This window comes from Leguminivora glycinivorella, chromosome 15 (genome assembly GCF_023078275.1).
Source record: "Leguminivora glycinivorella isolate SPB_JAAS2020 chromosome 15, LegGlyc_1.1, whole genome shotgun sequence".
Classification (NCBI taxonomy): domain Eukaryota; kingdom Metazoa; phylum Arthropoda; class Insecta; order Lepidoptera; family Tortricidae; genus Leguminivora; species Leguminivora glycinivorella.
In genome coordinates, this window is record NC_062985.1 from 6,625,140 (window position 1) to 7,120,185 (window position 495,046).

At 37.7% G+C, this 495,046-nt stretch overlaps 17 protein-coding genes across 34 annotated transcripts; 5 read left to right on the top strand and 12 right to left on the bottom strand.

The window, feature by feature from the left end:
• Nucleotides 1-977: 977 nt before the first annotated feature.
• On the bottom strand, nucleotides 978-14,134 carry LOC125234058 (E3 ubiquitin-protein ligase ariadne-1-like). 4 transcript variants are annotated; one of them, XM_048140235.1, is made up of 12 exons: nucleotides 13,767-14,134; nucleotides 10,786-10,938; nucleotides 10,288-10,356; nucleotides 9,400-9,486; nucleotides 8,783-8,911; nucleotides 7,913-8,083; nucleotides 7,083-7,279; nucleotides 6,528-6,717; nucleotides 5,721-5,947; nucleotides 5,037-5,114; nucleotides 1,253-1,306; nucleotides 978-1,136 (listed from the first exon to the last, which is right to left on the bottom strand). In XM_048140235.1, exons 1-11 carry the CDS (start codon nucleotides 13,968-13,970, stop codon nucleotides 1,264-1,266), a joined length of 1,548 nt encoding a protein of 515 aa, XP_047996192.1. In that variant the 5' UTR covers nucleotides 13,971-14,134; the 3' UTR covers nucleotides 978-1,136; nucleotides 1,253-1,263. The 4 variants fall into 4 exon arrangements, with proteins under 4 accessions (XP_047996192.1, XP_047996191.1, XP_047996194.1 ...); XM_048140234.1 differs by having other exon boundaries at nucleotides 10,288-10,368; XM_048140237.1 differs by lacking the exons at nucleotides 978-1,136; nucleotides 1,253-1,306 and having other exon boundaries at nucleotides 2,499-5,114; nucleotides 13,767-14,132.
• An 828-nt stretch (nucleotides 14,135-14,962) lies between these two features.
• LOC125234059 (COMM domain-containing protein 10-like) lies at nucleotides 14,963-16,190 on the bottom strand. Its single transcript, XM_048140238.1, has 2 exons — nucleotides 16,035-16,190; nucleotides 14,963-15,764 (listed from the first exon to the last, which is right to left on the bottom strand). The coding sequence occupies exons 1-2, from the start codon at nucleotides 16,064-16,066 to the stop codon at nucleotides 15,215-15,217; spliced, it is 582 nt and encodes a 193-aa protein (XP_047996195.1). The 5' UTR covers nucleotides 16,067-16,190; the 3' UTR covers nucleotides 14,963-15,214.
• A 140-nt stretch (nucleotides 16,191-16,330) lies between these two features.
• On the top strand, nucleotides 16,331-22,145 carry LOC125234056 (isoleucine--tRNA ligase, cytoplasmic). Its single transcript, XM_048140233.1, has 4 exons — nucleotides 16,331-16,572; nucleotides 16,689-16,794; nucleotides 18,449-18,650; nucleotides 18,831-22,145. Exons 1-4 carry the CDS (start codon nucleotides 16,445-16,447, stop codon nucleotides 22,031-22,033), a joined length of 3,639 nt encoding a protein of 1,212 aa, XP_047996190.1. The 5' UTR covers nucleotides 16,331-16,444; the 3' UTR covers nucleotides 22,034-22,145.
• A 6,104-nt stretch (nucleotides 22,146-28,249) lies between these two features.
• On the bottom strand, nucleotides 28,250-121,639 carry LOC125233741 (dmX-like protein 2). 6 transcript variants are annotated; one of them, XM_048139814.1, is made up of 62 exons: nucleotides 121,374-121,639; nucleotides 117,949-118,149; nucleotides 103,512-103,665; nucleotides 100,489-100,565; nucleotides 98,914-99,043; nucleotides 97,674-97,794; nucleotides 96,150-96,335; nucleotides 94,182-94,309; nucleotides 93,533-93,693; nucleotides 93,103-93,175; nucleotides 91,333-91,519; nucleotides 90,623-90,807; nucleotides 89,088-89,204; nucleotides 87,108-87,292; nucleotides 86,497-86,611; nucleotides 86,204-86,396; nucleotides 83,120-83,270; nucleotides 81,828-82,029; nucleotides 80,971-81,183; nucleotides 78,740-78,894; nucleotides 78,016-78,161; nucleotides 77,625-77,731; nucleotides 77,024-77,334; nucleotides 76,325-76,606; nucleotides 75,659-75,922; nucleotides 75,389-75,538; nucleotides 74,796-74,947; nucleotides 74,438-74,501; nucleotides 73,069-73,146; nucleotides 72,020-72,142; nucleotides 64,136-64,280; nucleotides 62,936-63,112; nucleotides 62,441-62,662; nucleotides 61,758-61,933; nucleotides 61,283-61,420; nucleotides 60,577-60,692; nucleotides 60,130-60,370; nucleotides 59,425-59,665; nucleotides 58,831-59,017; nucleotides 58,132-58,340; nucleotides 57,646-57,882; nucleotides 56,995-57,227; nucleotides 56,206-56,375; nucleotides 55,839-55,945; nucleotides 55,341-55,585; nucleotides 54,522-54,713; nucleotides 53,337-53,458; nucleotides 51,393-51,535; nucleotides 50,862-51,024; nucleotides 50,071-50,173; nucleotides 49,763-49,942; nucleotides 40,841-41,022; nucleotides 36,128-36,236; nucleotides 34,625-34,708; nucleotides 34,083-34,143; nucleotides 33,496-33,731; nucleotides 33,324-33,393; nucleotides 33,167-33,241; nucleotides 31,631-31,848; nucleotides 30,828-30,933; nucleotides 30,071-30,177; nucleotides 28,250-29,008 (listed from the first exon to the last, which is right to left on the bottom strand). In XM_048139814.1, exons 1-61 carry the CDS (start codon nucleotides 121,458-121,460, stop codon nucleotides 30,074-30,076), a joined length of 9,690 nt encoding a protein of 3,229 aa, XP_047995771.1. In that variant the 5' UTR covers nucleotides 121,461-121,639; the 3' UTR covers nucleotides 28,250-29,008; nucleotides 30,071-30,073. The 6 variants fall into 6 exon arrangements, with proteins under 6 accessions (XP_047995771.1, XP_047995767.1, XP_047995766.1 ...); XM_048139810.1 differs by lacking the exons at nucleotides 28,250-29,008; nucleotides 30,071-30,177; nucleotides 30,828-30,933; ... (5 more) ...; nucleotides 34,625-34,708; nucleotides 36,128-36,236 and adding an exon at nucleotides 39,565-40,262 and having other exon boundaries at nucleotides 40,975-41,022; XM_048139809.1 differs by lacking the exons at nucleotides 28,250-29,008; nucleotides 30,071-30,177; nucleotides 30,828-30,933; ... (5 more) ...; nucleotides 34,625-34,708; nucleotides 36,128-36,236 and adding an exon at nucleotides 40,270-40,751 and having other exon boundaries at nucleotides 40,930-41,022.
• Nucleotides 121,640-123,365: 1,726 nt separating this feature from the next.
• On the top strand, nucleotides 123,366-224,429 carry LOC125233805 (endophilin-A). Of its 8 annotated transcripts, none has more exons than XM_048139926.1 (13): nucleotides 123,366-123,714; nucleotides 185,366-185,442; nucleotides 197,168-197,236; nucleotides 198,460-198,676; nucleotides 199,244-199,377; nucleotides 200,552-200,618; nucleotides 200,973-201,029; nucleotides 201,777-201,877; nucleotides 202,381-202,484; nucleotides 204,101-204,192; nucleotides 216,473-216,565; nucleotides 219,584-219,705; nucleotides 220,442-224,429. In XM_048139926.1, exons 2-13 carry the CDS (start codon nucleotides 185,398-185,400, stop codon nucleotides 220,565-220,567), a joined length of 1,227 nt encoding a protein of 408 aa, XP_047995883.1. In that variant the 5' UTR covers nucleotides 123,366-123,714; nucleotides 185,366-185,397; the 3' UTR covers nucleotides 220,568-224,429. The 8 variants fall into 8 exon arrangements, with proteins under 8 accessions (XP_047995883.1, XP_047995884.1, XP_047995878.1 ...); XM_048139927.1 differs by having other exon boundaries at nucleotides 216,476-216,565; XM_048139921.1 differs by lacking the exon at nucleotides 216,473-216,565 and having other exon boundaries at nucleotides 204,101-204,405.
• Nucleotides 167,319-170,040, bottom strand: LOC125233807 (alpha-(1,3)-fucosyltransferase C-like). The gene is made up of 4 exons (XM_048139929.1): nucleotides 168,823-170,040; nucleotides 168,270-168,362; nucleotides 167,789-167,970; nucleotides 167,319-167,401 (listed from the first exon to the last, which is right to left on the bottom strand). The coding sequence occupies exons 1-4, from the start codon at nucleotides 169,740-169,742 to the stop codon at nucleotides 167,343-167,345; spliced, it is 1,254 nt and encodes a 417-aa protein (XP_047995886.1). The 5' UTR covers nucleotides 169,743-170,040; the 3' UTR covers nucleotides 167,319-167,342.
• Nucleotides 170,028-178,094, bottom strand: LOC125233808 (glycoprotein 3-alpha-L-fucosyltransferase A-like). Of its 2 annotated transcripts, XM_048139931.1 has the most exons (4): nucleotides 178,013-178,094; nucleotides 177,307-177,547; nucleotides 172,309-172,316; nucleotides 170,028-170,066 (listed from the first exon to the last, which is right to left on the bottom strand). In XM_048139931.1, the coding sequence occupies exons 1-3, from the start codon at nucleotides 178,039-178,041 to the stop codon at nucleotides 172,311-172,313; spliced, it is 276 nt and encodes a 91-aa protein (XP_047995888.1). In that variant the 5' UTR covers nucleotides 178,042-178,094; the 3' UTR covers nucleotides 170,028-170,066; nucleotides 172,309-172,310. The 2 variants fall into 2 exon arrangements, with proteins under 2 accessions (XP_047995888.1, XP_047995887.1); XM_048139930.1 differs by lacking the exon at nucleotides 170,028-170,066 and having other exon boundaries at nucleotides 172,206-172,316.
• On the bottom strand, nucleotides 211,036-213,338 carry LOC125233804. Its single transcript, XM_048139920.1, has 2 exons — nucleotides 211,278-213,338; nucleotides 211,036-211,096 (listed from the first exon to the last, which is right to left on the bottom strand). The coding sequence occupies exon 1, from the start codon at nucleotides 212,905-212,907 to the stop codon at nucleotides 211,558-211,560; it is 1,350 nt and encodes a 449-aa protein (XP_047995877.1). The 5' UTR covers nucleotides 212,908-213,338; the 3' UTR covers nucleotides 211,036-211,096; nucleotides 211,278-211,557.
• A 2,127-nt stretch (nucleotides 224,430-226,556) lies between the features above and the next one.
• On the bottom strand, nucleotides 226,557-228,860 carry LOC125233803 (polyubiquitin-C). Of its 2 annotated transcripts, XM_048139918.1 has the most exons (3): nucleotides 228,731-228,860; nucleotides 227,585-228,502; nucleotides 226,557-227,356 (listed from the first exon to the last, which is right to left on the bottom strand). In XM_048139918.1, the coding sequence occupies exons 2-3, from the start codon at nucleotides 228,492-228,494 to the stop codon at nucleotides 226,665-226,667; spliced, it is 1,602 nt and encodes a 533-aa protein (XP_047995875.1). In that variant the 5' UTR covers nucleotides 228,495-228,502; nucleotides 228,731-228,860; the 3' UTR covers nucleotides 226,557-226,664. The 2 variants fall into 2 exon arrangements, with proteins under 2 accessions (XP_047995875.1, XP_047995874.1); XM_048139917.1 differs by having other exon boundaries at nucleotides 226,557-228,502.
• A 1,301-nt stretch (nucleotides 228,861-230,161) lies between these two features.
• Nucleotides 230,162-258,382, top strand: LOC125233802 (ras GTPase-activating protein 1). The gene is made up of 20 exons (XM_048139916.1): nucleotides 230,162-230,620; nucleotides 231,140-231,253; nucleotides 239,749-239,821; nucleotides 240,847-241,000; nucleotides 241,479-241,603; nucleotides 242,530-242,872; nucleotides 243,534-243,692; nucleotides 244,160-244,294; nucleotides 244,918-245,085; nucleotides 245,761-245,936; nucleotides 248,883-248,955; nucleotides 249,330-249,448; nucleotides 249,699-249,829; nucleotides 250,289-250,458; nucleotides 250,816-250,947; nucleotides 251,356-251,485; nucleotides 253,582-253,736; nucleotides 254,503-254,635; nucleotides 255,081-255,251; nucleotides 256,110-258,382. The coding sequence occupies exons 1-19, from the start codon at nucleotides 230,470-230,472 to the stop codon at nucleotides 255,230-255,232; spliced, it is 2,793 nt and encodes a 930-aa protein (XP_047995873.1). The 5' UTR covers nucleotides 230,162-230,469; the 3' UTR covers nucleotides 255,233-255,251; nucleotides 256,110-258,382.
• Nucleotides 258,383-263,721: 5,339 nt separating this feature from the next.
• On the bottom strand, nucleotides 263,722-264,323 carry LOC125233877 (protein kish-A). Its single transcript, XM_048140028.1, has 3 exons — nucleotides 264,165-264,323; nucleotides 263,956-264,065; nucleotides 263,722-263,878 (listed from the first exon to the last, which is right to left on the bottom strand). The coding sequence occupies exons 1-3, from the start codon at nucleotides 264,165-264,167 to the stop codon at nucleotides 263,773-263,775; spliced, it is 219 nt and encodes a 72-aa protein (XP_047995985.1). The 5' UTR covers nucleotides 264,168-264,323; the 3' UTR covers nucleotides 263,722-263,772.
• A 302-nt stretch (nucleotides 264,324-264,625) lies between these two features.
• Nucleotides 264,626-275,677, top strand: LOC125233875 (ubiquitin-conjugating enzyme E2 Q2). Its single transcript, XM_048140026.1, has 8 exons — nucleotides 264,626-264,900; nucleotides 267,665-267,781; nucleotides 269,105-269,205; nucleotides 269,712-269,847; nucleotides 270,375-270,546; nucleotides 272,135-272,326; nucleotides 272,996-273,223; nucleotides 275,195-275,677. The coding sequence occupies exons 1-8, from the start codon at nucleotides 264,739-264,741 to the stop codon at nucleotides 275,224-275,226; spliced, it is 1,140 nt and encodes a 379-aa protein (XP_047995983.1). The 5' UTR covers nucleotides 264,626-264,738; the 3' UTR covers nucleotides 275,227-275,677.
• LOC125233876 (glutathione S-transferase 1-like) lies at nucleotides 275,672-294,819 on the bottom strand. The gene is made up of 6 exons (XM_048140027.1): nucleotides 294,720-294,819; nucleotides 281,102-281,253; nucleotides 280,309-280,367; nucleotides 279,826-279,973; nucleotides 278,428-278,621; nucleotides 275,672-276,476 (listed from the first exon to the last, which is right to left on the bottom strand). Exons 2-6 carry the CDS (start codon nucleotides 281,240-281,242, stop codon nucleotides 276,332-276,334), a joined length of 687 nt encoding a protein of 228 aa, XP_047995984.1. The 5' UTR covers nucleotides 281,243-281,253; nucleotides 294,720-294,819; the 3' UTR covers nucleotides 275,672-276,331.
• Nucleotides 294,820-297,555: 2,736 nt separating this feature from the next.
• On the bottom strand, nucleotides 297,556-298,843 carry LOC125233885 (ribose-phosphate pyrophosphokinase 2-like). The gene is made up of 2 exons (XM_048140038.1): nucleotides 297,741-298,843; nucleotides 297,556-297,691 (listed from the first exon to the last, which is right to left on the bottom strand). The coding sequence occupies exon 1, from the start codon at nucleotides 298,794-298,796 to the stop codon at nucleotides 297,765-297,767; it is 1,032 nt and encodes a 343-aa protein (XP_047995995.1). The 5' UTR covers nucleotides 298,797-298,843; the 3' UTR covers nucleotides 297,556-297,691; nucleotides 297,741-297,764.
• Nucleotides 298,844-314,117: 15,274 nt separating this feature from the next.
• LOC125234181 (adipokinetic hormone/corazonin-related peptide receptor variant I-like) lies at nucleotides 314,118-445,563 on the bottom strand. Its single transcript, XM_048140388.1, has 8 exons — nucleotides 445,297-445,563; nucleotides 407,660-407,781; nucleotides 390,132-390,237; nucleotides 381,502-381,706; nucleotides 354,955-355,105; nucleotides 340,525-340,715; nucleotides 337,505-337,566; nucleotides 314,118-315,395 (listed from the first exon to the last, which is right to left on the bottom strand). Exons 1-8 carry the CDS (start codon nucleotides 445,561-445,563, stop codon nucleotides 315,216-315,218), a joined length of 1,284 nt encoding a protein of 427 aa, XP_047996345.1. The 3' UTR covers nucleotides 314,118-315,215.
• LOC125233918 lies at nucleotides 397,662-400,405 on the bottom strand. The gene is made up of 5 exons (XM_048140090.1): nucleotides 400,240-400,405; nucleotides 399,926-400,098; nucleotides 399,378-399,573; nucleotides 399,167-399,288; nucleotides 397,662-398,059 (listed from the first exon to the last, which is right to left on the bottom strand). Exons 3-5 carry the CDS (start codon nucleotides 399,472-399,474, stop codon nucleotides 397,772-397,774), a joined length of 507 nt encoding a protein of 168 aa, XP_047996047.1. The 5' UTR covers nucleotides 399,475-399,573; nucleotides 399,926-400,098; nucleotides 400,240-400,405; the 3' UTR covers nucleotides 397,662-397,771.
• Nucleotides 445,564-459,182: 13,619 nt separating the features above from the next.
• LOC125234019 (alpha-glucosidase 2-like) lies at nucleotides 459,183-479,370 on the top strand. Its single transcript, XM_048140199.1, has 7 exons — nucleotides 459,183-459,319; nucleotides 460,680-460,820; nucleotides 461,113-462,058; nucleotides 467,745-467,952; nucleotides 468,582-468,926; nucleotides 469,626-470,399; nucleotides 478,948-479,370. The coding sequence occupies exons 2-7, from the start codon at nucleotides 460,721-460,723 to the stop codon at nucleotides 479,344-479,346; spliced, it is 2,772 nt and encodes a 923-aa protein (XP_047996156.1). The 5' UTR covers nucleotides 459,183-459,319; nucleotides 460,680-460,720; the 3' UTR covers nucleotides 479,347-479,370.
• The last annotated feature ends 15,676 nt before the right edge of the window (nucleotides 479,371-495,046 follow it).

Genomic DNA, 495,046 nt, shown 5'->3' on the forward strand with positions numbered 1-495,046 from the left:
GAGGGTCCCCCGTTGACTCCCTCAACCGCCTGCCCAGTTCTCTGCAGAGCCCGCGCCCACCGCCACCCCACGGACCGTTTATTCACTGTTTAGATATAAATTTGATCCAAAAATTATTACATCCGATTTTAGTAGCGTATCATTACAAGTAGAAGCTACGCCTCTTAGCGTCAGGGTACCTAGCCAAATGCACAAACACTCGCGACATAACTTATTATTAATCTCTGCTAGCGATAATATCTGTTTCGTAGAATATAATACCTAGTTATGTGTATCTATCTCAATCGCTTTTGCGTATTGGAGCGACAGAGCGAGACTGCATTTCTGTCGGCGTCTGGCGTCGACGATTGCCATACGGCTAGGCCAGCAGAAGTTAATTACGACGTAGCGCTTCAGGGTACCTAGCCAACCTCACATCGCGTATGCTTCGTAGCTTATCTTCCGTATTGGCGCGACTAATCTACTCGTAGTTACCTTTCACCACGCAGCGTCAACGATTGACACTTCGGCTGCTGATGCACCTCATGCACCCATCCACGTGATAAATAAATTCCCACTACACCTATACTCACTACCACCACCACAATTAATGAATCTGAATTGGGCTCCAGGTACAAGATATAGCCCTATATACATAATGTCCCTTTTTATGCCGTGATTTGCAAGAGTATCCTCAAGGGCGTGTCAAAACCAATTCAACTCAAATCAAATGTTAAAATTTGAATTGGGTTTTGATACTCGTTTTGTTAGTAAGAAAAAGGCGCGAAGTTAGACTTTCTTATAGGACAAAAAATCTTTATCTTGACAATATCCATGTCCAACGTCCAAGTCAGCTAGTAACTACCTATTGACCCTAGTAATATCTATAATCTGCCAACGTTATTGTCTATTTGTATGAAATTCTTGATTTTATTCATAACATAATCAAACGTCATTGTCTATTTTTATGCAGGTTTTTTATTTATTATTTATAAACCATATGTCCTACACATATAAAAAAATACAGAATTTCATGAAACGTGAGGAACTCTTAACTAATACCTCGTTAGCTATTATATGTCCTAATATTTAATTATACATTAGTCTTTATTCACTTGTACGATTTAAAAATACTCCAAACACCTTGCTCCTTTCGCCTGAAATATTAAATTATATTTATTGACGACAATCTTACTCGTAAAGGCACTTGTTTCGAATAACTAGTTGAAGGGATTCTACTACTAGTCTAACATAGTATTTTCTGATAACTCACCAGTGTCTCCACTAAGCTTTACTTGGTCTCGTGGGTGACGGGGCCAGAGCGTCCCTGCGACAACAAAAAAACCATGCACTCGAGATTATACGTCATTTGTACTCAAACTGTACTGTGGGACTCAGTCAATCTACAGTGTAAGAATGTCCTGTAATATTTATTTATGTACTAGAGAAATACTTTATTTTTCTAATAAAATTAGGCTTTCGTCGTTTTGACCGTTACGCATGTGGCAGGCAATGGCATCTGTATGGTGTGTTCGCAAACATTTCCGTCATTTTCAAACATAGCATTAGACGCCGCGGGTGACCCGTAGGTATGCCTGATGATGCCCTTCTAAAATATCGAAATTGGCATGGAGGCAAAAGAATGACTAAGAAGACATTCTCGTATGGAAAACTATTTAACCCATTCATGGCCAAGGAATATTTCACTAAAAAAAACATGTTTACAATTTTTTTTTCAATATACCTTATGAAAATGGTTGTTAGCTCAAATTATACTTACATTATTACGTCATATTACGTTTTGTTTATGAATAAATCAGAATTTATTCAGGACTCACATGCGAGTCATCGGCCCTGCGGAACTGTTTCATTATTTTATTTTTTTTATTTTTTTATTTATTTAATCAAAAAAGTAACACAGCATTACAGTTTACACTAAGGCACTGTGAAACTACAAAATACAAAACAAGACATAAACGATAAATATTACAAAAAAGAATACAAATTAAACATTAGGTTTGGGCGACGACGTAACAGCGTGGCTCCGTTGCGTCGTCTGACTCGGTGTAGGATTCGGCAGGTTGCCCCGGAACCGCCGAAATACCACACCATTATGACTCATAAGCTGAGTTGCTGGCCCTGAATGGGTTAATTGTAGAGTATTTCAGTGTTCAAGGTCAATAAGAAGTCGTGGCGTATACGAATTAAGCCATTTAACATCGTCGAGTTCAGTATTCAAGTAGAAAATGGGTGCCTAGAGAAAATGACAATCCTTGATAGAAAACACCAAAAGAACGAACGATACGCAGCCGGCCCTGTCGCCCAATACAGAAGAGCTATAGAGAGAGATAATTAGAAAACGATATGGAGTGTCAAGGATTGCACTCTTGGGTAGGGCCAGTACGTTTTTTCTTTCGTTTGGAGTTTGTCAATGTGCGATTGTCTTCTCGGCTAGCCCCCGTGATCGGGCAGTAAGGATGAGACGTGGAATCGTGGATAGAGAGAAATGACAAACATAGTTAGTCGATGTTACTATTTTATTCATTCTTACTTAACCAACTGTGTCCTTAAACATAGTCACACACACGATGCTCATCAATACCATTGTCATAATGTGAGTTACAAGTAACCATATAAATATTTATATAGCGTCTATATGTACAAGTGTGTTCCGAAACTAGGTCCTTAGCTGCCGACACCGTGCGCACTCTGGCATGTCGGCTGTCGGAGCAAGGACCTTCTACTCTACGCGCTCACTATGTGAACACTCATACGCAAGCTTTACATTAATTTACTTTAGACGTTTACTGGCAGTGCAACCGACTTATGCACGAATCGTTTAATATATTTATGAGAGATATCAGATATGTAGCGCGAGTTCTATTGTACAAAAGCTTGAATTCACTAGACTTTCAAAAATAGATTTTATCTCTTAACTTGTATGAAATAGCGAATCCCGAGATGCAAACGTTTAGTGTGAACGTTAGTCGCGACTTACTTTTACTTTAACGACCCTCAGTCAGCGGGCTCCAGTACCGGTCGTGTCTGTATTCCGCTAGTAACCGCTACGTACGTTATATGTAAGATTATTCAAGGGCGACCAAAACTAAAATTCGATCGAACAGCTTACATTCGTATTCATAAACATTACTCTAATAACAAAAATAGGATTTTTGGTAAAATATATTTTTTGTTTCTTCTTCGCAACTCTATAATGTGCCATTTCATGCTAGTTTTCTACTTTTTTAGTTCAAATTAACAAGCCAAAGCTAAAATAAAGTAACAAAACGCTATTATTCTAAATCCCGAGGGAAATGAGGTCATTATACAATTATCAAATAAGTATCATCGAAGTTTTAAATGTTACACTACACTAATACGATTTACACGATAATTATTATTACACAGTCAAACGAAACATCGAAAATAAAAGTTAGATTTTGAAGTAGCATCAATTCAAAGGGGAATTTCCTGGTCAACGGTATCTGGTACTAGCTACAAGCTATTCTAGTCGAACAATACGACATCAACAAAGCGATATGACTCTGGTTCGTTAGAACATCGAGTGCACATTTTTACGGGTGGCAGGAAATTCTCGCAGAGAGAATGGCGGGTCCACACAGAGCAAACAATGCCCTCGCGCAGCAAATGGCCAACATATGTCAACCTGCCTTGGCCGATTCACGTCTAAATTTGCCATTTGCCGCGCGAAGTGCTTCGGGACGCTGCTCGCTCTGTGTGGACACGCCTAGTTACAGACAGCTTTCGACGTTACACAACTTGCATTCCAGTCCTTTCAATTATTTTAAATCGTTACTAAATGAAAATATGACTAAAACAAATGTCTAAATTCTGCACTAAAAGATAATGGTTTAAAATTTTACAACGAAACAATATGAATTACCGTTAATACAACTTTTGAATGAAATGGCCTTACTGACAGTACGAGTGTTGGTTTACCATTACAATACTTTAGAAACTAGTTTTAATGATAAAAGTACCAAATGAGAGTATTAGTAAATATATCTTTCACCACGTGAAAATATACATTTAAAATGTAAATTACATGAGATCTTACATCAGCAAAACATGTCCCTCAACAGCGATGTATGTATATGAACCATCGTATAATACAAAAAAATGATTTTATACATATTTCAATATAATTTATACATAGGTGAACTATTATTAGAAAAATAAAATTCTTACATACAATAGGTTTAAAACGAACACAAGGTGTTGGATCTTGTTTCTCTTTATTTTAAAGTGTTATTAGGTTTAGACGTGATTATAAATATTAAAAACAATTTCGATCGCAAACTTGCAAAATAAACTTATTAAAAATTGTTTGAACATCTAACGACAAAAACAATAGTTAAAGAAAAAAATTCAAGCAAGATAATCAACAGATAGTAATTTTCAATTCCAATGTAATCTTCCGTATGTTATGAGATGTATGGAAAATGAAACATGATTGGCGAATATGGGTAAATGAATTGTCAATTTTGTCCTCCGATTCCTTGTTAAAAAAATACAATCAAAATCATAATGGTGGATAAACGTTAATGACGAGTAATTGTCAAATAGGGATCAGGGGTTGAATCTTTGCAGGCACAAAGGCCTCTATTTGACCAAGAATCAGCTTTACACTTCTGTGCTGAGAAAATTACAACTCACGCGCCTGTCTCACAAGAGGACGTGGGAAGTAGCCGATAACTAGAAATAATATAAGAAAGAAGGTAAGACCTGTACTTTCTTTAAAGTCCATCTCAGAAGGCAAGAACTCATTTGTATAAGTTGTTGTCCTAAGGCATCCCAGAGGTACAAAAGACCTTGAAGAGCTTGCGCCACGCCTTCCTATCTTCACCGACCCTCGTGGCCTCTCTCTTGCACAAGTACGTAAACAGATACAGTTAAAAAGGAAGAACTTTGCTTTTCCTGTTCAACGTTCTCTGTGTACTGTAAGAGTTAGAAGCACTTATTTTTCACATCGCCTTAGTGAGTTCAGCACAGTTGTGTGTGTGAGTTGTATGTGAGGTTAGTAGTGAGATGATTACTCTGTGTAGTCCCAGCAGTCTTGCTCGTAACCCTCGTGCACATGCAGCAGCAGCACGCGGCGCCGGCTCTCGCAGTATCTGCATACAAATTACATTCTTACTATAGCGTGAGACAATCCTATAAGAAGCACATGTGCAGATAGATGCTGCAATGACAAACGCATTTGTATTAAACCATTGACTAGCTAAATAGTACACATTCTACTCGTCCGAAAGATGCCGAGTATAGCTATCACACACAATTTAAATCTTAACTTTTATTCGACGACCGGTCTGGCTCAGTCGGTAGTGACCCTGCCTGCTAAGCCGCGGTCCTGGGTTCGAATCCCGGTAAGGGCATTTATTTGTGTGATATGAGCACAGATATTTTGTTCCTGTCATGGATGTTTTCTATGTATATAAGTATGTATTTATCTATTTAAGTATGTATATCGTCGCTTAGCACCCATAGTACAAGCTTTGCTTAGTTTGGGGCTAAGTCGATCTGTGTAAGGTGTCCCCAATATTTATTTATTTATTTATTTATATTATATCATTTTTGGGCTCCGTTGCGGTCTTTTGCTCACCACAGTGATCTCTCTTTCCATATTCTGAGGGCGTCTCGGTGGCACCAAGATGCCTAACTAACTGGTTGTTCTAACACTAACTATAGTTTAATAGTTAGGTAACGTAAGGGAATCATACCTATATTTATCCTGCACCTTCTGCTTGATGTCGGCCAGGTTTTCGCTAGTGATCTCCCTCTCCAGATACTCGGAGAGCGTCTCGGTGGCGGACTCGAGGTCGCGCTGGTTGTCCTCGAAGATGACGGACTGGTTGTTCTTGCGCAGGTAGTACGCGAACACGTACGTGTACATGAGCGTCTGCCGGCACTGGCAGAGGATGTCTACGGCCTTCTTTAGGAATTGAACCTGGAATACAAGGCTTGGAGTCAGAATTCATGTGCTTCCAGTGACTGAAATAGTCGTTTCTGTCCCGTAAGTCCGATGGAGACATGTGACGAAGCATTTTGATATGGTAATTATCTTTGTTTTCCTGGTTGAAATGTAAGATTAAAATGTAGACACTTGAAATTTTAAATTTCATTGTTGAAAATAGCGATAAACCGAGTTGAGAATAATGTAATATGAATCTATATCCACACAGGTGTTTGTGGTTGATATCAGAAATTGAGGCTCCATTTGTAACCTCTCAGTTTTCACACATTGACCTGGCAGACAAGCATGGTCGCGCGATAAATGATAAAACATCAGGCTGTCCCTATCGAACTTAGAAATAGTGCGATAGGGACGGCCTGATGTTTTATCATTTATCGCATTTATTTACTTGCATGCCTGGATGTAATGGACCTTGTGCGCTTTCACATCATCCGATCCGATATCGGATTTTGGAAGGATTTAAAAGGCTAAAATCAAAGATCGATATCGGATCGGATAATGTGAAAACGCACTTACGGGGCTGCTAATTCTGTGACAGTAGGTATGAAGGTACCTCGATCCAGCTCATGTTGTGCTGCTGCATCTCCTCCATCTTCTCCTTGACGGAGGCGTACAGCTTGGACTCGAAGCGCAGCGACTGCATGTGGTTCATGTAGCGGTTGCAGTAGAACAGGTACCGCTGTAGTGCGGCGCGCGACCGCTCTTGGGCGTCGCGGGCCGCCTTTGCTTCGTCTTCGTCGTATCTGTATAAAAATAGTTGTTAAGACAGGTTTTTGACACGAATATTGAAATGAGCGGATGTTAAGAGCATAGGTACAGGGTAGGGTAGGGTAGGGGTTCTGGTTCTTAGATATGCCGCCTTCTGCTATTGATATTGTAGCTACACACAAGGGGAAGAAATACCCACGACAAGTGTTGTGATTGTTACCAAGGTTGGTCACCAATACGTGAAGCGATCGAACTGGACAAGTTTGGCAACATACCACGTGTCTCGAAATGTCGAACGAAGGCATGTCTTCACCAGATAGTGCTGATTACACGTGCGACGACATATGTCGCCTTTACCCTTGGTTTATAATGTACATACAAGTGAGATCAGAATGCACACCTGTTACAGTTGTACCAGCTGCTGCCGTGCGGCTCCCAGGGCCCGAGGCAGACCCAGCAGAAGTCCGCCTTGCAGTTCTGGTTCTTGCACACCATGTGGTTGCAGCCGCCGTCCTTTTCGATGGTCACGTTGCACTTCGGACATTCCTTCGTGTTGGCCGCTATCCAGTTCGATGTTTCAGAATCGTCGTCGCATTTCTGAAAATAAAAATATTGTTAATATTATGATAAACAACTAAATTCCGGGCAAAATAGGGCTACGAGAATTGATGCCCCATGTAGGCAAATATGAATTGAGTGTCTACACTGGCTGGATAGAGACGGTCCTGCTAGGCAATGTTAAATATTGTTTGTAAATGGAGGTAGATTCCGTGAACTTGGCGCCGGCGAAATCTGGGGTGATACTGCTCTAGACCGAGCAAAGTGGAATGCTCGTGAGTCCTGTGACTCATTTTGTCGTGCCAACCTTAACCAAATGAGTAAGAGATGGAATAGGCAAACTGATTCCCGTCGTAACCTTGATCGTCAGCTACAGGATTGTAAAACTAATCAACCAAAAAGAGAGCCCTTGACATAAACAGGAATGACGCTCGTTGAAATAATCGTGAAATTGAGAACTTCGAACCATCCGTCCATACTAGGATCCTATAAGACTGAGTACCTTGCCTCCACGTGACGTCACTACACTAGTGTCGGTACCTTGATCCACTTGCGCAGCAGCGAGCAGCGCACGGGGTCGTGCCAGTTCTCTCCGCAGCTGAAGCAGAAGGTGTGTCCGCAGCGGCAGGTGACGGGCGCCTCCACGTGACGTCACTACACTAGTGTCGGTACCTTGATCCACTTGCGCAGCAGCGAGCAGCGCACGGGGTCGTGCCAGTTCTCTCCGCAGCTGAAGCAGAAGGTGTGTCCGCAGCGGCAGGTGACGGGCGCCGCCTCCACGTACGCTACTTTGATCGCGTTGCTGCAGTCTGGCGATGGGCACCAGCGGAGAAGCCGGTTGCACTGCAAATAATATTATCTTTAAAACATGTTTAAAGTACATGTTACAATTGTTACAATTTGTCTGGAAACACGTAACCGATTAGCTGGAATTAGTTAAATAAACATGTCCACTCAGACAAAACCGCTTCGTGAAGATAATAATTGCTGCGCGAAACAGCTCGGTCTCTGGAAGCCGTTTCTCGCCCGACACGCACAAATCGTACGTCCTCGGCATTTTCGCGAAATCGGGTTTCAAAAACTTTTTTTTTTCTAAAATAGGTAAACTTAATGTTTTTCCTACTCAGAATCACGATCACTTTCCATCCTACTAGGCGGAAAAAAGCGGCCCAAATTTAATTTTTCCACTTCGTTACTATTTTTCAAACACTTTGAACAGCGGTTACAAAGCGGTAAGTATTCAAAATAATATAAAATTGTGGGACCATTTTTTGTCTCTTGTTTTTTGTCATAGATCGAAAGGGCTCGTGATTCTGAGTAGGAAAGACATAAAATTAAGCTACCTTAGAAAAAATATTTTTGGTGATTCTTTTCGCGAAACTGCCCAGATATTAGACTCATCTTGCTATTACTTTATACGAAGCCGCTTCACAGGACGACCTATGGAACCCCATATGATCAGGAGCATTTTGTTCTTAAATGGTGGTACAACGTACATGGGGTATGGCATTAGAGGGAAATAAATTTGAAGTTAAAACGTACCTCCACAAAGCTGTTTGTGATGATGTGCTGGTACTTGAGCTTGACGCGCGCGTCGCGCACGAGCCGCATCACGGTCGCGTCGTCGACCAAAATGTCGCACGCGTGCGCCGCGCACGCTATAGTTTGACCCTGTAACAAACACACATTATGCAAACTGATCTACAATCAGCGCCTCATAGAATATAATTTATTCATGAACACAGACAAGACTAATTACACATTACAACACAATCAGAAAAGAATGAAGTGCCATGAAATTACCTTATTTCAGCACCAGAAGTACAAACTAATATTGATTTAACATCCAAATTCACTATATTATTTGCTTGTATTTTATTTGGCGATCCTGCTCAAGTTGACTAAATTAAGATCAATTCCCTTTCGCTTTTCTTAAACTTGAAAATATTAGGAATGAGAATTAGTGTCAACTGTACCTACACAAAGTAACAGGAGCTTATGACGTCATCGTTTTTATATCTCAAATTAAATGACTAATATTTGGTTTACATTTGAATAGTTAAATAATATTTTGTAATGTGCATTGAACATTTAAAATATCATTTTTCCGTAGCATTACGGCATTACATTTATAAAATATAAGTTACAAAATGACTTACTAAGCCTTCTTCCATTATTTTGGTAGTCAAGTATTCGCACCAGCATTGTGTACAAAATCTATGGCCGCACTCCAGACCCGTCATCATCTGGAAATAAACAAAGTGTTGAAATGCTAATTATTATTATCAAAACATGGAAGACAAAGGAGTACGATCTTATCTTAAGATTATGATTGTCGTCCAATGACCCTTAATAAGTTATTAAATATATAAAATATATTACGAGTAGAATCAACTTAGGCCAGCCCACCTAGAGGACAAATCGGAGAATGTTATAAAGACTCATACCAAAGAAGATCGAGTATTATAGAGAGTTACTGTCCAAGTAAAATGTGTTTTGAGGTACATTTTTTTCTTAAACTTCACCTGTTTATTGGGAGTTACATGTATTTGCTCATATTGACACGACACTTTAAGAAAAGATCAGTTAAATGTTATTATAGGTATGTATAACAAATTTGGCTATTAACATCTATTCAAACAAAGTTAATATTTTTATTCGTAACGGAATCCTTTTAGGTGATCTCTACACCCACCCATTGGCCTCATATGACACTGACCTTAATGTTCTTACTATTTTTTATTTTATTAATTTTACTATTTATTTATTTTTTATTGGGGAAAACGACAGACAAGTTAGTTTGGGGCTAAGTTGATCTGTGTAAGGTGTCCCCAATATTTATTTATTTATTTATAAAAAGGAACGCAATACTGATAGAAGATATTGGATTAAAGAATAATAACGACCTACATTCTTCTGAGACAATTTCCACTAAGATTTATAGATTTAACAGTATCTGAGTGACTATGTCAATGAGTATAGTTGTGTTAATACTAACAGTGAAAAGACGACTACAATGAGTAGGAAGAAATATGTGGTATACTCACCGCAGTTGGCAGTACTGTGAAACATATTTCACACTCCTCAGTTCCTGATGTTGACGTCCGTCTGGGCAGCTGCAACACGGTCTAAATCAAATTTGCATAGTCACAATATGTTAAATGATTACAAAAAGTTATAAAACTAGTTCATGTAAAATATATTGCACAGACAGCAATTATTTCTTTTATTATGCTTGGTTGTGAGATAAATAAAAATGCAAAATATAGCACTATTTAACTAGGCTAAATAAACATGAATCGATGGATTTTTACGATTTCGACACACTATACACAGGACAGTTGTATGTAAGGAAGACTGGCATGATATAAACTTTTTGGTTGAGATGACAGTCAAAGCAAGTCACCTCACCTCGAGCTACCTTTAGCCATTCTTACCCAATAGAAGTCTATTCCCCACAAAAAATAATTTTACAAGAAATATCTCAAAAAGCTATACAAATACAATACAAATTCTTAATGTAAAGTATAATTATAAATGAATACCTTTGGCCTCTGTATAACAGGTTTTCTAAATGGATTTATGACTCTAGCCTCGGAAAACAATTGATCCTGGTCGCCGTCGTAGAAACGTTCCATGAGCTTTTCTTTGTCCCATTTGAAGTGATTTAGCAGTATGCGGGTGGTTGTAGCTGGGATCTGCAAAATTAATGCACCATGTGACAGTTTCATTTCAAATACATCTCAAGTCAGCTGATATAAAATTGTTTATTACGATATAAGTGTGAAAAAAAAGGAAGTTCGAAACGAGTGGTGACAAATTAAAACATGACCGAAGGGAGTGTTTTAATCGACACGAGTTACGAATTTCCTTTTCGCACGTGTATCGTACGACGTTATTAGTACAGATGGCCATCCGAAGTCAGCATTTTACAATATTTTAATAACATTTTACTATGTAAGTAAGTAAGCTTAATATTAATTGTAATAAATAATAGATTATTATTAATTACAAATATTGTCAATTACATTATTTTTCAATGATACATGAATATAAATAATTAATCGAATAGAAGTGCGCTTTGCTTCTTCTTTTCTTATGCGCACTGCCAAGGAGTGGAATTCCTTGCCGGCGGCTATATTTCTGAGCTGATATAACCCGGCAACCTTCAAATCAAGAGTGAACAGGCATCCTCTGGGCGAGCTCACTCCATCGTAGGCCACGTCTTTGCCTTTGGCTAGTCTGTGGCCAAGAGTAAGCCCATTTATAATAATAAAAAAGTCATGGTTTTGGAAAATGTCTTTACTGTGCTTTTAAAGTTAAAAGACAAATCTGTCGCATTTGTGGGCAATCTATTAGGCAGCGTTCCCACTTAAGCGTCGCGTGTCTCGGGGCGCGCAACGGACGTCTCCGCCACGCCGCCTGAATGTAATTCAAAAAACGTCTCCTCAGTACATTTTGTATAGGAAGGACGTAAGACGCGCCCCCAGGCGGCGCGGCGCGCGCCACGCCGCCTGGGGGCATGCGTCTCTTAAGTGTGGCCGGTCCCTTAAAGGGCTTTTATTTTTATAAAAATTCCCTGTTTTTGGCATTTTTTCAATTTGAGAAATGAAAGTATTAGCTTGTTTTTGTTCCTGGTATTATAATTGTGACAATCCAAACACTTAAGTAGAGTATTTGATTTGTTATGAATTTCTAACACAGAGTTGTATATGAACAGTGATACAACCATCATTATTTTAAGCTTCACAAAGTAAGACCTCGCAGATGTGTGCCAATTTACCCCACACATTATTCTAATTGAGCGTTTTTATAGAATCAATACCCAATTTATATCAACAGCATTTCCCCAGATTGTAATTGCATAAGCAAGTAAACTTTGGACATGAGCATAGTAAACAGTTTTTAAGTTAACTAGGGGCTTTAGTTTCAACAATGCGTAATTGGCTGATAAACAGTTTTTAAAGTTTTTAAGTTAACTAGGGGCTTTAGTCTCAACAATGCGTATTTGGCTGATGCTAGTTTATTACACACTTTATCAATTGGGTGTCAATTTCATATCCTAAGAAAATGTATTGTGAGTATACTCAATAAATGAATAGAAAATATTTACTTATTTTCCAACTTTTTTCAACAGTCGTAAAAATGGCTACAACATGTTTCATAATCAGTGATCGGTTTTTTGGATTCGACATGGGGTGAACGACCTCAATCATAATGTTAGTATGGATATGCCCCGGGAATCCAGGCTTAATCTTGTTAGAAAAGGCAAAAAAATATGTACAATGTCCACAATGCCAAATGGTTCTATTGCTCAACCAAAAATATAAAGCAACAACATTAACATTATAAACTTAAACTAAAAATAATACATAAGTATCATGATAGATGTAAGGTAATACTTTGTGGAGGTTCTAATATATTTTGCTTAATAGAGTGTAGAGATTAGGAAAAGAATAGAAGTTTTTGTCTCAACTAGTTGCCATGTAAGAGTAAAAAGTTCCTTAGAGATAATTTTGTCGTATCAATATTAACTTTTCTACTTGATATCCCGCGAGGGTGAATCCAAAAAACCGATCACTGTTCATAATATTAAGCAAGATAGGCAAAATACATAGGTAATAATAAAAAGCAAAAGTAATTTACTTGACATTCTATTTTTTTTTTATAATGTCACCACCTGAGCTTGGTAGAATTGATTAATCCTTCAATGTCAAAATATAAAATTCAAGCCTCATAGCCATTTACATCACAATGATTACTAAAAATGTTTTTGAAGAATAAAATATTGATAAGAAGATATTTACTAAGTGGGTTTTTTTCCACAAATCCAAAAAATTACAAAATGTTCTTATTCATTGTAGTGCAATGTTTTTAAATTAATAATATTGTTGGTTTTATCTTAATAATTATTAAATCTGAATCCACATTATGCACTTCGGTATGAGATAACAACTCAGTCTACCTTTTGTGCCCTGACTTGGATAATTAATTTACAAACTACTTAAATCAAGTAATCAATTCTTCTATTTTTTACTTCATCAGCTCAACAAGAAAAAAACAAATTGTTATCAAGCAGAAAAACTTCTCAAAATAAATGATAATGAAAGAAGAGACTAATAAATATCATAGACAAGATAATTATCAGTAGAAATGCCAAAGAGAAATAAGCATCACAATGTTGATTACTCAGAATAACAAAATGAGTCATATACCTACTCCAGCTAAATTCCTTACACATGAACTAAATCTCTGGTGGGGAATTCCCACAGGTAATCATTGTGCACTTGTCCAAAAAAGTAGAACAATTTATTTCTACCAATAAGAAGAAATTAGGTTTATAGGCCATCAGTTTTCTCTGTTAGACAAAGGAAATTTAGAACCATATAACTATAGATGATGGACAGAAATATCGTCAGAAGAAGTGCAACTAAGTGTAAGGGCAACACAAAAGATCCTGTTGTGGCAGTCTAGTGGACGAGTAACCTCATTCAATCGCCCCATTGTTTATCACTAACATACTGACCTCGACGACTGTGTTCACTTCTTTGATGCAATCAACCATGTGTTGGACGATTTCCTCTGTAGATAGCACCTCGTATGGATATTCATCCAGCTCCACCTGCCGTTCCCTTGTACTGTGGGTCTCGTCCATTACAAAGTCGACATCGTCTCCGCTCGATTCGTTCCCAGAATCCACATCATCCTTTGTATCGTCTTCCGAGTCCATCGTTGAGGCTTTGTCAAAATATCTACACTTGATATAAACGGTAAAGCTAAAGCACTTCTAATGATGAAATAATTACACCTAAGATTTAGGAAAGGTCAACAATGAAGAAAATAGTTCACCTACGGGCTGCCAAAACCTCTGACGTATGTGAATACTAGTCTCGTCTATGACGTCACTTTTTTTTTTGGCGTTGTATCATTTTGTCTATGGCATTTTAAAAAGTGTTTACACGATTGTCCTCGGCTGTCTTGAGAGGCGGACTGAAAGGCAGGAGTGTGAATGGGAGGTTTTAAAACTGAGTTGAAAAAAAAACTATAATAAACGGACGTATCGGACGCGAATTGTCTGCTCTAACATAAGTTGCGTCTTTTGCAGACGTTTTTGCGGCAACAACAACAATTTTCCATACGATTGCTCAGGCATCGAACCGTGCCAAAAAGCAGTATAATATTATAAAGCCGAAAGTCCACTATCATAGAAATATGATCATAGGAAACATGCCGTCCATTTTCTTCACGTTGGAGAAAATGGGGGGCATACAGACCTATGATCATAATTATATTCTGTCAAACAAGTCTGTCAGTAAATAAGAACTAAGAAAACTATAGATAACCTTTTCTCTAGCACCCTAAAGAAAAGGATGCATATAGTTTTCTTTATTCTTATTTACTGCCAGACTTGGTTGACAGAGTATATATATACTCTGTCAGTAAATAAGAACAAAGAAAACTATATGCATCCTTTTCTTTAGCATAAGATAGTGTACTTTCGGGGGTGGGTCGACTTTACCCATTGGTCGACGGTCGACTACGCCTTTCTCTCTCTCTCTCTGATCTCTGACAGTAGTCTTCCTCTCTCTCTTCGGAAATTTTCTTTTACGCAAACTTATATGAAACTTGTAAGATTAATAACTTACAAGTTTTATTAGTAGTATAATGCCTGACCACACGTGATAACCTAAGCCATGAAATATCGTTATAAAGAAAAACAACTTACAGAATTTAATTTATTATCAACAAAAGCAAAAATCAAAATAGTGGACTAAAAACTAATTAAGATAGGTAGGATCATTGTACTATAATAAGCATCCAATTACTATACTTTTTGTCCTTTAAAATATAATATATTTTTTATGTACATATCCTTAATTAATAAGACTTGTAATAAGTGCGACAAACATTTTACCTTCAACTTTTGTCAATGGAAGCAAACTAGTGCACTAACCATACCTATTACCTATTTTATTAAACTAAATTATCCAATTCATTTTGAATAGATTCAAACTGAAGAAACATTGAGTATAGCTCTGGATGTGTAAATTCTATTTCTGTTTCATTTTCACCACTACTAAAACTCAAGTAAGCCTTTGGAACTTTACTTTTCTTGTGATAATCTGAACTTAACTCTGCATTAACTCTCCATGAAAAGTTTAGAGTCTCCAAGTGCTTTTGGGTTTCCGTGTCTAATTCATTAACCATTGTTTTAGTTTCGACAGACCATGTTTTCAAAATTATTTCAGCTTTATCATTTAAAAATCCCATTGTCTCTAAATCATTCTTCAAATTTTTAGGCATGAACACAAACTTTAATAGTCTCTTAAATACATAAAGCAGTGTTTTAATTGCCAGCAAGAGTTGTTCGTCAGTTACATTGAATATTTTCTGCAGTTTCTGTTGCTCTTCCTCAGTGAATATCTCAGCATCTTGAACTTTCAACTTAGTAACAATTCTTCGAAGGAACTGCTCGAATTTTGAAGTGTCGAGCTGATTAACGACAGCAATTCCTTTGCTAAAGCTGTAATCATGAAAACAAAATAATAAGGCATCACATTACTTATTTTACACTTTCTTATATGTTAGTACAAGTTATACTAATGACACTATTGACATGAACATATCCCACGAAAAACATTTAACGATATGCGTTATATCTGTGAATTCTGTGATACTGAATGTAGACCCGTACAATTACGTAGGTCCGTTAACAAAATGGCCATTCGGATGGACAGCTCGGAAGCTAATAACTTTGATTACGTTTCCGATTAAAAGTTTAGAACCTCCTTACCTAGCCGATAATTTCAACCACTGGCACTCCATTCTATGTACTATTTTAATGCCTAACGCTCGATTTGTTTGATAAATTAACTTTATTATTATTATTTTGCTTTGTATATTCTATGAGTAAATACATGTCAATGTCATGTGTTCAGTTTGACTTATGCTATGCTTTGTTTACACAGTTGGCAAGTAGAAATAAGGGTTCCATATGACCATCAAAATTACGGAACCCCTCATAAATTAGAAAAATACATCTACAAATTGTCAAGATGACAGATGCCATCATTCTGCCACACTGGCACGGCGTGTCGCGTTTGTCATTGTCAAATTTCATACCTTTCCGCATATGTCCGTAAGAGGAAAATCTCAGGAAGGGGTAGAAAAGTATGATGAAATAAGCAAAACCTGGATTTCATCATGTCGCAAAAAGCAATAAGAGTCCCTGAGAACATTGATTTCCCAAAGGAAGAGGAAACAATCCTACAATTCTGGAAAGATATCAATGCTTTTGAAAGTTGCCTGAAGCAGTCGAAAAATAAACCTCGGTGAGTAAGGTTATGGAGAACAGCCTGTAGCCTAAACTAATAAAACTTGCTAATAATTGAAACACAACTACATTGTATTCCAAACCTAATTGGTAATTAATATTTTTACGTTATAGATACTCTTTTTACGATGGGCCGCCTTTCGCCACCGGTCTACCCCACTACGGCCACATCCTTGCTGGCACTATCAAAGACGTAGTCACCCGATATGCTCATCAACAGGTAATCCTTGAATACCCTATCAGTGGTTTTCAGTTACTTATAGCAGGATTTATTTTTTCATACTAAACTCAGAATGCTCTACATGTTCAAATCATTGCCACTACCAGAAGAGGAACTTCTAAATTTAATTTTTAGTGTGAGTTAAATCTTAGAAGACATGTCTGACCCACTTATAGATTCTACTTTCGGTCAGACTGTACAAAATAAATATATTCAGAAAAAAATTGATGGCATATGTAGATCACATGACAAAATGCATATTTTATTGATGTTGGAGACAGGAATAAACCATGAAAACTCTGTAATAAAACAAAATAAACTATATTTTTTTTTAACTGGGATAAGTTTCCCAGTGGAAAATAGGTACTATAATTGTGATTGGGGTTGTGAGTATTGTCTCTATGAGTAAATATAAAGTTGTACAGCAGCGAGATGCTTTAGAGCACAACAGTTGAAACTATGTATGAAAACTTTTAAAATTTTCCAACAGTAGTACTTTATTGATCCTATAAAAATACATGAAATTTAAGAGTTTGAAGGTTTTACTTAACCAAATAAGTGAAATAGTACATTACGATACAAGTGCGTAAAAAAGGAAGTTCGAAACGAGTGGCGATAAATTAAAACACAACCGAAGGGAGTGTTTTCAATCGACACGAGTTTCGAATTTCTTTTTCACACGTGTATTGTACAACGAGTTTCAGTACAGATGACCCTCCGAAGTTTCGCCCTGGCATATAATGAACCACTTCTCGCACTAGTGCGTAAAAAAAACACCATCTGTACTGGACCTCAAAGTGGTTCATTATATGCCAGGTCGAAACTTCGCAGGGCCATCTATACTGAAAAACGTAATTCATGTCTATTTAAAACACTCCCTTCAATCGTGTTTTAATTTATCGCCACTCTTTTCCAACATCCTTTTTTTCGCACTTGTATCGTAATGTACTATTTTCTGCCCCACCTGTTCCTTTCTTGTCACACATAATTTATAGCACTGTACTTTATACAGCAACAGCATCATATATTAACAGTCAACATAAAATTGTACTTGAAATTAAGGTATATTAAAGTTCCACCTAGTCAATTAATAATGTCTGGGTATTATTTTATCATATTATCAGTTATTACCAGTTATCACCCTTTGTTTACAAGTTACTTTGGTATTGAGTTACTTATCTCATGTATTTATTATATGGTTAAGCCTAATTTATTGAAAGTAACTTTTTATTGCATAATTTTTTTTATGAAAATTATGATCTTTCACAATTTTTATTGCAGTGTTTGCAATAAGCAAGAATTAATTTCCTATTAATTCATTCAATTATGGAATTATGAGTGTCATTGCAATTTTTATCCTTTTTCTGTACCTTTCCAAATTATAGAACTTAAATATTCAGTTGTAATGAAATCATTATAATTTATTAGACACAACACAAAATATAAACAAAACAACAACAAGGTTGAACATTTGCAATTTCTTGTCCCAAAAAAGATACTAAAGCATGTATCTATTTTATTCTATTGAAGTACTTACTTACAACAATGCATAATGCTGACTTTCAGTGGACCCTTATAATTTAAATTACAAAGTAAGAAATAAAATATTATGAATGTTTAATTACTAATTATTATTTTGTAAAACATATTTCAGGGCTACCATGTAGAGAGGCGCTTTGGTTGGGATTGCCATGGCTTGCCCGTTGAGTATGAAATTGACAAGACGCTTGGCATCAAGGGACCAAGCGATGTGGAGAAAATGGGCATTGATAAGTACAATGCTGAGTGCCGCAAAATTGTCATGAGATACTCTACTGATTGGGAGAACATCATCACGCGAATGGGGAGGTGGATAGGTAATAACCTGAGGTGTCTTTAAAAAATAAGCAAGCATATGTTTTAGGGCAAGCAAATACCATCTGTGTTTCTAACCCATAAGGGAAATTTAGAACTCATTGGAGTTGACTGGTCTCTTCAGTGACTTTTGTTTTAAAAGTGATTACTAACTTGCTCAATGACTTTTTTTCTTGTTGCAGATTTCAAAAATGACTACAAAACACTGTACCCATGGTATATGGAATCCATTTGGTGGGTTTTCAAGGAACTTTATAACAAAGGTTTAGTGTACCAGGGAGTAAAAGTGATGCCATTTTCCACAGCCTGCTCCACACCACTGTCTAATTTTGAATCTGGACAGAATTACAAAGATGTCTTAGATCCTGCTGTTGTGGTCTCTTTTCCGACCAGTCAAGGCTTCTCCTTGTTGGCTTGGACCACAACTCCTTGGACACTTCCAAGTAACTTGGCTCTTTGTGTGAACCCTAAATTCACATATGTGAAAGTACAAGAAAAAAGCACGGGAAATTGCTATGTGCTTTTGGAACAACGTTTTCCAGTGATATTCAAGAATGTAGATGACTTCACCATTCTTGAAAAAATTCCAGGTAGCAAACTAAAAGGTTTAAAATATACACCCATGTTCGACTACTTTGTTGAGAAGTGCCCCAATGCTTTCCAAGTGCTGACAGATGGGTACGTTACCGAGGATTCTGGTACTGGCATTGTACACCAAGCTCCATACTTCGGAGAAGACGATTTCAGAGTTTGCGTGGCGGCAGGCGTCATAACAAAAGATCAGGAAATGATATGCCCCGTTGATGCAAGTGGGAAGTTCACAGAACCCGTGAAAGAGTTCCTCGGTCAGTATGTTAAAGATGCTGATAAAAATATCATTGCAAATCTTAAAGCAAGGAACCGCCTGGTGCAACTGGGGCAGGTAAAGCATAATTACCCATTCTGTTGGCGTTCTGACACACCTCTCATATACAAAGCTGTGCCATCTTGGTTTGTAAGAGTTGAGCAAATGAATCAAGACCTTTTAAAATCTGCCGAAGCTACCTACTGGGTCCCAGAACATGTGAAAGATAAGAGATTCGGAAATTGGCTTAAAGATGCACGCGACTGGGCTATCAGCCGTAACAGATTCTGGGGAACTCCCATTCCACTGTGGATATCTCCTGATAAACAAGAGATCGTCTGTGTCGGCAGCATTGCTGAGCTCAGCGCTTTAACGGGAAAAGAAATAACTGATTTACATAGAGAAAGTATTGATCACCTGGAGATTCCGTCGGCTAGACCCGGCCACCCACCACTTAAAAGGGTGACCGAAGTTTTTGATTGCTGGTTTGAGTCGGGATCTATGCCTTACGCCCAATGCCACTATCCCTTTGAGAATGTAAAGGATTTTGAGGAAAAGTTTCCCGCCAACTTTATTGCTGAAGGAATAGATCAAACGAGAGGATGGTTTTACACTCTCATTGTCTTGTCGACTGCTCTTTTCAAGAAGCCACCATTCAAAAACTTGATAGCCAATGGCCTTATCCTAGCAGCTGACGGACAAAAGATGTCAAAGAGCAAAAAGAACTATCCTGATCCATTAGAGATTGTTAAAAAATATGGTGCCGATGCATTGAGGCTATATCTGGTGAACTCCCCAGTAGTGAGAGCAGAAAACCTGCGATTTAAAGAAGAGGGTGTCAGAGACGTCATTAAAGACGTGTTCCTCCCTTGGTATAATGCATTTAGGTTTTTGATGCAGAATGTAGAGAGAATCATGCAAGAAGAAAAAGTAGACTACAAGTTTAATGAGAAAAATGTCAAAGAGAATGTTATGGATAAATGGATTACCTCTTTCACCCAGTCCTTGATTGCTTTTGTCAAGACAGAAATGGCAGCCTACAAGCTGTACACTGTTGTTCCCAGGCTGACCAAATTCATCGATCATCTCACAAACTGGTACGTGCGCATGAACAGAAAGAGGCTAAAGGGAGACTTTGGAGTTAAAGATTGCCAGGCTGCTTTGGATACGCTGTTTGGGGTATTGTTCGACATGATCAGAGTCATGGCTCCTTACACTCCCTTCCTGACTGAGCTAATGTACAAGACGTTGCGCCAACTTCTGCCAGGAGATTCCTTGGAAAGCGTACATTTCAACATGATTCCAGAACCAAAGTCTGAATTGATAGACACAAATATCGAGAGAGCAGTACAAAGAATGCAGGCCGTGATTGAATTGGGTCGAGTTCTTAGAGATCGCAAAACTATTCCCATCAAATATCCGCTGCCAGAAATGATTGTTATCCATCGCGACCAATCATACCTTGATGACGTAAAGTCGTTGAACACCTACGTTCTGGAAGAGATGAATGTGAAGAACTTGCAGCTGACAAGTGACAAGGAAAAATTCGGAATTACACTGAAAGCCGAGCCCGACCACAAGCTGCTCGGAGCGCGTCTGAAGGGCGACTTCAAGGCCGTTACGCAGGGCCTGAAGAACTTGAACAATAAGCAATGCGAAAAACTGATTGTCGACGGTTTTGTCGAGATCGTTGGCCAACGCATTGACGTTTCTGAAGTTCGTATAATTTTCCAAGCCACAGGTAATGACCAATACGAAGCGCATAGCGACAACGACGTGCTTATTCTATTGAACGTCACTCCAGACCAAGACATGCTTGACGAAGGCTTTGCAAGGGAGGTTATAAACAGGGTACAGAAATTGAGGAAGAAGGCTCATCTCGTACCCACCGACGAAGTTAATATTTACTACGCCGTCAGTAAGACGAGCGATATCGCCCGTATCATAAACTCGCACAGAGAACTCATAGAAACTACAGTAAAGGCTCCGATGATCACTCTAGACCAATTAACACCATCGAAACCTGTCATCACTCGGGAAACGCAAGAGCTGAAGGGCTCACAGTTGGAGTTGGTTATTACTTGGCGAAAGGAGGTAGAACTGCCCCTGAAACCGTGGGCTAATATTACCTTACAAGGTTTGACCCCAAGATTTGGCGCCAACGGCAATCAGGCTAGCATAATCCTTACCGACAAAGACAACAAATACATAAGTCTGAAAAATCTGCACCATGAAGTTGAAGTACTTTTCGGGTTGTATGGTATGAAATTCACTCTATGGTGCGATGGTGCGGAGGTGAAGAGTACAAATAACTTAAACGCTAAAACTATTGTTGTGTCTATAGCGAAACCTAAGGCGAATGAATCAGCTTCTAGTCCATTCTGCAAGTTCGTGAACGTTGCTAATGGTAGCAAAGCGGTCACCATATTCCTGGAAAACCCTCATGGAAAGATCACCTTAAACAAGGAGAGTGCACTCAAGTTTGCGTCAGAATATCTTGGTATTTCGGTGAAAAATATAGATAGTAAGTTGTTAAAGTGATTTCTCTGTTCTGTCTCTTGTTACTTCCTGCTACTTACTACAGTATTGTTTTGTGTAGTTGTAGCTTTTTACAGTAAGGACATTATTTATTTAATAAATTCAACTACCACAATTCTCGTTTATTATAATGAAACCTTGATATCCTTTATCTTGATATTGCAGAGAGAGAGAAAAAGAAAAGGCCCTGTAATAGGAAGGTAAAACGTAGTGATTCAATGCTCTTTGGGTACAACATGATTCGTTGCCAATAATTATAGTAGAAGATACGGATTAAGGAATCTCTACCCTCACGCCACAGAGGAGGTCCATGAATTACCTATGTATTTTTTGTTCTGAAGTCTATTCGACACGACCGAAGTTTAAGGGTAACTGGCAACTTATGTCGCCGGCAACTTTTTTGTCTCTCACATCCAGTCTATGGGCGAGTATGAAAGTGCCCACAGTAAGTTTCCGGCGACAAAAGTTGCCCGTGGGCGCATAGTGCATACTCTAAAACCAACACACTGAATACGAAATAATACGAATTATGATTATGAAGGGTTAACCCTATAGGTGTCTCAAAATAAAAAGCACGGAATTTTAAGTTGACTTTTATTTTAAATTATTATTTATAAATAAAACAAAATAAGCATTATAATGAATCTTTATATATAAATTAGTATTACGTAGGTGCAGAATTCTTTTATTTAATATTCATATTCATGTGGGTCATACTCTATTTAAATTGACAAAACTGTTTCTGTGTTCACGTCCTATTTCATTAATTATTGTTTCATATGTAACTTATCAAAATAGATACAATAATATAATAAACTTTACTATAGACATGTTTTTCACTGAAACAACGCCAATTAACTACTTACAAAATACAGATCACAGCTAAAACCCTACAAAAGTAATTTTGTACAGTCACGGCAATAGGCGAGACGACTAAAAAAAACTAATTATTCCGTCAGTTAGATTTATCAAAAAATTTTAGACACGTATTTTTTTCTTTTTTCTCGTAAACAAATAATGACGACGGTACAGTGCGTTGAAGATTCGCGTGACGTCACGCCTAGGTACAATTTTTACTTAGAAGTGACGTCACAAGCCCCCACTCCGGAACTTTGATGCTCTATATCTTTGTATTTTTTCATTAATTAGAAAAAGCGAAAAATATGTGTTCAGTATTTTTGGCCGATCTAACTGACGGACCAAACAGAATGCTATTTTTTATGTAGTCGTCATCCCTATAGTAAGGACATTTCTAATAAATTATTTCGGCATCAAAAGTAGCTCAACGCGTGAGATATTTAACCCTTAAACGTATTACCTTGACAAAGATTTATTCAAATTTAAACTTTGACATGCTGTCAATAGAGTCAAAATGCATGATGCATATATACATCACTATGCATTTAAGGGTTAAAGTGTTACTTGCAGAAATTATGCGAAATTGAATACACAATATAATCCCTTTGCTAATAATTAGGTGGTCATAAATTAACAATAATCTGGGACAGAAAAATGTTGTTTATTTATCTTTGTATCGGTCCCGATGTAGTTTGCTGTAAAATACCAAAACTGTTGACATCTGTGCCTAGTGCCAAAGTTCAAAACTACTGGCTGGCAGACAAGGTGAAGAATAATAATACCTACATATTTCTGAAGTTATAGTTATAAGTATGTTACTGAGTTTGGATGGAGTCAAGGAATAATTCTTACCTTGATCAAGATAATTATAATATTTATAATGTATGAATTTTCATCGGCCCATGATACAAAGGAAGTACGGGAACATAGCAAGTTAAAAAATAAAGCATGTTCTCAAAAAGCAAGTTGTGATGTGGTCTTTACAAAAAAAAACACAAAATTTTTCAAAAACAAGTTTATAACAAGTTAAAGTGAAACATACCAGATAACAATAAATAACTCAAGAAAATACTCAAAAGTGATTATTGTGCGAAATTCTATGTACATTTACAGAATTGATGAGCTTAGTTTTCGTTTGGTTTTACATAATAGTTTTCAAATATTTTTAAATCATTAACTTTGGTGATTACAATAACATTAACCTATAAAAATAAATACCATATCACAAATAGACGTGATTAAATAAGAAAACAACAAAAAGTGTCTTTTTGCCACTACGAATGAGATAGGCAGTTCATATTATATTTTATTATACATAGCTTTCATAAGAATAATGAACGGATACATGATTCATGGACTAAGCAGAATTTGGTATATCAAATGTAAATAAAATACCAATGACAAAAGCACTTATAATATGTATTAAGATGATATTAAATCATACTTTGTCCCAATTCTTGACACTTTCTGGTCAACATACCTATATTGTTTTGAATATTCGTAAAATATTTTTCGTTATCGAATTATTAAGGTTACCATGGTGGCGCGTCAAACATTGCCAATGTATTTATGATTGTGATAATACTGGTAACGTAACAAACGCAACGTACTTCATTCAATTATTTCAAATATAGTATAATTATTTCCTCCAAAATACTTCGTAACTAAATATTGCTTATAAATGGATGTGTTCCCGATTGCTACCAGGAGTTAAAAGAGAAACTTACTTCTAAGAGCGTGGGGTGGATGAAAGTGTAATGAATATTTTTGAAATTATTTGACACAAAAATGCCATTTAAACAGATATTGACAGGAAGATGAAGAAATGAACATAGTAGCATAATAAAAGTAATTCTGAAATGCTTAAAGTAGTGCAACATATCATACCAGCAGTTTGACAGCTACAGTAGAAGGCGCAATAGGTCCCCATAGAATAATTGGTAACAAGTCAACCGATACCACAAACATATGGCACCGTGAAAGACACGATTTGAACAGTCTATTTTATTAGATAGGATTTTACATTAGACATTTGAAAAGCTGGTTCATCTCAAATAATTTCAACAATACATAGAAAAACATGTTGAAGATTCAACAATCATGCGTTGTATCAAGCGAGACCCCACAAACGAATGTGATTATATGTATTTAAAGTTATACATTACATCCACGATAGCCAACATAGACGACCATGAGATAAATATTATAAATTATTATGCGTTAACAGAATACACATATAAGTAATACGCACTCACATAAGCTAGATTGATCAAGGGGCTAACTCAACCACTATCATGACTTTTTGGCGCTTTAGCCCCGTATTCATAAACGTACTCTGAAGTTATCAAGCCGATACAGTTCGTTTGTCCTTTTCTATCACGCCAATACGTCGGAAAGGGACAAACGAACTTTATTAGCTTGATAACTTTAGAGTACGTTTATGAATAAGGGGGTTAGATTATTACTCGATGACATAAACCTTGAGGCATTAAGTCCGCCATTTGTACCTTATTTTGTTGTGCAATAAAGATTAAATAAATAAACGTCACGGAATTAGTGGCGATAAATCGACACAAGTTACGAATTCCTTCTTCGCGCGTGTATCGTACGACGTTATACAGTACATAATTATGGCTCTATGAAGTTTCCCCATATAACCATAATCGGTCGCCGTTCCTACGCAAATCCTCCTATTTTGTGTACACACAGGTCTTCGGGTCTCAATGCTTAGTCGCAGTACGGTCGACGTTTAATCGCGGCGACCCAAATGGGGACGATTGGTAACAGGCACAAATGGTCACAGAAGTGACAGAAGTGTGCACTACGCGTGCACACATTGTTACCGTTTGGCGACTACTTTCCCAAAATCATTCGTTCATTTCATTCTTTTCAAATGGCGACTGTCAGAGACGTCAAAGTAAAAAAGAAATAAAATCATTTGACATTAAAATGTAATGGCGTAAGAATTTGTTAAAGATAAAATATTGTTTGCATTTGTAATATAATGTGGGCTAATTACCATGGCCAATTAAATTGCTCGAGTGATTTCATAAAATAAGTCTAAATTTATCAACGCGCCATCAATTTACCTCAGTTTAACCAGTAATAATATTATTAACTACTCGGTGTTTGCGTGTTATGTATATTGATTGGTGAAGTTTTAGTGCTCCGGTGCATATACTATACTGAAATAATAAAAATAATGCCTAGAAAACCAATAAGTTGTTAAAATATGGATTAAGACGGTAATATTCCATGTAAAAAACAGTCGCCAAACGGTCACCAAACGGTCGACAAACGGTCGAAAAATGGTCGCAGCGTACACGCGTGACCGAAAACAAAATGGCTTCTTGTATTAATTTTTTCCAGGTATCCTCAAACTTTATAAACAATTAAATATGCCGTCGTACTCAGTTGCCCTCACTAAAGAAGATTAAAAAAAATTGTAACGTACCGAGCTGCTGGGTTGTAAAGGATCGGGGATCATATTATTATGGTCTTCTATAGAGCAACTAGTATTTTGCGGCATTTCACAATTGACACTTGTTGAAGTAGTCGTCATTAATATACTATCAACATTAATTTCAGCGATCTGTACTTCTTTTGTCAAGATTTTTGTATAGATAAGTGTCTACAAATTTGTAATGTTAAAGAAACATAAATAAAACGTAGTAGAGTAAATAATGTGTTTTTTTTGTAACCCAAACAAAATACTTGTAGATACGAGTGCGGAAAAGAGGAAAATCGATACGAGTAGCGATAAATCAATAGACGAACGAAGGGAGTGTTTTAAATCGACACGAGTTGTGAATGTCCTTTTCGCACGTGTATCGTACGACGATTTTCAGTACCCAAATCTAAGCTAAGAGTTTCGACCAGACAAGAAAAGAATCATTGCTTGATTTGCTCGCACTACTGCGTTAAAAAAAGCAGCATCTGTACTGAAAAAACTATCATTGCGCAACAGAAATTCTATTAATATCACAGTAAATACTCTATTTCATTTGATTCCTACTTTTATTGTGTAAAGCAACACTACACTTCATTTTTATCAATAAGAATTAAAAATTATATATTTAATACATTAAGTAACTATAAAGTGCTTATCTATTTGTATTATCATTCTGCACTTTTCTTAACTTTCCCACATTTCTATAAAATGTCGAAGAGTGCTTAAATGGTCGTCGTCGTTTATTATTATTTAATTCGCTCATATTTAAATGATTCAAAGCAACCAGTCCACAACTTTACAAGACAGTTTGAGAAACCTTCGTATTTCAGATTGTCATTTGCGGATACAGTGGTTTAGGAGCAGTTCGGTAATCAGACCTACACATGTGTGTACAAATTCTGTCAATGTCACTGTCAGAAACCGTTCTGACAGTGACAATGACAGCCACAAATTCGTCCACATGTTGTTACCGTTATGTGTGCAAACGTCGACTAATAAAGTGTCGTTAAAAGTCATTCTGACAGTGACATTGACAGCCACAAATTCGTACACATTTTGTTACCGTAACGAGTGCACACGACGACTACATTTTGTTATTGTATCAATACGGTCGCATTGTTTGCACGACGTTACCACGCGTTATGTCACATTTGACAGTTAGTTACTGATTTGAAGATTTTGCGACTGAAATGGTTGTATGGGTCGATATAGGCACATAACGCACTTCAATGCGCAGCAGTGCGATAAAATAGCCCCATACGTACTGCAATAGTACAATACGCTTCAAGTGCGGAAAAGTGGGAATTCAACAAGAGTTACGAATCTCTTCGCACATCTATCGTACGACGTTTTACAGCGGCCATTGAAAATTTTGACATAGGTATTTGCGTAACGATCTCATTATCTAACTAATGAAGTAATTTAGCGCCATATGTAAATGTATGTTATTTTTGGTTCAAGTCAATAACGGCTGTGAGCGCTGTTCATTTTCTCCATACAATATAAGTTACCATGACGTTCACGCATTCGAGTTATGTATAACGTCAATAAGTCATGGTAGAAGCTTTTTAACTAGTAAAGGCTGACGATGTGGTAGCATCGTTATTCATAAGTTAGCGATCTTATTGCACTTGGTTATAACTAGACACAATCTACTTCAGACGATACAATACCACATAAGAATTACTAACTATGCCTACTTGCATTTTGAAGTCATATCAAATTTAAAAACAAACAAACGTATAAACTGAAATAGATACCATACACTAAAGAAAAAGCGATCAAGCCCACTGGTGGCGAAGCCGGGAATCGGACCGCCGGTCGGGGTGGTGTAGCGGTTTATCACGTCAGCCGCGTTAGCTGGAAACCCGGGTTCGATTCCCGGCTTCGCCACCAGTGGGCTTGATCGCTTTTTCTTTAGTGTATGGTATCTATTTCAGTTTATAATTTATATAAAGTAGTGCTACTACTTAAAAACACAAATCAAAAAATATTTAATAAAATAAATTGATTTGTTCCCTACAACAAACAAACGTAGTTTTTAAGTCCGATTTTTCAAAACATGTGGCTCGACGGGATTGATACAGTTATACATATTACCTATATTGTTTTTAATTACTATTCGATATAAATTGAAACAAACCAGCCTCGCCACATTTAGTTTTAAGCCCTGGTAAGAATTGTACTAAGTATTAATCATGCGATTTTGAAGTTTAAAAGTAAGTAAAATATTAATGCACAGACTGTTCAAGTATTACGACGTCACATTTTAATGAAGTTATTTATGTCACTTGCAGAGCCTGCTAATCAAATGCTATTTGATTCCGTAAACACAAGATAAGACCGTGTTATATGATAATGATTTCAAAATGCGAGCACACCAACTCCATTATCCATTCACTTAGGCCCGCGGCCGATAAAGTGGACTTATACAAATTCAACCAACAGCACGTGCGAATAAATAAATTATATCTTTCATCTAGGACAAAGGTACATTACGATAAAAATAGCGAATATTTCACACTAGAATTAACTAAAGATTTAATAACAGTGACTAGTCTAACAGCGTATATCTCATACTCGTAATATTGAGTAGCAGTAACGATAAATACATCACAAGGGTATCGCGGGTAAGCCGACAACTGCTTCCGCTGTTGCGCCTCGCCTGCCTAAAAACAAAGTAAAAGATAGTATTAAATAAAATTGCGTAAAGTTTAGTAAAAACCGGCAATCCATACTAATATTATAAATGGGAAAGTGTGTGTGTCTGTTTGTTTATCCGTCTTTCACGGCCAAACGGAGCGACGAATTGACGTGTTTTTTTAAGTGGAGATATCTGAACGGATGGAGAGTGACATAGGCTACTTTTTATCTCTTTCTAACCAAATCTTTCGCGCAGAAATGCCCCCGCTAGCCAGATCGTACTGTGTGGAGATTTCAAGAGAGTTAAATCATCGCTAGAAACATTGCCTTATTGCAATATACATACTTCATGCACCTTCCCGTCCCTCCTTATACCTCATCAGCTTCTGTAAATGATCACTCTTACATACACTTTGATACAGGTCGATTCACGAACGCTGGCACGAACGGAAAGAACGAAACTTTGATTGTGTGAGTGACACCTGTATCGGTATACAGTCGTAACTGTCAAGAGCCACCATTTTATTGGTTAATCTGTCCCACACATAGACATTTTCATGCGCTCATTCGTTCAATTCGTGCCAGCTCTTGTGAATTTACCTGTATAGCTACTTAGCTGTCCCTGGGTCTTAAACAATCATTTCACTTCGAGATTGCATAATAATGACGTCACAGTACTAAGCGCACCTGGTTTTATACCAGGCCGCATTCATCTTTCCCAGATCAGCCAACTTAAAGCGAATGGCTACTTGCCTCCTAGTCAAATCAGCTTCTTTTTAAGAACTGTCAAAACGATTTTGAACGACTTGCTAATATGGAATTTATATGAAATCGATTTGAGTAACGTCACGGTCAACTCAGTTACTTTATATATTTCTACCCGACTTATTAAATAGAAATTGGATTTAAAAATAACTTCTGTCCATGTTTTTCTAATAATTATCGGATGCTTCATTTCGTACATGGTATAAAATATTTTATTCTAACTACAATCAAGTTCCCTATAGTAGTATGGCTAAGCCTGTAAACCCTATCTTGTGACAACTGTCACATCTGTATCACTGATTGACTGACGGTCAGTCACTGACCTATTAGTTATACTGCGCGTGGCTCGGCGGAGGCGTGTCGCGTTCGGGCAGCTTGCGCACCTTCATGGTGCCGTCCGCGCCGCACGAGAACAGTCGACCGGCGCTATCTGTACAACGTAAAAAACACATCATGTTATAACATATCACAGTTTAGGACAGACAGAGAGTTTAGTTTAACATATCACAGGTCACATAGACGACTTTAAAACCTTGTCGGACGAAGCAGTAGCGTACCTGGCAACGGCAAAAATTTAATTTAAGTCTCCATTTTACAATTGTAATCCAGTGACGTTGAGTGTATATATGCCATACGATAAATAAATAAATAACAGTTTAGGAAATTTAACTACTGTACTGACTACAAATGTTTAAATAGTATAATGTAACACTGCCTCTCCATAGTTACCGACCCCGAAAGGATCGGATTGAGGCATTTAAGGCGCGTTAAGTACAATAGTCGCATTCAGAAGTTACATCGACACACTTACAAGAACCGGTCACGGTTCTAATATTATGACTATGATGAGCCTAAGAGCGTGTTTAATTTTGTTTGTTCTCATAAGTGTGCAGAAAGATGTAAGTAAACGCGACTGTACGAAGGAATTTCAACCTTCTGTAATGTAAGTTACATTCTTAGCTGCCTCCAACGATTCCAAGCGGTCGATGACTCACATAATTTAATAGGAGTGGCTATGAGGGTAAGTCACTAAATGATCTAAACACGCTTTTAATATTCCAACAAAAAATGACGACATACCGATATGAATCTGCGTGACGCCCTGGCCGATATGCTTGAAGAAAGAGCTGCGTGCGTGCTCGCCGGCAAACGTGTGCAGCAGCTGGTGCGTCATCAGTGAGAACACCTGGGAACGAATACGGAGATTAGTAAATGGCGGTGAAAAGAAAAGATAATATATTGGGGACATATATATATTGGGGACACCTTACACAGATCAACTTAGCCCCAAACTAAGCAAAGCTTGTACTATGAGTGCTAAGCGACGATAATGAATTAAGTACTAGGAAGTTAGTAATAGAAAATCTGGCGGGATCGCCATGTAAGGTAAGGTAGATTTGGAATTGATTGCTTAATATGAGCGTTTAGCATTTCACATTAAGTTGTGGTGTAATCGATTGAATAATTTGTAATGAATTGTCTGATTGGTCAATTTATTAATAGTTTTTGAAGAATTAGTAAGATTTACTACTTTAAACATATTTGCGAGCTACCTTGATGTCCCCGTCAGCCGCGCCTATAGCATACTGGTCCTCGTGCGAGGGCGCGACGCACTTGATGGGCACATGGTAAGCGTGCAGCTTGTGGCGTGGGGTTCGCGTGCGCAGGTCCCATACAAACACATCACGACTGCACAGTGTCATGTAAGCTAGCTACAACATGTTTATCTTGATATCCCCGTCAGCCGCGCCGGTAGCATACTGGTCCTCGTGGTGTGAGAGCGCAACTCACTGGAGGAGCGCGTGGTGAGCGTGAGGCTAACGTATGTAGGTCCCTCACAAACACTTCACTTTGCAGTGTCATGTTCGCCAGCTACAACATACCTTGATGTCTCCGTCAGCCGTGCCTATAGCATACTGGTCCTCGTGGTGCGAGAGCGCGACGCACTTGATGGGCGCGTGGTGAGCGTGCAGCTTGTGGCGTGGGGTTCGCGTGCGTAGGTCCCACACGAACACGTCGCCGCGTCGGCCGCAGGACACTAGCGCGCCGGCGGAGCCCGCCCATGCTAGGCATGCGGCACCGCCTTCATGGCATGTCCATGCTGAAGGAAAAAAGCAAAAAATTGTTATTTCTTGGCTTTCTAAAATGCTCCAAAAAGAAGAAACTCATCGCTGATGACGGCAGTTATGCGTTACAGCGTAAGGGGGAAGGGGTGTGGGTGATACTATTTTTTTTTAGTAAAAGGCGACAATAATATATATATGTAGGTTTACTTATTGTATTTGTGTATGTTTATTTTATAATAGTAGGTATCGACTTGTATTTAATCGTTACAATCTCATACTGGCTTTATAATCTTGTGCACCAAACTAACTATTTCTGTTTTGCCCAATGGTTGACTGGTAGAGAATGCCTTAAGGCGTTAAGTCCGCCATTTGTACTTTTTATTGATAATTTGTGCAATAAAGTTTAAATAAATAAATACATAATACTAAATGTGACCCAAAACCCGTGTGGTCCAAAAACTTGAAATTTGGTGTGACGTAATATGTCGATGGCCCCTAACATTTGTGAGAACGTCATTCTGATACTCTTGCATATTGAATTCATGACCTTCGGGTACGCAACGGATAGTGTGCCGCACTTGGACACAGAATACATATTAGTACAAGTACAGAAAGCCCACTCCAACAGCCCATCTAAAGAAATAACGACTCGCGCTACGATACTATTAAGTTGAAACTCCGACCGCGCAACGCTAAATGCCTACAATTATATTGCCGTAGAAGCGCGCTCTCTTTCTATCGCGTAACTCGTACCTTTTCTGGCGATATAGGGTAGTCTCCTTTTAAAAAATAATATAATCTCTAGTACCTTTTTTATATTGCTCTACTTTAGCTCGAATAAAACTAAGATATTATGTTTTAGTGGTATGTAGGTTTAATTTTAATAAATTCGCGTGTAACTAGTTAGGAGTTTTTACTTAGAAGTATTAAACCTATTTAGTATAATCATATAATGATAAGTAATGGTAATTGGATGTAAACCAATAATAATAACAACAATTTAAAAACAGTTCTTACCTTTCATCGTCCTTAGGGAGCTTAAATAAAGTTAAATTTGGTTCGCAATCCGTGTTAAGACAGCTAAACACTGCACAATATTTGTTTGGCCTTTTTTTTTGTTCATTGTTATCAGATTATTAATACTCGTATCAATTCTGTGACAGCGATCGAATCAGTGCGTAGGTATGCGACGAACACCTCTCGCGCGTGCGTCACCGCTCGCCCGTGAGGCCCTACTGATTGCCACTCGCGAGGGGTGCTTACGATTCGATACCTACACGCGCGAGTGAGACAGGCCTGACTTGGAGAAAAATCATTTAAAATAATTCAAATATAAAAGTATTGCATACTCACAAACAACTAACGCTTTCTTGATAGGCATCAACGTATCCCATATGGCAACATTTTTGCTTTCCGAACTATGCCCGGCTGCAACAAAAGGACAGTTATAAATTAACATTTTATTAAAGTTAAAATTATCACGAAATATGAATTGAATAACTATATTTACCTGTAGCAACTAAACTGCAGGAACCAAGAAAAACGAAATCACTAATTCCTTTACTATGACACTGGTGAGTCTGCAAAAAAATAAAGAAAAGATCAAGTCAAAGTCAGTTCAAATGTAATATTACGTCATCCACGATTTGGCTACCTTAGTGACTGTATAAGATAGTACTTACGAAGAATGGTCTAACTGATGCGTGTGGTTGCGTAGAATCCTGCTGCTGAGCTGACGGGTGCAACTGCCACATAGCCAAGTTCCCATCCGCATCAGCGGCCGCAAACTTATTGCCGTAGTCGGAGAACCGCACGCGGGTGACCTTGGCGAAGGCGCCGGGCGCGCGCACCGACCACACGCACGACGAGTGGCCCCATTCCCAGAGCTGGACTGAGCCGTCGGCACCGCCCGTCAGGTCTAGTAAATGATGGGGAAGGTCAGTATTCATATTATGGCACAATGTATTAAAAAAAACTCGCTGGTGGATCTCACTTCCACTTAGCAGACCATTGGCAGGGTCGCCATGAGATCTCGCACGTAGACACACTACTACATTACACTCCATACAGGTAGCACTCGATGATACTGATTTAATGACAATCACTAATGTGGACATATTCGTGCTCAGGTTGTAATTGGTTCTACCAGACAAAATTCTAATCCCAATCCAAGCATCTTAGAATATTAAGAGCCGGATGATTTTTTTCAAGGGCAGTTGTTGTGACACATTTTTCTTAGTATTTATGTATTGAACTATTGTATACTTACACAATGGTTGCGATGGATGAGCTGCCATACGCTTGATGTTATCGATTTTGTGTTTCAGCACCTATACATAAATGAATATTATATATTTTGAAAGGACATCGATCTGTTACACATATGGTGCATAAAAAAGAAATCGTGTTGTATAAAAATATATTGATGAATAAATTAGTATATTGTGTTAAACAGACACCGGACAGAACATGCTTTTTGTAGGTTATACAGGCATCGGACAACACAAACATACATAAGCTCCGAACGACAGTACCAACGTACACATACACCTAAAACAGGAGAAAATAAATCGGTCGACCGCTACAGGATCTGCTACGATGAATAACGAATGAAAAAAAAAAACCATAAACAAAGAGCGATGTTTGATGACGAACCGAAATCTACAAAACTCCTGGTGGAAAATAAAAATAACCTGAGAAAACTAAAGAAACTCATAGCGATAATAAAAAATGAACATCGAGCTGAAGTGCAAATCACTGATCAGGAAGTGACTGTAAAAGTGAACGGAACTGTCTAGGGTTGTCACTGACCGGTTTCATGAGAAGCTTCGAACGGTGGAGCACCAGGCGACAGTATTTCGCGTCGTGGCAACCCGGGAACTGCAAGCCCTTCACCTGCGACCAACTCTCAGTTACGACCCGCGGACACAGTACAGAGTTATTCTATGTGCGACAAGTTATATCTAAACCGACAGGACATTGTGCTATGCTATGTTTCGCTATTGTTGTGATCAACCCCGAGTTTGTGCGTTTACCGGTCGGCAAGTAGAAGTAAAGGTAAGCACGAGCGAAGCCCCGCAAAAACGACACGGATACAGATAACGTCACGTACATACACAAAATCCACACCACGTTAGTAGCGCTGTGAACGAATCAATGTTATCTTGAAACTTACACTGTTGTGTTTGTAATTTGGTTTACATTGATTCGTTCGTCAGCTATCCCGTTTTGTGCATTAGTTAATTTTATTCACGTACTGTGACAATATACGCTTCGTGGCCAGTTGGCTTAGTACTTGAGTGGCTTGCCCGCCGATCCAGCTGTCAATCAATTCATTATTTACAACAATCAGTCGTTTATCGCATTCCGTTATTCGCATTAATTCAATTCTTACTATCGAAGCAATCGTTAGCTTTGTTTCTGACTATTTTCTGGTTATAATAAATGTACATAACTTCCAGTGAGCGCTATCAAACTATTAGTATCATTCCATTTTGTTAAATTGTTACCATCCCACCCATTCATTCCTTTAAATCCATATAATTAGTGTATTATACATACATAATATTAAGTATGTAGACCAATGAGTTTCCTATAAATTATTAGTTGTTTTAGTACTATGATTTGATACATAAAATAGGTTATGTATAAAATAAATACGAAATATGAAATTTAATTTAATTTAATTATAATTACTAGAATATTTTTTTTCTATCGCATGTGCATTGTTATGTGTCAGCATTTGCAGTTCTCACACTGCCGTAGTTAGTCAAGAGACAGACAGACGGATTCACATAGTGTAAAACGACAAACGGACAAAAAATTTGTCACCAAGTAGGTATCCGGCGTTCTAGTGATTGTTACTGTGACAAGGTATTTACGAAGTGGCAGAGAGGTCACTTCATTCTTATGTGAAATTCCTGTTCTTGTGTAAGTAGATGTTGACAATTAAAACTCAACCATTAGATTAGTGTGAACAGCGATGTCAACTTTGTTTGTTTCATTTGTTTGAAAAGTCGTGTTGCCAAAATTATTCGTCCCAAAAAGATGCAAACTAATATCGTGGTTTTAAGTGTAGTCGTCGTCAATTTGAATTTCCATTACGTTATCATTACGGTTCGCAAGAGTCTACACTCTATTGAATCCATTTTTCTTGAATTAAGTAATGTCTTAAGACAAAAAGTGTAAGTGTTCTACTATAAACCTTTCACGTAACCTGTCAACCATTGTCTTCGTCTTGGAGCGAAAAATATGTGGAAAGGTATGAACCCGATATAGCGTCTTCAAGAGTGAACGGGTTGAAATTATACTTACAACGCTAGCGCCTCGTCCGGTCTGACTAGCCATACCGACCGGGATCTGCGGCGCGTTGGGGTTCAACGGCGAACTGTTGCCAGTGCCTGGCACGGAACCGTTGTTGGGCCTAACAAAAGAATTTTCAAATTATAATTTGGTATCTATAACTTAAATATTTGGTAGAAAATGATCTTGAATGATGGAACTAGGGACTATTGATTAATCATCGTGACTCGCAAGTGATGCGTAAGCGTGAAGTTCTGGGGCCCATTTCTCAAAACTGAAAGTTACAAGTGGAAGTCTCTTTCCAACTTGTCATATTAGACAGTGACTACCACTTGTAAATTGTAACTTGAAACTTCGAGAAATGGGCCCCTGGGCTTAGGGCCGTTGTGCGTTGCGTAATCTTTTTTTTTGTAAATGTTAAGTCTGTCACATTAACGACATGAATCTCTTACTCTACGATACTATGACACTTCGTGTGCGGACTTGTGCCCGTAGCGCTCTTGTTGGACACGCGTTTTATGATATGCTTCCCCGCTCCGTGTGCTAAGGGCCTTATGGCGATGATAGCAATGAGGATCCACGTCCATCTCTCGCACCTCTCGCTACTGCTACAGGCTGTGTGTATACTGACTTGTCCTGGTGCTGTATGAGCAGGAAGCCGGTGTCGGGCAGCGCGGCGGGGTCGGCCCCGAGCGCCAGCAGGTCCACCTCGCACTCGTCCTCGGCCCAGCTCGCGCCGCCGCGGAGTAGGAGCGACACGTCCATCTCTCGCACCTCTCGCTACTGCTACAGGCTGTGTGTATACTGACTTGTCCTGGTGCTGTATGAGCAGGAAGCCGGTGTCGGGCAGCGCGGCGGGGTCGGCCCCGAGCGCCAGCAGGTCCACCTCGCACTCGTCCTCGGCCCAGCTCGCGCCGCCGCGGAGTAGGAGCGCCACGTCCATCTCTCGCACCTCTCGCTACTGCTACAGGCTGTGTGTATACTGACTTGTCCTGGTGCTGTATGAGCAGGAAGCCGGTGTCGGGCAGCGCGGCGGGGTCGGCCCCGAGCGCCAGCAGGTCCACCTCGCACTCGTCCTCGGCCCAGCTCGCGCCGCCGCGGAGTAGGAGCGACACGTCCATCTCTCGCACCTCTCGCTACTGCTACAGGCTGTGTGTATACTGACTTGTCCTGGTGCTGTATGAGCAGGAAGCCGGTGTCGGGCAGCGCGGCGGGGTCGGCCCCGAGCGCCAGCAGGTCCACCTCGCACTCGTCCTCGGCCCAGCTCGCGCCGCCGCGGAGTAGGAGCGCCACGTCCATCTCTCGCACCTCTCGCTACTGCTACAGGCTGTGTGTATACTGACTTGTCCTGGTGCTGTATGAGCAGGAAGCCGGTGTCGGGCAGCGCGGCGGGGTCGGCCCCGAGCGCCAGCAGGTCCACCTCGCACTCGTCCTCGGCCCAGCTCGCGCCGCCGCGGAGTAGGAGCGCCACGTCCATCTCTCGCACCTCTCGCTACTGCTACAGGCTGTGTGTATACTGACTTGTCCTGGTGCTGTATGAGCAGGAAGCCGGTGTCGGGCAGCGCGGCGGGGTCGGCCCCGAGCGCCAGCAGGTCCACCTCGCACTCGTCCTCGGCCCAGCTCGCGCCGCCGCGGAGTAGGAGCGCCACGTCCATCTCTCGCACCTCTCGCTACTGCTACAGGCTGTGTGTATACTGACTTGTCCTGGTGCTGTATGAGCAGGAAGCCGGTGTCGGGCAGCGCGGCGGGGTCGGCCCCGAGCGCCAGCAGGTCCACCTCGCACTCGTCCTCGGCCCAGCTCGCGCCGCCGCGGAGTAGGAGCGCCACGTCCATCTCTCGCACCTCTCGCTACTGCTACAGGCTGTGTGTATACTGACTTGTCCTGGTGCTGTATGAGCAGGAAGCCGGTGTCGGGCAGCGCGGCGGGGTCGGCCCCGAGCGCCAGCAGGTCCACCTCGCACTCGTCCTCGGCCCAGCTCGCGCCGCCGCGGAGTAGGAGCGCCACGTCCATCTCTCGCACCTCTCGCTACTGCTACAGGCTGTGTGTATACTGACTTGTCCTGGTGCTGTATGAGCAGGAAGCCGGTGTCGGGCAGCGCGGCGGGGTCGGCCCCGAGCGCCAGCAGGTCCACCTCGCACTCGTCCTCGGCCCAGCTCGCGCCGCCGCGGAGTAGGAGCGCCACGTCCATCTCTCGCACCTCTCGCTACTGCTACAGGCTGTGTGTATACTGACTTGTCCTGGTGCTGTATGAGCAGGAAGCCGGTGTCGGGCAGCGCGGCGGGGTCGGCCCCGAGCGCCAGCAGGTCCACCTCGCACTCGTCCTCGGCCCAGCTCGCGCCGCCGCGGAGTAGGAGCGCCACGTCCATCTCTCGCACCTCTCGCTACTGCTACAGGCTGTGTGTATACTGACTTGTCCTGGTGCTGTATGAGCAGGAAGCCGGTGTCGGGCAGCGCGGCGGGGTCGGCCCCGAGCGCCAGCAGGTCCACCTCGCACTCGTCCTCGGCCCAGCTCGCGCCGCCGCGGAGTAGGAGCGCCACGTCCATCTCTCGCACCTCTCGCTACTGCTACAGGCTGTGTGTATACTGACTTGTCCTGGTGCTGTATGAGCAGGAAGCCGGTGTCGGGCAGCGCGGCGGGGTCGGCCCCGAGCGCCAGCAGGTCCACCTCGCACTCGTCCTCGGCCCAGCTCGCGCCGCCGCGGAGTAGGAGCGCCACGTCCATCTCTCGCACCTCTCGCTACTGCTACAGGCTGTGTGTATACTGACTTGTCCTGGTGCTGTATGAGCAGGAAGCCGGTGTCGGGCAGCGCGGCGGGGTCGGCCCCGAGCGCCAGCAGGTCCACCTCGCACTCGTCCTCGGCCCAGCTCGCGCCGCCGCGGAGTAGGAGCGCCACGTCCATCTCTCGCACCTCTCGCTACTGCTACAGGCTGTGTGTATACTGACTTGTCCTGGTGCTGTATGAGCAGGAAGCCGGTGTCGGGCAGCGCGGCGGGGTCGGCCCCGAGCGCCAGCAGGTCCACCTCGCACTCGTCCTCGGCCCAGCTCGCGCCGCCGCGGAGTAGGAGCGCCACGTCCATCTCTCGCACCTCTCGCTACTGCTACAGGCTGTGTGTATACTGACTTGTCCTGGTGCTGTATGAGCAGGAAGCCGGTGTCGGGCAGCGCGGCGGGGTCGGCCCCGAGCGCCAGCAGGTCCACCTCGCACTCGTCCTCGGCCCAGCTCGCGCCGCCGCGGAGTAGGAGCGCCACGTCCATCTCTCGCACCTCTCGCTACTGCTACAGGCTGTGTGTATACTGACTTGTCCTGGTGCTGTATGAGCAGGAAGCCGGTGTCGGGCAGCGCGGCGGGGTCGGCCCCGAGCGCCAGCAGGTCCACCTCGCACTCGTCCTCGGCCCAGCTCGCGCCGCCGCGGAGTAGGAGTGCCACGTCCATCTTTCGCACCTCTCGCTACTGCTACAGGCTGTGTGTATACTGACTTGTCCTGGTGCTGTATGAGCAGGAAGCCGGTGTCGGGCAGCGCGGCGGGGTCGGCCCCGAGCGCCAGCAGGTCCACCTCGCACTCGTCCTCGGCCCAGCTCGCGCCGCCGCGGAGTAGGAGCGACACGTCCATCTCTCGCACCTCTCGCTACTGCTACAGGCTGTGTGTATACTGACTTGTCCTGGTGCTGTATGAGCAGGAAGCCGGTGTCGGGCAGCGCGGCGGGGTCGGCCCCGAGCGCCAGCAGGTCCACCTCGCACTCGTCCTCGGCCCAGCTCGCGCCGCCGCGGAGTAGGAGCGACACGTCCATCTCTCGCACCTCTCGCTACTGCTACAGGCTGTGTGTATACTGACTTGTCCTGGTGCTGTATGAGCAGGAAGCCGGTGTCGGGCAGCGCGGCGGGGTCGGCCCCGAGCGCCAGCAGGTCCACCTCGCACTCGTCCTCGGCCCAGCTCGCGCCGCCGCGGAGTAGGAGCGCCACGTCCATCTCTCGCACCTCTCGCTACTGCTACAGGCTGTGTGTATACTGACTTGTCCTGGTGCTGTATGAGCAGGAAGCCGGTGTCGGGCAGCGCGGCGGGGTCGGCCCCGAGCGCCAGCAGGTCCACCTCGCACTCGTCCTCGGCCCAGCTCGCGCCGCCGCGGAGTAGGAGCGACACGTCCATCTCTCGCACCTCTCGCTACTGCTACAGGCTGTGTGTATACTGACTTGTCCTGGTGCTGTATGAGCAGGAAGCCGGTGTCGGGCAGCGCGGCGGGGTCGGCCCCGAGCGCCAGCAGGTCCACCTCGCACTCGTCCTCGGCCCAGCTCGCGCCGCCGCGGAGTAGGAGCGCCACGTCCATCTCTCGCACCTCTCGCTACTGCTACAGGCTGTGTGTATACTGACTTGTCCTGGTGCTGTATGAGCAGGAAGCCGGTGTCGGGCAGCGCGGCGGGGTCGGCCCCGAGCGCCAGCAGGTCCACCTCGCACTCGTCCTCGGCCCAGCTCGCGCCGCCGCGGAGTAGGAGCGCCACGTCCATCTCTCGCACCTCTCGCTACTGCTACAGGCTGTGTGTATACTGACTTGTCCTGGTGCTGTATGAGCAGGAAGCCGGTGTCGGGCAGCGCGGCGGGGTCGGCCCCGAGCGCCAGCAGGTCCACCTCGCACTCGTCCTCGGCCCAGCTCGCGCCGCCGCGGAGTAGGAGCGCCACGTCCATCTCTCGCACCTCTCGCTACTGCTACAGGCTGTGTGTATACTGACTTGTCCTGGTGCTGTATGAGCAGGAAGCCGGTGTCGGGCAGCGCGGCGGGGTCGGCCCCGAGCGCCAGCAGGTCCACCTCGCACTCGTCCTCGGCCCAGCTCGCGCCGCCGCGGAGTAGGAGCGACACGTCCATCTCTTGGACCTCTCGGGCTGTTGCGACTGCCAGTAGGGCACCACCGACCTGCAAGCCGAATCATTATTAAAATTAACGAAACATTGCGTATCTTGGATGTGTTTTTAGCTTCCCATAAACATTCTCTTGTCAATATTGGTATACTTAAATACAAGCATATCTGAAACTACCTAATGCTTAAATATTCGTGTATCAATACTATGCAACTTCGAATCCTTTTGTGTACAGAATACCAACTCACTCGCGCTTTAATCAAAAGCAGCAATACAATTCTGACTGTATAGTGCACCTTTATCCCTCGACATTTGTTTGTACCACAGAACACCCCACTAGAAGCCAAATGCAAGCGATATTGTTCGAGACGCAAATCACCAATCCTTGCGGGGTGAGGCGGGCGCGCACGGTGCTGCCATTGGTCGTTTCAAATAATGGCGCGCCTTTATGATTAGCAGTAGGGATGGGAATGGGACATGTCTATTATAGACAATGGTACCGGTACCAGTACTGTGGTGAATTTGTTTTGCAACAAATTATAATATTATAATTAAATTATAATAAGGCCTAGTTACCCTTCGGGTTGGAAGGTCAGATGGCAGTCGCTTTCATAAAACTAGTGCCTACGCCAAATCTTGGTAGTAGTTTCCAAAGCGGACCCCAGGCTCCCATGAGCCGTGGCGAATGCCGATGCCGGGATAACGCAAGGAGGATGATAATTGTGATAGTATCTCAATAAAAATCATTCTAGTAACTAATAACTAAACTGTGCATTTTTACTTACGTTTACTAAGTTAAATAACCAACTAAATATTCTAAACTAATCAATGAACTAAATACCACTACAGACTCTACAGATTCTAGATAATTATTCACTATTACAAATCTGCTTTCTTTATATTTCATAAAATGGTAGCACATGGTACGAACGGCAGTACGAAGTTCCCGCAACAGACATAAACTAACATGGCCCCATGCCTAGTCGTTTACGTGAAAGGGATAGCATATCACATTGTTAACTCGGTAAAGAGGGATGGACGCGCCTCGGCGCCGCTCAGCACAACCATATTGACCAGTATAAATGAACTCCGCGGACAATAAACAATATTCAACAAAATAATTAATTTGACTTAACTGTGGAATGTTGTTCCATCTTTTTTACATGTAGAAGTGTTAGAAGACTTGCCACACCACTTTATGCTGTAAGAGACCATTGTTTGCAACCAAAATTGATTATTTAAGATTTTTTCCCGAACGGACACGGACACTGTTAGCGGGTCGTATACTTGGGCGCTACTGATCGGTGTCGCACGCGTTCAAACTTTTATAAACCTGATTTGTCGTATGCTTGGTGACCGCGAGTCGCCCTGTAAGGGCCATCTTGTTGTATTGATCTGTGGTTTGTACGGAAGATCGCGGTACTCCAATTGCTTCTACACCCTGTTTTATTGAATTCTGTTAAGAGGGGGTAGAGCAGGGAGAATTTTCAGAATCTGTCAAATTACCCCATTACACACACAAACACCCTTCACTCACACTACCTCAATTTACTGTGAAAGGTCAGTGACCCTTAATTTTTTTCAAGAGTGTTATTTTGAGTTTGTAGTCAACTACTGACCTCCTTTGAGAAATTAAAACTGTAAAAAAGGTAGCATACAAGAAGACAGAGAAAAAATACGCGTCATCTAGCTTTCCTTCTCTGTCCATGTCTCATGTGACTTTAATTTACCTAAATATGTAGATAACGTTCCTTACTCAGTTGATTGTTTACCTAGGTGTATTTCAAATTACTTTGCACTTCATTTTGCGTTACTTTTCTATATTTAGATTAAAAATCGTCAGCCTGCCTATCCCCGCAAACATTTTTCAAAGACGTGTGTGAAGGCCGATACCTCCAGGCAAACAATTATGGTCGCGTGCTAAATGATAAAACATCAGCCCTATCGCTTTATTTGTAAGTGCGATAGAGACGGTCCGATGTTTTATCATTTATCGCGCGACCATGATGGCCCTGCAGGTCTTCAGAGGCCTGAGCTGTGCATTACGTATATGCGGGTTGTATTAAAGACTATCAGATATTTTCTTTATTCTTTTTGGTCGTTTTAGCTTCGTTTTTTTATCATTTAGTTTATACAAAAATAAAGCATGTGTATAAAATAAAAACCTAATGAATAGAGTACAGCTAGCAGCAGTCAAGTCAGAGACCCAAAGGAAGACAGGGAATATCGACGCATATCTTATCATATCCAATACCGCCATCGCTATCTGCATCAGACTCTTGATCTTACCCAATTTCCTAGTCTCTTCTCTTAATTTCAGTTTCTTGAGTTGAAAATGTTGAAACTCATACTTAGCATTAAATAAAACACAAATATGAAAGAAAAAGTGACCAAGTCCTCTGGTGCCTGAGGCTGGAAACCAGCCAGCCTCAGGCACCAGAGGACTTGGTCACTTTTTCTTTCATATGTGTAATTTATTTCGGTTTTAATTTATATACATAGTAGTGTGACTACTTTAAGACAGCACAAGTTGAAATATTTTCAATAGATTATAATTTAACTTGTGTTCATTAGAAAACACAAATACATATAAAATCACAATATAATTTTAAATTATGGCTTAGGCCCTGTACCAGTTGCAGTCGCCACGTCTGTAAAGCCACTTGTAGTTTCTTTTAAATGGCTAAATACCTAGATGTTATGTCATAAACATCTGTGACGTGACTGAAAATTAAAAAACATCGCTCAGAGATAAGGTTCAAATTAGCATGGCAAAAAATACAACAGTGCAGTCAAAATACCATCAAAATACGAAAAAGCAAATATCAATGTCGCCGTATTTCAGGCAATAAGGGCTGTTTTCTCAAATATGAAAAAATCTCAAAACCAGAACTTTATTAAGACTTTCTATGAAAATTATTTTGAACTTGATAGGTAGAACAATTTATAAAAGTTTTACAGAAAAAAATTCTGAACTAAGTTTGTAACTATATGAAAAGCATTTTTTTATCTCAGATTGCATATTTTAGTATCGTAACGATTTTTCTTTCAAATAAAAAGAGAATTATTAGAAAAGATGCACGGTGTCTGCTGTAAACTGGGGTTACATTGACCAATTTGGGAATTTAAACTTCTCTAGCTTCTACATTTAATGGGTATTTTTACCCATTAAATGTAGAAGTTAGAGAAGTATAAATTCCATAATTGGTCAATGTAACGTAACAAAGAAAGAAAAAATGGGACCATCAACTTTTTTAGTCTTTTCCTGCTAAAAATATAGAAAGGTAACAAAATAATGTACGCAAAAAAAACGATGTTATCAAACTTAAACTGACATTGGGGTTACTTTGATACCCTATGTATTTTTTTAATGGTAATCGAATGTAATCCCTTACAAAAGTATTTTATCTCAAGAAAAGATAAAAAACGGTTCGCAGAGTCAAATATTACAACTCTTTAACGCTATTTTGGGGTTAATTTGATTAAAAATAAAAATTACCATCTTCGAAAAACCAACTTTATTTGCAATTGTTTCAATATTTATCACAAGAAGAGATCAAATTATCAGTCTCAACAAGTGCCGTGACATAATCAGACAATAATCAACTATGTGTCATTATGGTCAATGTTACCCCATGCAAGTGATCAAAGACACCCCACATAGTAAATAATTAGTAATAAATGCCTAGTTTGACTTTATGATACAACACTCAATACAATGGTATAGCTAAACACATGTCTGGCAAGCTAATGTTCACTGTGAACCTTTTACTTTAATACCCACTACGTTAGTTTAGAAGTTATTTAAACATGAAAAATAGCAACAAACTATGCTTATATTTTGACACGTTATCCGCACTGCCCACGACCATACTTACTTGTTCACTGCGTCAGAGCACCATATAACTATAAAGGTTGGTTTAGGGTTATCATTATGTCTAGATTTCGATAAATTTATTTTATTAATACATTACCGACTACTCATAACATATTAGTTCCTTATTTTTTGATAAAATAAATATAATATGCTCGTGACAGGTCAGGTTTTGTTCGTAATCCAAAAAAGTCAACCCTAGCACTTTTCCCTATTCACCCCCTTCCCGACCCCATTCACCCCAACGTTAGGGTGAGCGAAAATTACTAAATAAAACGACATATTTTCAAAGACAACCCGGAGTTCACACCGCTGGAAGATTTTTTGTGTAAAAAATTATCATGGCACATATAAAAAAACTGCTATCGACGTTCAAAAGTCGGTTTTGGCCCTATTCACCACAAATTAAGTTAGTTCATACCCGTTCCGACCCCATGAACCCAAAATCTTCAGAAAATGATGTACTAAGTAGCCCAAAGTACAGCGCCATCCTAGGTGAATTGGGTAACTAATTTATGCAAACTACTTAAGTCGCAATAGATGTCATTTCATTTAGTATTTTGGAGGTAACTAGTAAAGATAATTTAGTTTTACAATTGTGCGAAAATAGATTCTCATTTGGCCGGATTTTTTAACCGAATTCCAAAATTCAAAAGGTTATAAATGTATAGTTTTTTTTAAATATCACTCCTGGTCCAATTTAATATCCCACAAATATTAACGGCAAACTGATAATGACTTAAGTATTTTTGAAATAAATTTGTGACAAATGTGGGTAGTTTAGTAATTAGGCGCCGACTGATTGTGGGTAGGTTATATTTTCGCTCTCTGCTAATAAATCTTGTATGGAACGGACGTGTTTTCTTTGGTGCCTCTTCATCAGCGCTGATCATCGGCTGGGAGCATACCTTACAAAATTGAATGCCGAAAAAAAAGTTTATCAGCAAAAATTACGCCATAACCGTATAAAGTCATAACCGTTTTCATACTTATGCATTGAAATAGATATCACGCACGAAAGTAAGAACGACAAGGCCTCCTGGTGGCTGAGCCGGGAATCGAACCCGCCATCTCTCTCGCTATACCCTAATCCTCTAAGTGCCACTTGCACCAACGAATATGGAGGGTTAACCTGAGGGTTAATCCACCATTTTACATGGAATTTGACAGTTGACAGCCCACTAACCCTGAGTTAAGTGGTTGGTGCAAAAGGGCCTTAAAGATTCATATACGAGGTGGTCAAAATGTGCCTATCAGAGATAACATACACTAGAGAAATTTCGTCGGGTACCACACGGCGGGCGGGTGGCCTAGTGGTAATGACGTTAGCTGCGTAAGCTGAAGACCCGGGTTCGATTCCCGGCTCGGCCACCAGTGGGCGTCGTTCGTTATCGTTTTTTCTTTCGTGTATGATATCTATTTCAATTTATGTATGTATGTATGTGAACACTTTATTGTACATAAGACAAGTTAGGACATAAAAATACAGTATAGTTATGGTGTACAAAGGCGAACTTATACCTATAAGGGATCTCTTCCAACCTTTGAGCGAATTGAGAATTTATTATTTATATAAACTTGAAAATAACAAATCAAAAATTATTCAATAAATAGTTTCATACTTATGATTTTTATTTTAAAGTAATCCGTTTATATTATAGCAACCATGGGTGATTTTTGTGGACTTAAGTAGAAACGTTGACTTGTGGTTGACAGAAGTGTGATTAACATTTCTAAATGTTAATTTATTTTATCTAGTCTAACTACGAAGCAATACATTGACGTATAAATTGCGTCCATATACAGAGAGGTCATTCATAAAAACATCACTTTAGGTAAGTTATATATCTTTTATACAATTTGACAACCATTGACTACACATCCCAATTCACCCCTATTCCGACCCTAATCACCCCCTTCGTAAACCTATTCACCCCCTTTACGACCCGTTTCCCCCCATTATTGATCCTATTCACCCCTCAGGCCGCGGATATTTGTTCATCCCGTAAAAGTTCCCCAACACAGTTGTATCGCTTTCTTCATGAAAACCATTATAAAAATGAAAATATGTCTTATGATTTTCTGTTAAACATAAACTTTAGAAGTATAGGTATACACTACATTCAAAAGGATAATGAACAAATTCTTAGCAAAATTTCACACAAAAATGAAGTTAAAATGAGTAAAAAATCCAATAAATTTGAATGCCTACTTTGACAGACATTTTCATGTCTGTAAATATATTATTTACATAAATCATAAAATATATTATTTAAATATAATAGCATTATATACCCCGGGAACCCTATTCACCCCAAATTACGGTATTTATTAAATTGTCAATATGTAAAATGTCGGAAAGTACGGAACGGAACCCTACACTGACCGTGGTCCGATGCGCTCTTGGCCGGTTTTTCTTATATAAAATAATATAAAAATTCACCTCCCAATTTATAATAAGTTTTTTTGCAAAAAAATCATTTTTGGCACAGGCTTTACCTTAGCCGACTGTACCTTTCTTTCAAAAATCATCTATTGCTCTCCGAGATGTCTCTAAATACCACTTACTCAATGGGGATACGACGTTTCATAACAGAGTTCCTCTGACCACCTTTCTGCTCCATCATCAGATCACCTCCATGATACCAGAATATTGCATTGTCACGTGATTTACATAAGTGTGCAAAATTTCAGCTCAATCGCAAATCGGAAAGCGGGTCAAATTTAGCTTCTACGTTTTGGCCCAAACTAAGGTAAATACTAACAAGGCAAGTTGAATAAAAAATTGTAAAAAGGCTTCTGATATCAGATTTGTAATAAGTTTACTTGTCATAGTTTATCAACAGATGAGACAGACATATGCACTGACAATACTTCACGTGTTTCGTGAGATGTCAAATCACCTCATACAATTTACCGCTCTAAGGCAACTAAGGTAGGGTTTGTTATTGCACTTTAATTACATATTAATGATTTCTAGCCCGTAAGATATATATTTGCTTTAACAATGGATAGATATTTATGCGAGTGAGAGTGTAATTTAGATTTTTATTTATAAGGAATCAAATATTTTTAAGCTACCTGATCATACAGATATTTCTGCGGATAAGGACACTCCCCACATCTGCCGTCTAGCAATCGTAGCGTCGGGCCAACTGTATGGCTAAGCCGCGCCGACGCGGCGTCTTTTTCCATACAGTTGGCCCGACGCTACGCTCGCGAGACGCTAGAAAGAGAGACGATGTTTTTGCCGGTCACGGAGCATCACAAATTTTTGCCGGGAATATGTCGTCATATACTTATGGTCCCTTATAGAAAATTAGATATTTTTGCACGGCCGTTCATAGTCATATAATTATGCTGGTGACTGTTCCATGAATATTTGGTCTAGTCTAGTTGAGTGGAGAAGTACCATTCAAAACGAGCGTTAACTTTCTAAACAACAATATATTTAGGTACTTTATAATTATTATTGTTTTCAACTTACGGTTACGTGTTCGTGGTATGCACAGAGTAAATCTTTAATGAAATTGAGACATTTTTTTATATATACAATTAAATTTGAACTAGAACCACTAAACCTATACCCGCTCGCATTCCCCTTTTTTCTATTCTAAGTAAGAATCAGTTAATAAGTATCTGAATATATGTATGAATAAATTAAATTGTAATTGTTTACATACAACCTGTGAAGTTTGGTTGACAAAATTTGACGTAGGTGCTGTCATATATATTTTTAAAATGACGTACTGTTAATACCAGCGTAATGAAAATGTATTCCGATGAGTAAAAGAAAACATGAAACTTTTTTCAATTTAACCGAACTAGAATGAAATCATTTATACTCATTCGGTTGTGTTCGTTATTTTCTTTAATAATGTGATATATTTTTATTTATTTTTTATGCACAAGCCATGCACCTTTAAACTTTAAATGAGATTGGATCTCCACCTGACATTATTGATTTACCCTATTTATTTTGAGCACAGTTTTACACTGGTATGGTTTTTCGTGTACGTACACTATTTTCTGTCAAAATATTTGTCAAATTTAAACGTCAACGCGGAGCGACCGGCGACACGTCTGCCTCCGATGAGCCGCTCAGGGCGTCTAATCGAAAGGAGAATTCTGACAGCAATGGCGAATGTATGGAAATTTTACGATAGTTTAAATTTAAGGTAAAATTTCTTTGTTGCCTTTGAGAGGAAAAATATAAAAAACCTCAAAACTTCTAGTCCATTTATCTGGCTTTTAGAATCACTTAATGTTATAACTAAAGTATTGAATTTTTTTAACAAAGTTTACTAAACGGCGACATACGTTTTTCTCATTTTAAGTCAACTTTGTGTGGGTTTAGTTATTACACCGTTAATAATTGGAGATTGTGAATAGTCAAAAGTTGTAGACACACTCTTTAAGATAATAACTACATTTATTTTATTTCATTTAATTTAGAAATGTGAGCAGCATTTGTTAAACGCCGAATGCACTTTTCGAGGATTTCGTACGACCCCCTCTTAACTTTAAGGGAAGGTTCTTTAGATCAAATACAATTAATTTCTCTAAGAAACTAGCGTCTTAACTCTTACGGTTATTGAGTTATTAAAAAAATAAAAATAATTACTGAACACGTGTGTGACAGCCTTTACCACTTCCTAATGTTTTTTGTTTTGACATGTGCCGTCAATCACTTTGCAATAACTTGAATACTATTATTCTTAAGGATCTCTCGCACTATATATGAAAACAATGAACAATTTTTTTTGGCGAATTTGAATAAAAGTGATATACAGGGTGGATCCTGATAACGAACCTAAAGACGTGTCGAATTTAACGGAAAACAAAAAAAACACGGTGTATAGTCATGTGCTTCACATTAAAAATATATACGTATCCATTCGTGTACAGAATACCAACTCACCCGGTTGAGACAGAAAGCAGCAATGGAATCCTGTTCCTTATGTATAATTCTGACTGGATTGTGTAGGTCATCCCCAGGTCTCTGTTGGTTAGGAAGACAGCCCGGACGAGGTTCGCCGATCGCTTCCGCTGTGAGGGACAGAGTTCGACGCCGGGAGAACACCGCTCGGATGAATATTTCCTACAACAACACGGTTTGTTTGATTTTTTGACCAATGATTAAAATAATTCTGTCTATGAGCATTGGTCAACTGGTCAAAGCAAGAGCAATTTTATATAAAAACTGGGAAAAAGTTTTATGTTAGGTACCTGAACTAGCTCCTGACGAACGAGGAAGCTCCATAGTCGTCTAGCAGGCGCAGTACTAAATAGATTCGAGTTGAATGGCGTGTTGTGTTTTTCTAATAAACATCTGAAAACAAAAAGACGTTTTAAAAATTTGCTTTATTCATACCTACATCTGTCTGAAGTTACGTGACCTGTAAGTAGATTTACGGCTATATAAGTATACATTACAAACTAACTAAATCCTTCTTAGGATTAGGACACTCTTGTGTTCAAAGTTGTCAGAACTCTCTCGTAAATCTTTATTTCATACTATTTGTCACGGTTGGAAAGCAGTCCGCTGGATATGTCACCACAGAATATAGTACAAGTACAGAAGGCTCACTCTTTTGATGTTCACAAAATGCCGCCATTCTAAATTCTTACCTACATTAACAAACGGACCGCACGCGAGCAGCCGACATTGAATTCTATTGCGCCGCGATAGAATCGCGGAGTGAGCCACCTCTGATTTCACTCAATCGGACTTCTGAAACTCCCTTGACATGATCTTCCACTCGATACAGTTCCTACTTTGTACAGTAACAGGATTTTCAATCTATTGCAGATAATTTAAGTAGCATCCAAATGATACTTGCGTTTGTGACTATATAGCCCAATGCGTGAAAGGAATATGCGGCAGGTGTATGATCCCCCAAGTGGCAGGGGGTTGGAGGCCTATCGCGACGCCTCATGTTACTCTTTCAAAGACGAAAACCAGGCGCCGTCTTGCTTAGATAGACCATCATGATCATACATTATTTATAAAATGATACCTGTATTTATTGATAGGCGGTCCAGCCGGTAACTGTTCAGGGAAGCAGCCAGGTATGTAGTCGGGGGGCGGAGCACGGGACTCCAGAGTCTCGGTCAATTGCTGCTGCCATTGGTCGACTCGACGTAAGGCGGCGTGGACGGTTGGACTCGTTGTTGCCAGCTCTAAAAGTGTGAGGAATTATTCACTTGTGTTATTGGTTCAATCAACACTCGTTCTTAACACTCGTTGCCTTAGTCTTGGATCACAAACTTGTAGTTTTATGGCAGTTATAAAATATTTCCATAATGGGACATCTTTACAAAGCATGTCTTTAGAACATGATTGAAATATGGAACATTGTTGGCAGTTTTTCTAGCAAACTATGCTGCTAATATCTCCTGACTGATGGGTTGACAGTTATAAACGGAATTCCAGAAAGGTTATTTGACTTACGTGTCCCATACATAAGACATGACATGCTGGAAAATTCTATCTTTAAATAATTTCGATTACATATAAAAAGCTTTATTTAAAGAGACTGTAACTTTACCTGACATCTCGATGCCGCAAAGCTGTAAGAAGTGCTGCAACTTCTGTTGCGAGAGCCGCAGGACCGCAACGCGCATCAGCACCCATGAGTAAGAGTCCGGGTCGGAATGCTCTGTGTTGACAAGTTTCGTGCGCTTCGCTTCTCTGTATAAAATAACACAAATTATTAATATTATAGGACATTCTTACACAGATTGACTGAGCCCCACGGTAAGCTAAAAAAGCATTGTATTGTGGGTACTCAGACAACGATATATATATATAATAAACAAATACTTGTATATATAGAAAACGTCCATGACTCAGGAACAAATATCTGTGCTCATCACACAAATAAATGCCCTTATCGGGATTCGAACCCAGGAACGCGGCTTAGCAGGCAGGGTCACTACCGACTCAGCCATAGAGGTGGTAGACCTCTCGCTGCACAGCGTCATAGCGGCGATGCTGAGCAGCGAGAGGAAATGGAATGCGATGGCCTCCTTCTGCGAACATGTCATGTCACAGAAGGAGGCGGCGGAGAGGGAGCGCGAAGCGGCGGCTGACGCGCTGCCTCTCAGACGCAGACGGCAAGGGCGAAGGCGACGAGCGTTCGTACGCCAAGACCCTTAGAGGGGCCGGCGGGTACGGGACCCGCATTGCACAAAAGGCCTCACTAGCGACGTAGGGGGAGGGATCAAGCGTTTCTCCCTCCCTTCCTTGCGCGGGTGCCCTGGCACTTAGCCGGGGCTGCCGGAGGGCGCCACGGTGGAAAGAGGAAATCCGATGATCCCGTGGCACCTTCATGAACGGCACAGGGGGCGAAACGCCGGAGTGGGGTTTAGTGGGTAGTCCGCTTCCCTCCCTCTCAATAGGAGAGGGGGCCGAAAGTGGGAGTCCCACACACCCCCCCATTAAGGCCTTCCCGTGGTCGGGGGGACGGTGCGTAAACGCATTCCCCACTCCGACAAAAAAAAAAAAAAAGGGTCACTACCGACTGCGTCAGACCGGTCGTCATTATTACAATGTGAGAGAGAACTTTTATGTAATCTTGTCCAAGTGTCATTCCATAACCATATATTCTAACAATCGTAAAATAACAAATAAGTATTTAAAAAAGCTCCCTTTATTTACAATAATCACTCACTGTTCTCATATAAAAACCGGCCAAGAGCGTGTCGGGCCACGCTCAGTGTAGGGTTCCGTAGTTTTCCGTATTTTTCTCAAAAACTACTGAACCTATCAAGTTCAAAATAATTTTCCTAGAAAGTCTTTATAAAGTTCTACTTTTGTGATTTTTTTCATATTTTTTAAACATATGGTTCAAAAGTCAGAGGGGGGGGGGGGCGCACTTTTTTTCCTTTAGGAGCGATTATTTCCGAAAATATAAATATTATCAAAAAACGATCTTAACAAACCCCTATTTATTTTTAAATACCTATCCCCCACCTATTGCCCCATGCAAAACGGTTTACATAGACAGTGGTGCCCCTATTAATTTCAACTCTATTTTGCCCGGCTGCACCATCGAGCGCAAAACGCAAGTCTGTAAAAGTAATCGCCAGCTATTCTTACCTTACTTTCTTAGTGACCAGTCTTGTGACCTGGGGCCTGTTTCTCAAAAGGTACAAGCCTTGTATTACAAGTGCGCGAACTGTCAAATCGTATGGGTTGTCATGGAAATCCACTTGTAATATAAGGCTTGTACCTTTCGAGAACCGGGCCACTGATGACAGTGATCTCTTCGAGATCTCTGTCGTCATTCTCATTCTTCTTCGTCATTTTATACTGGATATGTCATAGTTAAGCATAGTTAAGCTATTACGTGTCCAGTATAAAATGAGCTAGCAGTAGATCAACAATTAAAGTCCGTGACTGTACCATGAATAGAATATTTTTGTACTCCTTTTGGATGTATATAGAATGTTTTTTTCCTTGCCAGTAAAGGGTACTTTATAGCACTTACTTTGCCGGGTTGGTATCAAAGATATCGTCATCGTCCGCTTCGCTGCCGCTGTCATCGGGGTCCTCGGCTCCTGATTCTGCTGAATCGTAATCGCAGTACTCGGAATCTTGCTCGGGAGTCGGCTAAAAATAAAAGACAATGTTAAATCAGGCCATGGTTATGATTTACTATTGGCAATATATTAGGGAGACCTTACACAGATCAACCTAACCCCAAACTAAGCAAAGCTTGTATTATGGGTGCTAGGCGACGATATAACTACTTATATAGAAAAATACATACTTATATACATAGAAAACATCCATGACTCAGGATCAAATATCTGTGTTCATCACACAAATTTGCCCTTACCAGGATTCGAACCCGGACCGTCGGCTTAGCAGGCAGGGTCTCTACCAACTGCGCCAGACCGGTCGTCATATTAATAAGTCTATTTTTTGACATTACAACGTCTAATAACTCGTTACTGGGCTGCATGCACGAAAAAGTTGTCCCCTTCCGCAAGCGAGAGCGCGGCACGAACGAGAGAGAAGCATGATCGACTCAGTTCGGTTCGTGTTGCATCTATCTCCCTTCCACTCGATCAGCCTAGCGCAAAAAATAGCTACACGTGAACTGTTTTCGTCAAATGTTTATAAAGTGAAGGGAACGTAGCGTAGTAAACTATATTTTGACATGAAAAGAAATACACAGGGATAATAACAATTTTATTAAAAATAACAATTTACAATGAATTTTCATAAATCGACATTGACATCTATCAATCAAAACATCACAGCGGCCAGAAAGCTAGAAATAGGTTGCACAAGGAGGTTAGCTAAAGTGTAGTCTTAGGACTTAAGTAACAGTTGAAAATGAAAATGAAATTATTGATTACGAATTTTAAGTCTTTTGCCGGCCTAATGTTTGACGTTGTCACGTGAAACTACCGTCCGTAAAACGACTTTACAGACAACCAATTTTTTTCGTATTTACGTTTTACGACCTTTATTTGTGACATAAGCTCTAACTTTAAAAGGTTTAACGGGGTATCAATTAGGTTGAATAGGTTGGAGCAATGCCGATCACAAATAGGGGAATCTCTTTTCACAATCTGCCCCAAAACTTTGCGACTAATTAAGTAATTAGGTAAGTGTGGAAAACAATGGTTTAATAATGATTTGACACCAAAAATCGAAGACTCACCTTATTTAATAAGAACGTGAGTATACTGTAGTAGGGCGGCACAAACTGCTCCCTGTATGTAGGCCTGCCTTCCTGGATGTTCTTGTGCGGGACCGACGGCCCGAGTCCAAGTAAACGCATGTTCAGCAGAGCTCGCTTCTCGCGGAGAGATGACCAGACGGAGGTGCCTTCGGTGCGCTCTACTAGTTTTGGCTGTAAAAAGAACAATAGTCAGTGAATGGCGTTGACGTTGGTGTTGGCGAGAGCAAGGAATACTAAATACACAGAAAACTACCAGTAAGTATTGATTATTGGATGTCCATGTTGACCCGACATGGTACAGTTAGAAGCGAGGGGTAGAGCTACGATTGATACAGTGTAATAAGGGCTGTAGCAATACAGCGGATGATTAAGGTCTTAGCCAGTCTTAGGTAAAGTTTACCTGTGGAGGGTCCGGTGCGGTGGTGAGTAGTCCCCGCACGCCGCCACCAAACAGCCATGAGTGTGCCTTGGCATCGCCTGTATGCGCTACCTACACCCAGCCTAGTAACGCTATGTAGACTGCGCAGAATGCTTCGGCTATGATTACAGGTAATCGAGAAGCTAAACCATCCATCAAATTCTAATAACTCACCTGTGGTGGGGTCGGTGGTAAGAAGTCCACCGCCGAATAACCGTGAGTGTGCCTTAGCGTCAGCAGCATGCGCAGCCAGTACAGCAGATGAGCGTCCCGTACGGCTAACGCCCAGCCTAGCAACGCTAGATAGACTGCACATTATGCCTAGGCTAGGAGTATGGGTAGTGAGGAGCTTAACCACCGGTCAAGGTCTAATAACTCACCTGTGGTGGAGCCGGTGCGGTGGTGAGTAATCTCCGCACGCCGCCGCCAAACAGTCTAGAATGCGCTTTAGCATCAGCAGTATGCGCTGCCAAGCGGTATAGCAAGTGCGCGTCCCGTGCAGCCAATGCCCAGCCTAGCAACGCTAGATAGACTGCGCAGAACGCCTCAGCTAATAGTACGGGGAGCCGAGGAGCTTCTTCTTCTTCGGCGGCCCTGAGTGCTAGACCACGTAACGCAGACACACCTAAAAGATGCGAAAAGTTATTACCCGTATTGCATACACATTCAGACCAGTGGTCCATTTTAGAAATGTCAAGAGTTACAAATTACAAGTGGAAGTCGCTTTCTAATATGACAAGTAAAGGGAATAGACACATTTTTACTCACTTTTCGTCTATTACATTGTGTTTTCTTTTTTTCATAGAGCTTTTAGTCAAAACCAGGTGTATTTCTAAATCTAAATATTGAATATATAATTAAGATGGTAACAGTTTTACCTGGCCATTTATTAGGTGGGGTGGTGACAGTGAGTTCTTCAGTAGAATACCGCCTTTGTCGTGCCAGCATATGGGACGTGTGTGTTCCAGGCGTTTCGGCAATAATACTGTTACAAAAAATATATTATTTACTACAAAATGTTATAAACATAACGGCATTACATATTAAGCAGTTGCAAGAGTTTTTAGTTTTAAAATGTATTCAAATTAGTTTTTCCAAAAATATTCGAAAATCGTATCAATAAGTCGTTAGCTTGTCTGTATTACGAGGAATGCTATGCAGCGGGGATGTATGTTCTACTCGAGTGGTTCGTGACTACATTCGTCAGATAAGGGCTCATATTTCTAGTCTAACAGTAGCCAGTACCTGTCCACGTGGTGGTGCCTCAGGTGGAAAGTGTCGGAGTCGCACAGACTCTGGTAGATGCAGGCGGAGAGTGCAACGGCGAGGACGCGTAGTGTGTGTAATAGACGAGTCGCTGAGCCACCCGGAATGCCCATCTCGCCCAGTGTTCCCAGCATGTCGTGCGCCACGGACTGTTGAAAAGAAAGAAAGAAAGCTGTAATAATTCTGCAAGTGTTTAAGTCACTGAAGCAAGGGATTGTATGGAAAGTGTTTTACTACTTAACAAAGAGGATTGAGTATTATAGAGAATTTCTGTCAAAGTAAAACGTGTAATGACTGTCATCTCTCGACACAGGCTTAAAACTTTTGAACCTCAGTTTTGACAACTTGGCCCATATTCTTAGCATATGTGTTAAAATGACAAATATTTTTATTAGCGCCATTTAGCCGAGCGTTCCCCAAAGGTTTAACGCCATGTAGGCCACCGTTCCTTTTTCTCTATGGCTCTGAGGTACGTTTTTTTCTTAGACCTTATCCGTCTATACGGAGTTATGTCTTTCCTACTTACTAACATGACAGCATGGGTTTTGGCCTCGCATGTCATGAGCGATATCACGCCAGCTTTCGCCAACTCCTAGCTCACGGAGATCAACCTACACTATCCCCCCAACCATGTTTTTGGTGACCATTTAGGGCATTTAGTCAACCCAAGTAGGCCCTTCTGACTGCCTGATCTTCACCCATGCTACCAAGTTTATTGAAAATTCATAATTTATTTAGGTGTGATATAATAAGCAGCGTGTTTTGTACCTGCAGGTGTCTGACGGGGTCCGCCACCACAGTATTGTTGGTAGCCACCGCGGCGGCCAGCAGCGGTAGTGTGGTGGGGAACGGTAGCGGCGACAGTAACTGCTGGTGCTGTTTGTCTTGTCCTAGCTCTTGTAGGAGTAGAACTAGCTCCATACGGACGGAGGCGAGGCCACCGCCGCCCGCGCCTTGTAGCGAGCAGTAGGATAACAGTGTTCGGAGGAGTGTTTCATTAGCTGAAACAAAAAATACTTGTAAAACAATTCGTAAATTGTATGTATTAAAAATGTAATGTGACCGCTTGCAAACGCGTAGCAGACGAATCGACAGAGGGACTCTGATAAGTATATAGACAATGTTAAGACAATAAAGACATTGATTCCATTGTCACCACAGAATTTGAACATTTAACTAATTAACTCATATAAACCACTAACCTTTGAGCCACTTCTTCCTCCTAACCGCCCTTTGCACTTTAGCCTCAAAGTCCGCTTTCTCCCTTATCAACAGCTGATGTAATGTCGGCCGGTCTTGTAAAGGCGGCGGGTCAGGGTCAGCAGATATTAGTTCGCCCCCTCGAGTCGAACCACTGGCGGACGTGTAGTCACCTAAACGACGGAGGGCATTGACTTCGCATAAAGATAACTCTCTTACCTTTGAGCCACTTCTTCCTCCTAACCGCCCTCTGCACTTTAGCCTCAAAGTCCGCTTTCTCCCTTATCAACAGCTGATGTAATGTCGGCCGGTCGGGTAAAGGCGGCGGGTCAGCGTCAGCACAGATAAGCTCGCCGCCACCGGCCGCGCCGCTGGCGGACGCGTAGCCACAGAGCCGACGGAGGGCTTCGACTTCGCGCTCGAGCCAGATGTACAGTTGGTAGCGAAGGTGACCGCCTGTGGAAGAACACATACATAGAATTAAAGGTATCGTGTAGCGTACTCTATACCACAAAATTTAGCCTGCGAAAATTGATAGAAAATTATATTCAAATCAAAACCATTCCCGAAACGTAAAAAAAAATCTTCCTTCTCTTTCTGACTTATTGCCGCCTCGTTCACTTCAATCTCTTGTCGGATCTTGTACATATTTATCGTTAGCGGGGGTGATGTTGAGGGGTGATATAAAAAATTGTTTCTACTTACCATCAACCTCAAATCCGGTGGCAAGCGTGCTCAACTCCTCCATCAATATCTTAAGGCACGCCACGAACTTGAGCTGCTGCGCCATAATGTCGACAGATGGCGCTTCCTCTTCCTTCTCTTTCTCGCTTTCTGCCGCGTTCGCTTCGGCCTCTTCTGTTTTATCCATTTTCATTTCTAGTGGAGGTGTAGATGCGCCTGATGCTCCGGAACTAAACAAGTAAAATTCTTTAATAACGAACATCTACAATTATTGAAGCAATCAAAGATACACAGTGAAAATTCGTAAAAAAGTTATTTATCTGTTTCATTAATTCTTGTGGACGACGGCTGACGCTAAGTTGGTAGGTCCAGGAAAGGCCGAATGCATGAGTTTGTCTTCATTAGGCTTGCTGACAGGTGCGCGCCAGTGCATATTCATAGCCGACTAACCCCCTTCAGCCAAGGAACGAGATTCAAGAGACATCTAGTCAAAGTATAGTAATGTTACATACCCTTTGTCATCCTCGTCGTGCCAGTTGAGCACTAGTTCGTCCTCTTTAGGTTTGCTGACAGGCTCGCTCCAGTCTAGCACTAGCTCTTCTTCTTTAGGCTTGTTGACGGGCGCACTCCAGTCTATATCTATAGCTAACTAGCCCCAATCATCCAAAGAACGAGACTCAAGAGACATGTGGTCAAAGTATAATACTAAATGTTACGTACCCTTTGTCATCCTCGTCGTCCCAGTTGAGCACGAGTTCGTCCTCTTTAGGTTTGCTGACAGTCTCGCTCCAGTCTAGCAGTAGTTCTTCCTCTTTAGGCTTGCTGACGGGCGCACTCCAGTCCATATCCACAGCTGACGAGCCCCAATCCATCTCCGTCGCTGCCGACGCAGGGTTCGCGGATTGTTCTAAGAAACAAACAGTAATTTTAAATCAGCCTTAATTTGGCAAATCAGAGTCGTAAGTTCAAGCATCTTCAGTGCTCGATATCTGTAATTCTGATTTTAAAAAATACAAAAAGAGGGTCAATGGTCATGTTCGTCAGGGCGAACATTGTCAAATTAGGGGTATGCAAGTGAGATCTCATATCGGTTTTAAAACTTATATATCTCATTTTCATCAACCAGCTGCCTAGTATGAATATAGGATACATCCGCGCTGGCAACTTTGGTAATACTTCCAATGCCACAATACTGGGCTACCCGCTTTGAAGTAACATTTATCATTATTGAAGTATGATTGAAGCCTTAGGTACCTAAATAAGTGCTGGCCCTGCCGAGGTCATCAGGTCATCACTAACAACTTTAAAACTTACTTGTATCATTCGTATCAACCAGCTGCCCGGTATGAATCGTCGCCTCGTCAACAGACGGCGCGGACACGGGCGCCGGCCGCCTCTCATCTCTTACACGCGCCGGCAACTTCGATAATACTTCTAAAGCTAACGCGGGGCAACCGGCCTTGAAGTGTCCGTGTGCTGTTTGGAAGTACAGTCTTCTTTCGAGCCGGGTGATGCCTTCATCGGACTCTTGTTGGAGCAGGGCCAGCGTTGCTCCCTGCGAAAGAAAATGTAAAATATTACCAATTATCCTGAGATAAATGCATTCAGCAGCGTTCAAAATATGCGCAGGACTAAAGGACGGTGCATACATTTTGAACTTCATACACTTCAGAATTTCTTAGCTGACTGCTTGAGTGTCGATGTGTAGAAGTATAATACGCTAGGTACGGGGTCCATTATCTCGTGATTCTCGCACTGTGTGTAATAGGCCCTCGGGCTGTAGTAGCATATCTAGATAAGCTCTAGAGCTGACTTCTATCTGCAGCTACTGTGTATTATAACACTGACCTGACTGGGTAGATTGTGTCGCTTCAGCCTCGGATGTGTCCTCAAATACACATAGAAGTTGAACACGCTGGGCACGGGTTCATTATCCCGAGATTCCCGCGCTGTGTGTAATCGGCCCGCGAGTGCTAGTGAGCTTCGCTATAACTACAGCTGGTGTTTTATAACACTGACCTGACTGGGCAGATTGTGTCGCTTCAGCCTCGGGTGTGTCCTCAAATACACATAGAAGTTGAACACGCTGGGCACGGGTTCATTATCCCGGGATTCCCGCGCTGTGTGTAAGCGGCCCGCAGGCGCTAGAAGCGTGTCAAGAGCTTCGCCGTATCGCTTTAGTTCCCAGAGTGCCATGGAGCGCACAAATGGGTCAGGATGTGCTCTTTCTAGGTCTATTTCGCCGTCTTCGGTTTCACCCCTAATGAAATGAGATAATGTATTAGAATAGTAGCAATTTTAGGAACAAAAATTACTTGTATATCAGTATTCAGTGCAATGCCTTTTTGATGGTAAAACACACAGTAAAAAGATTGCTATATTTCAGCAGTTTTTAGTTCCTGCTTTATACTACATATATGTCTTGCTAAATTTCTGAATAATTGTGAAAGTTTGATAAAAACTTACCCAAGAATTTCGTCCATAAGCAACTTCTTTAAGCTCGGCGACGCTGGGTTATCACACTCGTACAATCTTGCAACAACCATGGCTAGCTGCAAATCGCCTAGTCTAGTTATCAGCACCTAAACAAAACATTTTTAATCACTAACAAATCCGAATAAAACTCTATTAGCAAAAGTTGTGACGACAATTAAGCATAAGATCTGTCTAAAAATTTACTTTTCTCCCGTTCTGAATGTAGATTATCGCTTAAATATAAGTAATTAACACATAAACAATTATTATCGTCACAAAACTGACAGCGAGTTAATTTTTGTCAACGGCTCTAATTTTGACGCTAATTTTGGGTCCCAAATTCTGAAAATGCCCATATCAAGTTACCTCTCTCTCTCTCTCTCTCTTCTGGCCTTCCCCCATTTTTATTTGGGGTCGGCTCTCCTAATCAATTTTCTCCAGTTATATCTGTTCCGGGTCGTCTTAGGTTCTATATTCTTATTCTCTAGGTCTTTTTTAACTATAGACATCCATGTAAGTATGTAAGTGTATATCAAGTTTTTTTTTTTTTTTTTTTTATACTACGTCGGTGGCAAACAAGTATACGGCCCGCCTGATGTAAAGCGGTCACCGTAACCTATGGACGCCTGCAACTCAAACAGTGTCACATGCGCGTTGCCACCCCATTAGAAACTTGTACATTCCCTTTTGCTGTTACCTCTAATGCGTCTTTCAAGGCTCCGCCAAGTAAGAAAAAGGCAGCAGCGTGTTCGAATCGTTGTCGTCCAAGCAACACGAAGGCGTTTTTCAGCGCCGCTTTGCGCCAACGATCCTCCGAGAAATCGTTTGAAAAGAACTGTTGGGAGAGAACAAGTATTTAGTACATCATATAATACATACATTTAATCACGCCTGTTTCCCAGAGAGGTAGGCAGAGATCACGGATTTGCATTTGCTACAATCCTGGCAAACCACTTTCGCTTCACACACTATGTTTAGATAATTATTTTTTAGAATCTTTCTAATCAGTATCAGATCCCTGAAAGAGTAATCTGGAAGAGATCCTTTATAGGGATAAGTTCGCCTTTGTACACCATGACTATACTGTATATAATGAATGGCCACACTGTGCCTTTGAATGACTGAACCACCTGAGTTACAAAAATTCAGAAATACTAATTTCGAATACTTACTGTGGTCATCTTCTCGTCTCTATTCGACCTGAACAGGCCCCATAGCAGCATCCTCTTCTTCATGGCAAGATAATACAACGCGGCGTCCATCGGGTCTTGTTTGGCCATGTAGGCAGCACGCGCAAGGCGCTCCACACATACGCGTAGTAGGTCACCTCTGATCCACCAGCCGACACCTATGAATAAAGTTTGTGCTTAACATTTAAAAATATCTACATAATAGGCTAGTTTCCTATACTTAAAATAAAATATTTAATGCAGTGCACGAAATAAAGCACCACATAATTAGAAGAAAAATATGGAAAGTAGTTATTTTTAAACAATTTCTATTTAATGAGTCAAAGAGAAAGATATAAAGTAAATGAATTGATCGTTACGTAACTTTCATAGTAATTCCATATTAGCAAACCGTTTTGACACTTCATAAAAAGAAGCTGATTTGACTATTAGGAAACTAGCCTATTATACGTTTTACAATTGTTACTTATTACTGTGTGCTATTCACTACAAATTGTGATCGGAAAGTGTGTTTAAACTAATTATTCGTATTTATCTTGTCTAATAGTTCGAGCGTACTGGCAGGGTCGCCATGTAATGTGGGTGCGATTACATTACTTACAACTCATCAGCGAGAGAGTAAAAGCAAGTTCACCAATGTACATAAACAGAAAACCATAGCTTACCTAACTCTCTCATAGTGGTCCACTTGGGCTGCCCTTTAGAGTAGCCAGGTATCAAAGCCAGCAGTTGTTCGTGTGTCTCTGAATGGAAGGCCCAGACCAGGTTGCAAGTTCCAACGCCGTTCCGTTGTAGATTTGCGCGTTGGGCGAGAGGTAGGCAGCGGAGTAGGTAGCCGTAGTGCTTCATGGCGAGGAGGAATCGGAGGCCGCAATCGTCTAAAGAGTCTAGAAGAATAAAATAATAGATTAAGTAACGTGATAAATCATCATAAATTAAAAAGACAACTCAAGAGCACTTACGTTGTTAGATTTAGGAAAAAGTACCAGACAACTAAGAGTGGTTACTAAAGTTGTTATCCACAGTGCGCACTTGTGTGGTCAGATCTAGCCAAAAGTACCAGATAACTTAGAGTGGGCACTAACGTGGTGATGCACAGTCAGTGTTCAGGTGGGTTAGCGACTTATAAACTGTAGACTAGTAAAAATCTTGCCACTTACCAGGTAGAATCTCCTGGCCAGGCTGCGCAACATCGACGCGGGCGTTGGCGGCGAAGCGTTCGGTGAAATCAGCGTCACAAGTTGATACGGTGTCGGCCAACGCCAGCAAATGCATCTGGTCTAGCGAGCTGAGCCCAGGCAAGTGTGTGTGGGTCAGCAATCGGGAGAGAATACGACCTGTGAATCAAAGTTGAAGTATGATGCTAGTGTAGCGAAGCTACGCATCAAGATTAGACAAGTCATACCATAACATGTCTAAGGAACTTCGATTGATAAGTTTGTGCAAAGACATATGTAACCCCGTATAAACGTACCTCAAAACCATAATGAAAAAGGTACGGTGGCCAAGATGGCTTTACACCTTTGGGGAATGCTCGGCTAGATGGCGCTAGTAAAAATATTTGACATTTTAACCATATCAAGCTAAGAATATGGGCCAAATTGTCAAAACTGAGGTTCAAAAGTTTTAAGCCTGTGTCGAGAGATGGCCGTCTATGCACTGTGATTACACATTTTACTTTGACAGTAACTCTCTAGGGATCATCCACATATTACGTCACACCAAATTTCAGGTTTTTGGACCCCTCCCCCCCCCCTATGTCACGCTTTTTTGTATCCCTTTAACAGGGCTCGTCACATTTAGTATGACCCCCCCCCTCCCCCTTACACTGTGACGTAATATATGGATGACGCCCAGTATGATACTCAATCCTCTTTGGTTTGTGTGAGTTAGTCGCAAGAGAAAATCTTACGAGGGATGTAATCACTTTTGACTACTCTGAGGGATTTTAGGAAATTAAAGTTAAGTCGCAAACTGCAGAAGCAGTGTAATCGTAAGCGTCATAGTCTTGATTGGATGAAGTTGTGCTGCTGGTCCTCAAGATTTCAATACACGTATTAACTTCAAACTAAGTGTCAGTTGTGCTTGTGTCAAACTCCAAACCGTGTCACCAATTAAGCATTCACAATTTTTATCGTATGAGAAGTTTCATAGTTCACTGCTTAGTGACACTGAAATGTGGTTAACGCAATGCATCCTGCATAGTGCATACTGAATGGTTATAGCAGATGTCGCCACTCCAACCTCTTGTACAAATACCGCCAGTGTTTCCAAAAAAAGTCTGAAGTCACTGCAGGCGTTTATGCCGCCACATGCCGTGATAAAATGACAATTAGCTTTCTGATTGGCTCAAGTGTTACCTTGACGAGGTCCAAAGTGTGATAGCGGCTGTCGCTCCGGAGGCATCGAAGGCCGGCGATCGACGGCACCGTCCTCCTCGTCCAGTAATAACGCGTCCAAATCTTCATCTACGTCCATAGTTCCGTCGAATAGATCTCCGTAATCCTGAAATAAATTTGGTTTGAAACAAAGAGATATTGGCAGATGATAATACTAACGTAAAATTGCACTGTTAGCGTGCTAACCAAAGACCGTTGGAATTGCTCCATAGTAAAACGACGCATAATAAAATTAACATCATGTCTATTTATCCACATCTTTGATGATTTTGACATTAACTTCTTTGATAACTGAGGTTAGTAACTGCTACTATGTAGTTATAGTGTATATAAAAAAACATATTATAAAAATACCATGTTATAATAAAACTAACTTAACATCTTGTCTAGTCATGAAATTAAACTATTAGAATTCTTTGATCTGTTTTTCTAATTTTTTTAAATTAGGTAGGTAACTGTGGTAACAGTTATCTCTTGATAGGAAAGTATTGTACTGTAGAGAGATAGCACTCTAAAAACATTATTTGAGTATTCTAAATATCTGATCTCCAATTTATTTTACCTGCGCCTCTGGTTCCTTTCATTCATTGCGTTACATTCGCCTCTCAAAATAGAACTAACTTAACACTTTCGAAACCGGGCTCTACGCGGCGCTACGACATTTTCGCTACATACGGGGAAACCCATGTAATCGGCTACGCTTCTACGAGCGGTGTGCCCGACAGTCGGGTTCTTGGTAGCGAAAGTGTTAACTAACGCCGCAAATATGCGCCGCCCTAGGAACCAGCTACATATTTGCGGCGTTAGGCGTTGAGACCTTGGGGCCATGGGGGCCAAGTGCACGCCATTTGTATAAAGATTTGTCGGCTCGCCTTATAGAGACCTCAGGCGACCAGAGGGCTGGCCAGTATTTCACGCAACGAATTAGTATCGCCATACAGCGTGGAAATGCTGCCAGCCTTCTGGGCACTTTGCCCATTGACGGCGATTTGGGCCAAATTTTCTATTTATAAGTAGGTTAGGTATTTAGTTTTAAGTAGTTTTATTATGTTATTATTTTTTCATTATACTATGTAAAAATGTTCATGTACTGAAATCACAGACCAATACAACAAGACGGCCCTTACAGGGCGACTCGCGGTCACCAAGCATACGAAAAATAAGGTGTATAAAAGTTTGAACGCGCGCGACACCGATCAGTAGCGCCCAAGTATACGACCCGCTAACAGTGTTCGTGTCCGCTCGGGAAAAAATCTTAAATAATTAAATTTGGTTGCAAACAATGGTCTCTTGCAGCATAAAGTGGTGTGGCAAGTCTTCTAACACTTCCACATATAAAAAAGATGGAATAACATTCCACAGTTAAGTCAAATTAATTATTTCGTTGAATATTGTTTATTATCCGCGGAGTTCATTTATACTGGTCAATATGGTTGTAGTGAGCGGCGCCGAGGCGCGTCCATCCCTTTTTGCCTAGTTAACAATGCGATATGCTATCCCTTTCACGTAAACGACTAGGGATGGGGCCATGTTAGTTTATATCTGTTGCGGGAACTTCGTACTACCGTTCGTACCATGTGCTACCATTTTATGAAATATAAAAGAAAGCAGATTTGTAATTGTGAAATTATCTAGAATCTGTAGAGTTTGTAGTGTTATTTAGTTGATTGATTAGTTTAGCATATTTAGTTGGTAATTTAACTTAGTAAACGTAAGTAAAAATGCACAGTTTAGTTATTAGTTAGTAGAATGATTTTTATTGAGGTGCTATCACAATCGTCATCCTCCTTGCGTTATCCCGGCATCAGCATTCGCCATGGCTCATGGGAGCATGGGGTCCGCTTTGGCAACTAGTCCCGGAATTTGGCGTAAGCACTAGTTTTATGAAAGCGACTGCCATCTGACCTTCCAACCCGAAGGGTAACTAGGCCTTATTGGAATTGAGGTCAACATCATAATCAGATCAGATATGAAATTTAATCTATGGCCACGTTTCTGGCAGAGATGAGCAAATCGTAATCGATTCCGGATTACACGATTACTTGATTTTACTTTGTAATCCACTACTGGGTGTCAGATTACATGTAATGTAATCAAGTGAAACGGTAAATTACCATTACATATAAAGGAATCACTAATCATCTATACAATAATTACTATTACCAATAATTCGGAACAGGGTGTCCACTACTAAACCCAAAAAAAAATCCCTGACTTTTCCCTGACTTTCCATGACCATTTAAGAAAATTTCCCTGACCAAATTTTCATTCTATGATGACATTTTTACCACTTTTGCTCAGGGTTGTGAAAAAACGGTTTTTTTCTATCTTGAAAAAAAAAAACCTGAAAAAAGGCAGTTTTTTTTTTTTGAAAAAACGGAGCCGTTATAGGATCACTCGTGCGTCTGTCTGTCTGTCTGTCACAGCAAATTTTTTTCTGGAATATGTTTGTTTTCTCACGTACGTAAAGTACGAAATATTAAAATTTTTAAGGCAGTTCATACTTTCATACCTACGGTTCTTTTTACCTTTATGTTAATTATTAAACTTTAATTTAATAATAATAATAATAAAGATGTTTATTCAAAAGTTTGAACACAGGTACATTATAAAAGTACACAGGCATGCTTACAAACTAATTGAAAAGGTAGGTGGCTCAGCTAATGTCTGTGCCAGAGGGCCTCGAGGCGCAGCGGCCACAAGGACTGCCAGCAACGGACGCTGTTATTCTGCCACCACCAGATTTATAGCTAGCTAACTAATAACTAACAGTAAAAACATTAACGCCATTTCGGACAGGATAGCATAAACTGAACAAATGCAAAATTTCTGGTTTTATAAAACTAACATTAAGGAAATCTGTAGTTGGTAGTTATAGCCATTTACTTTTGGCTATACCAGTGCCAGCCCGTGCACTCTATCAGGGTAGAGCGAGTTTCAATTTTGGCACCCATGAATATGGTATGGGATGGCAGAAAAAATATCGCGAGCGCAGCGAGCGCGAAAATTTTTCCCGTTTTATACGTCCCTGGCGCTGATAGTAGTTATTACGTACAGTGAACTGCAAAATTGCATGGAGAAAGCATAAATGAACTCATTGATAAATTCGCCATGCACTTTTGCAGCTGATAGGCGATAGCATAGCAAACAAAATGCAGTACCAGAGCGAGCAGGAAAACAGGCTTGAAATGAAAACGAGATTTCGAGCGTAGTGAGCGCGAAGTATTGACCAAGAACCGAAATATGACCTATGTAAAAGTAGTAAAAATTTTTTGTCTGTTGTCAGAGTCGAGATGCCCATTTAGGTGTTTTGCCACGACATGCCTTTAGGTTTCAAAGTGATTCTTATCAAAGGCTTTGATACTTACCAAAGGCTTTGATACTTACCAAAGGCTTTGATGCGCACTACTGTTGTACCAATTGTAAAGAACAAAACGGGTGACCTGAGTTCTGCGTCGAATTATCGGCCTATCTCGTTAGGTACTATCCTAGGTAAAATATTAGAGCGCCTCCTTCATCCTGAACTGCTCAAGAACATTGATATTGATGACGCGCAATTTGGTTTCCGGACCGGTCTTTCGACGGATGACGCTATATTTAGCCTCAAAAACACAATCAGCCACTACACGTCTCGCAAAACAACGATCTATGCATGTTTTTTAGACCTCAGCCGCGCATTTGATCTTGTCAATTACGACATCTTGTGGGCGAAGTTACGTGCTTCTCGAGTGCCTAATAGAGTGATTAATTTGCTGAGGTACTGGTACGGAAACCAAATAAACGTTGTGAAATGGGGCGACGCAACCTCTAGCGAATTTAGGCTAGAATGTGGAGTTCGTCAAGGCGGGGTTACGTCTCCGGACCTGTTTAACCTGTATGTGAATGGCCTCATTGAGGAGCTGAGAAGCACCAAGATCGGCTGTCATGTGGGAAATGTTTGCGTGAATAACCTGAGTTATGCGGACGATATGGTGCTGCTCAGCCCCTCAATCAAGGGTATGAGGAGGCTTCTTTCGGTCTGTGAGCATTATGCTAATGCACACGGCCTGAAATATAATGTTTCCAAGACCGAGATGATGGTATTCGCGTCGGGTTCTGGACCGGACAACGTACCTCCGGTGTATCTGAACGGAGTGAAGATCAATGTTGTTGAGCGGTTCAAGTATTTAGGACATTTGTTGACGGAACGGCTGCATGACGACGAAGATATCGAACGCGAGCGGAGGGCTCTTGCTGTCAGAGGTAACATGCTCGCTAGACGCTTTTCTAAGTGTAGCAAAGATGTAAAGACCACACTCTTTAAGGCGTACTGCTTAGGTATGTACACCTCCCAGCTGTGGGTAACGTTTACAAAAAAGGCAATGAGCCGAATAAGAGTTCAGTATAATGACGCATTCCGAGCTCTTATGCGGCTGCCCAGATGCTGCAGTGCGTCGAGCATGTTCGCAGACGCGGGAGTTCCCGACTTTTTCGCGATAATTAGAACCCGCGTTGCCTCCTTCTGGAGAAGACTGCGCCACTCTAGCAACAAAATACTTGTGGTTGTCTCTGACGATATAAGAAGTCCGGTGTTTAAATACTGGAATTCCATTCACATGGACCAGAACAAAAAATGACACAGCACTGATCTAGTGCTATATTATTATAATTTTATTTTTTAAATGAGTGGCACCCCTTTACAGTGTCAAGACACTTAATTTGATTCTTCTATTATATTTAGTTTTAAGCTAGTTGTAACCTATGGGATCATTATGCCTGAAATAAAAGCTTTTTATTTATTATTTATTATTATTTATCATCAGGCTTACTATCCTCCTATGCTCCTTTGACTCATACAAAATTGCGCCTCTATGTGTTCTGCGCCATTGGCTTTATGAGGAACTCCGCTTTGGAACGTCGGATAGATACTTAGAATTTGGACAGCGACGTAACTTTATCGTTTTCACGCCGCCCATTATGAATGTTGTACAAATATATGTAAATAAATTAAGTCAGCTAGAGCATGAAGATATACCTCCTTAGTAATCACTGCGATGGAGGCCAGGCACTATACTTGTCATAAAAAGTCTAAAGAGACGATTCTAAGTTGCCTTAAGATCCATCTTTGCTGTCATGGATGTGGCCAACCCAAGAAATCATATAATTTTTTCAATACTTTTCGGTTTTTTTTTCTTGGTGCCAAATTTTTCCCTGACCTCCAAATCATTTCCCTGACTTTCCCTGACTTTCCATGACCACTATGAGCTTCCCTGACTTTTCCCTGACTTTCCCTGACTTTCCAGAAAGTGGACACCCTGCGGAATCATAGTCGATTCAAAATAACTGAAATTATTGACTTGATTACTTTCAGATTACAAATATGTAGTACCTCAGATTGCTAACTGTCACTTTGACACAAAAGTCGTCATGGGTGTCGTAAAATAGGTTTTAGGGGGTGCTGATTCCAAAATTAATGACCAATGTGGAATCTGACATTGCTGACTGTCACTTTGACACAAAAGTCGTCATGGGTGTCGTAAAATAGGTTTTAGGGGGTGCTGATTCCAAAATTAATGACCAATGTTCAATCTGACATTGCTGACTGTCACTCTGACACAAAAAGTCGTCATGGGTGTCGTAAAATAGGTTTTAGAGGTGCTGATTCCAAAATTAATGACCAATTTGGAATCTGACATTGCATTAATTTTGGAATCAGCACCCCCTAAAACCTATTTTACGACACCCGTGACGACTTTTGTGTCAAAGTGACAGTCAGCAATGTCAGATTCCACATTGGTCATTAATTTTGGAATCAGCACCCCCTAAAACCTATTTTACGACACCCATGATGACTTTTGTGTCAAAGTGACAGTCAGCAATGTCAGATTCCAAATTGGTCATTAATTTTGGAAACAGCACCCCCTAAAACCTATTTTACGACACCCATGACGACTTTTGTGTCAGAGTGACAGTTAGCAATATCAGATTGAACATTGGTCATTAATTTTGGAATCAGCACCCCCGAATACCTATTTGACGACACCCATGACGACTTTTGTATCAAAGTGACAGTCAGCAATGTCAGATTCCACATTGGTCATTAATTTTGGAATCAGCACCCCCTAAAACCTATGTTACGACACCTATGACGACTCATATGTCAAAGTGACTGTCCTGCTGACAGATTGCACATTTTTCATTAATTTTGGAATCAGCACCTCCGGAAACCTATTTGACGACACCCATGACGACTTTTGTGTCAAAGTGACAGTCAGCAATGTTAGATTGCACATTGGTCATTATTTTTGGAATCAGCACCCCCTAAAACCTATTTTACGACACCCATGACGACTTTTGTGTCAAAGTGACAGTCAGCAATGTTAGATTCCACATTGGTCATTAATTTTGGAATCAGCACCCCCTAAAACCTATTTTATGACACCCATGACGACTTTTGTGTCAAAGTGACAGTCAGCAATGTCAGATTCCACATTGGTCATTAATTTTGGAATCAGCACCCCCTAAAACCTATTTTACGACACCCATGATGACTTTTGTGTCAAAGTGACAGTCAGCAATGTCAGATTCCACATTAGTCATTAATTTTGGAATCAGCACCCCCTAAAACCTATTGTACGACACCCATAACGACTTTTGTGTCAGAGTGACTGTCCTGCTGACAGATTACACATTTTTCATGAATTTTGGAATCAGCACCCTCGGAAACCTATTTGACGACACCCATGACAACTTTTTGTGTCAGAGTGACAGTCAGCAATGTCAGATTGAACATTGGTCATTAATTTTGGAATCAGCACCCCCTAAAACCTATTTTACGACACGCATGACGACTTTTGTGTCAAAGTGACAGTCAGCAATGTCAGATTCCACATTGGTTATTAATTTTGGAATCAGCACCCCCTAAAACCTATTTTACGACACCCATGACGACTTTTGTGTCAAAGTGACAGTCAGCAATGTCAGATTCCAAATCGGTCATTAATTTTTAAATCAGCACCCCCGAAAACCTATACTCGTGGTATATCCACTTGAAATGTGAAAGTGAAAATGCTAGAATGACATGTCATGTAAACCAATTTGGTTTAACCAAAAACAATTTGAGTGACATATAAAAGTAAAGTAATAAGCCTGGAATCGAAGTAAAGTGTAATTCAGATTACTGAAGTACTTGATTACCGAGGAATCCATATTCCAAAGGAATGGATTACAGACGTAATCATAATACAGCATTACAGTAATTTTGATTATCCTAGTAATCGATTAATAAGGAATCATGATTACTGGAATGTAATCGTGTAATTAATTCCAAAAGGAATTGATTATGCCAAACTTTCTGGTCCATCAGCAGATCAGCTCCATGATACCATCGTCACATGATTTACACAATTATGTGTGCAAAATTTCAGCTCAATCGTTTAAAAATATCTGATTTAAAAGTCGCATGATTTAATTCGAATATACTAACATTGCAAGTTAAATAAAAGCTTGCAAAAACGCCTAACTCGCACATTTCTTACCATTACTTGTAGAAATAATACTTTATAACTAAAGAAATATAAATAAGTTAGAAAAACTGCTATAATATTATAATTTGTTGCTAAACAAATTCACCACAGTACTGGTACCGGTACCATTGTCTATAATAGACATGTCCCATTCCCATCCCTACGGCTAAGCGTAAAGGCGCGCCATTATTTGAAACGACCAATGGCAGCACCGGGCGCTCCCGCCTCACCCCGCAAGGATTGGTGATTTGCGTCTCGAACAATATCGCTTGTAATAGGCTTCTAGTGGGGTGTTCTGTGACTGAAATAAATGACATTCTTTTTTACATAACTAACTAACCTTAGCCTCTTGTATTGTAGACGGGTGATGAGCTGATTCCTTATCAGCCACGAGTAACGTCCAGAGAGGTAGCGGAGGCACCGATGTTATTTCAGCGTAGTCCAACTGCACATCTTCTGTTATCTATATTTTGATTGTCAGAAATTATTATTTTTCATAAACACTCTTAACAGAAATAAGTAATCTGGGCTGATTCATACTTTAATTAAGTTTGAATTTCAAGAGACAAATACTTAATTAACAAAAACGGCCTGTAAAAGGATTCGTATTGCATTTTTTTTAAATTTACAATTAACCCTTTGAATGCTACGTCTATCGTCTGCAACGTGTCACCGTAATCCGCGTTGGAATGCACGTAAGTATGATATTTTTACTTGGCGCTCAAAGGCAGTTTACGTTTGGCAGACAAAGGGTTATAAAAGAGAAATATAATTAAAAACAACATTGACTTAGGCTCCATGTATGCAATAATCTGAATAGATATTCCACACAGACATAAGATGTTGTCGATTCTGTACAAAATGGAAGTGAACACAACATTTATATATTATGCAAAAGTAAGCAAAAGGGATTGAACAGGGAGAACACAATGCAAATGCCTTTTTGGGTAACGTCATTCAGCATCATCTTACCAGAATACTGCAGTTATGTAAGTTGACTAGTTCACTCCTTTCCTAGGTTTTCAATAAATACTCAATTCTATGATATTATGTAGAAAAAAAAACTTGAAAAATAAAGCTAATGATTCCAGGTTTAAACTTCAAATTGTAACTAGGTCTTTTTATTCAGTTACTTTTAAACACTTGCAATTTTACACAAGTTATACATAGTGTGTATACCCAATCTGAATGTTCAACTTATGCTAAATCCACAGACATAAAACTAAGTAGATGATACACAATCATAATGACTTTGCATGGCAAAGAATAATGTTCAACAATAAATACACTAATGACAAAACATCACTGAGAAATCAGCTCCCGTTTCTATACAAATCGCGTTATTTGCACCTAGTTAGATATACGTCTGTGGCTAATTCCAAAACATACCTGAGCAACGCCATCTAGCGGCGAAACGGCGCCCGCAGCAAACGACACCGAGAGAGTTCGCGATCGCGACCAGCCGCGCTGCAACACACGTGCGACATGCAATTGCGACTGCGACTAATAATCGCGAGTGGGGTGACGCTCCTCAATGTTAATACGTTCCGGTTTGCATCATGCGGCTCGCTAGGGTTTAAGATTGTGAAGTGTCACGGGAAGTGAATTTATACGGCACTGTGATTATGGGGCTTTTAATGTAAGCACATTTTTTTTATTCCTGTAAAAAATGTATTTTCTGAAATAAAATTTAGTTATACTGAGTAACAGTATACGACGTTGTAATTTTCAATTGCCAATAAACATTTACAGAGTTATTGTTCATTTAGGGCGGAAACACATATATCAGCATTGAGCCGCATGTTATGTATGAGAAATTGCTCGTCAGTATGAAGACACTTACGTAATCGGACCTTAGTGTAAGGCTTGAGTGCACGCTCATATTCGGCGTGCAGAGGGGTAGGGCGTACGCCGTGCATGTCAAACAATTGAAGTTCATATAAGTGTCTTGAGTCGACGCTGCATACCACCCCGCTACACGACAAGCCGACCGAGCGACCACTCAGGACAGACCTGATTTAGACGGCGTGCCATCTCGCATGCGATTTTAGTTACATTGCGGACTGTTGAGATTACATACAATTTTGCACAGCCATCAAATACCGCAATGTAATAAAACTCGTATGCGAGTTCTCGTACAGTCTAAATGGGCCCTTACGCGTCGGAATCATACTATCGAGCGATCTCTCATTCGTAACATGCGACTTAACGCTGATTGAAATTTGTTTTCACCCATAGACAGCGTGCGAACTCGTAGACGGTTTTAGTTACATTGCGGACTGTTGAGGCTACAAACATACTATTCAACACACCAATGAAATAACGCAATGTAATGAAACGCATTCTAGTTCTCGCACCGTGTAAACGGGTCCTGTTTCGAAGAGTAGACCGAATCACAATATGCAAGCTAAGCTAAGTACGATACAAAATATCCGATATACTTTCATACTCATGCCAATCGCTTAGTATAAAGCTAGGTTCAAAATCTGTACATGTTGAGTTGCTTACTTTGACGACACAAATAAGAGAGAAAGTGTTCAAATAAGCGCGAAGGCTATTCATAAAGTGGCAACAGCTAATTTATGTGTCGAAGCTAGATCAGAAATGAGGGAAAGTGATTTTATCTGGTACATTTGCTTACTTCTTTTCTATTCTTTTTATCCTGATCGATGTAAGATCGATAATTGGAATAGAGTAGGTGTGCTTTTCTGTCATACGCTAATATGCGTGCCACGATAGGACAAGCTTGTGTTCATACCTGTCTGGATAAACTGTCTTCATCGCCCTGAGATCCTCGTCCGGCGCATGTGCCGCCTATACGTCTGTAAAAACATTATTTTTTATAAAGAGTTCATCTTTTTAACACCATTTCTTATGCACCTACGCAATGATTTTATTTCACATAGAATTTGGTACTATTGTAGCCAAAGTTTCACTGTGATAATAAGGTAGCATTATTTGAAAGCACGAACATATAATTTATACATGTAATGACGTTGTTAATTTACCTGCGTTAAACATCGATAACTAACCCACAAGGAATTTGCAAGCAAAGAAGCTGAGTCAGAAAATAATGCAGATAATATTACTCTTTCAATAAGATCGCGATTCCTTACCTCACTAAGTGAGCGAGTATAGCTTTGACCCATCGTATTTTCCCGCTGTTTAGCAATTCCATAAGCTGTTTGGGATGGTACTGAGGTAATACTGGACAGGCCATCTGGGACGCTTCGAAGAGACCGTAGTCTGGCATGTAGTCGAGTAGAGGCTGCGAAACGACAAATGGACATTACCATAATGTGTTCGTAAAGGACCTGTAACATAGCGTAAATTTAGAAATAATGTAGGTGAGTATTTGGTAGACAGGCGGCTATGAAACTTAAGAGTGGCACTGAAACTTGAGTAGTTCATGTACTCTGCTTACACTTTTATGGGACACAGGCGTGATAGTATGGTATGTTGTATGTATGTAGGCGGCTATCCAGATTTACTTATACATCTGTTCTAAAAACCTTTACAATGAGTGCACTGCACTCTCTACGACTTAATATCACGGCGCGTTTTACAGATCTGGATGTACCTTTGCGAATTCAAGTAGATAGTGGATTGGGCATACTAAAGTAATTTGGATGAGCATAATAACCATGCAGTGTAGACAGTTGAACCTCACCTTCGTATCGAGCGTTTTTTAATAGAAGTGTTTGCATACCTGCGGTTGATCCGGCTGTGTTTTGTTTCGCCGTCTTGCATCCCGCTCTAACAGCTGCAGGTTAATTGACGACACTCTTTGTAAATGCGGCGCTGAAACTCGTAGATCAGAGTCACGAAGCGCGCGGGATTCGCTGCCCTCTTCGATTTCCTATAAAATCAAAATATCACATGAAAAGAGGAACACTCTACATAGCCAGAGGTTGTAAACCAGTTGGATACCTCTGAGTTTGTACAAAGGATCAAAGGTTAAAATGAGGTAAAAACTAACCTGTACACCAGACATGCCTAACGATGCGTTCTGATGTTCCGGCTTCCACTGCGAATAGACGTGCATTTCCGAGTCCATTCCCACCACAAGTATTCCATCTCGCACCCACGATATTTGCATAGGCAGGGGTGGTAAACCATCAGCGGTTTTCAGTTGGATACGTCGTAGTTGCATCCATCGGATCTCTTCGACGAATAATGGGGCGGCAAGGGAAGATGCTTTGCGGAGTATGGGACGGTTGTTGTTAATGGATTCTTTCATAGCCTGTGGGGAAAATAAATCGGATAAATTAAATAATGCCTGCAACTCCAATAGATCTTATGCTTATGAATCTTATGATGATTAAGAACGTGACATACATAAATTGCGATGACACGAGACAATACTAAAGTATAGCCTACATAGTTAGCTAGATAAGTTGTGAACGTACCTTCAAGTTGGCTTGGGCCAAGTCGCTAGACACAGGCGTAAACAAAAGTACCCTGCTCCCAACAGCCACAGTCAATATATGCGACCCATCCTCCTTCGACACCCAGTCTAGCTGCACCAAGTGTTTCTGGGTCAGTGGGCAAGTGTTTCCATTCTCCATGATACTCTTCCGAAGAGACTGCAGCGTGCTGAAGGTATAGATAACCTACTTAAAGACTAGATAAGTCACGAACTAACCTTCAAGTTGGCTTGGGCCAAGTCGCTAGACACCGCCGTAAACAACAGGACCCTACTCCCAACGGCCACAGTCAATATATGCGACCCATCTTCTTTCGACACCCAGTCTAGCTGCACCAAATGTTTCTGGGTCAGCGGGCAAGTGTTTCCATTCTCCATGATACTCTTCCGAAGAGACTGCAGCGTGCTGAAGGACGGCACGGCGAGGAGGCCCGCGGACTTTCCCGGTTCCGCTTCGCCGTTGCGGTTGCGGCTCTCGTCAGATGACAGGGTTTGAAGGACCTGAGAACAAATTAATACGTTAGCAAATATTTAAGATCTTTACCTAGATGCTATTCCCTCAATTTTATACATTTTTAACTCTTCTGTCGCTCTCTACTTATTTTTTTTTTACAAAACGAAAAGGCAGACGTTCTTCAGCGGTATAGTATCTTCTAGAAGCCACTCTGCGTCACCAGTACTCTTTCTCCCTCTTTTTTATCCCTAGCCCTCTCTAACCATACATGGAAAGCGCGATGAAGCACTAACCTGCTGCGTGACACTCAGTGTCTTCTGCAAGAACGCGTTATTGTTCAAATAATCTCGGTAAGCTAACATTCTTCAGCGGTATACTACCTTCTAGCAGCCACTCCGCGCCGCCAGTGCTCTCTCACTCATATCTATCCCTATCGCTCTCTAACCATACAAGTAAACACTAACCTGCGTGACTCGAAGCTTCTTCTGCATAAACGCGCTGTTGTTCAAATAAGACAAGTCGATCTGCGTGTCCGCGCACACACCGACCCTCGGCAAGCTGACGTTCTTCAGAGGTATAGTATCTTCTAGAAGCCACTCCGCGCCGCCAGTGCTCTCGCACTCGTACACACACACGCATAGGTTCACGAAGCGCGCGTCGGGGTTTGAGTTGGTGGAGGTGGAGCTGCCGCCCTTGGGGCGAGTGAAGGAGCGCCCGCATTTGTAGGCACACGCTATGCGGCCTGAGTACGCAGCGCTTATGTGGAGTGGTTGCCCTGGAAAGTACGCTTGATTAGTCTAATTTGTCTAAGTAAAAGTAAAATCGACTGGATTGTCCGCGTGCTATGTATGAATCACTCGCGCAAGTCACGCACTGAACTTCACAACTTACTGCTTTGAACGCGAGCATTTAGCTATCCTGTTACAAACTGCGCCAACGGGGGACGCAAGATTCAGACGCATGGTTTGCATAGTGCCCTTGCGAGTTGCGTCTAATTCTTTTGATCAAATGACAAAGCGAATTGCTAGTATCATAGATACGATGTTAGTTTAATAAGTTACGTACCAGGAATGTCAATAGTAGACTCTTGATCTTTATTCATCATTTCCCATTCTTTCCAAGAATAGTCATATTCGTCATTGTCTTTTTTCGTAACACTGCATTTCCAGAATCTGAAAACAAAGGCGAATATAAACTACATACTCTACATTGTAATATACGCATTTGACATTGTGTATTTGAACGCAGTAGATGTTTTAAATAATTCGGAGGCTCATTGCACTTCTTCGTTCGTATTTCATAGGATTTGAAAATCAGGCTGTGTAGTAAGCTTTGCGCTTAGTTAGACTTCTGATTGTGATTACAGAAATTAATTGTACTTATACGGAAGTGACAATTTGAGACGTATATGTCAACCAAAGTTCAAAGATATATGTAATTACGAGTATGTATTTACCTGAGTGTACTGTCCGAACACGCAGTGGCTAAAATGTATGGCGCTAAACAGGCGGGGTAAATGGAAGCCGAACTTAAGTGACCAGCGGCTGGCGTGGCGTGGATCACATCCACTCCATCCGGCAACGCTAGCGGACACTCGCACACCTAAAAAATATAAAAAATGGGGTCATTTTAAATTAAAGAGATATGAAAATTTCTTTAACTCATGATATTTTGAAAATTCGATTCATGGCTTTATCCAATTGATCTATAAAAACTTGCTTGACGCCTGTGAAAAAATACAAAATTAATTTACAAATATTTGGATTCGCCTAGAATTAACAACAACACCATCCGTACTTCGTGAAATTCGTTCAATAATATCTCCACTACAAGCGATTTAAATTCTACTAACAGAATCGAAAACGAGTGGTCATTACCACTAGTTTTAAAATTACTAGCCGTCCTTTTTCGAAAATAGCATGACGTCGTTTTCCAGACTTTCGAACGGCGAATTCGTGCGTTCGAAATTAAAAAATCGATCCCCTGCTCTTGATCTTCGGTGGATGTTTGTAGTAGTTCAGGAATGTAAAAGCCACAAAAGAGAATGGATGGAATGTGACTTATTTTCACATCGCATTGTGTTTTATTTATTACCGACGTGCAGGCAAAGTAGAGACGATTGAGTCTGAAAGCGGACCCTGGCATTAGGATGGGAAAGGGCTAGGTTGATTGTGAATTACCTTTTTAGTAGTGATAGAGAGGTGCGAGTTAGGTGGCGATGGGGCGGTGGGGCGTTCTGCCGCGTCGAACGACACGGAGTTCTTTCGCGACTCGCCTTCGTCTTCTTGGATCAATGCGCTGTCCGGGACATACATCATGCTATTCGTCAGCTCGTCTGAAAATTTAAAAATTGTGATTTTTTTTCACTTAAATAAAAAAAGAGAGTCTTAAATGTTTAAATGCAAAAGAGGGTTTATAAACACACCTGTTGGACGCCCCCCCTATGTAGCTTGACAAGCGTCCCCTGTTGTCATGTCATTAAAAAACCGGCCAAGAGCGTGTCGGGCCACGCTCAGTGTAGGGTTCCGTAGTTTTTCGTATTTTTCTCAAAAACTACTGAACCTATCAAGTTCAAAACAATTTTCCTAGAAAGTCTTTATAAAGTTCTACTTTTGTGATTTTTTTCATATTTTTTAAACATATGGTTCAAAAGTTAGAGGGGGGGGACGCACTTTTTTTTCCTTTAGGAGCGATTATTTCCGAAAATATTAATATTATCAAAAAACGATCTTAGTAAACCCTTATTCATTTTTCAATACCTATCCAACAATATATCACACGTTGGGGTTGGAATGAAAAAAAATACATGTAGGGGGGGTACCCTAATAAAACATTTTTTTCCATTTTTTATTTTTGCACTTTGTTGGCGTGATTGATATACATATTGGTACCAAATTTCAGCTTTCTAGTGCTTACGGTTACTGAGATTATCCGCGGACGGACGGACGGACAGACAGACATGGCGAAACTATAAGGGTTCCTAGTTGACTACGGAACCCTAAAAATGGCCCTAAATAAATATACAACACCAGCTTTTGACCGCGGCCGCGCTCGCATTAAATTCGAAAATTGCAGAATGCTCCATACAAACTTCCCCATTTTAGGAAAGTGGAGGAGTTAGAAAGAGACAAATGGTAGCCTATGCCACTCTCCATCCCATCAACTATCTCCACTTAAAGAATCACGTCAATCCGACGCTCCATTTTGCCGTGAAAGACGGACAAAAAAACAGACACACACTTTCCCAATCTATCTAAATATATAAAAGAAGAAGCTGACTGACTGACTGACTGACTGACTGACTGACATATCAACGCACAGCTGAAACCGCTGGTCCTAGAGATTTCAAATTTGGCACGTAGGTTCCTTATATAGTGTAGAGGAGCACTAAGAAAGGATTTTTCAAAATTCACCTCCTAAGGGGGTGAAATGGGGGTTCAAAGTTTGTATGGGGAAACAAGATTAGTTTGACTGTTCTATTCGAAACTTCACAGGAGGATTCCTAAAGGCATATGACTAAATACGTGTTTCAGGTTTTTTGAAAATTTAACCCCTAAAAGGGTGAAAAGGGGGTGATAAAGTCAAAAAACCAATATGGGTATCGTTTTTATAGTTTATCGGGTCGCTGATCACGATAAATACAACGTTTTTAAAATCTAACGAGGCGGAAGTGAAATAAGTACCTTCTCTCCTGTTATGGTGCAATGGATGGGGTTTAAATATCAAAATTGTCATATGCATTTAGTTTTTATGTTTACTTCTGGTTCAAGAGATTTCGAATTGACACGTGATTTCCTTAGAGGTGCACTAAGATTTTTCAAAGTTGACCTCCTAACATGATCATTTGACAGGGACAGGGGATGGGAGGGGATAGGGATAGGGATAGGGATGGGGATGGGGATGGGGATGGGGATGGGGATGGGGATAGGGATAGGGATAGGGTTAGGGATAAAGATAGGGATAGGGATAAAGATAGCGATAGGGACGTGCTGTAAGAAGATCGTTTGCTTGCTTTTTATAAGTTTACGTTTGCAATAAGTATAAGCAAAATGCAAAAAAATTGTAAGCGATAATGCGAGAAAGTACTTTTTACCCACTGACCATAGATACTGGCTATGTGGGTTGTATGAAGTTTCCCCAGAGTGTATATAGAATACATACCTACTCGTACCCACTACCTACGCCGTGGTCGCTGTGTAACATTTTTACAATCATTGCGAGCATTTCTTTAAAAAAATAGTTATATGTGTTATCTAAATAATCGCAGACAAATGTACCTACATAGAAACCTATGGATCCAAATGAAAATCTTAATTTTTGTATACGTTTGAATAATTCTTTTAGTACGCGGGCGAAGCCGCGGGTACAAGCTAGTTTATAATATTAGTATGGGTAGTATGGATTAACATACCTGCAGCATCCGCCTGTGACGACACCGTAAGCCTCCACATATGCACAGTGGAGCCTCCGTCCGTGCGTTCTAAAACCACAATGTAGAAGGGCTCGTTAAAGACGGCCGCTTTGCGTAGATCCACTATTGCTTCTAGGCCAGCTTCTGTTATCGTGTGTACGTCGCCTTCGACGCCGGAATCCGTGCTGACAGTGTCTGTTGTGGTCCTTTCGCCTGCAAAAAAAAAAGAATCAATAATTGTGTTTTTTTTAAAGGTGTGGAATGCCAGTCAGCCATTTATCTTGCAGTTGTAAACTTTATAGCGAGATGACTTTGGGCTGGGTGATGCACGGCATGTAAACAATGTCGGCTGTAACGTCTCACTTTGCGTTCGGAGAACAACACTATGCTGTTGTGCCGCGGTGTGGACACGGCTGTATACACACCTGTGATGAGCTGCACCTGGAACACGTGCAGCAGCTGCGTGTTGTGCCAGTCGTGCGTGGCGTCCGTGATGGCGTGCAGCTGTATGATGGCGCGGGCGGGGACTGCTGGATGCTGCCGCGGTGTGGACACGGCTGTATACACACCTGTGATGAGCTGCTTCTGGAACACGTGCAGCAGCTGCGTGTTGTGCCAGTCGTGCGTGGCGTCCGCGATGGCGTGCAGCTGTATGATGGCGCGGGCGGGGACTGCTGGATGCTGCCGCGGTGTGGACACGGCTGTATACACACCTGTGATGAGCTGCTCCTGGAACACGTGCAGCAACTGCGTGTTGTGCCAGTCGTGCGTGGCGTCCGCGATGGCGTGCAGCTGTATGATGGCGCGGGCGGGGACTGCTGGATGCTGCCGCGGTGTGGACACGGCTGTATACACACCTGTGATGAGCTGCTCCTGGAACACGTGCAGCAGCTGCGTGTTGTGCCAGTCATGCGTGGCGTCCGCGATGGCGTGCAGCTGTATGATGGCGCCGGGCCGGGCGGTGGACTGTTGGGAGACGATTCTGATGCGGTCGTGGAGCGGTATACCGCCGCCTTCTTCTAGTGTTGACTCCGATGACATGGACATTGTGTCGTGTTGCTATAAAAAAAAACGTATAACAATTTGAACTCGTGAATGGCACAAGTTATGTAATGTAGGAGATCATTGAGTAATTTAATTGCCAAAAAAATTTATTCCAGCTGAAACTACACAGCTGTTCATATTTTTTATTTACTTAGATAAAAAACCGGCCAAGAGCGTGTCGGGCCACGCTCAGTGTAGGGTTCCGTAGTTTTCCGTATTTTTCTCAAAAACTCCTGAACCTATCAAGTTCAAAATAATTTTCCTAGAAAGTCCTTATAAAGTGCTACTTTTGTGATTTTTTCATATTTTTTAAACATATGGTTCAAAAGTTAGAGGGGGGGACGCACTTTTTTTTCCTTTAGGAGCGATTATTTCCGAAAATATTAATATTATCAAAAAACGATCTTAGTAAACCCTTATTCATTTTTAAATACCTATCCAACAATATATCACACGTTGGGGTTGGAATGAAAAAAAAATACCAGCCCCCACTTTACATGTAGGGGGGGTACCCTAATAAAACATTTTTTTCCATTTTTTATTTTTGCACTTTGTTGGCGTGATTGATGTATATATTGGAACCAAATTTCAGCTTTCTAGTGCTAACCGTTACTGAGATTATCCGCGGACGGACGGACGGACGGACGGACGGACGGACGGACGGACGGACGGACGGACAGACAGACAGACATGGCGAAACTATAAGGGTTCCTAGTTGACTACGGAACCCTAAAAAGAGGTCAGAATTATTTTTATCATTGACAAACAATAATCAGAGAGTCGAGAGTTCTACCTACAAACGATAATATAAAACTACTACAACACCAACAGTCACCTACGTTATGTTAGATAGGACTAGCTATTTTGGAAAGATTCAACATTTCAACACACGCCTACTCTAATTACTTCATAGTGGATGTGGATTATATTACAATGTCAGTCAGGTTTGATTTACAGGTTCAACTACAGCAAGCAGTTTAAAAAATCATGAAATTAGAATCTAAGACTAGCTTTACTGAAGGACACACACGGCTATTGAAAGATTGTTTCTACAAGGGCCAATTTACAGCTACCGGAAATACTAAACACACATCACAGCTACTACCATTACGTTATTGTTGTGGCGCCGCTCCGACGTGGCTATCTCGGCGAGAAGGGTCCGCGCGTCAATAACGGCCTGGAATACTCGGAGGCTCTCGCCGTCGCTCGCCACGAAACACGCTGAGGGTGAGTTTGATAGGTTGCCGAGAGTTGTGCTGTGAAAGAGAAATTAGTTTATTTGGAACTCTGTATGAAAGGACGAATGCATTAAAATACGAGTCTCTTGGCTACTCTGGTATTTCATGCCTTGTACGACTTTTACGTCAAACATTACTCAGGCAAAATCGTCTGTAACCACGCGCTTTCCTATTTACACAAGACGAGCACGCTATAAGCCGCCAATCATGGATTCATTGGAGTAGATTTCTCTAGATCGGCTAGTAACCTGTGTGTGGTATATATTACGTATACAGAATGTAACATTAATGCTGGTTATCCATTTAAGAGCATATACACTGGTCAAAAAGAGAAATAAAAAAACAAAGTGTGATGTAAAGCTGCATTTTTGGTATATTATTTGGGGTCCTTGGGGGAATGTAGGACTATATTTTGCAAGCAAAAAAATGGTGTGCTAACTTCGTAATTTAAAAAAAAAAAGTAAAAACATCAGACTTTTTTTGGTTTTTGCCGTTTTATTAAAAAACTATGCATTTATGGTCGAAAGTTGCTTTGTAATATTAAAAGCGCATTAAATTCCAGACAGTTTGACATCTTTTTTATTAATGTCCGTCAAATATTTTTTGAGATATGAAGCGTCAAAAAAGAGCATTTTTCCCCTTTCTATGAAAATATTCGTTTTGCTAATATTTTGAGACAGATATCAGCAAAAAACTCAGGCTATTACATAAATTGTAAAATAAACATGTAGAAAATTTCACTAGCTTTCATTTAAGACCAAAAGAGTGCCAGTTATTTAAAAAAATAGGATTATATCATAAGTCTAGTATAACTGGATCAGAAATAATCGGTGGATGGTAATGGCCAAATGGGATAGTTTACATATATTTACAGGAGGCGTAGCGGAGAACGAATTATTATTATTTGGGGACTGTTCAAGTATTACTTAGACACATATTTGCGTATATCAAATCAACATTTATTTAGTAAGTTAAGTTTACGGTCAGAAAGACCTCCGGATCGCCGCTTGGCGGAAAAAAATATTTACGAGTAGAAAACCCTCATTAATTGAATCAGGCCCCGTAGCCGAATGGCATTTCTCCGACGCCAAACGAAAGCGATACGCCGCTGGCTCTGTCGCGCCAATACGCAAGCGCGATAGAGATAGATATCTACTAGCGCTTCGTTTCGTGAGCGTTTCGTGAGCGATTGTGCCATTCGGCTAGCCACCCAGGTCTCTCACCGCCGCGCAGGTGTAGTCGGACCATAACTCGACAGTATAAACGCTTGTACAAAAACTGAGGAACAGCTGTCTTTTTACGCTGTCACTACATTTGGCGAATCTTCTAGCCAACATGTTTGCCCTTACTGCGGTGGCTCGCCTCTGCCTTTATATGTCCTCCTGGTCTTTTAAACTGGACAACAAGATGTGGCCAAGATATTTGACTTCGTGTACTCTCCGCAATTGTGCTCCATCAAGCAAAAGAGGTGGTACATGTGTGGGCATATGTGCTGCCTCCATGAGCATAAATTCAGACTTGTCCGGATTGTATCTCATGTTATGCTGGCTGGCGTATCTCTCGCATTCTGCAAGTAACTTACGCATAGTTCCCACAGATGGTGCTAGTAGGACCATATCGTCTGCATATGCGATGTGATTTATCATTTGCCCATTGATGGAGCAGCCAACCTCGGTACTGGTCAAAGCCTGCGACAGCCCATCCATGTACACGCTGAAGGGAGCCGGAGACATGCTGCCTCCTTGTCTCACGCCACAGTTTAGCCCGCTGGCTGTGGACAGAGTTGACTTCCATCTTACTACGTTCTTCTGCTGGGAATACCACTTCTCCAGTATCTTAATAATTGGCGTGGGCGCTTTCCGTTCCCGTAGTTTATTCCACAGCAATTGGTGGTCAAATACAACTCAAGTGGACTTTCTATCACTACAGGAGTTGTGCCATCAAGATGCAGAACCAGGACCCTCAAAAAGGAAAAAGTAAAATCTAACTAATTCTGTTTTATTTTTCTAATTTACTAAACTTCAAAATTTTATTTTATTTTATTTCTTCATTAGTAATAGTCAAATCGATGCAAAGTTAGCTTAGACAATTTTTAACCAATCTACCAGACTCTTGGCTTCTCTATTTATAGATTTTTTTTTTGTTCACCAAAGTAACTATTCGTCTTACTGACCTTTATTTGAACTAAAACTAAAGCAAAATAAATTTTATACAATGTTATATTGCAATATATATCATATCATGAAGTATTTTGCAGATATTTGTCTAAAAATATTGGCAAAACGCTACATTTTATAAATGCGTCAAAAATTAACCTTTTTTGACGCTTCATATCTCGAAAACTATTTGACGGACATTGATAAAAAAGATGTCAAACTGTTTGAAATTTAATGCGCTTTCAACATTACACAGCAACTTTTGACCAAAAACGCATAGTTTTTAATAAATAAATAAAAACCAAAATAAGTCCGATTTTTTTACTTTTTTTTTTAAATTACGAAGTTAGCACACTTTTTTTTGCTTGCAAAATATAGTCTTACATTCCCCCAAGGACTCCAAATAACATACCAAAAATCCAGCTTTACATCACACTTTGTTTTTTTAGCCGATTTTCATGTAAGATTTGACCGGTGTAATAACCGGTATCGAATAGCGGTTACGAATACCACTTCCTTTTTTTTTAAATAAACACCATGAAAATTAAAGGTACTATAGAAGGTAATGTATAAGCCGTAGGATTTATCTTCGGCAATTATGTTACATAGTGTATAATAACGAAGTCAGCCACGCAACGTTGCTAAAGGCGGATAGATGCGGAGAGTTGACTCTAGCCAGCTCAGATACGCCATCAGACCGCCGAGCGGACCGACGCACTCCACTCGCCACATTATAACTTCCTAGTACCACCGACCGCGCAGTCATCTCTGTGTGTGTTATTCTTATTAGATTACCTAGGCAGCAACGTTGGCAGCCACGCCACGTTGCTAAAGGCGGAAAGATGCGGAGAGTTGACTCTGGCCAGCTCCGATACGCCGCCAGATTTGCCGAGCGGACCCACGCACTCCACTCGCCACATTATCAGCTCCGAGCATAGCCCGCCGGCCGCCATGTCGTCATTGGGTGCGTGTGTATCTCTGTCACTATCTGCAAGTGTAAACAATGCTTAAAATACTGATTTCCAACTTGCACGATACGTTTTTAGGTTAATTTTAATATACGAACTGTTAAAAAAAAATCTGCGTACCTGATATGTTGTGGTGGCTCGTCGTAAGTAATAGAGGTAATACTGGATGGCATGTGATGTCGTTAACCCTAAACCTATGTCCGGACGCTCTTGACGCGTGTCCTATTGATAGCACCTGTAACATAAATATAAAATATATTATGATTCATAATTACTTTTCCGTAAAAAAATAACTATAATATGAATGACTGAAAGTGAGTTTTCACATTATCCGATCCGATATCCCATATATTTACGCCACCATCTTTGATTTTTTTCTTTGAAATCCTTCCGACTTCCGATATCGGATCGGATAATGTGAAAACGCACTAACAGTGCTCACTTTTGTATTATGTAAACGTAATTAAGGTCCGACCGAGACTAGTCGGCCGAGACTTCATACAACTTAGTTCACGGCCGAGAATCTCCAGTCCAGGCCTTGAGAGGTGGACCATTGCATTATGACATTTATGACATTAGACTATCGGTAACTACGATGTAGGCCTTAGGAGGCAGCCCATTTCATTATGATTATGACTATGCCCAATCATCTCACCTGCATGACATTTTTTTGAAGCAAATTTGTCCATCTCAAAAATATATAAATTCTGTAATATCATAATATAACATACCTGTGAAAACTTAGACTTGTCATCAAACGTAAGCTGCCAGAGATTGAGCGTGCCATTAGTATGGTTGGTGACCATTGATATGACAGGGGCCGAGTCTAACACGTCCCCTTCTTGGTTTTCGCCCAGGTCTTCAGTAGCTATACTCTGTTTACGCTTCATGTCGTTGTTATTTTCTTCTAATGGGCCTAAACACAAAAAATATAATAGTGTATAATACTTTCGAAGGTGAGTTACACTTTCGCAAACTATTCACTTGACAAAGGGCCAGTTGCATCTAACACAGTTTACAGACACGTCAACGTCATGCAGAGGTCTATGGAACCCATACAAAAAAAATTGCGAGCGCTAAATTCGGTAACAGACGGTTCATATTCATTCATATTCATTTATTCATGCTTTCACATAAGCGTGCATAAAAATGGGTACACGTTACATGACACCCTGTTGGTGCAACCGACCCTAAATTCGACACATCAGTGATCCGAACTTGCGTCGATTCAGACGAAACATTAAATTTAATTAGCATATTTGTAATATACTAGTATTTCAGATTCAAGTAAATGGATTTGAAAATTAGGTATCTGAATACGACTAGGCTGCAATTAAATTAAAACCCTGTTACCGGTCACTACTGTGGGCTATTTCACCAGACAATTCTGTGACGAGTTCTGGGTTGAAAAGTAACATTGTTACTCAGCGACAATATTTCGTTGTTGAACATGCAATGAAGTCTTACTGTCGGGCGACAATAGGCTAGTTACCTACTAGTCAAATCAGCTTCCTATTAAGAACTGTCAAAACGATTTGCTAATATGGAATTACTATGAAATACTGAGGAGTGACGTCACGATGAATTCATTTACTTTATATCTTCTCTTCTCTCTCTTTGACTTATTAAATAGAAATTATGTTCACACATAACTACTGTCCATATTTTTCTTCTAATTATGTAGTGCTTCCTTTCGTGCACTGCTTAAAATATTTTATTTGAAGTATTGGAAACTAGCCTATTGTCACTATTGTGAAACAGACAACTGGTAAAGAATAGTACATTGTGCAACAAGGGGAGGAAGTTGAATATTACTAACGAGAGTAAGTTAAATCGCGACGGCTTGCCGGAGCGATTTAAAGACTCGAGTTAGTAATATTCATACTCCCCGAGTTACACACAATGTTTTTCATCACATTTGAGAGAAAAATACAGAGGAAACAGTCATAAGGCAAAACCTTCAACCGGCGGCGTTGCTACGAGTAGTGTATCTTGATCTACATCAGATTATTCATATTAAATCCATTGTTTTTGATAACAAACACTTTTTGAACGAAAACAAACACGAAAATACTGCATATAAATTAAATGCAACGTTCAAAAAAGCATTAAATCATAATAATTGAACTAAAATTGTACTTATTTTTATCTGTTGTACTCTCCGTTGCTAGGCAACGGTGGGTGCCTCGCGTACGCCCGCGGTCAAGCGCGAGTAGAGAGCATATTGTCAGATTGTAAATTATAACAATTTATCTGAGTTAAATTTTACGAAATAAATGCAAAACACACTGAAATAATTGTAAAACATAAATAAAATGCATTTTTCATACCGTAAAATATATTTTATAGCTTAATAGTCAAATTTTTGTTGTGCAACAAAAATCCTTGGCTGATTGAAACATCCTTTGCCTGAAGTATTGTACGGATTGTATTAATTTTTAAAACTAAATCCATTATTCCCTTGGGAATAAAATAGTACATTATGCTTCAGTACACGTAGACGTAATGATACCTTTAAACAGCAAATGTGATGAAAAATGCTCTAACGGCTCAGCCATGACATTGGTCTAAGCGCGACAGCGGTGAGCGGCGGGCATACATTGGAGCGAGACACAGCGATGGGACTTTTCATTCGCACGTATGGCTGCCGCTCACCGCTGTCACGCTTAGACCAATGTCACCGCTGGGCCGTAAGGTGGAACAACGTTTACCGTTTTCAAGAGGCTCTTTCTGTTCGTCATTCTGGGGCCACTCGGTATCCTCTTTTTCCTCCTGCACACTAGCCAGGGGTGTCGTCACGGTTTCTGGTTGCTGCTGTTGTTGCTGACCTATAAACAAGTGAATGTATGATTTGATGGCATTGAAAATATCAGTAACTTGTTTTTGTTCTGACAATGATATTCCAGCGGTTTCTAATTTACGTTGTCGACTATATGGTTCTAAATAATAGGAAGCTGTATGCTGGATTTGTTGCCAGATAAGGACTTATTTTAACGTCATGGAATATATGTTTATGGTTGACGATATAGAAAGTGAGCAGATCTTTCGAACAACTTGTATGTCGAATCGAGTCAAATTAGATTTCGTCGACTTTTCCAGTCTTCCGTGACTATATAAAGACTGTATCGTTAACACTTTCGAAACCGGGCTCTACGCGGCGCTACGACATTTTCGCTACATACGGGGAAACCCATGTAATCGGCTACGCTTCTACGAGCGGTGTACCCGACAGTCGGGTTCTTGGTAGCGAAAGTGTTAAGTATGAAGACAACTTTGAGTAGCCGTATTTATTTGCTATTATATTTTTTTCTTATAACAAGCCATGGGCTTAATAAGGCACATAATAAGGTACACATTTTGTCCTAGAAACTCGACGTAAAGCATATGGTTTAGACAGTATTGACTTAATCCTCCCGAGTACCAATTACGATTCCGGACAAATGCTACTAGAAAATTCACAAAGTGCGTAAAAGACGATACGATTGCGAAAAAAAATTGTATGGTGCGAACCTCAACGACACATGATCCACAAAGCAGAATATCTGGACATAGTCTAGCCATTGTTATTTAAAAAATATAGTTCAGGATCTGTGTATGGCGGCCATTTAGAGAATGTAGCATGGTGCTTACTCTAACTCCGACTTTGATGTCGAATTTGACTATCATACATTGTTTATATCGATCTGGTTTAAGCACTGTTCAAACACCATGAATGTCAATTAGACTTTGGCCTATGGCTAATTTTTTTATCTGTTTCTCTCATCCTGCTAGCATCAAAAATTTACGGCAATCCGGAACGTTGCTCAAAATTGCGTTTTTTTAAATTATATAAATTCGCCGCATTTATTCTACAAGTACCCAATTGGAAAAATCATGAAGAGGACTCTTAAAGAATATATTTTGGCAGCACATTAACCTTTGTTTGTTGAAATCGTACAAAGAGTCATTGAAATATTCTCAAATTAAGCCAGATAGGGGTTGTCCGAAATTTATTTGCTAGACCTTAATGAAAGTACCATAAAGTCCCTAAAATAAAAAAAATATCAGACCTTCTTATATCAAATAGTACTTACCAATACCTTAAGATCATACTCTCGGAACATAATAATACAAAATTATGCACATGTCAACATTTAGACGAGGTTTGTTTTGTCCTTATACTTAACGATACAGTCCTTAGCTAGTGCAAACTGACGACATGGATAAAAGGCAAAAATTATGAAATTTAATCGCGTTAGACACTAACCGGGTGTGACAGGCTTGGTACGGTGCCTGACGTATAGCGGCTGCGCCGCGGCGTGGTACAACGCGGCCGGTGTGCACATGGTGGTAGCGTCGCCCAGTGGGAAAGCAGATGGGATTCGCGCCGAGAACGATACTTGCGCTTGGCGGATCGCGCCCGCTTGCAGTTCGTCTAGCCATTCGCACACCCTGTAAAGGGAGGAAGATTGAGTTTGCGTTCTTAAGATACACGGGCATTATCAGAATTTGGGACACTCCAATTAACGTAAGTTGTTAACAAAAATTAACTCGCTGTCAGTTTTGTGACGACATAAAATCTATCTAAAAATTTACTTTTTTCACATTCTGAATGTAGACTATCGCTTAAAGTTTATGTAATTAACACAAAAACAATATTTTTATAGAAATTTCTTGCTTAATTATCGTTACAAAACTGACAGTGAGTCAATTTTTTTTAACAACTTACGCTAATTGGGGGGTCCCAAATTCTGAAAATGCTTACACATGTAATTTGGACTATTAGTATGACACTCGGCGCCTTCTTAGGAACTTTGAGCATAGATTTCGTAGCTTATATGATGTATTTTTTCGACATACAGAGGAGCTGTACCTATTTGACAAAGCGTTAATAAAACTGTCGCCCACAAATACTTTAGAGACCTGTGTGCTCTCACTATAGAGTTTATATTCTACGTCACGTTTATATTCACGTACCATATAAGAAAACTGCCGTCCACTGGATGTATAGAGAACAGTAGGTCAGGACTCTGATGCCAATCCCGTAAAAGTCCTTCGATCTTCGCGTCTAAAGAGTCTGGTAAGTGCGTGCATGTGACGTCTGTTGCTATTGAGTTTATAGACGTCGTGTTGGATAGGGTCGGGTGGCTGTGGTTACCGCTACCTGTGGCATACAAATAATTTATTACATTAGATTAGATTTCTTTATTTCATAATAAAAATTACACTATAAATTTGCTACATGTCAAAATTATGTTTATCTTCTCATCATGATCGTCAAAAATTACATAATAAATTCTAAATAAAAATAATTGTGTCTCCCAATAAGGATCGACATTTACAAAGAAAGAAAATACACATGCCAAGCTAAATAAAATGTGTGCTAAGATGTGTGCTATAAAAGAGAGACAGTCTAAGCTCCAACGAACTACTTGTGACATTAAAGAGAGCAGGCGGGCGATTATGCTTGCAATTGTATCACTGCTTTATCCAGGTAGATAAGTGATAAAATTGCAAGCAACATAGGCCTTCTGGGATGCCCTTAACTCCGATTAACCACAGTAAATTAGATGGTAATATAAACCAGCTATGTACAAACTTGTATGCTATTTATTAACAGTTAAAGAAGGGCCCATGCTTCTTTCCGCTTTCTGCACATTTTTTTGCAATAAACAATATTCTACATCTTCAAAATATTTACAAACGAAACCTGGTTAAAAATAATAGTAGGTAAGAACTGTGTTAGTATTTAGTTACTCGCTTAGTTAATAATAATGTACACATTTTTAAGACACAAATAGCATTTAAAAAGCAATCATAGTATCGTATCACTTTGTAGTTCAAAATCAAAGTTGAAAAGGTTGTTCTCTCTGCCTATATAAAGCTTAAAATGACATATTTCATCGTACTTCAGCTACTACGTTACCTGGTTGCTCATCACTGTTGCTGTTATCCTCAGACTGTACTTTAGTCAACTGACTGGGTCGCCTGTGTCCTATGCAGCATGGAATAAGCATAGAAGCAAATATTTACCAAGCCGTTTGCCTATCTGTTACATTATTGAGAAGTTCACAGACAAAAAAATTGCTTTTCATGGTTGTGCGAAAATTGACAAGATTGACATATGAGAAATTGTTTCTTTTTTGCCTGTTAATATCTCAATATAGCTTTTAGTTGGCGTAGTTACTTAGCAAAGTTTTAGGTATTACTATGATCATTAAATGTTTGGTTATAATATGACGATGGTACCTCAATGGATATAATGTTGAGTGAATATTAGACAACAAGCGGAGTTACAAAAACATCTTTAAATAACATAAAGTAATATAGTAATACAGTTACAAAACGCTACAAATATAAGGTATTTCTCAACTTTTCGCCAAATCATTCCGTATTTATTCTGCATGTAAAATCGAGCTTCGCAAATCATAATAATCTAGACCAGGGATTCCCAAACTTTTTTTAAGCACGCCAACTGTCGTCAAAAATTAGATATTCACCCCCTCCCAGCCTTACTATTAGTAAGGTAAAGTGTGATGTGTGCACTTGCTTCACGGTCCCACACCCCCTTTACAATATACTGCGCCCCCAGGGGGCGCGCCCCACAGTTTGAGAAACGTTAATTTAGACCATCAGACCTAATTAGGTAGGCTGTACGATTGTATGAAACCACCGCATAAATGTCTAATAAACTTTAGGCACGGCAAAACCAACACTTGAATGTATGTAAAAAAATGAATGTCATACTCGCGTCATTCTCTCCGTCCGGATGTGTGGTGTGCTCTGAACCTCCTTCTTCAGTCTCTTCTTTATCTAAAACCTGTTGACAAAAATACTTTTTTTTATTTTTTATATCGGCATTTTTAAACTTTGAGAAAGTTAAGTAATATATCAAACCTTCGAATAAATGGAATTTATATTTCGACAACTACTCTATAATACCCGGAGCACACATTCGACGAATGACATTCTCACCCCAACCTATTTTGTCGGTTTTTAGTGCGATTCCAAGGCAATACTTTAAAATTTAGTAAGTTATTAATCGCGCATGTAGTATGTCAAAATCCAGACACGCTCGTTACGATATTATCATTATAACCTCTATCGTTTTTCCGTTCTGGCGCGACAGAGCCAAACTGTGTTTTGATCGGCGTCTAGCGTCAATGATTTTCATTACCTTTTTAGTAAGATCATGTAATATGGCTTCAGCTTGACTGGTGAAATGCATTTCCTTATTGTGTAGCCAGTGCAGTATGAAGCGCCCGCCGCCGGCCAGCGATGGCACTAGAGGAATGTCTGTCTCCGCGTTTATAGATGCTGCTAGATGGAAATGAAGACCTGAAAACAAATGACAAACGCTATAATAGAAACCACAGTGATTCATCACTCACACTCCTATCTGTTAAATTTCCTTGCGACAGAAAGGAACTATTTAAGAATAATATAGGGGTACTTTTACAATGAATACCACCGGGACAGTAACTTGCAACAGTTGCAACACAAACTCTAGGAAATTAGGCTTAATGAATTTCATAACAATAAGCTAAGGAGCTCGTTTGTTCAGGATGGGCGTCGCTATACTAGTCGCGTGTTATTTTGATCAACTGTTTGACTCTAACATTGTATTAAACCCACCGATGTGAGGATCAATTATTGTCAATTTGAGCTCCTGCTGTAGTTTGCTTCCAATCGTTACCGAACTTCACGACCTCCAGACAGCTGATACCGTTTTAGCGGGGCCGTAGCAAAGACCAGCTCAAACTATGGCGTGCCATTAGGCTCTATGCTCTATCCAATGTAGTGTTTTCTGATGCACTGTTACTTACCTCCAGTATAAGATGTGGCGTGATAAGGGTTGTGGAAGTCGTGTGCACTATACGTCGAGGGTAACGTGGGGATGGGCGCCCCGGGCTGTTTAGACGACTGCGCGTTTCGTCGTATGTGGAAGCAGGTCCTTCAACAAAACATAACTTTAGCAACGAGACACATATAAACTACATTAATAATCTACACACGCACAATTGGCGGTACCGCTTCGTTCGAGCGCTAGAATAACTCGTTAGAAATTGGCGTCGTGCATCCTATCCCAACATCCCTTAGTTAACAATTTAACTTTATGGATTGGCTGTGGGCCGTCACGTGGCCGCCCTATTCATCGTCCGGCAGAAGAGCTTCAGAATACACGCGGTCTACTACACTATTATAGTGCACTGTAGTTACACTTCATGTGCTTCGAGCGCTACATGAACCGGTATTCATGGCGGTGCGTAGCGCGCTGACGACGCGGCTGTGACGTCACGCAGCCGCCCCATTCATCGTCCGGAAGGAGAGTCTCCAATCAAACACTACAGTTGGCATGATAAGTTACTCACTTCATGTGCTTCAAGCGCTGCATGAACCGGTGTTTATGGCGATGGATAGCGCGAGGCGAGCGACTGTGACGTCACGCAGGCGCCCCACTCATCATCTATGAGTAGTCTCTAACCACACGAGGTCCACTATCTTACAGTTGGCATCATAAGTTACTCACTTCATGTGCTTCAAGCGCTGCATGAACCGGTGTTTATGGCGATGGATAGCGCGAGGCGAGCGACTGTGACGTCACGCAGGCGCCCCACTCATCATCTATGAGTAGTCTCTAACCACACGAGGTCCACTATCTTACAGTTGGCATCATAAGTTACTCACTTCATGTGCTTCAAGCGCTGCATGAACCGGTGTTTATGGCGATGGATAGCGCGAGGCGAGCGACTGTGACGTCACGCAGGCGCCCCACTCATCATCTATGAGTAGTCTCTAACCACACGAGGTCCACTATCTTACAGTTGGCATCATAAGTTACTCACTTCATGTGCTTCAAGCGCTGCATGAACCGGTGTTTATGGCGATGGATAGCGCGAGGCGAGCGACTGTGACGTCACGCAGGCGCCCCACTCATCATCTATGAGTAGTCTCTAACCACACGAGGTCCACTATCTTACAGTTGGGATCATAAGTTACTCACTTCATGTGCTTCAAGCGCTGCACGAACCGGTGTTTATGGCGATGGATAGCGCGAGGCGAGCGACTGTGACGTCACGCAGGCGCCCCACTCATCATCTATGAGTAGTCTCTAACCACACGAGGTCCACTATCTTACAGTTGGCATCATAAGTTACTCACTTCATGTGCTTCAAGCGCTGCATGAACCGGTGTTTATGGCGATGGATAGCGCGAGGCGAGCGACTGTGACGTCACGCAGGCGCCCCACTCATCATCTATGAGTAGTCTCTAACCACACGAGGTCCACTATCTTACAGTTGGCATCATAAGTTACTCACTTCATGTGCTTCAAGCGCTGCATGAACCGGTGTTTATGGCGATGGATAGCGCGAGGCGAGCGACTGTGACGTCACGCAGGCGCTCCACTCATCATCTATGAGTAGTCTCTAACCACACGAGGTCCACTATCTTACAGTTGGCATCATAAGTTACTCACTTCATGTGCTTCAAGCGCTGCATGAACCGGTGTTTATGGCGATGGATAGCGCGAGGCGAGCGACTGTGACGTCACGCAGGCGCTCCGCTCATCATCTATGAGTAGTCTCTAACCACACGAGGTCCACTATCTTACAGTTGGCATCATAAGTTACTCACTTCATGTGCTTCAAGCGCTGCATGAACCGGTGTTTATGGCGATGGATAGCGCGAGGCGAGCGACTGTGACGTCACGCAGGCGCTCCACTCATCATCTATGAGTAGTCTCTAACCACACGAGGTCCACTATCTTACAGTTGGCATCATAAGTTACTCACTTCATGTGCTTCAAGCGCTGCATGAACCGGTGTTTATGGCGGTGCGTAGCGCGCTGACGGCGCGGCGGTGAGCGGCTGTGCGCCGTCACGCAGCCGCCCCACTCGTCGTCCGGCAGGAGAGTTTCTGACCACACGCGGCAGATGTTGTCCACGCATGACGTCACTAGCACGTTGCCGACGCTGCCTCTGGAAACATGAATGCAGTTTATAAACACGATTAGATAGAAGAGAAGGACTACAGGCCCACAGTGAACTATCTGAGCGTGCCACTGACGCTAAACGTTCGTTGAAACAAATGTAGGTACCAGCAGCGGCTGGTCCATACAAGCCGATTCCCACCGGCTTGCCTAAAAATGATTACTAGTAAAGTACCTAATGTTAAGGTAGGTTTCTTTTTGCTTAGTGTTGCCGAGCAGAAATTTTCACCAGCCGCCACTGGTAGGTACAGCGAGCTGCAAAATTGCATTGCACTATTATGGGTCCATTCTTTAGGGTCAAACTGGAATTTTCGTAGAGAGTGCATACGAGTCATGCAAACAAAGTCCTCAACTACCTTAAAAAAGTGTCACCAACAAATTATGTAAGTTACTTGTATACGTTGATAATATAAACAGCCATATAGGGAACTTGACTGTTCTTAAAATAAAATATTTTATACCATGTACGAAATAAAGCATCAAATAATTATTAGAAAAACATGGACAGAAGTTATTTTTGATTCGAATTTCTATTTAATAAGTCAGATAGAAATATTATATAACGTAACTTAATTGACCGTGACGTCACTCAATTCGATTTCGTATTAATTCCAATATCTGGGCGACCGAGCTTCGCTCGGTTCTATTTTAATATATCACGTCTTTAGATAAAAAAAAACTCTTATAAATACATAAACAAAAAAAAAACAAAAACTTAATTTCTGGCCGGGATTCGAAACCCTGACACCTACGATCTATCTGCGTACATTAGACCGACCTCGTACGATTGAGCTAAGCGGAATCGATGCGCGCGCGGCGAAATTAACGACCCTATTTTACGTTTACTAACGCGAAAGAAAAACTCATGAAAACTCGAAAATTCGCGTTTTCCGGGATCTAAGGCTACGCTAGATCGATTTTTCATCCCCGAAAACCCCCACATAACAAATTTCAGCGAAATCGTTAGAGCGGTTTCCGAGATCGTCGGTATAAATAAATAAATAAATATACAAGAATTGCTCGTTTAAAAGTATAAGATATTAGCAAATCGTTCAAATTCGTTTTGACAGTTCTTAAAAAGAAGCTGATTTGACTAGGAGGCAAGTAGCTTATTATGAACATCAAAATTAAATATACTGTATCTATCGGCTGACACAAACGAACCAACACCAGACTTGAAGGATAACCTAATTACCTAAATGTTACAAAACTTTGAATTCCTTATCGGAAAACTAAACAAAAATTGAGCATTGTTTTGTCAATTGTAAGACAGACTTTGCTCTAGTTTACCACTTTTCACACTTATCTACGATGAAGTAAGACTCACTTGGGCATATATTTGCTCGTTTTCCGCCATGACAGATGTGTGACCGCCCGCGGGTGCGCGACGTATATGAACGTGTAGTTGAGGTCTGACGACGCGTGTTCGCCTTGCGCGTGGACCAATACTGGAATACAAAAACACTTATTAGTAACCATCCTATGAAGTACGCATACATACATGGTACATAGCACTAACAATTATACTGCAGTGGAAGCGTTGTTTGCAATAAAAATCTGCCTGCAAACTAAGGTTTCAAATTGAATTGTCTAAAGTCGGAATGATGGAATACTTCGTTTATCCCCTCAACCGCCTAGTTCCAGATCTGTCCCAGACAATTTAAGCTGTAGTTTATAGATTGAAGGTTATTATATTATAATTCAGTAGCAAAATTTTGACAACGGCATTCCAGGTTTGTTGCGAATTGCGATCAGTTTCTATTTTTTTGTCATAGTTTGCGGTCAATTGCGAAATTCGTATATCTCTAAGGCTTTACTAAAAAACAATTAAAACAATTCAGTGTGACCTACCTTTGTTTTTAAATCGTTGTGACGTTAATTTAATATATTTCCTCTATTGTATCATCTTACGTTATACGACATTAAAATCAATCGGCATATCATATTCGTAGAAACTAATACGTCACACAACTGATAGATTGACCACAATACCTAAACAATAACAATGCCAGTTGTAGAACCATTTACTACAACAGCTAAAAGGCAAAGAGAGTAAGCGGTTGTAAAAATGTAAATATAACCATTGTTTGATACACCACGTGACTAATACGTGAGGTGCGCTTTAATCAGATAGCTCAGATTAACACAAGTCAATAAACCGAGCGCGTTTAATTGTATACATTTATTACAGAATTCAAAAAGCGGCTAATGGTTATTATTATAAAATGAACGGCGAACAACGCACGTGTGAGAAGTTCAGTCTAATATATTTTCAATTAATTTACCATTACCAGTAAATTAAGGCATGTGTGATGTGTGAAGTATGCCGAATATATTTTTTCTAAACGATGGTAACATGCACAGAAATTAGTCATGTATATGTTGCAAGCAGGTGCAGTTGCGTTTTCGCCTGCAACTCCATACATCTTTAAGTACGATCTCACAAACCTGAGTGAAATTCATGCCTTGCCGGTGCCTTCTGTATTGTTGACGATAACTATCTACAGCAGAGACATAATATTACTCATACATGTATAAAACTCATAGGCAGAAACTGAATGGATTACCTTTATTTTGATACCAGATTTTAACTAATCTATCGTTGACCCCCGACGTAGCGAACAGAACGCCGTCTGGCGAGAAGGCGAGGTGGTGCGCCGGCGTTGCCGTTTGACACTGCCATACGCACAGCCAACCCTGCGAAAACATGGCAATTTTAATAGAAAAATGACTTAGACATGTGTAAAAAGATGCACGTAGAGTAAGATATTTTAATTAAACCTTTACGGATAATTATTGTTGTAATAATGGCCAAACATGTGATTTAAGATTCAGTTTAGCAAAGCTATATATTCCGGCTAAAGCTAGTAAAAAATAGATCTTAGACCATTTTTATTTTCTAATGTTTTGTTAAGCTAATTTTATTGTTGTTAATTGTGATATTTTATGTGTGTACCGTTTGTAAATTGTAAGATCCCAGTTGGTCGAAATAAAGTAATTTAATTTAATTAATTAATAATAGCAGGGTACCTAACTAGTTTCGAAGGTAAAGGGTAAAAAAATAGAAGTTATGTATAAGCCACAGTGAGAATATCCATTTTCAATTGTTCATAGAAATGGATAAATTGGAAAATTAAAATCAATACAAATGGATTTTAATTTAAAAATGTATTCAGCGTACCGTGGCCTTGTTAAACATTAAATAGTCTTGCCACCTTTATTATTCACATAATGAATTATATGCTACTTCAACAAACAGTTAACACATTAATAATGAAACATGTCTAAAAGTTCGTTGCTCTTTCAAAAATAAGAATGCTGATATATGAATATATTTAATTAAATTAGACTGCTCGTATTTCATATCAACTGATATCAGGGGGGTTACCATGAAGTGCTAAAGCCGTTCAGTTTAGGTTGAGAGAAAGGGACGAAGCTATAGCAGTTCCATAGCTCCGTCCCTCTCTCTCAACCTAAACTGAACGGCTTTAGCACTTCATGGTAGGCCCCCAGGTAACAACAAACAATGATATCTCTGTCAGTGTATATCTCCATTTTGGCGGTTACTTGTCTTACAAATTCGTTCATTGGACAAGAAACCTTGCGATTATACGTTTAGAGTTTTTAGAGCAAGATGTCAGGTTATGAAAGTAAACAATTTGGAATGTTATCTTATCTGTTAGAATCTGTCCGCTAAACGGATTGTTTCTAACTTTACAGATTTCCACTATAGATCTTATTTCTAGATTTAGGAGATAACATTATTTTGCACGATATCAATATTCAGATGCAAGAGAATTGCAAGATATGCTTACCTGGAGTTTCTACAGGTGATATCTAAATGTGGAATGGAAACATAGGAATCTGAAGAAATGCTAAATTAAATCACATCGAAAATGTTGACTAGTCTGTTCGGATACAGAAGAGTCGTGGAATATATAATAGTTTAAGGCCCCACCCTATCTGTTCTGTTATCTACTCTGTCATGAAAGTTCTCCACTCTGTCATGAATTTATTAGACTTATACTGACCGGGATATAGAAAGGTAATCACGGTCTATATCCCGGTCAGTATAAGTCTAATGAAAATAGCCGTGAATCATTCAAAACTCTGTCATGAATATTCTTTAGACTTAGACTTACTGGCTCTTCTTCATCCTGCAATTTCGGCTTGTCGTCTTTATCGCTGCCGCCGATTTGGAATGTTACACCGGAGCTTGCTGCAATGAAAGTTATACCATAATGTATTAGTATGAACTTAATTGTGACATTGCATGTGACAGATCACTGCTGAGTGATGATCAGTCCGAAAAATGCTGGGTGCATATGTATAACTAAATTACTATGTGCCTCTGCGTATGTGACAAACATTACATTACCAATCAGTGACATCAGTAACTGCAGGATCTTACATGCATAGCGGATACTAGACACTACAGTTCATTTTGCTCATATTACTATTTGTTAGCTAGTAAATAGCTGAGTTACAGAATGAACTGGTTACTTAAAGTCAAAAACCGGCCAAGAGCGTGTCGGGCCACGCTCAGTGTAGGGTTCCGTAGTTTTCCATATGTTTCTCAAAAACTACTGAACCTACAAAGTTCAAAACAATTTTCCTAGAAAGTATTTATAAAGTTCTACTTTTGTGATTTTTTTCATATTTTTTAAACATATGGTTCAAAAGTTAGAGGGGGGACGCACTTTTTTTTCTTTAGGAGCGATTATTTCCGAAAATATTAATATTATCAAAAAACGATCTTAGTAAACCCTTATTCATTTTTAAATACCTATCCAACAATATGTCACATGTTGAGGTTGGAATGAAAAAAAAAAATCAGCCCCCACTTTACATGTAGGGGGAGTACCCTAATAAAACATTTTTTTCCATTTTTTATTTTTGCACTTTGTTGGCGTGATTGATACACATATTGGTACCAAATTTCAGCTTTCTAGTGCTAACGGTTACTGAGATTATCCGCGGACGGACGGACGGACGGACGGACGGACAGACAGACATGGTGAAACTATAAGGGTTCCTAGTTGACTACGGAACCCTAAAAATCGTCACTACTTTGAAAAAAACTTATATCTTCTCCTGTCAATGAAGAGAAAATGTATTATAGTAAGTATGTATGGAATGCATATAGACTTACAATACAATACAATACTCTTTATTGCACACCTTGATAAACTTACTACGTTTTTACTTTGAGGAACAGTATGAGATACGAGATTATTTCAAAGTAGTGATGAAATGAATCACGTTGGTACAATTAAAACTTCTGTACAACAAATACAACACGAGCCATAATTTATTCATAATTGGTCATTTCGTTATGTTACGTAACAAAATTGTTCTAGCAATTAAAAATGCAGTCATAAACGGTAAATCAATGTAGTCGTTATATAATGAGCATAATGCACGATTGATGTTATTTAAACGCAATTGAAAACGTATAGTTATTAGGTACATATAAGCACTTACTAGTGTGCCAGTCACAGCCTATATAAAGACACCCACTTACATATCGATGCTACGCAATTACAAATTGGTAGTTTACAGACTGAGGTATATCTGTCTAGGTTTGCTCAAGGACAAACAAGGCACATTCAATTTTTTTTTAATGTTACTTTAACTTAAATTACATTTACAAAAAAAAATTACACTATTGTAAACCTTTTTTAGGGTTCCGTAGTCAACTAGGAACCCTTATAGTTTCGCCATGTCTGTCTGTCCGTCCGTCCGCGGATAATCTCAGTAACCGTAAGCACTAGAAAGCTGAAATTTGGTACCAATATGTATATCAATCACGCCAACAAAGTGCAAAAATAAAAAATTGAAAAAAATGTTTTATTAGGGTACCCCCCCTACATGTAAAGTGGGGGCTGATATTTTTTTTCATTCCAACCCCAACGTGTGATATATTGTTGGATAGGTATTTAAAAATGAATAAAGGTTTACTTAGATCGTTTTTTGATAATATTAATATTTTCGGAAATAATCGCTCCTAAAGGAAAAAAAGTGCGTCCCCCCCTCTAATTTTTGAACCATATGTGTAAAAAATATGAAAAAAATCACAAAAGTAGAACTTTATAAAGACTTTCTAGGAAAATTGTTTTGAACTTGATAGGTTCAGTAGTTTTTGAGAAAAATACGAAAACTACGGAACCCTACACTGAGCGTGGCCCGACACGCTCTTGGCCGGTTTTTATGTAATAGTTGGCGAGATCGCGCGATCCGATCCGCGTTTGCTTAAAACTATTGTTAGGTAGGTAAGTACGTTATTTTTCCTGCTGAAAGAAAATGAAGTTTTGTTTAACGTTGGGAACGTGCATTTAGACACTCTTTATAATAAAACTTGATCCTGGCCTGGCATACTCGTATGTCCCCGAGCCGAGGAAAAAGTCCAAATGTATTAACATATAGTACATTTTTTAAATTTTAAGGCTTTTTCCTTCAAACGACCGCGAATCTGACTAAGGTGGCGCCCGAAACAAGATTATCCATTATCTTAGTGTGCTAACACAGTACTTTCTGATAAAACCTGAGTCATATCGTGTTTTAGACAAAAGTGAATTACATTACAGTCACGTGAAGAGCATATCTTAGCAACTGATTTATTGTGTTTTTCAAGAATTTCGCGTGGTTTCAACGCAACGCAACTATACATTTACTTTCACTATTTATTGGAAAATCGTTGAAGAATAATCCGTAATGTAAAAGTTGTCCGCCTAGGGAATCATTTAACTACTTTGGCTCTGGGTGACCTTTTATCGTATAAAGAATGTGTCTTGTATTCTGTGAGCTCGTTGTAGTAAGCGTGTAAATTTGTCCCGTTTTATAATGGACGCATAAAGGGCTAGACAGAAATTTTACACGGTAAGTCTAGAAACTTGAAAGGGCAATTTGTTGTGATTAACACTGAATAGTTTGCCAGATGCCAGCGCTGCAGGGCCTGCAGGATCTTTCCACCAGTGTGGAACCACATACCAAGTTACAGGAGAGGGCTGTGATTGGTCCATCTATGGTTTTACGACGCACTTACGTTGGGTGTCCTCTTCATAAAGTGAGTCCTAGAGCAGCAGGATCTTTCCACCAGTGAGGAGCTGCGTGCCCTCCAAGTGGGCTGTGATTGGACTATTCATTTATGACAAACTTTACTTACGTTGGCTGTCCTCCTGGTAAAGTGAGGCCTGGTGCCAGAGCTGTAGGATCTTCCCACCAGTGAGGAGCCGTGTGCCCTCCAAGTTCCAGGAGAGGGCTGTGATTGGTCCATCTGCTGTGAGCTTCCCGGTTTGCACCCATCGGTACTCCAAACCCTTTAAACGAAGAACAATATATAAAATCTGTGGTCAGCAGATGAATTGGTAATATTGTGGATTGTTTATAGTGAAAAGACACATCAGTATAATTAAAGCTTGAGTAACCAAAACGTAGTCGCGGATGTGAAGGACTCCTCCAACCTCCAATACTAAACCCCTACGAGCCGTTTAAATAAATTCTACTAAACGAGAACAAGTGGTTCTTTATCATCAGTAAATCTCAATTTCTATCAATCGTGCTTGTTTACAGTACACGCTTACGCAACCAATATTAGAATCGTGTTTAGATATTTTTTCTCCTAACTGTGTAGATGGAAACGAACTCGGCTGTACGTATAGCAGATATTCCGCAGCGGCTAACACCGCAGTGCTTAAAACTTCTCCAATCGATAAACTAGAGACAAACAGTCTCCAGCAGCTTTACGTAACGTTTCAATAACTTGAGATACAAGCACTAAGTTCAGCGTCAACAATTTATTCTGGAGAGCAATGAAAACGGAACACTTTGTATGGAAATTTGCAAGGATAGTAAAGTTCTGAGCCACATCGCACTAAGTTGCTGACGGTCAAAGTTCCCAAATATATCGGAAATCGGAACACTTATACATAATTATAGTATCTATTTATATAGTAAAAAAGATGTTTGGTCACTTTAGCAGTCAATATCTATTTAGCATAGAACGAGGCATTATCAATTCGACGAAGTTCTAAAGTAACCAAAAGTCACTAAAGTATTAATGTAACATTTAAGATGCATGAATATCGATTGGCTTGCCTACTTTAAGACAATGAATTCTTTGCCTAGACCTCTCGAAGAAAAACTACGGAAAATTAGCACCGATTCGGTTATGTATATCGGCACGCAATTGGTGTATTTACTAACCCAATAGCCATGGATTGGCTTTATGCCTTTGCAGTAAAGGCTAGCAGTGATCAACAGACGTGTACTATATTGCTACAATTATATCTACAGTTGAATATATTATGTTAATACTTTTTCACCACACCCGTACTTTAAATATGCTATTGCACGCAGGCGGAGCGTGAGTTATAGAAAAATCGTTCTCCCAAGGGAGTTACGAAATTTACTAGTACCGTACTTAACTTTTTTACATTTACATATTTTTTACATTGCGAGTGTGATGAAAAACATTGTGTGAACTCGGGGCGAAAGAATATTGCAAACTCGAGTCTTTTAACTTACTCTCGTTAACAATATTCAACTTCCCCCCCTTGTTATACAATGTACTATTGCAGTGTAACTGTGTTTAGCTAGGTACCTACTTGTAGTACTTATGTATAATAATATTTTTTGTGTTTAGTTAGGTACATATTATAATAGGTCGAATTTGCGCAGTACGTGCAAGCCGATTTAAATGAGCCACCATAAATTGATTGAAAACTATTGTGTAACACAGAATGGTTACATTATAGGTGACCAGGTTGATGGAATAACATCGTTAACTTAACATTATGAAAGCTTAGGTACTTACATAAAATTACTAGTCAATATGTGTCACGATTTTAACTTTAAGTTATACTTATCCTAATACATTACGATACAAGTGCGAAAAATACCTAGGTGCTACATTTTATGCATTTCATTCCAAACGAGATCGTAAAACGGTTGTATATCTATACAATAAGTATGCTAAGTACGCATCATTTTCGAAGGTACTCTTCTTCAGCAAAAGAAATTGTGTGTTATTATTGTGGCAATCTTGAATACATAATCAAGAATTGCCACATAAAGCGTAAAACTACTTTGATGTTTTATGTTTTTTCCGTATCCGTAAGTAGGTGTTGCAAAGAGTCACGTTCTTTTGACATTGGACAATACGCATTTACAACTACTCTTGCCACTTTATGAAGGCTTAATAATTTACAATAATAATGAGTTGTACAATTGGACGTGGAATTTTATTAGCACTACATTAGATAAGTATATTGTGGATGCTATTCTATTTATGCACATACAGGGTGCAGAAATCGCGAAAGAAAATAGATGTTCAATACATTCCGGCTAAAGTAACGCTTCCGACTTCTATGCGAATGCGACATTACCCAGCATAGTCTAGTCCATACATAAAAAAACACCATTTTCACATTATCCTACTTTAATTTTTTTATGGGTTCTCAATTTCAAAGTCCAGATTAAGACCGGATAATAGGGTTCGGCCGAATTGCATGTAATTGTTTTGTCGGAAGTCGCCATTCCTCAATGCACCACATTGAGGATTTAATATTCATTATGGTTTTGCGAAATTAAAGGCTGTAAAGGTCAAAACATGATTTCAAATGCTGAAACCGAAACTCTTACCGGACACCGATAAGCTTCAATGGTAATTCGTTTTCGTATATTATTTTATTATCTAGTTCTAAATATTTTTTTATTATTTATAAATGTACTAAAGTAGAAATGAAGAGTACATTAAGTAAGTATATAATCTTTGCCCAGAGCTCCGGACACGTCAAGTAGTCCGTTGACGAATTGGAATCACGTGGCTCTGACAGTATTGATTTGCGATCGAATTTAAGTTACGAGTGCAGTTCAACGCCTGAACTAAACTGATTGTTACTGCAAAATAACATGTTTGATACAAGTACTATTAATATGATATATCACCACCTTCCTACACCCTGCATCAGCCTGTTTTATTGCCTTTTTAACCTGATCCCTCCAGAATATTGTACGTGGGCGACTAGGAATGTTTTGAGATACTCAACATTTGAAAAAAGAATGCATCTGAATGCAACAATATCTTAAATATAATTTATTTGTAATTCGAATAAAGAAAACAGAATGACCATAGATTTAGAAATAAAAAAAATACAGTTGTTTTTTCACTCAAATCCGCGGGCTTTCTTCCGTCAATGATGGAACTTAAACGAGAACATTTTCGTGGGATGATTTTGTACGATTATAAATTTGGGTTAAACGAATGTCAGTGCAGAGAACGACTAGTTTCGGCATTTGGGGACCATGCACCATCGCGTGCAACAGTTTTTAGATGGTTTGCTCAGTTTAAACGCGGGATATTCTCCTTGGATGATGACGAAAGAAGTGGCCGGCCTGCTACTGCGATGACAGAAGAAAACGTCCAGATTGTTAAAAAAATTATTAAAGAGGACCCGAAAGTAACTTATAAAGATATAGAAGAGGTTGTAAAGATTTCATCGCCAGCAATTAATGAAATTTTACACAACCGACTTGGAGTCAGGAAATTATGTTCTCGGTGGGTGCCTCACTCGCTAACTGCTGAACAAAAAACAGCTCGCGTGACATGGTGCAAAGATATGCTCCGAAAATTTGATCGCGGTGAAGGACGGTCAATTTTTAACATTATTACTGGAGATGAAAGCTGGATATACCAATATGACCCACCAACTAAACGACAATCGACGGTTTGGGTGTTTCCCGATGATGAACCTCCAACGAAGGTGAAGTGAGGGCGAAGCGTTGGAAAGAAAATGGTCGCCACATTTTTTTCTGCAAGTGGTCATGTAGCTACAATTTCTTTAGATGACCAAAAAACTGTGAATGCTCAGTGGTATACTGAGGTATGTTTACCTAATGTGTTCAATAATTTAAGGCAAAAACAACCTAAATCGGGTTTGAGAGGGCTCTTTTTGCACCATGGCAATGCGTCGCCACACAAGGCCATTTTAACTAAAGAATTTCTGAAGAGTACAGAAATTGAAGAATTGTGCCATCCTCCATATAGCCCAGATTTAGCACCGTGCGACTTCTTCCTCTTCCCTAAAATCAAACTCGGACTCCGTGATACGCGATTCAATAGCCCTGAGGATGCTCGGAATGCCTATATGCAGGCCGTTGAAGACCTTCCTAAGGAACAGTACCGGGAATGCTTCAACTCATGGTTTAGGCGGATGAACCGATGTATAGAAGCTAATGGAGAGTATTTTGAGAAAATGTAATAAAAAATATTTAAATAAATTTAATAGTTTTTTTGTATCTCAAAACTTTCGTAGTGACCTAAGTATACGGGTTTATCAAATCAAAATCAAAAAATCAAAAATTATTTATTTGTTCAAAAAGTACAATTAATACAGTGGCTGGTGTCTCCTTTTAAGTTATTTACAAAATAACTTGTGCTAGGAGGCACCGCTCTTCCATTTACGTAGTATTACTAAGTATTACTAAGTTTCTATAATATAAACCTGAGCGCATGCGTACGTGTGTGTGTGTGTGTGTATGTGTGCGCGCGCGTGTGTGTGTGTGTGTGTGTGTGTGTGTGTGTGTGTGTGTGTGTGTGTGTGTGTGTGTGTGTGTGTGTGTGTGTGTGTGCGTGCGTGTGTGTGTGTGTGTGTGGTGAGGCTACACTACGTATCCTAGTAGGTCTTCCACCTGTTCATAATTTTTACATTCTATCCAAGTAGTTATCTTCTTTTTTACATGATATTGAGGCTTAGGGTATATATCTAATTCTTTGTTTAAAGTATTGTATAAATGTGCTGATTGTTTATTGTATTGTCTACTGGCAAAAGTGGTGTGGGTTTTTGGAACTTGCATTACAATGTCTCTCCTCCGCTTTATCATAAGGTTACTGTCGAAAGTTGTAGTTTTATGTTTTCTCAGAACACAGGTTAGTACATATAATTTCCTAACACTAAGCAAGTTACATAGTTGGTAAAGCTTGTCAGTCGAGAACGACATCTTCTTGAAGTACATAATTTTGAGGAGACTTCGCTGCGCTCTCTCTACATCAATGAAGCGTGTCTTAGCGGCGCCTCCCCAAACGGGTAAACAATAAGTTATTACGGACTGAACCAACGATATGTATATTTCTTTTAAAAGGTCTCTACTATAGCCTTGCGGACTCGGGGTAGTTCTTGGCACCACATGTCTCAAGTTCTTAAAGATCCAATTAAGCTTTCGTAGTCGTAAAATAACATATTCGAGGTGTTGGTACCAAGAAAGTCCTCGATCCACGAAGACACCCAGATATTTAGTGCTGTCAACTTTTGATATAGTAGGACATGTTTGCTGGCAGCAATTTTGTACCTTTTTACAGCAGCTGTGTATTTTAATGTCAAAGTTTTTATGGGGTTGTGTGTTGTTGTATATACTGTGGCATATATAATTTGTTTTATCAGTGTTCAACGTGAGGATATTGTTTCTTAGCCATTCATTAATCATTTCTAAACCAGACTCTGCAAATTTTTGAGTGTCCTCCCAAGAAGTACCAGTGAAGACGACGGCGGTGTCGTCGGCATATGAGAATATTTTTGCATGAGGGATCTTCATATCGCACAAGTCGTTGATATAAACTAGGAATAGCGTTGGACCAAGCACCGAGCCTTGGGGCACTCCGTACGTCACTTCTTCATCTTCACTGGTACAACTGAGGTCTCCCAACTTCACCCTCTGTTTCCTATTTGTTAAATAGTCCTGGAGTAGACGTAGGGGAATACCTCTGAACCCTATCCTTTCCAATTTGTGTAAGAGTATGGGGACAGAGACGGTGTCAAAAGCTTTTTTTAAATCTAAATACACAGACATACATTTAGACCCTTTATCAAGATGTTCGACTATTATTGAGGTTAGAGCAGATACAGCATCTTCAGTAGATCTACCAGGTCTGAATCCGTATTGAGATTGTGATAGTAGGTTGAATTTATTTAAATAATTGAGCATTCTGCGATTTAGTAACTTCTCTAATATTTTTGATATTGCTGGTAGTACCGATATAGGTCTGTAGTTATTGACATCGTCTCTGTCTCCATTTTTATAAATCGGTGTAATGATTGATTGTTTGAGTGGAGCCGGAAAGATTCCTTTGTCGAAACAAAGATTGACTAAATGCGTAATTATTGGAATCACCACTGGTTTTGCAAGTTTTAAGAAAATATTGGGGATATTGTCCCAGCCTGGTGCACTATTACTCTTAAGATTGGATATTATGGTGTTAATTTCGGCATGATCAGTATGGGATAGTACAAACGAGTTTGTTTGATACGGAAAGTTTAATAAGTATGTTTTTTGTAAACTTTTATCTGGTTTGATGTTAGTTGCCAGTTGTTTACCAATGTTCGCGAAGTAGCTGTTAACGTAATTTGCAGAATCAGTAGGGGTTGGTTTAATATGAAGGAGTTCGGAATTAGTACTGTTATTCTTATTAGTATATGTAATACTTTTTATATTTTTCCATAGTAATTTATTATTTTTAGATGATTTACTTAAAAGCTCTCGTTCATAATTTCGTTTTAATTTTTTTATTAATTTGTTGCAGTTGTTTCTGTATCTTTTGTATGTGATTTTGACTATTTCGTTGAGAGGATCGTTTTTTAACTGTTTTTGTAGGTTATCTCTATTTCTTATGCAGCGTAAGATTCCTGTTGTAATCCAGGGTTTTATACTTCTGTATTGTTTAGGTATATTTTTTATTGTTTTATTTTTTTTTTTTTTTTTTTTTTGTTTATGTGGTCGTACATTTATACATTTACACAAAATAACCATAAAAGCATGTACTTACAAACTATAAGCACATATTTTTAAGCGCTCTATTGTATAAGATCAAGTAAATGCATTACTACATTTACCTAGAATTATATCGGTCGGCGATCTAGCTCCGACTGTACTAAAGTATTCACGAGTAAGTACATTCGAACCAACGACTCATTACGAATTAATGCCGCTTAAATTCAATCCTAAATTGAACGTGACTTGATAAGCATTCTCTAGTGCTCGCTTCCTCTTGGTTACAACCGTTGTAGTCGTGACACACTTAATTTGCATGCGATGAATCTGTCATATTTGTTTTTACTACGAAGTACAAGTGAGTGATGAGAGAAAATTCGATTTGTTTAGATGGTTGGTGGCGATAATGTGCAGTCGCTTTCAAAAAAATATCTGAACATGATCTTATGCTCATAATGTCATAATATTAGATGATTGCGGCAGGTACTTTTTGCTTTTGGGTAAATAAAGTAACTACTCTCAATAAAGTTTTTATAATATTATGACGTTACGCGATTTTAACTTCATAGTAGTTCATAGGAACAAATCCAGATGTTCTATAACCATAGCTGGGCACCGTTAATCAAATAGTTAACTTCGTTAATCGCTAATCCGTTACTAAAAAAGTTAACTTCGTTAATCGTTAAAGCGATACATTTCGACAAATTTAACGTAAGTTAAAGTTAATCGTTAATCCGTTAACACGTGAAAAAAAATGAACTTTTCTTTAAATATTTAGTTGCATCAGTATCCACTATAACGTATTATATTTCTGTAAAAGGCCGAAGTACAGCTAGCCTATTGAACTGTAGGCTGCACGTGGAAGGCAGTGATCGCCTGAGCTACTACCAAGAGCTGTGTCAGGAGAGATGCTGGCGGTGACGGGACTGTTGTGGCAATTTGGGCGGTAGAGGCTAGGGAAGCGAATGTGGTGTAAATAGGGCTCGAATTTGCTGTCTGCTTTATCACTACAACAGTCGCCATGGTAAAGCTTAGGATTCACCGAATCAAAGTTAGTAAAATCAAATCTGGTAGAGAATGCCTTAAGGCATTAAGTTCGCCATTTGTACTTTATGTTGTGCAATAAAGGTTAAATAAATAAATAAATCCACGTGAAGAATACTTTTTTAGGTAATATTTCGGACTTTTAGCAATCGACATCGGTAAAACCTAGGATTTAAACCGGCATTTCGCAGCGCAGATGGCGCCTGTGCCCTACTAGATTAACGATTAACGGACTCGGAGAAATTTAACGGAAGTTAACGAGTCCGTTAACATTTTTTCAAGTTAACTTAAATTTTAATCCGTTAATCGAAATGTTAACTTCGTTAATTAACGATTAACGGATTAACGAGTTAATGCCCAGCTATCTCTATAACGTTATGATTAGGTACTACTATCGACTTCCGGTATTTTTCTCTCTATCGTAAACAACTCTAATTCAATAGGACAGAGGGCATCTCCTATATTGACTTATTGAACGCTTATTTGTAAATAAATGATGTATTTATGATATCTGTAAGTCAATATTTACATTTTATCAATTTATCACTGACGCTTTGTGTTTAAATAATCTTTTTCTACTCCAGCACTTAAATCTGTCAATTAGATTATTGTCAGCGGTATCCAAATTAAGTTCATTTGAGTAACGATAAGAAAGTCTATTTGTCTATAGGTTCATATGATTACTGCTAGCAGTAATCATATGAATATAGGAGTTCTGTTAATTTTTTTTTAAAAGCACAACTTCCATTTATCAGGTATGTTTTCATTTGCAATAATAAGTAACTTTTAATAAATAATTTAATATTTAGGCTCATAATTTAAATCAAGATGAAAATAGTACATTACATCAGAGGCCGGGAAAATGAGGATTTCCGGCCAAGTGGGTATATACGGCCGAGCGAGCGTGCGAGCGAGGCCGGATAGGGATACGAGGCCGGGAATCCGTTTTCACGCCGAGGCATGTATAGTGCTTTTCTCAAACATACAATGAAATAAAATAAAATGCTCTAAAGGACAATATTTTATTTATTAAGTGACAAAATACAAATACACTCAAACGTCAAGTGTGACAAGTATCCAGATCACACAAAAATTAAAAAAGAAAGTGACATGACAGTACTGACAGCTTACTTAAAAAAGTTACTTTGCAGGCCTAGGCCTAAAAAATAATATGAAATCCCTTTACAGTCCTCTCGAGTTGTTGCGCCCAAAAAGCGACACTTCCCAGCCCATTTTAAGGAACGTAAAGACAATATTTCATTGCATGTTTGAGAAAAGTAAATTGAAATGCGTTTTACATATTACATATTGTAAAACAAAGGTAAAAATCATAAGTTTAGCAAATAATTTTACATTCGACATTTAAATATTCTTGAACGCAACCACATTTTTCGTAATTAAAAACCGGCTTATTTTCTATTTCTCTTGTCTATGGCATGTTTGACATTTGTAAACTTTAGACGAAAGTATTTGAACTATTTAAAGTGTCTTGTAGTTTATTTTAATTCGACGTTATTGTGCAAAAACTTAAGTAATTATGAGTGATTCTGGTGAACAATGTACTTCCAAAGAAATCAAGGCTATGACGCTCAAAGTGACTGACAATTTGTTACCTGAAAAGTCGGATAAAGCGTACCAAAAATGTTATGATTGTTTTGACATGGAAATTGCAAAAAAATGTTTAAACAATCTCTGAAACCGCGTTGTTGGCATATTTTGAAGATTTGTGCAACAAGTTCTCGCCATCAACATTGTGGACTGAATACTCAATGCTGAGATCCACACAAATATTCCCATTCATTATATAAGATAGGTTAGTAACCCATTTTATTATTCTCGAATAGGTATTTATTTGGCTGTCGTAGAAAAAGTATAGTATACAATCGTAACATTATGAAGGCTATAAAAGTCTCGTATCTTACTTAGGCCACTCGGCAAAGCCTCGTGACCTAACCGCGGTACTCAACTTTTATAGCCTTCATATCGTTACCGTTATATAATATACTATTATCATAAGATTACATGAGCATTTTGTAGCTATAATATATGAACCACGTGAGAAAATCTGTATTGCATACCACGCGAGTGTTTCTGCGAAGAAATCTAAATGTTCAATAGGCTAGTTTCCTACTAGTCAAATCAGCTTCTTTTTAAGAACTGTCAAAACGATTTGCTAATATGGAATTACTATGAAATACTGAGGAGTGACGTCACGGTCATTTCATTTACTTTATATCTTTCTGATTGACTTATTAAATAGAAATTATGTTTAAAAGTAACTACTGTCCATATTTTTATTTTTATTATGTGGTGCTTTATTTCGTGCACTGCATAAAATATTTTATTTTAAGTATAGGAAACTAGCCTATCGAATACGCATTCAGAACTTCACTCGCACATAGTTAACTCCTTCGTTAAGAAGATGAAGCGATGCTTGTGTTCAACTGTGGGACATACAGGCATGTATGACTGTATGACTGTATGTGGTCTCTTTTTCGCCAGTTAGGTATAAAATACATGTGATAAATATCTGGGTAATTATCCTGTATTTCTTTTTATGTTGTTAGAATGGGGCAACAATTACTGACTACAATTTAATGCATGTCATGTTGTTTTATTCACTACATCGCTAATCAAATGGAATGTTGAACTGTTAGATAAATTAATCCTGGAACTACACTGCGGAATTGCGGATGTCATAATATTGTTATCATATTTCGCTATCTATACAAACATCTATTTACAGTGAAACCTGGTTAAGTGGGACCTGGATAAGTGAGAAACCTCTTTAGCTGGGACCCAAGGTGCGGTCCCGACACTTTCGCACCGATTTACCTCTGTTAGTGAGACAAAACAGACCTCTATAACTGAGATTAGCCTTTTCGATTTTTTAGTCACATTTCCCTCTATTAGTGAGACAGAGTGTGTATTTTACCTCTGTTACTGAGACTATATTTAAAATGTATATTCACTTAATTGTTTGTTAAGAATTTTATAGAAATTTACCTCTGTATCTGAGATACAGTCAATCTATGACCTCTGTAACTTGGATTTTATCGAAAATCTATTTCCATATTTTTAATAATTCTTAGCCCATCTGTAAATTACGCGATTGATTCTTTGTGTTTAGGTGAGTTTAAGGGTTTTTTTGGTTATTTTAAGTAATTAAAACTAAAATTTCGATTTGTAACATAAAAATTATTAAAAAAAATATAACTTTCATAATATGTATAAAATTTCTATGACACAATGACATTAAAGTCTTATATATTATTTAAAGACAAGGCTTATTTACCTTTTCGTTTAGCATGCAACTAATAATAACTATATAAAAACACCTTATCACCTCTATAACTGACACATCCCCCTATTCTGGCCTCTATTAGTGATACCCTCTGTAAGTGAGACAAACTTTGTATTATACCTATCTAACTGAGACCCTGAATAAGTGGAATACCTCTTTAAGTGAGATAAATTTTGTCGTCCCTTGAAGTCTCACTTATCCAGGTTTCACTGTACTTACAAGCTTAGTATACTCACCTATAAGTGAAAAGTCAATTACTAGACCAGTGTACTCCATCTCAAACGCTGTCTTCACTTTCTATCAGTGGCCCATTTCTCAAAACTGAAAGTTACACAAGTTACTAGCGGAAGTGTCTTTTCAACTTGTCATATTAGACATTGACTACCACTTGTAAATTGTAACTTGTAGCTTCTAGAAATGGGCCCCAAATGTGACCACTCGGCAAAGAGTTTATAATTGATGATGATGATGATGATGATTTTATCATGTTGTCCCTCATCAGGGGCATGGGGCTCTCAGGAAGGATTTCCACTGTTCCCGGTCCGACGCGGCCTCCTCCAGGCGCGCCCAGCCAGAATTTATAATTAAATAAAAAAAAAATATACGGAACTTTGTAGACATAAAACTAAACCGTACACATAATTCTCCTACACCTATACTACTAGTAGGTACCTATAAACTAAAACCTAGTTACAAACCCATAACAAACTGGGTCACTGTTTAAATTCATTTCTGAGGTAGATACTCGTATTTATATGCCGCATAATATACTCTTTATTCGAGAATAACCATGCCAAGAACAACATGAATGGCACTAACGAGCTATACATAAACACAGACGGTACAGTGCGCTGTGCCGAAAGCCGGTATAAACTGCAATTATTTAAATGGCCGGCCAACTAAATTGCTTAATTACGAGTAGCATTATCAATCATACGTGGCATCTAAATAGGCAATTGAAGACAACAAAATACCTACTACAGCTACAAACATTTATAATACTTACTTCAAATCGACCAAGTGCTATTCGGACATTTAGGGCACGCTCATCGAGGGTTCCGTACAAATGTAAATTAGATTTATACCTGTGCTAACTAGTTTATTTTAAAGTATCTATTAGACGATGTTATCGTGCCAAAGGCACGTAAGGCATTAATTTTGATTCACTTGAGTGTATGTAGAAATATGTACGTTTTGCGTCACAAACTGCCCTATACTTAGTTGTTAGTTTTGTCGTGTTATTTTAAGAGCTTGATTTCTCACTCATCATATTCTGCCTACGCCATGTCCCATTATCTGGGGTTGGCTCACCCAGTCAGTTTACTCCATTCCGGACGATTTTGTGAATTATTTGGGTTTATGGGTTCTCTTTTTCAAGCAGTATTATGGTTTTAATTTCAACTCGTTACCTCCACGCGTTCCCGAGATAAAGACAGAGTCCTGACAGACTGACGGACGGATAACAGTGTGATCCTAAAAGGGTTCCATTTCTCCTTTTGAGGTACGGAACCCTAAAAGTTAAAGAAACAAAACATAAACGCGAACGCGTTTGACATTGGTAGTAGTAGTCGTATCTGAAATGGTGCCAAGTTTGGAACTAGTTTTTCGACATTAAGAACAAGTTATAGTTACAGAATGCATTTTACGCTCGAAGTTTTCTGGGTGCAACACCGTCTAGATTAAAACGAGGAAATACCGAAATACCAATCTCCCCAGCGCATTTGTTTACATTCGAAAGTTATTCAATATTTACAATTTCTTATTCCTCCTAACAATGTTCTTATCTTACTATCTCTACAGGCTTAACTAGGTACCTAATAAATGTCTGTCTGTGATTAGCGGCAGTGAAACAATCCGTGAGTTCCCTGACATTCTAACAATACCTATGTACCAGACTTCTGTAATTTCAAGCAATCATGATAAAGCTTATAGCGTATATTCAATCCTATAGTTACACAACCCAGCCTTTAAAAGACTCCTGAAAAAATACGACCTGTATTGTTTAAAAACATTTGATAAGATAAGGTAACGACTCTCAGCAGATGGCCGCGGCACGCTTTATCTTTCTAGATCGTATACGTCTAATGCAGACAAACCATTAGCCTACTAAATGAAACAGGCATTGAAACAGTACTGACACCTTTCTCAACTGACCAGTGATAGACTGTATGCCTTGAAACTAAGGGTTATGTCTTGTGTGTGAAGAGTGCGTTATTTTTACCAATTCGACCGCGGAGTTTTATTGCTTTGGGTATCGTCTGGGAAGCGTGGAGAAGGGTTCCCGCGATAAATAGATCTTGTTTAACTGTATCCAGTAGGTAGCGACACATGGCTGAAACGTAGCACTATGTAACTTCAGACATACTTACAGATAACTAAGATGACACACTCGTGTGTACACGGCACATTGTGTGAACGATTAAATGCTAAGTAATTTATCGTTATAGGTACACCTTATCAACCTAAGAAGCGAATGGCATAAGTAGCAGAGATTTGTGGGAGGTAGATATTATTTAAAAAAAAATATTTAGTTCATTTATTAGACCAACGCGTATCTGTGTTATCTATTAAGCATTACATACTATTCCACCCCCTGTAGAACCTTGACTTGATAAATATACCTGGCCCCGTAGCCGAGCGGCATTCAGAAATGCAATCTATCTCTATCGCTCTAGCGTACTGGCGCGACAGAGCCAGCGGCCTTTCGATCGGCGTCTGGCGTCGCAGAAATGCCATTCGGCTTACAGGCCTGAACGTTCTTTTTTAACATAGAACTCCGAAACACAAGAGTCACAGAATGTTTAGGACCCTATATATCCAAGACTCTTCTTTTTCCGTCCAGACTCTACCGTAAATGTTTCACAGCTTTATTCCCACTCGGTTTCCATACCCAAAATAAAACGTCGTTTAGCGTGTATTTCCATAAATGTCTGTGGTAACGACTTACATTTCCTGGCCGTGAAAGTTACAACCTAATTGCCGTCTAAATGTCCACGACAGAAATGTGCTGACAGCTTTTGTCGTCGGCAGCCGATACCGAGTTTACCCTTAATCGATTGACATTTCTATCGAAACATTTTGTTTTGGAATCGTAAATGTTTCTGTATATAGATTTTCTGGTCGGAAAAGAGCTATTAACATTTTAAACACTAGTACTCGTAGCATTTTACGACGATTAGCTTATGGAGTAGGGGGTGCGCTCGGCAACCTAATTCCAAACGAATTGATAGAGCCACTAACTAATGGTAAGTGATGATGCGGTTTAAGGTGGAGCACGCTTACCTATGAGAATAAATACATACATACATACATACAATCACGCCTGTATCCCATAAAGGGGTAGACAGAGCACATAAATGAATCATAATAATTTGAATTTTGAGAATAAATAAATCATAATAATTTTGGATAAATAAATCACTCACACTCACAATTGGCGATTCCGCGGCTGTGTAATATAAAATGTTTAACTTTATTTCTATATACTTACATGAGTAGTAGCAGCACTATGGATCAACGGTGTCGGCTCAAATATACAGACTTCAGCACCGTACGCAGCAGCAATCTTTCCAGTGTCCGTACTGCAGTCCAGGGAGCCAATACGGATATATCCATGGATAGCTCCGGGGATGATCTGGACCCTCTCGAAATTTGAAGCTAGTATCACTATGTTGCAGCCTGCAGCATATGCCTGAAATAAAAATTGATGATACAGCAACTGATTTCAAGTACAACAGAACGCAAGGGCTAAAACAAAATTGTACTTTTTGTATTTTACATGTAAAAAATACATGGAAACTAGATTTTGTTTTCAAGGATCACAATTCGATAAAAACCATACAAGGTTAATTTGAGCTTGATAGATAAATAACAACAAGACCTTCACTTTAATTTTAGTTGTACTGAAAACTTTTTATTCTAGTGGTATTGGAAAGTGATGTGATTTGAACCAAAGTGTTAACCCTTGAATGCATATGGTTGTCATTTGGCTACAATGCATATACAAGGTGCTCGCGAGGAACCCATATAACTTTAACGGCATATTCTTGGTCACATTTTAAGACTAAAATGTCATATAAACTTTTCTAGATTTCGTCTAGTTTCAGAGTTATTGCCAGTTAAAAAAAAACATTTCGGTATTGTTACTCAGTAGAAAAGGTCTTCTTAACGGCGCTGATGCGCAATTGTGGAGCATAGTCTCACAGTAGTCATTGATAGATGTTAAAATGTGACAAGAAAAACTTCCAAAAAATTTGGTTTTTAGAAAAATTTATTAAGGAACTCATTTTTTTGCCAACTTTATGCATAAAAATTGCTTTTTATGTGAAAATACGTCCAAAAAAGTTGAAAAAAAAAACAAAAAAAATGTTTTTTTTGCGAAAAATTTTAAAATTCATATAACATTTTTTTTTTCTTTTGGCCTCAGAAACGCGTGGTTCAAGTTATGCGGGTTTCCTCGCGAGCACCTTGTATTTTTAAATAAACTGGCCAAAATATAAGCTGGACTTTTGTTTATTTTTCCTAGATCCTACATCTAAATAACTAAATAAAAAACATTATTTCCAACCAAAAATAAAAAAAATCATGCATTTAAGAATTAAGGATAAAGATAAAATGGCGGAAAAGTGTGAAAAAACTGGTGGCAATTTTTAGTATATGATTTAGGCAGATTTTTTCAGAGTTAGTAACTATAACTATTTTATATTTAAACATTTTATCATAGGGGTTTCTCAAATAGTGAACCTTTCTAATTTTACCAATAATGAATAATGATATATTAAATAAGATTTAGCCTATTTTACTTCTAACACTGATTTAGTATTAAAATCGACGTTATTTTTTTTTTATTATTCTTTTTCCTAGAGTCAGAAAACCATTGTCTATCACAATATATTAATTTCTCGTTAAAAAAAAATCATGCATTTAAGTGTTAATTCAGTAAAATATTAAAATCCACCCAATTGCTAAATCCTACCAACATTAACCAAGTTTCATATAGCATCTATTATTTTAATTTACTGAATTTACACCTCTATTCATGTGAATTCTAGAGAAACCACAAAAAAATATGATACAGGATTTAATATCGGAAAAGTTTAACTTAACTATGAACAAATTTAAGAAAACTAATAGCAAGTATCAGTGTAAAATCATGTTGGTATTGCACAAGAAATTATAATAAATGTGATAATATTAATCATGTTTTATTGTTCTACGACTAACAGAAACCCAACAGGCAGGAAATACCAGTAAACTAAATTCAAAAGATTGATTAGTGACAAGTAAGATAACAAGAACATATAATTCTCTCAAATATAGAACAGTCCTTTTTGATAACCTCATTTTTGTGAGTAAATTGAAATAAACTTCATAAGCATTATTCTTGTGTAGCTTTAAATGTAGCTGTATTGAATTGAATTGTTTTGTCCACCAAAACCTAAATATACCATTACATGAATGTTACCGAGAAACATTTTATAAATGTGTTTTTTAAATTGTAAGGTTTATCCTCATACCACCAGCATATGAATTTAAAGCTAGGGAATTTTTAATCAATTTGTATTTTATTTTTTACATTACCAGAGACAATAGTTGTTACTTATTTTTCCGAAACATGAAATTCCATTGAAACTGAGAGTACATTATAATGTACTTTGGAGCAAGACAGATAAGAATGTAGATTATTTTGATTTTTTTTAACATGCCAGAGACTTTGTTCAAGTTCTTTAGGTAACTAATTTTAAAATAAATTACTTTAGCATATAAACTGCAGTGGAAAGGATTTGTTTCAGATAAACGTCACGTTCCCCCCATCTCACTCAAGCGTACTTCATCCAATTACAGACAAAATAGTTTTCTCTGTCGTGCTAGTCGTAATCTAAATATTCTATCAAAAAACCTAGACGTTGATGTATTTAATAGCTCCATTCCTTCAGTGAAGCGAAAATTAGCCAATCTATTTTTTAACCCAATCGGAACTTAATTGTATGGAATTTAAGATCAGATTGTCTGCACAAATAACAGGTTTTCGATTTGCCCGGGTTCTTTGTGGAAAATTGTTGTAAGTAGTAGTAGTTTTGTTAGTTTTAGTTAAGCCTTGAGTAGCATATTTCGAGATTTGTGCCATAGTTTTTTTTTTTTCCTTTCTTTAATGTCATACTTCACAATAGCTATGTGCGAATTTGCGCGTACATTTTATATATTGTCCATTCAAATTCTATTTGTGAATACCTGTAATTGGCTTTGTGTTATTATTTAAATTAGCATAATGTTATTTATAGCTGTTGGTGTTCAGAAAATAAATAAATAAAAATAAATAAATAAATAAATTTTATAAAAATAAATGTAAAAAATATACAGTACCTAACAATGAAGAATATTTGTTGTAATACGACAAAATGTAAACAAACATCAGTAAGTAATACATTGAAGTGTTATCTCTGAGTGTTTAGAGACTATCTGAATCTACAGCAAGTACTCTGTAACTACTATAAAAGATTGTCACAAATAAATCATGTAACTATAGTTCAAGAATAATGGTGTGAACTTGAAATTAAATCAACATGACCATAATAACAATGACAGGCAATGTTACTGATCACCTTCAAGGATAACAATGGTCTCTACAATAACATTCTTATTTAAATAACTGTAGCTAACACATGCAAATTAATGTTCAAGGAAATTATCTTTCATAAGGCCATATTTACTACAAGGCACTTCAATCCTTCTAAATTAATTTCATTACTCCCAGAAACCTAATACAGCACCCAATGCAAAATATAGTGCTTATCAATCTAGGCTAAATTAGATTTTCCTGTTAGGACTATTACTCTATTACCACCTTCAAAGATATCTCATCACGAGACCTAGCTTAATAAGATCTGTCATTTAATGCTCAACCATATGACTTACTGTGAAAGGGATTCCCTCGACTGAACCCACAGCAAAACATTGATCTCCTGAATTACAGGCTCCACTTAATACTTGGTGACAGTTCATACTGAACTATTTAACTACAATTTCTTCGCTATAACTTTTCCACACCACCAAAAGTCACTATCATAACTTCAATGTAGTAAGACATAGCTGACTAAACATACAAGGAATCTTCTCAACATTTTAATATTTCTTTAGATCACGAATATTACAAACGAAATGACACCATACATCGAACGTGAGAGAATGACGTAGAGTGAAAGAAAGAGATAAAAAATGGAACACGTTCAGAATTCAAACACTATTTCATTTGATTTTATTAAAGATTAAATAAGTTGTAGCCAAAATATCTTAATATACTGCGATTCAAACGAATTATTTTGTTTTTTATGAAACATCAAAAGAAAGCTTGTTAAAATGAAGTACGCCACATGCCATTACAATTAATTTCGGAACGTTCCTTGCATCTAGGGTTGCTATCATTATAGGTAAGTCGCAAGTTTCATGATTTTTTTAGACCTGACGCTGATAATAAAAAAAACCTAAAGATAGGGTAGCTGTAGAATATTTATATTTTAGGAAGAAAGTTTAGCCTTAAACGGTTCTTGATTTATCTATCACTCTGTCTATAAACAACACTGAGATACTCGATGTGATTTGACAGTGACAGCACTGACAGCAAATAATACAATAGCAGTGGCTCTACCAAGCGTAATAACATGTCACTTTGCTTTCTTTAGTATATTTATTATAACCGGTTACACAAGTTTGTCACTAGAAATGGTCGCGAAATTCTGGTTTTCAATGAATGATATACTTTCACGCCTATTTTTTAAATTTGCCATTTTTTTCTAGTGATGTAAATGGCTTCACAGACTTTATGGTTGAGTCGGGTACATTTTCATGTAAAATGTAGCTAATACTAAATCATAAGATAAGGCTACTGTCAAAATAGTACATTTCGATACAAGTGCGAAAAAGAGGAAGTTCGAAACGAGTGGCGATAAATTAAAGCACGACCGAAGGGAGTGTTTTAACTCGACACGAGTTACGAATTCCCTTTTCGCACGTGTATCGAACGACGTTTTTCAGTACAGATAGACCTCCGAAGTTTCGAACTGCCATATAATGAACCACTTCTCGCACTAGTGCGTAAAAACATCAGTAAGTGTCAGTTTGTAAGTGGTTCATTATATGTCAGGTCAAAACTTCGGAGGCTCATCTGTACTGAAAAACGTAGTACGATACACGTGTGAAAAGGAAATTCGTAACTCGTGTCGAGTTAAAACACTCCCTTCGGTCGTGTTTTAATTTATCGCCACTCGTTTCGAACTTCCTTTTTTACGCACTTGTATCGTAATGTACTATTAAAAGGTATTGAACAAGTAGTCTCACGTAACGTAATGCTTATATAATGAGGTTTCATTTCTTTTCGTAAGGTGTTTAAGACAGTCTTCGTAACGCTTTGAGAAAATGCATGTAATTAGCACGGGAAGCATGGTCGCGCGATAGACGATAAAATAGCTGGCCGTCCCTATCGCACTATTTGTAAGTGCGATAGGGACGGCCTGATATTTTATCGTCTATCACGCGACCATGCTTCCCGTGTAGGTTAGGTCATTTTAGGCCTTTGTGTTTCGCTTGGCTTATCTTGGTGAGAGCACTTCTTCTTCTTTTCGTGTCGATGGTTGCTTTCTGTTTATATTAAGCGGGACCAGAAGGTCGCGACGCTTATTGCCCTGTCTGTCGCGTCCCGTAGATCTTCCACGGAGCATGTGTGTGGGTGAGAGCACTACCGTGCCCCTTGGTTCTTTGCTCCTCGTTTAGTTTGTTGTTGCAAAAGGTCTGTGCAGCCCTTTGTATTTCTTGTCAAGTTGTCATATTTAAGAAAACCAGCTGGTAACACCACAGGCCTGCCAACGACATAGAACGTAACGTGCCTGCAATTTATGTATGACAGTTCAATAAGTGTGTGTATGATTTTCCAACTTCTACAGTTTACAACTTTTAAATATTATAGTTGTTTAAGAGAAATTAGTAACATTTTAGTAATTTGAAATTAAATTTATTTTATTTAGACCGAAAGATAAAATACTTTAGAACTTTGCGGATGTAAACGTGAAAGTTACGTTCTATAGTTGTCTAAAAGACGAGATGATAGTCGGTTGACTGTTTTTTGTGTACGCGTATTGATTATCGCGGAATCCGAAAGAAATTAATTTACGGAGACTTTTTGTTGAAACAATAGTGGAATTTGTGTTTGTGTTATCAGCTACAACACCCCTTTACGCTTTCCAGGAATTGGATTGTTGAAAAGGTAAGAGTATAGTTTGTATGAGCATATTATTAATTTCTTTCCACTCTCGTTTTTAATAGAAAGTTAGCCAGTAGATTGCGAAGTATTACTAATTGAAATAATGGCATAAAGAATCGAATACCGTTACTATTGATATGCTGAAGGCAGTTCAAGATAGTGATATGAGATTTAGCCACTTAGGTAGGTACACATACAAATACAAAGTGGCATAGTAGTAGGGTTCACATAATTAATATTTTACTATTAATTAGACAGTATTTGTGGTTATACTAAGTAAATTGAAGGCAAATATAAGACATACACTTTCCTATTTTCTGTATAGGTAATTAGCTATCTATCTTTAAGTGATATCATTAATATCACAGTTTAAAATCCACAATCAAGTAGAACAGAATTCTGTACAGAAGCAAATAGTATCAGACCCCACTAGTGTATGTAACTGTGTCATAATATTGGGAGTTCAACAAAAAACTAAAAGTAGTTGGTCATTGTCCCAGTCGATAACATCTTCTAACTCAATACCCATTAATCTAAGAGGGCCATTGAAAGCCCTATACTATAGCTTAGAGCCAGTCCGGTCAGACTACAATCCAATAGAATATGTTACAGAAACGGTGTAAGGATGACAGTAAACAATGTATGTTGTAGTCAGACAAACTGTTTGTATGGGTCCTGGGCCCCTAAATAATGTATGTATGTATGTATAAGCTTTATTGTACATAAAGGAAACAAAAGAGACACAGTTACAGAGTCAGTAATATACAATGTAGGCGGACTTATCCCTTAATGGGATCTCTTCCAGTCAACCTTAGAAAATAATCATCCGGCATAGCCAGGCGCCGACAGAAATACAGTCTAGCTCTGTTAGCTACGAAACAGATATTATTGTGAGCCTTTGTGTATTCAGCTATGCATACTGGTGGTCTTTTGCTATATTATTACAGTATTTATTTGGCTTTTACCTCTTGTATGTGTTTAATAAAAAAACATTTTCGTAAAAATGTTTTTCCATTTTCAAACACATACACATATTATAGCACAAACAAGGTGTTCAGTGTTTGTGACCAGTACACATATGAAAGGTATGAAAGGAATGTAGGGATGTATTGTTAATTCATTATATGTAATAATCTGTTTCTCTAACACTCTTCTTCTCTAGTTTTCAATAATTATTGCTCGAACCAAAGCCAATATTATAATGGTTTGTTAGACGTCTATAAATTATCCAAAACCCTCACGTTAATGAGGTTCTGTAGCTAATAAATTTATTAAGGCAAGCCCACTTGCACCAACCACTTAACTCAGGGTTAGTGGGCTGTCATCTGTCAAATTCCATATAAAATGGTAGGTTAACCCTCCATTTACGTTGGTGCAAGTGGCCCTAAGAGCATAATAAAGACAGCAACTGAGGTGGGATTACTCAGTTGACAGTAACAACACTTGTCGGCTTTCTCTGTGCTAGAAATTAACATACACTTCAATATGTCTCTTGTATTGAATAAATTATGATTAAAATACTATTAAAAAAAATTACATCCAATCTGGCCTACTGGGTGACCCTGCCTGTGAAGCCAATAGCCGGGGTTTTAATCCTAGTTAGCTTATTTATGTGATGAAAAGAATATTTTTTTTGAGTCATGGATTTTTTGTATGTACTTAAGTATTTTATTTAATCTCTTGGGGTTTGATGACTAGCACTTGTTACCTCCAATAAAATTAGAAGTTTTACTCTGAAGTGAAGTACTTTTTGGTTTGTTCCCTTTGAATTTAAAGAAAAGAATTTCGAATCTGTTTTCAAATGCCATTGATTCAAATTTTATTTTCAAATTTGCTTGTATGGTGGATCGCTAGAGATATTGTTGTCTTAGTACACACAATGTAAGCCTCCTCGAGGCCTCCTTGAGCTTACCATTGAGACTTAGGGCCAGTTGCATCAACCACATGTGACAGACACATCATTGTCACGCAGCAGACGTCTATGGAACTTCCCATACAATAAAATTTGACAAATGCTTTAACGGTGCCAGTCGGTTTGGTGCAACCGGTCCTTAGTCATTTTGTGTAAGAATGTCCCCATAATATTTATTTGTAAGGAAATTTAACAACAACACAAAAATAGAGTTTTTAGGACACAAAATGAACTGACTGTGTCTAGAGCTAACATAGTGAACAACATAATATTATTGTAAATATATTTTCATCAGTGAACAATTATCACTTCAATTGTCCATACATCTGTTCAACTAAAACATTGTTGGTGATTAATATTTTTATCTTTATTATTCATTTTCTGCTTTGTTATCATTTTACGCGATAAGTGCGATTCTGTGGCAATCTGCCATCCTTTTTTTGTTTTATCATGAAAGGAACACTTGTATTTCTAATTGAGTCTAATAACTGAGTAAAAGCCAAAGACAAGTAAATAATTGAGTGTCAATCACTATAAAATCGTATTTTTAGTTTTTTTAAAGGACCTCTCCACTCTGCAAAAGCTAATTATAAAAAGTTGTAAAATTAAATATAAAGACAGGTGTCATCCAATGCTAGCAAATCAGAATAAGCTCTTTTTCGCCCCACCCCACTAGAGACTTTGTATTTTATTTTACGGTTAAGCACTGCTCTTAGCAACAAAAATTCATTTCAAATATACTGTAGAACTCCCACTGTCACTATTAATTTCTACTTAATGTAGAACAATATTAAGATCAAGCTCAACTTAGTATAGAGACAATTTTACCTGTCTTTGCCATTTACTGGTCTCTGATCCAATTGTGTCAAACTACATTTGCCTGCATTAAAATGGGTTCAATTGAACTATTCTGAACCTTACTGCTATTATTAGTATGAATTAGAGATGGGCCGAATATGGACTTTGCCGAATACGAATATTCGGCCGAACATTCGGTTCAGCTCTTTCCGAACCGAACATTCGGCCGAATATTCGGTTACGCCATATTTTAAGGCGGATGTTAAGATTAAAATTGTTAAATGATTGATTATGGTTAATACATATATTTTGTTAATACAACTATGTTCTTATGATTTAGTGGATAACTAAAACTTAGTTAAAACAACTGTGAACTCTTTTCAACTCTTAAACTTGGTTTTTTAACTTTTTTACAAAACAATTGTATTTGTTATTTGACGCATAGGTAATTATCTCTTTTTAGTAGTACCTTAGAAAGCTACTAAAATAGGAGCTTCGTATTCAATGGAATACGTAAAGTCTTCATTAGTTATTGACTTTGTTTATTCGGTAAATATTCGGCAACGCAACCGAATTATTCGGCCGAATACGAACATTGAAAAACTTGCCGAATATGCCGAATTCCGAATATTTACCGAATATTCGGCCCATCTCTAGTATGAATAGAGTGAATTGCTTGTAGGCAAGGCGGTGTTCATGATGTCATCCATGTTTTTTGCTCACACAAGGTTAAAAAGATTATTCATGTGTGTTAAGGAATTATTAAGGTGAATGATTTTAGACACTAGTGTTACCCAGAACTTCTACATTTAGGCCTGCGATACACATGCCTGTAGATTGCACAACTGGCATGCCAGCCGCGTACAATATTACTGGCAAATGGACTGACATCTGACATGCAAGTATTTTGTACTGTTATGTGTATTTTTTTTTTATGTGAATGCAGCCCTATGACCATAGTTAGGTTAGCCGCCTTCACCTTTGGAAACGTTTATGCGTTCCTATATCGAAGTCTCTGTTACCAATGCGCTAATATTGTTAAATATCTGCAAATGGTTTAACGGTGTTATTCCCACAATGTACATTTTTTTATTATTCTTTTATGGAATTTAAACCGTACGATAAAATCTATAAATAAAAAATCCGCTAGTCTTGAATATTATTGAAATTATTGAAAACGTTTTTCTTCTGTAGAGTTTAGTCAACCAAGATTCTATAGAAAATCGTGCTTTATTCCTTCTTCCCACATAATAACGCCAAATTACTACATCAGCTGCATCTGAACTCTATGCAACTGGTAGAGCAGGTACAAACCAATTTGTCACAGATTTTATCTACCTTACTCTACATCGCGTAAAGTCTGTTTTCGCTTGATGTGAAATTAATACGCTTGTATTGTAAGTTTACAAAGTGCACTCGACACGCGGGGGGTCTCTATTTATAGTAATAAGCCCCCCTGGCGTATTGAGCGGGTGGTTAACAGCACTTGCCCGCTTTTAAAATAGTACCTCTAACACAGAGTGAGGCGAGATCAGAGTAACACGATATAATCGCGCTCGCTGTGAGGGTCACTGTCATGTCATGTCACTAATCGACGAGTGTCGAATTGTCGTTTACGCGATACGCCACTGCCTGAAATCGGCACTTATATAAAATTAGTCATGTTTTAAATTACCAGGAAAACAGCCAGTATTAATGTCATACAATACTTCTTTACCCATCTGTTTTCTTTGTATATTCATAAAAAAAATACCAGTAAAATACCTGAGAGAAAAATGAGGCCCACTTCTTGTATGATTTTGCACGGGTCCTCCTTTCGTCTAGTCTACAGTCGCCAGCAGCTGTATCAAAGCGGATAAACTTTTTATATTAAAGTGCATGTTTACTTGTTTAGATATTTCCGAGCACATTGGCCGCTAACAATGGCCGATAACAAACACCACCTTCGTATATTTCCTTTGAATTGGTCGGTATAAGGGAATTTTTAGAATGTTGTTGTTGTTGTTGAATGTCCTAAGGCACCCCATAGGTGCACAGGGCCTCCACAAGATCCTTCCACGCCTTTCTATCTTGAGCCACCGCCTTGGCATCGTTCCAGCTCAGTCCATCTCCATATTCCCTCAGCTCGTTCTCAACGCTCCGCCTCCAGGTGTGTACGGGGCTTTTGCGGGCTCGCTTCCCTCCTCTTGAAGCCGCTACTAAAACGCGATACTGGCGCTGTTGGTAGCTCCTCTTCGAAGGGTATAATATAAAAATAAAAACATGCAAGCATTTCCGCAGAGCCACTTCCTGAATTCTTAGAATAGAATATGACGCTGTTATTCTGATTAAGTATATTCTCTGGGTAATCGGTTTAAAATAACTTGAAAATGGATGCCTGGGCGGATTTATTTTAATTGAATTTACCCATTATCTTAAAATATCGGGGCACATCACTTTTATAATAATATTAGGTATTCTTGGATAACTACTAACTTAGTAGTCCATCTCTTTTACTTACAGATCAGATGCTAAAACCATGCTAAAACATTATTTATGAAAGATAATATTCCGACACAATACTATCTATTTAAGTAAATGTTGCATTGCAATGTGTTTATAAATAAGTAAAATATGCGGTCTTACGGCCCAGCCACGACATTGGTCTAAGCGCGGCAGCGGTGAGCGGCAGCCATACGTGCGAATGAAAAGTCCCATCGCTGTGTCTCGCTCCAATGTATGGCCGCCGCTCACCGCTGTCGCGCGGCTGAGCCGTTAAGCTAGAAAACAGTTTTCTCAATCTTCTCATATACGGTGTAATATAAAAATAAAAACAACATATTTTTGTGTGCTTCTTTGATAATGACCTGCATAACAAATCACATAACCGTAACGCTTTCAAATTGCGTAACGTTATGATTATGAATTAAATATGCGATAAATCGGTTTTCACTGACCGGTTTAAGGTTTTGCTGATACAATCATAAATTAGCCACGTCATAGTAGAAACTGTAGAAAGTCCCTTTTTATTTGTATATATTACTTTCTTGGAAAGTTTATTTTATTGCGGTGTTTAAAGACTTTAAAATATTTAATATTTTATAAAAAAAGTATTTTATAAAAAGTCATTGCCTTTTGATTTTAAATGAACATTAAATCGAATATTTGTAGACGACTCGACCTTTTTATCAACTTTTCCAATTCATTCCAAGTTCATTTCGCACCTAATATCATATTACAGCTTTGATTTCGTCTTTTAATCTTCGTTCCCCACACAGAGAGATGCCTAAAAAATAGACTTGGCATTAGATGTAGGTATTTTATTATTTTAATAGAACATATATTCCTCAGAGCGATATAAACAAGGCTCCCGCCGAAGGCAATACACCTTGTTAACCGCTAGAAAATCGCGTACACAAAGAGAAATTCTTTGTTTCCTTCGGCTTATAAAGGCAGCCGTAATACAGGAAAACATAAACGTTGTTTACCTGCGTTTCTTACAGCTTTTCTTTGAAGGAGTTATCATGGGAACATCCATTAACGTTTTATTGACATCTACATACAACCTACAACAGGCGCCATGATAATTCTGCATATTGGAATTCAAAATATCAACTGGTTCGACGTTACTTAAGTGGCCTGGACTACCGTGTCCGGGTCTGTCAGTTTCAGCTAGAACTGCTAGAATTTCATTTCGAAGTAAAATATGTCAGCGCCGAATAACCGTCCGCCGGACTGTGATAGTCAGTGGACAGTCCTTTACAGTGCATCTCTGCCGTAATTTACTTCTCATAGTGTTGATATAACTATCAGGCCAGCCATTCACAAAAGCTCGAAGAAGAGAAGTCTATGCTGGCATGCTGGCTTAGCCAACCAATTATGAATCTCCTATTACGACACAGTCTTAGTACGTCTTCTAGGGAAGTCGATTATTCCTAACTTGCGCAGCCGGTTGCAAATAAATACACGGACTAGCGCTATACTCGTACACGTGTGGAAAGTTTATGTCGGGAGCGGATGGAACGGCATCCTAATTAAAATGATAGTAAACCCATAAAAGTTCCAGACTTCCAGTTATGTCCGAGATTTTTTTAGGTCAAAACGATTTTATGGTCGTAGCGGACAGTAGGCGTAGTCTCAGTGTAGTTAAAAAGCAACTATCATGATAGCAATAAGGTTCAAATTTATTAAACAGTTTGCAGTATGCAGGTAACTTTTTTTGAAGATGACAAAACGTGTTATCTCCGAAAGGGCTTTTATGGATTTGAACCTTATTACTAAAGTAAAAAAAAGTAAAAGTAAAAATCGTTTATTGTTGCACATAAACACAAAGACATTTGTTGCAAAAGATAGGTAAAATTTACATCCATTTGTGCATATCCTAATTATTGTTAACACAAGTTTCCAGGGGTCCCCGTCCCCGCACTAGGCTAGGCTAGGCCTGTACCGCGGGAGACCTGTATTGCATTTATATGTCATGAAAGTTAGAAAAACAAGTTAGCTATATAATTAAAGTACAGTGTACATCCATTTGTGCATATCCTAATTATTGTTAACACAAGTTTCCAGGGGTCCCCGCACTAGGCTAGGCTAGGCCTGTACCGCGGGAGACCTGTATTGCATTTATATGTCATGAAAGTTAGAAAAACAAGTTAGCTATATAATTAAAGTACAGTGTAAACAATGATTAAACATCTCGATTGATTCTGTTGCCTAAAGTATTACAGTTTACAGAAGTTATTTTATAAGCTATGGTTATAATTAAGTTATTACTAAATTACCTATTGAAGTAAGTTTTCAGTTTCATGGAAGTCTGTTGACAGTATAGTTAGAAAATTAGAAAAACACAGTAACTATATAATTAAACGTACAGTGTGAACAGTTACGCTCTGTCTTGCGTGAGCGACGGGCGACGCGACGCGACGCGACGCGATGCGACGGCGATGGCTCAAGGTCATCGCGTATTTATCGCGCGAAACTTCGGCACTAGCATTTGGTGATTAGAATCACAAGATTCGCCGTCTTTCACAATGTGCAAATGGTCTAGCGGGTTTGACTTCTAGGTGGAATCGTTTGCGCCATGAGTGTCGTGAGTTCGTATCTCGGCTCACGCAATCATTTTGCATTTTTATTTACTTTTTTTCTTTTACGTTCTACTGGCTTTTGCCCGCGGCTTCTCTTGAAAGACGGACAAACAAACAGACACACACACACTTTCCAATTTAATCAGTATGGATTATTTGATTTTGTTTACCTGCTTATTTCTTTCCCTAAGATTCTACTTTCTTATTTTTTTTTTAAGAACTCCGGGTTTTATACTAACAAGGAAAGTTTTAAGTAGCACACAATAATACTGCATTTTGTTTTTATTAACTTAATGTTTATTTTAATCCATACTAATATTATAAACGGGAAAGTGTGTGTGTGTCTATTTATTTGTCCGTCCTTCACGGCAAAACTGAGCGACGAATTAACGTATACTATTTACTTATAACGAATGCTATTTACTTAATGTTGAAATGAAAAAATGTCATACAGTGTAACCCAGTGTTTTTTAATGCTGCCATCTAGTGTCGACTGGCATAACCACTACACTAAGAGCCCTTATTCCTTAGAGCGTTCATCAATTTCGTGAAATAGCCATTGATAGATGGCGTTGGCGCTCGGTACGCGAGCCACCGGTAACGCAACACACAGGCAAGAATGATCTTGATAGTTTTGAATTTAATTGCTAGTAACAATTCTTTTGGTTTTATGTGTTAACTTTTTTGTAAAGTTTACAAGAGATAAGAATATATTATTATTATATGGTACTTACTTAAATTGTTAGTAACTTAAAATAAACAGTTTCAAAGAGCTGAGCTGTGTGCAAAAAATTACATGTGTTATTGGCCCGGCTAATGAGATCAAACATGGTCGAATTACGATAAGTAGAATAGCAGTTCTGTTATTCATTTCCTGACTCGATCATGTGACCTTGGACATCATCGAGATCGACGCTGCTCATCAGCCCAAATGTAATGAGCCCAAACATAGTGGAGTTATTATGCAGTTTATAAAATAGCAGTTTTGTTGACCATATCCTGACTCCACCATGAGAACCAGAACCTCATCCTGGGGGCCGATTTTTGAATCTCACATATGGGATTTTTCACTAAAATACCGGTTGAAAACAGTGAATTGCTTATTATTTTCAGTGACAATTTTCTGAATTCGAACGCGTGAGACTCAAAAATCGGTCCCCTGGTCCCGAAATATAATAATAATTCAAACTCTCATCAGATTTCAAGTAAAATTTCTTGGATAAAATTGCATGTGTAAAAATCAGGCGGACCGTATGCCTGTTTGCCACCAACAGGATCAAGATTTGTTTAGTCGCAGTACCTATACAGCACTTCTCAGAACTATCTAGCTGCTTATGCTTACGAGAGCACGGTGCGCCGGACGATCGAACGTAGGTCCACTGTCTATGAGCGCTGGGCGCAGACTGAGCAGTGAGCTGGCCCGTGTCAGCAGTGTATTTTATTCGAATTTTATGTGCTTTAAAATAGTACATTACGATACAAGTGCGTAAAAAAGGAAGTTCGAAACGAGTGGCGATAAATTAAAACACGACCGAAGGGAGTGTTTTAAATCGACACGAGTTACGAATTTCCTTTTCGCACGTGTATCGTACGACGTTTTTCAGTACAGATGAGCCTCCAAAGTTTCGACCTGGCATATAATGCTGTGAAATTTTTCTTGGAATAAATAGGTAAATAAATAAATAATGAACCACTTCTCGCACTAGTGCGTAAAAAAACACCATCTGTACTGAAAAATATCTATCGACACAAAGGTATGTCTTATATGTATGTTTTTTTTTATATGGCAACAAGAAGTTCTGGTATAGGATAATATTATTATTTAAGAGTTACAATAAATGCAGGAATCGCAGGAATTACAATGAACGCCCCTTAAAGAGTAGTCTAATTATTTTTTTTTGTATGGGTACCTTTCCTTGTTATGTAGTATAAAAGCCGGAGTTATTAAAAATAAAATAAAAATAAGAATGTAGATTCTTACAGAAAGAAAAAAGTAAACAATCAAATAATAGAAAATAAAAGAAACAAAAATAAAACTGCAAAAGCACGCTTCAGCCGAGGTTCGAACTCACACCGCTGGCGCGGCGTCCAGACGTCGAAACCGCTAGGCTACGAGCCCGTTGTAATAACCAGTTAATTTTGTGATCCTATTGACCAAAGTCAAGTGCTAGTACATATATCGTAAGGTCATCGCACTAGTGTTTCATATTTTTAGTTCACACTTAAATTTTAATATTTTACGCAGACAATCACGTATCACCGTGCACATAATCAAAGGCTGTCAATACAAGTTACAAAAGTTGTAATTTCCTTACTTTTTAGGCACATTATTCCTTTGGTCAACTTATATTAATTTGAATATTTTGAATTTTTATTATAAGAAAATATAAAGAATGAAATGTGAGACTAGTAATCAATCGTTATTTCTCTAGTCCGACCTCTCTACGTATTGAATTTGCTTCTAAAAATCAAATAGCTTGATCGCGCGCCCATCGCCATCGCATCGCGTCGCATCGCCGTCGCGGGCCGTCGCGGGCCGTCGCTTACGCAAGACACTCCCATATGAACACAGCGGTTTGATCGCATCGCGTCGCTTAACATTCGCATGTTCATCGCTAGTTCGTCGCGTCGCGTTCCGTCGCCCACCTAAGACAAGTCCATAGAGATAGAAGGTTTGATTTCGTCGCATCGCATCGCATCGCGTCGCCGTCGCGGGTTCGTCGCTCACGCAAGACGCGGCGTTATTAAACAGTTAACAAACATTCTGTTGCCCAAAATATTACAGTTTGCAGAAGTTATTTTATAGTATGGTTATAGTTAAAATTATTGTTAAATTATTAAGTTGCCTATTGAAGTAAGTTTTCAGTTACTATCATGATAGTTGCTTTTTAACTACACTGAGATATAGCACGTGCCGTTTAAACGGGAGCTAGCCGCCGTGAACAATAGACACAAAGGCCTTTGTTTAACAGATTACGGCTAAAGCGAAAAGTTCATCTCAGAAAATTCATACTATACAAGTGACTGGTTTATGAGGTGTCCATTCCATTCATTATGTTTTCTGTGTAAAGAAGTATTAATTATTACATAATTATCATGACACGCGGCCTGTTCTTTTTCTTAAACTTGGTATGACACTAGGTCATACCAAGTTCAAGAAAAAGAACTGGACTGGCCGCGCAACATTCGCCCATGCCTAGAGACACTTTTTAAGTTTTTACCTTTTCAACTATTAAATAAATAAAGCATCCAAATTATGTAGGGTTACGAACTTAACTACTTAATGTAACAGTTGGTTAGTTAAGTTATTGTAATGTCTGCCTAAATTCGGTCAGTGAATCATGTGTTATTTGATCGATATCATCAGGGCAACGTTATAGGCAATTGATACGCTTGTGTCAGTTTTTTTTAAACGAATTTATAAGTTAAATATCAACATCCTGTTGCGTCGAATGGACGGTCAACCGATTAATCATTTTGTTATACTTGACCGAAGGATGGTAAATAAATACATGGGGTAATTTCTTACTTTACACCTTGACTACGGCAGTTAAAGTAACCCGTAATTATATGTTTAAGCATGCTTTGCATTTGGTATTTCGACCCCATACTATAGTCACATCTCGGACACGAGCGATCAAATATATGAAAGTAGCACACATTCTAGGCTCTAGGTGAACGCGTACCATGCTTGTGAATTTTACCAGTGTTCGTTTTTGTGAAATTTTAGTCTAAAATTGAGAAAGTAGGTGCTAAAGTTACTTATGGTGCGAAAGTACAAAAAGAAATGAAAATAAAACAGACAGACGTATGCACTTTGCATGAGCATGACGATTTAAGTATCTCATGCAATTTTTTTATCTTAATCGCATGCAAGCGTATGGTATTTTTTTTAATGAATTATGCAAATATTTTCGAATAAATGTTTTCAAAGTTAACAGAAAAATAGAAGTGACATTTAAATTTAACGATCAATTAGTTCTGCCGGTCGTAGTTTCAAATAAGTTTATATTACACTGATTTAAACTTTCACGATTATTACACATAATTATTTTAAAAAACCGGGACTTAATCGCGTATAACTACATATTAAACTGAAAACTCGCGCGGCTGTCAGAAGGTGTTGATGTCATTTCAAGCCAGTCTTCTCCGAGACCACGGGGACAACGCCGTCCTTGAAACGTTGGAGGTCAGTTTAATATGTAGTTATACGCGATTAAGTCCCGGTTTTTAAAAATAATTAAGTTTATATTACTTATATTATATTAGTAGGTACACTAACACAACGTAAGGGCCAAATACCATAAATTTACCTAGGTAGTGGTAGGCCGGTACATTATCTTTACCTGTAGGTATAACTATAACATGTTTTTTATCGATAGGCCAAGATAATCACGCTATCAGTAGCATACGCAGTATTGTTTTGTTATGATGACCGTACGTTTCTTAATTTCGTTATGAATTTTGAGTTTGAAAATCAAAATATTGTTGGCCATTGTTGAACTATGTATTTGCAATAAGGTGTTTAATTTGTCGAATAACTATACGGACGTTAAAAGCTATGTTAGGTTGTGGAGTTTTTATTTAAAGAATCCTTTGAGCATGCCCACCATTGGTATTTCAATACCGAATACCTTCAAGGGACCAAACGAACAACTTTCGCGAGAGCTTAGCCCGAATCCCCGATTTACGAACTTTCGGGAGCCCGGACTTTTATTTGTAGCCCGCTAATGAGGTTAAGAAGTGATAATAAATGTGCTTACCTATGATTTTTTATTTATATCAACCAAATTCTGTTCTAATGTATAAATTCTAAATACTCCATCGCGAACCTTTAGATAAATTCAGAAGTTAGGCCGTAAAATAAAATATGATTATAATACAATAAGTTGTATCAGCACCATAAGACATGTTTTAGAAGACAATGATAAAGTATTAGTAGTAGTAGCAGTACTAGCAGTAAACACTTTATTGCACAGAACAAATTACAAGTACAGTGAATAATTATAATGGTTATGTTCTTATGTACAAAGGCGAGTTTGTATCTTTAAGGGATCTCTTCCAGCTAACCTTAGAATACCTGAGAGAGGAAAATAGGAAATGGTAGACAAACACAGCTAAAGTGCATCGGCATATTCGGCATATATTATACAAAATACCTATCAACATATCTTTACACATAATATATATCCCTACTCTAAAAATGAATACAATACTTATATATACAATGAATTATACAATAAACATATCAAAATAATAATAACCGCACACGCCTAGCTTTCATTTTTCTTATTGGTTTTTAACACCCCAATTAGGGCCTTTTACACGGTGCGAGAACTCGCATGCGAGTTTTATAACATTGCGGTATTTGATTGCTGTGCTGAGTTGTATGTACCTTTTTTTTTTTTTTTTTTTGATGACCCAGGGGGAATCCATTATGGATCCCACTGGCCCGGGAGAAGCCAGTGGGTATGTCCGACTCGCACGGACTAAACCCCCTGGGGCGTTCCGCCGCTCGCTGTTTGGACGGGGTTTCGGGCACTCGATTGTAGGCCTCCGATACCCCGTCAGCGTTGCCCTTGCGGGCCCTTCTCGAAAGCTGCTTAGGCAGCTTACTGCGCTAAAGGCCCTCGGAACACGGGAGGGCCTTCCAGCTCGGAACCTCGTTGAGGCGGGTGATGGGACTCCCGATCCATCACCCGCAGGTTCCATGGGCGCCAGAAGAGTTCCGGCGCCCGGCGGTGGACATGGTCTTTGGTTCCACCGCTAACCAAGTCGGCCGCAAAGGATAGGGAGAACGGCGCACCGTAATACCGGCACTCCTCTTCCCTTGCGGCCCCACCAATGCCGCTACAGCGGAGCGGCCCCGCCAAGGTCGCAGGGGGTAGGGAGAGTGGCGCACCGCTATACCATCACGCCTCTCCCCCTGCGATCCCACCTCGGCCGCCGAGGACAGGAAGAACGGCTCACCGCAATACCGACACTCCTCTTCCTCGACGGTCCTCCGCCAATGCGTCACAAGCGGGCTTATGAAGCCCACTTGGAGCATCCTCCTCGGGCCAGCTCGCCCAGCAACAAGCCGGCCCTGGTTGCCTCTTCGCTTCACCGTGGGTGACCAAGCCACGGTTACTAAGCCCCTCCACCACGACAAGGTGAGCAACCTGCGGGGGGAGTTGTATGTACCTAACCTTACATTCCGCAACGTAAACCAAATCATACGAGTTCGCTCGCCTCCTAAATGAACCCTTAGGGCCACTTGTACCAACTGCTTATCTCAAGGTTAGTGGGCTATCAACTGTCAAATTCCATATGAAATGGTGGGTTAGCCTCGGGTTAACCCTCCATTTTCGGTGGTGCAAGTGACCCTTAGTGTATTTAACTATTTACCTACCGGCTACCTCGTTCGTAACGCATTAATTCAAATTCCATATGAAATGGTGGGTTAGCCTCGGGTTAACCCTCCATTTTCGGTGGTGCAAGTGACCCTTAGTGTATTTAACTATTTACCTACCGGCTACCTCGTTCGTAACGCATAAATTCAGGGCCCGTAACTTTCATGCCGATGACATCAATTTGACGTCACGTTGCATATAGGATGATTCAAATAGTTTTATTGTAATAATTAATCATTATTCATTAATCAATTTAATCATGTACAAATGACTTCAAAAGAAAGCTATTCATTATACGTGGAATAATTAATACCTACTTGATACGTGAAACGAAAAGGAAACAATTTGTTTTGTTTTAATAATTTATTAAAATATGGTAACAAAACTATTTAATAAAATGTATGTATGAAAAATAAACAAATAATTTAATTTTCCCCTCACTAGCTCGAAAACATTGTCCTTTAATACCAGCGGGTAAAAACGCATTTTATCCACTAGTGGGTAAAGTTATTTGACCTTGAATAAAGGCAAATTAACTGCATTAAAATTGATAAAATCTAGTAATAAAGATGATTTACCACCTGTGGAACTACTGGAAGCAGTGATAAATGCATTTTTTGCGTTGTAGTTTCCTCGCTATAGTGAGGGGAAAAGTTTTGTGTTACACTCGGGTGCAAATGTATTTTACTTCTCGTGTGTTAAAAAACTCGCTAGTTCAGGATTCTATTCTCGAACCACTCGCTTCGCTCGTGGTTCAATTATAGGATCCTTTCATTTGCTCGTTTTTCAATTCCACACTCGGCGTTAAAATACAACTTTGCCCCCTTATATAACAAATAACTATTACTTTTCACGTATCAAGAAGTATTAATTATTTCACTATGAATAGATTACTTTTGAAGTCATGATTAAAATGATTGATGAATAATGATTAATTATTAAATAAAACTCTTGAATCATCCTAAATGCAACGTGACGTCAAATTGATGTCATCGGCATGAAAGTTACGGGCCCTGCGCATAATTATTATTCGAGTCGGGCCTTTGGGTCCACTGTAATTTTTATCGTATTTACTTGTAAATAGTAGAAATTAGAAATTAATGTATGTTTTAGCCAAAAACATATACTAACTCAAATTAGCTCTAATCTCCCTTGTGACCTGTAGCTGAAACAAAACGAAGGCATATTAAATATTTAACCAAGGTTTGACTCACCGTCCATTCCGGACCACTCGGACCTTAATTCAGTCGCACGGTCCATATTTAACTCATTCCATTCAGTATTCATGCAGCAATGCCCGCGCCCGGCGGTATTCCGTGGAGATCTTGTGGCCGAAAGCTCTGAAAGTGGCCGTAAAATAACCTTTAGTCGATCGTGGTTCAATTGCTAAATAAATACATTTTACTTTATAGGGCCTTAGGATCATCAGCCCTTAGCATTGGCCCTTAGTGACCGGCCACACCAGAGCGTCGCGTGTCTCGGGGCGCGCAACGGACGTCCGCGCCACGCCACCTGAGTGTAATTCAAAAAACGTCTCCTCAGTACATTTTGTATAGGAAGGACGTAAGACGCGCCCCAGGTGGCGTGGCGGCGGCGTGGCGCGCGTCGCGCCGCTTGGCGGCGCGCCTTACGTCCGTTGCGCGCGCCGAGACACGCGACGCTCTGATGTGGCCGGTGCCTTAGATCATTAGGATTTTCTTAGGAGAATCTAATGCTACGCAAATGTAACAGAGAGACTCCCACCCACTATAACTTTTAAGACGCTACAGGAGCGAAAATGCTAAAATGGAAAGGACCCCCCCCCCCCTATCCATTTGGAAATTTTAGTTAAATCTACTAGTTTTATTAACTAGATTTATCGAAAAAAAATTGTCCATTCAGAACAGCTCAATTATAAAATATTTCGAAAAAAATCTTTATAATCCGTTCCGCTCTCGACTGTTTCCTCCTTCAAAACTTATTTAAACGGAACGAAATTTGAGAATCTGAATAACAATGAAATAATCTGTGTCGGACCGTTTAGATTTTTTGGCTAATTGTTACCGATTGAGTATCACACCTTTTTTTGAGCCATATTGAAAAAGGCCGTTTTTAGAAATTTTTGATTGGCTCTAGCGTCTTTTAAAATAAGAAATATAAAAAAATACAAAAAAATCAAAACGGTCCGACACAGATAAAAATAATAATAATCTGTGTTGAAAAGTACGCAGTCTGAAGTGTAGGTTTAGGACGCAACATAGTAGATAATTTCTCCACTGTCCACTCTCTATTGTTTACGTACAGGTTTTTGAAGCTAGATCAATGATTATTAACCACAGATTTTTAAGTACACGTTGCGTCTTAGGTCCTAATTCATTGAATGGCTGCTGAGATGCTGAAAAGTAATCATTTTTACCTACTAGCTATCGTTTCATGAACTTGTCATTTTCCATTCCGCTGTCAATTCTCGATTCCAATACAAGTTGCATTTCTCAATCGATTTGATGCGTTTTGCTTTTGTCAATCTTGACCGGCTATGTTGATCTTTCGCAGTGAAAGTAGACGGCAGACAGTCGGGCGCCACTGACGACTTGTCTCGTGCCAAGACTGCCAAGATCGTGCTATAACGCCCACGCCACTAAATAAGGGAGATGTCCCAACTAACAAAAATTAGTCTTATAGGGGCTTATAATGCCAAAAATAGTACTCTTATAATAACCTTGTAAACCCTTTACAAGAGGGCATTTGGGCACACCTTATAAGGCCAAAAACCTTATATCCCCCTTGTAGTTGCTATATTATTAGCTTTCTTATCTTGTACGTGTTTTATTATGGCATGCAATAAGAAAGTTAACCTTATAATGGCAAGAAAAGTGCTTTTAAAAGGCTAATGTACTAATAAGAATCATATTTAAAGCTTTAATAAAGGCAATTATACTTGTAAGAATCATATTCAAAGCTTTAATAAGGGCAATAGCTCTTGTACACGTTTTGTGATCATCAGATATAAGGGAGTAAAACTCATAACGGCGAAACAGGATGCTGTTTTAAAAGTTTATTGTGCTTTTCGTAGTGATTTATGTGTACATCATCATCAAGTCATCCATTTTGCAAGTTAGTAAACGGTAAGTTAACTTTTACATATTACAATTATTTGCTTATTTATTATGAAAACTGTGTGGGAATCCAATTTCATGGTGAAATGTGATATAAAATGTGTTGTATTATTAATGCGCCCTTGTATTTCAACGGTTTTGTACTAAAAATGCGGTTAATTAATTTTGACATGTCTTGAGCAAGGCTGTTATAAGAGTAAAAGCAGTAAGCACATCATTTACAAATACTCTATAAGAGTAAAAACTTTATAACAGCCACCGGTGTTACTTATGATTCGCCATTTTATATATCTTTAGGGTTCCTTCTCACAATTAGTGAAATCCCGAACCTTACCATCTAGTTAAATATTTGTAACGGATACCAGTTAAAAATTCATAACGTTATCGATAGAGAGCAGATTTCAGGTAGCGATTTAAATATTAATATGAATATGACTCGCATACAATATTTATTATTATTTCTACACACGAAAAAATGTATGGGAACATAAAAGTAAAACCCTTTTTGGATGCTTTTGTGAATATTGGGCAAAAATTATAATGATAATAAATAAAAATAAAAAAAATATTTATTTATACTTATTTCTTTAATATTTCTTCTGCGCATTGCACAGTAAAAACTTCTATTATGGCTCAAAGAATATAAAAATGAAAATAATTCGCTTCTTATATATATTTAAATTGAAAGTCCATTATTTAGAATAAAATACTTTAACCCTTAATTTGGCAAAGTCCGGTGGGACGGACAGGTGATAAAAAAAAATATTTCGCTTTTAAGGTAGAATTTTATTTAATTTAACATATGGAAAGAGACTCTTTTATGATACATGCTTTGTATAAAAATACTATTTGACCACTGTCAACACTCGTTTGACAGTTACTCGTCAAGATGGCACCGCATCAGAAGTCAACTGTTTTTAGCAAAATATTTATGCGTTTTTCTTTTGGTTTTTGTAAGAACAGGGTATTTCTGTTGTATAAATAATAAAATATATTACATAATAATTGCAAGTGGTTATGTTTTAAATTTATTTCTCAATTTCTAATACTCATAATCATCATCTAAACAAGTTGTCCGCCGCACCGGACAGTGCCAAATATATACTAAATACGATTTGTCCGCCGTGGCGGACTATGCCAATGTTGCGGTGACACGTGTTGTAACAAATTATTATATTGTTTTGTTTATTATTTTGATTTTCTTGTTTTGGTGGCCTGCTTTTATGCTTAGATTTTTTATTTAATCCAACAGCGTGTGGTGCTGGACCAAGCAGTTAAAATTTTGGCACTTTTAGGTATACGTAGTGCGCGGATATTGTGAATGTTACATGTCGCGCGAGGGGCAATAAACATTAAAGAAAACCGGGTAGATCAAAATTTATAATTTCTTTGTCTGCCCCGAACATTGATATAATTAATTTCGGGTAGTTTTGTGTTGTTTACATCTTCGACGACATTTTGCTGGGACATCACTGTCACATCAGTCTGTCGTGATCACGGCCTGTGCAACCTGGCCAAAAAGTCGGAAAAAAGTTAAAATAATGATATTTGACTATAAATATGTGTCAGTTTGATTTTCATACAAAATTATTATATTTGTTAATTTTTAAAATAAATATATGTTAAGAAATACTTGTTTATTTTAAATGACCGTATGTTTGGCAGTGTCCGCCTCAGCGGACATATTAATTTATCCCAATATTTGGCAGAGTCCGCTGTGGCGGACATATTTTTTTTCCAAAACTAATAAATCTAGATTTTTTTAAATATTTTTCGGACGCTTTAAAAACACCTGTTATTCAATATATTAAGTAAAATCGGAAAATTTATGTCACCAGAGTCTCTGCCAAATTAAGGGTTAATTTATAAAATAAAAAATAACATTAATTTAATCTAATGAAGTTCTAATCTACTTCAGTGAAGTTTGTGGTGTGCGATGTAGGTAATAATGATAGATTATAAACCACATGACATGTATTTAAAAAATTGCACTAGTCATATCCATATTAATATTTAAATCGCTACCTGAAACCCGCTGTCTAGTTATCATGTACTTGGCGCAAAACTTTGAAATTGCATTTTTGTTCGAAAGACCGTTCTTTTTAAACCGGTATTTTGGGGAACGCTTTGATAAAGGTTTGGTTCGATTAACCGGCATAGAACAAAATAAAACCGTGTAGTCCGCAGCATGTCAGGTAATACTGATATTTTCAATATTTCATTAGGAAGTTATACCTAGAATTTTCAATTTAAAACAAACTTGTGCTTCGGAATATTTAATCTTCTGGTGCCTTATTTTATTACTTCCTATTGATTTATTGTAAATGCTGAGTCAAATACTCTATTTGATATTTATTATTATGGTTATTGTTACAGAATCTGTGGATGAGATACATAGTCAGCCGTTTTTAGTGACGTGAAGATGACAAACTCTTATCCTCCTCTTAGTAAGTAAGTGCTATTGAAAACCACAGACGATTTCAGTACCGCCATCACAATGGACTTTGTGTCGATAACTATAAACAGCCTAGCCTAAGACTTCAAATAAATATATTTTTTTTTTATTACAGATGAACTACAAAACGGCACATATTCTGATGGAGAAAATCAGTCACAATCATTACTTACACCCAAAAATAAGCCAGGAGTGGTGGATCAAAAAACATGCAAAATGGAAGAGGACGCAGGAAATAGTTTAGGTTGTAAGAAAATCACACCAAGCAAAGATGGCGCTGATAATTCAAAACAAGAAAACGGAAATCAATATATCTTTTATGAATTTGATGAAGACCTCGATAAAAGAAACTACTTATTATTTTGGAAATTTAGTGATAGGTTAATTACAATTTCTACCACCGTGTCGGCGCTCTGAAGAATATATTAATATTTTGAAGTATGTAGACTCATTGAAACAGCAACATCGTGAGCAATAGAACTGAAAATATTAATCTTATAAAGTTACTTGTATCGGTTTGGTTTCGTTGCACATAAATAAATATCTTAAAAAGTGAGTTTGTCTTTATTTGTCCTCAATTTTAATCTGTCTTAGTCCCAAAAGGATTACATATAAAATCGGTTTCTTCTTAAAATAGCCGAACATTGTATTCACTTATTCAGATCGTCCAACATTCACAATGATACCCCGCAATAAAAGATTTTTTTTTTTATTTCAGACCAAAGTCCATAAAGTAAGGAATACACTTTTGGAACTTATTCTAATAAAGTTAATCTTAAAAATTAATATTAGTAGGTACTGATGGATAAAAAAACTGAGTGCCTTGGTAATAGTCTCTTATACGCTCAGTTATGTATAATTGGCCACCTCCGAGTACATGCTAGTCTGGTATAACCGGTGGACACTCTATTTAATAATGTAAACATTGTAAAACATGGAAACAATGGACCAGTTACATTTGCCCTCCAGTCGAGATCTGCCCCGCGGCCCCGCTGTATATACCTTAACATTTTTCACCGCAGAGCTACAGACACCTTAAATAAGAACAAAAAATATAATTATTAAGCTAAATCCAAACTCAATTCATCATATACCTGTATTACTGTCACTGCTGCTTGTCTGCATATTCATATAATTATTCCATAATGGCATCCTCTACGGAACCACTAATCGATAAGTTGGGATCAGATTGTTCACATTCACTGGATTTTCAAAATGACGAATCAAGTTTTATAAAAACTTTTAATACGACACTTTCAAGAATAATGCCTTTATAATTATTGTATAAGAGAAAATGTATTGCTTTAATTCTTTAAAACACTTTATAAAATGCTGTAATTTGTTTGCTGGATAGACGTTTTATTATATGCTCCTATGAGGCATAAAGCATCATAGTTATCTTATGCATTACTTTTATAAGAATAATTGGCCATAACAAAAGCTTTTATAGTGCTTTGAATATTATACAGCGAAAAGGCATTTTAAATGGCTTCTATAAGAATACATATTTTTAAACCCTTATTGCAGTCATATAAATTGGACTTATTAACGTGTACATGGCCAAGTTATAAGAGTAAATGTACTATTTTCCAAATCCTCTTATAATGAGCTACTATAAGAGTAAATATTTTTAAACCCTTATTGTAGTCATATAAATTGGACTTATTAACGTGTACATGGCCAAGTTATAAGAGTAAATGTACTATTGGCCAAATCCTCTTATAATGAGCTACTATAAGAGTAAATATTTTTAAACCCTTATTGCAGTCATATAAATTGGACTTATTAACGTGTACATGGCCAAGTTAGAAGAGTAAATGTACTATTGGCCAAATCCTCTTATAATGAGCTACTATAAGAGTAAATATTTTTAAACCCTTATTGCAGTCATATAAATTTGACTTATTAACGTGTACATGGCCAAATTATAAGAGTAAATGTACTATTAGGCCAAATTCTCTTATAATGAGCCGCTATAAGGAACTCTGGCATAATGAATGCTATTTTAAAACTACTATGAGTGTTTAGCCCTTATAGATTGATTTTATAAGGATATTTTGTTTGTTGGGGTAGGTCTAGACCTAGATATAGATTCGTATGACGTCATCGGTGCCGTTTTAAGAACTAACCGCAACTATACATTCATACAGCCCCGGCATCCTTTAGTTAGTATTTAATTACTTAATCAATTTATTGGAACATGAAGTGGCATTGCCTTAACCTATATTATGCTTAAATAACAATAAAATACTTACGTTATGCCGTAATGAGATAAGAAAATAGCCGTACCTACAGATTGCAGAAAATGGAAAACAGAGACTTTAGTTAGTATTTCTATTTTATATGAGCAAACTTGATTTCTATTTTATAAGTTCCTGCACTTCGCAAGCGCAATTCCTGGTTCGAAAAACTTAGGTAAATAACCACTGAATAGAAAATCACAAAATCTTAATATAAATAGAGTATTTCAATCTCAGCAATATTCTGACAATTTACAGTGCCAACTGGAGCGTTATTAAGACAAATTGTTTATTAACGTGGAAAATGTTGAATGAAAATGAATACCGATTGCGGGGCAAATCGTTACCGGAGTAACGGGAGAGTTTAGGGTACAAGGGTCGAGGGACCGCTCGCGATCCATATTTCCGAATTGTTGTAGCCGTAACACACTGGCGATTTGTTGCCAGGGTCCTAGGAAATGAGACAATCTTACGCACACGAGAATACATATAGGTAAGCTTGATGTAATGCTTAGGGGCTGATACAGATAGACTGCGATGGTCGGCGATGGCGCGGTGTTCTAATACATATAAGTACAAGTACCCGCTTAGTTATAGTCCGTCTTTGTTGCCCATAAGTCACGTGTGTTATGTTTCAAATCTTTCAGTGAGGTTGCGGCTAGTTGTGAAGCGTGTTACATATTTTTGCGGCTCATATTATTGCAGGATTTGCAGTCGACTGTAGGTCTGCAGGAGAAGTCGCTTGGTGTGTCACTTACAATCAGACTGGTAAATGGTTTAAATGCACCCAGTTTTAAGTCAGGTACATTCATATAAGTAAGGCTGATGCTAGTTCAGGTTTTTAATTGATTACTTCCCATCGACCGAATTGGGTTAAGAAAGTAGACTAAGGGCCGGTTGCGTCAAACCGTCTATCACCGTTAAAGTGTTCGTTAAATTTTATTGTATGGAAAGTTTCATAGACGTCTGCTACTTGACGATGATGTGTCTGTCAAATGTGGTTGATGCAACTGGCCCTAAGTAGAGTAATCGCGAGACCTCAGGCTCCTCCCCCTACTAGATGGTGTGCTCAAGTTACTGCACCCATGCGATTAAAACTGCATGAGGCCATGCGCTTTGCGAGGAATAGACGCCTATGGAGGGACCTAGTCTTCAACAGAATGACAAGATGTCACGATCCTCAGCATTGAGGGAACGACTAAAGAAGAAGAAGACAAATCGCGCGTTAGCATTGGCTCGTATAGCGGCAGTGTGGTAGCGCTCTTAGTGCACAAGATCGACGCGACGCCCCTGACACATTGACTCACTTTCGGAGGGGTCAGCACCGCTCACATCGTCCCTGATTTTCCAGTGTGTGTAATGTACAGGTTTTATTACTTTTATAGTCTGTAGAAACCTAGAAACAGAGCGGGAGAGGGCTCCTAAAAATGACTTATACCAATTTTATAGTAAGGTACAGCGGGGCAAATCTCGACTGGGGGGCAAATGTCACTGGTCAATTTTTTCCATGTTTTACAATGTCTGCATTATTAAATAGAGTGTCCACCGGTTATATATGGTAGGCGTGTTCAGTGGATACATGTAGAAGTCAACATCATAGTGTATTAATGAAAAAAATGGATTAGTTACAATGGCCCCCCAGTCGAGATTTGCCCCGCTGTACCTTACTTTAAACTTTGCTGTCAGAAAGTAACTAATCCGTAAAATATATAGGTATACCTCAGTAGCAGGCAGCTATATTATACACATACGCCTTATCCAAATTATGCAAATAGATATATGCCAAAAGTAACATTTTCATTCCAATTTACCTGACACTCTGTATTCACATATTTTATTGAAAATTACCAAGAATCGTGTAGCATTTAAAGAGAGGAGGGATCGAAATAAAATTTGTGAGACGTTACAAAGATTTCAAACCTCGAGTGTCTATCGAGTTTTGGAGGAGTTTTAATCACGTTCCAGTTTCTGTCGACTTGAACAGGGTGACTTTGTAGGGTTCCGTACCTCAAAAGAAAAAAAAACGGAACCCTTATTACTGGATCACGTTGTTGTCCGTGTTTACATCTGTCTGTCTGTCAAGATCCTCCACGCGTTCCCGAGATAAAAATCTCGGGAACGCGTGGAGGGTATCGTGTTTTTTTTTATGACTGGAAATAGGACGTAACTGCAATACTATGTAGGTCATATGGGAGATGAGAAGTCTGAAGTAGGTTAATAGGCTTTATTTTTTTCAATTCAGTAGGTATATTACAATATTTACAATACATTTTATCAATAACCATATTTAAATAGATGTGTATTATGTTCAATATAAATCTTTAAGACGTTTTACTTTGGTATGTAAGCGTAATCTAATATCATGCTAAGCCTCTACACAGCATTGTTCTCAAAGGGTAGGTATTGCATCGCTTCTTAAGGGGCCAACATATTACCAATTTCCAGTACGCCGGACGATATCAACTTATCAGTGTCAGATATCATCCGGCAAACTCGTATCTGTGGGATCCCGGATTGCATATTTTTATTTTTATACACCGTGTTTTTATTGAATTCCGTTAACTTCGGCATATAGTTAGGTCCATTATAGGAAACAGAATGGCATAGTTAATTTTCATAAATTTGTATTTTTTTCTAAAAAATGTAGCCCAATAGCAATAGATGTTAACTTCAATTGCTATTGGGAAACGGGCTTTACAATTAACTCACACTAAGTAAGTGTCAAAACTATGACATGTCAATCGCATATCGAACACACAAAGCCCGTTTCTTAACAGCAATTGATGTAACATCTACCGCAGGTGTATGGAATTTTTCAAAAAAAGTTACGAATTAAAAAAACACTAACTATGCTATTCTTTCCTATAATGGCCCTAATTATATGCCGAAGTTAACGGAATTCAATAAAAACACGGTGTTTACAGAAGTCTAGAAGTCTCAGATATTTTTTTATTAAGTACAGCTTTTTTCAGACCGGAGCTCGGAGTCATCAACTCATCACATATTTATTTGCACTTCCAAATTAGAACACTCATATGCTCATGGTCTTTTTAAACGATTAACTACTGACTTTGTAGGGTGGACGACATTCGAAAAACTTCGGGGCACTTCTGGATGAGATTAGCCCAGGACCGGGATAAGTGGCGTACACGAAGGGAGGCCTATGCTCAGCAGTGGGCGATTAATGGCTGAAATGACGATGATGACTGACTTTGTAAGGTCAACTTATACTAGCCACGTCTCAGCCGCGATAAAATGTTTCGTGAACCATTTCAGCAGGCAGAGGCATGCGCGCGCAGGCTCTTCGATCCGAGCCTCCCATTTGAATGAACTGACGTGACGGTCATCACTGAATTGTCAGCTTCGCGCCACTAGCGTCCTTCACGTTGTATTAATGGCATATTTCATTGATCTTTTCCGTTTTGATTTTGTACTGATATTATGTTAGGGAGGCGTTTGAAATGTTTATTTGCATGCTCTTGATCTCTTTGGGGTGCGAAGGATTTAAAAAACGCCAATTATTTTTTGTTTCATTTCTGGAACTGCCTTTTGTATTAAGTGTAGCAGGCTTCGTTTTACTGATATGTTATTTTCTAATTGATCCAAATGAGACCGATTAGTTTCTCTTTTTTAGGTTTTCTTGACTTATTAATCCACATTGGGATAGCGACCGGTATTCCTGGCTGAAGCGATGTTCAGGCATTTTATAACGAATAGGTACCTAATTCGCTCTTGGTATAAATATGCGATGCTAAGTAAAAGACATATCCTCTTTAATTATTGTATATTTACCTTCTTCTAACTACCGAGTGGGCTTTGGACACCTTGGCTGTTCCAGAAGATGGAGTTAGGGTGGCTTGCATCAAACCGCCTTTCGCCATTAAAGCGTTCGCAAAATTTTATTAAATGGGGTGTTCCATAGATCTCTGCTGGCTGATGTCGATCAGTTAACTGTCTTAGACGCACTAAGCCTATTTCCTATTTCAAATTTAGTAAATATTTGATGTTAAAATCCCAGAACGCTTTAGAATCTTTGCTTACCGAAATCCTTAGTTCTTAATCCTCCTGACCTTCATTAAATAGTTTAAATACCTTTTCACCGCGCCGCCGGTTTCCTTAGCCAACAGGAATTAAAGTCTCTCGAATTTCGTCCTTCTTAATGTTAAGTATTATGTACCTAATTAAGTATATTTTCTTCATTTCAGAAATAACACAAGTTGGTACCTACTTACCACAATGTTACATTCATGTGCATCTACCTACCTCTTAAAATTCTCACATTCTCACTAAGACGTATACCACAGAATACATAATAGTAAAAGTACAGAAGGCTCTCTCCCTTTGATATTCACACAATGCCGCCAATCTAAATTCATACCTATATTAACAAACGGACCGCACGCGAGCAGCCAACATTGAATTCTATTGCGCGGCGATAGAATCGCGGAGTGAGCCGCCCCTGCGTATACCTAACTTACATAAGCATAAAATAAAATACAGCTGCCAATCGTTCAATTTAACTGGCGTAAGTAGGTATAAATAAAAGCACAATCCACACTTGAACTGGCTGGCATCGTCGACCCAGACTAATAAAATATTAAAGGTAACTACTATGTACGAGTAGTCGAGTACTCTACTGGTCTGTACAAACTACTACTATTACAAACTACAAGTATAAGTATACTGGTACTATAAGTATACTGGTATACAAATTGTACAATACAATATCTAATGTTCCTTCTGCACTCCGAGACCGGTATGTAATCGTAACATTCATAACTGAATAGCCGCGATAGGCCGTGAATATCTCAATTTCGTTATCTAACTCTCACTCTCTCTTGCTCATACTAAAAGACAGAGACGAATAATAAATTTAAATTTTCGAGGCAAGGCTTTGACACTGCATTATGACTCGGGAATAAATTATACTAACGAACTTACAGAGCGATTATGTCGTCGTAATTTAAACCCGATTAATTCATGCAAAATGGAAGCGCAATTGTGAATTGTGTCACAAAAACGTAAACATCAAATTGGCGTGCCTGATTTTGTGGGCTTATGTAATATTATTTTGGAATGACACAATCAAAATGTAATAAGTACATAATTTCCGAGTGAATTTAATTAAATATGTGTGTAAGTGAATATGAAGTTGAATTTAATTAAATATGTGTGTAATGCAGTGAATATGCAGTTGAATTTAATTAAATATGTGTGTGATGGCTCTAAAATTGGAATCATATTATTATTTTTTGATGGATTTGTATTGAGACGATCTGTGACATTGTCATTTTCTAGTCTAATTAGAGTAATTAGGTGTCCCATATTGCTGGGAAAAGGCCTCTCCCCTCGATCTCCAAAACTCCCGATTTTGTACATATTACTTGCTTAGGCTAGTTTTTCTAGAAGCTTTCCAAATCAAGTTTTTTTTTAACCACAAACTCTTAATAACAAATCTGCATTTGAAACGAATTCATTGTTATGATTGGCTATCTGGCAAACACCTAATATGTGGTCTAGTAAAATCTGATAAGAAACTAGTATCACGAGCCAAAGCAGCTCAAACAGAGGCATGCTTGATAAGAGTGATAAGTGATAGTTAGGTGAGCGTCGTCGAGCCAACTGACTGTCATATGGGTACCTAGCAGTGGCGTAGAGTCGATACAACTCAATTCCCAACGGGTTCCCTAAAATTCTCTAGTATATTAGTCTACAAAACAGATTCCGAAAACCCCTCCGGCTTTTTACCAACGAAAATTTTCACGCCACGCCACTGGTACCTAGCCAACGTCACAATCACTTACGCTAATATCGTTATCGTAGCTCGCTCTTTCGTATTGGCGCGATAGAAAAAGCTAGCTACAATAACGGCACCAAAGCCAACGATTATGACGTTGGCTATATCCACAGTAGGTACTTATAGGTAAGATAAAATCGGGATTTTGCATAGGATACTTATACAGGTAGACGAAAACGTAAAATTGAGCATATCTCTTCTATTCGATCACCAAACAGTGATTAAAAATGTAAATGATGCTATCACCATGCATGACATACATGCCTTTCGTCATTTAGGAGGTGCACGAATTTGAATGCGATTTAGTTACATTGAGGATTGTTGAGGTTTACATTTCAGCACAAACCAAATACCTCAATGTCACAGAACTTAATTTAGATAGAAGAAACAAATTCATATATTTGTATAGGGGCCGAGCGTGTCAAATTTTGTACTGAAGTTGATTCTTGCCTGTAATTTTAAATATGTCTCAGGCTCTTGATTGTTCATAATTTTTGTGTTGTTGCAATTGAATATCACGTAACGAGGCATTTTTTATGTTTTGGTTGACTTCAACTTACAAAAATTGACGCCCGAAAGCTGCAAGCTGCGAGTAAAGACGGACAACTCAGTGGATTTCACTGAGTTCATTTGACACGCTAAGTAGATACGTTTGCTTGATCTATGGTATATATGACATCTGTGCTCAATGTAATCCTAATTTCGACGACCGGTCTGGCTCAGTCGGTAGTGACCCTGCTTGCTAAGCCGCGGTCCTGGGTTCGAATCCCGGTAAGGGCATTTATTTGTGTGATGAGCACAGATATTTGTTCCTGAGTCATGGACGTTTTCTATGTAAGTATATAAGTATGTATATCGTCGCCTAGCACCCATATTACAATTTTTGCTTAGTTTGGGGCTAGGTTGATTTGTGTAGGTGTCCCCCTATTTTTTTTTATATCAAACTCGCACCATGTAAATTATTATACATCTGCAAGTAATCTTAAATCTGTGACATGACATGACAATAGTTTTCTCAGCCTCGAGTATGTATTTAACAAAAAACTATGGATGATTACCGCATGTGAACGTTCCTTATCCTGTCACGCGAAAAGGTATTGTACTGTACAACCGCCATTAATTATTGGCTATATTGGAGCAGGCAGTGTTCAAAAATACTGGAAAACCCAATCTAACATCTTGACAATAGAGGCGCAATAATTATATTGTCTTCGGTTACCGCGATAGACTCATGAAATAAAACTATGGAAACGGATTAAATCGCGCATAATGAATCCCCGTCGGTTCACTATTATCTGGCAGAAACTTTTTACGCATATATTTGATTCGTATAATAGTTCTTGGCAGAAGTCAAGTTTGGCAGAAACACCTTACGTAGAATATGCTTTGGCACAAATCATTTCGCAGATTTTTGTAATACCGAATCGTTCTGTTGTCATAATGTTGATGAGCATAATAGTCTTCTAGTCGAACAATACATTTGCAGATAATATCTGTGCATAATATTTAGGCGGCATAAAGTTGTAATTTGCTATTTGATACCGAGTTGGATATGTTGGGGATGCAAGATACCTAACACTCCTCCTCGCTTCGCTCGTCGTCGTACCTAACGGTGACTCTGGGGCAGTTTTTCTTTTCTGATAGCGAGTAATAATTCTGCTAATGTAATATTATGCTATAAGATTATTACGGTACATACAATTATGTTAAACCAAAGTCGATCAAAGTAATGTTCTGTAAAACAATATTCTGCCAAATGTATCTTATGCGTGGTAGTAATAATGCCAACTAAGTTTTCTGCAAAATTACCATTCGACCGAAAGTATTTCTGCGAAACATGTTATGCGAAGTGTGTTTCGGACTAAAATTATTCTACCAGATGAGGGTAACCCACCCCCGTCACCCGTTGACGACGAATGCTATAGTGTTAGAAACGTCGGGATGAATTGTAAATTCATTATACATACATACATACAACATACATACAATCACGCCTGTATCCCATAAAGGGGTAGGCAGAACACATGAAACTACTAAAGCTTCAGTGCCACTCTTGGAAAATAAGGGGTTGAAAGAAAACGAAACTGTGACATTGCAGTGACAGGTTGCCAGCCTCTCGCCTACGCCACAATTTAACCCCTATCCCATAGTCGCCTTCTACGACACCCACGGGAAGAAAGGGGGTGGTGAAATTCTTAACCCGTCACCACACAGGTAAATTCATTATACGCGATTTAATCCGTTACCATAGTTTTATTTCATTATGTTAAATGTCTTTATTTTGTTGGTTTTGTAGGAATTTTCTTTTCTGTATGTATACACCCTGTTTTTATTGAATTCCGTTAACTTTAAGAGATGGTTCATTAGATCAAATACAATTAATTTCTCTAAGAAACTAGCGTCTTAACTCTTACGGTTATCGAGTTATTAAAAAAATAAAAATAATTACTGAACACGTGTTGCCTGCCACTGCCTGCTAGCCTTTACCACTTATCAATGTTTATTTGTTTTGACATGTGCCGTCAATCACTTGACACTAACTTGAGTATTATTCTTAAGGGTCTCTCACACTAATTAATTCATTTATTATGTATGAAAACGATGAAAATTTTTTTTTGTAAATTTAACTAAAAGTGTTATACAGGCTGGTTCCTGATAACGAATCTAACGACATGTCGAATTTAACGGAAAACAAAAAAAACACGGTGTATACATTTATTTCAGTTTATAGTAAACTAAATTAACCGGGCATTAAAAAACAACTTAACTATGAACTTATAAATAAAACTATAACTAAACTAAAACATTTCTGTAATATTAAATTAGCGTAACGTGTAATTCAGCATACATTGATGGTGCCTTTTAACCTCATTCTACAGTGAACGTGTTAATAATTCTAACATTTATTGATTTAAAGTTCACATAATGTACTTGTACACAAAATGTACGTCGACTTCGCTTTCTACATGTAGATTTGAAATACACGATGTAGCCACGTTATTGAACTTCAAGTTTTATAAATACCATTTTTTCCAGAGTGTTGGCATTAATCCCAATGTGTTTCTTTGTTGCAGGTACAAGACATATTAAGTTTGGTCAACATACAACATAGTAACTAAAGTAACTAAACTTTCTGTAAGTAAGCAATACATCAAAACTGTACCTAGCGTACATTTAACTCAGATAGTTCTACCCACTTAGATTATGTAAGGGAGTCCCCTCTGCCAACAAACTGTCCTGCAGTTTGGCAGAAGATTTAACGTTGTCAAAAAAGGGTTTTTTTTTGAGAATAAACGATTTTTTTTAAGTTATTCCTAGCCCCGGCTTAGTCAAGGTGACGATCGCTTACGCCGCAATAACAAAACACTTTGTGTCTCATTCTTCCATATTAGCGAACGTGATAGTTGCGTTCCGTTTACTACGAAGCGTTTACGATTGACATGTTAGCTACGCAGGATTATATTTCACGTATGATTGGTTGTACACAATAATTGCGTGTAAAATACGCGAGGCAGTATAACGGGTCAGCACTGATGGACTAGCACTTTATTGTTTCTCCGATTAGCAGAAGTAATATTTTTATTTTTATCAACATGCAATTCCGTAATGTAACGCCTGCATGATTATATTAATTACATACTGTTGTTGTTTGTTATTTGGCTTTGCGTAATACGTGTTGAAGTCTGGATCGTAAGATCGTAACTGTTTTAAGGCCCATTTAGACGGCGGCGCGCGGATTCGCATGCGATATTAGTAATAATATGGACTGTTGAGAGTATTGAGGTTAGGTACATATCAGTGTCCGCAATGTAATAAACCTCGTATGAGAGTTCTCGGGTCGTGTAAATGGGCGCTTACTGCCTATAATATGCTACATACATAATTATAGATTTACACTTGATAATTATTTCGTTAGAGTTTAATTTATTCTTCTGTAATTAATAAATAACAGGCCGACTCAATCGAACCAAAACATGGCTTTATTCACAAACGTTTGCCAAATCAAATAAACTGTTGACGATTGTATGTCCTTATCCATTTTCTAACATTTAATATAGGAGTTTCTAGGAGGGTTTATAAGCTTTATAAAAATGGGTGTCAGACTTTAATGATAATAGTTGCCTATATACTTGATTATATCCAGGGGGCGTAGCCGAATGGCATTTCTGTGACGCGAAACGCCACCGAAACGCCGAAGAAATGTAGTCTGGCTCTGTCGCGCCAATACGCAAGAGCGATAGAGATATAGCCACGAAAGAAGTATTATCGTGAGTGTTTGTGCATTCGGCTACTTATCTGCTGAAAAATCTGTATAAAGGTAGTTTTGTAGGTAATCTTTCTTACAATAAATCATGACGTGGGCGGCAACGTAGGCGGCTTTGTTAGTTGAAGCCCTTTATTTATATTAAAACCTACGTGTAATCGCGAAATGAGAATTTAAGAGAATAACGTTGTTATTACTTATAATACCAGGTAACAATTAGCAGGTTCAAAAGGATTACTTAAAAGTTTTTTCAATGTATTATTTTTTAGGTACTATCGAACCAATTCAGATTCAGATTCAGATTCAATAGTTTATTCATGGTAAACACATAAATTATTTACATAAGTAATTCATAATTATAAAAAAATATATAAGATAACAAACTAAAATATGTCGTGTTTACCACGAAATGGTCCCGCCTCAGCGTAAATGCTGACCCCTAGGGGTCAGCGCTGATCTTCCGGCGAGACCAGTTTGTGGGCCACGAACGCAGCTATGCGGCCTGCCCTTCCGACATATCTGAACGCACCCACTATTGCGAGGCGGTAATCAGCGCCATCTGGACTGCGGGTAGGTTTACACATATTGACACAATAAATAAATAAAAATGGCCGGTCAGGTCGCACAGCGTGCCAATGAGTTCAAAATAACAAAATTGAACCATTTCACTCATATACCTACATTTTAATATTAAAACTTACATTAAGTATTAAAGTGCTACATAATTAGTCCTGTGTACAAATATTTCTAAAAGAAGAAGCCAATTGAATCGTGACCCACCATAAGCTCATTTTGCAAAACCGTCTAAATGTAAGTAGATCAAAATTCGCTTGATGACAGGGTTTCCTTGGGGACGAACTTGTTATCATTTGTTAGACACTGATATGTGTGTAGTGACAATATTTAGTTAGTATTTAAAACGACCTAAGTGACATTTTATGCGATAGATCTTACAAGTTTGAATGTTTCAAACGAATTATCTGCCAAGTGGGTCACGATTCAGTTGGTTAATTGTACGAAACATTTTAACTGCCTTCCACCTGCAATTACATGTTACTCTTCAAAGGCCGCAATACGTAATATCAGGCACGATCTTATTTGTAGAGCCATACCTTCAAAGACAAACAATGTTACTTCTGGTGACTGTTCCTTTTCCTTGCCTCGCCATTGTTTGACATGTTAAATTCCTTTTGTAAATAATATATATAGGTACCTAATTGTAAGACTGACAATGTATAATTAATACAAAATAAATGAATATGAATATGAATATGTTCTTTTGAACATAAATCGACACCACATAATATGATCACAAAATATCTTATGTTATGTACATCCTCTTTAAGGGGGCCGATGCCGATCCTCAGATTACCAGTTCACTTTACTTATTTTGCCAATAACTAACAGTTTAATATCGTACAACGATATGGTAATCTGTGAGTGTGGGCGCCTTTAAGCTGAGTTTACACCTGCAAGTTTTGTACTGCAAGGTTTGCAAGAAAGAGATGCAGGTATTTGCCACTCACTCTTACCCATAGTTGCGTCTCAAAACTTGCAGCAATAACTTGCTGATGTAAACTCAGCTTTACGGCACTACAAAGAAGATTAGGTGAGAATGGTGAGATTCTGTGGCCTTCTTTGCGTAACCATAGATGAATAAGTAAGGGAAGAGTTGTAACTCCATACATCAGTAAATGCGGGTTATTTGTATAGGCATAGTTAAGTGACATCCAGCAACAATCACGCGTCAACTAGCGTAAATTATCAGTACTACTACTTGTCAATAGTTGTCGCGACGAACGAAAAGTCTAATGCTCACCAATTTTTAGCTAATATTACAATAGCGTTAATCAGTATTCTGTTTTAAATTCCTTCTGCTTGTAATATAAGTTGTAAAACTTGTAAACTGTTCTAATATTAAATTTTTGGCAAACGAGACACAGTTGCCACCTAGTATCGAGTAGTGCTACTGATAATTCACTTAACTATGCCTATACAAATAACCCGCATTTACTGATGTACGGAGTTACAACTCTGTGGGCCTAGTGAAAAAGGGTATAACTCAAATTGACTCGGTGAAAAAGGTCACAAGTCCGAGATGAGACTTGTGCCCTTTTTCACCGAGTCAATTTGAGTTATACCCTTTTTCACTAGGCCCACAGAACTCTTCCCTTACTTATTCCTCTATGGCGTAACATAGCTATTATTACAGGTACCTTGACTTACATTAAATTACTAGGCGGAGTAATTTATCTACTTCAAGTGTTTCATTCGTAATAATTTACGATTTGAGAAATTATGCGGACCTCTTACAACAGCTCGAGCGAAAAATTGTTTTGCCTCTAATCCAAAGCTATTGTCATCGAGTCGCAAAATTCCACGGGGCCCCTTGCCCCACATCGCGGATTCTCCGATGTCGTGTAATTCGCGTTTTTTCCGGCTTGCGGCTTCATTACGTTACGTGGAGTTAAAAACATAAAAAAGCGGTCTCGTTTTGGAACATTATGTGCAAAGACATAAGAATACGGTGATTATGAGTGCGTAAATATAAGTGTAGATATTTTATATTGAGACATAAACGAGTCAGCATAGATTTTTTTTTATAGGTGTGGTGTGCGAAAGCTGTTTTATCCAGCCAAATTGCAAATCCAACTAAATTGTTGTTGTTAATCAACAGTCCCCCGTAAGTTCCCCGTGTGGTGCCGGGTTAAGAATTTCACCACCCCCTTTCTTCCCGTGGGTGTCGTGAAAGTCGAATGTGGGAATGGGTTAAATTGTGGCGTAGGCGAGAGGCTGCAACCTGTTACTGCAATGTCACAATTTCGTATTCATTCAACCCCTTATTTGCCAAGAGTGGTACTGAAACTTGAATAGTTTCATGTGCTCTGCCTACCCCTTTATGGGATACAGGCGTGATTGTATGTATGTAGTCAAGAGAGTGAATGGAACAGCTTTTAAAAGTTATCAGCATTTGTTAATTTCATTAATTAAATGACCAAATACTTTATAGGTCAGTTCCGGCGATCTAAAGCTCACATTAATTTGCCTAGTTTAGTCTATTTAATAGACCATTAATTAATAAGTAAGTATTGTAACAATTAACTCTATTTTCAATACCAAACCAAATATGTGGCACCAAATCGCCGGAAGATCAGCGCTGACCCGCTGAGGCGGGACCATTTCATGGTAAACCCGTCATACATTTTTAAATATTAATTGTAAAATTTATGTAATACTTATGTATATAATTATGTATATAATTATGTGTTTACCATGAATAAACTATTGAATCTTGAAATCGGTGCGCACATTGATCTAAACTACCCTAGGGTACATATTTAAAGTCACACACAGGTCGAACGCGATTAATTAACATTATTTTTACCTTTTTTCCCAACGTACCCTAGGGTATTTTAGATCGATAGGTGCGCACTGTATAGTCCAGGTTTTAGATGTTTTATTTCAGCATCAGTTCAAGTTTAAGAACTCCACTTTACAATCGCATTATTCAGTTTATATCAAATAGGCGTCGCGCCGAAGTTCTAGCCCTGTTTCATACAAAAGTTTGGTATTAAAAAGTTCCGGGTGTCGGGAGGAAAAATGGATCTATTTAACACAGAGAGGGTTGTGGTTGAACCGCTGCGATTACCGTATTCCGTATGACCGTAATTTGGTATTATGTGTTTTTTTTTTGCGAAATATATTACGTACCTATTGTATAAAATTTAAGTAGTGTGCTATCGTTGAACGGCATAACTTCACCAGATGAGTTTGACATAAATTTTAATTGCATTGTATTTGTAAAGATAAAAATATAAATAATGGATATTTCGATATATGTGATTGAAATTGAATTTTGAAATTGAAAGATCATATTTTTCGTTTTTTTTTTTATTACTAAACTATACAGTTTTGGGAGCTGAAATTTGGCATACTCGATACTAATACAAAGACAAATCAATAAAATAAAATACAAGCCAAAACTCGCTGGGGGCAGATTCACTTAGCTTATCCTGGCATGGCCTTTGTAAACACTCTGGTAGCTTTAGTATCATATAATACATTAAAACTGTCTCATCTAAATCTGTTTCCACTTTTTCTATTTTCTAATTCCTCATTCTATCAATAATCAATAAGGCGACTACACCATAATTATTTTTAGAAGATCCAAATTCGATATTAATTGTGATTTTGACCGTGGATTAGTATTGGGTCCATGTGTCGCGGGGCGAGGCTGCGCGCGCAGGCTACGCCGTAGCGGCTACGAGCCTCAGTCGACCCGCGCTACGAGCACCGACCTACGGCCGCTACGCCGCTCTAACCCCGTGTAAACCTGACATTACAAAACCCCCGTCAGTGTTGTGACTTTATTGTTAAAAGGACGAACGACTCGAAGGATATAAAGGTATTACGTAATCGATGTTTAAATGAAGCCTTACACGATTGACATTTTGCTGTTGCAGCATTTTAATGTCGTTATGTGTTCGCGCGCTAGTATCCAACACGGGTATTAGCGAGTATTTAATTCAAGACGATGTATTGTTATGTCTAGAATGATATTGCGGAACTCCCACGACATGTGAAAATGAAGTCACGTATTATACCACCCACGCTACGTTTTCTGCAACTTAATGATTCCTGAAATGTGAATTCTATTTTTATAGTCAGTATTCTGTATGGCTGCTGTACAAAGAATACTTGGAATACAAGGAATACCCTTCGACGTGTAGGTTCCTTTAGTCCTAGGCTTGTTCTAGACTTTTAAGTATTGTTATGATTGCCTCGTGTGACGTAAGAATGCCTAAAAATTTCCTGTGACGTTCGTGTTCTTATAGTTGCGGTATATCGTTCTAAAATTTTAGATGTCAATCAACCTTTACAGACTAATATTTTTTATTGCAATTTAAACTTTATTTCACAAAGAAGTCAGTATTTTTCTTTTATCATTTCTAAGGTGACCCCAGGTAGGCTTAGAATACGACTCGGTATGGATTAACCTAAGAAGATAACTTTTGCCCCATTTCTTTCCGACATATCGACATGCCACAGATCTTTATATACAATTATTATTTTATTAAAAACAATGTTTGATTATAAAAAATTCAAATGTCGTTATTATTTACATTGAATTTAAGAAATTACTTATTATTGCCAATCAGCGGAAGTAATTCGTGTAGTTTGTAAATTGGCAATAATTAAAGGAGCATTGATAATTGATAGCAATCAACAAGTTGCTACTGCTAGCTTCTGCTTCAATCAGTCGTGTAGATTATATGGTTAATTAACAATTTCTCTTAGTACTAAAGCCTGGCCAGAAATATATGACTATTGTTAGGAGGGCGCTGTTATTCTGATGTATGGGGTGACAGTTCTGTATAGTATAAAGAAAATAGTTCTAATGAAATTCCGCAAGATGGCGCGTAGTCATATATTTCTGTCAGGCTTTAGTGTCTCATGTCTTACTGCAGACACACCTCGGGCACTGGCGATCAAATATATGAAAGAGGCGCGTTCCTAGCATACAGTCTAACTAAGCTCGTGTAGGCACACCTCGGACACTGGCGATCAAATATATGAAAGAGGCGCGTTCCTAGCACACATTCTAAGCTCGTGTAGGTGAACGCGTACCATGCTTGTATGAGTGAGATATGACAGGTTGACTGTTCGCGTTTTTGACAGGCGGTAACTGTGAGGTAACCGAGAGGGGGTGGGCGTCACTTTCAGCGGGGAGCGGGAGTGGCCATACTGTACGATAGTACTCTATTATACTGTGCTGCAAAACCAGCATGATTGGCGCGATAGTATCACGCCGCAACATAAATTATACGTCTTTTTCTAATTTTATCAATGAAATAAGGACAGGTAGTCTTTCTCGCGGCGACATAATCTCGCGCCAATCATGTGCTAGCCCTGCTCTATACACCGTGTTTTTTTGTTTTCCGTTAAATTCGATGCGAAATTCATTGGTGGTTCATTACCAGGAACCACCTGGTACACTTGGTTAAATTCGTTTTTTTTTATCTTATTCATAAATAATAAATAAGTTTGAGAGACAATTAACATTAAAGTCAAGTGTCAAATATCTGACGGCACATGTCATAATAAATAATAGGTACTATAGGAAGTTATAAAGGTTGTACTACATATATTGGATCGATAATTGCCTACTAGTTTTTCAGGGAAAAAGAATAGAGAAAATAAACTTAAAGAACTTTCTCTTAAAGTTAACGAAAATCGTTCTTATTGATTTGGGAATAGATTGAGTTTGTAGAATAGATATAAGGGACCCAGCTGAGATTGCTATAGTATTACCATGGTTCTTTTTTTAGGGTTCCGTAGTCAACTAGGAACCCTTATAATTTCGCCATGTCTGTCTGTCCGTCCGTCCGTCCGTCCGTCCGTCCGCGGATAATCTCAGTAACCGTAAGCACTACAAAGCTGAAATTTGGTACTAACATGTATATCAATCACGCCAACAAAGTGCAAAAATAAAAAATGGAAAAAATGTTTTATTAGGGTACCCCCCCTACATGTAAAGTGGGGACTGATATTTTTTTTCATTCCAACTCCAACTTGTGATATATTGTTGGATAAGTATTTAAAAATGAATAAGGGTTTACTAAGATCGTTTTTTGATAATATTAATATTTTCGGAAATAATCGCTCCTAAAGGAAAAAAAAGTGCGTCCCCCCCCTTCTAACTTTTGAACCATATGTTTAAAAAATATGAAAAAATCACAAAAGTGTTTTGAACTTGATAGGTTCAGTAGTTTTTGAGAAAAATACGGAAAACTACGGAACCCTACACTGAGCGTGGCCCGACACGCTCTTGGCCGGTTTTTTAAACTTACACGGTACCTAACCCCCATTTTATTCATGGGTAACTTTATTGTTATCCACAGCACAACAACTAAATAAACAAGAAAAAAGAAATATAAATACACCGCTTAGAAACTAAACAAAGAGGAAAGAAACAAAAACAAGCACGTGTCGTGGTATAGAAAAGGCGCTGACTCAGCGTTGTGATGTGGCAAGCCACATCGCTGGTATTCTGCCAGTACCTTAAAAAAAAAAAACAAAAAAAATTATATATAAACACCTGATCTAATGAAATACAATTCTATTGATGGTTAAATGAGTTCTACCGGCAATCAACAAGTTGCTTCAATCGTCTGGCTACCCAAACCACAGATTATTAATAAGTTACTAACTTAACAGATCCTTCACTTGCCCGCAAAACGACAAATGCCTGCGCTTTATTTAACTAATTTGTAATAAGTTACTTCGTAAAACTCAGAAGAATAGTAGGTACGTGCCACGTTACTTCTTGTTACCTCGAGGCACCTGCTAACGGGTAGGTACTTAACGCGCGACCGCGAGCGAGTGACGTAGGCCGGCCCAAACCTTGTAACTCGATTATTCGGTTTAATTACAATAAAGGATCCAGCTAAGGGCCACCGACTAGATCTATTGTATTTACGGGTTGTGGTCTTCGTTCATAACCCCCTTATGTATACCTCTATAATAATATAATTACTATTTTATTTATAATTGACAGCTCTGGTGCCTCTGGTAGCAATCAACAAGTTGCTTCAATCAAAGAGCGTACACCCATCTAAAAGGCCGGCAACGCACCTCCAACACTTCTGGTGTTACGGGTGTCCATGGGCGGCAGTGATCGCTTACCGTCAGGCGACCTGTCTGCTCGTTTGCCTACTATCTCATAAAAAAATCATCTGATGTCTAAGACCTTAATTAAGACCTACATTATTAAATAAAAAATTTAGAGATTCATCTAAAGGTTAACCCTTCGTCTGTGTTTTTAACCCCCGACCCAAAAGCGACGGGGTGTTATAAGTTTGATGTGTCTGTCTGTGGCATCGTAGCTCATGAACCTATTTAGATTTAGGTTTTTTTTGTTTGAAAGCTAAGTTAGTCGGGAGTGTTCTTTTCGGGAGCCATGTTTCATGAAAATCGGTCCACTATGTCGGGGTTTTTTTCAAAATTTTAATTTTGTGGTTAGGTTAAATAAACCTACATCTTTGTTTTTCAAGAATGTTTAAAGATTGTGCTAAAGAATATTAGCAATGTGTAATTATCAAACATAACTTTTCCAGGTTTTGGTGCAGCATTATCACGTTATTATAGGAATATATACGTTCGACGCCAGTTGGAATGCTTAATTAGGATTCATAACAGTAAAACGAGCCTTAATTGATCATCTACCTAGAAAACACATGTATGAACTCCTAAATTTCTACCACTATACACTGAAATTGCTAGAATAGTTAGATGTCTGATAATTATACATAATTAATATTATGTTAGTTCATTTTATGTCGATGTTTAATTATACAGCCAGTATTCATGCCAACAGAAATACTCCGAGGAATATTAAACAAATAGCTCACGGGAGCTCTAATTATAGCTTTTATGAAGTTACCGCTGGTTAGTTTACTTTGCATTAAGTTCGATATCACGCTCTCTGACCTTTCCATTCCCACCCACATGCATGCGAACCGAACAATTCAATATCAAATCAGCAATCGAGCACTCAATGTTCAGCCAGCTGCAAAAATAAGTTCTAATTTTCTAGATACCTTTGTAATTTACTTTACCTTAAGTGCTTGTAAAAATAGCCCAATTTTCCCTTTGCTGAAAAAAAAGTATCGGTATCTAAAATGGATGCCAAAATTCAGGCAAGTGTTTAATTGTGACTAAAATCTATGTTTACAACACATGTTCAATATACAAAGAAATTCAAAAAAGGGATATGTTCCATCTGATTGAAATGTTGCCATGTAAAGATTTCCCAAGCTCTCCATGTACGTCAAGTGCAAAAATACGTATCGATTTTATCCGCTCAAAAATATGTACCGAGACCTTATTCCGCCGACATAAAGTGCTATGGGACATATTTTTGATAAGTTGTACGCACCCATATTTTTACATTTGACTGTACACGTCATGACATTTGTATACTTGTGTATAATATGACACCAACACGAAGACACAAGACACCAATATATACCTGACTCCAAAATTAGACGAACTGAATTGACAGGTCATTATGCACAAATGTTGCCACATCTAGGCCAGTGATGTTCATATCGATAGTTTCAAAAATGGTTTAAGTAGGGCATATCGATAAATTTAGTTAGTTTAATTCTGGAGGCGACCGTAGGTATCCTCAAGATATATTCATATTCATTTATATTTATAGGACCCTAAAGCATATACAAGCCCTCAGTTTTTTCACGTTCCTTGTCATGAATAATGCTCGGAATACAGCACTCAACACGGCAGAGAAATGCCAAATTTTCGTCTCGGCTACATTTATTATGTACCAGCGCTCAGGCACTTGCACTTAGTCTTAAATATAAATAGGTAATAAAACCCACGACCCAGGCGTTAAAGGCATAAAAGTACCAATTCTGCAACAAGTTACCTACTTTATGCGACTTTCTATCACGTCGTTTTCATATCTTTGTACATAGTGGAAATTGTTACAGTTTTAGTGCCTATTATTTTACTCCCTAAAGCTTTGTAAATTTTATGGCTACGAATGTGTTCGCATGAAATGTTATGAGGGAAAGTGAGATTATCATAATCATATTTGCATACTTTAATGTTTTCGCGTGTAAATAGCTCATACATGCTTTTATTTATTTAACTTGCGGATCAAATCTTGCATTTGACTCTCTTCCCGACTTTCAAAAAAGCTAAAAATTTAAATCCGGTGACAATGCAATATATGATGATATGACATGGAGCTGATCTGATGATGGATACTTGTATTTGGACTTATTAACCTGATAGTGATATTACAATTTTACCTATTTTTTGGGATTTATAGAACTTCCTCTGTGAATATTAGTTGTTTATGGAAAGAACAATACAGTCAGTATAAAAACTTGCACCAAAATTTTTTTTCGACAATAACATATTGAGTTTCTGTATGTAGATTGACAGCGACGTCGTAAGTCGTGGTCCGTCGCTCTGTCTCTCAGAGTCACAGAAAGTTGGAATTTAGTTAAATTTATGACATGTCTTCATGAATCCAGTGCTCCATGGCTCAGTTGGTCCGAGCTGCTGGTTCGGAGCACCAGAAGGTCGAAGGTTCGAGCCCTTTTTTTTACGTCGAGGAAATGCATTTACACATGCCATCTGGTCCGGGGGACCAGGGGCGATGACGGACTAACCAGAATAGGACTACCGTCTAAAACCACCAACGAATTCCATCTCCGCCTTGGGTGGAGTGTCGCAGGGTCACTATAAGCATTCCACCACGTACAAGGTTCGAGCCCTGCCGAAGGTGTGAACTTTTCCAGTTAACATTTAGTTTAAAATTATGACGTGTTTCCTAGTCTGCGGTGCCGGTAAACAATAATAACAAAGCCAATCCTGAGAGAAACATAATATTTATATACTCTTTGGCTTATCTGCCTCGCTATATTACTAAAACCTCCGCAGTCCCATTAGTTCAAACGTGATTGAATAACAACCCCCCGGATTACTCCTTTGTATTTGCGTCACAGAGTTCACGGAAATAATGCCGTATATTTCCATCAATACATTAATGCTACGTATCAAGGATAACAAGGTTGACAAAACATTATGTGGGTACTCAGTTGACATAGAGCGAGAATCGTACCTGCTGCCTGTTTCACCAACGCGACAATTTACACGTGTGTGGCTAAGATGAGTTGTTAAACTTCACGGAAAATGTACCTATATATTTTTGGTTCGAGTAAGTAATCGTTTGGCCTGCCTGCGTTGTTTACTTTTTCCATACGATCAATGTCATTTTCCGTTACGTTCATACTAGTCTGTTCGACAAAAGAAAAGTTACGGAATTTGTGGTGCTCTATACATTATGTGCTTCTGTTTAACCCCCGACGCAAAAACGACGGGGTCTTATAAGTCTGACGTGTGTTGTCTGTCTGCTTGTCTAGAAAAAACTAAATCTAAATAGGTTCATCCGTTCAGAAGCTAGGATGTCACAGACGTGACATCCTAGCTTCTGAACGGATGAACCTATTTAGATTTAGTTTTTTTTAAAGCTGAGTTAGTCGGGAGTGTTTTAAGCCATGTTTCATAAAAATCGGTTCACTGTCGGGGTTTGTCAAAATTTTAATTTTCGGTTAGGTTATTTTAATTGACAATACCTTTTTAGGGTCCTGAAAAGCTCGAACGTAAGTCAAATTACTTTGTGTGAATATCTGTTTTGATTTCGCCGGTGTAGATAATTGGGTCAAAACGAATATAACTTCTGCCTTCTTAAAGTTCTCGTTTACCGGGATCCCCTGCTTGTTAAATATTACGTGACTTTTAAATTAAAGGAAACTTTTACCCATCCGAAAAAGTAACGGTTATTCAGCGTAGTTAGATGGTACTTTTCCTGTTATGCAACGTTGATTTATTAGGAAGCATTTTTTATGTAGAAAAAGTCATTGTGACCGACTGACTTAAGAAATAAGGCTATGTTTTCTATGATCAAACACTACAAATCTGATCTGAATCACAAAACACAGAAGCTATGGTTCGTGGAGGCATAAGACCAGACACACTATCTAAAATCAAATGACCAGTTTACAAGCTGTCAACGTTTATTATTAGAAAATGATTTCCGAATGTTGCGCAAGATATATCATATATACAGCTCCGTGAAACGCTGTAACAATTCAACATTAAATACATTTTCTTTGCAAGTTTATCTTTATTTATTTGGAAAGCAAACAGAAATAAACGAGCAGGAAACATACAATAAAACATTCGCTTATTTCCTAAACAGCTCTCACTAAAAACGTTTAATGTGACTTCCAAAGTTCAAACTGACAGAGTTAAACGTTTAACGCTCATTGTTGCCACTTACAGTTGACAGCGTTAAACGTTTAACGTTCAGTGTTGCGAATTCGAATTTTGAAAAACAACACATTACGAAGTTTACTTCTTACGCCCGGAGGGAATCCACGAACTATTTTTTAAAAGAAGGTGGATTATACGTGCAAAGCCGGGACAGGTCGCTAGTGAATCAATTCCCACAACCATTTAAAGATACCTGGAGGAGAGCATGCTTCTGGGCCGTTCCACCAGTTTCTGATATCCTTGTGCACAGTTTCCTTCGTCACAAGAGTTTCATCGTGAAGCATCTCGCATATTCTGCACAGGCCGTCGGAATCTGGCGCCTCTTCTCTTGGGTGGTATGAATAATGATTACGCCACTTGAAGAAATTGTAGTACCTGCAGATTTATAATTACAGCGGCTTTACTGGCGGCGTACTTAGTAAATTTAAATAAACTGAGACGACCGCACAAGTGGAGGAAGACATCTTAGTCTGGTCAAAATAAATAAAAGTTTCCTTGTACTCGAGACTTTTCTATCTTTAATAGCTGTCTGTTACCATGATACATAACCACTACCTAGGCAATAGTGACGTTTGTAAAGACATCTTGTTTTTTTTTTTCAAGAAATCTCTCTTCTTCGTTCTCATGTTGGTTTTCACGGCCTGAATTTAATTATGGGATATTTAAGCACCTACCTGTCTTTGTCTTTTATGATGTCATTCATTTCTTTCGCCAAGTCGGAAGGCATTATTTCACCCCCGTGCAAGTAAATTCCATCTGGCATAAATCTGCAAACCAATTAAACATGAGCTTATCTAGAGCAAATTCAGAATAAATCAAACTCCACTTGAATGGAAGATGGACCATAAAAAACTTCGGTGTTTTTTCGGTGGCCCCTATATTTGGCTTCGTATGATAGTCTGATAGATTTAAACGAGGAGTCAAATTTGTATAGGGAATTGTGTTTTGAAATAGTACATTACGATACAAGTGCGTAAAAAAGGAAGTTCGAAACGAGTGGCGATAAATCGACACGAGTTACGAATTTCCTTTTCGCACGTGTATCGTACGACGTTTTTCAGTACAGATGAGCCTCCGAAGTTTTGACTTGGCATATAATGACCCACTTCTCGCACTAGTGCGTAAAAAAAACACCATCTGTACTGAAAAAAATATTTTTTTACATAAATTATCTTCGTTTCAATGCAATGCCTAATCGGTTTTCGTTAAGTAAAAGTTGCATCTTACCGCGTGTAGTTAGCTCCTCCGAATACAACCGGCACCGCGTAATTCTGAAGCGCTGTCAGCAATTTCTCAGTTACGTAATCTTCGCTAAACGAATTCTCAAGAGAAAGATAAAAATAGTACTCCTCTTGAACCATCTTGAAGCACTCATGCTCTATGGTTCTTGGGCATGTGTGCGATGCCCCACGACAAGCACCGAATACGTCTACTCCCAAACCGTATTTTTTTAATTCATTTTGCAGCTTTTCGACATACTTTTCTCTTTTACTCAAACTATTGCAGTTTGAAACAAACCAGGCAGCGGTCTTATTTTTCTTATCCAACATAGCTTTTGTTTTTTTATCAATAGGCTTCATGGAATCTAGTTCAACCCAGTTCATTATTTTATTAGGGCCAATGATATCACCCGTAATGTTCCTGATGGTTATGTACCCGTAAGATTCATCAGAATCCAACCTGTACGTCCAAGTCCAATTAAAAAATCCATCGAAATTCTTGTCACAAATCGGGTAGTAATGTGATGACTCCATACTGACGAATACGTATTTTTGATGCATACTCCGTACTTTTGGGACCGACAAGTATTTACCTTTTATATCAGGGCCATGAAACGCAATTGCATCGAATTGTGACACGCTCTGTAGGAGAGTCCTATTTGGGGTAACGTAGCAACTGTTAACTTTACACTTACGTTTAATAAACTGTTCTTGTCCTGGACCCCATAATTTAATTGGTTCCTTATCAGGGTTCGTCCAGATTAATATGTATTTTGTCCCGTTCTGAGCACGTAAGTCGGTTACGTAACTTGACAATACCTGGAACTTTGTAGCACGTCTGGTAAAATCCAATTGATTAAATACCAATAGCATGAAACATCCTAATATATTCGTAAAAAATATTTTGCGTTTCGTCGATGAATTCATATCGATATTGCCGAGTTGTGAAATGTTTCACCGTCTGCCACTGCCAAGTGCCACCAACTTTATAATTTTGCGTTTGCCACTATCAGAACGTTTGCAACTAGGATACGTAGAGCTAGCTTGTCCACGCTCATTGTGGCTCACATGAAGTGGATTTTAATCATTTGTTATCATTATCTAATTGCAAATCAAATGCATGCGGAATCGATATACTCCTGCAAAGTGCATTGTTTAAAATTTGTATTGTTTATATCATAACTAAATACCCCACGCAGAAGTATTGATGCTATGAGTATGAGGATATTTTCTTCAAAGGAGTGGTTATGTCTGCAAATCAATACTTCAATTAAATTTTCAATTATGCATGTAATATTGCATCGTAAGGTCGAACTGAAATTATTTGATAAGATTATAGTTAATTAGCTTCGACGTCCTTCCCTCTAATACTGTGTGTTACCACCAATTGGGCTTTTTTAAAGGAGCGTAATCTAACATAGTTAAATTATTAAACGTAACCATGTCTTTAATTTAATTAATAAATCAAAATTTTTAGTTTGTAAGCTTTCTAACAAAGATGGTATTGCCAGCAATGTAGGTATGTACAAAACAGACACTTGTCAAGTAAGGGCAATGCCAGCTCATAAGTACTAGTGATGTAATTGTGACAATCACGAAGTGCACGCAGTATATTGAATGTACGGATTTCGGAAAATTCATTTTGCAGTTAATTTAAATAACTATGATAAATTGAAATATCATACACGAAAGAAAAAACGGCAAGGCCCACTGGTGGCCGAGCCGGGAATCGAAAGCTTGGTCTAGTGGTAAAGACGTTAGCCGCGTAAGCTGAAGACCCGGGTTCGATTCCCGGCTCGGCAACCAGTGGGCCTTGCCGTTTTTTTTCGTGTATGATATCTATCTCAATTTATATATACATAGTATGTGACTACACTGAGAGAAATTTGCATTGTGAATTTAACAAGTTCGACTTGTTGCGGTTTATCCGTTTGAATCAGCCAAACGTATGTTTAAAACAATATGTGTCAGGTTGTTTTTATAAAATCGACTTGTTGATTCAAATATATTGCCGATTCAAATGACAAGTAGCTTGTTGTTTGAACCAAAGAGCACGTAGGCGCTATTTTAACCAAAAAACTTGTTGAACGAACATGAAAACTGGTTGTATTTTCTCTCAGTGTACTTGAAAAAAGAACAAATCAAAAATATTCAATAAAATAATTTGATTTGTTCTCTAGGGAAACTTGTTAAATAACTATGGTTTGTTAATATACGCAAACAATTCCTAATGAAAGTACTGAACTGGTTAATGAATCATATTATTACCGGTTTAAATAAATGCCCGCATGGTGGTAACGCACTGTATTAACCTTAAGAATGAACGCGTATGTTTGTCATGTGAATACAATAGTTATTTGTTATACAAGGGGGCAAAGGTGTATTTTAACGCCTAGTGTGGAATTGAAAAAAGAGTAAGTGAAAGGATTCTATAGTTGAACCACGAGCGAAGCGAGTGAACTTGCGAGTTTTTTAACACACGAGAAGTAAAATACATTTGCACCCGAGTGACACAAAACTTTTCCCCTCACTATAGCGAGGAAACTACAACGCAAAAACTGCGTTTATCACTGCTTCCAGTAGTTTCACAGGTGGTAAATCATCTTTATTTACTAGATTCAACTACTTTTATCAATTTTAAAGCAGTTCATTTGACTTTATTCAAGGTCAAATTACTTTACTCACTGGTGGATAAAATGCGTTTTTACTCACTGGTATTAAAGTACAAAACACGTGTTTCCGAGCTAGTGAGGGGAAAAATATTAAATGCATTACATCTTCCTAAAAGCACTGGTCCCACCAAATGCGAGTAAGCGATGACCTATCGGCGATAGAAACGAATAACGGGCCCCGTAGCCGAGTGGTATTTCTGTCTGAAATGCAGGCTGGCTCTGTCGCGTCGCGCCAATACGTAAGAGTGATAGAGATAGATTGCATTCCTGCGGCGTTTGGCGTCGCAGAAATGCCATTCGGCTGCGGGGCCTGGACAGGTCGCGAGCGAAAAATCCCTCGCTCTCTTTTATTTACGGCAGCGACTATCTTTTGTTCGTCTTCATCGTCTATAGCTCATCGATCGCTTACTCGCTTCTGGTGGGACTGGGGCCTAATGCAGGCCACGTAAAATTCGCGGCGGGACGTACAATCTGGCAAAAAAGTATCAAGACATTTGTTCCTTGAAATCAACATTGTGTAATACTTCTGTCACACTATGCCCTTCGCGCTGCCCCTCGCGCCGCCGCGATGTTGCCCTCTCTGGCCACACACTGCCCTTACTCGCGCGATTATCGCACTAGGTTGTTGCCGGCCCGCCAAAAAACCGACAGAATAGGGAGCGGTGGGCATGACGAGGAGCATGACGAGCGGCATGACGAGTAGCGCGGCCACGCTATGCCTCTGCCTACTTCCCACGCCGCTCGTAGAGTGTGTGGCTGAGGTATAAGAAAATCGGAGACTACGATGTTGCCACTTTTTAATTTCTACTTCAGCATCATACCATCAAATCTGAAACCAAAGATGAAACCCGGTTACCACCACATGTGCCCAGTGCAGTGAATACACAATTACACATTATATGTTAGCAGCACACGACACACGAAAAATACCTAAAAGGATTTTTATCCTACCCGTCCCTGACCGGCGCAATGTCCTAATGCAGTCGCATTAGGGGTCAATTTAGGGCTATTCTTGACCCAGTATTACGTAAGCCTACTTACGCCGTATCAATCTGGGCGCGTGGAACGATGCCAATAACAAACTACGGTGCCCAACAACTTGTCCGTTGATAAAACTTTAAGCTTTCGACCATTCGTGACACTTTATTGCGTTTACGTCCCAGTTATAGCACAGTATAATAAAGAGTACTGTAGTACAGTATGGCCCCTCCCGCTCCCCGCTGAAAGTACCGCCCACCCCCTCTCGGTTACCTCACAGCTACCGCCTGTCAAAAACGCGAACAGTCGACCTGTCATATTTCACTCATACAAGCACAGTACGCGTTCACCTACACTTAGCTAGACTGTGTGCTAGGAACGCGCCTCTTTCATACTTATATTTGATCTCCAGTGTCCGAGGTGTGGTTATAGTTTCATAAAGATTTACTTGTACAGTCTGACCAAAAAGAGTAGAAATTAAAAAGTGGCAACATTGTAGTGTCATCCCTTTCAAATCAATATGTGTGAGAAAACGGGACGACACTACGATGTTGCCATTTTTTAATTTTACTCTTTTTGGTCAGACTGTACCTACTTGTGTCTATTTCCTAAGGGCCGGTTTTTCAGTCGCCAGATAAATATATCTACCAGATAAAGTTATCACTATCCTTTTCATCACATGTATAAATGACAATGACAGCTAACATTTATCTGACAGATATTATTTATCTGGCGATTGAAAAACCAGCTCTAAGCCCTATTCGATGTTATATTACAAAAAAATCGTACTCACGGAAACCATTGGTTGTTTTTTTGATTGGAAAACTTTCATTTACAAAAGTTATAACAATATTAGATTTTATTAAGTATTGCTTCTCTTTAATGTACGTGGTAAAATGTCCGCTTTTGGAAAATCTGGTATTTATTTACGCTTAATAATAATTTGGGACATTAAGTAGACGACCTCCAATGACACGTCACATGGCGTGAAATTATTCTATTTCCTTTTATATACTGGGGACGCTATTGCACAACACCCTGCATTTTATGATTAAGCACTGAGACTTGGCACAGGTTGTTTCTTGGGTGGCCCTGAGTAGATAAAGATCGGGAGGCATTGAGAGCCCCCTTAATTTAGGAGGAAGAGGGGGAAGGCTGGCGCCGCCGCGCTTCCTTTGAAACCATATTTCTCTAAAACTATACAAAATAGGGCATGCAATATATCATTTTCGGATAAATGAAGGACGAGGAATTCATTTTTGGAACAAAAAAAATGTATTTTAAAACAAAAATACAAAATAAAATGGGAAAATCTGAAAACGAGATTTTTTTTTATACATATTATTGCACATTTTATGAAAACTGTAATGGTTTTTTCTAAATAAAAAATATTATTTAATAGCTACATTTATCTAGTTTTAGAAAATGTATAATTGTTATAGAAATATATTATAGGACGAGTGATAAAAAATAATTTACATTGCCCGATAGGGTGATTTGAATGCTCATTTCAATAAGTCATTGTCAATGATTTCAGGTATAATCACTATTTTTAACACACGAAAGCCGTAATCATTGTAGTTTATGGCTATTTTAGTGATTAATGTACTTAAAATAAAAAAAAATACAAAATTTTTAAAAAATATTAAAAATGTGATATTTTTTTTAACATTATCCTATTTTGTTCTTTCTACACAATATATATCTAAAAGCAATAAATATCAATAAAAAGCCACATTTATACAGTTTATAAAAATATATAGTTTGTTATATAAATATATTACGAAACGCGAGATAAAAAATAATGAAAATGAAAATTTTAATGTACATCTTACGTTGCATTATTCGATGAGGTGAGGTAAAGGTACTACCCGCTATGCAGTGGAGTTCGTCTAGTAATACAGAAATATACTTATTCTAATAACGTTTACACATGTAGGTATATCACGACCCAGTACAGAAAATTGTAAAAGTCCTATAATATAGTTTATTTTGATTGTAAAATAAAATTGCATGTGACTTATATTGCAAAAAATGTCTTAATCACGTTCTCCTCTCCTAAAGCAGTTCTGCATGCATAGGCTTGAAGATTTTTTAGTTTACTAGCAGAATTTAGTAACTTCCTTTGGGCCCCCTTAAATCGGTTTTACCCATCCATAAAAGATAAAATAAAAATCGTCATATTCTTCCTTTCAGTATCAATGATAGTTAGTTATTGCGCAATAGTGCCATAAAAAATAAACTAGATTCGTATTAGCATTAAACATTAATGATTTTTGAACTAAAACATTGCTTTTGTACCAAGGAGAACCTCAAAAAATGGTCTGACTAGACGAAAACATGTGTATCGGGGCTAGTACTCAAGGCTCTCAAAAAGTGTAGCTATTTTGAGTTATTCAAATAAAACAACATGAATAGTCTGAATTTAATTATGTATATATCACAACATCCACTGCATAAGCACATCAGCTCCGAACATTTAATTTAAAAAGTATTTTTTTACGGTTGCACCTTACGCGGCACTGTTTTTTATTACACCTGCATCCGACAATTTCGAGGCATGTTTCTGCAGCAACAGGCAACGTTGCGGGCAAGTAGGCTCCCAAATCCCAATTGTTACAGACTTTCGTCCAGCCACAAGTAGAAAATAATGGCAAATTTTGAATTGGGTTTAGTTGACCCCATACATGGACACCTTGATATACCTATAACCCTTACAAAAATGGTGCAAGGCAGCTTTTGTCGGTGAAATGCTGTTAATTTGGCGGTCTTTTTTGGTTAATAACTATTTTCGGCACTCGTTAACCAAAGTACAGGACGCAGATCTGGAATAATAAATATGTCAAGTAAGAATTATCCATAAATTATGCAAATCATATAGATAACTACTATTTCACAAGATGTATGTATTAGGATCAGATGTATATATCTGACCTATCATATCAATCGATCATTTCATGTAATATAAATAGTTAAATTCAGACTATATAGGAGTATGTTGTTTAATTTGAAGTACTCTAAATAACTACACTTTTTGAGAGCTTTGAGTACCTTTACCTCACCTCATCGAATCATACAAGCTGACCCGTACCGTACATCAAGATCGCCCTGCCACGTCACTTTCATTATTTTTTATCTCGCGTTTCGTAATATATTTATATAACAAACTATATATTTTTATAAACTGTATAAATGTGGCTTTTTATTGATATTTATTGCTTTTAGATATATATTGTGTAGAAAGAACAAAATAGGATAATGTTAAAAAAAATTATCACATTTTTAATATTTTTTAAAATTTTTGTATTTTTTTTATTTTAAGTACATTAATCACTAAAATAGCCATAAACTACAATGATTACGGCTTTCGTGTGTTAAAAATAGTGATTATACCTGAAATCATTGACAAAACTTATTGAAATGAGCATTCAAATCACCCTATCGGGCGATGTAAATTATTTTTTATCACTCATCCTATAATATATTTCTATAACAAATTATACATTTTCTAAAACTAGATAAATGTAGCTATTAAATAATATTTTTTATTTAGAAAAAACCATTACAGTTTTCATAAAATGTGCAATAATATGTATAAAAAAAAATCTCGTTTTCAGATTTTCCCATTTTATTTTGTATTTTTGTTCTAAAATACATTTTTTTTGTTTCAAAAATGAATTCCTCGTCCTTCATTTATCCGAAAATGATATATTGCATGCCCTATTTTGTATAGTTTTAGAGAAATATGGTTTCAAAGGAAGCGCGGAGGCGCCAGCCTTCCCCCCCTCCTCCCTCCTAAATTAAGGGGGGCTCTCGATGCCTCCCGATCTTTATCTACTCAGGGCCACCCAATGAACAACTGTGCCAAGTCTCAGTGCTTAATCATAAAATGCAGGGTTCCCATACAAGACATAGCAATAGCGTCCCCAGTAATAGTAACAACTTCTATAAATTGCAACAATTTAAACTAAATTTACTTGTTTAACTTAAAATATCATTGTAAATAAACAACAAAAACTTCTTAACGAATACAAAGCTAACTTAAAGAATTGAATCAAAGTTCAAACGTTCATTGTTAAAGTAATTCCGGAATGTTGAGCAATATATGAAATGAAATGAAATATTTATTTTTCAAGTAGGCATATTACAATGCGCATATGAACGTCAAATAAAGCTACGCCGGCTCTAACCCTACGCCTCAGCCTCGAGAAGATTTCAGTCCCCCCTCAGTTGGGAGGGGGGTATCCACTATATTGTACACTCTATATTGTATATATTGTACAGTCGACTACAAAGATATGTATCCACTTTATCACCTTACTACAATGCAATAGTCGACTGTATAGGTCCCTGCTGTATACAGCTCCATGAAATGCTGTGACAATTCAACATTAAATACCTACATTTAATTATACCACTACATACTTACATAGTATAAAACAAAGCGAGCGAGTTTTGCGACCAGTCTGGCTCAGTCGGTAGTGACCCTGCCTGCAAAGCCGCGGTCCTGGGTTCGAATCCCGGTAAGGGCATTTATTTGTGTGATGAGCACAGATATTTGTTCCTGAGTCATGGATGTTTTCTATGTATAATAAGTATGTATTTATCTATTTAAGTATGTATATCGTCGCTTAGCACCCATAGTACAAGCCATGCTTAGTTTGGGGCTAAGTTGATCTGTGTAAGGTGTCCCCAATATTTATTATTATTATTTAAAGGCGCTTCCCACTGTCTATGTGTCTGTCCCTATTGTCTGCTTAAATCTTTGAAACCACGCAACGGATTTTGAAACATTTTTCTTTAATAGATAGATTAAAGAGGAAGATTTATATGTATAATACCGGTGCAAAGCCGCGACGGGCCGCTAGTGAATCCCAGAACCATTTAAAAACTTTGCTAGCAAGAGGAGAGCATGCTTCTGGGCCGCTCCACCAGTATCTGAACTCTCTGTGCACAGTTTTCTTCGCCACAAGAGTTTCATCGTGGAGCACCTCGCATATTCTGCACAGGACATCTGAATCTGGCGCCTCGTCACTATGGTGGTATGAATAATGGTTACGCCACTTGAAGAAATTGTAGTACCTGCAAATATAATTACAATGGTTTTACTGTTCGTCGATAAGACCTTGTTACTGGAGGCACCGTAGCCAATTACCGCAATCTTGTCAGCTATGTGGCAAAGTATATCGCTCTTGCATTGGTCTGTTTAGCCACCAAAAGCGATGTTTGTCAAGCATTGCACCATAAATAGTCTGAAATAGACGCTAAGGGTAAGGTTAGTAAATATAATAAACTGGGATGACTGCACAAGTGGAGGATTACAGGGCCGCACTAATAAATCTATAGGATAACCTTCTAATCTAATCAACGACCTCAGCCTAGTCCAAAAAAATATTTTTTTTTTCGTTGTATTCTAAATTATCAAATTACCATCATATACTTAACCACCACCTAGGCAATAGTTATGTTTGTAAAGACATCTTAAAATACACGCTGTTATTTTGGTTTTATGGATTTAATTTAACTATGGGACATTTAAGCACCTACCTGTCTTTATCTTTTATGATATCATTCATTTCTTTTGCTAAGTCGGAGGGCAATATTTCACCCCCGTGCAAGTAAATTCCATCTGGCATAAATCTGAAAACCACAATAAATACATATACTCTGTCAAACAAGTCTGTCAGTAAATAAGAACAAAGAAAACTATAGGTATCCTTTTCTCTAGCACCCTAAAGAAAAGGATGCATATAGTTTTCTTTGTTCTTATTTACTGACAGACTTGTTTGACAGAGTTTAAATTAAACTTCACTTAGAAGATGGACAATGGAAAACTTCGACGTCTTTTAATGATAAAGCGAATTAAGTGTGTTTTGAAATAGTACATTACGATACAAGTGCGTAAAAAAGGAAGTTCGAAACGAGTGGCGATAAATTAAAACACGACCGAATGGAGTGTTTTAAATCGACACAAGTTACGAATTTCCTTTTCGCACGTGTATCGTACGACGTTTTTCAGTACAGATGAGCCTCCGAAGTTTCGACCTGGCATATGACTTCTCGCACTAGTGCATAAAAAAACACCATCTGTACTGAAAAATATATTTTTTAACGCAAATTATCTTCATTTAATGCAAAACGGTTTTGGTTAAGTAAAAATTTCATTATTTTACCGTGTATAGTTAGCTCCTCCGTATACAACCGGCACCGCGTAATTCTGAAGTGCTGTCAGCAATTTCTCAGTTACGTAATCTTCGCTAAACGAATTCTCAAGAGAAAGATAAAAATAATACTCCTCTTGAATCATCTTGAAGCACTCATGCTCTATGGTTCTTGGGCATGTTTGCGATGCCCCACGACAAGCACCGAATACGTCTACTCCCAAACCGTATCTTTTTAATTCATTTTGCAGCTTATCGACGAACTTTTCTCTTTTACTCAAACTATAGCAGTTTGAAACAAACCAGGCAGCCGTCTTATTTTTCTTTTCCAACATCACTTTTGTCTTTTTATCGATAGGCTTCATGGAATCTAGTTCAATCCAGTTCATTATTTTATTAGGGCCAATGATATCACCCGTAATGTTCCTGATGGTTATGGACCCGTAAAATTCATCAGAATCCAACCTGTACGTCCAAGTCCAATTAAAAAATCCATCAAGTCTCTTGTCACAAATCGGGTAGTAATGTGATGACTCCCTACTGACGAATACGTATTTTTGATGCGTACTCCGTACTTTTGGGACTGACAAGTATTTATTTTTTATGTCAGGGCCATGAAACGCAATAGCATCGAATTGTGACACGCTCTGTAGGAGAGCCCTATTAGGGGTAACGTAGCAACTGTTAACTTTACACTTACGTTTAATAAACTGTTCGTGTCCTAGACCCCAAAACCTTACTGGTGTATGATTTATGTTCGACCAGATTAATATGTATTTTGTTCCGTTCTGTGCACTTAAGTCGGTTACGTAACTTGAAAATACCTGTACGTTTGAAGCACTTCTGATAAAATGCAATTGATAAAATAGCAATAGCATTAAGTATCCTAAAATACATGTAAAAAGTAATTTACGTTTCGTCGATGATTCCATATCGATATTGCCCAGAATATGTTTCTATTATCGCCACCAACAGGCAGTTACTTTCCATACGTAAATTATTGAATTATCACGTTATTGTACGTAAAGTCACAATATTCAAATCATACGTCAATTGTACGTCAACAAACTGCGAAACAAGAGTGTGACCAGTAATTTTTTAAGTAGTGTTTGCACATGGTGCACGTTACTTGAAACACCCGGACGTACAGTCAACCAATTGGAACCCTAGGCCACTCTACAACTATGTCAAAATGACAAGCAGTAGACCAAGAGCCCAGGCCCGCCAGACCTTCCTCAAATTCTCAAGGATGAAACTTTGGGACAATGTAGAGTTTGTATCGACGTTTAATGTGTGCATATTTTCTAGTTCGGCCCATCGGCCAATTTTTTGCTATCAAGTGCTGAAGGTGAAAAAAAAAGTGCTTACTTTCCTTAAATTCTCAAGGCTGATTTTTATATATGTGTTAGAGCACGTTGTTAGAAATTGGTTATCATCAATGCCAGACCATTTCCGCCGGCCATAACTTTTACCAGACGCGACAAAGTTGGCAAAAAACGACTCTAACTTACCTCATTTTCTCAAGCCTGATTTTGATATATGATACGCAGGGAACTATAACTAGACCGTTTGTAAGCAGCCAGACCAATCGGATGGACCCAACCATCCACCAGACCGACTTAAAGTTTCGCTATGAACATCAGTAAAATTGTGATTATAGATAGTTAGCCGAAACTACAAAACCTAAGAAGTTGGTCTGTTGACATGTGCATAATTTTGTATTATTATGTTCCGAGAGTATGATCTGAAGGTATTGGTAAGCACTATTTGATATAAGAAGGTCTGATATTGATTTTATTTTAGGGGGTTTATGGTACTTTCATTAAGGTCTAGCAAATACATTTCGGACAACCCTTATCTGGCTTAATTTGAGAATATTCCAATGACTCATTAGTACGATTTCAACAAACAAAGGTTAATATGCTGCCAAAACATATTCTTTAAGAGTCCTCTTCATGGTTCTTCAATAGGGCACTTGCAGAATAAATGCGGTGAATTTATATAATTAAAAAAAAAAACGCATTTTGAGCAACGTTTCGGATTGCCGTAAATTTTTGATGCAAGCAGGATAAGAGAAACAGATAAAAAAATTAGCTTTAGGCCAAAGTCTACTAGACATTCATGGGGTTTGAACAGTCCCTAAACCAGATCGACATAAATACTGTATGATAGAGAAATTCGACATCAAAGTCGAAGTAAGCGTAAGCGCCATGCCACATTCTCTAAATGGCCGCCATACACAGATCCGAAACTTTATTTTTTTTAAATAACAGTGGCTAGACTATGTCCAGATATTCTGCTTTGTGGATCATGTGTAGTTGAGGTTCGCACCGTACAATTTTTTTTCGCAATCGTATCGTCTTGTACGCAGTTTGTGAATTTTCTAGTAGCATTTGTCCGAAATCGTAATTGGTACTCTGGAAGATTAAGTCAATACTGTCTAAACCACATGCTTTACGTCGTTTCTAGGACAAAATGCGCACCTTATTATGTGACTTATTAAGCCCATGTCTTGTTATAAGAAAAAAATATAATAGAAAATAAATAAGGCTACTCAAAGTTGTGTTTATACTTAACGATACAGTCTTTAGAAGCGATTCTGAGAAATTTTACCCCTAAGGGGGTTAAAAACGGGATGTCAGTTTGTTTGGGAATCTAATTTTATTTTTAGTTAGGAACTTAAAACTTTGTAAAAAGATAGTAAATAAAAGTAGAAGAAAAGTAATTTCAGCTTTTTTCGATTTTCGTCCTTTTAGTGGGTGAAAAACGGGATGGTAGTTTGTATGGGAATCCAATTTTATTTTTACTTAGTAACTTAAGACTTGGTAAAAAGATAGTAAATAGAAGTAGAAGAAAAGTTATTTCAGCTTTTTTTTCGATTTTCGTCCTTTTAGCGGGTTAAAAAAGGGATGGCAGTTTGTATGGGGACCAAATTTTATTCTGAGTTAAGAACTTGAAACTTGGTAAAAAGATAATAAATACTAATTGAAGAAAAGTATTTTCAGCGTTTTTCGATTTTCGTCTCCATAGGGGGTTAAAAAGGGGATGAGAGTTTGTATGAGGATCAAATTTTTATTTCAGTTAGGAACTTGAAACTCGGTGAAAAGATAATAAATATAAATAAGAGAAAAGTAATTTCAGCGTTTTCCATAATTGCATTTATAAAGTGTACAAGAGATAAAATTAAACTACTAATCATACAAGCTTTCATTCCCTTTTTATCCCTGATAGGGACTGTAAATTGAAAATCGCTAAAATTACTTTTCTTCTATTTGTATTTATTATCTATTCACCAAGTTTCAAGTTCCTTACTCAAAAATATAAGTGATCCACATACAAACTTTCATCCACTTTGAAACCCTTTTAGGGGACGATAATCAAAAAACGCCAAAATCACTTTCATTTTATTTTGATAAAATTAAACTACTAATCATACAAGCTTTCATTCCCTTTTTATCCCTGATAGGGACTGTAAATTGAAAATCGCTAAAATTACTTTTCTTCTATTTGTATTTATTACCTCTGCACCGAGTTTCAAGTTCCTAGCTGAAATAAAAATTTGATCCTCATACAAACTCCCATCCCCTTTTTAACCCCCTAAGGAGACGAAAATCGAAAAACGCTAAAATTACTTTTCTACAATTAGTATTTATTATCTTTTTACCAAGTTTCAAGTTCCTAACTCAGAATAAAATTTGGTCCCCATACAAACTGCCGTCCCTTTTTTAACCCACTGAATGGACGAAAATCGAAAAAAGCTGAAATTACTTTTCTTCTACTTCTATTTACTATCTTTTTACCAAGTTTTAAGTTCCTAACTAAAAATAAAATTGGATTTCCATACATACTGACATCTTGTTTTTAACCCCCTTAGGGGTAAAATTTCTCAGAATCGCTTCTAACGTCTGATGTACACTATAAACGTAAACTGATGTGCGAAATTCAACTTCTTAGGTTTTGTAGTTTCGACTATCTATAATCACAATTTTACTGACGTTCATAGCTACACTTTAAGTCGGTCAGGTGGATGGTTGGGTCTATCCGATTGGTCTGGCTGCTTACAAACGGTCTAGTTATAGTTCCCTGCGTATCATATATCAAAATCAGGCTTGAGAAAATGAGGTAAGTTAGAGTCGTTTTTTGCCAACTTTGTCGCGTCTGGTAAAAGTCAGGGTCTGGTAACCGTTTCCGTCGGCCATAACTTTTACCAGATTGATGATAACCAATTTGTAACAACGTGCTATAACACATATATAAAAATCAGCCTTGAGAATTTAAGGAAAGTAAGCACTTTTTTTTTTCACCTGAAACGCTTGATAGCAAAAAATTGGCCGATGGGCCGAACTAGAAAATATGCACACATTAAACGTCGATACAAACTAATACTTTGTCCCAAAGTTTCATCCTTGAGAATTTGAGGAAGGTCTGGCGGGCCTGGGCTCTTGATCTATTATAACGTCACTATGACATAGTTCTACAGTGGCCTAGGGTTCCAATTGGTTGACTGTACGATACGATTTTTTTTTAAGTCAAGATAATTTTGGCATAAAGAAACATGCAGTACCTACTTGGTAATCCATAATGTATATAATTATATATTATTAATATTGTAAATGCATCTGTGTGTCTGTTTGTTTGTCCCGTCTTTCACGGCAAAACGAAGTGACGATTTGACGTGTTTTTTCAAGTGGAGATAGTTGAAGGGATGGAGGGTGACATAGGCTACTTTTTGTCTCTTTCTAACCCTCCACTTCCCTAAAATGGAGGGTGAAAGTTTGTATGGAGGATTCCGCAATTAACGCGATCGAAGCCGCGCGCAAAAACTAGTTAATAATAATAATAAGATTATTAATGTATAGTATACTAGCTTTTCTTCGGGGCTTCGCCCGCCATTGCAATGTCACAGCTGATCTTCAGTGATGCCCTCTCTGTTTAATGATTCCTCTGTGTTTACGATGCTCCTCTTCTTTCTTCTTTCGCTCCATCTTAGGCCGAAAGTCCACTATCATTTACCTATGATTATCATAGAAATATGATCATAGGTCTTGTGTGCCTCTCTCTTTCTCCAACGTGAAGAAAAAGGAAGGCATGATCATATTTCTATGATAATCATATGATAGATAATCATCGGAATATCGCCCTTAGGTTGTGGAGACTTCTCTCTTCTTCGTCGAAACCTCATGACTGAGGGTCGTGACCACCACAAGTCGCTGTACGTTGCAGTGCTCTCCACCCAGGCCGATCTTTTGCCTTCCTAAAGGATCCCTGGAGCCCAACGCGTGTGACCTTCATTATTGTGCTGAACCAGCGCGTGGGTGTTCCGGCTCTTTTACGATGGCCCTCCACTGGTTCGACGATCAACGCCTTCTCAAGGCTGTCAGGATCTCGTCTGGCCAAATGGCCAAAGAAGCCTATAATTCTCTCCCGGCAGATAACAGAGAGGCGAGTCTTGACATTAAGCTCTTGTAGAATAGATACGTTAGTGCGACGTGCTGTCCAAGAAATTCCCAACATTTTACGCCAACACCACATTTCGAACGCATCTATTCTGGCCACCGTTTGCTCTTTGCGGAGACTACTCGTGCCTCAATACTCGTAGCATCAGTATACAACCATTACAACCTTTTTTTAAATGCATCATGTAGGCCGCAGAAACTGTAGCCTGGGAAATTAATTTGGGGGGTTCACTTAATAGATCAGATATACATATATGTATACATGCGCGTTGTGAAACATTCTTAATCAGTACCTGTCACACCATGTTGTATAAACATTTATAATAGCCCAGTTTGGGAGCAGCAGCAGCATATGGAGAAAAGACTACCATCTTACCACAGTATAATAAACAGTACTATAATATAGTATAGTACGGCCACTGCCGCTACCCGCTGAAAGTGCCACCGGGTGGGCGCCTGTCAAAAACGCGAACAGTCGACCTGTCATCTCTCACTCATACAAGCATGGTACGCGTTCACCTACGCGAGCTTACAATGTGTGCTAGGAACGCGCGTCTTTCATATATTTAATCGCCAGTGTCCGAGATGTGATCTTACCATAAAATCTGAAAGTTCAGAATCCAAAGATGAAATCCGGATATAAGATCGCCATATGTGTCCACGCCACGACATACGACAAAACGAAAAACGGTACTTAGGACGATTAGTTACAAACCAATTTCTCTTACAAGTCCCGAGGTGAAACTGTAGCTTCCTTCAAAACATTACTTAAACGGTTTACTAAACAACTCGAAAAGATCTACTGGAAAAAATAAAAATACAAAAAATTATAAAAGTAGCAACAACGTAAACAAATTGATTTCGTTGATTGACGGTGACTGTCACGTCTGACTCAAGTCTGACAAGTGCGGGCTGCAAGAAATGCGTTCAGATTCTAATTTATTTATTTAAACTTTATTGCAAAAAAAAGACAAACTTAATGTACAAAAAGCGAACTTCAACCTTCTAACCTTAATACGGCAGAGCAGAAAAGATGCATTGGCAACCAAATAAAATTTCTTTATTATTAATTAAGCATCTGTCTTTCTTTATTATTTAGGCATTTAGAAATTGAGCTATTCATGCGTAAACATTTTCTCCTAAAACCTCCTACAAGTCCTACATTTTCTTTTTACTTAATTACGTTTTATGCTTTTAACTTCGACTTCCAAGTTAGGATAGCAGATTATTTTACATACATTTTATAAATAAGGTAAACTGTTAACATGCATTTTTTGTTTCAGATCAGTAGGCTCTACGAAAATAAATCAACACAATGGCTTTCGCGGGTCTTAAGAAGCAAATTAACAAAGCAAATCAAGTAAGTACACGCCATTCATTATTCATTACCATTGATATCACAAAAATCGTTTGAACTTTTAAGTGTTTTAAGGCTCTTGTCATATTCATATTAAATTATTCATAAAATTAAAAAAATTACATGTCAAAGTTAAAGTTAAATTATCATAATTGAGGTACAATACAATATAACATTTTAAAAATGTGTCGTGTGTGTGTGATGTCGAACAATAAAAAAAGGTAATACAACTAGGGAACAAATCAAATTATTTTATTGAATATTTTTTGATTTGTTATTTTTCTAAGTGCGCCCCGCGGCGGGCGTGTGGTCTAGTGGTAAAGACGTTAGCCGCGTAAGCTGAAGACCCGGGTTCGATTCCCGGCTCGGCCACCAGTTGTATGATATCTATTTCAATTTATAAAAAAGGTAATATATAATGGGTAGTACATCCATTCATAATACGAAGTTTCGAAATTTGAGCGTGATTTCGCTGTAAAAATCAAATGAAATTACCTGTAAAATGAATGAATATAATATGCCTTATTACACTTATGTGCAACTTGCTCGAAATAATGTAGTGTTTTCCTTTAATATTCCCCATATTGTTCCATAATAGTCTACCCTGTTTCTCCTTGCACGTATTTAATCAGTATGATAATAAACAAAGGGTAGTGTTTTGAGAGATGCTCGTTAAGCTTTAAAGGCTCAAGCCGTCTTTGTCCAGGATTACGGCCAACCTGTCCTTTTAGATCCTATGACCACCATACTAGTTGAATTTGAGGGCTTAACGCGGACTCTAGAATTAATTTGTCCCTAAATTCCCAATCGTGCTCAGTGAATCCTAATGTTATTTGTTTATATTTATCAGGCCGTAAAAAATGGACCGACATAACTTTATGCCTTGTCAAGTGTAAAAATATGGGTGTACATACACATCTTACTCAAAAATATGTCCCATAGCATCTTAGTTCGGTGTAATAAGAGCGTAATACGTAGTACCATATTTATGAGACGATTTCTTCGATACATATTTTTGCACTTGACGGTGAAAGTGTCCATAATTCGGACCCGCTTTTCGGTAATCCGGTCTTGTTCCCCGGCTTAAATGAAGACAGAATTCAAAATGACTATTAATGTATGTTGTCTAAACATCTTTATTACTTGTTAATAATTAATTGAACTACTGATGTGCCGACGGAAAGTTTCCAAAATTCTGAAATTTTCACATAGGAAAACTTCGGAAACTTTCTACACTTTGTATGGACAAGTGTATGGATGGAAACTTTCCATTTCATAAATTTAAATTCTCTTTATTTTTCGTGAAAGTTTCGTGAATTTTTCAAGAAATTTAAGATTTTTTGGAAAGTTTCCGCAACTTGCACATCATTAAATTCAACCGAGAATTTTCAGAAAAGAACATTAGACCGAGAACTGATTCGGTCTGAACATTTTGATAGAATTTTCGTCTCATTTGATTTGACTTTGTGTCTTGTCTTGTCATTAGACATCTCAGGTGCGCTAGTTAGTTAGTGCATTGAAGTCGTACTATGGCATCATATCCTATAGCACCACTTTAACTGAACCGCTAAAACACTTCACACTCCTTACTTCCTTCAGTGACCGACGACAACCAACACTGGCCGACTTATCGTCACTACTTTGAAAAAATCTCGTATCTCACGTTGCTTCTCAAAGATAAAACGCAGTAAGTCTATATGCATTCCATACATACTTACTACAATTTTCTTTTCATTAACAGACGCAGATACGAGTTTTTTTAAAAGTAGTGACGAATTATGTACCTAAGCACTTCGTATTGCTGCGTCCCTGGTACCTGCTGTCAATTAAACTGAATCAAAAGGCGTGCGAAGTGATTAGTCATTATAATATTAATACTGACAAGCAAGATCAAACTAGAATGATGAAATATATGAAGACAGGGTCAAAGATCAACATTTTAAAAGAGTATCTGATATAATTATTCACGTTTAAAATTAAGTTTTTTATGTACCTTCGATGTTTTGAGGATACGTCCCCGTTATGTCGGAGAAGACTGGCTAAAGTAGAAATAACATCTTCTAGCCACAATGTAAATACTTTTTGAATAAAAGTCCTGAAAGTAAAATCAGAGAATCGGTCACCAGAACATCGATCGACCTCAACGCCGCTGATTCTACATTTTGTTCGGTTGAAATGTTTTGCAATTAACCGATTGGATTCTCTGGAACTTCATTAAACTTAATGACCGTGACGTCCACGAGATTGTATTCAGAGGCTGTCCAAAGGGTAATTGTTTCGTTCAATGCCGAAAGGGTCCTTCTGCTGTGCAATTAGGACTTTTTTTTTCAAAATTTCTGTTGGAATTTCAGAGATTAGATTGCTCTTGCAGCATAACCACATTAAGGATGATGGAAAATCTTAATTGATTTGTTTATTTAACTTCAAACGCGGATAAATCCACTTCACATCTTATATGTATGTAAATAACAACCTTTATTAATTATAGTAATTACTTTTCAATACTTCACAAAATCTGTCAGTTTTTGAAGTTGCGACAGTTGCGACAATATTCAGACGGGGATGAAGCTTGTCTTTTTTTAACCGACTTCAAAAAAGGAGGAGGTTCTCAATTCGACTGAATGTTTTTTTTTTTTTTTTTTTTTTTTTTTTTTTTTTTTTTTTTTTTGTTTTTTTTTTTTGGTTTTTTTTTGTTTTTTTTTTTGTTTTTTTTTTGTATGTATGTTACTCGATATCTCCGAGAATCGTGGACCGATTTTCAAAATTTTTTTTTGATCGAACGGGTATAACCCCGAGGTGGTCCCATTGACACCAAGTCGGGGTCTGATGATGGGATCTTGGAGAAATCGAGGGAACTCTTCATATGTTATAGGCACATGTAAGGTTTTTAGTGTATTTTTCAAAGGTACACCAGTATTTACGCCTGATGGTAATAATTTTATGTGGCTGAGCTGATGATGGAAGGTCAACTCCTCAACGGTTAGGAGTTAAAGGATAATTCTTTCACTACTGTACATATATTCGGACTGATACATATAATATCACTAGTAACCACTAAAAATCAACAAGTAAATAAACTTTTTAACAAAAAATAAAACCGCCTTCAAAAATAAGCGTGTTACAAAACACAGAGAAACTGAAAAGCCAAAAATAATAAACCTTTGAATTCAGATTTCTTATCGGATTGCAATAATCTAAACATCCAAATTATAAACAAATCAATTATTTTTGGAGTCGGGGCCAGCCTGCGTATGGTTGGGTGGGGCAAACAGGAAATAGCAAGGCGACGAACAGGTCTGGTACCGACTACAAAAATAATTGATTTGTTTATAATTTGGATGTTTAGATTATTGCAATCCGATAAGAAATCTGAGTTCAAAGGTTTATTATTATTGGCTTTTCAGTTTCTCTGTGTTTTGTAACACGCTTATTTTTGAAGGCGGCTTTATTTTGTTACTACCTATACCTATTAGTAATTCTGTTCTGTGCCGATGTTAAGTAGATTATGTGCAAATTAATCATTTGCCCCGACTCAGGCAAGCTTAGTTTCCTCTCCGCTATGTCCCGTTTCCTTTTCATTTATCGTCGTCGGTAATAACAGTCTCTACTGTCTCTAGTTAGCCGCTCCGTTCAGATTACTGTAACATTTTTATTATAGTTTTACCACTTAACTCAGTCGGTTAGCAAAGACACTGAATGGCGAGTTTCTAATAAAAGAGCTTGATTATCATTGTAATATTATTTAAAGTAAGTTGTGAGGTTAAAAATACCTTCTTAGTTCGTTTTATTTTTTAACCACTTTCACTATTTTGAACATTCGAAAGGAAACAAAATAAATGTAACTAGCCTTATCACAAAAAATCAAGAAATGGCTCGGTCTAGTAGACCATAATAACTAACCACTTAAGTTAAACGGTCTACCAATGTCCCATTTAGATAAGTATGGTAATTCTTATAACATTGATTGTATTAAAAGCGTCTCGTCCTGCTGATATAGGGGTAAATCGAACATCTTATGATTGATGGAGTTCTAATAGCGCATACAATATTGCCTTCGCCTACTGCTACCCAACCAAACCCAGTGGAGTTTTCGAATAATATACAAAGTTACTTTAAAATAGGTAATTTATAAATTAAACAGATTTTTATCCTCGCAATAAAACCAATAAAAATGAAAGCCTGATCATCATCATTCGCTTGCCCTTATCCCAGTCAATTTGGGGTCGGCGCAGTATAGTAGGTATGTCTTCCTCTTCCAAACCTCAATCGACCGTCATAATTCCTTAATGGTCTACTATTAATTCTTGTTTTATTTAAACAGGAATTTAAATACAATATTACATTTCAGCGAATTTGTGAGCAAATCACGTATCTACAGAGGAAGCATTCTAGTATTTCGCACACGAGATATTGGCAAGAGCAGACGCTCAATCGTGAGAATTACATTGTGATTCGTGACAAGACTGACGAGACACTCGGTGCGGAGTTATTGGATGTTCCAAGATCGCATACCTCAAGCTTATGTTGATGCACGTTGCGGGCACTCCAAGTTCATATTGTTGGTTGTGGCTAAGGGCCAGTTGCATCAACCATAGTTAACAGACACGTCGGCGTTACGCAGCAGAAGTCTATGGATTATCCATATACAAAAAATTTTGCGAACGCTAAATTTGTTGATCGGTTTGGTGTAAGGCAGCGTCCACACTCATGAGACGCATGTCTTGCGGCGCGGAACAGACGTCTCCGCCACGCCGCCTGAATGTAATTCAAAAAACCGGTCAAGAGCGTGTCGGGCCACGCTCAGTGTAGGGTTCCGTAGCTTTACGTATTTTTCTCAAAAATTACTAAACCTATCAAGTCGAAAACAATTTTCCTAGAAAGTCTTTATAAAGTTCTACTTTTGTGATTTTTTTCATATTTTTTAAACATATGTTTCAAAAGTTGGGGGGGGGAACACTCTTTTTCCTTTAGGAGCGTTTATTTCCGAAAATATTAATATTATCAAAAAACGATTTTAGTAAACACTTATTCATTTTTAAATAGCTATCCAACAATATATCACACGTTGGGGTTGGAATGAAAAAAAAATCATCATCAAATTTTTCACTTTTTATTTTACCCCTTTGTCGGCGTGATTGATATACATATTGGTACCAAATTTCAGCTTTCTAGTGCTAACGGTCACTGAGATTATCCGCGGACGGACGGACGGACGGACAGACAGACAGATATGGCGAAACTATAAAGGTTCCTAGTTGACTACGGAACCCTGAAAACGTCTCCTCAGTACATTTGTATAGAAAGGACGTAAGATGCGCCCCAGGCGTCGTGGCGGCGGCGAGTACACTGACGACCTCACATCTCACCTCACCTCACATCTTTTGATCTTGACCATGTATATGTACAGTCAGCAATGTCACCATCGATATACGAGAACTGTGACAGCGAAAAGGCCAAATATGCCGGTACACATCTTTATACAAAGGTGCGTTACGTATACTTGGTTACTACGGTTTGTCTGTCACTGTATCCTTGCTGAATGTACAAGGCGTAAATTTCCCCGTTCACTGTTTTTGGTTGCAGCGGGAAATATAATAATTTGTCATTGTGCTACATCCTGGGCGGCGGGGAGCGGGGCGGTGGCCGTGACCGCGCCTCGCCCTATATAGTCGTGCCCCAATTATGGCGGCCTTCGTCTCCTGGCGGGATCCTGCGACATTGAACAATTAGGGATTTAAATTGCTCGCAGTGGACCAAACTAGCCGACTAGTGCCGCTTGTTTAAAGTACAATGGCAAACCCAAAAAAAGGGTCAACATTTCGACGGCGAAGTAACAAGAACTCCTAAGTACAGTCGACTACAGAGATATGTATCCACTTTTTCACCTTATTGCATTGTAATAAGGTGAAAAAGTTATACATATCTTTGTAATCGACCTGTACTTAGGAGTTCTTGTTACTTCGCCGTCGATTTGTGTCAGTATAGTTGCGTTCAGTTACACTTGCACACGATGGAACACGAAATTTTTGCCTTGACATCAAGGTACAGTCGACTACAAAGAGATGTATCCACTTTTTCACCTCATTGCATTGTAATAAGGTGAAAAAGTGGACATCTCTTTGTAGTCGACTTTACTACTACAATTTGGCCATCTGCTCTAATATCAAGAAAGCACTTTAGACAAAAACCTGAACCTTGTATAATTTCTCAAACTTTTACCGATGCGTAAGATTTTACCTAAGTATTCCTTCACTAAAGGCAAAGTCAGTCATTGTTATAATGAAACATAAAATTCAACAACGGACAGTAAATAAATGTGTAAAGTGAATAATAGATATATTAATGTAGTTTTTGTTTATCTACCAGGTATTATACTACTTACAATATTTACTTAAGGGTGCTTTCAAGAAAATCGTCGAAATAATGTAAAATTGATAGTTTTAGTTAATGAAATACTACACTTTCCGTTATCTAATCTAATAGATAGATATATTTAATTCAAGTTTCATTTAGAGCATCTTATTATCTTGATTCTTATCAGACGGGATTTTTGAAAACTAACTCACTAAATTAATTATGATTTTTATTCTGATGCACGTTTAGGAAAACCCGCGTATAGCGCTGAATTTGTCGATCTTATTTATAAAATTTGGACAATTTTGAATACTGAAACTGGTAAATTTATAATAAGTACGTATACCCTGTAGTACAATCTACTCAGACTAAATTTTTATTATAAGGTTTTGAAAAAGAGTAAACGAGGCTAAGACGAATTCATTTTTTTTCAGAAATTACTTAAATCGAAGTGACAATGTCTTTGAAATCTACATCACATCGAAGTTATTTACGTGCAAAATTAATCTGCAGCGTTTACTAAAATTGCTCTTATGCCTTGTGATTATAAATTTCTATTATATATTTTTAGCAATTTTTTGAAAACGAGCCTTCACCGTCACAATTGACAACGTTTCAAAATTTTCAATGTCCCTAATCGAAAACCATTTCGAGATATACGCCTGTAGATCACAAAAATATATTTTTTAATTTTTTTTTTCCATATTTTTAGTAAAAAAATCTTAATAATAGTTTAAAGGGGAAGTGACGTTACATAGTTGTTCGGAGCTGCCACTATAACAAAAAAAATCTTCCGGTTGGGATGTCACTTGAGTTTGACTGTGACACTTATCACAGCTCGTAGTATGGAGATTAGAGGTAAGGAGCGAAAGTTTTATAAGTATCAGAAGTGCACAACTGCACATATAAAACCATAGATAGGTGGCGCAGTATTTGCAGGTACATAATTGTTTGACACGTCATTTTTCGACTGTTCTACTTTGACAGATTTCCTTCCTTATACTTCTACATTCCATAGCTAGTAGTTATTCAATATTTGTTGACAGTGACAATTGACAATCAGACATCTCGGTCTGTTTAAGCTGACTGTTAAAACTTTATTTTTAGGAATGATTTTGTCGTTTTCTTATGTGTATGAAACAACACATGTGACGTCATTAAGTTGAGTCTTGACGTTTGTAACTTACGCTCTTTCTGCTCGAAGTAGTAATAAAAAGGGATTTTCGGGTTAAAATAGCAGTTTTTTTGAAAAATAAAAAAAATCCTGTATCTTTTATTATTGAGTTCTTTCAAACCAAACAATAAAAAGTAGTACTCAAAAATATGAAATGTTGTCAATTATTTCTGGTCATTTTCTCATATTTCGTTAGACCAAGTAGAAAAAGTCCTATAATATGTTGATATATATGTGTAAACTACTCGCAAAGCTCTTTAATTTGATTTCACACACGGTTGCGGTTTCACCATTTTTTACATGAAAGCCCTCTTAATATTGTAAAGAGCTATTTGGATAATGTAATGTAACGTAATAAACATGCGAGGGTGGCTAATTATCCTATTAGACGTCAACCTTAAACCTTTGGGAATACCCTGAGTTGCGGGATCCATTATTCGGTAATTTAACAAACAAGTTTTGCCATAATATAATCTGTTATGCCTATTACAAGTTTTTATAGCCAAACTATAAAAGTTATTAGAGGTAAGTTAATTTTATCTGGCATAGTAACATTCGTAACAAACTCCTAAACGAAGTTCCTAATTACAGATGAATTGGATATCGTGAAGCGGGTCAAATTTAGCTTCCAAGATTAGCAGTACTATTTATACATAGGTACATATATGATTATGGCCATTATGGGACTAGGTTGATCTGTGTAAAGAGTTCCCCGATATCTTGTAAACCGTGATACCTTCAAAATGAAAGCTTTTAAAATATTCATAATAATATATCACCTAGTTCCAATTAACTACGACTACACGACTACATAAATAAGCCATGTTATCGATAACCAAACAAGTGATCCCATAAATCGTGGTTCACATAGTAACTTGGAAGCTTCCGTTATATAATTCGCGGCGGAACGAGAGGACGATCTCGGTCAAGGGTAGGCCTCGACCCCGGGCTTTATACAGCTCCGATAACTCTTCACGGCTAAACGGCCATTCTTCGCTTTCGAATGTGCTCGGCTTTTCGATGTTATTACGATAACACTGTTCTGGGGTGGAATGTGTTTGACAAACTCTTTCTAGGTAGGAAGCCTGACCAGAAGATAAATACTTTAAAAAAACTTCGTATCTCACACTGCTATTCAAAGTTAAAACGCAGTAACTCTATATGCATGCATATATGCATCCCTACATATTTACTTGATGTAGTACATTTTGTCTTTTCACTGACAGAAGGAGATATGTTTTTTTTTTTTCAAAGTATTGACGATATGATTATTGACAAGAGGGCGCTGTTATTCTTATGTACTTATGCGGTGAGTTCAGTGTAGTATGAAGAAAATAGTTCTAATAATAATTGAAATTGAGCAACATGACGCGTCATATATTTCTAGTCAGGTGCCGTAGCCGAACGCTGCGACGCGAAACGAAAACGAAACGCCGCGAAAGGTGTTCTGGCTCTGTCGCGCCAATACGCAAGAGCGATAGAGAGAGATATCTACTAGCGTTTCGTTTCGTGAGCGTTTGTGCCATTCGGCTACGTACCCTGGCTTTAAGTGGGGGATGTGTTTGCAATGTTGACGCTGTATGTAGCCTGTCAATTTCCCCAACTCGCAAAAAGCTAGTGAAGGGAAAAAGCTACTCGAAGATATATTAAACGTATGGTCGAAACTGCAAATGTGCTCGGCTTTTCGATGTTACCATAACACTGCGGGGTAGTATCTGTTTGGCAAACATTTTCTGCTTAAGTGGGGAAGCCGGAAGGTATCTTTGGCTCTGTCGATATTGCGACCTGTCTCTTTGCCCTGTTCTCTTCAAAAAGCTGCAGTCAATCAGGGCTACATGAAGATATTGTGTAGATATTTGTATTTTTTCGCCTTTTAACGATGTTTAAAGCCTTGAATTATACTAGTGTAAGATACACAGGGATAAATCTCGACTGGGGGGCAATTGTAACTGGTACATTTTTTCTATTATTACACTATGATGTTGAGTTCTACATGTATCCACTGAACACGCCTACCATATATAACCGGTGGACACTCTATTAGTAAAACATGGAAAAAACGGACCAGTTACATTTGACCCCTCAGTCGAGATTTGCCCCGCTGTACCTTATCTTCTCTATAGTTTTTTTTTTAAATCTGTTTTTTAATTTATATGGAGCCTTGGTCCATGGGACTATGCCGGCTCCGTTAGGCCACTTCATATTATTAACAATAACTATACAAACTCATTATAAAAAACAGGTCAAAACAAAAGTAGAAAAAAAAAACAACCGAATTTGTATATTTATCTATAAAAGAAACTATACACAAATTCAGCAGCCTTTGGCAGGGGTTCCGCGAGAATTGATTGGAACACCCCTATGTCGGTCATCGTGTATCCCTGGACCTCAAAGAGCTGAATTCTCTTCGCTCGAGTCCGGACACACTCCATGAGGAAGTGATGCACATCCTCCACAGTTCCACAAACTTCGCAGTTGGGCGAATCGATTTTCCTCATCAGATGTGCAAACTTATTTAATGGAATGTGTCCGGACCGAAGTCTGTGTGCCCGAACAATATCAAGTCGCTTCAATAAGCCAACTTCCCACCAGGGGATTCGAGGAGGCTCACACTGTATGGTTCTGTACCAGATGCCCTTCTCTTGGGACTTTACATTAAAATATTCCTTCCAGTAATCATACAGTTTTCCTGTTATAACTCATAATATCATAATAAAGGAAAATCATAATAAGTTCAAGAGTAACGTATGCCCACCTCCGCATCTGACATATATTATGATTGTAACACCTATTAATACCATCACATACCTAAACCTTAACATTTCATTTCAGCTTTCTTTTCTTGCTCATAAAACTAATTGATTTTCCAATAGACGTATTCTGAAATAACGATATTGTTCTTCCAACTCAGTAGTCCGCCTAGTCTCACATGAGCGATCCTTTGTCGAGTCGCCTTGAGCGGCAAATTTGAACACGAGAACAAATAGACGCTCTGATTATATTATGACGCTATTAGTTATTTGCAGAAAGGATCCTGTCTCTTGCCTTAAACACGCTTATGAATAGGCACATAATTTAAATAAGTAAAATAAGAATACTAAAGTACTAAAGATTGTATTCTAAAATTCATGAGACGTAAAGTATGTATATCGTTTGTCTTTGAATGAGATACGAAGTACGATCTCTTTCAGCTTCGGTACTTATTATACCTAACGTTCACTGCTAAGCTACGTTCGTAGCGTTGTAGCAGATAGCACGATTTTCCTGTTAGCGAAATGCTTCAAAGAGAATCATAATCTTATTGTTATCGATTATTTAAAAGGTAATAAAGGGAGTAGCAACAGCTATAACAGTAGCGAGTGAAATCACGCGCCAAAAGCAATTTTAGATAAGTAACATTTCCAAATACTGGTTGATCTCTACAAGCTATGCTCGAAACTCTAATTGTTTTTCTTATAGAATTTAACCCATCTCTTAGCGAATATTGTCGTCCAAGTGACATCCTCATGTAAAGGTGGATTTGGTACACAGCGTATTGTTTTGTGCTTAAAATGCCACTCGATTGCGATCTCTCGGTAATTTTATTGACCGCTAGAAATTTCTAGAACTTAGTATTTTAGTATACTAGTTGGAAGTAGAAGTTGCGTGTTTAATTATTTAACACGAAAATGAAAAACAGCGTGTCGGCAAAACATGAAACGAACTGGTTCTCGGTAAATTATGAATTTATGATGTACGACCTTAATAATAAAGTTAGATAGGGTTTTTTTTGTATTAGGCCGTAGGTATGATTTATAATTATATGAATTAAATATTATCATAATACCCTATTACTACTTTTGTATCTTTTTCTATTTTTTCTGAAAGAGCAAGTTGTGGAAAGCATACCGCTCATTAAAAATTTATTTTTCAAATATTTCGCTACGAGAACGAAAAACGTTTCGTTCCTAAGTTCTTAGTGGAGCCTAAGCGATTGGCAATCACCCACGCGCTCTGTAGTTATAAGAATATAAGTGTGTATCTTGTCTACTACAGTCTCTTCGGAAAGATAAGAGTCAGGGTGTATAGGGCCCCACTCTTCTCTTCCCAAAAAAACTCTACATGTATGCATAGAGAAGGTCTACAAGGTACACTTAATTAACTAATGTCATTTAAATTTGAAGAACAGCTTCGTTAATTCATTGCTTTTCTTTGTTTCAGTATGTCACAGAGAAAATGGGAGGTGCCGAAGGCACGAAATTGGATTTGGACTTCGTGGAAATGGAAAGAGTGAGTTATTTAAAGTTACATTTAATTTATGAGTCGGAACATGGAAGTAATTTGACGGTTAATGCTAAAAAGGTATTCGTTTGGGCTAATCTCGAATAATTTTTGGAATGAAATGTTTTTGCGATCCTGTTTAAATTTCATTTTATATGGACAAACCCTGAAAACCATCAATCACAGTATTGCTGCTCAGGAATACTTGATGCACGTGTTTATTACATTTCTTACTATTCTATGTATTACTTCAGGCGCTAAATACTAACAGTTACAAGCTGCTCCGAATTAAAAACCTTTTGCACAATTACGTACAGTCGACTACAAAGTACTACTAGTCGACTGTACATTTCGGCTTAGTTCAATGACTAGGGATGCCACCACGGTGGCAAATATGTGGGTGTTGTGGGTACTCAGACAACGATATTTAATATACAAATACTTATGTCTTATATACATAGAAAACATCCATGACTCAGAAACAAATATCTGTGCTCATCATCCAAATAAATGCCCTTACCGAGATTCGAACCCGGGACCGCCGCGTAGCAGGCAGGGTCACTACGCGCTAGGCCAGACCGGTCGTCAAAATAATGCTGTACAGCAAATATCGTCCTAGATGACAAAACACCTTCAAAAACTCCTTGCGGTAAAACTTCGGTAGCATACGTGCATCCGGTGTCGGGGCGTCTATTGTTCTTCCGTTTTGAGGCGAAGTGTTTTAATAAAAGCAAGGTTGCTTACTGCAGCGCGGTAATTGCTTCAAAATATGTACCTATATAGGTACCTACTCGTTTAAGACTGACGAACAATAAAGATTTAATGATTTTCGAGTGCCTATGTGTATTGATGACCATCACAAATATATTTAGGGCCAGTTGCATCAACCACATTTGACAGACATCATCATCACGCATCACGCAGCAGACGTCTATGGAACTTCCCATACGATAAAATTTAAGAAACGCTTTAACGGTGACAGACGGTTTGATGCAACCGGCCCTTAGTTGGTAGGAGTCGTAAGATTTGTATTAACTTCTCCGTACCGATTGCGGCAACAAGCATTTCTAATATTTAATGTCACTAACAGATAGAACGCGATTAAATATCATTATTTTACCTTTTTTCCGCCGAAGCGTCAAGCGTTACGCCCGCCATACGTCAAATATGTGTACAATACGCGAGAACTTAATTGTTACAGTGTTTCCAATTTTGGTTTCAATATGTTTCAGAAAACAGACGTAACATGCGAGCTCGTAGAAGAACTACAAATCAAAACGAAAGAGTTCCTCCAGCCGAATCCGACAGCGCGAGCAAAGATGGCCGCCGTGAAGGGAATCAGTAAACTCAGCGGGCAGGCGAAGAGCAACACCTACCCGCAGCCCGAGGGCGTGCTGGGCGATTGTATGCTGCACTACGGGAAGAAACTTGGAGAGGACACTGTGTTCTGTAAGTAACGTATACTCATATCAGTTGACACATTCGCTGCCAGGCAAATAATGGCGCACTACGTTAAAAAGCAGTCGAATTTATAACCGCCCGCTTGTACGGCGAGTGCCCCAGGCGGGTTTTTGGTTGCGAAACTTTTAAGACCCTTTTAGAAAATATATTGGCAATCAAATATGACCTTGCAAGTCAAAATTATCGTTGTTGAGCAAATTAATTGACAGAGAGTGCAATCGTGTTATAATATCCGAACTCTAGAGCTTTTGTTCTAAGGCTCAAATCCGCTACGCATTGCTACGCCGTAGCACCGTAGCTGCCGATGCCGTAGCTTGTATGTAGCGAAAAGTCGTTAAGCGTTGATAAAAAATATGATTGAATTGAAGAATCGTTAAGATTTTGTTAAGTATGTACGTAGTAGGGGGTGGTCCAAGGGTTGGCCCAACCGTTGGCCCCATGTGTACAGCGGCCATTAAATGTTAGGAACATTGAATCTAAACATCGCGACTCCATTTCTATGTCTACAAGAAATATTGAAAGTTTTGTTTGACTAATGTAAGATTATTGTTCCAGCCCAATGTCTCATCGAAATGGGCGAGGCCATGAAACAGATGGCGGACGTGAAATACTCGCTCGACGACAACATCAAACAGAGCTTCCTCGAACCACTGCACCACCTGCAAACCAAAGACCTTAAAGAAGTTATGGTGAGTGTGTCCTTCGCGGCATTAGGACCATTTCATTCAATACAAATTGTCCCGTACAAACGCGGAAATTGGCTGGTGTGAGAGGATCTTTAATATAAGGCATTGTACAGAAAAATGTTTGCACGGGACAGCCCATGGAATGCTCCATTATCTTTAAACGTCATCACAATCAACCGCACGCACCGCGTCTCGTCTCGATATCGCATAGCCATGTACTTGTCTATTGATACTACCGTCACCAGACGGTTGTAATATAATATAAGCGATTTGTACTCGTATGGCGACTGTCACCCACATTCGCTCACATTACGTTGCTTTATGTGGTTTACTCTTAAGTTATTTTATTACGGCAGTAAACTCACGACCTATAAAATTGCTAACATTAAAATGAATGAACGAATGAAACGAGAGATGATGACAATGACACCGTAGGGTACAATTTAGAAACCGGCAACGTAAAGCGTAGGGTTGCAAAAAAAAACAGTTTTTTTTCTGGAGTATGTTTTTTTTCTAATGTACGAAATCTCAAAATTTGCAAAGCAGTTAATACTTTTATACGGTTTTTTAAATTTAATGTTAACTATTAAACGAATTTAATCAAATAACTTTAATTTCTGGTCTTATAAAAGTAACATTTACGAAATCTGTAGTTGGTAGTTATCACTATTTTCTGTTGGCAACCCCACCGCCTCTCCACGCTGCACGCCGCATCGGAGATTCCCCAATAAACGTTTGTATACTGAATGTTAATCGAATTAAAATGTACGTTATTGTTATTGAAACACGTTACAATTCACGAAAAACCGTTATTGTCGAATTATTTGTTCATCTGAAAAAAAAACCATGGTGCTCGGTTCTTTTTTCATGTTTTTTTTTTCACATTTCTGAAAAAAAAAACATTTGGTTTTTTTTCTATTTGCAACCCTAGTAAAGCGACTGCAGACTGGTTTCTATATATTTCTACCATCGCCGAACCCGATTGCACTGACCGCAGATCAGTAGAGCCTCTGAAATCACAAAACAGTTTGAATCTCTTAGCTACGGCGCCTCAATATGCACCGTTCTCAAGGTCTGAAACGGTCGTCTACGGTCACAAATCGCCTGATTCGAAATTGTACCTTGAACTTGATGTCTTTAATCCTAAGACTTTGTTACTTGATTTTTTATTTTTCAGCACCACCGAAAGAAACTACAGGGCCGTAGATTGGACTTCGATTGCAAACGACGTCGCCAGGCAAAAGGTGATTATGCCTTACACATTTCTCTCCTTATGATATAAAATCTGGTTTGGCTCACTCTACATCAGTTGGTCGAATTCATTTCGTATCATAACCATGTGATTTGTGTTTTAAAAAAAAGGCATATGTATCCCCTTTGAATCTATCAACATTCTCAAAGCACTTCATGCCCCATGAATCCTATGGTCTGTAACTTCTGTAACACCCTGTATAACTACAAATGTGAGTCAAACCGGTTTTTACCCCCAAAATAGTATCTCAACACTCAACACAGTTTAAATTTAAATACTCACTATCTATTTATGTTCAGTCAACCTTTAAGTTTATCTTTGTTTGTTTGTATGATTGATTGGCCAGGCCATGGCAAGGTGAGCCCTTACATGAGCCCCAGCCACGGCAATACTCCAAGACAGGGTATGTGAAATATACTCAAATTTTATTCAAGGCTAGAAGTCCCTAACCATATTTTGTTTTCGGTTTGAGGCTAATTACCCACGTCCCTTGCTAGATAGATGACGTATGTAGCATTACTGTTAAAACATACTTTTGATAATGTTAGACAGGCAATGTTTTTATTTACGACAACGCTTTCTTTCTTAGACATAAAATGTCAACCCTAAAATGAGTCTGTTGGCCATGTGTATTTTTTGTATGATGCTAAGACCGATTTTAAATTCATATTTCATGATAGTTAGAAAACTTAAGACATACTTTCACACTCATTCTAGCAAAGGACATTTTTTTATAAGCTAAACTCTCAATACAGAGGACGCTTAGATGATTTCAGTAGCGCCAAACTTACGAAGCGATCTTATTCTGATGTTAGCGGATCGAATCTGCAAGCCCCTACATGGTCCTTGTGGCTTCATGAGAATGAGATCAATTTACTAAAATTCAAATATCTTTCGCACACACGAATTAAGACACAATTTGACAATGATATTCAATCTAGCGCACTCTGTATCGAGTAATTGGCAGTTGTTAACCCCCATTCCTTTAATATTTGCTCGTTTTTTTTTTTCATGTTCCGTTCCTGCCCTGCGCATACGTCGGACCTAATCCATTTAACCCGCTTGCGTTTATTTTCGCCGTTTGGTCTGTATTATTTTACGTTTTTTTTTGTTTTGTCTGTTCGTATTTGATTAAGCGCTGACACACCAGGTTCTCACATTCCAGATGATGAGATACGGCAGGCTGAAGACAAGTTCGCTGAGTCTTTGACGCTGGCGCAGATTGGCATGTTCAACCTTCTTGACAATGACGTAAGTTAACTTTATGGCTGGTTTTAGTGTCACGCAGACCGACCGCGCGGAGCGATCCGCACCTGGCTAATATGTAGTAAGTTCAGGGAGCGTTTAAGAGTAAAGCGGAGTCCGCGCGGACGAGAACATCAACTTCATACAAATTAGTCGTACGGATCGCTCCGCGCGGTCGGTCCGCGAGACACTAAAACCAGCCTATAATAATACTTTACTAGCTTTAATGCTATTATTCTCAAATTGACCATAGGATAGGACCTTCTTTGCTATAAGGCCTATAAGTTTTGCGAAATTTAAATAAAAAATTACTAACATCCACAAATTATAACTGTAACTAATTGTAGTTGTAATTATAACTCAAGTCAGGTGGCCAATGGTCCTTCCGGGTTTGGGGGACAGTGCACAAATGCATTCGCCCATAATGGTTTTTTATCATCAACTGACTATACTAACCTCTAGGAGAAAACTTTCACTGAAAATGGCTTCATTTGTACGCTATATTCTAGGTGGAGCAAGTCGCGCAGCTCACATTCTTCGCGGAAGGGCTATTGGAGTACCACCAGCAATGTACGGAGATCCTGCAAGGCCTCGTATCGACGCTTATGGAGAAGTGAGTAGCTCATCTGCATTTGTATGTTGTTTCAAGCCTCCGTCCCGTTAGTTCAAGTCCCATCCAAGGCAGTAATTTTCCTAGTGACATCTATTGCAATCGCTTCTGCTTATCAAAAATTTAAATTTAGCATGATTAGCTTAGCGCATCATAACTGGTAATTTCCAATATGACTTGGAACTCTGTTTGCCAATTGTCGATGTACAGGTCGCATTGACCAATATGGTGGAAAATTTCGCTGGCTCGGTTGAAGTCTCAGTAGCTAGGTTTGCATACCCAGTAATATTTCACCAGGCAGTAATTTTTCACTTTTAAATTTATTCTAAGCCTAGTAACTTTTTGGTTGAAACATTCCATTTTATAACAAAACTTTACATCCATTGTCAGTTAAAGCTTTTACGTCGCTTACAATATGTCGTTACCTTCCACAGCGTTTTCTAAATCCCACCTGAATAGAGGATGTTTATGTAAATAGCTTTGAGAAGCCTCTGGGAATATAGCAGTTTTCCACATTTAGTTCCTAAGAAACTATCGGGAAACCGTTATTTCCTTGTTGTATATTTTTACGGAGGGTTGCGAAATTCGAAAACACGCAATAGCTATTCTTGCTACTCTTATGGGCTTAGACTATGGCAATGTCTTAATTCAACAATTAGAAAATACACTATCAGTCAGCTTTATAACATAATATTTCGACAGCTTTTATATTATGTATTATGATGAGTTAGTCATGGTGGAAAGTGAAAGCCTAAGATATAAATTTTATAAAATTTTCAGTCATGTTGTAAAGATAGCAGTCATATTTTTAAGTGAAAAAAAATGCTTCTTACACCGGGCGGATACGAGCATTCTAAAAATAAACTATTAGGTACTTATCAGTCAAAATTCTGAAAAACAGAATGTACATTTTTATTTAAAAAAATATTATGATTGCTAAAACTCGGTAAGCAAATATAACTAATAATTAATATAAATTTGTGATCTAAATGAAAATGATATTTACAGATAGCCTGTTATCAGAAGGTCAATGACATTCACAAAACAGAGACAGTGGGCGAAACTCATCAAGCATTGCAAGAGGTCGTAGGCGTAAGCATTGTGTGATGTAAAGTCGTTTGGTCGTCAACCTCTTAGTAATGTAATATGAAACGTAAAGTAGACGCGATACGAGCCTGTTAATTTTAATTAAATTTCGCTGATAAATGTTGCATTAGATGGGTGAATCAACTTTTTCTTGCCTGTTATTGCCATGGTTACGGTCCCCTGAGTCACGCTGGTTTTATGCAAAATTATGCTACTTGAACTATGCAAACATGCATTTTTCTGGTGTTAACAAGCCCTTTCCTTAATTTGCCACCTACAAACATGGACTATATGCATGCTTGCATATTTTTGCATAGAACGGGCGTGACTCAAGGGGACCGTAACCATGGCAATAACAGGCAAGAATAAGTTGATTCACCCAGATTTCTTTTAGATCTCGATTGATCCTTTCAGCAACACCATTTGTTTAGGAAAGAACTAAGAGATGAAGAGGAATAATTTGAAGCTTCTTTACAATTCATTAAATATTAATGATGCAAATGTTCTGAACAAACCCATGCTTTCTTCCACAGGAAAGAGGAGGCGGTGAACCGTCCCAAGATGGAGTTCGTGCCGAAGACCCTCGCCGACCTCCACATCGAGGGTATCCACGACCTGAACAATGGTAGGCGGTACGGTTCCACCCAAAGCCTGTCCCGACCCCGCCAGCACATCCCCCCCTCGTCCTCCGTGGGTGACCTGAGCACCGGCGACCCCTTCAAGGCCTGGGAGATGCCCACCCCGCCCAAACCCCGACCCAACCCCAACCCCACGGCCTATCAGTTCAAACCCCACCCGGCGCCAAGAAATCAGTTTAACGGCAGAGACCCCTGGAAAGGTGACTTAGGTTTTTATTTGGTTTATTTTTTGTTTTGGTTGTGGATTGCTTTTGGTGGTCGGGTATCGATGTCGGGAATTGTTGAAAGTGGAGGGAGTGGAGGAAGTTTTACTACTGGGAAAAGTAGATGGTGAAGGGTGAATCAACTTTTTTGTTTATTGTTTAAATATTTTACTCCTAATTAATTTACAATTGTAAATACACAAAATGAAAATGCATCGGAGGCGAGTTGTACATGTAGATAATTAGCTTTTTTGTACAAGACATTGAATTGGTTCTAAAAACTACGCAGTATTTAGTTATTTTAAACATGAATTCTCGGACTATGAAGGCAGACGTAGTAGAAAAGGTCACAGCAAGAAGTTGATTAACCTTAACATGTTGGGGTAAAAGGTATGGCAGTTTTCAAATTAGATGCGAATCCATACTAGAACCCAGTGTGCGACGACATTACTATTACGTCTCGCTTACACCCTGGATTTGCGTGGATCCGCATCGGTATAGATGGGAACCGCATAAATCGTGTAATGTGATCCACAGTCAAACAATATCACGTTTGCCTCGGAATCAGCACTCGCACGCTTACAGCGGACTGTAGCACTCAGAACTCAGAAACAAATTCTTCAGAACATAATAGTACAGAAGCACTATATCTGTGTTTGCCTAATATAGCTGGGGAGTTTATTGCAAAACCTTAAATTTTTTGACCAAAGCATGAAACTTGGCACAGTTGTTCCTTATATCAAAATAAGCCGATTAAGATCGGGAGCCTTCGGGAGCCTCCCCCCTGGGGCCCGGGAGGGGGTCAAAGTACCGCTTCACCCGGCTTGGTTTGAAAAATTCTAACTTACCCCGTTTAGTTAATAGGTCATGTTTGGTATCGTTTTCGAGTAAATCAATAACGTAGAATTCGTTTTTAGTACTAAAATTATAATTTAATGGTAAATAAAATAAAAAAAAATAAAAAATTTGAAATTTTCATCCATGATTTACAAATTCAGGTCATCATAAATGACAAACTGTTTGCTTTTTCTATAAATAAAAAATATGACATGATAGCCTATTTAATATAGATTATAAAAAATATAACTTTTATCCACCTTTACTAACGTTAAGTTCCACAAAAAAATTACTTTAAGACGCGCGGCGTCGGGACGCCGCGAGCGTAATTTTAAAATGCCTTTATTTTAGAAACTCTATTAGACCCCGTTTAGCTATTAGGTCATGTTTGATATCGTTTTCTAGTAAATCAATAACGTAGAATTCATTTTTGGTACTAAAATTATAATTTAATGCTAAGTAAAATTAAAAAAAAATTAAAAAATTTGAAATTTTTATCCATGATTTACAAATTCAAGCTTCATAAATGACAAACTGTTTGCTTTTTCTATAAATAAAAAATATGATATGAAAGCCTATTTAATATAGATTATAAAAAATATAACTTTTATCCACCTTCACAAACGTTAACTTCCACAAAAAAATTACTTTAAGACGCGCGGCGTCGGGACGCCGCGAGCGTAATTTTAAAATACCTCTATTTTAAAAACTCTATTAGACCCGGTTTAGCTATTAGGTCATGTTTGATATAGTTTTAGAGTAAATTAATAACAAAGAATTTATTTTTGGTATTACAATTATAATTTAATGGTAAATAAATAAAAAAAAATATTCATCTATGATTTGCAAATTCAAGTCAACAAAAATGTCAACTGTTTGCTTTTTCTTTAAATAAAAAATATGATGTAAAAGCCTATGCGTATGTCACCAAACACCCAGACAAGTTTGGTGGAAACTTTCTTCACGAACTGCTTGGTGTCTGATGACCATGGTCCAAATGTTTCAAATGCAATTGCCGCAAATATGTAGTTGTTTTTAAAAATGCATATTTGCGCGTTTAAACTGGGCGTTTTGCAGCAGCAGTCCCTGGTTTCTGGGCCGAACGTTAGACGTTGGACGGAGCCAAGGTATCCACACAGGTCACGCGCCAAGGGTCGTCCCAGAAACCAAGGCAAAAGCGAGCAACCATCAGGCCGCTTTCCGTCTGCTGCTGACAAGCCGACAGGTTCGAGGGTTGTCGGTATGTTCGCTGTGCCGAGAGCCTTGCGGATTAAATCGTTAAGTGCAGCGTGTCACAAAATTCGGCCAGCACTAGACTGGCAGTGGAGTCCGTGGTGTCCTAATGCGTCGGCAGCAAGGGTGTAGTTGGCATGTCTTTAGCCCCAGTCTTAGACAATGGCAGTATATGATGAAGTAAGGCAGCCTCGGAAGGAGGTATGTTCTCCAAGTGTCGATCTTTTCTAGTAAAGAGGTTCTTCCGGCACTCATTCACTGCTGCGTAAGGACCCTTGATCTGAAACAATATGTGCATTGTCATTTTATTTAAACAGATTCTGCAACTATCAAATTACAACATTTTGGTGGATCACCTTCACTATTACACACTTACCTATCATACAAAATAATGACAAACTTTAGTAGAATCTGATTAGCCTATCTATGATATTGCTCCATCTCGTAATAGTTTGAAGCCTTGGGTGGCCATGTTTCTCCCTTGTTGATCGTTTCAAGCTGCGTTTATCGTACCTATCCCATACTATGTCTAATCTAGAAACGTTTTCTTTTGGCTTTGAAGCTTAGCCAGGCCACCCAAGGTGTCAAACTATTACAAGATGGAGCAATATCAGAGGCAAATCAGATTCTACTAAAGTTTGTAATAATTTTGTATGATACGTAACGTAAGTGGGTAATACTGAAGGTTACGTGATCCACCAAAAAGTTGTAATTTGATAGTTGTAGACTCTAAAATGATAATGCACATATTGTTTCAGACCAAGTCGTTGCGTAACGGTGAATGAGTGGTCGAAGTACCTACCTCTTTAGGTACCAGAAAAGATCGACAATTGGAGAACATACCTCCTTCAGAGGCTGCCTTGCATCAGCATATACTGCGCACAGTGTACCAGGGGCCCATTTCTCGAAGCTACAAGTTACAATTTCCAACTGGTTGTCAATGTCTAATATGACAAGTTGCAAAGAGACTTCCGCTTGTAACTTGTAACTTTCAGTTTTGAGAAATGGGACTCAGGGCGTTCTTGTTTGGAGTCAGGCGTTGGTGCCACACCAAAATTTGCCAAGTCCGTCTTCTTGGGGATGGAAGGAAGAAGGAGACGAATGGGTAGTGTGGTACCCATTCGTCTCCTTCTTCCTTCCATCCCAGTCAGGCAACACTGAAGTTGCCAGTATATGCTTAGAAGTTACAAGATGTAAATGTAAATCAGGTTGCAAACACCGATGCAACTGCATAAAGATGGTAGAGCCTTCTTTATGCAGTTCCATATGTACCCAGCTATGTCTCTGTGAAGGGAATGTATAGTATGAGTATGAGTAATCTGTCAATTAGGACACCACAGACTAAACTATAAGTGCTAACTTTTCAGTGTTGGATACTCTATGGCAGTTCCGACTCAATTATAATAAGCTCATTATAATTGACTTTAGTTAACTATAATAATTTCAAAAATAGAACTTCATACAATTTCTATACTAATTTGCGATATCTGGCAAATTTTCCTGCATCTGAAACACATTTTTTTTATCTGTCGCGTTATCGGCCAATCAGAGACGGTTATTACAAACAATTGGTTGCTAGGTAATTCGATGTTGATACAACGGTGAACGACTCTATTGACATTAATTTTAACTTGCATGAATGGTGATATTTCCGTCCATTGATGATGAAGATGATGACTCGTAGAAAAAGTATTGTATACAATAGTGATATAATTAAGCTTTTCACTCTCGTACCGTACTACACATGGTACTCGACTGAAAAGTTTTGTATTATATCACGATTGTATAAAATACTATTATATAAATTTCTTACAGGATTCACTACAATGAATAAATAACAGGTACAGTCGGTCTTTAGATCGTGTGGTCCGACCCGAGTGTTGCCGTTGTCGACACCGGAGTCAATAATAATGAATATTTTTCTATTTATGCATTAACACACCTCTGACACTGGATATCAAATATATTAGAATTAGAATTAGAATTAGAATTATTTATTGCATATCACATTACAGGCATTGGGTGGAGTGGAACATATAGGTATACATGTGACACCCTGTAAGGGCACAGCAATATAGAGGGCTACAAGTAGGTAATTACTTAGATTAAAATATGATTATATACATTATTTTACACATTTCGTTACATTAACATACATTCAATAATTATCATTTGGTCTTACTAATACTATTACATTATTTCCTTACAAAAAATAAAGCACTATTGTATTTTCACTTACTGACTAAAATATTCGTTCATATTATAGAAACACTCGTTAACTAAAAACTGTTTCAGATGTTTTTTAAATTGATTAATGTTTTGCAGTTCTTTAATAGAGTTCGGAAGGTGATTGTAGATTTTTATAGTCATAAAATGTGGGCTACTTGTGACAAGTTTTAGTTTAGAAAAAGGCAATTTTAGTTGGTTAACATTACGGTTATTTCTTTTAATTTGGGTTGTATCTTGGTATGAGTACAAATCTAGGTGTTTCCTAACGAATTTACATGATTCGAATATATACATACACGCAACGGTCAATATTTCAAGTTTAATAAAATAAGGTTTACATGATTCCATCTGATCTATGTTTACTAGAGTTCTGATGCATTTTTTTTGCAGAATGAATACTTTTTCAATATCGCAGCTATTTCCCCAAAGAACCAGGCCATACGATATACGTGAATATGCATATGCGTAATATGCTGCAAGGGATGTCTGTAGATCCGAGACTCGCTTTAGATGCTGAAGAGCGAATATAAAGGATGATAATTTTTTTGACAATTTTATAATATGTTCTTTCCAGCTCATATTAGAGTCTAATTCTATTCCTAATAGGGTGGCAGAGCTCACTGTATCTAATTTAGAATTTTTATATTGAAAGTCTATTGCCAGTGATGATTTTTGATGAGGTTTAAATTCGATGATTTTTGTTTTATTTATATTGAGCTCTAGGTTATGGGAATGTAGCCAATTTGTAATTTTATCTAAGGTTGACTGTAATTTATTCTCAACTTCTATAGTAGTAGCACATGAGAACATTATAGACATATCATCTGCGAAAAGCGTGCTATGTTGGTCCAGTATCTTAGGAAGATCATTTATGTAGATGATAAATAGAATACAACCTAAGACGCTGCCTTGAGGGATAGACCCTCTAACGGGGACTTTATCAGATCTGATGTGTTGTATTGTTGCTCTATCGAAGTCCCTATACTCTATTTCTACATACTGGGAACGATTACTCAAATAAGACTTAAACCAGTCCAGCGCAATACCTCTAACACCTATGTTATATAATTTATCTAAAAGGATTTCATAACGGACTCTATCGTAAGCCTTACTCATGTCGAGTAAGAGACCCACAGCGTATTGTTTATCATTTATAATATTAAATATCTCTAAGGCATATTTATAGATTGCTAAGGTCGTCGAATGATTTTTCCTAAAGCCATTTTGGTTTTCACTAAAGATTTTGAATTTTTCACAAAAGGCGTAAAGGCGCTTTACCATAGCGGTTTCAAAAATTTTCGACGACGTGGGTAATAGAGAGATTGGTCGGTAGTTGTTTATCTCTGAGGTATCTCCTTTTTGTGGATGGGTTTTATTAATGAGATTTTTAACGCATCGGGAAAAATACCTTGAGAAAAGGATTGATTTAATAGAAAAGTGTAGGGGCTGCATAAAGATTCTGCGCATGATTTTAATAGAACTGGGGGGATCTCATCTATGCCGAAGGTCGATTTATTTTTAAGATTTTTTAGAATTTTGAATACTTCTTCAGGTTGAGCAGGCCGGAGGAAGAATGAGTTATTTATTGAGTTTATTAGAGGTTGCCTGTTTACTGGGGTAGAGCAATCGTTTCCAATGGAGGAGAAAAAACCATTAAATATGTTGGCTATTTTTTGGGGATCGTTAATTGAGTTTTGGTCAGGTGTTTTGATTTTAAAGTTTATTTTATTTTGTGATGTGTTTTTATTTGTCTCATTATTTATTATGTGCCACATAGTTTTAGTTTTATTTTGGGAGTTATAGAACTGGCTCTTGTTGTGCAGTTTTTTTGATTTATGTATTGCTTTTTTCAGTATTTTGCAATATAATTTATAGTAATTTCTTAATATAGTATTTTCTGACTGTTGTACTAGTTTTTTTAATAGCCTTTTGTTACGGCAAGATATTTTTAATCCCGGTGTTAGATAAGATTTTTTTGGTTTTAATGTTATGTCAATTTTTGGAATGCATTTATCAAGGAGATCTTTCAAAGTGTTTTCGAATGAATTATAATTATCATTTACGGTTTTATTTATATTAATAATTGTATCCCATTTAATTTGTTGAAGTTCGTTTTTAAAATTACTTATATTTTTATCATTAAATAATCTTTTCCGTATAACCCAAGGTTGTGTACTTAATGAAACTGTTGGTGTACTTATCAAGACACCCTTGTGGTCTGAGAAGCCTAATTCGTTTACATTCACTTTCCAGCCCGTAGTTTTAAAATTTGTAAACAATAAATCTATACAAGTAGAGCTTGAATGCGTTACCCTTGTGGGATCCTGAACTCTTTGGTGGAAATTATGCGATAGCATCAAGTTACATATTCTATGTTTTTCACTACTATCTGAAAGAAAATTTATATTTAGGTCACCTCCAATTATTACACGTTTTTTCTTGTCTTTACATGCAATTATACTTAATAATTGATTTAGGCGAGTAAAGAAAGTTTCTGTTTCCCGTTTACAATTTGGCCAGTAAATATTAATTATTAGCAGATTGTGTTTTGGCAATTCAACTGCACACACCTCGAAAATCATTTCTAAAGATAATGATGTAATATCAGGCCTCTCAAAATATTCAATACCACGCTTTAACATTATGAATACACCGCCGCCTTCATGATGTTCGCGGCAAAAGAACGAGCATATGTTATAGTTAGTAATGTTTACTAAGTCTTTTTTTATTTTATTTAACCATGACTCAGAAACACATATGACGTGGGTTTGTGGATAATCTTCTGTAAATGCCTCTAATATATGAATTTTATTCCATACGCTTTGCATATTTTGGTACAAAATGCCGAAGTTAGGCTCGAAAAAATGTTTTTCTTGTAGCGTCTTCATTTGGAGGTTGAGTTGTCGTACTTGACGTCGATGCCAGCGGAGCCGATGAGTGAGTAGGTATTGTCTGTAGCGACTGTAGCTCGGGTACTTTTTGTCGGTCGTTCATTTTGTGCACTTGTGAGCAGGTTACGGTGTCCTCGGCGGGTTGCTTCATGACGTGGGTGCTTCCGGTTTCTTCAATGTACGGTTTTCCATTTATAAATAAACGGTCATTTCTAATTGTTGCGTGACAGCCTTCTCTTCTTGCTTTTTGTAGGATTCGTCGTAGTTCCTGCTTTTTCTTCAGGTCCGCAGGGCTGAGGAATTCAGTTACGCTAAGGCCCGCTTCTTTGAAGGTTTCACTGTTTTCCAATATATATTTTTTTACCCTTTTACATATAAATTCAATTTTGACTGGTCTAGTTCTTCCTTTTTTGCCGATAAATGATATTGTATCTATATATCCCGCTACGTTAAAGTATAAGAGGTCGTAGCAAATGTTGGAAATTTTTTCTATGATGTCATTTTCGCTTTCCCAGTAGTTTTCTGCTAGGCCGTGTAAGACTAACACCTTTTCAGATGAGTTCATAGTTTTCTCATTACTTGTAATTTTGTTTAATTCCTGAATCTGGGTTCGTAGGGTTTCATTTTCAGTTTGTAGCGCATAACATTTTTGGTTCAGTGTTTCAATTTTACAATTTATGTCGATTATATTTTGTTTAAGTTCTGTCTGTTCCGTAGATATCTTTTTAAAGTTCAACTCAAAGTTTGATTTTATATCAGATATGGCAATTTGCATTTGTGTTTGTATAGACGTCTGTAATATTGATACGAGGTGTTTATTGTTTTCCTCCATCATAAGTCTAAATTTTGTTAGTGATATTTGGTCATCAGGTTGCTTATCTTCGCTGGAGGGTGTCAATGTATATGAGTATTTGGAACCTTGTAGAGATTCCTGCCGGAATGTATGCCCCTGGGGGGACAGAGTAGAGTCACTGTCGCTTAGAGATTCTGGTTTATTTTGGGGGACCGGTCTTTTCCTTATAGTAACGTTAGAGTTATCTGCTATAGCAGGTTCGTCGGCGTATGTTGAAGAGAACTCGTTCTGCTGTAAGTTCATTCGCACTGGAGTATTTGCGTTATTTCCCTTAGGCTCCTTCGATCGGCATTGTGGACATTTCCAATTTCGTTTCCGTTCAGGAGACATGACGTTATCGAATAATTTAACTGGGACCCTGACACAGTCCAGATCATAGCACAAGCGACAAGATGAGCACGTTAGGTATCTCTTCTCTCCTATTTCCACACGACAACCTTCACATATTAGCGCCATCTTGCGGTTTTGTTCAGAACTAGGATGAGACTACTTGAGGTTAATGCGCTTACTTAGTTGTTGGTTCGTCACTATGATAACAGATGGCGCTGTTCTCAATACTCAGTATATCGATGAGTTGCAATTTTGATCTTAAAATATATTATTTATAGTTTGATGTTACACAGAGTTTGATAACTGGAGATATTGTTTTTATCACTAAATGGTTGATTTCACTATGATTCCGTACCACAAGATCACTTTTCACTAAGTTTTTGCCTCGTACGCGAATGATTATGAGTAGATTATGGGTAGATTTTTATTTATTGATATTCGCTTACGTAGTCCGAATCTTGAGCGGATACCACTTGTGCACGACAAACATAATTGTAACTATCTTTAATAGCACTTAGTTCGATTATTAGTAACACTTTCTTTTTTTAATTAAATATTCTTCACGGAGTCAATGTTTACTCGGCTACTACTAGCGCCCTCCATATGAAAGAGGCGCGTTCCCCGCACACAGTCTAAGCTCGCGTAGGTGAACGCGTACTATCCTTTGTGAATAGGCTTTAATATCATATTTTTATATTTATAGAAAAAGCAAACCGTTTGACATTTATGGTGACTTGAATTTGCAACTTACAGATTTTTTTTTTTTAATTTCATTTAACATTAAATGGTCATTTTAGTACCAAAACTAAATTCTACGTTATTTATTTACTCGAAAACGATACTAAACATGACCTAATAGCTAAACGGGTTCTAATAGAGTTTTTTTAAATAAAGGCATTTTAAAATTACGCTCGCGGCGTCCCGACGCCGCGCGGCTTAAAGGTTTTTTTTCTAAAACTTAACGTTAGTAAAGGTGGGTAAAAGTTATATTATTCATAATCTATATTAAATAGGCTTTCATATGATATTTTTTATTTGTCGAAAAAGCAAACAGTTTGACATTTATGATGACTTGAATTTGTAAATCATAGATGAAAATTTCAAACTTTTCATTTTTTTTTATTTTATTTACCATTAAATTATAATTTTAGTACCAAAAATGAATTCTACGTTATTGATTTACTCGAAAACGATACCAAACATGACCTATGAACTAAACGGGGTATGTTAGAATTTTTCAAAGCAAGCCGGGTGAAGCGGTACTTTGACCCCCCCTCCCGAGCCCCAGGGGGGAGGCTCCCGAAGGCTCCCGATCTTAATCGGCTTATTTTGATATAAGGAACAACTGTGCCAAGTTTCATGCTTTGGTCAAGAAAAAAAAGGTTTGGCCTCTTTTTGTCGATAAACGTCCCCACTAATATTGTTTAAAGATTATTTAAATACTCTGTTAAATGTCACCACAATCAACCTACGGGTACTTGGAATCCATTACTCTTGATAAGTTTTTAAATGTATCAAACTACTTATTGCATTAAAATGTAGTTGTTAATTGTTCATAGATTTCGCATTTTAAGGAGGTCGAAAGCGTTTTTTTCTCAAATGTACCTAATTATTATTATTGGAAGTAAAATTCAACAAATTTTCTGATAAAATAAAATATTTATACAGTTTATTTTTTATATGAGCAGTGTCTTTTCAAAAGGGCTTATTTTTATTAAGTCAACAAGATTTATCTAGGTACTAATATACGCGTTGAAAAGCATAAATCAAGCGTACGCCTCTTCTTATTAATGAGCGTTTTCTCATAGATACATAAAATGTGACTCGCTCGATGCTCATGTTTCTCATTTCTAATAATAAATTTAAATCAAGTGGTCCTTCTGTACTATCATTGTATTTCTGTGTTAACCTCATATACCTTTATACATAAACATGGAAACGTAACTAACCCTCGTAAAAATCGTGACTAATAATATTTACCTGGGGTCTTTTAAAGGGGTCTTATTAGGAAAAGGATTTTCGTAGGTATTTTGGCACTATCTAATAAACTCATTTGTTTGTATAATACGTAGAACGCTTTACGGTGAATCTGTACAGTAAATCAGTTTTTTTCGCAGGTTGCCGAAAATCCATTCCCTATCCTACCTGTACCTATCCCATCAACTATCTACTATATTTACTTTTTATACTTAATTATTGTCATAGAAAGCCATATGCAACGAATCTAAACTTAAATTTAAATAATAAAGAATATTTAAAATGTAATAATTCTTGCATATAGCTTATATTTTTCTATGAATGAATGTTATATGTCCCTCACTGATGCTGTCCTATGATTTTTCTCTGAATTGATAATATTGTGATTTCCTAAAACTAATTTTCGATGGACAACTAGCGAGTACTTGATGTGTGTTCTCTTCTGTGTGTTCTATGTTCTGTCACACTGACGAACAAATTGACATGCACGATGAAGTCTTACGACATTGTACTAAAGGCTACACTCTTAACTGGCAAGTTTAGACCTAAGTTTATGAGTGCCTTTCCATCAAAGATGTGCTACGCTACGTTGCTATAGATGCGTCTGATATCCACGAATCCTTTGTGGAACAATGTGGATTGTGGAACAATTAACATGATTGGTATTGGCATCTCTGGTGGAGAGGCACCCTATGGAATAATGTTTATGGATTGTTAATTAACTGTGCGGCCAATAGTACTACACAACATCCCAGTAAACTCAAAGTCGAACACCATTTTACTTAGGGTAGTTCTTTGACAATTTGACATTACGAGAATCCAGGCAGACAAGCATGGCACTTACAAATACTGCGATAGTGACGACCTGATGTTTTATAATTTATCGCGCGAATCATGCTTGCTTGCCTGGTGTGAATGTCAATTAGGTATTGATAAATGTTGATATACCTACTCGAAGCTCACTTAGTCGAAAGTACCTATCGATATGTAACGATCTCTCGAAGTCAAAATTAATAATCTTTAAAACTGAAATAGATTGACAGCGGTGCGGCATTTGTAATATTCTCATTTGTGTGAAAGGTATCTCTTAAAGTATCGAACGCTTTATGTGAGCTTTCATACATTCTCGAACTTTACAAACTTTACCGCCCCCGCACCGCAATCGCCGTGCGGGCTTTTATAGTTAAACTTAGCACTAAAGGGTAAGCTTTGCGTGGGCCCGCTCACATCAACGTCTTTTACTCCCACTAGTCCCACTACTTATGAGGCCCTTATCTGATTATGCGGTGTGAAATCGGTTTGATAACTCTCAGTATTTCTTTGGTCCGAGTTACGAAAGGTAGCATCTTGTAAGACGAGTTATTTTCTTTTAACTTTAATAAAATTCTTAAACTTAAAAGAATTCAGCGTTAGTGACATGTAGAAAATGGAAATGTTTGAAATGGCTTAGTCTAGTAAGGTGGTTACAAGAAAAAAAAAGTGTAACTGTGTTATTCAGCAAATGGCTAAACTTTCTAAATGAGACTTTCGCTAGTTTACAAGGTTTAGTAAAGGGGGTCCCTAATGGCAAAAGCCTCCATGCCAATTAGGAAGCAATATATGTGCATGTTACACCGACTCCGTACACACCGTACAGTCAGACCGCGCATATGATATAGAGAATGTTGAGATAAAGTGTTACTGAGTATGGACTTTGTCTGATTGCGTCGGGGAGAAGACGGATCGCGCGCGGGCTCGCCGGATCACAAGCCGCCGTCGAACCTCGAGCTGTTCCCTGGCGGCGCCAACAACTCGCGCTCCAACAACGGTAACACGCCACCGCACTACTGGTCTGATGATGCGTGAAATCAAACTTGAATCTGGCGAAAAAGTAAAACAACTGAACAGCGACCCGGGCACAGAAGGCGCGCAGTATTGCGGGTGGCATATCAAGGCTATTCGCGAAATTCGATTGACTTGGCCTAATAGCGCAATGTTTGAATAACCTTGTTTTGCCGCGCCGCTGCTTCGCACGACACTTGCGTCCAGTTCTTATCCTCAGCTTAATTTGTTCTTTAATATTTTATGAGTATGACGGCTAAAATGCCAACGGCACAGAGTGCGAACCCAGCTTTCATAAATTGAACTGGTTGTACGAATTCAACCGCAGACGGACGGTCAGTTTCCGTTAATTTGATTGAAAGGGTTATGGATTGTACCTGTAGATCAAAGTAAAACAGAGTTTGTAACGTTATTTATTACCTACGAGATCGTTTTTGCTTTGATGAGAACAGTTATTTATAATTCCCTTAGTCCCGTGTGATTAACTAAGTGCTTAAAGGGAAGGTAAACAAACAAAGCCTTTGACTTATTAATTCAGCTATGTCATTAAAATATATTGAATTAAGTAGGTTGGTACTTACCTACGCCACGATTTCAGGTTCGATTCCACGCATTTGTTAGATTAGTTGTCTGTGCATTGCGTTTGTGATCTTAAGCCGGCCAATTATATCGGTTTATTGTTTGCTCAGTTTAAAGCTTTACGTTTTAGAAGACAAATACATATAATTAGCTGTACAAGACAAATCAAATCACAACGAACACGACAAATTAACACAGATACATAACATCCACCTGACTTCAATAGAAATTCAACTAGGCCGCTCTTAATTTCTAAATACAAAAAATACTATTTATAAATGTAAGGTTGCTGATTGATTTAGCTTTACCATTTCAGTCAAATTGTATGTTGCCTAACTTCAATATACCTACATATATATAAATAAATAAAACTTAATTCCTTTAACAAGGAGGAGAGTGGCTAATCTCAATTATTTTCGGAATGGTGTCGTTAAAATAGCTGCCTTGTAGATTTCTTTTATAAATCGAGTTTTAAACTAGTTGTACAGTCAACATAAAATGTCATACATTACTGATTTTACATTTAAACACATACACGTAACTGAGAATTTTGCTTCTTAATTTTTCTTATCGAGTGGATGGTTTATTTTAATAGTGTTGGTGACGCTTGTATGTTCCGTTCGGCTCTCTTTCTACTGACTTTCGTCGTGTCATGCATGTCGCAAACATTTCATTTGTTTCTAGCGACATTGAATTACGGCCCATTTACACGGCGCGCAAACTCGCATGCGATTTTAGTTACCTACATTGCGGACTTTTCACGTTACTTACAATCCAACCGGTCGATAAAATGCCGCATTGTTATGAAAGTCACATGCGAGATCTCGTACCGTCTGAATCAGCCATTAGTTTAGCAACAAAGATGTTTTCTATACGTAGCATGTTATCATCTAAGAGCTTACAGTCATTTTTAATGTTAAAAACCATTCGTGCGAACTAGTCCATCTAATTTTGATTCAAAACCTCATAGTAGAGACTACTCTGAATTTATATTGTTTAGAAAACAATAGTCAGGTAGTATCTACGAAGGGAAATCACGCTTGACGCTGCTTCGTGAACGAAATAGCTTTTACAAAACTGTTGGAAATCTACCTGCGGTAGGAATACGAGTTGATTGTCGGTCAAATATTACAATCTACGTAACATTCAACACATAGATTATATTACGTATAATATATACATTAAGTCAAAAAATGTGTCCCTGGGTGCCTAGTTAAGATGCAGATCGTTCGGAGAGCAAAAGAAACTATCTAATGCATTGGTATGAAAAAGTGACAGAGAATTTCGCTTCCTTGGTGAATTTGTCAATTATATTTTCGAAAAGCTTTCTAATACCTCTAAAACGAATATTAAGCTGAGTTTAGACGTGCAAGTTATTGCTGCAAGTTTTGAGATAGAAGTATATGCAAGAAAGAGATGCAGATATTTGCTACTCACTCTTACCTATAGTTGCGTCTCAAAACTTGCAGCAATAACTTGCTGGTCTAAACTCAGCTTTAGATACGAAAAGTGACGCAGGTACAAGTGTAATGAAACAGCCAATTTGTTTTGCCTAAACTTGTCGATGGGATAAATAAACCGCATCATTTTATATAATATTGTAACCAATGTAACTAACTACCATCTATCATTTGAAAAACAATCAACTCGTATTTATAATGATTATTACTTTTCCAATTACATATTATTATATCTAGTCCATGTTCAGTAGGTAGTACATTTTGGTTTTATTTTAATAGGTAGATTTTAGACATGTTTGTTAGAAGTAAGGCAATTTAAAAACAAATGAGATCTTACCATAAACCAAAATATCATCTACTCGTTTCTGAAACGAGCGGATCGGCTCTCTTTCAATATAATGTTACCAATGTTATATCTTAAAAGGATGAGTTGCACCAACTACAGATTACAGTTTGATCAACGCCACGTCAGCGTTTCAACTATGACTAAGGCACTGGTCCCAACAAAAACGAATAAGTGATGAGCTACGGTGACAGAAACGAACAAAAGATAATCGTTCCCGTGTCAATAAAAGAGATATCGAGTGATTTATTGCTTTCATCGCTCGGCGACGACCTATATATAACTCGCTTGCGCTATCATTGCGCCTCTTATTTACAACGACAATCTTTTGTTTTTATCTCTGATAGCTCATCGCTCGCTTTCGGTCGGACCAGTGCCAAACGGTTTGGTGTAACCGACTTAGGGCCAGTTGCATCAACCACATTTGACAGACACATCATCGTCACGCAGCAGACGTCTATGTAACTTCCCATACTACTTATAACATTTAACGAACGCTTTAACGGTGACAGATGGTTTGATGCAACCGGCCCTTAAAGTTTAAAACTTAAAGTTGATCTAAATCGTAAGGTCTCATTTGTCTTGCAACTATATTCGTGTGAGTAACGAGGAGTTTGCACAGCGTCGCCGCTGCCGTCGCCGGTGAAGTCGCCCGCGCGGACACCCGTGGCGCCCGCCAAGGGCCCGTGCTGCACCGCGCTTTACGACTTCGAGCCGGAAAACCAGGGCGAGCTGGGCTTCAAGGTGAACTATTATACACCTATACGGCAACTACCGGCTACAATTGAGTTCAAAAATATGTGTACATTCGAGAATGTACACATTTATGAACTCGACTGTACAGTACCTGGCGATAATGATTGCACATTGGTTTTTAAACTTCGTAGAGCGTTGTCTCTTTCTTGCTTATGTGACGTTGATTGTCTCTTTCCAAAGACCGGTGTGAATTCTTTATTGCCGCCATTTGCTGTAGGTACAGTCGACTACAAAGAGATGTATCCATTTTTTCACCTTATTACAATGCAATAAAAAGTGGATACATGTCTTTGTAGTCGACTGTACATGATATATCGGGCATGAAGGTCTGTTTGAAATTGATAACTTAACAAATTTTGTGCCACTGCCAGCATGTGCATACCTACGCGCTACGAGCGTGGCCGATAAAGAAACTTAGCGACTACGAATAAACAACCTGTCTATCAGGTCAAATGTCATATCATCATATGCTCTGTATGTGTCAAGAATATTGTCAAGATTGTAATGAAAATATATCTTTGCCGTACCGTTATTGCGCAGAAGTCTTAGGTCTCTCAGGAGATTACAGGGGGCGAAGGGTATACGTCCCCATGCGCAGCTATTAATTCCACATTTCACTCAACGCTAAACTTACGTGCCGCTATTAGTAATTCCTGTAAAAATATCGAAATAAACACATTTATATTTAATTTGACCATATTTAACGCTAATCATATTTCCCCAGGAAAACGACGTGATCACACTGATCAACAAAGTAGACGACAACTGGTTCGAAGGCTCCGTGAACGGCAAAACCGGCTACTTCCCCATCAGCTACGTTCAGGTCACTGTGCCGCTACCCAACATGTAAACCCAGTCCCTTTACTATACTTACTGAGCGCTTACTCGAAAACTCAGAACTATGACAGAAATGAGAACAAAAGACAATCGCCTCGGCCACGAAATGCATATCACTACCGCGAACACTTTAAAATTAAGATTGCGGTCATCTGCCTCTGTTACTCTAACTAGGTACACCTTTGGAGTAAAAGCGAAAGATGCTTCCAGATTGAGAATTTCGGTGTTCGGAGTAGACCGGCTAACGCTACATAAGTCAAGACAAAGGTATTGCGGTCAACTTCGTCGATGAGTGTCCGTGGCCCACGAATTTTTAATGAACGCTTGAAGTGGAGCAACGTGTAGAATAACTTCACGGACCCACAACCCATTAAATATTGGAAAGTTTGCCATTCTGTGGCTTAATTTGGGGTTAAATATGTAAAACGTCTACCTATTCATACTAACAACAAAAAAATCGTAGTGTGTGTCTGTGTACGTACAGCTCACCCATACTGCGTTAATGCTTGACGATCTCCTGCAGTCCGGCAGTTTTCCTGCGTTTATTTTCCTTTGTGTACACGTAGATAAGGCATTTCTAGTGATTTTTCTGAGATTTCGACTATGTGGGCTCGGTAAGAGTTAGTATAACACCTCCTTGCAACGCCGGCAGATATCGTGTCGGGGATATTTTGTCAATCGCCTAGTCTAATGTTTGTATGTTGTTAAATGATTTGACGCCAATAATTTAAACAAACACGTATATGATAAGACAAGCAAACTAGAACTGCGGTTGGTTAAAAATCTAGCAGCCATAGGGCAGCTCAATCGTTTTAAATAAACGAATATTTTCCATATTTGTTTACATTGTTGGCTACTTCTATCACCATTGAGACCACGACGGGTCCTCTCGGTCCCCCTGGGCAGTATGATTGTATGAAATTATTGTATAAACAACTAAAGCTGACGTTCATGTTTAAATGTGTTGTAATCGTGTGAAAGGGATCCTCAGATATGTAAAGTCAGATCAAATGTTAACAACCAGTAGAAAAACACAAAGACGACGTTCTCAACAACGTACCAAATAAAATAGAGGCCTCTTGGCCAATTGAAATCGCTGTAATATGAGTAAAATCATATGTTCAATAATTTGCACGATATAGGTAGGTACAGGTATATATGTCCATAATGCCTCACTTGAAAGTGAGGCGCAGTCTGCATTCGTAGCGATTTGGCGAGATTTCTAAGCAATAAAATAACAACAAATGACAAAACAAGCAAAATGTCTTCGACAGCATTGTGCACAGGTGTTGCGTTTCAAATCGTTATAAAAATTGTTATATTCGCCACGCAGTATTAAATAGATGCCTTCATGATTTCTTCTGAACTATGTCAAAAGCTCAATGTTATAGTAACGAAGTGTCCTCCCAAATAATTGAAATAATACACACCTATACCTTTTTATCCATGGACCGGTTACCTTGATTTTTTATGAACGTCTATTTTTGGTCACGTCTTCCAAGGTTTTTTTTGCCTTCCTGATTTAGCAGTGTAGTTATTTAATTGGACATTCCACAATGTGTTTGCCTGTATGAAAATGACATGTATTGTTTTTTATGGAACGAGAGATTAACCTTTCTGATTTTAATGAATGAAATTATGAAAATAAACTGTAGGTACAAAGTTACAAACTAGGCTCCGTTTTAAAACAGCTACATTTAAATGATGTTTAAGCTGAATGTTTATGTTAAATGTTAATTATGTAGTTGCCATTTTAATAATTATTTTTTACATTTTAATGTATTGAATGTGTCAGTTAAGTATGTTTTAAGTACGACTGCATTATGTTAATATTGTATGGCCGTGTTTTGGCAATATACCAACAAAATGGTAAATAAATAGCATTAGATCGTGTATAAAGACAGGTACCTTCCATCGTATAGCTAGGAAGTGTGTTACAATAATTAGAATTAAGCCTAGGATGGTCGGAAGGAGTTTTGAATATGGAAATCCCACCCCTGAAGCTAGGAGCCTGTAGAGATTGGTTATTGAGCACGAGACTTGAGAATCCTAGGCTTACGATAATTGTCTAGCGAGTAATGAAGCACCAAAAGCCACGCGGTGCGCAGGGTTAGGGCACGTCTATATTAGGCTAATAACTTTGCGAATCATTATAGGCTTTAAATGCTTCACACACGCTACATAACGCAGTGTCTAATGACAAGGAAGCAAACTAGCATAATTGATAGTCTGTCAGTCAGTCAAATTTATACTGATCCCTTTCTTTTGGATGCTGTTGCTAGCGACAAAACAGTATGAAACAATCTCGGGCAAACTATGAGTCTAATGTAACGTGCCTTACCTCTGCAGTTAGGTGGGGACGAGCAGCGGCTCGATGCCTTCGGCAGCATCAATTTTGAGAAGTGATATTTTCAAGTAATGTTTGTAAATTAGTTATTGTGAATCTATTTTTGTAGATGCGCTCTCACATTTGTATAGTATTTCCTCTCAACGTATGGTTAGCTGGATGCGTTATCACATTATTTCAGGCAGTGAAAGCACAGGACATTATAGGATTATGGTGTAATACTAGTTAACATTACGAGATTAGATTTTATAGTTATATCTTTGCGGATAATTATTTATCTAAATGGAGAATGTATACAATGTATGTAATACTTAAGTATACTTAATTATGAGAATGAAGATGTAAGTTGTTGCAATCTTGCCAGGAGTTTGTGGCGTTTCGATGTTTGATGTTTTATGGCGAAGTATAATATAAACATATTATAATGTCATTGTGATAACGTTAGATATCGTGCTGTTGGTGCAGTGTCCTAAACCGTATAATTATTACTCAATCAATTTACGTACCTATTATTACGATTCGCTCATACTTTTATATTTTTTTGCATAATATTTTTTCTTTTTTAATTGTAAACTAGATTATTCATGATTTATACCAAAACATATTGAATTAGGAATTTTACTTCATGGCCTCTATTAAAATAGTATTGTTAAATGTACTTGTAATAATAGCACTTATTGAATAAGATCTTAAATCGTCATATTTCACTTTGTCCAAATATTGATGTTGCAGTAATATTGAACATAATTATCTCATTCTATTCATTTTCATAGTGATCATTATAAAGTAAAATGGACCCCATTGAATCATATTTCTGGCATACAAAAGACAATACCTAGATCTAATGTTAGTTACACGTAAGTTCATGATAATTGTTCTATCTTCAAGTCTCCTAATGTAAGTATTTTGAAAGAATAATACATTCATTAATGATATGAGGATGTCGTGTTTTAATGTTCGGTGTGTGGGACAAGGCACTCACTGGGCTGTAAGGGCGAGTTTACACTGACCCAACGCGCCTTGACATCAGATGTTCCAGTTTTAATCGATGTATGTACTCAATCTCTAAACAAAGTCCTTTTTAAAATGAGTTTAAGATGTTGTTATGCGTAAAGTACGTATTATTGACCAGATAATTACCTAGATGACTTTCGCTATATTTATCGTTGACTTAAATCATATCCATGAAATGTTTGTTCAGTGTTGCTTTATGTCCTCTAGTATCCTACTTGGTACCCTGTATTGTATTGTAATGGAACTAATGGACTATCCAGCTGACACAAGTGCTGGGAAAGCTAGTGTTACCAACAGACAGTTGTAGTTGAAACACTTGCAGCGCCATGGTACCTACTACCTACATATATTATTATTCTTGTTCATGTTACTGTAATCTTAAATATGTACTGTAATTTGTTAGAATAAACTTGACGATTTACGACATGTAATACAAATTTAATATTGATTTGTATTAAAAATTATCCAAAAACTTATTGCTCGTTTTCGCCTCCTAATAAAATGTTAACAATTATTATTGTTGTTTCTTTCCTCTTCCCCAGAATAGTTATTTGTGCAACAAGAGAGCAAAGTTTATATTTCCATCGAGTGGCTCTAATTTAGAATCTTGAGCGAAGTGAGGGACTCGAAAAATCACGAAATGTAAATAGCTTTGGTTTCGTACCGCACTTACAACTTTTCACCTCAGCAGAAAATAAACCATTTTATATCAGATATCAGTCAAATATTTTTTTAAGTTTTAAAGTCAAACACTTGTGAAGATTTAGATACCATGCAAGAGTACCGTACAAGGTGTATTTTCTTTTTGGATCAATGAGGGCAGCTACTGTTCTCTAATGCGAAGGCGGACTTATGGCGCAATTCCATTAGTCGATAACTCGTTCGGTATACAGCATACGGGGAGTCCCCGCAGGCGAGATAACAATCAATGAAAGTGGTGTAATTTAACTGGTCGGTAACTCGTTCGGTATGCAGCATACGGAGAGTCCACGCAAGCGAGATAACAGCCAATGAAAGATACTATTACTATTTAATTACCCGAATGCGGGCCCTGTGGCATGCGTTCCAGAAATTTCTCGCACCCCGAATGCGGACCCTATCGACTAATGAAAACGTTTCCCCGAATGCGGGCACTGTGGCATGTGTTCCAGAAATCTCTCGTACCCTGCATGCGGGCCCTATCGACTAATGTTATTGCGCCATAATAGTATCTTCTTTCATTGGTTGTTATATCGCCTGCGGGGACTCCCCGTATGCTGCATACCGAACGAGTTAACGACCAATTAAATTGCACCACTTTCATTGGTTGTTATATCGCCTGCGGGGACTAGTATGCTGCATACCGAACGAGTTAACGACCAATTAAATTGCACCACTTTCATTGGTTGTTATATCGCCTGCGGGGACTCCCCGTATGCTGCGCCATTAGAGAAGACCTTCCCTCGATTCCAGGTTAGGCTCCCCACAGACAGTCTTAAAAATTCATAATCTTAAAAAAAATTTGTATGCAAATTGACAGTTCAAACTGTCAGTGTCAGTTTGAACTGTCAATTTGCATACAAATTTTTTTTAAGATTATGAATTTTTAGGACTGTCTGTGGGGAGCCTTAATAAAGATTGGTATTTACACTATTTACAGATTTTAGAAAAATATTTTATCCTAACAGCACAGAATCCGGTAAGTCCTGTCCTGGAATGGATGGACATTAACCTGAACTTTCTACAGGTTGTATGTAGTCTGTGGGGAAAGAGTCGTGGAATGTATTGAACCCCATACATTTCACGACACTTCTCTTTCCGAACAGACTATTCATTTTCACCACACCAACTGGTAACGGCTTACTTTGCTATTCGAAAACAGATTCTAACTTGATATCTTGAGCTGGCTGGTAGAATTTACCTATACATGATGATTTTGAATCATGAATCCATACTAATATTATAAACGGGAAAGTGTGTGATTTTTTAAGTGGAGATAGTTGAAGGGATGGAGAGTGGCATAGGCTACTTTTGTCTCTTTCTAACGCGAGCGAAGCCGCGGGCAAAAGCTAGTATTGAATAAATCGATAGATTTAATTTAGTTTGATGTTTTATAGTCAGTATTTTGTTCGTGTTGGTGTGATGAAAAATTTTGTGTTTCACTCGGTGGCAAAGGTTGTTTAACCTTCGTGCCTTGACCCTCGCAACGCTCAAGATTCCACTTTTTGAACCACTCGCTACGCTCGCGGTTCAATACTGGAATCTTTCGCTTGCTCGGGTATCAATATTGGCACGTGCGGTTAAACAACAACTTTGCCCCCTTTTAAACAAATAACTATTATACCTGGGGCCCATTACTCGAAAGATACAAGCCTTGTATTACAAGTGCGCGAACTGTCAAATCGTATGGGTTTCCATGGAAACACACTTGTAATACAAGGCTTGTACCTTTCGAGAAACGGGCCCCTGGGGCCCATAAATGGATTAGATCTCGATACGCCATTATTTACTACAGTATCTCCGTCAGCAGAATTTAGGCAAAGCTAATTCTGGCGAATCAGGAACTAAATAATCAATAAATTAAATTGGTTTTCTTCACGAAAATCCTTAGTTGCGGGAAGGATAGATTAGTACATATTAGATAAATAAAATAAGACACATATTCCAAGCTAAATTTTTAATCAAATACTGCAATACAGGGATGGTGATGTTAAGTATGGTTACATTTTCTTAGCCAAAAGTTCGAAAATTATGTTGCAATACAATGTCATTAATAACCACCGCGAAGGCGAAGCACCAAATGCAAAGTAGACTCCTTCTGGATATTATAATCAGACAAGGTACGGCCATCCTCAAGTTGTTTACCTGCGAAGATCAAACGCTGTTGGTCTGGGGGGATACCTTCCTTGTCTTGAATCTTGGCCTTCACATTCTCAATGGTGTCAGAGGGTTCTACTTCCAAGGTAATAGTTTTGCCAGTGAGGGTCTTAACGAAGATTTGCATACCACCACGGAGACGCAATACAAGATGGAGGGTGGACTCTTTCTGGATGTTGTAGTCAGAGAGTGTCCGACCATCCTCTAGCTGCTTACCAGCAAAGATGAGACGCTGCTGGTCTGGAGGAATACCTTCCTTGTCCTGAATCTTGGCTTTTACATTTTCAATGGTGTCAGATGGCTCTACCTCTAATGTGATTGTTTTGCCAGTTAGGGTTTTAACAAAAATCTGCATACCACCTCGGAGACGTAAGACAAGATGGAGGGTGGACTCTTTCTGGATGTTGTAGTCAGAGAGTGTGCGACCATCCTCAAGCTGCTTACCAGCAAAGATGAGACGCTGCTGATCAGGGGGGATGCCCTCCTTGTCCTGAATCTTGGCTTTTACATTCTCAATTGTGTCAGAGGGCTCAACTTCTAAAGTGATTGTCTTTCCTGTCAATGTTTTAACAAAAATTTGCATGCCTCCTCGGAGACGAAGGACTAAATGAAGTGTAGATTCCTTTTGGATATTGTAATCTGAGAGTGTCCGACCATCCTCAAGCTGCTTGCCAGCAAAGATGAGACGCTGCTGGTCTGGTGGGATACCTTCCTTGTCTTGAATCTTGGCCTTCACATTCTCAATGGTGTCAGAGGGTTCTACTTCCAAGGTAATGGTTTTGCCAGTAAGGGTCTTTACGAAGATTTGCATGCCTCCTCGGAGACGAAGGACTAAATGAAGTGTAGATTCCTTTTGGATATTGTAATCTGAGAGTGTGCGGCCATCTTCAAGCTGCTTGCCAGCAAAGATGAGACGCTGTTGGTCTGGTGGGATACCCTCCTTGTCCTGAATCTTGGCTTTTACGTTCTCAATGGTGTCAGATGGCTCAACTTCTAAGGTGATGGTTTTTCCAGTGAGGGTCTTAACAAAAATCTGCATACCACCTCGGAGACGCAAGACAAGATGGAGGGTGGACTCTTTCTGGATGTTGTAGTCAGAGAGTGTGCGACCATCCTCTAGCTGCTTACCAGCAAAGATGAGACGCTGCTGATCTGGAGGGATACCTTCCTTGTCCTGAATCTTGGCTTTTACATTTTCAATGGTGTCAGATGGCTCTACCTCTAATGTGATGGTTTTGCCAGTCAAGGTCTTAACAAAAATCTGCATGCCACCTCTGAGACGTAGGACTAAATGAAGAGTAGATTCTTTTTGGATGTTGTAATCAGATAGGGTGCGGCCATCTTCAAGCTGTTTGCCAGCAAAGATCAACCTTTGCTGATCTGGGGGAATACCTTCTTTATCCTGGATCTTCGCTTTCACATTTTCGATGGTGTCAGAAGGCTCGACCTCCAAAGTGATAGTCTTACCAGTGAGGGTCTTAACGAAAATCTGCATACCTCCACGAAGACGCAAAACAAGATGGAGTGTAGATTCTTTCTGAATGTTGTAGTCAGAAAGCGTGCGCCCGTCCTCGAGTTGCTTACCGGCGAAGATCAAGCGCTGCTGGTCGGGAGGAATACCTTCTTTGTCCTGAATCTTAGCTTTTACATTTTCAATAGTGTCGGATGGCTCAACTTCCAAAGTAATCGTTTTACCAGTGAGAGTCTTTACGAAAATCTGCATATTGACTGCTGTAACAATAATAAATATTGTTTTAAAATAATAACACTAAGAATTTTGATAAGGAAAAGAGAACAAGTTGTGAAAGAACAAAGAAAATTCACGAACACAAAATGGCGTCCACTAATGTATTGATGACATGACATGGCAAAATACAAATAAAATCGATGTGGTCATTATTGTAGGGCAAACAGATTTAATAGTTTCTAAATGATAAATTAATAATCACGATTACTCACCAGGGATATATCCTTAATTTAAAATATAACTGAGATTAAATTTATAGATGATGTCCTTAATAATAAAACAAAACACAGCTGACAATATAAACGCTTCTACGACTTCTATATGAATGATTAAAAAAGTTAAAATCAATTCTTTTATACCCTTTTTAGGGTTCCGTAGCCAAAATGGCAAAAACGGAACCCTTATAGTTTCGTCATGTCCGTCTGTCCGTCTGTCCGTCTGTCCGTCTGTCCGTCTGTCACAGCCGATTTACTCGGAAACTATAAGTACTACAGTGATGAAATTTGATGGGAATATGTGTTGTATGAACCGCTACAAAATTATGACACTAAATAGTAAAAAAAAAAGAATTGGGGGTGGGGCCCCCATACATGTAACTGAGGGATGAAAATTTTTTTTTTCGATGTACATACCCGTGTGGGGTATCAATGGAAAGGTCTTTTAAAATGATATAAAGTTTTCTAAAAAACATTTTTCTTAAAGTGAACGGTTTTTGAGATATCAGCTCTCAAAGTCGTAAAAAGTATGTCCCCCCCCTCTATTTTTATAACTACGGGGTATAAAATTCTAAAAAAAATAGAGGTGATGCATGCTAATTAACTCTTTCAACGATTTTTGGTTTGATCAAAGTATCTCTTATAGTTTTTGAGATAGGTTGATTTAACTGTAATTTTGGCAGGTGTATAAATTGACATAATAAGTTTATTATATTTGCTGCTACGGAACCCTTTGTGCGCGAGCCCGACTCGCACTTGGCCGGTTTTTTTGCACTATGGTTTAGTTCAACATGGCAACACCTTAAAGCTTTCTGTTCACTGTGCAGCGTATCCAACATGATGTTATTAAATTAAATTAAATTAAAATTTATTTATTTCAAGTAACACAACTCATAATTTACAGTAAAATATAAAAAAAAAAAATACACAGACACATGATTATTTTCCATTTTCATTCACCCTTATTTTATTACTTTACCAACTTGCAGATATTTATTAATATTTTCATTTGGACTTTCATATTTATTAGATATAATGGTGAAATGGCCCCAAAAAAGGGCGCGATACTCAAATTTTCTATAGAACAATGAACTATCGCTCCTACATTACGCCCCCCGCGTTGGTCTAATCTGCCTTATCTGCCGCCTTTTTACGCTCCGCGCAAACGGATGCAACAGTTGCACGGCGACATTTTTTGTCTCTGTCGTGCGTCTAAGGAGTGACGACAGAGACAAAAAATGTCGCCGTGCAACTGTTGCATCCGTGTGTGCGGGCCCTTAGAGTTTTCAGTCAGTGACAAGATTTGCTTGATCGTTTATAGCAAGTTTCATTCAGTTTTCTTGTCTATTGATATTATTTTTGTTACTAGTAATATTTCAAATTGAACTGTCATGTCAAACAAAAGTGCAGATGAGACCAACAGGGGGGGCGTATCAGATTGAAATTTATTTATTGAAATAAATGAAAAATATTTGCCGTACATAAAGCTTCGTGTGGTAATTATGTTCAATGAACCCGTGTAATGTTATCTTCCGACAAGTAAATCTTCGGTTTGCTTTTATTGCCTCGGCTTTTTCGTGCGCTATAATCATTAGAGCATAAAGAATTAAACTACTGTAAACAAGTATATTTTTGTTTAAAATTGATTTGTGACCGATAAGTGATGTTGTGGCTAGTATAAATGAGAAACTGAAGTGATTGATGTTCTCACTCTCGAGTAGCGGTGCGGCGAAAAAATGGCTGATTTAATACGTGCCGTGGGGGCGCCGAACGGACCCCCTGTAATGCTAGGATCGCCTTCGACGGAGTCTGAGGATGGTGGCGGCGATCTGGCAGAGCTGGCAGCGGACCTTGAGTTGGATGAGGCAGATGGACCAAGTACTAATGGTTGGTTTACTAAGAAATCTATACAAAATATATGCTATACACAGTGTATGTATGTATACATATAACTTCGCTAGCTAAACTGATTATAATTAAAACAGTCACTTAATAGGCTGTAAATTACAACTACAGTTATATGATGTTAAGTTACTTGAAAGCCAGTGCCTATTTTAGTTAATCAGATGGAAGCACATAATTCAAATCAGTTTGCCTTCACAAAATTAGTGTTTGTATTTATATTAGACAACAATAGATAAACTATGTGTAACCAAGTATTCATCAATATCATGTTTACAAGATTCTAATACACTATGAGATAACAAATAACTGAGGACAAGTTTTTAAAGTATTACTTTAAACCACTTTTATTTTAAAGTTAATTGTAAAGTCATAAAACCTTTTTTTCATAAGTAACATTGCCATGTGTAGTTATTATTTTGGTTTGTTTGATAAAAGTATTACAAGTAATGTGCTCAACTTTGTGGAATATTAGACATAGTATTTTTTTGTATGTTTACTCAGGTGAACGGCAAGGGGTGCAAGCACCGCCTGAAACTGAATGGTACCATGGTCGCTTAGATCGCTACACCTCTGAGGAGAGGCTGTATGCTGCTGGCAAACAAGGCAGCTATTTAGGTAAGGATTTCTTGATTATCTGTTAATGTGTGTAATTTAACTGGCATCCTTAAAGTGCCAAGGCGGTGGCTCAAGATAGAAAGGTGTGGAAGGATCTTGTGGAGGCCCTGTGCACCTATGGAGTGCCTTAGGACATTCAACAACAACAACAACATAATTAAGGTTATATTGTTAAGTATTTAGCCTTTTTCCTTTTTTACTATTTTCTTGTTTACTACTTTTGATTTATTCTTTTCGCTTCAAGAAGAGTACCTAATTCTTAAATATATTAGCTATTTAACAAATCATGCAAATTAATTACTATTATAAACTATTAAAATTTGCATCTTTAGATAATTGTGAGTTACATGCATGTTTATATCTTTATTTTGAGATGTAGACCAGGGAAACTTGTGTTTATTGTACAAAGTTTTAAAACATACCTAAAACATTTATTACAGGGTTCGAAAATATCTGATATTTATGATATATATCGGATATATATAAACTTTGATATATATCGATTTTGTATGGACGGCATAGTATTATTTTGTTGCATTATTTATGAATACAACTTTAGATAAGGAAAATTCTACTAAAAAACGTAACCTAACATTTAGTAGAAAAACAGTAACAAACACAAAAAAAAACTATATTTTTAACAATGTCACATTTTCTTAAACCATTTTTGTGTTGCAATATTTGTAAACAAATGATAAATATCGGATATTTGCATCCATTGATATATATCGTCGAACCCCGCTTGATATACATATATCCATTGATAGAGGTATATATCCTCGAACACTGATTCCTCAAAGTGACCTCAAACTATATATCTCCCACATTACCAGCAAAGAAACTGAGTATGTAAACGAATTATTATATCTTATACCTTTAAACGAGCAAATCTTGTATATTTATTTATTTATATATATGATATACCGACGATCTCGGAAACCGCTCTAACGATTTCGCTGAAATTTGTTGTGGGGGTTTTCGGGGGTGAAAAATCGATCTAGCTTAGCCTTAGATCCCGGGAAACGCGAATTTTCGAGTTTTCATGCGTTTTTCTTTCGCGTTAGTAAACGTAAAATGTGGTCGTTAATTTCGCCGACCGCGCATCGGCTCCGCGTAGTTTAGTCGTAAGAAGTCGGTCTAATGTTCGCAGGCACAACGCGGGTGTCAGGGTTTCGAATCCCAGCCAGAAATAAAGTTTTTTTTTTTGTATTTATAACAGTTTTTTTTTATCTAAAGACGTGATATAATAAAATAGAAACGAGCGAAGCTCGGTCGCCCAGATATTAATGAATAAACAAATGTATTATTACCTCACACTAATGTAATAGGACTATTATGATTATCAGGAAAACATTAACAAATTTTTTCTGTCAGTTACTTTCCTGATATGATAACATTACTTAATTAACTATCACAAGTATAACAAGTGTTAAAATTGATAATGAGAAATAATTTACTACAACAAAATTAGGACAAAGTGCATATTATCCTGTTAGATAAAAATGTTACGACAAACACCCAAAGGCTAAACAATTATGTGTATTAAATAATATGAATTACAATAACTAAAGTTTACAGTAAAATTGGAACAGAAAATTATATATTCTCAGTCAACATGGTCTCCATCTCCATACATAGTAATTTAAAACCAACATAAATTAATACTATAAAATTTTACTTAAAAAATAGGACTAAAATGATACAAAATAGTAACATAAGTATAAACGAAAATTTTAAAACAAACCCTGACATAGTGGATTGATTTTCCTGAAACATGGCTAAGAACACTCCCGACTAATTCAGCTTTCAAACAAGAAAAACTAATTCCAAATCGGTCCATCCGTTCGAGAGCTACGATGCCACAGACAGACACACACACACACACACACAGACAGACAGACACGTCAAACTTATAACACCCTGTCGTTTTAGCGTCAGGCGTTAAAAAGCGTCAGAAGTTGTGTTGTTAACTTGCTGAATATATGTAAAATTTCAAACATCCAGTGTTCTATAGTTACTAGTAATGCTATAAAAATCTCAATCTGATAGCAACCTCCTTTTAATGTTACAACATTGTTTCATAACATAGTAGACAATGCTAACTAAATAGCAGTTCCCACACCATGAACCCATTATTATGCAATTCAATATGAACATAAGACTGTGGGACTTACACGCGTGACGCGGGGAAAAGATAAAAGGAGTGTGGAAACGTTGAACAATGTGACTTATCTTCCTTCCTTTATTTTATTTTGGATAAATGTTATCATTATTGCAGAACTGTTCTGGGAATCAAAACTTGATAATCTTTGGATTCTTTGGGCATGCATTTAGCAACAGACGATTCTCGTTTTGTTTAGTCTGTCTGATTATGGATCTCACAAGTTGCTAGTAGGGTATCACGAGCGATTGAGCGGCGATGTTTAGTTAGAAACAAAGACCTTTACAGGGGACAGCTCAATCACATTTTTTGCCATACGAAATTAAACCTTATTACTGAAACAGAAAGTCGATCGTATCAGACTAGCGAAAACGGTCCACATGAGAGGGCATTGTTTGGGCTGGTGTCCCTCTCGCACGTGTTGCCAGTGTTAATGAGGTTCCCATATTAGTAGTATTTTTATCTGTATATTACCTGACTTTATAACTTCTTATTTTATTTAAATGTTATATTCAAACTAGGGTTTCGATATATTTCAAAAAATTAGAAAATAATTATAATGTAATTATTTTGATGCCAGTAAATCAAAGATTTGTATAATTAAAAAATACTTTCAATTGGGTGTTAGTAGATTTAGTAGTAACTTTGAAAATTGACTGGTATCCCCAATTTATGACAGTGATGACGTCACTGAATAATGTTGACATTGTCAGCAAGTGTGAGAGGGACACCAGCCCAAACAATTACCTCTCATGTGGACACACTTTTTGACCTAACTAAACAATCTAGTTTAATAATTCTAAATCTATGGTTAGAAATAAACTAGTTTTTTAAAGGTGCGCGGGGCCCGAGGGCCCCGCGGTGTTCTTTTTTTGTTTTGCTTTTTGTTTTTGTTTTTGAGCTATGCTTATGCTTTTTGTTTTTGTGTTTTGCTTATGCTTTTTGTTTTAGAGCTATGCTTTTTTGTTTTTTTGCTTTGCTTGTTTGATTAATTGCTTGGGAGCACTCTCTGCCCGCAGCTCGGCCTGCGGCCTCGCGTGCTTGGGAGCCTGTCAGACACGCTCCGGGCCTTCGGCCCTCCGCGTAGTTACTGTGGGGGTTGTAGGGAAGTTGGAGCTTAAACACGACCCAATAGTAAAAGTGTCTTGAGAAGCTCACGACGGGCCTGCGGCCTGCGGCCTCCGGCCCGTCGTTTCGCTTCTCTAAGACACTTTTACTATTGGGTCGTGTTTAAGCTCCAACTTCCCGATCCGCCGGCGAGCCGATCAGGGACGCTCCGGGCCTTCGGCCCTACGCGGAGCTCGGCCTTCGGCCTTCGCTTGGTTTCGAAGCTCCGCGTCGGGCCTTCGGCCCGCCGCTTCGCTTGTTAAGATACTTTTTGTTATTGTTTTGCTTGGGAGCACAGTCTGTACGCAGCTCGGCCTGCGGCCTTCGCGTGCTTGGGAGCACTCTGCCCGCAGCTCGGCCTGCGGCCTTCGCGTACTTGGGAGCCTGTCAGACACGCTCCGGGCCTTCGGCCCTCCGCGTAGTTACTGTGGGGATTGTAGGATTTGTAGGGAAGTTGGACCTCCGGCCTGCGGCCTCCGGCCCGCCGCGTCGCTTTTTAGACACTTTTACTTATATTTTCTTGCTTGGGAGCACTGTCTGTACGCAGCTCGGAACTTGGACCGGAGCAATGACCGTCGGGCTGTAGAACGCTCCCTCAGGCTGGTAGGGAAATTTGACTTTGTCCCCTCTCGCCGCCGTTTTTGACTTTTCCAAAAATGTTTTTTTCTCATTTCTATTTTTGGCCCCCGCTCTTACCACGTGCCAAATTTGAACGCGCTCGGACCGAAAATAAAAAAAAAAAAATTTCAAAGTCGGCCATTTTGAAATTTTGTAAATGCCATTCGATGGACTTCAGATAACTGTACAACATTAGTTTAAGCACTATTAACCTTTTTCCGACCGTTACGGAGCTATGGGAATTTTAAAAAAAAAACCTCCATACAAACTGGTAGGGAAATTTGACTTTGTCCCCTCTCGCCACCATTTTTGACTTTTCCAAATTTTTTTTTTCTCATTTCTATTTTTGGCCCCCGTTCTTACCACGTGCCAAATTTGAACGCGCTCGGACCGAAAAAAAAAAAAAAAAAATTTCATAGTCGGCCATTTTGAAATTTTGTAAATGCCATTCGATGGACCTCAGATAACTATACAACATTAGTTCAAGCACTATTAACCTTTTCCCTACCGTTACGGAGCTATGGGGATTTAAAAAAAGGACCTCCATACAAATTTCAATTGGCCTTCAAAGGGCGCCATTTTGAATTTTTCAAAATTTTCTTTTTGTATACTAATCTTGGGGTGGCTGTCTACCCGTGTGCAAAATTTCAGCGCGCTCGGACCATTTTGAAATTTTTCAAAAAAAAAGTCGGCCATTTTGATTTTTTTTTTAATGCCATTCGATGGACCTCGGGTGACTGTATAACATTTGTTTGAGCACTTTTCACTTCTTTGTACCGTTACGGAGCTATGGTAATTAAAAGAAAAACCTCCATTCAAATTTCAATTGGCCCTCAAAGGCCGCCATTTTGAATTTTTCAAAATTTTCTTTTTGAATACTAATCTTAGCGCGACCGTCCACCCGTGTGCCAAATCTCAGCGCGCTAGGACCATTTTGAAAATTTTCAAAAAAAAAAAGTCGGCCATTTTGATTTTTTTTAATGCAACTTTTTTCTACTCGGATACCTGTATGACATTTGGTCGAGCACCCCCGGCTATCTCTTACGGTTTAAAAGTTGCCATACAAAATAAAAGTGGCCAGTTTTCCCACATTTGTAGCACTTTTCAATTTTTTTTTATTTCATTCGAATCGAGGCCACTTGGAGATTCTATGACCAAAATTTGAGCTCTCTACGACAAACTTGAAAAATCGTCAAAAAAAAAAAGTCGGCCATTTTGAAAAAAAAAAAAATGGTGGCGTCAAAAACTGCCCAGGGTCCTCTATGACATATGGTCGAACACTCCCCGGCTAACTCCAGCCGTTTGGCCAGGCCGTCCAACATTTTTTTACCGGAACCGGTAGACCGACGGTCTGATCTATCCGGGGTCGCAGGACCAAACTCTATACGACCACACCAAACACTGCCACCTTCAAATCCCCCTTCTGCCCATTTTTGGAAAAATGTCAGTCGGGTTGTAGCTTTATATTATATAGACTAGTTTTTTAAAGGTGCGCGGGGCCCGAGGGCCCCGCGGTGTTCTTTTTTTGTTTTGCTTTTGTGCTTTGCTTATGCTTTTGCTTTTTGTTTTTGTGTTTTGCTTATGCTTTTGCTTTTTGTTTTTGTGTTTTGCTTTTGCTTTTTGTTTTTGAGCTATGCTTTTTTGATTTATTGCTTTGCTTGTTTGCTTTTTTGCTTTAGCCTTTGCGTGCTTGGGAGCACTCTCTGCCCGCAGCTCGGCCTGCGGCCTCGCGTGCTTGGGAGCCTGTCAGACACGCTCCGGGCCTTCGGCCCTCCGCGTAGTTACTGTGGGGGTTGTAGGGAAGTTGGAGCTTAAACACGACCCAATAGTAAAAGTGTCTTGAGAAGCTCACGACGGGCCTACGGCCTCCGGCCTCCGGCCCGTCGTTTCGCTTCTCTAAGACACTTTTACTATTGGGTCGTGTTTAAGCTCCAACTTCCCGGTCCGCCGGCGAGCCGATCAGGGACGCTCCGGGCCTTCGGCCCTACGCGGAGCTCGGCCTTCGGCCTTCGCTCGGTTTCGAAGCTCCGCGTCGGGCCTTCGGCCCGCCGCTTCGCTTATTTAAATACTTTTTGTTATTGTTTTGTTTGGGAGCACAGTCTATACGCAGCTCGGCCTGCGGCCTTCGCGTGCTTGGGAGCACTCTGCCCGCAGCTCGGCCTGCGGCCTTCGCGTGCTTGGGAGCCTCTCAGACACGCTCCGGGCCTTCGGCCCTCCGCGTAGTTACTGTGGGGGTTGTAGGGAAGTTGGAGCTTAAACACGACCCAATAGTAAAAGTGTCTTGAGAAGCTCACGACGGGCCTGCGGTCTGCGGCCTCCGGCCCATCGTTTCGCTTCTCTAAGACACTTTTACTATTGGGTCGTGTTTAAGCTCCAACTTCCCGGTCCGCCGGCGAGCCGATCAGGGACGCTCCGGGCCTTCGGCCCTACGCGGAGCTCGGCCTTCGGCCTTCGCTGGGTTTCAAAGCTCCGCGTCGGGCCTTTGGCCCGCCGCTTCGCTTATTTAGATACTTTTTGTTATTGTTTTCTTGGGAGCACAGTCTGCACGCAGCTCGGCCTGCGGCCTTCGCGTGCTTGGGAGCACTCTGCCCGCAGCTCGGCCTGCGGCCTTCGCGTACTTGGGAGCCTGTCAGACACGCTCCGGGCCTTCGGCCCTCCGCGTAATTACTGTGGGGATTGTAGGATTTGTAGGGAAGTTGGACCTCCGGCCTGCGGCCTCCGGCCCGCCGCGTCGCTTTTTAGACACTTTTACTTATATTTTCTTGCTTGGGAGCACTGTCTGTACGCAGCTCGGAACTTGGACCGGAGCAATGACCGTTGGGCTGTGGAACGCTCCCTCAGGCTGGTAGGGAAATTTGACTTTGTCCCCTCTCGCCGCCGTTTTTGACTTTTCCAATAAATTTTTTTTCTCATTTCTATTTTTGGCCCCCGCTCTTACCACGTGCCAAATTTAAACGCGCTCGGACCGAAAATAAAAAAAAAAAAAATTTCAAAGTCGGCCATTTTGAAATTTTGTAAATGCCATTCGATGGACCTCAGATAACTGTACAACATTAGTTCAAGCACTTTTAAACTTTTTCCTACCGTTACGGAGCTATAGGGATTAAAAAAAAAACCTCCATACAAACTGGTAGGGAAATTTGACTTTGTCCCCTCTCGCCGCCGTTTTTGACTTTTCCAAAAATTTTTTTTTCTCATTTCTATTTTTGGCCCCCGTTCTTACCACGTGCCAAATTTGAACGCGCTCGGACCGAAAATAAAAAAAAAAATTTTCAAAGTCGGCCATTTTGAAATTTTGTAAATGCCATTACCTAAATATCTTTTCAGTAAACTTTTTACAGACTTTATCCCAGCCTCGTATATTCCACCCATGTGGCTGGCGAGAGGAATGGTGAATTTCCACTGAATAGAATTGACATTACAATAATCTATTACTTGACTGTATGAAGTGTCACTTTTAAATAATTGATACAATTCATGAAGCTCGTTATTTGCTCCTTTAAAATTTGTAGCGTTATCCGAGTACAAATGCGTACAGTAACCTCTTCGACTAATAAATCGTTTTAAGGCGCAAATAAAGGCTTGTGAGGACAATTCTGTAACTAACTCTAGGTGTATTGCCTTAGTTGACAGACATATAAACAAACATATATATCCTTTGGTATACTTACTATTTCGAAGCATAGAATTTCGAATATATACTGCTCCGCTAAAATCAACACCAACATGTAAGAAAGCTCGTGTTAAAGTGACTCTAGGAGCGGGTAAGCTAGCCATCTGCTGCTCACAGGCTTCAGCGTTGTATCGAACACAGCGAACGCAGCTATGTATGACCTTTCTGACTTCCATACGACCGTTAATTGGCCAATATTTTAGCCTAAGCCCAAAAAGTGTACCTTGTATGCCTATGTGCAACAAACACTGCCACCCGCAAAAACCCCCTCTGCCTATTTTTGGAAAAATGTCAGTCGGGTTGTAGCTTTATATTATATAGATAAATTTAAAAGTGGAAAATGTCTGCCTTGGGTGAGACTTGAACTCACCTAGTGGCATCGATTGCAGACGTTTCTGCTGATCAGAAGTTAAAATTTAGAAATAAATAGTATGGGACATACTTACACAGACTGTTAATTCAGTTAAAGTCGTCTTACTTATGGTGCAAGCAGTGCAGGGTTGCAAGCGTTGCTGCAATTAATCAAATTGTCTCTAATTAGAAAATATGCCTTCAACTGGGCACTGTAAACTTGACTTCCTAAATATGAACGATTTGATTGGTTAATACGGTTAGTTAGACTACTTAATTTAATGGTGGAAAATTATGATTTTCCTGCATTGTTATTGTGTATTTATAAAGTTTTCAATCCAACCTGAAGATTTACCGCAAACCATTTTATTTATCCATATTTGCCTGTTCAATCGGCTATAATCTCTCACTGAATAACTGGCAATTTGAGTTTTGATTGATTCAAGATTTGTTTCACTAGATTTATACTGGTCGGGACAAACTTCTATTCTTAAGTAGTGACGGTCTATATCCCGGTCAACTATCCGGTATACACATAAGTATAAATAAATAGTTGATAATTTAACAAAATATATTTGTTTTCAGTCCGTGAAAGTGATCGCAAGCCGGGCTCCTACGTGCTGAGTTACTTAGGACGCACTGGAATAAATCACTTCAGGTAAGAAAAAATGGGATTGTATTTCTGTTCTTGGTGGTTTAAAGAAACCAAATTATCGCTAATCTCGATATTTCTATTATTGTACATATTGTATTAACAACTACATAATGTTATGTGTAGGGGTTTTATTATTATTATTATTTAGCTTTGTTCTCACACATCCCATATTTTGTTATATTATTCTGTTATTTATATATTGATGTGTGATCCCTTGAGGGTAAAAGCCTCCTCCATCTTCTTCCATTTGATCTTGTTTTCCGCAATATGCTCCCAATTATTTCCTGTGGTTTCTATAATGTCATCATTCCATCTTTTCCTTTGTTTCCCTCTGCTTCTTTTTCCAAGAGGACCTTTCCAATTGGTTGCTAGAACAGTCCACCTATTATCTTTGTACCTTGCCAAATGTCCGGCCCATCTCCATTTCTGCCTTAAGCTATACTGTAGTGCGTCTGTTACTTTTGTTTGCGATCTAATAACCGTGTTTCTGACTTTATTTATTAGGTATTTTTAGGTTTAAAAGGCTTCTCTCCATCCCATGTTGGCAAGATAAGATTTTTCCTCGTACTTTCTCGGTGAAAACCCATGTCTGGCATCCGTATGTTAAGCTGGGTAGTATGCAGGAATCCATGACTATTTTCTTTATTTTTAAACTGTAATTTCCTTTTAGGATTTCTTTATGTGACCAGTATTTTCTCCAAGCTATGTTTATCGTCCTATCTACCTCGTTTTCGTTGCTGTTAGGGTCAAATGAAATTAAGGGGTTTAGCTAATAAGTTAATAATGCATTGCTATACAGGAAGGATAAAATCAAAGTCTAATATTTCCTTCCCTTTGTTCCCTATTTAATGTTATTGTTGTACGTATCGACTCACATGCTGCCATTTATATCTGTCCTATTAAATATGGTTTGATTGGTATATATTTATCTACTAGGATTGTAATTATAGCCTAGTTTATTACCACTGCCTAATGCTTATTCAGCTTAGGTGACGAAAATAATGATTAACCTTTGTGTCTTCGACCAGAATAACAGCAGTATGCGGCGATTATTATATCGGGGGTCGCCAGTTCGACTCCCTGGCGGAGCTGGTAGGGTTCTACAGCAACTGCTCGGATTTGCTCAAAAGGGAGCGTTTAGTCGAGCCAGTGGCACCGCCGGAGCCCGTCAACGACAAAAAGGTACAACTTTCTTACAGCTACATATTATTCCAGGACGACTATTTGAATTTCATATGAGTAAAATATGCTGAGGCGTTAATTCTACTCTGAAATACACCCTTGTGCATGAATATTGCTCATACAACCGGGGAAATTTCTAGGGAATGTGGGGTCGCGAGTTCGACTGCTTATTACAGAATACTGATTCGAATATCTTAGACGTAGTTTTTATGTGTAACATGCACAAAAGGTTATGCTCATCCAAAACGGAGAATTTTTCGATGATTACGCATACTATAATCGGAGCGTTCTTTCTTTAAGTAATTAACTTTTTAAAATTAACATTCTAATAACTTACATCTTGTACTTGGATTTAACGCGAAAACGAAAAATAAAAGGGGCAAGACGTATCCTGTCTTCACTCGACACGGAACATCCCTGACTTAAATGAAATCAAACTTTAAGAAACGATCTAACAAGTTTTGTTCTCCTTCAACAGAGGGTGGTGGCTATTTTGCCCTACACAAAGATGCCGGATACTGACGAGCTCACCTTCCAAAAGGGGGATATTTTCTTCGTACACAACGACATGGGCGACGGCTGGCTCTGGGTCACCGCTCATAGGTAACATACTTATGTTCTTTTTAACCCTCGACGCAAAAACGACGGGGTGTTATAAGTTTGACGTGTCTGTCTGTTTGTCTGTCTGTCTGTCTGTGCGTGTGTCTGTATGTGGCATCGTAGCTCCCGAACGGATGAACAGATTTAGATTTAGTTTTTTGGCTGAAAGCTGAGTTAGTCGGGAGTGTGAGCCATGTTTCATGAAAATCGGTCTACTATGTCGCGTTCAGGGGGTTTCTTCAAAATTTTAATTTATTAAAACATCATTTTAATACGTAATCTGCATTTTTTTACCTAGTTGCTTTAGCCCATACGACTGTCTCGCATTAGGCGGCATAAACGCGATTTGACAGTGATGTACCTACTGTTCCTCTCTATTGTAAATTTCATTCAAAAACCTGACGTTTTGGAAACACGTTATCTAAACATCTGCTCTACTCTAGGGACCCACCTCATTTATAGTGCCTGTAACGCGTCTCTATGAAGTAATGTATAAGTTGATGCTTCAAAATTCAATTTAGGTTAGCTACTGGTATTACACAACTTCGTAACTGCGATTTTATCTGCATCAAACGGATATTTCCTTCATATTAATTAAATTTTTTATCGAAGCTACTGAAGGCAAATTATCGCTTCCTGTGATCTTAGTCGATTCGATAAAGCGTAATGGAAAGTAGAAGAAATCAGCTTTATTTACTGTATACTGATAATTAATGATAGTTAATGACCGTACAAAACAAATATGAACAAGATATTTACCAAATATGTTTCTTTCCAAAACGTACTATTTATCTGTAATGGAATACACGCAAGTTGATTATAGGAAAAAGTGCGACATTCAATCTATGAAAAGTCAACTTTGTGCACCTACTTCTCTGCTGACAAGGTTGCTGTGCCAGAGTTTGTTTATGAAATACTTGTCTTACCAGGACCGGGGAGCAAGGAATGATCTTCCGAGAGCTAGTCGAAGACCTGGACCCATCTATTGACCCCAACACCGTTTTCTCCTGGTTCCACCCCAACTGTACTAAGAGCGAAGCTGTAGACATGCTTGTGAAAGCCGGTCCGGGGAGTTTCCTCGTCCGGCCTTCGGACAACTCTCCCGGAGACTATTCACTCTTCTTCCATATTAACAATCAGATACAGAGGTTCAGGATTGAGAAGAAGGGAGTGCGGTATCTGATGGGCGGGAGGACGTTTGAGTGCTTGGATGCGGTTATTAATAGGTACCGGAGAGAGCAGATTGTGGAGGGACATACTTTGGGGCAGCCGGTAAGTTTTATCTCATACTTTTGGTTTTACTTAAACTTTAGTACAGCAATTACTTTAACTTATGGACACTAAATCCCAACGAAATGTAATCTTGATCTTAAATTGTTAATTTTATGACTTTTATAAGTATCTTAATGCATGATGCATTGAAATCTTTTTAAACTTCTGTAGTCATACAGTGTTTTGAGAAGTAGAAATGGGCGTCATTTTTAGGGTTCCGTAGTCAACTAGGAACCCTTATAGTTTTGTTGTAATGTTTTGATTATATAATGTTTTGGATAATCATGACATACATTGATAGGTGATAGCCCAATATGATTAGATAAAATATTGTCATTCACTTTTTTGTCTCATATCAGTAGTCAATCAGTTGAATTTTGCTTGCCTTTGAAGATGTATAAGCTAAGTTTGTTAAGACATTTATTCCATACGTGTAAGGTTCGGACACTCAAAATCTTGTAGACAAAGTTCAACTAGTCTAAGATAAATTTGAGAAGTTTTTTTAGTAAAGGCATATTTTCGTAGCGTTGCCGTAATTGAGTAAACACCCTTTCGCGTGCCATTTGGTCGCCTGATTTGTCAAACTACTTCAACTATATTAGACTATTGCTTTGATCCGCTGAAGTTGATCAAACTACATTTTTAAATAACTCTCCAATAGCTAATCGCCGAAGGCCACGTGATCGAACCGCAACAGACCACAACCGGTGCGGCCGCCGAGAAGATATACGCGACTCTGCGCGAGTGCCGCGACCAGATCGGCCTCAAGAAGATGAAAGGCATCAAACACCAGGGCTACCTCAACAAGAAGTCAGATAAGGTATGAATGAAAACAAATATTGTAAATAAAAGTGCAAATAAATACAACACAACACAACCACCACCAAAATAACAAAGCTTGACACGTTTGGAAACCCCTAAGGAATTATGTGGCGTCCTCTGGAGTTGTTGACGATCTGATGGCCCACAACAGAATGACCTGTCCTTCGATAAAAAATCATTCTTTCAACGACCTTTGGGAGTGAGGGGTCGCTTTTCCCAGTTGTGGTGACTATTTCAGGATGACCTGTCTAGAATCGTTGGTCATATTTATGCCTCTTGACTCCCATGTAGCAAGTTAGTGATTTTCATTCTTTCAAAAAAATATGAGTGACAGGGAAAATATGTGGGTAATAACGGCGGTAATTCGTTACAATTTTCACACCATATAATTATTCAAAAGTGATTTTGTCTTCAGTAAGCCGTGGATTTGAAAGCCCTAATAACAAAAATATTTTTGTTTCACAGGGCGCTAAGAAGTGGAAGGCACTGTACTTCGTACTCCTACAAGAGGGAACTGACACGCATCTGTATTTCTACGACTCTCCAAAACGGACCAAGCCGAAGGGGCTGATCGATTTGTCTTGCGCGTATTTGTACCAGGTATTTACTTCAACTTATTACTGACTTTTGTTTAACTTGCAATATTGTTATACATTACTCGCTAAAACAATGTTGATGTACATATCGAAAATGTCATGGGATTAACGGCTCAGCCACGACATTGGTCTAAGCGCGACAGCGGTGAGCGGCAGCCATACGTGCGAATGAAAAATCCCATTGCTGTGTCTCGCTCCAATGTATGGCCGCCGCTCACCGCTGTCGCGCTTAGCCCAATGTCGTGGCTGAGCCGTAAAAAGCAACAATGTGCCTAAAATACCAAAACCCCATTTTTACAATGGAATTTTGTTTGTCAGCAATATATATCTATTAAATGAGATAAAAGTCAACTCTGCTGGTTTTTGGATCATTTTGAAAGTGTAAAATTCTTCGAGAAAACCACAAGTCACCGTCGAACTGATTCGATAACGGAGAGGAGGTGGCCCTAGAACCGCAATGGGAAAACAACGAAACATAATCGTATTTGAGGTTAAATTAGTATTTTGTTGCCTGTTCTGTCACATACAAGAAAAGTATCTACAGTCAGTAATAAAAGCTTATATTCATATTTTTTATTGTCAAAACCGTTTAATAGTTTAAAAAAATACTGTTTATTATTCGTATAGGTTCACGAGTCGCTCTGGGACCGCGCGTTCTGCTTCCAACTGGTAGAGCGGGCTCTACCTTGCCTCTCGACCCACACATTCCTGGCAGCCAACAGCGCGGCCGACGAGCGCGCGTGGCTCGACGCGCTCCGCCCGCTGTGCGTGCAGCAGGCGCGCCACCAGTGCAAGGTACTACTTTAACTTTTGTACTAAAGTTTTGTTCTAAGGCTGGTTTTAGTGTCACGCGGACCGATCGCGCCGAGCGATCCACACCGGACTTACTTAATATACCGGGTGCCCGGTAATTAATTTAATGGACAACCTTTTAACCACCAAGAGGGCACCTTATACTGGTCCAGAAAATCGACATTAAGGTTTAGTAAAAGTCGCCTGGTTTTCGACATTTTCACACTTTTTAAAATTTTAGGTAGTATTAATATTTTAAGAAGTGTGAAAATATCGAAAACCAGGCGACTTTTACTAAACCTTAAAGTCGATTTTCTTGACCAGTATAAGGTGCCCTCTTGGTGGTTAAAAGATTGTCCATTAATTACCGGGCACCCTGTATATATTAACTTCAGGGAGCGTTTTAGAGTAAAGCGGACGGGTCCGCGCGGACGAGAACATCAACTTCATATAAATCGGTGGGGGTGCGGTCGGCCCGCGTGACACTACACTAAAACCAGCCTAAATGGCTGAGCAAGTGAGCATGCCACGCGCAGTGAAAGGGCAGAAACTTTGATGATGCGCGGTTGACGTTGATGACAAACTAACACTCCAAACGTGCAAATCACAACCATAATCGACTTTAGTTGTTGTATGTCTCCGTAAGCCGGTTAAATAGTCGTTTTATTATGTGGTCAGGTGGCACGCGTAGTGTGGCTCCGCGCTCTCCGCGTGCGGTGCCTGACGGCGCACCGGCTGCCGGCGCGGCTGGCGCCGCGGCCGCACCTGCGCCTGGCGCTGGGCGCGGCGCCCGTGGCGCGCACGAGGCCCAGGCCCTCTCCCGACCCGCACTGGGACGACGAGTTCGTCTTCGAGTAAGTGTCTTTAACTATCACATACAAATCAAACATGAACTGAGAGACTTCAAGAGTGACCGAGATAGCACTACTACTTATTACCCACAGATCAATACAACAAGATGGCCCTTACAGGGCGACTCGCGGTCACCAAGCATACGACAAATCAGGTTTATAAAAGTTTGAACGCGTGCGACACCGATCAGTAGCGCCCAAGTATACGACCCGCTAACAGTGTCCGTGTCCGCTCGGGAAAAAATCTTAAATAATCAATTTTGGTTGCAAACAATGGTCTCTTACAGCATAAAGTGGTGTGGCAAGTCTTCTAACACTTCTACATGTAAAAAAGATGGAACAACATTCCACAGTTAAGTCAAATTAATAATTTTGTTGAATATTGTTTATTGTCCGCGGAGTTCATTTATACTGGTCAATATGGTTGTGCTGAGCGGCGCCGAGGCGCGTCCATCCCTCTTTACCGAGTTAAAAATGTGATATGCTATCCCTTTCACGTAAACGACTAGGCATGGGGCCATGTTAGTTTATGTCTGTTGCGGGAACTTCGTACTGCCGTTCGTACCATGTGCTACCATTTTATGAAATATAAAAGAAAGCAGATTTGTAATAGTGAATAATTATCTAGAATCTGTAGAGTCTGTAGTGGTATTTAGTTCATTGATTAGTTTAGAATATTTAGTTGGTTATTTAACTTAGTACCTAAACGTAAGTAAAAATGCACAGTTTAGTTATTACTTTATTAGTTAAGTACTAGAATGATTTTTATTGAGATGCTATCACAATTATCATCCTCCTTGCGTTATCCCGGCATCGGCATTCGCCACGGCTCATGGGAGCCTGGGGTCCGCTTTGGAAACTACTACCAAGATTTGGCGTAGGCACTAGTTTTATGAAAGCGACTGCCATCTGACATTCCAACCCGAAGGGTAACTAGGCCTTATTATAATTTAATTATAATATTATAATTTGTTGCAAAACAAATTCACCACAGTACTGGTACCGGTACCATTGTCTATAATAGACATGTCCCATTCCCATCCCTACTGCTAATCATAAAGGCGCGCCATTATTTGAAACGACCAATGGCAGCACCGTGCGCGCCCGCCTCACCCCGCAAGGATTGGTGATTTGCGTCTCGAACAATATCGCTTGCATTTGGCTTCTAGTGGGGTGTTCTGTGTTATTACCGAAGAGGATCGAGTATTATAGGGAGTTACTGTCAAAGTAAAATGTGTAATCAATCAATCGATCGATCAAAATATTATTTATTCAAATAGGCTTACAATAAGCACTTTTAAATTGTCAACAATATACAATATTCATCTTATTCTAAATATCAGAGCAATTTATTGGTGCAATAAACAATATTGTTTTAAAACTACATTGAATTAATAAAATTATATCAATCTAAATTGTATAAAAAAATACTGATCTAAAAACTTCTAGAATAAATTCTAAATGTCAAAAAATATATTGTATAAATCATAGTGCATAGACTGCCATCTCTTGACACATACTTAAATCTTTTGAACCTCAGTTTTGACAGTTTGGCCCATATTCTTGATTGATAGGTTTTAAAATGTCAAATATTAATATTAACTCCATCAAGCTGAGCGTACTCCAAAGGTGTAATGCCATCTAGGCCACCGTACCTTTTTCTGTATGATGCTGAGGTACGTTTTTTTCTTAGACTTTATCTGTCTATACGGAGTTATATATGTCTTTGTTGTCGGAGTTATATAAGACTGGTGCGTGTTGGGGCTTCGCGCTCTCCGCTCTCACTGCTCCTGGCTTTAGTAAAGACTCCATCACATGACGTGGGCGAACAGAAGCGACGCAGAGCGATCTCATGCCGATAGGTGCTGTCGCGGCCAACGCACTATGCCTCCGATGCGCCTTGCGAGGGGCCACGACCACGCTGCTGGCAATGTGACGGCGCTTTATAAGGGCTGTAGCCGCTACGGGCTACATCCATGAACTCGAGAGGCGACATCGACATAAGAACTTCTTGTCTATAGACGTGACCCGCTCGGCACGAACTATTGTCCCGGATTTGTAAGTTCACATTTTTGACACATTTTTTTTGAAGTATGTTGCGATGTGGCTAAAAGACGTATCGTTTGCCAAATCTAACGATTAATTTCGAATTGGTTGAATCGTTTAGGCCCTATGTACAAGCAGGCGCTTAAACAAATATACGATTTCTATCAACTTACTGAAATGTCGTTTGAATCGAAATGCTAGACTCTGCCACAGCACTAGTTTAAAAATAAAAATAAATGATAAATGACATAATACGACCGGTTTGGCGCAGTCGGTAGTGACACTGCCTGCTACGCCGCGGTCCCTGGTTCGAATCCCGGTAAGGGCATTTATTTGTGTGATGAGCACAGATATTTGTTCCTGAGTCATGGATGTCTGCTATGTATATACGTATTTGTATATTATATATATCGTTGTCTGAGTACCCATAACACAAGCCTTCTTGAGCTTACCGTGGGACTCAGTCAATCTGTGTAATAATGTCCTATAATATTTATTTATTTATTTATTTATAATAAGTAAATCCTGCGTGATAAATTAATATCGTAAAATACTCACTAACGACATTATTGATAAATTAATATCGTAAAATACTCACTAACGACAATATTGTACTTGATTTTGATTGTACCTATACTTGATTTTTTTAAATATTATTACAGGATTTTATTTAAAATTTCATTAGGTTGCGCGAGTTTACGTATTGTGGACGCTGTCATGTGTGAAAAAAAGGTTCTTACAGCTCTGGGACAATGGACAACTGATCTAGTGTACACTTGATAACGTTACCCTTTTCTGCCATGATTAATCGCTAGCGCTAGCTAGTGTTATTGACTTAATTAGTAATTCGCATTCAATGTTTTTTTTTCAATCGCACTTACATGATATTTTCTCTATTTACAGTGACGTGCCTCCAGATGTGACATCATTCACGATCACCGTTCACAACACAGGAAAAAGGGGCAAAGAATCTGAGGTAAATATAATCATGAGACTCATAACCACAATCACTATTTTTAAAGTGGGAATGCAACCTATTTTAACTCGTAATTTTACAGAAACTTAATATCCCTAAACGTAATTAAGTTTTATGTTATACTAGGTTTTGTCCGCGGCTTCGCTCGCATTAGAAAGAGACAAAAAGTAGCCTATGTCACTCTCCATCCCTTCAACTATCTCCACTTAAAAAATTACGTCTATTTGTCGCTTCGTTTTGCCGTCAAGACAAACAAACAGGCACAAACACTTTCCCATTTATAATATTAGTATGGATTTCTTAAGAATTAAAACATTCAATAGATTATTTAAGTGTTAAATTCTATATCATACTAATCAAAATTTTCTCTTTAGGTAGCAGAGCTAACCATTGAACTGGCGAACTTAGCCAACGGAGAGGAAATCGAAGAGTGGTATCCGCTGGCAGGAATGACTCCAATTGGAGAATGGGGCTCTCTAAGGCTACGTATTAGGTGAGAAATTTCAAAGGTGTCAAGACAGTTAAAAGCCTGGCCAGAAATATATGACTATTGTCAGGAGGGCGCTCTTATTCTGATGTATGGGGTGACAGTTCAGTTAGTATGAAGAAAATAGTTCCAATGAAATTCCGCAATATGGCGTGTATTCATATATTTCTGGTCAGGAGGCTTTACATAATAGATGTTACTTAAACTTATTCTATGTTGGCTTTATTTTTAAAGTAAGTTACGATGTTTTTTATAGGTACATGCAAGAACTAGTGATGCCTCGTGAGGAATATAATCCGCTGCGTCAATTGCTGTTGGAGCCTGGCTTGCCTGCTGTCAAGGCTTTAGCTGACCTATGCCGTACAGACAGGCAGCCGCTCGCTACATGTAAGTACCTAAATATTAATATCAAATAGTTGCAACATCACAATTTCGTTTTCTTTCAACCCTCTAATTGCCAAGAGAGGTATTGAAACTGAAGTACTTACATGTGCCCTGCCTTCCCCGTTTGGAAATACAAGCGTGAGTTTGTATAAGTATGTATATCAAATATTATCTCTTTCTTGTTACATTGATCATTCCGGTTGCGTATGTTTTCTAAAAGTATTCTCTTAGCGCAGTGTCAAAGAATTCGATTGAAAGAGTTTACTCGTATAAGTTCTATATTAGGGTCGGCTCACACCACACCGGAATGGCAGCGACGCGGCGAGTACTTTTAGTGTTAAATAATTTTAAACTTTATCTACAATCTACATATTTAAAAAGACCAGTATCACTTGACAAACTCAAACAGGTTGCTCGGCGCTGTTGCACAGGGCTCCGACTCTTATTGATTTCTGTTTGCAGCGCTCCTGCACGCTTTCACTGAGTGCGGTCGCGGTGCGGAGCTAGCGCGGGAGTTGGCTGGTGCAGAAGTCGCGCGAGAGAGCGACCACCGGACTATGTTCCGTGGCGCTTCGCTTGCGACCGCCGTCGCCGACGAGTTCATGCGCGCGCAGTGCAAGCCCTTCCTGCAGGTTACTATATTCACCAACATATCACTCAACTTTTAGATCCTTATACACCTTCTCTTGTGCCGAGATTCCCCTAAACAATAGATGCCCGCAAAGCAAGCTCTCATGTAGATACTAGTTTATTTTTTAATTTAAACTATTTTGTTTCGGTGGCTTGTATCCTGGTCACGGCACCAAATTGAAAACTGGATCTCACGATTGTTTACTAAAAATTCGAATATGTTTTAATTAGTCTAGCTTTGTTTTATGTCAATTGTCCTTTTACGAAATAATACTCGAAGGAATGATAATTACCGAAAACCCTCTTTTATTTTTTTTATTTGTGGGGTACTTAAAATCTTTTTTTTTTTTATATTTCAGGCAGCTATATCAGAAACAGTTCAAAAGTTATCGAATGAAACCAAGCAGTCCGCAGAACTGAATCCCACCAAAATGGACTCGCCTGAAGACGCGTGCGCAAACGCGGAATATCTTCTTCAGATTTTGGACCAGGTAAGCAAAAAATATATCAGAATATTGATTAATAAATAAATAAAATGTTTTTTTCGCTTGATATCGCTTAACAAAGTAGTAGGGAATTTTTAAATTAATGAGTAGGGGACAGGGGTGCAAAATAAATAAATAAATATTATAGGACACTCTTACACAGATTGACTGAATCCCACGGTAAGCTCAAGAAGGCTTGTGTTGCAGGTACTCAGACAACGATATATATAATATACAAATACTTATATACATAGGAAACATCCATGACTCAGGAACAAAATATGTCTGTGCTCATCACACAAATAAATGCCCTTACCGGGATTCGAACCCAGGACCGCGGCGTAGGGGAATGTTTATGGTTCTAGTATATATGTTTCAAATTTTAAACGTGTGATGTGTGTGTTCTTATTTCAGATAACACACTCAATATTCATGTCGCACGAGACATGCCCGCGGCCCGTGCGTTACCTGTGCGGCTGCCTGCAGCGCGCTGCGATGGCCAAGTGGCCTAACGAGAGATTCGTGCGCACTCGGGTTGTCTCAGGTACTGTTTTTTTTTATTATTATTATAAATGGTCTTACTCCTGCCTGGCCACCGATTAGCCAAGGTGAAGACGGAGCGAGCTTATCAAGAAGGTGCCTTTGTGCTATTTTTCTGTTGTGATCATGTATGGTGTTATTGGTGTTTTGAACAATCTTTTAATGAAGCTCAATCCACGCTGATGTTGACAGTTAGGCAGGTTTTAGGCTGGTATTAGTGTCACGCGGACCGACCGGGCGACCAGTTTGTATGAAGTTGAAGTTGTCGTCCGCGCGGACTCGCCCGCTTTACTCTAAAACGCTCCCTGAAGTTAATCTTCCTCAACTCCTCAACTTCATACAAATTAGTCGTGCGGATCGCTCCTTGTCCAATCCTGACACTAAAACCAACCTTAACTATCGGCACACCTCGGACACTGGCGATCAAATATTTGAAGGAGGCGCGTTCCTAGCACACAGTCTAAGCTCGTGTAGGTGAACGCGTAGTATGCTTGTATGAGTGAAATATGACAGGTCGACTGTTCGCGTTTTTGACAGGCGGTAACTGTGAGGTAAACGAGAGAGGCCGGGCGTAGGCTTGTGCCGTTTCGTTCGTTGATCGGAGCGCTCCGACCTCGTTCAATCGCTCCCATGAACTAGTTCGCTCTTTTAGGTCTTTTGCTCATTTAGTTCAGCCAGACCAGCGATCACTGCGGTCGGAAAGATCAGAACGAATGGGACCGAATAGTGTCAAAATTATACGAATAGTCCACAGATAGTAACATTCCGGGCCGAAAGGTTGTAAGTAACCGAAGTTTAATATGAAAACTTGAGTTTTTTTGTTGCTCTGCTAAGTAGCTTTCGCTCTCGGTCGGCGCAGTCAGCACACGCTCGTTCTCGATCCAAACCGCTCGCGCTCGCCGATCCTATACTGAACTAAATGAGCAAAGACCGATTCTCAGAGCACGGAAAGATTCAGTTCATTTCGGTCATTGATGGGATTTTATTCCTAACAGTTCATAGTTCGTGAACGACACAAGCCTAGCCGGGCGGCACTTACAGGGAGCGGAAGTGGCCATACTGTACGATAGTACTCTTTATTATACTGTGCTATCTATCGGTCTTATTAAGAGATCGATCTAACTGATTATTTATTTCCTTAAGGCCCATTTAGATGGTACGAGTTTCTCGCCCGTCTTGGTCGAGAAACTCGTATGACATTATCGTATGCGATAATCGCCTGGCGAGTATCGTACGAAAACGTTTACATTCGTGCGAGAAATAAAAACTCGCATACGAGTATCGTATGCGAGACTCGCCAGGCGATTATCGCCAGGCGAAATAGTTTAGACGGAGAGTAGAATTTTCGGGAGATATTTCCATAACATTTCTCGACTCGTCTAAACCGGTTCTCGTATGACATTTTTTCTCGAACGTGCGATTATCGCACGAATCGGAGCGAACCGATTTTCATACGAGTTTTGCCTGTCAACTTGCGTGCTTAGTTGCTAATTAATTAATTATAAACACATATAATTATATGCTTTTTTTATAATATGGGGTAAATTTACCTTGGATTTATTTGACTTTAAGTTGAATAGTACCCAATAATATTAAAAACATTATAAATGATTTATGACGGTCTCAATAATATACAATAGGGAAAATAATTAATTCGACCGTGGCGTTACCTAGCAAATAAAATCTTAGTTGCGATGAGGTTTAAGATATTATTGAACATATAACTTAGATAACATTTTAAATGATAGTAAGCATTTTGCCCCATAGGTATTAACTCTATAATATTAATAAGCCGAATTCATTTTTGGTTTTAGCAGTTACTGAGAGGTACTTAGCTATAAATATAAAAACACCATGTGTGTTTTACATGATTTCTACTGAATTCATTTCGACTGAGTAGCGTATAAACTCGTATACGATTCTCGCATATGAGTTTTGTTTACACGGAGACATACAAATATCAAAGGCGAGGCGATTATCGCCCCCTCTCGTGCGATATCGTACGCATAGTTTACATGGATCGATATTTTTTCTCGTACTTCGATAATCGTACGTTCGAGGCGAGAAACTCGTACCATCTAAATGGGGCTTTATGGTTAGGGTTCATCTTCCTGCGACTGATCTGCCGGGCGCTGGTGGAGCCGCGCGCGTGGGGGCTGGTGGCGGCGGCGCCGTCGCCGCACGCGCAGCGCTCGCTGGTGATGGTGGCCAAGTGTCTGCAGAACCTGGCCAATCTCGTCGAATTCGGGGCTAAGGTTAGTCCCTGTTCGTCTTCATATTTCTATAGCAGAACGGTTTGAGCCACGTGTTGGGGCCATTAGTCAACCCTAGTCCTTTTGCCGTAAGGTTGTAATGCTTGGGCGTGGTTTGCGGTGGTCGTGGGTCCATCATCGCACGCACAGCACATTCCTATTGATGTAACTGTCATCGTCAACCTTTTCTGTTGGAGCCTTGCAATGGGGACTGTGGTAGCAGCGCAACGCTCGCTCGTGATGGTCGCCAATCGCGTAACTTTCAATATAAATATGAATTTGTGCACTGTCGAGTTCATAAACCTTATTGCGGTGAAAAAATAAACACATATTTATGAACTCGACTGTACTATCGTTTCAATGGAGATTGGAGTCCTAACTGTGCACTGTCAAGGAAAACTGGTCCGTGGTAGTGCAACATTGACTAGTTTATTCAAAATATAACTCGCTCAAATATAATAACCTAACCACAAAATTAAAATTTTGAAAAAACCCCCGACCCGACATAGTGGACCGATTTTCATGAAACATGGCTAAGAACACTCCCGACTAACTCAGCTTTCAAAAAAATAAAACTAAATCTAAATCGGTTCATCCGTTCGGGAGCTACGATGCCACAGACAGACACACACACAGACAGACAGACAATCAGACAGACAGACAGACAGACAGACAGACACGTCAAACTTATAACACCCCTTCGTTTTTGCGTCGGGCGTTAAAAATTGATACTTATAATTATTTAATGTAATACAACTGGGTTTCACAGGAACCTTACATGGAGGTAGTGAATCCGTTCATATTGAAGAACAAGGAGCGTATGGTCGTGTTCCTCGACCAGCTGAGCAACATGCAGGAGCCCGGAAACGCGCCGCCCAACTCTAACAACAATCTTGACATTGGTAAGTAGTATGAAGTTATCTTGTTCTGACCAGTTTACAGAACACACACATTTTATTATTGTGCTTGCGCCACAATAAAAAAAAAATCAGCGGAAGCAACTTTCCCAATGGGTTTACCTTTCTTTCAAGACGTGCATTTACCTCAATCCAGTCACAGAATATATAATAGTACAAGTACAGAAGGCTCAGTAGGCTCACTGCTTTCATGTTCACGAAATGCTGCCTTTCATAATTCTTACCTAAATTAACAAACAGACCTCATGCGAGCAGTCGACATTATATATCGCGCCCCGCGAAGGAATGGGCCGCGAATGCACTGCCGCCGGCATGTACTTGTAGCTCGGCAATCGCGGAGAGAACCGCCCCTGATTCAGCTTGAAATATAGCTATTTAGGGACTCTGATGTTGTTTTCTAACTATAAATCTCTCATCTCTCTCCCACCAGCTAAAGAGCTAGCCACACTGCACCACATCTGCGTGTCGCATCTCGCGGAGCTACAGACGCTAGCCAAGACGCAGCCCGCCATCAGGAAACTCGTCACCGTCACCGAAATGCTCACCAAACACAAGCACAAGTACTTGGAGATGATCAGATAGGACGCGTCACGTGACACAGGTAAGACGTAAACTGGGGTCTTTATCAATTCGCATAATTTAATACTCCTAATATGATTTGACGTAACGTATATTAAGTACGCATAACTTTAAAAACGCATATCATTATTTCGCATAATCTTAATCCGCATAATGTAATTTGTTATAACGATAATTTGGGATAAATCTAAAAGGCGTAACGTTAATTAGCATCATTATGAAATTGTATAAATATGCGATAGCAGTTTGTTTCTGTATGTGTCACCCACATAAGTGCACCAAGATTGTGTCCCATCGAAGAACCTCAGTTTAATTAATTCCAAACAAACGCGGCCACCGTAGGAGATCAGGGCAACCTATCTAATTTGCTTGTACTTTAGAATTAGGTACCTAATTCATTTTAGGACAATTGAAGTTATAGGTAGTTAATAATGTTATGTAAATTTAAATTATGCAAAGTCATTGTTATGCACAATAAGTATTATGCTTTTTAGGGTTCCGTACCTCAAAAAGGAAAAACGGAACCCTTATAGGATCACTCGCGTCTCGGTCTGTCCGTCTGTCACAGCCAATTCTCTCCGAAACTACCGAACCGATTAACTTGAAATTTGACACACAAATGTAAGTAAACCTGTGACCCAAAGACGGACATGTAATTTAAATTAAGAAAATTCAATTATAGGGGCCACTTTTGGGGGGTAAAAGTGAAAATTAAAAATCAAAGTTTCTATATTGTATTACATATCAAATGAAAGAGCTTTTTATAAGTATTTCAACAATTTTTTTTTAAATAATTTTTAGTAAAGTAATTTTCAAGTAATTTAAGAAAATAGGCAAAAAATATAAAAAAAAACAAAAACAATGTTACTTTTAATTTCAGGGTAAATACTACAAGGCCGAAGAAGCACACGGCACCTCCGGAGAGACTAAACCGACTAAAAGAGTTAGTCGCACAGCAGCGTAGTCATTAGGTTAGCGTTTAGTTTGCGAGTCTGCATCCAGTTACGTTCGTGCGTTCTCGTGCATTTCTCGTGCCAAACTTTTGTAATCATATTTATTATCAATTCTGGTGCCTACTTCATAAAACGACTAGCCTTGTAAAGCGTTTGAGATTATATGACATGACGCATTACGGCTGGTTTTAGTGTTACGCGGCCGACCGCGCGGAGCGATCCGCACTGGACTAATATGTGTTAATTTCAGGGAGCGTTTTAGAGTGGCGCGGACGACAATAACAACTTCCGCGTGACACTAAAACCAGCCTAATTGTTGTATTATGAAATAGGCACCGGAGTGCGTAATTGTTTAGCTGATATGATTAGTTTAAGCTAGCCAGGCGAAACAGTTGAACGTAGGCACAGTAGCCTAAATACAAGGCTCAGAAGTTAGCATTCTTCAAATTGGTTAAGAATATTGAGCGACATTTTGATACTCAAAGTTATGCAATACATATAAGGTTATTTCTTGCACGTGCTTGCCACGGTATTTGTGCTTATAGTTTACAGTATGAACATATAATTGTAAAATTTTATACTTAATTAGCAACATTGCTCATGCGTAACTAGCCCATTTTCACTAAGTTCACCATTCATCATTGATAAAAAATACATTGGTATAAATTTTAAATCAGATGAAAGAAATATAGTTGATTTCGTTTTATGTTTATATCGATCTAAAACAAAAGAAAAGTAACTCTGGCCCAATAGAAAATGGGTTGCATTACATTGAAGTTATCACTTATCAGTATTAGGGTCGGTTGCCCCATATCGTCCGTAACCGAATTTAGAGTCCGCGATTTGTTTTGTATGGGAATTTGCATATGCTTCTGCTGCGTGGACAGTGTGGACACATCAACGTGTCTCCTGTGGTTGAAGCAACTGACCCTTAGGGTTAGGACCGTGGGTTTTAGGTTAAAAAGGGGTGTATTTTACTGTTATCTTAATCAAATCACATAACTTTGAGTATTTAAAACGTTGTTTCATAGCGCGATGAATAGTTTCGACTTGTTTGCAAACGAATGCTCTCTAGTATTTAACGCGTATTTATTGGTAGCCGCGTATTGTATTGTTGTAGTTAAGTTCAATAATCTTATTAATGTTTAACAGCGGTAAATGTACTTGTGTTATTGAATTAAGAATTTCTTGACAAACAAAGTCTCTCGTCCTTATATAATTCTCTTTAGTAAGAACAGACTTCGTTCGGTAAGAACTGTCAGGTTGTTCTAAAACACTTACGGCCCATCCACGACATTGGTCTAAGCGCGACAGCGGTGAGCGGCAGCCATACGTGCGAATGAAAAGCCCCATCGCCGTGTCTCGCTCCAATGTATGGCCGCCGCTCACCGCTGTCGCGCTTAGCCCAATGTCGTGGGTGAGTCGTTAGAAGTGTTTATAAACGAAGTCAACACCAGCAGGTGGATTAACTAAGAAAGTCTCAAATAGAGGGGTCAGAAAAAACATCGCTCATAATTTTAGAAAACTGCAACATACTATGAAAACTGCCTTATATGCAAATTACATGTGTAAAGATCTCAATGCGGTAACACAAGTATAATATTGGTAGTAAAGATGAACAATCGAATTATATTAATTTTATAGTTATAACAAATTATATTGGAATTGCTTTAAAATAATTTACATAATACACATATTAATTTTATTTTGTCAATACTCCTTAAAATAATCTTTTATATTGTACGAATATTTACTTTTAGACGTTTATACACGAGTATTATCCTAATATTCATCATAGTTGTTAAGTACAATTATTATTGTGTCGCGGCGGTGGCGTTGGCAATATCGAATAAATACATTTTATTTGCTCAAATATCAACATTATCAGAATACAAAATAAAATCAAAAGTGTTGGAAACCCTTTTAAATCGATCATCAAACTTGATTGATACCCCATTATTGAAGTGTCTTTCCACACATATCGTCGCGGAATAGCTGATAAAAAAAACATTTATGACCAAATAATAAAAGTTCGAGCAATAGCCGAGGACGAGACGCGTCTTACAGTTACACTCTGAAGCTAGGAACATACTACGCGGACGTCCGTGTTAAATCGACCGCGGACGGGAATCTGGACAATGAAATTACATATAACCGTGCAAACTATCGGTCGACGGACGTGGACGTGGCCTTGAGCGCATGGACGTCCGATCGAAATCTGACTCGCTGGATGTTTTGTTCCGTGCACACTGATCGGTCGCGGTCGCGGTCGATTTACGACGGACGTCCGCGTAGTATGTTCCTAGCTTTATTCTGTATTTTTTACTTTTGTCTATTTCATGTCTATATGCGTGGATACCCTAATAAAGGCTTAAGCTAGGAACACACTACGCGGACGTCCGTCGTAAATCGACCGCGGACGGGAATCTGGACAATGGAAATACACATAACCGTGCAAACTATCGGTCGACGGACGCGAACGTGGCCTTGAGCGCACGGACGTCCGATCGAAATCTGGCTCTCTGGATGTTTTGTTCCGTGCACACTGATAGGTCGCGGTCGCGGTCGTTTTACGACGGACGTCCGCGTAGTATGTTCCTAGCTTTATTACTTCTCTGATCTCCAGCTGGGCGATCCAAATTGACGAACGATTAATGTCTCATTTGAATATGTGCTGACAAATAAATCCCCTTTTCAACTGCAACGCGGCCGCCGCAATCGCCGGGCATTTAGATATAGAATATTGATTTAGTATTATAAAACGTGCTACACCAACTAATGAAAACTGATTGATTTTATCGGATAAAGATAATTCTGTAATTTTGATATGATTTTGCATTCCAAAGTTTTTAAATAGACAAAGACATTTCTTTATTTAGTGGAAATATATAATGTTGAATCCGAAAAAAGAGTAATAACATACTAAAACGTTTTAAAATCGACTTCCTTATTTTAGTAGTTGGTGTTTCACGTTATAACATTCGACCATCACGCATAAACACCAAAAATGTTTAAAAAGTATGATTGTGGTTTGTGATAGAGAAGTGTGGTGTTACATAGTTAATATGTATTCAAACGTGAAGTGAACTGCACTGACACAGCACCTAGTCTAATGACAAATTGTCTACGAATCGAATGTAACGATTTTCTGTCTCTGTGATAATATTCATCACTTTAATTTCATCTCAATTTGCACTCTGTGATTTCTAAGTATTTGATCAGCTTTATTTGATGTTGTAGGTACCTACTGCCTACTTTTTCGTAATTTTTGTTGGCTGGCTGAAGATATGTATAAGAGGATTCTAAACGGGCCATATTTTACTGCAATATCTGTTCCTCTCTTACTCACTTGTTAGAGAAATATACCAATAGTTGCATATTGCAATGAAAATATCGCCTGTTTAGTAGCCCCAATAAGAACAGTCCTAATACATATGAATATTTCTCATGTGTCACACGTGAGGCGTGGACAAATGGGAATCCACCATTTGTTCCCTTAATGTCTTCCCTTTGCTGGCAAGGATTCATTCCGAATGGCTCAAATATTATACAGACTTAAAATGCATTTCTAGTGCCATAATATTGTGTACTTATTTATTATAACTAAATTAACTAATGGCTGTTATTGCGACTACACGATTTAACATTCTACAAGCATTTTTCCTCATAAGATCACCATATTGCTAACGAATAAAGTATTGACATTCTAGCGCTAAGTTTGCGCTAAAACGTAAAAAATATTTCTACCGCATCTTATTGACAGCTAAAAGTGGTACTAGCCAGAGAATAACTGAGTAAGGAGAGGTATGCTCTGAACAAATTATCTACTGACAGTACCTACTAAAAAGTTACCCCATAAGTAATAATGTTCGATGTTAGAAAAGACAACACATCGGCCTGAGCATACCAACCTTAATTCTACTGGCATTTTTTCTTACAATATTGTAAAATAGTTTTCCCCTCACTAGCTCGGAAACACGTGTTTTTGTCCTTTAATACCAGCGGGTAAAAACGCATTTTATCCACTAGTGGGTAAAGTAATTTGACCATGAATAAAGACAAAATAACCGCTTTAAAATTGACAAAAGTAGGTGAATCTAGTAATAAAGATGATTTACCACCTGTGGAACTACTGGAAGCAGTGATAAACGCATTTTTTGCGTTGTAGTTTCCTCGCTATAGTGAGGGGAAAAGTTTTGTGTTACACTCGGGTGCAAATGTATTTTACTTCTCGTGTGTTAAAAAACTCGCAAGTTCAGGATTCTATTCTCGAACCACTCGCTTCGCTCGTGGTTCAACTATAGAATCCTTTCGCTTGCTCGTTTTTCAATTCCACACTCGGCGTTAAAATACAACTTTGCCCCCTTGTATAACAAATAACTATTATTGCAAGGCAGTGGCGTCTGCTTAGAATTACAATTTAGAACATTGAAGTGTCCTTTGTGAATAGACTCCTCTAGAACTGAATATAGTGTCAGTAAACAAAAAATGTCGCAATTGTTGCTTAACTGTTAGGCAGTAGAGTTGGCGCTTTAGTCCGGCCGGCCAAACATTTCAGTGAGAAATAAGCCTATGGCTGTTGTGAATAAAAATTCTGGGCCTAACCTTCCTTGGTAGGTACCTAATGCTGTGTAGATAAAAGAAATGACATTCTTGAAAAGCTAACTTATACAGACATAAGAAGTTGATTAATCAGAAAGATTCAATTTCAAGTTTACCAAGAATATTGTGGGACTGAGATAAATCAAATACATATTCATAATTTACTAATTTGTTTGGCCGGTCAGATTCTACCGGCTTGGCTTAAGGTTAGAAACATTCGAGTGTTGATGCGATTTTAGAAATTGTTGTAGATTGCAGAATTTCAAGATTTTTTTGTACTTTCCCATATATAGGTATATACATATAACTCTGACACAAATTCATGGTTCAACTTTGGCAGCTCAACTAGCTGTACAGCGCCACATATTTATCTATAGTACAATTCGTAAGCACTTGTGTGTACACACACATCCCTACAGGGATAATCTGAAATTTCTTGAAAACTTGGTATCTAGAGTGTACAGCGATTTCTAAAAATGCTCGTTGAGTAGTGTGGATCAATGCATCGAAGTTGTGACGGTTCCGTTGTTGTGTAGCGATAGGTTGTAGCTCTAGTGGTGTGTCGTCGCTGTATTTAAGTGTTATCTAGCTTACGATAGACGATGTCTAGACTGAATTACGCTCCAATTAATTAGACGTGTTAGTGCACTTAGATTTTCCACGAAAAGTGATAAAAATGCAATATTCGGCCCATTTGATAGTTTTTTATACTAAAATTCAGAGGTTATTACCTTTACTGTTAACATTTGGAAGCATTTTTAAATAAGCACTCATGGTTATTTTAATGTTAGGACTTAATGGTTAATTTAACAAGGAATTGTGGTTTTTCGTAAAGATGGGGCTTCGGTTTGCGGGCTCGGTTCATGAGACATTCTACATCCTGTACTATGAACATTAGTCAGTCATACTTGTAAGTTTAATGAAATGAAAGTAGCAATTAGACTAGTACACAAGACAACATTCAAGTATGTTTTTTTTAAGGAATAGTTGGTATTTTTTATACATTCAACATTGATTGGCATGATTACTGTGTGAATTGAATATGGAAGTCAGAGGACCTACCACACAAACTAAAGTTCTCAATTGAAATATCTTGCTTCATTGCTCCAATTAACGCATAATCAAAAAATGTCCACAATTTGCGAACTTAGTTTTTTGTGGAAACATTGAAAATGATGTCCTATCAACTTTGAGTGTGGTCATATATGTATGTTGAGAAATATAATGATGTTATTTTTTTTGATATTCAATGGATAAAATTACATGCTTCATATGAATGCACCTTTAAACTTAACAAGCATTGAATAATTAACACTAAACATTAATTATTTTAGAGTAGCCATTAAATTACTTCACTTGTTAAAATATCTGCATAAAAACTCGGCTATTCTAATTAAATCATACTTATATTGTCACCATAATGCTAAGAATGCAAGTCTGTAACAATTTGTACTGATTTTAGATTTTGTGACTATTTTCTATCCCTTAGTGTATTGTATACTGTTTTCCATCAAATTTTTATGTGCTAGAAATCAAGTCTCATTAAAATTTAACTATGAATATATAAATGGTGTTTTATTTCTTAATTTGCTACAACATAATGACATATTAACTAGGGATGTACCGACTAGTCGCCGACTAGTCGGGAAAGCCGACTATCCGGCCATATTTGTAGTCGGCGATTAGTCGGCGACTAGTCGGCGAAAAAGGCCGATTAGTCGGCACATTATAAGTGATAGAAAAACAGTACAAACATAAATTAACAGCTGATATTGTTGTATTATGAACCTATTTGTTATGTTCAGGGAGCGTATTTTTCATGCCGATGACATTAATCTGACGTCACGCTCCGCATAGGGTGATCCCAAATAGTTTTATTGTAAATTATTAATCATTATTAGGGAGCGTACAAGCCAAACCGTTTGTTAAAAATGGAAATTGTATATCAATATTCTCATTGACCTTTGAACCTTTAAAAAATAATGAAAAGCGCCAACAAACGACCAATGTAATTCAAAAATTTTGATAAATTACTCGAAAATTATGTTCTGGCCGACTAGCCGACTAGTCGGCCGACTAATCGGCCACCCAAGCGCCGACTAGTCGGTAGTCGGCCTAGTCGGCCAAATCAATAGTCGGTACATCCCTAATATTAACCTCTAGCAACTCTTCATACTGATTGTTGACTGTTGAAGAAGGAGAATAAACGGGGCTGAATTTCTTATGTTCGAAAATCAAATGAAACAAAACAAAAGCAACTCAAATCAATTTAACTCAGATTCAAATTTAATAGGCTAGTTTACTTTAAATCTTTCGTTTTGGTGGTGGTTGTGTTGTGTTGTATTTATTTGCACTTTTAGTTTACTTTAAATCTTTCTTTTTGACTTATTAAATAGAAATTATGTTTAAAAATAACTACTGTCCATATTTTTCTTCCAATTATGTGGTGCTTTATTTCGTGCACTGCATAAAATATTTTAATTTAAGTATAGGAAACTAGCCTATTGGAGGTCTGCTGGGAAATGGTCCGGAAATGATGATAATGAATTCTGATCAGTGTTAAAAAACACATAATAAAAATCAGCCTTGACAATCTAAGGAAAATTAGTGTAATTTTTTAATTATGTGGCTGAAGTACATGTGGTTCATCATTAAGGAAATTAGGTTTGGGGCCCGTTTCTCGATAGGTACAACCCTTGTATTACAAGTGTGTTTCCATGACAACCCATTCGATTTGACAGTTCGCGCACTTGTAATAAAAGGCTTGTACCTTTCGAGAAACGGGCCACTGGTGGCTCTGGGCACTTTGACACTCTTCTGAAGATTCTTTCCACCTATTAGGAGTACTAGGTCCGGTCTCATGTCTCCTTTGCTTTTTTTTTTCAATTTCCCCTTCAGGCTTGCTATAAAAATGAGTATCAATTTAAGAAATTGCAGTTAATATAAAAATAATTGTTTATTAATAGAAGTTTATTACATTTATATCACTTAAGTTAGAAAGAGTATTGAAAATGCCATAACTAAGCAACAAACTGCTATGTAGGGTGATTTGCGTTCACCAATTCTAGCACACTTCCAAAATGTTCCAAGTAACCTGCAAAGAAACACTTAATAAGTAAAGAAACGAGTAGGTATTTAAATATGCCATGTTAAGTCTAACTAAGCACTCACCCAGTTTTATTACGGTCCATAATACTTGGGAAGAACGATCTCAAGTATGCACATGTGCATATAAGAAGTAATATGACTGATAGCAAGCTTTGAAAATTAAATATCGCACTCTGAAACAGTAATTAAGTTGAATTAGTTCAATATGCTGAATAGCATTCGGCATTTCAAGATGTAAAATTGATTGACAAAGTAAGAATGAGCATTCTTACCATGGTGGCGGTTTTTTTTCTTGGAGGTAATTAAAATAAAAGGACTGCTTGATTAAATGAACTTGTAACTCATTTATTTTTTAGAAAAACATAAATATTCCTTTCCGTAAAATGATACATTTCATATCACATATCATTTTGACATAACTATGACATTTGACAATACAATGCAACGCGAACATCATGCGCGTCGCTGTTACATTCAAGTTATAAGTAAAACAGACAGTGACGTGTAATTTGAAGTTTTTACTTGTGCCTAGGACAGCGCAAAGTCATCTATGAGGTCTACTAATTTTAAAATTAAATCATTAAAAATGAAAATCTTCATAATAAATAGTAGTGATTAATTATATTAAGATTATTCATGAAACAATATGAAAGTTAATGTGAATTTCAAGTTTCCAAACTATTGATATGCGTGCTCTCTTTCACTCATACTTGTTTTTTTTTTTAAATTCCGCCTTCACGTTCCGCCATTTTGCTCGGTCGCATAGGGAGTGAACTAAGAATTTTTTCCATGTATTGTAACGTGGATATTTATTATTTAGTTTAAAATTAGTGTTAGAAGACACTAATGGCTTGCTTGAACACACTGAAGTTAGAAATCAAAACATTAGAACAAGTGTTTCCAAAGAACCATGAGCGGTTTCAGATAATGTCAGCTAGTGTCGACGAACTGACCTGCAGATTCGTTGGCAGAAATGGAAAGAAATATGAGATACACGCTAACATTACAGTGAGTACAGTTTTAATATTATATTAAACATACATAAGCACTTATTGCTAATTGTACCAGCGTTTATTGATTATCGTTAGTTGGGACAAAGGGTCGTTGTTTATGAGGGCAGGGCTGTCAACAAGAGATTTACGGAAGTGAACCCGTTTTTCACCCGTATCCAAGCCTCTGTAAGCATATCTTAGGAATAATTGCCACCAGAAGTTGGTTTGTTTATGTGCGGCGCATATGGATTGATCGTGTGAAGTGCGCAGGGTTTGTACGTAAATAATGTGTTAGAATTGAGCAATAACAGTCCGTGACGAATTATCGTATCGATCAATCGCTTTTCGAAACTGTTTTTGGGCTATTCGTCGCATGTTTTGTGTGGATAACGGTAAAAGGCGCAATTTTGGGACAATGGTTCTTAGTCATTCTCTACCTGCTTTTTGTCATGTATACATTATTGGTCTTTATGTTTGCTCAAGTGAAGAGTCAGCTTGGCTTAGATACTACAATATGGATGAAAACATCTTAGGTTGCGATAATGTTTCACCTTTGTCATCTTATTTACTTAGTTAGCAGCTATTGTTCTAATGACTATATATACTAATTAGTAGTTGATATACTTTTGTTGATTATTATTGTGTGACTAAGTGTAAATATGTGATGCAAATTCAAACTCCAATGTTATATCTACATAGGACCCCAATGAATAGGTGCTATACATTAGAACACACAATGCATAAAATTTATATGTACTTGTTCATATACATTAGTGATTTTATAGTTTTTTTTTATGTGAGAATCTACAGTAACATGAATCTTTAAAATTAGTGACTATAAACAATGTTATAATAAATGTTACAGACACTGTTACTGAAAAAGGTAAACAACCTCTAGCAATGCGATATACACAATGTTGTCTTACGAGTACAATAGAATAGGCACGTAAAAAATAACTAATAATACAAATTTAAATAAAAATATTACCCCCATCAAGATATAGCTGAATCGATTCTACTCTCGATTCTGAACAAACTGTTTTCAGGTTTTTAGTGTTAAGTGAAACACGGTGTATAAATTCATGAAAATTACACTGGCAGAAATACAAACAATGTTAAAGACTTCAGGGATCCAGATACACTTATTTTATTGTATAACGCTTTCGTTAGATCACATTTGGAGTTCGCTTCCGTTATTTGGAATCCTCAATATTCGGTACATATTGATCATATTGAGAGAATTCAAAATAAATTCATTAAATGGATGCACTACAAGTTCGAATCATTTGTTAGTGATAGTATAGTAAGTCTCAAGCTGCGTAGAGAACACAAAGATGTGATATTTTTATTTAAATTATTAAATAATTTGACTGAGTCGCAATATCTTATCAATAACATTTCGTACAGGTGCACCAGCACCCGAACTAGAACCAATGCTCTATTCGCAATACCATTCTGTCGTACTAGGTATGTAAAGAACTCCTATCTTGTTAGAGCATGTTCAACTTATAACAACAAATACTCAACTTTTGATTTATTTAGTACAAAACTTGGTAAATTTGTTTCTATGGTAAAATCCAATACTAGTATCTAATTTCTTTAAATTATCAATTTTTAAGTGTTTGATCTGTAGATATAATACGAGTACATCAAATCTATGTTGTTGCTTTGCTTTACTTCGATGCTCATGTTTTTGTTTCTTCATTCTTTTCCCCACACTAATTGTTAATATACTTAGTAATAGTAATGATTAAAATTAAGTACCCTTTGAGCAATTCTGCTTTATTCCATTAGTGGAAACTGTTTTGGCTCATGTGTTAGTCATGTAACCTATATTATGTAAAATTGTAAGCTGTTTGTTTCCCAATAAAGATAAAAAAAAAAAAAAAAAAATAATTATTACTTACTCTGCTGTAAAACATGCAAGGTTATTATAATAATGATTAAAATTAGCCAAATAATCTTTTAATCCACTGTTTCAAATAGGTACTTCAAGTACTTTTTTTCTGCCAGTGTAATTTTCATGAATTTATACACCGTGTTTCACTTAACACTAAAAACCTGAAAACAGTTTGTTCAGAATCGAGAGTAGAATCGATTCAGCTATATCTTGATGGGGGTAATATTTTTATTTAAATTTGTATTATTAGTTATTTTTTACGTGCCTATTCTATTGTACTCGTAAGACAACATTGTGTATATCGCATTGCTAGAGGTTGTTTACCTTTTTCAGTATTTAGTTGGTATTAATACTGGCTGGTTACTTCGACGATTATTTTTTCGCTACGAGTTTGACGTTGTTTGTCAGTTTAATCTTAATGTTTATCATAAGTCATAACAAATTGAACTCGTACCTAATTACAACCTTGTCATTTTAAACATTGGGTTTAAATTTGATTACCTGTCCAATTTGAAGTTTACTGTGACAAAGCTTTAAAGTGTTTTACAGTGACATCTTAGCTGTCTATTGGTAAACCTTATGTCGTTGCAGTAACGTACACAAATAAATAGTTTTGTGGTTTATGGTGGAAGTTAGCAATTATTTTATTGAGTGTAGAGCTAAAAGTCAAGTAGAGCTGTACAAAAAATTAAAAATTCAATTAAAAAAAAAGTAACCATCAGATTAAAAGATGAATACTCTAGATGAGTTTAAAAAAATAAAAATCAGTTGGGGTGTCTGAGGTTTTGAGTGTTACCGGAAACACGGTGTAGAACAGTGAAAAAAATATGTTATGTTAAATTAATTATTGATTAATATGTGCTATATGTATATATTATAGGAGACATACCCCAGCACACCACCGGTGTGGTTCGCAGACAGCGAAGACCTCATTGTGACAAATGCAGTGCAGATCCTCAGCAACACACAAGGAAGAGACAATCATGTCATAAATCAGGTACAGTATCTTATATTTTTAAATCAGCATTTCTTATATTCAATGTCAATACGGGTAAGTGTGCCACACGGGGATAAGTGTGCCTGGCCTTTTTACTCATTGTCACAGGTGTAAATTGCGAGTTCATACTTTTGCTACTTGATACTTATAATTAGTGGTAAACGTATGAACTTAGAAATGCTGATAATGATCAGTATGTGTTGATTAAACCAGTGGTGGGCAAAGTACACAAAGTGTGGCTCAGATATTATTCACTTATGTTCAGTAGTCCCATTTTTTTTATAAATAATTCAATATAAAAATTAAAAATAACAATATAAAAATATATAAAATAGAATAGAAGCATAATAAACATGATCAATATAGGACTGTAGGTACATCAAATAGTGTCAAAGTATATTCAATACTGTTAATATTCTGTGAGGAAAATGGAGACTATGAGAACTCGCATACGAGTTTTAAACTACATTGCGGTATTTGATGGCTGTGCAAAATTGTATGTAACCTCAACAGCCCGCAATGTAACGAAAATTGCATGCAAGTTTGCAAACCGTCAAGTATGTAAATGAAAAGAAGGTAGAGCAGTTATCCTCTTTCACCTTAACCCTGCATCATGGTAGAGTTCTTAACTAAACATCGTATGTTTTCAGCCAATTTAATGTCTTCAATTATATTTGTATCTTTTCTAAACAGTTTTTTGTGTGGCGAACTGCCATGAACCTGAGTTCATTGACCTGCGGCTTTAATACTACTGTTAGTCTTTTATGACTAATGTAAAGTATCTTGTGGTATAAAAAATATTATTGCACAAGTTTATTTATCAATCTGAAGCAGAATGTTATCAATTCATCAGCAGCTTTTATGACAATAGGATCATATTTCTCGAAAGAGTGAAATGAATTTACTTTTAGGGTTCCATACCTCAAAAAGGAAAACAGAGCCCTTATGGGATCACTCGTGCGTCTGTCTGTCCGTCTGTCGCAGCCAATTTTCTCAGACCTTTTACTTAACTTTAAACATTGGCAAAACATGATTTTCTGATATTTTATATTAGATATTTTAAATAACTATATTCAATATTTTTGTTTAAAATGTTTTGAACATTTAGCTCAAGCCAAGCCACATAAAATTTGACATACATTGAGCAGTCTATTGTTATGATAACATTCTTAAACATTAAAATTTTAGGACAGTCATTATCATATCACTTTGTTTGCTTCTTTGTCATGTCTAGAGAAACTGAAACGTGCTTATGGAAATGATGTATTGTATTGACAAAACACCAATTTTGTAGCTAAGTGAGTTTATTTCAATGTTTTGCAGGTTGGTATATTGTTAAGAGAGCTATGCAAGTTACACGGCGTACCGGAACCTCCAGACCTGGACTCACTCACTATACCTATGCACCCTTTCCCCCAGCAGAGGTAAGATATTGACTAAACTAAACAATTCTATTCGCGTATTTGATTATTAATTGTTCTAAGTTTTAGGACTTTTTAGCGCATAAAACATGCCCATTCCTTGAAAGAATTCTGAAATAACAGGGGGGTTAATTTATTTCTTGGTGGCGGAATCGGGTCATTACGCTCTCAATACCGACCGGTTTGGCCTAGTGCGTAATGACCCTGCCTGCTAAGCCGCGGTCTCGGGTTCGAATCTCTCGGTAAGGGCATTTATTTGTGTGATGAGCACAGATACATATTTCTATATCTACAGAAGTCATGGATGTTTTCTATACAGTTTTTAGTGACAAGTGTACAACAATATTTTAGGAGCCAAACTCACAGGCATAGCTTGTACACCACTTGCGTTCATGTGTTTGGAAAACTGTTTATTATTAGCAATATTTTAAAACATGGTCTTGGAATGTTTGGTCTGCAGGAATAGTTAATTCTACTCTGTCTAATTTGGCTAAATTTACTGTTTGTAGGTTGCCGAGTGTGACGTCCAACGGAGCCGAATCAGGCACGGAGGAAGACGAGGAGATGGCAGCAGAAGAAGACGAATCAGAAGGAGAAGACGACTTGCCACTTGAGATGGTTGAAGATGCGGGGCGAAGCAACAAAGTGAGTACACATTGTCTATATGAAAAATCAAAAGAATGACAGTTTGTTGAAATTCATGCAAGAAACATTGCAGTCAATTGTTTTATATTTTATGTAAAAAAAATCAGGCAACGTTTGTCCACAACAGAGTAACAGGGGGTTGAAAATGGTCTGAAATGCTTCGAGAAAAGGATGGTACGGCCGTGCCTCTTTTTGCTCGACTTGGTTGGGGGCACTGCCGTGCCCCCAGATACTGGTAATTTTTGTGAGTGAAAAGGAGACAAAATGAAGTGTCAGGTTTATAAAGACTAATTGAAAAGAACCAGATAGAGAGAAATAAAAATATTAATGTGTGATAGGTAAATTTGCTCTTGACACAACAGGGTTTACACAATTTTCGTCATGCTGTAACATGGGCTGAATTTGCTCCAAATGTTGTGTTGTGTAAAAAATCACCACAACAGAACAACAACATCCTGACTTCGTAAAAATTAGTTTTTATTAATTACTTGTCTAGTTTTTTTTATATAGTTTTTTTGATCTTCCAGGATGATATGGAAACAGAACACTTAGCGACACTAGAGAGACTCCGGCAGAACCAACGGCAAGACTATTTGTCCGGCAGTGTCTCAGGCAGCCTACAAGCCACAGACCGCCTCATGAAAGAACTGCGGGACATATACCGCTCACATTCCTTTAAGAGCAATATGTATTCCATTGGTGAGTTCAAATTATTGGTAAAATTTCTCATTTAATACCATTTGTTCTGTACCTACAATCGAACCAACTGAATCATGACCGACCATAAGCTCATTTTGCCAAACCATCTTAATGTAAGTAGATCTAAATTCGCTTGAAGATAGGGTTTCCTTGGGGACGAACTTGTTATCTTAGACACTGACATGACTGACATGTGTGTAGTGACATAATTTAGTTAGTATTTAAAACGACCTAAGTGCATTATAAGCAATAGCAATAGACCTTACTGGTTTGAAAGATTCAAACGAATTATCTTCCAAGTGGGTCATGAGTCATGAGTCAGTTGGTTCGATAGTACAAGCGTTAGCGTGTCAATGACTTACTTGAAAACTGCTAAAAACAACAAAATCTTTAGAGACTACGACTATTTACGATGACTCCCCGATGAGGCCTCTTTGAGGTGAAAGGATTAATTAAGAAGGTCGTTATTTACAATTTCAATAGCATGTATATTATATTTGTACTTGTAATTATTTCTGACCTTCAGATGTCTGTAAAAACAGCACGAATTTGCATAGATAACAAATATTTAAACTAGAACTGCGTCGTACTTTGGCTTAGGTTGCCACAGAAATTTGGACTCTGGAAAACTACTACATTTTCGTAACATTTTTCTTAACATTGAAACAATATCTCCCTACTAGCAAAACTTCCGCAGCGTACCACTCCATACACCTACCAGGAGTCATGTGTGATGTCATCACTTATGCAAAATGTCATGTCCTCATGTCATGCCAGCAGATCTATGATATGACGTGCAGTAAGAAAGGTCATGTATTCGCAGGAAACTACTTAAAATTAATAAAAATGGTGTCTTCCAGTCTGTCTGTTGAACTTAATAATAACTATACACCGTGTTTCACTTAACACTAAAAACCTGAAAACAGTTTGTTCAGAATCGAGAGTAGAATCGATTCAGCTATATCTTGATGGGGGTAATATTTTTATTTAAATTTGTATTATTAGTTATTTTTTACGTGCCTATTCTATTGTACTCGTAAGACAACATTGTGTATATCGCATTGCTAGAGGTTGTTTACCTTTTTCAGTATTTAGTTGGTATTAATACTGGCTGGTTACTTCGACGATTATTTTTTCGCTACGAGTTTGACGTTGTTTGTCAGTTTAATCTTAATGTTTATCATAAGTCATAACAAATTGAACTCGTACCTAATTACAACCTTGTCATTTTAAACATTGGGTTTAAATTTGATTACCTGTCCAATTTGAAGTTTACTGTGACAAAGCTTTAAAGTGTTTTACAGTGACATCTTAGCTGTCTATTGGTAAACCTTATGTCGTTGCAGTAACGTACACAAATAAATAGTTTTGTGGTTTATGGTGGAAGTTAGCAATTATTTTATTGAGTGTAGAGCTAAAAGTCAAGTAGAGCTGTACAAAAAATTAAAAATTCAATTAAAAAAACAGTAACCATCAGATTAAAAGATGAATACTCTAGATGAGTTTAAAAAAATAAAAATCAGTTGGGGTGTCTGAGGTTTTGAGTGTTACCGGAAACACGGTGTATAAATGATATGGATGACCACAGAGCTCGTGAACGACTCCTTGTACGAGTGGAATATCCGGCTTCGATCCGTGGACCCGGACAGCCCGCTGCACAACGACCTGCTGCTGCTAAAAGAGAAAGAGGGGAAAGACTCCATCCTTCTCAACATTATGTTCAAGGAGACATACCCGTTTGAGCCGCCGTTCGTACGCGTCGTCTATCCTATTATATCAGGTGGGTAAAAACTTGTACTAGTGAGACATCCGGCTACACCCCATGCTTGCAGCTAGAGGAGGGAACATATTCCATCCTGCTTCATTTTTATTTTTATACTGGAACTTATTTATCATACAGTATTCACTTCCTAGAGGCTTCTTGGTATAAAAAGACTATATCTCGAACATAATTGGCAATTAAGGAATTAAATTTTATTACTGCATGATGGACATTGCTTATAATGACAGGAATTTTGTGCTGTGTCATGGCAACATGGAATTAGAATTGTGTTGAAGAGTTGATTTCCCATTCAAAATTTGAATTACTTATATTGACTGGCATATAGACCGTGATTACATTTTTGATTTTTGCCGAACTCCCGATATTTCGACGCAGTTTAATGCATCATGATCACACAAAAATCAAAAAGTTAAGGTAATCACTCACGGTTTATATCCCGGATAATATAAGTCTAATGAAAATAACCGTGAATCATCAAGAGTTTTTCTTACTCGCCTATGTCCAGAAACAATTTTGGTTTATTTCGGTATGCAAATAATTAAAGAAAATAGACTCCTCTCCTCAATTTATCGAGTCAAATTAATGTCTGTCTCGTCTCCTCGTCAATACAAATATGGACGCTTTCAAGAAAAAAATGAAGGGGTAATATGATGTCTATTCGTACAGGAGGCTACGTGCTGGTGGGCGGCGCGATCTGCATGGAGCTGCTGACGAAGCAGGGCTGGTCGTCGGCCTACACGGTGGAGGCCGTCATCATGCAGATCGCCGCCACGCTCGTCAAGGGCAAGGCGCGCATCCAGTTCGGCGCCACCAAGGTCGTCTCGCAGACGCAGTACTCGCTCGCGCGCGCGCAGCAGAGCTTCAAGTGCCTCGTGCAGATTCACGAGAAGAACGGTCAGTACCGGCACTCTTAACGCGTGATTGGCGCGAGTGTATGTCGCCGCGAGATAGATCACACGGCTTCTTCTAATCGTATTAATGACCATACGTCGTTATCGCGGGTACACAAACGATTTGACAGTACAGAAAGGTTATGAAAAACAAGCAGAAACAGACGCGAAACTTATTTTGAGGAACATTTATGCCTACTCGTATAAGTTTAAAATTTATCAACATTAGTTATTTCTAAATAATTATTGCAGATAGATTTTGTAGCTCTTAGACGACCACGACGACTTACCAATAACTCAAATCCGTCAAAAAAATGTGTTATGTTTTTTTTGTAAACATGCCTTCAGTTTTTGTAGACCATTTCTAGCGAAAACTTTCCATATGTACAGAGCTTCTGAGATGCTTAATAGCTGTAGGCATAATAATTATGTCCGTTTCTACCAAATAGTCAATTCTGTTTTATGTGCTCTTTATCTGATTTGTTATTGCACCCGCGATAACGACGTATGTTAATGACATAAGGACGGGTAGTCTATAGCGGCGACATACTCTTGCGCCAATCATGTGCTAACCCTGCTGATGGATAAACGGCTATATATTTTTTACATTCCTACAAAACCCACTGCAATTAGACGAGATGCTAATCGTTGCCGCCCTGTAGCGCATCGTAGTTAATGTTTCTATCACTCTTGCATACATTAGTGCGACAGAGGTAGTTGCGTTTTGTTCGGAACATTAAAGATTGGCGCCTTGTCTACACAGCAGAGCTGATAATCATACTAATTCGTCTGTTGACGTTTTCAAATATGCTTCTGTCCCTCTTATTAGTACTAAAGGGTTATCATTATCACTCTTACGATTCCATCGATATGTGGATAATCGGTTTAAGCACTTTGTCCCAAATGATGATAACAAACATCAAACCCTCAATTTTGCAGCCTCCCTAAATGGTTGTTAAAGTCTGTACAGAGTGCACGGTGTGTCAGGATGTTAACTGTACACACACACGTGTCAGCTTATTATTGGAATGCTTGCGCTTGCGGCTTAACTGCTGACCTACCTAAGGTACCTACTATACCTATATTGAATGAAAACAAAATCATTTTTTATTTTCAATTGTATCCTTCGCCAACTGAATTAGGCCTGATTTAGACGGCTTGCGAACTCGCATGCGATTTTAGTTACATTGTGGGCTGTTGAGGTTACATAGGTACGAGTACAAGTCAGCACAGCCATCAAATACCGCAATGTAATAAAACTCGTATGCGAGTTCTCATACCGTCTAAACGGGCCCTTACTTGTGGATTCGGCCATGGTTGTATTTCAATCCAGTAGAATTATGTTGATGACATTTCTTATTGTCGTAAGTATATTTTTATTTGGTAATATTCTACTTGTCTTTTAGACAATGACAGCCTACTTTTAAAATCTCAATGCGAGATGTAAATCACGTTTTTGAGTTACTTTTTACGACTGAAGATGTCAATTTGCATTTTTACTATAACTGCGTTCGACCTTGATAGGATAATCTGTTTCGAAGGCTATGAACTACAGTATTGATTTTATACCTGCAGCGTTTATCGTCATAGTTAAACTTTAATACTATTGAACGTTATTGTAAATGTGGGAGTAACTTTGTTTGTCAAATAGATAAAGAATATCGATGCAAGTTAGGAGAGTTCAAGGGAGTTCAAGACCATAAAACAAATTTGTGTCTTTTGGACTTTAGAAAATAGTATTATATCATACTTATTTATATCCGGTGTGGTCCCAGGGTTTCCAATAATTTTCAGTTCGCGGCGCTCTTGCAAATTTAAAATTTGCTATTCGAATTTGGTTACGTAGGTAACATGGAGGAGGATTGCCGATTTGCCGCACGGCGATTCTGTCTGTACTTTTTGGGACCCCTGGTATTTATTTATTTAATTCACAAACTTGTGCCAATGTGTGTAAATACAATGTTTTGTGTTCCAGGTTGGTTCACACCACCCAAAGAGGATGGGTAATGCTGGGCTCTCCGCCATCCTTAGACTATCGTGCAAACACTAACGCCCTCTACAACAATGGACGCCTACAAATTTGAAGTGACTCGACGAGATAGCGTGATGATAGTTTAAATTTAATTCGAATGTTTCCAATGAGTAAGTTACTCGACGGTCCCGTGTATTGTGTTTCGTATGACTGAGCTGAACTGACGTTTCGAGAGATTATCTCAAGTATTGTACATGTCCTTAATCGATATATGTTAAGTGCTATTAATGTTCCGAGTGCGGCGGGCGTTGACGAGAGACAATTATAAGACTTATAGGAAATGTTTAATGTGTAACGTTTTTTGTAATCATTCATTTCTCATCAAAAAGTTATCCATATGGTTAGCCCTAGACGTTACAGGAGTGTAAAGTTAAGAAATTCTTTGCATTTCTTTTTAGTTACTGAAATAAAAACCTGTGATTCTTATAAATTGTGTTTTATATACATTTCCACACCAAATACCCCACTTAACCCAATTCTGATAATTAAATACAAAGTTGGATCAAAATTATTTTCGTGGTCTTGTTTTTGACGCCTAATAATGTGACGCATGGCTTCTTCAGTTCTGTGAATTAGAATCTATAGCTAGAAAGATATAGCACTGTATTTTTTGTTTAACTACACCAAGACAAAACCAAGTGGGCAGAGATAAGACAACGAAAATAATTTCGACCCATTTATCTATCCTTACGACATTACATTGATTATACCTTACACTTTAAACTGATTATGTTCCCTTTACAATCTTTACATAGATTTTATTCCTTGTTATACTTCGTTATACGTACTCAAAACATAAGTATCATAACCGTAGAATGTCTTCCATATCATATGGTTATGGGCTCCGGTTTCTGCACGGAAGCTTAGCTTCGGAAAGAGAGACCATTGTGCGTTCCGTGTTTGCCGACTAGGGGTCCAACCAGCCTAACTCCGCCCAGAAGCGCAGGATCTTGGTGACTCCACGGTCTTCTCAGAGTGACCTCAACGTTTTGAGGATTAGAGCGTTGTGTCTTCATTCCATATTCATGTCATAGATCTCAGCGCAATAAATAACACACCTTAGCTTACATGAGTAAAATATTAAAGTTTAGACCGCTGATTGTGCTTGTTGTTCTTCATCATCGTAACTAGCACGGTCACCAGCTCTTCCCTTCCCGGCTCGTTGTATTTTTTGACGAAATCCTTCTGCGACATGGTGCGCAACCACTGCTTTAACTTTGGGTATCTGAAGTTGAACGTATAGACAATTAGTCATCTAATAGCCTTGCATAAAACAAAAAAATAATTTTAGGAGCTCATTGGCTATAAGTTTGCCTAACGGACAAGCCGTTACCGTCCGGTCTGATAGACAGTGCACACCTTTATATAGCAAGTCCACATGATGTAAGTAGAATACGAAAAATGCTATAACATACTCAATTTTACTGCCTCTAACGGCTCTAACCCGCTTGGCATGCAGGTTCAAGGCTAGGAGGCATATAATTTGACTTATTTGTCGGGTCCACAATAGTCCATATAGAGCAAGGCAATGTCCTAGACTCTAGGACCTAGAGCAACGGCTAAGTCCGTTTTCACATTATCCGGTCCGATATCGGATGTCGGAAGGATTTCAATAGAAAAAAATCAAGACCGCGCCTGTAATGTATGGGATATCGGTCCGACATCCGATATCGGATCGGATAATATGAAGCACTAATGCAAATCAATCAATCAATCAATCAAAATATTCTTTATTCAAATAGGCTTACAATAAGCACTTTTAAATTGTCAACAGTGTACAATATTCATCTTATTCTAAATACCAGAGCAATTTATTGGTGCAATAAACAATATTGTTTTAAAACTACATTGATTTAATAAAATGATATCAATCTAAATTGTATAAAGAAATACTAGTATAAAAACTTCTAGAATAAATTCTAAATGTCAAAAAAATTGTGTAAAAATACATTGAATTATCAATATCATCATTAATAAGCTATATAATTAATGGTTTTCAGCAATACTTGTATCCCACAGTGTTTCATCATTCATGTAGTCTTGTGTGCTATAGTAGGCTTTAGAGATCAGTATACGCTTTACATAATGTTTAAATCGATTAAAAGACAGTTGAGTGATAGCATTAGGAAGTTTGTTATAAAATCTTACACAATTACCCATGAATGATTTTTTAATTTTATGGAGCCGAGTGAAGGGCACTGCAAGCTTATGCTTATTTCTAGTGTTTATATTATGTACATCACAGTTTTTCTTAAATTTACAAATGTTTTTATGTACATACATAATGTTCTCATAAATATATTGACAATGCACTGTCATTATATTAATGTCCTTAAACTTATCTCTAAGTGAGTCTCTATGGTTCATTTTGTATATTGCTCGAATAGCCCTCTTCTGCAGAACAAATATGGTATTTATCTCTGAAGCACTGCCCCATAGTAAAATACCATATGACATAATGCTGTGAAAGTAACTAAAATAAACTAATCGAGCTGTTTCCACGTCTGTTAACTGACGGATCTTGCTCACTGCAAATGCTGCAGAGCTCAGTCTATTCGAGAGGGTAGCAATATGGGGACCCCACTGAAGTTTAGAATCTAAAGTTATGCCAAGAAAAACTGTACTATCTACCAGTTCCAATTCCTCATCCTTCACAACGACACTTGCTTGTTCATTTTTAGCATTACTCGTTACAAACTTAATACATTTAGTCTTTTTCTCATTTAACAATAAGTTATTAACACTAAACCAATTAACTACTTCGGAAATAGCATTGTTTACATTTTCACAAGTTTGTTGCTAACGTTTGACTTTGAAAATAAGGGAAGTATCATCTGCAAACAATACTATATCATGGTGGGTCTTTACAAGATATGGCAGGTCATTAATGTAGATAAGGAACAGGAAAGGCCCCAATATTGATCCCTGCGGTACACCCATAGAGACTAGTGACCCCGGTGAGCGCTGTCCATTCACGTCGACACTTTGTCAACGTCTCGGCAGCGCGCGCGTTTTGTTTGATCGAGCTACCTGCGCGAGTACATTGCCTCGCTCTGTGTGGATGGCGGCCTGATGGCGTTCAATGATCATACGCGCATGGTTAACATTTTAAAATGAATCTCAACCTCAATAAGGTGTAGCTGGCGTGTTAAAATTAATGCCGTTCAAAAGCTTACCTTTTGACATCAACAGGGTAGATACCGTCCATCGTCGACACCGTAGTAACAATGCTTATGTCTGCCAAAGTCAACACGTCGTCTGCCACGTAAAGGGTGCGAGACAAATAAGCCTCTAGTGTACGGTATGCGTCCTCTATGTTGGCCTTCATGGACTTTGAGAGCTCGGTCAGCTTGCCCCAGAATGTTGGGGCCTGAAATGTTAAAGGAGCTAGCTTAGAACTTTAAAAAGATTTACTCAATACCTACTCTAACTTCCCGTGGAATTTCAGAACAAACGTAATTTCTGGATTAGAAGCATAACTTTTATGAACCGCCATAATTTTATATCGTGATATTCGTGATTCATTCAATAGAATTTCGTTTTCCTCATACTTATTTTCGATTGACGGAATCGAGCCCCCGAAATTCATTATTCGTGTAATGTACCTATGTATTCTGACAATAATCACAATATTAATCCACCGAATATAGGATGAAAGTATCTACTATGTAAAAGCAAGATTTGTGAGAAGATAAACTGTATAAATCCTACTGGGATTATATCAATGCGATTGAGTATAATAGCAGAATAATGGAAACTTCGTTCAGTTCCAACCTACGCTCACAAGTTTCAGCAGCAGTTGAGTGATTGCTTCATAAATCAAAGAGGCGATTCTTATATCGATATAACTCAAATGTTGGTTGAACGTCGGGATTATAAATAGCGGATGCAGCTGTGACGAGTAGGTGAACAAGAAAATTCAATATAACAGACAGCTAGAAAATTTTCGTGTAAAGACAAAAGTCAGAAATAAGTTTGACTCTAATGCACCGCCTCCCGCTTGGTTTTCATAATAAAAACTAGGTATGGCCACAGAATATATAATAGTACAAGTACAGAAGGCTCACTCCTTTGATGTTCACAAAGTGCCGGCATCCTAAATTTTTACCTACATTAACAAACCGACAGCACGCAAGCAGCCGACATTGAATTTTACTGCGCCGCGCGAAGGTCGTCACAACTGAATGGGCCGCGAACTCGCGGCCGCCGACATGTACTTATAGCGCGGCGATAGAATCGCGGAGTGAGCCGCCCCCTGGTATGACAAAATTGTGGGTAAAATTAAGGTTCACTTCTCTGTGTTTTGGATTCTGTATCGGATGTTTAATCACATCCGTAAACTTTGTATGTTACAGATATTAAATTGAGGTTTAGGTATGTACCGATGCAGTGCGTAATAGGTTTCCATCGTATTTTGCCGGAAACGTTAGTATTTGTCGTGTTATTTCGGTCAACTACGTTAGTACTCCTTGTACTGAGACTGATTGAAAATGCATGACTCGTTCGTGAGTTTCCGTGAAATACGAAGGAATAACATTTCGCACTACTTCTGTAGGTTGGTATTAGGTACACACCATCACAGATCGAAGTCTTGGAAACAATATTCCACATTCGAAATACATTCTCTGGTTGATCGTGGCTCGTTTTCGAATGTCAGTGGGGTAGAGATGTTGGTGCTCAGGTTTTCCGTATTTTTCAAATAGATATACAATTATGGCGTGACTGTAAATAAGGAGACATGATTACATTTGGTATTACCAAGTATTACGTTAAGGTAAGTTACCGACCTACCGACTGCGCCAATGTTAGATAAATAAAAGGTTGAAATCCGTAGCAGTCTGGTTTATTACAAAATATACACATGAGTGAGTACCCTACATAACATGTTAATAAGTACGCTTAATACGTATTTATATATTATGGGATACCTACCTAAAGTCGGCCGCTCTACCGACCGAACTATACTTCAAACATAGCCTTAGCACATAATGCTCCTTAGCAGACATTTTCGAAGTGTATTTTTGTTACTTAAACTATGTATCTTTATTTTATCATACCTGTCGGCTAGCCAATAATCTCCTTCGTCTAACAGCGGAACAGATTTCATGGGATTTTTCTGAAAGACAATGTGTTACTTAACATACATTTGCATTTGAGTTTCTAGTCTTAAACATATACGTAGCATCCGTCAGTGGTTTGGGTAGGGGTTCTCAATTCGTCTGTATTTTTTATTTTTTTATGTTTGTTCCTCGATATCTCCGTCGTTACTGGACCGATTTTGAAAAATTTTTTTTTGATTGAATGTATATGCATACAGATTGGTCCCATTTTTCTCAGAACCCAGTTCTGGTGGTGGGATCCTGGAGAAATCGAGGGAACTCCTCAAATCTGAAAGGCATACATATGGTGATTTTTGTGTTTTTAAAGGAACAGCATGCATTTACGTCCAGAACAGTGACATTTGGTGCAGTGGAACTGCTGATGATGATCAGAACGGAACTCCTCAAATCTGAACGGCACACTTATAGTGACTTTGGTATTTTTATAAGAACAGCATGCACTTACGTCCAGAACAGTGACATTTGGTGCAGTGGAACTGCTAATGAAGAGTGAGCCGCCCCTGTTTAGAGTTCCGTTCTGATAATCATTCTCATCTGTAAGTACTTCAGAATCATCCAAATTTCAAAATTGGTTCAGTAATGACCTCCTCCGTACTGAACCAATTATCGAATAACAAACATTAAAAAATATACAGACCAATTGATAACATAATCCAACATTTGAAAGTATTTATCACCAGAACCCCAAAGGAAGGCGGTTTTATTTTCTTAAAAATTATCGTTTTGTTACCTCGATTAACTCTGGCGTGTCCTGATCTCTCGCCACTGGGTTGAGGTATCGTTCTTCAAACTGTGCGTTCAGGATGCCGGCGATCATCTTGACAGCCCGGGACGGCGGGCTGCTATTCGAATGGTACAAGATTGCCCGCATATTTATTAATGCTGTAAAGCATAGGTTCCCAAACTTTTTTGGGCCACCGCCCACTTGGGTATCTAAACAAAATTTCAGCGCCCCCTATCATGAAATAGCTGAAATAAACGATGTATTTAGTCATTACTTTAAAAAATCATACATTAGTCTCACCCAACAACAACACAAAACCCAAAACGACTTAGAATACGTACTTAAGTACATGTAAAGCAGAACGAAATACATAGTTACGTTCAACTTTTTGAGAATGCTTTTATTGTCGCTTACAAATAAAACAAGTATACCTACATGACTAAACACTATTTATTTAATTTTTGCACTATTGTCTTTATTGAAAATATGAAGTCTGAGTCTACTGAGTTTATTGAACAATCAAGATTTCAATGTGAAGGATGTGCCTGATGCGATTTTGTTAATTTATTTATATCTGGTATCTGGTTGAATTTTCGTTAAAAATAGCCAAACCCATAATCCAGGGTACAGTTGAAGTGTTTTTGGAGCCAGAACTCCTGATATCCCATTTTAAATTTCACTTTCTTCATTTGTAGTCAGTTCAATTAGTTTTTCTAAGTTAGGTGACTCTGCTGTATTCAACTGCGAGAATGGATTTAAAAGTCAACCCGGTATGTTCATTTCATTTTCGCTCATGGAAGTTAGCATGACGAATTTGTAAATGCTGACAATACATTAGTAATCTTCCTTTGTGGCGGACACTGCTGCTAAGTTTGGAAAGTGAATATATTCGCCTCTACCTAAATTACGCTTGAACAGAAGGATTTTCCCCATAAAATACGAAAAAACTTCGTCTTTTTGTCAGCATGCATTTTAGTCAAATGCTCTTCTAACCAAGAGGGCTTCATTGCTTCATTTGAGAGTACCTTCTGGCAGATCAAGCACATGGGTAAAGTTTGGTTGGTGGGAGATGAAATAAAGCCATATTTCAAATATTCAACACTATACTGGCGACATTTCTTCTTAGCCTCCGACATTGTCACAGTAAATCAAGTGCAACTTTATAATTATGTATTTACATTTAATACCAACAAAAGTCGTTGTTCGAGTTCACTTGTAATCACAAAAACATTATTCAAAATGTTCAGTCGCTTTGTGGCAAAACTGGACAATTAAACTTATTACTATAACCACCATTAACACTCCTGAAAAATAACTTTATGCGCAGTAAAATTAATCTAGGATCCCCAACGATGAGCTCAACTAGAAAGACATGGATTTACTGATTGCAAATAAAGCTGTGCACTACGCGGTCCATGAGTAACGGTCACCCAGATGGGTCAGATGGCTTCGAGTTCTCGCGCCGATAAGGAGAATAAGGACCCGACAAAAGATAATTAGACAAAACAAAAACAAACCTAAGGTCATAAAACAATGTTTGCTAACGGCGGGCGCGGCTTATTGCATAATAATACAAATACGCCGAGACAAACGACCCGATGGTGTTTAACAATAGGCTTTACAGTTATTATTTTAAGTTGTTTTTTCTTCATATATGGGATCGCCCCCTTGTGAGGGACGAACGCCCCCCAATTGTTTTCGAGCCCTCTACCGCCCCCCTGGAACTCCTCAGCGCCCACTGGGGGGCGGTATGGACCACTTTGGGAACCACTGCTGTAAAGTAAAATAATCTTAAAATTATATTTCGGATAAAACTCACTTTGTATTTAGGCACATCTGGGACACTGGCGATCTAATATATGAAAGAGGCGCGTTCCTAGCACACATTCTAAGCTCGTGTAGGTGACCGCGTACCATGCTTGCATAAGTGAGATATGACAGGTCGACTGTTCGCGTTTTTAACAGGCGGTAACTGTGAGGTAACCGAGAGGGGGTGGGCGGCACTTTCAGCGGGAAGCGGGAGTGGCCATACTGTACGATAGTACTCTTTATTATACTGTGATTTAGGTCTCCTTTTTCAAGCAAAAACTACCTAGGCTCTCTAGAAAATGTCGGGTGAATGCTAAATTAACCGAAACAATACAGTAGAAATTATTAGGGAAATTATAGGGGTATGTAAACCGTTTTGCATGTGGCAACTATTAAGTCACTTTTGTATGATAACAGTAAATGTTGCTATGATAAAAAAAATGTTCTATTTCTACTCTATTTTACCAGGATGTAATATTATTAATATTATGTCTAACAAAAGTTTAAATTCAATAAAATAATATTCTTGGAAACATGCTTCGAAGCCTTCGAACCCTTTCAATATTTTGAATAGACCTTGAAAATCTTCAGTAACCTACGCTGATTATTAGTGCAGACGAAATAAAATTATAATTTTACCTAATGCGCGTTAGTCACCAAGACGATAGTCGAGGCGATATTAAAACCATTTCATAACCGTAACATTTGTTATTTTTAGCATTTGCTAAGCCTGAATTGGCCACCAGTTCTCCATGTTAAAAATTTGGATTGAAATATTCGGATGAAAGAAAGAAATGGGATGATCGGTTCTCTAAACAAGTATTCTATCTGAGTCCCTTTTTTGGTTATTTTCGAAAGGCAACTTCGTGTGGGTCATCCTCTCGTTTTTTTAATGCCAAGCCCAAACTTAAAGCTATTTTTTCTGCTTCCAGCCAATTATATTCCGTAATATCTACTCTAAAAATAAATATAAAACAATTAAGAAGATAATAGTACCTATTTACGTAATATGGTAATATTCATACTCCCCGAGTTACACACAATGTTTTTCATCACACTCGCAATGTAAAAAATATGTAAATAGATGTATTAAAGTTAAGTACGGTACAAGAAATTTCATTATTCCCTTGGGAGAACGATTTTTCTATAACTCACGCTCCGGCTGCGTGCAATAGCACATTTAAAGTGCGGGTGTGATGAAATAGTACATTACGATACAAGTGCGTAAAAAAGGAAGTTCGAAACGAGTGGCGATAAATTAAAACACGACCGAAGGGAGTGTTTTAAATCGACACGAGTTACGAATTTCGTTTTTCGCACGTGTATCGTACGACGTTTTTCAGTACAGATGAGCCTCCGAAGTTTCGACCTGGCATATAATGAACCACTTCTCGAACTAGTGCGTAAAAAAACGACCATCTGTACTGAAAAAGTACAAACATTACTTCAAAATGTGGATTCGGGGAAAAAATATTCCATATCATGCATGGCCGGATTTTATCGTGTACAGTCTTTACCATATATAAATAGGTACGTCTGCAAAAAACACCCCGCAGCGCTGCGTTCAATATGCATAGTAACTAAGGTCAGTGTGGGCAAGACCGGCATAGTTTATTTGAAATAAAGTTTGAGTGGATAAAACTCTATAATTAATGTAGTCTGGCGTAATGCGCATGGTGCTATGGGATAGCAAATATTATATTTTACAAAGCTTTTACAACATTTTGGTGAATTAAGGCACTTTTAAGTGATAAAAATCACATTTTTTAAGGCTCGGCGGGTTGACCGTCCTCCCGCGATGAGTATGGAAAGACCGTCTAGTGCTTGTTGTCGCGTAATTTCATATGAGACTAGGTTCCAAAATCATTATCATTGTTATTTTACGTAATAACAAGGCAGAATGTGCTAGATAATTAATAAAATAACGTTGAAATTTTTAACATATAAGCATTTTTCTATTTACAAGGCAAGACCGGCATATGTCCCGTAGATGGGGTTCATAACCTTTTCTTTTCAAGTCCAGATATTGCATAATACTGTTTTTCCAACGAACACATGCGAATCCAATTTAGTCACGATTATTGACCCATGACACACTGACCCATAATCCGTTGACCCATGACAACTTTTATGTCAAAGTGACAGTCTGCAATGTCAGATTTCAAATTGGTCATTAATTTTGAAGTCAGCACCCCCAAAAACCTATTTGACGACACTCATGACGACTTTTGTGTCAAGCACAGAACTTAATTTAGATAGAAGAAACAAATTCATATATTTGTATAGGGGCCGAGCGTGTCAAATTTTGTACTGAAGTTGATTCTTGCCTGTAATTTTAAATATGTCTCAGGCTCTTGATGGTTATAATTTTTGTGTTGTTGCAATTGAATATCACGTAACGAGGCATTTTTTATATTTTGGTTGACTTCAACTTACAAAAATTGACGCCCGAAAGCTGCAAGCTGCGAGTAAAGACGGACAACTCAGTGGATTTCACTGAGTTCATTTGACACGCTAAGTAGATACGTTTGCTTGATCTATGGTATATATGACATCTGTGGTGTCAAGTGACAGTCATCAATATCAGATTCCAGATTGGTTATTAATTTTGGAATCAGCACCCCCGAGAACCTATTTGACCACACCCATGGCCACTTTTATGTCAAAGTGACAGTCAGCAATGTCAATTAACGGTCGGGTAGCCGTAAAATAGTCGGTCAAAACCGTTTTAAAGGGTATCCATACGGTCCCTGTTGGGTAATGCTGATTATAAAAATAATGACCAATTTGAAACCCTACTCTTTTTGGAAATATTTGTCGTCGCATGTTGTACAATCTACATAATTATACTTAAACAAAAATAATAAAAACGGATAGAACTTACGATAATTCTACCAACTTAAATATGATGATGAATAATGCAGTGTAGGCTTACTTCTCCCTCTACCTCTTATCATTCTTCACAACCATGTCACATATTTTTTTTTTTTTTTACTTATGCTTTCGAATGATTTTAGTAACACCATACGAATCATTATGAAAACTGTATAGTGTATTTCGAAGTTAAAATCAAAAACCGGCCAAGAGCGTGTCGGGCCACGCTCAGTGTAGGGTTCCGTAGTTTTCCGTATTTTTCTCAAAAACTACTGAACCTATCAAGTTCAAAACAATTTTCCTAGAAAGTTTTTATAAAGTTCTACTTTTGTGATTTTTTTCATATTTTTTAAACGTATGGTTCAAAAGTTAGAGGGGGGACGCACTTTTTTTCCTTTAGGAGCGATTATTTCCGAAAATATTAATATTATCAAAAAACGATCTTAGTAAACCCTTATTCATTTTTAAATACCTATCCAACAATATATCACACGTTGGGGTTGGAATGAAAAAAAAATCAGCTCCCACTTTATATGTAGGGGGGTACCCTAATAAAACATTTTTTTCTATTTTTTATTTTTGCACTTTGTTGGCGTGATTGATATACATATTGGTACCAAATTTCAGCTTTCTAGTGCTTACGGTTACTGAGATTATCCGCGGACGGACGGACGGACGGACGGACGGACGGACGGACGGACGGACGGACGGACGGACGGACGGACGGACGGACGGACGGACGGACGGACGGACGGACAGACAGACATGGCGAAACTATAAGGGTTCCTAGTTGACTACGGAACCCTAAAAACGGTACAACTATCACAAGCCAAAAACGTACTTATATATTGATATTGTTTACACTCGACTTATTTCCAATGAAACCTAAAAAAGGTTGGCAACTCCTTGTTTATCATATGCCGGTCTTGCCTTTCTCTTTTATGCCGGACTTTCTGAGTAGGCACAATTTCTAAGTTACATATTTCAGAACATAATACTAGAAATTGAGCGCGTTTTCAGTAGATTAATAGTACTAGTCAGAAAGAACGGTTATTAAATGACTACGTTACATACATGATATACAAATATTCCGACTACTTCTATTTTATTTTAATTTTTTGCGGAACCATGTTGAACTCGATGTTCGAGTTCGAAACACGAATCAAGTTTATTGTTAACTAGTGTTCGTCCTAGGGATATGTATGGAAGACCAATGGATTAAGGATGAAAAACTGCTATACCTCCGGAGGTGTGAGAGGCGTAGATATATAAACACAAAAGTTATAGTCAATAGACGGTCTTTCCGGGTAGACGGTCTTCCCCACACTGACCTTAAGTTAATTGGTTTGTTTACATTTTCCCAAATATCGGGGCACTATATTTATTTTGGAGTAGGTACAGTCATCACCTATAGTAGCGGATGAATAAACGCACCAAAATAATATATCCTGAATAACTTTCCTAAATATATATTATACGCGATATAATCCATTTTCATAGTTTTATTTCATGAGTAACTATCGCGGTAACCGAAGACAATATCTACATATACTTATAGGTATTTACACTTTAATTATTTTTTTGATTTTTTCTATGTAAAGTAGGTACTTACATCTCTTTTTGTTTAGCCGTTACAGTATGCGTTATCAGGGTACGTAGCCGAATGTCACAAACGCTCACGAATCGAAACGCTCGTAGATACATAGAATCACGCCTGTATCCCATAAAGGGGTAGGCAGAACACATGAAACTACTAAAGCTTCAGTGCCACTCTTGGCAAATAAGGGGTTGAAAGAAAACTCGCTCGTAGATATCTATCTTTATCTGCGTAATGGCGCAACAGAGCCAGACTACCTTTCGCGGCGTTTCGTTTTCGTTTCGCGTCGCAGAAATGCCATTCGGTTACTGCATCGGCATGCACCTGATCCGCTACTTTTGTTGTTGACTGTACAACGTAGATTTAGTGTAAGTACAATTTTGTACGCCATAGGGGGCGTCCATTAATCGCGTCATACTGGATAGGGGGGGGGGGGGGAGGGGGTCTTGAAAAAATCACCAAATATCACCATGGGGGGTGGGGGGTTAGGAACATATCACGTGTATTTTTTTTGTTACACTAACGTAAAGAAAAAAACATATTTCTGAGCTATTTTTATATCAACTTTTACAGTCAGAACTTGCGTTGTGCAGTGCAAAGAGAACAGAATTGAATAGAATATAATTTATTCGTGAACACAGTCAAGATTAGTTACACATTACAACACAAACAGAAAGGAATGAAGTGCCACGAAATGGCCTCATCTCAGCGTGTTGCTGGTGACTTCCAGCGCTGATCTTCCGATGAGACCATCAAGTGAGAAAAAAAAAGCTGTGTGCAGTTGGTTATTTTTTATTCTCAAAGATTTTTTTAGTTTGCCCTCATCACGTGTACACGGACAGTCGGTTATAGACGGTCAACCTAATCATGGCACTGAAAAAAGGCGGCAAATTTGACAAATGTAGAGCTCACCGGCCAACTGTCTTCAAAAAAACGCGTGCCTTCCTAAACCTTGACGTTGGCGGAATCATAATTCATAGACGAGCCATAACACTTAAAAACCGGCCAAGTGTGAGTTGGATTCGTGTTGCAAGGGTTCCTTACATCACAAGAAGAGCTTAAGCGCCTTCTGGAGGCGCTAAGTCATTTTTGAAAATAAAATAATCGATATTTTGAACAATTTATAAAAAACCGGCCAAGAGCGTGTCGGGCCACGCTCAGTGTAGGGTTCCGTAGTTTTCCGTATTTTTCTCAAAAACTACTTAATCTATCAAGTTCTAAACAATTTTCTTAGAAAGTCTTTATATAGTACTGTACTTTTGTGATTTTTTCATATTTTTTAAACATAGGGTTCAAAAGTTAGAGGGGGGGGGGGGGGCACTTTTTTCCTTTAGGAGCGATTATTTCCGAAAATATTAATATTATCAAAAAACGATTTTAGTAAACCCTTATTCATTTTTAAATACCTATCCAACAATATATCACACGTTGGGGTTGGAATGAAAAAACAATCAGTCTCCATGTAGGGGGGGGGTACCCTAACAAAACATTTTTTTCCACTTTTTATTTTACCACTTTGTTGGCGTGATTGATATACATATTGGTACCAAATTTCCGCTTTCTAGTGCTAACGGTCACTGAGATTATCCGCGGACGGACGGACGGCCGGACAGACAGACATGGCGAAACTATAAGGGTTCCTAGTTGACTACGGAACCCTAAAAAGACGAAACAAAAATGAATGTACATGTAATATTCAAACGCACTCAACACTTTCAAAAGATTTGGTAACTCCTTGCAGCCCCAGTGAGTAAAATTCGTAATTTGAGTTTTTTCTAAGTCCAATTTAGGCTTGACTATATATTTCTAATAGGTTTTCTTGTAATCTATACATTACAGGCTATCTCGGGTATTTTTTTGAAAATTTTGCGATAATTAATTTCGGAGTTTTTGAAATACGTATAAGGGCCATTTTTTTCAAAGTTGTCCTGTCCACCCCACTTTTTTTGTAACATGGGTATTTTTTACGCGATTCATATTCAGAATCGTGAGGTCTTTTGATCGTGATAGGAGAAAAAAATGTACCAAGATTTCCATATTTTTTTTTGACCTTCCATTCCGTTACCGCCATACAAAATGTATGAAAAAATGGTAACGGAATAGGGAAAAACCTTGGGACACTTTTTTACTCCTATTAGGATTGAAAGAGCTCTCGATTCTGAGTGGAAAAACATTAAAAAATCCAAATAAAAAAAAAGTGGGGCTTTCATTTGATATGTAACACGCTAAAAAACTATTTCAAAAAACTTTGATTTCTAATTTTCACTTTTACCCCCCAAAAGTGGCCCCTATAGTTGTTTTTTTTTATTTTATTTAAATTACATGCCCATCTTTGCGTCACAAGTTTACATATGTGTGCCAAACAAGTTAATCGGTTCAGTAGTTTCGGTTCAGTGGTTTCCTTTTTGAGGTACGGAACCTTAAAAATGAGGGGGCGAAGGTATAATTCTCATAGAAAATTTGAATTTCACGCCAAGATTTGGTTGATTCGTGGTTTGGAAAAAAGTCTACTTAAGTTGCCAAAAAATTACACGTCATATTGGCCAGGGGGGGGAGGGGGTCCTGAAAATATCACCAAAGATCACCATGGGGGAGGGGGGGGGGGTCTAAAATAAGCCAAAAACGTATGACGCGATTAATGGACGCCCCCATACTTGTTGCAAAGTTGTTTTCCCCTCACTAGCTCGGAAACACGTGTTTTGTCCTTTAATACCAGCGGGTAAAAACGCATTTTATCCACTAGTGGGTAAAGTAATTTGACCTTGAATAAAGTCAAATTAACTGCTTTAAAATTGATATAAGTAGGTGAATCAAGTAATAAAGATGATTTACCACCTGTGGAACTACTGGAAGCAGTGATAAACGCATTTTTTGCGTTGTAGTTTCCTCGCTATAGTGTGGGGAAAAGTTTTGTGTTACACTCGGGTGCAAGTGTATTTTACTTCTCGTGTGTTAAAAAACTCGCAAGTTCAGGATTCTATTCTCGAACCACTCGCTTCGCTCGTGGTTCAACTATAGACTCCTTTCACTTGCTAGTTTTTCAATTCCACACTCGGCGTTAAAATACAACTTTGCCCCCTTGTATAACAAATAACTATTAAACCATATTGACCTAGCTATAGAATCTAAACATACCCCTGATAGGTACAGGATCTACGAGAGAAATTTAATTAGTATCGCTCGTGCCGTTAGTTCGCTACACAAGTTAAATAAATTTCTAACTTTCAAAATCTAATAATACATTACGACACAAGCGCGGAAAAGAAGAAATACGAAACGAGTGGTGCTGGGTAAAAATAGTTATTTGTTATACAAGGGGGCAAAGTTGTATTTTAACGCCGAGTGTAGAATTGAAAAACGAGCAAGTGAAAGGATTCTATAGTTGAACCACGAGCGAAGCGAGTGGTTCGAGAATAGAATCCTGAACTTGCGAGTTTTTTAACACACGAGAAGTGAAATACATTTGCACCCGAGTGTAACACAAAACTTTTCCCCTCACTGTAGCGAGGAAATTACTACGCAAAATATGCGTTTATCACTGCTTCCAGTAGTTCCACAGCTGGTAAATCATCTTTATTACTAGATTCACCTACTTTTATCCATTTTAAAGCAGTTAATTTGACTTTATTCAAGGTCAAATTACTTTACCCAAAACACGTGTTTCCGAGCTAGTGAGGGGAAAAAATATTTGTTTTATGGCAATCCAGAAAAGTTACGCGTTTCTAATAAAAATCAATTTATGACTTACGAAAACGCGGACAAACATAAACGGGCAATTTCTAAAATTGGTACCCATAATTAGCGTTAGTGCGTTTTCGCATTATCCGATCCGATATCGGATGTAGAACTGATATCCCATACATTTAAGCCCAGGCGGCTTAAATGTATGGGATATCAGTTCTACATCCGATATCGGATCGATCTTTGATTTTTGCCTTTGAAATTCTTCCGACGTCTGATATCGGATCGCATAATGTGAAAACGCACTTAGTTGTTACCAAAAAGTTAAGTTGCTGTCAGTTTTGTAATGACAATTAAGCATTTATGCTTAATCGATGCTTGGTTGATTTTTAGACAGATGAAACTTGAACTCTTAAACTTGCGAAACTGAAAAAAATCAACATTCCGGGAAAGTCAACATTTCGGGATTTCAACATTTTAGGAATTCAACTTGGTGGTCCTGGAGGAATCTGTCTAAAAATCAACTTTTTCCACGTTCTGAATGTAGATCATAGCTCATTTGAAATTTCATGCTTAATTATTACAGACAGTTGTTTTTGTTAGCAACTGTCGTTAATTGTGGGTCCCAATTACTGAAAACGCCCAAACAATACATTCTGATTTACAACTATATTGGAAACAATAGAGACCTACACTAGATATATTATATACCTGCCGTAGATGTTCTCATTATTCACATGCCAGTAACATACTACGTTTTAGTTTGTTCGTTTAACCGTCTGGCACCAGTGGCACCGTTAAAGCGTTCGTTAAATTTTATTGTATGGGAAGTTCCATAGATGTCTGTTGCGTGACGATAGTATTTCAGATAAATTGGCGTAAACCTACTTAATGGCGAGAAATATTTTTAGTTGTCCTTCAGTGGGGTCAAATATATTGTTAATTAAAATAATTAATATTATTAACGGAGTCTACAGAACTTTTTCCAGTTTTCTAATTATAAGTTTGCTTATCCCCTTAACTCCTCTACCTACTGTTTTAATACATAATATTAAATCGTTATTGAAGTGCATACTTCTATTCTAATTACGTATTAGTAGAGGAGATATAGCCTTGTCATAATAATTACCACAGAACCGAAGTTTGTGTCTTTGTGTGTGTTTTTGACATACTAAAAATATAGTAAAATATATTTATGCAAAATGCGTTTTTCGACCGCCAAAAGTTGTATGAAAAATTACTATGGAAAAAAATCCTAAAATTTAAAAATCGTCTCTGGTATCAACTTATGGGGAATTAGGCGGCAAATTTTTTTATAGCGTTGATGTTTAGCAAAAATATAAATATTTTTCACTATTTTGGTAAAATAAAAAATGATAAAAATCATAAATTTGATGAAAGGAAGTAATTAAAACATAAATTTCAGCAATGTAATTTTTTTCATATGTCCCACACCATGGTAAATACGGGTACGATCCGCCTGGTGATTAGCAGTTACGGTAGCCTATGACGCCTGCCAATCTAGAACCTCCACATGCGCGTTGCTGGCCCTTTAGGGTACCTTTCCACTAGAGATGCGCAACGTGATAGTGTTTGATATCCACCAATCATGTTCACTGTTCACAAAGCGTAGCGCTAGTAGGAACGGGTTCGACTAAGCTGATTGTGGATATCAGAAGCATCCATAACACATCTCTGGTGGAAAGGCACCCTTAACAGTCCTCAGCTAGCTCGCAGGATAACGCGCGTCCGCGGGAGAAAAATCCTCCTATTGGGTAACCGTATTTACCATGAACTTGTATTTTGGTGGGGTTCAATAAAAGTATATAAATTGTCGCATCCTATAAAAAAACTGTCGATAAAGCATTATATCGAACACGAGAGAAAACCAAAACCTAATAATCATCGGTTTTTCTAGTCATAAATCTGCGCACCCACACACCCTGGACCCGTATATGGTCGCACACTGCGGCTTCTTCTTCTTCAACCTAGCGTTTTTCCGGCCTAGCGCCAGGGTCCGCTTTCCTACTCAGTCTTCTCCACTTTGCCCGGTCTTCAGCATACTTAGACGTGAGATTGTTCTCTTGTATGTCCGCTCCCACGACGTCCAGCCAGCGCTTCTTTGGGCTACCGGGGCCGCGTGACTTAGAGCCTTGGACAGCGAGATTAAGGCATCTGTTTTCGATGTAGGCTTAGGAGGATTTTTCTCCCGCGGACGCGCGTTATCCTGCGAGCTAGCTGAGGACTGTTAAGGGTGCCTTTCCACCAGAGATGTGTTATGGATGCTTCTGATATCCACAATCAGCTTAGTCGAACCCGTTCCTACTAGCGCTACGCTTTGTGAACAGTGAACATGATTGGTGGATATCAAACACTATCACGTTGCGCATCTCTAGTGGAAAGGTACCCTAAAGGGCCAGCAACGCGCATGTGGAGGCTCTAGATTGGCAGGCGTCATAGGCTACCGTAACTGTTAATCACCAGGCGGATCGTACCCGTATTTACCATGGTGTGGGACATATGAAAAAATTACATTGCTGAAATTTATGTTTTAATTACTTCCTTTCATCAAATTTATGATTTTTATCATTTTTTATTTTACCAAAATAGTGAAAAATATTTATATTTTTGCTAAACATCAACGCTATAAAAAAATTTGCCGCCTAATTCCCCATAAGTTGATACCAGAGACGATTTTTAAATTTTAGGATTTTTTTTCCATAGTAATTTTTCATACAACTTTTGGCGGTCGAAAAAACGCATTTTGCATAAATATATTTTACTATATTTTTAGTATGTCAAAAAGACACACACAAAGAACTAAAAAAACCAAACTTCGGTTCTGTGGGAATTATTATGACCCCCCCCATACAAATTCTCATTCCACTCCTCTACTATATACCGAACCGCTGCAGCTAATTAAAATTCTAGACAGACTTCGGCTGTACTGATATTAACTTCTTTATTATTGCTCGGCTTCTTTATAAGAGTATCTATTTTGTATGAAATAAAGGTACCAGAATAATAATAATATAATATGTTTAATATGTATAATTGTTCTTTGACGTATTGATTCCGAACTTTTCTGATTAGGTATTTCGCTAAATAAACATTTATAGAACGATGAATACGAATTCGCACAAAGATCAAGGTTTGAGCTCGACGCTTTGCTAATATTTTACCAATCGTAAACATCGTTTATTTATACCTAAAATAATAAATTGCCTTTTTATTATGTACCATTGTACCCACTCGTACAATACAGTCAGCAACAAAGCTATGAATACATCCCAAGTGCCAAAAATATATACTTATACAGAACTTTATTGCCTGTACATTAGGATATGTATACATATTATTGGCACTTTGTATTCAGAGATTGGTTGCTGACTGTACCTAACATGTTAAATCCATCAATCGACCGATCAATCTCGATGAAAGCGACATATTATATTAATGTAATATTATTCGGAACACATTACTTAACAACACACTAGAAACCATAAACGAAAAGAAAAATAATCGTAAACACGACAACAAGAAGTTGTTTTTACATATTGTTTTCGTGTTCCTCTATTTTTATTAAATACTTACTGTGTATAACACTAAATACATGTATGTTTAAGGTGTATACAATAAAAAAATTAAATACATTTTACTTACATTGGTCTGCCTTGTCATCACAATCTTACTAAACATAACTTTCCACAACATAACCTATAAATAAAATGAGATAACAGAATACGTTCGAAGCGCCTGACACTCTGCTTATCCATCGTTTTCCGTTTATCTGATATTGCACTTTGCTTATGCCGCGGCGCTTTCAGCCTGCGGAATTTTGCTTTGTCGCTTTGTATACTATTTTGCATGCAAAATTTAGATTTGTTTATAGCAACTGCACGTTCGGTCCTATTATGTATTGGGTTGGCACAAAAGTAATGACACACTCTACAAAACTCTATACATTTCCTTTCTTAAGTTAATTGTTTTCGATAATATTCTAGTATGTTGTAGAACATTCTAGGTACTTCTAATGTGAGGGTATATAAAGCCGCCCTCGTGATTGGTTTAGTTAGATTGAAATAAAATGGACGAGCGACAAGTTCGAACACTTATACGAGTACTTGTTAGGCCACAGTGCGCGGCTGCGGCTGACAATATCAACACTGCATTGGGCGCTGGAAGTACAAGCCATGCCACGGTGTCCAGATGGTTTGACCGTTTTAAATCAGGAGACAGGAGCCTTGAAAGTCAGTCACGCTCAGAGCGACCACCTGCATTCAATGATGACGATTTACGCCGCGACCTACAGTCGAATCCTGATGCTACTACTCGTGAATTAGCGGAAGCACTTAACTGCAGTCACCACGCTGTGGAATACCATCTGCATGAGCTTGGGTATCGAAAAGTTTTGGCTCGATGGGTACCGCACATCCTGACCGACGCCAGTCGTGCAGTCCGTGTCGCCTGTCAATCACTTTTGCTGCGACCCCGACGTAAAGAGTTTTTGACTGATCTGGTTACGGGAGATGAATCATGGATTTATTATGAGAACGATACACGTCGTGCTTTTTGGCTGCCTCGAGAAGAAATGCCACCAATTCAACCGAAGCTGAGTCAAAAGAACCGCTTAAAAGTTTTGCTTTGTTGTTTCTGGGACTCGCAAGGCATGCTGTTTCATGAACTATTACACAATGAAACTGTAAACGCTAACAAATATTCAACACAGCTCACCGAATAATCTTCTGCTATCAAGAAAAAACGACGAAGACGAGCTACTGTAATTTTACTACATGATAACGCTCGACCTCATGTCGCATCTACCGTTCGCCAACAGCTGCAGAACTTGGGCTGTGAGACGATACATTATTCTCCATCCACCCACCTTATTCTCCAGACCTCGCACCATCAAACTTTCATTTGTTTAGAGCCCTGAAACGACATTTGCGGGGTAAACAATTCAATGATTTCCATGATGTACAGGTGGAGTTGAACAACTTTTTCGAGGCACAGCCATCAGAGTTCTGGGCGAAAGGCATCCAAACTTTGCCGGATCGTTGGCAAGAAGTCATAGATGCTAATGGTGATTACATCATCGACTAAGCTTTTTGTATTGTAATAATAATAAAAAATATAAAACGTAAACCAAGTGTCTCATTACTTTTGTGCCAACCCATTATTTCCGGATCGATTACGATACAAGTGCGAAAAGGAGGAAGTTCGAAACAATAAAAAAAAAATATTGAGACGAGTCGTAACTCGCACGCTCGTATTTCCTTTTCGCACGTGTATAAGTACGACGTTTTTCAGTACAGTTGGCCCTCCGAAGTTTCGACCTGACAAGAAATGAACCATTTCTCGCACTAAAGGCGCAAAAGTAAAATTGTCTATAGAATACAATTCTACAATACAAGGCAATGTGCGTGTCCAGTCCAGCTTAAGGTAACGTTCGGATCCCAGCAGTCGCGACCCGGCAGAGGCGACCAGCTGCCGCGGCCCATTCTCGCTGCTGTGCGGCGCTGCCATGCATTTAAGCTTTCGGATAGCAGCGGCCGCGACCCAGGCAGCGACTGCCACGGCCAGTAGTCAAAGAGAACTCAGGCCACAGGGTCGTGTCACGTGGTCGATTTGTATGTTTTCGTTCGATTTGTAACTGGAAAATGGAGCATTTTTCAAGAAAAAGAGCAATTTTCTAAAAAAATCTTAGAGATAAGAAATGTTATAGTACCTAAACTAATCTTTCGTGAACTACTCAATAAGCCCTTTCATTTGATACCCCACAGGGAAGGGGACCACTAAACTTACCAGTAACATCCGTTTAAGGTACAGCGGGGCAAATCTCGACTGGGGGGCAATTGTAACTGATCCATTTTTTCCATAATTACACTATGATGTTCAGTTCTACATGTATCCACTGAACATGCCTAACATATAGGTATATAACCGGTGGACACTATTTAATAATCCAAAGAATTGTAAAACTTGGAAAAAATTAACCAGTTACATTTGCCCCCCAGTCGAGATTTGCGCCGCTGTACCTTATAGGATGTCTGGGATCTATACAATATATATCAGAAGTCAGAATGAGGTGCGCTATTTTTGCAAACGAACATCGCCTTGGAGCCTCGTCTATTTAATTGTATTAATATCTCAAAAATGTCAACCTTCACACAATACCATCGAATATTTTACGTACCACGGAGATATTTGCAGATTTTAATTACGCTTTTCAAAGGGTCCTCAACCCGAGATGGGTCAGTTCTCGTGTATTTGACAGCCACCGCAAGAATCCATCAACCTGGAAATTGTTCCATTTCCCTGCGGCTTTCATTGTGAGATATTTTGGAGCCTTTTGATCGATCGATTATCTAATGCCATTATTATTCGGGAATTAACTGAGGGAAGGTCGACAAAACTCGGGGTTAAGTATCTACGCAAGAATAAAGTAGGTACCAGGATTATGTATTTAATAACATATATTGGTTGAAATTTTAACACATTCATCTGATAATTTTTATTGATACTTAAGTTAATTTTTACATACAATTTTATACAAATATTATAAAGAGGCAAACTGTAAATTCGCATACATTTTTTCGAAGATTAATCTGGCTGGATAAGATGCTTTACTTCGTACCTACTACCGTTACAGTGACATCTGTCCTAACTTTGCAGTGTGCCTCCTCATTTAATCAAACCCTTAGAATTTTAGTAAGGCGCGTTTGTGAATAAATACGAAACAGATTCCGCGTAATGAGTCCTTCGAATAGCCTCTGCCAGCATCATTGAAATGTCTATAATTTGCAGCTTGGGGCAAATCTTCACAAGCTTATCCTGAGGAATCGTGTTTGTGATGACAAAAGCTTCTAAACAAGAATTATTTATCTTGTCAATAGCATTCCCTGCTAGAACTCCGTGTGTCACAATAGCGTACACTTTATTGGCACCAGCTTCGCGCAATTTCTGCGCTCCTTTAACGATAGTGTCGCAAGTGTCCGCCAAGTCGTCGACCATGATGGCCGTCCTGTTTCTCACGTCTCCGACTAGGACGGTGGACTCATCCGTCTCCACCGTTCGTTGTCGCTCTTTATGGATAATCGCGAAGTCTATGTCCAGTCTGTCAGCGATGGCGGTCATCCTCTTTACTCCCCCAGCGTCCGGGGACACCATCACACTGCTCTTCCATTCTGGAATGTTCTCCTGAATCCATTTGGTAACCGCAGGCTCCGCATACAGATTATCTACTGGTATATTGAAGAACCCTTGGATTTGTGACGCGTGCAAGTCGATGGTGATAACGTGATCGGCTCCCGCCACAGATATTAAATTAGCGAGAAGTTTGGCTGCGATAGGGGCGCGACTCTTTTCTTTTTTGTCTTGCCTCGAATAAGGGAAACACGGTATAACTGCTGTTACTCTAGACGCTGACGCAATCTTGCAGGCGTTGATCATGATAAAGAGCTCCATGAGGTTATCGTTGATGTCACCACATCCACTTTGGACGATATATACATCTTCGCCTCTGACAGACACTCCAATCTCGACGCTAGTTTCTTTGTTGCTGAACGTTTTCGTCGTAGCTTTTCCCAAGTCGATTCCTAGTCTACCGACGATTTTCTTAGCTAGGTCTGGGTGCGAGGTCCCGGTAAACACTTTAATGTTTGGCATTCTTGGACTTGGGTTGATAAACTGCCGTGGATACGAATCGTCCTCTTTCACTTGGGTTTCGTCTGGTTTCATGAGTGACCTCTGCACAACTGCGAGCTCTCAACTGGGTGACTCTTAGATATGGAATGATAGTTGTTTGCTCAACTGATTTATCGGAGTTCACGAGCAGGTCGCCTCTATCGATCCCCCGCAATGGAACTTTATTCACTGTTATCGGCTGTAAACAGAGTCGCAAATACGCTCGTCTTGCCTCAAGCGTACCTATTATTTATTAGGCTTATCATTTCATCAGCAGTTTATTGTCTGAGCGGTAAACGATGTTAAGCTAAACAAACGATTTTTATATTTGAACCTCAAATAATATTTGAATTCTATGTTCTCTATGTATATAAGTATTTGTATAATAAATATATCTTTGTCTGAGTACCTGCAACACAAGCCTTCTTGAGCTTACCATGGGACTCAGTCGATCTGTGTAAGAATGTCCTATAATATTTATTTATTTATTATATTTTAGTTTTACAAGCTTTTATTCAACTTGCCTTGTTAGTAAGTGTGCGTCAAAACGTAGAAGCTAAATTTGACCCACTTCCCGGTTTCCGATTGAGCTGAAATTTTGCACACATATGTAAATCACGTGACAATGCAATATTATGGTATCATGGAGCTGATCTGATGACGGAGCAGTAAGGTGGTCACTCTGTCATGAAACGTCGTATCCCATCGAGTAAGGGGTTTTTAGAAATGTACAATGCAAGCATCGCACATTTCTCGCGTCAGCATTAAAATTAATATAATTATGACTTTATTTTAATTGCTGTATTTGCGATTACGCCATACATCGATTTATACATTAGTTTACGTTTATACGTGCTCCTAGCTAGTACTCAATATACCTTGGTTATCAATAAATTTATAAGTGTATCAAAATCAGTGTTTCTATCAAGACTACAATCAACCATCAAGAATCATATCATCTAAGGTGTACGGCTCGTACATCTTAATGGTCCTTCGAAGCCATCAGTGACTGTGACAGTGATTTCGTCCAATCGGCCTCCCACAAGCGGGTCTCACCGTGCGGATGAAACAGGCGTAGAGAATCATCAAAGCCTGACTATATTCATTGTCATAGAAAAATCAGTTCATCATCGAAGATATCAAGATCAACAGAAGACGTCTACTATCAATTCAAGTAAGAGGAATCTCGAACTTGTAAAATCATCATTATAGTGCTGCAGCTATTATCAAATTATCATCAATTTTTAATCAGTTAACCAAGGGAATCAATATCAATATCATACATCAGTGGCCACAGTATTGTCAAATATTTTGATTAATACTCACTATCAAATTATCAGTCTACTCTACTACATATCAATAAATCAAGATGAGTTTAGACAAGGAAATGGAAGCGATTTGCAGTGATCAAAATCAGCTCATGGCCAATATGAACAGGCTATTTGAGAACTACAAGAAAGATGGTCCAAGCCGCCGGACTATGTCTAACATCAATAACAAGTTGGCCGGCCTTGACGGGTTCTGGCAGGAGTTTCAAAGCAATCATGCAAGGTTATTAGAATTCCAGAACGAGGACTGCACTTCTTTTGCCGAAAAAACATACATCAAAACCAAATCCTTCTACGAATCAGCTCGGTCTGTATTGCTTGATCATTTGGATACAGTTCAAAAGGCTGCCTTATCACCGAGACCGAGACCAATCTCACCAAAACCAACAGAACGTTCACCACTCCCTTCGTCAGAGATGCCCAACTGGGCTGAAGAAAGAACCAAAAATGAAGAAAAGCAACCTGGGCCATCGGATCTTCAAAGCCGCGCCGTCCCTACCCATCAATCTGTAGATCAAGAAAGGTCGGCCACCCAGGCTACAATCAATTCTGCTTTCGCAATTGCACCTATTTTCAATATCACCGAAAAACCAAGCGTCGATGCTGCCAAGTTGTCAGAAAAGATGAGAAAGCAACAGAGCAACTTCAAGGTCTTCGCACGTACTCTACATTACATCGACCTCTCCACAGTAAATGAAAAGTGGGAATTGGAAGATTTACTTAAATCAGTACAGTCACGTTGGACAACTATTGACACTCTTCACTGGGACATCGACAGTGAACTTTTCGAAAACGACGAAACTTATAATCAAACGTTTTGCAAATATGAGAAGAAATTCCAAGATATGAAAAAATCTATCAATTCCAAAATATGGTCCATGGTCCACCGTGAAAAATCAACCCCCGTCATGGACATCCCACCCTTTAGTGGAAACTATCAACAATGGGTTTCATTCAAGGATTTATTTAATGAAGCCATACATCATAACCGCTCGATGTCTAATGCACAGAAGATGCAATTTTTGAAAAATAAGGTTAAAGGTGAAGCTGAAAAACTCATTCAACATCTGAACATCAGCTCAGAAAACTATGAAACCTGTTGGGATATCCTAAATCACAGGTACAACAACACGAAACTAATTTTCACCGCACACCTCAACAACCTGCTTTCGCTATCAACAATGCAACAACAATCATATCAACAAATCAAGCGCCTACATGACACCACCAACGAGTGCCTAAACGCCATCAGGAACCTAGGCGTGGACATCGTGTCATGGGATCCCCTTATCGTCCATATTCTATCACAAAAATTGGACCCGGAAAGTCATACGGAGTACGTCGAATCATTGAAGAACCCACGTGACTTGCCGACCTTAAAGGACTTCCTAGATTTTCTAGAAATGAAATTTACATCATATGAAGCGAGCCGCCGCAAGTTGGACACACCAAAAACATCTCATCAATCAGAAGCACCAAGAAAACCTTATTACAAATCATTTATGGGCATAAAAGATTCATCATTATCGCAAAATAAATCAAATGATGTTAAATCAAGTTATTATCAAAGAAAACATTGCCCGGTTTGTAATAAAAATCATGGCATATTTAATTGCGAAACATTTCAAAGTGCAAGACCAGAAAGCAAACGAAGCACTATTGCAAGATTGAATCTATGCAAAAATTGCCTTTATAATCATTACGATAAGGAATGTTTTTCAACGAGTCGATGCCGCACGTGTCATGAACGACATAACACGCTCGTGCATGATGCCTACAGTCAGAAACAAGAGACTTCCGATCCACTTAATAAGCGCAAAACTGTTGCAAGTATTACGCAAGAATGTAGAAAAAATATAGAAGTTTTATTACCTACCGCCCTCATCAAAGTAAGGGCAGTAGATGGAAAGTATCACACTTTGAGGGCGTTTATTGATCCTGGAGCACAGATGTCATTGATCACGGAGACTGCGGCTCAACTTCTCCAAATACCCCGGGAAAGCTGTGACGACACTATGTACGGCCTCGGAATTAATGGAAACTCCTGTAACGGCGTTATAAACGTCACTTTGTCATCACTGCATTGTGACTTTCAATTTGACGCCGAGCTATTTATCATGAATAAACTCACTCTGCCACTGCCGAATCAAACCTTCGTCAAGCCCGATTTGTCATATTTAAGAGGACTACCACTGGCAGATCCGGATTACAACATCAGCCGACAGATTGATATCATATTAGGAACAGAAATCTACGCCAAATTCGTCCAAAATGGAACCATAGTAAAAGACGACGACCTCCCCGTAGCCCAGAAAACGAAACTAGGGTATATCATTAACGGAAAGGTCCCATTGCCATCGTATCAACAAGGCTGCACCATCGTCAACAACATGAGTGATATCTCGCGCTTTTGGACCATTGAAGACATCAATGAAACATCAAATTTGTCATCAGAAGATCAACATTGTGTAGACTTCTACCGCGAAACTACTTTTCGACAAGAGGACGGAAGATATGTTGTTCGATTGCCGTTGAAGCCAGAGAAGGAAGATGCGCTTGGATACTCAAAGAACATAGCCATAGCACAGTTCAGGCAACTCGAGATGAAGTTTCGAAAGGATCAAAATATCGAAAAGGAGTACAAGAAGTTTATACAAGAATACATTAGTTTAGGCCACATGCGCGAATGTACAGACGAAGTCGACGGGCCACCCAACTCGACACAGGAGTGCTTTTTGCCACATCATTGCGTGAAAAGACCTGAGTCAGCAACTACATCTCATAGGGTGGTCTTCAATGCGTCTGCCAAAACGTCAAATGGGACAAGTCTGAACGACATCATGTACAGCGGACCCAATTTACAACACGACTTATTGTCACTCATCATCAAGTGGAGACAATACAAGGTCGCGTACGTGGCAGACATTGAAAAAATGTTTAGAATGATTGGTATGAACATTCAAGATCAAAAATATCAGAAAATCATATGGAGAGACAATGAACATCAAAGGTTCCGTGAATACGCTCTAACAACAACAACATATGGCACCAAGGCTGCTCCATGGTTAGCTATGATGACTTTAAGACAGCTGGCTAACGACGAACGCCACAACTATCCTCAAGCGGCTAAAGTCGTTGAAGAGAGTTTTTACATGGATGACCTGCTACACGGCTGTCACGATCTCGAATCAGCGAAGAAAATGAAACAAGATTTGATCAATTTATTACAATCAGGAGGATTTAATCTTCGCAAATGGGCATCAAACACGCCCGAACTACTGCAAGGAGCTAGTAAGACTCAAGATCAGCAAGAAACGTTCGAATTTAAAGATCAAGAAACAACGAAAACGCTGGGTCTACGCTGGCATCCTCAGGAAGATGTATTCAGTTTCCAACTAAAAATTGCACCACTCCCAACTCAAACATCAATCACAATGACGAAGAGAGAGTTGCTGTCGAATATAGCACAAGTATTTGACCCTCTGGGATGGCTGTCACCAGTAACCACGAAACTGAAGTTACTGTTTCAAAATGTCATATCAAATGACAACGGATGGAACGATCAAATACCCCAAAATATCAAGAAAGAATGGTTCACAATTTCACAAGACCTCCAAGTTATCAAGGATATCAAAATCCCGCGTTGGCTAAATACCTGCAAGAATCAAGAAATTGAACTTCACGGTTATTGTGACTCATCAACTAAAGCATACGCATGCGCAATCTACTGCCGTGTTATCTCCACCGACGACAAAAAAGCAACGCCGCCGCCGCCGGTACTGATAGCAGCAAAATCAAGACTTGTACCGTCGAAAAAAGCTGTGTCCTTGCCGAGACTAGAACTGTGTTCAGCTCTACTTCTATCAGCCCTCATGGAGAAGGTCAAGCTATCTCTGTCAGAAAACAAAATCAAAATGGTCTGCTGGTCTGACAGTACAGCAGTTTTGGGCTGGCTAAACGGCGAACCTAGCAAGTGGAAGCCATTTATAGCTAACCGAGTTACGAAAATTACAAAAATCATACCACCGACTTGTTGGAACTACGTCAAGTCCGAAGAAAACCCGGCCGACTGCGCTAGTCGCGGAATCACGGCCCAGCAGTTATTAAAACACCCTCTTTGGTGGAATGGACCAAACTGGCTGTCATCATACAGTGAAAATCAAGAAAGGCCCACGTTCACTACGGATCAAGAGGTTAAAATATCAAAACAAAGCCACGCGGTAACATGTCAACAAACAGACGGCGATATTATCAATGAATTAATATGTAAGCATAGCAACATGACTCATTGCACCCGCGTACTCGCCTGGATACTACGAGTGGCTTCGCGGCGTCAGCAAAGCTCGAGTTACCTAACAGCTGACGAGTTAAACACAGCTAAAAATAGAATCATCAAGTACGTGCAAGAAAGAGAGTTTTCAAATGAAATAATAAATTTGAAAACAAATCAATCAGTGCATTTAAAAAGCAATATTGTGAAATTAAGACCTTTCCTGGATCAATATGGAATGCTACGCGTTCGAGGACGCCTTCACAACGCACACATCAGCTGGGAAATGAAGCATCCTCTTATCATTCCACATAGAGGTCGTTTGACCGAGTTGCTTATAGATCAAGCACATAAAGCTACTTTGCACGGAACTGCCAAACTCACTCACTCGAAGCTGAGAGAATCAGTCTGGATCATAGGAGGTAATAGAGCTACAAAAAATCGCCTCCGTCGTTGCATAACATGCCTCAAGCAGAAACCCCCAAAGCAATCACAACTCATGGGAGACTTACCTGAGTCGAGATCAAATCCATCAAGGCCGTTTTTTAACACCGGTGTTGACTATACGGGATACGTATCAGTGAAGGCAAGCAAAGGTCGCGGCATCAAAACGACTAAAGGCTACATTGCTGTGTTTGTTTGCATGGCGACAAAGGCAGTGCACTTAGAGCTAGTTTCAGACCTAAGCTCGGAATCATTTCTGGCCGCTCTACGGAGGATGTCCGCCCGGCGTGGAGCACCACGTCACATCTTCAGTGACAATGGCACAAATTTTACTAAAGCCAACAAAGCAATCAGAAGAGAATATGAAGAGATCACTGCTTCGCTTGATGAATCATTCTTCAACGCCATCAGCGATATGAGCATCAGCTGGCACTTCAACGCTCCTTCTTGGCCCAGCGCAGGAGGCCTGTGGGAATCAGCGGTGAAGAGTCTCAAACATCATCTTCACCGAGTGCTGGGAGAACAACATCTAACCTTCGAAGAATTTTCGACTCTATTGGCACAGATAGAAGGTTGTTTAAACGCACGTCCCCTGTGCGCATTGACCGAAGACCCTGACGATTTGGATTACATCACGCCGGCACACTTTTTATCGAGCGGGCCGACTCTCCACATCGTTGAAACAGAAAGGGACGAACGCACTCGGTGGCGCCGAACACAGAAAATATTCCAAGATATATGGAAGAAATGGCAAACTGAATACCTGTGTCAGCTACAATCACGCTGTAAATGGACACAACTCAAGCCAAACATTGAGATCGGCGACGTCGTAATCATCCACGACGCAAACTTACCTGCTGGCAAGTGGGCCCTTGGCAGGGTATCAGAAGTCCACGAAGGAAAGGATGGACTTGTCCGTGTCGCCTCAGTGAAGACAAAACATTCAATAATCAAAAGGCCCATTATCAAACTGTCTAAACTGCCAGTATCAGAAAACGAATCATCATCATCAACCAAAGAAGTACAGAAAGAAGACACGTTGCCCTCGTCGGTCGCGCCCCCAGCAAAACAAACAAAACAAAGGAAAACAAGATCAAAACTCATCAATTACATCACTATGGCGCTTATGCTGTTTATGTTAATTATATCACCGGCACAATGCAATCATAGCGTGTCACATTTCAAAGAGGGACAAGGCATTTATTTTGATAAAATAATGAACATGAAGCTGGCCCGAGACGAGTGGAAACTTGTAGTTTATTATGACATCAATCCGTACTGGGAAGGATCAGAACTATTTTCCAAATACATCAGACACTTGGAAAATATGTGTCACGCCCTCGAAAATAAACAACAGTGCAACATCGTCCTAACTCAACTGCGCCACGCCTTTTCGGAACTAAAATACTACGACAGCATGCTACTCGGTCAACGCGTCGAGTCCCCACGACAGAGAAGGGCCTTCTTCAACGGCGTCGGTAACGTCGCTCACAGCCTGTTCGGCGTGCTTGATGAACAGTTTGCCGAACAATATCAGAAGGACATCGACCTGACCAGAGCTAATGAGAAACATTTAGCACAATTATGGAGGAATCAAACTTCGGTTATCGAGGCGGAAACTAACTTACTGAAAAGAGTTGAAACATCAATGCAAAATCAGCACAAAACGTTCAATCAACACATAAACAACATCGAGAAGAGCCTTAACAAGCAGGCAACTGAAATGCAAGAATCAACCCACATAAATGAAATCACCGTATCATCAATCATCGCTAACAACATACTCGTAAACCTGAAGAGCATACAAGACACTTTATTGGACACCATTGCTAACGTAATTTATGGCAAATTTAACGTGCATCTCTTGACACCACAACAGTTGAAAGATGAGCTGAACATCATAGCCGGGCAGATGCCAAAGGATTTGACTCTACCCTGCGAGAACATCAACACTGATCTACACAAACTATATCAATTAATGAAAGTGCGAACAAGAATGACCCGTCAGTACCTTATCTTCGAAATCAAGATTCCCTTAGTTTTTCAAGATGTGTATGAACTCTTCAGATTAATATCAATCCCACGTCAAGTTGGAAAAAATATGATCAAAATACGACCCATAGCAAAACAAGTGGCTATAAACATCAAAAAAGAATCGTATATACCTATGTTGGATGAAACTGTAAATAAATGCTCGCACTACGATTCATATACTCTCATTTGTACGCTACAAGGTCCAATTTATCAACTAAAGTCTGACTCACACCTCTGCATCGCCGATCAAATGTCGAACGAGTGTTCAGCTGACTCTGACACTTGTCGAAACATATGGACGGAACTAAGCACTATGAATACATACCTATACTTTTGTTGTGACGAATGTACTGTGAGAATCATATGCGGACAGGAGGTCAAGGCTGAGCATTTGAACAAGGCAGGAATCATAACCCTTCGAACAGAGTGCGTGTTGAATGGAGACGCCTTTACTATATTTCCCCAGAAGAAACTCTCGAACGAAATCAAAACACAATCAAACGTTGTTAAGTTCGACGTGCCTTCCATCAACAACGTTATAAACCTAACAGTACCAGTCTTGCAAGGCGAATCAACAGCTCTTGAAAACAACGACAAATATTTCAAGGTTATCAGAGATCAAATTGAACATATGAAGAACGAGGGAGCCCTATCAGACAGAATCAACTACCACGACATTCATCATTACACAGTAATCTACGTGGTCATGGGCATTGTCGCAGTGTTAGCAGTGCTGTACGTGCGCCGCTACATTCGTCGACGGCAACTCGTAGCGCGCCTCACCCCTCCGTTCGCCGCCGCCGCCGCCGCCGCCCCCCGGGAGAGCGGCCGCAGACCAACCTCGATGTCCATCACATCGCGCAGCTCTATCCCATCAGCGACCGAGCACCACCACAATGGACAACCCCCTGAGAGACAAGATCATCGCGTCGCGGCGACTGCGCTTAAATCTACAAACATTTCTATGTTTAGGGGATTTACTTCTATCAAATAATTCCTTGCAACTTAAATTCTATTTCATTTGTTTGATTCTATTTCAATACATTTCGCTGTAATGATCAGATTTATATAAGAATAATGTATCAGCATCTTTTATCAATCTCTCATCTCCTGGCCGGGAATATGTACAATGCAAGCATCGCACATTTCTCGCGTCAGCATTAAAATTAATATAATTATGACTTTATTTTAATTGCTGTATTTGCGATTACGCCATACATCGATTTATACATTAGTTTACGTTTATACGTGCTCCTAGCTAGTACTCAATATACCTTGGTTATCAATAAATTTATAAGTGTATCAAAATCAGTGTTTCTATCAAGACTACAATCAACCATCAAGAATCATATCATCTAAGGTGTACGGCTCGTACAAGAAACGTATCGGAGAGCAGTAGATGACTGTTGAAAGAAAGGTACAGTGGACGATAAAAGCTTGTGCCAAAAATGATTTTTTTGCAAATTGCTTGATGGTTAATTTTTTTTCGTTTTAGTAAAGTGTAAATATTGATTTTAAAGTAACTTTACATTATACATTCAGCACGCGCAAAGGCATTGTCGCCATTTCGGTCACTTAAAAAAATACGAAATAAAAGTTTTCACCTTTCCGTGATCGTTATAACGTATTCTATTGGAAATAGTACAGTAAATAGTGTACCGTACGATGTTTTTCAGTACAGATGTCCCTCCGAAGGCCTGACATTTATAATGAACCACTTCTCGCACTAGTGCGTAAAAAAACACCATCTGTACTGAAAAATATAATATTTGCCTATCTTCAAAAATTTTTTTCTACCCAATTAATTTCTACTTAACACAATAAGTAATACTGGTAAAGTACAGGTACTGATATCAATCTGTAGTTAGGTATGAATCCAAAATATCCAAATGTCCATAATTAACTACTGGCTAATCCGTTAGTCAAACCTGCTAATGGTAGACCTAAATACCCTCACTTAAAGTAGGTGTATAAATTATAGGTACCAACTTTAAAATATTGTTGGGATCTCGACGATCAAATCACCGGCATAGATAACAGAACTACATTTTACATTAGGTGTCGTCGTCTGTTGAAAGCTAATCGATACACGGTCCTAGCCAAAAGTACAGTCAAGCAATCTGAATCCTAGGCTACTGTAGAACCCTTTCACAGTAAAAGTTAAAGTGACTGCTATAGCAAATAAAGCACGGTGTCAATACGACAGGGTTCTAGAGTGGCCTATTCTAATTGGTTGACTGTAGTTGCACTTGGCAGTAAGAATGTATTCGCTACGTGCACGTCTGGCGCTGCCCTCATTTTGTGAGATTTTGCATGACAAAAAAAAATCTTATAAGTATTATTCAGGTCTAACGGCCCGGCCCCGCTAGCACTAATGTTGGACATGTCCATTAGATGACATGTTTTTGTTAGGGATCCATGTACTGAGTCGGCGACTAGTCGGGAAAGCCGACAAAACGGCCACATTAGTAGTCGGCGATTAGTCGGCAAAAAGGGCAGATTAGTTGGCATTTTATAATTGATAGAAAAATAAGTCAAAACTAAATTAACAGCTGATATGGTTGTATTGTGTGACGACCGGTCTGGCTCAGTCGGTATAGTGCCTGCTAAGCCGCGGCCCTGGGTTCGAATCCCGGTAAGGGCATTTATTTGTGTGATGAGCACAGATATCTGTTCCTGAGTCATGGATGTTTTCTATGTATATAATATACGCACGTTGCCAATACACACCGCTATACATTCTTACTGCCACGTGTGTAAGATGTGCGCGGTAAGATACGATCGTTATAAAAGCGACCGGGATCATACCCGAAATAATATTATGTTCATTGTTAATCCAACTTATTGTTACCATCGAACCTTTATACACAAATCATCGAACGTACGAGTAATCCTCCAAAACATACTTGTTCCTGAATTAAAACAGACAAAAAAAGGAATATATTTAAATGTACGTCGACAACTGATATAGTTCATTTCAATTTGACCTTTAACTGCTTGCATCATAATAAGGTTAATTATAAACATAAAATTATCTTTGTACATTATTAGATAATTATGTACGCACAGTCGATGATAAAGATATTTTTACATTTTTTGCCTTATTACAAAGGATTAAGGTGCAAAAGTGTAAATAGGTACCTATATTTAACATCTTCTTAAGATGAAATGATTTCGATGTCTTGCTTCACACACCGATATATGTGTAAACACAGATTTGTCAGTCACATAATTTTATAGCTAAGCCAATTTTAATATTTTTGATATAACTGTCAGTTAACGCAATAGGGAACTTGACTGTAGTTAAAATAAAATATTTTATACCATGCACGAAATAAAGCATCAGATAATGAAAAGAAAAACACGGACAAAAGTTATTTTTTAATCCAATTTCTATTTAATAAGTCTAGTAGAAATATATAAAGTAACTGAGTTGACCTGACCGTGGCGTCACTCAATTCGATTTCATATAAATTCCATATTAGCAAGTCGTTCAAATTCGTTTTTACAGTTCTTAAAAAGAAGCTGATTTGACTAGAAGGCAAGAAGCCTATTGATTTACAAAGGCGTATCAAAATAAGATAACACTTAAGCAAATGTTTCATTCAGTAGAATTAGCTTTGTATCTTATGCATAGTGTTAAAGAGAAGAAATATTTAAAGAAATTTGCCTTAGATGACTACAAATTAGGGTGTATACCAGGCGGTATACTCTTGGGTCGTCACGTTTCTAAATTTGTCCGATTCTTCTTTCGTCAGCCATTCTTTATTCGTCACGATCGTCGATGGTCTTTCTCAACTGAGGTTAATTTCATTGTTCATCTTTATCTTAATCAGTCTCGTTCTTTACTCGTCATACTCTTCTTTCGGCATGTTCGCTGTTAAATCTATGTTTTTCGTGTTCTTTCGTAGGTAGTCTTAGCTCGGTACCAACTTAGAATGTGAACAAATACGAAATGACCAAAAACAATCGAGTCGAAATAAGAAAAAGGCCAACAACTCATGGTCAAAGACGATAATGAGTGCAGAGTAAGTTGACGAATGAAGAATGCCTGATGAAAGCAGAATCGGAGAAATTTAGGAATATGACGAAAAATGAACGTGTCGACCCAAGAGTATACCTGCCAGGCGTCTTTGAAAATTTTAAAATATAATTTGAATCAGGTAAAATCACACAAAGGTTTATTGTCATAAAAACATTTAATTAACACTGATATGTTAATAACAACAATATATTACATTATACATATTTACAGGTTAACAGATCAGCAATTCCCGTTTAGTTTGTACATTTGGATCACGTCTCCGATTCGGATAAAAATTGGTAGGCTGATAGAGTCCATGATGCTGAGCAAGATCCACTAGGTTTCCCAAAATGTCCTAGGTTGATTGTATGAAGCTTTCCTTTTTTGTTACCGAAAATGTATAGAAATCTGGTAACAAAAAAGGAAGGTTTCATACAAACTACATAGGACATTTTGGGAAACCTAGTGGATCTTGCTCAGCATCATGGACTCTATCAGCCTACCAATTTTTATCCAAATCGGAGACGTGACCCAAATGTACAAACTAAACGGGAATTGCTCAGATAAGTATATTATTATTTACTTAGGTACTATGTCTAGGTCGAATTATGTTTACAAAATCTTTTTAGGATTGGCTTCAGATTGTCTAAAAGTGAAAAAAAAAATGGAAAATGTTTATTATATAAATTAACAATTACAGAAAATCGCGACCCTGTGTCCTGAGCTAGGAAACCCTGTGTTACAGGACGCAGTTTCGTCGCACTAGTACCTTAATATATATTATAAAACTATACAATTTGTAGAGCGAGTTGCATAAGGAAGTACAAAAAGCTTACAAATAACATTTTTTTATTTTTTGTGTAACGTAATATATGTATTTAAATAATTGTGTTAATATATTTAAATAATTGTGTTTGGTATCAACACTGAGCTGCGTGTACGTACGAGTATTTGCTTGAATGTACGGGTATGTATCTGTTAGTGTGTGAGAGATTTATATGTACTATAATATGTATATGATATGAGGATATTAATAATAAATTAAGATATAAGTATATCTATCAGACAGTGTTGATATTAAAAGCCGTTTATTTCTGGGGTCCATTTCTCGAAGCTATAATTAGGTAAGTTACAATTTTCAAGTGGTAGTCAATATCTAATTGCTAATACGACACGTTGGAAAGAGACTTGACTATTTGTAATAGTAGTAGTAGTAGTAAACTCTTTATTGTACAATTAATAACAAAAACACAGTAAATTACAGTAAAGAACAGTACAAAGGCGAATTTATCCCTTTGAGGGATTTCTTCCAGTTAACCTTTGAGTGAATAAGAGGATAAAAAGAGATGCAGATGACAAATGTACAACAAGGTGCCAGAAAGACAAATAATTAAATAAATATTTTATTTACACAAATTTGTAAGTTGTAAGTTTCAGTTTTGAGAAATGGGCCTCTTCTGGCGGGTCGCTAGCGACTTAATAATAACACAAATGTATTATTTGTATGAAAATCGAACCACCTTAATCTACTTAAACAAAATACGAGTACATTGTAGTTATTCATTACACAATGAAGGTTGATAAATATACCACGTACATATGTTGTTTTAGGGCGTCTGGAGTGGGCGAAACTTTCGTCTCGGGTGCGTCAGCCACTAAAATCTATAGTTATTTAATCAGTTGTTTTAGAGAACGTTCAAAACGAGATTGATGCTGTTTTCATATAGGTTATTTAGGTCTGGTGGTGGTGGTCTGGTGGTTTAGGTTAGGTATTTGGGAAAGTGTGTGTGTCTGTTTGTTTCTCCGGCTTTCGGCAAAACGGAGCGACGAATTGACGTGATTTTTAGGGTTCCGTAGTCAACTAGGAACCCTTATAGTTTCGCCATGTCTGTCTGTCCGTCCGTCCGTCCGTCCGTCCGTCCGTCCGTCCGCGGATAATCTCAGTAACCGTTAGCACTAGAAAGCTGAAATTTGGTACCAATATGTATATCAATCACGCCAACAAAGTGCCAAAATAAAAAATGGAAAAAAATGTTTTATTAGGGTACTCCCCCTACATGTAAAGTGGGGGCTGGTTTTTTTTTTCATTCCAACCCCAACGTGTGATATATTGTTGGATAGGTATTTAAAAATGAATAAGGGTTTACTGAGATCGTTTTTTGATAATATTCATATTTTCGAAAATAATCGCTCCTAAAGGAAAAAAAAGTGCGTCCCCCCCCCTCTAACTTTTGAACCATATGTTAAAAAAATATGAAAAAAATCACAAAAGTAGAACTTTATAAAAACTTTCTAAGAAAATTGATTTGAACTTGATAGGTTCAGTAGTTTTTGAGAAAAATACGGAAAACTACGGAACCCTACACTGAGCGTGGCCCGACACGCTCTTGGCTGGTTTTTTTTAAGTGGAGATATTTGAAGGGATGGCGAGTGACATAGGCTACTTTTTGTCTCTTTCTAACGGGAGCGAAGCCGCGGGCAAAAGATAGTACTTTATATTATAACACAGCAGCCTATAATAATGTATCAACATTAAAAATATGATCTTTCTTTTTACGTAACAAGACATTTTTTAGCTTTATCTACCCGCCCTCAACGTCTGCCTTCCGAAAAATAAATTTCTTATTATTAATGTTCTTAGCTGGACATAAATTTCTTTAATGTAAATATCACAGTTATTAATATTAGGTATCTGCTATTTTGAATAATGTTTCTTCTATAACATGATGTACATTGACTTATTAGTTCTTAGAACAATGTTAAGATCCTTTATCAAGTTTATCATTTGTGTAAGTTCAACGACATTTGCTGCATAATGGAAATGTTCTCTTAGATATAAGTACACGACTAAATTGTATGTTGTCCCTTCGAAAAAATAGGTAGAACATTACATACATTTTTGAATGAAGTTGTTTATATAAACTGTGTACCCAATTTATACACACTACGTCAGTTACAAATAGTTGATTACGTCTTGGCACGTTAAGTAAAAAATGTCTTAGATTAATAGTACATTACATCAGAGGCCGGGAAAATGAGGATTTCCGGCCAAGTGGGTATATACGGCCGAGCGAGCGTGCGAGCGAGGCCGGATAGGGATAACGAGGCCGGGAATCCGTTTTCACGCCGAGGCATGTATAGTGCTTTTCTCAAACATACAATGAAATTAAAAAAAAAATGCTCTAAAGGACAATATTTTATAAAAAAAAGTTACTTTGCAGGCCTAGGCCTAAAATATAATATGAAATCCCTTTACAATCCTCTCGAGTTGTTGCGCCCAAAAAGCGATACTTCCCAGCCCATTTTAAGGAACGTAAAGACAATATTTCATTGCATGTTTGAGAAAATGTAATTGTCGGTGAAGGCGGAGCCGTGGTCAAAAAACATTTGATTTGAGGCTTCCTTATGTACTGGCCAAGGTGTGTATACTATTTTTCTGTTCGGCGGTTCGGAAAGCGGTAAATTTTTTTAGTACAGATTCCTGGGTTTTGACGGTTTCCGGCCGGAAAATCGAATCAGGTTTACCTACTGTGGATTTACTGACACATTTACGTCAAGTTTTTGAATGAAATTTACGCCAGAGGTACATAATCGGAATGTTATGGAAAGTCATAAGAGATAATTAATAGGTCAGGTACATACTAGGATATTTTCCAAAGCTTTTTTTTATCATACATACCATTCATGTTAATATTTTTCAGTCTTAAGAATTGTAGGGACGTTGGTTTATTTGTGGGTTTCCATCGAAAAATTGTCCTTGTGCAATAAGAAAGTTTTCGAAACAGTAAAAATTTTCACGATTTTTACACATACCTACCTAATTCTCTCGGTCTATGAGACCTTTAAAACGTCGAAGGTTAGTTCAAAAACTTATTTCTAAGCGATTGAGTCCCGTTTGTAGTATTTGAAATTCCTCCTTAATGCATACGAAGGACCCTTTGGCCTCGTAAGTCCCAACCGATTTTTCCGATTTTGAAATGGAGCTTTCTTTTATTTCTATACAAGTTTATAATTTGTACTCGTACAAGTACAGTCAGCATCAAAATTAGCGGATCAAACAACACTTCAGAATTAACTAGGTACCATTCTGTAACAGCTAAACAAAAAGACATTGTAATAACAATCAACTCTGAGATTTCTGACAGCAAACTGTACGATTTATCCATATTTAGAAAAGTTATTCAAGATGTCAGATATTTTTGTTGCGGTTTTTCACCGGCTACTATTGATGCTGACTACGCCGGACTTACGAGGTTAGGTAGGTACGCCACATTTAATAATAGTCCCGTGGCGTCTGCGATATGAACACCTCGTAACTGATGTTTAATATTAATCTCTCGGCGTTTACAATGTGAACACCCCGCAACTTCTACTTAATAATAGTCCCGTGGCGTCTGCAATGTGAACACCTCGCAGCTTCTGGAGGGTTTGATCTTGCGTTCGTCGTCGGAGTATTCGCGCCAGCAGGGCACGGGGTCGGACGTGACGCTGGGCCCGCCGAGAGATGTTTCTTGGAAGCGCACCCTGTACCGACGCACACTGCTGCATTGTACCTGTCGAACAATTGCAATTTAGAGATTACTAATGTTTTTGTAAGGTTTGATTTATTTGTTTACTGTTTTTGTTGTCAAAATACAACATTGCTATAATTTTGTAATTGCCCGCCTAGCTCTTAGCGGATTTCTCTTGCCAACGATAACACCTTTTGCATATTTGTTTTATTTTGTGTAAATAATTCTTACTCCAAAACTGTTTGCTAAATGTTAATGTGATTATTCAGAATATAAAAACGATCAACGGAACAGGCTAGGGTAGGTACAAAATGTCCCCCTACTTATCATAGGTAACATAGGCTCACAGATCTTACAGTTCATTATTACTTATTATCGGAATGTTCCTTTTGTAAAATGTTGCTTTCCATGACTAAATAATCCTTATAATTCATTAGCAATAAGGACTTCTTGTTGTAATTTCATATAGTAAACGCTTACGTGTTGGAACGCCTCGCAATTTTACATAGACTTGCAGGAAACACGAGGTATTTCTAAACGAGCGCTCTCTAATTTGCAGTAAAGTTAGCGGAGCCAGTTAAACCGTAGTTTATCCTCGCTGACGAAGCAATATGCATGTAACACGCAAACGTGGGATTACGCGGTTTAACTTGAGGAAAATTAAATCGTACTCGTATTGTGGGGTAAAGTTAAACCCCGGGCATGCCGAACATTATTTTACTTATTTTACACTTTTGATGCTGCCTGTACCACCACTTATTTAGTAGCCGCTACAGTTGTCATCCGAATGACACCTTTTCTTTTGGAAGTTCAGTGACATAAGTTTCAGTGAACTTGCCACTTGCCGCCAAACTCGCTAAGTCACTTTACCGAACTCTGTGGAATCTTACGCAGTCTTACTAATTCAGTTTAACCTAACTGGAATAACATCATGTTAGTTTGAAACTGGTTGAATCAAGTTTTAAGCGCTCCGCGTTGTTTTAAGTTTAAGCGTATACTGAAATTTCCGACAAACTCCCCTCATTTTTGAGTTAGGTAACTTAGGTAAGGGAAAAGGAGTAAGATGAAAATGTATAACGAAGCTAGCGGGTTTTTATTTTACCTCTCAAGAAATACCCTTCAATCTTACCCCACCTAACCGTATTTTAAAACATGGATATACAATATTTATGTATACAGGCTGCTCGCGAGGAACCCGCATAACTTTAAAAGCGTATTTCTGATCACATTTAAGACTAAAATGTCATAAACTTTTTTGGATTCCGCCTAGTTTCAGAGAGATATGGCCAATTAAAAAAAAACATCTTATTGTTACACAGTACAAAGGCCTTTTTAACGGCGTTGATGCGCCATGCCCATGATGAGGCATAAGTCTCAGTCATCATTAATAGAAGTCAAAAAATGTAAAACTTAAAAAAGAAAACAAAGTGCCAACTTTATTGAATAACAATTACTTAGTACCTATGTGAAATGACGTCCAAAAACAAAAACTAAAAAAAATACAAAAAAAAACACATTTTTTTTGGCCTCAGAAAACGTGGTTTATTATGCAAGTTCCTCGCGAGCACCCTGTATAAATGAAGTCAAGTAGGTAAGTACTAATTTTAAAACTTTTAATATTTAGCTTGCTGTTGAGAGCCTTAAACTCGAGACCACTCCACTCACAATACAGGCGAATAATATGTACTATTTATAAAGATCAGCGAACTTTATTGCCTCTAATATTGAATATTATTATGAGAGGGCTCTAATACTGAACTGGATTTCGTAGAATTCCTCATATATGTTTTATATATAGATATTGCAATTTAGTGCGAAATTGAAAATAAATAATTAAGTAATACTTGAACGGTAAATTTCTAAATCTTCTAATGTAGATATTTTTTTGTAATGTTGTTAATCAAACAAGCACAGAAAATTGAAACAGAAATGAAATCGGTAACATTATTGTCAATTATTTTAAAGGTAAATAATTAAAATCAAATGAATATTTGATTGTCTCTGTAAGATCTAAGAAAATTTTAGTTTTAAGAATAACTGTTGGCTGCTAAAGAAATTTAATAATAGGAATCATTAAAAACATCAAGACGCTTTTTAATGTTGGTGATTTTAACAATTTTATGATAACAATATCTGGGGGCACGGCAGTGCCCCCGCCAAGTCGAGCAAAAAGAGGCACGGCCGTACCATACCATCCTTTTCTCGAAGCATTTCAGACCATTTTCAACCCCCTGTTACTCTGTTCTGGATAAAACTAGAAGCCTCAATTTTCAGCACCCAAGTAGTCATTATATAGACACGGTATATTCCAAATTTCATTAAATTTGAACCAATAGTTTAGGAATAATTACTAGCCAAAGTTTCATAGTTTTGTCACTCACTGGCTGACTGACACACGATCATCAATGATAATAAGACACAACTAGTACACTTGGAAGCTTCAAATTTAGAATACAGTTAGTGTTTAGTTTATAAATCACACAAAAATTAAAAAGTGTTGCAATTTCATTCCAGGTTTTCAGATACACAAACTGCATAAATAACTTTGTAATCTCATATCAATATATGGGATTACCAAATTATATTTGCAGTTAATTTACAGTAAATCAATCTGTGTACCTGTCTATGTAAATTTATACAGATACCCGATGTCGTGATGGATTGAAAATCTCACTACCCCATTTCCTTACATGGTGGGAGTCGTATAATTCAACTATGGGATATGGGTTCCATTGTGGTCTGGACGAATAGGCTGACAACCCCTTCATAATTTTGCCAACAGTTGCACTGAAACGATTTCGTGTGCTCTGTGTACCCTGTTGGGAAATACATGCGCGACTTTATGTATGTATATAGATATGAGGGCGAGCCCTCGCCAAGTACAAGTACATCACCAACTTCATATACCCATATAAATATATGAGTACCTATAATCAATGTGTTGTAAAATGTAATTAAATATAAATACGTACTTAAATATTGTGTTCAAATGTAATAAAAAATACTTATGCCACAGTCGTTAATAGTAGGTACAGTCAAGATCATAAATATGTGTACGTTTTTTCAACTAATTTGCAATGGGTTAAGAGCGACCGCTCTTAGGCACCAAATGGTAAGGGGGCCGACAGAATCGTACCTACATGTGAAAAAATCCAATAAAAAGTATTATATTGCGTGGGCGCGCACATATTCCAAAATAGCGAGAGGTCATCATCATCCTCCTTGCGTTATCCCGGCATTTGCCACGGCTCATGGGAGCCTGGGGTCCGCTTTGAAAACTAATCCCAAGATTTGGCGTTGGCACTAGTTTTTACGAAAGCGACTGCCATCCGACCTTCCAACCCGAAGGGTAAACTAGACCTTATTGGAATTAGTCCGGTTTCTTCACGATGTTTTCCTTCACTGAAAAGCGACTGGCAAATATCAAATGACATTTCGCACATAAATTCCGAAAAACTCATTGGTGCAAGCCGGGGTACGAACCCGCGACCTTCGTATCGAAAGTCGCACGCTCTTACCGATAGGCCACCAGCTAGCGAGAGGTGTCAGGAATTAATTCAGATATTGAAATGATTGTGGAACGATGTATCAAAATGTCGCAGTGTACAACATTCATAAGGTACAATTAAATAAAAGGAGGATTTTAGTAATTGACAAACCTTTGAAAGACAATAATCCATTGAAATTGTACCTATCAATTATGTGGTGTTGCCTTGCATCAATTAAAGTTACGTAGTTACAAAGTTACGTCGTAATCTAAATATCATGTGTCTAAAATACAGTCCGAAGTGGAGTTCTTCATAAAACGTATGCCAGCAGAATTGTCGCCTGCGGTATTTTCGGACCAATACGACCTTCAAACTTCCAAGAAAAGAGCGTACACCCATCTTAAAGGCCGGCAACGCACCTCCAACACTTCTGGTGTTTCGGGTGACCAGGGCCGGCAGTTATTGCTTACCATCAGGCGACCTGTTTGCTCGTGTGCCTCCTATCCCATAAAAAAAACGTCTCAGAGAGTCAAAGGAGCAAGCGTGATGAAGACTAGGAAACCGAAGGGCCCTACTGAAAAAAAACACCGAAATGGGCATCCCGATACAGTTATGGACCTGCAAGTACATTTGGCCTATGAAAGACAAGGGTTTTGATAGAATCCCACCTTCCTCTCCACTAGCGGGTTGAGTCTTTATAAATTGAGTCAATAATATGAAAAAAAATCGCACTCGCTTCGCTCGCGTTTATTATTTCCATCAAATAAATATCTTTCAAATGGTAGACAGAATGCATTTTTTACTTAAATACTCTTAGTCAAAATTTCGCGTTTGCTACGCTCACGTGTAGGTACATGAACACGATATCCCCTATCAGCCCCAGAGCCATATACCTATTAACTATTAACACTTTCGCTACCAGAACCCGACTGTCGGGCACACCGCTCGTAGAAGCGTAGCCGATTACATGGGTTTCCCCGTATGTAGCGAAAATGTCGTAGCGCCGCGTAGAGCCCGGTTTCGAAAGTGTTAATGCGTGTATGAGGAGGTTAAATAGGAAAAGAAGGAAAAAAGTTGGACTATCTACCTACAGAGAGTCTACAAAAAGAAATGAGATCCCATCAAAAACAAAACTTGTAAAAACACCAAGTCTCGCAACTCGGTTCTTCTGACGTAAAAAGAGTTGAGATCCCTTTAATACCAAGTCGGTTAATTTATTCAGTCCCTACTTAAAGGACCTTCTGCCGTAAGTTATTACGTAGTTTACCTATAGCTAACCTAATAGTATCTTATAACTACCATAAATATCAATATTAAATATATTTCATGTTTTAAAGAAAATGGACTGACTTGGCAATCGCAATTTACACCGTTGACGAAATTGTTTCATGCGATTGCCAAGTCAGTCAATGTTCTTTAAAACATGAAATATATTTAATATTGATATGGTAGTTATAAGATATTATTAGGTTAGCTATAGGTAAACTACGTAATAACTTACGGCAGAAGGTCCTTTAAGTAGGGACTGAATAAATTAACCGACTTGGTATTAAAGGGATCTCAACTCTTTTTACGTCAGAAGAACCGAGTTGCGAGACTTGGTGTTTTTACAAGTTTTGTTTTTGATGGGATTAAATTTACACACAAAAATAATAATTCAGCGTGCGACGTAGGCTTACAATCTTATTTTTACTTTAAATGTCATTCTTACTCATCGTCTGTTACAAAAAACAAATTACGACATAGGCACTATGACATGTAAGTATGTTATTAAATATGTCGAAATAAGGAAAATAATTATTTCTTTATAAGGCTAAATAGGATTTCCTTTTAACACTTTCGCTACCAAGAACCCGACTGTCGGGCACACCGCTCGTAGAAGCGTAGCCGATTACATGGGGAAACCCGTATGTAGCGAAAATGTCGTAGCGCCGCGTAGAGCCCGGTTTCGAAAGTGTTAAATATACTGACATTTAATAAACATTTCTAACGCTGCACGCTGTTATGTTTTGACACATGCCATCTTTCAGGTAAATGGTGTATCTCATTTGATTTTACTTATTTCTCACATATAAGCTAACAGTATTTCATTTCACCAAACCGCTTACACGGTATATATATACAATGAAAAGTGTAAGCTGTCGGGCCGCCGAAGATGAATGAAACGCGTAAAATATTGGACCGTACAGTATAATACATTACACACGGAAAAAGACAAAAATATATATACAAAAAGATAAGAAAAAATCTGTGCAAAAAGAAAAGACGCGCGCTGGCAGCGGCATCCGTACCGGCCAGGCTGCCAGCACCCGCGCAGCACGGAGGTTGGTAGCTCCGTCGCCGACAAAAGGCTAAGAACTAAACAGTTGTAAATAACATGCAAGAAGTATGATAATTCAGTAAATGAATGAATGAATGAATGAATGAATTTATTTGTCAATAGTGGGTTTACAAAAATGGTCTTAAAACTATTTACAATATGTAACTTCTACAGATCTCCACATTGTGCCTACAGACTGGCGTACAAATATCTTTTGCTAACCTAAGTAATCACATGCATACATTAAATATACCTACGTTACTATAATATATGTAGACGGAAAATAAAAAAACCTGCTTATATATTTTCCGTCTACATTAAGGGATGGCTTTTTCACGAGAATTTGATGATTAATTAAAACTAATCGGTTATTTTCCATGTTTTAAAAAGAGTGTTAACGCTATGACTGGCAACACTGTCCAGGACTGCCAACCTCCGGTCACCCCGCTGATCCAATGAGCAGCGGCCAGCGCCTCGACCTGACGGACCAATAAGAATGAAGACTTTCCCCGCGCCACCAGTTTCCCCTTCGCGTCACTATAAAAGCAAGGTGCACGGCACCAGCGTCTCTTCCTTTCTAACCAAAATCTCTCTCCGTTACGTGTCCTAGACTAGAACCCATTGTACTTAAAATCCATTAAAGAATGGTAAATATTTAATCTATCTGTTTTATTTAATGTTTGGGTTACGGCTCAAACAAGAGTGTCTAACGGTAACTTATGGCACGCTTGTTCTGTTACCCGCCATTCGAAATTTACGCTCTGTATCTTACGTAAAAAAACAAAATATAAAAAAAAAACGAATGACTATCGAAAATCATATTTCCTGATATTTACACAATTACACATGTAAATAAATGTAAAGCATGTTATCCTTTCCTATTTACTGTGGTGTCAGGGGATGCCGCGATAGACACAGTCGGAGAACGGGTTGCAAATGAAGTAAATTATTTTTCCCCTCACTAGCTCAGAAACACGTGTTTTGTCCTTTAATACCATCGGGTAAAAACGCATTTTATCCACTAGTGGGTAAAGTAATTTGACCTTGAATAGGGTCAAATTAACTGCTTTAAAATTGATAAAAGTAGGTGAATCTAGTAATACAGATGATTTACCACCTGTGGAACTAATTATAAATTAATTAATTTGTAATCAGAGGATGTACCGTAAATCAGGTTCAGCGTGTTACTACTCTGTCGCTCTTATAAATTTGCTCGTAAGAGTGACTTTGAAGCAAAACCTATGTAACGTAGTTCGGGTTAGGTCCTCATAACTTATTTACTACGAGTAGGTATAGATACTAAGGAATTGTAATTGTTAATCATGAAACCGCGATAATAATAGGATTTATCATACAATACTTACTTAATTAAATGACGAGGGATTAAATATCAGTTCATTCCATTAATGTTGAATTACAATACCTACATATGAAGTAATTGCATTAACTAAATGATATATGTGCGAATATTATAAGCTACTGACTGGACTGCTAGGTAACTAATAAATTATTTACCTGTCACGATTTATAAGCGAAAATATTTCTTATTTCAAGTGTGAACTGAAATATTTAGCTGTGTTTAAGTTTTCATTCTACGTGTATTTGCAAATATTCTGCGAAGTAAAATATTGTATTTCATAGCCACTTCTAAAAAGCTACTTTTATTTTAAGACAATAGATAACACTTGTAGTAAGAACTTACATAAGCACATAACATACCTACCTTTAAACTTGAGAATTGTACATTTGAATATGCAAATAATCCTAGGTCTCACGTAGGGTTGTCAGAATAATCTAGAAGTTATTGTTCCCCTACATGTTTATAACTTCTAAACTGATATGTTAAAATCTCCCAGTAAAACGCGCCTCATAAAGTTACAATGCGAGGCTGAGAAATATAATAATATTTACTATTTGCGACACGAACCTATGAATATCAAAGTATTGAAAAAATGTTTGATATCCGCCCACCAAGCGTTTATTCTTTTAGTGGAATTGGACGGGCCATATCAGGGTGGCTAGCCGAATGGCACAATCGCTCACGAAACGCTCACGAAACGAAGCGCTAGTAGATATCTATCTCTATCGCGCTTGCGTATTGGCGCGACAGAGCCAGCGGCGTATCGCTTTCGTTTGGCGTCGGAGAAATGCCATTCGGCTACGGGGCCAGGCCCCGTAGTCAAACGGCATTTCTGCGACGCGAAACGCCACCGAAACGCCACAGAAATATAGTCTGGCTCTGTCGCGCCAATACGCAAGAGCGATAGAGATAGATAGCTACGAAAGAGATATTATCGTGAGCGTTTGTGCATTCGGCTACGCCCACAGGAGTGATGGCAGATGGGCCAAATTGTTGACGGATTGGTGGCCGTTTTTGGAAGAAAGAAGCGTCCATGTCTCCGTTGGGAAATGGCTGTTGAGATGGATGAGAATTGAAATTGGCTCAAGAACGTGTTAAGTGGTGTTCCCAAAAAAGGTTTATGCTCAGCTGTGGGTGACTGCAGGTCAAAGCGATGATGATATCAATGTATCCGCCACTGTCCTCAAGCCTTGAAATACCGCGCCTATTTGTATTACTTATACAAAATGATAATTATATATTGGGTATTATATTTACCATCCAATTCGCTGACTGACGTTAGAATGACATTAAGCGGGTGTAATTAAGTTATCGTACAGTTTCCTCGTTGTACCAGATACTCGTATAAATAGCACGTCGTTCAGAGACGCACAATGGCTATTTAAATAACATTCTGATGTCAGTCGCTACCGAAAATGTCACTGTCGGGAGGAAAGAAGAACGGACAGCCCTAAGTGCATTAGACAATAATATGATGGCACTATACTTGTATGTACCTACGGATAATCCTAGAAATCCGAGTGCATCACATAACGTGGTAGAAAGCGAAGCGACCCGCCGTCGCAAAGCTAAGCCGTATTTCGATAGCGTTCATTATCATAAGCTGATGCTACAGCGTAAAATTTCTTGGGGATTTCTGCTCGTAAAGTTTATTCCTTCCATAACCGTCTGGAGACAGATGGATCTGCTTTGACGCAATAAACTTAAAAGCAATAAAGAGGTGTACAGGTTTTATAGCCGTGGTGCGTATTTTGTCACTTTATTTGATGCGTTTTTGTTACAACTTTTACAAGGGCCTCTATAAAACGTTTTAGATTATGGGCGGTCGGGGTGGTGTAGCGGTTTATCACGACAGCCGCAATAGCTGGAGACCCGGGTTCGATTCCCCGCTTCGCCACCATCCAGTGGGCTTGATCGCTTTTTCTTTAGTGTATGGCCTGTATGGTATCTATTTCAGTTTTATAGTTTTAGATTATGTTACGAAAATATAAAATGTACTAGAATGTTGTTGAAATGTAAGAAAATGTAATAGAAAATGTACGAGTATGTAATTTATGGAGTAGTCAGTAACGGTTTGTGGGCGCTGTTCACTTTCTCCATACAATGAATCTCATTTTCCGTGACGTTAACGCTATCGAGTAACGTATTAACTAAATCAGGGTGGCTAGCCGAATGGCACAATCGCTCACGAAACGCTCACGAAACGAAGCGCTAGTAGATATCTATCTCTATCGCGCTTGCGTATTGGCGCGACAGAGCCAGCGGCGTATCGCTTTCGTTTGGCGTCGGAGAAATGCCATTCGGCTACGGGGCCTGATATTAGCTAGTTGTTTACATGAATAAATACATATACTTATAGAAACTAAGACTAAGTATAAAATCTTTTCTTTCGATTTAAATATTAATTTATCGCCACTCGTTTCGAACTTCCCCTGTTCCACATTTGTATCGTAACTCTCTCACTCACTCCCACTCACTCTTATAATTATAAATATATTTTCACTGGAAATTAAAAGTGAGGAGTTTCGTAGCACTTAAACTTACGTACCTTCCTACGCTACGCTACGTCGGGCGCGTGGAATAGGCTACTATAGATTCATATCGAATTTGGCTCAATAAATGATTGTCTTCTGTAGTATTTGACATAAAAAAAACAATATTTATAGATTTTGGGTTGCTCGTACGGGTTAAGAATTTCACCACCCCCTTTCTTCCCGTGGGTGTCGTAGAAGGCGACTGTGGGATATGGGTTAAATTGTGGCGTAGGCGAGAGGCTGGCAACCTGTCACTGCAATGTCACAGTTTCGTTTTCTTTCAACCCCTTATTTGCCAAGAGTGGCTCTGAAACTTGAGTAGTTTCATGTGCTCTGCCTACCCCTTCATGGGATCCAGGCGTGATTGTATGTTGTTGTTGTGTTTGGGTATTAAAAGTGTATGATGACTTGATGACTACGTATCATGTTTTTTTAATCTGTATTTTGTTGTTTTCGAGTAGAATGACCTAATGCACAGATAATGTATAGATTAACATGACTGTGTTGTTTTCGCCTGATTACGTAAAAGTATAGTCATAATAAACTATGGTAAGGTAATATTGTATTTCGGTTAATTGGACAGTACTTAATCATATAAGTAAGACTTTAAATAAAACCGGCCAAGAGCGTGTCGGGCCACGCTCAGTGTAGGGTTCCGTAGTTTTCCGTATTTTTCTCAAAAACTACTGAACCTATCAAAATCAAAACAATTTTCCTAGAAAGTCTTTATAAATTTCTACTTTTGTTATTTTTTTCATATTTTTGAAACATATGGTTCAAAAGTTAGAGGGGGGGACACACTTTTTTTTCCTTTAGGATCGATTTTTTCCGAAAATGTTAATATTATCAAAAAACGATTTTAGTAAACTCTAATTTATTTTTAAATACCTATCCAACAATATATCACACGTTGGGGTTGGAATGAAAAAAAAAATCAGTCCCCACTTTACATGTGCAGGGGGGGTACCCTAACAAAACATTATTTTCCACTTTTTATTTTACCACTTTGTCGGCGTGATTGATATACATATTGGTACCAAATTTCAGCTTTCTAGTGCTAACGGTTACTTAGATTATCCGCGGACGGACGGACGGACAGACTACGGAACCCTAAAAAGGGTCAAGTAACCTATAGTAGTCAATCGTTCATGCTTCGTAGCATATCGTTTTTAAGCTTCTCTCGATATCACTCTGGTATGGAAGAGTGACACAGAAAGATATTAGATAACCTAACCACAAAAGTAAAATTTTGAAAAAACCCCCGACCGCGACCTAGTGGACCGATTTTCATGAAACATGGCTAAGAACACTCCCGACTAACTCAGCTTTCAAACAAAAAAAAATAAATCGAAATCGGTTCATCCGTTAGGGAGCTACGATGCCACAGACAGACACACACACAGACAGACAAACAGACAGACAGACACGTCAAACTTAAAACAGCCCTTCGTTTTTGCGTCGGGGGTTAAAAACTAAAGCCTGACCAGAAATATACCTATGTCTCATCTATATGTCTACGCGCCATCTTGCGGAATTTCATCAGAACTATTTTAACCCCCGACGCAAAAACGACTGGGTGTTATAAGTTTGACGTGTCTGTCTGTGTGTGTGTCTGTCTGTGGCATCATAGCTCCCGAACGGATGAACCGATTTAGATTTAGTTTTTTTTTGTCTGAAAGCTGAGTTAGTCGGGAGTGTTCTTAGCCATGTTTCATGAAAATCGGTCCACTAGGTCGCGGTCGGGGGTTTTTTCAAAATTTTAATTTTGTGGTTATAACCCCCGACGCAAAAACGACTGGGTGTTATAAGTTTGACGTGTCTGTCTGTGTGTGTGTCTGTCTGTGGCATCGTAGCTCCCGAACGGATGAATCGATTTTGATTTAGTTTTTTTTGTTTGATAGCTGAGTTAGTCGGGAGTGTTCTTAGCCATGTTTCATAAAAATCGGTCCACTATGTCGGGGTCGGGGGTTTTTTCAAAACTTTAATTTTTTGGTTAGGTTATTATCTATACTGAACTGTTACCCCATATATCAGAATAATTGTCAGGAGACAATAATCATATATTTCTGCTTAGGCTTTACGTTACGCAGTGTTTCATTTATTGTGGTAAGTATAAATATACTATTATTCACAATCTATTAGTCCATTAACATGTTAAAAACAATCATGCCTACTAGGGATGTCACGAATGTCGCATGTGTCACATTCGCGAATGCGAATGCGAATGCGAATATCGCTGAATTTCATAAAAACCAAAATAAAAACCAAGCAATCACCAACAACCCGCTAGGTAAAAAATTTAAAATGCTTACTATTGGTCAAAATGCCGAGTACGAATTTCACGTCGTACGAATTTGACCTACTGCGCATGCGCGAGTCGACAGTCGACAAGTAGCAATTGGAGCGGCCGGCGCGGGCGAGGAACAAGCTGCGACTTGCACACATTCGCATTCGCATCGTTTGAAGCGAATGCGAATGTTTATTTTATTTTATTTATTTTTATTTTATTTTTATTTATATTTTCTTTATTGGGGAAAAAACAGACATAGGAATGTTAATGCAAATGTTTAAAAGAATGCGAATCTTTCGCATATGCGAATGCGAATGGAAATATTCGTAACATCCCTAATGCCTACTAGCGCGCCATGCGATAAATAAACGTGACTAGGTATCTACATAATATGGAGCCTATAGTTCTAGCGCTTTTAATAAACGATGAAAAAAAAGAATATTGAAAGTTTATTCACCAGGTGGGTGTGACATAATGGACTTGAACGGTAGGCGGGCCGCCTTCTGTGCATAAAATGGGGTAGTGGAAAGGTTGCAATAGCCAAATTATTGCATAACTATTACGTAGGTACGTCAAAATCGGCAAAATCAACAATCAACGGCAAAATCAACAATTAACTGCCCACTCCAAGAGTAAACTCAGCTTTTGGCAAACGGTTTGGGGATCGCATCCGAGCGTCTACATATAACGCAATTAATAAATTATGTAACCTTAGAGTCTGTAGTCTAAAGGAAGCAAAAGTATTACTCTGGAACTTTTTGTATTCACAGAAATATGCTGAGACAGAAGATTTCGTAGCTTCAACCCTCTAGTTTCAACTTGAGCCTTAGTTGTATAAAGGGTATAGCAGGATAAGCTAAGAAAAATTGCCCCTAAAGCTTTGAGTTGGACACTATTACCAGTTGATGCCCTGTCAAGAGAAAATGCTTCATACCAATTTTTAACCCTCTACTGCCATCTGGAACCTCACGGCGTGCATTTAACCCTAAAACGTTTTTATTTTTTTTCTCAAAAAGTATAAAACGGATAAATATGAAATTTTGCACAAATGTTGCTCTAATTAATATAAACTATCAAAAAAATATTAGCTTTCTACTTACTTATTTTCATGAAAAAAAAAATTAAAAATTAAACACCCTGTATAACAATTTAGGCTCGTCGTACTAACACCATTTTTATGCTATATATTAACCAACTACCTATCTACATAATATGTAAGTTTCATATAGTTAACGAGGGTGCAACACTGTGAAATAAACGTAAAAGTAGGTAAACGAAATAAGAACAAAGAAAACTATATGCATCCTTTTCTTTAGGGTGCTAGAGAAAAGGATACCTATAATTTTCATTTTCACGACACACACACACACACAGACAGATAGACAGACAAACAGACAGACAGACATACAGACAGACACGTGAAACTTATAACAACCCCGTCGTTTTTGCGTCTGAGGTTAAAAACTGTTTAAGGCGTATATTATTATTAACCGCCGCCTCAAATCTCAAAGGAAGGGGTTCTTAATTCGTCTGTATTTTTATTTTTTTAATTTTTTTAAATGTTTGTTCTTCGATATCTCCGTCGTTACTGGACCGATTTTGAAAATTTTTTTTTGATTGATAGTATATGCATACAGATTGGTCCCATTTTTCTCAAAACCCAGTTCTGATGATGGGATCCTGGAGAAATCGAGGGAACTCCTCAAATCTGAAAGGCATACATATGGTGATTTTTGTGTTTTTGAAGGAACAGCATGCAATTGGGTCAAATGATTTAGTAAAAACGTCACTTCTGTGGACAATATTATAAAAGTTAACGACTCTGTTACATTCGTATCCCGTTTTTCCTATTTGAGTGTCAAGAATTAAAAAAATGTTTCCCGTCATTAGGATGTCGTCTAAAAATTAGCACTAGATTTTCTTAACTTTTGTAATGTCCACAGGAGAGATATAACCAATTACAATTACCCATACATTAAAATCTGTTTGACCCATTTACGTACGGAACAGTGACATTTGGTGCAGTGGAACTCCTGATGAACATTCAAACAGGTATTAAGTACTGATATACATGACAATTACGGAGTACATAACATTCTCTCATATAATGCAGCGAGCTCCAACTAAATACACAAACCTACCAACCTAGAATTACACAAGAAATAAATCTAAATCACTAAGTCTAAAATTATATAACATAACTACAACGAATTAAGTTACCCTTTTATCCCCCCTTATTATATTATTTTTAAATTCGGATAAAGTGTCGTGGAAAATGTCGATGCAAGTCCTGTCCCTTACAAAGGCATTGTATGCAGCGCAAATTCGTATCATGGGCGACTGCAGGCCAAGGTTGGTCCTAGTTGCTGGTAGCGAGAAAACTTTCGTTATGGGATGCCGAGGATAGTAAAATTATAAGGTGCAGTTAGACACAGTCTCTCGAGCAAGTTACTGCAATTTACTTGTCCATTTACGACCTTGTGCAAAAAACAGAAATCCAGCATTCGTCGCCGATCGCGTAGGCTGACCATGTTATATTTGGCGAGGCGACAGTCGTAGGTGTTTCATGCGAGTACAGTGCGTACTTATAGTACAGTCACCGGCATAAATAAGTGATGATTTCTGTACCTTGTCGCTTTTAATAGTTTGACAATTTCGTATGACATTTCAAACAAGACGTTAATGCGACAAGGTATAGAAATTATCACATATTTATGCCGGCGATTGTACCTATGTTCGATATTGGTTAAATTGTTGCGTAGGCGAGCGGCTGCAACCTGTCACTGCCAATTTCGTTTTCTTTTTAATCCCCGACACAAAAACGACGGAGTGTTATAAGTTTGACGTGTCTGTCTGTCTGTTTGTCTGTCTGTCTGTCTGTGTGTGTCTGTCTTTGATATCGTAGCTCCCGAACGGATAAACCGATTTAGATTTAGTTTTTTTTGTCTAAAACCTGAGTTAGGCACGCCACAGACAGTCTTAAAAATTCATAATCTTAGAAAAGATTTGTATGCAAACTGACAGTTCAAACTGACACTGACAGATCTGTCAGTGTCAGTTTGCACACAATGTTTTTCATCACAATCTTTTCTAAGATTATTAATTTTTAAGACTGTCTGTTGCCGGTCTTAGTCGGGAGTGTTCTTAGCCATGTTTCATGAAAATCGGTCTACTATGTCGCGGTCGGCAGTTTTTTCAAAATTTTAATTTTGGTGTTAAGAGTGGCAGCAGTGGCACTGAAACTTGAGTTATTTTATGTGTTATGCTGTATATGGGATACAGGCGTGATTGTATGTATAAGTTACTCTATCGTTTACTGTGTGCGAAAGTGCTGCACTCTGGCGGCAGAACATTGCCGAAATAAGCCCTTATGAGCCGTTAATGCTTATTGTCAGATTACAGTCAGAGTTCTGATTATGATCGAGAGTATTTTCAAGTCAAGGCGTTAACTAAGTCGCGTTGTGCATCAATAGAGCACGTACGATATACCGGCGAAGGTATAATGTTATTAAGTGATAAGTCGAAACAAGGGGCTCAATAGGCTACTTGACCCTTTTTTAAAGTCTGTCTTAAATGATTAAGTAGGTACTGTCCAATTAACCGAAATAAAATATTAACTACCATATTTTATTATGACCTAAAAACAACAAAAACATTTTTTTTAAAGTATCAGGCGAAAACAACGCAGTCATGTTAATCTATTAAATTATCTGGTTATTCTATTCGAAAACATCACTTTCTTGCTTTTGAGTATGAGGCATAAAGTTCATTATGTCAGTGATTGTTTTGACATGAAGTAAGTTCGAATTCGATGACGTCACTACATCGCTGACAGCGTTTTCGGTGGCCAAAAAAAAATACACACATTTTTAAACGAAATTACGTAGTCATCATACACGTTTAATACCCAAAATCTATAAATATTGTTTTTTTATGTCAAATACTACAGAAGACAATCATTTATTGTGCCAAATGCGATATGAGTATAGTAGCCTATTTCTCGTTCATCAATATCGGATTTCATTGCTTGCTTTGTCCCTCATACATATTTATTAGGTTCAGTTTAGAAGAGTATGCGCCCACGGGCGACTTCTTTGTCTCTTGGATGTGTTTCTATGAAAATTTGTGTCGCTAGGTCGCTACGTGGGCGCACTTTCGTACCTTACTAGCCCGTTAAGATAGTGATGTGACACCAAAAGTTGCGGCGTTTCCGTGCATACACTAAACACCTACAAAATGTCATATTGAACAATTTGCATATTATAAATGTTGGCGCAACATTGACGAGCTTGTTTTACATTTAACCATAGATTAAATATAAGAAGATCATACCATCCCATACATTAAAATGTGACCGCCTAAGAACGCGCATACACTACACCACATGGCGCCACAAAAAATGTCTTGTAGCTTTCGATTATACTTGTAGATGGCATTAAGTGTCACTTTTGACATAGATTTAATGTCTAAAAGTGACACTTAACGCCAATCTACAAATAATCGATGGCAACAAGGCACTTTTTGTGGCGCCTTCTATGTGTGGAGTAGTGAATGCGCGTTCTTAGGCGGTCGCATTTTAATGTATGTGGGATGGTATGATCTTCTTATATTTAGGGCCAGTTGCATCAACCACATTTGACAGACACATCATCGTCACGCAGCAGATGTCTATGGAACTTCCCATACAATAAAATTTAACGAACGCTTTAACGGTGACAGACGGTTTGATGCAACCGGCCCTTAATCTATGATTTAACCCAACTACACCGTAGCTAGTATCACAGCGATATGAGCCCATATTAGTACTGAAAGAGGAGCCCTTTATGGTAATATTATGTTGGAGACATGAACCATTAAGCTTTAGGATAATGCTTGGCAGTTTGATTCTAAAACCACTTTGTACTCTGTTCTGAGGTCATTTCTTGTAGGTTCAGACATAAATTTCGCTTATCGCTGCATAAACTCTGGGTAAATCAGGGTGGTACTTATACTAGTTTTTCAGAGATCGGTTAGTTTATCAATTTCGCCTGGTTTTATAGCGCTAATAGTTATTTCGTGCGGGCTTAAGAACCCACAGACTTGAGTAAGTGCGTTTTCACATTATCCGATCCGATATCGGAAGTCGGAAGGATTTCAAAGGAAAAAATCAAAGATGGCGGCGTAAATATATGGGATATCGGTCCGACATCCGATATCGGATCGGATAATGTGAAAACGCACTAATGCAAGCAAGATTACAACAATGTTTATCGAGTCGTCTACTTGTCTGTATATCAAACTATTCGGACGTTCACTTGAAATCGAAACGAAACTACCTAAGGTACAGCGGGGCAAATCTCGACTGGGGGGCAATTGTAACTAATCCATTTTTTCCATTATTACGTTGAGTTCTACATGTATCCACTGAACACGCCTACTATACACGGTGTTTCCGGTATCACTCAAAACCTCAGACACCCCAACTGATTTTTATTTTTTTAAACTCATCTAGAGTATTCATCTTTTAATCTGATCGTTACTTTTTTTTAATTGAATTTTTAATTTTCCGTACAGCTCTACTTGACTTTTAGCTCTACACTCAATAAAATAATTGCTAACTACCATCATAAACCATAAGACTATTTATTTGTGTACGTTACTGCAACGACATAAGGTTTACCAATAGACAGCTAAGATGTCACTGTAAAACACTTTTAAGCTTTGTCACAGTAAACTTCAAATTGGACAGGTAATCGCAGTAAGCAAATAAACTCAATATTCAAAATGACAAGGTTGTAATTAGGTACGAGTTCAATTTGTTATGACTTATGATAAACATTAAGATTAAACAAACAACGTCAAACTAGTAGCGGAAAAAATAATCGTCCAAGTAACCGGCCAGTATTAATACCCCTAAACGCTGAAAAAAGGTAAACAACCTCTAGCAATGCGATATACACAATGTTGTATTACGAGTACAATAGAATGGGCACGTAAAAATAACTAATAATACTAATTTAAATAAAAATATTACCCCCATCAAGATATAGCTCAATCGATTCTACTCTCGATTCTGAACAAACTGTTTTCAGGTTTTTAGTGTTAAGTGAAACACGGTGTATATTATGTATAACCTGTGAACACTCTATTTAATAATGAAAACCTTGTAAACATGGAAAAAATGGACCAGTTACATTTGTCCTCAAGTTGATATTTGGCCCGCTGTACTTTATATACTTTGCATCGTTTCTGTTAACTGTGATATTATGTATTTATGTCGATGATCGAACAGATGTGATCACAAAATTATATTTGGGTTCTCTATCAGTATATTCACTTCCTTAAATATTGTCTGTTATAAAAATTACATTCTGTATATCCTTACCCAGGGTACTAGGGAGCTCAATTTACTCTTGTCAACGCGTAAGCCTTTCAACATTTTTACCAGTATTTTATTAGTCTAGACGCTAGCGTGTTGCTAACAGACCGGATAAGCATTAGTAACTGTTGCTAATAATATACTAAACCTGTCTGCTTCTAAAATACACGACGCAACGCGTGACAGATAAATTCCACCACACCATGATTAAAAAGTAAATTGCATTAAATATCTTTCTCGATATACAGAGTGGGCGAATGATAAATGCATTTTTAAAATTGTAATAATTGGTGTTTTTTTGTAATTTGAAATAAAAAGTATACATTAGACAGTATATCAAATAAATAAATTTTAAGTTTTAAAAATTAAATGATCAAGATGTCCATGACGGTTGCGGCACTCTTCCAACTTCCAACCTTGCTTGTGGCAACCCCGCCTCGATATCAATTTTTGAGGAAACATGTCATGCAAAACTGTCAGGGTCACGATAATTGTATGGCATTAGGTAACGAATTTAACCAAGTAACTAAGAAAACAAGGAAATTCAAAGTTCAAACGTAAATAAGATAATGAAGGCGTATTAAATTACCCTCAAAGACGATTAAGACGTTGAGGTTTACATGTTAACGAACAATAATTATGTAAAGATACCTATTCGGAAACTGGCAACAAGATTAGACACTGCCGTCACAGAAAATTAAAGCAAGATAAAACAAGAAACAGTGGTTGGAATTTGCGATATGAGGTAAGTACGTGAAAGAATAAAACCAGCGTTCGTCTTGTCAGACGAACCAGCGGCCGGGCCGTATAGCCGAATAGCGCAGCAATTCTGCGACGCGAAACGAAATCGAAACGCCGCAGAAAGGTAATCTGGCTCTGTGGCGCCAATACGCAAGAGCGATAGAGATAGATAGCTAAGAAAGAGATATTATTAATCCCATAGTTTAAAAAGATTAGCTTATTAGAACCACAGAATATATAATAGTACAAGTACAGAAGGCCCACTGCTTTGATGTTCACGAAATGCCGCCTTTATAAATACCTACAAAATTGTAACAAAGAAACGAGCCGCACGTGCGCAGCGTCGGACGATAGGGTTGCCTATAGATTAAAATGAATTAATATTCAAATAAAATGTTATACTATATCATATTTAAGTATTAGATATATATACAGTATTTATATATTTTTGTTTAATCCCTAACATCACAAGACTTATTGAACTTTTCCGTGGGACTTAATCATTAGTAGATGTGTAAAATTGTCCTATTTATTCATAATGTCATTTGTCTAAGCATTATTAGCCATTCACATGCGGACATCGCATATAAACCTTAAAAAAAACTCGCTACGTAAAGTAACAATAGAAAGTGCGAACGTGCGTTCCATGAGAACGCGCGCCACCCCTGATTAGGCCGCGAACTCGCGGCCGCCAGCATGTACCTGTAGCGCGGCGACAGAATCGCGGAGTGAGCCGCCCCTGCTCATACTAAGACTCGTACTTGACCATCAGTAGTGACTGTGGAATCTATTAGTAATATATGTATACTTTGAGATGCAATATTGTAGAGAATTTAATGCAGAATATTCTTCTCCTAGACATGTTTATTGTACATTATTGTAATGTTGTACCTATACCTACTAAAGGTTTTGACACAAAAACTGCTGAGCGCGGGTAAAATTTTTTCAAGTTTACAATTTTTAGGGTTCCGTAGTCAACTAGGAACCCTTATAGTTTCGCCATGTCTGGTCTGTCCTTCCGTCCGTCCGCGGATAATCTCAGTAACTGTTAGCACTAGAAAGCTGAAATTTGGTACCAATATCAATCACGCCAACAAAGTGCAAAAGTAAAAAATGAAAAAAAATGTTTTATGAGGGTACCCCCCCTACATGTAAAGTGGGGGCTGATATTTTTTTTCATTCCAACCCTAACGTGTGATATATTGTTGGATAGGTATTTAAAAATGAATAAGGGTTTACTAAGATCGTTTTTTGATAATATGAATATTTTCGGAAATAATCGCTCCTAAAGGAAAAAAAAGTGCGTCCCCCCTCTAACTTTTGAAATCGTATGTTTAAAAAATATGAGAAAAATCACAAAAGTAGAACTTTATAAAGACTTTCTAGGAAAATTATTTTGAACTTGATAGGTTCAGTAGTTTTTGAGAAAAATACGGAAAACTACGGAACCCTACACTGAGCGTGGCCCGACACGCTTTTGGCCGGTTATATAAATATTAATATTATCAAAAAACGATTTATTAAACCCTTATTCATTTTTTAATACCTATCCAAAATATATCACACGTTGGGGTTGGAATGAAAAAAAAAATAGTCCCCACTTTTCATCTGTAGGGGGGGGGGTACCCTAACAAAATAGTTTTTTCCACTTTTTATTATACCAGTTTATCGGCGTGATTGATATACATATAGGTACCAAATTTCAGCTTTCTAGTGCTAACGGTCACTGAGATTATCCGCGGACGGACGGACGGACGGAGGGACGGACGGAGGGACGGACGGACGGAGGGACGGACGGACGGAGGGACGGACGGACGGATGGACGGACGGACGGAGGGACGGACGGACGGACGGACGGACGGACGGACGGACGGACGGACGGACGGACGGACGGACGGACGGACGGACGGACGGACGGACGGACGGACGGACGGACGGACGGACGGACGGACGGACGGACGGACGGACGGACGGACGGACAGACAGACAGACAGACAGACAGACAGACATGGCGAAACTATAAGGATTCCTAGTTGACTACGGAACCCTAAAAACACCAATGACAGATAAGTGACATTGACAGTTGATAGTTTTTTTTCTCACTCACTTACCTATTGATATATGCCGAGATTGCCGAGTGTTACAAAATGTTTTTCTGTGAACTTTGACCTTGAGTAATTTCCGTCATGCACACTGAAACTGTGACTTTTAAGGCTACCTTTAGAAGGCCATAATTAAAGCGTTTATTACCGCTCGCTCCGCGGTTGACCTCTTTTTCGGGTAAGGTAAATAAACCCAGACTGGGTTACAATGTAAATACATAGCAGAATAACTTTTTAAGTTAAGGCGGGAATACTAAACATTAAAATATGGCTGCTGCAAAAACGTACCTTTATTGTTTTTTGAACAGCAATGCAGTAACAAGGATAGGTATTGAACTAATTATTGAACACAAAATTGATGGCTCGTAAAACAGTGTTTTAGCCTAAACTGTTCAGCTTTCATGACAAATATCTCGAAGACAACGTACCTTTTTTATATACCACGTCGGTGGCCAACAGACATACGGCCCGCCTGATGGAAAGCGGTCACCGTAATCTATGGACGCCGACAACTCAAGGACCTACTACCTACCTATTTAAACTACCTAGCTACCTACTTTAAAGTAAATATGGGATACTATTTTTAACCCCCGACGCAAAAACGACTGGGTGTTGTAAGTTTGACGTGTCTGTCTGTCTGTCTGTCTGTCTGTCTGTATGTCAGCTCCCGAACGGGTGAACTGATTTAGATTTAGTTATTTTTTCTGAAAGCTGAGTTAGTCGGGAGTGTTCTTAGCCATGTTTCATGAAAATCGGTCTACTATGTCGCGGTCGGGGGTTTTTTCAAAATGTTTGGTTAAAACCGTTGCTACAAAAATATTAAGAAACTAAAGGAAAAAGGATTCAGATCGAAGGTCAATGGCGCCAGAGAGTGCCTTAACAAAAGACTCCACAAACATTATTTATCCCCATGCAGTGAATCACACATAATGGACATAATGGTAACTAAAGTACTTACTGGAGCCGGATGCAAGTCGTTAGTCGGTAGCTTAGTCTTCAGAGTGGCGTGCGCAGACATCCCTTTGTGCGTGAAACAATACAATTTCAAATATTTCAATAACATTGTTTTAGAGCTATCGATTTAGTATTATATTTCGTTGGCATGACGCGTTGGTAATAATACGTTGGGCTAGAAATTGTCCGTTTAAACAGAGATTACAGAATAATACAGCACAGAATATATGTGAGTGTGTTTAGTAAAACGTCCCACTTTGTCGGTTACTATTAAGGCGCGTTTTGCTTGTATCTTTTTATGAATAAACTTACAAAGCGGCTTTATAGCAATCGACAAAGTGGGACGTTTTTCCGTGCACACTCACATATATTAGTACATTTAGTACATTCAGTGAAACTATTGCGTCTGATAACTAATATTCTGTTACAGGTACGATACACACGGTGTAACATGAGGAAACCGAATAATTATAAACAGCGCAGCGTATTCCTCATTATGTTAGAAGAGTAAAATGTTATATAAACTTTTCTGTTATAAGCATTGAAAAAACTAACAATTACTTATTATTTCTCAAAACTAAACGCTGTTTTGATGGCGATGATGCCGTTAGGACATAATCTAACTATCCTTGTTGATAGATATCAAAAAGTAACTAGTGATACATTGCAAAAAAATTTTTTTAGAAAAAAATTGTAAATGTTCATTTAAAGTGCCAGTTTTACGAATAGCATTTACTTTTACTAAATACATCCAAAAAATTTCTTTTGGCGAAATTTGCTTGACGTCATATGCCATATCGTCAGTGATACTTTGAAAAAATCTCGTATCTCACGCTGCTTCTCAAAGTTAAAACGCAGTAAGTCTATATGCATTCCATACATACTTACTACAATTTTCTTTTCATTGACAGACGAAGATACAAGTTTCTTTAAAAGTAGTGACGGTATACTCTTTACATTTTATCTTTATTTTGCCCTCAGAAATGCTTAGTTATAAAATCTTTCGGTTTCCTCATGTTACACCGTGTATTGCAATATCAGTATTTCAACCACTTGCACCACCCGCTTAACTCAAGCTTAGTGGGCAGTTAAGGCCCCGCGCACACGGAAGCAACAGTTGCACGGCGACTTTTTTTGTCTCTGTCGTCACTCCTTGCGTAACTGCGGAGCGTAACTGTCAAATTCCATATAAAATTGTGGGTTAACCTCGAGCTAACCCTCCATTTTCGGTGGTGCGTATAATACTGTTAAATCACTTCATAGCACTGTAAAAAATCTTGTTGTCAGCGATTTTGACAGCCCCGCCGCTGCAAATGTTTTAAATGTCAAACTTCTATCAAATTGTTGCTAATTTAGCTCGGTCTGATTCTAGTAAGTAATGTAAGTAGCATAAATCTATCGAAATTCGTACTTAGCAAGTCAGTTTTCGCTTTCCATTAAAACAAGGCTTTGACATTAGACTTAGGTACCTATATTGACCGGGATATAGTAGATTACCTTTTTGATTTTTGCCGAGCTCCCGATATTTCGACATTTTCGACGCAGTTGCATGCATCATGATCATGGAAAACTCAAAAAGTTAATCACGGTCTATATCCCGGTCAATATAGGCCTAATGAAAATAACCGTGAATCATTCAAAACTCTTAAGGCTTTGACACTCAAAACGAACATGAATACATACATATACACTATACACTAACACAGTTCGTGTCATTCCAATCCCATCTACAACTAACCTAACCACAAAATAAAAATTTTGAAAATACCCCTGACTGCGACATAGTAGACCGATTTTCATGAAACATGGCTAAGAACACTCCCGATTAACTCAGCTTTCAGACAAAAAAACTAAACCTAAATCGGTTCATCCGTTAAGGAGCTACGATGCCACAGACAGACACACACACAGACAGACAAACAGACAGACAGACAGACAGACAGACAGACAGACACGTCAAACTTATAACACCCCGTCGTTTTTGCGTCGGGGGTTAAAAAAGCTTCTTTTACGATTCTTGAATTTTAATTTCGTTTTACACGAAGGACGTCTAGGCCACTCATAATTTGGGTCATTTAGATTGGTTCGTCATTTCGCTCGGTAAGCCGCAGAATTTTGATTTATCGAGGTCGAATTTAAAATTAGGGTAGTAAATCAATCGATGTTAATTTAAATGTGCAAACAGTGGCTTTAAAGACAATGGCTATTTCGTCGATGTTATCTTGAGTTGGCTTATATTCTCTTTATTGGTAGACAAACGAATTTGGGACGAACTCAATGAGGAATTTAAATAATTGGTAAAAAGTAAGTGTTTATTCAAACAACACAGACGCTGGCATACGCCGTCAGAATATTAAGCTGAAATCTTATTAGGCTGTAGACATCGTGGGTGCGAGCTATTTAATATACTTAGACATATGTATTCCTTCTTCTTCAACCAAGCGTTTTCCCGATCTAGCGCCAGGGTCCGCATTCCTGCTCAGCCTTCTCCACTACGCCCGGTCTTCGACATCCTTAGGCGTGAGATTGTTCTCTTGCATGTCCGCGTTTAATATAGATATATGTATTTATTTATTTAAATGTGTCTTAAAAGATTGTTTGTGTCATAACAACTCAGTAAAGAGTTCACTATGTATTTTATCTGACAAGTTTTCGTCCTACATTTTAAATAACTATAAGAAACCTTTACATGAACATATTTAGGTACATAATTATATAAGAAATCAAGACTAAACCTAAAGCCTAGCTTATGTCTAAAATAGGCCCTTGAGGCATTGTAGCAAGGATACTGGCGACATTTCCTCGCTGTATCGCAATGCTGATACGTTGTGCGAGGAAGTCGCCAGATATTCGGTCACCATTTACCTCAACCAGACGCTTCGCGATTAACTAATAATTATTATAACTTATGCATATTTTAAGCAAGATAGATACCTTAATTATTATTTCCTTATTCGCCCTCTTTCTTTTGACTACCGACGCCATTGTTGACAAAAACAATACCAAAATATACATTATACTCACGTGTGATCTCATTGCTGGCGGCATGTATGCAGAAGATCTTCTTAAACGTCTTGGTAAAGATGGCTTTAAGGTTCAGCGCGTAGGTCCCGTACACGAGGGGGTCCATGCACGAGTTGGATACCGCCATGACGAAGAACAGATCCTGCAGCCGGGCCGAGACGTGCTTGGCCGACTGCCGGTCTACCATGTACCTGGAAAAAAATAGGTGTTCGTACATTCAAATGACTAGCCCTTAAATTCATATTGTTGCCATTTGGCTTACAAGTTACGTATTTTTAAATAAACTAGCCAAAATATAAGCTGGACTTTTTTAAATTATTTCTCTTAAATAAAAAAAAAAATTTCAATCCTAAATAAAAAAATCATGCATTTAAGATTTAAGGGTTAAGATAAAATGGCGAACAAGTGTATTTATGATTTAGGCAGATTTTTTCAGAGTTAGTCATTATTTTATGTTAAAACATTTTATCACAAATAGTGTATAGTGTACCTTTGAAATAGTAGTAAAACTTTTCATATAAATTTTACCAATAATGATGTTAAATATTTTTTTTTATGAAATATTTTTTTAATGACTTTTATTTCGTGACTATCGCGGTACCTAACCGAAGACAATATTTTTTTTAATATTTTTCATAGAGTTAGAAATGTTAGAATACCATTGTCTATCACATTATATCAATTTCTCGTTAAAAGAAAAAATCATGCATTTAAGTGCTATTATTTTCACGAAGCATGAGTTGTTGCTTATCTGTCATACCGTGATTTGATCTGTGGTGGTGAGAACATGGTATAAGGCCTCGGTCGTTAAGACGTCGCGGGCAGAGTGTGACCAGCACGGGAAGCATGGTCGCGCGATAGACGATAAAATAGCAGGCCGTCCCTATCGCACTATTTGTAAGTGCGATAGGGACGGCCTGATATTTTATCGTCTATCGCGCGACCATGCTTCCCGTGCAGGGTACGTAGCCGAATGGCATTTCTGAGACGCGAAACGAAAACGAAACGCCGCGAAAGGTAGTCTGGCTCTGTCACGCCAATACGCAAGACCGATAGAGCGTTTCGTGAGCGTTTGTGCCATTCGGCTACGTACACCGTTGAAGACTCGACGTCCACGACGTCTGTCTACTATGTCGCGTTCACAAAATGTTCTAACGTACTTAGTCGTATTGCGTGTTTTTAGTCACGCCGCTTGTGAAAAGTTGACAAGTAGGTCAGAAAGCACTTAGTCAATTGAATAAGATTATCGGAATTTCAGCGCTGGAATTCGCTAGCAATATGCTGAGATGGTACCATTTTGTAGAACTTTGTTGATTGCGTTGTGTTTTTTTTTGTCGTATAATTTTCTATTTTACGTCTGCATCACGTACGAATAAAACATTTCTATTTCTAAGGCAATCATGAAATAAATACATATTATGTATTTATTTTTGTTATTAACAAATTGCAGCCACAATTTTATTGCTGAAAAAATATGACTGTCTTTCATCTGGTTATTCTACTGGGAAATCTATTGAGTTTCTCTTGAGAATCGTATTATCGAGGTTCTTCAAAACTGAAGTACTAACAAGTTCAGAAGATTGACGGCATGACTGGACTGATTGGTGCAAGGACTCCTGCCGGCGAAGCCGAATGGCAATCGTCGACGCCAGACGCCGTCAGAAATGCAGTCTAGCTCTGTCGCGCCAATACGCAAGAGCGAAGAAGATAGATAGCTACGAAAGAGATATTATCGTGAGCGTTATACTACGCACACTGCAACGTGACTACATGAATGGGACGCGTTCGAATATTGCTCAAAGTTAGCAAACACGAAATGTAACTCAATAACTTTAACAATACTTTATAGAAATACGCTTCCGTATTCCGTAAGGGCCACTTGCACCAACGAAAATGTAGGGTTAACCCACCATTTTATATGGAATTTGACAGATGACAGCCCATTAACCCTGAGTTAAGTGGTTGGTGGAAGTGGGCCAGTGTATATAAAACAACTAGCTTTTGCTCGCGGCTTCGCTCGTGTTAAATTCTAAAATTACGGAATGCTCCATACAAACCTCCGTCCCCCATTTTTTAACCGCCTCCCATATCTCAAGGAAGGGGGTTCTCAATTCGTCTGTAGGTATTTTTTTTTATTGAATGTCCATTTTTATCAGAACCCAGTTCTGATGATGGGATCCTGAAGAAATTGAGGGAACTCCTCAAATCTTAAAGGCATACATATACAGCATGCATACATGTTCAGAAGAGTGACATTTGGTGCAGTGGGACTGCTGATGATGCAGAACGGAACTCCTCAACGACGCATAGCTCGTGTCGTGTCAGGAAATTTGTTTTCTTCGTTATGTTTGTTAAAGCATATCGAGTTTTTAAGTCAAATTATCGATATCGGATTCATGAGGAATTGAGGAAACTCTTCTAACCTTAATGGTATACGTATATCCATTTGTATTTTCATCAAATAATTAAAGGTTTAGGTACAAAGTTCGAAATATTCGCCCATTCAATTCACAAAACATTCGCAAGTACCTTTTACCAGAACCCTAAAAGCGGCAGTTTATTTTTCTTAAAAACTATACATAGAGAAGTAACGGGTTAGAAAAATATGTCATTTATCTCTTCAACTATCTTCACTTAAAAAATCACGTTAATACGTCGCTCCCTTTTGGGACAAATAGACACACACACTTTCCCATTTATAATATTAGTATGGATTGTACTTTTACATCCAACTGAAATTTATAAATATTTGTGAAAAGTCACTAGCGATTGTAATACTTAGGTACATATTATGTTATCTACGAGAAATACGATTGTAATAATTTAAATAAAACAATGTGCATAATTATGTTGATTTTAAGCATACTCGCTTCCTACACGTGTCTGCTCTTATACGAAACAAATATACTTCAGCGCATATATTATTATGGCTAAGTACACTCAACATCAATAGAGAACTTGCTTGAACTTAAAATAAAATATTTAACAGCAATATCATGTACACCTAAATGTACACAATTTGTACCTAAATGGACAGTAGTTATTTTTAAACCCAATTAATATTTATTATAATAGGTACCTAAGTCGGATAGAAAGAGATAAAGTAAATGAGTTCACCTTGACATCACTCAACTCGATTTCAAATTAATTCAATGAGGAGGCACACTCAAAGGTTATGATAGATGACGCTACCCTATTAGTCCATAGAATTTAGTACGTGAGAGCGAGAAGATGATAGGTATGTTTATTCTCTCTCTCTCTCACATATGAATGACAGTGACATGCCTAGGCACTTGCACAGGCGCTGCCTGACGGGATAAAATGTCAGTGTGCCTCATTATTAGCAAATCGATCAAATAATTTTTGATAGTTCTTAAAAAAAAAGGTGAAGCGATTTTTGGATTTAGAACGCATTGACTTCGCCGTTCGAAAGTCTCTGGAAAACGATGAAATACTATTTTTCTACTTGTCGACTGTAATCTGTCAATCAGGACACCACAGACTAAACTATAAGTGCTAACTTTTCAGTGTTGGATACTCTATGGCAGTTCCGACTCAATTATAATAAGCTCATTATAGTTGACTTTAGTTAACTGTAATAATTTCAAAAATAGGACTTCATTCAATTTCTATACTAATTTGCGATACCTGGCAAATTTTCCTGCATCTGAAACACATTTTTTTTTATCTGTCGCGTTATCGGCCAATCAGAGACGGTTATTACAAACAATTGGTTGCTAGGTAATTCGATGGTGATACGACGGTGAACGACTCTATAATTTAACATTAATTTTAACTTGCATGAATGATGATATTTCCGTCCATTGATGATGAAGATGATGACTCGTAGAAAAAGTATTGTATACAATAGTGATATAATTAAGCTTTTCACTCTCGTACCGTACTATTAGGCCACGAAGCTTGCTGAGTAAATATGGTACTCGACTGAAAAGCTTTGTATTATATCACGATTGTATAACATACTATTTTGACGGCTAATGAGTAATGACCAATCTTTTTTTCGATTCTGTTAATTATTAGGTGGCTTAGTTTAATTATGCTTAGATCAATAATCATAGTATTTCGCAATGTTTCTCAACAGTGTCTTGGATCGGGGCTTTTTATTGTCATATCCTTCTGAAGCCCTGCAAACTAAAATGTACTTTCAGCAGCAGTGTGTTTGTCAGCTCCGACGTGCGACGCACGAATGGAGTTTACTCTTAACAAACAAATAAAAAAGCGACGCACAACGAGCCCTAACACAATAACTAACAATTTATATGTTACCTAAATGAATATCTTTGAAGTATTTTTATATTAAAGGAAAAAATGGAAAAATTTACGCTTCCGGCGGGACTTGAACCCGCATCATTTGCAATCCGTGTTCCTTTAATATAAAAATGTTTGGAATCGTTAGCAGACGTTTCTGCTTGTTAAAAAATAAATTTAGTATGGGTTAGCACATTGTTACTGGTGAATTCTCAATATGACTTGAGACTCCAGTGCCGTTACAAGATGTAATAGTCTGTCGGTAGATGGCGCTAGACGTCACCCCAAGACGTGTGTACATAAGGAAAGGCATGGAAAGATTTGCGATGTCCGGCGTGGCTTCCGTAGCTCAATTGGTTAAGAGCCTTGCACGGATTGCAAATGATGCGGGTTCAAGTCCCGCCGGAAGCGTAAATTTTTCCATTTTTTCCTTTAATATAAAAATGTTTGGAATCGTTAGCAGACGTTTCTGCTTGTTAAAAATCGTTGAAGTAATCCTTAATTAAAGTTCATCTTTGACCCATACAACTTAAACGAACGCCAAGGTTCTTTGTTTTTCTCTTTCAAACAATTTTAAATTACAAATCATTTATTCAGCAAATAGGCCACAGGGGCACTCTTACACGTCAATACAAGTTGAACTGCAATTACAATTGATAATACTTATTCTAAGTTCTAACTAAAGTATTCAATTGATAATACTAATTCTAAGTTCTAACTAAAGTATTCATTGTCAGATTTTCTCTCAATACCTGTCCTACGATACTACGCACTAGAAGTTTTGATGTTTAGAAATTAGTGAATAATATTATTGAATGTCAGCTCGCCGAAGGGAAAGGGCAAAGTAGGTAAACAAGAACTAAAAAATAAATAACAATAAATAATAAAATATATTGTTTTTGTAAGTATTTAATTAGAATATATACTTTAGAATATTGAGAATATATTATTTAGAATGTATCCTTTTCTATAGCACTCTAAAGAAAAGGATGCATATAGTTTTCTTTGTTCTTGTTTACTGACAGACTTGTTTGACAGAGTATATATTAGTTTCTAATAAATCCTAAAGAGTAAAGTACCAAATTGATAGATGCCATGATCCATTAGAAACTTGATCTTACGGTAGTTTCGGTATTTTCTTTTTGGGTCTCCTCAAACTTATCAACGCCGAATTGGCTTAACTAAAAAGCGATTTTTGGGCGGCTAGAGACGTTTCCGCGTCGATAGATTTGAGGAAACCCTTTCTCTCCACCACATCAGATTTCCTGATTTTGCAGGGTTTATATATATACTGCAAACGTTTCGTTTGGCACCTCTTTTCGAAGCTGCTTATCGTTAAAACAGTCTTCCGTGCTCTTGAATACGAAAACCGGGATTTTCTTTATACATTAACAGGTACAATTCGGGTATAAACCAATGTCTTTCCTCTATACAATGCATGTCGATCGGTTTTGTATCACTGGGACATCTTATAAGTATTTATTTATTTATTTATTAGGAGAACAAACAGAGTTAAATGTACATAATTTTGTATAAAAACTAACTTAAGTATATTATGGTAAACATGCATTTACCTCCACAGCAGTTCTCACCGAGACATAATTAATTAATTTAATTGTTTTAATAATTATGTAAATGCCATGTGATGTTTTTTTTATGGGATAGGAGGCAAACGAGCAAACAGGTCGCCTACGCTCGTAGCTCCTTAGCAGTGGAGGATACGAGTAGGTAACCACTTACGGATCTAAAATTAGCTTTACATACGATATGTACCTATCAAAATAAACTTTTTGTTTGGGGAATGATCTGTTTTGACACTGACATATCCGATCCATATAGTTAAGTTAGACCGAGATAACTATATATAGATTTTTATCCATTGTCTTTATGGTACCTTGTTGTACAAATTGCTAGATTTTGTTACCCTCTTTAACTCTTTCCTCTCATTTACTCAAAGGTTAACTGGAAGAAATCCCTCTATGGGATAAGTTCGCCTTTGTACTTCGCATCGCATCTCAATGTATGTTATTTTTAATGTGTTTTTGTACAATAAAGAGTTACTACTACTACTACTACTATAACTTTGCAGCCCAATATTTTGTTTACAATTTAAAAACTACCATTCTATCAACCATTATAAAAGCTATAATCCAATATGGCAATGATGTTACGCCGTGGCTTGCGTGGGCGACGGTCGCGCGATGGTCGCGCGACGGCGATGCGACGCATACGAAATCAAACCTTATCGATATGGCAGTATGAGACGCGACGGCGACGGTCGCGCGACCGTCGCCCACGCAAGACACGGCGTTAGCTGTTACTGTGTATGTCAGTTGTATGGTATGTGAATTGTCACTCGGTAATTCTCAATAGTCTAGTCCATATTCTAATTACCGCGACGCGTTTATTTTCAGTGGAATTTGAATTCTAATAAATTAGAATTAGAACTGAAACAAATGAAACGCGGTAATTAGAATTCGCCCTTACGTCTTGAGAATGACCGCACTTTTGTCAGAATTGTTTCAAGAATCATTAGGTTTTGTGGAAAATGGTGAAAACTACCAAGGTTATTTAATTATTTATTACCTACCATTTATATCATAAAGTCGGAAACTGTTGTTGAATAGAATTAAAAGCCAAGGTTCCGTCTTCTCATACTTCCGGTTTATATTCTCTATCCCCGTTAATCATAAACGTACACTAAAGTTGTCACGCCGAAAAAGTTATTTTTCCCCTCACTAGCTCGGAAACACGTGTTTTGTCCTTTAATACCAGCGGGTAAAAACGCATTTTATCCACTAGTGGGTAAAGTAATTTGACCTTGAATAAATTCAAATGAACTGCTTTAAAATTGATAAAAGTTGGTGAATCTAGTAATAAAGATCATTTACCACCTGTGGAACTACTGGAAGCAGTGATAAACGCATTTTTTGCGTTGTAGTTTCCTCGCTACAGTGAGGGGAAAAATTTTGTGTTACACTCGGGTGCAAATGTATTTTACTTCTCGTGTGTTAAAAAACTCGCAAGTTCAGGATTCTATTCTCGAACCACTCGCTTCGCTCGTGGTTCAACTATAGGATCCTTTCACTTGCTCGTTTTTCAATTCCACACTCGGCGTTAAAATACAACTTTGCCCCCTTGTATAACAAATAACTATTGTCCCTTTCCGACGTACTGGTGTGATAGAAAGGAACAAACGAACTTTATCGGCTTGATAACTTTAGTGAACGTTTATGAATAAGGGGGTATGAATAGAGGCACTTTTCAGAGAAGTGATATCAAAAGAACATTGCGTTATTGGCAATCAGCACTTGAGCTATGACTAGAGATCGGACAGTGGGTGTCTTTTGTTTGACGTTTTCTGAACAATTAATCTTATGTTAGAAAGGACGCGCAAAAGTCCGATCACTGTCTATGACCCCAATGTACAGTCAACCAATCCTAGGCCACTGTAGAACCTTTCCACAGTAAATGTCGAAGTCACTTCTATGACAAATACATCACGTTGTCAATAAGACAGAGTTCTAGAGGGGCCTAAGAAATAAAATTGGTTGACCGTACAGTCACAGTGTAAGAAAGAGTAGGGTAAACTCGCCTCATTCGGTGACACGCCTAATTCGGTGAAACAACCAAAGATCGTCTTTCGGAATAGTACTTCAAAGCTTGTATCACCGAATTAGGCGTGTCATCGAATGAGGCGAGTTTACCCTACTATCGTACAGTCGTGTTCAGTCACATCTACAAAAAAAAAACTGATCACGCTTTTAGTGCGTTTTCACATTATCCGATCCGATATCGGATGTCGGACCGATATCTCATACATTACAGGCGCCATCTTGGATTTTTTCCTTTGATTTGAAATCCTTCCGACATCCGATATCGGATCGGATAGTGTGAAAACGGACTTACGCTCATATTATTAGAGTTGTGGTTGATTGCCAAATCTTGAGGTTAGTTGTCGAAGCGGACCCCAAGCTCCCATGGGCCGCGGCAAAATGCCGGGATAACGCAAGGAGGATGATGATGATTATTAGAGACGTGGTCAGAGATTTTTGTTCGTCTGTTAGTCTATTTTCTGACGCTTTCAATTTTACAACCGTCAAAAATATCTACAAAATGCGTTAACACTTAAATAAAATACAGAAAAGTAGGTAATTACAATTACACTCTTCAAACAGCAGAAATAATCAACATCAAAACGCAGAAAACTATGAAACTTTTTGTAATAGTTTAATAAAAGTTAGGGCCCTATATAAAACAAGTCTTCCAGTATAGTTTTATTACACTTGAACCAAAGACATATGTAACTCCATATAGACGGATAAAGTTTAAGAATAAAACGTACCTCAGAGCCATAGAGAAAAAGGTACAGTGGCCTAGATGGCGTTACACCTTTGGGGAATGCTCGGCTAGATGGCTCTAATATTAATAGTTGACATTTTAACACATATCAAGCTAACAATATGGGCCAAATTGTCAAAACTGAGGTTCAAAAGTTTTAAGCTTGTATCGAGAGATGGCAGTTTTTGCACTGTGATTACACGTTTTACTTTGACAGTAACTCTCTATAAAACTCGATCCTCTTTGACTTAAACTTACGTATAATTTAAGTTTAAGTTTAATTAGAAACAATTTGCACTTTATCGTATTCAGGCGGCGGTCCACATAACTTCAATTCTTGGCAGCAATATCTACCGTCTGGCACCCCGAGATTCCCAAGAAATAAATACTTTCTTAGTAATTCAAATCGTCTGTACATTATATAGAAGAAATTGATCGTTGAACATTTTACGGACTCGGTGTTCGTACTTACATAAATATCGTAAGTTATCTATAATATGCTTGGGCGCGATAGGAAAATAGCCTAAATATATAAAAAAATCTGTATCTGCTAGTGAAAAACAATTTTTTAACCGACTTCTTTACTGAAAATAAAGAAGAAGGAGGTTATATATCCGGGTCCATTTTATGTATGTTACCTGATTACTCCGAGACCCGTGGTCCTATTTCAATAATTCTTTTTTTGTTTGAAAGAAGCTACCAACAAAGTGGTCTCATATTAATCTGGAGCTGTTCTGATGATGGGATCCATGAAGAGTTGAGGGAACTCCTCAATTTTTAAAGGCACATGTATGGTGATTTCGGTGTTTTCTTAAGTAACTCGAGTAATTTCTCTCGAAAACTAGCACTTTTATGAAGTGAACCTCATGATGATGATTGTTCTTTTTGAAGTCGGTTGTATTTTTTTGTAAAAAGTTTTTATTTCACGATATCGGCAACCGATACATTACTTTAATAACATTGTGACTTCTGTTCATCTAAGGAATCATATTTGCGATTGGAGTTCATTGATCAGTCAATAGGCTACTAGACTCATAACGAATTTGGCCCAATAAATGATTGTCTTCTGTAGTATTTGACATAAAATAACAATATTTATAGATTTAGGGCATTAAAAGCGTATGATGACTATGTATTTTCGATTAAAATGTTTTTATTTATTTTGGCCACCGAAAACGCTGACAGCGATGTAGTGACGTCATCGAATTCGAACCTTATGTCAAAACAATCACTGACATATTGAACTTTATGCCTTCAATATCTGGGCAACCGAGCTTCGCTCGGTTCTGTTTCGTATCCTTGACATGTGTCGCCATCTAGTTCAAAAATGAATAGTACCTACATCGAGCGAAAGAATTCTCAGCCTTAACAACACAACTACTCCACACGAGATGGCGCGCATTTCGCCACAAAAACTCAAATAGTGTATTTTCTATTCGTTTTAGCCTTGACCTGTGTCGCCATCTAGTGTTTGCAATAAATAGTACTTACATCGACCGAAAGAATTCTGTCTTAACAGTACAACTACTGCACACGAGATGGCGCGCGAAGAAAAACGCATGAAAACTCGAAAATTCGCGTTTTCCGGGACCTAAGGATAAGTTAGACCGATTTTTCACCCCAAAAACCCCCACATAACAAATTTCTGCGAAATCGTTAGAGCGGTTTCCGAGATCGTCAGTGTAAATAAATATATATATAAATAAATAAATAAATAAATAAATATACAAGAATTGCTCGTTTAAAAGTATAAGATACTTAAAAAGTCAGAAAATGTGGTTTTCGAATAGAATTGGTACCTGTAGGCCTAGCACATGATGGCCGCGGGAGTATGTCGCCGCGAGATAGATGCCACGTCTTCTTCTAACTGTATTAATGACATAAGGACGGGTAGTCTATCTCGCGGCGACATACTCCCGCGGCCATCATGTGCTAGGCCTACTGATAGACAGATAATCTATAGATTAACAGGCCCCGTAGCCGAATGGCATTTCTCCGACGCCAAACGAAAGCGATACGCCGCTGGCTCTGTCGCGCCAATACGCAAGCGCGATAGAGATAGATATCTACTAGCGCTTCGTTTCGTGAGCGTTTCGTGAGCGATTGTGCCATTCGGCTAGCCACCCAGGACTGTGTTGTTTTCGCCTGAGTACGTAAAAGTATACTTTAAAAATATTTTTTGCTGTTCTTAAGTCATAATAAAATATGATAATATTATATTTCGGTTAATCGGATAGTACTTAATCATATAAGACAGACTCTAAAAAAAGGTCAAGTAGCCTATTGTTTCGGACATTCAAATTGAACGTTTTAAAAGTGAGCTGACCGTCAATCATTAGTTGATTAGCTTCTAAATCTGGTAAAGATTTACCCCCTTATTCATATTTACCCCATTATATGTAATTTTGTTGACATGTAAAACTATGTTTTATAAAGGAATAAATGAATGAATGAATTCATATTAAAGTTATCAAGCCAATAAAGTTAGTTTGTCCCTTTCCGACGGATTGGTGTAATAGAAAAGGACAAACGAACTTTATCGGCTTGATAACTTTAGAGTACGTTTATTAATAAGGGGGTTAGGCTATATACGTAGGTATATATTGTAGAAAACTTGTCATATGGATGTTGATAATTATGTATGCAACTGTATATAATTTGGCATTAAAACATTTTACCTGAACACCTCTCATTATGCACAATCAACAACTAGTATTGAAAATACATGTCGAAAAAATATTCAATAACATTATTATTCTCAGTATTTATTTTCTTTCTTAGGCTAGGTATTTTTATAATATGATTATAAAAGTAAAATACAAAACCACATACAAAACAATACAAAATATATAAACACATTATAAAAAACCTAACCTAATAGGGTGCCGCTAGCAGCGGGGCAGGGCCCAAGCTGCCGGTGGTTAGGGCTGCAGAGAGAGGAACCGTCGGACTATCCGCGCCGTGTCCAAGATCACCGCCTTCTGCATCTGGCCCTTGATCCATTCACCTAGCGAGAGTCTCTTAAGATGTTGGTCGAGACTCTTCGCTATGAGACCGTTCGCTGAATCGACTATCGGAACAATGATCGTTGAATCAACATCCCACATGGCGGTTATCTCGTGAGCCAAGTCTAGGTACTTACTGGACTTGTCCTTCACGGCTTTCACGAGATTCAATAACATTATTATTATTGGATATTATTGCAGAAGATTGTTAAATATATTTTGACATTATTTATCGATATCAAAGAAAATCGGTCAGTCAAAGGGCCTAATATCCGACGAGTGAGCACGGGGCGGAAGGTAATAAATAATAATTGTGATTGGCTTGCCTACTCTACTGTAGACATATTGCGAGAGCTAGTAAATCTCATACTCATACTCTCATACTCATATTTATTAATAATATCAATTACAGGCACAGAACACCCCACTAGAAGCCAAATGCAAGCGATATTGTTCGAGACGCAAATCACCAATCCTTGCGGGGTGAGGCGGGCGCGCACGGTGCTGCCATTGGTCGTTTCAAATAATGGCGCGCCTTTATGATTAGCAGTAGGGATGGGAATGGGACATGTCTATTATAGACAATGGTACCGGTACCAGTACTGTGGTGAATTTGTTTTGCAACAAATTATAATATTATAATTAAATTATAATAAGGCCTAGTTACCCTTCGGGTTGGAAGGTCAGATGGCAGTCGCTTTCATAAAACTAGTGCCTACGCCAAATCTTGGTAGTAGTTTCCAAAGCAGACCCCAGGCTCCCATGAGCCGTGGCGAATGCCGATGCCGGGATAACGCAAGGAGGATGATAATTGTGATAGCATCTCAATAAAAATCATTCTAGTAACTAATAACTAAACTGTGCATTTTTACTTACGTTTACTAAGTTAAATTACCAACTAAATATTCTAAACTAATCAATGAACTAAATACCACTACAGACTCTACAGATTCTAGATAATTATTCACTATTACAAATCTGCTTTCTTTTATATTTCATAAAATGGTAACACATGGTACGAACGGCAGTACCCGCAACAGACATAAACTAACATGGCCCCATGCCTAGTCGTTTACGTGAAAGGGATAGCATATCACATTGTTAACTCGGTAAAGAGGGATGGACGCGCCTCGGCGCCGCTCAACACAACCATATTGACCAGTATAAATGAACTCCGCGGACAATAAACAATATTCAACAAAATAATTAATTTGACTTAACTGTGGAATGTTGTTCCATCTTTTTTACATGTAGAAGTGTTAGAAGACTTGCCACACCACTTTATGCTGTAAGAGACCATTGTTTGCAACCAAAATTGATTATTTAAGATTTTTTCCCGAGCGGACACGGACACTGTTAGCGGGTCGTATACTTGGGCGCTACTGATCGGTGTCGCACGCGTTCAAACTTTTATAAACCTGATTTGTCGTATGCTTGGTGACCGCGAGTCGCCCTGTAAGGGCCATCTTGTTGTATTGATCTGTGATTACAGGTCAAGCTTACATATCATAATCCCTTTTGATTTCTATTAACTTGATTACTATGATATCTAATGAAACGCAACGAATATAAATTCTATGTGATAACCAAGGTTGTGATAAGGCAAGGTTAGGTTAGGAAGCGCTGGTGGCCTAGCGGTAAAAGCGGGCGACTTTCGGTCCGTAGGTCGCGGGATCGAACCCGGTTCGTACCAATGAGTTTTTCTGAACTTAAGTGCGAAATGTCATTTGATAATTTGATTTGAATCAAGAGTGAATAGACATTTTTTGGGTAAACATGCTTCATCCTAGACTGCATCGGCACTTTCCATCAGGTGAGATTGGTTTTACCTGTTCCTCAAAAAAAAAAAAATTGCCAGTCGCTTTTCGGTGAAGGAAAACATCGTGAGGAAACCGCACTAAATAATTCCAATAAGGCCTAATTACCCTTCAGGTTGGAAGGTCAGATGGCAGTCGCTTTCGTAAAAACTAGTGCCTACGCCAAATCTTGGGATTAGTTGTCAAAGCGGACCCCAGGCTCCCATGAGCCGTGGCAAATGCCGGGATAACGCAAGGAGGATGATGAACCAAGGTTAGGTCGCCATTGTTTTACATCCTTACGTCCTCCTGTAGGACTTTTATACACCGTGTTACTAGTATTATTGAATTCCGTTAACTTCGGCATAAAATTTACTAATAATAACATTATTAGTTAAAATTAACTACGTTCGATTAAAATGAACCCGGTAACGATGTGAGCAGCATGTTTAAATATTTTAATATGACATCTTACTGTTAGACTTTGACTTTGACTTCGAAATTTTTTCATAAAGTGACTCCACGGATTTTAGAATCACGGTATTGTTAGGATACAGTTTTCTAAGACGATTTAATAAATTAACAATTCGTGAAACAAATAAATAGTGACATAATTCAATTTACGAGTGGATCGAAACGGCCATTCGAACGTCAAAAAACGTAGAGATAGTCGGGAGAGAAAGGGACGGAGAGAGAAGGAATCGTGAGATTAACCTGGGGGCCGATTTTTGAATCTCACGGCGTTCGAATTCAGAAAATTGTCACTGAAAATAGTAGGCAATTTCGGTGACAATTTTCTGAATTCGAACGCCGTGAGATTGAAAAATCGGCCCCCTGGGGGGAAACGAAGGAGGAAAGATTGAAATAATAACGTGTGGAGCATTTAAAACTATTGTACTTATAAATCTTATAATATATGAAGTGATATCCTGAAAGTTGTACTCATTATTATCAAGGCGATATACGGAAGGTGGTATTTATCATAGTATGCAATAAAAAGTCCTAAACCTAGTTCTTACCATAAGGTCATGGTGGCGTACGGCATCCAACAGCACGCGAACACGGCGACTATGGTGACCGTCATACGCAGCGTCCGCCGCCGCGCGCGCGCCAGCGGCCGCCGGTCCGAACGACGCAGCTGGATGCGGCTGTGGTCCGACACGCTTTTCTCTGTAACAAGTAAATATTATTAGAATATTCTTAACTAGATTGACTAAGCCCAAGTACAAGCTTGTGTTGTGGGTACCAAGACAACGACATATCCATACTAATATTATAAATGGGAAAGTGTGTGTGTCTGTTTGTTTGTCCGTCTTTCACGGCAAAACGTTGGCTCTAAACTCCTGCAACTGCATGGGCTTGTATTTTAGTACTTACCGATTGTTTATAGAGACAGTTAAAAATATTTACCGCAACGCGGATAAAATCATCATCATCACCGTCTACACACATTTACTTATGTCAATATACATTATCTGCGCTGTGTGTGTTACATGTATCTTACCACATATGCATAGTCTGTGACACAGTGACACAGCATAGTTGTATGGAAATTAAATTATCAGAGAAGATATACCTACTATACACAATTTTAACTTCATTAGTCTACGCCACAATTGAATTATGGCGTACATTTGACGGATTTGACCGCACAAATATATGTAGGTTACACCTATGTAATCACCATTTGTTAGATAGTTACTTACTAAAACAGATAAGTGCAGTAGGTGTGTAGGCATCCCATTACCGGTACGAAACTGAAAGCGAAATCGAATAAGTTACAGAGGTTCCTAGGACGCAAACTAGATTTGGCACACGCGCGTCGAACTAGGAATATTCAATTCAGACATTTCGGATACATTACAATGCCCTGTCGGCCTAGCCAAAGTGACACTCGTTGACGCTTCGTGCGATTGTAATGCAGTCTGGCTCTGTCGCGTCCGTATTATAAGAGCGATAAGGAAAGTTTTTGATAGAACTTTTTTTTTTTTTTATGGGATAGGAGGCAAACGAGCAGACAGGTCGCCTGATGGTAAGCGATCACCGCCGCCCATGGACACCCGAAACACCAGAGGTGTTGGAGGTGCGTTGCCGGCCTTGAAGATGGGTGTACGCTCTTTTCTTGAAGATTTGAAGGTCGTATCGGTCGGTCGTAACTTCTCCAAAACTTCCGCCTGATACAACATGTAACGACCGCCGCCATTAAATAAATGTCATATACAAAGAAAAAGTGACCAAGGTCTCCAGTGTTTCGAGCTGGAATCGAACCAGCGTCATCTTCTACTTAAAAATACAAATTAAAATATTTTCTATGAAAAATATTTTACGGTAACACATACATTAAGAAATGATTCTTGACAGACTTGACAGTCAGTGAAAACATCGAAATATACTATCAGTTACAAAGTTATGATTAGTTTGTTACTGCCGATGATGATGACTGAGTTTCAGATCACAACTCACTAATAACAATAATAGGGGGTCCTCCATATATCACGTCCTCCCTTATGATTTACTGTCTTTCAACTATGGTCTCTTGAACCTCCTCCCCCTGTTACTCTGACGTCATAACTATATAGACAATCCCTAACTAGTAAGGAACTCTACTTCGAGACAATTAATCATGAAGAATCATAAAATATGAAACAGCTTTATAAAGTTTATCGTTCTTACTCTTCCAACTTTTTATTCGTTACAAGTTATGACTTTCTCTTCTAGTTTTTCCTGATCCCTACAAGATACAAAACATATCTTAAAACACCTTGTAGATAAGGCCGCTTGTAGATAAGGATCTGAGCATAATTATGCTATGTACATACCTAAAAGTAAATATACTGAGCATACAAATCACTGTTTGCGAGGGTACATAACTACTCGTGTCTAAATATTACAGTTATTATTTATTATAAGGACATTCTTATAAGGACATTCTTACACAGATTGACTGAGGCCCACGGTAAGCTCAAGAAGGCTTGTGTTTTGGGTACTCAGACAACGATATAATATAATATATAAATACTTATATACATAGAAAACATCCATGACTCAGGAACAAATAAATGCCCTTATCGGGATTCGAACCCGGGACCGCGGCGCAGCAGGCAGGGTCACTATCGACTGCGCCAGACCGGTCGTCAAAATTATCAAACGTCAGTATTATCAAACGACCATCATCTCGGATTTGACTGGTAATTATAATCGTACAGTTTACAAGATGTACGATGTCAGTATTGTCAGTAACATCATATTGTGAGCAGAATCTTTTCAAAAAAGCTTTTTCTCTGTCAAAACAACTTGTTACAGTGTAAGTGCGTTTTCACATTATCCGATAGCGGATGTCGGACCGATATCCCATACATTACAGGCGCCATCTTGGATTTTTTCAGTTGAAATCCTTCCGACATCCGATATCGGATCGGATAATGTGAAAACGGACTCTGACTCAACATTATGTATAGGTAATTTTACATGTAAAATGTACTTAATATTGTGTTCGGTTACCGCGATAGTTACTCATGAAATAAAACTATGGAAACGTATTATATCGCGTACACAGACCAATACAACAAGACGGCCCTTACAGGGCGACACGCGGTCACCAAGCATACGACAAATCAGGTTTATAAAAGTTTGAACGCGTGCGACACCGATCAGTAGCGCCCAAGTATACGACCCGCTAACAGTGTTCGTGTCCGCTCGGGAAAGAATCTTAAATAATCAAATTTGGTTGCAAACAATGGTCTCTTGCACCATAAAGTGGTGTGGCAAGTCTTCTAACACTTCTACATATAAAAAAGATGGAATAACATTCCACAGTTAAGTCAAATTAATTATTTTGTTGAATATTGTTTATTATCCGCGGAGTTCATTTATACTGGTCAATATGGTTGTACTGAGCGGCGCCGAGGCGCGTCCATCCCTTTTTGCCTAGTTAACAATGCGATATGCTATCCCTTTCACGTAAACGACTAGGGATGGGGCCATGTTAGTTTATGTCTGTTGCGGGAACTTCGTACTGCCGTTCGTACCATATGCTACCATTTTATGAAATATAAAAGAAAGCAGATTTGTAATTGTGAATAATTATCTAGAATCTGTAGAGTCTGTAGTGTTATTTAGTTGATTGATTAGTTTAGAATATTTAGTTGGTAATTTAACTTAGTAAACGTAAGTAAAAATGCACAGTTTAGTTATTAGTTACTAGTATGATTTTTATTGAGGTGCTATCACAATCATCATCCTCCTTGCGTTATCCCGGCATCGGCATTCGCCACGGCTCATGGGAGCCTGGGGTCCGCTTTGGAAACTAATCCCAAGATTTGGCGTAGGTACTAGTTTTATGAAAGCAACTGCCATCTGACCTTCCAACCCGAAGGGTAACTAGGCCTTATTATAATTTAATTATAATATTATAATTTGTTGCAAAACAAATTCACCACAGTACTGGTACCGGTACCATTGTCTATAATAGACATGTCCCATTCCCATCCCTACTGCTAATCGTAAAGGCGCGCCATTATTTGAAACGACCAATGGCAGCACCGTGCGCGCCCGCCTCACCCCGCAAGGATTGGTGATTTGCGTCTCGAACAATATCGCTTGCATTAGGCTTCTAGTGGGGTGTTCTGTGATCGCGTATAATGAATTTACAATTTATCCCGACGTTTCGAACACTTTACAGCATTCGTGGTGAACGGGTGTCATTAAGCACGATATAATCCGTATCCATAGTTTTATTTCATGAATATTTACTTACTTTCCTATATAAAAATACGAATTATCATAATTTCCCGAAATACTTACGTCGTGTCTTGCGTGGGCGACGGTTGCGCGACCGTCGCCGTCGCGTCTCATACTTCCATATCGATAAGGTTTGATTTCGCATGCGTCGCATCGCCGCCGTCGCGCGACCATCGCGCGACCGTCGCCCACGCAAGCCACGGCGTTAGGCAGCAAAAGCTCATTGTTGCACTAACGACCAATCTACGCCTCTTTGTGTAGAGAGAGTTGACTAAGGCCGATGTTGCAACGTGTGCATGTATGTTTGTCAATTTGCGTGGGCATGGACAATTTCTATACACGTCGTTGTTGTTGCGATGCGGATTTGCACGACGAGGGCCAACCGCGAACCTCGTTAAAAGTATATTCTTTGTCACACTTATTTGCGAATATACAAGTGCGAAGGTAGGCCTCTCTGACCGTGTGCCGCAACGCTAAGTGCACGTGTACAGTCATAGTCACCATCAGGTTTATCAGAGCGACTTAGGTGCTTGAAAAAATCAGACCCCGTAGCCGAATGGCATTTCTGCGACGCGAAACGCCACCGAAACGCCGCAGAAAGGTAGTCTGGCTCTGTCGCACATTGGTAGCTATCTATCGCTTGCATATTGATGCAAGAGCGATAGAGATAGATAGCTACGAAAGATCTTGAGCGTTTCGTGAGCGTTTGTCCTATCGCCTACCCACACAGAACACGCACTATAACGTCTTAGATTTTGTGAGCAGCGTGTTTAGATTTTGTGAGCATCTTGGCCCATCCGATATAAGATAAGATAAGATAAGATAAGATAAATCGTTTATTTGCAAGAATACTTATTTCTAGAATACACAGGTGTAATTATGTAGGATGGTGTACAGTATTCAGTCGCACAAAACGACATGCAAAATATTTTACATAAAAATACTATATTATACCTATACTAAATATAGCTATAATTTAAAATTCAATTCCATTTCAACAACATAATTCATAATAAAAGATTCACAACGTAATACATGCTTAATATTTTAATTTTAATTATTCTAATTCTATCAACTATCATATTCTAAATATTCTTTCACGCTGTAAAAACAGTGTTCTAGAAGAAAACTGGTGACTTTCTTCTTATACTCTAGAGCATTTAGTGTCTTAATAGTATCGGGAAGACTATTATAAATAACTATGCACATGTTGTACGCATTCTTCTTATATATATCTAAGTTGCACCGAGGTTGGTATAGAAGGTTTTGGTATTGGGTTCTTTGGCTTGAGAAATACTCCGATCTCATATGGAATAAGTCTGGACGGCTTTTTACAAGCAACAGTGCTTTTTTAATATACATGCAAGGCAGTGGTAATATTTTTAATTTCTGAAATAGTGGCCGGCAGGTATCCATTACCCAGGCTTTCATTATTGCACGGACACATTTCTTTTGCAATATAAATGCTCGTTCGAAATCAACAGAATTTCCCCACAGTAATAGTCCATAATTTAGAACTGAAGATACCACGCCGTGATAGGCTGTGACCGCTGCTTCAAAATTTACTGTATTTCTTAATTTTCTTAGCGCAAAGACAAACCTATCTAGTCTACTACACACAGCATTTACATGTACCTTCCAGTTGAGATGCTGGTCAATGAATAAACCTAAAAACTTAATATTTTCACATTTGGATATTGATAAATTATTATAATTGATATTTAATTTAATTGGATCACTATTATATGAGTAGAATTGAATAAAAAATGTCTTTGTCATATTGATATTTAAATTATTTTTACATGTCCAATTGTTAATGTCAACTAATGCATTATTTACGACGGTTTCGTATGTATCAGCGTTATCACCCCTTATTAATAAAGTTGTATCATCGGCAAATAGTATACACTTATGCGAGATAGCTTGAGGCAAATCATTGATGTAGACCAAAAACAATAGAGGACCTAAGTTACTCCCCTGAGGGACGCCCAGTTTTACATCAAGAAAATCTGACCGGTATTTGGTTTTAACATAACTCCTACCTACTTTTTCTAATTTGACTATTTCAGTACACTGTTTCCTTTGTGATAAATAACTTTTTATCCATTCGAGTGCAACGCCTCTGATCCCATAGCATTCAAGCTTTGCAAGGAGCTTACCATGTTCAACACAGTCAAACGCTTTGCTTAAGTCTAAGAATATTGACAATATTGGACATTTGCTATTCAAACTTTCAGATATATATTTGACTAAATTAAAGCAAGCTAACTCAGTGGAGAGTCCTCTTCTAAAGCCATATTGTTCTGCCTGTATTAGACCGTTTTTTTCTAAAAATCCAGTTAGTCTTTTACACATTGCTTTCTCAATTATTTTGGAAATAACTGGAACAATTGTTATTGGTCTATAATTATTTGGGTCTTTACGGTCTCCTTTTTTAAATAGGGGCTTTACCACGGACAGCTTAAGCTGCTCAGGAAAAACCGCTTGTTCGAATGAAAGATTAATAATATGTGCCATAGGGTGACATATCCATGGTGCAATCAGCTTAAGGATATATGTTGTAATGTCATCATACCCAGAACTTCTACTACTTTTAAGTGACAGTATGATTTTAAATACTTCATTGGCATCAGTAGGTATTAAAAATATTGAAGAGGAATAATTATTAATATTATTAGTTACATTTAATGCCTTTCTATTCACATTAGATTTTGCTGTGGTGATGTTAATAAAATAATCATTAATTAAATTACAAATATCTTTTGGATTATTAAATGTCATATTATCAAAATTCAAAGAGTCAATTTCATTATGACTTTTTGCACTCGATAAGTTGGCCGATATTATGTCCCATGTAGCCTTACATTTATTTTTATTACAAGATATATAATTCGTGTTGCTGATTTTTTGTGACTTAATAATACATTTTTTTAATACATTGCTATAATTTTTGAATTGAGTTCTATTATATAATTTGTTTGTTTTTGACAATTTATATCGCAAGTACAAATTTCTCTTAATACTACAAGACTTACGTATTCCTTTTGTTAACCATTTTGATTTCTTATAGTGATTATTCATCTTGACCTTTATAAAATCTGATGGTGACTGTATTTTAAAATAATGGCGGGATGATTTGTGAATAATTGGTAGATGCCATTCCTAATGATCTTTTGTTAATGTTCACTCTAGCAAACTGTATAATAGATAGAGACTGCATATATTGTTTTTTGCATCACATGGTGACAAAAGAAAATTGCATTAAAATAATTCTTCCTTCCTCAAACTTTTATCAGGCTCACTGTAAAAATGGCTGTAGTTGCCTTGTACTCATTAAAATTAAAACATAATGTTTGGAGTTGCCGTATCTAATAATCTCTTGATAAAAGGAATTTAAACTCAAAGAGCTAAATGAGTTAAGTTGATACCGGAAACTTTTCGTACAACCTACATTTCAAATTGCCAAAATGGCCTAAGTCTCAAATTGCTACGTGTCGTATTCAAACAATGCTTTTAAGATGTGAGTAAAAGATGTCACTACGATATGATTATGGGGTTCCCTTTATCTTGCAGAATATTGATTGTCCGAAATACATTTGGCATTTGGTTTAGGTTGGCATTAGGTTTCGCAGAATTTTTATAATACTCATGTTGCTGACTGTAATTTTGCACCGAATAGACGCTCTGCCGAATTTATTTTATCATGTTGCCAGAAATGTACATTAGGTTAGAACCCCATCCAGACAAAATACTCACACGACACATAAATCGTATATGTCACAGAGTCGGTTTAGGTGCGACGACGAGCGAAGCGAGGAGGAGCGTGTTAGGTTGACAGTGTTATGTTATTAATTTGATAAGCAATCACGCGTACTTATGGCTCGACGACCTTTTTCGATACTTGCTCGTCTATCACCCAATATATAGTTACTCAAAAGAAATGTTGCCAGAAATATAGATTAGGTTAGAATCCCAATTCCAGACAAATACTCACACGACACAGAAATCTTATATGTCACAGAGTCGGTTTAGGTGCGACGACGATCGAAGCGAGGAGGAGCGTGTTAGGTTGACAGTGAGTAAACCAGAAAACCCTTTTTAATGTAAAAATAAATAAAACGTAAGTGACATTATTCTGCGCGTCAACATTATGCCAATGTATTATTCTGCCTACGACAATTTTGCGAAATGACAGAATGCCAAGTTAATAGAATACGACACAATTTTCGACAAAACAATTAATCGATTATACGACTATTATACAATTTACCATTATGCCATTGTATTACTCTGCTTTAAATAATTCTGCAAAATGACAGTATGCCAAGAAATTTATGCAAAAAGTCATTCTGCGAAAAGAGGATTCTGCCAAGCGTTGTTATGCGAAGGTAAAATATGACAAAAAAAATTATGCAAGATAATGGTAATCCATGATTATGATACCGAACTGTCAGTGTCAAATGTGACGTTTCTTCCAACAAAAACGTCATTACTTTATACTCCCATTACGAATTGAACAGAATAAACGTAAACAAACTGCTGTCACTGTCAAAGTAACATGTGCAGCTCAAGTCAGGAGTTCTCTATGTAAGGGCCGACGGAAAAACAAATAATTTGTAACCAGTTATTAACGATTACTCTATTACACACTTAAAATCGTGAACAGATCGAACACGATGACTGTTAAGTATATTATGTTATGATCCCATGCAAGTCAAAGTAAAAATCGGTCCAAAATTTACGAAGTTCTGTCATATCAGATACTTACAAAACCAATAATTAAATTTATAACCACCTTATTTTGCACCATCGTATTTGAAATCGGTTTTAATTAGCCATTAAAATTCACTACCACCTAGTCTCGAAAGTTGCTGAAAAATAATGTTTAGCGGCCCGCTACTTGGTCGCCCAGGTTCATTTCCACAGTGATACCAGAGCAATAAACAAAGTACCCGACAAAAACGGCTTCTTAATTTCAATAAATATACCAAAACGTTTTGTGTTGAAATTTATTTTCGTTTAAACAGAGTCATTATTTGTGTAATGGAATATGTAAAGATTTTTAATAAACTTGTCAAATATCGGCAATTTTAATACCTCGAATGGTGCAAATTTTTTATAGCACCGGTCACACCTTTGTTTACAATAATTCCGGCTAATTCAAAATAGGATTATAAATATACCACTAACAGCCGGCGTATTATGGTTCCCATTTTATCACTTATCTATGGTGGATAAAGTATCCATCACGCTTTGGTAAGTATAGAGTGACAGATGTCTTATCTACGTGGATAAGTGATAAAATTGGTTTACTGACCATTCGCCAAAAAACGTTTCCCAAAGTTTCACATCCCAAACTATTATTCCCAAATTATCATTTCCCAAATAAACGTTTGGCAAAACAACTTATCGCAAATTGACATTTAGCAAAACTTTTTTTGGCAAGTATTTGTTTCCCAAAATATTTACTTGGTCAAATTTCATTTTACCAAATATTATTTAGTCAAAGGTATTGTTAGGCAAAATTTCCATTTCCCAATATATTGTAATTAAATGACGCACTAGAAATTTGTTTGTTGATTTTATACTTTGTGTCCAAGATTTGTGTGAAATAATGTGTATGTCGTACTTTTTTTCCTCTTATCCCTTAACCTTATGTTTTCAAGACCATTATGTTCTATTAATTTTTAATTACTTTAAAAATCCATTTCCGGTTTGCTCACTGTCAACCTAACACGCTCCTCCTCGCTTCGCTCGTCGTCGCACCTAAACTGACCCTGTCACACACGAGTTTTCTGTTACAATACTAATAAAATTATTACATTACATTTATGCCTTGTAACAATTATTGTCAAACGTGGTTTTGCATGTAGAAACATTTTTTGACAAAAAAATAGTTGACAAAATAATTTTGTCCAGTAGGTAATATTAATTTGACAAAAATAAAGTTGAGCAAACTTTTCGTGCCCAACTGAATGCCTTGGGAATAAAACTGAAATTATCATTTGACAATAAAATTTTAAGTTAAATTTGGCAAAAAAATCTTCGGTAAATTAAATTAATCCCGTAGAAATGAAAATGCAAATGCCTAAATATTTTCGAAATTTGCGATGTGAAATTTTGACCAAACATGTTTTTGGGATATAAGTTTTGCCATTAAAAACGTTTGCGAAATAAAGTTTTGTCTAAATAAAATTTGACTAAGTAAAATTGTGCCAAATGATAATTTGACCAAACAAAATCATTGCGAAACATACCTTTGCCAAACAATACTTTGGAAAATGAAACTATTGCTATATGATTATTGGGAAATGAAATTTGACGAAACGTTTTTTGGCGAAACGGCAGGACACCGATAAAATTGGAAGCATAATAATCAATCAATCAATCAAAATATTCTTTATTCAAATAGGCTTACAATAAGCACTTTTAAATTGTCAACAGTGTACAATATTCATCTTATTCTAAATATCAGAGCAATTTATTGGTGCAATAAACAATATTGTTTTAAAACTACATACGCCGGCTGGGGCGGCTCACTCGCGATTCTCTCACCGAGCTACAAGTACAAACAGCAACACCCTTAACTAACCATCGCATCGGTAGAATACATGCCCTTGTAATAAGGATTACAAATGTACAGCTAACAGTATTGCCGACGGTACATGCCGGCGGCCGCCTATTCGTGGCCCATTCGGTGGTCACGACCTTTGCGCAGCACAATAGAACTTAATGTCGGCTGTAAATATAGGTAAGAATTATGAAAGGCGGTATTTTGTGAACATCAAAGCAGTGAGCCTTCTGTAATTGTACTATTACCTATATATTCTGTAGTATCAACGTTAACATATCGCAATTGGTAATAATAATCAGGCAGGAGTCTATAAAATAGTACATTACGATACAATTTAAGTGCGTAAAAAAGGAAGTTCGAAACGAGTGGCGATAAATTAAAACACGACCGAAGGGAGTGTTTTAAATCGACACGAGTTGCGAATTTCCTTTTCGCACGTGTATCGTACGACGTTTTTCAGTACAGATGGCACTCCGAAGTTTCGGCCTGGCATATAATGAACCACTTCTCGCATTAGTGCGTAAAAAAACACCATCTGTACTGAAAACGTCATTATCGAATCGACACAGACATGTCGTATTCATATCACGTCTAACATTTGATGTTCAAAGATCAAGTTCGAATCGCGTCGTACGTGTGTGCTTAATTACTCCTCTCGATAAGATTTAAACTTTATGAAAGTTGCTTTCGTGACATTCGTCGCAACTTTAAAATTAAAAAGAGTTTGCACTTGTGTTAGGCATTCACAGTAAATATGTAAATATATACATTTCAGAGAGTTGTTGCATAATGAACAGAGATCGGACGGATTTGCGACATTCTTAGTGACTTACGCCATTTTAATGACTTTTAGTATGAGATGACGCACAAAAATCCGATCTCTGATAATGAATGAGGTAAATAAACACCAACGTTTTCAAGTCAGATACGTATGATAAGTCAGATAAACATTAAATTGACAAATCATTACTTTATATTATAATTGATTTTCGAATTGAAAAATAGACACCTAACCTTTTAATAAAAATGTATATATGTTGGACATTTACATTATGCATCGTTTCATATTTAATTTATTCATGCTTTCAGATACAGGTATTCATAATAATTACGTGTGATGACGGGTTAAGAATTTCAACACCCTTTTCCTCCCGCGGGCGTCGTTAGAAGTCGACCGTGGGATATAATACAACCTGGCACTGCAGTTTCACAATTTCGTTTTCTTTGTAAGGTGCATTAGGGTATTTCCGAATGACAGAAATGCTCGGAAAATTCCGAAAGGGGAATCTTGATATGATGGAAATAATGGTGATTTTGATGCGACTTTCGAAATTAGACGACTTTCGGAATTACCCTAATACACCTTAACACGTTTCCCCGTAGCCGAATGCAGTCTTGCTCTGTCGCGCCAATAAGCAACAGCGCCAGAAATAGATAGCTACGAAATAATAGCACATTGTGCAACAAGGGGAGGAAGTTGAATATTACTAACGAGAGTAAGTTAAATCGCGACAGCTTGCCGGAGCGATTTAAAGACTCGAGTTAGTAATATTCATACTCCCAGAGTTACACACAATGTTTTTCATTTTTATTTTTTATTATTATTTTATTTAATAAAACATCTTACATAAAATTTTAAATGTAAACACAATGTCCCCCAAAACTGTTTACACAGTTTGTCTCTGGGATCTGGGTGAGTCTAAAGGTACCTACATATAATTAGTTGTCATGTTAATGAACTCGCATTGTAAAAAATATGTAAATAGATGTAAAAAAGTTAAGTACGGTACAAGAAATTTCATTATTCCCTTGGGAGAACGATTTTTCTACAACTCACGCTCCGCCTGTGTGCAATAGCACATTTAAAGTGCGGGTGTGATGAAAATATTATTGTGCGCGTTTGTGCATTCGACTATGCACACTTAACTGCTAGGGTTAACCCGCCATTTTATATGGAATTTGACAGATGACAGCCCACTAACCCCGAGTTAAATGTTTGGTGCAAGTGGGCCTAAGAGTGGCACTGAAACGTAAGTTGTCTAAGGGCAAAGCCCTTTCGTGAATACAGATGTGAGTGTATGAGTGTAATGGGTACTATCAGCTGCAAAAGTGCATGGCGAATTTATCAACGAATTCATTCATAATTTCTCCATGGTTTTTTGGAGGTGCATGTCACATAGGACCCTTTTAAGGTATAGCAGAAAATGTATTGTATAGAACTTAAATATACCTAGACTAATATTAGTAGGTATATTCTATAGAAAATACATACCTACTAATTAATAATATTGACAGTGAGCATACAGTTAACTGCATGGCCAGAACATACAGCATAGTCACTATTTGCACGAGTACACAATAATAATGTCCTATCTCGTATAAACAGTTTCATTTAGAATTGTACAATGTACAGTTTTACAAACTTTATCTTTTTGATTTATCCAGACAGTGTCAGATTAACAGGCGACCCTGAGATTAAGCAAAAAATAACTCCTCTCTAATAATAGTTCCTATTCTCCATTATTTTAAATAGTCCAGTCTGTGTTTATTTCAGTTTGAGATAATACGTTTCATGGAAATGCGATAAAAAGGATTATAATCACAGGGAAAAGAGGATTATATGAAATAAAATAACAATATTTTCCAATCCATGAAAATAATCCTTTTGGTCAACAAACACGGAGCCAGATTTAGATTTTACATTTCCTTAGATATCAATGGATACGTTTTAACGTTTTTATTTTATTTATTATCGCTTTTGCCGTTTGAATCATGCAAAATGAAGTGAGTGATAGTTGGACGTGACTTGTACGATATTGTGTGACTTGTAGGTACATATGGAGGACTCCAATCACAAAGAAGACGGTCCGGTCGTGTCAAGTCCAAAAACCATTTAAAATTGTGAATTTTAAATGGTTTGAGAGAAGTAGATACATACATGCTTGATTCCCAGAGGGTTAAGAAGATATGATATGATTAAATATTTTTTCTGGTTAAATTGAAGGTTTGTCAAAGAGCTATGGAGCGTAGCATTTTAGGAGTAAAACGGATTGACCGAATCCGAAACTCTACGCTGCGCTCAAAAACACGCATTATTGATGTTGGAATCAAGACCGCCAAGCTGAAATGGGACTGGGCAGGCCATGTTTGCCGTATGCATCCACAGAGGTGGGCTAAAGTAGCCACAGTATGGATGCCGCAAAACGGACGAGGATCTGGCAGGCCCAGGCGGAGATGGCGGGATGACCTGGACGTGTATCTCAACAACTGGCCGGAGATCGCCCAGAACCGGGACGAGTGGAAATCTAAGGGGGAGGCCTTTGCCCAGCAGTGGGACACAATATAGGCTTGTAATAATAATAAATGTAAAGTTGTACGTATAAGTTTTGCTTTGATTTTTATTATTTCAGTTTTCGTATTTTAATTCAAGAATTAGGAACGAGTCCCGCCGTGATCAGGTGCCAAAAGCGCCCGACTTAGAGTGCTTTAGAGACAGAATACTAGTAAAAACACTTCTAGTGTTTCGGGTGTCCATGGGCGGCAGTGATCGCTTACCATCAGACGACCTGTCTGCTAGTTTTCCTCCTATCCCATAAAAAATATAAGAAGGGGTAAAGTCTAGATACAATTAAACGGAATATATTTGAGGTCTTACTATTTTTTACATAGCCAGCCCATCATACCCAAATAATATTGTCGGTTATAAAAATACCCCCTTTATGAAAGTGTACAGGGAAATGTAAATATGGTTTAGAACGGCGTCTCGGCGCCAGATAACAATCAACTAGTAGACTTATGGCGTCATGCGTAGGTTACTCATAAGTCATAATCACGTAGTAGACTGCTTTACGATTCTCATACAGTCTGATCAAAAAGAGTAGAAATTAAAACGTGGCGACATCGTAGTGTCGTCCCGTTTTCTCACATATATTGATTTGAAAGGGATGACACTACAATGTTGCCACGTTTTAATTTGAACTCTTTTTGGTCAGACTGTACGACACACGTCACACATCCTCCTTGCGTTATCCCGGCATTTGCCACGGCTCATGGGAGCCTGGGGTCCGCTTTGACAACTAATCCCAAGATTTGGCGTAGGCATTGGTTTTACGAAAGCGACTTCTGACCTTCCAACCCGAAGGGTAACTAGACCTTATTGGAATTAGTCCGGTTTCCTCACGATGTTTCCCTTCACCGAAAAGCGACTGGCAAATAGATAGATAAGATAAGATAGATAATATTTATTCCATAACAATTTTACAATTATGTCGGAAATGTAACATTATACTATTAATAAACTTTCTAATTACTAGAATATCTTACAACCTTATAATTAACATGCAATTTAACTATATTATACAGAATTAGGATATTAATTAATCTTATGTCAGTCAAAATTTGGTATACAGTAGGAACATTTAAAAAATACATTAATCATTACAAATAAAATCATTGACGTCGTAATAGCATTTACTAATCAATAAATCCCTTAACCGGCATTTAAAATTGGTCACATCGTGTATTGACTTGAGCTCGGTCGGGAGGCAGTTATATAGTTTTACTGCTTGATATAGTACGGAGTGGTGAACAACATTTAATTTTGGAGCTATCAAGTTATCCAAGTCCTTCCTACGTGTGTTCATTCTAGAGATTCTTTTTCCTCTGTCTCGTATCTATTTAAGTGTTTTACGACACCAGTTAGTAACACTAGAATGTAAAGACAGGGTACTGTAAGAATTTTGAGACGGATGAAGTGTTCTCTACATGACTGCCACCATGGGATGCGGACCATGATTCTAATGGCACGTTTTTGGGCTACAAACGCTTTATTTATATTATATTTGTAGCTTTGACCCCAAAACTTGATGCTATATCGCAACCGAGACTCTATTAATGCGTAATACACAGATGTCAGTTGCCTTAAAGTAACTTCCTCGCGTAAACTCCTTAGCGCATAACAAGCTGAACTAATGCCGTTTTCCAGTGACCTAAGTTCTTCTCTCCAGTTAAGATCCCTATCTAAATATATACCGAGGAATTTGACACTGTCTTCATCGGCCACAACAGAACCTTCTAGGTTGACATGCAGGGACTCGCTATTCCTAGACGTAGTTCTGAACATCATACATTTAGTCTTGTTCATATTCAAAATTAGGTTATTGCTATTAAACCACGCCTGAAACCTTCTCAGTAATGCATTAACTTTATTGCTCAGTTCTTCTGTGTTAGTTGAGGAAACTATTGCGTTTGTGTCATCCGCAAAAACCACAACGCCAACATCGCCAAAACATTTATTAATGTAATCAATTAAATCATTGACAAATATTACAAAAAGAACAGGGCCAAGAATAGAGCCCTGCGGCACCCCTTTATTAATGTCAACTATTTGGGAATGATACACCCGTTGAGTACTTTCTTCTATCGATTTCATCTCTACTAGCATTTTCCTATTTGATAAGTACGACGAGAAAAGTTTTAGTATATTCCCACGTACGCCACAGTGTTCCAGCTTGTATAAGAGTATATCATGATCAACAGTGTCAAATGCAGACGTCAGATCAAGAAATATACCAGCAACCCTGAATTTCTCATTTAAATTAATAACTATATCATTAATAAGCCTCTCAATAGCATCACTGGTTCCTACATCATTTTGGTAGCCGTATTGACGTTCATTAATGATTTTATTGCGCTTTAAATGCTTAACAAGCCTAACTTTAATTAATTTCTCAAAAATTTTCGACAGGACTGGCAAGAGCGAAATTGGTCTGTAGTTTTTGGGATCACTCTTCAAACCTTTTTTATAAACCGGCACCACTTTGGCCACCTTTAACTGCTCAGGAAATACACCTTCCTCATAGCAGTTATTAAAAAATATTGACAATGGTACTGACATAATATCAATGTTATCTTTGATTACAGATATTGGAAGGTCATCTATACCTGTCGATTTCTTTGACTCCATTTTCTTTACTATAGATACTATTTCTACAGGAGTTATATATTCCCACAACATGTCGTTTAATTCAGGTAAAGAACAATCCTGCAGAATTTCTTGCGCCCTTTCTAAACCATCGTTAGCGTTAGAGATATTACATTTGTTACTGTTGAAGTAAGACGCAAAAAAATCCACAGTGTCCTGCGTTGTATCTATTATTCTATTATCTGTCTTTAGGATTATTTTCTGTTGTGCTTTAAGAGTGTTCTTATTCCTGTGTTTATTTACAACCTTCCAGATAGCTTTGGCAGAGTTCTTTGACTTGGAAATAGCAGCTTGTACTGCCATTTTTTTTGCACATCTTACCACTTTCCTGTAGAGCCGGACATAGTTATTTTTATATTGAACCACTGTATCGTGATTGGTCGCTAGGTTAGCATTCATTAAACAGCGTTTTGTTTGACTAGATATTTTTAGTCCCTTTGTGATCCATTTCAATTTTTTGTCCTTATTAACTTTAACCCTGATATTTTTCAACGGAAAACTTTTATTAAATATATCGTAAAATACTTTTAGAAAATCATAATTTCCTAAGCCATCCCACTTAATACTAACAATGTTTCTTCGAAATATAGCCTTGCCATTTTCACTGAAAACTCTTCGCTTAACTAATATATAGTCATCCTTTTTGTGAGAGTTATTTATATCGGGAAAAATTAAATTACAGAATAGACCTGCATGTCCATCGGATAAACCATTATTTACTATCTGAAGGTCTTGTATTTGGCTGTCAGGAAGATTTGTTAAAAAATTATCAAGGCATGATTGGGCATTACCGCAGCTGTAAGTAACCGAGGAGATCAGCGATCGAAAGTTGTAGCATTTTAATAAGGATGTAAATTGAGCTCTTTGCTCACTGTCCTTTAACAAATCCACATTAAAATCTCCACATATAATGCAGTTTTTGTCAAAGAAATGTTCCAGCAGCAATTCCAATTGTTCTAAAAAATTTTCGAAATAGTTTTTATCATCAATTCGATAAACACAGCAAATATATAAATTTGTTTTCTTGTCTCTAACTCCACACACTTCGAAGTATATTGTTTTATAAAATCGTTTACAGATCGGCAAATCCTCATAATCACATTCGCTATGCCCAAGTATGAGACTACCACCTCTCCTCATGTTACTCCTGGTGTTTGATGATATCACAGAGTATTTCGACAGAGCAAAAATGTCAATATTAGTCCTATTTAAGAAGTGCTCCGTTATGCATACATACTTCGGGTAGGCAGCCCCGAGATCCTCTAAAAATAAATCTAGTTCATCCTTCTTAGTCATTATTCCACAGACGTTTTGATGAAAAATGCATACATTGTATGGTACCTTAATATATGTCTCTGAGTGAAAAGAACCCAGGCCAATATGGCTTTGATTAGAGACGAAAAAATGTTTGTTTGTTTTCTAAATTACTTATTAACTCGGCGACATCTTGAAATATGATTCTCATGCCATATTTGTTTATAGAGCCTGAAAATTCATTAAACATACTTGAGTCATATGTTAAGTTCATATTGCAATCGAGTGTATGCGTATATTGGTACTTGGTCACATCAGAATATAATAGCTCATTAAAGGCTTCCACTCTCTTATTATACATATTGGCATAAATACTGTGTCTAAAAATGGGAACGCATAAAATAATATTAGTGTTAGTGATCTCTTGTAACACATTTCTTATATAAGTCACTAAGCTATTGTAATTTTGTGATGCCCTGAAATCTTCCTCGCCTATGAAAATAATACAGTAATCTATCATGGTAAAATCACTTAATCTGTCGCTAAGATTGTTTAATAGCTGTTTAACACCTACCCCTGGAGTGAGATAGTGACACAAATCATAATCTTTCACTAAAAAGTTTCTAACTGTCAGCATTTTCTTATGTTTATATGTACTTAGCATGCAAATTCTCCCCTTCCTGTCCTGTAGAGCAGCGTGTACTTCCTGTCCAGGAGGTTTTTGTGAAGCTGGTGAAGCGACGCCCGCCGATGAGCTGCTCCTATGTCTCGTCTGGTTCTTCTCACGTCTCTCTTGTGTCGCTGTGGTTAAGTTTCCTATTCTATACGCCCTCAGATTACCAACAGATAACAATGACTCCACCTGTGCCTCAAGTTGAGTGATTGACTCCTTGTGCTCTTTTAACTCCGCTTCTAGACGTTTTACTAGGTGTTTCAACCCTTGAAGTTCTTCCATGCACTCTGGTTCCGTATTTATGGTGTTATTTGATAATGAAGAATCAGATTCCGATACAGGACTCGGCGACGTTGGTGGAGTCGGAACAGGGCGTTCTTTGCGCAAGTTTTGAGACTGACACAGATTCTTTAAAGTTCCATTTTCTGTCTGTAGCCTGTCGATTCTTCTCTTTAGGCCGTTGTTTTCTATGCTTATTTCTTCAAGCTGGTATTGTGTAGACGCTAGTTCCGAAGTAAGTCTGGTAATCTCCTCTTTCATTTCTAGTACTGTAAGCACCTCGTTGACTGAGTAGTCCATACTTTTCGACAGTTTATCCTGTGACGGAGTGGCATTTGTAGATATATTAAGTTCAGAATTATCCTTAGAGCCTGATTTCGCAGGAGAACCCACGTGTAGAGGTGAACATTCCCCATCAGAAAAAATATTTCTTAGTGCGTTCAGGTCAACCGGCGAAGAAACGACTTCGTTAGTTGTTAATGTGGTATTAGGAGAAGACTCTGTCTCGGTAGTTTCACAAGCTTCGTTGTCCCTTGGAGTGCTTGCCCTTGGACAGTTTTCAGAAGGCTCTGGACTCGATGGTGTATTTGTGGTTTTCTTAGAGGGGATTTTTTTATTTAGAGATTCTACTGCCGTGATAGTCTTTCTTTTACCACTTCGAGCTGCAACTTTTGATACTGCAGGAAATGTTATTTTAGCCCCATATGGAGCTCTCCGAGTGCACGTTTTGCATTTCCATTTGGCTCTCTTTTGGGGTTCCATCATCCTATATAGTTTTTCTGAATAGCCTGCACAATCGAAGTGAAAAGACAACTCACATCTTGAGCATAATGCGCATGTTCGTGTATCTAATACAAGTCCGCAACTACCGCAAGTCACTGTCGGTCTACGACTATCGGAGCGGGAATTGTTCTTATTTAATTGGTCCATCGTGTCTCTTAATGTGCGAAGAGAAAAAAAAAAAAAGTTATAAAATATTTATATTAATAATAATAAAGTCCAAAAAATGAAGAAAAAAATAAAACACTAGAATCGAACTCGGTTCATCTGTCTACAGCAAAAAAAAATGCAAAAAGTTTTGCCGCTCAGTGGAATAGAACCCGGTCACTTGGTTTCACAGCTTTCACTGAGTAACGCACGGCCATCAACGCTTGCTCTGCATTGACGAAATTAAGGATCGCTAGCTGTAAATGAAATGTGCAGGCCGATATGCGAGATCTGACGGCTGGGATCAAAGTTCAAAGCAGTTCAAACATTAAAACGGTCACTTTTGTCATTTAAAACGTATATATTTTCGTATCCACTTAACGGTTTTTGTTTATGTCACTGTATTTACGTGTTTTAAAGCTTTGGTTTCTGTATTAAATCACAGTTCGGCTAATTTTACACTTAGAAATTGTCATTGGAAAGTCTATAGTCATTTATTAATATTTATGTTACTTATTGTTTATCCCACACTTAGATAACATTTCCACAGTTCACACGATCACTTATTTACACATTTAACTAATAATATCTACATTTTTCCGGAGTTTACTAAATTTAGCAATAAATAATCGCAGAGCAATTGTTTACGTGACAGCTAGCGCCATCTGTGACATTTCGCAATATCAAATGACATTTCGCACATGAGTTCCGAAAACCTCATTGGTGCGAGCCGGGGTTCGAACCCGCGACCTCCGGAACGAAAGTCGGACGCTCTTACCGCTAGGCTATCAGTGCTTCATTATTAACTTAGCATTACCCTATAAAGTTTTCTAGCCAGACGGTCTGGCTAGAATAATCCTTATGGATTACATATAATAGCTTTGTGTCTGCTGTCTTCGTTTCTGTGTATTATCTTACAAGTTTTAAGCTTACCCTTCGTTAAGCTACTTATTAAAATTAGAGTAATAGGTATGTAACATTACTATAAGAATATTATTTACTATGATTTAGTACTTACACAAAAATCTAGTCTTTAGTGTGTTTTCATACCCCGCTCCAAATGTTTCTTCTCTGTTTGGCCCTAAGGTTGGCATAATTATGTAGAATGGGATGTAGTATTAAATCCGCCTCTTGTAACTGTATATTGTTTATAGTTTAAATAAATAAAAGTACAAAAATTCAACTTAAAAAAAAAAAAACCTGATGTATTAGGTTCCTAATGTTACTATTGAACTACTGTTACGTATGTATACTCAAAATATGTAAAGTAAACATTATGGTCATAGATAGTTTCTGTAAATTTTCATGTACTAAAACTCTAAATTAAATTAAATTTGCTTGAAAATGATGTCGACAATTTCGTGGGATTATATTCCTTGAAATATTATTTTGAAAATTTAATACCTACGATAAATTCGGTATTTCACGGGATTATAACCCTTTGAATGGTCGGTCTATTCAAAAATTACTGGAACTCGTTAAACTGAAATTACGTCAGCAGCGATTTTCAATTGCCAGGACGCCGATACTGCCTTTGTGCGACTAAATCGGACCCGACCTTTCAATCCGGCTTTAGGGGGTTAAAAATAAGTAAGCTTTTTTTATGCTCCGTTGATATTTTCATTAGACATTCACAGGACTTATATTGAACGGGATATAGATCGTTTTTTCCGTGATCATTAAATGCATGTAAAGACTGCGTCGAAATATCACAGCTTAAAAATCAAAACAGTAATCACTGCCTGTATCCCATCTTAAGTCTAATGAAAATAACCGTGAATCATTCAACTCTTACTGTTGAAATTTAAGTAATGTACATTATTTCTCATTGTAACTGTTGTGTATTTTTTAGCTGTTGTGAGTATATTATAATGAGGTAAATAAACACTAATCTACAATTCTGATAAGTTAGACCAAAATTAAATTGAAAAACATTCTTTGATATTGATGTTTAATATAAAACCAACCTTTCAACAAAAAGACAAATTTCGTATTTCCGAAGAAAATATCGAAGAAGCTTTTAAATTATTCGACAAAGAACATAATCGAATGAACAAGCGCAGTGAAGCGAAGTTCTTACATTCTAATTAACGGATGGCTAGGGGCACGTCCTGGGACTTCGATGTTTTTGCCCTGAGTACCTAGCCAACGTCACAACCGTGTACACTTCGTACGTGGCGCGATTGAGCCAAACTACGTTTCGATCGCTAGTTAGCCTCAACGATTTTAACTTTGGCTAGGAACTCTGAGAGAAATTCTTAGACGACAACTTAAGTTTAGAAATAAAAAGGTTGCGCAGTGGTTTTCCGTGGATGCGAGTTGTAACAAAGAGTGTGATAACTACTATTTAGTTAAAATAATTAGCAAGGAACTTGTTTTTGCCTTATATTTCCTTGCATAATTTCATATCTTAAATTTAGCAAATAAATTCATAGTTCTTTGTTTACTGGTTGAAATAGCAGTTTTGTCATATCGTTAGAACTCGTATTTAACATGACGTTTAAACATGACGTCGGGCGACGGGCTATCAGTTTTAAAGGTACGACGTCACATCCTTCTTTTTGCGTCGGGGGATGATAAGGAAAATCTTATATTTATTCGTAGATCGGAAACATGTAGAACCCTTTGAATGCGTTTTGAAACGGCTTTGAAGAGGAAGTGAACTCGAACGTGGGTACAAAGATGCGATTTGCGTCATGAGTGGATTTAAACAAACTTATTTGAGGAATAAGGGCCTACTTGATGAACAATAAGAAAATTGAATTGTCGTTATTTTAGTCGCTTGCGCGATAAATTTCGAATTTTATTCTTCCCAGAAATGCGCCTGCACACCTATTTGCGCGACGAGCGAAACTTATCATGGGCGATAGATAACAAAAAGTAATCATTAAGCTAAACTATGGAATTTTCGGACCGATACGACCTTCAAACCTTCAAGAAAAGAGCGTACACCCATCTTAAAGGCCGGCAACGCACCTCCAAGCCGTCTGTTGTTTCGGGTGTTCTTGGCGGACAGTGATCGCTTACCATCAGGCGACCTGTCTGCTCGTTTGCTTCCTATCGCAAATAAAAAAGAATAAATATGAACTGGGGGCCGATTTTTGAGTTTCACGCGTTCAAATTCAGAAAATTGTCACTGAAAATAATAAGCAAGTCACCGTTTTTAACCGGTATTTTAGTGACAAAATCCCGTATGCGAGATTCAAAAATCACCCCCCTGACCTCCAAGACGTAAACCCCCATAGCTAAAGCCCTTTCTGCGTTGTTTTTCCTAAAATGTCTGCTCCAATTGCCAAATTATGCAAATATCTACGAGTATGTACGAACGGTAACAATACATAACTGTAATATACCTACCCTTACCTATGATCACGTTTACTCGCACGTGTTACCCTAATTGAAAGTCTTAAATTAACATTTTACGTGTATATTTTAAACATGCTGCCTTAATGACTCGATTTATTATCTATTTATTTCGGTAATTACAAACAAAAATCTCTAATTAATTTACACAATATCGTTAAACGAATAAAGCTTGTCTCGATACCTATTCTATTTCGCGGTAGATGTTATACAATACAACAATCACAAGGAACATCACAACAATCAGAAGTAAGTTATTTCCTTACGGTATGTCACATGCTGCTTTTCACACGAACTATTTATGTTACCTACATATTATTTTTCAACAAAAACCAATGTATGCAAAAAATAAAAAAGAGCGGAAAACTATTACGCTTATCCTTGAGAAAAATGCCAGTTTAATCCTTCCAGGGTACGTAGCCGAATGGCACAAACGCTCACGAAACGAAACGCTCGTCGATATCTATCTCTATCGCTCATTGCGTATCGGCTACGGCACCAGACGGGGACGCAAAAGCCGCTTTCCGAATAGGCGACGCAAAAACAGATTGGAATTGTTTTAAATCCATAATGTCAAGAACCTCATATTATATTCATGGTATTTACACAGTGTGGATCAGAAATTACTTTGAATGGCGTCACGAACTTTTTTTTTTATTTATTTATTCTATATTAAAAATCTTACATTTGTTCATACACCAGAGTGCCATGAAACCCTATCAGGTTTGTGTTGACACTCGATTCGTGGATACATTTTACATTTAATTTATTGTGATACATAGGATAAATTAAAGTTACAAATCAATAATTAACACTACAAAATTAGCGGGTAAAAATGAAATAGCACCCACTCAAGTAGATACACAACCGACCGTGCATTGCATTCCTTATCTCACTGCATCGTGCGCATCAAGAAGGACTTAAGCGGCTAAGGTTTTCCGCTTAACTAACTTTCGTATGAATATAATTTTGATTTCTGCACGGGAAGCATGGTCGCGCGATAGACGATAAAATATCAGGCCGTCCCTATCGCACTTACAAATAGTGCGATAGGGACGGCCTGCTATTTTATCACTTATCGCGCGACCATAATTGCCTGCCTGGGCAGGAAGAGGGTAAAAACTTTCACGGTTGAAGAAACTGAACCAAAATATTACTTACTAGCATTTGCCCGCGGATTCGCTCGCGTTAAATTCGAAAATTGAGGAATGCTCCATACAAACTTCCACCTCCCATTTTAGGGAAGTGGGGGGTTAGAAAGAGACAAAATGTAGCCTATGTCACTCTCCATCCCTTTAACTATCTCCACCGCACGTCACGCACGCACGTCAATTCGTCGCTCCGTTTGCCATGAAAGACAGACAAACAAACAAACACACTCACTTTCCCTTTTATAACATCATTTATAATATGGCTATGGATTAGTTTGTAACGCTTTGAATACTTTTGGGTCGTTGTTTTAACAAGTGTGCAGGAAATTACATGTTTCTGCTCTAGTTATAGTTTCAAATAAAGTTGTATATTTTCCGGACCATAGCATGAATATTAATACTATTTCTAAATTGCGAAATGGTGCATTCACACCCTCAGAAAATACCTACTTAAATTCAGATAATTCATCATGTTTGTTTACATATAAGTCAACCGGAGCATTTGCGTCTGACTATTCTCTAAACAATAGTTATTTGTTATACAAGGGAGCAAAGTTGTATTTTAACGCCGAGTGTGGAATTAAAAAACGAGCAAGTGAAAGGATTCTATAGTTGAACCACGAGCGAAGCGAGTGGTTCGAGAATAGAATCCTGAACTTGCGAGTTTTTTAAGACACGAGAAGTAAAATACATTTGCACCCGAGTGTAACACAAAACTTTTCCCCTCACTATAGCGAGGAAACAAAAATGCGTTTATCACTGCTTCCAGTAGTTCCACAGGTGGTAAATCATCTTTATTACTAGATTCACCTACTTTTATCAACTTTAAAGCAGTTAATTTGAGTTTATTCAAGGTCAAATTACTTTACCCACTAGTGGATAAAATGCGTTTTTACCCTCTGGTATCAAAAGACAAAACACGTGTTTCCGAGCTAGTGAGGGGAAAAATATATTAGAAATATGATATGAAGTTTGGTGATTCGCGAATTCAATGAGTATGGTCACCAAAATGTAGTAGTAGTAGTAGTAGTAGTAGTAATCACTTTATTGTGTACAACAGTTTATATACAATTTGTAGGAATAGAGATACAAAGGCGAGCTTATCCCTATAAGGGATCTCTTCCAGCTAACCTTGGAGAAGATGAGAGGATCGTTCCAGTACGTAAGATAGACAAACTTACAGGAGTACAATAAAGGTCAAAAGTAATCAAAAGGTCAAAAATGTTCCGTTTAGAAGATTTTTAAAAATGACGCCTTTTCCCCACCAGAGGACAATATCCCGGTTGACCTTACACATTAACTTTATTACTAGCTTTTGCCCGCGGCTTTGCTTGCGTTAGAAAGAGACAAAAAGTAGCCTATGTTACTCTCCATCCCTTCAACTATCTCCACCTAAAAAATCACGTCAATTCGTCGCTCCGTTTTGCCGTGAAAGAAGGACAAACAAACAGACACACATACTTTCCCATTTATACCTCTAATATCAGTATGGAAGTATGGATATCTTCCTAGAATTTAACTTAGGCGAAAGGGATCATTTCATTCTCGGACTATTGACGACTAACCTAGCCTTTCATCTCTCAGTCAACAATCTTAATAAACAAGGCATTTTTTCAAGAATTCGCCTTATCATAGGCTTTAATAGCAATAGCTACTGTATATATAAGAACATAAGAGGTTATGAACGTAGTAAAATTTTGTTGTCATATTTTCCTTTTCACATCACTATATCATATATTATATTATGTTTTGGCTATTGTTCCCAATCTGGATATATGTAAAATTTTGGCGTTTAGCCAGCTAGATGGAATGAATCTCAATGCATATGTAGATAAGACAAACACTTCTGTCAGCATTCCTATCCATAATAGTGGTAAATGAATTGAGTACAGTGATTAAGATCTTTTCGTCTTCATATTTGAAACGCACATAGATCTACATAACATATAGGATAAAAGTACCTAGCTAAATTACCAAGTTAAATAAGTGCGTACATTTTTAAGTGGCTGATAAAAAAATGGTCTAATTGAGCTCACTTTATATTTAAGTACCTAAGCAACATTTATACTTATATTTTTGCCGTATATAAGTATGTCCAAAAGTTGCCCGTAACTTACTAACCTGATATTTCCTTGGAATTCTTAGATATCTCGTAAAAATCACTATACCATCAGGTGTGATCGTGGTCAAACGTCTACCTATTAATACTAAAAAAAAAAAATGCAGCCGTAGCAGACTGTGATGATCAGCGTGCGTAGCCGAATGCACAAACGCTCACGATGCGCTCACGATAAATATCTCTTTCGTAGCTATATTTATTTCTACCGCTCTTGCGTATTGGCACAGGTATTGGCGCGACAAAGCTAGACTACCTTTCTGCGGCGTTTCGATTTCGTTTCGCGTCGCAGAAATGCCATTCGGCTTCGGGGCCTGTAAGAATAGGAAGTACATGGCACAGAGGTAGAATACGTTGTACGCGAGCTTCTGATGGTGGCTTTGGAAGGCGTCAAAAGTCACGCACTGTTACTTGTAAACAATTTACAATAACAATTTTAAGAATAACAATTTTGTAAGTACAACAACTGTAATTTTGTCTAAAGTTGCATGGTCATGGTCACTAACCTGATATCTCCTTAGAATTTTTAGATATCTCGTAAAAAATGCAGCCGTAGCAGACTGTGATGATGAGCAGCGGCAAGAAGTACATGGCACAGAGGCAGAACACGTTGTACGCGAGCTCTTGATGGTGGCTCGGGAAGGCGTCGAAGGCCACACACTGCTGGAACTCTGGCACCTCCGGGTGCCGGAGTACGCGGAAGATGAGGCTCTGAAACAAGGGAAATTATTAGGCGGTTCAATGATTCACCCTAAAATTACATACCATCATCATCCTCCTTGCGTATTCCCGGCATTTGCCACGGCTCATGTGAGCCCGGGGGTCCGCTTTGACAACTAATCCCAAGATTTGGCGTAGGCACTAGTTTTTACGAAAGCGACTGCCATCTTACCTTTCAACCCGCAGGGTAAACTAGACCTTATTGGAATTAGTCTGGTTTGCTCACGATGTTTTCCTTCACCCTAAAATTACACACCATAATTATAAAATGTCGGTTAAGGTTAGTAAGCTGTGGGGAGTCGGAAAATGCGTCAAGAAGAGACCTGCAAGGAGCAGAAAAAAAAAATGTACAGTATACAGTAAAATGTTTGATTTTTACTTGACCGACATTAAAATCGATGTGAGTGATTCTATCATACGTATATTTTTTTAACGTACAAATAACAGGTAAACCCATTTAAAAGGATCAAACGTGACTCGATCTAGTAAAATAACAAAAATAAAATTTGTTAAACGTTGTGTGATGTACGGAAACTTTGGGTGTGGGCCCGATTTGCACTTAGTCCGTAATTATTGACCTTACTTGTCTTGCGTAAGCTAAAAGTACAAGTGCTCGATACTCTAATACCCAATACACGACACCCTTCTAATAAACATTTCTTAACCCCTCGTATGCTTAGACACGGATGCGTTGCGTGGAAATTTTAATCTATTTTTTTTAACTCGTTCCTCGCCCAACGAATTGCCATTGCGATCCAAAGCATGTTAGTAACTTACTTATTATTAATCTGTGTCTAAAGGGGGAATGCATAGCTACTAGCATTATGGGAACCTTACCGGCGGGTTCAGACCTCGATGACCTTGCCTAGGTACTTTAAATTTATTTTCATATATATTTTTTAATTTTTAGCTAAGTTGTATTAGTTTTAGTTTTGTACGTTCTTATAGTTTTTGTTTTAAATGTCAAGGTCACTATTTCAATGAGCAAAATTGACAGACCGCATTCGGGGGGTTAAGATTGAAAGTTGCATCTACTAGGCCACTGTCGGGCACTGGTACTTTTACCTTCTCCTCGCACATCATAAGCTGAACACATGCAATATATTTTTCCCCTCACTAGCTCGGAAACACGTGTTTTGTCCTTCAATACCAGCGGGTAAAAACGCATTTTATCCACTAGTGGGTAAAGTAATTTGACCTTGAATAAAGTCAAATTAACTGCATTAAAATTGATAAAAGTAGGTGAATCTAGTAATAAAGATGATTTACCACCTGTGAAACTACTGGAAGCAGTGAAAAACGCATTTTTTGCGTTGTAGTTTCCTCGCTATAATGAGGGGAAAAGTTTTGTGTTACACTCGGGTGCAAATGTATTTTACTTCTCATGTGTTAAAAAACTCGCAAGTTCAGGATTCTATTCTCGAACCACTCGCTTTGCTCGTGGTTCAACTATAGAATCCTTTCACTTGCTCGTTTTTCAATTCCACACTCGGCGTTAAAATACAACTTTGCCCCCTTGTATAACAAATAACTATTTTGCTTCCGTCATAAGAAGCTCTTAAGTGCCTTGGGGTACTAATGTGGTCACAGATGATATATGTCTCAGCTTTTTGCGTTTGACAGCCAAAAAAATAAAATCTCATGTAGCGTAGGTACGTAGATGTTACGCGACGCGGCTTGTTATAAAGGTAAAAGGTAAAGTAACGTGGCACGGTAATACGTATTTTTTTAATACTACGTCGGTGGCTGCAAACAAGCATACGGTCCGCCTGATGGAAAGCGGTCACCGTAACCTATCTCAAGGAGCGTCACAGGCGCGTTGCCAACCCATTAGAAACTTGTACACTCCCTTTTGCTGTGTTAAGTACCTACACAGCAAAAAGGAGTGTACAAGATCTAAGGGAGGGTTTGGGTATAATATTTAAATGTCAATCATAATAATTTAATTAATGTGCTATGAGCTTTTTAAATCTTACTAAGCAACAATTAAAATGTAAAATAGGAACCCATGTTTACTAAAGAATAGACAAAAGGAAAAGGAATGTATAATTAATAGAAATTCATCTAAGTTACGTCATTATTTCGACAATGTACGGCCCTTTCCCTCGGGGGCTTTCATTGTTCAGAAATATAAGGCCCAAGCCAATTTAGCGCGTCAATAATTATTTATATCCAATAATAATTGGAAATATTTATATTCACATTATACATACTTCTGCTCAGGGTGGCTAGCCGAATGGCACAATCGCTCACGAAACGCTCACGAAACGAAGCGCTAGTAGATATCTATCTCTATCGCGCTTGCGTATTGGCGCGACAGAGCCAGCGGCGTATCGCTTTCGTTTGGCGTCGGAGAAATGCCATTCGGCTACGGGGCCAGAAAAGTTAGGCACTTCAACACAAAAGGAAAAAAAAACGACGATTCAGTGTTAGCCTTGTTCCTAAAAAAAAAGTATCACAGAATGATAAAGTATATTTTGATTGAGCCAAAAACTACTAAACCTATCAGGTTGAAAAAAAAATTCCTAGAAAGTCTTTATAAAGTTCTACTTTTGTGATTTTTTTTCATATCTTTTTTAAACATATGGTTCAAAAGTTAGAGGGGGGGGGGGGGGACACACTTTTTGTTCCTTTAGGAGCAATTATTTCCTAAAATATTAATATTATCAAAAAACAATTTTAGTAAACCCTTATTTATTTTTAAATACCTATCCAACAATATATCACACGTTGGGGTTGGAATGAAAAAAAAAATCAGTCCCCATTTTACATGTAGGTGGGGTACCCTAACAAAACATTTTTTTTTTTCACTTTTTATTTTACCACTTTGTCGGCGTGATTGATATACATATTGGTACCAAATTTCAGCCTTCTAGTGCTAACGGTCACTGAGATTATCCGCGGACGGACGGACGGACAGACAGACATGGCGAAACTATAAGGGTTCCTAGTTGACTACGGAACCCTAAAAACGCCTAAAAGCACTTTAAATATCCATTTACTCATGAAACGTGATGTGATAGTTTTCCTACTTACATTTTGTTGGTAAGAGTTATGTATGATTGCGCTTGGGCGAACGATTTTTGCTTACCTTTTTGTGTGTTGTAGTACCTGTAGTTTTAGAACAAAACGGGACTTAATCGCGTAAACACTTACATTTATATTAGGCCCGACGTTTCGAACATCACATTATGTTCGTGGTCACGGGTAGACTGGCGAGGAATTGCATCAACATCTTCTAGCCGCGCGAGTTTCTCGAACTACCCGCACTTGTTCTTGATTATTCACTTTTGCGCTAGGGTTGTCACTTTGCCTACACACAACACTCACGACATCAGCCGGTGTGTTCCTCGGTATTTTTTCACGCTTACATTTGCTAATCACTGGATTCCACGAAGAAGAAATTCCCTGTCCCTCATTTTGGTTGAAATTTCGATGCTTCCTAATTTCAATCGCTTCACGTACTTTTCTGCTGTAGAACAGACGTTCCGTTGATAGAATTTTGGGACTATGGAGCTCGATCCAGTGGTTTGGTCCCGACTGTAGCAGATGTTCAGCTACCGCAGACTTATTAATTATGAGTGCAAATCGTGTTAGTCTAAATCAATATACCTGTAGTTTCTCTACTAATATATCGACGTATTGCAAATTATTATTTCCTATCTTTTCTATAAGTCCTTTGAGTCGTCGGCAACCCGAACCCTCCTTAGAACTTGTACACTCCTTTTTGCTGTGTACTTAACACAGCAAAAGGGAATGTACAAGTTTCTAATGGGGTGGCAACGCGCATGTGAAACTGTTTGATTTGCAGGCGTCCATAGGTTACGGTGACCGCTTTACATCAGGCGGGCCGTATGCTTGTTTGCCACCGACGTAGTATTAAAAAAAAAAAAAAGAGTGAGTGTGTTTAGTAAAACGCCCCACTTTGTCGATTGGTATAAAGCCGCTCTGTCAGTTTATACATATCATCATCCTCCTTGCGTTATCCCGGCATTTGCCACGGCTCATGGGAGCCTGGGGTCCGCTTTGATAACTAATCCCAAGATTTGGCGTAGGCACTAGTTTTTACGAAAGCGAATGCCATCTGACCTTCCAACCCGAAGGGTAACTAGGCCTTATTGGAATTAGTCCGGTTTCCACACGATGTTTTCCTTCACCGAAAAGCGACTGGCAAATATCAAATGACGAGCCGGGTTCGAACCCGCAACCTCCGGATCAAAAGTCGCACGCTCTTACCGCTAGGCCACCAGCGCTTCACGTTTATACATATATATGTCAGTAAATCTCGTCTTTATGGTAAGCGAGAAAGTGGGACGTTTTACTAAACACACTCACATATGACAAATGTAACCTTAGTGGTATGACAATCGAACTAAGGCACGCGTATTAGGTACATGACACGTACATTCATCTTCACCTGCGGAGTGGTTCCTGCAGACTAAAAAGTAAATAAAATAAATTAACAAAATAAAGGTTTATTTAGGAATATAGATGTAATTATAAGGGCCACTTGCACCAACGACAATGGAGGGTTAACATACATATAACATACATACATACATATAATCACGCCTGTATCCCATAAAGGGGTAGGCAGAGCCATAAACTACTAAGTGTCAGTGCCACTCTTGGCAAAAATGGGTTGAAAGAAATCCAAATTGTGACATTGCAGTGACAGGTTGCCAGCCTCTCGCCTACGCCACAATTTAACCCACCACCATTTTATATGGAATTTGACAGCTGACAGCCCACTGACCCTGAGTTAAGTGATTGGTGCAAATGTGCCTTAGATTAATAAGCTAATTGAAAAATGCATGAATTGTTTGTAGGAAATAAAAGGCTTTTTTTTTACGTTCAATGTAGGTATGAATTCATACCTTATCACCAGAGCGATCGGATTGAAATGATAGAGGATTGCGAAAGTCGCTAGGTATAATGTTGACTTTTTCTATCTAATTTCGCCGTTTCTTCAGATTTAAGTTCTTAAAGATTCGAGCCACGTCTTTTCGTGGAATTTCTACCATAAATACTTTTTGTAAAATATATTATTTTATATCATTTATAGCTATTATTGAGACAGAAGGATTTATTTGGCAAACAGTCAACAGAGTATTTTTATTTTCTTAATAAGGTGTATTCATTTCGTGGAATTTTTTGATCGGCTTATGTTGTTGAAAGTTATACACCGAGTTTTAATTGAATTCCGTTAATTTTAAGGGAAGGTTCTTTAAGTCAAATACAATTAATTACTCTAAGAAACTCATCGGATTATTTAAAAAAAAATTACTGAACACGTGCGTAACATCCTTTACAACTTCCTAATGTTATTTGTTTTGACATGTGCCGTCAGACACTTCACACTAACTTTAATGTTATTAATGTCTTTTCCATCACGGAACAATGGTGTTCCGGACCTTTGGGAGGCGTGCGCGGGGCCGAAGCCAACGCGTATAGGCTTGATACTTTAATAAAATGTAAGGGGTACACCGAGCGGATGTTGCCCTTGCCCGTCTCATGGGACACAAGCTTTCTTTTTAACCGACTTCAAAAAAGGAGGAGGTTCTCAATTCGACTGAATGTTTTTTTTTTTTTTTTATTTTTTTGTATGTATGTTCCTCGATATCTCCGAGAATTGTGGACCGATTTTCAAAATTTTTTTTTTTGATCGAACGGGTATAACCCCGAGATGGTCCCATTGGCACCAAGTCAGGGTCTGATGATGGGATCCTGGAGAAATCGAGGAACTCTTCAAATGTTATAGGCACATGTAATGTTTTCAGTGTATTTTTCAAAGGTAAACCAGTATTTACGCCTGATGGTAATAATTTTATGTGGCTGAGCTGATGATGGAAGGTCAACTCCTCAATGGTTAGGAGTTAAAGGATAATTCTTTCACTAGTGTACATGTATTCGGACTGATACATATAATATCAATAGGAACCACTAAAAATCAACAAATAAATAAACTTTTTTAACAAAAAATAAAACCGCCTTCAAAAATAAGCGCGTTACAAAACACGGAGAAACTAAAAAGCAAAAAATAATAAACCTTTGAATTCAGATTTCTTATCGTATTGCAATAATCTAAACATCCAAATTATAAACAAATCAATTATTTTTGGAGTCGGTGCCAGCCTGCGTATGGTTGGGTGGGGCAAACAGGCAATAGCAAGGCGACGAACAGGTCTGGTACCGACTGCAAAAATAATTGATTTGTTTATAATTTGGATGTTTAGATTATTGCAATACGATAAGAAATCTGAATTCAAAGGTTTATTATTTTTTGCTTTTTAGTTTCTCCGTGTTTTGTAACGCGCTTATTTTTGAAGGCGGTTTTATTTTTTGTTAAAAAAGTTTTTCAAGTCATAGTTTCACCAAGTCCCGAGATCGGAACAAATAGAAAATGTATTTGGAACCTTGGAACTGTTTATCTAAATTAGATACTTATATAGTACTCCATCGCTCGACTTTCGAATCCCTTTGGACTTGAGTTTGGTCGTATCTAAATGGAAAACTGATAGATATCGGAATTTGCAGAAGCTGTGACATTTGACATTTCTTAGCACTATTCATAATTACTCGTACTTTTACTTAATATAACAAATTTTATTTCGATATTCTTGTGTTATAACTTTTATTTCTATAACGTAGGTACTCGTAGTTGTAGTAAATATGTATATCAAAAGTTTTCACTGATTAGTATTATGTTAACTGATAACAGAAGCTACTCCTTATGGTAATATATTATGTTAAGAAGCAGTTGAAACGCCTGATGGGAACCGATCATAGTCACTTTATGGATAAGTAATATTGATGAAGACTACTTACTGAGTCATAGCGCAGAGTGAATAAAAAGTATGTTATGAGGAGTTAACTCATTCAACATTTTGCACTTTCTGAGAAAAACGAGCGAGATTTTCTTTGGCATGTTGTGCTCACAAAATGTAGTTATGAACTTATTGTGAGAGGTGCCGTGATAAAAGCTTGTGAAATGGTTTGAATTAGATATTAAACCAATCTGTCGTGTGTTAAACACCCTAACCGTCTTGTTTTGCTTATGTTCTTGACGAAATTTAAACACTTTCGTCATGTAACACACACACATACACGTGTGGGTTATGTAGCGGGTCTTGCTTCAATCAAACCACAAAAATGTTCTCTTTATGAAGTCTATTTGAACAGAAAATGTCACATGTAAACAACACAGCACAAAAGATAATTCAGAACGTGATAAACAATCAATTCGCGTAAGTGTGGATCGGGCGCCGGCGAGGCGCGGGGCAGCGTGGAGTCGGCGTCGCGGCTGGGTGGATACTCGCGTGTCGGCCGGCGCGAGCGCGGGGCCTCTCGCCGCTGCGTCACCAGGGTGGCTAGCCGAATGGCACAATCGCTCACGAAACGCTCACGAAACGAAGCGCTAGTAGATATCTATCTCTATCGCGCTGGCCCCGTAGCCGAATGGCATTTCTCCGACGCCAAACGAAAGCGATACGCCGCTGGCTCTGTCGCGCCAATACGCAAGCGCGATAGAGATAGATATCTACTAGCGCTTCGTTACGTGAGCGTTTCGTGAGCGATTGTGCCATTCGGCTAGCCACCCTGGGTAGCTAGCCGAATGGCACAATCGCTCGGCCCCGTAGCCGAATGGCATTTCTCCGACGCCAAACGAAAGCGATACGCCGCTGGCTCTGTCGCGCCAATACGCAAGCGCGATAGAGATAGATATCTACTAGCGCTTCGTTTCGTGAGCGTTTCGTGAGCGATTGTGCCATTCGGCTAGCCACCCAGATCGGATGTCCCCGCCCACCGCGCCCGCGCGGCGGACGAAGGAGATTCAATAGAGTAGCTAGGATAATGTATGAAATATGAATATTGTAAGTATAGATATAGTTTATGATTTAAGTATTGATATTGATTTTAGTAAGTTTATTTATGTTTATAATGCATGTGAATTTTTAATGTAAAAGTGAATGTTTTTATATAAGTATTTGTGTTTATTATTTATGTTTAGTGTGATAGGTATTATAGTATTTATAGTATTAATGGTATGTAGTAGTTATGTATACAAGTAAATATTATGATGATTATTTAATGTTATATACATGTATTTGGGTGATTCTCTGTAAGAATGTTCAACAAACAGTCCCCTGGCAATGATTTTTTAAAATATTTATTTATAAAATCAGAAATAGTTTGTATAATTTAATTAAGGCAAATGGGTTTTATTAAATTATACTAACTATTTATAATTTCATTAATAAATATTTCAAAAAATCATTGCCAGGGGACTGTTTGTTGAACATCCTTACAGAGAATCACCCATTTAATAGAGGTAGGTAGGTATAGTGGTTACACCACACACGCAACACGCGCTAACAAAAACAAAAGAATAAAGATAATTATTATGTATGTGTACCTGTGGTAAACTGCAGAATAACGCGATGAACCACGCAAAACACAGCATTGTCTTACTCCGTGACCTGGCGACCGCCAATCTTAGTGGATACAGGACCGCAAAAAACCTGCAAGAAAAGAAACAAATTAAAACGTCTCGATACAATCTCAATTGATTACGTTCAAGGCTACACAGCGGGAATGTTTCACCATATTGTGCACTCTGATTTGTGTAAGTACCTAGTTATTGGAAATTTGTGAAAATGTGTCCAAAATTAATCCAGCGATAGACTTTATTTACGTGGAATTAAATAAAAAGCAAGTGACTTAGACCGCTATACACGGTGTAACATGAGGAACCCGAAAGATTTTAAGAGGATACTGTAGCGAAAATGCTAAAATGGAAAGGAGCCCCCCTTTCAATTTGGGAATTTCAGTTAAATATACAAGTGTTATTAACTAGATTTATCGAAAAAAAATTGTCCATTAAGAACAATCCAGTCAAAAGATATTTAAAAAAAATCTTTAAAATCGAGGTTCCGCTCTCGACTATTTCCTCCTTCAAAACTTAATCAATCGGAACGAAATTTGAGAATCTGAATAACAATGAAATAATCTATGTCGGACCGTTTAGCTTTTTTAGTTAATTGTTACCAATCTTGAGTATCACACCTTTTTTTGCGCCACAATGAAAAAGGCCGTTTTTGGAATTTTTTGATTGGCTCTAGTCTTTAAAAAGCATAATATCAAAAAAATCAAAACGGTCCGACACAGATAAAAATAATAAAAATCTGTGTTGAAAAAATCATTGCTTTATCTTCAAAAACCAGGGAGGAAATAGTCGAGAGCGTTTGTATGGAGAATTGACCCCTACCGTATCGTCTTAACCACGTCTCCTGAAGCCAAAAGAAGGAAAAATGTTTACCTCTATATGAGTTTAAATATGTTACACTATGTATACTCCGTACCTAAGGTACCACACACCATATCACACGCGCGTCACGTTCAAGGCTTCAGTGAGATGAAAATATGCGCATGTCCCGGAAACGGAACTAATACCAAAACAATACATGCATCCTCATGAATATTAAACAACAACAGTCATGGTTCTTTAGAGTATTTGCTTTTGGTCTTACATAGCGCATCATAACAGAAAAGCTTTCAATATAAACATTGATTTGAAGAATACTTGTTCTAAAAACTCTGCTCTGGTGACGTAGCCGAATGGCATTTCTGCGACGCGAAACGAAAACGAAACGCCGCGAAAGGAAGTCTAGCTCTGTCGCGCCAATACGCAAGAGCGATAGAGATAGATATCTACGATCGTTTCGTTTCGTGAGCGTTTCGTGAGCGTTTGTGTCATTCGTGCCCGTGTGGTGACGGGTTAAGAATTTCACCACCCCCTTTCTTCCCGTGGGTGTCGTAGGAGGCGACTGTGGGATATGGGGCAAATTGTGGCGTAGGCGAGAGGCTGGCAACCTGTCACTGCAATGTCACAGTTTCGTTTTCTTTCAGCCCCTTATTTGCCAAGAGTGGCACTGAAACTTGAGAAGTTCCATGTGCTCTGCTTACCCCTTCATGGGATACAGGCGTGATAGTATGTATGTTGTGTCATTCGGCTACGTACCCTGTACCGCCTCACCTCAATTCGAGCCGCTGAGTATTCTTCGTACAAAAATGTATAACGTAACAAAATATCGTGCATCACTGACATAGCACTAGCTAAAAGCCTTCAGATAACAAGTTCTCCGGAAAACATCGGGCTGTCAGTTACGCCGTGTCTTGCGTGGGCCGTCGCGTCTCATACTTTCATATCGATAAGGTTTGATTTCGTATGCGTCGCATCGCCGTCGCGCGACCATCGCGCGACCGTCGCCCACGCAAGCCACGGCGTTATTCGGCACTTTTACCTTTTGTTTAGGTATATTGACAGGTCCTTAAATTACTTAACGTACGGAGAATTAAAAAAAATTGGACACTCTAAAAGTTTAGTGTGCAGACAATAAAATTCATAGCAATCCCTTAATTACACTGCCTGTCTTAGTCCGTTTTCACATTATCCGATCCGATATCGAATGTAGGAAGGATTTCAATGGAAAAAAATCCAAGATGACGTCTGTAATGTATGGGATATCGGTCCTGATACTCCTAATCCGATATCGGATGTGAATGATTATGCGCCACCGCATCGCATTTATAAATACGCTGACAGATCCATTCTTATTTGAATACGCTTGTTATATAATGTCATGTTCTCAATGTGTCGTGTCGTGTCTTTTCCGTTGCTCACTTATACATATATATGGTTACCCTACGTCTAGTAGTCAGCAAGATAAGTCCAGTAGGTATGGCGCTGGGTTAGCACATGATTGCCGCGAGAGTATGTCGCCGTGAGATAGACTACCCGTCCTTATGTCATTGATACAGTTAGAAGAAGACATGTGATTTGGTGCCGGCTTTTAAGGTGTGCCATAAGCTTAAGGATGACCCTATTTAACTTATTATTTGTTTATTTATTTAAACTTTATTGCACAATTAAAAAAAAAGTACAAATGGCGGACTTAATGCTAGCAGGCATTCTCTACCAGTCAACCATGGGCTAAACCGAGAGATCGTGTTGGTGCAGGGTCATAAAACAGTTAAGTAGTAAAATAACAAGGAACTATATACATATACCTAAATTTGCCTAAGTAGTTATGTCTCCATATACATACATAAATAATGCTAAATATACCTAATAAATCTACATAAAATACATATAAAATAAAATATCCATTGTGAAACATCATGAGGAGAACTATTGAACTTTGTCTAACAGATGCTTGAGTAACATGCGCTTGAAAGACAATTATTCAACACCAATTAATGTAACATATATCGCAGGTGTATGGTTTTTTAGAAAAAAAATTCTAATAAGAAAACTGACTATGCCATTCTGTTTCCTATAATGGACTTAACTATGTATATTCCGAGGTTAACGGAATTCAATAAAAACAAGGTGTATAATGACATGTTACGAATAGGCACGTTAAGCGGATATATAATAGCTTATCATCTCCGTAAACGACCTCATTTCTAAGATCCCAAATGAAATAATTTACTTAGTCCACAAAGGGGCAGATCTGCAATGTCTTAGGCAGTAAAGGCCTATGATAACGTTACGGTGGGTTTCTTGTGAGCGTTCTCCTTTGAAATGTCTATGTTTATTGTTTACTAAATCTGTCAGAAAATAAATTTTACTTCGTGTTACGGGCGGGCCGGATACTCCTTTATTTATTGCTGAAGTTAAGGGCTAATTCGGTCCAAATTGGGCATTTGAGGACTAGTTAAGTGCTAAAGTGACTAGTTAAGTGAAAATAATAATTCTTCTCTTTCCTAGGAATCAATATAGGTAGTAAGAATGAAATCAATCGAAAATTGATGATTGAGACGTGGGAGTTGTCTAGCGAATTTCGTGTAAATATTAAATATAGGATACTTTCATGACTACAATTCAGTATATTTTTACTAAGAGCTTGATTTGATTAGGATAATGTTTAAATTGTTGGCCAATTTTACAAACGCGTTGGTTCACAGGTTTCTAAATTTGGTTAAGTTTTGGAAAATAAAACGTTCGAGAACGAACCACGATTTTAAATACTATCTTTTTGCAATGTCTTTCAAGTCGTGTAGGTACCTAGTAAAGCACAATGATTGAAAAATTACATTTGTACCTACTGTCATACATAGATAATACGCTGAGGTAAAATGTATGAGAGCAGCGTGCGTAGCCGAATACACAAACGCTCACGAAACGAAACGCTACGAGCGTTATATAATATATCTCTATCGCTCTTGCGTATTGGCGTGACAGAGCCAGACTACCTTTCCCGACGTTTCGATTTCGTTTCGCGTCGGAGAAATGCCATTCGGCTACGGGGCCAGTTATGCACTCATTTAAATCTAGGTACCATTTTAGAATTGCTTTTTGGGTTAAAGTATGAAGATAAATATTTTCAGAATAGGATAGGTAATACTCCTTTGATCTAACAAAACGAATTCATCTTAATTCAACCAGTTAAATGCAAATATTTGCAATAGCAATGTCAACTTTAAAATAAACCTTATAATAATTTGTAGAAACAAGTGTTCAAATGGCCAGTTTACAATAGTTATATTTTCTCTCTTTAGGAAATAATGAACAAAAAAAAGAAAACCCGCCAAGAGCGTGTCAGGCCACGCTCAGTGTAGGGTTCCGTACACAGAAAAAAAAAAATACTTGAAGCAAGTAATATTATTTGAGTCAAGATCTTTTGGGATTTCGATATAAGGAAAATGGAGAATTACTTAGATTGAGATATAAAATGTTTCGCATTATAGTTCTTAGACCAAGAACTACTTTTTTGTATCAACATTTTAAATATCTCTTCCACTAAAAGCTAATAACTGTTGTTTCAAGAGAGAAAGCATTTTGACATAATTATTCCTTTTCTTATTTTAACATTGAAAGGCTCTTTAACGAAGATTGAATGTATTTTGTTTATAATAGTATTAAAAATTGGCTCAAAAGCGTTAGTTCTTATTGTAAAATAGCACATATTCTCTTCAAATGATGTAAGGCTCTTTTTTCAAAAGCTAAATTGTTTAACCCAAGAACGAAAATATTTAAAACAAGATATTTTCGTTCTTGGGTCAAACAATTTAGCTTTTAAAAAGAGCCGTACATCATTCTCTTCAAATGATGTAAGGCTCTTTTTTTAAAAGCTAAATTGTTTGACCCAAGAACGAAAATATCTTGATCTAAATAGCTGATTAATTTACTCAAGAGCGTTTTGTTCTTGTTGTCAAATGGCCCATATTCCGGTCAAATGATGTAAGGCTATTTTTTTAAAAGCTAAATTGTTTGACCCAAGAACGAAAATATCTTGTTCTAAGTAACCGAGATAATTTACTCAAAAGCATTAATTGTTCTTGCAAAATAGTTCCTTTCTTGTTGTAAAATGGAACGTATTCGAATCAAATGAAGTAAAGCTCTTCTTTTAAGAGTGTTTAATTCTTCTTATAAAAAGTGTCATTCTTGTCGTAAAATGGAACGTATTCCAATCAAATGAAGTGAAGCGCTGTTTAATTCTTCTTATAAAAAGTGTCATTCTTCTCGTAAAATGGAACGTATTCCAATCAAATGAAGTAAAGCTCTTCTTTTAAGAGTGTTTAATTCTTCTTATAAAAAGTGTCATTCTTGTCGTAAAATGGAACGTATTCCAATCAAATGAAGTGAAGCTCTTCTTTTAAGAGTGTTTAATTCTTCTTATAAAAAGTGTCATTCTTGTCGTAAAATGGAACGTATTCCAATCAAATGAAGTAAAGCTCTTCTTTTAAGAGTGTTTAATTCTTCTTATAAAAAGTGTCATTCTTGTCGTAAAATGGAACGTATTCCAATCAAATGAAGTGAAGCTCTTCTTTTAAGAGTGTTTAATTCTTCTTATAAAAAGTGTCATTCTTGTCGTAAAATGGAACGTATTCCATTCAAATTAGGTAAATCTCTTCTTAATCACGACTATAAGGTGTGCCGTTCTCGAGAATGTTCTCCGTTTACTATGGGCTTTGAGCGAGAACGTTTCCTATACAAAACGGAGAACATTCTCGAGAACGGCACAACATGAGCTACAACACTTTTCATACCGACGTTTGTGTATTTGGCGCGTTTACAAAATTTACCATTTTATTTTTGTTTTATTCTTATCATGTAATGTCTCAAATGAAATACTTATGATGTATTTTTTTACCTATTTAAGATCTTTAGTTTTGTTTGCCTACCTTTATAATATGGTCATTTCATCACTATAGACTTTGCGACAATTATGACTTGATTAAATTACCTACCTTAATAAAACAATAATAAAATGGTATATTTTGTAACTAGGATAAATACACAAATTTCCACTTTTAAAGAAGAGCTTTAAATTTTGATGGAGTGCGTGTCCCTTTACAACAAGAACCAGAAATACAAACTTAAAAGAAAAGCTTAATGTAAGTATGTAATTAGAATACGTTCTATTTTACAACTAGAATGAACATGTTACAAGAAGAATTATCTTAACCCACAGAAGTGCTAATCAACTCAAGCTTTAACTTTTTACAAAAAGACTTGTGCCGTTTTAAGTATGAATGTGTTTTGACAGTATTCCAGTCTAATTTATACAAGCCAAATTAGTTTTGAAACACATTTATACCTATTCGGAAATAATGGAATAAAAGTGAAATGTAAGTTTCTCATTTATTTTATGCACCAGCTATAGAAAGTAATTACAAATTCAGAACCTATCAGTATCACTATACAGTATTAAAATTGAATTTAGAACGGAAAACATTTTGACTTATAAGCATATAGGTACATAAATGTATGAGCTACATGTCATGGTTCATTATTTTATTTTAAACGTTTACAATCTTGAAATATTTTTATTTTATTTTCACTAATTGCAATATTTTGAACACCAATTGATATGTAGATCAAAATAATAATGATATTATTAAATATGTTTCTAATAAAATCAATTATACAACCCGTCACTAAGAAAGGACGCTGCAAAAGAATTGAATCACCTAGTAGATAAAAAGGAATATTCTGACTTGGAATTACGTAATTGTTGGAGTACGTCTACAATGTTTGCTAATAGTAAATGATTTAAAGAAAACATAATCTCTTACTCTATTTGTAATTGAAGATACTCACTTACACATAAAAATAATGGTAGTTTTTATTTTATGAATAAGTTCCAAATGTAAAATGTACTTTTTAAAAGTACCAAGATTCTCTACAAGTCAAACTTAGAACAAATCACGTCAATTGTAAATAGATGGTGCAAATACTTAGGTAGGTACATAAGACCAAATGTCATAGATAAAATTTCTGTAGCTTAGTATATTTTTACATTTCAAGAACTTTATAGTCTAAGATCCGTACTAAGCTCGATCTTCATCGACGTGTTAACCAGATGATAAGCGCGTTACAAAACACGGAGAAACTAAAAAGCCAAAAATAATAAACCTTTCAATTCAGATTTCTTATCGTATTGCAATAAGCTAAACATCCAAATTATAAACAAATCAATTATTTTTGTAGTCGGTACCAGACCTGTTCGTCGCCTTGCTATTGCCTGTTTGCCCCACCCAACCATACACAGGCTGGTACCGACTCCAAAAATAATTGATTTGTTTATAATTTGGATGTTTAGCTTATTGCAATACGATAAGAAATCTGAATTGAAAGGTTTATTATTTTTGGCTTTTTAGTTTCTCCGTGTTTTGTAACGCGCTTATTTTTGAAGGCGGTTTTATTTTTTGTTAAAAAGTTTATTTATTTGTTGATTTTTAGTGGTTCCTAGTGATACCCTGACTTGGTGCCAATGGGACCATCTCGGGGTTATACCGGTTCGATCAAAAAAAAATTTTGAAAATCGGTCCACGATTCTCGGAGATATCGAATAACATACATAAAAAAAAAAAAAAAAACATTCAGTCGAATTGAGAACCTCCTCCTAAGTCGGTTAAAAATCAGCCATCATCTGGTTAACACGTTGGTGAAGATCGAGCTTAGTACGGATCCTATACTATTAATAAAAATACAAAGACCAAATTTTACACATCTAAGTTTAAAACGTCAACTATATACGGTGGTACCTACTGTATCATACGCCGTATGGATTTGATACACTTTTTTTGAATAATTACGTGGAGGTGCTCACACACTTGGGGATACTTGGCGTGGAAAACGTGGTAAATCTTAAACAATAAGTCGAACGCCTTTGCAGCTGAATGCACGTGGTATTTGATATCATGAATAACGATGTATATCTGGGCGAAGTTTTGTAGCGGTCTTTGTATGAGCACGAAGGGTTGCACGGTATCCTTCCGGGCTGCAGCCTTAGCTTTCTGGGCTGCGATTACGCTGTCGATATCTCCGGCGTCCTGCATTAAAAACATAATTTAAAAGTAATGCCATAGTTCCCAGGAATATCCCACTGCTCAGCAGAGGCTCCACTACAAAAATAGAAGTTCTTTTTTCTTCATTAAAATATGTACAGCAGAGACTTAGTCATATAGAAAATGGAATTTTAAGGTACACAATAGTTAGTTGTTTTACAAGGGGGCAAAGTTGTTGTTTAACCGCACGTGCCAATATTGAAACCTGAGCAACCGAAAGATTCCAATATTGAACCACTCGCGAGCGTAGCGAGTGGTTCGAAAAGTGGAATCTTGTGCGTTGCGAGGGTTTCAAGGGACGAAGGTTAAACAAACTTTGCCGCCGAGTGAAACACAAAAATGTTCACCACACCAACACGAAGAAAACACTGACTATAAAACATCAAACTAAATCAAAACTATCAATTTATTCAATAATTATGATTCAAAATAGTCATATATATTTAGGTAATTTCCACCAGGAAGCTAAAATTAAAGATATCAAGTTAAATTTTGTTTGAAATTATTTGGCACTCTAGTGGATAAAATGCAATTTTGCTATCTGTTTTTGAATAGCAAAGTAAGCCTTTACCAGTTGGTGTGGTGAAAAGTTTTTAATTTTTCCCTTAATTATTGTAATTAAATAAAGAAGTAACAAATACCAAAACATGGTAAGTAAAATATGACTTCATTATGGTGGCTCTATGGCAACTTTGCATGCCTTACAGTTTACACACGTAGAGTGTGTTTAGTAAAACGTCCCACTTTGTCGGTTACCATTAAGGCAAGATTTACTTGTATCTTTATATGAATAAACTGACAAAGCGGCTTTATAGCAATCGACAAAGTGGGACGTTGTCCCGTGCACACTCACTAGTAATGATTTTCATAAAAAATGAGTGGGAAATATTAAATGGAATACTACTTTATTATGTTCTGGGAACATATTTACCAAAATGAAATATATTGAACTCGCTTGACTCGAAGAGTAAAATAGTAAAACATTAACTGAACAGTTACACAACTTTTATAGTTAATAATATAAATGTATATTAATAATAAAATAAATAGAATAAAACCCTTAAATTTGGATTGGATGCATAGAATACTTACATCTATCTGAACTAATAAGCCCTGGATTGATTCAGTGGTTGAGAACTTGACTTTCCTAGATTTTCGGCCTTTGGGTGGTATTAAAAAATATAGCAGGTAAATCCGCACCGGAATTATTTTGTCTGAAATTGCAAAAAAAAATGATATGAGACATTAGACTCACACATATTTTCATAAAATGATCAATTATGAATGCATTGTAATTAATTACGTTTTAACGGCCTCTGTATCTTTCTTCGTGGGTAGTGACTCTGCCTATGAAGTACAAGGTCCTGGGTTGAACTTGAATCCCATTTGAATTTGAACATTTTCAAGTTGTCATCCAACAAACTAAATGCTAATGGCTGAATGTGATCTGCTTGTGTGCTCTTTTTCTTTTCGCTCGTTTTTTGGCGTCGTTGTCATTGCTGTGAAAAATAAATTGGTGATTGCGATCGCAAGTATAGCTACTAAAATAAATATAAGACGCTTTGATTAAGAGAAGTGTTCTAAAGGAAATATGGCGTTTATTTTTAATGTATTTAGTGTAGTAACTGGCCACGTTACACCAAAATCATTTTTGGTGTAATGAATTCTGTGACCTATGAAATAAGCTTTGTTCATAGGTCACAGAATTCATTTTAGTATAACATGGCCAGTAATAAAAATCTTATGCTAAAATCAATTCTATTTATATATGTATGGAATTTATCTGTAATATAAATTGTATACATATATAAATAGAATTGAGGTAGCTAGTTATTTTGAGGAATGTCTTACCAGAGTATCTACTTTGCTGTCTTTTCAAATGGCCCAGGTTTCAAGAAAATCATGTACAGTTTCAAATTTTTGTTTGTGTCTTAATTCAAAGGTGTTATTCCACCTTTCACAAACTTGGTCCCATAGCTCATTGTTATATTTCAGCCAAATAGCGTGGTCATTTGAAGCAGTCCCTGAAATAAAACAAATAAAAAATTTATCGAAACTTCGGTATACCTACTTTGTGAAAATAAAAAGGAAAAAAGACAACAGACAGACAGAGTTACTTTTGCATTTATATTATTAGTAGGTACAAATATAAGTATGGATTTTACCTTGATTATTTTCCACAGACTACATCTGTATCCGAATCCCTATTAGAGCAAGTGGGTTTAAGCCCCTGCACTTTTCTCCTGATATGTACAGGAGATTTCGAACCTTGTCCACTAATTTGCCTTTAGCGGGCACATATTTTCTTGAAGCAGATTTGCATGTTGGCACAGCTTTTATATAGTAGGTATATATACTTTCAGTTGGGAAAAGTGAAACAATTTTTGCAGCTAGCAAATTGAATTCTTCAGGTTTGATGTTGCTGAGGAAAAAATATTTTGAATAATCTTCATTCATATTTAAGTATATTATACTAATTTTATTATAGAAACCAGACAGAAAACCATCACAACTACCCTTGACGTAAATGCATAATTTTGCTCCCTTGTGAAAGAATATCTAACTCGCACTAGTCGTCAATCCATCTGGATTGACATGCAAGTACAGTCACCTGTAACCTGTAATAATATCTTACGCAATAAAGGCTGCAAAAATATCTGCCACTAATACCTTATGAGACATTGTAAGAGTGTGTAAGATATTTTTGAGGCCTTCGTTGTGTAAGACATTATTGCAGGTGACTGTACCAAGCCTGAAACTACTGCTGTCTGGTCTCCTATAATCCATTAGCTAAGTACTTACTTGTTAACAATAAATGTGTAGTGATATTTCACCAAAACATCAACAATGATGCTTCTTTTTTGCGAGTTCAATTGTTTGTATTTTTGATAATAATTTAGAACACTATTTACTTGTGGAGTACATTGGCGGATACTCTTCAATTCAAATTATGGCAGTGAAAGCCTACTTGGTACACTTAAGTAGGAATCCAAATCCAAAGTAATGTCTGTCAGAATAACTGACTGATCTTGATCAACTTGCATCACTTCTATACAGTTTGTTTTCGCTTTAATAACCATTAAATCTTCATTGAAGAAATATGCCGTTTCAGTATCAGTAACTGAGTCTAAGTAATCTTGTAGTTTACTTTTTAGTTTAATTCGGTGCCCAATGTGTTTGCAAAGCTCTTTCAAGTATCATTTAAAACCAAATATTTGAACTGTTCCTTGCTTATATCATTTTCTGTAAAAAAAATAACTTAAATAATTGGATATCAATGATGAATATCTTATATTGAAGCATATTTGATAGCTATCGCGGAACTCTCCTATGTATATTGAAATGGGAAATGAACGAAATATGTGGATCAAAAACGAATAAATATCTGTAATAACTAAAAATAGCACAAAACCACAATATCATTAAGTCTTGCGGTCGGAGACAGACTGAATCAAAGTTTTCCACTGCGACATGGTGACAAAATATATTTGAAATTTAAAAACTTCAGAAGACAAATGAACATCTTGATCGACCCCGGAGATGTATGGCAGTTGCAAAATAAATGATTAAGAAGCTTTCGTTATTTCGATTTAAAATTTCACGATTTTCACACATTATTTGAACAAAATGGGACTTCGAGTATTAATATAACTTGTTTTATTTACATCCACGTGTCAAAATGCCCATTGTCTCGTTTTGATAAGATAATACTTAAGTTCTTAATAGTTTAGTAACATACAAATATATCTAGCAAATGAGTAAAAATGTAAATGATGTACTTAGGTAATTTTGTTTAACCTAACATTTAACATGTATCTTGGTAAAACAAAAATGCTTACTTTACGCTTTAAAGGTAAGAGAAACTATTTTATCTGCCATACCTTTTGATCTGCCAGCGATATTCTAGAAAATACACAACTTACTTTTGAAGTTCTCGACGACTACTGACGGCACATCCCAGGATACCAATTTGTTTTCTGTGTCTTCTTCCATTATTTTAGTAGGTATACTTGCGATTGCGATTACCAAGTTAATTTTACCACCATAACACTTTCACAGCAATGACAACGACGCAAAAAAACGTGCGAAAAGAAAAACAGTACACGAGCAGATCACATTCGACCGTTAGCTTGGTTTGTTGGATGACAACTTAAGAATGTTGCCAGTACCAGTTTTTTTTTACCCAATAAATACATCAGTAATCACAAGTCCAACCTAGATAATGTAACTATAGATGGTTAAGCAAAGCATGAGTAAAAAATGGCGGCAAATTTGAATAATGTGCTCATACATTGTCGTCCCATAGAAAATTTGAATTTTGTTCTCACGATTTGCTTGACCGTCTATATACAGTCTGGCAAAAAAGAGTAGAAAATAATAGGGGCGCCACTGTCTATGTAAAACGTCTTGCATATGGCAACTATTGAATCACTTTGACGTCTCTTTTCTATGAAAACAGTAAGTGTAGCCATGATAAAAAAAAAATAGTTCAATTTCTACTCTTTTTTGCCAAGCTGTCACATGGGAAAGAGGCCCGAAGTTTAGTCTCTTTCCGTCTTAATGTTATTGCACGGCGCGATACGTCGCACAGTGGATCGAAACGGGGAACATTCGGTGTTTTTTGGATAAACTATTTTTAAAAATGCTACCCGACGGCAAATTATGTAAGAAATAAAAGTTGTCATGTAGTATTTTTCAAAATAATGCGTATTTGAGGCAAAATATAATAAAATCTGTTTTTGTTTTATATGCAACCATAAAATAGGTACCTTATTTCAAGAAAATCTTGGGCGATCCCGCCTTCTAACCTATTGGGCTTTATTTTCCTACTTGTCAAAAGTATAAAATTATGCACCAGTTACTTCTGGAGGGGGCCTATTTTTAAGGAAGGCAAAGATCATTGAAAAAAATATTTTTCTTCTTAAGTAATAAAGTGCAGGTACGACAAATGATCGACATTTCTATAAAAAAACGACATTTTTTTACCTGTAAGCAAATTCCAAAAACGTTTAATTTAGAAATAGTACGTTTTATGAGTAAACATACGTAACTTCATGATAGATAATCAGTATGTAATCTATGTGATTGCACTTGTATGGTTTGTAACGTGTCTTTCTTGGTAGGTACATACCTACACTTAAAATGCCACGCGTTAAGGCTTAACTTTTTTATATCTAAATGTCAGTTGTTCGTTGTATGGTTATTTTTAAAACTGTATGTTTTAAATTATGCGAAAAATACAATAAATTATAGACGATCAAGCAAATCGTGAGAGTAAAAAACCCGCGCCCATACAGTTTTCAAATTTGCCGCCATTTTTTATTCTCACTTTTTGCTTGACTGTCTATACATACTAAGAAATAAACATTTTTTTTTATTTACATGTCGTTTGCCTCCTATTAAACAATAATAAAAAAAACTTCTAAAAGTAACTGGTGCATGATTTTAATCAAACTTCAAAATAATGCGTATTTCATTATTTTGATAAACACTAAAGGAATTTTCGAAATGTATAAGTACCTATGCAAAACTAAGTAGCAACACGCTAAGTAGCTCTATGCCTTTGTTGTTTTATGAAACGGTTTATTTTTTTATGCCTTTACAATTATTTCAAAAACATATCAAAAGCGTGGTAGATTGTGTGAAGATTGTTCGCTAAACCATTCTCCAAGATTATCGGGTAAAAAATGAATACAGCAACACTGCTCATAGCAAAAAATGCAACTTCTTGAGACAAGATTTGTAAATTTTGTTGCAAGAACTAGCAAGAAATAATATCTTGGAGCAATAATGCTTTTGCTTTCGAAGGTCTTGATTTAAGATTCAAATATTTCGACTGTCTTGAGACAAAAACGATTTTTTCCGTAACATAGGTAAGTATATATAGGTATACAATACAATTACATGCAAACAGACGAAGTATTTAATCCTCGCTATGGTTTGTACAACGCATATAAGCCAATATTTAGGTATATAGATTGCGGTGCCGGTACAATCTTCAGTACCAGACTAAAATTTCCGGTACCTGCGTCGTACCGGGAATTCCTGCTACTTCGATACTTTTCAGTACCTACTAATTGTTTTTCCAGCAAACATTACTAAAACCCGTGACAAATGCTTTGCTTGCTTCTTATCATACAAATTTATAGTCTATTATATAGTAATATTGTAGTGTGGGTGTTGTTGTCTATAGTAGTATTTGTAGTCCTTAGTCATATTATATATTATTACATTCTTCATTGTTAATTTAACTGAATCTTGAGTGAAACTAGTAATATCTTCTACTGAGAAATATATTAGGTACTTGCTTTTAGGATTTCTGATTCTTGATTGTTAATTTAGCCGAATCTTGATTGAACTAGTAATATCTTCCACCGAGAAATTTATTATTTCCTTTTAAAATGTCTAAATTCTTGATTGTTAATTTAACTGAATCTTGAATAAAACTAGTAATATCTTTTACCGAGAAGTATATTATTTGTTTTGAGATTGTCTTAATTCTTGATTGTTAATTTAAGTGAATCTTGAATAAAACTAGTAATATCTTCTACCGAGAAATATATTACTTGCTTTTAGAATGTCTAAATTCTTGTTTGTTAATTTAATTGAATCTTGAATGAAATTAGTAATATCTTTTAATACCGAGAAATATATTACTTTCTTTTAGATTGTCTTAATTCTTGGTTATTAATTTAACTGAATCTTGAATGAAACTAGTAATATCTTCTACCGAGAAATATATTACTTGCTTTTAGATTGTCTTAATTCTCGATTGTTAATTTAACCGAATCTTGAATGAAACTAGTAATATCTTTTACCGAGAAATATATTACTTGCTTTAAGATTTTTTAAATTCTTGATTGTAAATTTAACTGGATCTTGAATGAAACTAGTAATATCTTTTACCAAGAAATATATTACTTGCTTTTAGATTGTCTTAATTCTTGATTGTTAATTTAACAGAATCTTGAATGAAACTAGTAATATCTTTTACCGAGAAATATATTACTTGCTTTAAGATTTTTTAAATTCTTGATTGTAAATTTAACTAGATCTTGAATGAAACTAGTAATATCTTTTACCAAGAAATATATTACTTGCTTTAAGATTTTGTAAATTCTTGATTGTAAATATAACTAGATCTTGAATGAAACTAGTAAAATCTTTTACCAAGAAATATATTACTTGCTTTTAGAATGTCTACATTCTTGGCTGAATATTTCAATAATTCTTGGGTGAACTAACTAATATCTCCTATCAAGTAACATATTACTTGCTTGAACACTTTTCAGTTGTTCATTTGAGATTTGAATGTAATCTTGAGCTAAGTTTGACTCTATATTGGCACAAGAATTAATTCTTAAATCAAATCTGCTTAATCATTCTTAAGGTGAGAAATAAATTAGTTTTGATTTGAGATATAAATTTTGACTCAAATAATATCTGCTTTCATCCAAGATTTTCGGTCTTGAATATGAAGAATTTTAAATTTTTGAAACGTTAGTGAGATTATCTTATTTCAAGATATATATATTTGAGATCAAGAAATATTAGGTGAAACACATCTGGTTCTTGTTTCAAAAAACCATTTTTTTCTGTGTAGTTTCCCGTATTTTACTCAAAAACTGCTGAACCTATCAAGTTCAAAACAATTTTCCTAGAACGTCTTTATAAAGTTCTACTTTTGTGATTTTTTCATATTTTTTAAACATGTGGTTCAAAACTTAGAGGGGGCGGGGGACACAATTTTTTTCCTTTAGGAGCGATTATTTCCGAAAATATTAATATTTTCAAAAAACGATTTCAGTAAACCCCTATTCATTTTTAAATACCTATGCAACAATATATCACAGGTTAGGGTTGGAATGAAAAAAAAAATCAGTCCCCAATTTACATGTAGGAGGGGGGAACCCTAACAAAACGGACGGACGGACAGACAGACATGGCCAAACTATAAGGGTTCCTAGTGGACTACGGAACGCTAAAAAGAACAAATAATTACTTTTGTACTAGCTTTTTCGCGCGGCTTCGCTCGCTTTAGAAAGAGACAAAAAGTATCCTATGTCACTCTCCAACCCTTCAACTATCTCCACTTAAAAAATCACGTCAATTCGTCGCTCCGTTTTGCCGTGAAAGACGTACAAACAAACTGACACACACACTTTCCCATTTATAATATTAGTATGGATTAATATCTGGGGGCCGATTTTTGAATCTCACGTCGTTCGAATTCAGAAAATTGTCACCGAAAATAGTAGGCAATTCACCGTGACAATTTTCTGAATTCGAACGACGTGAGATTCAAAAATCGGCCCCCTGGTTCCAGTTTTAGTCATACCATAATTTTATTATTTCGTATAGGTACCTTTCTGAATTTTACGAAACGGATAGTCACAATTTTTCTTCCTGGATTCATGTTTAATTGAACGATTTCTCAGTAACCCCTTTTTATTTCGTGATTCTATTAATACTAGCGTCTATAAGGAATAAGGTATGAGGATTATTCTGCCAGGTCCCAGGTGTTTCAACTTTATACTTTATACCTACTCTTGAAATTTTCCGAAACGCTCAACAAAATCGACGATTTCCTTTGATATAAGCAAAGAGGACCGAGTATTATAGAGAGTTACTGTCAAAGTAAAATGTGTAATCACAGTGCATACCTAGACTGCCATCTCTCGACAAAAGCTTAAAAATTTTGAACCTCAGTTTTGACAATATTGTTAGCTTGATATGTGTTAAAATGTCAAATATTAATATTAGCGCCATCTAGCCGAGCGTTTCCCAAAGGTGTAATGCCATCTAGGCCACCGTACCTTTTTCTCTAGGGCTTTGAGGTACGTTTTTTCTTAGACTTTATCCGTCTATACTGAGTTACATATGTCTTTGATATAAGTAAACATTCAAGCGGCAACCCTTTATCTTTGCTTTGCCTTTGCTTGTGTTGCACTTTTTCCTTGATTGTTTTCTGTTACCAAGTTGTGCATAAAAGAGTATATCGTCTACCTATGCAAATATGCAGACATGTTTCTAGTTACTAGTGTCGTTGCCAGACATTGCAATCCAAAGAAACAAGAGCAAGTAGAAATACGAACTCAACTTGTGCTATTCTAAGCATTTGCGAGAGAATTTTTCATTCTATGAAAGGAGGTGTATCGACATAATTTGCTTTTTTGTTCCCCTATCTTTTTGTGAAATTTTGTTTTTAATATATTTAATTAGAAATATAATTTAAAATCCCAGAAAGGCATGCCGATAGCCTATTTTTAATAATAATAAAAAAACTCTACGACATGTTATTTATATGTTAAGTCTGGTTAACATTAGTTATAGTCTTAAATATTTATACTGTAAGTCTTTAGAATTGTTTCTTTATCGTAGGAAAAATGGAAATGTAATATGTAAATGGTAATGTTTGGACTGACTCCATGAGACAGGACTAGCCTAGTGTGGTGATCAAAGGTAAAATACTTGTAACACTTTTTGGCAAATAAACTATTTTTATTTTTATTTTATTTTTATTTTTATATCAAAGACCATACATATTAAAAACTCATAATAGCCACATAGATACCAAAAACTTACCGATCGAGTGAAATACAGACGAGTATGTTCGAGGAGAGGTAAAGCCCGAAGGCCCGCAGCACAAGAAAGAACTTGCAGGCCAAGTTGCCTGCCATCCAGGCGTTAGTGGTTCGCCACCCGATCTGTGGACAAACATAAAGGAAATGAATTCAGAAACCAATAATTACCCAATACCAATCCAATTCTATTACACCTGCGTGCATCTCGAACCTCGCACGAAAAATAGCCCGTGTCACCATAGTGTGCTACGGCCGCTAAAGAACTAAAACCGGCCAAGAGCGTGTCGGGCCACGCTCAGTGTAGGGTTCCGTAGTTTTCCGTATTTTTTTCAAAAACTACTGAACCTATCAAGTTCAAAACAATTTTCCTAGAAAGTCTGTATAAAGTTCTACTTTTGTAATTTTTTTTCATATTTTTTAAACATATGGTTCAAAAGTTAGAGGGGAGGGGACGCACGGACGGACAGACAGACATGGCGAAACTATAAGGGTTCCTAGTTGACTACGGAACCCTAAAAAATGACCGCTAGAGTGTCTGGACCGTTTCGCTGCCGCATTGAGACGCTATAGGAGGGAAAATGCTAAAATGGAAAGGAGTCCCCCCCTTCAATTTGGGAATTTTAGTTAAGTATACTAGATTTATCGAAAAAAAATTGTTCATTAAGGACAACTCAGTTAAAAGATATTGCAAAAAAAATCTTTAAACCAAGGTTCCGCTCTCGACTGTTTCCTCCTTCAATACTTAATCAATCGGAACAAAATTTGAAAATCTGAATAACAATGAAATAATCTGTTTAGTTTTCTTGGCTAATTGTTACCAATCTTGAGTATCACACCTTTCTTTGCGCCATAATTTTTGATTGGCTTTAGCGTCTTCAAAAATAAAAATATCAAAAAAATCAAAACGGTCCGACACAGATAGAAATACCTCTACCTTCAAAAACCAGGGAGGAAATAGTCGAGAGCGTTTGTATGGAAAATTGACCCCTCCTGTATCGTCTTAAAATGTATTCACTATACCTTTGCAGTATTTTTTTAAAATAATAATTTCGTTTTAGTAACACAAGGGCCAAGTCACATATTTTAACTAATGTGCAAAGTTTGTGAAGTTAAGGCTTCTAGAATTAGAAATTTGGCCCTACATGAGATCTGATAGCTTTTTGATAGGCAACCTTATGGTCCGGTCTTGGCAACATTTTACATGAAAGTATTTATGAAAATATTTGTAGACTTGTTGTTTGTTTGTATGTGTGGACTTGTTGATGACATACTCGTATTAATATATTAAGTATAAACTCATGATTTTATCTATAGATATATATTTCACATTGAAGTTGTTTGCCAAAACACCTAAACAAACAGCTCTGTTCCGTAGGGGGTAATATATAAGAGGTTGAATATACATATTAACTAACACGTATTTGTCAAAATAATTCAATATAATGTATACATAGAAGCGTCGAGGCTGCCATACTTCGATCCATAACTGTATACGGTAATTTCATAGTTATATATTAACTTGTCTTCGGTCTTAGGTCTAGACAAACAATAGTCATTCATCGCTACTTAGTATCGTTAGGTATTTACATGTATGACTAACGGGCGGTTGAACAGTTTCACACACAGTTCGGTAATTATAGCTAATTTTGCCCATGACGGGTTAAGAATTTCACCGCCCCCTTTCTTCCCGTGGGTGTCGTAGTAGTCGACCATGGGATATATGTGTTAAATGAGCGTAGGCGAAAGGTAGAGAATGAGGCTCAGAGAATAGATGCTGGCAAACTGTCAGTGACAATTTTTTTTCCTTTCGTCCTTCTGGACAGGCAAGGACCATAGGCCATACCACCTCGTCTTGAGTGAGACATTTTTTTTCTTTATTCTTCTTGTTTTGTATATCATTTCATTAGTCTTCCTTTTAATATCATGCGTCAAATCCAGTAAGTATGTCTTTAGTTGTCTCAATAAAAAAAAACCGGCCAAGAGCGTGTCGGGCCACGCTCAGTACATAGGGTTCCGTATTTTTCCGTATTTTTCTCAAAAACTACTGAACCTATCAAGTTCAAAATAATTTTCCTAGAAAGTGTTTATAAAGTTCTACTTTTGTGATTTTTTTCATATTTTTTAAACATATGGTTCAAAAGTTAGAGGGGGGGGGGACGCACTTTTTTTTCCTTTAGGAGCGATTATTTCCGAAAATATTAATATTATCAAAAAACAATCTTAGTAAACCCTTATTCATTTTTAAATCCAACAATATATCACACGTTGGGGTTGGAATAAAAAAAAATATCAGCCCCCACTTTACATGTAGGGGGGGTACCCTAATAAAACATTTTTTTCCATTTTTTATTTTTGCACTTTGTTGGCGTGATTGATATACATACTTGTACCAAATTTCAGTTTTCTAGTGCTTACGGTTACTGAGATTATCCGCGGACGGACGGACGGACGGACGGACGGACGGACGGACGGACGGACGGACGGACGGACGGACAGACAGACATGGCGAAACTATAAGGGTTCCTAGTTGACTACGGAACCCTAAAAATAGTGTCTTTCAGTTATTTCGTCATAGCCTTTCTTATTCCTCTTGATTTAAATTTTATAAGTCTTCCTTTTAACATAATTATGTCAAATCCGGTAAGTACGATTCAGTTGTCTGATTTATAATTATCCAGTCCCATAATAAGTCAATATAAAGAATAATGCGTCTCTTCCAGGTATTTAGTCATTAATATAAATTTAATTACACAGTGCTTATTTACAACATATTTACAGTATTATATCGTCACTACTTTGAAAAAACCGGCCAAGAGCGTGTCGGGCCACGCTCAGTGTAGGGTTCCGTAGTTTTTCGTATTTTTCTCAAAAACTACTGAACCTATCAAGTTCAAAATAATTTTCCTAGAAAGTTTTTATAAAGTTCTACTTTTGTGCTTTTTTTCATATTTTTTAAACATATGGTTCAAAAGTTAGAGGGGTGGGGGGACGCACTTTTTTTCCTTTAGGAGCGATTATTTCCGAAAATATTAATATTATCAAAAAACGATCTTAGTAAACCCTTATTCATTTTTAAATACCTATCCAACAATATATCACACGTTGGGGTTGGAATGAAAAAAAATATCAGCCCCCACTTTACATGTATGGGGGGTACCCTAATAAAACATTTTTTTTCCATTTTTTATTTTTGCACTTTGTTGGCGTGATTGATATACATATTGGTACCAAATTTCAGCTTTCTAGTGCTTACGGTTACTGAGATTATCCGCGGACGGACGGACGGACGGACGGACGGACGGACGGACAGACAGACATGGCGAAACTATAAGGGTTTCTAGTTGACTACGGAACCCTAAAAATCTCGTATCGCATACTTCTCCTCAAAGTTGAAACGTAGTAAGTCTATATGCATTCTATACATACTTACTACAATTTTGTTTTCATTGACAGACGAAGATACAAGTTTTTTTAAAAGTAGTGACGATATACAAACTAGCTTTTGCCCGTGGCTTCGCTCGCATTAGAAAAAGACAAAAAGAAGCCTATTTATTTATTTCATCAAAAAGTAACACAGAATTACAGTTTACACTAAGGCACTGTGAAACTACAAAATACAAAACAAGACACAAACGATAAATAATACTTTAGGTCCATGGGGTCCCAGCGCGAACAAGTTGTTCACAGAAATCGCGAAGCGTCTGGTTGAGGTAACTGGTGACCGAAGAGCTGGCGACTTCCACGCACAACGTATCAGCATTTTCGATACAGCGAGGAAATGTCGCCAGTATCCTTGGTACAATGCCTCAAGGGCCTATTTTAGACATTAGCTAGCTTTTAAGTTTAGTCTTAGTTTCTTAAATAATTATGTAAATATTTTCATGTAAATAAAGATATGTATAATACAAAAAATAGACAAATTAAAAATTAGATTTGGACGACCACGTAACAGCGTGGCTCCGTTGCGTCGTTTGACTCGGCGTAGGATTCGGCAGGTTGCCTCGGAACCGCCGAAATACCACACCCTTCGGCCAGAAGTCTGCGCATGCGATGGTGAGCAGCGTGCGCGGCACACGCATAACAAATGAAGTGAAGTGCACGTAGTGGCGTGACTGCAGTTGTTGCACTCTCAGCGTGTAGCCAGTCTTCCGGCGAACGTACTCCACCACCTCGTCAGCCCCGGCGGAGTAATGCAAGCGCGACACGTAGAGTGCTTTACTCGGTGTAGCAACTCTCTTCTCCGCGGTACCACACAGAGTCTTACGAGGCGCCCTACGCGTCTTGCTCTTCCTTTGCATCAGTGTGAACCCCTCCTTATCCACATCTGCGCGGGAGGACTTCTCCTTGATTGGAGCCCGTTCTTCACACACCTTTGCAGGTGTGTTGACACTTTCCATCCACTCTTCAACTATCTCCACTTAAAAAATCACGTCAATTCGTTGCTCCTTTTTGCCGTGAAAGGCGGACAAACAAACAGACACACACACTTTCCCATTTATAATAGTAGTATGGATTTATACAAAGACATATAAGTTTTAGTCCCCTTTAACAAATCCGTTACTGAAGACGGGATTAAATTAGGTACCCCATAAATATTGATTAGCTCATTCACCAGCACAAGGCGCTGGATGCCGAAGGACGGGCAAATAAAAATGATGTGGTCCAAAGACTGAGGTTCTTGCATTTGACAGCGATCACAAAAAGGAGAGGGAACTATATTTTTACGATGAAGATGGAAATTTAAACAATAATGGCCAATGCGCATTCGGGTTATTGTATTTAGAGTAACATTTTCTATGAAATTTTTTTTTCAATTTACAAAACCAAGGTTTACTATTAACAGAGACATCTAGTAATAAATATGTATGTGCTTTATTTTCAACTTCTGTATAGTAGTACCAAAGTTTTCCCCAATGAGTAGCCATACGCTTTTTAGGTTGGAAATTACATCTGAATATGGTAATGCCACATTCAGATCCCTGTTGGCAGAACTAGATGTATTTATGTATATTTAGCTAATTTATGGTATTATGGCCAATTACCTAACACTCTTTGTTAAAGTATGTGATCGTGAATAGGTAATATGAGTAATCTCGTGCCATTAAGTGTACTGAACCTTAAACAAAAGCGAACGCTAGACGTATAGGTTGTTAAGACCAAGTAGATAATAATTTACGGACTATATGTGACGTTATCTGGGTAAAGTCCTTATTGTCGATGGCGCTTACGTCCCTTGGCGTCATATTTGTACTCGAACATTGCTCATAACGCCGTAAGCGCCGCCCATCGACAATAAAGTCCCTTTGCCCAGATAATGTCACAAATATTAACTTATCAATTTACCCATACATAAACCTACTTATATCTGAAATATGAGACGTGGATATTGATAGCAATATGTGACAAATAATTGAAAGCGAAGTACATAAATAATACATATAGGTAAGTTGATTTGAAGGCGTTTTTATATTCACCCAAATCCAATAAGGATTGTAACTCGGCAGCGAAATGCTGTATCGTTTATTCGTATCAAGGATTATTTATATATGATTTACATACTTCATACTAAGAATCGTACCTCGATTTTTTATACTATCATAATTATACTAATGATGCCTACAATTTTTTTTAATGTGTATTGACGTGATATCATGATTTTAAAATAGAGAAATATGTCATTTGTTTTTATAAAATATAAAAACACGCAAAAATATTTGGGAAAAATATGATACTGGCCACTTTCAGGCTGCGAACAGCGCCATCTAGTTTTAAGCCTAAAAAGCCCATACATTTCAGGGGTACGCTTTATTTGTTTGAGAAAATCCAGAGGAAATTTGCTCGTTTCCTTTACAAGAGGAAGTATGGGTATTACCTTTATCTCTATCCTTCTTTGTTCGTCAGTGGCATGGTCGGGTTGGATACACTAGAGTTGCGGAGGAAAATGTTGCTCCTGGGGCATTTTTATAAGCTACTGTGCAACCAAGTATCTAACCCGACTGCGCTAGCACGGATAGGTTTGTCTGTGCCGCCCCCTCGCCGGCTCGGAGTGGAAGGGGAGGGCGGGGCGGTGGTGTCGCGACGGCGCCGGCGCCTGTTCGCGTGTCCGTCGACGCGCACGCGCTGGACCGCAAACGCTCCCTCTGCCAGAGCTATTGCTCTTTTAAATGACATGCATCTGCAGCTACCCGATGGTGATATTTTTTTTGATCCACCTTACCAAATTATGAAATGTATGAATGAATTTTTGAATAGAATGTAATGTACCTATAAATATTAGTTTTAGTTTACTTTATGGATTAGTATGAATAGTTTTTTTTTTGACATTACTTATTATTGATTTTTTATTTGCTTGTTTGTTTATAATGTTTAATTGTTATATGTTTCTAATGTTTTGACATGTAATTTAGTATTGTATTGTATAAAGTGACTTGTTTGTATATATTATTATGTAATAACCTAACTTTTAAGCGATTGGTGTTAACTGTAAGCTTATTTGTGAATAAAATAAATTGAAATTGTATGGGCTTTGTCAGTTCAGTATGAAATCGTTCTTGATTCGCATCATAGGTATTTTTCTCTATTGCTCTTTCCTACCGGAGCGACGGTGCCAGTTGTGTATCGTTCGTTGTTTAACGATTGTAAGCTTGGCTAGATGCGTAGACCTAAAAACTCGCATGGTGAATGTACATATCTTTTTTCTTAAACTTTTTTCAATGAGTAATATCCGCAGTTCATTTCACCTCTTTATTATTTTTATTATACATAGACTGATCGGCGAATAACCCTAGTCATACCTAATGGAAAGTGAAGAGAGAGTCTAATATGGAACTCACCGATTCAGTAATAGCCTATTCACTTTCGCTTAAGGCCCAGCCACACCGTCTACGCATACGCATCCGGTGTAGCTCGGCCTTTAAAGAAATCGAAGTCGTATTTTTCAGGGGATGAGCGCATCCCATTTTTAAAATAATAACATTTTAAAATCTTTAAAAACCATTATGATATTTGAAAATACTTTCTTGTGAATATTTTTCGTGATTTTCCTCATCAATAAATTCCATTCCGTCCGACCCTAGATGGTAAAAGAAGATTGGATATTGTCAGTTTTTTTCAATAATTAACTCTGTGCTGGCCGAGCAAAGTTTGTTCTTTACCCAGGATTTCCCAGGCAATAATATAGTAAAAAACCGGCTAAGTGCGAGTTGGACTCGCGTTGCAACAACGGCCCGTACATGAATATGGATAAAACGTTTTTAGATTAATGCATCCTCAAAGAAAGATGTATTAGAAATACTCCAAAATATAATAGAGTCTTAAAAAGTATACCTTAATTAGGTTTACTATTAATTTAAAATTCTTAATAATATCTAGGGAGGAAAATGAGCATGACCTAAATTGGACGGTGTTATGGAATAGCGAACTAAGCGCCAAAATCCGAAAAAAAGTTATGAATGCAGTTCGGATATAAATGTGATAATCTATAGTATTGACTATTTCTTTGTTGAAAAATCATGCTTACAGCCTTATTTTAAAGGGTAGAATCAAGCGACACGTTAAAATTTGTATGGCCCTGTGTACTAAGTCGTTACGTAAAAACGAATTGAACGCCAAATTTACTTTTACAAATTATAATAAGCGTATATTCTAAATCGCAAAATCGAGTTAAACGCCATAAAAATGTTATTAATTCGTTTTGGTTTAAAGTTTTGATGATTTATAAACGCAATATCGATTTAACCGCCCTAATAGTGTCGTTTAATTCGTTGTTACATATTTGAAATTGCAGGATATTTCGCTTAATGAGAACTAAGTATCAAGAGGTTTTGTTATATCATAATATCTTATGTGTGTAATCCTGGCTAGTACTAATGAATTATTATTAGTTACAATGCCAATTTTGCCATATATGCTGATTTTTTTGACATTTATTAAAAAAAGTTGAAACTAAATTGTTAGACGGATTAATCCTAATCATTGTGGAAGAAAACATTGTTGTTGATTTATTTACAATAGCACTATTTACTTAAATATATGGAATTTTATTTTATTCCAGTATTCACTTTACCTCTAACAATTTGCATTAAAGAATCAAGCGACAAAATATGTCTCATAGTACGCTACGATGAAATAAATTAACCTCATCCCAGTATTAGTTCAATAAAGTATCAAGCGGAAAAACGTTAATAACTTCGAAACTTGAATAGGTATGGTGTTATTTTTTTATGTATTTAAATTATGAACACTTTTGTAGGTTTAATGTCAAAATTAACTTTTTTACTTTATAAATGAACTTACAACAACTGATTCAAATTTCAAATCTTTCTAGCTCATTTTCTCGATTTCAACTAACTGTCGCTTGATCGCTTATTCCATAACACTGTCCAATTTATATGTATAAAAATTAAAAAAGTGATTTTGCATGGCTCCAGTACTTTGCCCTTAAAGTAATTAAATAAGACATAACATTCCGCGTCTAATTAACTTAAAAGGTTATTTACATTTTCCTACAAAATTCAGGTGGTTGCACCGCTAACTTCAACATATTCTTTTTATTTGGCGAATTATTCTTTCAGTCAAAGTACATTACCCTTCTATGAACAGCGGAGCGAACCTTACTGTCTATTTGCATATCTATTAGATAAGCATATAGTATGTTTTGCATATATTGTAGTGTTCGAGCACACATGTCGCGCCGGATTGTAACGCATGCCTATTTAGGTACTTATCGGTTTAAAATACATTAAATTTTCTGTAGGTGGTGCTTTTTTACGCACTAGACAAGTGGTTCATATCTTGTCAGGCCCTATAGCCGAATGGCATTTCTCCGACGCGAAACGAAAACGAAACGCCGCGAAAGGTATAAGTAGTCTGGCTTTGTCGCGCCAATACGCAAGAGCGATAGAGATAGATATCTACTAGCGTTTCGTTTCGTGAGCGTTTCGTGAGCGTTTGTGCCATTCGGCTACGCACCCAGGTGACCCAGGTCGGAACTTCGGAGGGCCATCTGTTTTGTGGTATTGTGGTATACCTCTTGGGTCGTCTCGTTCGTTTTTCGTCACGTTCCTAAATTTGTCCGAATCTGCTTTCGTCAGCCATTATTAGTTAGACAAACAGGTACACACAACAGATTAAATACCACACACCAACAGGTATACCTGTTTGTCTAACAATCTATAACATTTTTCATGAAAAGTTTTAGGAACCATACTTAGATATTTAATCTGTTCTGTAAGTTCAACGCCACCAAAGGTTCTGAAGTTAAACAATAAGACCAGTTCTTGAAAAGAACTCTAATTTTCTGCCAACAATTTGCTATTTCAGCTCGCGATCGCAGTTCAGCTGTAAAACTTTGTCACGAGTAACTAGAACCCTACATTATCTTTAACATTACGTTTTTAGGGTTCCGTAGTCAACTAGGACACAACGTAGTTCGCCATGTCTGTCCGTCCGTCCGTCCGATCGCAGATAATCTCAGTGACCGTTAGCATTAGAAGGCTGAAATTTAATACCAATACCTATGTATAATGTATATCAATCACGCCGACAAAGTGGTAAAATGAAAAGTGTAAAAGAATGTTTTATTACTTAGTGTGGAGATTTTTTTTTTCATTTCAATTTTTTACATTATCCGATCCAATATCGGATGTCGGAAGGATTTTAATGGAAAAAATCCAAGATGGCGCCTGTAATGTATGGGATATCGGTCCGATATCCGATATCAGATCGGTTAATGTGGGTGTGATAGGTAATTACTTAAAAATGAATAGGGGTTTACGAACATAATTTTTTGATACTGTTAATCGCTCCAAATATCGGAAATATGATCACTCCAAAAGTAAAAAAAATGTGTGTATGGGGGGGGGGGGGGGGGGGGGCACATTTTTTTTTACTTTTGGAGCGATTATTTCCTCTAACTTTTAAACTATAAGTTTAAAAAATATGAAAAAGATCACAAAAATCTTTCTAGGAAAATTATTTTGAACTTGATTGGTTGAACAGTTTTTGTAAAAAATACGGAACCTTACACTGAGAGTGGCCCGATACGCTCTTGGCCGGTTTTCTTTCGTGCTCTGCTCTATAAGTATTCTCGGCTACTAGTATATGGGAGTGTCGTCAATTTAATTTAATCTAACCCGTTAAGATTCTTTTTGTAAGAATTTCGTACAATGTTATTGTACTTATTGTTTATACAGTATGACGTGGTTAATGGACGCCCCCTTTACAGTGTCATAAACAACACACGCGATGAAATTTTTAAGCGAAAAATAAAATGTTATTCTAAAAGACAAACTCTTACAAAATTGCAACAGACATGTTTCAGTTAATACGTTATGTTAGTATTCCTTCCTACTAGCAAAAAAAAACTACTTATTTGAATAAAGCAATTTAAATTTAAAGTGCAAAATAATAATCCAGACGGAGAGATGGTATTAGGATTTTCGTTCCTATTCCGATCTGTTAGGATTAGATCGTTATTGAGACGAAGAGAAATCGAAAAACAGAAAGCAAATATTTCGAATAACTGTCCTTTGAAATATTAATTTCGCTTATCAAAATTCCGATGAGGAATGTCTTATTGTCTAGACGAGAGAGGTTTGATCTAAATATTAATTTAGTTTAACATACATACAGAGAGTACATAGTATCAAGTAGGGATGTTAAACGGAGCTTCGTCTGCGCATTCAATAAAACGGAACTTCGCAATTTTATATTTCATATCGTCACTACTTTGAAAAAAACTTGTATCTTCGTAGCAAGTATGTATGGAATGCATAATATAGACTTATTTCGTTTTAACTTTGAGGAACAGTGTGAGATACGAGATTTTTTCAAAGTCATCATCATCATCATCATTTCAGTCATTAATCGCCCACTGCTGAGCATAGGCCTCCCTTCGTGTACGCCACTTATCCCGGTCCTGGGCTAATCTCATCCAGAAGTGCCCCGCAGTTTTTCGGATGTCGTCCACCCAACGAGCCAACGGATGCCAGGCGCTTCTTACATCCGATAACGGTCACCATTCGGTCAACATTTTAGTCCACCTGCCATCACTCTGCCTGGCAACATGCCCCGCCCAATTCCATTTTAGTTTGGAAATGACGTCACCCACGTCCCGGAAGCGAAGATAATATATCGTCACTACTTTGAAAAAATCTCTTGTATTTTTTTTACTTAAGTTATACCGGCATTGCCTTTGGCGCGGTAGCGCGGCGTACTCCTACAATGTTTACTTGTCTCTGGGTACTCTGCTCCGCATCCGGTAAACCTCCGGATACGCCTTCGGGTACGGCTGCAACTTCGGCTCTGGATCCGGATCCGTCTCCATTAAAAAATACTTCGTATCCGGTTCCGATTCCGGGAAAGCCATTTCCGCAATCCCTGGTCTCAAAGTCAAGCAACACAAGCCTTCTTGAGCTTACCGTGGGACTCAGTCAATCTGTGTAAGAATGTCCTATAATATTTATTTATTTATTTAAGTAACACCGCCGTGCGACGATTGTCTCTTTGGTCAAATTAAGATCGTTTATTAGTCATCATTTGCATTCGGGATATTGTGAGACAGACGTTGTAATTATGTATGAACAAGAGCGAATGAGAACATCTTTCAAATTTTGATGTTATCATGGCAAAGTCAGGGATAACGCAATGAAGATGACGAGTGGTAAGGAGTAGCATTACTCAATTCTTCTTAGCTAAACTAAATAACATTACGGGCTTTGTCTAAAGTTCTGCGATTTTTCAAGAATTTTTAATATTATAATAGCAAGGAAACTACAAACACATTCTCAGGACCAACTCAAGGAAAATATCGTGAAAATTTAGCTTCCTATTTTCAGGAATTATTACCTACGTTACACACGCACGTCACTCTTTTCGATAGTATATAAACCAATTTATTCCAGTGTTTACTTCACTTACTAGCGTGTACTGCGAGAATTGTTTGGGTGTTTTTTTGACATGTTATATATGGTATAGTAGGTAACTTATTTATTGTAAAATTATGAGAAGCGTGTGATGATTTATATAAACTAAGGTTTAAGATATAATAATCATAAATATCGCGAAGCTGTGAGCTGAAAAGAGGAATCGTTTTTGATCTATAGTTCAATGATTTCCTGCATGATCTAAAATGACTGACTGTCTATTTTATAATAATACTAGCCTTTGCCCCCGGCTTTGCTCGCGTTGAATTCGAAAATTGCGGAATGCTCCATACAAACTTCTACCCCCCATTCTAAAGAAGTGGGGGGTTAGAAAGAGACAAAAAGTAGCCTATGTCACTCTCCATCCCTTCAACTATCTCCACTTAAACCGTTTTGCCGTGAAAGACGGACAAACAAACAGACACACACACTTTTCCATTTATAATATTAGTATGGATTTACTACATAAATAGTTCTTAGGTGGAATAGCTAATACAACAAAGCTAGTTTAGTAAATACAAAGAGGATCGAGCATTATAGAGAGTTACTGTCAAAGTAAAATATGTAATCACAGTGCATAGTCTGCCATCTCTCGACACAAGCTTAAAACTTTTGAACCTCAGTTTTGACAATTTGGCCCATATTGTTAGCTTGATATGTGTTAAAATGTCAAATATTAATATTTTATTTATTTATTTTTATTTATTTAAACTTTATTGCACAAATTTACAAAAAAAGAGTACAAATGGCGGACTTAACGCCTTGAGGCATTCTCTACCAGTCAACCATTGGGCTAAACAGCTCCAACAATATTAGCTCCATCTAGCGGAGCGTTCCCCAAAGGTGTAACGCCATCTAGGCCGCCGTACCTTTTTCTCTATGGCTTTAAGGTACGTTTTTTTCTTAGACCTTATCCGTCTATACGGAGTTACATATGTCTTTGGCTTAAACTAACACGATCTTCACTCATATTGTTAACTCCCGTTTTAATGTATAATACATCAGCAATGGTTTCATGCAGCCACATGAAACTCATAGATTACCTACTAAAATCGGTCAAAAGCCCGCACATCATGTATTCATCTCGCTTACACTTACACACAGTGAGAAGTAATTACATGGACATACTAGCTCTAATTAAGCGTTTTCACATTATCCGATCCGATATGTGAAAACGATTTTTGAATCTCGCATACAGGATTTTGTCACTAAAATACCGGTTGAAAACGGTGACTTGCTTATTATTTTCAGTGACAATTTTCTGAATTCGAACGCGTGAGACTCAAAAATCGGCCCGCTGAAGCCTTAAATAAAACCGATTTTATTACCTATTTTGCATATCTATTCATTTTGATGGAATGTTTTTTTTTTTTTATACTACGTCGGTGGCAAACAAGTATACGGCCCGCCTGATGTAAAGCGGTCACCGTAACCTATGGACGCCTGCAACTCAAACAGTGTCACATGCGCGTTGCCACCCCATTAGAAACTTGTACATTCCCTTTTGCTGTGTTAAGTACACAGCAAAAAGGAGTGTACAAGTTCCAAGGAGGGTTCGGGTTGCCGACGACTCAAAGGACAATAAACGGAACAAGTTAGTTCCGTAAGTCCTCCCGTCATCAGCACACCGCACCCTCGTTGAGCTCTGGCAACCTTACTCACCGACAGGAACACAACACTATGAGTAGGGTCTAGTGCTATTTGGCTGCGGTCTTCTGTAAGGCGGAGGTACTACCCCAGTTGGGCTCTGCTCTAGATTCGAACGAGACGATATCCGCTGTGCTGTGCCCTACCACACAAAGCGGAATATCATTCGCTATGCCCTACCTCCTACTAAATATGTATTACCAATCAAACCAAACAATTTTGCGGTGAATACGAATCAAATGCAGACTTTACATGCCGGAATGTTGTTATTAACGGGCAATAATAACGCTCGGCAAATTCACCAATGCTACCTAATAATGTTCGGGATTTGGCTTAAGGCCCTGTTCACATTAAACGCCTTTATTACACGGAATAATATTTTCAAAGTAAAGGAAAAATGGAAAAATTCACACCTCCGGCAGGACTCGAGCTCTGGCTTTGCCGGAGCCAGCCGCGCTTCCAACTGCGCCACTGAGGCCTGCTGGATGTGTCCGAATTCATCCATGCCTTCCCTCAATAATATTAAATAAGTCAAAATTAAAGTTAGAAAACATAAGAAATAATATTTTTTTCATCACACTCGCACACTAAATGTGATTTTGCACGCAGGCGGAGCGTGAGCTGTAAAAAAATCGTTCTCCCAAGGGAGTTATGAAATTTCTAGTACCGTATTTAACTTTTTTTATCTTTTTACATATTTTTATATTACAAGTGTGATGAAAAACATTGTGTGTAACTCGGGAAGTATGAATATTACAAACTCGAGTCTTTAAATTTAATTTACTCTCGTTAGTACGAGTAATATTCAAGTTCCTCCCCTTGTTGCACAATGTACTATTAAGGAAAGCTCAGTGCTTTTTACGACTTCCTAATTGAGATTATTATTAAGGGAGCAAATGATGATCTTGTTGTCGTGGCGCAAACTTGGATAGGCCCTATGTAGATTTTCCCCAAAGGTGTAACGCCATCTAGGCCACTGTACCTTTTTCTCTATGGCTTTGAGGTACGTTTTTTTCTTAGAATTTATCCGTCTATATACGGAGTTACATATGTCCTTGCATTTACGTATTCGGTGAAGTCTACTGACATATCGCTTGCACTTATCTGATAGTACGATCGAGACGCATGAAAGTTAGGACCATGCTCGTGAATATGACAGGACAGTCTCAAGGTCGTGAAAGGGTTCCTACTCAACTTTCACCAACTCTGCTACTGGCTGAAAGTTACGACACGGCGTGAAAATAAGTACAGTACAGAATAAATTGGTCGTAAATAAAATAAATTACGGTATTTGAGTAAACGTAAGCCACAGGATGCAGCTGATAGAGAATAATTTGTGCGAAGTCACTTGACATATCACTCTTACTTCATTCTGATTAGGTTTATTTGGTTACCGAGATTTTTCTTTATTTACTGACTGGCGAAAATATTTTTTATTGCATTTACGAACTACTACCATCATCCTGTCCCCCCACCCCCCCATCATTTATAATTAATGCGCATTTTGTGTCGGTTCGTTTACAAATACAAATCAAAAGTATCAAAAGAGACTTTATCAGTTAAAATTTCAAATAAATATCTATTAAGTCGTCATAATTCGAAATTGATGTGAGTATTGCAGAAGTTTAGAAGTATTTTAATATCAAACTCTAGGTGACTAAATAATATTTAACATAGTTTTGCATTTAGAACGGTATAGTTATTGAATGGAACACCTATTAAACTTCTCAAGTTATTCAAACACTTTCAAGTTAAAGCCTTTATTTGCCTAATATAGTGGCACTGACCGTATAATTATTTCAAATAAAAGCTTTCTTTAATAATGTGCAATTGTGCATCAAAGAGAATATATGTGAGTGAGTTTAGTGAAACGTCCCACTTTGTCGGTTCTAGTTACGGAGCTACGGGCAGTTCAGTGAAATATGGCAAAACCTACCGAAAATCAGTTTTCAATAAAAACTGATTAATAAGACTCTAATAAAGCTATTATTTTGATGCCGGTGCATAAATGTCAAATTTAAGCACCTTTTCAGGGCCTCAAAGTTTAGTGCCGACCGTCCTACTTTGTCGGTTACATATGAAACCGTGGATATCATACTTGTGACTGTTTTAGGGAAAACTTCTTACTTTTTCAATGAGTAATTGTAATATGTATAACAAAACTTAAGCTATCTTTTGGTGAAAGAATTATGTATTTATGTCAAATAGTTATTTTTTTTATGTATTCAAATATTGCAAAAGTGAAAAAGCGACAACTGTTATACTTTGAGACGGCAAAAAACACACTTGTACTTTGAAGTTATGGAGTGATGGGTATCAAATAAATCGCCACTTAAAGGATTTCAAATAATTTGATCTTAGTCAGACATAATTTAAATTGCTTTTAAGCTACAAAAAGTTTTTTTATAACATTCTTACCTAATAAAAAAATAAAACCGCCTTCAAAAATAAGCGCGTTACAAAACACGGAAAAACTAAAAAGCAAAAAATAATAAACCTTTGAATTCAGATTTCTTATCGTATTGCAATAATCTAAACATCCAAATTATAAACAAATCAATTATTTTTGCAGTCGGTACCAGACCTGTTCGTCGCCTTGCTATTGCCTGTTTGCCCCACCCAACCATACGCAGGCTGGCACCGACTCCAAAAATAATTGATTTGTTTATAATTTGGATGTTTAGATTATTGCAATACGATAAGAAATCTGAATTCAAAGGTTTATTATTTTTTGCTTTTTAGTTTTTCCGTGTTTTGTAACGCGCTTATTTTTGAAGGCGGTTTTATTTTTTGTTAAAAAAGTTTATTTATTTGTTGATTTTTAGTGGTTCCTATTGATATTATATGTATCAGTCCGAATACATGTACACTAGTGAAAGAATTATCCTTTAACTCCTAACCATTGAGGAGTTGACCTTCCATCATCAGCTCAGCCACATAAAATTATTACTATCAGGCGTAAATACTAGTTTACCTTTGAAAAATACACTAAAAAACATTACATGTGCCTATAACATTTGAAGAGTTCCCTCGATTTCTCCAGGATCCCATCATCAGACCCTGACTTGGTGCCAATGGGACCATCTCGGGGTTATACCCGTTCGATCAAAAAAAAATTTTTGAAAATCGGTCCACAATTCTCGGAGATATCGAGGAACATACATACAAAAAAAAAAAAAAAAAAAAAAAACATTCAGTCGAATTGAGAACCTCCTCCTTTTTTGAAGTCGGTTAAAAATACGCCATATTTTTCATTACGATGACGTCGAAATTAATAATGTAAGTAATTATGTTTTTTCAGCTTATAATAAATTCTCAGTAAAAGTTAATCTTTATCTAATTTACATATTCAAATCAAATTTGGAGCCTGAATCACAAGTTTTAGAATACGTTACGTTTATAGTGAAAGTTACGGAAAATATATGGAAATTGTGAACAGCGCTCCGCGCAGCGCGCGCAAATATATGGAAAAGTTACGAATATACAATTTTACTTTAGGCAGCTCCAGCAGGCCTAGCCAAAATGACAATCGTTGACGCTAGACGCCGAACGAAACGCGTCTGCACTCTGTCCACAGAGAACCTCCTATAGAGTAGCATTCTTGTATATTTTATTCGCGATACGAGTCACCAGTGTCAGGGGTGCGAGGAGCGCGCTGTGATTGGCCGTTTCAAGGACGGCGGGCAGTCGCGCCAGATGAAAGGGACTGTCCCTCTACTGACGCGTAAGTGGCCAATGTAAGTTGACCTATGCCGGCTCTGAATAAATTATAAATATGACTTTTATGTGGAATGTAATGACGTCTGTTTTTAAATTTGAGCTTCTTGTTACCTTTCCACGCCATTTCACACTACAGGTGGACATCTTTAAGACATCAAAATACCCTTTTTCAATTTTTTTACTGCGAAAAACACGCGCTGCTTTCGGGTCTGTTACTTGGTCACTACTGATCGGGCACGGCGAGCGCCCGCGCTTATATCAGTGCAAATACTAGGAAGGCGACCGCGAGTCGTCTTGTAATGGATGTCTATAGGGGTTGGTCTGTGACTCTGTCGCGTCAACACGGAAGAGTAATAGAAATAGCTAGTTACGACCATGGCCCTAATTTACGACTACGATAATATAGTAAGCGTTTGTGCATTTGGCTACGCACGCTGGTACCTAATGGCACTGTTTGGCAATACTTAACAAAACTGATGCATGAACATAAATCCAAACGTTAACCATTGCTAAATTATTTCCCAGGAGATTTTAGCTGTAGTTTAAAGGAATGTATAAGGAAACAAGATTCTAACGAAGGTAATTACAATAACAATCAGTCAGGGCAACTAATTTTGTAATATTACTTAATTAAAGTAATCACACACCTATATAGTTTTTACATAAAAAGATAAACGTTTAGTTAAAAATTATACGTGCAAATCGTGTTAGTTAAAAAAAATTAAACATTTCGTTTTTTTTTATTCAATTGTTTATCGTGACGATATGTATGGAACGTGACTTATTACTCAGCTTTGTACCGGGCACCATTTATAATTAGGTTGTTTATTGGTGGTCAAAATGCTTACGATAACCCTTTATTTTATATACATACATACATAGATATAAGGCAATCTTCGTACAATTTCACACCTGTCGGTGACACGGCAAATTTCTAAGCGGTTAAATGGAAAATACCAAGAACATTTTCAACTCCCGTCGTTCGCACCAAAATAAGGATTAATCGAACTAGACGATTTTACACTATATGAAACCAGTTACGATCTAAGAAAATGTATTTTTCGTACGAAACCAGTTGCGAGCATATACTTATTTCGAATACGACTATTTTGACGAAGTCCCGCTCCTATTTGTAGACTGTTTGCCTAACAAACCTAACCTATCTGTTTTGCACCTTCAACAAGTTTCGTACAACGGATTTAAATTGTTCGATCGCAACTGGTTATGAACGGGCGGTTACGTACGCAGCCGAAGACCCGAAACTTTAGTTAAGCTGTGTCGTTCGCATCTGGTGCCGTAGCCGAATGGCATTTCTGCGAAGAGAAGCGAAAACGAAACGCCGCGAAAGGTAGTCTGGCTCGTCGCGCCAACACGCAAGAGCGATCGCCATAGATATCTACGAGCGTTTCGTTTCGTGAGCGTTTGTGCCATTCGGCTATGTACCCAGAGCTATGAACCTTGAGTAGGCATCTTAATAAAATAAATAAAAATAATAAATAAAACGTTTATTCAGAAAGTAAAGCTTAAACCTATTACATATCTTCTGCCAAACCACTTTGTGGTTTGTTGGCAGACGAGGCTCCCATACACTTATCATGCTACGTAATAGTTTTTAGATATATGTATAATATTTATCTTTGTTCTTATCTTTGTTCAATGATTCACGGTTAGTTTCATTAGACATAAATATTGACCAGGATATACCTAGACCGATTACGTTTTTGATTTGTGTCGAGATCCCGATATTTTCACACAGTTACATGTATCATGATCCCCCGAGTCCCCCGACCCAAAAACGACGGGGTAAGTTTGACGTGTCTGTCTGTGTGTATGTATGTCTGTCTGTCTGTCTGTTTGTCTGTCTGTCTGTGTGTGTGTCTGTCTGTGGCATCGTAGCTCTCGAACGGATGAACCGATTTTGATTTAGTTTTTTTTTGTCTGAAAGCTGAGTTAGTCGGGAGTGTTCTTAGCCATGTTTCATGAAAATCGGTTCACTATGTCGCAGTCGGGGTTTTTTCAAAATGTTAATTTTGTGGTTAGGTTATTTACGCGTTGATACCATAAAATAAAACACGCAGTAACAATGACCAACCTCAACCATTCAGATTATATAATACTAGCTATTGCCCGCGGCTTCGCTCGCGTTAGAAAGAGACAAAAAGTAGCCTATGTCACTCTCCATCCCTTCAACTATCTCAATCAGTCAATTCGTCGCTCCATTTGCAGTGAAATAAGGACAAACAAACAGACACACACACTTTTCCATTTATAATATTAAGTATGGATATGGGTTGCGAATATTATTATTGTAATATTTATTTCTTGCTATAGTTTATTTTCAAAAAGTAACATGTGTCGTACAAACTCGAATAAATGGAACTAAGAAAAAGTTTTAAACTATGTAAATGAAACTAAAAGTACTAAAACTAAATATAGCCAAAATTAACAACAATAATCTAACAACTAAAAAAACATCTAACCCCAGGTGGCAATATTTTTTGAGTACGCTTCATAAAGGCACTTGGACCCCACGGTCAAAGAGATCCAACGCCAAAAGCAACAAAAGTGTACTCTTTGCCTAGACCGCTGTACTTGTTGTGTTCTTTTTAAAGTAACTTGTACAAACATTACTTATAGAATTTCATTTGAATGCGAAAGCCGAACTGTTTAATAGTTCATAAACTGTTGGGGAATTCGGGGAATTCTGGGAGGCAATGATACAAAATAAAACCCTGTGAATACTTTTCTCGAGCAAAACTAGCTAGGAACTTTCAGCTTATTGGGATTCGTATGTTTTTTTTAATTCGTCCATTTAGTTTTTGATTTTTTACGTGCATTGGAGATAGTAAGTAGGTTTTACTTCTTTTATATTCCCTTTTTTATACCAAATTCATGAAATGTGATTAGATTGTATAAGTGTGAAAAAACACGGATTATAAATGTGAGACCGAGTAACGATCTAATACTGCGTTTCCATTATTTTCTTATAAAGCTAAAATGTGCTCGTTATTTCCCGTAGATATGCTGATAACTGTTTTCCCGGTTTTATCTCCGCACTTTCGATCTAGAAACCATTTTCGTATGGATATTAGGCTTATTTGACATGGAACATTAGGAAATGTGATCCATCTTTTCTTCAGAGATTGATGAGCCCTAAATAATACTACCTATTTTGCTTATAATATGTTTAGCAACATAATAACATGCAAATGACATATCCCGCTATTTTGGGAACATATTTGTTTACACGAGTATAATGGAAACCATTTGAATCTTATACTTCACCTCATTTGATTAACGTGTCGTACAACGTGTGTATATAACGTGTTACCAAATTAGTCACGGATATTTTAAGGAACGTTAATTAAGATCAAAACAATTAACTTCCACTAGAAAATTAAAAAAAAAAACTTTTTATATGATTTTTTTTTGTTTTCATTTACCGAACAAAAAAATAATTATAATTGTCATCTAAAAAATAATCATCATGTACATTTAACCTAACAAGATTTAATTTCTCATGTCACTCGTGTCAACAATTGTATGATTGCATGTATTAAATGTTATTGTGGTTCAGCGGAAATAATGGTCAGTTACAGTTCGAGATACTAGAACCTGTTCAATGAGTTTTCATTAAATGATCACATTAACAGGGTGTTTTAATGTTGCAAATTTGTTTCCTAGTTTTCTCTAAAAAACATAACAAAACCTATGATGTTTCATGCAGAAATATACTCCAGGAACGGAGTACTATAAGCCGTAAAAATATCCGTGACTAATTTTGTAACACCTTATATAGGTATATACATTCTTATATTTATATTAATCTCACGAAAGTTTAACGTCTAGGTCTAGGAATCCTAAAATCAAGAAAGGAAAGGACCTTAGAGAAGTTTTAAACATTTTGTTTCGTTTCACCCATGTACTTTCAATTACTACACGACACGTGCTACAGCCAGCTCAAAATGAACACCGTATGTAAGCAACTGTTTACTGCAGCTCTGTAATCCGTCGGCACGGTAAATATTTCTAGTTCAAGTACACTACCGGAATAGGCACAGTAACATTCGTTGCGTTGACGCTAACGATCGAAACGCAGTCTGATCCTGTCGCACCCTACAGAAGAGCAGAGAGAGCTAGACGATCAAGACATCGAGACGTTTACCAAGTGTAAGCGATTGCGGCATTGGCTAAGTACCCTGGACAGCTAATTTCGGTTTTCACTCCTAGCCAGATTTCCACGTGTTTCTGCTTGAATGATAGAACGCAATACCATGGTGAAGGGGTGCTTCCCTTTTGATTTAGCATCTCCTGAATTGTAGGTACTCTTTGCTTGTTTTTACAAGAAGACTATAAAGTCCTTTACTTTCAATGACAGTTCCAATAGATGTAAGTACTAACACTTGTATGATCTATGATCTGAAATAAACCATTTTTATTTTATTTTATTACGAATAAATACTTCTAAATAGTAACAAGGTTATATAAAACTTAATTCTTATAAGTATTACTAAAAATCGTTACTCATGACTCATGAATGAGTTGGTTCAAATTATCAGATGACATTCGGATTTTGCACTGCAGTAGCATTTTTTTACATAGTAGTGCAATGAGATTTCTCTTTTTACCTACAAAGGACTCTCTGTAGCTGTACGAGTAATGCTGCAACAGATACATACCTACTGCTTTCGTGGTGAGCTGCGTGGCCATCCCATTAATTTTTTTTTTACGAGATTTTTTTTTTACATTTTTTAGTAAAAACGTTTAGTCGTGTACACATCTCATGAATAATTCTGTATGTTCAGCGTTACAGCCCAACTTTGAAGTAAACGCATCGATCGGTGCAACCACATTGCATTTAAGCATATTAACAGAACTGTGCAACTTTGATTAAAAGTTCGGGATATTAGTCCTGGGCCTGGTTAGTGGAAATCAAAGTGGAAGAATAAACAAAGTCGTACTAAATGAGATTTCAATGAATTTGTTGAAGGATCTTTGTGTTAGTGGATTTTCACTGTGCAATAATGTAGGTGTTACTTTTACTCGTGTGGTAGGTATTATTAGGTAACTAAACTGTAACAAAAACAAACTCCGCCTCCCGGCTCCGTAAATTTTGAAGGGGAAAAACATACCCACAACCTAGACCGGCGTTTCAATCATTATGATGAATGTAAAATAATCTGATTCACAAGTTGGCTCAAAAATGTTGATGCCACAGCCTCTTTGTAGAAAAGGTATCATTATTTCGGGATTATCAGTCGTTTTCTTCAGCTGTAAGCCTAAGATAATGGGCCGCATTGAATCCATCCGGATAACTGGGATCGCCGGATCAGTTAGGCTTTACTGTATCAATTATGCTGAATGCACCACTCACGATATTTTAACATACTGCGTCATTTGATCAAAATCCCTTAGAGATTTAGGCAAATCTCTGTTTTCATTATTTCTCTACGACATATCTATTTAACTGTCATGTAACAATAATATTAATTAGATTTCCCTCTAACGTATTTAAGCTTGTAAATAGTTTGTGTCAACAAGCCTACTTGTTGACACAAATAAGTTACGAGCGTAAACATAAACAGAACGTACCCCTTGCCCTTCCGTCCCTTGGCTATCAAATAAACTATGAATATTGATTGTTGTCTAAACCCACGCAGAAATCCCAGACGCAATCAACCGCAGGCACATTGAGTCATAAAGCGAAGTTAGTCTTCTTCAATGGAAGAGTCTTGTATAAAAATAAGCGAGAGTATCTGACTTGGCAGTCTTTGGTTCACATTTACATACTCATAGTACATCGTAGAGAGCTCAAGTGGAGTTGAATGGAAATGGAATGTTATGTAAACAAGTATGGACGGACTTTGTTAACATGACTTACGATTTTCACAAAGGTAGTTTGTGTACAAATTATTATTGCATTTTTGCTAAATATACGTTCGCTCGCATCAAAATGTGGCCTACACGCCAATACCTCTATGACAGCGTCTGCCATAGCAACTTTATGCGTTGCTGGTGTTTTGGCCACGACAGCACATGACGCATTTAGGCGTTCTTGGCGGTCAAAGGGTTAAATAAACCGGCAAGTAGGTATCTAAATACATACAAACTCAACAGTACTGTTACATAAGGAACCAAATAACAACCGATTTAATTCCAAAACTGAAATAATTCCGTTTTGATTTAATTCCGTTGTCAGAAGGTTGTATCAACGAGGCTTAGTTTGTGTCTGTCAAATGTTAAATCAAATTTAATCAAAATACTTCGTAACCGAAACTAAAATTGGTTTGTCAAAGCACACAATTCCTATCATCTCAAATTAAAATAAATTAGAATACAAAATGTTAATATTTGTCATGTTGTATTTAAGTTTGAGCCTAATTAGAATATTGCCTTGGTAATGTGATAATAACGGCAGCTACCGACAATTTTGGTAATAAAATTTCATTAGGGATCGTGTTCACTGCTGATGTTAAAAGGTTGCTTTGCTACGTTTTGATATTAAAATTAAAACGGTTTCCTTTGTCGTTGCCCTTTAGCGCAATTGCAATTCAAATATTACCCAATTATTGTTCAACTTTTTTTTATATTTTATCGGAGAGTGGCCTGTACCACGAGAAAATAACCTGAACATATACGAGGGCCGTTTGATAAGTTTTTTAAAAAGTCAAAAAACATGGGTTTTTTTTGTACAAATTGGATTTATTTCTCAACATAGTCTCCTTTAAGCGCTAAACACTTATTCCAACGAGTTTCCAATTTTTTTATCCCCTCCAAAAAATAAGAATTGACGAGGTCGGCAAAATAGCCGTTCACACCAGCTATACAGTCTTCATTTGTCAAAAATTTTTGTCCTCCAAGCCATCTTTTCAAATTTGGGAATAAGTAATATAACGTTTAATTATAACTATTTCTGCCATCTCATATAAAAATCGTATTTTAAAGTATACGGAATCTCTATTTTGGGATGAGAGCCAGATGAAATAAAACCTAGATAACGGGCGCAGTCGTTAGTGACCCTGCCTGCTACGCCGCGGTCCCTGCTTGACCTTATGCGAGAATTACTTATTTAATTTATGTTTTTATTAATAATTTTATACATTGTCAATGATTTGTTTTATATTTTTATGGACATTAATGTAATAAGTACTAGTAGGATGATTAATCGATTATTTTTGTTGTAGTATTAATGCTCTGTATATTGTAATTATTATATGCATGAATGAATATTCGACACATTGTTAAAAATAAATAAATACAAAAAAAAATATCGTGTTAAGGTATGGAGCCCTAAAAAAAGAAAGAGACTGAGAGGAAGTTAAATAAAAATATTATGTCGTAACTTAAGTCTTTGCTGTCAATTCTTACGACTCGTAAGAACTGACAGCGTACGTAATTTAATTTTAGGCAAATTAACTTCAGGTGGCTGCTTACAGAAGAAAGGAAACGTTGAAGGCTTTGTGTGGTTGTGACGGTTGTCTAAAAGGAAGGAGGAAAGGAAAAGAGAAGCTTTGACTTTTTCACCAATTTTGATATCTCTCGCGTTGCAAGTTTTTGTGAATATTGCGATATTTAATATAAATATTAAAAGAACGAATCCCTTTGTGTTCTCTAAATGCTAGCCACATTTAGAGAACACAAAGGGAAAGGGACACCAATATATATGACGTATATATAAAAGGTACCAAATGGTCACATACCCGTAAGCACGAATTTGCTCGTAACTTTATTTAAGACGATACGGTAGGGGTCAATTCTCCATACAAACGCTCTCGACTATTTCCTCCCTGGGTTTTGAAGATAGAGCAATGATTTTTTCAACACAGATTGTTATTATTTTTATCTGTGTCGGACCGTTTTGATTTTTTTGATATTCTGCTTTTTAAAGACTCTAGAGCCAATCAAAAAATTTCAAAAACGGCCTTTTTCATTGTGGTGCAAAAAAAGGTGTGATACCTACTCAAGATTGGTAACAATTAACCAAAAAAGCTAAACGGTCCGACATGGATTATTTCATTGTTATTCAGATTCTCAAATTTCATTCCGATTGATTAAGTTTTGAAGGAGGAAGTCGAGAGTGGAACCTCGATTTTAAAGATTTTTTTGAAATATCTTTTGACTGAGTTGTTCTTAATGGACAATTTTTTTTCGATAAATCTAGTTAATAACACTTGTATATTTAACTAAAATTCCCAAGTTGAAAGGGGGGCTCCTTTCCATTTTAGCATTTTCGCTACCGTATTCTCTTAATATCATCATCATCAATTATCCGGCTGATATTAATTATTTATGGTTATTAACAGAATACCTTCTGACATTAAGTTCGCCTTTTGTACAGTTTTTTACTGTGCTATATAGTTTAAATAAATAAACAAAAAATATTAATTAAACAAATTATTAATTATTTTAGTTATTTCATTTTGTTAGTTTTAAGATTTCGTTTTTAATTTAGATTAGTTTTTAATTTAATTGTATTCTCCATATTTTATAGTTTTTTGGCAAATAAACCGTTTACACTCGGGATTTAAAAAAAATATTATCATGATGAAAATATTCTGTCATTCGACAGTCAGTAGTTAAGTAATATCGTCATTATGCAATAAAAATAATGGTCAAATTAGGTATTTGTTGCCTCAGTTGCCTGACACTTTAGAGAAAGTGCTTGAAATGTCTAATGGTTTGTGTCGTCATTCAAATATGACGAAATAATTGGAAATAGTCGCTGAAGAGTAAATGATTTATAGCAGAATAATCAACTATAACAAACTTATCACTGTCAAAATTGTTATACGTGATGAAGTCAATAAAATGTCAGTTATAATATCATTTAATTATCCTATGCTATAAAACCGAGCATCATTGGGGTGATGCTCGAAATCAAAATTTCAACGTCCTTTTTCAGTTATTACACACAGTTATTAACATATTTTGCGCATGACTGAGCCAAACTAGTTAGCTGAACACATTTATTGCAAAGTTATTTCAGTTGGAAGGTTGCCTTTAAAATTACGTATGCACGCCTCTTCAGCACAACCGTACTTTATATTTTACTAGCGGCTTTCGCCTTACTTCGCATTCCCTACTCTCAGCTTTGTGGTTTTACGAAATTTACAAGTATACATAACAGTAATGTAGCTGCATAAATAATATTGTAACTAGTTTTGAGTCAAGCTGGTGCCATGTGCCGAGATTATGTGGCAATTCCGAAATTAGATAGCCTGACGAAACATTTTTCCGTGACCCACCGTCTCACAACAGCCACCACAGTGGCCACAGTATTACAGTGTAAGTTGTTTGATGTCCTGTGTTCTAACTAAGCATCGAATAGGTTAAAACTACATATAACTGGAATATTTTCCTATCAAGTCTGAGGTTGGTAAAGCAACTGGATTGTAGGCGGCCCATAGTAAAATCCGATGCATCATGGAATTCGAAAGGTCAAGGTCAAGTACTGCAGGACTACGTACAATACACGTGCGAACAGAAAATTTATGTGTCAATTTAAAATACTCCCTTCGTTTAAATTTTTTTTATCGCCACTCGTGGGTTAAATTGTGGTGTAGGCGAGAGGCTGGCAACCTGTCACTGCAATGTCACAGTTTCGTTTTCTTTCAACCCCTTATTTGCCAAGAGTGGCACTGAAACTTTAGTAGTTTCATGTGTTCTGCCTACCCCTATATGGGATACAGGCGTGATTGTATGTATGTATGTATGTATCGCCACTCGTTTCGACTTTTCTCTGTTTTGAACCTTTATCGTAATGTACCATAATTTGACTTAGCCATGGGTTTCCTATTTATAGACAGTTTGCCCCTCGGACATCCGGAGCAACGTAACGAAAAAGAGGCTTTGCGGTCTGCTGGATGCTACTATTGGGCCACTGATGTGCATATATGTATGTAGATATTCAAATACGGTATACTAGGGTAATACGAATGTTTGAGTTAACATAATTATACCTACTCTACTACAAATAAATACCTACTAGTGGCTCTGAGAGCTGTAGACCTTAGAAAACGCAAAAGTGTAACATTTTATATTTCCGAGCTCATATAACCCGGCAACCTTCAAATCAAGAGTGAACAGGCATCTTCTGGGCGAGCTCACTCCATCGTAGGCCACGTCTTTGCCTTTGGCTAGTCTGTGGTCAAGAGTAAGCCCATTTATAATAATAAAAAAAAAAGTTCTTCAAGTCATTATCAGGCCTCGGATTATTTTTCGCATGGTAAGATGAAAGAAAACTATGGAGTCGATATTAAAACTAAACTTTAATTCATATTCATACTCATACTCACTAATTTTCTTAGTCCCGTAATACTTTTGTCCCTTGTGCAGGTTGACAGATCGAAAATGTTAATCGAAAATTAATCTTACTGAATGTAATTAAAATTATTTATGTGGTGTGATTTGGGAAGCCTTTTGCTTGGTAAAGGGTTACATTTACCCTGTAACTATATCAAATTAGTTACTATTTTGTTTGGTTCACACTACTTTGTTGCGGTAAACGTAATGCTAAGTACTAGCTGATTTATCAAAAATCATTTGCATGTCAATGTCATGTCAATCATTCACGTGATTTAGAAAATTAGTGAGTATGAGTATGAATATGAATTAAAGTTTAGTTTTAATATCGACTCCATAGTTTTCTTTCATCTTACCATGCGAAAAATAATCCGAGGCCTGGTCATTATCACAGTCAAGTCACGTTGGCATTAAGCGACATATACTATTTATATTGGCACTCAAGTCATTCGCGGTGATTTTCATTTTCAAAAAATTTCAATAACTGGCTTGAGAAAAAAAAAAACTTAATCATAGAATCTGGTCACAAAATTGCACGATAATCGGTTGAGAATTGCGACCTGTGAAGGAGAATATCCGGACATACAAACACCTAATAGAGTTAAACCGTAGACCTACGCTCTCGCTACGGTCAGTTATACCTAATACATAGGTATAAATTTTATTTTCGAGATATTAAAAGTATAACAGTAACTTTTTTCTAATTAATTTTTAACTTATCTACATATGTATGTAGTTGCCGAGTCTGATAGAAAAAAGATAATTTGAGGGTTTTAGCCCTGCGGGGATTAAAGGCTGTCGGGCTGCGGGGATTAAATGTAATGAACATCGTAATTGAAATTATTGCTAGTAATCTTACGAGTATAATGGGCACTATAAGTTTCCAAGAAAATATGTCTTTTACGCGTACCTAAACAAATAAATTTGTACTCGATAAAAATATAATACTCGTATATATATATATATATATATATATATATATATATATATATATATATATATATATATATATATATATATATATATATATATATACTTGATAAAAAAAAAAAAAAAAACAAATTAGATTATTTTCTAAAAATAATTTGATAATATATTAACACTAAAACAATAAGTACTTAAATTCATCGTTTTTAATATTATGACGATGTTACTATACACCGTGTTTTTTTTGTTTTCCGTTAAATTCGACACGTCGTTAGGTTCGTTACTTCGTTATCAGGAACCATCCTGTATATCACTTTTAGTTAAAAAAAATTCGTCGTTTTCATACATAATAAATGAATTAATTCGTGTGAGAGGCCCTTAAGAATAATATTCAAGTTAGTGTCAAGTGATTGACGACACATGTCAAAACAAATAACATTAGGAAGTGGTAAAGGTCACACAGTGGTAAGTGTCACACACGTGTTCAGTAATTATTTCTATATTTTTATTAACTCAATAACCGTAAGAGTTAAGACGCTAGTTTCTTAGAGAAATTAATTGTATTTGATCTAAAGAACATTCCCTTAAAGTTAACGGAATTCAATAAAAACAGGGTGTAGGTACACCTTGCAAATGGATATATTATGGTGTCTGTGTATCCCTTATAAAAATGATTATGCACTCGTGAAGGTCATAAGTACGAATCAAGCGCGAAGAGGTATTTTCCATTTTTCTTTTAAATTAAAAACAAGTTTCAATTATTAGGCCTGACTAGCTAATAGTCTACAACTGAAAAAGATCTAGTTGTTAATATTCGCGATCTGTTTGGAATTTCATCCGGTTTTTCCGAAGCTTTCTCTAGCTAGGAGGGTTTTTAGGAATACACTCTAGCTTCCCGTTTTGGAATCCACTGACATCTCCTAGTTAATCTATTTATAAACGAGATAGTCCGTTTGAATTTGCAGTGAGATGTTTTCCCCTGAGTAGTAGGAGTTCTGGTTAATTGAAATACCGACAATTTCAAAATACTGTACTAGTAGATAGGATAACACACAGAGCCAGCGGTCTTTCGATCGGCGTCTAGCGTCGCAGAAATGCCATTCGGCTAGCAGGCCAGGCCCCGTAGCCGAATGGCATTTCTGTGACGCGAAACGAAAACGAAGCGCCGCGAAAGACAGTCTGGCTCTGTCGCGCCAATACGCAAGAGCGATAGAGATCGATCGTTTCGTGAGCGTTTGTGCCATTCGGCCCCGTAGCCGAATGGCATTTTTCGACGCGGGACGCCACCAAACCGCTGCAGAAATGTAGTCTGGCTCTATTGCGCCAATACGCAAGAGCGATAAAGATAGATAGCTACGAAAGAGATATTACCGCGAGCGTTTGTTCATTCGGCTACGCTCACTGAACATGTCTTTGTCGCCTTGTCAATAGAGGCGTGTTCAGATATTTGTGAGGACCTTAACCGCTCCGATATGTCTGTGTGCATAGCCGAATGCACAAACGCTCACGAAACGCTCACGATAATATCTCTTTCGTAGCTGTCTATCTCTATCGCTCTTGCGTATTGGCGCGACAGAGCCAGACTACCTTTCTGCGGTGTTTCGGTGGCGTTTCGCGTCGCAGAAATACCATTCGGGTACGGGGCCTGATGGCGACTGTACCTAACAATCTTTATAACAGAGATAAATTAAAACAATTGCAGAGTGTTTTCACAGCCGACGTGACCTTTTATAAGGGGAGCTTGCAAAAAGAAAAACAGAAAAGTTATTGCTACTCGCTTTCACGAATTTATAACTTACTAGCGACCCGCCCCGGCTCCGCACGGGCATTACACGTAATAAACCTTCCTCTTGATCACCCTATCCTTTAAAAAGGAACCGTATCAAAATCCGTTGCGTAGTTTTAAAGATCTAAGCATTACATAGGGACATAGGTACCGACAGCGAAAAGCGACTTTATTTTACACTATTTCGTGATTGACTGATTGTCCAATGAGACCGCTGTATTATAATTGTAAAAATATAAATAATAGCAATAGTTCAAAGTCAAAGTGATGATAGTTCAAAGTCCGATCAATAGAAATGAGAAGCTTATATCATTGACAGCTGTCGTCTTAACTAAGTATTAAAATGCTCATTCAAATATTAAACATTACTTTAACAAAAAAAGCCTTGATTGAGTATCGAAGTATCCCGAACAAATCAAATTATTTTATTAAATGATTTGTTTTCGCATTGATTGAGTAGTTGAGTACTTTACTGGCAAAATGGTTAATTACATAATTATCAATTTATCATATCATAATGTCTGTATTAATTATTACCATCTTTCTGAAATAAATATAAATTACATAAATACCATAATATTATACACCAAGATATGAATAATCTTTAGAGAGAAATGTAAAGTTGAGTATACTGGGGACGCTATTGCACAACACCCTGCATTTTATGATTAAGCACTGAGACTTGGCACAGGTTGTTTCTTGGGTGGCCCTGAGTAGATAAAGATCGGGAGGCATCGAGAGCCCCCCTTAATTTAGGAGGGAAGAGGGGGGGAAGGCTGGCGCCGCCGCGCTTCCTTTGAAACCATATTTCTCTAAAACTATACAAAATAGGGCATGCAATATATCATTTTCGGATAAATGAAGGACGAGGAATTCATTTTTGGAACAAAAAAAATGTATTTTAGAACAAAAATACAAAATAAAATGTGAAAATCTGAAAACGAGATTTTTTTTTATACATATTATTGCACATTTTATGAAAACTGTAATGGTTTTTTCTAAATAAAAAATATTATTTAATAGCTACATTTATCTAGTTTTAGAAAATGTATAATTTGTTATAGAAATATATTATAGGACGAGTGATAAAAAATAATTTACATCGCCCGATAGGGTGATTTGAATGCCCATTTCAATAAGTTTTGTCAATGATTTTAGGTATAATTACTATTTTTAACACACGAAAGCCGTAATCATTGTAGTTTATGGCTATTTTAGTGATTAATGTACTTAAAATAAATAAAAAATACAAAAAATTTAAAAAATATTAAAAATGTGATAATTTTTTTTAACATTATCCTATTTTGTTCTTTCTACACAATATATATCTAAAAGCAATAAATATCAATAAAAAGCCACATTTATACAGTTTATAAAAATATATAGTTTGTTACATAAATATATTACGAAACGCGAGATAAAAAATAATGAAAATGAAAATTTTAATGTACGGGTCAGCTTGCATTATTCGATGAGGTGAGGTAAAGGTACTACCCGCTATGCAGTGGAGTTCGTCTAGTAATACAGAAATATACTTATTCTAATAACGTTTACACATGTAGGTATATCACGACCCAGTACAGAAAATTGTAAAAGTCCTATAATATAGTTTATTTTGATTGTAAAATAAAATTGCATGTGACTTATATTGCAAAAAAAAATGTCTTAATCACGTTCTCCTCTCCTAAAGCAGTTCTGCATGCATATGCTTGAAGATTTTTTAGTTTACTAGCAGAATTTAATTACTTCCTTTGGGCCCCCTTAAATCGGTTTTACCCATCCATAAAAGATAAAATAAAAATCGTCATATTCTTCCTTTCAGTATCAATGATAGTTAGTTATTGCGCAATAGTGCCATAAAAATAAACTAGATTCGTATTAGCATTAAACATTAATGATTTTTGAACTAAGACATTGCTTTTGTACAAAGGAGAACCTCAAAAAATGGTCTGACTAGACGAAAACATGTGTATCGGGGCTAGTACTCAAGGCTCTCAAAAAGTGTAGCTATTTTGAGTTATTCAAATAAAACAACATGAATAGTCTGAATTTAATTATGTATATATCACAACATCCACTGCATAAGCACATCAGCTCCGAACATTTAATTTAAAAAGTCTTTTTTTACGGTTGCACCTTACGCAGCACTGTTTTTTATTACACCTGCATCCGACAATTTCGAGGCATGTTTCTGCAGCAACAGGCAACGTTGCGGGCAAGTAGGCTCCCAAATCCCAATTGTTACAGACTTTCGTCCAGCCACAAGTAGCAAATAATGGCAAATTAAGTTTAGTTGACCCCATAAATGGACACCTTGATATACCTATAACCCTTACAAAAATGGTGCAAGGCAGCTTTTGTCGGTGAAATGCTGTTAATTTGGCGGTCTTTTTTGGTTAATAACTATTTTCGGCACTCGTTAACCAAAGTACAGGACGCAGATCTGGAATAATAAATATGTCAAGTAAGAATTATCCATAAATTATACAAATCATAGATGTAGATAACTACTATTTCACAAGATGTATTAGGATCAGATGTATATATCTGACCTATCATATCAATCGATCATTTCATGTAATATAAATAGTTAAATTCAGACTATATAGGAGTATGTTGTTTAATTTGAAGTACTCTAAATAACTACACTTTTTGAGAGCTTTGAGTACCTTTACCTCACCTCATCGAATCATACAAGCTGACCCGTACCGTACATCAAGATCGCCCTGCCACGTCACTTTCATTATTTTTTATCTCGCGTTTCGTAATATATTTATATAACAAACTATATATTTTTATAAACTACATAAATGTGGTTTTTTATTCATATTTATTTCTTTTAGATATATATTGTATAGAAAGAACAAAATAGGATAATGTTATAAAAAAGTTATCACATTTAATTTTTTTTTTAATTTTTTTATTTTTTTATTTTAAGTACATTAATCACTAAAATAGCCATAAACTACAATGATTACGGCTTTCGTGTGTTAAAAATAGTGATTATACCTGAAATCACTGACAAAACTTATTGAAATGGGCATTCAAATCACCCTATCGGGCGATGTAAATTATTTTTTATCACTCGTCCTATAATATATTTCTATAACAAATTATACATTTTCTAAAACTAGATAAATGTAGCTATTAAATAATATTTTTTATTTAGAAAAAACCATTACAGTTTTCATAAAATGTGCAATAATATGTATAAAAAAAAATCTCGTTTTCAGATTTTCCCATTTTATTTTGTAGTTTTGTTCTAAAATACATTTTTTTTGTTCCAAAAATGAATTCCTCGTCCTTCATTTATCCGAAAATGATATATTGCATGCCCTATTTTGTATGGTTTTAGAGAAATATGGTTTCAAAGGAAGCGCGGAGGCGCCAGCCTTCCCCCCCTCCTCCCTCCTAAATTAAGGGGGGCTCTCGATGCCTCCCGATCTTTATCTACTCAGGGCCACCCAATGAACAACTGTGCCAAGTCTCAGTGCTTAATCATAAAATGCAGGGTTCCCATACAAGACATAGCAATAGCGTCCCCAGTAATAAGACAGCTTGTGCTAGAAATTAATTAAATAATTTGTAGCAATTTGAATCATTCAATGGGCCAGCACAAATCTTCTGTTAATTGATTAGACTGGTCTAGACGTAATTCACGGTCGACCTACCATTATTATTTTAGCACACGAGTGGGATGTATTTTCTACAGTATCTAATTTGAAAAGGTATTGGTATTCCTGGGAGTCGTGGTGGTGTAAAATTCTGTTAAACAAATATTGAAAAAACTGTTAATTTACGTTCATTTTAGCCATTGTTGGAGTTTGGAAAACATTTAATACTGCGTGTTACCATAAAAAATATTACCGTAATTTGGGGTGAGTAGGGGGAGTTGGGTCGAAGCCAGAATTTATTTGTTGAGGTAAATTAAATTAAGGTAATTTGGGTTCTTAGATTTGGACATATTACTTCTGGTATTGTCAAAGTAACAAAATAGTAAAAATATACACGTAAAACACGTACATACGAATCAGATATAAATAACACACTTAAGACTATCATCGACTGGCTGGAAACGAACAAGCTAAAAATAAACATTGATAAAACTAAAATTATGCAATTCCATCAGTCAAAATCAAAATCAATAAAACTTGACGTAAAATATAATAATCACAAAGTAGAACACACAGACGTAACTAAATTTTTAGGTATTGACATAGACAATCACATGAACTGGAAAACACATACCTCAACATTGTGTAAACGAGTGAATAGTTTTATATTTGCCCTTAAAAGAATCGCTAAAATATCTGATCGAAAAACTGCTTTACTAGCCTATCATGGATATGTAGAATCAATACTTCGTTATGGCTTAATATTTTGGGGAAACTCTACAAACAAAAAACTAGTATTAGGTGCTCAAAAAAAATGTGTACGTGCCATCTGTGGACTAAAACAGACTGAAAGTTGTAAACTATATTTTAAGGATCTAAACATAATGTCATTAGCCAGCCTTTACGTTTATGAAATGTCAGTTTTTGTCAAATCAAACCCTGATTTGTTCCCACTAATATCAGAAAACTCTAGGAACAGGCGTTTCAAGTACAAAATTAACCCAATAGCTGGAAAAACTGCGCTTTTGCGAAACAGCATACTAGGTATGGCCTCTAAAGTATATAACCACTTACCAGAGCAGTTGAAAGAGTTACACCTTAATCTATTCAAAAGAAAATTAAAGGCTGAGCTCATTAATAAAACATATTACAGAATAGATACTTTTTTCAGCGATACTTTGTTAATGTAATTTTATTTAAGATAGTAAGTAATGAATAATGTAGGTAATACTAGGACATGGAAACTGCTCTTTAATAAATATGATTGAATGACATAATAATTATAAGTATCAATAGTAATATAATATACGCATGCACTAGAATAAGCAGGCTATGCCTACACCAATTTTCACATGCCTAACGGCCGAATGTATTAAGGCTCTGTATCTTCATTTGTAACATCTTATGTACCATATATTCTTGTGAATAAATGAAATCTAATCTAATCTAATCTAAAAATCTCTGCCAAAATTTACGTTCAATGACAGTACATTTTATAGGTACTCATTTAAACTTCGTACACTTAATTTCAAAACGATGGATACGACTTTCGAGTATGATTTAACTAAACTAAAATTCATATCACCGGGATTCCTGTAAAAACACTTACATGCTCCATATCATCATCCTCCATGCGTTATCCCGGCATTTGCCACGGCTCATGGGAGCCTGGGGTCCGCTTTGACAACTAATCCCAAGATTTGGCGTAGGCACTAGTTTTTACTTACATGCTCCATATAAAAATGAAAAACTTATCGACGTTCGAAAGTCAGTTTTGGCCCAACTCACCCCAAATTACGGTACTTACTTAATTAAGTGGAAACTTGAAAACGAATCTTTTACCAAAGTCAAGGAAATTTTACACCGGCTTCGATCTCGAGTCGCGAAACAAGTAATTGTTTCCCGGTAACGACACTTTGATAATTTGGTATCTAAATATGTTATTTAGCACTCGCGCATGTAATTTGCTCTTGCTTATCCGTTCATGTACGTTCGATTGTACGCGATCGAGTTCCCGCGGGTAGACATTGAACAGTCAAGAGAGCACGATATTAATTTAATTAATACACATACACAGTCTATCTACGAGTACTATACGCTCGAATTACTTGAGTGAACTTGAAATAAAACTATGATTATATTGCGTAAAATGAGTTTACAATTCATCCCGACGTTTCGAACACTTTACAGCATTCGTGGTCAACGGGTGACAGGAAAATTACAATGTGCAAAACACTGTGAGTGACCTTGTTGATTATGTGCGTGTGTAGTGTCTTCCTTTAATACTAAAGTGACTTTATGTGTCTACTAGTATTGTATGCCCCTGTATGTATTTGCTAAGTAGACTATGCATAATTGATTTACAAAGTGAAGTTAATTATTAATTATTCTAAGATGTATATCTATGAGAGAGATCCTATAATTGGCCTACTATATACTGTTACATAATTATGTTTCATGTGCTGTTCCCTTTTAGCAATTTTGACCACGGAACCTTAAATGGTAATAACTCGTGAAGTCGGTTCCAGAGTGCTGCGGACAAAAAAATCGATGGCCAACGTCCCTTACGCTTGGATTCCTCTGCAAGTCGTTAAGAAAGCCATTCCGTAGCTAAAGTAGCCCCATTTTATGTGTTGCGTGCCATTATCCCATCTCACTCACCGCGCTACGTTTATTTGAAAGCTCTGTCTAGTTTGTCTTGCGTCAACAGCTTTTTCCGCAGTCGTTAAAAGGATTTAAAACATGAAATTCTGGCGGAAAATCTTGAGAGTTTAGATCGACTTGCTTTTTGGGCATTTGTTACATATAAGATTATTACATTAATAAGCAGCGTACAATAAAACTTGGAATACCCAAGTTCATAATTGACTTCTCTATTTTTTATTTATTATGGACTTTGTCAACGTTACCCATACCAAAAAGCTTACTTTGTAAATAACAAATACAGCTGTAAATAAGTCCTCACCCCAAGCAGTGAAATATCGCCGATGACAATAAGGTCCGCAACAGCCAAATGCGTCATGAGCAGATTGACGCGTGATTTCCTTCGCCTCGACCTCAGCAACGAGGCAAACACTGCCACATCGCCAACGGTCCCTATTCCAAGTAGTACGCTGCAACGATCATCTAATCCTAAATAAAAGTAGTAACTCACCTCTAGCGGTATAATAACGCAGATGACAACCAGGTCAGCAACTGCTAAATGCGTCATGAGCAGATTGACGCGCGATTTCCTTCGCTTCGACCGAAGCACCGAAGCGAATACTGCCACATTGCCAACAGTGCCAATGCCAATCATCTCACTATAACTATCATCTTACCCTAACGAAAAGTACTAACTCACCTCTAGCGGTATAATAACGCAGATAACAATAAGGTCTACAACAGCCGAATGCGTCATGAGCAGATTGACGCGCGATTTCCTTCGCCTCGACCTTAGCAACGACGCAAACACTGCCACATCGTCAACAGTGCCAATGCCAAGCACTACGCTGCAACGATCATCTAATCCTAAATAAAAGTAGTAACTCACCTCTAGTGGTATAATAACGCAGGTGACAATCAGGTCAGCAAACGCCAAATGCGTCATGAGCGAATTGACGCGTGATTTCCTTTGCCTCGACCCCAACGAGGCAAACACTGCCACATTGCCAACAGTGCCAATGCCAAGCTGTACGCTGCAACGATCATCTAATCTTAAATAAAAGTAGTAACTCACCTCTAGCGGTATAATAACGCAGATGACAATCAGGTCAGCAACTGCCAAATGCGTCATGAGCAGATTGACGCGCGATTTCCTTCGCCTCGACCTCAGCAACGAGGCAAACACTGCCACATTGCCAACAGTGCCAATGCCAAGCAGTACGCTGTACAGGATCAGCACGAAACCCTGGTCCGGCGCCGGAACGGAGGCCGCTGATGGCTCGCTCGCCTCCGTCGCGTCGAAGTAATCCCAGAAGTCTATTTCGTATGTATCGTTCCACATACTGAATTATTGCACTTTTGCATTAAATATCACTTATTTTACAACACTTTCATTTGGTATGTTATTTACATTTTTTAAGATGGAGATTTTAGAATTTTAACACTTCTTTTCACGCTTTACTCTTTAATTTATTTATGATTGAGCAACCAATATTTACCCGTCACATCACTTCACTTTTATTAGTTTTGCAGAACTAACTTTTGAGCAAAGCACATCACGTCTGTTAAAATATTGAGTTGAAATAGTAAATATGTTTGAGTACTCATGCTTAATAGGATAAAATATATTTTACTGAGCCCGAATTTTAGATCTGTCAATAATTTTACTTAGTGGTTGTTAATGTGAAATCGGTGAAGCATACCGAAATGTCACCGACCAGCAAACTTTTGAGAAATAAGAAAAATATCTTACAACCTTTTCATATTTACTTCAGTAACTTTAATATACTTTGCCAAAGTGGCTTTTGCGGTCGTTCATAATGAAACATATTTAAATTGCACTATTATTTACACAAAGTATTTTTACAGGTTTTTCTTACTTGTAATATACCTACACATAATTTATATTTTATTTAAAACTATTAAATCCATACGTATTCACTTAGCATTCACTTTATTAATACTTCATTTTAAAAACTTTATATTATGACTCTTTTATGTGAAGAATTTAAAGTAGTTTTCTTTAACTTTTCACCAATTACACTCAGTTTTGCTAAACTAACTTGAACGTCTAAACGCAACTTGTTCCGAGTTCGTAGCGCGTCTACGAGATCGTAGCATGCGTCTGGCGCCCGTAGCGGCGTAGCGATCTCTGGCGGACCTCGCGTAGACAGGCTGTGCGGTCCATGGAACACAAAACAATTATTATAAAAGTAGGCGACACATTATTGTCGTGAACCGGAAAAGTTACTGACTGACCTCGATGGAAATAATCTTTGTGCCACGAAATATGTCACGTATTGTATGCATTTCATTTTCGAAAATCACACAATGATTATTTTTTCTTCATATCTCAGTATCGTTAAACATTTGTGGTTTTTTTTTACTTTTAAGATTATACGCTCCACAATAAAAGGTAGGCTAATATACAATTAAAAAAAATAATTGTTAACTGCGTGGCAACTTTGCCACTACTTATTACTTTTTTTTAAATTTATGAATTGAAACAATTTTGTCCAATTCCATGACTACTCACTATGTGTGACTTTATTAAAATTGTATTGATATAAAAATATTGTATTTGTCAAAGAAAATTGAATGCATTTCATCATAAAACAAAAAAATGCTAATGCGTTGTTGAATTTATGAAATGAAAAATTTTACAGTTCAATAATATCTCCAAAACGAATATGTTGTTTACTTTTCTTTTCTTCGGTTGATTTATCATTATTACTTTGTGATTCAAATGTTGAAAAGCTAACCCTGATCTACATACACCGCGTGTAATCTTACTGGAAAGCAATCATATTTTTTCTGCAGGAATGTATTGGATAACGTTGTTCCGTGGTTAATTTTACATTTTACATACACACTTGTCAGTCATATAACATATAACACAGCATATTGGTTCTTATTTATTCTTCACTAGCTTTTGCCCGCGGCTTTAAAAAAGCACGGCAATACGTCGCTCCGTTTTGCCGTGAAAGACGGACAAACAAACAGACACACACACTTTCCCATTTATAATATTAGTATGGATTTTAAACCTTCAAACAAATCTTACACGAATAGTCTTATTTTGGTATGTAAACCTACCAAAATTTTCGTCAGTGTTCATTTAAAGGGTTTACTTTCCTCAGTCATTTTTCGAAACATTTAATTGTATTAATATCGATATCGTATTAAATTCTTTGAAATCAATTTAAATTATTTTTCCATTTGCAACAAACATTGACACATGTCACGCATGTCATGTCATGACAGCAGTCTGGGCAAAGTATTTACACCAAGCCTCCCTAATAACAAAGCTTGTGAAATGCATATACTCATCCTTGACTTCTTTATGAATTAGATAATGTATTGAAAAGGGATGGATATATTATGCTAGTTATTTCTCTTTTTGGTAGGTGGTCAGTAGGTTCTTGTTTTGCTAGGGATGTTATTTTGTCGATTCGATTATCGATAAAATACACACTTATGTTCTTACCTTAAAAATAATATAAACTTGATACATATAAAAGTAACGAAAACATACAATATCTATTATAAATATTTCATTAGGATTATTATGGCTTTTTGACCATGAAAGTCACATATTCATACTGTATTCTTGGCTAACCAATCTAACCATACCTACGGATTGCAAATAAATGGTTTGTTTATGTACTTAATACATACATAACCGCTCATTATTCTTCTCTTACTAAGGCCCATATCACATTATCATATATATTTCATCATAGATGTGTATGTCTCCCTTCTTCTTTAACGCGAAGAAAAAGGACGGCATGTTGTCTGTGATCAAGTGATTTTTATGATAGTGCAATATCGGCCTAAATAGTATGTGTAAAAAATACGAGTATATGAGAAATCAATACATTCTTCTCTTCTCTTTACGCAAAGACCTAAGTAAAATACTTTTATTTAGCATCTATCTCATGTGAAGTCCACCACTCAGAATCTACTTACCTCAATAATATCTTCTCTACCAAATGGAAAATAAAACAAACGGCCGTGTAGGTGACATAATTTATTATTTCAATAGTTTCAACTATTTTTAGTTTCTTTTAATCATCTATGAGAATATCTGGAAAAACTAAAAAATATTAATGGTTGAGTTCGCTAGACCTGTTACATTACCAGGTCCGTGATGCCTACCAATAAACATTTATGTCCTTTTTATTGAATGAATATCGATAGGGTTATTATCCCTGACGTCGATAAAAATTACACAATTTACACATCACTATGATATAAACATAACCTAAAAATAGTTTGAAGAAATATCGAAAAAACATGAATAAAACTATGCAGAATTTAATACGGCATTAGTTATGGGTCTCTATTGGTTCCCATAATTTTTTTAGTCCGATTTTTACAATCCATAACGTTGTTAGTCATAATTTTTAATAGTCATATTATCATTAGTCATAAAGTTGAATGTCAGAAATTGGAGGTCAGATTGTTGCAAGTCATCATTATTGTTAGTCATAAACATTGTTTGGCATAATAATCAAATTGCATTTAGTATTATGGACATAATGTTGAAAGCAATAAACATGTTTGTCATAATTGTCGTAAAGTATATTTTCGCAAGTAATAATGATTACTGTCCACATTAACTTTAATCATAACATTCAATGGGATCTATATTATTTTTCATTATAAGGAACACAAGGTAACTAACGAACCTACCCGAGAAATGAAAATTTTCTCGTTGGGCTCACTGATTTTCCCGCCATTTCGTCTTTTACATGTTATGTGTTTAATTTTTTCATGTCGCTTTTAAGAATGTTAGGCCCCGCCAGCGATTCGACGGAGCCCCGCTATGCGGGGCTCCTATTTCTGCTCTGAATGACACAAGGTAACTAACGAACCTACCCGAGAAATGAAAATTTTCTCGTTGGGCTCACTGATTTTCCCGCCATTTCGTCTTTTACATGTTATGTGTTTTATTTTTTCATGTTGCTTTTAAAAGTATTAGGCCCCGCCAGCGATTCGACGGAGCCTCGCTATGCGGGGCTCCTATTTTTGCTCTGAATGACACAAGGTAACTAGCGAACCTAGCTGAGAAATGAGGATTAAAATACTCAATGAGCTCACTGATTTTCCCGCCATTTCTTCCTTTGCATGCTGACTTTTGTAGTATTCGGCTTCGTCAACGAGTAGAAGGGGGGCATGGGTCCTATTTCCGTTCTAATGGACGCGAGGTAAATGCGGACTACCAAAAAAGTCATAAGGTATAATGTATCGATTGTCCACATTTTCGTTAGTCATAATTTGGTTTTTCTCAAAAACGCGTAACTTTTCAGGATTGCCATAAAACAAACCTAACCTAACCTATCTATAGGTGACCCTAATGAAACCGTTTCAGAATTATGACTAATGACTAGCTTTTACCCGCGGCTTCGCCCGCGTAATAAAAGTATTCATTAAGATTTTCATTTGGATCCGTAGGGACCGTAGGTTTCTCTGTAGGTATATTTATCTGCGATTATTTCGATTGCACATAATACTTTTGCTTGCAATGATTGTATAAATATTACACATCGACCACAGCGTAGGTAATTCTATATACGCTGGGGAAACCTTTATAAACATCCCACATAGCCCGTATTTCGACACTACGATCGGTGGGTAAAAAGTACTTTTTTCTATTATCCCTTACAATTTTTTACATTTTGCTTATACTTATCGCAAACGTAATCTTCAAGCAAGCAAACAACGATCGTCTTAGAGCACATTGATTGTAAGAGACCGCCGACCGATTATCCGTATCCCGCTAACGATACCCATATTATCCGTATCCGTATCCGTATCCGTATCGCTATCGCTATCGCTATCGCTATCCCTATCGCTATACCTATCGCTATCCCTATCGCTATCCCTATCCCTATCCCTATCCCTATCCCTTATCAAGATGTTTAATGATATAACACTTTAAGTTCTCGCGCTTTGTACACATATTTAAAGTCACATACAGGTCGAACGCGATTAATTAACATTATTTTTACCTTTTTTCCCAACGTTTCGGCCAGGTTGCACTGGCCGTGGTCGCGGAAGACTGACGTCCCAGCAAAATGTCACCGGAGATGTAAACAACACAAAACTACCCGATATTAATTTATATAAATGTTCGGGGTAGACAAATAAATATAATCTACCCGCTTTTAGTTAATGTTTATTTCCCACCATGTTTATTTTAAAGGTAAAAATAATGTTAATTAATCGCGTTCGACCTGTATGTGACTTTAAATATATGTTTAATGATTTCTTATCAAGTGCTAAAATATAAAGTTTCATGGTTTTATCATTTAAAATTAAGAAATCTCATATAAACTTTCAACCTCTTTTTCAACCCCTTCATCCCTTTTTTTCGAAATAAAAAGTAGCCTATGTTCTGTCTCAGGGTCTAAAGATTGTCTGTTACAAATTTCATCAAAATCGGTTGCGTGGTTTAAGCGGGAAAGCGTAACAGACAGACAGACAGACAGACAGACAGACAGACAGACAGACAGACAGAGTTACTTTCGCATTTATAATATTATATAAGTATATATAAGTATATAAGTATATAGTATATAGTATAATAGTATAGTATGGATAGTATGGATGGATATGGATAATCTGGCTAACAAAGGGATCCGTTTTAAATGTTATATTCATCAACTTTCTTGATTCTAAGATTATAGTATTCTATAATATGGGTTATTAACGTTAGAACTATTAAACGTTATTCGTAACAAAGATTATGACTTATGAGGTTTATGCCTTAAAACTGTATGCAGAACAATCAGTAGGGCTTCAAAAAATATGCCTAGTAATATTTCTGGATAATTATTGTTATGCCTTTCAATTTTATACTCATCAACTTTATGACTTTTAAGGTTATGGCATCCAATATTATGGGTTGTTAATGTTAGTACCATTAAGCATTATTCGTAACAAAAATTATGACTAGTGATGTTTATGACCACAAAATATATGAATAACAACTTATGACTAACGAAATTCTGACCAAAAAGTTTATGGGAAAGAAAGGGGTCCCATTAGTTTATATATAAACTATCAATATCGTTTTTAGGGTTCCGTAGTCAACTAGGAACCCTTATAGTTTCGCCATGTCTGTCTGTCCGTCCGTCCGTCCGTCTGTCCGTCCGCGGATAATCTCAGTAACCGTTAGCACTAGAAAGCTGAAATTTGGTATCAATATGTATATCAATCACGCCAACAAAGTGCAAAAATAAAAAAATTGAAAAAAATGTTTTATTAGGGTACCCCCCCTACATGTAAAGTGGGGGCTGATATTTTTTTCATTCCAACCCCAACGTGTGATATGTTGTTGGATAGGTATTTAAAAATGAATAAGGGTTTACTAAGATCGTTTTTGATAGTATTAATATTTTCGGAAATAATCGCTCCTAAAGGAAAAAAAAGTGCGTCCCCCCCCCTCTAACTTTTGAACCATATGTTTAAAAAATATGAAAAAAATCACAAAGTAGAACTTTATAAAGACTTTATAGGAAAATTGTTTTGAACTTGATAGGTTCAGTAGTTTTTGAGAAAAATACGGAAAACTACGGAACCCTACACTGAGCGTGGCCCGACACGCTCTTGGCCGATTTTTTTATGTTTCGTTCAGATCCTACAAATAATATTATCAATAATTGAACGAAATTCACTAGTGAAAGGTTACATGTTCTTGGCAGTTTTCTTTTCACCATGTACGTGAATTACAGTCCTAAATCACACAGGCCACAGTCACATAAGGAACTTGAACACATCACAAATAGTAACATAGCAGGTTAATCAACTATCTATTAGGAATAAACACAATATAATTAAAAATCGGCCAGATGACCGCCGAGATATTTGACTTAATATAATACGACTATGTACAACTTTGTCAAAGGTGGACACCGACTGTGAAAGATAAACACATATTTAATTTAGCCGTATTGTAACTACTAAAAGGCAACCAAAAGGCAACCACTTGACAATCGTTTAGTGACCACCTTCGGGAAAACGAAAGAAGTTCCGGATTTTTGTCGCATTCGCTCATAAACAAAACGTAATAGTGTGTTGTGAGTAAGATTCATGTCACCATGCTCTTATTTTAGCATGGCTTCCATGCTTTAGTTAATACTTCCGTGATTTACACAATACCTATCTAAAAAGGTAAGAACATCGTTAACCTTTTTACATATTTATTTAGTACTAGCTTTTGCCCGCAGCTTCGCTCGCGTTAGAAAGAGACAAGAAGTAGCCTATGTCACTCTCCATCCGCATCCCATCAACTATCTCCACTTAAAAGATCACGACCATTCGTCGCTCCGTTTTGCCGTGAAGGACGGACAAACAAACAGACACACACACTTTCCCATTTATACTAATATTAGTATGGATAAAAGTGTACTGCTAACATTTTTTACATGTAAAATAGTTCTCAAGTATTTTACAACCACCGTAAGTAAAATAATTTCCTTATTCTTCTGGTGAGCGGAAGCAAAGAGCGGGAAGGCTGGGCAATTTTGCGCTCAGCGATGGCTCAGCGGATCAGCATTGGCATCCAGCGGGGCAAAGCGGCCAGCGTTCTGCGCCTTAGGCACTGGTCCCATCGCGAGCTAGTAAGCTATGAGCTATCGGCTACAAAAACGAACAAAAGATAAGCACTCCCGTGTAAATAAAAGAGACCCGGCGATTTTGATAGCTCACCGCTGGGCGAGTAACTATAAACATCGCCGTGTCTCTTTTATTCACACGGGAGTGATTATCTTTTGTTTGTTTTTATAGCCGACAGCTCATAGCTTACTAGCTCGCGGTGGGACCAGTGCCTTACTTCATGTCGAAGACTTAGGTAAAAAAAAATATTTTCAAGATTTTAATGTGAGCATGTCTTTTATTGTTTGCGTTTTATTCAATAAAACCTAATTTATTTCCAGTGAACTTACTATTATGTAGCTTTAAATGAAATCATTTAAAACTGCACAAAAAATATCGAAATGTGTGTTAAAATTCACTGCGAATTCAACAAGAAGTACCAGTAAATCCATGCTATCTTAAATTTATTTAGACTTTAATATAAGTATGCAATATTTACCAGTAGGAATATTAATAGTGATTAAGTTTACCAAAAAAAACTTAAATACTTAATCGAAAAGTCTTGCGTTCAGTGGCCCATTTATCAAAACTGAAAGTTACAAGTTACAAGATTTTAATAAGTGTGATTGCTTTACTTTTATATTTGACTTGTGTGTGTAATTATAAACAAATTTAGTTACAAACGGAAATCTCTTTCCAACTTGTCATACACATTGACAACCACTTGTAACTTGTAGCTTCAGCTTCAAGACTACCACATTTATTATTCTATGGAAAAACTCATTGGTGCGAGCCGGGGTTCGAACCCGCGACCTCCTGATTGAAAGTCGCACACTGTTACCGCTAGGCCACCAGCGCTTATTCGTCCATACGGCTCTCAGTTCATAAGTAACTACCAAGAATTAATTCTAATTTTGACGACGATTTTTTTGTGTTTATCCTGTTAGTGTAAGAGGTAAGAGCAGCCGATGAAAAAAAATCTACCCTTTTCCGGTGAGATTTTATGAAAATTGGTAAAAATAGAACCCTCGTTTCCTGAATGGATGAATGGATAAAAGAATAAGCAAAGAAGTAAAAAGTTGTCAAGCCCACTAATCCCATCCTTCATAACCTGTAGGCCTAGCCGAAGTAACAATTGTTGACGCAGCGTGGTGATCGAAACGCAACTGACTCTGTCGCGCCAATACGGACGAGCGATAGGAAGCCGTACGTAGTGTAAGCGATGTGATATTGGCTAGGTTCTCTGTAGTAGGTAAGTATGGTTATGCTTATGTCAGTTCGACCAAAGACATAATATATGTAACTCCGTACAGACAGCTACAGTCTAAGAAAAAAAACGTACCTCAGAACCATATAGAAAACCGGCCAAGAGCGTGTCGGGCCACGCTCAGCGTAGGGTTCCGTAGTTTTCCGTATTTTTCTCAAAAACTACTGAACCTATCAAGTTCAAAATTTTTTTTTCCTAGAAAGTCTTTATAAATTTCTACTTTTGTGTTTTTTTCATATTTTTTAAACATATGGTTCAAAAGTTAGCGGGGGTGGACGCACCTTTTTTTCCTTTAGGAGCGATTATTTCCGAAAATATTAATATTATCAAAAAACGATTTCAGTAAACCCCTATTCATTTTTAAATACCTATTCAACAATATCACACGTTGGGGTTAAATGAAAAAAATATCAGCCCCCTCTTTACATGTAAGGGGATACATATTGGTACTAAATTTCAGCTTTCTAGTGCTAACGGTTACTGAGATTATCTGCGGACGGCCGGACGGACGGACAGACAGACATGGCGAAACTATAAGGGTTCCTAGTTGACTACGGAACTCTAAAAAGGTACGATGGCCTAGATGGCGTTACACCTTTGGGGGACGCTCGGTTAGATGGCGCTTATAATAATATAATATTTGACATTTTAACACATATCAAGCTAAGAATATGGGCCAAATTGTCAAACATGAGGTTTAAAAGTTTTAAGCTTGTGTCGAGACTCGAGAGATGGCAGTCTATGCACTGTGATTACATATTTTACTTTGATAAGTAACTCTCTATAATACTTGATTCTCTTTGGTTCGACGAACGCTAAAGTGGACCCCAAAAGGCCTTCATCCTTTCTTATGTGGTTTTGCTTCCTATTCCTATATCTGTAAGTAGTTACTTTGTACGAAAGTATGGGTAACACATATGTAACGTTTCAATAAGGTGTTGACCGTTTTCTGTACGTCTTTTTAGGGTTCCGTAGTCAACTAGGAACCCTTATAGTTTCGCCATGTCTGTCTGTCCGTCCGTCCGTCCGTCCGTCCGCGGATAATCTCAGTGACCGTTAGCACTAGAAAGCTGAAATTTGGTACCAATATGTAGGTATATCAATCACGCCGACAAAGTGCAAAAATAAAAAGTGGGAAAAAATGTTTTATTAGGGTACCCCTCTACACGTAAAGTGGGGAGTGGTTTTTTTTTTCATTTAAATCCTAACGTGTGATAACGTTGGAGAGGTATTTAAAAATGAATAAAGGTTTACTAAAATCGTTTTTTGATAATATTCATATTTTCGGAAATAATCGCTCCTAAAGGAAAAAAAAGTGTCCCCCCCCCTCTAACTTTTGAACCATATTTTTAAAAAATATGAAAAAAATCACAAAAGTAGAACTTTATAAAGACTTTCTAGGAAAATTATTTTGAACTTGATAGGTTCAGTAGTTTTTGAGAAAAATAGGGAAAACTACGGAACCCTTTGATAAATATTGTATAAAGAGATTTTATTTTCATTCTTTTTTGAAATGAAAGGTGTTTCTATTTATCTTTGTTGTTTATTATTATATCTGACTTTGAACTCTGATATGGTTCAAAGTAAAAATCACATTGCCAGACTGGCAAAACAATAGTGGTGGGAAGTTCCCACTGGGAACACCTTACACAGATCAACCTAGCCCCAAATTAAGCAGATGAATGCAATAGGTAAAGACAGCGCTTTAGTTTTTGTTTAGTTCTCAAATTGGCCGTGTAGCGCTAGTAGTACGATGGTAGAAGAACAGTATAATAAAGAGAACTATCGTATTGTACGATGGTAGAAGTTCTGTCGTGCTCAGTTCTCACGTTTAGTTACCGATGTGATTAGATTGAATATAATTTATTTATGGGGTGGAGACCCTTGGACCCTGGGGACCCGGAGCACGCTCTGTTTTCAGGGAGCTGGCGAAGCGTCTCATTGATGCTACGGGTGACCAGAGGGCTGGTTCATTTCTTGCGCAGCGAATAAGCATCGCGATCCAGGGTGCGTAGCCGAATGGCACAAACGCTCACGAAACGCTCACGAAACGAAACGCTAGTAGATATCTATCTCTATCGCTCGTGCGTATTGGCGAGACAGAGCCAGTCAAACTGGCGCGGCGTTTCGTTTTCGTTTGGCGTCGGAGAAATGCCATTCGGCTACGCACCCAGCGCGGCAATGCTACCAGCCTTCTGGGCACCCTACCATCCGGCGCCGAGCTTGCTCCTGTCTTTTATTTGTAAATATTTTATGTACATATATTTTATTCTGTGTTAGATTAAGTTTAAGTAGTTTAAGTTCTTTTTAGCTCATCTGTACTGAAAAACGTCGTACGACACACGTGCGAAAAGGAAATACGTAACTCGTGTCGATTTAAAACACTCCCTTCGGTCGTGTTTTAATTTATCGCCACTCGTTTCGAACTTCCTTTTTTACGCAATTGTATCGTAATGTACTATTTTCTACTCGTCGACTTTAATCTGTCAATTAGGACACCACAGACTAAACTATAAGGGCTGTCTTTTCAGTGTTAGATAGTCTTTGACACTTAGTCAACTATAAAATTCATTACAGTTCACTTTTAGTTAACTGTAATAATTTCAAAAATAGAACTTCATACCGTCGCTGCGCGTGCAAATTTCGCTATGTGTTTTTAACCTACTTTACAGGAGACACAAAAAACTGTTTATTTCGGCAATTATTGAACATAAATAAATCAATATTTTTATGGCATAAGTATTTTCACTTTTGCATACATTAAGAAATAACTTGAAATTTTATTTCAGTTATTATAAGGTTAAAAAAATATTTTTTCATAAATATGTTACATAGCGATTATAATTTGAGTCATAAAAAACCGGTATGTGTCTTACAATCACTTAACTAGATTTTATTCTTAAGGAACAAAATACAATTTGTGCACTTTATCGTCACATGGTTATTTAATCATATGATTTGAATTAACTATGTTGTTGTTTATTTGTAATTTAGCAATTCATTTTCGAATTAATTATTTCAGAAAAAATATGATTTAATACTATAAGCTTAATACACAATACTATAATAAAAAACTCGATTAAATTAATATATTACTACCAATATATTACAACTATAATAATATATTTTTTCCATAATTTTTTATGAATGGAGGTTATTTCAGTTACAAAGTTGCTTAATGTGGTATTATGTAAACATTTATGTATTGAATAAGATTTCATTATACATTTTTTAACTTGAAAAAACTGGATAATGCTAGTCTGGCTCGAACATCGAAGGTTACGTGTATATTTTACTATTTTTTTTTTCTCACAACTATATTAATAATCATGTATGGTGTAATACGATTTATTTTCCAAATTTCATAGTTTAGGTCAACCGGAAGTACCCTATTAATTTTGACTTCCTTGAGAGTGTAGATTTTTTTTCAACTCAATTAAGGTATGTTGTATTTACTTAGAAATAAGGTTTTTTTATAGCTTCAAGGAACGGTACAGTACACTTGAGTATAGGGTTTTTCCGAAATAAAGAATATTGACAAATTGATAAACGGATTGACAAGAAAGTACATAATTGTATAAGGGTTCCATTTTTCTTTCTTGATCCGAAAACGATAAACAATCTTTGTCACTCAAAACTTTGTGTGATTTCTCAAGTCAGCTTTTTTTTCATTTATTAAACATTTTATTTTCATTTATTTATTTTAAAATGTTTCCAGAAAGGATAGATAGATCTTATCACACAAAATTTCATGCAAAACGATGTCTTACCAATGCAATGTTAAATCACTTGCTATGTTTTTGAGTTACTTAGCATAACTTTATCGTATTTCGATAGTTTGTAATATACGTTTACACGCACTGAACCCTACACGAAATTTGTCAGTATACTAAACACTAATAAATTTCTGACAGTTAATCTTAAAAATCAATTTGAAATGATTTATTTTTAACAAATATTAAAAAATAACTATTCGGTCAGAGTGAGTACTTTCAGACATAGTCTCAATAAAAAGGGAAACTACACTCTTCTCATTTATAGAGGTTATAATTGACTACAAACCCACCTACCTTACACCATTTAAACAAGTTTTAAGAGAGTAGGCTAGATTTTTATAAGAAAAGCCTGCTATGAGACGCAAAACACACGATCTGGAAACATTCACGATTTCTACAAATAGTACAAAATTATCGCTGTGTATGAGATTGTACAAATCGGGCACAAACATCTAACACATCTTTTTATACAATATCTCCGAAAATATAGCTATGTGTCATAATTCACATAGCAGGCGCAATTCCAAAACTGCTGTTATAAGAAGATAATGTAGTTATGTGATTTATTGCAGTTAGCGATTATAGGAGGAACATTCAATGTATGGGCATCACATACCTACTTTTGATAAAACCTGTAATACTGAAATGAGCTCGACGCTGTTTTTGGAGCATATGTATTTAAAAATAAGGTTTAAAATGGCATTGAAAACGAAAAATCGTTAAAAATCACATAGCGAATTTTGCACGCGCAGCGACGATACAAGTTCTTTACTAATTTGCGATACCTGGCAAATAGTTCTGCATCTGAAACACGTTTTTTTTTATCTGTCGCGTTATTGACCAATCAGAGACGGTTATTGTTATTGGTTGCCAAGTAATTCGATGTTGATACAACGGTGAACGACGCCATTAACATTCATTTTAACTTGAATGATGATATTTTTCGTCCATTGATGATGAAGATGACGACTCATAGAAAAAGTATTGTATACAATAGTGATATAATTAAGCTTTTCACCTCGTACCGTACTATTAGTATTGTTACATAGGTACGAATAAGTAATCAATGTTTAATCACTGATTTCCTTTTGAAAGGAATCCCACAAACATCGGACTGATAAGATAGCCATCAATTCATGTAATTAATCAGTAATATATATTATCTTTATCAGATATCGAAGTTCATTCAATAATGTCTTATGTCCGCGATATCCACTTTCGTATAAACTACTTTGTTGTGTTTGAATAAAGAAGATTCGAAAAAACTCGAAAAACTGATACATATATAGGATAAATAATTAGTCGATTTATAACTCGGTTTCATAATAGCCGTTGAAATTGTGTAAAATTTATTCTCATAATGTCCTTTGTGTGTTGTGAAAGTTTTAGTATTCATTTGTGCTAGTTATAAATTTATTGATTATAATATCATATATATACATTTATGCAATTTTGTAAGTATAATTGTGTTGCTACATATTCGTATTATTAGTTTTTATTTAATTGGGTACCTAATTTGGGTAGATATGTTCTTTGTTTTCGAAAATCTGGTGCATTTTGCAGAAATTTAAATTAGGTTTTCCAGTAACTACATTAATTTACAGGCCTTAATTTTAATCAAAATGTATGATATCATTATTACTTATGCTATTATTTCAATATAGCTGCAGTTCGTATATTCAACTAAAAAGCATAATTACCTTAAAGGACACTTTATTCAAAGTGCGTATATATTTTATTAAAGAGAAATTATTTTTCGGACAATGAAATATGAAAATGATGAAGCCTTACATTGCATTTTAATGTTAATGCTGTTTTAATGTTAATGTTAGTGCGTTTTCACATTTTCCGATCCGATCTCAGATGTAGGACAGAATTCGCTTTTTAAGTTGCCATCTTTGATTCTTGCCTTTGAAATCCTTCAGCACGAAAAACGCACTTATTTTCAATGATAACACTTTACTAAGCCACTGGTACTAGTTTAGCCGTAAAGCGTGCCAATTGAAATATATTTAGAATTCGACTTGGGGTTTGAAGCTAAAATGGGCAGGAGTAATGTTCTTGAATACACTTGCTAAAAATAACAAGAAATATCCATACTAATATTATAAATGGGAAAGTGTGTGTGTCTGTTTGTTTGTCCGTCTTTCACGGCAAAACGGAGCGACGAATCTGCGTGATTTTTTAGGTGGAGATAGTTGAAGGGATGGAGAGTGACATAGGCTACTTTTTGTCTCTTTCTAACGTGAGCGAAGCCGCGGGCAAAAGCTAGTACCCCTATAAACCTTAGGCGTATAAAACATCCCATAGCAGTAAACTTATTATAATCCAAAGCTTTTGTTGGAACAAGTCTGGTTTAAATATAGGTATTAATTTTTCTGAGGCAGGATTAAGTCAAAAACTTTTATATAAAAGAATTAAAGAAAAATACAGTTTGCACATAATACACTACCCGCCTATTGTCCTATAAATTTCGTACAATGGGACCTTTTATCTCTGAAATACGTACGCGTTTAGGAGACACACTCTAGCTGGGTACTTGCGTCACCTAGTTTCAGTAAATACATTTGAAATCTCCTTGTTTGCGTTATCTTATTAGAGCGAGTGAGGGTTTGTTTTATCAGTCTGAAATGCTTTGTTGTTCCAACATAATTTTGATGAAAAAATAGGCTCATTAAAAAAAACATATCGCAAAAATTTACAAACATGTGACTTTTAGTACTAAACTTACTTAGAACTTAGCTGGCGCGATAACCCAAAATGAGTTAGTACTAAAGCTTTATATTATTCTAATCTCTTTAACGTTTTTCACAGCAGTATATATTGGACCTTATAAGAACCAGTAATTATGAAAAATGATTCCATATACTAAGGAAGCAAATGCGGAAGCCGAGAATGAGACGGATATACAGGAAGCTGACATTAATGATCTTTATAATGAGGAATTAAAATCACGTATGTATACAATTTGATACTCTATTTAACCTAAGCTAAGTTTGTAAACAACATTAGAGTTGTACAAAATGTGTACAGCAATTTAAATTATTTTTAGAGAAGATTTTGATTCATTTTAATATCAATAGAAATACTAAATACTATATACATTGAATTAATGTTAAGAAAAAGTGACCAATACCTTGGAGTCTAGGGCAACTGGAGGCTTTGGTAACTTTTCATTGTAAATTTATATTCATTAGTTTAGGGTTGCCATGTTCATTTATTTTAATAAAAATCTTTATAATTTTAGACTTAAAATGGTATGACCACGTTCTTCTTAATAGACCTCTGAAAGTGATACTTGTGACGTTGTTGCTGGCAATCGCAGCACCAGCGCTGATGTATCAGTTCCTATTCTTCACGAGCATAGAGCACGCTCCAAACGACGGCTTCTCACTAGGCTCCTGCGTCGTGCCCAGGGTTTCTCGACTACCATGCGGATTGGGTAATGTGACCCAGGAAGAATGCCACCCACTCTGCTGCTACGATTTAAATAGCCATGCATGCTTCCATCGATATCCTTCAAGATTCTCCTACATCATCGACCGCTATATATGGAAAGAATGGTCAGAAGAAGTTATCATGTACCCTAGAGTACTAAACGTACCGTTCTCCTATCAAAATAGCACTCCTAGGCTCAGATTATCAATCGATGAAGTATCGTCATCACACATGTCTTTATATTTTTATAATGCAGAAACAATGTCCTACGAGGGTAATAAAATCGAGCATAAGAACTACACTCACCATGTGGATACGCCTGAAATGACTGTCACAGTGGAGGGTTCTCAAGGCCTGATATTCAGTACCATAAGAGGCCCCTTTATAGCTTCACGTGATATATGGGAAATAGCTTTCAAGTTAACCAACGAAACGATGTACGGAATCGGAGAATTGCCTTTGACAGCGGGCACAGTAAAAGTCCTTTATCGGCACAGAGGTGACTTCAGTACTATTCCTTTAATATTTGCTAAAATGAACGACTCGTATCACGGGCTTTTGATCGATTCCGATGCACCGACGGAAGTGTTCGTGCATGAAGAAAATCAGGTTGTGCTACGTAGCATCACTAATGAGGGATTGAAATTGCATGTGTTTGTCGGACCAAAACCTAGTGACGTAATGAGGGATGCCATGACAGTTATTGGAGTTAATAAGCAATTAGATTACTGGATGTTGGGAGCACATATTTGCAGGTAAGTTTTTTTTTTCTTAAAACATCTAACACTTACGCAATATATCGAAAATGTGGGTGTAAACTTCTGCTGCGCGTGGATATCATGTGACTCAAAAGAATACAATACGTAGTAATGTAGTTGTTGTCCAAATTAAATAATACGGTAAACAATAAAGAAAAAACCGGCCAAGTGCGAGTTGGACTCGCCATCCGAGGGTTCCGTACAAACTTTCAATGGTTAAAATAATTTCATGGTACTCATATAAGACTTTTCTAGAAGTATAGATACTCTAATGAGCATTATTGTGTATAGCGCCGTCTCTCGGCAATATTTATTAAGTAATTTGCGCGACTTGTGACTTGCCCGAACCTTTAGGCATGGAAAGTCACATGAAAAGTTGTCGAAACTAATAATAGATGGCGCTGCATTCGAATATCTTGACTGATAACTCTATACCATACTATTGAATAATATACTCTATGGTACCGCACAGCACAGCTGATATCATCTCGCTCTAATCTAGAGCAGACTACTGTCCGTCCTTATGTCATTGATACAGTTAGAAGAAGACGTGTGATCTATCTCGCGGCGACATACTCTCGCGGCAATCATGTGCTAGGCCTACTGGGGAAGTACCTCCGCTTTACAGAAGACCGCAGCCAAATAGTACTAGACCCTACTCATAGTGTTGTGTTCCTGCCGGTGAGTAAGGCTGCCAGAGCTCAACGAGGGTGCGGTGTGCTGACGACGGGAGGACCTACGGAACTAATTAGTACTGTCTATTGTCCTTTGAGTCGTCGGCACCCCGGACCCTCCTTAGAAATAAGTACAGGTTTGTACAAGTTTCTAATGAGTCGGCAACGCACATGTGCCACCGCTTGAGTGGCAGGCGTCCATAGGTTACAGTGACCGCTTTCCATCAGGCGCACCGTATGCCTGTTTGCCACCTACGTGGTACAAAAAAAAACTCTCGATGAATTCACCTTAAACATTAAAAACTAAATCAAAATCGATTGATTCGTTCGAGAGCTACGATGCCACAGACAGACATGTCAAGCGTCAAACCTATTACTTATTAACATTATAACACTCCGTCGTTTTTGCGTTGGGGGTTAAAAACAAGAGACTTCCTTCAAAACTATAATAAAACACAATGGGGTGGAGGGGGGAATTTTTTTTGCTTATTTTCTTAAATTACTTCTAAATGGCACGTATTTAACATAGTAAAAAATATATGTTTGAGATACCCATAAAATGCTCTTTCATTTGATATGTAACACAATTAAAGTTCAAAAAACTTTGATTTTTAATTTTTACTTTTACCCCCCAAAAGTGGCCTCTATGATTAAATTTCATTTAATTAAATTACATGTCCCTCTTTGGGTCACAGGTTTACATATGTGTACCAAAAATCAAGTAAATCGGTCCAGTAGTTTCGGAGAAAATTGGCTGTGACAGACGGACAGGCAGACACCGAGTGATCCTATAAGGGTTCCGTTTTCCTCTTTGAGGTACGGAACCCTAAAAATAAAGGATTCTGTAAGTTATATCACAGTAGAAAGAACACGTAAGATAATATATATAAAATTAATTAAAGTTTCAGAGGAAAGCCTATAAAATAGTACTAAAACTAAAATAATACTTTCACTTGTTTGTTTTATTGTCAAAGGCTAGTTACTTATACAATAAAACAATGATTTGGCGTCACTAGTATATCTTTACGGTGAGGTAGGTAGTTTAACTACTTGACTTCCTTTGAAACCATATTTCTCTAAAACCATACAAAATAGGGCATGCAATATATCATTTTCGGATAAATGAAGGACGAGGAATTCATTTTTGGAACAAAAAAAATGTATTTTAGAACAAAACTACAAAATAAAATGGGAAAATCTGAAAACGAGATTTTTTTTTATACATATTATTGCACATTTTATGAAAACTGTAATGGTTTTTTCTAAATAAAAAATATTATTTAATAGCTACATTTATCTAGTTTTAGAAAATGTATAATTTGTTATAGAAATATATTATAGGACGAGTGATAAAAAATAATTTACATCGCCCGATAGGGTGATTTGAATGCCCATTTCAATAAGTTTTGTCAGTGATTTCAGGTATAATCACTATTTTTAACACACGAAAGCCGTAATCATTGTAGTTTATGGCTATTTTAGTGATTAATGTACTTAAAATAAAATAAAAAAAAATTAAAAAAAAAAATTAAATGTGATAACTTTTTTATAACATTATCCTATTTTGTTCTTTCTATACAATATATATCTAAAAGAAATAAATATGAATAAAAAACCACATTTATGTAGTTTATAAAAATATATAGTTTGTTACATAAATATATTACGAAACGCGAGATAAAAAATAATGAAAGTGACGTGGCAGGGCGATCTTGATGTACGGTACGGGTCAGCTTGTATGATTCGATGAGGTGAGGTAAAGGTACTCAAAGCTCTCAAAAAGTGTAGTTATTTAGAGTACTTCAAATTAAACAACATACTCCTATATAGTCTGAATTTAACTATTTATATTACATGAAATGATCGATTGATATGATAGGTCAGATATATACATCTGATCCTAATACATCTTGTGAAATAGTAGTTATCTACATCTATGATTTGTATAATTTATGGATAATTCTTACTTGACATATTTATTATTCCAGATCTGCGTCCTTTACTTTGGTTAACGAGTGCCGAAAATAGTTATTAACCAAAAAAGACCGCCAAATTAACAGCATTTCACCGACAAAAGCTGCCTTGCACCATTTTTGTAAGGGTTATAGATATATCAAGGTGTCCATTTATGGGGTCAACTAAACTTAATTTGCCATTATTTGCTACTTGTGGCTGGACGAAAGTCTGTAACAATTGGGATTTGGGAGCCTACTTGCCCGCAACGTTGCCTGTTGCTGCAGAAACATGCCTCGAAATTGTCGGATGCAGGTGTAATAAAAAACAGTGCTGCGTAAGGTGCAACCGTAAAAAAAGACTTTTTAAATTAAATGTTCGGAGCTGATGTGCTTATGCAGTGGATGTTGTGATATATACATAATTAAATTCAGACTATTCATGTTGTTTTATTTGAATAACTCAAAATAGCTACACTTTTTGAGAGCCTTGAGTACTAGCCCCGATACACATGTTTTCGTCTAGTCAGACCATTTTTTGAGGTTCTCCTTTGTACAAAAGCAATGTCTTAGTTCAAAAATCATTAATGTTTAATGCTAATACGAATCTAGTTTATTTTTATGGCACTATTGCGCAATAACTAACTATCATTGATACTGAAAGGAAGAATATGACGATTTTTATTTTATCTTTTATGGGTGGGTAAAACCGATTTAAGGGGGCCCAAAGGAAGTAATTAAATTCTGCTAGTAAACTAAAAAATCTTCAAGCATATGCATGCAGAACTGCTTTAGGAGAGGAGAACGTGATTAAGACATTTTTTTTTGCAATATAAGTCACATGCAATTTTATTTTACAATCAAAATAAACTATATTATAGGACTTTTACAATTTTCTGTACTGGGTCGTGATATACCTACATGTGTAAACGTTATTAGAATAAGTATATTTCTGTATTACTAGACGAACTCCACTGCATAGCGGGTAGTACCTTTACCTCACCTCATCGAATAATGCAAGCTGACCCGTACATTAAAATTTTCATTTTCATTATTTTTTATCTCGCGTTTCGTAATATATTTATGTAACAAACTATATATTTTTATAAACTGTATAAATGTGGCTTTTTATTGATATTTATTGCTTTTAGATATATATTGTGTAGAAAGAACAAAATAGGATAATGTTAAAAAAAATTATCACATTTTTAATATTTTTTAAATTTTTTGTATTTTTTATTTATTTTAAGTACATTAATCACTAAAATAGCCATAAACTACAATGATTACGGCTTTCGTGTGTTAAAAATAGTAATTATACCTAAAATCATTGACAAAACTTATTGAAATGGGCATTCAAATCACCCTATCGGGCGATGTAAATTATTTTTTATCACTCGTCCTATAATATATTTCTATAACAAATTATACATTTTCTAAAACTAGATAAATGTAGCTATTAAATAATATTTTTTATTTAGAAAAAACCATTACAGTTTTCATAAAATGTGCAATAATATGTATAAAAAAAAATCTCGTTTTCAGATTTTCACATTTTATTTTGTATTTTTGTTCTAAAATACATTTTTTTTGTTCCAAAAATGAATTCCTCGTCCTTCATTTATCCGAAAATGATATATTGCATGCCCTATTTTGTATAGTTTTAGAGAAATATGGTTTCAAAGGAAGCGCGGCGGCGCCAGCCTTCCCCCCCTCTTCCCTCCTAAATTAAGGGGGGCTCTCGATGCCTCCCGATCTTTATCTACTCAGGGCCACCCAAGAAACAACCTGTGCCAAGTCTCAGTGCTTAATCATAAAATGCAGGGTGTTGTGCAATAGCGTCCCCAGTAATAGGGTTTTTGTTGGTTCAAATATTAACGAATAAACCCATTCTATGCCTTCTCCAATTTTTCATATTTAATAGTTGGAGAGAACATTTTAACTAAAATAAAAATACTGTTCTGATAGAATTTAAAATTAATATATAACAGCATATTTTATTTGCTTTATGAGTATATTCTTGTCCTTTAATACCAGCGGGTAAAAACGCATTTTATCCACTAGTGGATAAAATAATTTGACCTTGAATAGAGGCAAATTTTCTGCTTTAAAATTGATAAAAGTGGATTAATCTAGTGATGAAGATGTTTTACCATCTGTGGAACTACTGGAAGCAGTGATAAACGCGTTTTTTGCGTTGTACTTTCCTCGCTATAGTGAGGGGAAAAGTTTTGTGTTACACACGAGTGCAAATGTATTTTACTTCTTGTGTATTGAAAAACTCGCAAGCTCAGGATTCTATTCTGTTGCTCAACTATAGATTCCTTTCTCTTGCTTGTTTTTCAATTCCACACTCGGCGTTAAAATACAACTTTGCACTCTTGTATAACAAATTTATAACTATTAGTCCTTGCTCCTGGCACAAAAAGTAATTGGAAAATCATTATTTGCAACAGTATTATTCTGCCATGGAGTTGTTTTCTGCTTGTTCTGTTTATACTGAATAATTTTGCATAACCGATTGATAACATCTTGAGTGAATGCAGCAGAGAAAATGAAAAGGAAAAAGTGTTGTTTTTTTTCTTCAATTTCATTAATTGTTTCTGCAGAAAGTGATAGTAATTTAATTTGTTGATTTCCGTATATTTTATGTTTTTTTTCCTTTTCGCCCATACTTACAGCAATAATAATAGAAATGCAATTTTTCACTGAAATCGACACTGACACTGTCCGTAATATGTAACGCTGCCGTCTTTGAGCAATACCGAGAAGTGCAGTCGCACTATTTCTCCTCTGCTGAGGCACATGCCCAAATGGACATGTGTGGCACATCTTGTTCGTCCATACACAAAGCAGATCAAGATATATTATGCAATTTATGTATTTGACTTGTGTCAATTTTCTACGTAGGTATACATATACATATGTGTCATCATTGGGTACAGACCGTATTTAGAGGTATTTAGTAAGAAGTGAGACTGAGTGTTTCCCCTGCAAAAAAAGCAGAAATGCCGCAGCGATAATGTTGCAATAATATCCTTTTAAAAATTATTCCAGTGACTCTGCAACGGCTCCAGACGAGGCTTTATCAGATTTGAGAGCGTTTATGAGCTCAGCCGCAAGCGCCAGCCTTCCGTTCGATAGTCACTGCGGCTCGGCGCCCATAGTGTTTGATTCTGACTGCGAGGGCAACCAGCTGGTTGAAGAGGCAGCCGCCGTCGTAAAGACGGCTGGAAAACGATTTGTGCCGCAAGTTTCTCCTTACGTAAGTAGACAACAATGTACCTACTTTTTTATTTATTACTTACGAAACATCAGGAAGTTTAATTTTATAGAATTAATTAACCATAATTTAAAACAGTAAAAAATACAGTTGGAAACCATTCCACCAAAAATTGCTGGGTTATTGCGACAACCAATTCGTTAAACAATCGGGCTTTGATAAAACATTACTGTACGCGATATGATCCGTTCTGTTTGACAGCTACATACAGGTATAAGTTCATTTTGTGTGTACGCTAGACGCCACTTATATTAAATTACCTGAAAAAAGAAAACTAAAATCCACTTTTTGCCAGAGACTTTACATTTATTCATTTCCTTTTTTGCTTGTAATTTAAAAAGTAAATGGCGGAAAGATCAAAACCCTTTTTATATCAATTTCGCTTTACTTTAGGTTTCTGACACAGTCTGACGGCACGTGATTTTCACTGAAATGGGCAAAAAAAGAAATTAAAACACAGAATATTACTAATACTTGACATTTCTGTCCAGATTTTTTTTAGCAAAAATTAGTTAAGGAAACTTTTTGTTTGCGTTTACTTTGTTGATTGGAACTTGAAAATTCAATTGTTAGCTATATTTATCTTAATGTATTTTTTCCTCTCATTGCAGATTCGATATCATGAATTAAACGAAACGTCAGAAAAAAATGAAACATCAAATGAAACTGAAATGTTAACAACCAATGAATCATGTAAAGATATAATATCAGAGTACAAGCAATACATACTCCACGACAACAGTACAGAAGGAAATTATACTTCGGATGTCTACGTGGGTTTAATTGGGGAGGAGACCTTTGTTTATCCGATATTCGAAAACGCCTCTAATGAATTCATGAAGGAATTGTGGCCGTATGAGGTCGAGGTAGATGGTGTTATCCTAGAAAATAATTGGCCGTTAGACGAGTCTGTCAAAAGCAATGAAACTTCGCTACATTTGCCGTACTTCAGTAAGGTACTTAACGTTATTTTTTCCGAATGATCTTAATTTAGTGTGCATTCGTGCATAGATCTACCTAAAACTACCTCACTACCTATTCGTACTTGTATGTTGTAGGTTATTTATGTACCATAAATTCAAAGTAAATATTTTTTTTTCAGTTCATTAATAGTTAGGTAGTTAAATAAGTAGTTTAGTTTATTGATGACTCGTAATATTTTATAAGGCGTATTCGGGTAATTTCGAAACAATCTTGATAATGATGGAAATAATGGTGGTTTTTATACGACTTTCAAAATTAGTCGACTTTCGATATTACCCTAATGCACCTTAATTTCATTTCCAATGATTAGCTAAATATACCAAATTAATGAGCCTGGAATGACTAAGTAATTTAGTTCTTCCAAGACAGGGCGCTGTTATTTTTAATTAAAAGTCTCATTAGCGAATCGTTATTCCGGTAGGTTCTGTTTGTGAAAGAAGTAGATTTACATTTTTAGCTTTATATTATTCAACATCTAGTTTTCCATATAATGTACAAACCGTATCTAAATTATCTAAATGCTCTTAAATTTTAAACACGTGATTTAACTATTTTCATCAAGTAAATACAAAATGTCTATATGCGAAATAAGTAATCACTTTTAATGTGAATGTTTGCATTTAACTATCAGGCATGTAAATAAGTAAAAAATATTTTGTGTTTATTTTCAGAACTTGGAGCAAGTATTTGAAATCACTCCAAAATGGAATGCAGAATATTACAACGACACCACCAAGTACTTCTACAAACATAACAAATATGGAAGCCATGTTGTATCCGCTTTCAAAAATCTTTTCGAGACTGAGGTCCCGATGTGGTCGACTAGCAGTTGGATGGACGGGAATGTAAATATAAACCGGCAGAATATACACGCGTCATGGACAAACCTTAGGAAGGAACTGGTGGAAGCGGCTTTAGGAGGGGTTTCCGGTCATTGGTTATGGTCTGTGCCCGTTTGCGGCGACTCGAACACTTTCGACCCTGAGACACAGACTAGTTTATGCGTCAAGTGGTACATGGCTGCAACATACATGCCTCTTATAAAAATCCACTCGTCATCTATACCTACTCATCCGCTAGCGTTCACTGGCACTAATAGGAACCTAATGCTTCGAGCTTTAAAGAAACGCTTATCTTTGCTCCCGTATTTCTACACGACGCTGCAATCGGGACCGCTTTTGAGGCCAATGTTCTACCAGTTTCCATCTTCTGAGCACTTAAAAGACTTGAATACTCAGTTCAGTGTTGGCGACGACTTGGTGATCGTACCGAATCTGTTGCCGAGCCAAACACATGTGCATTTCTGGATACCGCCGGGTGTGTGGTATGAACTGTGGGGCGGTTTACGGATAGAAGGAGAAGAGGGAGATGTTGTTTCAATGACCACTATAGAGGCAGATTTCTTAACTTTTATTCGTGGCGGTGCAGTCCTCATATTGCAAAAGGTAAATACTTTTGATGTTAACGTCCTGAAAAACACCATAAACACAAAAAATATTTTCCTTAACCTGTACAAATACAAAGAAATACCATCTTATGGTCTCCTATAGGTAAGTCGGTAGTTAAATATGAATGTTGTTTTAAATTTCGTATGTAAGTTCGGTACAGTATGTCTACATTTTGAATTATTTATATATTTTAAATATCGTGATAAATTACATGAAATAAGTTATTGACATTTCGAGAAAAACCTATTAAGTAATCTTTATTTATAACGATGTAGAATTCATGATGTGCCAATATTACTTACGAGTACATAACTAATAATAATATTTCTATTTGCACCGAACACCCATGACCTGATGGTGCTATTGAAAACCCAGAAGTTTTCAGTACCGCCATCAGAATAGAGTTTGGTATCGATAAGTGTGCGGTTATGCATGTACAGCGGGGGGAGGTTGTAAATTCAGAAAATTTACAACTTTCTGAGACGATGTCGTTCAGATCTATCTCTGAATCAGAAACCTATAAGTACCTTGGTATGTCACAGTCGTTGGGTATTGAGGATTAGACGGTCGGTGAAGGAGCGCTTTTTCAGTCGGCTCACAAAAGTCCTTAACAGTCTTTTGTCAGGAGGCAATAAAGTGCGCGCCTTTAACGCCTGGGTAATGCCTCTACTCACATACTCCTTTGGCATACTAAGGTGGACCCAGACCGAGCTGGACGCCCTGGATCGGAGGATCCGGTTACTGCTTACCACACACCGTATGTTACACCCGCGCTCGTCTGTTATGAGATTGTACATCCCACGGAAGTGCGGAGGTCGAGGCTTCCTAAACGCCAAAAATCTCCACAACCGTGAGGTGTACAATCTCAGGAATTACTTCCTTAACAACGAGTGTGGGATGCATCGTGATGTGGTGGCAGTAGACGGAAACCTCACACCGCTCTCCTTGGCGAAAGAGAACTGGCGCAAACCTGTGGTACTAAGTACTGCGGACCGCAAGGCGGTATGGGAGAGCAAGCAGCTACATGGGCGGTTCTACAAGGCCCTCACGGGACCCGATGTAGACCTGCTCGCATCGGTGAACTGGTTACGATTCGGGGACCTCTTCGGAGAAACCGAGGGTTTTGCCTGTGCAATTGCGGACGAAGTAATGATGACGAACAACTACCGGAAATATATCCTGAAGGACGGTACGGTCGACATTTGTCGGGCATGCCGCCGTCCCGGAGAGTCACTCAGGCATATAATTTCCGGTTGTTCTCATCTTGCTAACGGCGAGTACTTGCACAGACATAATCTCGTAGCCAGGATTATTCACCAGCAACTTGCTCTTCAATTCGGCCTTGTGAACCGCGAAGTACCGTACTACAAGTACTTACCTGCGCCAGTTCTCGAAAATGGTCGTGCCACGCTCTATTGGGATCGATCTATTATCACTGACAGGACTATTGTAGCCAATAAGCCTGACATTGTAATAATAATCAATCAAAATCAATCAAAATATTCTTTATTCAAATAGGCTTACAATAAGCACTTTTAAATTGTCAACAGTGTACAATATTCATCTTATTCTAAATATCAGAGCAATTTATTGGTGCAATAAACAATATTGTTTTAAAACTACATTGATTTAATAAAATGATATCAATCTAAATTGTATAAAAAAATACTAGTATAAAAACTTCTAGAATAAATTCTAAATGTCAAAAAAATTGTGTAAAAATACATTGAATTATCAATATCATCATTAATAAGCTATATAATTAATGGTTTTCAGCAATACTTGTATCCCACAGTGTTTCATCATTCATGTAGTCTTGTGTGCTATAGTAGGCTTTAGAGATCAGTATACGCTTTACATAATGTTTAAATCGATTAAAAGACAGTTCAGTGATGGCATTAGGAAGTTTGTTATAAAATCTTACACAATTACCCATGAATGATTTTTTAATTTTATGGAGCCGAGTGAAGGGCACTGCAAGCTTATGCTTATTTCTAGTGTTTATATTATGTACATCACAGTTTTTCTTAAATTTACAAATGTTTTTATGTACATACATAATATTCTCATAAATATATTGACAATGCACTGTCATTATATTTATGTCCTTAAACTTATCTCTAAGTGAGTCTCTATGGTTCATTTTGTATATTGCTCGAATAGCCCTCTTCTGCAGAACAAATATGGTATTTATCTCTGAAGCACTGCCCCATAGTAAAATACCATATGACATAATGCTGTGAAAGTAACTAAAATAAACTAATCGAGCTGTTTCCACGTCTGTTAACTGACGGATCTTGCTCACTGCAAATGCTGCAGAGCTCAGTCTATTCGAGAGGGTAGCAATATGGGGACCCCACTGAAGTTTAGAATCTAAAGTTATGCCAAGAAAAACTGTACTATCTACCAGTTCCAATTCCTCATCCTTCACAACGACACTTGCTTGTTCATTTTTAGCATTACTCGTTACAAACTTAATACATTTAGTCTTTTTCTCATTTAACAATAAGTTATTAACACTAAACCAATTAACTACTTCGGAAATAGCATTGTTTACATTTTCACAAGTTTGTTGCTGACGTTTGACTTTGAAAATAAGGGAAGTATCATCTGCAAACAATACTATATCATGGTGGGTCTTTACAAGATATGGCAGGTCATTAATGTAGATAAGGAACAGGAAAGGCCCCAATATTGATCCCTGCGGTACACCCATAGAGACTAGTGACCCCGGTGAGCGCTGTCCATTCACGTCGACCCTTTGTATTCTATCGTGTAAGTAAGATTTGACTAAATTCAGTGCCGATCCTCTCACTCCATAGTAGTGCAATTTCCTGATCAGTGTTTCATGACAGACGCAATCGAAAGACGAATAGATCGCCCGCAACGCCGGGCAGTGCTCGTTGACATCACCATCCCCCATGATGAAAATCTCGTGAAAGCCGAGAAGGACAAGTCCAGTAAGTACCTAGACTTGGCTCACGAGATAACCGCCATGTGGGATGTTGAATCAACGATCATTGTTCCGATAGTCGTTTCAGCGAACGGTCTCATAGCGAAGAGTCTCGACCAACATCTTAAGAGACTCTCGCTAGGTGGCTGGATCAAGGGCCAGATGCAGAAGGCGGTGATCTTGGACACAGCGCGGATAGTCCGACGGTTCCTCTCTCTGCGGCCCTAACCACCGGCAGCTTGGGCCCTGCCCCGCTGCTGGCGGCACCCTAGGTTAGGTTTTTTTATAATGTGTTTATATGTTTTTATATTGTTTTGTATGTGTTTTTGTATTTTACTTTTATATTCATATTATAAAAAGCTTAACCTAAGAAGCAAAATAAATAAAGGATAATAATATTTCAACATACATGCCTCTTATAAAAATCCAAATTATAATCAATTATGATTTCAAAATTATAATCTGGCAGATAATAATGTAAATTCGTTTTGGTTTTTTTTTTTTATTATTGATCTATGACTTCCGAGTCCAGTCCCCGCGAATGATACGGGCGGCTGAAATCAATAAATCTTTTTTTTTTCCGTATTCATAGGTAATCTATCTGTATTAGTTGATGAAAGTTGTGGAATAATGTAGTGATGAAAATGATGAATAAAAATGAGCGATAATGAGTTATGTACCGTTGAATTTTTTGAGTTTGTTGACTATATAAGTGATAAATTTACAGAATGATTCCAAAGTAGAGTTTTTTGTAATGATTTCCAAAAGGTTATAAGGGTCAATTTTGAGGTTTTGACAGATAATTTCGTGGTCGAGACGTGGGTTCATAAATTTAGGGCAATATTTGAGGAGATGATCTATGGATTGTGGGGTGGTTTGGTCGCATGGACATAGGTCGTCGGGGGTGATATTGAAGCGATGGAGGTATGTTTTGTGATAGCCGTGGCCGGTGAGAATTTGGGTGAGGTGGAATGATAGCGTGATCTTACTTAAATACAGATGAAACCTGACTATTTTCCACTATGGCATTCATCTCACTTAAGCAATCAGTAAATTCTATTAAATTGGCTGACAATTTAATAGAATTTACTGATTGCTTAAGTGAGATGAATGCCATAGTGGAAAATAGTCAGGTTTCATCTGTATTTATGTTGGGAGATTATAATGCACACCCCGATAGTTTATTTGGCCGTGAAATGTTAAAATTTTGCGACGATCAAATGTGGACTTGTGCGGATATGGACATACTGGGAGCTAATTCAGATACTTTTACGTTTATCAGTGATGCCCATGGTAGTACACGTTGGCTCGACCACTGTCTGGTGACACAGGCCGCTGTGCAGTCTGTTACTAGCGTAGAGGTGCACTATGGGACAGCGTGGTCTGATCACCTAGCATTACAAGTTGAGTGTGACATAAATGTTCTTAGACCTCATCATGCCCCTAGAGTACCGGTCTGTGATAGAGTACGGTGGGGGTTTAGAAATGCGTCACAAATCGAAATGTATAGGAGTATTTGTAATGAGAAGCTTCGTGAGATTGACTTCCCACATGATCTGTCTAACTGCTGCGATAGGTTGTGTAGTGATGTTAGTCACAGAGCCGTAATCGATCGTCTTTATGTAGATATAGTGAAGTCGTTGAGGGGTGCGGCGGCGGAGAGTAGTTGCGTGATGATACCTAGACGGAAACGTGGTGTGGTTGGGTGGAATAGACATGTTTACCTGGCACATAAGGATGCTAGGCACCATTTTCAGTGTTGGTTAATGTATGGGAAACCGTTGTCAGGGCCTTGGTACGCTCGTATGGTAGAGTCGAGGCGTATATTTAAATCGAGACTGAAGTGGTGCCAGGATAATGCCGAACAGATAAGAATGGATATCCTGGCAGAGAAACATGCTAAAAAGGATTTCCGCAATTTTTGGAAACAGACTAACAATCTCAACCCAAAGCCTAATGCCCCTCTTAGTGTTAATGGTATCAGTGAGCCAGTTGAAATAGCTAATATGTTTAAAAATAGCTTTAAAGTTGAGCCGCTGCATGTCGTTTCACCTACCGTCCAGACTAGGTTGGGGCGTTCGTCAGATCCACTCATTAGCTTTACGGCCAGTGAGGTCACCTCTGTGATACGCAGTATGACTAAGGGAAAATCACCAGGTCACGACAGCATAAGTATTGAGCACCTTAAACATGCAGGTGTCCATTTGCCGCGCGTATTGTCCATGTTTTATACGTTGTGTATTAGGCACTCTTACTTACCAGATGAATCTATGAGGACGGTGGTGGTGCCAATAGTCAAAAATAAAACCGGTGATTTCTCGGATAGTGCCAACTATAGGCCCATATCTTTAGCGACGACTATTGCCAAGGTCCTGGACAGTATGCTTGATCGACAGCTTAGCAAGTACATTAAACTGCATGATGCGCAGTTTGGGTTTCAGCCTGGACTGTCAACTGATGCAGCTATTTTAAGTCTCAAGCATACTGTCCGGTACTACACAGACCGAAAAACGCCCGTTTACGCGTGTTTCTTGGATTTGTCCAAGGCTTTTGATATGGTGTCCTATGACCTTTTATGGCATAAGCTGAGAACAGAAACTAATGTGCCAGAGGAAGTGGTTGGTATTTTTGATTATTGGTACAAACATCAGGTAAACATCGTGAGGTGGGCAGACTCACTATCAGGGGAGTACAGACTGAAGAGTGGAGTGAGGCAGGGGGGTTTGTCATCTCCTCGGCTCTTCAATCTGTATATTAACGCCTTGATAGAGGACCTCAGCGGTACCAGGGTTGGCTGTTGTATAGCTGGTAAAATGATAAACAACATTAGCTACGCCGATGATATGGTGCTGCTGGGGCCTTCTGCTTGCGCAGTTGGTAGGCTGCTTGGAAAGTGTGAGAGGTACGCAGTGGCTCATGGACTTAAGTACAACACGACGAAGAGCGAGGTGCTCGTATTCCAGTCTCGTGGTTTTAAAGTGGACAGGGTCCCGAGTATTATGTTAAATGGAGTACCCTTAAAAAGAGCTACTAGTTTTAAGTACTTGGGTCACTGGGTCACGGAGTGCCTCTCTGATGATATGGACATAGAGAGGGAGCGCAGGGCGCTGGCTGTTCGGGGAAATATGTTGGCTCGCAGGTTTGCACGATGCAGTAAGGATGTAAAGATTACTTTATTTAAAGCATACTGCCAATCATTTTATTCGTGCTGCCTGTGGGTGAACTATGCTCAGCGTTCAGTCAGTGCCCTCAGGGTGCAATATAACAATACGCTCAGGATGTTGTTGGGACTGCCCAGGCACTGCAGCGCTTCAGGCATGTTTGCGGGAGTGCGAGTAGATGGCTTCCATGCCATTATTCGGAAGCGTGTCGCCTCCATCATGCAGCGAGTGCGTGGGAGTAACAACGGCATTCTGAGTGTAATTGCTGGCAGTCTAGACTCCCCGATAGCTAGACACTGGAGCAGTCTACATGTGTATATTTAATAATGTAATATTTATTTTGTGTTTATTTTATTTCATTTTGTGTTTGTGTCATTCTTATTCATATTTGTCTCTGTGATTTTTACTTTTAAAAGTGTTTGTGTATGTGATTTTAATGTTAACCAAATGGGTCTTTTGTTACCTGATTTAATAAATAAATTAAATTAAATTAAATTAAATTAAATTATTTCTGAGATTTTGGATGTCGTCTAATGTTGGTAGCCAGTTTTTTAAGTGTAGTCCGGTGGTAGAGCTGATATATATGTTTTTGTGAGTTTCTTTTGTCTCTGTTCGGCAAAGGCGTTTTATGTGAGATATGGGGATCCGGTCGAAGTCAGGAGTCTTATGAAGGGTGGCAGCAATTTTCGCTTCTCTGTCAGCATCCTCATTTCCTGCGATTCCCACGTGTGCTTTGATCCAGCAGAAAGATATGGAGCCAGTCGGTTGTAACAGTTTAATTGTCATGTGGATTTTGTTAACGGTGTGGTTGGTGCTGCTTCTGTTAGTGATTTCTTGAAGAGCTGCCATGGAGTCGGAGAAGATGGTTATATTTTGGAGTTTTAATTCTAGGGATGTTTCGCAGGCTGCCTCTATAGCAATACATTCTGCCTGGAAGGCCGTGCAAAGTTCATGTAGTTTTATCTGCTTGACATTTCTCTTGCCGTCTGGATAGTATATGACAAACGCTGCGCCAACTCCGCCGTCGTGTTTGCTGCCGTCGGTGTAAATGTGATGCATGTCTGTAGTATTATAGATCTCGAGGTCCTGAGTGTTGTTCACTTTGCTTATCTCTAATGATATTCTTTGGGACGGGTGAAATAATTTTGCTGGATGTATTTTCATATCTAGAGTAATATCTGAGTCTAGGTGTTTGCTGATTCCGGTGCGTTTGGTTTGGTTAATTTCTGCAATTTCCTTGACTTTCAGATGAAGTGGGGTGAGGTCTGCTAAGACTATGGAGGCGATGGTAGGGAGCGTACGGAAGCCTCGGATAATTTTAATAGCAAACCCTTTCGTTTTGGTTTATATCGCAGTTTGTTGTCAGTAGTAGGTAATTAGTTATTGCGGTGATTTTTCTAAGTATGAATATAAATAAAATATCTAAAATAATATATTATGAACTTTAATCCAAAGTTGTTAATAGCAAGTTGAATAAGTATGTGTAAGAAGCATTAGTATTTCGGTTCTTTCATGTGCTTCATTTAATCGACCGCTCTAGCTAATAGTAAATCCTAACGGTCTAGCCGAAGCGACAGTCATTGACACTACGTGGCGAACGAAATGCATTCTGCCTCTGTTGCGCCATTACAGAAGAGCGATAGTGAGAGCTACCTATGATACGCTTACAAAACGTATCGATTGTGACGTTGGTTGACTAGGTATCCTGACCTTTGACATTAGTTTCCGCCCTTCATTATCAACCCTCTTTCATTTACTTTCCGTAGGGAATTGACTGTTTCCAAGCCAGATTACGTGGCGTTCGTAAAAGTAGCCGGCTAATATTATTAGGTATATATTTATGTGTCTTGGAGACAGATTTCTGTTTATTTCACCATACAAATTTTAAACATTCAATCTAAACGCATCCAATTTGGTCGACCTTCATCTATTTAACCTATTATTATCAGTGGATCTGTGGATTGAATCATTAAATTAATTCATTACTATTAGCCAAAAACTGCAGAGTATAATCGTGTAATCATAAGATTTTAAATTAATATCAGATGGTTTTAGGACGGTGGTTATCTCTGTAGCTTCAGAAGATTAGTAAATAATAATAGAGTTTCAAATGTTGTCACGTAGCAGTTAGTTATATAAATAAACGCTGTATATGAAATAAAACTACAGATATAGAATCATAGCGGTCTCAGGTTAAAAGTGTCAAAAATATTATAGGCTATTTACGAAATATTCATGATGTTAAACCACCCAGGTTTTCATTTTTGCGAAAATACGTCCATGCGACATGTCGATATGTAGAACTTATTCTACATATCGTTGACATAAATTAAAGTATTATTAAACATTTTATTAAAGTCTGTACAAATACGTTTCCTGCATAACTGTACGTCATATACCTGTGTAAAGTAATTTCTATCATATTTTCTAGGATGTCACGACCTCGGCGGAAGACACCCGTATGAGCGCAGATTTCTCTCTAACCATCGCCCTCGACTGTGAAACCAATCACACGCTATCACAAAGCTCTAGTGTGGATTCAAATTGCCTAGCTGCCGGCACCTTGTACATCTCAAGGAAATTGTCTCTCGTATTTGAAGCCGACGAACAGCAACTGAATATTAAAGCTATTGGTCACTTTGAAGAAATGTGCGGAGATAACGCCAAAGTGGCACATTTGATTAAGGATATTAGCATCTACGGTCTTGATGATGAATATAATAATTATGATCACCACAGGCAAGTCATGGTCAGTATAGATTTGTGTGATCTTCAAAATGCCACTGAAATTATGTATCCTTTTATATTTGAAAATAATGTCAGTAAATAAAGATCGAATCGATCGAAATTATAAGCGGCGTAATTTATTTGATTGTTGTTTGTATTTTGATTTTTCTGATATTCTCTTGCCGTAAGATTTAGGGGCCAGTTGCATCGAACACAGTTCCACAGACATATCACGTCACGCGGGCAGAGGTCTATGAATCTTCTCATACAATAAAATGTAGCGAACGTTTTGATCACAGAACTTAATTTAGATAGAAGAAACAAATTCATATATTTGTATAGGGGCCGAGCGTGTCAAATTTTGTACTGAAGTTGTTTCTTGCCTGTAATTTTAAATATGTCTCAGGCTCTTGATTGTTCATAATTTTTGTGTTGTTGCAATTGAATATCACGTAACGAGGCATTTTTTATGTTTTGATTGACTTCAACTTACAAAAATTGACGCCCGAAAGTTGCAAGCTGCGATTAAAGACGGACAACTCAGTGGATTTCACTGAGTTCATTTGACACGCTAAGTAGATACGTTTGCTTGATCTATGGTATATATGACATCTGTGGTTTTGATGGTGACGGGCGGTTTGATGCAAACGACCCTTAGATCCATACTAATAGCACACTCAATGAAGCCTATCTCGCGGGAAATAATTCGTGTATAGGCGAATTTTGGCATAGTTGTAGGGAATGGTGTTCTAATCCACATACTCAAAGTACTGATGGGTAGGGGAGGAGCTAACGGGTGGAGGGGGGTGTAAAGGGCCCTTTTTTTAGTTTTTCGCGAATAACTCTTAAACTGTGGCACATAGCAAAAAATGTTCTGAAACACAAGTAATCTTCATAAAATTCTCTACAAAAAAGTCTTATACACTTTTTATCTGGGACCAATCGTTCATGAGATATGGAAGGGAAAAGATGGACAATAAAGGAATAAACTAATTTGTTTATGAACAATACGTTTATTCTTATAGAGACGCGGTAGCGTGTCAAGCCAGGTTCAATTCAAGTAACAAAAGTAGCAAGCAGCACCGTGTGTAATATTACACGAACCGTTTGGAGCCACATTTGACCCCCTTCTAACTCAAAAACTATTTCACATAAACGTGTTATAATGCAACGTAAAAAGAAACCAACGCGCGTAGTAAAAGTATGAGCTATAAGCGCTCCTCAATAAGCCCGGTACTAGCAGCCCGCCTTAGTGCGTTTTCACATTATCCGATCCGATATCGGATGTCGGAAGGATTTCAAAGGCAAAAATCCAAGACGGCTTAGACGGCGCCTTAAATGTACGGGATATCGGTCCTACTTCCGATATCGGATCGGATAATGTGAAAACACACTTACCCCGCGCGCGCGCGCAACTCTTTATAAGCCACCGCGCGGCCGGCGCTCGCTCATCCCAGTCGTCCTTAAAACATCGACGTAAGACCGCCCCACAAAGATGGGGCGCGACCGGATACAGCCCTCACAGCGCCCAGCGCGGAAGGGGCTACTCACACCCCAGCAGGGATGTTGAACGACATTACAGCAGTGCTCGGTCAGTTTGTCTCGCGCAGCGATCCGATCACATTGTAGCTGACTTGACGAGCAAAGCATCACGACCGCCCGGTATGACGGTGCCACTGGGTCGTTGGTTGTCACTGGCTTTAATATGCCATTGCCTCTTCTAGTTCATGCCCATTCAGTAGGTGGTAAATAAATTGTATGTTAAATACAAAATATTTGTACGCCTGCTTGAATATTGAATGCACGTGCTAAACTTACCTCTATTTTAGGAAAATTTTACTTATTGAATCCGAAAAAAAAGGCGTACAAATATTTTTGTATTTAACGAACAATTTATTTACCACCAGTAGGTGAATGGGGATGAACTAGAAGAGGCGATGGCATATTAAAGCCAGTGACAACCAACGACCCAGTGGCACCTGACTCCATTCTCAAAACTATATTTTGCCGATGCAAGACTGGGTGTGGGGTGCGATGCGGCTGCCGAAAAGCAGGAATTGCCTGCTCCAGTGTCTGTGGTGTATGCTCGGGAGCATGCACTAACGGAGCTCCCATCGAAGTAGAGACGGAAGATAGTTAGGAATTTTATTTATGAATTTATCCCATCAAAGCAATACCGGGCGGTCGTGATGCTTTGCTCGTCAAGTCAGCTACAATATGATCGGATCGCTGCGCGAGACAAACTGAGCGAGCGCTGCTGTAAATGTCGTTCAACACCCCTGCTGGGGTGTGAGTAGCCCCTTCCGCGCTGGGCGCTGTGAGGACTGTATTTGGTCGCGCCCCATCCTTGTGGGGCGGTCTTACGTCGACGTTTTGAGGACGACTGGGATGAGCGAGCGCCGACCGCGCGGTGGCTTATAAAGGGCTGCGCGCGCGCGCGGGATAAGTGCGTTTTCACATTATCCGATCCGATATCGGAAGTAGGACCGATATCCCGTACATTTAAGGCGCCGTCTAAGCCGTCTTGGATTTTTGCCTTTGAAATCCTTCCGACATCCGATATCGGATCTGATAATGTGAAAACGCACTAAGGCGGGCTGCTAGTACCGGGCTTATTGAGGAGCGCTTATAGCTCATACTTTTACTACGCGCGTTGGTTTCTTTTTACGTTGCATTATAACACGTTTATGTGAAATAGTTTTTGAGTTAAAAGGGGGTCAAATGTGGCTCCAAACGGATCGTGTAATATTACACACGATGCTGCTTACTACTTTTGTTACTTGAAGCTGGCTTGACACGCTACCGCGTCTCTATAAGAATTAAACGTATTGTTCATAAACAAATGAGTTTATTCCTTTATTGTCAATCTTTTCCCTTCCATATCTCATGAACGTATGAACATGAATGTAGAGAATTTTATGAAGATTACTTGTGTTTCAGAACATTTTTTGCTATGTGCTACAGTTTAATAGTTATTCGCGAAAAACTAAAAAAAGGGACCTTTAAACCCCCCTCCACCCGTTAGCTCCTCCCCTACCCATCAGTACTTTGAGTATGTGGATTAGAACACCATTCCCTACAACTATGCCAAAATTCGCCTATACACGAATTATTTCCGCCGACGGACAGTTAAAATGTCTTCGTTAGGCGTGCTATTATAAATGTGAAAGTGTGTGTGTCTGTTTGTTTGTCCGTCCTTCACGGCAAAACGGAGCGACGAATTGTCGTGATTTTTTAAGTGAAGATACCTGAAGGGATGGAGAGTGACATAGGCTACTTTTTGTCTCCTTCTAACGCGAGCGAAGCCGCGGGCAAAAGCTAGTTTAAAATAATTGATACACACAGACATAAGTTCCGAACACGTTTCAAATGAAGTGTATGTTTCAGAGCCGCAGTTTTGAATTTAGTCCTAACAAGCAGAGAAGGTAAACATTTTGTTTTTAACTTTGCGAGTGGCAATTTGTTGTGCAAATATTCATTTTCCGAGTTTAGATAGTAAAGTTGTAAATTAGGTACGAGTAAATATTTATAAAAATAAGAACAAAACTGTTTTGATATTTTATTATATTGTTTAATACCTAAATAAACAATTACCTACTGCTTAGAAATTCAGTTTATTTGGACTAATATTAACTATTTACTCATGTAATCGATTCAAAAACACGCTGCATAAAACATTGACTTTGCAAGTAGATATCTACTTACCATACCTATTATTGAATTTTTAATTTCAACATTTATTATCAATATACCTCTAGTTTAATCAATTTTGAAGAAAAAAAATACCACAGCGTCGTCTAGCGCTAGAGACAAAGTCTCGGTAAAAATTTGACAGCTATTATGCCGTGTTCTAATCGCTTTTGCCTATTAGTGGCAACGAAGCACACAATGCGCCTGGTTTTTTTTTATACCACGTCGGTGGCAAACAGGTATACGGTCCGCCTGATCGAAAGCGGTCACCGTAACCTATGGACGCCTGCAACTCAAGGGGTGTCACATGCGCGTTGCCGACCCATTAGAAACGTGATATTGTAGTTCATCGGGAATACCTCGATTGCAATCAGACCCATAGCCTATGAACGCCTGTAACTCTAGAGGTGTTAAATGCACGTTGTCACACACTCCGCACCTCCGTTGAGCTCCAACCACCTTACTTTCCGGCAGGAATACACACTGCGAGTAGGATTTCATGTTATTTTCCAATGAAATCGAGCGGATTAATCGGAAAAAAGTAACCAGCACACGGCCAGAGTTACTTTTACGCATTATTTCATTGTCCATAAAATGCTTTGTTAAAAACTCAATAACACAATTGATTTGAAATAAAACTATGGAAACGGATTAAATCGCGTATAATGAATTTAAAATACATCCCGACGTTTCGAACTCTTTACAGCGTTCGTGGTCAACGGGTGACTAAGGAAAAATTAAAATGTGCAAAAGCTACCCACTTACAAGAAATATTAACGAACCATGACCACAAATAATCTAGATTTCTAAGGCAGGTTCACACACTATTAATAAAGCTAGTTATACAATATTCAAAAAATGTTTACCATTACTCTGTTAAAAAATAATTAACCAATTAATCTACACAAAATTGACAAAGAAACAAACTGCAAATGTCCAACACCATACAACACAAATGCCTCACAGCCTTCGTCGTGCTTGTTCCATTATCAGATGTACTACTGGATCCCAAGCCGGTAGTAAAGTAAAGCCATCCTCTCTATTAAAGTTTGGATATTTCTTGATCTCAATGGCCTCTCGCAACATTCTGGGTATATATCGCTTCTCCTTAGCGAGAACCAGAGGCTTGTCAAACTTTATAGCATGATTGACTTTATCCATGACATATTCAGAGACTGCAGACCTTTGCCGACGGTGCTTGACATCCGCTATGTGTTTTATTTCATGAGTAACTATCGCGGTAACCGAAGACAATACAATTGATTTGATTCAATTATTTTGCGCATAATAATTTTAGGTCCACGTTTCATCCTTTCAAATATTGGAAATTCTTCGTACAATAGACATAATTTAGCACGTTTTCTTTGTACATTTTCAATGTCAGCATTTGCGAGAAGTAAAGACCGTATTGTTGACAAAATGAGACATATTGTTATTAAAAATTAATTTTAGTCCTATTTAGGGTTCCGTAGTCAACTAGCTACCCTTATAGTTTCGTCATGTCTGTCTGTCCGTCCGTCCGTCCGTCCGCGGATAATCTCAGTAACCGTTAGCACTAGAAAGCTGGGATTTGGTACCGATACGTATATCAATTACGCCGACAAAGTGCAAAAATAAAAAATGGAAAAAAATGTTGTCACACCCCCTACATGTAAAGTGGGGACTGATTTTTTTTCATTCCAACCCCAACGTGTGATATATCGTTGGATAGGTATTTAAAAGTGAATAAGGGTTTACTTAAATCGTTTTTTTATAATATTAATATTTTCAGAAATAATCGCTCCTAAAGAAAAAAAAGTGTCCCCCCCCCCTCTAACTTTTGAACCAAATGTTTAAAAAATATAAAAAAAATCACAAGTTTTGAACTTGATAGGTTCAGTAGTTTTTGAGAAAAATATGGAAAACTACGGAACCCTACACTGAGCGTGGCCCGACACGCTCTTGGCCGGTTTTTTTATGTTCATCGTAATATTAAAGATTACGGACTAGTTGCCATTTAGATAATGATGTTATAGTCTTTGCTGCGCTTGACTATTTAGTGCATATATTTAATGTTACGGCTGACTTAGAGGAGTGTTTATAATGAGATAATATTTAGGCCAGCAACAGACAGTCTTAAAATTCATAAAAAAAGAGTTGTATGCAATCTGTCAGGTCAATCTGAAAATTAATAATCTTAAAAAATAAGAGTGTGTGTAGACAGTTGCGAAATTGTATGGAACTCCATACACGTACGTACAAGATTATGACTTCAGATTATGAATTTTAAGACTGTCTGTTGCCGGCATAGACAAACGGACAGAGTGGCGCCCATAAGGGTTCCTTTTGTACCTTTTTGGTACGGAAATCTAAAAATGAATAAAAAAAGATTGCTGAGTGCGTGCGAGACTTACAAGCCAGTTCTCACTTACAACTTACCATTTGGACATCTAAAAGATATCACCCAGCCATCTCGCGTCTCGCTCACGCCAACACAGTTGCGGGCTAGCACAACCGAAACACACGACACCCGAAGGACATGCTACAGATCTGATATCCTAAAGATGCCATTGTAAGTTAGAATTGGCCTGCCAGTTAGCGACTTCTCTAATACAGGGCTCCAGCGAACCGAAAACATTACCATACGTGTTTCGAAATTGTTGAACTTTGACTTCGTACGAGATCTGGTCATTGAACTTTCGATAGGAAAGTTGATAATATGAGGAGTTGTGTTGAAACTTGTTTTATTAGTTATTCTGCTAGTGGACGATATATTATATTATTTAATGAATAAAGAGTATGATTATTGAGTATTGAGCATAGAGGAATTGAGGAAAGAGTTGTTACTCCATACATCAGTAAATTCGAGTTATTTGCAGTGACATCTAGGGTTGCCAACTTTTTTTTAGGGAAATATAGTATTTTAGAAAATTCCATCTAAAAATATAGTACACCGAAATAAAATATAGTACGGTACACATAATCGATAACCAAGTCGTAGAGATCGTTCTTTCTGTCCACTGTAAGGGGCTCTATTCGGTTTTCATCGATTTTTGCCAAGTTTTGTGTTGCATTGGTTAAGTATCGCCGAAAGTTGTATGGCCGAATACCACTTTCCAACTTACGTTTTGCGCAATTTTATTCCGCCGAATGTTCATTTCCCAACTTATTGTTTTATTTGCCAAGCTCACATTTACCAACTCAACATTTGGCCTTTTTTTAAAAAAGCAAACTTTCATGTTGTCGAATGTTTTACTTAGCGTAATACATATATAACTAGTTGTTTATTGTATGTAATGTACCAAATGTTTTATCGAACACCAACAATATATATGGCGTATTTCGAAAAATATGCAATATTGAGTCTAAATTTATTGACAGGTATGCAATTTTTACTTACGTACCTATTAATATTCTTTTTCCCCTCACTAGCTCGGAAACACGTGTTTTGTCCTTTAATACCAGTGAGTAAAAACGCATTTTATTCACTAGTGAGTAAAGTAATTTGACCTTGAATAAAGTCAAATTAACTGCTTTAAAATTGATAAAAGTAGTTGAATCTAGTAATAAAGATGATTTACCACCTGTGAAACTACTGGAAGCAGTGATAAACGCAGTTATTGCGTTGTAGTTTCCTCGCTATAGTGAGGGGAAAAGTTTTATGTTACACTCGGGTGCAAATGTATTTTACTTCTCGTGTGTTAAAAAACTCGCAAGTTCAGGATTCTATTCTCGAACCACTCGCTTCGCTCGTGGTTCAACTATAGAATCCTTTCACTTGCTCGTTTTTCAATTCCACACTCGGCGATAAAATACAACTTTGCCCCCTTGTATAACAAATAACTATTAGTTTCAATATTTACCTACTTACTTTTTTTACAAGACCCATATTTAAAAAAATACCCATATTATAAGTACTTATATTTTTTATGAAATTTGACATTGTTTTAAAAACATTTTTACTTCAATGAAATCTAGACTTTTATAAAAATGCAAAAGCGATTTTAAGTTTAAACTAATTAAGGCAAAAATTTTGACCAAAGAACCAGTTTCGGTCCTAAAATAGTTCAACTTTGATGCTAAATATCACAGAATCAATGAGCTGTGAAGTAGGTACCTAATTATGGGATGCTAGTTTGTTTAAAGACGATTCTGTTAATATGATATGCTTTAGAAACTGTCGTAATATTCATAATACCAATGGATTCAAATCGAAGCTCATCGGAGTAGAGAATCCCCTTAAGAAATATCGTTATTTAATATATCATGTAAAAAATACAAATGTTTGCAAACAACGGTGTCTTTATACGTAACTGCAATATTTGCAGGTCAGAACGAAGTAATAGTGACATCTAGCGTCAAACACGGGTCAATCACGCGTCAAATAGCGTAAATTATCAGTACTGCTACTTGTCAATAGATGTCGCGACGAACGAAAAGTCTAATGCTCAACAATTTTACCTAATATTACAATAGTATTAATCAGTATTCTGTTTTCAATTCCTTCTGCTTGTTATATAAATAAGTTATAAACTGTTTTAATATTTTTTTTTGGCAGACGCGACACTGTTGACACCTAGTGTCGAGTAGTGGTACTGATAAGAACATTTTTGTTTTTGAACATTTTTAGTACCCCTTGAAATAATGACCCAGTTACGCTATTTGACGCGTAATTGACGCGTTTTAGACGCTAGATGTCATTACAAATCTCAAATTTACTAATGCATGGAGTTCTTTCCTTACTCTATGGTATTGAGTGTTCCTACTTTTATACCTAATACCAAGAACAATTTAATACTGGACTGACAGAGCCCGTACAAAAAAGCGTACCTCTGAAATGTATGGACCTCTTAGGCTTAAAACTAGATGGCGCTGCTGGCAGCCTGGAAGTGGCTAAAATCATATTTTACTCAAATATAAGAACAAATGATATTATATTTTTTATTTTTAAATCATAATATCACGTCAATACACATTTTGAAAAAAAAAAAAAATGTAGTCAATCATCAGTGTAGTTATGATAGTATTTAATAGGTGATGCTAAAATATCGAAATACAATTCTTATTATGAAGTATCTAAATCCTTAAAATCCTATATGAATAAATAAATAAATAATAAATAAATAAATAAATATTATAGGACATTATTATTACACAGATTGACTGAGTCCCACGGTAAGCCCAAGAAGGCTTGTGTTGTGGATACTCAGACAACGATATACATAATATACAAATATTTATATACCTACATAGAAAACATCGATGACTCAGGAACAAATATCTATGCTCGTCACACAAATAAATGCCCTTACCGGGATTCGAACCCGGGACCGCGGTTTAGCAGGCAGGGTCACTACGCGCTAGGCCAGATCGGTCGTCAATAATAATAATCCTTGCTAATACCTTTAAACGATAGCAAAGCCACTAAAGTTCAAGATCACTAGACAGTGTAAACCCACACTCTAGGTCCACCTCACGTAACGCGCAACCTGTCAGCATAATGTAAGTGCGCGTACAAAAGTCAAGCTGATTGAGTTGTAATGTGGGTCAGAAAATATCGAGGGAGTTGGCCCTTGACCGAGAGGTCCGATTTAGGTTAATCACGTTCACAACCGTATGTCTCTCTCACTTAAGGATAAACGGGGCCCAAAACGTTGTACCAATAAGGATAATCGTTATCACTCGCGTCGAGGTTCGGAAATTACTTTTCACCACACCAACTGGTAAAGGCTTTCTTTGCTATTCGAAAACAGATAGCAAAATTGCATTTTATCCACAAGGGGCAAAGGAATTTGATACAAATTTTAACTCGAGGCTGCTAGATTTTACCTATAAATGAAGATTTTGAATCATAAATATTGAATAAATTGATGGATTTGATTTAATTACTTTGATGTTTTATAGTCAGTATTTTGTTCGTGTTGGTGTGGTGAAAAATTTTGTGTTTCACTCGGTGGCAATGTTTGTTTAACCTTCGTGCCTTGATATTGATACCCTCGCAACGCTCAAGATTCCACTTTTTGAACCACGGTTCAATATTGGAATCTTTCGCTTGCTCAGGTATCAATATTGGCACGTGCGCTTAAACAACTACTTTGCCCCCTTGTAAAACAAATAACTATTGATGCACGCTTGTATAAAATGCGGACAGACTTAATTGTGGTTTAATTATCGAATGTTGACATATTACAACCAATAAAGTACCTAATATTGGTTTTCGAAAAACTATTGTAAGCAGATTTTTATAACCGTGTTAAATTCTGATTAACTGCTCCTTCACCTGATACTTACCTTCTCTGACAACAAAGCATTAAATCTAATTATAAGCTATGTCCTGTATTGTGTCAACTTTACCACCCTAGGGTGCAAAGCAGTACTTGCCCATGTCAAAACTTTAAGCGGCCTATACTTTGAGCAAAGATTATTTATATAGAATTTACATACCTTACACTAAGAATCGTACCTCGATTTTTTAGTGCTACCTATTAAATACTATTATAACTACACTGATGATGCCTAGAGGTTTTTTTTTAAATATGTATCGACGTAATATCATAAAAAGCTTTTTTTTAAATCTTTTTTCGCGAAAAAGCCCGAATTCATGATATGTTTAATATTTTTTTTAATAATATTGGGGACACCTTACACAGATCAACTTAGCCCCAAACTAAGCAAAGCTTGTACTATGGGTGCTAAGCGACGATATACATACTTAAGTAGATAAATACATACTTATATACATAGAAAACATCCATGACTCAGGAACAAATATCTGTGCTCATCACACAAATAAATGCCCTTACCGGGATTCGAACCCAGGACCGCGGCTTAGCAGGCAGGGTCACTACCGACTGAGCCAGACCGGTCGTCAATATCTTCTCTAATTCTTTTTAGGGTTCCGTAGTCAACTAGGAACCCTTATAGTTTCGCCATGTCTGTCTGTCCGTCCGTCCGTCCGTCCGTCCGTCCGCGGATAATCTCAGTAACCGTAAGCACTAGAAAGCTGAAATTTGGTACCAATATGTATATCAATCACGCCAACAAAGTGCAAAAATAAAAAATGGAAAAAAATGTTTTATTAGGGTACCCCCTACATGTAAAGTGGGGGCTGATATTTTTTTCATTCCAACCCCAACGTGTGATATATTGTTGGATAGGTATTTAAAAATGAATAAGGGTTTACTAAGATGTTTTTTTGATAATATTAATATTTTCGGAAATAATCGCTCCTAAAGGGAAAAAAAGTGCGTCCCCCCCCCTCTAACTTTTGAACCATATGTTTAAAAAATATGAAAAAAATCGAAAAAGGAGAACTTTATAAAGACTTTCTAGGAAAATTGTTTTGAACTTGATAGGTTCAGTAGTTTTTGAGAAAAATACGGAAAACTACGGAACCCTACACTGAGCGTGGCCCGACACGCTCTTGGCCGGTTTTTTTACTTAATAAAAGCTACAATATCTGTGTAACTAATTTATTAAAAACACTTAAACGTAATAAGAATATTTACAATGAATATAATATTTAACATAAACTTTATACAAAATAAGCTCAATACGTTAAACTTTAATATTACTTCAGCGAGTGGATTATGAAGTTTATAATTAGTGGAGAAGTGTACCCGACTGAAAGCAACAAGTTTGTTTACCTCAGGTATAGAGAAACCATTACAATTTGACCCTAGATTTTCTAGCAGCTCTTCTGAAGTAGAGGTCAAAGTATGTAAGCTGGGCAATTACAGTTAGCCATTGTTGATATTCTTAGATATTTTGACCTCCACTCCACCGAATAATAAAGCAGAAATTATTATTTATACTGGTCGTCATAATTCCTTATTAAAATTCGTGACAGTGCCAAATTCTGCACGAGCAAGAGCTTAAAATGACTAATCAGTTTATAAACAATTAATTTAAGAACATTATTGATTTTTTGCCGCCTTTTCAGATCAACCTACCTTACAGGATTATACGTGTTAGGTCCCGTTGGCAGTTATTATTATTATTACTACCTTTGTTATTACACATTGGTAACTCGTGGCATTTACGTGGCACTTGACAGAATAGTGATGTGACAAGTTTTTTAAGTGATTTTTCTGAAAAGATAAAATGATAAATAATTATATAAAAAAATATTCGTAATATCCGGATAAAACGGATCAAATTCCAAAAGTATTCGTATTATACGGGTACAAAATTGGGCGGATAATTACAAGCCCTACTACAGAGCATTCAGAACAGAACTGATATTCAGAGTTTTTTTACCATTACGTCAGTGGAGGTTGAAAGAATCGTTTTCTTAAACACAAAGTGGATTCTCTCTAGTAGAAGACGTAAGCAGACTTGTGATCATTTAGAACAAATATTAATTGTTTATCACGAATGTCATAATATTTTAACACATACATACATACATACAATCACGCCTGTTTCCCAGAGGGGTAGGCAGAGATTTTCATTTACTACGATCCTGACAAACCACTTTCGCTTCACACACTTTCATAACTTTCCTCATACACGCTCGTCGGTTTCGAGTACTTCTGACCTGGCCTTTTTGCAATATTTCCCCGATTTGATCAAGAAAAGTTCGCCTAGGTCTTCCACTTCCAACTGACCCTTCCACTCTTTTTTCATATACTTTCTTCGTTAATCTGCTCTCATCCATCCTCTCTACATGCCCGAACCACCTTAACATACCCATCTCAATCTTTGTCACCACATCTACATCCACTCCACACTTCTCTCTTATCACGCTATTTCTGATCCTATCACTCAACTTCACACCAGCCATGCTTCTTAACGCTCTCATTTACGCGGCAGTCAAGTGACTTTGAAGTCTTTTCTCCCACACCCAACTTTCACTACCATACATAAGTGTAGGCACCAATACTCCTCTATGCACTGCCAGATGTGCTTTTTGCGACACTTTCTGGCTGCCCATAAAAGCGTTTAGTGCTCCATTCACTCTATTCCCAGCATTCACTCTCCTTTCAATATCTTTTCCATGTTTACCGTCCCTTGTAAACAATAATGTAATATTTTAAATGATTAATATTCCTTCTTTTAATTGGATTCTTTTTTCCGACTACAGGGAAAACATTGTCACATCACTAGTCTGTTAACAGCTGCTGTCAAGTGCCACCAAAATGCCACGAGTTACCGATGCGTAATCATTACTTGGAAAAGCTTTGTGATATTTGAAAACCACCCAAACGAGAACTTACAAGTTCTGTAAAAGGGATCTTTATTTGAGACGACCGAGGGTATTGGAACGACGGAGTGAATATAGATTTATTGAATGAAATTGAAAACGAACTAACATAATTGAGTTCATGGGTTCGCAACAATACCTATAAGGTAAGGTTGAAGGGTTTTTCATGCGGGGTAAGATAGAAAGTGTTGATGAAAACAATTAATTATATAGGTTATTAATGATGATATTGATAATTTAATGTATTTTTATATAAAATTTTTTTAGACATTTAGATTTTTTTCTAGAAATTTTTATACTAGATTTTTTTATATAATTTAGATTGATATAATTTTATTAATTCAATGTAGTTTTAAAACAATATTGTTTATTGCACCAATAAATTGCTCTGATATTTAGAATAAGATGAATATTGTACATTGTTGACAATTTAAAAGTGCTTATTGTAAGCCTATTTAAATAAAGAATATTTTGACTTTGACTTTGAAAGCCGCCCTTGCAATGCTTCGTTATACTGAACATATTTTCACACCCTTCAATCTTCGCCCACTTAAATACTTGAGTTTGCAATAAATTCTTCCTTCCGAATTTACTTCCAGTTACTTGTTCAAAACAATTTTATCCCGTGTCTGGAGTATTTTAAGTCTTCTCTAGTAAAATTTTACTTGTTACCTACTTGTCAGTTTGGGTACAGAAAATAAAGTTTTATAAAGAATGTAGGTATGAAAGTAAAAAAGTAAAACCTCCAATAGTATTCTTGGAAGTAATAATTAATATGTTTAGGTTATGAGAACTTACTTATGTTTGTGAAATAAATAAAATAGTCATTGGTAACTTATATATATATATACTTAGTAACACATATATAACCTAGTTGCTAGGTGTAATTATTCAAGTTCACACATACGAGTACATATTGAAAACGCCAAAAAAGCAAACAGATTATCGATGTGCCAGAATATTAAAACATTACAGAACAGTTTTTTTTATAAATAAATATACAATTCAATATGTAATACGTATGAATTTAGAGGTATGCTAAAATTAAAACTAGGACTAGAAAGGACTAGATGAAATTTTATTCTATACTGGTAAAAATATAAATAAAAAATATTATGTGTCTCCTCATATAATTCTACTACGCATTTCAAAAGTGAATTAAAAATAATGATATGACATGACATGATATTAAGTACTTACGTATTTAATATTATCAAATTAAATATTGCTGGTACGGTCACCGGCATAAATCAGTGATGATTTTTGTACCTTGTTGCTTTTAATCGTTTGACAATTTCGTATGACATTTCAAACAAGACGTTAATGTGACATCACGGTATAGAAATCATCACATATTTATGCTGGTGACTGTACATAACATTAAATTTGTTTAATGTTACTATAAATATTTTTATAGATATTTAAAATGAACTTTTAATACTCATAATGTATTCGACTGAGTAAACTTATACACTTCGGACTCAAATATATTTTGCAACATGTGTTTTATAATTTTAAAAATACATTTTCAAATTCAGTATTCATCTGTTTATAAAACTGAAAGGATAATAAGATTATGGGTCCCTTCTTTTCAAATATCTCCTTTTACTTTGTAAATTACACCTTGTTTAAATAAATTAACTAAAACTTTTAGCTTTCACAATTCATACACATTAACTAGTATTTGGTAAATACAAACGTAGAAACACTATTATGTACAACCGTACACCAAATACAAGCATTCTTTCATTCTAACATCAATGTCATTTAGTTTAGTTTTTCTTGGCACAGGCGAGTCTTTAAATTTAGTTTGCCAACCAAATTTAGGATACAAATTAAATTCAAAGGAATTCAACAGAATTCAGACATCAATCAAAAGTGCTCTGAAAAATAATCTATTCATTTTTACTATTTTCTGAGTCTCTCATAATGTCATTAAAAAACTTGGAAACGTATCCCTCACTACTTCAGACAATGCAAATTTTCTAAATTTTCTTTTTATATGTCGGAGACTGCCAGTTGGCGACTTCCGCTGTAGACGTTTGCGTGACATAACAGTTTCCAGCAAGGTCGATGACTAATGAGTCGACACCAACAATGTAAACACGCTTTTAAATATTTTAAACTTTTCTTTTGGCATTAAAAAGTTGTATGTAAAATTCATATAATAAAGGCTGACATTTCATTACAATGCGACATTTGATCTGCCGGCTGAATGAGGAGGCACACTCAATGATTATGACAGATGGCGCCACCTTATTAGTCCATTGCACAGATAAAGAATTTCATACGTGAGAGCGAGAAGAAAATATTTTTTTCTTTCTCACACATGACATGCCTGCCTAGACACTTGCACAGGCGCCGCCTGGCGGGATAAAATGTCAGTGTGCCTCCTCATTGGATGTACATAGGTAACTTAATATGTAGTTCGCAATGTTTCTTAAATCGCATGCAAGTTCTGTGCCGTCTGAATGAGCCTTTATGTTTGTAGATACATTTGGAATAATAGAGTATTCAAAATGTAAAGTTCAAAGACTTTAAAGTTTCCCGGCCATTTTATGCAACTTTTATAATAAAATCTGTCTGAGATTCTCAAGTAACACGAGCTTCATATCCTTGCCCCTCTAATGGAAACATGATGAGATTCTGTGCAACAAAATCTAATTTTCTATTATAATCAACTGTAGTTGGTAATTAAAAAGCGTATAAAATTCTTTTAATACACATCAACACAGAAGCTTTTTTATATTTTGTGGTGAATAATATTTACTAGCCGATCTTTATTTAAGCGTTTTCAATATGTTACTTATTATGTAAAACCAGTTAATAAAATGGTAAACGAGAAAGTTGTGCCAGTGACGAGTCGGATCTCAATGTGAAGTATTTTGTTAATAGCGGGCATACTAAAGAGTTTCATTTCTAGGGGATT

Bases quoted from the DNA above. Each gene is read 5' to 3' on its own strand.
- LOC125233885 (XM_048140038.1), bottom strand. From the start codon at position 298,796: ATGAAACCAGACGAAACCCAAGTGAAAGAGGACGATTCGTATCCACGG.
- LOC125234019 (XM_048140199.1), top strand. From the start codon at position 460,721: ATGATTCCATATACTAAGGAAGCAAATGCGGAAGCCGAGAATGAGACG. The intron at 468,927-469,625 runs GTACTTAACGTT...GTTTATTTTCAG, and splicing joins ATTTGCCGTACTTCAGTAAG to AACTTGGAGCAAGTATTTGA. The intron at 470,400-478,947 runs GTAAATACTTTT...CATATTTTCTAG, and splicing joins CAGTCCTCATATTGCAAAAG to GATGTCACGACCTCGGCGGA.
- LOC125233803 (XM_048139917.1), bottom strand. From the start codon at position 228,494: ATGCAGATTTTCGTAAAGACTCTCACTGGTAAAACGATTACTTTGGAA.
- LOC125233876 (XM_048140027.1), bottom strand. From the start codon at position 281,242: ATGCGGGCAATCTTGTACCATTCGAATAGCAGCCCGCCGTCCCGGGCT. The intron at 279,974-280,308 runs GTATGATAAAAT...CCTTATTTACAG, and splicing joins GATTATTGGCTAGCCGACAG to TCACGCCATAATTGTATATC. The intron at 278,622-279,825 runs GTGTGTACCTAA...TTAACATTTCAG, and splicing joins CAAGACTTCGATCTGTGATG to GCCCCAACATTCTGGGGCAA.
- LOC125233808 (XM_048139931.1), bottom strand. From the start codon at position 178,041: ATGAATGATATCATAAAAGATAAAGACAG. The intron at 177,548-178,012 runs GTAGGTGCTTAA...TTATATTTGCAG, and splicing joins ATCATAAAAGATAAAGACAG to GTACTACAATTTCTTCAAGT.
- LOC125233802 (XM_048139916.1), top strand. From the start codon at position 230,470: ATGGCTGATTTAATACGTGCCGTGGGGGCGCCGAACGGACCCCCTGTA. The intron at 230,621-231,139 runs GTTGGTTTACTA...ATGTTTACTCAG, and splicing joins AGATGGACCAAGTACTAATG to GTGAACGGCAAGGGGTGCAA. The intron at 241,604-242,529 runs GTAACATACTTA...TTGTCTTACCAG, and splicing joins CTCTGGGTCACCGCTCATAG to GACCGGGGAGCAAGGAATGA.
- LOC125234059 (XM_048140238.1), bottom strand. From the start codon at position 16,066: ATGGAGTGCCAGTGGTTGAAATTATCGGCTAG. The intron at 15,765-16,034 runs GTAAGGAGGTTC...TCATGATTACAG, and splicing joins TGGTTGAAATTATCGGCTAG to CTTTAGCAAAGGAATTGCTG.
- LOC125233805 (XM_048139921.1), top strand. From the start codon at position 185,398: ATGGCTTTCGCGGGTCTTAAGAAGCAAATTAACAAAGCAAATCAA. The intron at 199,378-200,551 runs GTGAGTGTGTCC...TTTATTTTTCAG, and splicing joins AAGACCTTAAAGAAGTTATG to CACCACCGAAAGAAACTACA. The intron at 202,485-204,100 runs GTGAGTAGCTCA...TTTCTTCCACAG, and splicing joins GTATCGACGCTTATGGAGAA to GAAAGAGGAGGCGGTGAACC.
- LOC125234181 (XM_048140388.1), bottom strand. From the start codon at position 445,563: ATGTGGAACGATACATACGAAATAGACTTCTGGGATTACTTCGACGCG. The intron at 390,238-407,659 runs GTAAGTTTTTGG...CTTTTCTTGCAG, and splicing joins GTCTGTATTTCACTCGATCG to GTTTTTTGCGGTCCTGTATC. The intron at 340,716-354,954 runs GTAAGAACTAGG...ATTTTTTTCCAG, and splicing joins TACGCCACCATGACCTTATG to GTACATGGTAGACCGGCAGT.
- LOC125234058 (XM_048140234.1), bottom strand. From the start codon at position 13,970: ATGGACTCGGAAGACGATACAAAGGATGATGTGGATTCTGGGAACGAA. The intron at 8,912-9,399 runs GTAAGTCATTTT...TGTTTGTTACAG, and splicing joins AAATAATGGAAGAAGGCTTA to GGTCAAACTATAGCGTGCGC. The intron at 5,948-6,527 runs GTACCTTCATAC...CTTGTATTCCAG, and splicing joins ACAACATGAGCTGGATCGAG to GTTCAATTCCTAAAGAAGGC.
- LOC125233877 (XM_048140028.1), bottom strand. The intron at 263,879-263,955 runs GTGAGTGCTTAG...GTTTCTTTGCAG, and splicing joins ATGGACCGTAATAAAACTGG to GTTACTTGGAACATTTTGGA.
- LOC125234056 (XM_048140233.1), top strand. From the start codon at position 16,445: ATGTCGCAAAAAGCAATAAGAGTCCCTGAGAACATTGATTTCCCAAAG. The intron at 16,795-18,448 runs GTAATCCTTGAA...AACATATTTCAG, and splicing joins CCCGATATGCTCATCAACAG to GGCTACCATGTAGAGAGGCG. The intron at 18,651-18,830 runs GTAATAACCTGA...TTCTTGTTGCAG, and splicing joins GCGAATGGGGAGGTGGATAG to ATTTCAAAAATGACTACAAA.
- LOC125233807 (XM_048139929.1), bottom strand. From the start codon at position 169,742: ATGAATTCATCGACGAAACGCAAAATATTTTTTACGAATATATTAGGA. The intron at 167,971-168,269 runs GTAGGTGCTTAA...ATAAATCTGCAG, and splicing joins ATCATAAAAGACAAAGACAG to GTACTACAATTTCTTCAAGT. The intron at 167,402-167,788 runs GTATCTTTAAAT...GAATTGTTACAG, and splicing joins AGAAGCATGCTCTCCTCCAG to CGTTTCACGGAGCTGTATAT.
- LOC125233875 (XM_048140026.1), top strand. From the start codon at position 264,739: ATGGCTTGCTTGAACACACTGAAGTTAGAAATCAAAACATTAGAACAA. The intron at 269,206-269,711 runs GTAAGATATTGA...TACTGTTTGTAG, and splicing joins CACCCTTTCCCCCAGCAGAG to GTTGCCGAGTGTGACGTCCA. The intron at 273,224-275,194 runs GTCAGTACCGGC...TTTGTGTTCCAG, and splicing joins GCAGATTCACGAGAAGAACG to GTTGGTTCACACCACCCAAA.
- LOC125233741 (XM_048139814.1), bottom strand. From the start codon at position 121,460: ATGAACTGTCACCAAGTATTAAGTGGAGCCTGTAATTCAGGAGATCAA. The intron at 96,336-97,673 runs GTGAGTCTTACT...TCATGTTTCCAG, and splicing joins ACGAGCAAATATATGCCCAA to AGGCAGCGTCGGCAACGTGC. The intron at 33,394-33,495 runs GTAAGTACTATC...ATTTTTTTGCAG, and splicing joins CATCAGTTAGACCATTCTTC to ACTCACCAGTGTCATAGTAA.
- LOC125233918 (XM_048140090.1), bottom strand. From the start codon at position 399,474: ATGTTCAAATTCAAATGGGATTCAAGTTCAACCCAGGACCTTGTACTT. The intron at 399,289-399,377 runs GTAATTAATTAC...TTGCAATTTCAG, and splicing joins GATACAGAGGCCGTTAAAAC to ACAAAATAATTCCGGTGCGG. The intron at 398,060-399,166 runs GTAAGTATTCTA...TTTTTAATGCAG, and splicing joins GCTTATTAGTTCAGATAGAT to GACGCCGGAGATATCGACAG.
- LOC125233804 (XM_048139920.1), bottom strand. From the start codon at position 212,907: ATGGCGCTAATATGTGAAGGTTGTCGTGTGGAAATAGGAGAGAAGAGA.